Source organism: Lepidochelys kempii, chromosome 4 (genome assembly GCF_965140285.1).
Source record: "Lepidochelys kempii isolate rLepKem1 chromosome 4, rLepKem1.hap1, whole genome shotgun sequence".
Lineage (NCBI taxonomy): Eukaryota > Metazoa > Chordata > Testudines > Cheloniidae > Lepidochelys > Lepidochelys kempii.
Genome location: NC_136383.1, coordinates 112,638,457 through 113,215,172, shown reverse-complemented (window position 1 = coordinate 113,215,172; position 576,716 = coordinate 112,638,457). Strand labels below are relative to the sequence as shown.

Sequence of the window (576,716 nt, the reverse complement as noted above, 5' to 3'; positions counted from 1 at the left end):
GTGTAATTGGCCGGGCCCAATTAGCCATGCTAGAGTACTGGGAAGAGAGGTTCGCATAAGCAGCGAGCATCATCTCATTCCCTATTTCCTCAGGTTGACAACATACTGGAATAAGGCACGTACCTAACAATTCTTCAGCTGCTACAAAATCAGATAAACAGAAGTGGGTAACATTTGCTATTGAAGCCAATCTTTCCCATAGGTTATATGTCATTCAGGCGCGTAACAGAGGAGGCGCTCCCGAGTCAACCCCTACAGGAAATAGCAGGCACATAAGGCACACAATCAATACAGAATTAGCAGTGATTTGGGCGAGAATAGCCACAAACGGAGTCTCAGGAGTCTCTGGCTGTTGGTTTGCTGCCAGTCTTCGTTGAGCCGTGGCGACCAATGCTTTCACTGCTCCCCATGTCACGGGCTGGCTTGGGACGCTATGTCTCCTCCGTCTCTGTCCTGCCATTGTCGACCCGGGAGGCACCACGTTCTCCTCCAAAGTCAGCTGAAACTCCGGTATGGGGTTAGATAGCCCCCGGTGCCACCCCATGCTGTTTCAGTGCCGGTCGCACACACCAGGCCGGAACCCACAACGGTCCTGCAGGGAGAGACACAGCAGCATATCCCCGCCCCCAAGTAATTAGAGGTACTGGGCCCAACCATTGCAGATTTGGCAGCTGACAGTAATAGACATGCGGTATTTCCCGTACCTCAGACTTATGAAAATGCCGATCTGCGGGGGTGTGCTGATCTGTATTCAGTGTTAAATTATTTAAAGTAAACAAAAGGACATGCAATTGTTGCTGAATGTCTCCTAAGGTTCGGAGACGCAGCACCCCTTGTTTTAATTGTTTGTCAAGCAAGGTTTTTAGCATGCGATTTGCACGTTCAACAATGGCTTGGCCTGTGGAATTATAAGGGATCCCGTGTTTGAGATGGACGTCCCATTGGGCACAAAAGGTGGAGAGGGCTGTGGAGCAATAGGCTGGGGCATTATCCATTTTTATCTGGCTCGGGTGACCCATAACAGCAAAACAGGCTAGCAAATGGTGACTAACTTTGGGAGTGGCTTCCCCACGCTGTGGGGTCACCCAGAGGAATCCCGAATAGGTATCAATGGAAACATGTAAAAACAAATAGGGGCAGAATTGTGGCATGTGAGTGACATCCATTTGCCACAGCTGATTCGCTGAGGTACCTCTGGGGTTAATGGCATAAGAAAAGGTAGGGGCAGCAGCGGCACAGTGGGGGCAGGAACGGACAATAGAACGTGCATGATCAGCAGGAATGTGAAACTGTCGGGCCAGAACAGAGGCAGACTGATGAAAAAAGAAATGGCTTTTGATGGGGTCAGAAAAAAGGGAATTTACCTGACCACGTAACGCGCGATCAGCGCGCGCATTGCCTTCAGTGAGTAGCCCAGGCAGAGGGGTATGACTACGAATATGAGCAACAAAATAAGGGAAATTATGAGTGGTGATGAGATACTGTAAGGACAAAAACAGGCGAAGAAGGTCCGCATCGACCTGAGGGGTAATGAGGGCAAGGGGTAAATGATCAATTACCTGATAAACATAATGGGTGTCCACAATTAAATTAGAGGGACAATCAGCAAAAAGTTGAAAGGCCAAAATAACAGCAGCTAGTTCCAAGGACTAGTGAAGCTCTCCAAGCGCTGTGCATGCAAATGTTGTTGCACAAGCGAATGAAGCGCTTTCAGCTTCTCTAGGGGGAGGGGCCACTGGTCAATCCATACGGGCTCTAAGGATTGCCAAACCAATGGTAATGCGGAGGGCAAGGTGGGTGCGGGAGGGTTTGGGGCCATTATATATTAATATTGAGGGTGGTGTCCAGCTTTACAAGTAAGTCACGGCCCCAAATATTGAGGTGGACAGGGAGCACAAAAGGGCGGATTGTAGCAAGGGCACGACCTCCTGGTTTAGAGACCGTGACCCAAGACAAACTTTGGCGCCCGGGTTTGCTACCCCCGATCCCCCACAACTCTTTAGAAGGAACTGTTGGCCAACTGACCAGCCAGTCCTGATCACGAATCACCGTAACGTCAGCTCCAGTGTCCACCAGCCCTGTAAAAGGAAAATTATTTAAAAGAAGTGTTAACTGAGGTTTCCAGGGGCGGAGCGACATTGTTAGAGCAACAAGTGAAGAGGACGTGTCCTGAGGTGGCGACTGAGACAGTGTCGATCCAAAGCAGCCTCCACCCCGGGCTCGATCCTCTGCAGCTGGCACCTGATAGGGAACTAAAATCAATTGTGCAATTGACTGTCCACGCAGGAGCGACTGCGGAAGATGGGTCCACACCTGAACCTTAACGCTGGTGTAATCAGCATCAATGGCCCCTGGGATGACAAAAAAACCCTGTTTCCCAGCGTGTGAGCAAGGGAGAACCAGACCCACAAATCCGGCAGGGAGAGGTCCCGTCACCTGTGTAGGTATGGCGCAAACCTCCCCCGGCAACTGAAAATCAGCGTCCTCCTGCATAATCAAATCAAGTCCTGCACTTCCGGCAGTCGTCGCCCTCATGGAGTCTATGGATTGTAAGGCAAAGGAACAGTTGTCTGAATGGGGAACACCCCTGTTTGGTCCTGGGTTCGGGGGGACCCGTCGTGCAGTTTCCCAACCTGCTACGACACTGATTAGCCCAGTGATAGCCCTTCCGACACTTGGGGCTCTTCTTTGAGGGGCAGGCGGGCGCTGTCGATGAGCGGCACTCCCACTGAAAGTGACCCTCCTTACCACAGCAATAACAACGCTTCCCCTCCTTCCTGCTTTTCCGCAGGGCGGTGGCCAGAACCCCAGCTTTATGTGCTTGTGTGCCGATGTTTTGGCACACCCGCAGCATGTCCAACAGCTCTAGAACGCCAGCGGCTTGTGCCGCCTGGAGAGCACGGCGGCAATCCTCGTTCGCATTTTCAACCGCCATTTTTAACAGAATCTCCTGAGCTGCCGCAGGGTTATCCACCTGTCGGAGGATAGCCTCCTGCAATCTGTTAGTAAAATCCATAAAGGACTCTGATGCACCCTGACAGATACTGACAAAGCTTTTGGTAGGCATGCCTGAATCCGGGACCTTCCGGAAAGCATGCTGGGCGCAGGCGGAAATAATGGGGAAGACGGGCTGAGGGAGTTGAGACTGCATCTGAACGGTAGCAAACTGGCCCTCCCCTGCCAAGTGCTCATAAATGACACCTTGCTCTCTATATACTTGGGCTTGGCGTTCCACCATCTGCCGATACTCACTAAGCCAAATAACATACTGACTGGACGTCAGCATCATGCGCGACAGCGCTTTCCAGTCTTCCGGGACCAGGGTGTACCCAGTACCTAGCCCTTCAATGAGACCACATACATACGTGCTAGTCAGGTTGAACTCGCGAATCGCTTTCTTTACGTCTCTGATCACCGAGTAAGGCAAACTGACCCAGTTTGCAAGCTGGTTGCCCTGGCCATCATCCTGCCAGGTCACCGGGCAAACTGAGACCAGATCAGTTAATTCCTCTGCTGTAAGATCTGGGTGAGTCCTCGCTGCGTGAACCATTCGTTGCACCAGCGAAAGCCCCTGAGCAGATGCGGACAGGGTTTGCTGGCCCTGCTCGGTCACATGGTGCTGCCAGGCCTGGCAAGCTGGGAGCTGCGGCTGTGGGGAGAGGCAGCAGCATACAGCTAAGAGCTGCAGGATGAGCTGTTGCTTTTGCTACTGCCTCTCCTTGCAGAGCTAAAACAGGGAGCTGCAGGGAGAGGCCATTGAGGGTAAGAGGTGGGGCTTGACTCAAGCAGTTCTGAACCTTTAAATTGCCCCCCCCCCCCAGCAGGCACCAATTGTCTCTGGCAGAAGCCTGTAGCCTCATCACCCTGTTGCAGGGCAGAAGCCCTGAGCTCCCACCCAAGTTTGGTAGACAGAGAATTGGGGTGTGTGTGTGTGGTGGGCTCCACAAGCCACACTTTAACTGTAAAAGAGCCACATGTGGCTCATGAGCTGCAGTTTGGCCACCTCTGCACTATGCCAATGAGAGAGCTCTCCCATTGGTATAATAAAACCTCCTCCACCAGAGTGCTGTCCACACCAGTGCTTAGGTCAGCGTAAATTATGTTGGTCAAGGGGGTGGCTTATTTACACCTGTCATAAAAATAAAGGGAAGGGTAACCACCTTCCTGTATACAGTGCTATAAAATCCCTCCTGGCCAGAGGCAAAACCCTTTCACCTGAAAAGGGTTAAGAAGCTAAGATAACTTCACTGGCACCTGACCAAAATGACCAATGAGGAAACAAGATACTTTCAAAGCTGGAAGGGGTGGGCAGGGGACAAAGGGTCTGTCTGTCTGTCTGTGTGATGCTTTTGCCAGGAACAGATCAGGAATGCAGCTCAGAACTCCTGTAAAAAGTTAGTAAGCAATCTAGCTAGAAATGCGTTAGATTTCTTTTGTTTAATGGCTGGTAAAATAGCTGTGCTGAATGGAATGTATATTCTGCTTTTTGTAACTTAAGGTTTTGCCTAGAGGGATTCTCGATGTTCTGAATCCGATTACCCTGTAAGACATTTACCACCCTGATTTTACAGAGGTGATTCTTTTACCTTTTTTTCTTTAATTAAAATTCTTCTTTTAAGAACCTGATTTTTTTCATTGTTCTTAAGATTCAAGGGTTTGGGTCTGTGTTCACCTGTACAATCTGGTGAGGATTTTTATCAAGCCTTCCCCAGGAAAGGGGGTGTAGGGCTTGGGGGAATATTTTGGGGGAAGATGTCTCCAAGTGGGCTCTTTCCCTGTTCTTTGTTTAACACACTTGGTGGTGGCAGCATAGGGTTCAAGGACAAGGCAAAGTTTGTACCTTGGGGAAGTTTTAACTTAAGCTGGTAAGAATAAGCTTAGGGGGTCTTTCATGCAGGTCCCCACATTTGTACCCTAAAGTTCAAAGTGGGGAAGGAACCTTGACAACACCCCTAAGCAACATAAGGTATTCTGACATAACTTGTAACGTAGACAAACTCAGCATGGAACCTCTTTCATCATGAGAATTCTTGTCTCCATCTTCACAGTGCGAATGAATTTTATTTAGGGGTATCCCTCAGGAAAATACATTTCAAAAGGTGACAACTATAAAAGTGAGGGGCAAAAACAACCCAAGTTTTCTTTCCCTATGCATCTCTCTCTCTTTCACCTAAGAAGACAAAAGAAACAACCATTGGATTTTTGGAGCAGATTGTGGCCTGAGCATTTAGTCAGCAGGGTTACTGGGAATGTGGTAAGGGACTTCACCTTGAGCTAAATGTAGTTTAAGTTTTAGCAGTAGGAAGCGTTTTATCTTTGTTTCTCTTGTAACCATTTCTGACTTTAATGCCTTAGGGTTGTATTCACTTAAAATCTCTCTTTGTAGTTTAAAATCAAAACTAACCTAGTGTTGTGGTTAAACTAGACTGTGAGGTAACTCCATTATAAAGTAGCAAATTTACAGAGGCCACAGACCTAAAATGGCTGGATAGTGAAGAACACATGTTTTTTTTTGGGAAAATCTGGGACTGGAAGTGTGGCTGGTGTTTAAGAGGCTGCTGGAAGCCAGAATGTGGCTGGTGTTTGTTAACAGACTGCTGGGGTCAGAGTTGCTGTGATGATACAGACACTCAGGGTGTAAGCTGCATGCTGTTTGCGAGGAGCTTAGGTTGGGAGCTACAGCAGCAAGGCATTGTGGGGCATTTCAGGTTGCAGGGCAGGGGTGACATAGCACCTCATTGGTCTGGATTGCACCCCAGAATGTCATAAGAACGCTTTTCCAAATTACAAAGACATATTTTGTTATTTGTGTCCAGATTTAAAATAGAGATTTTACAATGGCAGGAAACTGTGATGGGGCACACTCAACCATCATAACTTGCTGCCACCTGGATCAGGAGATGGGAGAGGGAGTACATTGTGACAAGCATACCCCCATCTGTGACAAATTTGCTACTCCTGAACCAGAGGATAGGAGAGGCAGAAGCAGCAAATTGTGACAGGGCAGCAAAAACACCTACATGTCACTGTAATGATGCTGCCTTTGGCAGGACACAACTGAGAGTGTCAGCTGACGACAAATTGCTTAGAGCAGGGCAGTCACAGCCCCAGGCTGGTGGTTCTCCACCTCTAAGGCACACCAATCCAGCCAAACAGAGATGACTTTGGTCTCACTCCACTGGGTGACCATAAGTCACACAAGCAATTCCCTTAGACATTCCAGTTTCCCAGTATCATCACCAGTGCCATTCGTTATGGGGATGACTGGTTATGAAAACCAATACCCCAGTAAAAAAAAAAAAAGGTTCTCCCAATCCAAAAGGACTAAACCCCAGACCCAGATCAATATATAAGTCAGATCTTACCCACAAATCACATTGTTGCCAATCCTTTAGAATCTAAAGGTTTACATCCACTGTTGGGATGGGTCATTCAGTCCTTTGTTCAGAGCTTCAGTTTGCAGCAAGGTTCCTACAGAGGTCAGAAGCAGGATTGAAGACAAAATGACAGGGTTTCCAGGGCCTTTTATAGTCTCTGCCCTGTGGAAGGATACCCCTTTGTTCTTACTGTGGAAAATCACAGCAGGAAGATGGAGTTTGGAGTCACATAGGCAAGTCACATGTCCATGCATGACTCAGTTTGCAGGCCGACGCCATTGTTTACACGTTAGTTTGAACATTCCCAGGAAAGCTCAGATGTGGATTGGCGTCTCCCAAAGTTCATTGTCAGTTAAGTGTTTTGGCACTTACTGAGAATAGTCCTTTCTCAAGAAGCTGACCAAATGCTTCACTGCGGCTACTTAGAATCAAAACACGTTGAGATAAAAGTACATAATCAATATTCATAACTTCAGTTATGATACACACATAAAGATAGCATAATCATAACCAGCAAATCATAACCTTTTCATAGACATCTCACACAACAACCTTTGTACAATATTTGCTGAAAATATATAACAGTGGTTGCAACAATGATCTATACGGTCACAGTTCATGTCAATAACGTCAAACCCCCAATGCAAAATTGATGCAGCAAGGGATGAGACAAACATCATTGACTGCATCCCAAGAGCTCCCCATCCTTGGTTCTGTCTTTCTACGTTAGTATTGGGTTAGAAGCCGTACCAGTGTAGAACAGAAATGGTTTATCAAAGTCATGTTCAATAGCATGACTGAATCTCTTTACAAACTCAAGGTAAAACTTGGTTAGAACAATAGTGGATTGGAACTTCTCTTGCAGCATGGTTCCTGTATGTCTCATGTGATCTTGCCAAGAGCTAAAGAACATAGCTACTTTATCCATACAGGCTCTGGCAAATGTTTGGAATGCAATTAATATCAAGACTAGTAGATATTAATGTTGTCTATAGTATAGGAATCTTGGCATTTAGCGATGAAAGCAATATGGTAGTGTGCCTCCGTTTCCCTTTTCATACAGCACATTAGGTCTGGAATGTCTTTTCTCCTGTGAAAAGTTCCAAGACTGTTTACAGGCACTAACTGTGCAACATCAGCATTACAAGGCCTTTTAACATAAAGTGTGTTCTTGTGTATGACTCTTAACATGTTCAAGGGATTTTCCAAAAGATTAGGCACATTGTATATTTTTATAATTCTTGGTATTAGCAATGCATTAGTTACAAAAATTACAATGAGCAATAACAGCAAACCAATTGCAAGTGTCCATTTACAATAATTTTTGTCATGCCACACCTTTGGCTCAATACCATTGGTGTTTCGGCATTTTAGGGTTCCCTTTGCAAAATTAAGTTCTCTTTTTTTCTCCTTGTCCTGTAGGACTAAACCCTGATTTCTCTTGCTTAACAGAATCCACTGGCTGATTGGGTGTGCTCTCTTTGCTAACAGCTATTAGCAAGTTTCAGAGTAGCAGCCGTGGTAGTCTGTATCCACAAAAAGAAAAGGAGTACTTGTGGCACTTTAGAGACTAAGTCTTTCTTCTCCCTATTAGCCATGTAGTTTGCATTAACACAGACAGGAGCCTGTTTACTAGTTTTTAGACCCTTCATTGCTACCAATTCCAAGGCTGGACTCTGTCTTAAAGAGATACCATTCATTTTTACCAGCAAGTTAGACTTAAAGTTCTGTGGTTCTTCCATTACTAACCTCAGCTTCCACATGGAATTGGATATTAAGTCCACTGAGAGACTACAAGTCATATTCAATGTGTCTAGAGCTGAGAGTATACTTGCCCTCCCATGCATTCTCAAGTGATTAACTGCACAGCTGTTCTGCTCTGCAACACCAGTAGCCAAATCTGTTCTCGGACCCTGAAGCACAGACTGCTCACTCAAAGAATTAGCATGGAAACATTTCTTTCTCAACAACCTTGTCTTCCAAACAAACTGGTCGCACACAGCTATTTGGTTATATGGCTGTTCAACTTTCTTAACAGCTTTAACTTCATCCAAGACATTTTCAAAGCTATCCACACTGGATCTTTCTAAAGGAAAGTCAGTGGATCCATTCAGATTTCCAACAGAAAATTTCTGGTTGTTAGGAACTGAAACTTCCTTGATTAAATCACTTCCATACCCTTTAGTTGCAGCAAATTGCTTGCACAGATTATCATGAGGATTTCTTTTCCTAGCCTAGGAGCTTCTCGAAGCAACAATTCACCCCTCACAGAAATTCTGCCCTTACCCTCTTCACCTAGGGCTCTCTCTAAAGGAACACTTTTCTGAGCAAAAGTAGACTCTTTCTGGGTCTCACTTACATTCTGAATCATTTCTGTCCCATCAGGACGATTTTTACACAATCTCCTTTCAGGCAAGCTCATAGACTCACTAGACCAAAGGTTAGAGGTACTTTCTTTCCCTCTGCAACTTTCCTTACAGTCACTGGCAACCTGCAACTAGGCTCAATAGGTAGGAATTATTTTCTCCTTGTTACAAGTTTCCAAACTGACGCTCCAGCACACATGAATAAGTCTGACAAATTCCCTCAATATCAGTCTCCCTCTACATCATGTATATGCAAGGTCACAAAGCCCCATTATGCAATACAGATTCCAGTAATGAAGTTTACAGTGACGCAAGGATCAGTGCCCTTTGTTTACAGTAGGTAACATAATCAAATCACTTTTATGCTCTCCTTGTTCCCTAGCTGGGATATCACCCTGATTAGACAGAGTTGGTACACCCTTTTCCAGCCACATATTAGCAATAGGCAAAATACAATCTCCAGAATTGTCTGGTCTCTGGGATTTTGCTAGGACACTAACTGGATGCAACCTAGTTACAGTGACATTCTTCCTAGCATACATAAACTTAGGATCATTCCCTTCCAGGGCTTTAGTTGAATCCAGAACCAACTCAGACAACTGCATTACCCTCAGCCCCCACAGGCTGAAAGGCACCTTTTATCTGCTCCACAGACAAAGAAGAGCTGGAGAAACCTTCCCTTTTTATAGACACAGTTTGGGATCTCATTTTCCTTGTCCCAGCACACAGGGCTGTTCACAGACAACTTCTTAAAGACTGGGGTAGCTCCCGCCATGGGCAAGTCATTACCCCTAACAGACACAGGCACATTTCCTTCACTGTCACAATTCTCCACACAGGTAACAAGTAAGGTATAGGGTACTCATCTTCCACTATCCTTGCCTTCCCAAACTGCTGACTAGACAAAGCCATCAGCTCACAAGGCTGCCTAGGCCCCTCCAAAATTTCCTTGTCCTCCTCTCCCATCAAAAATCTACTCTTTTCTTCCTCAGCTAGGGCTTTAACCTGACCATCCATTTTAATCTGCTCCTGAGAAAGATTTTCCTGACCAATGAGTTCTTTCTGTGCTTGATCTAATTCCAGATTCACTTCTGAGACATTAGACAGACATTCAGACACTTCATTCACAGACAAACTGCTTTCTTGCACAGACAAACAGCTATTTCCCACCAGGTTAGAGTCCCCTTCACCTGGTCATAGCATAATGGGTTAAACACAGAAAACTGCTCAGAGTAATACAACATACCAACATAGTTATAAACTGGAGTTTCAAGATGATACAGTTTCTGCAGTTCTTCCATTGCTTTTTTGACTTGGAGCTTAAGTCTAGCAAGCCTCTCCTCTGCACCCAGTCATTCCATTTGCCTTCTACAAGCCCTTTCCTCCCCCTCTCATCAGCCTCCTTCAGTCTTTCAGCAGCTTCTCTTTCCAATTCAGCCATTCTTTCTTTGGTTTCTTTCTCTCTTTCAGCAGCTTCTTTTTCCAGCTGGCCAAGGCTTGCTTCTCTCTCATTTGCATTTCTTCCAGTTTTTGATTATGTTCAGATTGCAGGCTGCCTCTCAGGGCTTGCAGTTTCATTGCTTCTGCTGATGCTTTCTGGCTCATGGTCACGGATCTTTAACCAACAAAACTCTCAATACCAAAATTCAAACGTGGATTGTGGGAGGTTCTGATCCAAAGTTTAACTGACCTGGTTCTGTGGATCCTGCCAACTATGCCATTGTAACAATGCTGCCTTTGGCAGGACACAACTGAGAGTGCCAATTGAGGACAAATTGCTTAGCGTAAGGCAACCACAGCCCCAGGCTGGTGGTTCTCCACCTCTAAGGCACACCAACCCAGCCAAACAGAGATGACTTCAGTCTCACCCCACTGGGTGACCATAGGTCACACAAGCAATTCTCTTAGACACCCCAGTTTCCCAGTATCACTACCAGTGCCATTCATTATGGGGATGACTGGTTACGAAAACCAATACCCCAGTAAAAGAAAAGGTTCTCCCAATCCAAAAGGACCAAGCCACAGACCCAGGTCAATATATGTTAGATCTTGCCCACAAATCACACAGTTGCCAATCCTTTAGAATCTAAAATCCAAAGGCTTATTCATAAAAAGAAAGAAATATAGATGAGAGTTAGAATTGGTTAAATGGAATCAATTCCATACAGTAATGGCAAAGTTCTTGGTTCAGGCTTGTAGCAGTGATAGAATAAACTACAGGTTCCAATCAAGTCTCTGGAGTTCATTCACAGCTGGGATGGGTCATTCAGTCCTTTGTTCAGAGCTTCAGTTTGCAGCAAGGTTCCTCCAGAGGTTAGAAGCAGGATTGAAGACAAAATGGTAGGGTTTCCAGGGCCTTTTATAGTCTCTGCCCTGTAGAAGGACACCCCTTTGTTCTTACTGTGGAAAATCACAGCAGCAAGATGGAGTTTGGAGTCACATAGGCAAGTCACATGTCTATGCATGACTCAGTTTGCAGGCCGACACCATTGTTTACCTGTTAGTTTGAACATTCCAGGAAAGCTCAGATGTGGATTGGCGTCTCCCAAAGTTCATTGTCAGTTAAGTGTTTCTTGATTGGGCACTTACTGAGGATAGTCCTTTCTCAAGAAGCTGACCAAATGCTTCACTGTGGCTACTTAGAATCAAAAACACATTGAGATACAAGTACATAACCAACATTCATAACTTCAACTACAAAATGATACGCACATAAAGATAGCATACTCATAACCAGCAAATCATAACACCTGACACAACAACCTTTGTACAATATTTGCTGCAAATATATAATAGTGGTTGCAACAATGGTCTATACAGTCACAGTTCATGTCAATAACATCAATCAGTAACTGCTACAAGTAGCTAATTATGATGGTAGAAGTTTGTAACTTTACACCCCCTAACCCCAGCACAAGACTAATAAACGTGTGTGTGTGTGGGGGGGTGCGGGGTATGGGAGGTTACCTACTGCTTGGGGGTGGCTGGGGATTCTGGCAGGAGGCAGGGCTCACTCTAGAATCTTGGAGTCTGCATGCTTCCCTCTCAAATTTTTCTCTGTGACCATGAGGACTAGAAACTCCTGGGTTGAGTTCCATGATTGCAGAAGTTGGGGCTGGACAGAAATCGTGACCTATTGCAGCAGGAGTGGGAAGCTGCTGCTGGCCGCTCAGGGAGTGTGTGACAGGGCGTGCATACCCTGCACTGGGACTGCAGGGCTTAGGTCCTCATTGTGGGCTGAGGAAGCCATGCCTACGGGGCATACTCGAAGTGAAGCACCAGTATAAGAGGGAGTGGCACAAGAGGGAGTCTGGGCTGACTGCTGGAGAGGAAGGTGGTGTGTTGCAGGCACCTGCTGAAGGACTGCTAGACAGCAGTGACCCATGATCCACAGATTCTGGATGCCACAGAGGGAGAAGTGTCTAGGGGAACCATGAGTCCACAAGCTGCAGAGAAGCAGGTAGAAAGTAACCCGGGGAGTCAGTTGGAGAACCCGACACTAGCTTGGTGTGTTTTGGCTGGATCCTGGCTGAGCTGTTGAAGGGCAACCCTGCCACCACCAAGGCCCTAGGTTGGGACCTGGTGGAGAGGGAGGGCCTGGGTCCCCCTATCCTTGCAGCTGCCCACCCTGGGGTGGTGGCCTGCCTCACCAGCTCTCCTGGCTGTGGCCAGCAGGCTGCACAGCCCTGATTGGGAGGATTGCGATAGGGACTCTGACTGTTGGATCACCCTGCCCTGACAGAGAGGGTGAGTAGATTGACTTTGGCTGTAAGGCCATGTCACTCCAAGACCTAGCCGGGTTGCACAGACTTGACTGTGGGCCTGTAACAACTCGAGCCCCATCCCAAAAGGGAATGGGGTATGCATGACAGACGACAGAGGGTAATAACTGATGTGATGGGAGGGGCTATGTCAGATCTCAGGGGCAGAGCATGGTAACCCTCCACCCTCCCTTTTTTATTATTGCCTCCCTGTTGTGGCTGGCTACAGGAGGGATGGGAGAAAGCTTGCACATGGACCTGAACAAAACTTGGCAGCAGTGGGAATGGGTGGGAAAGGTAGCTCCCACCACCAAATGAGGAGTGGGGGGTCAATTAGAGGGAGCAGCACCAGCTGGGGTCTCACCTTCACATGCATAGTGGGGGCTACAATCACACCACCTGAACTAGGCTCCCAATGGCTACTCTTTCCCCGTAGGCTCATGGGTCACTGTCATTCCCTCACAGATCACACCATGAGTTAAAGCTTGTTACCTACATACACTGGTACTCGTGTCCCTAGATCTGGAAATCAGGAATTGTTGTGCTGGATCTGGCCACTGAATCACTTAGTCTTATACTCTGGTTCCCAGTAGCTTCAGAAAGAACCCCTGAAATAGACAATTGTGGCATTACCTGCTGCTAAATTTTCTCCTGACCCCATTGAGTTGTATTAGCTTGTACTCTGAAGCATAAGGGCTTTCCTCTCACTTAAATATTTATCCTAACAAATATAACTAGATGTTTTCTATCCATTTGTGTCTCTAAAAAAAAAAAAAAAAAAAAAATCCTGCTAAGCTTTTTGCTTCAGTGATCTTGTGACAATTAGTTCTGAGTACTAATTGAGTATTTAATATCACAGTGCACTTAGTTTTACATATGTTTCCTTTCAATGTCATTGAATGCCCCTCTGTTCTTCTATCCTAAGAGAATAAAGAGGAGGGTTGGATCTAGTCTTTTTATGTATAATTTATTTGTCATGTCTCTCCTCCCTTATTTCTTCCCTAAACTGGAGTCCCAACCTCTTATCTCTCTCCCTTTCTTTCCCCATATGGAAGTCTCTTTGTTACCTCTAATTGCTTTCATCATATTTCTAAATATTTCTGCTGTCTCTCCTTTGAAATAGTGGGTGTGTAATTCCAGGCTATGTTCAGTCTTGGTCAGCCTAGGCCCTACTGTACAACACTTGCTACCCTAAAAGCCCCTAGTGTTTTAGCTGACTTCATAGACTGCCTTTTTTATTTTTGTTTGTTTGTTAGTTCAGTCATTTCATTTAAGTTCTATCAGAGCTCTAGGATGAACGTATCCCGTCCTGTGACTTATTGATGTTTAATGTGTGAATTTGTTCCAACACCACTTCTGACACCGCAGTCTCTAACAATGTCTCATCTTCTTACCTGAAAAGATTAGGTCTGTTGTAGTTATTTCTGGCTTCCTCTGAGGTGAAGGAAAGAAAATCCGTTTTGCTTCTTTGCAATGTCCTTATTTTCCCTGATTGCTCTCTTTACTCCCTGGTACATACACACTGGCTTTTGTTTCCTCCCGGGGTGTCCTCCACCCCTGTCCTGCCCTGAGGCCCCACTCTCACTCTGCTTCTTCCCACCCTCGTTCCAACCCCTCCCCTTAAAGCCCCCAGCTCTCCACCCTCCCGCAAGTGCCTCCCCCAGCTGCCAAACAGCTGATCTGTGGCACCTCTGAATAGCTGTGGCTGATGAGTGCTGCACACCCACTATTTTTTTTTCTGTGGGTGCTTGAGCCCCAGAGCACCCATAGAATCAGCCCCTATGCCCTGGTATTAATGGACCCACTAATACTCTTGCAGGCTTCTGATATTCTAATCTTATCAAATAAATGTAACTATGATGAAACAGAATCAGGTTGTAGCCCTCTTCTTAACCCTTAAAATAGCTCTCTAAACTTTTGGGACTTACTTGAGGACCTGCTGCCTCATTACTGTTCAGCTGGCTCTAACTGAAGTACAAGCTCAGGGCTGGCCCACAACATTTTGGCAATTGAGGCGGGGAGCTCAAATGATGCCCCCATGCCCCCTCACTTGGGCCAAAACTTTGAAAGATCTCAATTCTACCTTCTTCCTGTTCTACTCCTCTCATGGTATTGCTCTGCTACCTACCCCAAGAAAGGAGAACTAACAGCTTAAAATGCCTTGTTCAAAAATTTTAAGTAACACTTACATTTGCTGTTCAGGTGTTTGAAAGTAACTTTTCTTGTCTGCATAGTAAACACTGGCATTTTTATCTGTTTGAATAATCAAAGTGGTGCTTTCTGTGCCTTCTTGGTTGCAAAGATTTGAACTGCTTCCTGCTGAAGGTCCATAGTCTGAGCCAGCTCATGCTCTACTGTGGTGGTTGCAAGGCCAACCAGCCTCTCCTGTGTCACTGTGGAGCGTAGATGTGTTTTTATTAACTTCAGCTTGGAGAAGCTGCATTCTCCACTGGCAACTGTTACAGGAAATGTTAGAAGTATGCACAGAGCAACAAAAGCTGAGGGTGGTCATCTTATTTGTGCACATATATTCCAGAACAGCCTTTGGAGTTGATCCTGCTGAAATGTATCTTGAAAGGGCTTTCAGTTCATCACCTAAATCACTCGCATCAATATCGCACATGTCATCATATGTCAACACTGTCTCTCTAGTTCCCTGCATTGCTGGTGTAGGTCTTCTTCAGGTATAGTGAGGAGTTTTGGAATATCATACAACATCCCAAATATACTGCTGTGTTCCTTGAGCTGCATGAAACGTTCTTCAACTGACTGTATTGCACAGTCTAGCACCTGGTTAAAGAATTCAACTTTAAATTGTTGTTTGGGGTCTCTTATGGTATCATCCCATGCCTCGTAATCAAAATGTCTTCTTCTTTGGTGACTCTTGTATTCTTGAATGGGTGAGAAAATAGCTTCAGTGTGAAGTTCCTCTGCCAACTTCTGTGCACTCTTCAGAACGTTTTGAAATCCCTCATCTGATCGGTAAGACTGTAGGTATGACTTTGCTTTGTCCAGTTGTTCCATTGCTCCAGACATATCAAGGTCAGCACCTTGGAGTCTCTTGCTTACAACATTTATTTCAAAAAGTATGTCATGCCACAACACTAAGCCACACAGAAATTTGAAGTTATAGTTGCCATTATGGAGGATAATGCTATCTTCCCAATTTGGTGTTTGATAGGCTTTATCGCCTCCACTCAACTTTCCCATTGTGTGGCACTCAGTGGTTTGTGTCAGAGAGGATGTTCCCAGATGTTGCTTCAAAATTTGCCATCAATATGCAGAGAAAAATACATTACAAAATTCATCAGCCTCACTAGAAGCTGATGCTGCATCACTGACCACCAAGTTCAATGAACAAGAACTGCATGGGACAAAAAAAACTTGAGGGTTTAACTCTCGGATCAGTGTCTGCATTCCTCTCTGCTCCATTATTATAGCCCTGACCTCTCATGTCAGCTATTGCAATTCCCGTATCTTCCAGCTTTTTAAGAAGCACATTTGTCATACCAGCTCCTGTAGTATTATCAATGTCAATAAATTCTAGAAAATGCTCTGACAGTCACCATTGCAGGGACATTTTCACTAGGTTCTGTTGCAAAATGCACCATTTAAAGTCATTTGTTCCATATGGCTGATGTCAGGTGTGCAGTCCAGAATAACAGAGTAATCTTGCTGACTTCAGATCTGCCACAATCTTCTGTTTGACTTTTGTTGCCAGTAACTGTATGATCCCATTTTGAATTGTTTTTCCAAGGTAGTGGTGTGCATACATTTCTTGGGTGGTGACTCTTCTTAGATGCTCCTGGAGTACAGCATCAAATTCAGCCATCAGCTCAACAATTTTAAGGAAGTTTCCATTGTTTGGCACATACAGCTGATCGGAAGTGCCACACAGTGCTAGGTTTTGGGTCGCAAGCATTCTCACAATGGCAATGAGCCTTTTCAGAACATTTTGCCAGTAAAGAGACTCTGATGCAATCTTCTCTTGATGCTGATCATCTATGGTGCCCTTTAACCTTAGTCTCATCTCAAGCTCTTTCCACCTATGGAATGCTCTCTGGTGATTTGCTGCCTTCTCATGGCATGCCAGATTTCCAGCCAGGTTTTTCCAGCCCTTTGATTCTGTAGAACCCAATGTGGCTGGAACATTAGACTGAAAGAGTTTGCAACAGAAACAGTATACAGCATTCTGGGTTTTTGAGTACATAAGCTATGGTCTCTCCACTTTGTCACCATTGGGGATTTCATGCCAGTAATGTGTTGGATGGAAACTTCTATTTCCATTGTCTTTGGGGAACATGAAGTTTTTCACTTGCTATGGCTCGTGCAATACAAGGAAGTCCCTCAGGCTACTGCTCAAGGGGGTGCATAGTCCTGGATCATCTAGACTTAAGGAACTAAACTAGGCAACAGCTGTTTCTTGTGCCTCCACCACACTCTTCTCTGATCTACACTTTTCTTCAGGAATGTGCATGGTTACATCCATTTGAGATGGAGATATGGATGCTTCAGTAGCTGCCAGGTCACCTGCACTCTGACTAACTGGAAGATCAGGCATCTCCTCACCACGCACATCCTCACTGGGGCCAGAAGGCTAACCATGAACATTTGTGTCTATGTATCTCAGGAGAGCTCCTTCCTGCTTCGATAGAAAAGCTTCCTTTGCTTGCTTTCTTTTTCTGAATGCTGCCCCAGAGGGGCTTTTTCTTCTTTCACTTGTAAGCAGTGTCAGGAACTTTAGGGGCCGATCTCATTTGCATAGGCACACCCACCCCGCCTAGAATGAGGCCATAGCTGACCAAATGGTCACTTTGGCTGCTGTGGGATCCCCAGTGTCTCTGTTATTGGGGCAGGAAGAATAAATTGTTATTACCCTGATTATGGGAACTGTACGTGGCCTTTTGTTATGATGGAGGGACTCACCATCAACTAGTAGCACCCGCTAGGCAAGGGTCATGGGTTCCAAAACTCTGTGAATTGAGAGCGCCTGGGGGCAAGTATTAATATTTGGTGGCATGGGCCCCTAGGTGAGGGCCTTATATGCTAATTGCACTTCCTCCTCTCTCCACTGTGGAATATCAGAGCTAATTTTGATTCTATTAGGAGTCTCGTTACAGGCTGCTGAGCTCACTTTGGGCTAATGGTGTACCAGCACTGAAGCTCCCCTACTACAAGCTGAATTCACCAAAGAGCTGAACTGACTAGAGCTGAAATCACTGAGCGTTGTGTTAAGTAGTGGGGGAGCAGTTTGCGGGACGGCTGGAGTGCCTTGTGGACAGGCTGGTGGAGCAGTTCGTAGGATGGCGGGAGCTGCTTGTGGGACGTGGAGCGGAGCAGTTCATGGACTGGCTGGTGGAGCAGTTTGTGGGACGCGGAGCGGAGCCGAGCGAAGCAGTTAGTGAGGCGGCTTGTGGAGCGAAGGCCTATGGAGCTGTGGGGCGGTCAGCTTCAGATCATGTGAGGTACCCCTTACCTCTCTCCCTCTCCCTCCCCCCAATCTCCACCCAGGTTGGGAGGTAAAGCTCTGCAGATAAACTTTTGAACTCTGGGGCTGCCCTGACCAGGAACAGAGACTTTTGGGGCATTGGACTTTTGGGACTTTGGGTAATTTGGGGTTGCTGGACTCAAGAACCAAAGGGAAAGGGCACGTCCCAATGTGCTTGGGGTGGGTTTTTTGCTCATGGGTTGTGTTACGAATCCTGTTGGTGGTGTTTCCCCAACATAATGCCACATTGTTTCTCTCTGTTATAAAAAGGCTTTTTGCTACACTCAGACTCTGTGCTTGCGAGAGGGGAAGTATTGCCTCTTGGAGGCGCCCAGCGGGGGTGGTATATATTTGTCCCAGGTCACTGGGTGGGGGCTCGAGCCGGTTTGCATTGTGTTATTGGAATGAATCCCCTAGATATTGAACCCGGCCCTTGTTGCTGCCAACTCTGACGGGCAGAAGGGTTACACACTCATGACTGCTGTTCTGTGCCAGCTATAGTGGCTCTCAACACTCAGTTGAAGGGGACAAATAAGCAGGCTGGTAGCAGGGCCTGACCAAGGAAAGATATCAGTGTCTTAAGGGCTTAACTGGCTCCTACTACTTCAGTTGACTGCCTATTCCCCTCAAGTGGGTTCGGGGAAGCAGCAGGAAACAGGAAGCTCCCTGAGAAGCTGGTGTTAATCAGTCCAGGCTTCTGGAGGTGCTAGAGAGGTACATAAGAGGCTCCTCCTCTCTCCCTGCAGCTCATGCTGCTTTCTGTTATTCCCTCTTACCTTTTCTCCTGTCTGCCTGTTATGTCTCTTGTGCCCTCCTTCCTCCAGCACAGCACTCCACCATCTCTGTGCATCTAGAGCAGAGAGAAGACATATGCACCAACAGCAGACACAATTTTCTACACTCTGGATCCTAGGGGTGTTCCCCCCACCCACAGTCTGGCACCTGAGGCGGCCTCCTCAGTTCGCCTCATGGTAAGGCCAGCCCTGTAAAGCTCCATGCAAATTGCCAGATAGCTGTAAAACAGCATAAAATAAATGTTTCCAGAAAATTCTTAAACTTTATTTTTGAAAGCATTCTGCTTCTGTGCTGTGCTTGGAAAGGAAGCATTGCAGCATCTTGCTAATGTAATGTAAAGCAAGCAAATGAGACTACAGAAGAAAATGGAAGTGATTAGTCTAATCTTAAAACCAACAAAATATTATATTGGACTTCTAAAATTCTAACTTTTATAACCTAAGATAGTAGCAATACAAATCAAAAGTGGTTTTAATATGTATTAGAATGGAATGGGTCAGGTTAAAACAGGTTAACTTGTCTGAAATCTCAGTGGGCCTTGTTCACATTAGGCAATCAAATTGTATTGGCCTGAACCAGTGGAGCAAAGGCACTTAGTTGAGGTGTTAAGAGATGTAGAATCAGAAAAAGGAGTGTACTTCTGAAGCAAAAAGAGAAGGATGATCCAGGAGGAAATTCAAATTGAAAACAAAATTAAATGTAGTAGAAAAATTAGTTGGAGGGAAAGTGGACTAGAATAGTTTTAATGAGCAGTTCATGCTGAACTATGTAAAATGGTGTTCTAGAGGAAAATGGTAGACTTGGCCTGGAGACTGGGGGTGGTGGTGGGGCTATTGTTCTCCCTTGGCTGGGGCTCCTATCCTAGCCAGCAAAGGGAAGGATGAACGTAAGCTTAGATATGTGCTTATAAAAATATAAAGAATGTCTAGCTCAAAGTGAGTGAAAAGGGACCTGAGTATAATTGTACAGCTACACAAAATGTGGGATGTAATGAATAGAGATCCTGGTCGGCTACAAAAGTTGGAAACTTCCCTTTGCTGCAGCAGCAGCAATCATTAAAAGGGCAGTCACAGGGCTGCCACCGAAGATGTTGAAGCAGGCCAAAAAATCCAAGCAGTCAAATCTTGGTTCTAGTTTCCCTTCATGACATAACCAGTCTTAGGCTATCTAGAACTGTACACAAGGAGCCAGATTTTTAGAGGTGCTTAGGTGTGCTTGAAAATCCCATTAGGTGCCTGCCTACATCTTTAGATGCCTAAATACCTTTAAATTCCAGACTAAACTTGTCAGGCTTTCAGATTTTCTGTTTGGATGTGTTTTTTGCAGCAGCTGAATAGGTGGGGAGGGGAAGGATGGTTCAGTTAGACTATATAAATGTACCGACACTTTCTGCTATACAAGCTATAATATCTGAGGGTGAAAGTGAAGGGCATCAGTTTGAAAGAATCTGTTTGGCATTCTCTAGAAAGTATCTATGATAAAAGTTCTGTGTTTGATCTGTATGGAACTGCAGTAGCCAGACTTCATTTCAGACCTCATATCAGGAAGCTCTAATAGCGCTATGAAAACAGTTGTCTGCATCAATACCATGCTAGGAAATACTGGGTGATTTACTAACTAAGAACTCGATGTCCTGTTGTTTATAAGGGTCTTCCTTAATTTAAAAAAATACAGATGTGGCTGTGATTTTGATGAGAAAATACCCTACTATAGTGCAGTGCCTGAATCCCTGGTTAGAATTAGTGATTGGTAAAACTGTGAAAGGTAATGCGGGTAACCCACTTCCAAATTTTTGTTGACAAACTTCACAGCATGTATAGTGGATCAAAAATCTGTACAAAATATAAGGGATGGCACTGAAACTTGACCTTCACCACTTGTCAAAACATGGGCAACTCAGCTAGCTGCTGCTAGCCTATGGGCTGTGAAAGTGCTGCACTAGAACTATGCTGCTGGCTAGCAACACTTCATGATAGCATCTGATCCTTTAACTACGGTAGTATAACTGGGATTGGGGAGAGGATTCTCTGTCATAAATTTGGGGTAACTGCACCCTTAATCCCCCTCCACGATTTTCCTCAAGGAACACTCTCTCGAGTCTCAGGCTCTAGCTGTTCTTTCTCTGTGCAGACGCCCAGTCCCACTCCCTTCTGACTCTGAGTTTTAGGCTGCATCCCCCTCTTCTTTACTGTGATTATCACAAGCAGGCCTGACGGACGTCCAGCCCCCTACTCCTTAGTTTCTCTCCAAGGACTATGACAGTGACCAGCCAGCGTTCATAAACTGAGAACATTTATTCAAGGATTATAAAGGTCATGGCTGTTTTTAATCAAAAACGAAAGGCCCTCAGTCTTTTCCAACTTTGTTTTGTTTTGGACCTCTGGTACCTCTTCGAACCAGTGTATGCAAACCATCCGAGGGATGATACTTCTCTGGAACTGTTTACTATCTCAGGGTCTGCAGTAATCACCCCCTCTCCCCATTTTAGTTCCGGGAGGAGCTGTGGTAGCCCTGCCCTCATGGAGCTGAATACAATTCCTAGCCCACAATGATACATAGAACATTCATAAATGTAATACAGCATGGTGCCAGAAGATACCGCATGCAGTTGCAATCTGTCACAGTTTGTAAATTGACTTAGAATTGACTACTGATGCTTTGATTGCAATTTGGGAGTTGTGAATTAGGAATAGATTTTTCAGCTGGTGCAAATTTCATCTCACCACAGAGCTATGACACACCAGCTGTGGATCTGCCCCTTTTGAGCTCTCTTTGCAACTACAAAGGCAAAATCTCAATCTTCCTCAAGACTATGAATTGTTACCATGATTATTAATACAAGAAGAGGAAACTTAGGGCAGTTCCTCAGATAGGCCATTGAAGACAAAACACTGCCATTCCATGGGTTAGATTGCAAAAACCAAGAACAATGCAGAATGGTAGACCATTCAAACACAAGATTATGCTACGTTTGTCCAACCTGAAGTATTTGTGGCGTATTCCAATGGACATACTATGAAGAAAACTAGAGGTTTGACCACAAGAATCTGTTAATGGAATTTAGGAATTTAAGAGCAATCAAGGATCAGTTGCGCTCAGTGATCTGAAACTACTGCAACCAACCGTCCATACTCTAATTATTTCAACAGCTGAATGTGAGACTGTGCCATGAATTATACACTATCCCACACTGCTTGTAACTTGCTAAGTGTTCCATGCTTGTCAAATCTGTTTTATCAAACACAGTAGTCTACTGCTGTAGAAGGAAAGGAGTACTTGTGGCACCTTAGCGACTAACCAATTTATTTGAGCATGAGCTTTCGTGAGCTACAGCTCACTTCATCGGATGTAGCTCACGAAAGCTTATGCTCAAATAAATTGGTTAGTCTCTAAGGTGCCACAAGTACTCCTTTTCTTTTTGCGAATACAGACTAACACGGCTGTTACTCTGAAACCTGCTGTAGAAGCTTAATTCTAAAGACAGTCTGAACGTGGCTTATCAGTCATCTGGGGCCAACCAGACATCTTTATCTATGAGAGAAAGAAAGATGCAATGCTGGAAATAGGAGATTCCTGGAAAGAAACTGAACACTAGTTCGAGTTCCATTGAAATCAGTCTCAGGTTCTCCGTTTGTAATGGTGCACTGCTGTCTATATATCAATTGCTGTGACTTCATAAGTATATACTATGTATATACATTTGCACTATGGCATGTACTTTACACTAGAGTCTGTATTGTAGTGTGTATATCCAGTCATATGACTCATAATTACCTGAAGTATTTCACAGCTTTTCATCACAGCTGAAGCCCAGAACCCTGATTGGTGGGGGTATGGGAGCTCCAGAAAATAATCTCTGAGAATTTAAGCCCTGGGACTAGGCAAGGTGAAGTATGGGACTGAAGTGGAAACGGACAAGGGACTCAAAGATTCCCTGTGGGGAATATACCTAAAAAAAATGCTGCAATTTGATCCATTCAAAAAACCAAAGACAATGTGCTCTTCAGAATTACTTTGAGTGCTAGGGAGATGTCATGTCAGGAATAATTTAGAACCCAGAGTAGGGATAAAGTCTGTTGGAGATAGAGGGGCAGATCTTTGGCTGGTATAAACTGTTCTATCTCTAATGGAGCTATGACTGGTCACACAAACCAAAAACTGTCTCAGAGAAATCATCCCAAATTTACCTTCCAGTCTGTGTGGCAGAATATCTGTACCTGGCACCATCCATCTTAGCAGTGGCTCTGCTGGGGTTACTTTGTGAGTATAATTCTCTGTGGCCTAGCAGCATGTGTAGTCCTTCAGTGTCCAGTTAACTTGCTGAATGAATATGCAATCACTTCACATTTACTTTTTCCTCTGGCAGTAAACTTGCTTCTCTTTATGGAGGCTCATCCTAGAAGAAAAGTCCTTATTTAATTTGAAACACAACCCTTTGCTCCCCTGCCTATGTTTAAGGTCCTTTCCAGCAGGGGCCTTTGTCATGCAGGAAACAGACTCTAGTCCACCCTTTTTCCTGCTGTTAGGCATTGCTAAACATCCTTGTGTGTGTGCTTTATTATTACAGCATATGTGGTGCGTCAGCTGGCATTAAAGAAACCTGAAAGTAGTTTAGGTAGAGACTGCTTTTGATTATGTGGGTATGATCAGATGGCTCAAGACTCAAAACCCCGACTCTCCAAAGGTCCCACAGTGTTGTGGCTGCCTTGATAGGTGAAGCTCCCTGGGAGATGCCCAAAATCTGGGGATTGTATGTTCATTCCTGGATAAAGGAAAAAGCAAGTTTTTAATTGTTTAATAAATCATGCTTGAAACACACTTCCTGGCCTCAAGACTCTGTTTCTTACCATCTCCCTACCCAAGTTCTTACTGGTGCCTTTATTGGTTTAAGTACAGTATCTTTATTTTTTCCCCGTTGCCTGGCACTGTCAAATAGGTCCTACGTGAAAGGTGAAGTTTGGATAATTACTTTTTTTCATAGGAAAGACAAATGCAATTTGAGTCAGTGAGAGACTGGTTTTCCTAAGTGTTTCTCAAAAGCAAACCTTTGGCAAGCTGTTACTTGGCACAAATCAAAGTGGTGACTGGACAACAGGTTTCAGAGCAGTGAAAGGAAAGCTTTTATTCCAGCCAGCATGTAAGGGCCTCAGTGCTGACACTTCTAATACTTTTCAAGCACTTTTAAAGTGATTCCTAGAACAAAACTAAAATTACTGAGAGATCCTGGTTCTCACACTGAAATTAAACAGAGCAACCCTTGTCACGAACACTCTAGTTTGATGGAGGCTACACACTAGAGTACTTCAAAGTGGCTAGTCAAAAAGTTTTGTTTTAAATGTCTCTCTCAAAAATATTCAGGCTTTTTTTATCTCCAGTAACTAATTTTGGCCATTTCGCTGGGAGGATTAACTGGCTAAAGCTAGAAAATTTAATATTGGCAAGTATTTTGGTCACATTTGAACTAGGTAAATTCAACATCACCTCTCCATCCACATGTATACATGCAAAATTGCCACCATTGGGGAAAACAAACTGTCCTTTCTTTGCCATATTTAAAATGAAAGACCATGTTTTAAAGATTTGCTTAGTGAAAGCGTTGCTTAGAGACTAGGATTTTTTTTCTTTAAAGACTCTCTTCTTTGCACCTTCTAGTACTTTGATGTTCATCACCATTGCAGATGGAACTAGACCTCCCATTGTATAGATGTTTAGCTTTCCTATGCTCAAAAAGTGAATAAGTGGCACAACCAAGCTTACTTTTTTTAGCATTCCTGGTGCCCCAGTCAGAAGGTGTCTTTTGCATCAGGGAGTAAAATAAAATAAAGTGTTGCCCTAACTAAAATAACTGACTTCAACCCATAAAGTCTCTTAAAATCATTGTATTTCTAACCAAAAAGAGTTCTGTGTAATGTGGCTGGGTTTGTCAATGGAGTTGAAGGGAGTTGGGTGTACATCATTGACAAATCCAGTGTATACCTCTTCATAAACATAGTAATCAGCCTGCTGTAGAAGCAGGTGGCAGGTGCCATCGCTTTGTTTCACTTCAGATGCAGACTGTTCCAGGGAGTCCCCGCTCTCTTTCGTAGACATTATTTTAGATTTCTTCCTTTGTTTTAGATTCTTCAAAACAGGAAGCAAGTCTTTTAGATGGGGGAACGTACATGTTGTTTTTTACTATTTGTATGTGTGGGGGAAAAGGGGTGGTAAAAACCTAGTGGAAGCTTGTTCTTCAGAGAGAGCACAGATTATGGTTGGGATCCATGAAGGTACTTAAATCCCAGATTTGGCTCTACTACATTTCACAAATCTCCCACCGAATTCTAGAGGCACCTAAACTTACTTGGCATCTAAGCCTTCAAGGTAAAAGTTTCCTGGGCACTTAAGCTTCTGCCTCTGAGCTTGTGCACTGCTCTCTCCCTCTTGGTGTCCAGATGCTTATATCCTACCTAAGCCTAGAATGAGTCACAAACCAGGGAAAGCCAGGCATTCAGCCACTAAGTCACACGTGGAGGCCAATCCAGGAGGCAGGTTCAAAGACTGCCTACGCAAGCTGGTCCCATTCAAAATCCAGCTAGAGAAGGTACTGGTGGTGCCTACCTTATACTTTTAGCCCAGTGGTTAGAGCACTCACTTGAGAGGTGGGAGACCCAAGCTCAACTCCCCACTCTGCCAGAGGGGGAGAAGGATTTGAACAGGGTCTTCTACCTCTCAAGAAAATCCTCTAACCACTGGGCTATGGGATAGTCAGATATGCAGCTCCCTCAGTCTCTCCTGTTGAAGCCCCTAAGGTTCAGTCTCTGTACTCTTTCATTATTCTTTCTCCCACTCTATCAGGGATGGAGGAATTTTACCTGGGTTTTCCACATCCTGGTGAGTGCTCTGACCACTGGGCTAAAAGTTATAAGGTGGCTGCCTCCCACACCTGCTGATGTTGTGTGTGGAGCGTCTAACTCAGTCCTATAAGAAATCGTAACTATGGTTTCCTGGACTACCATACATGGCTTGAAGGCTGGAAAACAATCTGAATATGATTACCAGATGTGTGGGTGTTCAGGAAAAGGAGATATGAAGTATAAAATAGGGTGTAAATCCAACTCCTATTTGGGACACTACAGATGACAAATGGTGGAAGTTTTAGTACCATCAAACCTGCATAGGGCACCCTCCATATACTTTTCTTTCCATCTTTATTTCTGATTGACTCCATGAGATTGTAAGTACGCATAATGCTATATCTGTCCTGCTTCATTATATTTTTTGACTATTTCAATTATTTGTCTGTACTAAATAAATAAATGCATATATACATGCAAAATGTTGCCACCATTGGGGAAAATACAAACTGTCCTTTCTTTGCCGTAGCTAAAATGGAAGACCATATTTTAAAAGATTGTGTATTTACCAATCTCATCCTGAACAAGAATCTTTATGTAACCGCTGGAGTAAAGAACCTGTTGTTTGTACCTGGTGTAATTTGCACGCTTAACTTATCAAAGGCTTCAACTTTGTGGTTCCCAGTGTTTGTGTGATTTCTTTTTCTTCCTTCCCTAGGTGCCTGAAAGTTGGGTCCTGTGATGCTCAGCATTGCTAAGCCCCTTTGTGGACCACATCCTACATGTTCTACCATTAAATTTCATTCTTGCATAAATGAAATCTTAAGGAAGACATAAAATAGTGCTGCTAGGGTACATGAAAGCAAAGGAGTTGATACACAAAATGAAGACTCTTCTTATATCCACATTCTTTATTAAATACTGGCAAAGTGAAATGCTACTTAAGTAGGACACACTCAGCCTAAAGCAGAAGTTATGGGCCAAACTCTGCTTTGATTTACACTTAGTGCAGCCCACTAAAGCTGGCAAGGGGTGGGGCATGAATCAAGGCAGACTTCTTGAATGTCCATGTTCTCAGTCATGCCATCACTCTTCCAACAGAGATTGTTATACTCCGGGGAGAATTGGGTAGAATTGCTGTGCTCTAGGGCTACTAAGTACATTTTCTGAAAACTTGAAGTTAAAAACATTTTGCAATTATTCATGGAAACTTTTTGGTTTTTTTTTTCCATAAACAAGCTGAACATTTGTTTCAATTTTTCTGACTTCCTCTCTTTTCTTCCCTCTCTCTTTCCTCTACCTTTTGTGCTTGTTTTTTTTTTTTTTTTTTTTTGGAAAACCATTTCTGGTCACTTCTTGACCAGCTTTACTGCATTCTCCATACACAGTTGGCAGCTAAGAAAGCTCCAGTGTGAGTCACCTCTGTAGTGACAAGTGGTGGGTGAGAAGGAAGGGCATATCATCAATGTCAGTATGATGCTAGCCCCCTATACATAGCATTTAACTTACCAAAGTTGTGGTGGTGGTGGTTTGTTTTTGCTTGCTATGCCTACAAACTTGCTTTCTTGAGGAATTACTTTTTAGGAAGGGGTTAACAGAGTGGGGTAAAGATATGAGGCAGAAACAAAATAAAAACCTCTTCATTTGTAAAGCAGCGAGTAGGTTAAATAGGCTCCAGGTGATGTCAGAGTCGTATTGCTTTCTGAACAGGAAGTGACATAGGGGGCAGATTTCAGAGTAACAGCCGTGTTAGTCTGTATTCGCAAAAAGAAAAGGAGTACTTGTGGCACCTTAGAGACTAACCAATTTATTAGAGCATAAGCTTTCGTGAGCTACAGCTCACTTCATCAGATGCTTGACTACAAGCCGTCAAGAACACTATCCCCGATAATGTCACGGCTAACCTGGTGGCTGAACTTTGTGACTTTGTCCTTACCCATAACTACTTCACATTTGGGGACAATGTATACCTTCAGATCAGCGGCACTGCTATGGGTACCCGCATGGCCCCACAGTATGCCAACATTTTTATGGCTGATTTAGAACAACGCTTCCTCAGCTCTCGTCCCCTAAAGCCCCTACTCTACTTGCGCTATATTGATGACATCTTCATCATCTGGACCCATGGAAAAGAAGCCCTTGAGGAATTCCACCATGATTTCAACAATTTCCATCCCACCACCAACCTCAGCCTGGTCCAGTCCACACAAGAGATCCACTTCCTGGACACTACAGTGCTAATAAACAATGGTCACATAAACACCACCCTATACCGGAAACCTACTGACCGCTATTCCTACCTGCATGCCTCCAGCTTTCACCCTGACCACACCACACGATCCATCGTCTACAGCCAAGCTCTGCGATACAACCGCATTTGCTCCAACCCCTCAGACAGAGACAAACACCTACAAGATCTCTGTCAAGCTTTCTTACAACTACAATACCCACCTGCAGAAGTAAAGAAACAGATTGATAGAGCCAGAAGAGTTCCCAGAAGTTACCTACTACAGGACAGGCCTAACAAAGAAAATAACAGAACGCCACAAGCCGTCACCTTCAGCCCCCAACTAAAACCCCTCCAACGCATTATTAAGGATCTACAACCTATCCTAAAGGATGACCCAACACTCTCACAAATCTTGGGAGACAGGCCAGTCCTTGCCTACAGACAGCCCCGCAACCTGAAGCAAATACTCACCAACAACCACATACCACACAACAGAACCACTAACCCAGGAACTTATCCTTGCAACAAAGCCCGTTGCCAATTGTGCCCACATATCTATTCAGGGGACACCATCACAGGGCCTAATAACATCAGCCACACTATCAGAGGCTCGTTCACCTGCACATCCACCAATGTGATATATGCCATCATGTGCCAGCAATGCCCCTCTGCCATGTACATTGGTCAAACTGGACAGTCTCTACGTAAAAGAATAAATGGACACAAATCAGATGTCAAGAATTATAACATTCATAAACCAGTCGGAGAACACTTCAATCTCTCTGGTCACGCAATCACAGACATGAAGGTCGCTATCTTAAAACAAAAAAACTTCAAATCCAGACTCCAGCGAGAAACTGCTGAATTGGAATTCATTTGCAAATTGGATACTATTAATTTAGGCTTAAATAGAGACTGGGAGTGGCTAAGTCATTATGCAAGGTAGCCTGTTTCCTCTTGTTTTTTCCTACCCCCCCCCAGATGTTCTGGTTTAACTTGGATTTAAACTTGAAGAGTGGTCAGTTTGGATGAGCTATTACCAGCAGGAGAGTGAGTTTGTGTGTGTATGGGGGTGGGGGGGATGTGAGAGAACCTGGATTTGTGCAGGAAATAGCCCAACTTGATTGTCATGCACATTGTGTAAAGAGTTGTCACTTTGGATGGGCTATCACCAGCAGGAGAGTGAATTTGTGTGGGGGGGTGGAGGGTGAGAAAACCTGGATTTGTGCTGGAAATGGCCCACCTGATGATCACTTTAGATAAGCTATTACCAGCAGGACAGTGGGGTGGGAGGAGGTATTGGTTCATATTCTCTGTGTATATATAAAGTCTGCTGCAGTTTCCACGATATGCATCTGATGAAGTGAGCTGTAGCTCACGAAAGCTTATGCTCTAATAAATTGGTTAGTCTCTAAGGTGCCACAAGTACTCCTTTTCTTATAGGGGGCAGAGTGGAAGCAATCCAGGATCATAAATTCATTCCAGCTGCAGGGGGTATAGAGTGCAGAATGTTTTTGTTTTTTTGTTTTGAGGAGAATGGCTCGTGCATGGAAGTGCCAGCCCCACCCATTCCAACATCCTGAGTCAGGCCCCTGAAACAGGATTTTAAATTTATCTTTGTTCCTGTTCATTTATTTGCCTACTGGCATTCACACTTTCAAGCTTTTCTCTGCAATGATGAAGACTTTAAACTCTTTTTAAAGCAGAAGCAGTGTTGCATGTAATTGCATAACTCCAGGAGCTGGGATTTCATGGAAAAACAAATGTTGCAAGACTCAATAAAATTGTGGGAGTTGGCAGTACTAGAAGGCAGGGAAGCAGCTTTCTAGCAACATTTCTCTTCTGCTTCTTAGAGTAAGGTGTGCAGGAGTGTTTGCGTATTTGGACTTGGGTGAGGAGGGCGTCTGAGAATAAGGTGCCATGGAGATGGAATTTGAGGGTTAGGGAAGCTGTGCATTTGCAGTATAGAAGTGGAGAAGGAATCAAGGCTGGATGAGTTTCAGAGTAACAGCCATGTTAGTCTGTATCTGCAAAAAGAAAAGGAGGACTTGTGGCACATTAGAGACTAAGGGTATGTCTACACTACGGAATAAGGTCGAATTTATAGAAGTCAGTTTTTTAGAAATCGGTTTTATATATTCGAGTGTGTGTGTCCTCACAGAAAATGCTCTAAGTGCATTAAGTGCATTAACTCGGCGGAGCGCTTCCACAGTACCGAGGCTAGAGTCGACTTCCGGAGCGTTGCACTGTGGGTAGCTATCCCACAGTTCCCGCAGTCTCTGCTGCCCATTGGAATTCTGGGTTGAGATCCCAATGCCTGATGGGGCTAAAACATTGTTGCGGGTGGTTCTGGGTACATATCGTCAGGCCCCCGTTCCCTCCCTCCCTCCGTGAAAGCAAGGGCAGACAATCGTTTCGTGCCTTTTTTCCTAAGTTACCTGTGCAGACGCCATACCACGGCAAGCATGGAGCCCGCTCAGGTAACCATCACCCTATGTCTCCTGGGTGCTGGCAGACGCGGTACGGCTTTGCTGCACAGTAGCAGCAACCCATTGCCTTCTGGCAGCAGACGGTGCAATACGACTGGTAGTCGTCCTCATCGTGTCCGAGGTGCTCCTGGCCACGTCGGCTGGGAGCGCCTGGGCAGACATGGGCGCAGGGACTAAATTTGGAGTGACTTGACCAGATCATTCTCTTTAGTCCTGCAGTCAGTCCTATTGAACCGTCTTATGGTGAGCGGGCAGGCGATACGGACTGCTAGCAGTCGTACTGTACCATCTTCTGCCAGGCAGGCAAGAGATGAGGATTGCTAGTAGTCGTATTGTACCATCTTCTGCCAGGCAGGCAAGAGATGAGGATGGCTAGCAGTCGTACTGTACCATCTTCTGCCGAGCAGCCATGAGATGTGGATGGCATGCAGTCCTTCTGCACCGTCTGCTGCCAGCCAAAGATGTAAAAGATAGATGGAGTGGGTCAAAACAAGAAATAGACCAGATTTGTTTTGTACTCATTTGCCTCCTCCCCTATCTAGGGGACTCATTCCTCTAGGTCACACTGCAGTCACTCACAGAGAAGGTGCAGCGAGGTAAATCTAGCCATGTATCAATCAGAGGCCAGGCTAACCTCCTTGTTCCAATAAGAACGATAACTTAGGTGCACCATTTCTTATTGGAACCCTCCGTGAAGTCCTGCCTGAAATACTCCTTGATGTAAAGACACCCCCTTTGTTGATTTTAGCTCCCTGAAGCCAACCCTGTAAGCCGTGTTGTCAGTCGCCCCTCCCTCCGTCAGAGCAACGGCAGACAATCCTTTCCGCGCCTTTTTTCTGTGCGGACGCCATACCAAGGCAAGCATGGAGGCTGCTCAGCTCACTTTGGCAATTAGGAGCACATTAAAAACCACACGCATTATCCAGCAGTATATGCAGCACCAGAACCTGGCAAAGCGATGCCGGGCGATACTTGATCTCTATCAAGTGTTCTTACAACTAAAATACCCACCTTCCGGACATGAAGAAACAGATTGACAGAGCCAGAAGAGTACCTAGAAGTTACCTACTACAGGACAGGCCCAACAAAGAAAATAACAGAACGCCACTAGCCATCACCTTCAGCCCCCAACTAAAACCTCTCCAACGCATCATCAAGAATCTACAACCTATCCTGAAGGACGACCCATCACTCTCACAGATCTTGGGAGACAGGCCAGTCCTTGCCTACAGACAGCCCCCCAACCTGAAGCAAATACTCACCAGCAACCACACACCACACAACAGAACCACTAACCCAGGAACCTATCCTTGCAACAGAGCCCATTGCCAACTGTGTCCACATATCTATTCAGGGGACACCATCATAGAGCCTAATCACATCAGCCATGCTATCAGAGGCTCGTTCACCTGTACATCTACCAATGTGATATATGCCATCATGTGCCAGCAATGCCCCTCTGCCATGTACATTGGCCAAACTGGACAGTCTCTCTACGTAAAAGGATCAATGGACACAAATCAGACATCAAGAATTATAACATTCAAAAACCAGTCGGAGAACACTTCAATCTCTTTGGTCACTCGATTACAGACCTAAAAGTGGCAATTCTTCAACAAAAAAACTTCAAAAACAGACTCCAAGGAGAGACTGCTGAATTAATTTGCAAACTGGATACAATTAACTGAGGCTTGAATAAAGACTGGGAGTGGATGTGTCATTTCCCCCCTCCTCCCACTGTTCCTCAGACGTTCTTGTCAACTGCTGGAAATGGCCCACCTTGATTATCACTACAAAAGGTTCCCCTCCCTCCCCCCCCCGGTCTCCTGCTGGTAATAGCTCACCTTACCTGATCACTCTCATTACAGTGTGTATGGTAACACCCATTGTTTCATGTTCTCTGTGTATATAAATCTTGCCACTGTATTTTCCACTGAATGCATCCGATGAAGTGAGCTGTAGCTCATGAAAGCTTATGTTCAGGTAAATGTGTTAGTCTTCAAGGTGCCACAAGTCCTCCTTTTCTTTTTAAGGCTAGATGAGGCACGGTTCATAGCTTCTAAGAAGCTACTGAGATTATTTAGTCTGATTTCCTGCATACTACAGGCCATAGAACTTCCCTGAAATAATTCTAGTTTTTAAATAGAGCATATTGAAGCTTAGCTATTTAAACTTAAGTTCAGGGCCCCTAAGCTTGCTACTTATTACAAGCCAACCTGGAACTACTTGTTTCTTTTTAGGGAGAAAGTAGAATAAAATGTCTCCTGGACAAAAATAAAACACTTTTTGTTTAAGGCTATTACTATTCCAGTAACCATATGGTGCTGCCATTTGTTTTGTTTTTCTAAGAGTAATGTTTTAAGAAAGCAATGTTATGCTACAGCCCAAGGAAGAAGCAAATAAGAGTTTATTTGCTCACAGCTCCACACCTCTTTCAGTCCTCAGCCCCAAAAGCTTGCTCGCTAGGCTTGTCTCAGGGCCACACTCCCAGTGCTGGTTTAGGCTGTGTTTGATGCTTCCTTACTGTCTTTCTCATCATCTTTGGCCTTTCTGTCTCTTTCACAGACACACACATCTTCACAAAACCATAGCCAGTCTAGACTCCTCTACTTACATGTGCCTCTTCTTGGAGTGGGGGCCACTATTGCTTCAGCTATCTGGTTCCATTAAAGGAGCTTAGTTATATGAAACAGTTATCTTAAAAGAAGTGTGAAAGTTACACCCAACATATAAGCATAATTATAAATCATGAGCCATTAGGTGGTGTCCCTACCTTGAAAACCCTGCTGAAGTGGCCATTCTGTCTCCCTGACACACTGGGATTCTGCTCACCAAGAGGTACATGCAGCAGGATCCTTCTGCAGCATTTGTTACTGTTGATCAAACACTCCTATCCTGCCTTGAAGAGGCTGCTAATATGAATAGAAACACCCTAAAAAGACTCAGGTCTTCTCAGACTGAACCCAGAGTATTCTTATGCTAATCTTTTTTCCTCCACCTTCCAAGATTTCACCGAGTCAGCTATCCAATCCTTTCTCCCATGTTGTTCATCTATGTGAGACAACACAAGCTGAAGTACCAGCAGAATGCAGTCAGCACCCAGATCTCCATCTCTTACGGTAAATGGAACCAGCACCTGCTCACTGCTTTCTCATGTCCGAGTTGGAATGAGCAGCAGGCTAAAGCTGAACCAGGCAAGACTGAGCTGATGCTCACAGCAAGAGTAAAGCCTTTCTAAGGACTATCTTACTCTCAAACATCTACTATTTAGAAAAAAGAAAAGGAGTACTTGTGGCACCTTAGAGACTAACCAATTTATCTGAGCATAAGCTTTCGTGAGCTACAGTTCATTGCATCCGATGAAGTGAGCTGTAGCTCACGAAAGCTCATGCTCAAATAAATTGGTTAGTCTCTAAGGTGCCACAAGTACTCCTTTTCTTTTTGCGAATACAGACTAACATGGCTGTTACTCTGAAACCTACTATTTAGAGACTCTGTCCTTAGCTTAAATTGGGTTTGCCAACTTGAGGCTCCTCTGGCTGCTCAGTGCTACTGGATTACCAAATGGTTGTAGCAGTAAAAAAACACTCCTCTCCCTCTGAATGGTGGCAGGCTTTAGCCCTAGTCTATTAGCCCCATATCTGGTCATGGTGACCTTCATGGATTTGCAATAGGCAGACTTAATGATTGTGGTTTATGTCCAAGAATGAAACCACAAACCCTGGAAAAGCTGTGTTGCAGCCCCGGTCTCTGAAGGTGTCATTTCAGTGCTCTGATCCATACTGGCTTTCCAGTGAATTCAAAGGCAACTTGAGGTCTTTGTTCTGACGCCCAAGGCCTTCTCTGGGATTAGGACAAAGTGATTTCTCATGTATCTAGGACTATCTCCCTCTACAGCCATGACTTCATACAACTGCTGCATCCCCTGTAAACAAATAAAATGCCCTCAAGCCTCCCCCATTGGAGGACAAAACTGTCGCAGCAGCTAGATCAAAAGTCTGGTGTGCTCATCCTCACACAATAAGATGCTTTCAGAACTGAATGTAAAACTCAGTTCTTTATTTAGCTTTCCTCCATCTTCTTATGCAGCACGCTCACTCACACACCTAGCTAATCCTATAAATGAATCCAGCTATTTCTTTGACAGGCTGAGGTTCAAAGAAGATGTTAAAACTTTTAAATATGTAGGCAAATGGCAATATAAGTATTTAGGTAGTGAGATGGTGGGGGGTGGTGCTGGTGCAACAATTACACTTCCTTTATTGATGAGGGAGGGAGGGGACCATGAGGGTGGATGATTATAGGGATGTTCTGAGGCGGAGGGAGTTTCTTCAATGTTGGGGGGAAAGAGAGAAGTCCCAACCTCCCTGCAAACCTGCAGGATTGTCTCACTGCCTGTTCATCTCAAGGAAAAGAACAGCGCTTTTTGATGTAGTTTGTGGCTCACATGATCTAAACTCTGCAGGGTTTTCCAGCCTTAAATACTGGGCAACTATCAAACTGACTTGGTATTAAAACCACCACTTCTACAGAATTTCAAGCTTTTGGGTGATGTGGGGGCAGGGGAGAGGACAAGAACTTCTTCTTCTTCTTTTTTTTTGGTAATTTTAATAATGTCCCTCTGAATGAGCTGTCTTCTGACATCTAATGATGAGCTGGGGGTCGGGGGAAGACTTCAGGAACAGACCGTATTTGCATAAATACACCTATGTAGGTGCACAGCATGATGGAGCTGCTTTGCCACAATCAATTTCAGCTGGTGTTGGATTACAAATCAATGCCATCCAAGATCACCTGGTCAGAGCCATCCCACCACGCATAGGGAAGGTTGCCATGAACTCCACCATCCCCAGGACCGACAGCCAGCTGCAACCAGACATCATCATCACCAACGAGGACCAGAAGAAGATCATCATGGTGGATGTCACAGTGCCCTTTGAGAACAGGACCTTTACCTTCCATGATGCCCTAGCTTGAAAAGTGAAGAAATATGCCCCTCTAGCTGAAACCTTGAGAGCTAGGGGTTACTAGGTTCAGATAGGTTCAGATACACATGCTGATCATCAGAGCCTTGTGCACATGGGACCACAGTAATGAGCGAGTGTTGAGAGAATGCGGACTCTGTCAACGCTAATCTTGGCTGATGTGGCAACTCATGGTGTTGGACGCCATCAGATGGTCAAGGGACATCTACATAGAACACATCACTGGATATCGGCAATAACAGGAGAGATGAGCTGGAGTTCAAATGAGAAGCCCAGTAAGGAAAGTAACTGAAATACTTCCCTGATAGATTGTATTTTCTAAATGGACAACCTACCCTAATTCTCTCAGTGGAGGGAGAAAGAGGTGGTGTGTTAAAGGAACATTTGTTTTGTTGGACTTTCACACTGCAAGATAAGAAACTGGGGCAAAGGACACTGTCCAACATACTCTGGGTTGGGTGTTTGCTCAGGGTCATATGCTTTCAAATCATGGTTGTGATGTTTTCCCACATAAATGCTGGATTCTTTTTCCCTTTTTGTTAAGTTTTCTTTGCTGTATCCAGACTCAGTGCTTGCGAGTGGGGAAATATTACCTCTTACAGATGCCTAGGGTGGTGGTTAATTTTCCCAGATTACTGAGTGGGAGCTAGAGCTGGTTCTGTTTTTGTATTTTTAAGAGGAACGCCTAGATACTGAGCCCAGCCCTTGTTGCTGCAGACTCCACCTGAGAAAAGGGTTACATGCACTTGCTGGTTTCAGCCAAAATTTGTAGTAATCTAGTGGTACAGTTTAATAACTTCTAGCATAAAGAGAAGAGCCTGAACAGGACAAGAGCATCACATATACCATGCACACAAACACCCCATAAACTAAAATCCTGTACAGCAAAGCTTTCTACACAAGCCTGCAATAAAATAACTCAAGCAGAGAACAAAGGCAATAGAAAGATACATGAACTTTCCAAACTCAATAAAAGTCAACATTTATCAAAGGCTTCTCAGGAATGGCTGATTTCAGAAACACATTTAGAGCTAGCTTCTGCCCGATTTGTACCTTGTGCAATTCCATTAATTTTAGCGGTGTTGTGCAGCATGTAAATAGAGCAGGAATTAGTCCTGCATATGCTTGGGAAGAGAATTGACCATATACCAAATTTCTCACTTTGACTGGGGAGGGGTTGTCAGATTAAAATAATCCTATTAGACAAGTCATCCAAACCTTCAGGGTTAAGTGAAAATATTTCCAGATGCTTCTGGGATGTGTATTATTGATGGCTTCTCAGATATTAGCTCATTCAGGGTAAATGCCCCCGCCTCAGCTGTTTCTTCTACAAGACTATCCTCAAACTCTGTTTGTGGTGCATGAGGGTGAAGACTTAGATTTTTCTGATCTAACATCTCACAAACACTGTGCCTCTTTATACCTTAAAAAATCCCATCCTTTCCTGGTGGACCCTAAATTTAGCTACATGTAGAAAAGAGTACTCACACGTAAAGTTCACTGAAATTCAATTCCTGGTAATAATGCTGCTATTTGAGGTGTGTTGTTATGCTAGGATCAGAACGAACTTTCACTAATAAAATATATTTCTATGTGAAATCAGAATTGCAAAAAGATCCAAGGTCATTTAGAGAATTAAAAAAAAAATCACTTGTATCTTTTTAGCTTGTGGATTTTTTTTAAAAGTAATTATTTAATCAAATACTGGCAGGCAAACAAAAGATCCTTAAATTATGGATGCTAAAATGGATTTTGTACATTCATCCAATCTTATTCCAGGATTCCATTCTCCAGAAGCAGCTCTCTGGAGACCACGCCTTGACTGTGCTCTTGCTAGCAATTTTCAGTTTGTTTGTTATACAGTCTTTTACTAGTCTCAAACTGCAATTTCACTTTCAGGCACCATACCATGGTGGAGCAAATAAGTCAAGTTTTCATTCACATTTTCAAAGAAAATATAATGCAAATTTTAGTGGAGTTTGTCTCCCCTTTGCAGCGTGTTGCTCTAGCCTAGAGCAACTGACTTACAATGGAACTATCCAACATGAAATTCTCCCTTTGTTCTCAGTTAAACTTCCACTGGTCTCTTTTTGGCTTCTTAAAAAACTTTAAAATATTTGAACAGTTAGAACTTTGCAATAATCTCTCTCAATTCTCACTAATGAAATATTAACACCCCTGCACGTCTCCATACACAATTTTTGCTTTTGTTAGATACAGAGTAACTACAACCACAGGATTCAGACATAGCATTTTTAATTATTGCATTTGTGTGTGCAGACAATTAATATGATATGTAGTCTTAGATGAGCACTCTAATGTAAACTTTGTACTAATATAGCTTAATTCTCCCAAATCATGTTACTAGTCTGGGATGATGGACCAACACTTAGTTTCCATGATGATATGTATGTCTAGGATGCATAACAGAGATTTATCCACATCACATGTTTGTATAACTTAGCTTTCAAATTAAATGCTAATACTCTTTGCAGTTCCTACTGAAGTCTTCACTGCAGCAGGCATAAATCCTGGCCAGGAACCCAAGAAGCATGCCAGAGGAGGAGTATGTAGTTGTGGGACGTGACTGCATACTCCCTTGCAACCAGAAGGGTACATGGATCTCCTAATGTGGAGTGGCCAGCAGAGTTAAGTGTGGTCCATCTTCATTAGTGCCTCTGAGCTCTTTCTTGGGTGTTCTACCACCTGATCTTTACCAGCTGAATTCCCCCAAGAAGGCCAAGAGCTATGTTGGTACAACTATGTGTAATTTATAGTTCCCAGCTTCAGCGAATCTGTCCCAGAGTCTTCAGGGCTCCATTTACCAACAACATATGGAATGGTTAGCATGGGATTTGTGTGTAGCTTGCTCGGAAAAGGAAATGAGGAAGCAAACATCACCATGGTTAGTTTAGTGGGTGATGAGTTACAGGCACTAGATAAGCTCCTTGGAGCAGGACCTGTCTCTTTGGTGATGTACGAGGCACTGTTCAAACACAGTAAGTATCTGATCCAGGTTCCTATCTACTATTGTCATATACATAATAATACACTCTGCTTAAAAAGATCCTATTGCCACAGAGACTGCCTTGGTGTTACACTAATTATCTGACACCCCTCCCCTCTATCCACTTTATTCCTCTTGTTTAAAACAAGAGAATATATAAATATGGCTGGTACATCAAGGCTCCCTCCTTCCTCCATCTCAGCATGTCTGGGAATCAACAGTACAGGATATTGATGCACTATCTCTTATGCTGCTGGAAATGGCAACATCAGGAGCAGAGAAGCAACAGATTGCCCTAAGACAACTTTTTTACACTATATGATGAATACAGCTACAGTGTAGCAACCAATTCCAGCATTCTTTCTACTTTTGTTTTCTTATGTGTTTCAATTAAGGGAAACATGCTTTCATATAAAAATTATCAAGAATTTGTTGCCAAAATCCATCTTTAGCTGCATCTATTTTATCTCTGTCTGCTGTTTTCTACCGCAAAGAGATGTGTATGGTTTTGAAAAAATTATGAAGAGACCTTAGTTCAGCTTGCTTCATCTACAAATTAAGAGCAAGTGTGAAATCCTGACTTGAGAAGTCAATGGCAAAACTCCCATTGATTGCAAGGGGGCCAGAATCTCACTGCAAGAGCCTTTTTTGATTTTTGATTTTGATTGCTATTTTCCATTTTGTCAGCAGATGGGAGTGTTTTACTTTTCATCTGTACTTCACAAAAATTTGTAGGTGGAAAACACTAGCTATTCTTTTATCCAAATGGACGTTTCTACTACGCAGTACATATCCTAACAGGGAGCTCACTGAGATTTCATACCAGATCTCTTTTCATAGTGTTTAGATGCTTATTCAGTCACCACCATAATTTTAAAAGCAGATTATTTTTTGTTTGCTATTCTCAAACTACTGCACTGCCTCTGTCCCCACCAGACTCACCATCACATGTAGAAAGAAACTCATATACCGCCCCCTCCCCCCCAAAAAAATCAGTTGTAAACTGAATTGTGTACACTAAATTGTGTATCTCTCTTTTTTCAGTTTCAAGTCTATGGTATAGAGTAATGCATCGATATTCAAACCTTAAACTTATATTCTTGAACCAAGGCCTAATCAAAACCATTTATGAACATTTTAAGTGAATCTTGTTCAAATAATCTGACAGTAGGCATTACAGGTCAAGAAAAAACGAGGGTATTTCCATGCCTGAATTTTTTCCCCAATATATTGGGTCCAAACCATCTTACATTCAGTCCTTATGGAAAGATTGACCTTGAGGAAGACCTTGAGCTATCTGCTGCATAGTGGCAATTCTGCCAAGCAGTTCCATCTACGGAATATCGTGCACATTCTGTATCCCTGTTTGGACTTTGTTTGCATACCAGACGTATAGGCCAAAGCATGGCCTAAAATGCAGCTGAAGTAATACTGATTTGTTTGCATAAACTCAGTGGGAGATTTGATTTCTTTCCTTCCACCCTCCCCCTTGAAATCATGGGTAAAATAGGACACAATGGGGCAAATGCCTAGGCCCTTCCACTGTACAATATTTTGCTTTTAATCATCCTGTATCTGTAATTTGAAGAACATAGCAAACTAAAATATTTTACCATATTGCTTGCTAGTAGCAGCAGCAAGAAACTGATATTACTGCTCTACTGCCATTTGCTCTAGAGTATTAATACCTGGAATCTGCTATTAAATACAGTCTATTCAGAAAGCTTGAGGAAATTTGATGAGGACGATTAGGAAATGAAGTTACAGCTAAGTTAAGCAATTACATTGATGGCTTAGTCCACCTGAACAAACCAACCTGGATGGGTTCAGTATGGTTGCTGGCTGAAAAGGGAATATAAACATTCTGTTTCCTCAGTTTAAAAAAAAATAGTTCTGGTCTTCTGGAACCATCACAGTTAGGATGGGGTATAAAGGAAAAAGGCAAGCCATTACATTTTCAAATAGAATTTCAGCTTAGCAGAATGCTGTTGACCTTAAAAATATCATTATGTACTTCATTGTTTAGCAAAGAAAAAACCCTGATTCTTCCTCTCCTCATCTAAGATTCCTATATGACCATCCCCATCTGTCTACCACTGTAGGTATTTATACAGTGCTCATCATTATGATATCTGAGTGCCTCATCCATGGACCATTTTAGAACAGAATTTGAGTTTACAGGAGGCTGGCATCTTAAGATTCCCACACTAAAGATGACTCACACAGTTTTAGAAAAAATAATGTGGTACCTTTTTAACAATAGGGACATTTGGAAGACGGCAAACAGAATGGGCATTGAACTACCCTTGAATCTTCTGAACTGTGTTGTGACTGCCATCTTATTTGCATATTCTCCCCAAGGTGATAATTCCAGGTGTTCAGATAACATGGAGATGACTGCTGCGAAGACATATAAAGTAGGAATGGTTGTTGAATTGAAAATAGTATGCACTCATGCCTAGGAGCATTGCTTTTCAGTGGCAGCACTTAGAAAACATAATTTATTTAATATTTATATTGCAGGAATGGCCAGAGGCCTTAATCTGGTCAGGGCCCCTTTACACCGGACACTGTAAATGAAAATCCCTGCCCCAACAGGTTTACTAGTGTAGGACTTACATAGTGCTATCCACTTTCGAAGTACATTACATACATTCATTAACCCTCAAATTCTGTGAGCTAGTATCTCATTTTACAGATGGAGAAACTGAGGCAGGGGTTGAGACTTGTCCAAAGCCTCAGAGTCAGTGTTAGAAATGAAATTATAATTCAAGAGTTACCAGCTCCCAGTCTCATGCTGAGAGCACCAAATTCCTCCCCTTCCTTTTGGAAATGATGACATCATTAGGACTGAGTGCCTAGAGTAGCTGGCAGTCAGAATTTGCTTGAACTAACAGCCCTGATGGTATTTGTTTACAAAATCCAAACTTCTGAGAGTTCAGCAGATCTGGCATCACAAATTCAGTTGAATTAATATCTCTTAAACCCATTTCTCATTCTATTTCCAGTTCATCTGCAGACACACTGTAATAACCACAAGACTAAAATCCTTTTATCCAATTGAAAAGATTGGTCAATACTACAAAGCAGAACAATCCAGGGTCAAATCCCTTCTCTGATACACACTTTCAGTTCCTTTTTGGACTTGTTCTGTATACCAGAAATACTCGTCAATGGATAATCTAAAAAATTGCACCACTTCCATTTATGCTGCTTTTCTTTTTCCAGCCTCTGTTTCACGTAGGCATTCTAGTCAGCTAATAGACCAGATCCAAGCATCTCGCTGCAGTGCTTTTATTTCAGGTCTGTCAAGTTCCATTAGGATTTTGCTGGATGTTGTGAATTCAAGCTAAATTCACACACCTGCAATAAATAGGCCATGGTTCCTCTCTGCTATTTGGGGCAGAGGGAGGTAAAATGGACTAGGAATGCCCCAAACATACAGAGAGTAGGGACTAGCAATACTGTTTCCCACTGGCGCTGGAGATGGTAGCTTCTTTTAGAAGCTCCTCAGTGTGAGAACTTTATGGTGGGGCATCATGGTTCTGGGGTAAGAGGGTTGTAGAGCTAGTTGCCTTGTGGCTTGCTACCCTCTTTGTGGAGCATGTTGAGGAAACTGGAAGATGACTCTCCTATATTTTCCTGAATATTTTCCCCACCTGCATTGCTCCCCCAGACAGGGAGCATTACACTCACAGTTTAGATTAAATAACCTTTGTGACCTTACAACTGGAGAAGTACAGCACTTGTAGTAGTAGTAGGTGGTGGAATGCTAATAAAACTGCAAAGCTCAGAAGAAAGAAACCAACACTTTAAGTACTTAATCTTTCAAATTTCACCAGGTCCCAGCTACATTTATAGACATTTGTCTAACTGTAGTTGGAAAGAGAAGGAATCTGAACTTATACAAGTGTTCAAGTGTACTAATGTATGTAGATGAATCAACAGTACTGGTTGTGACACCCTGGCACCCCAATAGTCACCACTGTCCTGTAATTAGGATATGTTTTGTGCAAAGTATGCCTTGTGAGGTGGTATTCTAAAAGTCTTGATCTACTAGACATTAATATCTCATTGGACTGTATGTGCTACCATTGTATGAAGTTATGAAATGGGGCTATGTATATGTTATTGAAACATGTTGTTGTGAGGTTGAAAACACCCACAACCAGCCTTTCAGGTACAACAGTAAAAAGGCCAAACAATGTTAATGTCTTATTGAGGAAATGCACACAAGAATTACCCCAGAAACTGTGTACAACAGAAGCCTCTCAGAGATAACACTACACAATGGGAACTGTTTGACCCAGGTCACAGCAAAAGAGCTTCCTAGCAAATGGGAAGAAGATATAAAAAGGGGACAATGACATCATGATGGGACCTTAGTCTTTCTACAACAATACCTGGAAACACCTAATGGACAAAGACTGAATTGTGGGAAATGATGGTCCCAGGCTAGAGGGATTTTTAGCCTGTGTATGAACCTGGGAAAGCCAAGGCAGCATGTGCCTTAAGAATCTGCAGCATGTTTATCACTCAGGGTGAGAATTTGCTAATTCATATCCTACCTATCTAGTGTGTTAAACTCAGTTTGCAGTTTTGTTTATTTACTAAGGCGATCTGTTTGCAATCACTTATAATCACGTAAAATCTATCTTTTGTAGTTAATAAACTTGTTTTGGTTTTGTCTAAAACCAGTGGATGGAAATTATAACTTGGGGCAGAAAGCTGTTGCATATCTCTCTCCACACTGAGGGAGGGGGGTGAATTTTATGAGCTTACACTGTACAGTTCCCTGTGCAGCACAAGATGGTATAATTTTGGGTTTACCCTCCTGAGTGTAGTGCGTGCCTTAGCAACTGGGAGGTACCTTAGCTGAGCCTTCCCATGCAAAGCTGATCTCCGCATCTGTGTGTGAAGCTGCAGCTGGGTGTGTCCCTATCTGTGTGTATACTGGTAAAAGAGCAAGCTTGGAGAGCTTGGCAACTTATCACAGCACCACAATGTGAAAGGTTGCCCAGGCTGTTGGGTCAGGCAGGCTCAGTGGCACCCTAGGGGGAACCCATCACACTGGTATTCTTGGCAGTGGCAGGAGGAGGTGGCCAGTGTTGTTTTTTTTTCTCATTATTGGGGCACTATCTTTATTAAATGGCTGAATAATAAACTGATTAAACTGTTAAGAATGCACGCAGCATAGTATTTAATAAAATTGTAAAGCTGTTTTAGGGAAGCTGTCAAATACCTGATGATCTCTTTAAAAAGCATGTGTCTCCAAGTGACAAGAAAAGCGAGGCTTAAAATCTTCTTTTGTTTTTTTTTGTTGTTTTTTTCTCAATAGGAGAGCTGTCTTGTGTGTAGGAGGTGATCATATTGTGCAACCTCTATAGTTCCTGGAACATACACACAGCACTGAATGTTCTTGTTATCTGATTATATCCTGTGGCAAGAGAGCAATTTTGCAATTCATACAACTTTTGATAAGGCTTGTAAGTGACATTAAAGCTTACTGATGTTTATGGCTGGGTAGTCCAAATTTACAAAGTCTTGTGTTTGCTAACTGTTATAGCCAGCATTGACCCAACAGTACCATTGGCAAACTTGCATTCCTCACTTGCCCAATCCCAGATTAAACAAAAACCTTTGGATATATTTTTAATCTAATGAATACTGCATCTCTAAAGCAGCTATTTCAATTGTGATTTAAGCACAAGGATTATTTAAAATAAAAACAGTCAGACCTCCATCCTATTGTTTGTTTAGAGTGGGATTTGTAGAATTTGTGGTTTTAAAATCGCAGTTGCTAAACTAAAGAGGTGGATCTTCCATCATGACCTGGAGAAAGTGGTCTCCTTTGGAGGGTTTTCAAGAGCCTTTGCCCTGTTGAGGGAAACTGTGATACAGACTTCTCAACAAGTCTACACAGGAAGTATTTTAAATACACTGAGGATTTCTCCTAGTATAAGTCAGTGTAACTCTATTGAAGTTGCCCTGATTTATGCCAGCTGAGAATCTGAGCCAATGTGCCAGATGCTTGCAGCTGTTATGGCGATTCCTGGAAGGAGAGTCTGTTTTGGATAGATGGTTCTATTCTACTAAAGGTTTCATAAATGCATATTAACACAGTGAAACTGATCCAGTAGCAAACAGGGAACCAGTGAAGGTTGTGGCACACTCCTTAGCTTGCCCTGCTGACGTGATGGCATGTGAACCAGCTGTAGTTTCCTCAGGTACATCTACTCTAACAAAAATAATCATGCCCTTATGGAAAAACCCTTTAGAAAGTAATACATACATTTTCTATAGGTTTTTGGCCATCCTGTAGAGTTGATATCCCAGCTATAGAATTTGACAGAATGGTACAAAAAATTTTAGGAAGAGAATACTTCTCTGTTAAATTCTGTATGCTGCTAGTGTAATCTTTTTAGAACTCTACTGCTTTTGTCCCCACTACATTTAAATTCCAGACAACTGGAACATGCAGAATACATGAAATATTGCACACAGCTCATCATGATCGAAATGCTGAAGTCTCTGCTTAGGGTTTTTTTTAATACATTAATCTAAAATTTGTATGAAATGTGTAATTAAACATTGGTTCAGGCCCACCTTAATCTCCCTTGAACTCTGGGGAGACTTAGGGCCAGCCACTGCTCCAGACCTGGCCTTTGTGGATCACCCCTATGTCTGATCATTTTCAAGCAAGCAACTGTGTATTTTTTTTATTTTTTTTTAAAGTGTGGAGAGTAAAAAAGTTAGACAAACTCACTGTGGTTCTCATAGTAGCTAATTTGTAAATTAAATAAAAGCTGAAAGCATTTTAGGTACTAAAGAAGGCACTCTTGTGAGCCTACTAGGGAATAGAGCATCAGTGTTTCATAGTAACCCTGGCCCCAGAACACTAACACACTTAAGCACACGCTTGACTGTATGTTTAAGTGCTCTGCTGTCAAGACATAACTATTAGAGCTGTCTGGAAAATGTCAAGGGTCAAATTTTTGACAGAGAATGGAAAAAATACCAGGCAAGTATGATTATCATCATCAACAAAGAGAATCATATCATGGAGCAGGGTTAGTGTTTGCTCTTTGTTGCCTTTTAGCAATGGCTACATGGTAGGCCTCCTGGCTACATTTGTCTAGGGTGAGTGGTTATGTTTACCACCTCATCTGCTTTTGACACCCTGGTACTCAAAATGGTTGATGTTAGATTTGATAATAATGAAGAATATAATTCCCTACTACTGCTTTTCTCTTGAGCTAGTCTCCCTCACTTCCTCCACTGACATAAATCTGTCAGTCAGTTGGGGTGGCTAATTGATCTAATTGCTATTAACATTTTCTATAGCATAAGGGCTCACTTCATACCAAGAAATGAAGCACATTTCTCTTCATAATAGTGATTTTTGGAGTTCGTTTTCACTATATCCATTTTGATCATGATGCCTCCAGACAGAAACACCAGAAGTACTGTTTCAAAAGCCATGATAGCTTTAAAATTTTGACCAAGCATTGGCTCAGCATTAAAATAACTTGCCTAGATGAATTATACCTTTAAACAAACATACTGTGATGAATCTACTAAATGGGAAACTACCATTCCCCTCAAACCCTTCCCTGTTCACCTATGACCCCCTCAGTTGGATAGAATCATAGAATCATAGAATATCAGGGTTGGAAGGGACCCCAGAAGGTCATCTAGTCCAACCCCCTGCTCAAAGCAGGACCAATTCCCAGTTAAATCATCCCAGCCAGGGCTTTGTCAAGCCTGACCTTAAAAACCTCTAAGGAAGGAGATTCTACCACCTCCCTAGGTAACGCATTCCAGTGTTTCACCACCCTCTTAGTGAAAAAGTTTTTCCTAATATCCAATCTAAACCTCCCCCACTGCAACTTGAGACCATTACTCCTCGTTCTGTCATCTGCTACCATTGAGAACAGTCTAGAGCCATCCTCTTTGGAACCCCCTTTCAGGTAGTTGAAAGCAGCTATCAAATCCCCCCTCATTCTTCTCTTCTGCAGGCTAAACAATCCCAGCTCCCTCAGCCTCTCCTCATAACTCATGTGTTCCAGTCCCCTAATCATTTTTGTTGCCCTTCGCTGGACTCTCTCCAATTTATCCACATCCTTCTTGAAGTGTGGGGCCCAAAACTGGACACAGTACTCCAGATGAGGCCTCACCAATGTCGAATAGAGGGGAACGATCACGTCCCTCGATCTGCTCGCTATGCCCCTACTTATACATCCCAAAATGCCATTGGCCTTCTTGGCAACAAGGGCACGCTGCTGACTCATATCCAGCTTCTCGTCCACTGTCACCCCTAGGTCCTTTTCTGCAGAACTGCTGCCTAGCCATTCGGTCCCTAGTCTGTAGCTGTGCACATGAATACACATGAACATCTCTCTCCCCTGGCCAGTAGGGCAAGGGCATAGAAACTCTTGGAAAGACCCTGCCACAGCAAGTAATCTGAGGTGTCCTGGGAACTTTATCTCAGTCTTGCTCAGATTCCCTTCCCCTTTAAGAACCCGAGCTAGCTAACTGCCAGCTCTGTAACCCAGGGAGTCCCTTTCGGCCCCTCTCTGCTCAGCCTTCTCGCTGTATCTCTGCTGCTTCCCATAGCTTCTGCATAGACCTGAATCTGGGTGCAGTATCTGCCCTAATTGTGGCTTAACACGATGATTTAAAAAGCTAACTCTTCTACATGGCTGATGTGTTTATTTGGGCTGAACTCTTCCTCCCCGCTGCCCCCCTAAAGTCCAGGTCCTGCAACCAGATCTTTCCTGGTAGTCTGTGCCCACACAGAGTCCCAGTGAAGCTAACTGAAGTCTGGTCATGTGGTCAGTTGCAGGTTGGGGCTTGGAATGGTAACATTCTCTTTTCTGTTATGTGACTCATCTGATCCTCTTTTTTGACTTATAAATATGGCACCTAGTCTCTAGTGTACCTTGGAAATACACATAATAAAAAGTTAAGAAAAGACAATGTGGTGGCAGGGTGATACTCACCCGTAGCAACAGGATAATACTCTAAGTCTATTTATAACTATGTGATGGCTTTTAATAAGAGGGCCATCTTTCTCTTTGACAGGATGTTCTCCCTGCCTGAGTCACAGGAGAGCTCCCGACAGCTTGGCCCAGGTCCACATAGGGACTGAGGTGTTGCGACACTGAGCATCACAGGACCTAACTTTTAGGGCCCAGAAAATTGCAGGAACAATACTTCAACCCACAAAGCCTGTGTTCAGTGCCTATACAATGAATGGGGATAGAGTTACCTTAGAATACAATTCACAAAGCCAGTGTGCTAGGCAGGAGGCCACCTAAACTAGCCAATGAGAGATGCTAACCAGAGGGGTGTGTGATTAAACCCTGTCTCCCAAATGTGGCATTGAACTCCAGGCTGCAGGGAGGCCCCCATCTCTGCTTGTGATTCACAAACCAGGAAAGGTAGGTGTTCGACAGCCTAAAGTTGCATCCAGGGCTCAGTCCAGTAGTCATGCTCACAGGCTGCCTATAGAATAGGGGCCCCCTCAGGGGAGTTCACACACAACAGCCAGGAGGGGGCAGGAGGCTCTCCCTTATAAGCTTGTGGTCCAGGTACCCACCCAGAATGTGGGAAACCCATAGTTCAAGTCCCCACTCTGACTAATGAGAACAAGGGATTTGAATAGGGTTCCACTACCTCTCAGGTGAGTCCCCTGATTGCTAGGCTATAGAGTCATTCTAACTTTCACTGACCCAGTTAATACTTCATTCTTCATTTAAAGTGGAGCAACTTCAACACAGGAGACTGAGGACAACACACATCAGAATATTCCATAGCCTAGTGATTAGGGCACTCCCTCCCCTTAGAGGTAGTAGATCCCTCTTCAACTCTTTTCTCTGGCAGAGGTGGGGTCTTGAACCTTGGCCTAACCGCCAGGCTACAGGCAATTAGGAAGGTACAGCTTCTCCTCATCAGCTGTTTTGTGTGAACTCATCTGAGGGGCTCAATTGGGAAGGCAGCCTCTGAGCACTCCTACCAGATTGGACCCTGCACACAACTTCAGGTGGCTGAATGCCATTCTTCCCTAGTTTGTGAATTGCTCTGGGGCTTCAGTGGGAGATAGGTATGTAGGCACCTACAGCGAGGCAGCAGTTCACATGCCCAAAGGCAGAAACTTGGGTGCCAAGGGAATTTAGGTGCCTACATGGTTTGGTGGCAGCCAAGCAGAAATTTTGTTGATCAATGGCACCTAAAAATGGGACTTAGGCACCTCATGATGTCCTGAGAAGGCGAAGGCCCACCAGTCTATTTGCCCTGACATACCAGGGGTATGGGGGTAAGTGGCTTGAGAAGAGAAACAGCTGGGGCTCATTAAATTAAAAGGTCCAAGCTGATGTGAATAAAAGATGGCAGATGAAAATAGTGGCCAAAGATAGACTAGTTAAGAGGAGACTGGATGGCCCTGCTTGCAGAAAGGGGTGGGGTTTTATTTGGGTCTGACTTATACACCAGAAAGAGGAGGTATTAATATACATTTCAAACTTGAATTGAAGGTGGGGAGACAATCATAGAACTGGAAGGGACCTCAAGAGGTCATCTAATCCAGCCCCCTGCATTCAAGGCAGGATCAAATATTATTTAGACCATCCCTGACAGGTATTTGTCCAACCTGCTCTTAAAGATCCCCAATGATAGAGATTCCACAACCTCCCTAGGCAATTTATTCCAGTGCTTAACCACTCTGACAGTTAAGAAGTTTTTCTTAATGTCCCAACCTAAACCCCCCTTGCTGCAATTTAAGTCCATTGCTTCTTGTCCTAGCCTCAGAGGTTAACAATTTTTCTCCCTCCTCCTTGTAACAACCTTTTATGTACTTGAAAACTGTTATGTCCCCTCTCAGTCTTCTCTTCTCCAAACTAAACACACAAATTTTTTTTCAATCTTCCCTCTTAGGTTGTTTTCTAGACCTTTATTCATTTTTGTTGCTCTTCCCTGGACTTGCTCCAATTTGTCCACATCTTTCCTGAAATGTGACGCCCAGAACTGGACACAATACTCCAGTTGAGGCCTAATCAGTGCAGAGTAGAGCAGAATTACTTCTCATGTCTTGCTTACAATACTCCTGCTAATACATCCCAGAATGATGTTTGCTTTTTTTGCAACAGCGTTACACTGTTGACTCATATTTAGCTTGTGATCCACTATGACCCCCAGATCCCTTTCCGCAGTACTCCTTCCTAGGCAGTCATTTCCCATTTTGTATGTGTGCAACTGATTGTTCCTTCCTAAGTGGAGTACTTTGCATTTGTCCTTATTGAAATTGATCTTATTTACTCCAGACCATTTCTTCAGTTTGTCCAGATCATTTTGAATTGTAATCCTATCCTCCAAAGCACTTGCAATCCCTCCCAGCTTGGTATCATCTGCAAACTTTATAAGTGTAATCTCTATGCCATTATCTAAATCCTTGATGAAGATATTGAACAGAACCAGACCCAAAACCGATCCCTGTGGGACCCCACTCATTATGCCTTTCCAGCCTGACTGTGAATCACTGATAACTACTCTCTGGGAATGATTTTACAACTAATTATGCACCCACCTTATAGTAGCTCCATCTAGGTTCTATTTCCTTAATTTGTTTATGAGAAGGTCATGCGAGACAGTATCAAAAGCCTTACTAAAGTCAAGATATACCGCATCTACTGCTTCCCCCTATCCACAAGGCTTGGGAGAGAATAGTTGCCCTCCCCCCCACAAACTTCCCCTCTGTCTTGTAGGGAACTTTTGAGAACCCACTCTGTGATACTCTGCTTTGTTTTGATGCCCTTTAATTCTGATACTCTGCATTGCTTCCTGTTTTGCCCGGCTAAAATGAAAATTGTTCATGATGTCCGGATGTCCGGATGACTGGAAAAAGGCTAATGTAGTGCCAATCTTTAAAAAAGGGAAGAAGGAAGATCCTGGGAACTACAGGCCAGTCAGCCTCACCTCAGTCCCTGGAAAAATCTTGGAGCAGGTCCTCAAAGAATCAATCCTGAAGTACTTGCATGAGAGGAAAGTGATCAGGAACAGCCAGCATGGATTCACCAAGGGAAGGTCATGCCTGACTAATCTAATCGCCTTTTATGATGAGATTACTGGTTCTGTGGATGAAGGGAAAGCAGTGGATGTATTGTTTCTTGACTTTAGCAAAGCTTTTGACACGGTCTCCCATAGTATTCTTGTCAGCAAGTTAAGGAAGTATGGGCTGGATGAATGCACTATAAGGTGGGTAGAAAGCTGGCTAGATTGTCGGGCTCAACGGGTAGTGATCAATGGCTCCATGTCTAGTTGGCAGCCGGTATCAAGTGGAGTGCCCCAAGGGTCGGTCCTGGGGCCGGTTTTATTCAATATCTTCATAAATGATCTGGAGGATGGTGTGGATTGCACTCTCAGCAAATTTGCGGATGATACTAAACTGGGAGGAGTGGTAGATACGCTGGAGGGGAGGGACAGGATACAGAAGGACCTAGACCAATTGGAAGATTGGGCCAAAAGGAATCTGATGAGGTTCAATAAGGATAAGTGCAGGGTCCTGCACTTAGGACGGAAGAACCCAATGCACAGCTACAGACTAGGGACCGAATGGCTAGGCAGCAGTTCTGCGGAAAAGGACCTAGGGGTGACAATGGACGAGAAGCTGGATATGAGTCAGCAGTGTGCCCTTGTTGCCAAGAAGGCCAATGGCATTTTGGGATGTATAAGTAGGGGCATAGCGAGCAGATCGAGGGACGTGATCGTTCCCCTCTATTCGACATTGGTGAGGCCTCATCTGGAGTACTGTGTCCAGTTTTGGGCCCCACACTTCAAGAAGGATGTGGATAAATTGGAGAGAGTCCAGCGAAGGGCAACAAAAATGATTAGGGGACTGGAACACATGAGTTATGAGGAGAGGCTGAGGGAGCTGGGATTGTTTAGCCTGCAGAAGAGAAGAATGAGGGGGGATTTGATAGCTGCTTTCAACTACCTGAAAGGGGGTTCCAAAGAGGATGGCTCTAGACTGTTCTCAATGGTAGCAGATGACAGAACGAGGAGTAATGGTCTCAAGTTGCAGTGGGGGAGGTTTAGATTGGATATTAGGAAAAACTTTTTCACTAAGAGGGTGGTGAAACACTGGAATGCGTTACCTAGGGAGGTGGTAGAATCTCCTTCCTTAGAGGTTTTTAAGGTCAGGCTTGACAAAGCCCTGGCTGGGATAATTTAACTGGGAATTGATCCTGCTTTGAGCAGGGGGTTGGACTAGATGACCTTCTGGGGTCCCTTCCAACCCTGATATTCTATGATTCTATGATTCTATGTGACCACGAATGGTGTGTTTTTGGAAAATCATTTTGCAGTGCAGTAAATTGACACAGGCTGTGCCAACTGGAACTTGCAGTCCAGTTTGAACCATAAGCAGAATAGTGCTTTAGTATGTTTATACCAATGGACTAGTAGCTGCTGTTTGTAACTGGACCATCTACCAGCTGTTCCAGTACAGTGTCATTTACTGTTTTTTTAATTTAATTTTTTTCCGCTTTTCAAGCAGATCTGTTAGCTTAATAAGCTACTTAAACACCAGAAGCCACATATGTGCTAGTCAGTCACCTAGTAGTTCCCTAGTAGCACTCTTCCGTCTCTACTACCTCCTCCTGTCAGCTGGGGTTTTCCCAAGATGACACTTCCTGTGATACAAACTCGCCCACCCTGGCTGTCTTCAGTTTTATGTATGTGATGCATTGTTTCCAGCAGAAAGCTGCTTCTCTCCACCCTGCCTTTTTTAAAACAAAGTTTAAAACATCCCAAATGTAAACATTTTATAGCACCAATTATTGCTTGCTCTCATTTTTTGTTTTTAAGCTATTTGCTTTCCCATTGTGGTCTTGATGAACACTGCACTGAAAGGTTTCAGAGTAACAGCCGTGTTAGTCTGTTATTCGCAAAAAGAAAAGGAGTACTTGTGGCACCTTAGAGACTAAACAATTTATTTGAGCATAAGCTTTCGTGAGCTACATCCAATGAAGTGAGCTGTAGCTCACGAAAGCTTATGCTCAAATAAATTGGTTAGTCTCTAAGGTGCCACAAGTACTCCTTTTCTTTTTACTGTACTGAGAAGTTACAAGAACCATGTGTGTTCATTGTTCACTTTCTCCAAATTCATTACAAATGCATTACAGTTGAGTAGGTTACCGAGCAGTGCTCTTCTCTAAAGTAGTGCACTGAGCATCACCGGTTTCTTAGAATCACGGGAGAGCAGTTCGGCAAAGAGGGCAGGAATGGGTGACGAAACAGAAACAGCTTGAGAAACCACTCTTGGACTTCAGCTTTTCTAGGTAGTTTCTCCTTGTAACATCCCTAAGGAAACAAGGAGGCTAAGGGTATGTTTCCATTGTAGCTGGGCATGTGCCTCCCAGCCAAAGCAAACAGACTCATGCTAGCTTGTCTCAAGCTACTTAAAAAAGAAGCTTACAAGAAGTGGAAGGTTGGACATATGACCAGGGAAGAGTATAAAAATATTGCTCGGGCATGTAGGAATGATATCAGGAGGGCCAAATCGCACCTGGAGCTGCAGCTAGCCAGAGATGTTAAGAGTAACAAGAAGGGTTTCTTCAGGTATGTTGGCAACAAGAAGAAAGCCAAGGAAAGTGTGGGCCCCTTACTGAATGAGGGAGGCAACCTAGTGACAGAGGATGTGGAAAAAGCTAATGTACTCAATGCTTTTTTTGCCTCTGTTTTCACTAACAAGGTCAGCTCCCAGACTGCTGCGCTGGGCATCACAAAATGGGGAAGAGATGGCCAGCCCTCTGTGGAGATAGAGGTGGTTAGGGACTATTTAGAAAAGCTGGACGTGCACAAGTCCATGGGGCCGGATGAGTTGCATCCGAGAGTGCTGAAGGAATTGGCGGCTGTGATTGCAGAGCCATTGGCCATTATCTTTGAAAACTCGTGGCGAACCGGGGAAGTCCCGGATGACTGGAAAAAGGCTAATGTAGTGCCAATCTTTAAAAAAGGGAAGAAGGAGGATCCTGGGAACTACAGGCCAGTCAGCCTCACCTCAGTCCCTGGAAAAATCATGGAGCAGGTCCTCAAAGAATCAATCCTGAAGCACTTGCATGAGAGGAAAGTGATCAGGAACAGCCAGCATGGATTCACCAAGGGAAGGTCATGTCTGACTAATCTAATTGCCTTTTATGATGAGATTACTGGTTCTGTGGATGAAGGGAAAGCAGTGGATGTATTGTTTCTTGACTTTAGCAAAGCTTTTGACACGGTCTCCCACAGTATTCTTGTCAACAAGTTAAGGAAGTATGGGCTCGATGAATGCACTATAAGGTGGGTAGAAAGCTGGCTAGATTGTTGGGCTCAACGGGTAGTGATCAATGGCTCCATGTCTAGTTGGCAGCCGGTATCAAGTGGAGTGCCCCAAGGGTCGGTCCTGGGGCCGGTTTTGTTCAATAACTTCATAAATGATCTGGAGGATGGTGTGGATTGCACTCTCAGCAAATTTGCGGATGATACTAAACTGGGAGGAGTGGTAGATACGCTGGAGGGGAGGGATAGGATACAGAAGGACCTAGACAAATTGGAGGATTGGGCCAAAAGAAATCTGATGAGGTTCAATAAGGATAAGTGCAGGGTCCTGCACTTAGGACGGAAGAACCCAATGCACAGCTACAGACTAGGGACCGAATGGCTAGGCAGCAGTTCTGTGGAAAAGGACTTAGGGGTGACAGTGGACGAGAAGCTGGATATGAGTCAGCAGCGTGCCCTTGTTGCCAAGAAGGCCAATGGCATTTTGGGACGTATAAGTAGGGGCATAGCGAGCAGATCGAGGGACGTGATCGTTCCCCTCTATTCGACATTGGTGAGGCCTCATCTGGAGTACTGTGTCCAGTTTTGGGCCCCACACTACAAGAAGGATGTGGATAAATTGGAGAGAGTCCAGCGAAGGGCAACAAAAATGATTAGGGGTCTGGAACACATGACTTATGAGGAGAGGCTGAGGGAGCTGGGATTGTTTAGCCTGCAGAAGAGAAGAATGAGGGGGGATTTGATAGCTGCTTTCAACTACCTGAAAGGGGGTTCCAAAGAGGATGGCTCTAGACTGTTCTCAATGGTAGCAGATGACAGAACGAGGAGTAATGGTCTCAAGTTGCAGTGGGGGAGGTTTAGATTGGATATTAGGAAAAACTTTTTCACTAAGAGGGTGGTGAAACACTGGAATGCATTACCTAGGGAGGTGGTAGAATCTCCTTCCTTAGAGGTTTTTAAGGTCAGGCTTGACAAAGCCCTGGCTGGGATGATTTAACTGGGAATTGGTCCTGCTTCGAGCAGGGGGTTGGACTAGATGACCTTCAGGGGTCCCTTCCAACCCTGAGATTCTATGATTCTATGATTCTACTGCACTAAGAATAGCAGTGTGGACATTGCAGTGCCAGCAGAGGCTTGGGCTAGCCACCTGAGCTCGGATCCAGAGGGTCAGGTGAGTCCAAGCTAAAGTGGTTAGCCCAAGCCCCTGCTGGAGCCACAGTATCCATGCTGCTCCTTTTAGCATGCTAGCCCAAGCTGAGCTAGCACACATCAGTCTGCCTAGGCTGAGCCTGGGAGGCATGCTCCAGCTGCCATGTAAACATACCCTTAGGTTTCTGCCAATGATCTTACTTAACTATTACATCAGTAAGACAGATGAAACAGGGTTCAGTGTCTGACAGAGAATCCATTAACTCTGTATGTTTTCCTGCCTCCCTAACATACTTTCTTTTGCTTCTGCATGTCCTTATTCATACACACAGGGTGGGATCCACAAAGGTATGTAGAGGCTTAAGTCCCAGTTTTAAGCTCCACTGCAATACTCAAAACTCCCACCAAACCCAGGTGCCTAAGTTTTTCATGGTAAAAGTTCCCTAGGTGAGTATGTTTCTGCTTCTGAGCATGTACACTGCTCCTCCTCTCTAGGCTTCCCTTTGGACACCTATCTTCTGTCTATATCACAGAGCAATTCACAAAACCAGGAAAAATAGGCATTTGGCCACCTAATTTGCATGTGGGGCCCAATCCACTAGGCATGCTCACCAAATTGGGTCCCGTTCAAAATGTGGCCACCACGTTATAACTTTTATCCAGTCGCTAGAGTCCTCACATGGTATGTGGGAGACAGGTTCAGTTCTCCCCTCTGCCAAAAGGGGAGAAAGGAGATCTTTGTCCAGATCTGACCTCTTTTCTTCCCCTCTAGTAGAGGGGAGGATTGAACCAGTGTCTCTCACATTTGAGGTAAGTTCGCTCACTACTGACATTATAAGGCAGTCACCACCACCACCACCTCTAGCCATCTGGCATGGAGCAAGGCAGGCAGCTAACTCATTTCCACAAGAAATATCTTCAGTGCCTAAGCCATGTGACTCCAGGAGAGGCGTTCCCATTTATGGATCGTCAGCAGGGATAGGCACCTCCCTGCAGCCCTCACTTAGGGGCCTGTCTCTGAGGGGCATGGGGCTTAGCACATACCTCTCTCCTCCCATCATCCATTGGCTAGCTTAGGTGGCTCTCAGCCTAGCATATTGGCTTTGTGGACTGCATTCTAAAATGCCTGTCCCTCCCCATTCATTGTATAGGGAGCCAAGGGGTCTAAATCAGCTTTGTAGATCAGTGTTGTTCCTGTGATTTTTTTTTTCTAGGCACCTAAAACTTAGGCATAGTGATGCTCAGTGTTGCAACACCTAAGTCCCTCTGTGGATCTGGGCATAATGTCCACAAGAAGTTATTATGCCTTTCTCCACTAATGTGGAAGAAAGTTTCCAAAATGGGACCTATGCGTTGGGATGATTATTAGTGGTTTTCATGGGTGCAAGTAAGGAAAATGTTCCAAGAATTAAGATGTCGGCTATAGCATATAGCATGACTTCAATCACCCTGATATCTGCTGGGAGAGCAATACAGGAGTGCACAGACAATCCAGGAAGTTTTTGGAAAGTGTAGGGGACACTTGTGCAAGTGCTGGAGGAACCAACTAGGGGCAGAGCTCTTCTTGACCTGCTGCTCACAAGCCGTGAAGAATTAGTAGGGGAAGCAAAAGTGGATGGGAACCTGGGAGGCAGTGGCCATGAGATGGTCGAGTTCAGGATCCTGACACAGAGAAGAAAGGAGAATACAGACCCTGGACTTCAGAGAAGCAGACTTTGACAACCTCAGAGATCTGATGGGCAGGATCCCCTGGGAGAATAACATGAGGGGGAAAGGAGTCCAGGAGAGCTGGCTGTATTTTAAAGAATCCTTATTGAGGTTACAGGGACAAACCATCCCGATGTGTAGAAAGAATAGTAAATATGGCAGGTGACCAGCTTGGCTTAACAGTGAAATCCTTGCTGATCTTAAACACAAAAAAGAAGCTTACAAGAAGTAGAAGATTGGACAAATGACCAGGGAAGAGTATAAAAATATTCCTCGGGCATGCAGGAGTGAAATCAGGAAGGCCCAATCACACCTGGACTTGCAGCTAGCAAGAGACGTTAAGAGCAACAAGAAGGGTTTCTTCAGGTATGTTAGCAACAAGAAGAAAGTCAAGGAAAGTGTGGGCCCCTTACTGAATGATGGAGGCAACCTAGTGACAGAAGATGTGGAAAAAGCTAATGTACTCAATGCTTTTTTTGCCTCTGTCTTCACGAACAAGGTCAGCTCCCAGACTACTGCACTGGGCAGCACAGCATGGGGAGGAGGTGACCAGCCCTCTGTGGAGAGAGAGAGAGAGAGAGAGAGAAGTGGTTCAGGACTATTTAGAAAAGTTGGACAAGCACAAGTCCATGGGACCGGATGCGCTGCATCCAAAAGTGCTAAAGGAGTTGGCGGATGTGATTGCAGAGCCATTGGCCATTATCTTTGAAAACTCATGGCGATCTGGGGAGGTCCCGGATGACTGGAAAAAGGCTAATGTAGTGCCCATCTTTAAAAAGGGGAAGAAGGAGGATCCTGGAAATTACAGGCCAGTCAGCCTCACCTCAGTCCCTGGAAAAATCATGGAGCAGGTCCTCAAGGAATCAATTCTGAAGCACTTAGAGGAGAGGAAAGTGATCAGGAACAGTCAGCATGGATTCACCAAGGGCAAGTCATGCCTGACTAATCTAATTGCCTTCTATGATGAAATAACTGGCTCTGTGGATGAGGGGAAAGCAGTGGACGTATTGTTCCTTGATTTTAGCAAAGCTTTTGACATGGTCTCCCACAGTATTCTTGCCAGTAAGTTAAAGAAATATGGGCTGGATGAATGGATGATAAGGTAGATAGAAAGCTGGCTAGATTGTCGGGCTCAATGGGTACTGATCAACGGCTCCATGTCTACTTGGCAGCCGGTATTAAGTGGAGTGCCCCAAGGGTTGGTCCAGGGGCCGGTTTTGTTCAATATCTTCATAAATGATCTGGAGGATGGTGTGGATTGCACCCTCAGCAAGATTGCAGATGACACTAAACTGGGAGGAGAGGTAGATATGCTGGAAGGTAGGGATAGGATACAGAGGGACCTAGACGAATTAGAGGATTGGGCCAAAAGAAATCTGATGCGGTTCAACAAGGACAAGTGCAGAGTCCTGCACTCAGGACTGAAGAATCCCATGCACCGCTACAGACTAGGGACCGAATGGCTAGGCAGCAGTTCTGCAGAAAAGGACCTAGAGGTTACAGTGGACGAGAAGCTGGATATGAATCAACAGTGTGCCCTTGTTGCCAAGAAGGCCAATGGCATTTTGGGATGTATAAATAGGGGCATAGCCAGCAGATCGAGGGATGTGATCGTTCCCCTCTATTTGGCATTGGTGAGGCCTTATCTGGAGCACTGTGTCCAGTTTTGGGCCCCACACTACAAGAAGGATGTGGAAAAATTGGAAAATGTCCAGCAGAGGGCAACAAAAATGATTAGGGGACTGGAACACATGACTTATGAGGAGAGGCTGAGGGAACTGGGATTGTTTAGTCTGTGGAAGAGAAGAATGAGGGGGGATTTGATAGCTGCTTTCAACTACCTGAAAGGGGGTTCCAAAGAGGATGGATCTAGACTGTTCTCAGTGGTAGCTGATGACAGAACAAGGAGTAATGGTCTCAAGTTGCAGTGGGGGAGGTTTAGGTTGGATATTAGGAAAAACTTTTTCACTAGGAGGGTGGTGAAACACTGGAATGCGTTACCTAGGGAGGTGGTGGAATCTCCTTCCTTAGAAGTTTTTAAGGTCAGGCTTGACAAAGCCTTGGCTGGGATGATTTAGTTGGGGATTGGTCCTGCTTTGAGCAGGGGGTTGGACTAGATGACCTCCTGAGGTCCCTTCTCACCCTGATATTCTATGATTCTATGTACTCAGATGCCTCAGTGGACTGACCTTTGAAGAAAAAAAATAGCGTGGCAGACTTCAAGTTCAAACTGTTTGTATTTTGGAAAATACACAAAAAGGAAAATAAATTAACATGGCACAATGTATATAAACTTTCTTTTTACTTATCTGCAAGAGTGAAATGGTACATGTGAAACAAGTGCATGTGAAAGCATTGTAGACTGTGCTGAACTTTAGGTAGGCTTTTATCTTGCGCCATCTCTGCAGTCAGTGTTCAGCTTTGTGATGCAGAGGTTGTAATATGCAGTATAACTCCTGGGAACTGCTGGTTTGATGTGACAGCTCTGCATTTATAGCTCAACAATAGGCATGTGTGGGATAATATCATCCACACTATTGTAATTTTCTCAGGCTACATGCTTTCTAAAAGCAAATAGGATGGAAGGCTGGTTGTAGTAGAATAACAGGACGTTCATTTTTTTTGGACGGTCACTACATGAGAACAGGTAACAATCACCTGACTTTGACACTCTGCTAATGTTTGTATTTTATATATAGCATATCAATTTCTTTAGCATTGCCAAAACGCAAGACTATGCTATTTTGACACACTTAGTCACATGAAAGCCATCAGTTTCATAATAGTTCTGCCTATCTAATTTGTGCTGCTTCTCAATGCTGGCATTATTGTGTAGCTTCCCACACTGCAAATAGAAATCTAGAGTGTATGATTGCAGTTCCATATTTTATTTAAAACAATACAGCACTGTGTCTCTTGATGTCAAGGCAAAGATCATATTAGTGAATCCATGATTACATAATTATAGCTTAGAAACCACTTATAGGATGGAATTGTATAGTGTAACTTATAAGCAAGACTCCTAAAAATAACACTCTCGGTCTTTTAAATCACCAGGGCATTACCATGGAAATGGAATGTTGGTTTTTACTTGTCAGTCACAGCATCGTCTGTCAGTCACATGTTATCAAGAAATTGCACTGACAACAGACTGTACAGAGCAATATGTGGGAGCTGTTACCTTGCACCTCTGTTGGATTAAGGCTGAAAATTACACTGGTCAAATAATGAAGTGATTCATTAATACTTTCACCAATAAATGAGAACATTCTAGCTCATGAGTATGCATGGAAACAAAGAGGCTGCTGTGTGGCCCCAGGGATTCTGGATAAGGTCTAGGGATCAAGGTATGTCATTCACTCATTTGTGCATGTGTGAGTTATGGTTGCAATGACAATTGCATCGCTAACCATCACAGATTAGTCACACACTTAGTAGAAGGGATAATGTTTTGGTGTGGAAAGCTACCAATCAGAAAATGGTTGCACAGTTATATTGGTTTTGTGGTAATAATGGGGGTCTATTTGGTTGTCATTCCTATCACAGGCTAAAAATTGGCCCTGCACAGACATATTGTCTTCATAGATTCATAGAATATCAGGGTTGGAAGGGACCTCAGGAGGTCATCTAGTCCAACCCCCTGCTCAAAGCAGGACCAATCCCCAATTTTGCCCCAGAATCCTAAATGGCCCCCTCAAGGATTGAACTCACAACCCTGAGTTTAGCAGGCTAATGCTCAAACCACTGAGCTATCCCTCCCCCCTAATTGTATCTTATAGTATCGTTAACAGTGTTTTTCACCAATGATAGCACTAGGTCTCATCTCTGATTAGCCAAATGAGCAGAACTTGAGGAGAGAGTGGAGTAAAAGCTAACGAATTCCTTTGTCTGTTCTTTGCTTTTTCCATGACACCATCACTTATTGCAAAAAAATGAATACTGGCTAGAAACCCAACAGTTGTGTTTTTACAGTAGTTTACGATATTAATTTACACAAAGTTAACTCTCAACTGAAAAGGAAATCATGACACGAATGATCTTATCACCATACATCAAGAAATACAATCCTTAAGGTACTACTGCTCAGCGATGCTCATCGCAGTATAAGAAGCACAGAATGCTGCAGAATGCTGCCATTCCATTGGGTAGCTTTGTTCCACAGACAAGGAGACTTTCTCAGATCTTGAGACAGCCATATATTGAATACGGGACTGTTCAGCTAAGCCATCCCCGATAATCCACTCAGTCTGATATGTATGGAAATCAGGCTGTGATTTTTAAACCACGCTGTGGATTTTCAAGAACAAGAGTAGCTCTGTTCAGTCCCATAAGGTGGTTTTAAAAGAGAGAGGACATCATTCTCTAGTAAATTCTATATGATTTTTAGAGAAGGGCATTGTGCAGCTATTTTATAAAGCCATCTGGGATCTGGCAACCTTATGGACCATCCAATGCCCATTTTGTGCAATTTTTGGAGTCATTTCACCAGTATCCGGAGAGAACTTTTTGACTTATAAGTCCAAAAGCTTATTTTATTCCTTTGTATGTTTCATGTGTTTAAAAAACCCCGGTCTTTAAAATCTCCTAATTTCAACTATTCCAAAAAAGGTAGTTCTACCTCTACAGTCACATCTCCTCGCCCCTCAGTTCCACTGATAGCTAGAACAAGAATAACTCCAATCGAGCATTTCTTCCAGTGAATTACAGACAAAAAATGGCTATCCTGGGCCACTAACCTATAAAAATGAGCAAAACTGATATAAAAACCTATTACAGGTAGCAAGAGATACTGAAGACAATATCCGTGATGTACTGTTTCCGCCACTTCATTCTACACTAGAGACTATGGTTGAGAATGATCTGCTTCACCAGGTTCCTGACTGCCCTGCTTCTAATGTGACTGCAAAGACTCCCCTGCAACGAACATAGCGTTCGTTGGCCAGGCACACCATAAATCCTAACGGAGCTGCTGAAGCTGTGACAGTACATGCTGTCAGTGCATGGTACAACACTTCTTCATTTCATCCAGCATCTGCCATCCATGCTAGCCCCAAATGCTCCATGGGGTTAAATAACAGAGGGGCCAGTCCTGCTGTGGACCCTACAGAACTCTGGTGTGTGTCTGTGTCCTGCAGGCCAACTTGCATCCCTGTTAGAGCACTTGCTTACAGATTATGCAGATGCTTAGGGCTAGAGTCACAAAAGGACTTGGATTCCTAAAGGCCAATTTAAGTGCCTAAATCCCAGAATCAGGCCCCACTGGGATCACAAAACTCCCACTCAGCTGCCCCTGAACCTGTAGATGCCTAAAATCACTCGGTGCCTAAATTTTTATTTTAAAAGTTCCCTAGGCAACTGTGTTTCTGCCTCTCTCAGCATGTGCACTGCAGCCCCACTGGACACCTAAGCCCCAGAACGATGCACGAACCAGGGAAAGATAGGAGTTCCCCTGCCTAACGCACCTGTGGGGCTGCATCTGGTAAGCATGCTCCCAGCTTTCCTACTGGACTAGCCCCCCACAGAGGAGCTTATTCAAAACAACAAGGTTAGGGTACTCACCTGCAATGTGAGAGACCACTGGTTTAAGGCCCCCTCCACCTGAGGGGGAGACGGGATCTACCATATCTCAGACGTGTGCCCTAACCACTGGGCTATGGGAGAATCTGATGTGGGCTTTCCTCAATCTCTCCTGTTGAAGCTGTTCCACTCTGATTTAAATAATGAAAGATTCATTGGGCCAAAGAGAGACAGCCAGCGAGCATGAGAATGACTGTATGGCCTGGTGGTTTGAGCACTCACCAGGGAGACCCAGGACAAGTCCCCCTGCATGGATGACTTTTTAGAAATGATCTATGCACAGTGGAAGAGCTGCAACAGGAGAAATTGTTTAGAGCATAAGCTGTGCAGGCAGGAATTGTCGTTCACTGTGTCAGTAAAGTAACTAGCACAATGAGGTAGGGAGCATGGCAGAAGCTCCCTGCAAATTTGGTGGCAGTGGGATAGGATTGGGAGTGAGTAGAGGAACTGAGACTTTGTAGGGGTTGGCTCCTGCCTGAAAAGGAGAGTCCCAGGGGTTCCTGCCTATTCCAGCCCCTCCAGGTCCTGTTCTCTGCTCTCCAGCCCAATCCTGGGTGCTGCAGCAGCCACCCTCGGTCCAACTCCCTGATCCCAGCCTGTACAGCAGCCACTCCCGCTTTCTCCTCTTGCTGTGTCCTGCTTTCCCCTCCATTCCCCCACTGCCAGGCGTGCATGAGCTCATGCAGGGGCATTAGCCTCCCCCACCGCTGCTCCCCCTCCAGCTTTACCACCCCGGCAGTGAGGCCTGCAGGCACTTAATCCACAATAAATACTTAATCCACAATAAATAATAGTATACAACATGCCCTTGAATTTTGTATATTTTTCTTCCAAAGGTCAACATAGCAATGCCAAATTCCTCCTGACAACTACAGCACATACCAACCACAGGCACAAGAACTGCTTTTGTAATGTTAATAGCTCTGCCATATATTTTATCAACATAAGTAGCTGCTTCTAATTCTCATGTAGCTTCATGTAAAATATCTTCATGCAAAAGTTTGAGGAGTGGATAAAACACTGAATATTGTTTTCCATTGCTAGCTAAAACAATGACTGGTGCACCGGATCTGATTCTTTCTTTGAGATACAGTTTATTTATATAACACCTTTAAGTCCAATTTCAGCCCAAAGTGAGTTTTAATAGCGCTTATAATCATTTTGAATACAAAAAAATGGAATCGGACAAACCTTTATTTGTAGTAGCCCCACATGTGCTGCTATAGATCTATAATTTTCTTTGCAACATCTTATATCTTAACAGCAATACATTGTGTATAATTCTATTGTAATATCTTCTAATAGCTACCAGCAGCAAAAAGCTTATTTTTGTCATTAACAGCAAGAGATCTGACTGAGACACAGCGAGCAGTATTATTTTTGGAGTGTCACTTATCTGAGTACAGATATAAGTGGCTTTAAGTGTGAATGTTACTGTCTAGAGCCTGGCGCACAGAAGATAAAAAGACCAAGGGTGAAATCCTGACCCCATTGAAAATTTGCCATTGATTTCAATGAAGCCAGGATTTCAACCCTTTTGCTAGTCGCTAAAGGAAAACTCTTTCCCTGCAGGGATGCCTGGCTCAGACTTCTTCAGGGCCAGAATGGGATTGAAGTGATTCTGAAGAGGCTCAGCTGCTTTCTGTTGCCTGTCACTGCCTAGCACTGATGAGGTCTTCTCTTCTCTGTTGGTCAACTCATGTCCGGCTCTGGTTCTCTCCCTTCTATTGCTCTCCTACTAAACAACTGGAGCATTAGACTCTTCCCCCTAACACAACTTGCAGGATCTGACCAACTAATCACTAATAAATTCTGTCAGGTGAGGAGGACTGATTATTGATTACTGGTTTTTAATCACTAACATGCTAATGCAATAAATCAAATATGTAGTAACACATTAAAACCTTCCTCTTGTCTTAACCACGGCTTAGGTTCTAATTCAGCTTTGTCTGAAAACCATTTCCAGTATCTGGCCGAATACTGCAATTAGACATTGAGTCCAAATGTGGAGTTTTAGGACTTGGAGAAACAAGCCATTTCTACATATGTATATATCAGTTGTCATCTAGGTTTGAATGCAGTACCTTCAACCCCAAAAGCACAAGCCCCTGCCACTTGAACTGCCAGAGGAGCTCTGTTAGCTTGTAAATAGCATGCTCTTATCTTGGCAGAGGCCAACCACTAGAAAATACACTCACGCTCACTCAGTGTGTTACATGAATATCTGCTGGAGCACATAGTCTGTCTATGGGTATTGGAAATTCCACCAGTCACTGCCCTGTCTGTTTATGGCATTTTAAATTTAAACCACTACATTCATGGAAGTAGGAACTAATATCACCCTGCAAGCTTCCCCATATGGCTCTGCTAACATGTTTGAGTTATCATGTGCCTTCTTTAATAATTTCAATTTAACTATTTTTTGACAGTTCTGCAGAACAAGGAACCTGGGCTGTTTCCTTTATAGGGGCTTGTAGAGGTAGGGAGAAGTTCCAATTAATTACTAACATGTAACAGCCTCCCAAAAAAGGAAAATAATTGAATCAAGAAGTGGAACATACAGATACAGTAAACAAGTTTTTTTCTTTCAGTCATATTGGGTTTTTTGTTTTTTTTCTTCTGTGATTCAATTACTTCTGTACCAACATATCTGTTACATGCTGAATGCCAATTTCCACTGTTTTTTTAAAACTGCTGTGGGGAAAAGATTAATAATTCCTTTTAGCTGTTCTTTGATTTTATGTTAGAAGAAACTAATCCATTCAACTTAATTTCTCATAGAATCACATTGCCTAATTTCTTATGTTTGAAGTGACCTTTTTTCTACTCCTTCCTAAATGAAATTACTGCAAATTCATTATTCATAAGATCAAGACAGAGACCCAGTTGTGGAAAATCATGGGGTTTCTTTCTCAACTTCAATGTATCCGTATCCTATTATAGCCTTGAGAGCACAGACCTACACATTTTTAGTATAGAACAACATGGAGAACTATTTTGTGGCTAAGCAAAGTATTTGAGGAGCATCGTACTTCTCATTTGCAGAGGGTATGCCATGTCCCTTTATCAGGGTGTGTTGCTGATTAACATTTTTGGAAGCTCCATTTGAATGTATACATTGTGCAATCAACTTGCATGAACACCATTTTTTGTCACCACAAATGCTGGTTTCGTGGCATGGACATGGCACTTAGAAATACCACCTTTTCTAGAAATTAATACCCGTTTGCTAGATTGTATGTGAGAAAGGTGAGTGAATTCAGGTGATGGTTATTTCATTGCCAACACCTCGTTAGCCTAAATATGAATGTGTTAATTTTCTTTAGGTGTCAGTATGAATGTATTCATACTGGTGGGGTCTTGTTTTGTTTTTAACTATCAACTTTAAAGAATGTGGGAACCATCTTGTTGGTTCAGAGGCTTGGTTTAGATAAGCAATGACAGTTCTGGATTAAGGATGGGCAAACTTGTTTTGCCTAATTTTGATTCCCCGCTCAAACAAACATTGTAGGTTTGAAGGTTTGACTCAAACTTCGATGTTCTTGGGTTTGTTTTCAGCTGAGGAGAAGTTGTGATAAATGGAGCAGAACAAAAAAAAATCCACTTAAAATTATATTTAAATTCCATATACAGAACGCCCACTTGTGGAAACCTAGCTTTTTGGGAGTAAAATGGCCCTCAAGGATTGTGGGTAGTTTAGAGATTTTTGCCAAATTTGTAGCCTGAGCAGTGCAGTGAGTAGAAGACATTCCTTTTATCTGTTATTGCAACGATGAGGTAAATTTACCATTCAGAAAAACAGTCTAATCATTGTTCATTTGTTTAGGTTACATACAAATATCTGCACAAATTAATATAATCTTTTAATTAATCCAAGACAAAAAACCCCATTAAATTAGATTTTTTTCTCTTTACCATGAAATTTGTCAACATTGTTTGTGAGTTACATGAAGCCAGTAATACTGTAATATGAAAATAGTTAATGCAATTATTGTGTGCCAAAGTGACTGCTCATTTTTAATAAGCCATCTGTTCCATTTTGGAAATTGGCTGCTTTTAAATTACCTTTAGCCAGTAAAATGTTGGCTACTACTAATATTGGGAATGCATACAGGATCTGCTAATAAAGTCACTTCTGTTTCTACTATGAAAAAGCTATGGTAGAACAAGAAATAGTGATATACCTTATTAAGTGTTTGCCCAGTGAACTGGAGGGATATCTTCAGAACAGAGAACAGAACTTCTCTTGTGCCATCCTACCGGAAGCTGACAAAGGTGTGCAAAGAGGTCAGGAGAGAGAAATGGGAACATAAATTATGGTAATAATATGTATTTGCTTAGATACTAAAATGAGATCTAGTATACAGGGTATTCATGGTTTCATGAATTCACTGAACACATCAGTGCTTTTAAAACCAGAGATGTTATTGAAATTGCTATAGGAGGTTATACTTATAATTCCACTTTAGGTGGCAAAGGACTTCCTCTTAAGGAAAAGTACTATAGAAGTTCATGAAAAATGATCAGCTTATCGAGATTTTTTAGCCACCATATGCAATTTAATAGATAACTCTAGGCCTGTTATAGAATTCTATAAGACTACTCCAAAATTTATAGAAAGAAGATAATTCTGTTAATTGCTATTGTACTTAGAGCAGGGGCAGGCAAACCTTTTGGCCCGAGGGCCACATCGGGTTTCCAAAATTGTATGGAGGGCTGGTTAGGGGAGGCTGTGCCTCCCCAAACAGCCAGGCGTGGCCCAGCCCCCACCCCCTATCCGACACCCCCCCTGCTTCTCGCCCCCTGACGGCCCCCCCCCCCGGACTCCTGCCACATCCAACCCCCCTGTTCCCTGTCCCCTGATGGCCCCCCACCCCCAGATCCCTGTCCCATCCACTCATCCCTGTCTGCTAGCTACCCCTGGACCCCCCGCCCCTGACAGCCCCCTGCTGCTCTATCCAACCCTTCCTCTCATTCCTGACTGCCCTCCCCGAGACCCCTGCCCCCATTCAACTCCCCTGTTCCCTGCCCTTTGACCGCCCCGACCCCATCCACATCCCTGCCACCTGAACAACATCCCGAACTCCCTTGTCGTCTATTCACTCCCTCCCCATCCCGCTCCCTGCCCCCTTACTGTGCTTCCTGGAGCACTGGTGGCTGGTGACACTACAGCCATGCTGCCCAGAGCACCAGGACAGGCAGCCGCACCGCCTGGCTGGAGCCAGCCATGCCATGGCGCAGCACAGAGCACCGGGTCAGGCTGCGGCTTTGCAGCTGTGCTGCCCAGAAAGAGCTCACAGCCCTGCCGCCCAGAGCGTTGCACCGACGGTGCAGTGAGCTGGGGCTGCGAGGAAAGGGGAACAGCAGGGGAGGCGCTGGGGGCTAGCCTCCCGGGCCAGGAGCTCAGGGCCCAGGCAGGAGGGTCCCGCGGGCCGTAGTTTGCCCACCTCTGATTTAGAGTAAGATCTATAGAGCTCTATTGGTTTCATCCCTATTATGGAAATAGTCTTATCAAACTCTGGCCTAGATATCTGATCATAATGTTTTTCCTTGGACCTTAAAGAATTACAGTTTTAACTTAGCCAATTAAGGTAGTTAAGTTTAATAACTTTCTGATTTAAGACATCAGAAATTCAGGAAAGATTTCAAACTTTAATAATTTTTAAAAAAATCACTTAATTAACAGAAAAATTGGGGTGCAAGTGTTACCTATAACCAGTATATTTGTAATGAGGTTATAAATGGGAATGGGTGAATTGGTTTGGGAAAAATTAGAATGAAACTAAATGCTTAACTCTCCGCAGGATTTGGGCCTTAATGTCTTCTGAATTGAGGTTGTTTGTTAAAGAGACATTTACTAAAGAGTTGCAATAAAGTTACTTCCATTATTATTTTGTGTTAAGAAAAACTGGGAAAGCAAAGTTAATATTGCATTAAAGTTGAGAAATGAAGATGTCTGGAAGTACCAAAAATAAGGTTTTGAATGCCACATTAACTTTTATATACATTCCACAAATGTATTTTCTTTTGATGACTCCTTTGTTAAATGTAGATATTACTCAATTATTTTGTAGGTTAATATAATCCGTTTACTCATCCGTTTACTCTTGGAGATGCCTGACTCATGTGCTTGATTTCTCAACCTTAATATTTGGTTTTGCACTTGCATTAGAAGAGAACAGGTTCAGTGCTGCCAGGAAGGATGCCAGTGTTTGTTCTTAAATCTTTGTCAAGCTCTTCCAAAGGAAATAATACCCGAGAATGAGTGCATACTTCCCCTTTTTATCTGGTGGGTGTGTACTGCATTGAAATTAAATCCATCTGCCTAAGTGCCATGAAATATAGATACTTATGCTAGTTCTTATTAACTTTAAATAAAGTTAAGGGCGGTAGTTGTGATGGTGCTTTTTTGGTGTGGACACCTGGCCATCAGGAACTGAACTTGAACAACGAATTCACTACTATTATATTCCAGGTGGGCAGGCATCCAGGAATTTAAATGCCAACAATGTGTTCTGCACCGTACAAGACACTAAGAAGCAATGGACATGATTCTCCTCTCACTTACACCAGTTTTACTCCACTGTATATCCTTTGACTCAGATCATAGCTATTTCTGACTTACACAGGTGTGAGAACTGAATCAGGCCCACAGTCCCTAACCTCAGATTCTTATCATCTAGACAGATGTAGACAATACAAACCAGACACGAGGAGTGCAATCTTGTCCCTCTTGAAATCGATGGGCATTTTGCCATTAACTTCAATAGGATCAGGATTTCACCCAGAATACATCGAGAGCCTATCAGATAGTAATCTGTTGTTTTCTAATGAGGGAATGACAACATATTTCAATCTGATTATGTGGGTTAGTGGTTATGACCTTTGCAGAAGTAGGTTTTGACTATATGTGATTTTCAATATTATCACAGCTTGTAAGAAGGCAGAGTAATGAAATCTAAACCCAGTGTTCCACAGGCAGAGGTCTGAAATGACAAAATAAAACAGCATATCTATTTTTCCATTTTGCCATTTTGCCCATTTTGAGCTTCTTTGCTAAGTGCACTGAAATCCATCCGTACATAAATTTCCTAAACTGCAAGTTTATTTATATTGAATTTGCTAGGTTTCCATAAAATTGCCATAGAAGCTTTGTGGGACCAGCACTGATCGTAAATGCAATTCGCAGGAGGTTGCCACATTTTTCAGCTATATTTTCCATCCTTCTCATCTTTATGTTATGAAGAGATATCGACTTTGTGGAGTCAGTGCAGCAAGTTATAAATGATGTATGAAATGAGAGAGCCCTGCTCAGAGCACAGAGGACATAACCTGCGCCAGTTGTTCTGACATTCAGCTCGGGGGTAAGGAGACAAAACCACAAGTCTGGCAGCTACCGACAAAGAGAGTGGGGTTTGGTTTTAAGTATTTGTCACTGATTTTGTACCTGAGAGCAGTCAGGGCTTGATCCTGTAGACTGCAGAAAGAGAGGAAGAGCACCAGCATTCAGCTTTGAGCAAAAAGAGGTTTCCGCATATGCCGAAGAGCCATGAGCACAGCCGTGTGAGTTAACCTCTGTGTCTGCACTGAAATGAACACTAGAGAGCAAGAGACAAGTTGTTGTGCTGGAGAGTGGAGAATGGGCTTACTGGCTTCAGTGCAATCCTATGAATGCAAGTAATAGGCCAGATCCGGCTGAAGTCAAAGATAATCTTGCCATGGAGTAAAAAAGGAGCAGGACTGGGCTGTATGCACATAGCAGCCATTGCAATGATTTCAGAATCATTTTGCTTCCCCCTATGTGGTACAGTTTTACCTGAGTGTATGGAAGAGCTCAAAATGACTGTGAGGCCAGTAACGTGTGCACAGAAATGATAGTATGGTGATGCGTGCTAGAGAAACCCTGAAGATTTCCCATGAAACAACTCACAGCCAGCTAGGTGGTGTGTGCTGGGCAAAATGTTCTTACCAGACTAGTAGCACTCTGCACCCCAGCCCTACTGCTGGCTCAGTGATTTTTCACCCATCTCCCACCTTCACTCCTGCAGGACAAACCTTATGATGAGAATGCTGGTTGGAAAATGACCTCCACCACAGTAATAAATTTAAATGACAAGGGGGGAAAGGTTCATTGCAATGTTCCATGAAAAATTATGACTCATCCAAAAAAAAAATTGGCCTGAAAATTTTTGTTTTTATTTTTCAACAGTCAACATTTTCTCTTGCAAGAAGACACTTTCTGTGAACCCTTTTTGTTTAAACCCCAGTTTTCCAACCAAACAGTTTCGAGCTGGCCCTACATATGGGCTCCCTGTCGTTAGACAGAATGAGAGGAATTGGCCATCCCTTCAAGAGCCAACACAGACACTGCACAAAAGTATCTAGTTCTTAAATATGGTGTTGTCAGATCATAAAAACCAGCAGTTTTATCATCCACTTAAAAATGGAGTCTCTGATGTACCATTCTCTCTGGTTGGTGACAGAAAGCCATGGGTTGTTGTCTCTTGTCTCTTTGTGTCAAAGCCTGGGGCTGGGTGTGGCTAAGCAACCGAAAAGGACACTGAGGAAGCACTCTTCACATAATCATACATTCATAGCGGGGAATGTGAGAAGAAGAATCACAGACTAGTGGTCTCAGCCAGGAATTCCTGAATTCTGATTCTGGTGCCTGCTCTTTGTGTGGTCTCTTCGCCTCTCTGCCACAGTTTCCCTCTCTCTGAAAAGAGAATAATATTTACGGACAAAACTATGCTGTTTAGCAAGTGAAGACCAAATAACGTTGACCAAATGAAGTGTCAAAGTATTGTTCCACTCCTTTGGTGCTCGCTTTGTGAGCAGTTTTGTTTTTGTTATTCACTGAAATAAGGGGCTGTAGATGAAATGCTCATTCAACAGTGAATTGCAGGGCTACAATAGTCTTGTGAGCTTCTCACTGGGACATTGACCACTTGCTTAAATGGTCTAGGTTTTAATACACACTAAAGCCCTTTCTTGCATAGCTCCCGCAACTCCTAATGACTTTATTGCATCATGTATCTAGCACAGTATTATTGTTATTTGTATTATCGTAGCATCTAGGAGCCCCAGTCATGGCCCAGGACCCCATTCTGCTAGGCATTGTACAAATATAGAACAAAGAGACAGTCCTTGCCCCAAAGAGGTTATAATCTAAATATAAGATGGGACAACGGATGGATAAAACAGACCAAAGGGGGGACTACAAGGAAACAATGAGGTAGTATTAGTCAGCACGATAGGCTGTGGTCTTAGTATACCAGCAGCCTAACTCTTGTCAAGATTTTCGTAGGCATTCTAGCAAAGTGCACTTTAAGGAGGGTTTGAAGGAGGATAAGGAGTTAGTTTGTGGATGTTTACAAGGAGCTTTTCCCATGCTGTGTTGAGTCTGTTGGTGCTCAGACAGGTTTAACTTGTAAAGTACAGTATTCACAGGACTGTCACTGTGCAGTCTAGTATACAGACCTACCAGTTACATCCTATCTAAAACAGTGAACTTAGCTTTGGGCAAGTGCATGCCAAATATCTCCAAAGAGGTGTTTCTTGGCTCCCCTAGCTCATGCAGTGTGAAGTAACTGTGGCAGCTACATACAGGTGCTAGAGTTAGGGAAAAAATGGACCTAGATGAGCAATGGAGTAGTAAAATTCAGTGCGTTTTCCTGGCACTTGCAAACTCAGGGTCCAGTCCTGAAATCTTAATTCAGGCAAAACATCCATGGAATTCAAGTTTTGCCTTAGACGGACTCTAGGCTTGGCTGCCCCACTGAGCTAAGTATGGCTGTTCTTTAAAAATGAAATTCACTCTCTTTGTGTTGTGTGGTGGGGGAGATGCATCTTCTCCGTGTTGCATAATTAGCAATAAATAAATAAGTATAAATCAAATTTAAATCCTAGCAGATAGCCAAATCTGAGAATGTATTTTAGCAACAGACTGAAAACTGCTTGCAAAATTCAATTGAAGAAAAAGCTATAACAAATTGCTAATATAGCACATCTTGGGGAAACCACTGGGATCATAAATAGTCATTGCACTAAACTGTTCCCTGCAGCTAGGCATATCTTTTATTATGCCTGGTACATTCATTTTGGCTTAACCAATACATCCTCAGGTACAGAATTAAGGTCAAGTAAGTTGGAATGAACATATGTAACAATCTGGACTATTTCCAAAAGCACGAAAGACATAAGACTGTGAAGAAACAAGTCTGACTTCTTCAGTTTCACTAGAAGAATCTGATTTCTCGGGTGGTCCAGTGTGCAAATCCCAGTTTCTCAAAGCAAACAACTACCCCACACAGTATATCCCTATAAACATATACACATTCAGCGTAATAAGGAGAGAGATCTATTAAGCCATAAAACAGTTTCAGAAATGAACAGGCTTCCCATCCATTTTAAAGATTATTTTATTTACATTACTTTTTGGTTAACATTATAAAATATATACACATTGTAAACTAGCATCTGTCTTGTGACCTAGCTGACAGCATATCAAGAGAAAAGCAGAATAATTGGTTTTAGGGGAGAAATAATGTGGCTGGGCAGTAGCAGAACTGGTTAATCCCTCTTGAGCAAAACCGTGAGGTGCGGGGGGGGAGATTTTCAATGGAATGTGGGAGAATACATGCTCTTAAATCACTTAGGGCAATCTTGAAATTCCCACTCTGGAAATTCTTGTTCCTTTGTCTTTCCTTTAATGGCTGGTGTCATGGATGTCAGAGACACAAAAGGTAATTCCTTTTCCTCTACCCTTTCCCCCCTCTCCTATATTCTCTCTGTCTCCCTTTTTCTTCTGCCCCCTTCTGGCTTCTTTTGCACTCATTAGTCGAGCTGGTAGAGAAATTTTCGATGAAATATTTTTTCATAAGAAAAATGCCAATTCATTGAAACCAACATTGTTTACCAAACAGTGTTGGGTTTGACAATTTTCCCAACTAGAAAATGTCACAAAACATTTTTGTTTGCCGTGTAGTCATTGCTGTGTTCGTCCCAGGATATTGTGTGTCTCACCAACAGAAGTTGATCCCATAAAAGATATTACCTCACCCATCTTGTCTCTCCTATTTTTGATGTTTTCTAAATGAAAAGTATCAGTTTTTTGTAATGAAGTGACTGGTTTGAAATGTAACAATTTACACTTTTGAAAAATGTTTTTAAAAAGAGAAAAGGTCAAAATCTGAACAAAACATTTCAAAAATTTCTAAATGCATTTTTTTGATTGACCTGAACTAATTTTTTCCCCCCAGATAATAGATTCAAGATATTTTGACATTTGACTTTTCATCCATCCCAGTTAGGGATGGTAAAAAACTTTGACATGTCAAAAATTTTGGTGGGATGGCAAAACCAGTTTCCCACCCTGCTGTACTCCTTAGTTCCTATGTACTCATTCCCTCCTGCAATTTTCCCCACCATAAACATAATCTGAATGAAGAAGAAAAGAAATGAAATGACCACGCACTTTGCCCCCTCATCTGGCTTGTACGCTCCTCAGGGCAAGGGCAGTGTCTTCTTATGTGTTTGCATTGCACTATCACAATGGCCTGACAGGGCTTCTGAGCACCCCCTGAGTATAAATAACAAACTTGCTGATTTATTTTATTGGTAACGGAGCAGTATACCAGGCTCCTGCCAGTCACCAGGTTTGCTGAGTCCCACCTCAGAGCTCCTTTTGTGGTCTGGTTTGCCACCTCAGGCAACCCAGCACTCTCTAAGCTCCCTTTGTCAATTTCACTGAAGGCACAGGGATGCTGGGAGGAAGCTGTCTGAGGTAAGGCTCCCTGGAGTGTGCGATGGAGAGGGAGTCAGCAGGCAGTTCTGGCGGAGGGGCTGTTGGGGTGTGAGATGTGCAGCATTACACGTGCATTCTGGGGCTGTATTTGTAACAAGCTGCACCCCATACGCCATTTGCACTGCACGGCACCAACATTTTATCAGGCCTACAAAACCCAGGAATTATACTACGTGCTTGAGCACAAGTGACTAGTATCTTATCTGTTAACGATTTACAGCAGACAGACGCTCGCTTATAACACTGAACATGATGTTGGGACGTCAGCATTTATTGCTTCAACTCTTCCTTATGGCTGACCAGAGGCACTGGGACGCTTCAGTAATGGTAGTGAGCAACGTTCCATGCTCTGCTTGGGGCACTGCTTGAAGTGGTTCCCATCATATGCAGGGTTTACATACAGGGCTGACTGTTTGGTTCAATGGCTCTCAGCACCCCCACTGTACAAACTGTTCCAGTGCCCCTGACTTCCTGCTGCAATACAAATGCCCAGGGATGTCTGTGACAACTGGAACTTCTTCAGAGTGTCAGGTCCAAACTGTGAAGCTGACAGATTGGCCAAAGAAAGCAGGGCAATCAGTCTCCATACTGAATGCAGCACTAGGTATGAATCAGGGCTGGTCAGAAACCTTTGGATGGAAGTCTGTGTCATCGGAAATTGCCGATTTCATTGAACCCCAAATGTCTCATGTAAACATCTTGGGGTCAATAAATTTTCATCAAACCACAGGCAGGGTTCTGACAAAACCTGTGTGGTTTCCTGGGGCCTGCAACCCCCCCCCCCCAGTAATCCAGGCTTCTAATCATGGAGCTGGATGCCCTGAAAACCTTGACTTGAGCTGGGAATCTCAGGGCTTCCCAGCCTCCTGCTGTGGAAGTCCTAGGTTGGGCATCCAGAGTTTGTGGCTCGAAGGCAACTCATGGTGCAGATTGCCCCTGGTTGGGAAGCCTAGGACTTCCAGATTACTGGGCTAGCTGGCAGCCTGACTCCTGCAGCCTAGCAGGCCAGCTGCCCCAAGAATTGGTGAGTGAGCTGGCCTGGGAATCTAGAAGCCCTGGGGTCCCCAGTCTGGGGCAATCCACATGGTGCAGCTGTCCCAGACCACAGACCCTGGCCTCTGCTTGGTGACACTGACATGAAATTGCTTTACTTGCTGTGTTACTTGCTGCTGCTATTCAGTGGTGGTAGCCGTGAAACTGACAAGAACCATGTCAATTTCACTGAGCAGCTGCCAGATCCAGGGAATATTTTTCATTTCAGAAACACCATGAATCAGAGTTTCCAAAATGAAAAATTTCCAGATTCTCCTGTTTGCAGGATTTTTTAAAAAACGTGGACTTGGTCCAGATCAGAACAAAATACATTTCCCAAATGTTAGACTTTTTGATCTGTCAGTACTTACAACTAGCAAATAAAGAAAGACAGGATTTAACTAAAATTTTAGCTAGGCTAGAAAAATAATTTTAACTTCAAAAAATAAAAAAAAAAGTGATGGGACTTAAAATGGAACATCAGGAGAAGCCAGAGAAGCATATCTGATGGAGGGGCATTTTAGGGCACTAAGTTAAAACTTGAAAAGCCTAAAGAGATTGGTAGGCAGCTGGAACATACACTCTAGGGGGGAGGGAGCCAGGACCTGCCATTCTAATGGAGATAAGAGAGACCAAAATCTGCAAACAGGGTCCAGTTAAGGACATCAAATAATTTCGTCCCAAATTAGAGCTGGGAGAAGTGGTGCAGCTTCTGGAAACTCAGCCAGGGAGTTTGTGTCTGGGGAAAACAAGATGAATCTGAGCAGGGCTGAGTGCCAGCAGCAGAGAAAAGGCAATCCAGTATCTACAAGAAAGAAGAATGTAACTTCTAAAGAGAGCAAGCTTTAAAATAGCCCCCTGGGGTTTCTTAGTATGGTCAGAGGAACACTTACTTATGACTGTGAACTGGCACTGCTGGGATGAAAACCCACTTTCTCTGAAGGACACTAGTTACAACTTGAAGCTTGTTTGTATTCCTTTGTGTAGTAGTGAATACATTCTCCATTCTGTTCCCCTCCTCACCCCACCCCCCGATTCCCTGCTCCAGAGCTTTATCTCCTAGACCTCTGCTGACCTAAAAGTTTTATATATGTTTCCTTACACCCTGGTTCCTCAACTAATCTTATTTATTGATGTACCATTTTTCAAAATAGGCTCTGTAAGTTTTTATAGCTCTGCACAGCAATCTTATGTTGTATATTGGGTACCCAGTGGAAGAGTTGTTAACTTTGGATGCTGTTATCTGTTTGGCAAGTTGGATCTACTGCAATATTTTCTCTTCCGTTTTCTTGTAATATCCAACATGATTAAAGACTGTAGCTATCCATCCAAATTTTCAGTGCATGGCACAGATAGACAGTATAGATGTAGTCTTTGTAGCACTTCCAGTACTGTTCCTATTTTTTGTACATAGAAAAATCCGATTTATCATCTTCAGTGTAGGAAGAAAACTGATTGTAGCAAAATCATAAAAGGATTTATAGTATGTTTTGCACTATTAATAAAGCAAAGTCATTTTGACAAATGACATAAGACATGCTTTGTTCTATGCATTTCATAATCTATGAAGCCACATGGGCTGAAAAAAAGACTGTAGTAGGGATTTCTGCAGGATAACTGGCATTGACTTTGAAAATTGGAATATATTACATACCATTTATATACTGATTGAATTAATGAAATCATAACACATCCAGTTCTGAATGAATCTTCGTAAGATTACAGCACTGCTGGTTCTATATCAGCAAAAAAGTCTATAGGACTTTCTAATGAAGCAAAAAAGACTTCATTGATATACATACATATGAAATTGCAATGCAGCCTTAAACATAATGTTCACTGCATTCAACATGATGATATATATTGTTGTGATCTATATACCCTGGGATCATCTCTGTGAATTACAAGAAAATTATTATCTGGAGAACATTATTGCACTTTCCAGTCCAGAAATATGACCTTTTATAGATGAAAATTGAAAACAGTGAAAATTAAAATGTAAATGCATTTACCAAGATTGAAGAAAAAATTGAGTTTCTGAACTCTTTACTGCTTTTTGCATTTTCTTCTTCAAACCTCAATTTTGACATTATTTAAATTTCAAAGGCACAACCCATAATAGCCTGAAATTTCCATTTAGACTTTTATGAATAACAGACTAGCTGCTTGTTGCTGAGGTTCCAGGGGTTTGTTTTTAAACAGTAAAATATGATTACCAAAGAGTTTTCTCCATTAAAGAAATTCTTTGTATTTTCTAAAAATCAGTTCCCACACAGTTCACACTAGGTAAAACATGGATTATTCTCATCTTTGTAGTGAAGGAATGGAAGAGAGAAAAGAAATCATATAAAAGACCTTTATTTTGCAGGGAATTCAGCAGTTCATAAACTGAATAAACTGTCTAGTTTTATTTTAAATGCTTTTCTTTCTTTCTTTCTTTCTTTCTTTCTTTCTTTCTTTCTTTCTTTCTTTCTTTCTTTCTTTCTTTCTTTCTTTCTTTCACCTTTATAAATAAAATTATGTTGATTTTTTGCTGGCATCTTGGCTTGGCTGATAAGGTATTGGCAATTCTAATGCAGAAAAAAATCCATGGGACAGGAATGTTTGTAAGCATGGGATGACAGTGCTTTAATTCTCACAGGGGGAAGGAGGTTGGAGGCAAGTCAGTAGACTACACCAGCAAGTGGTAATAGACATGTGCCATAGGTGCTGTTGTTTAATTTAGGGAAATAAGAGGGTGTGGTGGCATTTGTAAACCCACAGCGCCTAAGAGCCCTATTCATGGACCCCATTGTGCTAAGTACTGTACAAACACTGAACAAAAAGACAGTCTCATAGACTTTAAGGTCAAAAGGGACTATCATGATCATCTAGACCAGTGGTTCCCAAATTTGTTCCGCCGCTTGTGCAGGAAAAGCCCCTGGCGGGCCGGGCCGGTTTGTTTACCTGCCGCATCCACAGGTTCGGCCGATCATGGCTCTCTGTGGCCGCGGTTCGCTGCTCCAGGCCAATGGGAGCTGCTGGAAGCGGTGCGGCCAGCGGCGCGATCGGCCGAACCTGCGGATGCAGCAGTTAAACAAACCAGCCCGGCCCACCAGGGGCTTTCCCTGCACAAGCGGTGGAACAAATTTGGGAACCACTGGTCTAGACAGTCCCTTCCCCAAAGAGTTTACAAGCTAAGTGTAAGTACACAAGCTAAGTATACACGGTATACAAAGAAACAGGGAGATAATACGGGGTTAACATTCATAAATTCCAGGGGCAGAAGGAACCATTGTGCTAATTTAGTCTGATAATTTCTACAGCATATCTTTTAGAAAAAAAATCCAATCTTTGTTTAAAACTTGCCAGTGATATCTCAACCACAGCCATTGGTAATAGGCAATAATTTTAGCACACCAGTGACCTAAACATTTTAAGCGCAAAAATGTAAGCTTTTTGGAGCAGGTAGAGTTTTTTTCCCCACAACACATTTGCATGGTACCTACCGCAACAGGGCCTGACTGCAGCCTCTGAGGGATACTGGAATACAAATAATTAGTAATAGTATCATGTGATAGTATGAAAAAAACAGACTGGCAATTTTTTTAGAAGATCAGAGAAACTTTTTATTGGTATCTTTATAATAAGTTTATACTTGCTGCCTTCAATGCACTTAATACATTTTAACTACTCTTCAACACACTGCAGTGAGGTAGATGAGGTGATGTTATTTCCATTTACCTTTTAGCTGGCCTTCATGCTATGAAATAGTGAGGAGTGAGAAGATGCTGCTTGGTTAGGGCATAGCACTGAATCAGGTGACAATATTTCAGTTTCCACTATTTACTTCCCAATGTAACCTTGGTTAAATTATTCCCTGGGGCCAAAAGCATCCTCTGATGGTGGATGCCTCTTTTGTTTTTGTGTGTGGCCAATTTCAGACAGCTCAAATTGGGCACTAAAAAATTAGTGGACACTTTTGAAACTTTTTGTCCTTAACCTCTCTCTCTCTCCCTGTGTTTTAGTTTCAGCTCCTGTAATTGGGTGATAATTATGCTTATCCTACATCCTGAGGTGAGGATAAATCACTGATGTTGTTCAAGTCTTTTAGAGTCTAAAATGGAGAGCATAAGTGAGGTGCAAAGTCTAAAGAACGCAATAGTCAATGTTAAAAAATAATCCTTGACCAATGGCTACTTCACTACAGACATAGAGATGGTTGAAAAATTTCCACCTTTGTGGTTTTTTGACAGAAAATGGCTTTTTAACTGAACAATTTTTTTTGCGGAAGCTTTTTCATTAATGTCAAACGTCTGTGGTTTTCACTGGAAAAAAAAATGAAAACCCAGTTACTGAAAAATGAAAATGGTGGTTTTTCAATGAAAACTCAAAAAACTTAAATGAAAACATAATTTCACTTTCATTGCATTTTTTTCAGGAAAAATATTTTTCTGACCTGCTCTGCCTAAATACTTAAGATATTTCCCTGTACTTAAAATGAGGAATAACTTCAATATCTCAGATACCGCAGTGCAGCTGATGGTAAATTATGTGTTTTTTAATTGAGACCATTGCATTAATGTGAATATGCTGACCTGGGTGCCGGAACAGGGTGGGGGCCAGGGGATCATGGCCCCATCATTTTTTACTGGTCATAAGGGCGAGCGATGTGGGGGGAGGAATGGGGGGAAAAGAGTAAGCAGAGGGTGGGGGCTTGGAGGGAAGAGGTAGCATGGGGGCAGGGCCTTGGGGGGAAGGGGCAACACAGGGGGTGGGCCATGGTTTAGACACTGGTGGTCCCCCCACTTTCAGGAAGCTTCCGCCACTCTTGGTGCTGTCACAAAATGCTTCTAATCATGACATAAGCTATTATTATTTCTATAGCAGCAGAGATATACTGGGCATTTAACAGATATATGTTTAGAAAATACATTTAGATCTTTCCTATGATCTTTGTATTTCTTATCCTGATTTCATCATTCTCTTTGCCACTTTGTTATGCTGAATTTATGCTTAATGTTTCTTTACCATACATTTATGGAGAGATCAATGTTCATGCAATGTTCATGCAACTGTCAGAATTTTGAGAAATAAAATCTTGTAATATGACATGTCATGATTCATAACTTGTCCCATCTTCCTCTAAAAGATCTTTCAGACAAAAGTAACAACTAAACTAACTGTTTACCATAAACGATGGAGTTGGAATAAACAATAGTTGCTTACAAAGTACCTCAGTTATTGCCTTGGTCTAATGGAGCCAACTGATAAACATGGCAGAAAAACAAATCATGCAGGTCTTAATGGGTTTAGTTCTCTTTCCAGTAGTACATCACCTCATTCAATGCCACAGTCCATGAAAAATGAAGAACAGAGGGTTTGGACCAAAGACCTGCCAAGGACTAAATCATGCATCTTCATTTGACACAAATTACCTGCACCATATGTGTTTTCAGCTAAAACCTTATTCCCCTTGCAAAGTGATTAGAGGATACACAGAAAAGTTAGATTGGGCTATAAAACGTAGAACTGGACAAAGCTCTTCAGTCAGTGAGTGTTTCTTACAAGTAATGAACAAAGCCCAAAACAGTGTGCTTCCCCTTTAAGGGCTGTATAAAATGAACTCCTCCAAATCAGGATACGTTCGGCAGGGGAACAGGAGCAAGGCTTACCTCCTCCTGTTCAGGAGTGCCGAGGCTAGCACCATACTCGGGCTAGCATTATTTCAGGGCTCTCAGCCCAGAAGCATCCTTCACTTTCCTTTGAGCCTGGCTCTTGACCTTGGGTAGGAGATTGGAGCATTACTAAGTCCCTCAGAGCCAACCACACCTTGTGGTCCTACAATAAGACCAGGCAGCTGTGGTTCTTTTTTAGGGAAGGCTTTGCCCAGGGCATAGGTGTGTATATACCCAACTACACACCTGCCTGTAGAAGTATGGATGAAATCCTGGAGCTGGGCAAAGGAGCCCTGTACTGGCCTGGTTGCTGCCTGCCTGCTGTCACACCTGAAAGGAAAATGTCTGCACAACCAAACATCAGTGAGTGCCATAGAGATTCCTGCTCTTTGCCACACACAGCCTTCAGAGCTGTGCGTAGCTGGTAACAAGGAGGAAGAGGGAGTCCAAGTAGAGAGCATTAATTGCCCACTTGATGGCTAAACATTCTTTATCAGTAAAAGAATAGCTTTTGTTATCAGTCAAGAGTTTGTGACTGAAGTGCATGATTGGATGATGCTCCATCCATTCATACTCATGGGACAAATCAGTTTGCAGGCCCCACCCCAAAGCATTAGTAATGTCCAGATCCTGTAGCACAGGTTGGCTACAAAGACTCTCCTTGTGCTGAGTAAATACATTGTCATAGGCATTTGATCACCTGTCCTGCTTTTTTTGTGGGTCAGTGGAGGCAGCTATAGTTGAGTAGTTCAGTCACCTGTAATATCCAGCCAGCTTGAGACAAAAACACACAAGTAAAACCCAGGAGAGAGGGGAAGCTGTGGACTGCAATTGCTATTGTTTCTCTCTCTCTTCACATGCCCTGTAATACAGCTGATGCCTGGTTACTGGACACCTGGCCAATTATTGCTGAAAAAATCATGTCTTAATCCCTTGATGCTTTTGCGCAGGGCTTTCACTCGGGCTGTTCTCTGTTTTCTGGAATTGGATCTTATCTGCATTTGGTGTTGGGCAATTCCCAATACTGTGAAAAAATCTGTAATTTTTCATGAGGCTAGAAAATGAATCGGAAATTCAACAAGCCGTTGCTTATTATCTTATATGCCTCTTCAGCATTGTGCCAACAGCAATCTACACGCTACCACTGTTCTGTGGATTAATTCACAGCCAGCCCCAGCCTGATGAAAGCAGACTGTTCATAAACCATAAAAATGTCTTGCTTGAATGTCTTGACTCTTGATACACTGTTACCCCTTGCCTGTAGGAGTCACAAGACCTCAGAAGCTGCAATAGCTAATCTCACTACCACAAGCACAACATGTATTGTGCCTCTCTAACATATTTGTTTAAAGGGACATTCACTCGTTGGCTGGCTCTATTTGTTCCATTTTGTCAGACGAATGCCATGGCAGCCAAGGGCAGCCCAAGGTTTGAAATATTATAAACAGCAGCATCTTGCTAAGATAATATAAAACCAATTTTTGCAACTGTATATCTGGACTAAGTGGGCAAGAGACTATCATTAGGCTTTTTCTAGCTGTGAAATATTAAGATTAAAAAAAGTCAACCTATCAAACAACTCATTACTTAAACTTCCTCCTTTCTTAGAACAATGCTGTTTGAAATTGGAACATCAGTCAGTTTTTAAATGATTTGCATATCAAATGCAAAAGAATGATTAACTGGAACTCCCCTGAGACATATGGTAAAGACAGCAACAGAAATGATGGATGTAGTGAAGGATTGCTTGCTGAACCAGGGTGTGAGAGACTGTGCTAGGAATAATTCATGTCTAGATATGGTCTTAACTAAAAGACATACTAAAAACAACATCTTGACAGGTTTAATGTCTTACCTGATACACATAATCTGTGACTGCCAAGGCAGGTGGTTAACTCAAAACATGACATAGAGTAAAACCTTGATTTCATAAAAGACCTTAGAAGATGCTTGAACCTAATATACAATCAGGCATTCACAAAACAGGGGGAACACGTAATAACCCACAGTCAGGCTTGGGAAGTCTATGGCCTGATTTTGATCTCATGGTGACGTAAATCAGGAATGACTCCACTGAGGTAAATGGAAATGCACTGGTCTAAAACTGATGTAAATGAAATTGGAATGAGGGGGAAAAGGCATTAAAGTGGCCTGGTGGATAAAGCACTGGATTAAGATTTGGAACACCTGGGCTCTATTCCTGGCTTGGCCACTGGCCTGCTGGGTTATCTCAAATAAGTCATTTTTGCTTCAGTGTCTCCATCTGTAAACTGAAGATGATGATACTTACCTTCTTTGTACAGGCTTTGAACTCTGCTGATGAAATGTGCTCTATAAGAGCTGTGTGTTATTAAACTGAGTTTCATATAAATAAAAGTTTTACTGTTTTAAAATGTTGAGAACCTAATGTTGCCAGAAGATATACCAGGGGCTTTATTTCTCAACATACAACATGCATGACACACACCAGACTCCTCATTGTTTTCATTATGTCTGACCTATGTATCTTTTACACAGGTTTCAGTGGAGGGGAAATATTATAATATTTAAGAGGCAAAAACGTAAGTCAGCAGGTTTATAAAGTATAAAGTGGATGGTGTTAAAAGGTTAACTCCGCATAACTCACTGCCGGTAACTTCCTCTTATCTGAGGAAGAGCAAAGCTAAAAAGACTGTTTATAGCTCATTTAGTTGGAAGACTTGAAATAAGTAATAGTGGCCTACAAACTAGCACAGTTTTATGCCTTTGTACAAATAAATTGATTGATAATGACTAATTTAGCACAAGTGGGCACTGTGGGCTTATAGACAGGACACTGGAGAGGGAGTCAAGAGATCTGGGTTAAATTTTTTGGCTGTGCCACTGATTTTGGTCAAGTCACTTCACTTCACTGTATCCCTCTTTCTTCTCCTACGTTTCTTCTGTCTTGTCAGTTTAGATAGTAGGAGACCACCCCGCCCCAAAAAGTTTACAATATGTTTGCACTGTGCCTAGCATAATGGATACCCAAACTCAGAGGGGGTTTGGGCATTAGATTAAGACACATACTACTACTAAGAATGAAAATAATAAAAGGAGACAGAGGGTCTAGTTTCTGTCCTAATAGTAGATCTCCTCACTTAGGGCCCGTTATGAGTATTGAGGGAGAGAGGGTCTGTAAAGCTGTAAAGGAAAAATAACTTATCTTTTGATGTAAGAAAACATCCCTGTAGATGCCCTAAAATTTCTCTCTTCCTGCGGTAGTTAGGATAAAGGCAGAGGTTCTGATTCTTACACCAGTGTAAATGAAAATTAACTCCACTGAAGTCAATTGAGTTACACCTGTTTAAATTCAGTATAAACTGCATGAGCTGATTCTCCTTTCTTCTGAAGTGAAATTGACTTTGACAGCTGAGAAAAGGTGTATAATACTTGTAACTTTAGTGCCCTTGTGGTCAAGATGGAGTCTGCTCTGCAGGCAGTTCTGGCCAAGAGAAGGCACGTGCAGGAATGCAGCTGGGAAAGTTTTTTCCACCCTGGGGACACCTGTTCCAACCTCCCCAGAGTGAACCCTCTCCCACCCCCAAGAATACAATGAATATAGGAAAGGGAAATATTTATTTACAAAGGGATGAATGGAGAAAAACAGGGGGAAATATAAGGGGAGCAGTAATACAGGGTTACATTCAACACAAAGGCCTACAGGCCCAGTAGTACCACAGTCTGAAAGGGCAGACATGTCTGCACTCAGAGTTCAGGAGTCCTGGGCAAAGTTCCAGTCCAGTGGTAAGTCTTAGGTGCTCCTGGACATGCTCTGTGCCAGTAAACCTCCCACAACAAATCCCCCCATACCTTCTGCTGCTGCTCTCTACAAACCCACACAGAGCAACAACCTCCCCAATTAACTAGCTAACAGCCTCCCTCCTTATTCCCAAGGCAAAGTGCTCATGGCCCCATGCAGCTCTGGGCAGCAGTGATAGTGAGTCCAGTTCTAGATTGTCCTTGGGAGATTCCTCCCTGGCACAGTGCTCCTCTTGGCTCTGGTCCTGGGGCATCTCCAGTTGGCTGCTCTGTCCCTCCCAGGCATGGGGCAGGTTCTCAGCTGCTTCACTATGTGAGGGCCTGCTTGCTGCAGCCCTTCTGTCCGGAACTCCAGACACACACACCCTGTCACTCTCCCTCTCTCCATGCTCCCCACCCAAACAGCACTTCCTCTTCCTGGAACAATCAGCACTATCCCCCTCAGGACAAAGATTTAAAGGGGCCAGGCTCTCTACACCCCAAAGGGGTTACACACTTTTAACAGCAAACTATCTTAGTGTAACTAAGTGACCATGTTATAACTGGTGATATATTAAAATAATTTTATAATAATAAAATACTGCAGAGATATTTTAGCTCGTAAGAATTTGCCCATTTTAATAACAGCTGATCCATGAAAACATCTGGTTTCTTCAAATGACCCAGTGTCATCAGTTTGATAGAGTAAAGATTCTTGTGGATTTATTACAATCCTATAAAATCTTGTGTGTTCTTACTGACGTTTTTGACCTTCCATAAGTTTGGCAAAGGATTTAGATTTACCTAGAAATAGCCAGGCATCTATAAACTCAGAGAGCCATAACATAAACTCTACTACAATATTTAAAACTTCCAGTCCCATTTTATTGCCAGTGTTCGTCAATGCACCTTAGCCTTGAAGTATCAATGTACAGAGCATAGTATCAGTATTATTTCCCATCTGTTACCTACGCTTCCCTCTTCCAAGTTAAGTCACAAATTCCTTCCTCTTGAGTATGCAATGGTGATTGTTTCTGCCAATGGCCATCTTGTCAGCAGCTTCCTATTAATACCAATAATCACATTCCCTGACAGCTCCTGACATTGCATAACTTAAGGAACCATGTACTTCTGTGCAGAAACTGCTGAGCAAACCAGGACAAGGCAGCACAGTATCAGTGAACCTGAACCGAAGATCTTTGATGGTAGATGATCACAGGGCCTTGAAGACTGTCAGGCCTACTATAAACCAGCCAGTGAACTCAAGCTGGATGGTGGCATAAACATGAGAAGTCCAAACAGATAATAAGCTACGAATCTTGGAAAGATACATAACAAGTGAATTAAATAAACAAAAATTATTGACAAGAAATGAAATAGTAGCAAGCTAGTGTGATGGGGCAAGGCCAGATGGCTATAGAAAAGTAGTGGGAGATAGATATATTAGCTCCAGGCTAAACAAATCCCTGGTACCAGGTTAAATGAAATGGAAGCTGCTCCAGGTCAATTAAGACACCTGGGGTCAATTAAGAACTTTCCAGAAGACAGGGAGAAGGCTAGGTAGATTGGGACACCTGAAGCCAATCAGGGGCTGGCTGAAACTAGTTAAAAGCCTCCCAGTTAGTCAGGTGGGTGTGCATGTCAGGAGCTGTGGGAGGAAGTTGTGCTGTTGGAGAGGCTGAGTAGTACACACCATATCAGGCACAAGGAAGGAGGCCCTGAAGTAAGGGTGAAGTGGAGCTTAAGGAAGTGAGGGCTGCTGTGGGAGAAGTAGCCCAGGGAATGGTACATGTCACGTTTCTAAAAGGTCAGCTACCATAGCTGATACTATTAGGGTCCATGGCTGGAGCCCGGAGTAGAGGGTGGGCCCGGGCTCCTCACCTTTGCCCCCTGATTAATCACTGAGACTGGGAGACAACAGAGACTGTGCAAGGAAGGATAACTTCTCCTCACCTCCCTTGCCAGCTTATGATGAAAATGGCTCAGTAGACTGTGACCCTTGTCTCTAGAGAAAGAAGGGTTACATGGAGGGTCACAGTGAGCCTCTGAGGCTAGTGAAATCTGCCAGGAAACGTGGGACCCACGGAGGCAAGGACAGAGCTTTGTTGCACTAGCCACACTGTCCAAGGAAGCCAGAGCTTTGTCCTGAAGTCTGTGGCATGCTTTCTGTCATATAAAGGAGCAAAATATTTGGTTTTATAAACATCAATAAAATCATGTTTCTTCGCTCATATCAGAGATGAAAACTAGTTCTGTATAATCATCAGAGGGAACTTGGACATTCAGAAATTAAATGTTGGAATCTACCTTTGTAAGGAAATATCAACGCATCATAACTTTTAAGAACCTAATTCCGTCAAACCATATTTTTGATATTTCCCTTGGAACTTATTATGGAAGAACACCATGTCATTACATGAGCCTAATGCATAAGTAAAAATATACATAGTGTGACTGGGTTGGGCCAGATGGCTACAGGAGAGTGATCCTATTGGGATCCGGGAAGTGCTAAAGGATCCCCCACCAGCCTAAGAGGGGGATCCACAGGACCTGGACACCAAATAAATCCGGGGGACAACTAATGAAATAACAGGGACAGGAGTGTGGTCAAAGGGTCAAACGAAGAGAACCGGATGGGGACACGGAGCAGAGAACCCCAGACAGTGCCCACTGTTCCTCAAAGGCGTCAAGGGAGACAGTGGACGCCGCCCAGAGGAACTCTGCCCAGATACATGAATGGACGGAGGATTGGAAATAGGTCCCACAGTCACAGGAGACTCCATCGGCTACAGGAAAGTGATAGAAGGCAGATATATTAGCCCCAGGTTATGTACGTCCCTTTTCCCTGGGTAAGGTAACAGGGAAGGTTCCAGAACAATCAGGAACTTTCTGGAAACAATTAAGGCAGACAGGCTGATTAGAACACCTGCAGCCAATCAAGAAGCTGTCAGAATCAATTAAGACAGGCAGACTAATCAGGGCACCTGGGTTTAAAAAGGAGTTCACTTCAGTTTGTGGTGTGCGTGCGAGGAACTGGGAGCAAAGGTGCAAGAAGCTGAGCGTGAGAAGGTGTACTACTGGAACAAAGAGAAGTACAAACATTATCAGACATCAGGAGGAAGGTCCTGTAGTGAGAATGAAGAAGGTGTTGGGAGGAGCCCAGGGAGTTGCAGCTATCACGCAGCTGGTACAGTAGCCACTATAGACAGCTGCAATCCACAGGGCCCTGGGCTGGATCCCGGAGTAGAGGGCGGGCCCGGATTCCCCCCATCTCTCCATTCCCCCAACTCCCTACTTGATACTGGAGGAGTTGACCTGGACTGTGGGTTCCACCAGAGGGAAAGGTCTCTGGCCTGTACCCCGATCCACTAGGTGGATCAGCAGAGACTATGAGGATTGTTCTTCTTCCTTTTCCCCATGCTGGCCAGTGATGAGGCTAACTGAGTGAACGGCAGATTTGAGCCACAAAAGTGGCCAAACTGAGAGCTGCTGTGAGTCCCTGAGGTGAGCAAATCTGCCAGTAAGCGCAGGACCCACCAAGGCAGAGGAGGAACTTTTGTTTGGCCCTTAGGCAACAACCAGGCTGCTAGCCTGTTAATAATTTTAGTCTATTTTCTTCCACTCTGTTCATTGCTTTGTTTTCCTTCAATTAGTTTGAGTACGTAAAAAGAAACAAAGTTGAAAATGAATGTAAATATTTTATATTTTGAGTGCCGAATACATGGGAACTAACCCACAAAACAAAGTGTCAGCTGCTAATTTGTTTTGTTGTCACTTGGTTTCCAGGTAAGGTTTGGATGAGTAAAAGCATCAATCAACTTTTTCAGCTGAAGAAGTGGTTTCTCTAAATTGGATGTCCGAAAACACAATTCAATCTCTATCTCACTCTGCCCTGGACTTCTCATTTGCCTTTATTGCCCAAAATCTTGGGATCACACTTGACCTTGAATTTTCCTTCTAGTGACACATCTCCAGTGTATGCAGATCTACCTATTACCACTTCAGTATTGCTCATCGTCACAACTGTCCCATCTCCACCACTCCTGAAAGGCTCATTTATACCTTTATACTCTTGTGCATTGATCACTGCAATTTTTTTCTCTGTGCCCTCCTCAATTCTACGTTCTCAGGACTCCAGCATGTGCAGAAAGTCATATGTGCCTCATCCTTGTGGAAGAACTACTGGCTTCTTATTCACTTCACAATCCAGTTTAAAATTGCCTTCCGGGGTTGAAATCTTGGCCTCACTGAAGTCAGCAGCAAAACTCCTATTGATTGGACTAAGGCCAGGATTTTACCACTTGTTTTTAAAACACTTCATGGGTTAATCTAGGTATTGCATGGATTGTATTGAACTCTACTCCCTTTCCTGCTCTCTCCACTCATCCAACACTGCCCTCTTCTTTCCGTTCACAGGAGCCTGAGTTTGCAGCCCAAAATTGTGCATGAAATTGTAGAACCACGTGTGTATGAACAAGCTCTGAGGTTTTATGTGTATTTAATGCTAGATAGTAATCCATCTGACCATGCAACCAAATATACACTTGACATGTGCACACATTTCAGACTATGCATACACCAGGTCCGCATGCAATTGTGCATGCACAAATTTGACTGAATATCAGTCCAGCAATCATGCCACATTGGTGAGAGAATTTTCTCTTCCATTGCTTTCATTTTTGTTGTACTTCACACACCAGTGCAAAAGAGCCATCATGTAAGAAATGTGGCAGTCCATAGATCCATGAAGCCAGTTACTGTGGGACCAGCCATTGTGCAATATCCTCAGACTTTGTTTTTTATTCTGTTAGCTTCTTTGAGTATATACAATCAAGGATTGGAAATAGAGTAACTGCCAGTTCTTCACTTGGTATATAACCGTTGGTGTAGCTCCATTGACGTCAATGGGAGCTGCATCAATTTACACCAGTTAAGCAGCTGTTCCTAAATTAACTGGAAAGCATCTGGGGGATAAGGTTTGGTTTAGGATAGAGGCAAGCAAAAAACAAAACAAAAACCCTCTTCCCTGCCCCCCAGCCATCCCAGACATTAAAATGTGTGCCAGTGGATTTTACAGAAAGGATGAAGAATTAAGAGCACATGAGCTGAAACATTTTTTGTGGGCTGAATACCGCCCATGCCTTGCTTCATGGGCAGATGCAACATATAAATCTGGGATTAGTTAAATTTCAATTTAATCTTTAAAATTATGCATGTCACTGTTTACCAATTTAGTGTATATTGTGGAATAGCTGGATCATTTTACACCTCCCAGCAAAAGTGGATTTGATGCCTTTTGTTTCATCCTCTCCCACCCCCCCTTGAATTTTACATAGTGATATATAGAATGCAATAGCTGGATTCCAGCACTGGAATTTTAATTCACTAAATGTAATCTTTGAGCAAACTGCAGCATTTATCATAAACTGAGCACAAATGACCCAAGATAAAGGAGGATATCAAGACCTTTGAGCTGGGATAGATAGTTTGCTGCCTTCTTGTTCAGGATCTCTGGATAACCTCAGAAGGCCAGTCTGTGCTCAGAGATTGCTCCATGATATAGGTGGGTTCAACAAGTCAAAGAGTATATAGATGAGCTGAACTTAAACTCAGATAAAAGAAAAACATGAGCTAAACCGGCAATATCTGAGGAACGAAAAAAGCAGCTTCTCATTTAGCTCCTGATCTCACAGTGAGAGCCTTGTGAGCTTACAGTTACAATTAAACAGAAAAGTAAATGAAGGAGGCTAAAAATGTAAAGAAATAAAACTTGTACAAATGGAATGAGCTGTACAGTTAATGCATTAAACAATGTACTGTACCTTAAAGCAGACAGACCTCTGTGACTATGCTGTATGCAGTCTTCCCAAATTAGAAAGATAATGCTTTGGTTTTTCAGCAGTCCCACAGGATGGGAGAAAGAGCTGAAGTACATCAATAAATATTGAATTAGATTTACAGCTTCTGGACTATTATCTAATTATAGCATGCTTGGAAATATATGGTAATTTATCAATAAAGAGAGACATATTGAACATGGTCGTCATAGGTTTTGCAGTGAAGGCAATTTTTATTAATCGTGCATCTAGATAGTCATCCTCACTTCTTTAATTTAAAATGAAGGGAATCTGGGCTTTAATAAGAGCCAGTTTGGATCAGTCCCCTCCCAGACTGTATGGGAATAGAGTAAAAAAAAATCTATACAGTTTAACAAAATGCAGGTCAAATTAATGTCTGGTGGAAGCCTGTTGACTTTAAGGAGTTTACAGCAGATTGGAAATTGCCTCTGCAGGGTTTATCCTAGCTAATCTATTTACAATCCAAAAAACCCCTATCCTGCATTTAAAGAATATTAATAAGGTTACAAAGTGAAGAAATCAAAAGTTATGAAAAGACAAAATTAAGGCTGTTCCGGCAAGCTGAATGCTACGGCTTTGCGCATGTGCATTATGCTACAGTCTATAATCATATGCTCACCTACGTGAGGAAAAATAGCATGTGATCACATAATCCAGTGTCATACTGCGCACACATAAGTAGGGAAAATACATTTTGCCTGGGTAGCCTTAATTCTGGCATTTTTAAACTTTTAAGTTTACATTACAGCCTTAATGTTCTTTTAAAGTTTGTTTGTTCTATGAAGGCAACAGTATTTGTTTCCCATGATTCTTGTGGTAAAGATCACCATTAAAGACTGCGTGTTGGGGAATGCATCAGCCAGGGGTACAAGAATGTCAGCACGGGCAGTGCTTCCTCTCACTGTGCACCCAGACTAGCCAGTAAGAACCCCGACCTTACCTCTGATCCCATTACCATGATGTTCCTCCAGCACCATCTTTAATTCCATGGTGACAGCCTCTCAGCTTGTGATTAGTGTTAATGATACATACTCAACAAACAAAGCCAAAAACAAAAGGCAGTAGTGTAGCTGCTGCAGAAGGTGAATGAAGTGGTGATATCAAGGAGATTAATTTATTTGGGAAGCAGAATTTACAATGGTAATGAGGATTTGTCTGCTGATTGTCATGTCACCCATCAATCATTTTTGGCCCTTAGGCAACAACCAGGCTGTTAGCCTGTTAATAATTTTAGTCTATTTTCTTCCACTCTGTTCATTGCTTTGTTTTCCTTCAATTAGTTTGAGTGCGTAAAAAGAAACAAAGTTGAAAATGAATGTAAATATTTTATATTTTGGGTGCCGAATACATGGGAACTAACCCACAAAACAAAGTGTCAGCTGCTAATTTGTTTTGTTGTCACTTGGTTTCCAGGTAAGGTTTGGATGAGTAAAAGCATCAATCAACTTTTTCAGCTGAAGAAGTGGTTTCTCTAAATTGGATGTCCGAAAACACAATTCAATCTCTATCTCACTCTGCCCTGGACTTCTCATTTGCCTTTATTGCCCAAAATCTTGGGATCACACTTGACCTTGAATTTTCCTTCTAGTGACACATCTCCAGTGTATGCAGATCTACCTATTACCACTTCAGTATTGCTCATCGTCACAACTGTCCCATCTCCACCACTCCTGAAAGGCTCATTTATACCTTTATACTCTTGTGCATTGATCACTGCAATTTTTTTCTCTGTGCCCTCCTCAATTCTACGTTCTCAGGACTCCAGCATGTGCAGAAAGTCATATGTGCCTCATCCTTGTGGAAGAACTACTGGCTTCTTATTCACTTCACAATCCAGTTTAAAATTGCCTTCCGGGGTTGAAATCTTGGCCTCACTGAAGTCAGCAGCAAAACTCCTATTGACTGGACTAAGGCCAGGATTTTACCACTTGTTTTTAAAACACTTCATGGGTTAATCTAGGTATTGCATGGATTGTATTGAACTCTACTCCCTTTCCTGCTCTCTCCACTCATCCAACACTGCCCTCTTCTTTCCGTTCACAGGAGCCTGAGTTTGCAGCCCAAAATTATGCATGAAATTGTAGAACCACATGTGTATGAACAAGCTCTGAGGTTTTATGTGTATTTAATGCTAGATAGTAATCCATCTGACCATGCAACCAAATATACACTTGACATGTGCACACATTTCAGACTATGCATACACCAGGTCCGCATGCAATTGTGCATGCACAAATTTGACTGAATATCAGTCCAGCAATCATGCCACATTGGTGAGAGAATTTTCTCTTCCATTGCTTTCATTTTTGTTGTACTTCACACACCAATGCAAAAGAGCCATCATGTAAGAAATGTGGCAGTCCATAGATCCATGAAGCCAGTTACTGTGGGACCAGCCATTGTGCAATATCCTCAGACTTTGTTTTTTATTCTGTTAGCTTCTTTGAGTATATACAATCAAGGATTGGAAATAGATCTGGTCAGATTTTTTTCCAGCTTTCTTTGGAAAATGCCTGATCTGACTGAATCAATTTGTTTAGATTTTATCAAAATTTTTGATGGGAAATTATCTAAAAAATTTGTTTTGATAAGGCTGAAAGGTTTCAATAAGTTTAAAATGTTTCCCTTAATATAAATGTAGAAACAATATTTCAATGTTTGTGTTATAATATACAATGTGCCAATTATGTATAATATAATATATGAACATAAAAGTTGAAACAATAATTTCAATATGTAACATTAACATTTTTTACTTTATCAAAATGAAACATTTCAGACTTACATAAAAAATTCAGAGAGTTTGACTTTTTGTCCCATTTGTGGATGAAACTAAATTTTGAAATCTCAGAATTCTCAGTGGGAATGTCTAGTTGGAAACAAGTTTGTTAATGTTGAAGAGCAATCATAAGAAATTGCTCTACCTGAGGAGTGAAGTCAAGATGGTAATCACTGGGCTTGATAGGATACTGGGCTTGATAGGACACCCTGGCCATTTCTAACATTGGCAACCTGTCACAGGACCAGAATGGTGGCATTGCAGTGAACAATAATGCGTATTTTTGAGCTCCCAAATTTCCCCTCCTATCCACCTACTTTCTCTTTTATAGTCAAACCCAGAAGAATCCATAGCACTGTTTCCTCTCCATCTAAACATATATAAATGCGTATCTTGTCAAATACAATTGCATTTCCTAAGGTAGGGTTATCTGTCTGGGCTGTGTAGCTTTCCATCCCCTTATATCCATGCTGTTTGTGTGTGTGTATGTATGTTTATATGCCACTGACAATTTGTCATCCTCTCATACCCATTCACCTGATTCTTGTTCTGTGAAGAGCAATAATTGAAAAAGCAGCCTTAGCTGCTGTTGCTGCTAACTAGCTACACTCAAACTGCTGAGATCATTTTCTATTTATCTATCTTAGGTACTCACTCACATGGCATGACTACCCACAGCAGCACCTCCTGCTGGCCATCCTGGGAATTAGCTTGGGGGTTGTCTGTATGCCCTTCTCAGGTGGTGTCTTGCCTGTCATCTCATCTGTCTCCACCTCCTGGACCCGTGTCACTCCCTGGACCTTGTTGTCCTCTTCTGGACATAGTTCTCTGGCGGTGTCCCAGTCTGTCCTTTTCCCCTTTTCAGGGACCGACAGTCCTTAGTCCAACCACTTGTCTCAGTGGCAAACTGCAGTTCCAATTCTAGCCGCTCGACTCAGTGGCAAACTGCAGTCCATTCACTGGCCACTCCCAATGGCTGAAGAAGAGGAGGCACCTGCCCCCAGTGCTGGGAGAATCATGGCCACCACTCCCAAGAGGAAGAGACGTAGGGTAGTGGTGGTTGGAAACTCCCTTCTGAGGAGGATGGAGGCATCCATCTGCCTACCTGACCTGATGTCCCAGGAGGTGTGCTACCTGCTTCTAGCCTGCACCTGAGATGTTATGGAAAGATTGCCAAGGGTCATCCATCCCTCTGACCATTAGCCCATGCTGCTCATCTATGTGGGCACTGATGATACTGCCAGGTATGACTAGAAGCAGATCAGAAGTGACTAGAGGGCTCTAGGCGTGAAGGTGAAGGAGTTGGGGACACAAGGGCTGTTCTTGTTCATCCTCCTTGTTGAAGGTAGGGGCCTAGCTGGGACGTACATAGTCTGGAGATGAATGCATGGCTGCACAGATGGTATCAATGAGAGAGCTTTGTTTTCCTCAATCTTGGGATGTTGTTCCATGAAGGAGGACTGCTGGGAAGAGATGGGGTACACCTGACAAAGAAGAGGCACTGACTCACCAACCTAGTGAGGAGAACTTTAAACTAGGTTCAGAGAGGGCCGGTGACAAAAACCCACAGGTAGGTATAGAAAAGGTGACCTTGACAGAGAGCTAGAAGTTGTGGTGGGAAATGGTTAATTACAATAGGATCACAGAAGAAACAAGAGGAAATACAGTGGAGGAATCTGCTCAACATCTTAAATATCTATACACAAATTCAAGGAGTATGGGGAATGAACAAGATGAAATGGAAGTCTTAGTACACAATCTAAATTATGACTTAATTGGTATCACTGAGATTTAGTGAGACAAATCTCATGACTGGAATACTGGTATAGAGGGATATAGCTTGTTTGGGAATGGCAGGCTGGGGAAAAAAGGGAGGAGATGTTGCATTATACATTAAGAACATACACATTTGTGGTGAGAGGCAGACCAGCTGCAAGTCTCTGGATGAAGACAAAAGGGGGAAAAAAACAGTGGTGACATCATAATTGGGGCCTACTATAGACCACAAAATCAGAAGGAGGAGTGAATTATGCATTTCTAGAACAAACAACAGAAATATCCAAATCACAAGAGCAGGTAGTAAGGGGGGACTTTAACTAAACAGGTATCTGCTGGAAAAGTAATACAGCAAAACATGCGCTCTCCAATAAGTTTTTAGAATGTGTGGCAACAATTTCTTTTTTCAGAAGGTGAAGGAAGTAACCAGGGAGGCAGCCATTTTAGGCTTGATTCTGACCAACAAGGAGGAATTGGTTGTGAATCTGTGAGTAGAAGGCAACTTGTTTGAAAGTGATAATAAAAATGATAAATGTGATGATTCTAAGGAAAGAAGGAGAGAGAACAGTACAATAAGGATAATGGATTTCAAAAAATAAAAGACTTTAATAAATTCAGAGAACTAGTAGGTAAGGTCCCATGAGAAGAAAATCAAGGAGAAAAAGTAGTTCAGGAGGGCTGGCAGTATCGCAAAGAGTCAATATTAAAGGCACAACAGCAAACTATCCCAATGCAAAGGAAAGGTAGGACGAATAGTAAGAGGCCAATATGGCTGCATCAGGAACTCTTTAATGACCTGAAAACAAGAAGGAATCCTACAAAAAGTGGATACAAGGACAAACTGCTAAGGATGAGTACAAAAGAATAGTACTAGCATGTAGGGACAAAATCAGAAAAGCTAAGGCACAAAATGAGTTTTAGGAAGTAAACCAGTGTGTGTTGGGTAGTTATTTCTGGAGAATTGCATCAACTGGTTCAGACCAGGTCCCAGAAGTCTAAGAGAACAAAGAAAGATTTTTGGTATAAAAGCTTAATCTGACTGAGAGGCCTTCATTTTTTGATCTAACAAATGGACATGAGCCTTTGACGAATGGAGGTAGTGAGGCAAACACCACTGAAGGACTGGATGGACTTTGACCTACTATGCCTTCCATGTGGAAAATGAGCAACTTCTGGTATGTTTAGTATTACTGATATCTCTTATTGTTTTATGTTTTTTCTATAAGACTTTTGTCCTTAAATAAACATATTCTGCTTTGGAAAATCTGGTTGGTCACTGAGATTTAATAACAAGCCCTTGACAAAGAGCAAACTGCAGGTGCTGAACTAAGGTCAGACCTGCTGGGATAATCACAGTAAATTGAAAGGGAGGGTTGCAGCCTAAACCCTGGTCATGAGGCAGAGGGACATAGGTCCCTGCCCAGAAAGAAGTGGTGGCTAAGGAGCTGAGACCTAATGTGGCATTATATGGGTAGACCACAGAGAGGGGGTCAGAGGTGCAGTTACCCTGAAACTGCAACATGGAAAACTTAAGACTAAAGCTCCTCATTCTGCTGTAGAAGACTTTGTTGCTTTGTGGTGTTCTTCTGAATAATCTTTTGATTACAATTTCATTCATTTTTCTCAGGTTTCAGAGTAGCAGCTGTGTTAGTCTGTATTCGCAAAAAGAAAAGGAGGACTTGTGGCACCTTAGAGACTAACAAATTTATTTGAGCATAAGCTTTCGTGAGCTACAGCTCACTTCATCGGATGCTGAAGTGAGCTGTAGCTCACGAAAGCTTACGCTCAAATAAATTTGTTAGTCTCTAAGGTGCCACAAGTCCTCCTTTTCTTTTGATTCATTTTTCTGTTTTAACAATCTTGGGCTGGTAGAAAATACTCAGGTAACTGAGTGCAAATGTTTCTGTTGAAGATGACATTTGCTGGGAGCAGACCATAGCACAATTCAGCATGGCCCAATAGTTGCATAGAAATGTTAAAACAGCCCAGGAGAGGGCTGTGCTGGGGGCAGGTAGCTCCCAGGCTGATTGGGGAAGTAGGCACAGCTGGTGCCACGCCCCAAACAGACCACAGCTGGCCCTTGTAAAAGGGCTGTGACCCAGATGCTCAGACAGAGTCTCCTCTAGCTGTGGAGAGAGACAGGCCTGGCTGCTGGGGAGCATACCAGGGTACCTGAGGTGAAGCAGGGCTGGGGAAGGCTAGAGGAGCTGGGAGGCTCCAGGCTGGAAAAGCCCCAGGCTGCAGGCCTGGCAGACAGCCTAAGACAGGGTACTGGGGTTGCAACAGGGCAGCCCAAGAGTAGGCAGAGGCCACAGGTCCAAACCCTCCTTGCCTGTGATGAGTGGCTTGTATGCTGCAGTCTGCCCCAGTGAACAGGGTCTAGGTGATGACTGGCAGTAGCCATATACTGAGGTGGGGATGGGGGGTTGGGGAAAATGTGATCCTGTAATTACAGATTGTGGGCTTGACTCATCACAGTAGTACTTTTAGGTTTATGTCAATGGAAGGTCATTGGCATAACAGGAGTGTAATATAGTGGAAATTAAAGTCCTTTATTGTAATCCACATACACAAGGAGCAGAGTTCATGGCATTTAACCTCAACTTTGGCATTTCCTGATTTTTTGGGGGGCATTAATATTTGTAACCTTAATGTTACATTAATGTGAACTTTTGTATTCTACTTTGTATTACTCTTAATTTTGTAAGGCAATTTTAAGGCCACACTGTACCTGGATCTATGCTGACAAGCTTCAAAAAGGATCAAAGTCTATGCTCAGTTCAGATGAGCTGTACACAGTAGTTCACAGGCTTATCCAAAGTGGATCCAAAGTATTCAAAACTCTTGTGTCGGGAAACCTGAGCTGGAAATCTCCTTCGTAGTGGCTCTCTGCATGAGATTGCTGAGACTTCCTAAATCTTATCCAGCTACAAGAATCACTATAGCAGCTTCTTCCTATTTCATCACTTTCTCTCCTGGCCCATGATACAACAAAATGGAAAATAACAAAAATTAAGTTGGTCAAAAGTTTGATTTTTATAGACAAAAGTTCAGGGAGTTTGTATTTTGTCAGAATTTGTTCTTCCATCACTAATCTATGGTGGTTGACGTGTAAGCAAGCTGGCTAGGCTGTCTTGAATGTCTACTGATACTGACAAATAAAATTCCTGCACAGTCTCTAAAATCAGACAGCTCACAATCTAGCTGTATATATATATATATATATATATATATAGATAGATAGATAGATGTAAGCAGAATCAGGATGAGCTCCACCCTGACATCTGGTCGTGAGGTGTGACAAGTTGTGGAAAAGAACTTCAGGGGCTGATCTCATTTGCATAGGCACACCCACCCTGCCTAGAATGAGGCCATAGCTGCCCAAATGGTCACTTTGGCTGCTGTGGGATCCCCAGTGTCTCTGTTATTGGGGCAGGAAGAATATATTGTTATTACCCTGATTATGGGAACTATGCTTGGAACTGTACTTGGCCTTTTGTTATGATGGAGGGACTCGCCATCAACTAAGTAGCACTCGCTAGGCAAGGGACATGGGTTCCAAAACTCTGTGAATAGAGAGAGGCTGGGGACAGGTATTAATACTTGGTGGCATGGGCCCCCTGGTGAGGGCCTTACATGCTAATTGCACTTCCTCCTCTCTCCACTGTAGAATATCAGAGCTAATTTTGATTCCCTTAGGAGTTTAGTTACAGGCTGCTGAGCTGAATTCACTTTGGGCTAATGGTGCACCAGCACTGAGGCTCCCCTACTGCAAGCTGAAATCACAAAAGAGCTGAAATCACTCAGTGTTGTGTTAAGTAGTGGGGGAGCCTGAAGCTATATGGTGGAGCAGTTTGCGGGATGGCTGGCAGAGCATTGCAGTTTGCGGGACGGCAAGCAGAGCGGCTGGTGGAGCAGAGCAGTTTGCGGGATGGCGAGCGGAGCGGAGCGGCTGGTGGAGCAGAGCTGTTTGTCGGATGCCTAGAGCAGCTCATGGGGTGGCTGTTAGAGCGGAGCCCCATGGAGAGGTGGGGCCATCAGCTTTGGACCATGTAAGGTGCCCCTTAACCCCCTCCCCCCCTCCATCTCCACCCAGGTTGGGAGGTAAAACTCTGCAGATAAACTTTTGAACTCTGGGGCTGCCCTGACCAAGGACAGAGACTTTTGGGTCGTTGGACTTTTGGGACTTTGGGTGATTTTGGGTTGCTGGACTCAAGAACCAAAGGGAAAGGGCATGCCCCAATTATCTTGGGGTGGGTTTTGCTCGTGGGTTGTGTTATGAATCCTGTTGGTGGTGTTTCCCCAACATAATGCCACATTGTTTCTCTCTGTTATTAAAAGGCTTTTTTGCTACACTCGGACTATGTGCTTGCGAGAGGGGAAGTATTGCCTCTTGGAGGTGCCCAGCGGGGGTGGTATATATTTGTCCCAGGTCACTGGGTGGGGGGGGGGGAGGGGTTTGCGTTGTGTTATTGGAATGGATCCCCTAGATACTGAACCCGGCCCTTGTTGCTGCCAACTCTGACAGGCAGAAGGGTTACATACATATATATATATATATATATATATATGCATAGGATGGAGACTGAATTTGTATTTCAACATATGCTTCTGAGACGGTGCCCATTTGGATGTTAGAACAGCACAGTGCCTGCAGAGATTAAGTGATTCAGCTGAGCTCTGTAGACTGTGATTCATAGAGACAACGACCCATCTGTATGATGACTCAGTTTTAAGGAAACAGCAGGACCAGGTTTTTTTGTATGACTGCCTTCGTCCGCAAAATGTATGTTTCATCCTAGCAGCAAGAACTATATATTTCTGTTACTCTTCATACAACAGAAATACACATCTGTCACTGCAACAATAAATTGGAGAAGTGATAGCAACCTTTTCACACTGATATCATATTCATCCAACTGTTTTATCATTAAAACCTATTATCTCAAAATGACTGACAGCCTCAACAATTTTGGGGACTTCAATCATTACTGAGGCAGGAATTTGATTTTTATCTAATATATTCATTTATTTTTGTGCAGCTGAACAGCACAGTATTGCGTTTAGGGCTGTCGTTTTAACTTTCCATGGAGCGTAGTTTAAAATTCCTGTGTGAAAACTTGGAATGAACAATTTACATTTAAAATAACATGTTCACGTTATCCATTGTAATCCTAATTAACCAAGAAAGGCTTTTATCACAGCATCCATTGGCAATTGTAAGCCAGATACACAGCCATGAAAGTCAATGGAACTACCAACTGAGGAGCCCTCTGGGACCAATTTTCAATTTTGGGCACCTAACAGGATACCAAAGTCTGCATATGTGCTTGCTCAAATCAGCACTCAGATGCCCAAATACCTTCAAATGACTCAACTAACCTGACTTAATTTTAATGAAGTGTTTAAAAATATCCCACCATCTAATTATGCAGATGAGTGCGCAATATTACCTGTACATATATTTACCAGCACTTACCCATCTCCACTACTGCTGGATTGTATTAATTCCCTCTTTGCTTTATGGAAGTTGAAATCAGTCCAATCAAAATCAGTATGTGTCTCAGCAGCAGGCACTGCCCATGTTTACTGCTCTTCACATTCTAAAGTGGGAAATAATTTTATATTTTCTGTATTTATATTACTGTATCTCTGTCAGGCACCCAGGTCTTAAACTCTGGAACACAAGGCTCTTTGGCACGAGTAAGCTCCAACCTGCCATCCACTGACTTGCTAACTGTGGTCAGAATAGGAGCTGTCAAGTGTAACAGGGCGGTTACCCGCTCTGGCCCTGACAGGGCTGAGGCCAGCCCAGGGAGAGGGCTGGGGCTGTGGGGAAAAGCCCAGCCGGACTAAGGGAGCAGCCATAGCTGTGGCCAGCTCAATCAGGCCCAGCTGGCCTCTATAAGAGGCTGTGAGCCAGGAGCCCAGTCAGTCTCCCTCTGCCTGTAGACTGAGAAGGGCCTGGCTGCAAGGTGCTGAGCAGGACACCTAGATTGGAGCAGGGCTGGGGAAGGGCCAGAGGAGCTGGGAGCTCCGGCCTGGAAAGCCTCAGGCTGCAGGCCTGATTACAGGCCAAATAGGTGCAGGGTTGCAGAGGGGCAGGCCACGGGTAGGCGGAGGCAGCAGGTCCAAAACCCCCTTGCCGGTGATGAGTGGCCAATACACTGCAGTCTGCCCCCGATATAAGGGGCTAAGTGGGGATTGGCAGTAGCCCGGACTGAGGCGACGTGGGGTTAAAGGGTGGGGGCTCCCCTGGGTGGGGACACCCAGAACCTGAGAGTGGGGGGGTACTGCCAGGGGGGCAGCACCCCAGAGAAAGGGGCACTGGGTCCTGGGAGGGACATGGGGGCTAGCAGTAAGGCTGGTCACTGGCCTGCAGAGGGCGCTCCAGTGGCTAGATGAGCTCATTCCCGACAATGACCAGCAGGAGGCACAGGAGGGGTGAGTCCAAACCTTTACATCAAGTAACAGAGGAAATAGCTCCCATGGAGACTGTGATTCAGGGACAGACCAACGTTACAGTTCGGTGTAATCCATTTGCAATACTTTCCCCTAATCCTCGGTATCTCCTGGCTGGCATTCCATGATCCGCTCATTTGGTGGCAAGCACAGGAAGTCTATCTTCCATTACAGTTTTGTAGACCGCATTGTGGGAGACCAGGGGCTCTTGTCCCAGCATCCAAACCTCGGGAGGCTCAGATGGGAGCGACTATCCAGGCAGAAATTACCATTTGAAGCTACATGTGAACTCCCCTCAAAACATCAAGGCTACGCTGATCTTTTTGAAAAGAAGAGAATGGAAACTACCTCTGCCTCTGTATTGGGACTATGACTGCCTAAAAGAGTTGCAGCCAGGAGCGAAAATACCCTTCAGATGAATTTATGCCATGTCAGAACCTGAGCTGACAGTGCTCTGAGAGTATGTCCAGGAGAATCTGGCCCAAGGGTTTATCCGCAAGTCAGCCTCACCGGCTGGTGCACCAGTATTTTTTGTCAAGAAGAAAGATGGCAGTCTCTGATTCTATGTTTGATTACCATGCATTGAATCAGTACCTAATCAGATAACACTCAAGAATTGTTACCTGCTACCCTGAATTCTACAACTACCCTGCTCTCTGAAGAGTCACCCAGTATTTCATGTATCACTTTTGAAACCCTACACAGAAAACTCTTTCCCTCACAGGACTTAGCCACCTTCTTCACCAGTACAGGCACAGGGCCATCGTGAATATATGGTTTATGAAATCCTGAACTCCTAAACATAAATGTGACAGGCTCTGGTACCTGGTTGACTGGAATGGTAATGGTCCTGAGGAGCATATCTGGAAAACTGTGGAAAATGTACATGCCCCCGTGCTTGTACAAATATTCCATAGGAGCCACCCAGAAAAGTTTGGTTCTGAGGGTGCCCTTGGCAAGGAGGTGATGTCAAAGATCATGGGTTTTGAATGCTGGAACACAGGCCGCTTTGGAGCTAGTAAGCTCCAACCTGCCAAGCAGTGACCTGCTACCTTTGGTCAGAATAGGAGCTGAACTCCAACAGAGGGCTGCAGTCCTGGAATCCAATTGGTAGAATGATGGGGGTCCTGATTGGTTCACAGCGTCTATATAAACCCAGCACAGGAACAGGACGTTGTCCATGCAACTGGATTCTCCCTATGTCGGACTGCTTCCTCTGTGATAGCTTTCTAATTGCCTGCTGCTGATCTCCTCGTAACCTGATCCTGCTTGCCTCCTAACACTTTGATTTGCCCTCTAACCTGTCTCCTGACTCAGACTGCCTGGTATCAGATCTGGCCTGACTCCTGTTCTGACTACTACGTCAGACCGCCCACATCCCAGTCATGACAATGTCCATTGCATAGCAGGGAGAACTATGGGGTGGATTCTTCTCTCACGCTGGTCTTAGACCGGTGTAGCTCCATTTATTTCAGTGTTGTTACTCCTGCTTTACACTGGTCATAAGCAAAATCAGAATCAGGCTCATTATGAGCCAGCAAGACTCTAAAGTTCATCATAGGGACATAGAATTTAACACACTAGACCACTAATCTGCTAAATTCAATATATCTCTAAGGCAAATCCTGAGGCCCAGCCTTTGTTTTTATCTTTATTCAGGTAAATTCCTGGTTATGGTAGACATTTGCCAGAGTAAAGATTGAGTAAAAGCCAAGCAAAAGACTTCAGAGTCTTGTCCCCTAGCAGGGGCCAATAACCAATAATTCAGAAAAAGCTGGGTTAAAAAAAATGCACCTGCACAATTGTGCAGTGTTGTTCATGGAAGAAATAGTCTCTGCTGACCTCTGCACTAAATAGCTTATGCCCTGAAGGATTTACTTATTTATTTAGATTTAAAATAATTAAAAAGAGGCCTATCCAAGGTTCTAAGTCCCCTAGCACAGCATTAATAACACAGTAAAATCCCAGCAGCATTAAAGTAATCATTGCAACAGGAACTCAGCCAGCAAACTACCTACAGAAACTTTATTCCACCCCTTCATTGTGTAGGGCACATATCCCAGACCTGCTCCAAAACCCTGATCAAATGGGTGTCTTTTGCAGCATGCCCAGAAAGTCACCAAATTAAAGCGATTTCAGAATGGGGTGGGGGAAACAAGTTCCAGAATCTTCATGGAGAACACCCTGCTAGCCACCTCCTGCCTCCTCTTTTAGAAAGAGGGGATCCAGCCTGGGTGCCCTGCTGACTAGGGCAGTGTGGCCCATGGAGAGAAGTGATCCTTCAGGTAGACTGGTCTCAGGCTATTTAGGATTTTATAGGTCATAACCAACCCCTTAAATGCCACTTGGAGACCAATGAGCACCGTGGTTAACTTTTACCATGGGACTCATCATTGCAGATGTTCAGTGTTCAAGCACAGGAAGAGACCACCATGATAGTGCAACATTCCAGCTCTACTCCTTCCTCCACATATACAGTCCTCTCTCCTCAAACACTTCCTGAAAGTACAGTTCTCTTATTCTATCCATACTGAGCGTACTGTCATACTCTAACACTCCCTATTGGGAAGCTATCTATCATAACTATAAATGTTGTTGCTCAGGATTATGCAACCCTTTTCAAAATCCAACTCTACGAGCTTATTTGTCTCTTTGGCCTCCTGCTGTAGTGAACTCCACAGGATGACTACAAGCTGTAAGAAGTTTCATTTCCTCTTCGTCTGGTAAGCTTACCTGCCATTAGTTTGACCCTTGTTATTGAATGACTGTTCCTGAATAATGGGACAACATAAAAAGGAGTAACTGATTAGTTTTCACTACCCCCTTAACAATCTTCCAGTGCTTTTTCTTTCAATATGGATAGCAATTCTTCTCCCATCAGATGCAAATACTGAATGACTGAAGAGCTTCATCTTGTAGTGCTTTAAAAAGTGATTGACATGTTGTTTGGCTTTTAGACATTTTTTTTTCTTTAGTAGCATGGAATAAGTAATGCATGACCTGACTGCAGTTAGAATTTTTTAAAAGTTATCATATTGCTATCCTTTCCTTTTTCCATATTGCATAAATCAAAACTCTTTTCTGCTGAAAAAGTAGCTATGTACACAAAAGCTTCAATGCTAAACTAGAGAATTTTTTGATCAATCCTAACACAATATGCAGTTGACATAACTAAAGGTTGTGAATTCATGGAGACATCTGGGTGGTATTAGCAGCATCTATATTAAATTAGAAGAGAGGAGACAGTGTAATGTGACTATTGAGAATAATATGATGCAGAATCGCTTGTAAAATCAGACTTGTGCAATAGTTATGCATTACTTTTATTCTGTTGCTTGAGTAAGCAATGAAGATCAGTTTATAGGATTTTTTTTAAATAGGCTTTTCCTCATCTCCTACTGACATGTAAAAGTGTAAAACAAAAACTATTGTATTATCCCAAATCTTTCACAAAGGTAGAGCAATTTTGGAACAATTACTGACTGCTACATTAGGGCAAAATTCAAGAGGACACAATATTTTAGTACCTGATTATCTCTCCTAACTTGCTATTTATCTCAGTGGGTAGAATGGGATAATAATTAGAGAATTAAGTCTTGCTCACTCAGTCATGAAGTGCACAAATTCATTTGCTGTTTCATAGTTATTTTCCAGCTGGAGGAGTTTAATTAATATTTCTTTCTGCTGTGCCCACACCTGACCAACAAAAGCCACTCCAGTTTGGTCCCATTGATCTCAGCCATTTAACCTCTGTCTCTCTTCATATTGCTTTGCAAGCAAGCAGTGTCCTCTAAAGCCAATGCCATTGCTACTCAGATATAGCCAATCAGAGGCTTTGGATTAGTAAATGCTTGTCAGCTTGGTCGATTCCAGAGTCTGACTGCCATCAACAGAGTACATTCCCTCAACCTGCCAAAGGAGTGAGACACACAGAGTGAACCCCAGTCCAAGTCCCCAGTACTGCTGCCTGAGGCTGGTCTGAGTTTAACAACATGTAAATCTTCTTCATGCCCTTTTACTGCCATAATCTCTCATTGTCAGATTAATAGACCGTGGTCATTCCATTTACAAGACTCCAACAGTCTTTTCCCAACTGGCTGAAATAGTAATATATCATTATGTATGTGTGATATTAACAAACAGTAAAAATGTGCTCTTCCTTTCTTCTTCTTCTCTCTGAATCCAGATTTTTCCATGGTCCCTATAGGCAAAGTGCTGCCTGTGGAAGAAAGTCCCTGCTGGCTGTCACAAGGCAATGTTATCTTGTGAATGGTTCCTTAAATATCTACAAGGCTGCAGAGATTAAATGTTCTCCAGGGAAACACAGGAAAAGTAGAATGTCAGCGTCACCTTTCGTCCAAGTGAAAAGTCAAATGACATTTCCAGAAATATTGATTAGAACATCTTTGTGTGTCAAAATAGAATGATGATTTCAATATCTGCAATGCAATGCAATGCACAGGTTGAAGCAGGAGCTAGCAAGTAGAGATAAGACTATTTCAGGAAGTTCAGAATTGGTGATCAGAAAATCTTTCCCACTGTGCTTGAGGCTCATACTCAATGAGTTCAGATGACTTCATGTCAAACTCTCTCCCTCTAGCCCCACTGGTGGGAGAACCCAAGCATCTGATTGCAAGTTTATTGCCTTTTCTTGTTTTGAGATACCTCTTCCCCCCGATCTGCCATGTATAGTGGATATTAACTTGTAAAGTAGAATGGTGGGGCACAGGCCCTCAATCCCACTCTATGGATTGGCCAGAAAGGGTGCTCCAAGATGTGTATGAAAGCCAGAATTCTCAAAAATACTTTCCTTTGGCTTCTGCTCTCCCATGTATCCCATGTCATTCCACTCCTCAGAAAGCTGGACCTCCTGCTGCCAACACAGGGGAGTTGTGATTATGTTACAGTAGTAGACTTCTGAACATTATCTACTATAATCTTTGTCATGACATGAGTCTTTATCATAACTTACTTTCTACTGTGTATTTCATACAAAGAATGCCCCCCCCCCCAGTGCTTTACAGAATTAAACAATGACTAAATTTAAAAAATGGCTGAGGAAGGAAGAAATAAAAAGGCATAAATAATGGAGAAAATATGGGCAGGATTTTCAGTTGGCATAGCTCCACTGATGCCAAAACAGTTACATTGATTTATGCCATCTGAGAATCTAGCCCTCCATGTTTTAACCTGAGATTTGAAAAGTGCTGAAGCAGAGAAATGCAGAAAGGCCATATGTCAAATGGCAGAAATTGCAGGGCAGAAGGCTCTTGCACCAAAATTGATCAGATTTTTGAGAACGGACAGTCAGGAGGACAGTGCTAGAAAAGAAGAACCAGACACAGAAATAGTCAAAGAGAGGAAAGAGAGAAGCTGGAGCAAGTCTATAAAGTAAGATTATTTTTAAACTACTTTTAGTGAGCCCCTTGTCAAACAACAATAAATATAAATTTGTCTTATATTATCTGAAGTACAATATATATTGCAACTTTGAAATAGTAAAATTGAAACAAGTTTAATTTACAATACAAAATATTGTGCACATTCTGATTTGTTATGTCAATTTGACCTCATTATTAATTAATATAATCTTAATTAATCTTCTGTTTTCTTGAGTCTCTACATAAATCAGTAGACAAACTTCTGGCCACTCTGCATTTTTCAGCTTTAAGATTATTTCCTCATTCAGCTCCCAGGCTCTCATTTGATCTTTTGCTGTCCTCTTTGACCTTAGTCTTCACACTCCAAATCCTCATTTCGACTCCTCTGATCATAACCTGTGAAGGTAAGGGGAGGGAAAGGTTTATCCTTAGCCCGAGCTTGTGTAAATTGATGTCTTTTACTATCACAGAAATTTAGGCTTGTAAAAATCTGTATTGCATTGATCTCCTGGAATTCAGGGTTATACTTGGCCTGATTTGATGTCACTTACACCAATGTAAATCAGCAACAGCTGCACAAGAGCCATGGGAGATACACCAATTTAATACTGCTGTCAGTGAGATCAGAATAAGACCCGTTGCCTCTAGCAGCAGTAAAGTTTTTCCATAGTTATAGCCTCCACTCTGTTGATATGTTTAATGGACATGATCTGTAGCACAAAAATAACCTTTCACATTCTTTTTATGCATATCCAGCAAAATTCAGGCTAGCAAACTAGTAAGCTGTTTATTTAAATTTCAGGCAGACTCATTGCTGCAAGGGGATTTGTTCTTGTCAAAAGAAAGGATTTGGGATGTGTGTAAATGGGAATTGTGGGACGGATATATGCCATTCAGTTGTTTAAGTTGGTTATCTAAGACTTCAGTAATTAGGCTGGTTTTATTAGAAGCACAATTTATCTATTTATGACATGGAGAGTACCCGTAAGAAATTCCAGCTGAAAATGCTTTGATTTTCAGGAGTGGATGTTAGTGACCTGAGACCTTGGGAAAGATAGAATATAAACATTCCTAGAGGGGAGTTGGCCAGCTCAGGTGATTGGCAATGGATACAGACCATTCATCTCTAGTTCGCTGACAACATTTATAACCGAGATAGGCCTGACCCAAGACTGTGGATCTGCCTCCTAAAATTTGTGGGTGTTTGAAACATGTTGTGAACATGGCTCCACAGCTGAATTTTTCAGTAGGAATCTATAGGCTGGGTGACCCCTGTTGCGTTTTGTTTGTTGGAGTAACATAAAACACAGCCCGCAGGGTCTTCCTATGGGTTTGCTTGGAGCCTACAAGGTCTATCAGCCCCGAAATGTAAGGAATTATTAAAGTTTGTGCCTTAGAGGAGCCCACATGGAACAAGACAGCAGGGAATGGGTAGGATGGAAGAAAAGGAGTAATATCAACATGATCACATGGTGCTCAGTGAAGCGAGTGCACAGGAGGATGGCGAAGGACGTTTTGTTGTTGCTGGCTTAAATAAATTCAAATTTGTAGTTGCTCGCTTAAATAAATGTCTTAGTTCAACAGTTTCTTGTGGCACTTCTGGTAGAAGGGGGTCTTAAGAAGGGTAGTGGCCTTGTGGACCAACTCAGGAAGAGTGTTTTATGCATAAGGTGTGGCATGGAGAAAAGGCACAAAGAAAGTTGTGGGACAAACAGAAAAATGGGGCACTGAAGCTGGCATTGTTTCAAGGGGACTTGGTGTTGGGGGGAGAGAGAATATATTTTTAAGCCTCTGTAGTGGCTTTGAATGGTTCCTCCCTGCCAGTGGCAGAGGGAGGCCACTACGCCACCTAGCAGCTCAGTGCTGATCAACAGGGAATTAGCATGGTAAGTCCGTTAAAAGTCTAGGACCCTAGCGCCTCGGGACAGGGTAATTGACTGTCTTTAGCCCAGCTCCCTGCCTGAGGCAGATGACCACCACAGTCAGGCTCAAGCCCTCCGGGTGGGGCAAAACAATAGTAGTCTGTATCCAACTCTTGGGGTATTCGCCTGGCGGCAGCTCCTCTCAGTTGATACAGCTCAGTCCCCGGCTTAGGAGCCAGATGCAAGGCAGAAGTGTCCGACTTCTTCCCTGGCTCTTTCTCATCTGAGCTCTTATACTTCCTGTTTTGTCCCTCTGCTTCTGGCTCAAGGGGCAGACCTGGCCCTGCCCAACCCGCCAGGGGTCAGGGGGAGGGTGGTTTTTCCCCCTCTGAGATAGGCCACTCTGCCTCACTACAGCCTCTTGAGAAAACAGACTATTGTTTTTGCAGCAAAAAGACTTGAGTCTCAATAGAGCATCTGTACAATTATCTCTTAGAAAAACATTCAATCTTGATTTAAAAATTGTCAGAATCTATCAAGACGATTGGTAAATTGTTCCAATGGTTAATTACCCTCACTGTCAAAAATGTACACCTTATTTCCAGTCTGAATTTGTCTAGCTTCTACTTCCAGCCATTGGATCATATCATACCTTTTTCTGCTAGACTGAAGATACCATTTTTACATATTAGTTTCCCAAGTAGATATTTATAGACTGCAGTCAAGTCACCCCTCAACCTTCTCTGCATTTCCCTATGAGTTTATATGCTGCCCAGCAGAATGGGGCTCTGATCCTTATTGTATTGTGATAGTGCCCAAATACATCAATTATTAATTACAATAAAAAGCTTAATGCAACATTAAAGTTGCACAGTAAAAATGAAAGTCAGTAAATACAAAAATTAAAGATACCAGCTACAATCCTTTGGTTGCTTTGCACATGAAGATTTTATGTTACAATTCTTGTTAAATTGTTTGCCATTAGTGCAACGTAAAGATTTTAAAAATGATTCTCAGTTCACCCTCCATAAAGAATCCCAATTTATTATTGGAGAAAATTGGCCCATATTAAAATCTGCCCCTGTTAATACACCCTCTTTTCCCTCTCCCCACCTAAACTCACCATTTTCTAAAAATAATGCCACATTCTGTTTTGCCTGTGGATTCTTTACCTGACATTTATTAAATAGACAAAATCAAACACAACCATGCTTTTTTTGGTGAACAGGCCATTCTTAAGTAAGACAGATGACATAAAGCTTTTCTCCTACTAGGTCTATTCACTATAGTCCTAAGTAGCCATTTGCTATGTTTTTCCATGCCCAAAGAGCAACCATGTGCTTTCAGTCAGAGCTACCTTTATTCTCCATTAAGAAAACAACAAAACAAAGAACAAAAGTCAGATCTCCATGGGAGAGCACATAGTGTGCCTGAACTCTGTAACATGCTGCATCTTGACACAAAACAGCAGCTGTCTCTGTAGCAAGGACACTCCATCGATCTCTCCATTTAAAGACCCAGAACATAGAAAAATGGAAAAATCTGGTAGAATTTGAGACAATGCCAACATTTTCATAAAATGTTTACACCAACTTATAGAATTATAGGGCAGGGATCTTACAGTCTATTAAATTCTATGGGGTTTATAGCAATTTCTATAGAATCCTGTTGGTTTGATTCCTATTAAATTCTATAAGACTTTTCCATGAGCGAAGACACTAAAGGTAAACATTACTGTTCACACACTTCTCAGCATTGTTCCCTTACTTCTGCAACATAAAATAATGGTTTGCAAAATATTCACAAAGGGCCTGATCTTGCAAAGTGTTTAAAAGGTATTTAGGCTCTTAAAGAAGCAGATGGGTGTTCAGGAGGAAAACACTAATTTCAATGGGAGTTAGGTGCTTTAACAATTCCATGGGGTGCCTATCTGCATCTAGAGGCACCTAAATACCTTTAAAAATCTGGACCTTGGTTCTTCCTTTAATTCCCATTGAATTTATAGGAGTTAAGAAAGCTCAGTAGCTCACAAGAAGCACTAAGTACCTTGCTGGATCATGTCCATAAACAGCACCAGTAATGTGCTGAAACAGATATAGTGTAAATGCACATATTGAAGGATAAAAAAATACATTGTAGTGCAACACCTGTGGGCCTGGGTCTCATTTACATGACAGTCCCTTTACCCTACTCTAATGTTGGTGTAAAGGACCCTAAAGAGGATATAAATGTAATATATTCCTACTTTAAAACACCTATATCCTGCCAGAGTGGTATAAAGTTGCCTCAGTGTAAATGAGACTAAGGCCCATCGTCCTCTTCTTTGCTCGACAATAAGGACTGTAATCTGTTTTCTGGGACAATAAATCTACCAGTCCCTGAATACTGCATATCCCCACGCCCTTTGTTTAATCTGAAGAATGTCTCAGAACATTACCAAACAGTGCATAAAAGATGAATATGTTAAAGTATTGCCATTTTCTTAGAATGTGGGATAAATGGACACAAATGGCATAAGGCTCAGCTGCACACAGACACTTATCTTCCACCTGTAGCTGCTGTGAGACGTGAAATCAGGTAATGACAAGAAACAGCTGTTGTAGAGCTTGTAATATACTGAGTTAAGAGTCATTGGCTACAAAGTCAGATCATCGGAACAAAAGCTGGAATATATATGGAGCATTTAAAGGGAAAAGACAGCTCCTCCTCCCACTCCCCAAGTTTGGGTGGGTTTTCTAGTTACTAAACAAGAAAATCAAGATAAACGGGGACAATGTGATCTGTAACTGAAGCCTGTAAGTGGAAAATTACTAGCATTAAATCATAAACGTCCAGACAAAGGCTTATTTAGTGCTACTGACTACATTAAAAATATGCAATGCACACAGAAGCCAAACTTCAAATCTTGTCATGCTTAATAAAATATTGAACTAAGCATAAGTGAAACTACCTGGCATATCTAAAAGATAGTCTCAATGCCCTTTCAGTGTTTTATTTTAAGACCAAGTACAAAAGGTTTTCACCTTAGCATAATTAACTTTTTATCATTAAGATTCAGGAAAATTGAATTGTGTTGGACACAGGTCATCATAATGAAAATTTAATGGATATGTATTACTATGCAAGTTAAGCTTTGAAAGTGTGCTAAATGCATTACATTACCATTGACCTATGAACATTTTTATCCCTGTGACTCTTATTCTTCACTGCTGCCGCATTAAGACCCCCTCTTTCCCCTCATCTCCTTAAACAATGATTTCCTCATTTTCATATTAATTGCATCAGTTAGCTGAGATAATGCTCCTACTGAAATGAGCAATAGGATGAATCACTGAAATGGTGCAGTTATTCTTTTTGCTTAACCAATTTCACAGGACCCACACAAAGAACTGCCTTAATTTGACTTTATATAATTGCTTATCATTAGGCCCAGCAGCCCCATGAAGAACCTTTATTTATTTAAGCCTCATCTCTGATTGATGGAAAATTAGTCACTTGCATATCTGAGGAACCCATATTGTTCTGCTACCAGGCAACTTGGTTGTAGAATACCCTGGAGAACTTCAAAACAAGCAAATGCTAATGCATTCTGAATATAAAATATGAGGAAACAAAGTGCAACAGCTAATGACACCCGGGAGTTCCTGTAGTACAACCATGATGTCACAAAATTGCTTTACCTGACCCCTGCTAAATTTTCTGCGTGAAAGGGGAAAAAAAGGCAGACCTTGTTCTAGCAGAATATATATATCGAGCTATAGCTATAGCTAGATATTACATATTTTTAATGCCGATGATGGCTGTCCATTACACAGCGTGAGCACTGAAGGTTGCAACATTCCTCCTTTTAAACTAACAAAGTAATCTACAGGGTTTGGAATTCAGTTAATTCACTTCTCCTTTTTAATATTCTTAAAGTATTTATTCAGGACAGCTCAAAGGAAATATTCATGCTTTTTCTTCTTTGTAAGGAAAAGAGGGGAGGGGAATTAACATTTCTAAGGCAAATTATGCTGTTATCATCGACTGACATACTCAGAAAGGATCTGGAAAAGATGCCACCTCCAGCATAAAAGAGCCATAGCACATTATCCTATCATGGGATTTGGGCTGAAGGATTGCCTCCAGGTCTCCTCTAAGCACAGTGTGTACTTTGTCTCTGTGGATAAGAGTACCTGTCACTGAACTAGATATCAACAGTCATTAAATCCATATAGTCATAATGTTGTTTCTCCCAGACATCAATACCATGATTCATTTTCCCCTTATATTTGCTCCTTCTATAATTCCACCCACATGCACATCATCTTTCTCCCTATCATCCTCCTTAGTTAACCTTTTAGATGCCACTGGCCTATTGCATGTGTCTGATAGAGAATTTGAATGGCCCCACAGATATATGCTGTGCATCATCTTGCTCCATTGGCACATGACTCAGAAAAAAAAATCCTGAAAACTGCCTTCAGCAACACAGAATGATTATTTATTGTTTGTTTAACATGCAGCACTTGCTGCACCATGAAACAGAAACTGAAGACACTACTCGCCCCAAAGGGCTTACAACCTAAGGCCCTGTTCCTGCAATGAAGGGTGGGATTTTTTGACAGTTCTGAGTGTTGGCTTAATTCTGTTCCCATTGAAAACTCCCTTTCACTTCAATGGGAAGAAAGATAGGCTAACACGGAGCACTTTTAAAAACCGTAGTTAAGATGCAGGCAGGTGGATCCTTGCTCCTGTGCAAGGAACAATTGACATCACTAGGGTCCTATACTGATTCAGGGCATATCTACACTGCAATTAAAAACCCGCAACTGATTCATGACAGCTGACTCGGGCTCACATTGGCTTGGGTTAAGAGGCTGTTTAATTGTGGTGTAGATGTTCGGGCTCAGGCTGGAGACCAGACTTTAGGAGCCTGCAAGATGGAAGGGTCCTAGAGCTCAGGCTGCAGTCTGAGACTGAACAAATATCTACACTGCAATTAAACAGCCCCTTAGCTCATGCCCTGCAAGCTTCAGTATGCGGGTGTCTAACTGCAATGTAGACATACCCTCAGAGGCTGCCTGTGCACATCTCATGACTGGTTTGGGGCCTAAAACACTAATTTTGCAAATTAACAATGGAAGTGACAAAGTCTAACTCTTACATAGGCTCAGTGCTCTGTTATATGCTGTAGTTCCTCTGTAGCTGATTATATTAGTCTAAAATAGTCAAAAGTGATACATTTGTAGGAACACTTCCCCCCCACAAACCTTTTACAGATGCTATAATGACTGTGTTAAATCAAACCTCACTGCAATATAATGAAGCCTGACTGACATATTGCAGGTATGATGCTATGTAATTTTGTAAATTATTAGACTGTAATTGAAAGTAATAGTGTAGGCTACTTTTGACACTCTTTAAAAAACATCCTGAGTTGGGAAATAAAGACTGTGCTAGAGCTGCCAGGAACTAGCAATCAATGACTTAATTTTAGAAAGGATTGCCAGTTCCAACCTTAAAACTAGAGCTGAGTGAAATTCAGAATTTCCATCCCATAGGAAATTCTGGTATTTCAACATTTGTTTTCATCCCCAAAAAGATGAAATTTCAAATTTTTTAATAGACTGGAAATTCTGAATAATTTTGATGTGGACATTGTAAGTTTCCTGGTGAAAAATCTAAAATTTGTGGCCACATTTCCCTGTTGGAAAATGCTGATTTTGCATAAACTACATTTGCAGATGGAAAATTTCTGACTAGTCCTATTTAAAACTTGTGTTTGTGTGAAAGACTGTGCAGTGGGTTTGTTGGCCTCCTCCTCTCAGCAACTAGAGGTGATCTGGGAACCATGTTTTGACGACAGGTCAGTATTGGGTATGCTAAGTAAAGAAAGCTCCTTGTTATTGAAGAGCTGGGTGAGCAGATATCCAGTAAATTGGAAGTGGACTCTGGCCTACATCTTAGACCCTGACTTGCAGCCAAGAAGGCCAACATCCCTGAGGGTAGCAAGAGTACTCTCCGGAGCTGTAGAAGAGCTGGGAGTTGGAAGAGACTGGACCAAAGGGAATATAGCTTGAGAGGCAGGCTGTAAGACACAGTTGTGAGCCAAAGGGATAAAGAGGATTGGCAGGACTGGGATATTATCCTACAAGGCCAGGAGTTGCTGGGGACAAGCTTGTGGTGGCTAAAGATAGGTGGTCTTGTGAAAGTGTATCATGGTTGTGCCTTGGCTAGAGCATCATCTCAGAAGTTACAGTGGGGGAGGCAAGAGAATACTACAGCCAAGTAAGTGCTGTGGATAAAGGTGTAGTATGGCCCAGCACCAGGGAGAGCAAGTATAATGAGGTCTGCAGGGACCCAAGAGTGCTTGTGAGTTGGATTCAGAGAGCCCAAGAAAGGCCATTTCTTCCAGAATGCTTAAAGGAGAAGCAACTAGTAAAGTGGTGTTGTGGCCAAAGATGCGCCCTAGATGCTGGGAGCCAGCCAAGTGAGGGGATGATGCTGTAGGGGCTGCAAAAGCATTCAGGGTGAAGAGTTGAATCAATAGTTGTATCCTTTGTGCCTATGGGATCTATTTGCATCCTTTCCTCCCAGCCATTTCTAGTAAAAGATTCTTCTTCACTAGCCCTGTGTGTATGGTGCATGGGAGCCCACCATATGCCAGGACCTATATTGATTTAGTTTTATTTACAGGGCCTGTAGAAGCTAGTGGGATGTTTATCTTAATTTTTTGGCTGTCCAACTCAAGACAATGTGGGCCTGAGTTTCAGAGTTGTTGAGCACCTGCAGCTTCTTCTGACTTCAACTTGTTTTTAAATTTAAGACGTCCTATCTGATTTCCAAAGGGATCTGATTTACCACTACATTCATCACTACCCAGGGGTTCAACTCCATCTTTAACAGTCCATCACATTTAAAATCGGCAATGAAATACATAGTATTTTTGTAGGAAAAAAGTTTCAAATACCCTTCTTTTAGTACAATATACAATAGTAAAAGTCTTTTATTAAACTATTTGTTAGCATGTCTGATGGACATATTTTCCCCATCAAATATGAGAGCGCATCATGCATCTATACACTGTGAACTGAAGTCAGAGTCCTCACAAATACATGGAGATGCGATTTGAACTAAAAGTACAAATACTTACCTTCAATACATCAGAAATGTTGCCTACTTTAAAGCAATCAAGCTTCACATTTCTCTCTCTCTCTCTTGCTCACTCTTCTGGGATCCTTAAAGAAAGCACTTTCAGTTCAAGGACATCTTCATCCCCAGCTCTTGTTTACTTTTCTTGTCACTGGTCTATTGCTCTCCTGAGGAACATTAAACATTTCAGTGGCACGACTTGCGCATGAAATATACTGTTGGCTCACCACAGAGGGCTTCATTTTAGGGCTTAAATTAGTGGGTCTCCTGTGAGTTGCTTATTACACCATTAGTCCTTAGATCTTAGGGGAAAAGCTATCATCCAGGAAATTGCCTCAATCAGATATACCATACCAGTTCTCTTCCCGCCTATCTCAGCAATGGGCTCTATAGTAAGAAAGGCCATTGTTCATTCAGTTTCACCTTATCCTGCTCAATTATTTCTCATTGCACCAAGACAGAATCAGTTAGTTTTTACTAAGGTGAACTTAGAAAATAATAGGGTTCAGAGTGGCAGCCGTGTTAGTCTGTATCCGCAAAAAGAATGAGGAGTACTTGTGGCACCTTAGAGACTAACACATTTATTAGAGCATAAGTTTTTGTGGGCTAAAACCCACTTAATCGGATGCATGATGGGTTTTAGCCCATGAAAGCTTATGCTCAAATAAATGTGTTAGTCTCTAAGGTGCCACAAGTACTCCTCATTTTTAGAAAATAATAGTGACATAAACATGCAGCTTATGTGAACAAAAATATTATTTTTTTCAGGGAGAAAAGAGAGACTGTATTGACCCTTTTTGGACATGTCTTTATTCACTTGCATTCTGCCTTCCCTCAGTTTGCAAGTTAAAGGACCTTTTCAGCTTTTCAGTCTTCTACTTTCACTTTTCAAATCCACAGAATAAAATATTTGTAATCTTTCCATGAAAATGATTTGAAAACTGCCTCACTCCACATCTGACCTAGGGTCAATTCACTTTAATAATCTTTTTTAGCATGACAAAGGATACAAATGTTGACAAAGACAAATAAAGCGCAAGTAAGTTCATAGACTCATAGAGGATCCTAATATGAGCAGGAAAGAATCTACTGATTGTGCTTCATGTGGGAACAAATGATATAGCTAGATTCTCACTGGAATGCCTCAAGGGAGACTATGTCAGGCTGGGGAAGATGCTTAAGGAATTGGAGGCTCAGGTGATCTTCAGTGGGATTTTACCTGTCCCTAGAGAAGGAGAACGAAGGCAAGACAAGATTATGATGATCAACAGATGGCTCAGGCAGTGGTTTTCTAAGGAGGGCTTTGACACATTTGACCACTGGGAGGCATTCATGGACAGAGGACTGTTCTCATGGGTTGGACTCTACCTGAGCAGGGAGGGAAATAGACTTCTGGAATAGAGGTTGGCACAACTGATTAAAAGAGCTTTAAACTAGGAACTCAGAGGAGACAGCTGGGAGATGCTCATGTAATCTCTCTGCCTGATTCTAACACCGAGCTGGTGAGAATCAAGAAAGAGAGGATACAGCAGTGGAGAAAGGAACAGCAGTGGGTAGGGGAATTGATATTAAGAGGAAAGATAGTGACAGTACCAATGAAGCTAACAATCAGGTAGATGATGCTGGTAGTAGAATGCCTGTACCCAATAGGAGGAATCTGGGCAAAGCCAAGCAGAAACAACTAAGATGTTTGTACACCAATGCAAGGAGGCTGGGTAACAAAATGGAGGAACTAGAACTATTGGTGTAGGAAGTGAAACCAGATAGTCTAGGGATAACAGAAATGTGGTGTGATAGCAGTCAAGACTGGAGTACGGGTATTGAAGGGTGTGTGCTGTTCAGGAAAGACAGAAATAAAGGCAGAGGTGATGGAGTAGCATTGTGTATTAATGATAAGATAGACTGTAAAGAAATTAGAAGTGATGGAATGGAAAAGGCAGAGTTTGTTTGGGTCAAAATCACTTTGGGGAAGAAAGCTACCAGAGGTTCCCTTCAGATAGTGCTTGGGGTATGCCACAGATCCCCGGATCTGATTTAGATAGTGACCTCTTTCATGTTTTTAATGAAATAAATACTACCGGGAATTGTGTGATTATGGGAGACTTTAACCTCCCAGATATAGTTTGGAGGATCAGTGCTAGTAATAATAATAGAGCCCAGATTTTCCAGGATGTGATAGCTGACAGATTTCTTCATGAAATAGTCATCAAACCAACAAGAGGTGATGCCATTTTAGATTTGGTATTGGTGAGTAGTGAGGACCTCATGAAAGAACTGGTTGTAGAGGACAATCTTAGTTTCAATGATCATGAGCTAATTCAGTTTAAACTAAATGGAAGGATAAACAAAAATAGAACTTCAGCTAGGGTCCTTAATTTCAAAAGGGTAAACTTTGAAAAATTAAGGGACCTGCATGAAAACCCCCCTAAGCTTATTTCTACCAGTTTAGGTTAAAACTTTCCCAAGGTACAAATTATTTTACCTTTTGTCCCTGGACCTTATTGCTACCACCACCAAGTGTCTTACAAATATAACAGGGAAAGAGCCCACTTGGAAACGTCCTTCCCCCCAAAATCCCCCCAAGCCCTTAAGTGACCACTCTCCCTACAATGTGCATGATAATCAAGGTAGGCCATTTCACTTTGGATGAGCTATTACCAGCAGGATAGTGAGTTTGTGTGTGTGGTTTTTGGGAGCGGGGTGAGGGGGTGAGAGAACCTGGATTTGTGCAGGAAATGGCCCAACTTGATTATCATGCACATTGTGTAAAGAGTTGTCACTTTGGATGGGCTATCACCAGCAGGAGAGTGAATTTGTGTGGGGGGGTGGAGGCTGAGAAAACCTGGATTTGTGCTGGAAATGGCCCAACCTGATGATCACTTTAGATAAGCTATTTACTAGCAGGACAGTGGGGTGGGAGGAGGTATTGTTTCATATTCTCTGTGTGTATATAAAGTCTGCTGCAGTTTCCACGGTATGCATCCGATGAAGTGAGCTGTAGCTCACGAAAGCTCATGCTCAAATAAATTGGTTAGTCTCTAAGGTGCCACAAGTACTCCTTTTCTTTTTGATAAAATAAGCTGTGCTGAATGGAATGTATATTCCTGTTTTTGTGTCTTTTTGTAACTTAAGGTTTTGCCTAGAGGGATTCTCTATGTTTTGAATCTGATTACCCTGTAAGGTATTTACCATCCTGATTTTACAGAGGTGATTCTTTTACTTTTTCTTTAATTAAAATTCTTCTTTTAAGAACCTGATTGCTTTTTTCATTGTTCTTAAGATACAAGGATTTGGGTCTGTGTTTACCTATGCAAATTGGTGAGGATTTTTATCAACCCTTCCCCAGGAAAAGGGGGTGTAGGGCTTGGGGGGATTTTGGGGGGAAGGACGTTTCCAAGTGGGCTCTTTCCCTGTTATATTTGTAAGACACTTGGTGGTGGCAGCAATAAGGTCCAGGGACAAAAGGTAAAATAATTTGTACCTTGGGAAAGTTTTAACCTAAACTGGTAGAAATAAGCTTAGGGGGGTTTTCATGCAGGTCCCCACATCTGTACCCTAGAGTTCAGAGTGGGGAAGGAACCTTGACAGCCTGTGAAACTTGAGATCTAGGCCAACTGCCTTTCCCTTATGGCTAGTAAAACACGGGTAAATGCTTCCTTCTCATCAAGATAACTTCAAAGTGTCCTTTTAAAATAACTGCCCAGTGCTGGACCATAACGTCACCTGTACTGTACAAACTTCAGTGAAATACAAATGTAATGGCTGAGAGTTACACAAGCACAAAACTTGCTGATACACTGGGCACTGAAAGTGTTAATCACTGCAATGTTTATTTCTACACAAAATGTAGAGCTTTTGTCAGAAAATGCCCACTGGCTGTATCTCATCAGTGTGACATTTGAAAAATTAAATCAGAATCAAGCAGGACCTTGTGGTATTTAAAGTAGCTGACGGGATCAGTTGCTTTTATGATAGCATTATTTCAATTTTATTCATTTGTACTGGAGCCAAATACCATACATTTAAGTCCATTTAAATGTAATTTGGATAGGATCAGTTTCACCCAGAGGCCCTATAGGGCAGATTGCTGCCATAACGTAATCAGCATATAGTGTAATAAAAAACCCAACCCAACCCAATCCAAACTAAAAGCACTCTCCATAGAACAGGAACTCATAGTGTGTATGGTGTTCAGAACAACAAATGACATGACTAAGGACAAATCATCTGTCTAGTGCTTGCCCTGATTAGCCAGATCAGACACTAATGGGAGTAGTTGTGGTTGGTGGAAAGGAATCAAAGTGCTTACTTCAGACCAGTGTCTTGAGTAGGTTCTGTTGCTTGTTACACAGTTCCTTGCAGGAGTTGATGGGAGGTTGTGGGGAAAGCGAGCATGGACGGATCTCCTCAGTGGCAGATTTTCTGGCTCTGGCTCTTTTGGCCGACACCCTACTGTGATGCTATATGATTGAATATGACCATTTGTATCATTGTTGCTACCACTGTCATATAATTGCAACAAAGCTTGTACAAAATATGTCATCTTAGGTGTCAGTGGAAAAGGTATCATTTGCTAAGTATGATTATCCTGTTTATATGCACGTGTCATCTTTGTAACTGAAGTTATGAATATTGGCCAGGGACTTGTATCTTATACATGTGTTGTATTCCCAGGTAACACCCACCAGATCAGACGTGGGCAACTACGGCCCATGGGCCACATCCGGCCCGCGGGACCATCCTGCCCAGCCCCTGAGCTCCCGGCTGGGGAGGCTAGACCCTGGCTCCTCTCCTGCTGTCCCCCCTCCCCCAGAGCTACAGCGCCACGCGGGCAGCGCGGCTTGTGCCCGCCCACCTCCCAGGCTTTCCAATAAGCCTGTCCTACCGCTCTGAGCAGCCTGGTAAGGGGGCAGGAGGTCCTGGGGGGCAGTCAGGGGACAGGGGGCGGTTGGATGGGTTGGAGGTTTGGGGGGGGAGGTCAGGAGACAGGGAGCAGGGGAGGTTGGATACGGGGGTGGGGTCCTGGGGGCAGTTAGGAATGGGGGTCCTGGGAGGGGGCAGTTGGGGACAAGGAGTGGACGGGGGAGATGGATGGGTCAGGTGTCCCAGGGGGCCTGTCAGGGGGCGGGGGTGTGGATAGTGGATGGGGCAGTTCGGGGACAGGGTGCAGGGGGGGTTGGATGGGGGTGGGGTTCCAGGGGGGCAGGGGGTCCCAGGAGAGGGCGGTCAGGGGACAAGGAGCGGGAGGATTGGTTGGGTCAGGAGTTCTGAGGGGTGCGGGAAGTGGGAGGGGGTGGACAGGGGGTGGGGCCAGGCTGTTTAGGGAGGCACAGCCTTCCCTACCTGGCCCTCCATACCGTTTCGCAACCCTGATGTGGCCTTCAAGCCAAAAAGTTTGCCCACCCCTGCACCAGATAATATTTACATCAAGGCCAGACGGCTATGTGTTGATAGCCCATTAAGTACACATCACTCTCACAATGGGCCATAGAAAAAACTTGTTCCACCCAGATATGTGATATGCTCATGTGATCCTAAACTCCATCTTGGGCCAGTAATTTTCCAGGCACCTGGGCTGTGAGCTTTGTTTGAGACAGTAAATTTTCAGGCATATGGCAGAGGATATAAAAAACCCCTGAGATAGCTCCATTTTGCCTCTTTCCTGCCCTGATTCTCTGGATTGTGGATTTACAACTAAAAGGAGCATTTTGAACTATGGACTGAGGACCTTCCAATCTTTTGGAAGTTACCAGAGAGACTTTACAAGCCAGCAGTTTATTCCATCACTCCTCTAATCCTGATCTATGAACAGTGAAAAATCACTTATATGTATACGAGCTATTGACCATTAACAACTCTTCTTCTTTTCTTTTATTATTAAACCTTTAGAATCATAGAATCATAGAATCATAGAATATCAGGGTTGGAAGGGACCCCAGAAGGTCATCTAGTCCAACCCCCTGCTCAAAGCAGGACCAATTCCCAGTTAAATCATCCCAGCCAGGGCTTTGTCAAGCCTGACCTTAAAAACCTCTAAGGAAGGAGATTCTACCACCTCCCTAGGTAACGCATTCCAGTGTTTCACCACCCTCTTAGTGAAAAAGTTTTTCCTAATATCCAATCTAAACCTCCCCCACTGCAACTTGAGACCATTACTCCTCGTTCTGTCATCTGCTACCATTGAGAACAGTCTAGAGCCATCCTCTTTGGAACCCCCTTTCAGGTAGTTGAAAGCAGCTATTAAATCCCCCCTCATTCTTCTCTTCTGCAGGCTAAACAATCCCAGCTCCCTCAGCCTCTCCTCATAACTCATGTGTTCCAGTCCCCTAATCATTTTTGTTGCCCTTCGCTGGACTCTCTCCAATTTATCCACATCCTTCTTGAAGTGTGGGGCCCAAAACTGGACACAGTACTCCAGATGAGGCCTCACCAATGTCGAATAGAGGGGGACGATCACGTCCCTCGATCTGCTGGCAATGCCCCTACTTATACATCCCAAAATGCCATTGGCCTTCTTGGCAACAAGGGCACACTGCTGACTCATATCCAGCTTCTCGTCCACTGTCACCCCTAGGTCCTTTTCCGCAGAACTGCTGCCTAGCCATTCGGTCCCTAGTCTGTAGCTGTGCATTGGGTTCTTCCGTCCTAAGTGCAGGACCCTGCACTTATCCTTATTGAACCTCATCAGATTTCTTTTGGCCCAATCCTCCAATTTGTCTAGGTCTTTCTGTATCCTATCCCTCCCCTCCAGCGTATCTACCACTCCTCCCAGTTTAGTATCATCCGCAAATTTGCTGAGAGTGCAATCCACACCATCCTCCAGATCATTTATGAAGATATTGAACAAAACCGGCCCCAGGACCGACCCCTGGGGTACTCCACTTGATACCGGCTGCCAACTAGATATGGAGCCATTGATCACTACCCATTGAGCCCGACAATCTAGCCAGCTTTCTACCCACCTTGTAGTGCATTCATCCAGCCCATACTTCCTTAACTTGCTGACAAGAATACTGTGGGAGACCGTGTCAAAAGCTTTGCTAAAGTCAAGAAACAATACATCCACTGCTTTCCCTTCATCCACAGAACCAGTAATCTCATCATAAAAGGCAATTAGATTAGTCAGGCATGACCTTCCCTTGGTGAATCCATGCTGGCTGTTCCTGATCACTTTCCTCTCATGCAAGTGCTTCAGGATTGATTCTTTGAGGACCTTCTCCATGATTTTTCCAGGGACTGAAGTGAGGCTGACTGGCCTGTAGTTCCCAGGATCCTCCTTCTTCCCTTTTTTAAAGATTGGCACTACATTAGCCTTTTTCCAGTCATCCGGGACTTCCCCGGTTCGCCACGAGTTTTCAAAGATAATGGCCAATGGCTCTGCAATCACAGCCGCCAATTCCTTCAGCACTCTCGGATGCAACTCGTCCGGCCCCATGGACTTGTGCATGTCCAGCTTTTCTAAATAGTCCCTAACCATCCCAATGGTACAAACCATCCCAATGAGTCGAAAGAATAGTAAATATGGCAGGCGACCAGCTTGGCTTAATGGTGAAATCCTAGCGGATCTTAAACATAAAAAAGAAGCTTACAAGAAGTGGAAGGTTGGACATATGACCAGGGAAGAGTATAAAAATATTGCTCGGGCATGTAGGAATGTTATCAGGAGGGCCAAATCGCACCTGGAGCTGCAGCTAGCCAGAGATGTCAAGAGTAACAAGAAGGGTTTCTTCAGGTATGTTGGCAACAAGAAGAAAGCCAAGGAATGTGTGGGCCCCTTACTGAATGAGGGAGGCAACCTAGTGACAGAGGATGTGGAAAAAGCTAATGTACTCAATGCTTTTTTTGCCTCTGTTTTCACTAACAAGGTCAGCTCCCAGGCTGCTGCGCTGGGCATCACAAAATGGGGAAGAGATGGCCAGCCCTCTGTGGAGATAGAGGTGGTTAGGGACTATTTAGAAAAGCTGGACATGCACAAGTCCATGGGGCCGGACGAGTTGCATCCGAGAGTGCTGAAGGAATTGGCGGCTGTGATTGCAGAGCCATTGGCCATTATCTTTGAAAACTCGTGGCGAACCGGGGAAGTCCCGGATGACTGGAAAAAGGCTAATGTAGTGCCAATCTTTAAAAAAGGGAAGAAGGAGGATCCTGGGAACTACAGGCCAGTCAGCCTCACTTCAGTCCCTGGAAAAATCATGGAGAAGGTCCTCAAAGAATCAATCCTGAAGCACTTGCATGAGAGGAAAGTGATCAGGAACAGCCAGCATGGATTCACCAAGGGAAGGTCATGCCTGACTAATCTAATTGCCTTTTATGATGAGATTACTGGTTCTGTGGATGAAGGGAAAGCAGTGGATGTATTGTTTCTTGACTTTAGCAAAGCTTTTGACACGGTCTCCCACAGTATTCTTGTCAGCAAGTTAAGGAAGTATGGGCTGGATGAATGCACTACAAGGTGGGTAGAAAGCTGGCTAGATTGTCGGGCTCAATGGGTAGTGATCAATGGCTCCATATCTAGTTGGCAGCCGGTATCAAGTGGAGTACCCCAGGGGTCGGTCCTGGGGCCGGTTTTGTTCAATATCTTCATAAATGATCTGGAGGATGGTGTGGATTGCACTCTCAGCAAATTTGCGGATGATACTAAACTGGGAGGAGTGGTAGATACGCTGGAGGGGAGGGATAGGATACAGAAAGACCTAGACAAATTGGAGGATTGGGCCAAAAGAAATCTGATGAGGTTCAATAAGGATAAGTGCAGGGTCCTGCACTTAGGACGGAAGAACCCAATGCACAGCTACAGACTAGGGACCGAATGGCTAGGCAGCAGTTCTGCGGAAAAGGACCTAGGGGTGACAGTGGACGAGAAGCTGGATATGAGTCAGCAGTGTGCCCTTGTTGCCAAGAAGGCCAATGGCATTTTGGGATGTATAAGTAGGGGCATTGCCAGCAGATCGAGGGACGTGATCGTCCCCCTCTATTCGACATTGGTGAGGCCTCATCTGGAGTACTGTGTCCAGTTTTGGGCCCCACACTTCAAGAAGGATGTGGATAAATTGGAGAGAGTCCAGCGAAGGGCAACAAAAATGATTAGGGGACTGGAACACATGAGTTATGAGGAGAGGCTGAGGGAGCTGGGATTGTTTAGCCTGCAGAAGAGAAGAATGAGGGGAGATTTGATAGCTGCTTTCAACTACCTGAAAGGGGGTTCCAAAGAGGATGGCTCTAGACTGTTCTCAATGGTAGCAGATGACAGAACGAGGAGTAATGGTCTCAAGTTGCAGTGGGGGAGGTTTAGATTGGATATTAGGAAGAACTTTTTCACTAAGAGGGTGGTGAAACACTGGAATGCGTTACCTAGGGAGGTGGTAGAATCTCCTTCCTTAGAGGTTTTTAAGGTCAGGTTTGACAAAGCCCTGGCTGGGATGATTTAACTGGGAATTGGTCCTGCTTTGAGCAGGGGGTTGGACTAGATGACCTTCTGGGGTCCCTTCCAACCCTGATATTCTATGATTCTATGAGTTGATCAGCGGGGCCCGCAAACACTCCAGGGGTCTACAGACCCCAGTTTGAGAAATGCTGCTGTAGAGGAAGTTGTAAAGTGTGTAATCATGTAGGACTATGTAGTTAGCCAGGCCACAAAAGGCCTGCATCCCCATCCTGCACACTCTTCCACCCACTTCGACACTCCCTTTCTGCTTACTGTGAAGTGAATAGCACTTCTGCTAACATCAGCTCCAATAGAAACTGGAAATAAACATTTTCCCTCTGGACACTTCAGGCTTTGCCTTCAGCCTCGTTCCTGGAAAATTTAAGATACTGTAAGATTCATTGGCTGGGTACAGAGTTTCCCTTTAATTTTCTCTCATCATGTTCACACAAAGTAATGCATTACATGTGCTTGTGTGGGCTTAGCTGACAAAGGTATGCAGAGGTTTCTCTGGCTCATTTAGAAGTCTCTCTGCCAAGGCTTTGACAAATAGTTTTAGCCAGAATCTCTCTTCTTAGTGTGTTAAGCCATGTTTCAACTCAGATAAAATATACATACTGCACGGTGTCTTCTGCCTTGTAATTGCCTATCATCATCACAGTCAGTGACACAAAATAATTGTATGTGTGTGTCTCCATGGTCCTAAGCTGTGAAGGGTAAGGTCAGATACTGATCTAGCTCATTTAATTGCTTCAGTGCCACAGCCATGGAGAGAGGTTTGGGGAACTCTGTTCCTGTGGTTTGGTAAGCAGTGCCCCTTATAAAATATACTAACTGCCTTTACTCAGAACATAACAAAGAGAAACAGCCATAACAGCAGAGGATACAGAACTTTGTCTTCCAAACAGACATCCTTAGGCAGACAGAAGGGGCTACTCCTAATGTTGGTAACAGCAGAGCTTCATCATTGCAACATGGATCTTCTACTAGTTGCAGGCCACAGCAATCTGCTTTATGGAAATATTGGTCTTTTACAAGCAAGTATTCAGGGGGCTATCAAATCAGTCCAGAGGATGTGAAACAGGCTGTTCAGTTAGACGCTGTTACTGCTCCGGTCAGGATATTCACCCAGAGAGGAGAATTTGTCTGGTGATCACCCATTTCTGAGTTATTCTTAGATAAAGAATCCTGCCACTTTTCAGGGTTTGGAGGAGAAGGAGCAGTAGAGTAGTAATGTCAGGCACCATAGGGATGTGTTACAGGAGGACAGGAAGGAGGAGATCACAGTTGTATGCTGCTAACATTTTTCTTCATGAGTGTCCAGACACCAAATTGGGGGGCGGGGGAGAAGAGTGATGCAGCAGCACTGTGTGGGTGGAGTAGAGCCTTCCTTATCACTGATCAACGGTGTCAGGGCATGTGTTTATGTTGTTGAGGAGGCAAAGCAGCAGCACCAGTGCAATCTCAGTTGTCCCTAGGAGGCTCTGAATATTTGGTTCCCAACTGAGTCTGGCCTAGAGCATTGAGGACACTAAATACCATAATGCACAGAGCCAGACCCAATTATTGAATGTTCCCTCTGTAACCCATGTGCCTAATAGGGAAATATCTCTTTAACAGATCTATGCGGGGGCGGGGGTAGGGTTGCCAACTTTCTACTTGCCCAAAACCGAACACCCTTGTCCAACCCCTGCCCCACCCCTTCTCCAAGGCCCTGCCCATGCCCTACCTGTTCTCCGAGGCCCCACCCCCGCTCATTCCATCCCCTTCCCTCTGTCACTCGCTCTCCCCACCCTCACTCACTCACTTATTTTCACTGGGCTGGCTCAGGGGGTTGAAGTGCAATAGGGGGTGAGGTCTGCGGCTAGGGGTGCAGGCCCTGGGGTGGGGCCAGAAATGAGAAGTTCAGTGTGTGGGAGGGGCTCCGGGCGGAGGCAATGGGTTGGGATGTGGGGCGGGGCGGTGATGGCTCCAGCTAGGGGTGCAGGCTCTGGGGTGGGGCAAGAAATAAGGGGTTGAGGGGTGGAGCCAAGGGGTTCGGAGGGGTTGAGGCAGGGTTGAGGCAGGGGGTTGGGATGTGGGAGGGGGTACAGGCTCTTGGCTGGGGGTGTGGGTTCTGGGGTGGCACCAGAAATGAGGGGTTCAGTGTATGGGGGGGTTCCAGGTTGGGGCAGAGGATTGGGGTGTGGGAGGGGGTCAGAGCTCTGGCTGGGGGTGCAGGCTCTGGGGTGGGGTCAGGGATGAAAGGTTTGGGGTGCGGGCTGGGGGCTGTGACTGACAGGTTTGGAGGGCATGAGGGGGATCAGGGCTGGGGCAGGGGGTTGGGCTGCAGGGGGGGTGAGGGCTCTGGGTGGGGGTGCGGGCTCTGAGGTGGGGCTGGGGATGAGGGGTTTGGGGTGTAGGAGGGTGCTCCAGGCTGGGACTGAGGGGTTCGGAAGGTGGAGAGGGATCAGGGCTGGGGCAGGGGATTGGGGCACGGGAGGGGGTCAGGGGTGCAGGCTCTGCGTGGCGCTTACCTCAAGTAGCTCCCTGAAGCAGCAGCATGTCCCCTCTCCGACTTCTACACGAAAGGGTGGCCAGGCAGCTCTACGCCCTGCCCCATCCGCAGGCGCCGCCCCTGCAGCTCCCATTGGGTGCGGTTACTGGCCAGTGTGGTTCCCTGTAGCTGGACACAGATTCCATGAGGGCAAGCAGTCAGGGCAGCTGCTTTGAAGGCCATGTTCCCTTTTGGGCTGGGAGAAGCTGAGCCCCAGGAGCAGAAAGCAGGCTATTTTCCCTAACTCTGAAGCACTTTGCAGCAGGTTAGTGATATTGTTAACCCTCTAACAGGGATGCCCTGGCAGTGTTAATTCTAGAAAGGGGAAACTGGGAGGGAGAAATATTTTTTTATTTTAATTGTATGCTTTGAATGTTGTTTGATTTTAGCCAAACTGTATTAGCTAAATTGTCTCAACTAGTATGATTGACCAACTTTTCTTTAAATGTGATAATGGGGAAAGAGTCATTTACTTTGCTGTTCTCAGTTGTGTATTTTTCTTGTAACAGGTTTTTTTTTTAATCTATATACTTAACTGAATGTTTGGTTAATTGGTTAGCTGACTAGCTAACCGAGGCCATGTCTACACTAGAGAGCTTACAGCTGTGCCGATGCAGCAGTGCCGCTGTAAGATCTCTTGTGAAGCCGTTCGACGGGGGAGAGCTCTCCCATCGACTTAATTAATCCACCCCCAATTAGCGATGGTAGTTTCTCCCACCAACATTTGTCAGTGTAACTTATGATGCTCAGGGGAGTGTTTTTTCACACCCCTGAGCAACATAAGTTATATCGACATAAATGGTTGTGTAGACATAGCCTCAGTGATTTCAGCAGAGAAGGAGGAAGCATCTACCTGGCTTCCAACTGCAATTTCTACAAGCAAGGGGAGGGAAGATGTTGCTTTTGACTCAGCAGTCTGTGTAGATTTGGTGATCAAAGACTCCAAGACTCAGGTGAACTCAACCTAAGCTTCTGGGAACTCTTGAGTTTCTTCTCACTGTGTTTCTGTGGGGACTGAACTGATTAGATTTAATTTGTTTTCTTTATTTGTATATATGTTTAACTGTGAAGATCATGTAAGTGACTTATAAAATAGCCATGTTATGAGGTAAAAATTAAGTTATTATTATTAATTATACTTCAGCATAAGATTTTATGAAGCTGGTACTTAAGAATTAAGTTAATTCCTTTTGTTCTTTTGGACTGATTGTGGAAAGATTGTCCCTGTGGAATCCTTGCTGAACATCCTCACTGACTGAATTCTGGGTCTTTAGGTGCTTTTCTATGGGAGTTGGGATTTTTCTTAGGCACTGGAGAAGCGCAATGAAGTAAACTGAAGCCCACCCAAAGGTTACATTACTACTTGACTTACTCCATCTGGAGGAAGAGGGCTTCTGGGAGTTGTTAGTGGCTACTATTACAGGGTGCGAGGGAGGAAGAGATTCACTCTGCCCTGCACCCTGGCCCCAGTAGGACATGCTTTTGTCAGCTGGAAGGTCCGACCTAATTGCAGACTTGTGGAGCAGTGGACAAACCACTGCTTAAATGTCTATTTTAGTGCACTAGGTCAGTTGTACTTGTCAGCAGCAGCTGTACTTGTAAGCACACCACCATGTGCAGGTGTGGATTTAAGAAAAAACACACAAGAAGCAACATACTGGAGAAAATGCGGGTTGTCACACAAGACTGGCTGCCAAGCCCCTTTCTCTCCTCTGCACTCATGGCCTCTGACAATGGGGAAGGCAGCATGTGATCCATTCAGACCCTGCTCTCTGCAGTTCATCAAACTAGAAGTGGGGAGTTCCTCCATAGTAATGAGACCTTGCACACACCACAGCCAGGAAGCTCTCTGGCTACATCAGCCCATCTGATGCTGCAGATTATCTTCTCTGGGAACTTCAAATGGAGAATTAATGTCCCTTCTAGAGAAATTGGAGGGGGTGATGCTGTGAAATTCTGTTCTCCATATTCTGGACTGGATCTGCGAGTAACATGTGGTTATTTCTATCTGCACTACTCTGCTCAGACCAAGAAAAACAGTAGCCTGAGCTTGGTACTGGAAAAGTAGCCACTCATAAAGACTCTGTGTGTGATATCCTGAAGCCCTTCCAGCAGTCCCATTCAGGATCCAGGTTCCATCACTATAGGTAAGGCTATGTTTTAGTCACGGGTATTTTTAGTAAAAGTCATGGACAGGTCACAGCCAGTAAACAAAAATGCACAGTGACCTGCCCATGATGTGTACAATATACCCCTCACTAAATCTTGGCGGGGGGGGGGGGGCAGCCCAGGGAGTACCATGGGTGCTCAGGATGGGGTGGCTTGGAGGGCGCAGTGGGTGCTGGGGGGGTGGCCTGGGGGGACCACAGGTGCTTGAGGGGGGTGGCCCAGGGGCTCCGCAGGTGCTCAGGGGGTTGGCGCAGGTACTCAGGGGCAGTGGCTCAGGAGGCACTGCGGGGGGGGGGGGGGGAGGGCAGTGCAGGGACACCTCGGGGGGTTGGTGGCCCAGGGGGTGCCACGGGTGCTCGGAAGGGATGGCCTGGGGGGTGCCGCAAGTGTTTGGGGGGAGAAGCCTGGGACCCTGCTGGGTGGGGGCTGTCAGGGCTGTCAGCCTCCCTACCCAGCTCCTCACAGCTTCTTGGAAGCAGTGACATGTCCCTACCTCAGTTCCTAGCACCATGTGTTGCCCCCACCCCAAGCACCAGCTTCACAGCTCACATTGGCCAGGAACCACAGTCAATGAGAGCTGCGGGGACGGTGCCTGCAGGTGGAGGCAGCACATGGAGCTAGGCCCCAACCCACAGCCCTGAGCTCCCTCCCATACCCAAACTCCTGCTGCTGCTGGCGGTGGCCTGAGACCACCAGCTGCTGTGGAATCTGTGACTTCCATGACCTCTGTGATGAACTCGCAGACTTAATTATAGGTGCTGTACAAACAGATGTAGACATGGTCTCTGCCTTGAAGAGCTTGCAATCTAATCAGATGAGAAGCCTATGAAGGCTGAGGGAGATGCAGACAATCAATCATATAATATAAACACATTTTTGTTTTGTAATTTTTTTAAAAAACAGTTTGTACTCATGTCAAAATGACAATAATGATATTAGGTGACATTAGTGTCACATGCCAGTTGGGGAAAGAAAAAAAATAATCTCTATGGTCTAGCAATATAAAAAACTTACAAAAAAGCTGGTCTACAACTGCCACAGCTGGTTAAAAAGTTTTTTTTTTTAAACTTTTTGCTACAGAAGTCTGCTTCTCAGCCAAATACTTATTTTGGTCAAAATTTCCCAGTTTTTCATTAAAAATATTTTTCTCAGTAAAACTTTATTTTTTTGGTAACAATTTTTAAGTTTCAGTAAAAATTCTCAGTTCAGTCTACTGAAAAACAAATTTTACTGCAAATCATTTTAAAAAAACAAACATTTTTCAGCTTGGTTCCCTCCCTCCCCCCGACCTCCCCACCAGTGGAAAAAAAATCACAGTAAATTTTGAAACTTTTTTTTTTCAAAATTTCCCAGGAAAACTACTTGGTATTTTTTGACCATCTCTAAGCACTGACACAAAACATCCTATGGCTGAGGGATGGCTGGCAAACTGCGGAACCACATGAACAAAAGCATATATCATGGCTGTGTATGTGGAACCCAGATTAAAAAATGCCAGAAGTGAATGCAGTCTTATAGGTTTGGTCCACATGGGCTACACACAGGAATTTTATTTCCCTGTCTTCTGATGTGATGCTTACAGGTATGAAACCCCGCAGTTATATTGTCCCTTTTTGCAGTCATATTACATTGCAGACTCATTTCTAACTTGCCTTCTATAATCACTCCGCTTTGGCATTATCGGTTTGCAGGTTTCTCCATTCCATTGAATATCTGTGCTTTGGATTGTTTTGCAACAGATATAATAATCTTTCTTTTTTCGAAGTTGAATCTTGGATTGATATTTCTGTCAATGTTTCTCACCTCTCCAAGTCCCTTGGTATTATATCTCTATCCTCAACAAAGTGTCTGCATTGCTTTCATCAGTGAGTTTATGGCTGTTTACTTCCTTTTCTAGATCATTAATAGGGCCCTACCAAATTCACGGTCCATTTTGGTCAATTTCACAGACATAAGATTTTCAAAATAGTAAATTTCATGATTTCAGCTATTTAAATTTGAAATTTCATGGTGTTGTAATTGTAGGGGTCCTGAAACTACAAGGAGCTGTGGGCGGGGGGGGGGGGGTCGCAAGGTTATTGTAGGTGGGGTTGCGATACTGTTACCCTTACTTGTATGCTGCTGCTGGCGGCAGCGCTGCCTTCAGAGCTGGGCAGGTGGAGAGCAGCGGCCGCAGGCTGGGAGCAGCAGTGCAGAAGTAAGGATGGTATGGTATGGTATTTCCACCTTTACTTCTGTGCTGCCACCGCTCTCCAGCTGCCCAGCTCTAAAGTCAGCACAGAAGTAAGGGTGGCAATATTGTGACCTCCCTAGAATAACCTGGTGACTCCCCTGCAACTCTCTTTTGGGTCAGGACCCCCAGTTTGAGAAACGCTGGTCCACCCTGTGAAATCTGTATACTATAGAGTAAAAGCCCACCAAAGACCAGATTTCACAGTCTGTGACACGTTTTTCATGGCTGTGAATTTGGTAGGGCCCTAATCATTGAAGTAGCTATTAAATAAGAGCATCTTTAAAACAGATGATGAGACATTTCCCCACAACTCAGTGTTTTGCTGTTTATCCTAACCATTGGTTTACATTCCTTCAGCCAGGTTTCAATTCATGAGACATATCACATCCACAAGGATCTAAATTAACTTTGAGCTCAATTACAGCTTTGCCACAAACCCCATATATAGGGCACACTGTTGGTGCTGCTCCAGAATAACCCAGGAAACAGATTGTGACCTCTTATATCTCCCTGCACCAGGGCGTGAGGGAGAATGTACTGACAGGCTGGAGCAGCCGCACCACCAAGGGCCCTGGGGAGACAGGGCCAAGTCTTCACATATGCCTTACCCTGGCCCACCCACCCATGTAGGAGTTGGAGTAGTGGATCTGTATAAGCTATTGCTCCACTGAGTTGCTACCCAGGAAGCAAATAATTGGTGCAGGAGTATAGAAAACTCCCCACTACAACCATCACGGTGTGATCATGTAAGAGGAGCTATGATCTTGACCTTTGAAAGCAGGATTTTGTGAGACAGTGTAAAATACTTTACCAGATGAAGTTCACTTACCCATAATCCAATTATTCTTTAAAAAAAACCAAAAAACCAAGAAAACCCTCCCAGATAATTAGATCAGTATAAATTCCATATTTGCGTGGAAAGAAGAAAAAACATTTATTGAGCAGTTTTTATTTATTATTCGTAATTGTTTCTGTTTGAATGAGGCTGGGGATGTTAGAAGCAGACTCAGACACACAATTAGCTGGCAAAGCTTAAATAAAGTGATCAAAGGTGCACAATAAGTACAGCTTATCACATGGCTATGAAATTTATTGCTCGAGTATCACTGTCACAAACATGCATGCATAGTATATGAATCGAAGAATATGTGCATCAGTATCTACATCTATATACACATAAGGTAAAAAGTATGTTTTACTATAGGTAAAACATAAATCTTCTGGAATTTATCTGCTAAAAAGCACAAGATAGTATAGAAAGAGGGAATTCTCCCTGTTTACAATTAGTGCTAAGTGCCATTATAGCTAGAATCTCAGTTACAGATTGGTTTAGTTCCCATGCTGTAACAGAGTGATTTGATTACCAGATTTTTTTAAAAAATGGAAATGCTACTATTTCAAAGTACTAAGGGTAGGTGTGTCATGTGACAACACATGTGGCCTAATCTCCTCCATCAAACCCATATCATGTTGGATGCCCTACTCAATTACACCACTGTTTTGTCATCTGTACAAATTTCAGTTGTAAGTGTAGCTTGTATAGGATGTGGAAATTCCAACAATTTTGCAACAATGGCAGGAGATGTGGCATGAAGACTGTACTCCCACATTATGAGTTCATGGACAAGTCAGTAGGGAGGAGCTCACACTGTAGCTAGAGAATATCTTTGGCTTTGTAAATAATTATTAGTAGGTTTTGGACATTACAGTTTGCACTTGTAACTAGCTTGCAAGCACTGGGAAAGAAGCAGAAAAAAGCGCTGCCCCTCAGTCTGCTAGAAGTTGAGAGGCAAGTACGCTGTATAACCTATCTGAACTAATACTGGACTACTTGCCTTGAGAAAAATCCTTGACAATCTATATTTTATAAATATCCCTCTCTCAGACTAAGATGTTATATTCTACATTTCAGTTCTGACCACTGAATTAGAAGAAATATTCTCTCTGTTACTATCGTGGGGTGTTCCCGCAGCTATCCAATGTGCTGTACTGTCTGGCTCATTTGCTTTGTCTCTTATTCACAACATACACACTGTCCCATTTCTTTTCCCCATGGGCACCTTTACTCTTTAGATTTCAAGCATTGCAGAACATATCAAAGGCATTTCTCACGAGGAACCTTCTACCCTATTTCCTCTATCACACATAGCTCACTCTCTGAGCTCCCCATTTACTTCCTGTTCCTGCCAATTGTGTATCTTCCCCTTATTGAGCTGATTACATCATTAGTCCAGCCATTGCCTCCAAGTGTCAACAATCTGCCCTGGAACAGGTTAATTGCTTGCAGTTAAGCCTGTAATTTTCACTGTTACACAAGGACCTAAGTGACCAGGGTGCTACACCTACCTATCACAGTTACCCATCATTCACCACTCTGGCAAACCTACTGGAAACTGGTTTGACAAATAAGAAAAAGGCCCTTTCATTTTGGATTATTAATTATCACATATATGAGAGTGGTAATTGTTCAGTTTATTTTCATTACATTACTTGCATTTTTATTAGGTTTTGTTCCGGAACTCAGTGAGTTAATTTCTGAACACGGATTTCATATAGCTATCACCATACTCACTAAGTCATGAGGTTTAGACAAAAATTAAGCAGCACAGTGGGTCAGATACACCCTTTGAGCTGTGGGATTTTGCTTTTCATAAATATTATACACAAAAAACATTCCTTTCCCCCTTGAAATGCAGTGTCTGTTAGAGAATTTCTGTATAAACCTAAGCTATAGTTCATGTTAACGTGTTTTTAGAACACTTTTGTGTAGTTAGTTAGTAACCCTTATCTATAAATCCCATCAATGAAATGTCATAGAGTTAATCAACCATGAAACTATTTAGAGGGGACATTTTCCTTATTCTAGGTCTGACTTTCTGTAAACATTCTCTCACATGATGCTTGTTAATAGGCTTCTTCATGCAGAAAATTCTTGGCAGCCACTAGAAAAGTTCTCCAAAAGACTGATTACTTTCTCTTGCCTGAGGCCAGCTGCTGATCATAGCCCTTATGTAGCATGACAAACACAGTTAATATCAGAACACGCAGCCAGAACTGAAACATTCAGTCATGCACCAGTTAAAGCCTGGTCTGTGAACACACCATGAGGTATATTAGTATGCTAGGACCTGTTGATACTAGTTTCCAGGATTTAAAAAAAAATGAGGGAGAAGGGAGAGAGTGGAGGATGAATTCAGCTGGAGTTCAACCAAGGTAAATGTCCATTAGTAATTAAATAGTTCTTGGGCTGATTTCCCAGACCATGTCACTTTTTCTTTTCTGATCTGCTTTAGGAACACAAACCTTACACTCCAATCTTGATGCATAACACCATCTTGTTTCTTGAAGACTGCTTTAAACAAAATAAATACATTTCTGGCAGGACTTGCTGACCAGGAACTAATTAGCTAATAGTAATGATAATGATCTTACACTTATATGAGGTGAAAGCCCATGCTGTCATATGAGTGTAATTCATAATGTGTAAAAAACAGAAAATGGCTGAAAAAATAGGGAGATAACAGACCATGAATCCCAGTGATGGTTGAACCTGGTGATATTCTAAACAAAAAGAGCTGTCAGTCCTGCTTGTAGCTATTTCCATTGCTTCACACAACAGACATTCTAGACTTCAGAGTGACACACAGATGGAGTCACAATCCTGAAATCTTATTACATAGGTAGTGCCAAAACATGTAACACATTTTACTAAATGAAGTACAGCAAAGGAGAGATGCAGCCACCTTTGAGGTGAGGTGCAACAACCGTTTAACAGCACACAGCAGCACTATACAAGAGTTTAGGTAAAAAGGATGAATATTGTATCCACCTGAAATTATGTGATGGATTTAGGGAGGCACAATAGAATTTGTCCAAGATAGTAATACAAATACCTCTCTCTACTCTTTTGAAAAATGCTACAGGTTCTTAAATGACCATAGGTGTTCAAGATATCCATTCTGTGTCTCACCAATAGGGTTTCCCCAGTAATCTACCATCCAAGCATAGGCACCAACTCCGTGGCTGCTCCAGGGCTGGAACACCCATGAAAAAAAATTAGTGAGTGCTGAGCACCCACTGGCAGCCATCTCCCCCCTCCCTCCCAGCGCCTCCCTCCCACTGCAGTCAGCCGTTTTGTGGCGGGCAGGAGGCACTGGGAGGGAGGGGGAGCAGTGGGGATGGGGCATGCTCAGGGTAGGGGGTGGAACTAGGCAGGAAGAAGCAGGGCGGGGGTGGAGTAGGGGTGAGAAGAGGCAGGGTGGGGGCTGGGGGCTTGGTAGAAGGGGTGGGGTGGGGGGCGGGAAGAGGCGGGGATGGGAGTTTGGGGGAAAGAATCGGGTGGGGGCTGGGCTGGGGCTGGAGTGGGGGTTTGAGCACCCCTGGGGCCCGGAGGAAGCTGGTGCCTGTGCGTCCAAGTACTAGATGTCTGGCAAAATCACAGCTTATGGTGGCATAGATGCAATAAAAAGTTATGCTGGGTACTTTCCTCTAATCACAATAAAAGCAGGTCAGTTGCCCACTTCCTTTCAAGTGACTCCCTCCAACATGCATTACCCCTTCTGTTTATCAATCTGTTCCAATTTGTATTTAGCTCAGATACTCTGCTTCCTTCCCCAGACTTGAAGAAGAGCTCTGTGTAACTTGAAAGCTTGTACCTTCCACCAACAGAAGTTTGTCCAATAAAAGATATTACCCCACCATCCTTGTCTCCCTCGTATCCTGGGACCAACATGGCTACAACAACACTGCAAATAAAAACAGTATCAAATTTCCCAGGAAGCACAGTGGAAGAAGCTATATATTAAGGGCAGTAGACAGCACACAGTAAGGACAAAAATTAACTAAGCCTATGTTTACACTACAAAGTGTTGCCAATGCAAGATATGTTGGCATACAACTGCCACAGATGGCATATCACTTGCGTGCATGCATACTTGGCTTCCTGTATCAGCACTGCAATTACTCACCAGGAGTGCTTGTGTCGATGCACAGTGCGGTGCACCAGGGGTAGGTATCCCAGTGAACAACACACCACTGTTCAGCACAGCCTTTTAGCTGGTTTTGGCAATGCATGGTGGGGCAGAAACAAGTCATGCAGCGGTGACTGGGAGCAAGGGGTCAACTTTCCAAAATATAATATTCTCCATCCCATAATATCTCTATCCCATACTTTTCGCATGTATTTTCAATTTCCTACAAACCCATGTGGGACTTGTCTATGTCCACTATCTCTGACAGAAGCATGGAGTCTGCACAGCTATGTACTATTGTCATGAGCGTTGCAAGCACCGAATGCCTGATCCTCCATTATTTGCAAAGCCACAAGAAGAACCACAGGGAACATGATGATTTTCTGGGAGTCACTTTGCTGTGGGACATAGCAAGAACCAATTCAAGGTTATTGGTGGCGTTCACAAAGCAGCTGCAGACAGTGGAGCTGTCATCTCGGCTCAAGAAACTAGCACTGACTGGGTGAGATAACATTGTAATGCTGGTTTGGGATGATAAGCAGTGGTTGCAGAACTTTTAGATGTGCAAGGTCACACTCCTGGATCTGTGTGCAAAGCTTGTCCCAGCCATCCAAAGCAGGGACACCAAAATGAGAGCTGCACTGACAGGGCAGAAGTGAGTGACTATCCCATTGTGGAAACTTGAAACACTGCACTGCTATTGGTCAGTGGGAAGTCATTCTGGAGTGGGAAAATCCACTGTCATGCAAGGGTGCAGGGTCATCAATCATCTGCTGCTATGCAGGAGTGTGATGCTCAGCAATGTGTAGGATATAATGGATGGATTTGCAGCAGTGGGGTTCCTGAACTACGATGGAGCAATAAATGGCATGCATATCTCTATTTTGGCCCCAGACCACCTTGCCACAGAGGACAGCAAACGAAAGAACTATTTTTCCATGGTTATGTAAACACTGGTAGATCATGGGGAATGCTTCACTGATATCAGCATTGGCTGGTCAAGGAAGTTGCATGATGCTCACATCTTTAAGAAGCCAGGACTGTTCAGAAAACTACAAGCAGGAACTTTCTTTCCTGACTGGCAGATTACCATTGGCAATGTTGAAATGCAAATAGTGATCCTGGGGGATCCAGCCTATCCCTTACTTCCAGGTTCATGGAGCCGTACACCAATCACCTTGATGGTATTAAGGGAAAGATTCAACTACAGGCTCACCAGGTGCAGAATGACAGTTGAATATGATTTTGGTCGATTGAAAGGGTACTGGAGTTGTTTACTCACCAGATTGGATCTCTGTGCAAAAAAATCCCAATGGTTGTAGCTGCCTGTTGTGTCCTGCATAATATTTGTGAAGCAAACGGGGAAAACTTGCTACAGGGTCAAGTAGCAAGATACTTGCTACTGCCTGCTGAGTTTGAACAGTTGTACACGAGGGCTATCAGACAAGCTTAACAAGGAGCAACAGGGCTTAGGGAGACTTTGAAAGAGCACTTTTAGTGAGCCACAGCAACGTGCTGTGTTTAACTTGGGGTGGCAGTTTGGAATTGTGTGGTGCTTGCCACACATCTGTGCATATATGACTTCTGATGAACCTATCAATCTTGCAGTGCTTGCTGTGCATTTATGACAACGGCACTGTTTGGCACTGATCCTATCAGTTGTGAATGTACAAGACTACTACCTTCACTCCCAGCAGGCATTATATATCATGTGTTGTAAACTAATAAAGATTAATTACTTTCAGAACAAAAGAGTTTTATTGTCTTATGAAAGTGGCTCCAAAAAAAATCTGAAATCTGAAGAATTTGGAAGTAAAGACATTTTTAAATTAAATTTTTTTAGGAACCATAATATATACACGAGGAAGTAACACTGATGTCCATTGTAGCTACACATACATCAGTTGTGGCTCTCACAGGTCAGTGTATGTGAAGCTGTGGGTATCCATGCTTCCCCCTAGTGTGGAGTGGTAGCCGTGGGTGTGTGAGCCCTGAGGCCACATGGAATGGTCGGGATGGGGTAGATCAACGTTATAGTGGAGGTCACCATGGATTAAAAAAGGGATGCAAGCACATGATTGTTGAATCTGGAGGTGGACAAGAGTCTACAGCATTTGAATTTGCTGACGGAGCAGCCCTATAATGTCCTCGTGCGTCTCCCTCTCTTTTTCCTGCACCTTTCTCCTGTCTGCTCTTTCTTTCTCCATACAGTCTGCAATATTCATCCTCCAGGCCCTCTGATCTAACGCAGCAGGATCTCACAGAACATGTCCTCCTGCATCCTATTCTTTCTCCTCCTTATCTGGGTCAGTCATTCTGCTGATGTGGAGAGGGAACCCCTGCGGCAATGGCCGCAGCTACAGATAAAACACACAGAGGATTCATTGTCAGTATAGTAGGAATGGAAAGCGAAACTTAAGATTCAGAACTCCCTCCTTCCCTTGCACTCCTAAAGAGTTAAACAAGACGAGCTTATTGACACTTCTGCTTTAGACTGCTTGTTCCCAGTGCCACTCTCTGCTGCAGCCATAGTGAGTATGACCCGCTGGGGTGGGGGAAGCAAGGAGGGAATCACTTAGTTGCATGAAGCTATGTGGGAATACAGGGCAATGGCACTGAATACTGGCACCATTTCTCACAGGCGGTGGTGATTTTAGCTGATATCTCACTCCTGAGGGTAACAGAGGCACAGAGAATGTAGCTGCTGCTGGCATTCTGAAGTCTCCCAGGTCCATATGCTGGTAGCCTGTTTACTGCAATGGTGCCTACCAAAGTTATTGCTGACTGGCATGGGAAAGTGTCCTACCATGGAGGAAGAAATAAGGCAGCCCTCCCTAAAAACCTTGGGCTGAAGATTGAGAGTGCCGCCATGGAAGTTTTATTGAGATCTTTCAAAAGGATTCAAGGGACATCCTTGTGTACATAAACATATTGTTCCTCATGGTTCCCCCCTGCCTAACTCTAGATGGGAATGAAAAAGAGATAGCAACTCTACCTCTCTTTGTTGTACCATTACCTCTTTGAGTACAAGTAATGTAATGAAAAGTCAATAGCTAAGTTGGGGGCACGATAACTGTAATGGAAAATACATTTTCACACCTATCCGAGGTTCCTTCCCCTGTGTGAGGCTCTCTCATGCTTGACTGAAGGGACTGGCTGGACTGTGGTGGCATCAAAAACAGGTCCTGTCTCACAGCACAGCTGGACCCCCTGTTCACCTGCCTCCTATACTCCTCCTCCTCACTGTTCACAGCAGGGACCTGTGACTCCGACCCCTTGGAGATATCCATGGTGGTGTTCAGGGTTGCAGCAGGGTCTCCACCAAATATGACATGCTGCTGTTTGTAAAAGTAGCTGGTCTGCTGCTTGGCACGACATCGATTGTTGGCCTCCCTGGCCTTCTGATATCCCTGATGCAGTTCCTTGGCTTTCACGTGGCACTGCTGCTGGTCTCTGTTGTACCCCTTTCCTGATTCCCCTGAGCAATCTGCTCATAGATGTCAACATTTCTATGGCTGAGTCAGAGCTGTGCCTGGACAGCCTCTTCCCCCCACAGGCCCAGGAGATCCAAAAGCTCCTGTCTACTCTAGGCAGGAGCACGTCTGGAGCATGTAGCCAGCGTGGTCAGATGGGCAGTTGCGCACAACAAAGAGCAGATAAAGGTGTGTTCACCAAGCTGGACAACCAGAAAAAGCATTTCAAAAATGAGTGGGGATTTTAAAGGGGAGGCTTCCAGTAGGCGTGACCCCTGAGTAGTGAAGTTAACAATTGTGACCAGAGCGGTCAGTGTCGGGCATTGTTAGATAGCTGTTGGTGGTAGCACGGTGTCTACACCCATATATCCGTATATCAACCTTTGGCTCAGTGCCACTTGGGGAGCTGGTGTTGCTATGTTGGCGTAATGGGGCACTTAAATCTGTGGGAAACTAATGTAAATGTAGACACACACAAAAATGGGTTGATGCAAGGCAGCTTAGATCAAACTAACTTTGTAGTGTAAACCAGGCCTGAGGTTTTGAATCTTCCTTCCACTTCTATTTTGAGGGCTTAAGAGGCTTAAGTGATACATAGACCTTTTGCTTACTTGATTCACAGAGGTGAATTTCATCCTCTCCTTTGTGAACACTATTGAACAGTTTCCACTGCTTTTTACTGTAGGAGGTGAGTTGCAAGTGGCTGATAGGTGGAAAAACTCTTTCAGCTTCACTCTCCTCACCACTTCCTCACACCTTTTTTCACCCTGATTTCCAGAGGATGCTATTTTATCTTTGTCCTTCCTCCATCAATATTTCCCTTGCACTATCCAGTTAGAATCGATATAAGGCTTTTGTACGTGTTCCAATGTGAGGAGATCCCAGCAGAGGCTGGTACATGGCTCAAACATCATTGAAAAGACCTAACTGGCCAATCAGAATGCGTACACAGCCAAATTCTCCCTTTTAATCATTTCCATATCTGTACTTTTGATGCATATACTGTGGGTTTTTTTCCACTGCAAAACAAAGAACTGACCTTCGCAATACACAAGTGAATCCTGCTTACTTTGCGCAGTGGACCTAAGGATTGTGATTGATATGCAGCAGTAATTAAGTTCCGCAAGCTGAAAGGTGTTGAATACAGTGTTCAGGAAAATAATGGGGAATTGGGTGAAAATGGAAAATATATTCAGAACTTTTACATGATTGTGTGGAAGCGTTTGATGTTTCACAGAGCTATGTTTGAACAGGTGGGCAATGGGAGAGCCCCTTTGAAATAAACAAAGACAGCCATGTAGGTTTGTATGTTGTCTCAGAAAAAGAAAGAAATTAGACTTGTTGGTATATTTATTAGACAAATTCTGACTAGAATTAAGGCACAAACTGTTAACAGTGAGGGTAATTTCTGTTTCTATATAGGTTCTTATATTGCACTCATCACCATTAGTATCTGAGTGCACTAAGAAACACAACTAACATCGGTCATGTGTGGTTCACTCTTTTTCTCATCTCCCCCCCCCCCCCCAGGGGAGAAATGGTATGTGCAGTGTCGTGTTTTATTTTACCATCAGAACCTAGAGACATGGTGGATTCTCCATCACGTGAAGTCTTTAAATCAAATCTTTCTAAAATATATGCTCTAGCTCAACCAGCTACAATTGTCATTAAAAATTAGAAAGCATGATGGACGGTGTGGATTTTGGGAGACATAACAGCTCAAATGTTTGAAGACCAGGCATCATAGGAAGTCTGGTTCCTAGATATCATGAAGAGGAGTGCCTTACAAATACCATAGATAATTTAGATAGGATGTACTTGTGATAGCAGAAAGGTTGAGTTTACAAAAGACAGCTCAAGAGTGCTAAGAGCTGTTTGGAAACTGTAAATCATATAACTTACTTATGCAATTATTTTTTTAAATAATTTTATTGATGTCTGAGTTAAATTCACTCATGGGGTACAGGTCAATGCAAGGCCTACTCCCCATTACAGCCACCAAAATTGGGTGTTAGTGAGGCGAAGCTCTGCTGCTGGCTTTCTGCACATGGGAGGATTTCATCTGCTATGAATATCTTAGCAAATGAGTTTCCTGGTCAAAACAATCACCAAAATTGCAGAATGTAAACTGAATTTAGAATCTGAAATTCCAAACATTCACATTGGACATCTGATTCTAAGGCTTCTGACCAGGACCCTAACCCCCTGTCATTTGATTGTTCATTGTTCTTAAGATCCAAGGGTCTGGGTCTGTAGTCACCTAAGCAAATTGGTGAGGCTTTTTATTGGTGAGGCTTTTTAAAAACACCTATATTCTTGCCTGTGAGCATGAGCACTGCTGCCTTGCTCGAGGCGTCCAGATGCCTATTTGTTATCCAAGCTGCAGAGTGATCCACAAACAGAGGGAAGATAGGTGTTCTTCCACCTAACTCATGTGCACGGCCCAATACTGTAGGTATGCTCAGAGGCTGTGTGTCTCAACACAAAACAGCAGGGGCAGTAGGACAAGGACATCCTTTATAACTTTTGGCCCAGTGGTTAGGGTACTCACTGGGATGTGGAGATAACCAGTTCAACTCCCTGCTCTGCCTGCTAAGGAGAAGGGATTTGAACAGGGTTCTGCTATCTTTCAGATGAGTGCACAGAGTGATTCTCATTCTTTCTCTATCCTGATTATTATTTAATTAAAGTGGCACAACTTCAGTTGAAGAGATTGAGGAACTCCACATTAACATATTCCATAATACAGTGATTAGGACACTCTCCTGAAATGTGGCAACTCCCCTGTTCAAATCCATTCTCCTCAGCAGGCAGAGGGCAGACTTGAACCAGTGGTCTCTCCGGTGAGTACTCTAACCACTGGCTAAAGGTTATAAGGGAAGTCCTCCTCCTTATAATGCCTAAATCCTTTTGTGGATCCAGGCCTCTGTTCTTCCAGTTGGATCCATGCCATCTGACCTACATATCTAGCCTAAATAGCTTATTTTTCACCTATGGAATACTTGCAACTAGCTGCATACAGATGAGCTACAGACCAATAATTATTTGCAGAATAATTCTGAAGATTAAATAAATTTTCAAAAGTTGAAATCTGTTCTTAAAGTTCTAGTAAGCAAATCCTTTTCAGGAGAAAATAAAAAGTATCTCCTTATCTTCATGTAGTTGATAAACAGTCAATATAGTTCTTGGTTTGTTGTCATCTGTTTTAGCTTTATATCTCATTGCAAGTTTTTAGTCTTTGTGCCTTTTTAAGCCTCTGTAGAATTCTTAATCTTGGTCATGATATATTAACAAGAGGGAAATGTATTTTAAAATTTAGCTCGCCCATCCCCCACATATGATTGTAAACATAAGAACAGCCATAGTGAGTCAGACCAAAGATCCATCTAGCCCAGTATCCTGTCCCTCAGCCTGAGAAACATATTATAGGAACTATTAGAATGGAATAGTATTGAAAGATGAAGATCACTGTGAAAGTTCATGAAGAATATTGCACATCTAAGCAACAAATGGTGATCTTCTCATTGCCACTTCCTCTAATCTAAAGACTTTGTTTACATTGTTTCGTTTTCTGTCTCTTTACATTCCAATAGCAGCTCATTATTTTTACCTTACTTCTGTTTTGTTGTCAATTTGCAAGTACAGCTGTCATACACAGTACTAGGATAATAATGATTATCCAAAAGAAGAAGAAAATAATTACTCATTTAAAAAAATAGACAAAGAACATTTACTTGGATTGTTTGAAGTATATGGGCATATTATTCTAAGTTATCTCTTGATGTTTACTTTCAAATACCCTTCTCCTGCCTGCATGCTTTTTCTTTCATTCCATGTATAAAACAGCAAAAACTGCTTCTTGCTCTACAATGATAACAAAGGCATTCTTTCCCTATCACTTCAACTAATGGAGACCTCCAAGGCTACGACAAAACAGAGATGAGTGAGTTACCAAGACACCAAAACTCTTGTAATTTGATCCAACTTTTACCCATAGATGTGTTGGTTCAGGTAAAGTAGCCAAATCATAATAGCTACCAAATCTCCTATTGTAATTAATGGAAATAGGAAAAACACACTGAGGACAGCTAATTGCAAACAGGGATCTCACTTTCTAACCTTTTAGCATAATTCCTCAGCTTTTCATCACTTGCCCTTATCAGGAGGAAGTCTCAGACTCTCTGACCTCACCACCTTTCTCTTGGGAGCTTCAGAAGAAGATTAGGAGGCTTGAGGTAAGAAAAAAATCCAGCTAATGTGGCTAGGAATTTTCTCTCTCCCAGTTGTAGGACACCTGACACTTGATATAAAAGTGCTCTATTTTATATTAATGTTAGATCCCCACTCAGAACAGACAGAGGTGTGAAACCGAGAGTCATAGAACACTGTGCATTTGGCTAATGTGTCTCGATTAAAGAAAGAAGCAAGGAACTGAGACAAATAACATGTTGACAAGTCAGTTTTCAATAACACAGAGACAATATGGGTGAGGTAATATCTTTTATTGGATCAACTTTTGTTGGTGAGATACACAAGCTTTCACAGAGCTCTCCTTCCACTCTGTGTAAGGAAAAAACATGTCTCTCAGCAACAGAGTTTAGTCCAATAAAAGATATTACCTCATTCACCTTGTCTCTCTAATAACCCGGGACCAACACAGTTACAACCATGCTGCATACAGTATTCAATAATGACATGCCAAATAAAGCATTCGTCATGTCCCCCTCCTTAAGGATCTTGGGGGAATTTGGAAAGAAAAAGGATGATATCTTTGTATCACATGATGCTGCTGAAGTCATTTGTAGTCCATTAGTATTAAAAATTATGCTAAATAGCACCTACTAGGGATACATATTTTTAAATCAACAGGCTGAGAGCATTTGTACTCAAGAGTCATAAAAGAGTTGGCTGAGGGAATCTCTGGCCTGCTAATGTTAGTTTTTCACACATCATGGAATATAAAGGAAATTCCAGAAAACTGGAAGAGTTCTAATGTTGTGCCAATATTAAAAAAGGGCAAGCAGGATCACCTGGGAAATTACAGGCCATAAACCTGACATCTATCCTGGGAAAAATTATGATACAGTATTCAATTATTAAAGAATCAAAAGATGGAAAATAAGTCTTTTCAAACAAGCCTGATTCAATTTTTTAATGAGATTACAAGTTTGCTTGATAAAGGTAGCTTTGTAGATGTAACAGACTTCTGTGAAGCATTTAAACTCATATAGCATGACATGCTTATTTCAAAATGAGCATGATATAAATAATGTACACGTTAAATCAGTTAACAAGTAGCTAACTCTAAAAGGAGTTGTCAATGGGAAATCATCATGGCCTGGGGGTGTTTCCAGTGGGGTTCCACAGAGATCGGAACTGTGTCTGATGCCATTCTACGTTTTTCTCAACGTTCTAGAAGTAAATCTAAAATCATTGCTGGTAACATTTGGGGATGACTAAGACTGGCAGAATGGTAAATAATGATGAGGACAGGGCAGTCATACAGTGTGATCTGGATCTATGAATGACAGTCAGCAAATGCCTGAGCATTCATCACTGTAGTATGTAAGATTGGTCTTCTTCAGCCACACGAATGCCTATCAGCCACTGAAGAAATTTAAAAGCCCTGTACATGGCTCAACCACAGAGAACACAAGAGAGGCATTATGACCTTAAAGATGACCTTCTTCTAGAAACCAAGAGGAGACCCCCCGACCCGCTCCTTCACCAGTCAGGCGAGACTTCCACAATCAGGGGAGTTCTTAAAATGATGAAGAAATTGTACATCAAGTTGCTGCATTTAGAGCGACATCTTATGCACTTTTTCTGGATTAGCGACAAATCAGAACCAGGTCCCCAACTGCCCACTAATGCCTTCTGAAGGTCCAGCTGGCGGTCATTGACTGCTCCAGGTGGCTGCTGAATGGTTAATTAGTAAACCTAAAAAAAAAAGGTTCCCTGGGCTTAGTTAAGGAAGGCATTCCCAAGGAGACAAGATGCTTCTGAGAAGTGGAACTTCTTGGTGAGCTGATCAGGTGAGCTTACCAAAGCAGGGAGTACTTCTGGAGACAGGAAACTCTCCAGAGAACCCACCAGAGCAGGGAGTCTGGGCAGGTGTTCCTAGAGATTCCTAAGGGACAGCTTCAGAATTGGGGTGTGTGTGTGTCTGGCCCAGCCAGGGAAGTAGCTGGAGCAGCAGCGAGAGCTTCAGGGCCCAGCAGCAGGAGAAACCCTCTCCCTCCTTCTTCCCTCCAGGCCAGAGGGCTACAGGAGAGTGATCCTATTGGGATCCAGGAAGTGGGAGGGAGGAAGCCTGCTCACTGCTAAAGGGTCCCCGCCACAGCCTAAGAAGGCAGGCATCCAGGAGTGCCTGGTCTCTGCAAAGGGAACTCCCAAATGGTAACAGGAAGTCCAGCCTGCTGGAACTACATACTGCCTGCCCCTGGGAAAGAGCTGCAGTTGACAGATCTCCATGGACCCCTGAATCCAGAGAAGGATTCTACCCAGGTAGCTGCAAGAGACTGGGCTCTAGGGGCCACGACCTGAGCAGAACCAGTCCTGAATTAAATAAAATGCATTTGGTGCACTTACACAGGGCCCCTATCTCGGGGGGGTTCCTGATGACTGGGGTGGGAAAAATTTTTTTAGCAGTGCTACAACCCTGAGCACCGAGTCACAACCCCACTCATTCAGGTTTGGCTTGGCTGCCCTCCATTAGGTGGGGCGGGAAAGAAAGGTATTCAGGGGTCTGTGTGTATGGGTGGGTGGCGCATTCTGAGGTCTGTGTGGAGTGGGATGTGTGTGGGGTAGGGGCACTTTGCTGTCTAGTTTAGGAAAAGCTGGGGAGGGAGACAATTTCCATAGTTCACAGGGCCCCAAAATTCTTTAATCCAGGCCTGGAGAGAACCCTGCTGGTAAAGGGCCTGAACAGAAGCAAGCAGTGCCTTCAGGAGGGAACAGATAATCTAAGACTCTGTCTCCCAGCTAAGATGCTGGGGTAAAGATTTGATTATACCGTTTTCTTTTTGTTGTTGCTTTGGTTGTTGTTAATAGCTGAGACCCTTTAAAGGGGAGCACTCCTTAATACCTGAAGCCTTGGCCTGTTCGGACTTGTTCAAACCCTGAGTGAGGGGAAACCAAGGCAGGGCTCACCTGTAATGCTACACCTGACTGCAAGGAGGCATGCTGGGATTGCCTGCACTATGACAGTTAGGAAATGCAGCATAATGCATGTAGAGCTTTGAGTCACTCCCATTGCCTTTTGGACATACAAGTATCCCACATCTCACAAAGCTATTACACATAATTATACCTGAAACATATGGTCCTGAATGTACTTGCGGGTTGTTGTATTAATTTAAATGGAATATATATATGCACAAAAGTCAAAGGCGTTAACATAGCCCAGTCGCTGTCCAACATTAAAGAGTGTTAAACAAGGTTTGGTATACAGAGACTTCAGCCTGCTTAGTACCATGGCAAACACACCATTAAACATCCTTTTAAGCTTTTATTAAAGATACAGAAAAAGATGGAAAAGCAGGTAAAGCATATGAAATGGAAAGTATTGAGTAATGTCTTAATTTTAACAATATACCTGGTTCCCGTTGGCTTTAGCTGGAGAGTCTTTAGAAGGAAACCCCCCCTTGTTTCACAGTCTCTTAGATGGTAACAAAGATGGCCATAACTGTCCTTTTTGTGGTAAAGAAAATAACTTAGCTGAGATGGGCTCCAGCTGTTGTTATTGCTGTTGTTGTTAAAGTCCAATACCATTTCCTAGAAGACAAAACAAGACAAACACACACACACACACACACAAAAGGAGAGAAAAGAACAGCAAAGGTAGAAAATGCAGCTTCTGTCTCTGTTGTTGCAAGCTTGCTGCTTGAAAAACACAGGCACAGCAGACGATCTGATCAGCCACTCCAAGACCTGGGAAAGTTGTGCCAGAATCTTGTTATCTAGGGCATTGCTTTTAGCTGCCTCTTTCTGGTCACAGGCTTACAGCAGTGTTGCAAACTATGCAGTCTTGGCCAGCTAGGCTTGACTCTTATGAGACAGAAGGAAAAAGGAGAGAGAGGGGGGAAAAGAAAAAATAAGGTAGGGAAGAAAGACACATTTGGAGGTAGAGAGCTGGGAACAAAGTGTCACATCCCAGGTGGTGTTTGGGGTTCAATCAGAGGTGGTGATGTCATGTGGGTCCCTCTCTCTGGCTCAGTCTGGTCAGGACATCTCTCAGGATCAGGATGACAAAGGACTGGGGTCCCCAGAAACAGTGGGGTGGCAGCTGAAATAGATTCATAGATTCATAGATTCATAGATATTTAGGTCAGAAGGGACCATTATGATCATCTAGTCTGACCTCCTGCACAATGCAGGCCACAGAATTTCACCCACCACTCCTAAAAAAGACCTCACACCTATATCTGTGCTATTGAAGTCCTCAAATTGTAGTTTGAAGACCTCAAGGAGCAGAGAATCCTCCAGCAAGTGACCCGTGCCCCATGCTACAGAGGAAGGCGAAAAACCTCCAGGGCCTTCCAATCTGCCCTGGAGGAAAATTCCTTCCCGACCCCAAATATGGCGATCAGCTAAACCCTGAGCATATGGGCAAGATTCATCAGCCAGATACTACAGAAAATTCTTTCCCGGGTAACTTGGATCTTACCCCATCTAAAAACCCATCACAGGCCATTGGGCCTATTTACCATGAATATTTAATTACCAAAACCATGTTATCCCATCATACCATCTCCTCCATAAACTTATCGAGTTTAATCTTAAAGCAAGATAGATCTTTTGCCCCCACTACTTCCCTCGGAAGGCTATTCCAAAACTTCACTCCTCTGATGGTTAGAAACCTTCGTCTAATTTCTAATCTAAATTTCCTAGTGGCCAGTTTATATCCATTTGTTCTTGTGTCCACATTGGTATTGAGTTTAAATAATTCCTCTCCCTCTCTGGTATTTATCCCTCTGATATATTTATAGAGAGCAATCATATCTCCCCTCAACCTTCTTTTAGTTAGGCTAAACAAGCCAAGCTCCCTGAGTCTCCTTTCATAAGACAAGTTTTCCATTCCTCGGATCATCCTAGTAGCCCTTCTCTGTACCTGTTCCAGTTTGAATTCATCCTTCTTCTTCTTCATCCTTCAATGGTGAAGCTCGCTGTAGTAGTCAATGTATCTCCCAAAGTCTCTTTCGTTGAGGACCCTAAAATCGAGTGATGGGTGGAATAGTCCAGTCCCTCATTAGTTTGTCCACCAATTAGGCCTAAAATCCAACACACCAATTTTGGTTCACTAATTTCCAGTCCCACATTTTTGGTTTACTAAGCATGATCTTAACAGAGTCCTTGAGTTATACCAGTAGGCCTTTTTGCTTGGACTAATTCAGCCTTTCTGTCTTGCTTTTGCGCCTCTTTCCAACATTTATTGTTATAGGTTGTGATACTTTATAAACTTTCACTCACTTTTTACAGTTGAACTCAGGTTAGGATAAAATTGTAGACCCAATTATCACAAAAAGGCATAGCATGGAAAGGGGACAATGAAGGGTGTGCTCAGGTTAAAAGAAAGCTCTTTGGGGTTATTATTAAACAACTTGTTTACATATACACACTCAGAGCCTTATGATAAGTTGGCAAGGACACTGGATTCAGTGGCAGGTTTAGTGAGGGGATACACAAACATGCATATTTACACAAAGACAGGTATCACTGTGACTGAAAGACATTTCTTTATAAATACTTATCAGTTTCATTTCCGTGCTTTAGCCAGTAAAATGTAGCAAGAACTGGCTATTTTTTAAAAGCAAAGCAAAATATGAGTCCTTTACAGAATACAAGGTCCATGCCATACCCACTCCCTTCTGAAGTGTTATGATTTTTTTTCTTCTATTAATCAACGAGCTATAGGATAGCCAATCTTTAAACCAAACAAATATTACTCTGCAAGTAAAAGTGATTGCAATATGCTTGTTTGTTTTAACTTTAATGGATTAAGTGTAGGGAGCAAGTTTTATTAGTTCGAGGACAGAGGATGTTAACTTTAGAATATGTGTGAGGTCAAGAGTTCTGTGATGTTGTTAACAATTGTGATCTTTAGAGCAGATGAGATCTAGATGAAAAGATATGAATTAGCACCTATAATTCTCCAAAATCTTAGAATATTCTATGTGGGGGAGGAAGAGGTTTTTCGTAATGGTGATGGGTAAGCCTCAAAAGTTCAGATTCAGTTTAGATAATCAATAATCAGTTTAGATAAAAAGAGCCTTTATTTATCTCCACACAGGACACAAGTAGCTCACTGAAGTCAATGGGAGATACTCATGCCTGTATGAGGAGAATCAGGTCCAGGAGTTCAGATGCTTCTTGGACTCTCAGTAAAACCTTCTGAATCTCCTGAGTCTGTGAAACTGGGCTCGAAATCTCAGCAGAACAGTCCTTCTCCTGAGCTTCCAGGTACTTCCAGTCTGGGTTGCAGCCAGAATGCTCACAAGGACAGGTTTTCTTGCAATATTTTGACACCTCTGGTAATGGCCCCAGCTAGAAACTATAAGTGAAGAAACTTTTCCCCAAAATGTCGGAACCTTAAACGTTTAGTTGGATTTTACAAACGGGTAAATGTTCATAGTGAGTAGGTGGAGGTAGAAAGGAGATAATCATTTTATCATGCTAATTTGCACAATCTTGTTCGCATATTAACTCCTGGTTCTATGTAAGACCCTAGAAATAACAATGCATGGCACTCTTTAATTCAAAAACAAAATAATGGCACTCTATCTCTTATGTGCATTGCTACTAGAATGGAGCCAAGTCTCCAGATCTGAATATCTCCAAACCTTGCAGCTCAGACCCATCTGTAGTTGCTGTACATAACTGCAAATTGTGTTATCCAGACAGGGCCTAATCTTGGCTCTTCCTTAGATAAAACTCCCACTGAAGTCAAAGGATAAGAAAACGCCACAAGGCTATTAATACTAGTTATCATATGTCAGTAGTTCCTAGACACCCCCAAAAGCTACCTGGGCTCTGTAATACTGGACATATTCCATACACATAGTAAGAGACAGTCCCTGCTCCAGAGAGCTTACAATCTAAATGAGAGGACAGACAAAGACAGTTATTATTACCCTAATTTTATAGATGGAGAATTGAGGCACATAGAAACTAAGGGCCTGATTTTAACACCATTAGGCTAAAGTTATTTCAGTGGAACTACTCAATGATATACCACATTGTGAGGTAAGGTATTATTCAGCATGAGTAAGGATATCACAATCTAACCCTAAGTGTCTTGCTCAAGATAACACAAGGACACCAATGACAGAAGTGGGAATGGGACCCAGCTCACTTGAGTCCCCCTTCAATTCCTTACTCATAAGGTCATTCTTCCCCTCTAATTAGTTGTGATGGTGACCAAAATAGCAGAACAATGGTGTTAGCGGCTATTGTGCCATTGCTAAGCACACAGTAAAAATTTAAGAATGCAAGATAACATTCCATCAATATGAGAAAACTGGTTTGTGTACAGTCATTCAGCCGCTAGCAAACGTTTACTGAATAAAGATATTCTGTCAAGTTTATTACTCTCCAGTCATACTGAAGGCAAAAATGACAGGCTTTCTTCATTTCAGCATGAACCCAGTTTGACCCCCCAAATCAGCTACTTGCTTGGTCAGTATCTGTTGAAATCCCACATGCGGAGTCTCCCTTGTAAGTGCTGAGTAAGCATCACAATTTAGATGAAACATTGTGCCCTGGGGCTACTGCAAACTGCATGGATTATCTAGTCCAGCTGAAAATGCACTTTCAAAAGCATATCTATCACTGCCAACACTAAAGAGGTTTCTGTTCTCTCAACCGTATTTCCTCTGGCTTATGTATTAACATGGTTACTTACCAAACTGCTGCTTTTAGCAGGGGAAATACCTTTGTTTGTTAATGTCTCACTGCAATAGTGACTAGGGTAATCAAAAACCTTAATAAATAAAGTAGACAATGACTGGTAAAAAGCTGTCAAATGAATTGCCAAATATTATTTGATTCATATGTAAATATTATTAATGGTATACATTTATGTTGCAGTAATGCCTAGGGGCCAGCCAGGTGAATACCTCTTTGTACAATACACTGGAAAAGCATAGTAAATAACGCTGCATGCCCCCAAAAGCTTACAGTCTAAAAGACAAAACATAAGTGGACAACACTTACAGTAGATCATGCCAGACCAATCTGATCTCCTTCTTTGAGAAGATGACTGATTTTTTTTTTTTAGACAAAGGATTTCAGTAAGGCATTTGATAGAGTTCCATTTGGAAAATTATTAGTTAAACTGGAGAAGATGGGGATTACTATGAGAATTGAAAGATGGATAAGGAACTGGTTAAAGGGGAGATTACAGCGGGTCATACTGAAAGATGAACTATCAGGCTGCAGGGAGGTTACTAGTGGAGTTCCTCAGGGATCAGTCCTGGGACCAATCTTATTTAACATTTTTATCACTGACCTTAGCACAAAAAGTAGAAGTGTGCTAATAAAATTTGCGGATGACACAAAGTTGGGAGGTATTGCCAATATGAAGGAGGACTGGAATATCATACAAGAAGATCTGGATGACCTGTATTAATACAAATGGGATGAAATTTAATAGTGTAAAATGCAAGGTCATGCATTTAGTGACTAACAAAAAGAATTTTTGCTATAAGCTGGGAGCATATCACTTGGAAGCGACAGAGGAGGAGAAAGACCAGGGTGTATTGGTTAATCACAGGATGACTGAGCTGCCAATATGATGTGGCCATGAAAAAGGCTAATGCAGTCCTAGGATGGGGGGTTTTCACCTTCCTCTGCAGCACAGGTCACTTGCAGATTTAAATTAGTGTAAATGGTGGATTCTCTGTAACTTGAAGTCTTTAAATTATGATCAGAGGTCTTCAGTAACTCAGCCAAAGGTTAGATGTCTATTACAGGAGTGGGTGGGTGAGGTTCTGCAGGAGGTCAGACTAGATGATCATCATGGTCCCCTCTGACCTTAAAGTCTATGAGATACAAACAAATGGGTTGGGATGGGTGGAGAAATGGGTTCACAAAAATAATAGGATATGTACAATTCGTAACCCATTATGACCAATAATTATAACTCAACATAATCGAACTCATCAAATAATGAAAATTAAAAAAACCTTGTAAATAAGTTAATGAAATATAGCACAAAATTCATCCAATAATCTATTTACAAGGAATCATTTCACCATCTTTACGGTGATCCCTTTTCCAGCTTTGAGACTCAGGAGATTTACTTGCTCTTCCTGGAAAAGTAACCTCTGGCCCTGTAACTGGCAGCTGGTAACACTGATCTGACTTTGTGAAGGAGCAAGGATCCTGGTGAGGTATAGATCAATCTGGGATTTATGAGAAAACAAACCTATTAACTTTTAACCAGTTTTGTACTACCTGCTGTTGAGATCATAAGTAGCTCACCAGTGGGAGTCAGCAGTTTATGTATTTTGATTGATTTAAAATGCTTACATCCAAAGCTTTGGCCATGTGTACAAAATACACTGAGAAATTCTTATGACCTACAAATTGGGCTAAATGCCAAGCTAAAACCCTCCCAATTTTCTCCAGCTCTTCCAAAAACACCCGGTCATCTTCTCACCTCTCCCCCGCAAAGAAAGACTGGAAGAAGAGAGATTTTGCAGTCTAAGCTGAAGGTCACACAATCAGGGCTCTGTCAGAATAAGGGGAAGTGCATTGCAGACTTGAGGATTCCTTATTCGTGTCATTTAACTATGACCAGAGTAGTGTTTAGATGATAAGGAAGTAAGAAAACCTGACCTCTGTCTACACTAAAGCTTCTGTCATTGCTACCATGATAGAGCTGCACCTGCAGGTTACAAATGCTCCCTTTGTGAAACTTACCCTGGAGTGAGGAAATCCCCAGCTGACATAGAGCTGGAAGAGCAGGCTCTTATGTTACTTTTCCCATAGACCCAAATGCAGGAACAGGGAGGAAAAATAGCCAGACCATAATGCGCTCTAGCTATCTCAGCTAGGGCTGGCCCTTTTGCCAATTGATGTAGGTTAGAGCAGCCCATCTGCTCCTTTAACTTGAACCTAGGACAAGGGTTGAGTAGAGAATCAGAGAGTTGAAATCAGACCCTGATAGCCCCTGTCTCTGCTGCATCCAGTGTAAGCTGGATGCAACGAAGATTCTAACCCATTGTTTGTAGGATTGGTGCACAAATTGCTCATGGTGCTCTCCTTTTTGCACTTCTTGCATAAATATACATACACAATATGTATGTTGCATGTATATGTCACTTTCCATTCCAGAATTATCTCTGGCTACAAACTCTGGGTCCTATTCTGCAATCGTGTCTCACCTCAAGTAGCACCTACCCATGTGTATAGTCAGTGGGGTTACTCCCCTGCATGTGCACTATTAAGTATGACAAAGTTAAAGCATCAGGCTCTCTCTGTATAGGGCTCACTTCTGAAAGGGAGCAGGGTAGTTTTTCTGCACTTGTTAACACCGTAGGAGAGGAAATGAAAATGAACTTCTCCAATTGAAAATCCAGAAGATATTTCAGTTAGGCAGACTGTCATTTCTCAAACTGGAATTTGGCCATAACACTGCTCACCTTAACACTGCTACTCCTGTGGAAAATGACCCTGGATCTTTAATGACCATGAATGGTCATTGGTTTTATATTGTAGCTGAAAGACGTAAGTGTCTCTAACTTCCTAGGTACTGTACATCAGCTGTTCATTGTGACCTAGTATCTTTAGCAACAACTTGAAAGTTAACAATGCAAGAAAAATATTATAATTAAATGAAGATCTTCAATTTTAGCATCAAAACATATTCTTTTTGTTTCTTTTTCTTTTTTTTAAAAAAAAAAAACTGCATCTGTTCATATTTCCTGGATTTGGCATTGGGAAATCATGAATCATTTTCCTTTTCCTCAAAATTTACTTGGCACTATGGGCAACTACTATAGATGCTAAAGTGTATACTCTGGATCCAATCCTCAAAACGCCTTACCTCCACCCAATACTCCCATGGTTTCACTGGGAGTTATGAGAGCTCAGTAGCCATCGGGTGGGTTATCAAGTTAGCCAGTATTTAATAATTCTTTTCACTAATATTTCCAGTGTTATCCCTTGGCATTGTCTCATGGTATTTTTTTTAAATCTCTGCTTGATACATTAGCAGCCTTGTGCTGTTTTTACATCAAAATTGTGAAAACAGGCTGTCAGGATAATGTATCCACAGCAGCTTGATACAAAGATATCCCTTAAACAGTTTATGGTGTCTTTTAATGCTTTAAACTCAGATACTCAAAGTATATTCTCTATTTCTTTTAAAAAGAAAGTCTTAATGGTATCTTAAATGACCCTTAATTTAATGGCTGACTAAATGGCAAGATGGCAGATTTTATTACAGATCTTAAAATACTGCGCTTGATTTGTGCCAAGACATCAAATCCATAATTCCCTGTGAGCATTATGAGTTCATTACTTTTTTCTGTAGTTTATAAACTATAACATTATTTTAGCTTGAAATAAGGAGATGCAGAATTGCCTGTAACAATTTGGATAGTATCAATTCACTTATCAAATGCTGTACAGATAATATAGATATTGAATGCCTTTAGCTCTCTGTGTCCATTTTTAAAGCAACAAATAACCCCTGTAAAATTTACATTTTCTCTGTTACTGCAATGTCTTATTAAGGGAACAGACAAATCAGATGTAATTCAACATCATGTTCCACTTTGAACCACATAGCTATTTGAAAATAAGGTGTACAGGTTACTACAAAAGGTAGTATACAACATCTAAGATCACAGCATAGTACATCACTAAATGACTACAGGAAATCTTCAAAGCTAATATTTATTAATAAATATATATAAATATTTATGCAATGTTGACTCAAATCTAAGTAAAATATAGCTACTGGATCTATTCTGAAATAGTATTGTTGAAATGGTAGACAATACAAAAGAAGAAAGACTGAAGTATTAACCATCAAATCAGGAGAATGAATTTAGAAATTGTTTGGAATCCAGCAAAGATGGAATTAGTATGAAATTCCATCTTCTCTTCACTAATAGATTGAAATATGCACTTCGATCTAAGCACCTGTAGCAAGTCTGAGCCACAATATGCAGTGTGGACACCTGTAACAGGAGCCCTGTAAATTGAAAGGCAGAGACCTCTGTCCTTTGATTTGGGTTAATCCAGACTACCTCTAGAGGTCAAGGCATTTGGAATGAGTGCTTCTAGAAGATAACATTTATAGACCTTCTCTATGCTACTGTTCGGAAGAGCCATTGATGTATGAGTGACATTTTTATATAACGTTCTCTCTCGTCCTCTGCAAATGCCTGAACCTGTAATGAGTCTGAGGTGTGTGAGAATCATAGAACTGGAAGGGACCTTGAGAGGTCATTTAGTCCAGTCCCGTGCACTCAAGGCAGGACTAAGTATTATCTAGACCATCCCTGACAAGTGTTTGTCCAACCTGCTCTTAAAAATCCACAATGACAGAGATTCCACAACTTCCCTAGGCAATTTATTCCAGTGCTTAACCAGTCTGACAGTTAGGAAGTTTTTCCTAATGTCCAACCTAAACCACCCTTGCTGCACTTTAAGCCCATTGCTTCTTGTCCTATCCTCAGAAGGTAAGAAGAACAATTTTTCTCCCTCCTCCTTGTAACAACCATTTATGTATTTGAAAACTGTTATGTCCCCTCTCAGTCTTCTCTTCTCCAGACTAAATAAACCCTTTTTTTTTTCAATCTTCCCTCATAGGTCATGTTTTCTAGACCTTTAATAATTTTTGTTGCTCTTCTCTGGACTTTCTCCAATTTGTCCACATCTTTCTTGAAATGTGGTGCCCAGAACTGGACACAATACTCTAGTTGAGGCTTAATCAGCGTGGAGTAGAGGGGAAGAATTACTTCTTGTGTTTTGCTTACAATACTCCTGCTAATACATCCCAGAATGATGTTTGCTTTTTTTACAACAGCATTACACTGTTGACTCATATTTAGCTTGTGATCCACTATTACCCTCAGATCCCTTTCCGCAGTACTCCTTCCTAGGCAGTCATTTCCCATTTTGTATGTGTGCAACTGATTGTTCCTTCCTAAGTGGAGTACTTTGCATTTGTCCTTATTGAATGTCATCCTATTTACTTCAGACCATTTCTCCAGTTTGTCCAGATCATTGTGAATTTTAATCCTATCCTCCAAAGCACTTGCAACCCCTTCCAGGTTGGTATTGTCCACAAATTTTATAAGTATACTCTCTATGCCCTTATTTAAAACATTGATGAAGATATTGAACAGAACCAGATCCAGAACTGATCCCTGCAGGACTCCACTCGTTATGCCCTTCTAGCATGACTGTAAATGACTGATAACTACTCTCTGGGAATGATTTTCCAACCAGTAATGCACCCACCTTATCGTAGCTCCATCTAGGTTGTATTTCCCTAGTTTGTTTATGAGAAGGTGGGATGAATGGGCTAAATGGCCTTCAGTGAGTTGTTATGGACTTACAAAGATGTAACTAGGAACTATTGGGAAAGGGATAGAAAATAAGACAGGAAATATCATAATGCTACTTTATAAATCTATGGTGCACCTTTAGCTTGAATGGAAAAGCTAGGGGTCACTTGATGAAGTTATTAGGCAGCAGGTTTAATAAAAACAAGAGGAATGTTTTGCACAATGTACAGTTAACCTGTGGAACTCATTAATATTGGATGTTGTAAAGACCAAAAGTATAACTGCGTTCAAAGAAGAACTAGATAATTTCATGGAGGATAGGTCCATCAATAATTATTAGCCAAGATTGTCATGGATGCAACCCCAAGCTGGAAGAACTCTAAACATCTGACTGCCAGAAGAGAAAAACACAGGTGGATCACTCCAACTGCCTTGTTCTGTACATTCCCCCTGAAACTCTGATATGGACCACTGTGTGGGACAGGATACTGAGCTAGGTGGACCATGGGTCTGTGCCAGTATGTGAGTTCTTATGTTCTTAAATGGCTGCATACTTTTTATCTTTGTCTTTTTATTATTTTTGTGGAAATATGGTTACATTGATTCCTGCCTCTGTGACTGCTTATATGCAAGACCTTCATAGATTGATAGGTTTCAAGGCCTGAAAGGACCATTAGATCATCTAGTCTGACCTCCTGTGTATCACATGACAGAAGTTCACCCAGATAACCTTGTATTGAGATCAATAACTTGTGTTTGGCTACAGCATTTCTTCCAGAAGGGCATCCAGTCTTGATCTGAAGACTTCAAGAAATGGATAATCCACCATGCCCCTTCGTAGTTTGTTCCAGTGGTTAATCCCTGTCACAGATGACACATAACTGATGACAGTGGTGGTGGGGGGACAGACAATTTAAAGGTTCTGGTAGTATACAATAGGTTTCAGGGCAGGGCATATAAACCCTGTCAGAAATCTGTGGGGGAGGGAGAGCATGTGACCCCACATGTCCCTGCATGCCTTGCCTCTGATCGCCCGTACTATTAAAAATGTGTGCATTATTTCTAGTTTGAATTTGTCTGGCTTGAACTTCCAGCCATTGGTTCTTGTTATGTCTTTCTCTGCTTGTTACTAAGAACACTTAGTATCTAGTATTTTCTCCCTGAGAAGAAATCAAATCATCATAATCAAAGGTATGCAGATTATTATATTTTCTAGTACAGTAAAGTCACATTTGAACTCTGACCCATTCTTTCAAAATACTAGTAGTTATTCACTGGTTGAATTATGAGATCTTCAACTTCAGAAAAGTTGGCTGTATATTCTCCAATTTCAGAAAATACTCATAGGGATTGGACTCAATCAATATGCAGAACCACAGTCATTGCAAGAAGTGGTGGAAGATTTCTAAAAAAAAACATTTTCATAACCGTGCTGTGACCTTCACTTTTTCTAATGAACATTTACTCTCCCAACCTCACCTCCAGTCTTTTTTGAAGAAATCAAGGGACTTTCATTAGTGCTACATGAAGATCAGAGATGTGCAACGCTTTATATAGCTTGCACACAGGTGTCTGACTTTTAATAGCCACAGGCAGCCTAATTTTATGGAGGAATCACGCCTATTTATTGTACTTTATCACAGAAACAAGAAATATTCCCAAGGTCTCCCTGCTCAGTGTCACGTCCTCTGGAGTGTAAGTAAGTTAGAGGGACAGACACATAATTTGTGAAGGGTATAAATTAAATTCTGAGAAAATGAAGTGCTCATTTCTGCCAGCACTGTGGTTTTTCACCCTTTTATAATAACTCCCGCAGCAGTGAAGATATTGTCTGAGTGCACTTTGCATGGTGGGCAATGTATCTAGGGAACAAGTTCTTTTGCCAAAACAAATTTGCTTCACTAACTTTTTAATCATAAATACATGACAGGGACTTCCCTGATGTTTGAAACTAGTTCATCATGCCTACATGATACTGCCCGAATTGGGGCTGCTGTTGCTTTAGATTACAGCATATAACTGCTGCTATTCACAACTCCTATATCAGGCAGAAGTTGGACAGTTATCACTTGAGGTGCTCAGGAACAGTTCAAGTAAATTTGGGGCACCACCCGGGTGCAATTCCTACTCTGCCCAGAGGCTGCAACCTGTCTGCCCTGGTGACTGGAAATCTGCAGAGCTGGCCTTTAAGTTGTGGTCCTCTCTGATTTTGAAGAAATAGAAATTTAAAAAGAAAAGGAGTACTTGTGACACCTTAGAGACTAACCAATTTATTTGAGCATAAGCTTTCGTGAGCTACAGCTCACTTCATCGGATGCATACTGTGGAAAGTGTAGAAGATCTTTTTATATACACACAAAGCATGAAAAAATACCTCCTCCCACCCCACTCTCCTGCTGGTAATAGCTTATCTAAAGTGATCACTCTCCTTACAATGTGTATGATAATCAAGTTGGGGCATTTCCAGCACAAATCCAGGTTTTCTTACCCCCCACCCCCACAAACCCGCAGGAGAGTGGGTTTGTGTGTGGGGGGTGGGGTGAGAAAACCTGGATTTGTGCTGGAAATGCCCCAACTTGATTATCATACACATTGTAAGGAGAGTGATCACTTTAGATAAGCTATTACCAGCAGGAGAGTGGGGTGGGAGGAGGTATTTTTTCATGCTTTGTGTGTATATAAAAAGATCTTCTACACTTTCCACAGTATGCATCCGATGAAGTGAGCTGTAGCTCACGAAAGCTTATGCTCAAATAAATTGGTTAGTCTCTAAGGTGTCACAAGTACTCCTTTTCTTTTTGCGAATACAGACTAACACGGTTGTTATTCTGAAACCAGAAATTTAAAAGAGAATCTCAGCTTCCATTTAGCATCTAGCGCTTTCCCTTATGTATATGGCCCCAACAAAATCAACTGATGTAAAGTTGTTGCTGTGGTGGAAAGGAACAAAGAGCTGGGCTACCCTTCTATAGCAAGGGGCAGAGGGAGACCTGAAGATACTCCTGCCCCATGCCCCTTTCTCCCCTTCATTTTATGTAATGTGAATCAGTTAATTTTGGGGTCCTCAAATCCTTAGGTTGGCTCTGTGCCTACTGATGAATATGGTGGACAGAAACAAAGCAGGGAATGGCAAATATTTGTTTTGCTGGCCCTCCGTGAAACACTAACTCTGGCTGTGGGATTCTGTGCCCCTGGTCCCCACAGAAGCCCCAATCTCGCAAAAAGAACTGCGTGGGCAGACCCCTGTACTCATGCAGTACCCTAATGGTCTTGGCAGGACTCCACACAGACTAGGTCTACGCCTTCATAGTTCTCTTTTCAGGATAGGGGCCACAATCTCTTCCAACAGCAGTTCCTGGCAAGATCAGGATCTTGGCCTGTATTTACAGGCTTCTACAGTCTTTGCAAATGTAGTCACATCAGAAGTGCTTAGCTACAATGACTGTGGAAATACAGTTCTCTCCATTGTCAGCCTGAAATGCTGTTTTCAGAGATCTCACTCATAGCTTGGATGCAGTATAAAACCCTGAATCTCTATTTTGAATGAAAAGGGAAAGCCAGACTTATCCTTTTGAGGCTACTACCGCACTTCTATAGAACAATTGTAAGCAATATATCCCTCAAATTGAAATCAAACACTAATCAATTAATCTAACACAGAACAGTGTTCATATATGAATTTATACGTAACATACATTGGGTTGAAAGAGAATTTCTTCCCATTCTCAGGTTAGGCTCTGATGGTAAAATTAACAAATGCGATTCAATTTTCTCCTCAAGGCATGAAGATGGAGAAAAAAAGCAAGGAAAGGAGGAAATAGCTTTAGCATTTTTTCTCTAATCAGCCATGCATATTGCTGTTGAAGGCAAGAGAGGAAGGTAATATGAGAATCAGGCATGAAGCCAGATGACATTGTGTAAGGCATCTTTGTATAACTGCCAGCTACTGTCTTATAATATAGAGCACCGAGGTTTCTATTTAGCAGTGTTGATTGAATAGTAAAAAAATAAAATAAAAAAATAGGCTAGGATATTGTCTGTAATCAGCACTGTACAACTGCTATTGTCTATGCTTGGTATACTTAATGGGGAACCTAATTACCATGTGTTCATTTTTTATTATGTTTGCTATATTGGAAGGAGAAGTAATATGATTTTTCCCCCCTCAATGGATTTACAGAAAACAAACAATACAAACAAAAACATGATGGGGGGGGGGGAAATCATCCTTAATTAATGCTCATTAGGGTCCCTGTTTTTATTTTTCAAGGAGAAGTTGGAAGGCAAGTATAGAATATCTGATGAGCCAACTAACCTGTCCCAATGTGCACTCAAACTGGGTTGCTGCTGCCCTGAATGTGGCAGAAAGGATGCTGAAGAAACTTGATCTACAGTTATTTTATATAAATTGTGTAACGTGCAGCTATTTTACCTAACACTTCACATTTAGCCTTAGGAAAAGAAAAATAATAATGAAGGACTTCCAAGGTGGCAGATTGGCAACTTCTTAATAGATGGCCAGAGATTGTGCCTATCCTGTGGGTAATCTGAGCAAGAGAGGTTCATTCATACCCGCAATACCCCAACAATGTGCTTCACGTTTCTGAAGGGACCATACAGTCTCTAGGCATGGGTGGTTAGTTCAGTCTCCATGCCATTCAGTACTTGGTAGCTCTGCTGAGACTTAAAGTTACCAGCTGTGATTATGGGCATCTGTCCACTAGGAACTTGATTGAAACCATCAACTCATTTTACATAGGTCAATGAATGGTCATCATACAATGATGATTCTTGCTTACTATCAGCTGAGGCTTGACTGAAATCAGAAATGTACTGGTGAAAGGTTCCATATTCCAATCAACAACCCCCTTGGCCTTCCAGATTGCCTCCTACTTTATACTTTTGAAAGCTTTCATAGACTCATTGTGCCCTTCACCTCTCACATGGGGAATGTATAACAAGAATTCATTTCTGCACAGCTTTTTTATTGTTCTAAATACATTTCCCATAAGAAAGAGCTAATGGCCAGCTCCACCTCTTGTTGTTACAAACGTTACCCTGTTCTCTGGAATAGTCTTGAATTAGAGAAAGCAGAAAGTTTATTTTTTAAATAAATTTGAAATCAAAACAAAACAAAGTTTTAATTTAAGATAGTTTATCCCTTGCCTAATGCAGCTGCATATGAAAAGTGCCTCATCATCCTTAACTATAGCATTACTACCAAAAAATGCTGCTATATGGCAAATATAACAGCAGCCATATTGTTAATTCACAATATATTATCATGTACCATGGAGGCAGGGATCTGCTGTATGTTGGAGATCAAATGTAAGTGTGGCAAATTAGTATAATACAACAACTGTGGTTATTTGCCCAAACCCCAAGGATTTAGTTTTTGAATGCCGATTTAAAAAAATACTCAAAACATTTATGAGAAATAAAATATATTACCAAAACTAAAGCATGGGACTGAAAAGTAGACACTCAAAATCACTTCTAATCTCTTTGATTAAGCCTCTTACAGCCACTACCAGGAATTTTTGTCCTCTAAACTCCCTCCTGAATCCCTTCCAAACTGCCTTTCCACCCCTCCACTACATTGAAAGAGTGCTCATCAAGATTTCTAATGACCTCTTCATCCACTGTTACCTCTCTAGCTGATGACTCACATGCCTTTCCACACTTGACCTATCTCCATTTATGAGAGGGGTAGCCATGTTAGTCTGTATCCACAAAAACAACGAGGAGTCTTGTGGCACTTTAAAGACTAACAGATTTATTTGGGCATAAGCTTTCATCGGTAAAAAACCCACTTCTTCAGGTGCATGTGCATCCATTTCTCTGTCCTAACATCCTTCATGACTTGCCAACAACTCAAACTAAATATGGCTGAAATCTTTCTCCTTATTTTGTCTCCCAAGTCCTCTGCATTTCTTCCTTTATCCATTATGGTGGATGGCTCCTCCATTTTCCTCATCACTCACCTGGGTATCATCTTTGATTCCTTTGACATCCAGAATGATACCAAGTCATGCCACTTCTTCCTCCATAACTTACCAAAGTTCAATTCCTCTTTTCTATCCCATGGTTAAAACACTGTCTTTATCCTAGCCTTCTTCCATCTTGATTACTGCAATCTCCCCCTCAGGGGCGTACTAGGTTCCAACTCTCTTTAAACTGCAGCAGCTAAATTTATGCATCTGTTTTCAAGAGCAGGACACATTATTTCCACTGGTTGAGAAGAAAGAACATTTTCCATAGTTTTAGTTTAACATATTTATTTAGTTTTAATATAACAATAGCCTCAGAAGACAGTTTAAGTAAGACAAAGTTGGGGACTGGGTAATTACAAAGTAACATTTGAAATACTGATAGACTTGGCTGGGAGGGAACAAGAACAAAAATACCAAGAATGGGGCTAAGGCAGCCATAGCTTGGGGGATGCGGGGAAAGCACAAGAAGGTTCTATCTTGGATTTTGATTAAAATTGGAAAAGAATAATAATATTTTTATTAATATGCCCCGTGTGTCTAAACTAACAAAATTAACTAAAATATAATAAAAAAAGGAAAATAGCCTAATAAATTTGTAAGTCAGTGAACAGAAACCTCCAATAATTCACTTTCCAACAGCCCATAAATAAAACACCTACCCACCAAAAACTGTAGATAAAATATCCTGATTCTGCTCTTGCCCCGCAGTGTAATTTCATTGATCTCAATGGGATTACTCCTGATTTACACCAATATGCATGAGATGAGAATCAGGCCTCAAAATGTCTTAAGCTTCAATTGGATGTTACAGCTCTATGAAGGAACTTCCATGAGTCATCAGTAGAAAAATTTCAGCTTCCCAGCCTCTCAGAATTACACTGGCAGATGCTCAGCAGGACCAGCCCCGCAGATCTTTGTTATCCCAAAGGAAAATAAAGGAGCCTCTTGGGTAGGATGCATTAGTTAATGTTTGTACAGTACTCTGAAAAGGTGTGTGATATTAATAATTACAAATAAATAATAATATACAAACAATAATACTAATTACACACAAAAATAAATTACAGGAACATTAAGGTTGCAAAGTCAAGCACTCAAAAGTTAGGAAATATCAGAATTAAGGTTGCCCAGGCAGTCTGAATCTGAGCCCCCTGTGCGTATGAATTATGATACAATTTTTTTTTTCAGTGACTGGGCAGTCAGTCAAATGTCTTTTTATTCTCAAAAATGGAATATGTGGCCCTGGGTCTTATTTAGCACACAACATTTAAACCATGCACTAAATATAAAATTATTAATTTCCTTGGGGTGCTCTCATCATGAGTGCTTCACAAACACGAATGAATTTATTTTTCACAACACACCTGTAGAATAAGTGGTATGATTATTAAGCATTTAACAGATAGGAGACTGAGCTAGAGAGAGATTAGGGACAAAACTGTCAGATGGCCACTAATTATCAATACCCAGCTTAAGACATTTGGGGCTTAATCTTTCAGCGTACTTAGTAATTTTTAGTTACTTGATAAAATACTATTTTTTCCACAGCACCCCTAGCTCATAATGGGAAGTGTTGAGCAATCTCAATAACAGGTGGTTCTCCAAGTCCTACCTATTCTAACTATAATAGTACAATAGATATACATAATATGGGATTAGTCTAATACTAAGAGTAAAACACTGATGCTCACTTCCTGGACAATAGTCAGTATAAGATGCAAAACACAGGCATCACCAGTTTTAAGAATGATCTCCCATGACTGTCTTTTTGTTCTGTGTTTGTACAGCACCTAGCACAGTGGGATCCTGGTCCAGGAGTGGGGCTCCTAGGCACTACAGCAATACAAATAATAACAATAATACTTAATCAGCACTGAACAATAAGGTAACCTTATTAGTTGTTTTCAAGGGCCTCTCCACTTTAAGCTATGGAGTAAGCTAAAAAAAACAATGAAATACTCTGGACTTCTGTAGTCACTGTGTGGAAGGGTGCTGTCCCAGAGCATGCCCCCTTGTCGCACGGTATGCTCCTGCAGGCAGTCTGCCTTCAGCTTCCTAATGGTTCTTCCAATAATTTACACACAAGCCAGAATACTTAAAGTAAGATTCCCCCTTGTAGGGTCTTATTTATTAAGTCATTTCAGAACACTGACTCATTGCATCCTCTCCCTAATGCAGGGGTAGTCAATTATTTTTTTTGTCAAGATCCGGATTTCTTGGTCAAGGTATAGTCAAGACCAAGACTCCAGAGAAAATAAAAAATAACAATTATGATAACAATAAGTAAATAGAAAGATTTCAGGGTCTATTAAAAATTGTCTGGAGGTCTGAATTTGGTCCATAATTTGCCTATTGACTATGCCTATACTAACCCTTCCTCTCCTTGGTTCAGGAGTCCCACAGCCCTCCTTCTTGGGGTGTGCTGGCAAACTGGCATTCTCCTCTACAAACTGCCTATATGTCCTCTGGCTCTCTAAAGGCTTCTCCTCTATCGCTACTCTGGCCTAAATTAGTCTCCTAATCTCCCAGTCATGTGACTGATAATTCTTCCCATGTAGAGAGGAAAGCTGAGTGAAACCTAGGTGGGGCTAGACCCAGTACCTCTTGAAGGGGCCACTCACCCTATGACAGCCTGGCATTTGAGCATCTCAAAACACTTTGTAAACATTAATTAATTAAGCTTCATGACATCTATGTTTGGTAAGTATTATTATCAGGGATGAAAGTAAGTCGAGTGACTTACCGGTATGCTGGGGCCAGCTCTGGCCCCCCAAAGGGGAGGGGCCTAGGGTGGTCAGAGCCAGCCCCAGCCCACCCTGTAAGGTAAGTGCCACCCCTCCTTCTCCTCCTTCCCCCCCGCACCAGGGCAGCAGCAGCAGCCTGGGGCTCCGGAGGCTATTTAAAGGGCCCAGGGCTCCCCTGCTTCTACTGCCCCGTCCTTTAATTGGTCGCCGGAGCCCTGGGGAAGTGGCGGGGCTCCAGTGGCTATTTAAAGGACTGGGGCAGCAGAGGCAGCTGGAGCCCTAGCCTTTTAAATAGCCCCTGAAGCCCCCGCTACCCCAGGGCTCTAGGGGCTATTTAAAGGGCCTGCGGCTTCCCTGCTTCTAGCGCCCCAGTCCTTTAAATAGCCCCCAGAGCCATGGAGTAGCGGGGCTCTGGAAGCAATTTAAAGGGCCTGGGGCTCCAGCCACTGGTGGGAGCCCCAGACACTTTAAATTGCCCCCTGGGGACAGGGCCGGCTTTAGGATTTTTGCTGCCTCAAGCAAAAAAATTTTTGGCCGCCCCAGCAATTTTTTCGTGCCCCTGGCTCTGCCACAACTCCGCCCCTTCTCCAAATCCCCAGCCCCACCTCCTCCCCCAGGGCGTGCAGCATTCCCCCCCCACATTGCTTCCTGCAGCTCCCCCCCCTCGCGCCCTAGCTAGCCTGCTCCCCTGAACACGCCGCCGCTCCGCTTCTCCCTGCTCCCTCTCAGGCGAGGGAGAGGCAGCGCATTCAGGGGAGCAGGCGGAGTGGAGGTGAGCTAGGGCGCGGGGGGGGAGAGCCACAGGAAGTAACATGGGGGGTAAAGGAACTGCTCCCTGCCCCAGCTCACCTCCACTCCGCCTCTCCCTGTTCCCCCGAGCTCGCCGCCGCTCGGCTTCTCCTCCCTCCCTGGCAGGCTTGCCGTGCCAAACAGCGGCAAGCCTGGGCGGGAAGGGGGAGAAGCGGAGCTGCGGTGTTGTGCTCAGGGGAGCAGGCAGAGGCGGAGTGGAGGCAAGCTGGGGCGGCGGGGGCATATCTCTCGGGGCGGCATGGCCAGCACGGGAATGCCGCCTCTAGGAAGGTACCGCCCCAAGCACCTGCTTGTGTTGCTGGTGCCTAGAGCTGGCCCTGCCTGGGGAAGGCGGGCTGCCCCAGTATGGTGCACCAGCTCTTGCCGGTACGCTGTACCGGGGTGTACTGGCTTACTTTCACCTCTGATTATTATTGCCATTTTAGAGAGGGGGACACTGAGAATAACCACTACCAAACAAGTACATTACCCTGTCCTGTGAAATGCTGAGAGCCTCTGGTGAGGGATGGGGGCCCTTTCAATTCCCATCACTTTCCTGTCAGGATTAGGTCCTAAACTCACAACACAAACAGAAAAGGCACTTAGGAGAGCATACCCTGGGAGCTGAATAGCAATGGTCACATGCAGATCTGGAATTGTCAGACTGGAAATGAGACATACTTTTAACAATAAGGGTAATTAATCATTGGAAGAGTTTGCCAAGGGGCATGGTGGATTCTCTATCGCTGGCTATTTTAAAATCAAGATTGGATGCTTTTCTAAAAGAGATGCTCTGTGAATTATTTTGAGGAAGTTCTATGGCCTGTGTAATACAGGAAGTCAGACTAGTTGGTCACAATGGTCCCGTCTTGCTTGGGAATCTATGAATCTATGTCAATTAGAGAAATATTAAGACTACAGCATATCTAAAAGCAATCAGTCAAAATTAACTCAGCACTGATTTTTAACAAGCAGGTTCACAAAGTCTGGTCCTCCCACATTTGAAGCAAATAGGAAGGTGGTACAGTATTTATAGACTGGATTTTAAAAAGTAGGTGCAGCTAATGCATTCCCTTTTGTTAGGCTCAGTTCCCTAGTGCCTGCAAATTATTGTGTATTTAATTTTTAATTGAGCAATCTGTTATGTAATCAGATCTATTTCAAGGAAAACTTATTATTATTGTGTCTTGCAGCCTGACTAATTTCCCTCTACAAGTTCTAGAAAGCAATTGAGTATGGTTTTTATATAGAGGTATGTTGCAGGGCTGGTACACCCCAAGGGGACGTTATAGCCCCCTTGGCTGCATCTCCTTGGCCGTCCTCAGTCTCATGGCGGTACGGCATAGGGGCCAGAGTCAATATGGCTGCTCTTCCTCAGAGGGCTGCATGGCCAAGTAGCCAGAGTCAATATGGCTGTCCTCCTTAGCAGGGCTACCTAATATAGTGGCCAGAGTCCATGTGGTTGCCCTCTATTGTAGGGGTACATGGTCTAGTGGCCAGAGTCAATATAGCTGCCTCCCTTATCAGGGCTGGTTTTAGAGTAGCAGCCGTGTTAGTCTGTATTCGCAAAAAGAAAAGGAGTACTTGTGGCACCTTAGAGACTAACCAATTTATTTGAGCATAAGCTTTCGTGAGCTACAGCCCACTTCATCGGATGCATTCCTCAATGGTCAGAGTTGACTAGACTACCCTTGCTTGAGCAGCAGGGCAGTGTGGTCATGTGACCAGAGTCCACATGGCTGCTCTCACTCGCAGGATTGTGTGGCTCCATGGTCAGAGTTGATGTAGATGCCTTCCCTCACAGGGCTGTATGGCCTAGTGGCAGAGTCAATATGGCTGCCCTTCCTCGCAGGGCTCTGTGGCCTTGTGGCGACATCTGGGGAGGTGGGTCGCTGCCTCAGGGCAGGTGGCAGCCAGGCTAGGGGGACCTGGCCCCTCGCTACTCCACCTGGTCTCAACCCAGGGCCCTGGCAGTGGCGGGGTTGCCCGTCACTTGCTCAGTGGGGATTCTGCTGAAACACGCTGAGCCAAGCCTCACTTATATGACTGGTTATTCGCTAAGTTCCCCTGGGTTACTTTCTACCTGTTCTTATGCAGCTAGAAGAAAAGGAATACTTGTGGCACCTTAGAGACTAACCAATTTATTTGAGCATAAGCTTTCGTGAGCTACAGCTCACTTCATCGGATGCATACTGTGGAAAGCGTAGAAGATCTTATAATATACACACAAAGCATGAAAAAATACCTCCTCCCACCCCCACTCTCCTGCTGGTAATAGCTTATCTAAAGTGATCATTCTCCTTACAATGTGTATGATAATCAAGGTGGGCCATTTCCAACACAAATCCAGGTTTTCTCACCCTCCCACACACAAACTCACTCTCCTGCTGGTAATAGCTTATCCAAAGTGACCACTCTCCTTACATTGTGTATGATAATCAAGGTGGGCCATTTCCAGCACAAATCCAGTGTTTAACAAGAACGTCTGGGGGGGGGGGGGGGAGAAGGAAAAAACAAGGGGAAATAGGCCCTCTACACCAACATTCCACACAAAGATGGACTACAAGCTGTCAGGAACAGTATCCCCGATAATGTCACGGCAATCCTGGTGGCTGAACTTTGTGACTTTGTCCTTACCCATAACTATTTTACATTTGGGGACAATGTATACCTTCAGATCAGCGGCATTGCTATGGATACCTGCATGGCCCCACAGTATGCCAACATTTTTATGGCTGATTTAGAACAACGCTTCTTCAGCTCTCGTCCCCTAACGCCCCTACTCTACTTGCGCTATATTGGTGACATCTTCATCCTCTGGACCCATGGAAAAGAAGCCCTTGAGGAATTCCACCATGATTTCAACAATTTCCATCCCACCATCAACCTCAGCCTGCTCCAGTCCACACAAGAGATCCACTTCCTGAACACTACAGTGCTAATAAACAATGGTCACATAAACACCACCCTATACCGGAAACCTACTGACCCCTATTCCTATCTACATGCCTCCAGCTTTCACCCTGACACACCACACGATCCATCGTCTACAGCCAAGCTCTGCAATACAACCGCATTTGCTCCAACCCCTCAGACAGAGACAGACACCTACAAGATCTCTATCAAGCATTCTTACAACTACAATACCCACCTGCGGAAGTGAAGAAACAGATTGATAGAGCCAGAAGAGTTCCCAGAAGTCACCTACTACAGAACAGGCCTAACAAAGAAAATAACAGAACGCCACTAGCCGTCACCTTCAGCCCCCAACTAAAACCCCTCCAATGCATTATTAAGGATCTACAACCTATCCTGAAGGATGACCCAACACTCTCACAAATCTTGGGAGACAGGCCAGTCCTTGCCTACAGACAGCCCCCCAACCTGAAGCAAATACTCACCAGCAACCGCATACCACAAAACAGAACCTCTAACCCAGGAACCTATCCTTGCAACAAAGCCCGTTGCCAACTGTGCCCACATATCTATTCAGGGGACACCATCACAGGGCCTAATAACATCAGCCACACTATCAGAGGCTCATTCACCTGCACATCCACCAATGTGATATATGCCATCATGTGCCAGCAATGCCCCTCTGCCATGTACATTGGTCAAACTGGACAGTCTCTACGTAAAAGAGAAAATGGACACAAATCAGATGTCAAGAATTATAACATTCATAAACTAGTTGGAGAACACTTCAATCTTTCTGGTCACACGATTACAGACATGAAAGTTGCTATTTTACAACAAAAAAACTTCAAATCCAGACTCCAGCGAGAAACTGCTGAATTGGAATTCATTTGCAAATTGGATACAATTAACTTAGGCTTGAATAGAGACTGGGAGTGGCTTAGTCATTATGCAAGGTAGCCTATTTCCCCTTGTTTTTTCCTACAAACCCCCCCCCCTCAGACGTTCTTGTTAAACCCTGGATTTGTGCTGGAAATGGCCCACCTTGATTATCATACACAATGTAAGGAGAGTGGTCACTTTGGATAAGCTATTACCAGCAGGAGAGTGAGTTTGTGTGTGTGTGCGGGGGGGTGGGGGGGTGAGAAAACCTGGATCTGTGCTGGAAATGCCCCAACTTGATTATCATACACATTGTATGGCGAGTGATCACTTTAGATAAGCTATTACCAGCAGGAGAGTGGGGTGGGAGGAGGTATTTTTTCATGCTTTGTGTGTATATAATAAGATCTTCTACACTTTCCACAGTATGCATCCGATGAAGTGAGCTGTAGCTCATGAAAGCTTATGCTCAAATAAATTGGTTAGTCTCTAAGGTGCCACAAGTACTCCTTTTCTTTTTGCGAATACAGACTAACACGGCTGTTACTCTGAAACTTATGCAGCTAGTCATCTTGTGGGTCCCACAGCCTCTCCTCCCTCTGTGATGTTGGGGGAGGGCGGGGGTCATTGGTCTTACAGTCTGGCTGGCCTCTGAGTCCTGGAGTATCAGCAGTCCCTACAAGGAGCCTCTTTTCCCTTTGACAGTCTACCCCAACTGAACTGTGTTGCTCCCTTTTATATCCGGGTTCCAGCTGGAGCATGCTCAACAGAGCCTCTTTAGCCCACAGAGTGGGATTAACCCCTGCTGAACGAGTGCAGAGCTGACACACCTCATCACAAGGCACAATGATTGCTCTTGTTTTCTACCATGTCAGGAGAAGATGAAATTAGGACGACCTGTCAAATACACACGGTATTTTAAGTAACAGAGAGGCAGCCTCTATCAAGGTATCATGCAGAGACTCTGATTAGTTTTCTAACATCTGATGAGAGAATGAGGTCTTCTCATTCTGATTTTGGCATTTATGATGTGAAAAACCATTGTCACCACAGGATCCTCTGTTGCCTCCATTGGCTTCAGGGAGATGAGACAAGGCAGACCCAGATCTCCAGATGTCAGCATGAGGATAAGCTATTTCAGTGCCCAAGAGACACAAGCAGAAAGTCACTAAACACTACTGGTCACTCCAAGGCACTGAAATCTTGAGCAGGAATCCAGAAGAAAAACAGATGGAACAAGATCCTCTATTTCTGCTCTAACCTAAGATGTTATAGGACATATGGGGAAGAATGGTGGAGGATGGAGGGACTTATTTTAACATAATGGACACAGGAAGTGGGATTTTATTTACATTTATTGTAAGTAGGTTTGCTTAGGAAAATAAGAGATTGATATGCACGTGAGGGAGTGTTAGAGCAAGGGAAGGAGAATCTAGAATCTTGAGTTCTCTTTTTAAACGCCATTAAATCAGTGTGTGATGCTGAGCAAGTAATTACTTTACCAAGCTTCAGTTTTCACATCTGGGCAATGGAGTTAATAAGAGTTACTAACTTCATAGAAATGCCATGAACCTCAGTGAATTAATGATTGTAAAGTACTTTCACTCAGATGAAAGGTGGCAAAAGGGACAAAGTCAGTCTGCTGTTCCTTGGACTTTCAGCAGAATTTGTGCAGTTCTATTGAGCAAGGGTAGACTTGGATGCAGAGAGAGCAGCACAAGAGGTGTGTACCCATTGTGTGGCTTGCTCCAGGAGAACTCCCTGTGTGGTAGCCCCTGGGGACATGAGTGGCTTTGGCACTGATGACTGAGGAGAGGGCTAGAGGATCTGCTGCTGGTTTAACCCTCCTGTCTTCCCATCCTGTGGGGGACTTGTGTGAAGACCTGTGGAAGCTACTTAGTAGCCTTCATGCAGTGGAGTCCTTATAGTCTCTGCACCTCCATCAGCTCAGCACAAAGCCTAAGTACTCCAGCCAAGGACTGGTCTTCAGATTGGACCCTAAATATGCTTAGTATTATAATATGCCCAAGAAATTGGAGATATTGTGCAGGAAGATTTATTGGTTAATTCATATTTCACACTTTCTCCTTGGTAAGCAGAAGAAAAAAAAACAGTTACTGTCAGCAAGATCTTTTGCTCAGGAGGTGTTTATAACAAGAAAGCAAAATACAAGTTAACACGGGCAGAAGTAAACAGAAAACGCCCCCATCTTAGGGTTCACATGAGCATGGGGCATGAATGTATGGACTGGTAAAGCAAAATGGCCAACAAACAGTGTTTGGCCCACTGGGTCATCTGCAGTCCAGACATTATGCTTTTCCAGGACGATGGATAAACATCCTCCCCATAAAAAAGCAGGGAATGTAGTAGAGAGAGAGCCTGGAGCACTGGATCTGGTGAAAGACCTGAGGCCTGAACCAGAGGCTGTAAACCAGTCAGGCCATGTATTAATGCTTGACATCACTCTTCAAACACTCCTTTGGCAAGGTAAGGAACAGCCCAGATATGCTCAGAAGGAATTCCTCTCCTTGGTTAGAAGAACGCAATGCCAGGCCATGAAGCTTGGCTCAGAAAATAGCTTTAAAGACACACAGGCTCTGATAAAGAAAACTCCTTCAATAAGGAGGGGAAAAAAGACCTAATTATAGATGATCTGGATATTTGAAATCTCTTATGACCCACACTACATTTGATTTGCCTCCCTATGAGATCTCGCTAATGCAGCAAGACATGGTTTTCATCAGATTCCAAAATAAATACAGTTGATGCAAGGGCCAGTACCGTGGAAAGGATTAGTTCTGCTTCTGCCACTTTTGTATATATTAAATTTTATTCAGTTGCCTTACATCCAAGAACGTTGTGTTTCATGGATATATTTTAAGGCAGTAAATTAAAGTGGTGCACACTAGTAGTCCCATTAGTGAAAAGTGGTGAAGCCTGTACATTTGTAAGCACTCCACTCTAATCTTGCTACCACCGGGTTGTATGGAAGACATTAATGTGTTGTTTTAATTTGAGACTCAGGCACTCAAAAGCTCTCATCAGGAATAATTTTCAGCCTTCCAAGATAGAGGAGATAAAATAAAGCACTAAAAATAAATAATTCAAGGCAGATTTTATTCATGTTTTCTATGGGCAACTATTTGTGTAATTTCTCTTACATTGCCAGTCTGAGCTGCATCTTGTAGTACTTATTGCTTCAGACAAACTGTTTGATTTATGCATTTACATTTTATTAACAAGGCAAGTTTAAATCTGTCTGGGCCACAGTTCACATTTTCAATACCTTAAAAGAAAAAAAAGGACCATAGACAAGCATCAGCAATTTCTCCAGTCCCTTTTCGGAGTGGAATGTATGAGTTCTTTCTGGTTAAGCCTGTTTATACTGTATACAAAAGAACCTGGAAGAAATGGCCTACTGGCCCAGTGTGAAATACCTTAAATACCATGGAACGGCAGATTTCTGTTGCAGCAAGGACAATGCTGGCATTCAGCTACCATGTAGTTTACAGTGTGCCCTGTCTAGACTAGGAAAATTGGTTGTGTTTTAAAACATGTTAGCTACCATGATTTTAATTAACATGTACTAATAGTGACAAAGTAATCAATCATTAGTTAGCAATGTGTTAAAACATTAACCACAGCTTATTCTAGCAGGATATTGGTTACCCTATCTTCCTTAAATGTATGTAACTTCTCACCCATTTTGTTCTCAGTCACATTCCCTCTACTGTGTGTTCTTCATTGCTGGCTTGCCCACTAGGTGTTGGCTGCAGGACGATTTTGTGACCGTTGGAGCATTTGAAACTAAGTAAGTGAAGGATAAGGGTAATCATTCATGTCCCAGACAGCAGGGTAAAAGCTGAGCACCTGCAGGGATCAGGAAATAGCATTACTGCATTTGTGCACTCTGGGCCAAATCAGATTAGGAAAAAACACACCATAGTATTGTAGAACTTTCAAATAAAGGGGAACATTTGTTAAATTAAAACCCAACTTTATTTGCCTTTCACAATTTTTTCTTTACCTTTTATGTTTGTTAATTACCAAAAATCTTTGAGTGGCAGGTCACTTAATGTGAGTAAATGCTCACCCTGAAAGAGTTGTCCAAATAAGTTGTTCACTTAAACAAAGGACTATGCCTTCAGAGGCTGTGTGCCACTTACATTTGAACCTGCAGTGACACCAGAGTGCAGGCATCCACGCCATTCCAGCAGTTACGGGGTATGTCATAAAGTACCGGATTAAGATTGCAAGGCAGAGTCAGGCATCAAGAAGGAAAAGTGGGGCTGGATGAGGGAGAATGAACACAGTAATGCCAACTCCAACAGATCAAATATCATGTGATTGGCCCCCAAATCATGCAATTTTTTTAAAGCATTTACATTGTGATTTTTGCTCTGGTCTTCGATTTTACAATCTCCCCTTGCCTGCCCCCAGGGAGTGTGTGACAGTTAATGTTGCCAGCTCTCCACATTTAGTGTGTAAGGTGATTTTGGCCCCTGCTGCAGGAGCTCTCAAGGGCTGTCTGATGATGTAGCACTTCCAGCCCCTCCCAAAACTTTGAATTAATTCATTCTGTGCTCTGCATCTGCCCAACCCCGCCCCATCCCAGCAATTAATTATGAACCTTAGCAGCCCCACATCAGTTCTGCCACCTTCAGTATGTCTGCTATTCCTGCAGCTACAGTGGGTCTTCACCCTACCCGCCCCCATCCCAGTCCTGGGAGGGGCAGCTACAGCAGGGTCCCCTCACCCCCTTCCCAGAGCTGGTGTGGTAGAGATGTATGTTGGGGGGTTAGGAGCAGAGAGAAGACTGACACAGTTTTCACAAAACGGGAAGGGGGAGCCGTGCCCTGAAGTGCATCCCTAGTAGCAAGGACTCTGCTCAAGGTTTTCCTATTCTGTTGCTTCCCCTCCTCTGACGATGCTGTGCAATTGTGAGCCTCATCAATGGGTGAGGATGCAGAGATGGCTTCTCCACAGGATGCAACACAGAGGATAGCAGCAGAGCCCTTCCACCCCACCACTAAATAAAGCTGGAATCACTAGAGAAGGGCAGAGTCTTGGGTCAGGACCAGGAAGCACTTCTCAAGGGATTGGAGATAGGCTTGCCTGAGTGCACCGCAGGACCTGGGAGTGCAGTACCCACTGACACCAAACTGGGAGTTGGGTTTAGTGGGTGGGGAAGGGATATTTGCCTATTGGATGTTCACACCAGCAGGCAGAGAAATGAGTTAATGGACTCCTGCCAAAGTTACTGCAGGGGAGTGTTTTGATCATCATTCATTTTGTTATATCATTGCTGTGTCTTCTCAGATTGATGCCGCATTCCCTTCCCCCCAATAAAGTTTTCCTCATAGACACAGTGCCTGAGAGTGGGGCAGTATTGCCTATTCACAGAGCCCAGAAAAGGTATTTAATGATTCCAGAAGTTCTGGGTAGGAGCTCGAGCTGGAGGTGTGTGTTCATTTGAAGCTGAAGCTATCTGATTTCATTTAAGCTATCTGAACCCAGTCCTTGGTGCTGCCTACAACACCTGGAAGAAGGGTTACATTTGCTAACGTTCAGTAGATGGGAGACAATAACAGTGGGAGTTGCAGTGCTCAGCACCCCTCAAGATGCCGTTGTAAATATTTACGTAAGCGAAAATATAGGTGACTATAGTTAGGCATCTGAATAAGTGGCCTGATTTTTCACCCACAGCTCAAAGTAACAAACCAATACAGAAATTTACAAAGGAAATCCAGTTTTCCACATCGTCTGAGCTGACATACCTAAATTTCTTGTTACCCAAGTTGAGTATGTACCTGAGTGATGGTTATGACTTTGTTTTCTTTGTACAAGACTTTTAAACTTTCGAGGAGTCTCCCTGTCTGTTAAGGCAGCTACCATTTTGTGAAGCAGAGTCAATGCAGTGTGACACAGAAGCCAAACACTGTGCTTTTTCAGGGAGAACTTATTTTTGTTTTTTCTTGTTTAGTTGTTTTCTTCATAAGAACGGCCATTCTAGGTCAGAACAATAGTCCATCTAGCACAGTATCCTGTCTTCCAAAAGTGGCCCAGGTCAGATGCTGCAGAGGAAATAAACAGATGAACAGAACAGAGCAATTATCAAGTGGTCCAACCTCTGTCATCCAGTCTCACTTTCTGGCATTTGGAGGTTTAGGGACACCCAGAGCATGGGGTTGTATCCCTGACCATCCTGGCTAATAGCTGTTGATGGACCTAGTCTCCATGAACTTATCTAGTTCTTTTTGAACCCAGTTACACTTTTGGCTTTCACACCATTCCCTGGCAACAAGTGCCACAGGTTGGTTGTGCATTGTGTGCTGAAGTACTTCCTTACATTTGTTTTAAACTTGCTGCCTATTAATTTCATCAGATAACCCTGGTTCTTGTGTGATATGAAGGGGTAAATAACACTTCCATAGTCACGTTCTCCACACCAGTCATGATTTTAGAGACCTCTGTCATATTCCCCCTTAGTTGTCTCTTTTCTAAGCTGAGCAGTCCCAGTCATTTTAATCTTTCCTGTTATGGACGTTATTCCAGACCCCTCATCATTTTTGTTGCCTTTCTCTGTACTTTTTCCAGTTCTAATAGATATTTTTTGAAATGGGATGACCAGAACTACATGCAGTATTCAAGGTGTGGGCATGCCATGGATTTATATAGCGGCATTATGATATTTTCTGTTTTATTACCCAGCCCTTTCCTGTTCTGTTCGTTTTTTTGAGTACTGCTAAACATTGAGTGGATGTTTTCAGAGAACTATCCACCATGATTCTAAGATCTCTTCCTTGAGTGGTAACAGCTAAATTAGACCCCATCATTTTGTATGTATAGTTGGGATTATGTTTTCCAATGTGCATTACTTTGCACTTATCAATACTGAATTTCATCTCCCATTTTGTTGCCCAGTCACCTAGTTTTGTGAGATCCCTTTGTAACTTTTTGTAGTCTGCTTTGGACTTAACTATCTTGAGTAATTTTGTACCATCTGCAAACTCTGGCACCTCACTGTTTACTCCTTTTTCCAGATCATTTATCAATATGTTGAACACCACTGGTCCCAGTACAGATCATTGGGGCATCCCGCTATTTACCTGTGCACTTCACTTATTCCTACCCTTTGTTTCCTGCCTTTTAACCAGTTACTGATCTGTAACAGAATCTTCCCTCTTATCCCATGACTGCCCTCTTTGCTTAAGAGCCTTTGGAGAGGGACTTAGTCAAAGGCATTCTGAAAGTCCAAGTACAGTATATCCACTGGATCACCAGTTTGCTGATACTCTCGAATAATTCTAATAGATTGGTGAGGCATGTTGACTCTTCCCCAATAAATCATGTTCACTTACGTTTCTGCTAATTCTGTTCTTTACTGTAGTTTCAACCAATTTGCCTGGCACTGAAGTTAGGCTTACCAGCCTGTAATTGCCAGGATCATCTCTGGAGCCTTTTTAAAAAAATGGACATCATATTAGCTATCCTCCAGTCATCTGGCACAGAAGCTGATTTAAGTGACAGGTTACACACTACAGTGAGTAGTTCTGCAATTTCATATTTGAGTTCCTTCAGAATTCCTGGGTGATTATCATTACAATGAACCCTCACAACATTCCTTTGATGTAAGTTATTGTTGTGCTGATTTACTGATGGGTAAACAGAAACAAAAAGAAATAAATAACTTGCATAAGAGCGCACAATGGATCAGTGAGAGAGTTGGGAATAGAATCCAGATGCCTGGACACTCTTGACAGGGCACCTACCCGCCTCTCTAGGCTTTTGAGCCCGAGCGCCAACCTGAGCCACAACTTCAAAGCGCTGTCCACACATGTATGTTTAGAGTGCTATCACAAGCCTCTTTCGCCCATGTCTGCGGACCCAGGCTGGGAGGCTTGCTTTTGTGGGCTGTGCCGACATCCCCTTTGGGGCCTATTTCTCCACTGCCTTGCAATGTGTGAAGTCATTTGCAGCAGTATAAAGTTGGTGTAAAAAAATCCAACTGATAGTTTTATACCAGCTTTGCACTGGCTTTGCAGAGATGTAAATGATTCTAGCAGGTGTAAGGCAGTGGAAATTCAGACCCTTAGCTCCCTTATTGGCTACTTAATTTCACAATCTACTAGGGTACTCGAATAACATGGTATAGCTAAAGCTGAGTATAAGTGATAAATCAGATAGTGTGTAACGGTCAATTTTAACATTCAGAAGGGTATCATACTCGTGTTCAGAAAATCTCTCTATCTCTATAGGAAAGAGAAGCAAATGACCCTCTGGATGCATGCCAATTTTATGTTTATCATAAAACATAAAATGATATTTCTAAGGCATCTATCACTGGGATGCAAAACCCACTGGAGTGAGTGGAAAAACTCCCATTGACTTCAGTGGAGGTTTAAATCAGGCCCTAAGTCACTTGGGAAAAAATGGATGTTGCCTAGCTAGCAAAGCATTCATGTTGTCCCTCAATGTCTATTAAGATTCATCAGAAAAATAGAAATGTACTTAAATGGTGCAGAGGTTATGCTAGCGTGTTAACACCATGAAATTCCCATTTACAACTAGCTTCTCATTTAAGTAATATTTCTATTAAGAGTAACGCCTATCGCCTGAGAAGTTAATGTAGAAAGACATCACACAGAGTTGATTAACAGCCATAGTGAGGTGGTAACTACCAACAGATGTCTTAATTAGACAATGGGCCAAATTCATCCCGGGGTGTAACTATTGATTTGGATTGTTGACTTTTCACAGTGCCTTGTGTATATTTAAAGAAGTCTTGTAACACTCTGCTCCTTCTCTGATTTGGTGCCACATTCTTCATTTGCTCCAGGATCTTTTCCTTCCTCCTGCATTTGCCTTCGGTGACAGAGACTATACCTCGGTCCCTAATTCGTCATTCATAAAAGAAAATGATTGGGAGTTTTGGAGGAAAATGTCAATCTGCCTGTTTTGAAGGACAATACAGAAACTAGCTGGGGCACATATGCAGTTTAGTCTGCGAGGTGCGGAATCTAAAGTAGGTTGTTAAGCCTCTGAAAGGTGCCAACTAATCATCATTAAAGAGCATTTGTATCCTCAATGGCCCTTCTCTTAGGCCTGGTCTACACTGAGGGGGGGAATCGATCTAAGATACGCAACTTCAGCTACGAGAATAGCGTAGCTGAAGTCGACGTATCTTAGATCGAATTAGAATCACTTACTTTGCGTCCTCGCGGCATGGGATCGACGGCGGCCACTCCCCTGTCGGCTCTGCTTCCGCCTCTCGCCCTGGTGGAGTTCCAGAGTCGACAGCAGAGCGATTGGGGATCAATTTATCACTTCTACGCTAGATGCGATAAATCGATCCCCGATAGATTGATCACTACCCACTGATCCGGCGGGTAGTGTAGGCGTGGCCTCAGAGAAAGTATTGAGCCTGTCAATTGGTAACTGGAGAAAACTGGTTTGGAAAGCAGGGGTTGCTGCCCTGGATCAAGGAGAGGTTTTTCTGGACATATAAGCTAAACCCATATGCAAAATTTAATTATCTGAGTCAGGGAGGGAATCATTCATCTTTCTCTGGATACAGCAGCAGGGGCTGACTCTGACATGACAATACTGGAGAAGAGCTTTGCTTTTCAGACATGTAGGATCTGGTAACTAAGGCCTGGTCTATACTACAAAGTTAGGTTGACGTAGCTGCAGTGTGTTGACCCACTTGTGTATGTGTCTAGGCTCAAATTTGTCTCCCACTGAGCAGTGTTGGCACTGAGCCATGGTGAAGGTACAAGCTATGGTGTCCCTAGCCTCTGTTTGCCAGAAGCTGGGAATGGGCGACAGGATGGATCACTGGATGATCACCTGTTCTGTTCATTCCCTCTGGGACATCTGGCATTGGTCACTGTTGGAAGACAGGATATTGGGTAGATGAACCTTTGATCTGACCCAGTGTCAGGGCTCCCTCCCCACTCTGAACTCTGGGGTACAGATGTGGGGACCCGCATGAAAGACCACCTAAACTTATATTGCACCAGCTTAGGTTAAAAACTTCCCCAAGGCATAAATTCCTTTCCTTGTCCTTGGACGGTATTGCTGCCACCACCAAGTGATTTAAACAAACATTCAGGGAGGGGCCACTTGGAGCCCTATCACCCCCTCCTCAAATATCCCCCCAAGCCTCTTCACCCCCTTTTCTGGGGAGGCTTGAGAATAATATACCAACCAATAGGTTAACAAGGTGAGCACAGACCAGACCCTTGGGTTTTTAGGACCCTAAAAATCAATCAGGTTCTTAAAAGAAGAACTTTATTATAAAGAAAAAAGTAAAAGAATCACCTCTGTAACATCAGGATGGAAGGTAATTTTACAGGGTAATAAAAAGATTTAAAACACAGAGGATTCCCCTCTAGGCTCAACTTCAAAGTTACAGAACAGGAATAAACCTCCCTCTTAGCATAGGGAAAATTCACAAGCTAAAACAAAAGATAATCTATTGCATTTCCTTGCTATTACTTACAATTTCTGTAATTTTAGATGTATCATTTCAGTAGGAGCTGGGTTACCTGCTTGGTCTCTCTCTTTGTCCTGAGAGGGAACAACAAAACGTCTCCCCTGCCCCCAGAAGATTTGAAAGTATCTTCTTTTCTTATTGGTCCTTTTGGTCAGGTGCCAACCAGGTTATTTGAGCTTCTTAACCCCTTACAGGTAAAGGAGGGATTTTATGCTACCCTTAGCTGTATGTTTATGACACCCAGTATGGCTGTTCTTAGGTTGACGCAGCACGAATGTAGCCACTGCATTACCTGTGTTGACACTAATTGTCCCCCAGCAGCTATTCCAAAATGCCTGACACTGACCGCTCTGGTCACAATTGTGAACTCCACTACCCAAAGGTCACAGAGACCAAAAGACATGCCCCCTCCCTCCCCAGAACCCAATAAATTTTGGAAACGCCTTTTCCTGTTTGTCCCTCTTGGCAAGCACACCTAGCAGCTTTCCCTTGTTGCATGCCAGCTACAATACTGCAGACGTGCTCTGGCCTGGAATAGACAGGACATATTGGATCTCTTGGGCCTATGGGGAGAAGAGGCTGTGCAATCACAGCTATGGATCAGCTGTGGAAATGTAGACATCCACAAGCAGATTGCATAGAGGATGCAGGAGAAGGGATATAATAGAGATCAGCAGGAGTGCTGCATGTAAGCAAAGGAAATGTGGCAGGCATATCAGAAGACCAGGAAGGCCAACAGTCGATCTGGTGCCAAGCTGAAGACCTGTCGTTTTTACAAAGAGCTGAATGCCATATATGGTGGAGACCCCACCATTGCCCTGCACATGACGATGGATGCCGCCAAGGAGCCTGAGTCACAGGTCCCAGGCGTGAACAGCGAGGAGAAGGTGGTGGAGAAGGAAAAGCAGGAGGATGGGGGAATATGTGATCGGAGGGAGGCCGGGGGAGGTTGCAGCTTTGCCACAAGTCAGGACCTGTTTGAGACTCCACTGCAGTCTAGTCAGTCCCAGCAGTCAATCATGGGTGAGCCCGAAGTAGTGGATGGGTCCTCAGATAAGTGTGTAAACTTAGCAGGACACAGTTATTGACTTTTCATTAATTACTCTTAGCAGAAAAGGTAGAGGTACAACAAAGATAGGTAGCATTATCTCCCTTTCAGTCCCCTCTAGAGTTAGCAGGGGGTGGCCATGCGGAGCAGTTTGTTTAGGTACACAGAGATGTCCCTTGAATCCTGAGAGATCTTGATGAAACGTCCATGGAGGTACTCTGCAATCCATTGCTGAAGGTTTCTAGGGTTGGCAGCCTTATTTCTTCCTCTGCAGTAGGGCACTTTCCCACACCAGTTGGTCATAACTTCACCAGGAACCATTGCAGTAAACAAGCTCACAGCTCAAAGGCTTGGGTGGCTTTGCCAGCAGCAGCAGGGCTCTCTGTGCCTTTTCTACTGTCAGGAGTGAGATATCCGCTAAAACCATCCCCCACCCAGTGGAAAATGGTGCCAGTATTTCATGCAGCTGAGCAATTCCCTCCTCATTTCCTCATCCCTGATGGGCCATAAGAGTGGAACTGTGCACAGGTACTCCAAAGCAGATGTGTCACTAAGCATCTCTTGTTTAATATTTCAGGGGAGCAAGGGAGGGGCATTTTGAATCTTAATATGTTGCTTTGCTTTGTGACTATACTGACAATGGTATCGGTATGTTTTATCTGCAGCTGCTGCCATTGTGGCCTTGAGGGGTTCCCTCTCCACATGCATGGAACGCCTGAGCCAGAAAAGGGGGAGAAAGAAAAGGACTTGGGAGGATACGTTCAGTGAGATCCTGCAAGCCAGTGCTGCATCAGACTGCGAACAGAGGGCCTGGAGGATGAATACTGTAGACTGTCTGGAGAAGGAAAAAGTGGACAGGAGAAAGGCCCAGCAGGAAAAGTAGAGGGATATAAACCAGGACACAATGTGGCTTCTCTGGCAGCAAAACGCAGATGCTGCAGATGTTTGTGGACCTATAGTTTCAACAGTCCTGGGCTCACCTCCCTCTGTAGTTCACCTCCCTAACCCACTCCCTCCACGTTCCATTGGGAGGCTGCATCTCTACCCCTCCACTCCACACTGCGGGACATTAAGGACAACCACAGCTTCACATTCATCAACTGTGGCTCTCTCAGGCCAGTGTATGTATAACTAAAATGGACACAAATGTTCCTTCCCCTTCTTTAAGCTTTGTTCCATAAATGTATTAAGGTTTTAATGTATTTGCTTTTAACTTGCACAGATTTTTTTTTCTTTTGAAGTGTTATTGTTACTCAATAAAATTATTTTCTTCAGAAAATAATTCATCTTTGCTAGTTTCCAACATATGCTGTAGATTGCCTGGTGGTAATGAAATCATCCCCTTACTTGTGATTGCACACTGACACACAACTAATAGGAGCGGTGACACACAGTGTAATAATCACAGACATACAGAAAGCACCACAAAATCAATTGATTCATTGTCAGTGTTATATTCATAGACGTACACCAAGCACCACACAATTCCAGGTAGGATACAGTACACCACAAAGCATTACTGTGACTCATTGTTAGAATGCTCTTTCTAAGCCTCCCCGAGCTGCATAGCTCCACAGTGAGTTCTTCTGATAGCCCTTGTGTCTGTATCAACTCAACAGACAGCTACTCCACCTTCCACTCTGGTGGCAACTTTCCCCCCTTTGCTTCACAAATACTCGGCAGGACACAGCAGGCAGCTATAACCCCTGGGATATTTTTCTCACTGAGATTCAATCTTGTGAGTAAACAGTACCAGTGTCCCTTCACTCTACCAAAAGCACTTTCAATCATCATTCTGCACCTGCAGAGCTATAGTTGAATTTATTCCTTAGTGCTATCGAGGTGGCTAATGTATGGAGGTCCCTTCCAACCCTGATATTCTATGATTCTATGATTCATGAGCCACGGGAGTAAGAGGGAGGCTGGGTCCCCTCGGATCACTACTGGCACTCTGTTAATCAACACTGTCTGATGTCTTTCCACATCACTGACGGTTATCCACCGGTCAAGAAAGAAAGAATCTGCTTGTAGCTTTCTTGAACTTTCATCTTAAAGATGCAAGATTAATGCAACTTCCCTGACCAGTGAACATTGATGTCAGGGAAGCATCCACAGCAATCCACCAAGCCTGCATTACGATACGATCCCACCAGTCATTGCTTGTTCCTCGGGCCCAGAAGTGGCGCTCCACCATTTGCAGCTACTCTGCAAACACCACGTACACCCTTGACTTGGTTCTCACTATGTCCTACAGCAATGTGCCCTCCAAGAAATCATCATGTTCCCTACAGCTCTTCTTGCGGCTCTGTAAATACCAGAGGATCATGCATTCTGTGCTTGCAAACACTCATGGCAATAATATAGAGCGTGTAGGCTCCATGCTTCTGTCAGAGATGGTGGACAGTGACAAGTCCTGCATGGGTTTGTGGGATTTTAAAAATAGGCAAGAAAATTATGGGGGAGAGATGGCATTATAGAGAAGGTTGTATGATGGGCATTTGACCCCGCAGTCCACTCGCCCCTGCGTAACTCATTGCTGCCCAACCATTCATTGCCCAAACTTCCCAAATAACAGTGTACTGGACAGTCTGTGAGTTGCACAATGGGATACTTACCCATGGTGTATCGCACTGTGCATTGACACAAGCACTCCCAGTATGTGCAATACTGATGCAAGGAGCCAAGTATGCATGCAAACAACTGATATGCTAACTGCAGTGGCTTAATGTTGATGTACCTTGCAGCAGTAAGAGGTTGTAGTGTAGGCATGCCCTAAACTGAGATACCATATCTAGATCAGTGTGAGGAGCATAAATCTTGAAATGCAAATTAAATATTTTCTTTTGGTTTAATTCATTCTCTCGGGTTTAATACATCTTGTTTTTATTACAATTGCAGTTGTGTGCACAACGTCACACAGAGGTCCCCAAAGAGACAAGAAACCTGCAACCTCCAGGAAGAGATGCTAAATGTTAGAGTTTGTGGAACCTTTATCTGCCGCTCAGTATTGGTCAGGATACCTGGACAAAAATGTGTCCTATGCAGGGAGTTGTTTTGGCATCAGGCTGTAGCAGGTGAAGACAGGGGAGAGACCAAAGGACCACCAAACAGGAGGTGAGAGTTGGCAGTGGTGTTGGTCACACATTTTGATAGCTTCTCTTTCTTAAGACTTGGACTTTTTCTTTTCACCACATTCATTCACTTGTTCAGAGCTTGGTAATGTTCCCACTGAAGTCAATGGGAGTTTTAACATTGACTTCAGCGGGAGCAGTAACAGATCCTTTAATGCTCAATACAGTATGTTGCCCCTTTTGAGCCAAACCTGCCAGAAGGGGATCATGGAATAGAAACTGTCTGCCCAGATTTTTCTTTCCCTCAGAACCCATGGAAAAGCTGTTCTGTACACCCTCTGATAGCAAATCCATGGATGGCTTGTGGGACATGTCTTAGGAAGTCAGTTACATAGTTAACCCATTTTAGCACATCCCTATGCACCCCCTCTTGAGCACTTTGCACTTGCTACTGGCAGGAATAACTTGCCTGTAGCATTGTGCATAAGCCAAGGGTGGCCAGAAGAGCACTAATTTGTGCCTGTTTGGCAGACATCCACACCCATGTCATGCCAGGAGTCTGCATTTGGCTCTATCATTGTATTAGAAGACTATTGTTCATAGTATCCTTACAGCAGCTCCTTATGGGGTTAGGTAATTTTGTGTTACCGAAACTGACTCACTTTCTTCCAGTACAACATTGTTGAATGTCTTTCCATTCCTCTCTTCCCCATCCTGCCTTCGTGCCTGCCTTCTATACTGCAGTGTTGTAACACCTTTCTAGTGCAATCCCTGCCATACAGTATCATCCTAAACTGGTTTATGTGCAATTTTACTTTGCTACTTCCTATTTCCTTGCTGCTCCTTTTCCCCATACACACTGTATTCATTATAAATCATCTCCCTTCAGATGTTTTTGCTGAATAGTAGTCTTGTCTGTTATGTAACTTTAAATCTGTTTCTGCTCATATTTTTCTCCCTTTTTAATCTCCTTTGCATGCTCTTCTATATCTCTGCTCCAAAAGTAGCAATTCCAAACTCTTGGCTCTTCCTGCCACTCCATTGTGCTGAAAAGCGTCTCTGCTGTCATGCCTCTGAAGTCCTGTTCTGGTGTCTTTTTAAGGAATGTGGGATGTTATTTTGGAACAAATAGGTGATTGCAGCTCACAGAGATTTATGTGCCAGATAGTGAGCCTCAGTAGCAGCTTTATAGGAAGAAAGGAGATGGGGGCACTCAAAAAAATCAGATGATTTTTATCTTGGCTGCATTTCCTGCTCCCCTTCCCAATGGCTACCTTTGGGGTTTCTGGAGGCAAGGGATGTTTGTCTTTGCCCTCATTCCCCAAACAGATAGACCTCTTTGGAGTGGACTCCCTGGCTCCTCTCCATAGAGAATGACAGAGAGACTGTGCGATTGGTCATCTCGGTCCCTTCGTAAACTCACATATGCCTTAGGCTGAAGATTCAGGCATTTTCCCCTGCTGTGTAGACTGTTCTTCCCTCTATCCTGAGCTGCAGATCTATTTATGCTGTCACTTTAGGAAACAGCAGTCTGTCCTCTTTAAGTGCTTTCTTAATCATCCGCTCATTCCACCAGCACTTTTTAATCACCAGTCAGGGGAGGATTAAGAGCAGAGGTAACACATGGGGGAGGGACATGCGAGGTCAACCCCCCTCGCCCCCCAGATTTGCTTCTTGGCTTGTACTGAGCATACTCACATGGACTGAGCATGCTCAGTAACAGTCCTGAAGCTGGCTACCTTCACTCTGCCCTGCTACTATCTGTAGGCATGGGTAGAAATAAACGGTCAGTTTTCACAGTGGAGAGAGGTAGATAGCAGGATCCACAAAGGATCTGTATTGGGACCAGTGGTGTTCAAGATACTGATAAATGATTTGGAAAAGGGGATAAACAGTGAGGTGGCAGAGTTTGCAGATGATAGAAAATTGCTCAAGATAGTCTGTTTGGACTTAAGCACAAAGAGTTACAAAGGGATCTGACAAAACTGGGTGACTGGGCAACAAAATGGGAGGTGAAATTCAATATTGGTATGTGCAAGTAATGCACATTGGAAAACATAATCCCAACCTTACATACAAAATGATGGGGTCTAAATTAGCTGTTACCACTCAAAGAAGAGATCTTGAAGTCACTGTGGGTAATTCTCTGAAAACATCCGCTCAATGTGCAGCAGTCAAAAAAAGCAAACAGAAGGTTAGATCCATTAGGAAAATAATAGGAAATAAAAAAAAATATCATAATGCCACTATATAAATCCTTGGCATTGCCACACATTGAATACTGCATGCAGTTCTGGTCACCCCATCTCAAAAGAGATCTATTAGAATAGGAAAAAATATGGAGAAAGGCGATAAAAATGATTAGGGTTATGGAACAACTTCTATATAATGAGCAACTAAATGACTGGGACTGTTCAGCTTAGAAAAGAGACAGCTAAGGGGGTATACGACAGAGGTCTCTAAAATCATGACGGGTGTGGAGAAAGTGAATAAGAAAGTGCTATTTACTTCTTCACAGAATACGAGGGGTCACCCAATGAAATTAACAGGCAGCAGGTTTAAAAAGAAGCAAAAGGAAGTACTTCTTCACACAACACACAGTCAACTTGTGGAGCTCATTGCCAGGGGGAGGCTGTGAAGTTCAGAAGTATAACTGGGTTAAAAAAAGAATTAGGTAAGATTCATGGAGGATAGGCCTATCAATAGCTATGAGCCAAGATGGCCAGGGATGCAACCCCATGTTCTGGGTGTCCTAAGCGTCTAACTGCCAGACACTGGGAGTGGATGACGGGATGGATCACGCAATAATTGCCCTGTTCTGTTCATTCCCTCTGAAGCACCTGGCATTGACCAGCCACTGTCAGAAGTCAGGACACTGAGGTAGATGGCCCACTGGTCTGACTCAGTATGGCTGTTCTTATGTAGTTCATTTGAGATCCCCTGGTGAATGGTATCATGTGAGTGCAAAGAATCCTGAAAACAAATGTTGAACATTGTGAGTACCATAACTGTCAACGATGACATGAATCAGTGTTTTGGTCCATATCCTCAGCTGGTGTAAGTCAGTGTAGCTCTGCTGAAGTTGACAATTTTTTTCCTTTGGGTAATATTCTGGGTTTTGAAAAATACAATATGAAACTGACATAAGATAATGAATAATGGTATTTTTTATTAAAAGAAAAAAACAAACTGAAAGGCACCTTTGAATATTATTGGTATAATTTATCACAATCATGTATATGAACTTCTGTTTAAATAATTTAATCATGTTACTTTATCTCATTATCAAGTTTTAGGCTAATGGTAATGTGAGGTTAAAGTATTGGTTTACCTTGTACTGAGATCTATCGTAACCTATACGAAGAGAAACACTTGAATTGCAAACACATTTTTCTCCACCATCCCAACACCACTCCTAAGCCTATGAATGATTTGCCCCAGTTGACCTCAGTGACAGAATCCTTTGTCCTAATTCAGCCAATCCCTTCCTCCAAACCAAAGTTGTAACAAATCACTGTGCGCCATAATGGGAACCCTTTACTCACACTGAATAGTACTTTACTCCAGAAATAGTCCATTGACATCAGTGGGGATGGTCTATTATGGGGGTAAACTGTGACTATTATAGCAGTGCTGTTGCTGGTATCCTAGTTCAGGTGCATATTCATGCAAACATGCATGGGCAGATATATGGTGGCTGGACATATTGGGTGAAATCCTGGCCTTACTGTAATCAGCGGGAGTTTTGTCATTGAATTCAACAAGGCCAGATTTTCATCTGTTGGTTCTAGGCCTAGATACTAATACTATGGATACCAGCAGAAACACTGGTTTGTCCTTCCCACTTAGATCCTCTAGAGAAGTAGGATTACTAGGTAGTACAACAGTTAGCACTGGTATCACCATCCTGCTGTGGTTTCAAACACATTCTAAAAAATAGACCACTAAAGTTTGTACTTAGCTGCAATTTCACTCTTCATTCTCCCAATGAGAGCGCAGAGGTGGGGACAAAAGAGCGGAGGCTTGTAATGACGTTTAATTGTAGGGATGCTGTAGTCAGGTGGTGGTCATCCTTCCCCCACTGGGTTAGAGGGAGGCCACACCACTTCACTCTGCCGTGGGGACCTCGGCCTAGTGTTGGTGGTGGGAATTAGGCATTAGTATCCCAACTGGCCTAACGGGGTTGAATTCCTCGATGGGCAATTAGCTTCAGCCTGTAGGCAGAAACAGGTTCTCCCAGGGTCCTGTATGCCCTCATTACCCCGAGGCGGGGGCTGAACAGTCAAGAGTCTATAGCCCTTGGGCCCTTTAAGCAGTGACAGTGCAAACACCATGGTCAATTAGCTCTGGTTTCTGGTTGCAAAGACAGGACAAACCCAGCAGTCAATGAGCTCTGGCCTCTGGTTGCAGAGACAGGGCAAACCCAGCAGTCAATCAGTTCAGGACCCTTATTGCAGAGCCTGAGCAATATTACCAGAACCAGGGATAGGGTGTCCTACTTCTGGTGGATGCCCAATGAACACAGGCCAATGGGCCTGGTGTGGAGGCTGACAACCCAGCAGTGGGATGGCAGGTGGGGTCTGGGCCCACCCTATTCCACCAGACCCTGACCCAGGGCCCTAATAGTGGCAGAGTGGTCTGCCGCTGGGCCAGCAGGGATCCCAACCACAATAGGCTGATTGTGCCTCAGGCAGAGCTGTAGCCAGACTAAGGTCAGCTATCCCTGGGCCACCTCCTCCCTCCCCTTGGGGTGTACCTGGGTCAGTGGGGCATCCTCTGGCTCTTCTGGGTAAGTGGCCCACAGCAGTCCCTGCAGGTCCGTGGCAGAAGCAAAGCTCCCTGGCAGGCAGGGTCAGTGGGCAGGAGAGAGCAGGATCTGTCTGCCTCTCTCAGCCCCAGCTGAGCGGGAGGCCCTGCCCTTTCTACTTCCTGTTCTGATTGCGTACTTCCAATGGGAGGGGTGAGGCAGACCTGGCTCCGCCCACCTGGGCGTGGAGGATAGTTCCTCTCCCTCTGGCTCGGAGGGAGGCCACACCACCTCACTACAGATGCCCTGCTTGGTAGACTGTAGGAATCGAGCATTGAAATCCACATAGAGGGTTCAGTCCTAGGTAGTTCTGATCCCCCTCAATTCCCCAAGAGCTTAATGAGAGTTAAGGGTGCTTAGTGCCTTGCAGGACTGATCCTCTAGACTCTCCACTGGAGCAGGGCTAAGAGGAACGGTTTGTATGGCTCATTACAAAGTTAAACCTATTATCCCGACCTTCAGTGCTCTGCCCATAAAGAATGAGGTTTGCACAGAGACAGTGGGGAGAAAATAATTAGCCTCGCCATGCTGTGTGCCCTCATCAAAATGAAGAAACAAAACCCAAATCCAGAAGCATGAAAGTTTTCATAAAAAGTTTTATCCTTCAGATTAATAAAAAGAGGTACTATGAAGAAAGCAGAGAGGTTTGCGTCAGATTAAAAACACTCATTACTAAGCTTCTACCTTGAGATGCCAAAAAGAAAAAAGGAGAACCCCCCCCCAACTCTACACACAACCTGATTTCACAGTAAATTCTAGTAGCTAATTATTTGCTCAGTTTCCTGCTGATGTTCCTTGTCTGAAGTCAGATTTGATGAAGACTCCTGAAGCTAGTATTGTCAGCGGGAGAACAGAAAAGATGGGCCAGATTAGTTCAGAAAGAACCCTTGCTGCTCATCAGTCATGCTTGCAGTGGATGTTCCTTGCCAGTTGTCTGGTACTGGCTCACAGCGTCCCATTGACCTTCCTCTTTCATGGCCATTTGAAGTGCAGATGCTCATCTTTTTTAAAAATCTTTAGCAGTAAAATATCGCAAACAAAATACAACCTGCCATCAAGGCACCAATCCCCTACACCCTCAAGAGGCACGTGAGAGGGTTTTCAGGGTACACTCAATGGGGCATCCCCTTTAGGCTGCATCTGGGGATTAGCTCTTGATTGTTTGATGCCCCCTTCCATTTCTGGCTCACACCACAGCCCCTCCTGTTCTCTAGGAGTCGCAGTGCTTCCTCTTTGTGTCATGGTCTTCCTCTTTGCAGCTTGGTCCTCCAGCCAGGTCACTATACAGATTTTTTCCCTTCTGGGGTAACAAAGTCTCACCAGACCAGCTGTCCAGGTGCCATTCCAGGCAATCTTCTGACTCAAGCCTAAATCTTCCCCCAGGTGCAGACTACTATGTTAATTTTCCCCTTCTGAGCCACCCTAACCTCTTTAGGGGTGATATGGGGTGACCACCCCATCACAGGGTTGTTGTGACATAAAACTGCCAATATGCTGAAAAGCTCTGCAGACAGACTTCAGAAAAACCAAGGAACCACTTACATACTCCAGAAGGGACGACCTCAAACAAGAAATCACGTGCTCCCACATAAATCATGCAAGAAATCCAAAACTATAAAAAACCTGATGACAGCCATTCAACACAAAAACAAAAAGTGGAACCAACTACAACTACTCCACAACCCAGAGAACACCACCTCCAGGAGAAAGCATGGCACCAGCACCCATCACATGGACACTTAAACACTCTCCCTTAAACTCTACCACAACTTCAATAATCACCATTCATCCATCAAACTCTCTCTGGAATACTCCCACACTACCATCAGTGTCCTGGGCACCACAATCAGCTTCAACGTTGGAACGCTACGGACAACTATATACAAGAAACCACGGATCACCACACTTACCCTCATAGATTAAGTTACCTCCTCAAACACACCAAGAAATCTGTTTATGCTCTGAGGAGAAAGTCCAGGATATACACTGTAACACATTCTTAACCGCCTTTACCAAACAAGGACACTCCACCAGATAAGTAGATCACATCATGGAATGGGCCACACAGATACTCTGAGAGAACCTGCTTCAATATAGCAAGAAAACTCCTCCTGACCACACACCCTTACTTGTCATCTACCATATGGGGTAACAAACAACTACAACCAATGCTCAATGGGGACCCCAAACTGAAAGAAATCTTTCCTGAAACCCCCCCTTCTGGCCTTCAAACAACCCCCCAACCTTGCCAAGCTCATCAGAAGCAAGCTCCCCACAGGCTAAAACACACCAACTCAAAGCGGCACCGGACCCTACCAGGACAACTGATGAAAAACCTGCAGCTATATCTCCACATCTGTAATGATTAATACCCACCACAATACACCTTTCAAGATCCATGCATCCTACACATGCCTATCAAAACATGGTGTATCTCATCCAGTGGTAAATGCCCCAACAATAATTATGCGGTGGGTGAAACCAGACAATCACTATGCTCTTGAATGAACTCACACAGGAAAGTGATAGAAGACAAAAACACCGTATCACCCGGGGGTGAACGCTTTTCACAAAGCAATCACTATATCTAACCTATCAGTCCCCATCCTCACAGGAAACCTGCACAACACTTTCAAAAGCTGAGCCTGGGAGCCTAAATTCATAACTTTGCTAGACACTAAATATAATGGGCCAAACAGAGACACTGGACACTATGGCTTATTACAACAATCTAGAACTCACTAACACTCCCCACCCCACACCTCTGCTGCCTTTCCCCCACCCCCATGACTGGAGGGGTGTTAATGGACTACTTGATCTCAAATAGTCTCTAGAAATATGTGTTAACTACTTAACCTAAATTATTGGTTCCCCCTTGTATTCAGCTCTGACACACTGAGTATGTTTTTCAGAGCTCTGTGTGGCTCTAAAGCTTGTCTCACCAACAGAAATTGGTTCAGTAAAATATATTACCTCACCCATGTTGTTTCTCTAATTTTTGCACGTATTTAGTTAATGATGACTATAAGGTGGGTAGAAAGCTGGCTAGATTGTCGGGCTCAACGGGTAGTGATCAATGGCTCCATGTCTAGTTGGCAGCCGGTATCAAGTGGAGTGCCCCAAGGGTCGGTCCTCGGGCCGGTTTTGTTCAATATCTTCATAAATGATCTGGAGGATGGTGTGGATTGAACCCTCAGCAAGTTTGCAGATTACACTAAACTGGGAGGAGAGGTAGATACCCTGGAGGGTAGGGATAGGATACAGAGGGACCTAGACAAATTGGAGGATTGGGCCAAAAGAAATCTGATGAGGTTCAACAAGGACAAGTGCAGAGTCCTGCACTTAGGATGGAAGAATCCAATGCACCGCTACAGACTAGGGACCGAATGGCTAGACAGCAGTTCTGCGGAAAAGGACCTAGGGGTTACAGTGGACGAGAAGCTGGATATGAGTCAACTGTGTGCCCTTGTTGCCAAGAAGGCCAATGGCATTTTGGGATGTATAAGTAGGGGCATTGCCAGCAGATCGAGGGACGTGATCATTCCCCTCTATTCGACACTGGTGAGGCCTCATCTGGAGTACTGTGTCCAGTTTTGGGCCCCACACTACAAGAAGGATGTGGAAAAATTGGAAAGAGTCCAGCAGAGGGCAACAAAAGTGATTAGGGGACTGGAACACATGAGTTATGAGGAGAGGCTGAGGGAACTGCAGATGTTTAGTCTATGGAAGAGAAGAATGAGGGTGGATTTGATAGCTGCTTTCAACTACCTGAAAGGGGGTTCCAAAGAGGATGGCTCTAGACTGTTCTCAGTGGTAGCAGATGACAGAACAAGGAGTAATGGCCTCAAGTTGCAGTGGGGGAGATTTAGGTTGGATATTAGGAAAAACTTTCACTAGGAGGGTGGTGAAACACTGGAATGCATTACCTAGGGAGGTGGTGGAATCTCCTTCCTTAGAAGTTTTTAAGGTCAGGCTTGACAAAGCCCTGGCTGGGATGATTTAATTGGGGATCAGTCCTGCTTTGAGCAGGGGGTTGGACTAGATGACCTCCTGAGGTCCCTTCCAACCCTGATATTCTATGATTCTATGATTTTTGTATGCCCATCACCATGATATCTGGGTTCTTACATCACACAAAATGCAATAATACTTTCAGTAGTCCACAGGCAGCCTTATCTTTCTAGGTAGGTATATAGCCCTCATTACTGTAGTATTTAAGTGACTGCCAGATTGTTTGGATTTATTCTCACAATCCCCCTGCCCTCCAGGGAAATAGACAAGTATTATTCCCATTTTATGGGCTGAGGGCTGAAGTACAGAGAAAGAGTTGAGCTGCTTTACAGAGGTGTTTCATTAGCAGTAAGTGATACAGTCAGAAGGCAGCGTTGTAGGAAAGAGTGCTCTGTACTGAATACACAGAGGCCAGCATTACATACTGCTAGGATTGATTTTGTCTGATAGCAACAGCCCAGCTTGAGTCCCTGGACCTAAGCGATTTGCCCAGCATTACATGGGTCTGTTGCAGAACTGAGAACTGAACCAAAATCTCCTAAATCCCAGTCTGCTGCCTTAGATACAAATCAATTTTCCTTCCTGGGCTACAATGCACAACCATAGTATTTAACACAGTGATGAGCTACAGTCAAAAGGTAATGTACTCAAAGGGTATGTCTACTCTGCAATAAACACCCACGGCTGGCCTATGTCAGCTAACTTGGGCTTGTGGGGCTCGGGCTGTGGGGCTATAAAATTGCAGTATATAAGCCTTTGGGCTCAGGCTGGAACCCAGGCTCTCAGACCCCAGACTCCAGTTATGGAATAGCTTTAATATCATGCTAAATAAAAGAGTTTAGTTATTCAGCTAGTTTGACAACCTAATATCTCATATTGGGTGAGCAACGACAGACATTTGCAGGAAGGCAGGGCATAGCTCTCTGAACCAGTTCAAATGACCTCTTTTTTGACAGTGCCAGTTTTCCCCATCCTCTGTCAGTGGTGAGAAGCTGACTGTTTCGGAGTCAGGGAAAGCCAAAAAAGGCTGAAGGGAACATGGGGAGAAAGTTTGGCATCTGTTCCAAGAAGAACACAAAGCTGATTTTTTTTGTTTGTTTGATTAAAAAAAAATCTCTGTGCTGCAGGTAAACTGATTGGCTGGTGTGTGCCTTTGAGTTTGCACTTTGAGTTTGCACTTTGCCAACAAGAAAGCTCTAGAAAATGGCATTTTTGATATCCATTAAAAGTCTGGTTGGCGCAGAGCCGGCAGGCTCACTACCTGGCTCTCTGTAGCTCCCAGGAAGCAGTGACATGTCCCTGTTGCTCCTAGGCAAAGGAACAGCCTCAGGGCCTCTGTGTGCTGCCTCTGCCCCACCCTGAGCACTGGCTCCGCAGTTTCCATTAACCAGGAATGGCAGCCAATGGGAGCTGTAGGGGTGGCGCCTGTGGGCAGAGGTAGCCTGCAGAGCTGCCTGGCTGTGCCTCTGCCTAGGAGCAGCAGGGACATGTCACCACTTGTGGGGAGCCACCCAAGGTGAGCCTCCTGGATCCAGCACCCTCAAACCCCTCCGATACCCCAACTCCCTGCCCTAAGCCCTCTCCTACACCCAAACTCCCTGCCAGAACCCACGCCTCACACCTCCTCCCATGACTCAACCTCCAGCCCTGAGCCCCCTCCCGCATCCAAACTACCTCCCCTCCATTGGTAAGTATAACTCTCAGTTAACCCGAATTTCTGACTAACCGGCACCCCCCATTTCTCCAACATGCCGGATAAAAGCTTTTACTGAACTTTGTGTCCTTTGGGTCAAACAAAATAAGCAAAATAAACTTGTACCACCCAGATAGTGTTTGGCTGCTGAGAGTGATGACGCAGTGAATTAATGACTGAGTTTAATCTACTTTTTCCCCGCTCTGGCTTTGTATTAGGGGGGCTAACTCTATAGAATCAGATTATTCTGATCAGATGATTTTATGATGTATTAGGTTTAATGTGCTCATTTCAAATGAGCTTAAAGAAATCGTATTTACAGAAAAAGTCTTTTGTAATAAATTAGAATTTTAAAATTAATTTAATTTTCATTTTTAAACAATTTACTAATACCTTCATCTCTCTCCAGTGTGAAACTGAAAGAGCTGTCAGTTTGCCTTTTGTTTCTAGTTAATTTCAGTTTCAGGTTGGCATGCACTAACATAATGTTGCATTGTTTAAATTGCAAACATTAGTGCAAGGGAATGGTCTTAGATTTAAAAAATAACTCTTGCCATTGGAATTTTTTTAAAAAAATATGAAAACATATTTGACTTGGGCTTTGTAAAAGCTTGTTTTTAGAGAATCTAAAAGTGGGGGGAATTTGATCTAATTGTGCCTCTAAGTCTTTGAACATTAGATGATCAGATGCTATATAAGAGCAAAGTATTGTTCTTATTATGATATCTGACATGATCATAACATCAGGGAGTAGAATTAATCACGGAGACATGCCAAAATAAAATACTTACTTGCCTTTCCAGATATGAGTCCATCATTGCTGAGCAATGACAAAGATAAGTGTATCCAAGTAAGAAAGAGCTGCCTGCAAACATCCCTGTTATGGAATTAATGGAAGTCTGGAGGCTTCAGTGTTTGCCATCTCTCACTTGTCACTGGCTGTAGATAATGGTGATATTATTCACTTTTTTTTTTAAAAGAAAAAAACCCAACTCCCATTTTATGACAACTGACCACATTTCTGAAGTTCTGACTTCAGTCCCCTTCCCTGTCATTTCCTGTTTCTGTAGTATTAGTTTAGCAGAAGGTATTGCTTCTGCAGGTAAATATGTAACATTTTCCACCATATCAACCCACTGAAATTAGGAATGGGTAAGCCCGTTCCGAAAGAAACTGGAAAGCCACACATCAAAAAACTCCCAACCCATTCCCCATTTCTTTAACTGAATCTGAATTTAACCTTTTTGCATCAGTTCACCTTTCCCCCCCTCATTATTTTTCATTTTGTAGGCCAAATCCAAAGCTGGTGTAAATCAGCTTAGCTTCAGTGGAGTCAGAGCTCTGCTGATTTATTGCCCACTAAGGATTCATCCCACTACTAATCTCTGCATTAACCAAACATCAGAACATGAAGTGCCAGCAGACCTTAGAAGAGTTTTTTTCTTGCAAGATTTTCATCAAAGCCAGAAACAAGGAAGTACTAGAAATTTGGGGAAAGAGGGGAAGGGAAAGTGGGATTTCCAGATATAAATGATTCTGGTAGTTGCTAGGAATTCAGACTTTTCATTGCTTATCCAAACGAAACCCTGAAAATGTTGGGCTAGATTGTGGCTTAAAGCCACAGTCCATGGCAGAAAGGTGTACAGAGGCCTCTGAAAGACAAGGCGGGTGAGGTAATATCTTTTGTTGGACCCAGCTCTGTTGGTGAGAGAGAGAAGCTTTTGATCTTACTCAGAGCTCTTCTTCAGGGCCGGTGTAAGCTCAAAAGCTTGTCTCTCTCACCAGCAAAAGCTGGTCCAATAAAAGATATCACCTCACCACTTTGTCTCTTTAATATGCAGGGACTGACACGGCTACAACACACTGCATACCACATTTGGAGGCCTCAGGCAGACAAAATAGACATGATTCTGATTTGCTTTATGTCAGGAATTACTCTGTTGAAGTTACACTGGTGTAACGCCATTTTAAGTGACAGCAGAATCAGGCTGGCAATGATGAATCTCCCATAACAGAATCTGCCTCATCAGCTCTTTGATAGGGTGTAGTGTTGTACTAAATCCATCTTTGAGGACAACTAGCACAGCTATGAGAATAACCACACACACTTGAGGCACTGTGACCAATCCACAGGCATTTGTTACTTAAGTTGAAGGGAAACTCTTAGTAACAGAGGTCCCTTATTTGCATTGTAGGCCAGTTACTAGAGTGCATCCTCACTCCCTCAAGCACACCAAAGCCAATACACTACAGTACCAGCCCCCTCTCTTGAATGGTGTAGATGGGGAGCATATGGCCCCATCCTCACTCTTTACTCCTCTACCCCTATAAGGAATCTAGTGCTCCTGTCAACCCTAGAATTCTCTCATTCTGACGTGAGATTGTGCTTGGACTACGGGCAGGGAGATCTGTGAAAGCTCCTTGCACCCTCTCTCACCCCACCCAAAGCATGTAGTCATTCTAGCCCTCTGAGTTTCTCTCCACTCCAAAAATACGTCAGTCAGTACAAATATCTCAGATGCTGTCACGGGTGCTCCACTCACCACTTGTCTGGTGCCTCCTCCTGGTCACTTAGGGGATTAGCTCTTGAGGTTGACCCCCCTTCCCGTGGTCACACACCATGTCTCTCTCCAGTCTGCAGCTCCTTTCTCATCCCAGGAACTGCTGCATCCTCTTCATGACTCAGCCCACTGGCTAGGTCATTCAGCGTCCTCCCCACAGTCCTTCAATTCTCTGTCACTTCCACAGTGACCCCAAGCAGTCTTCCCATTCACTGCCCCACTGGTCTATGCCACTCCTGCAGTGGCCAGCAGGGGAACCCAGGGTCACCCTCTACTCTGGATTCCAGCGCAGGGACCTTCTACATAGCAGCCAAGGTCCATTCCCTGCACCTTGCTGGCTGTCCTTGAGCCTCTTCCATACTTCCTGGACTTCCCCACTCCTCTGGGTCTTTACTCCCTCCTACCTCTTCCCAGGAGTAAGTGTCCTTTCCCAGCAGCAGCCCCTGTCTGTTGCCAGCTTCCTGGCTTTATAGGCCCTGCCCATTCCTGCCCAGCTGAACCTGCTTGCAATCAATGCCCTGCCCCTTGCTCTCCCTCCAGGTACAGCCTGTGGAGTTAATAGGCCTACCTGGCCCCTTAACGCCTTCCAGTCCTGTGTGGGGTGGACACCCCATCATAGATACCTTGTTAAATCTTCACTGAATTTATAAATTTCCCTTCCACCATGGTAAATTTAAACTTTAAACTCTAGATAAAGATTTTACACTTGATCTTACAGGGTGATTGGTAGGAAACTTATTTTCTCTTACCAAACAATAATTTGAGTTTATATCCCTTGCTGTCTGTAGTAGTTTTTTTCCAAGATATGAAATACCGAGGTTTCCATTATTTTTTCCTAGTATGTTTCCCCTGGGGGTTGACCACAAGTTCAGATTCTAAGATCAGAAGAGTTGTAGGGCTCTTGGGCAGAGCAGACTAGGAAATGTCACAGCACAACAGCAAAGCAAGATGCACTTGTTTGCCAATTGCTATAGCCAGTTACATATTGAACCATGCCATTTGTAACACACAGCAACTACAAACCTATTACTGTATCTAAATGGAGGGAGAAATGACTTCTTAATTTAAAAATGACTTTTCTGCATTAGGGATTTGACAACGAGGATGACGGAAGTGGCAGTCTGGTGGAAAAATCATTTTGTAAAAATGAAATATTGATCTCATATGTATAGAGTGTGTGTGTGACCGCTGTATGTCTATATCTGATCCCAAATATTTGCACATGCAAAGAAAGCTAAGTTAGAAAAAAACACTCTTCAGACATATATAGATGTAGGGCCACAATGTGTATCTTTCTGGGAAGGTAAAATATGTTCAGATAGACTGGGAAGAAAATTCTCACATGTATTGATGCGCTGGGATTTTGTGAACATGAGTTGTGTCTGAGGAGAATTTAATGCTGTCTAAGGAGTCCTTAATCTGCATTTTTATGGTTAATTAACAGAGCTGATATGACTCGTGTTTCTTTTTGCGAATACAGACTAACACGGCTGTTACTCTGAAACCTTTCTTCCTTTTCTGTTTCCTCCTTGCTGTGCCTTAACAGAAATGTATTTTGCAGTCTTCAAAACGCGGAGTGCCTGATTCTCCTTTACTGAGAGGTCCCTTTACACATCCATAATTTAACTTCTCCATGTCTGATTTTCATTTTCGCTAAGGCCCCTTCACACCATTCTTTCAGATTCTTTTACACTGTTAGCATGGTGTAAAGGGGTCTTGGTAGAAATCAGACCCAGAGCCGTTGAATTATGGAGGTGCCATTAAGGATGCAAAAGGCAGGGATTTATTCTTTGGTTTGGATACATAATGTAGAGTAACCTCAAATTTACAGCACTCACTCAGTATCACCAACCTCACATATTCAAAAATTATGAACTAGCCACCCTGCCAAACCATGAGAGAGTCTTTAAAATCAAGATTTTTATAATCTATTTGGGCCTTGGGGATTTCTGACCCCATGGGTCATGCTTTCAATCTTTACTTTGCAACTCTCAGAGCTAGAAACTCCTTTTTAAATTTTTTAATAGGAAAGCTTAGATTCTCATGTAATACCATGACTCCAGCAAGTGGTACTTTAAAACCCGCCTCCAACTATCATCATACTCATGATAAAATAATGAGGGTTGGCAACAAGGTTTATACTTCTTGAGCACAAATGAATATTTTCAGGTAAGCCAGCCTCTTACTTCATTCCAGTGATGAGTATTTTAGAATGGACTCTTTCAGAATTCTTTAATGTCTAATTATTTAAAAAAATCTTTTTAGCAAAAAATAATATACAATACCATATTAGTTGTATTACTGATACAGGCTTTATGTGCAAATGTCAGCCTTCTTTTATGGGGGTGCAGCACAGATGCCTGCCTAACATACAAGCATAAGGAATACATGCTGGTGAGGGGTGGTTTAAAGGTTTTATCAAGGTGAGTTTGAGATGAGTAAGTTACTCAGAAGTAGTGAAGTTATGCCACTCGGCCCAAATGCCCCAAACACATCACCTGGTTTTTGATGTAATTGTGGAACTGTTAAAATAATTTTGCACTTAATTTGACCCCAAATCCTCAGCTGAAAAAGGCTTCAGTACTCCTATGTTTTATTCTATAGAGCTGAAAGGCAGTTGATCTCTCATGCTGGAATAAGGGTAATAGCCAAAAAGGGTAAGGAAAGCTACTGAACTCAGAGCAGAGCTAGGGACAGGTCCTTAGGCTAACCGTATTCCAGCACTATGATCCCCATGGGGAGGAGGCAGTTCATGATGGAAAATGTAGTCCCAGTGCTAAATGCTCACCGCTCCCAACTCAATAAGTGGCAGTCTCAGAACAAGTCTCATGAAGCTCGATGTCATCATTTTTAAAAGACCCAGCGCAATCGTCCTTTCAAAGTGTTGTTAAGTTTTCAAAAAAAAATAAATGATGACAATGAAAAATAATGAGAGCAGCTCTTGCCTGTGATGAGGAGGAGGAATGAAACGGCAATGTGTGACAGAAGCAATTTTTTCCCACTTCCAAACAAAGAGTCCTTATCTGCAGGGGAGTCAGCACGGTGGAGTCATACACAGCTTTCTCTCTCATGCAGTTTCCACTGCTTTGTTCACTCATGGTTTAAAAAAGAAATTTTGTTCCTTGAGTACCCTCCTCATTCAGGCTTAGACTGTGCCAGTTAGACACACATCACAGTAAGGGGCAGTGATGATCATGCTAGTCCAGGGCAGCACCAGGAGCCCTTCTTCCCCAAGAGGGCAGAAAAGCTGCTCTGCAGGAACTTGTACACATGCAGAAGTTGGATGGCTGATGCTACACTTATACAAGCCAGAACTTCCACCCCCATGCTCTGTGGAGTGCAGAAGCTGCTTCATCCCTCAGAGGGTGCATAGTGGCCTAACAGGGGCAGTGAGGAGACATGGCCATGATTCCATCCTCTGTGCTCTGGCTGGCCACACAAGTTGATGGGGGAGCATACTGAACCCCACAGAGGTGTGTAGCCGTAGTTATGCAACCTCTGCATGTCTGGGAGTTCCAGGCAGGTATTCTCCTTCTGCAAGGCAGAATGTCTCATGATGCTTTCTCTGAGACAATGAGGATCCACCTATCCCTATGGCCTCCCTCTCCTCTGCACCCACAACAGGGCCAGGCAAAATATGGCCGTTAGATTATCTTTTTTCCACTGTGCAATTGAAGTGAAGGTTTATATTGGAGAGGCAGCATCTGAAATACTAATTAGTGTTCTGATGACATCTGCAATTTCAAGATTTCATTTTCTTTGTTGGGGCCTGCGCAGTCAGCCTTTAAGTTGCAATTCAGCTACTTTCACTGTGAATTAGATGTGTTCTTTGAAGAGAAGAAAAATCTAAACGTATAGGATCTTTATAATTGGATCTGGATAAAGTACTACCCAGAAGGCTTGAAATGTTAGCCAAGAGTTGAGCCTAACTCCAGCAAGAGGATGAAACTCTGGTGTGGGTGGTAAAAGGGAAAATACCCTTCGGAAGCAATATGTAAATGAATGCAACACATTAGTATTTCACACATGTACCAAACTGGCAGATATTACTTGATCTTTGCTTCACACCCATCTAATATCCACCTTAAAAAAGAAGCTGTGGGCCTGAAGTATATCTTTAGTTCATCATTAGGAGACATTAGGCTATCATTAAGCACAGCAGGGTTATCCTACCTAACTAATGTATGTTATTATTTCATCTCAGTTATACAGATGAAAGGACATTTATCATGTCTAAAAACAATGTCTACAGCAAAAAGTTTGTTGTATGGCTTATAGGTGTTTAGCATTATATATGAGAAATGCAAGCAACCTGTAAATAGTAAAAATGTACTCATAATAGTACCTTCTATGCAAGAATACCCCTTTAAAAGCAACTGGCTATGTAGGATACCTCCCCATTACCCTGGGACCTACTGGACTGAACAGTGATTTCTGAAAGTACTCAAGAGCAACACCTCCAGCCTAAGTTTTTCAGCCCAATACTAGACATGATAAAGCAGCTCACTAAATACTGCTTGATGATGGCTCAGTTAGGAAGTACAGAAGTATCCTTTGGAGTTTCAGGTACCTTAAAATAGAAGGGCAATTCAAAATATAGAGCTATGGTGCAGGGTAAGAAACATAACAGGTTTTTTTGTTCAAAATCAAGAAAGTTATTCCACTGACACCCGAGTGTGACCTTGGAGAAGTCATGTAGGCCTAAATTCACAAAGGGACATAGGCATTGTTATGCTGAGCATCACCACATCTAACTTTATGCACCTGGAAAATCTCAGGAACAACACTGCAATCCACAAAGCCTGAGTTAGGTGCTCCAGCTTCCTATACAATGCATGGGGAGAGATAGGTGCCTAAGAATGAGAGTCACAAACATCAGAACACTGGTGGGGAGCCACAAAAGCTAGTCACTGGGAGATGCCAGGGAGAGGGGTGTGAATTAAGCCTTGCCTCTCTCAGGTAGTTTGGCACTATCTCTGCTTGGAGCCTCCATTGTGAAGCTTCTCCTGGAGTCAGGTGCATGAGGGATTTCTTGCAAGAAGTGAGAGGAGGCCCTTCCTTGTAACTTTCAGCCCAGTGGTTAGGGTACTTACCCAGGATGTGGGAGACCCCAAGTTCAATCCCCCCTCTGCCTCACAAGGAGAAAGGATGTGAACAGGGATGTGCCACCTCTCAGCTGAGTATCCTAACCACTGGGCAATATGACATGCTGATGTAGGTCTCCCCCAATCTCTCCTGCTGGAACTGCTCCAATTTGGATAAATAATTAGTCACTGGAGCAGGGGGAGTGGAACCTGGTGCTCCCACAGCATAGGTTAGTGCTTTAATCCCTTGGCTACAGGGTCATTTTCATGCTTGCGCTCTCTGTCCCAGTGACAGAGTGGGGATTTTGTGAACACCAGTGCTTATTTAGTCAAAGTTATTCCCTATAGTACTGCTTCCTCACCAGTATTACCCACCATACGCCCCTTATACATGAGAATTTTCTAAAAGGATTGCTGTGCTATACTGGCATTTAAAATCATATTTTAAACTTTGCAGTTACCACTGTAGGCAATGATCTGTTTTTAATCAGCAGCAATCATATATAGTCTCCTTTGCACAGAGAAGATGATTCAGGTTGTCCTCTATAAAAGTAATGTCCTTGACTGAGCTAGATACTGCCATAGACATTAAGACACAGTACAACTTTATGTTTCTGGTTGTGATGCTGGCAGACCAGGTGCTAGCTGAAGCCCCTAGGCCTCACTGAACACTGACAAATGCACAGCTGGAAACCAGTCTGTGTCACCTGTGTGTTAGGTTTGTTAAAATAGGTATTAGATTTATAAAAATATGTTTAGACTTTATGAAATGCTTGTGCATTGCTGCATGCATTAATCTCATTCATAATCTCTGAACCATGTATTATAAGGTAATATTGAAATGTTTGCTCTATAACTAAAAAGTATTTGCTCTACAACTGTAAACCCTGCCACCAGTCAGGAGAGAAGCATTACCAAGTATGAAATGCTACTTTACCACAAGAGGTGTCATCTCTCCGACAAAAGAAGGCCCGTAGACACCAGACAAGCCATTGTGGAACATCAGTGGACAAATATTTTGTTGATTGCTCTCCCCACACTCTTGAAGAAGAGACGTGCACAAACATTCTTCCCATCAACTTCAGCTCTGGCGAAAGGGAATGAAAATCTCTGCTGGGGAGGGATAGCTCAGTGGTTTGAGCATTGGCCTGCTAAACCCTCCATTGTGAGTTCAATCCTTGAAGGGGCCATTTAGGGATGTGGGGCAAAAATTGGGGATTGGTCCTGCTTTGAGCAGGGGATTAGACTAGATGATCTCCTGAGGTCCCTTCCAACCCTAATATTCTATTCTATGGAAACTGTTATCCCTATGCAGCTTGGACCTCAGGGAGAGGGCAAGAATTCTAAGGCCTTGTCTATCCTATAAAATTTTGTCAGCAAAAGCTGCCTTTTGCTGACAAAACAGGGAAGATGTATACACTACAAAGCTACAAAGAGAAACTCTGCTGTTTTGCCAACAAAATAAAAGCACCTCAACGAGCGGCATAATGCTTTTTGCGGCAAAGTTAAAGAGACAAAGCGTCAGTGTAGACTGCTATTTGTTTATTAGCATAACTGGCTTCCACCAGTATCCCACAATGCCTGCTGTGACCGCTCTGCTCACTGTTTTGATCTCTGCTGCCCGACAGGCATGTGCCCCTTCTCTTTTAGAGCTCCGGGAAGTATCTGACAGCTGAGCGTGCACTAGGAAAACAGCAGCAGGCCGGAAGCAGGGCGTGGGGTGGGGAAAGGGAGGGAGAGGCGTGCTGCTGTGCTGCTTTGACATTAACCAGCACTAGAGAGCTCACAGAGCTGCTCAAGATGCCACTCCCAGCAGCTGAGGAGGTTGTGGGAGAACGGAGGGAATCATGAACCATAGGCAGGTAGGCAGAGCGGGCTGCTTCAGGAGAGCCTGCTGTGCCGAGCAGAGCTGGGGGCTGATGTGGGGGTGGGAGTCCCCCTCCCCATGCCTCAGGATAGGTCAGTCAGCCTTCTGTCTCCCGCGTCCCAGACACACCACTCTCCTCTTCCTCCCCCACCACAATTCAGTTAAAAAAGCAGGTGACAATCTACTAGGTTGTTCCTGGAATGATGGGATTGAGAAACCTGCATCATGTGACTCTGTACCTGCCCCATGAGGCATTGCAAACCCTTCCCAAAGCAGCCTGAGGCCAGTTGCATGGTGGGATAGCTACCACAGTGCACAGCTCTCTATGTCAATGCAAGAGCTGTTAGTGTGGATGCACTCTGTTGACACGAGGAGCTCGTGTGGACATGCAACAGTGGTTTTAATTAAAGCACTTTAATTAAAGCAGCATAACTTTTTCTGACAAAACTTTGTAGTGTAGACAAGGTCTAAGCATAAGCAAGGGATCCCCAGCTATTTAGCTTGGGTTAGTCCTAAAGGATATATAGAGCTTGTATATTACAACAGCTTCTCTTACTTTTTGAAACCTAAGACTGTAACTGATTTGTGTGTGTATATGTTTACCTGCTTTAACCTTGTAAATAACTTTCATTTCTTTTTCCTAGTTAAAACATGTTTATTTTAGGATTGGGTATAAGCATTGTCTTTGGTGTGAGATCTGAGCTACAACTGACCTGGGCTAAGTGACTGGTCCTTGGAGACTGGGAGTAATCTGAATATTGTTGTGATTTGTGATGTAAGGGACCATCTATCACAAAGGCAACCTTGCCTAGGTGGCAAGATAGACCAGAGTACCCAAGGGGACTGTCTGTGACTCCATGTTAAGGCCGTTGGAGTTCTCACTTAATACTTTGTTTAGTGAAATCTAAGTATAGAACACACAACCAATTTGGAGTTTGTGTGCTGCTTCTTAACAATTTGCTCTGAGGTTGGCATGTATGCCATGAGCCACTCCAGACAGCTTGACGCTGGTACCTAATGAAAATGAATAAATAGTAGCTACTGATGCAGAAGTGCATTATAAACTATGTAACATGCTGACAGTAGATGCTTTCTGAATATGTTTTATGCTTAGTGGGAATGTATTAGGATTTGCATAATATTGAACGGTTTAGATGGTTTCAAGCTCTTCTTCTGCAACCTTTATAACCTTCTTCCAAAACCCATGATTGTATACCTGGCTGCTGTGCAAACTGATCTTTGTAATGTGCACTGATGTCCAGTCCTCTACCATGTCTTTGGTCTTCCACTTGGTCGCCTCACATCCATGATCATTGCAAGAGCCATCCTACCAATATAACTCTCAGATCTTCGCTGTACATATCCGCACCAACATATCCAGTCAGCGTGTTCCAACTTGTGTAGCTCAGCTTACTCCACTTACTTCTTTAACTTTAGTGGCCCTTATCCAGTTACAACAGTCAGGCAAGGCTGTTGTACATTGCTTGTGGGGAATGCCCTAGACCGCTGAGATACACTTGACATGGATGTCAGTTCACATGAGCATATCTACGGAACAAAATCTTTACAGGTTGGCTGTCGAAGTCCAACAGCCTGGGTTTGAAATCAGTTTCCTTTCTCCTACATGAGCTGCCTACCACAGTTACCAAATCTCCTTGGCCCTGGCAAGACTTCTGTTAAAGCGGTCTTTATTCACCTCATCATAGGGCCTATATATGGCATTTTATAGAGGTGCCTGTGCCACCAACTACTCCACCATGCTCTGCTGAGAGGTGGTACCAGTTGGTCTGCAACTACTTATTGGATATATTATGCCTGGGGGGATTCTGCAGGACTGTGTGCCCACAGAAAACAGCCCCTGGCCCCAGATTTCCTGTTTCCCTGCAGAAAACAGCAGGGTCTGGGTGAGTTTCCCTGCAGAAAATGGCAGGGAAGCAAAGGGCAGCTGCACTGCGGGGATGGACCATGGGTGCAGTTTTTTGTGGGGGGCGGAATTTCCCCCCTCTGTACAGAGGGAAGGCATGGGGGACACTTGGGGTTACATGCCACCGCCCTCCCTCATTCTGCAAGCACAGAGCTGCCCAGCTGAAGGAGGCTGTGTCTTAGCTCTGCCCACTATGCAGCTGAACATTGCCTCCTGGGTCCTAGTGCCAGTCGTGTTCCCCTTCTGTGTGCTGGGAGCCTTCCTGTTTTCTGTGCAACAATGAGAGCCCGTGGGGGGAGGGGGAGGGGGAGGAGGAAGAGGCAGTGGGGAAGGAAGGGGGCTGGAATAGGGGAGGGGAATGTGAGAGTTGGGGAGGGGGATGGATAAGAAAAGGAGATAGGGGAATCATGGGGAGAAGCGGGATTCCAGCATGCGGCATCCCCTCAGCAGCAGCTGGGGCTCTCCTGTTAAGCAGGCCCATCGAACCCTCACCCTGACAAGCTCTACCCCCCTACACTTGGACCCCTCCGACGAGCCCCCCACACCCAGACCTCCACTAATCCCTAACCAGCTGCAACTGGGCCCCCATCCCATCAAGCCCCACTCCCCCCGGCACCCGGAGCCCCCCCATTAAGCCCCCCACACCCAGACCCCCCTGAAAATCCCCATCTCTGCACACCCAGACCCCCCCTCCTGAACCCCAACCACCTTCACCTGGATCCCCGGCAGAGTCCCATTACCCCTGCACCTGGAACCCCCCATTGAGTCCCTGTGCATCTAGATCTCCCACTGAGCCCTTTGCACCCAGATTGCCCCACACAGAAACCTCTCACTCCCCACCTGGATCCCCCGACACTCAGCCCCTCCACACTTGGATCCTGCTGGGCTGAGCCTGCCCACCCACATCTGGTGCACCTGGCGCAGAGGGGCAGGGTCCCAGGGTGTTTCTGGGGTAGGCCCAGCCCTTGCACTGTGTCAGGTGCAGCCTCACTGCCGAGTGGAGGTGGGGGCTTCAGGGTGATCTCCCACCTCAATGCAGCCAGTGGCCTGTGCTTCCCACTGCTGTGCTGGAGCCACATTTATTTCCTGACAAATAAAATTTGCAGAATTTTAAAATATGGTGTGCATAATTTTAATTTTTTTGGTGCAGAATTCCCTCAGTATATATGCAGCTATCCCACATCTGCAGGATGTTCCCCTATCTGTCATATTATCTTAGATTACAAATATTTGCACTGTAAAAATGATAAACAAAAGAAATAGTAATATTCAGTTCAACTCATACAAGTACTGTAGAGCAATCTCTTTATCATGAAAGTGCAACTTACAAATGTAGTTTTTTTTTGACATAACTGCATTCAAAAACAAAACAATGTAAAACTTTAGAGCCTACAGGTCCACTCAGTCCTACCTCTTGTTCAGCCAATCGCTAAGAGAACCAAGTTCGTTTACATTTACTGGAGATAATGCTGCACACTTCTTTATTACAATGTCACCTGAAAGTGAGAACAGGTGTTCACATGGCACTGCTGTAACCAGCATCTCAAGATATTTACATGCCAGGTGCACTAAAGATTCATATGCCTCTTCATGCTTTGGCCATCGTTCCAGGGGACATGCTTTCATGCTGATGATGCTTGTTAAAAAAAAAAGTGTTAATTAAATTTGTGAGTGAACTCCTTGGGGGTGAATTGTATGTCTTCTGCTCTGTTTTACTCACATTCTGTCATATATTTCATGTTATATCAGTCTCAGATGATGACCCAGCACATGTTGTTCGTTTTAAGAACACTTGCACCGCAAATTTGACAAAATGCAAAGAAGATACCAATGTGAAATTTCTAAAGATAGCTACAGCACTTGAACCAAGATTTAAGAATCTGAAGTGCCTTCCAAAATCTGAGAGGGATGAGGTGTGGCGCATGCTTTCAGGAGTCTTAAAAGAGCAATGCTCTGATCGGAAACTACAGAACCCAAACCATCAAAAAAGAAAATCAACCTTCTCCTGGTGGCATCTGACTCAGATGATGAAAATGAACAAAACAAGATCAGACTAACTAGGGACATAAAAGGAAACAAGAAAACATTCTGCATCTTAACTTCTGTACCCGGATAGATAATGGAGCAAATAATTAAGCAATCAATTTGCAAACACCTAGAAGATAATAAGGTGATAAATAACAGTCAGCATGGATTTGTCAAGAACAAATCATGTCAAACCAACCTGATAGCTTTGACAGGGTAACAAGACTTGTGGATGGGGAGAAGCAGTAGATGTGGTATATCTTAACTTTAGTAAGGCTTTTGATACTGTCTTGCATGACCTTCTCATAAACAAGCTAGGGAAATATAACCTAGATGGAGCTACTATAAGGTGGGTGCATAACTGATTCGAAATTTTTTCCCAAAGAGTAGTTATCAGTGGTTCACAGTCATGCTGGAAGAGCATAACAAGTGGGGTTCCGCAGGGATTGGTTCTGGGTCAGGTTCTGTTCAATATCTTCATCAATGATTTAGATAATGACATAGAGAGTACACTTATAAAGTTTGAGTACAAGGGTGGTTTAGGTTGGACATAAGAAAAAACTTCCTAACTGTCAGAGTGGTTAAGCACTGGAATAAATTGCCTAGGGAGGTTGTGGAATCTCCATCATTTGGGATTTTTAAGAGCAGGTTGGACAAACACCTGTCAGGGATGGTCTAGATAATAGTCCTGGTTTGAGTGCAGGGGACTGGACTAGATGACCTCTCGAGGTCCCTTCCAGTTCTATGATTCTATGCGTCAGTATGCACTGCTTTGGATTGTTATCGAGTAGAACCTGACATCAGCATGTACTCTGGAATGGTGGTTGACGCATCAAGGGACAAATGAATCTTTAGTGCATTTGACATGTAAATATCTTGCATCACCGGCTACAATAGTGCTATGCGAATGCCTGTTCTCACTTTCAAACAAGAAGCGGGCATCATTATTGTCTGCAAATGTAAACAAACTTGTTTGCCTGAGCGATTGGCTGAACAAGAGATAGGGCTGATTGGATTTATAGGCTCTAAAGTTTTACATTGTTTTATTTTTGAATGCAGGGTTTTTTGTACACAATTCTACACTTGTAAGTTTAACTTTCATGATAAAGAGATTGCACTACAGTACTTGTATTAGGTGAACTGAAAAATACTATTTCTCTTGTTTTTTACATTGCAAATATTTGTAATAAAAATAAATATAAAATGAGCACTGTATACTTTATATCCTGTGTTGTAATTGAAATCAATATATTTAAAAATGTAGAAAATATCTAAAAATATTTAAATAAATGGTATTAGATTATTGTTTTACAGTGTGATTAATTGCGTGATTAATCACAGTTAATTTTTTTAATTGCTTGACATCTCTACTTTTTATTTTACATGTGCAACCTTAATGTTGCATTCAGATATGGCTTGGTTTGGTTTTTGCATTTAACAGAACTAAATAGAGAGATATTTCTGAATTGCGTATTTTTTTTCATGATTCTAAAAGGGTTAAAGAGAAACACATTTACTAAGTGAGGCAGAATGACCTTGTAGGGAACAGTCTGGCATGTGCCAGCAGTTCTTTTTTCCTTTGCACACAGCTTCTAATGGAAAAGTACTGCCTGCCCTCTGTAAATTATTAATTTCTTCATGTTATCAGATACTGTTGATGAAAAGACAAGTGGCCACAGTACTGAATGTCTGGGTAAAATGAATGCCCACTGATATCCTTTAAACCTTATATAAGTTTTCATCTACTTTCTACTGAGCTCAGCCTTGCACTGGCAAAAGACTATTACACACTTTTAGCAGCTTGCAATTAATAAGCCATTTCTGCTTCATTTTAGCTACTGACTTAGATGAATGACTTCATCTCACTTACAACCTTCAGCTGATCTAAGATGTCAAACAAACTTTAAACTAGTATATAGTCAGGTTTGTGTGAATCTGAAAACAAGACAATGCCGAGATCCTTTTCATTAGCCAGAACTTTTTTTAATTACTAAAGTCACAGTTTGGATGTGTTGGGAACAAAGACAATAGACACCTCTTTAGTCAAATGCTAATAATCATTATCAATGTCAAAATCCAGTAGAGAGAGACCAGGTGGGTGAGGTAATATCTTTTATTGGATCACCTTCTGCTGGTGAGAGAGACACGCTTTCAAGCTACACAGGGCTCTCGTTGCCCTGAAGAAGAGCTCTGTGTAGCTGGAAAGCGTGTCTCTCTCACCAACAGAAGTTGATCCAATAAAAGATATTACCTCACCTACCCTGTCTCTCTAATATCCTGGGACCAATACAGTCCAACAAAGGAAAATAATGCTCAGCACACTTTATAAAACCCAGCAAGATTATGGATCCTGGTAATTAGTAACAATGTCATAAGCAACAAAAAGTAGCTCCAACTTTTTGTACACATGGACCCATTCACAAAAGTTTATACACCATATACAAGCAAGAGGTATTCATAGAGAAAAAACACATAATGAACCCACCAAACGGTCCACATTGTTCAGTATTGCTACATCACAGATTGCTGTATTTAACTTCCCCACTATAGACTGTAGGACAGAAGGTACAGTAGGCAAGTCAATAAGGGAGAGCAGCTGTCCAAAAAGGTCTAATCTATTGAAAATTACATTTAGGCTTACTCAGATAGGCCAGAAAAGTGTTCCAAATGGCAGCTGAATACATTAGAACTAGCAGCAGACTGACCTAACCATCCACAATTCTCTCAACATCAATTTAGAGGCTTATGCATAACATTTGGTATGTCTAGAGTTACTGAAAGTGTAGGTTCAAATCCCAATAGGGTCAATTCAGCACTGTGCCCTTATGAAGAAAATAAATAATGGGGAAGAGGGGGAAGAATCTTCTGGATGGGGCTGTCAAGAGAAACTGCAGAGCTAAAATGCAAATTGAGTTAAGCACCTACTGGATTTCTCTACTTGCCCTTTTAAAAGTTCATTATCTTTGTTATGAAAGCCTCTGGCACTACCTGTGAGAGACAAAAAACCATCACGATGTGCCATTATTTGTCATAGCTGATCAAATGGATTACATGGGACTTCAGGTCTTGTAGTATGTGACTTGTAGTCATTCAGTGCCCAATGTAAGCAAAAGAGACATCACTGTCTTCACTGGAATAACACATGCTTGTGGCAGTGATGAATTAGGTCAACATGTTTTGTATTGTACTCTGAGTTAAGTAAATCAACCACCATCACCACCAAAACCCAACAAACTACCTACGTGTATGTTGGGCCAAAGAACTTTTAAAAGAGGATGGAACAGAACAATTGTTCCTACATGTCTGCTTGCTGCTAACAAGCAGCAGATTTGGAGCCTGATCCTGCATCTCTTACTCATTTGAATAATGCTTAATTCATTCATGAGTAAGAGTTTGCAGAATTGGACCCGCTATGCTCTTGGTACTATTGCAAAATTTGAGAAAATAGTATCTTGACTGCAAAAATTGTGGTGAAAATCCCCCAGATGTACTATTCAGACACAGAAGCAATAAATCTGGTTAGTGTTCATATTGCTCATTTGTCCATTTCACTGAACCAGCATAGGATCTGGCACAATTTGCTGGCAACCTTTGCTCAAGAGATGCTCAGATACAGAATAGCAGTGGAATTGCATGTGGGGACAATGATATCTTGGCAGACTACATGGGGGAGCTTGCACAGTTCTTGATATATCTGGTTCTAGCTAATGCTATTAATTTCATTGGGCATGAGCACTAAATTTAACGTCAGATAAATAATAAAGAATACTTATAATATGTACCACTATAATAATTGTCACCCGTATGGACTTGAGCGATCCAAATTCAACATCATACGTGCTGGCAGAGAGGTCAAAAACTAAATGGACATGGAAACTGAGCTACCCTCGCACCCTTAGAGTTAATCTCTCCAGGTCAGGTTTGAGGCATATACATAAAGCACTATGGGAAGATTGCACTCCCACTGCAAGATTGCTGTACCCGTTCTGAGCATAAATAGAGGATTACAGTCTCTGGGGCTGTTAATCTGCTATCTTCTATGTGCACTAAAATACTTTGGATGGGAACTTGTTAGGGAAGAGCCTGGGGAGGTCCTTTTGCTAGCTCACATTCTGTAGAACACGAACCTCCAAGCAAACCAGTAAGTGTTGGTTCAGTGTCAGCTCCTGTGAGTGGGTTCTCTTGAGTCTAGTACACTTTAATCACAGGAACTGAAGACTGCAATGTTTGTTCACCCTTGATTAAAATAACCCACCTGTAGTGAGGACTCCTTGGGCAGCAGGAAGCAGAGCATGTCAGTGGCAAGAGAGGATAACAGGCAGAGGGGATGTTGCCTTCACAGAGTCATTAGAATATTGTAGCTACCTTCGCTATTGCTTGTCTGCACTGATCACTGGAGAAATTAGTGATGGGATGATTAAGACAAATGCTGCTACTGGTATCTGGTACCATTCTTTACCCCTTGCTTTGAACAAATGCAAAATAAATTAGAAAGCAAAGGAGACCCTACTGTATTGTATTGTCGCTGTCACAAGAAGTTACTGTTAAGCTATTTACAGACTCCAGAATAAATAACGTATTTGACAGGAAAGAATAAGTGCTGCCAACACTGATTGTTTCACATTTCAAGGGCAAATTTGAAACCGTATTTTCACAATGAGGGAATGAAGCTCATTGGAAGGATGTCCTCATAAACACTTTGGGGAGATATGACAATCTGGCTGCTGGCACAATACATCAGCAATCCAGTAACACCTATGTGGCTCATATGGGAGGGTGAAGAGTTTCAGGTGTACAAAAGGAAAGAAAGAAAATGAAAGAGGCCAAGCAGGAGCAAGGGGGAAAATGAACCTGCAGAGAAAATAAAAATGATCAGAGCAGCCCGCAGCACGTACTCTTTGTAAGAAAAGGGAGTTATGGCAGCAGTGCCCTCATCCATTTGGTGAATGAACCTCAGAAAGCTCCGAGATCCCAAGAAGTTCAGGCAACTCCCCGTAAGTGAACATTGAGCTTTTTTTCTTACCCTTCTTCCCATCCACCCACCATAATAGCAATGATATTATTCCAGGTTCAATCTAATTCCTACCTGCCTGCAGAGCTGTTCTCTTGTCCCCATGAGTAACCTATTTCATCAAGACAACAGTGTGGAAGGAATCTCTCTCCCCTTGCCTTTCTCCCTTTCCCTTCTATCAGCTATATTCCTGTCCCTAGAACTTTGCTTCCTCTGTCTATAATACAATCCTGTCACCCCAGTACCACCTGCTCTAGTCTGCTGGCCTGAGCTTCTACGCTCCTGTTCAGCTTTCCATGCTGCTTCCTCCATTCAGAACCCTTCAGGCGTTCATTCTGTATGTATCTAGGGACAGTCAGAGATCTCTGTGTATGCACAAAGCACTGTGCAAGCATTCCAGGCAGAGACAATATTAGTGGAGAGCCATCAGAGCAGTGAAAGAGAAGTATAAGGATCAGGTAAGAGAGGTGCGAGAAGAATAAGAATCAGCATTTGTCTGTTTGGAAAGGAAATTTCTTTTTGAGAGTGAAGAGAGAACAGCTGGCAAAGCAGAGAGATGGCATGGTTGAAACATTTCTGTTAAAACTTTCTCCAGTGGAAAACTAGGTTTTCGACGAAATGCTAATTTTCATGGAAAGTCTCTGTTTTCCTCAACAATTTGGGTTTTCATGAGAAAACCTGTTTTTTAATTTAATTTAATTTTTTTTTGAGGGGGGGAGAGCAGTTTTTGGCTGAAATGTTTCAGTCTTCAGGCAAAAATGAAAATGGTTTTCAGTTTTTCAACAACACAAAAAAACTTTTCCAAAGAAACTTCTTAACTCCCGCCACCCCCTATTTTCCAACCAGTTCTAGTAGGTGGCTGATCAAAGCTAATGTTTCTCAAATTCTTGGAGCCAACTACTCACAACCAATCTACAAACCAAGAAGTACTTGCTGAATGTATATGAAACATCATTTTGAAGGACAAATAAAAATGAGAAAAACACTAAGATGTTCATGGATAATTCATGAACACAACAACAAAATTTGGCAGATAAATTATTCTCTACAGATTCCATGCCCAACTCTATTGTAAACATTTCCATTTTCCAGAGCACGACACACTGTCTCCTTTTTGTATCTACCTTTACTCAAATTTACAAACAAACAGGGTTGTCTCCTTTCTTATATAAAGGAGTTTCCTCAGCCCATCATGCCTTGCCTGCACAGGTAGCCTTTGTGAGATCATTATTCTAGGTGGCTTAATTTTTCACATCAAATAACATAAATGAAAGTAAACTTTGGGGGTTTGTAGCCCTTACACAGAGTGAGAACTCACATGTGTTAACTCTTTGGACTATTCACACCTCAGTATTCTAATGAAAGCTATGCTGCACAGACAGCCTGCTCCTGCTCCCATTTAAATCACTGGCAAAGCTTTCTTTGACTTCATTGAGAATCACAGAATCCTCGAATATCAGGGTTGGAAGGGACCTCAGGAGGTCATCTAGTCCCACCCCTTGCTCAAAGCAGGACCAATCCCCAACCAAATCATCCCAGCCAGGGCTTTGGCAAGCCTGACCTTGAAAACCTCTAAGGAAGGAGATTCCACCACCTCCCTAGATAACACATTCCAGTGTTTCACCACCCTCCTAGTGAAAAAGTTTTTCCTAATATCCAACCTAAATCTCCCCCACTGCAACTTGAGACCATTACTCCTTGTTCTGTCATCAGCTACCACTGAGAACAGTCTAGATCCATCCTCTTTGGAACCCCCTTTCAGGTAGTTGAAAGCAGCTATTAAATGCACCCTCCTTCTTCTCTTCTGCAGACTAAGCAATCCCAGTTTCCCTAGCCTCTCCTCATAAGTCATGTGTTCCAGTCGCCTAATCATTTTTGTTGCCCTCCACTGGACTCTTCCCAATTTTTCCACATCCTTCTTGTAGTGTGGGGCCCAAAACTGGACACAGTACTCCAGATGAGGCCTCACCAATGCCAAATAGAGAGGAACGATCACATCCCTCGATCTGCTGGCAATGCCCCTACTTATACAGCCGAAAATGCCGTTAGCCTTCTTGACTCGTATCCAGCTTCTCTTCCACCGTAACCTCTAGGTCCTTTTCTGCAGAACTGCTGTCTAGCCATTCGGTCCCTAGTCTGTAGCAGTGCATGGGATTAAAGATCAAGCTTTAATCTTCCTAGGGCCAAATCCTGCAGTCCACTCCCTACTCAGGTTCAAATCCTATTGAAGTCAATAGGAGTTCCCTGCCTGAGGGTCAGATTGTGCTTGATCCATATAAAAATGTTCAGTCAAGGGAGGGCATAAAGAGCTCACATCACCCTTCTGAGGTAGGGCAGTATTATTCCCATTTTATTGATGGGGCACAGAAAGACTAAGGCCCAGATTTTTAAAGCTTTTTAGATCACTGCACTCAGAGTGGCAATGCCTAACTGATTTAGGAGCCTAAATTTCATTTTAAAAGGGATTTCGGCACTTTGGAGTCTAAATCCCACTGGCCACTGAGAAAAGGACCAAAACCCAATGCCCTTCTTCCAGGAATTTGACGCATTCACACAAGAAGTCATGATGAAAGCCACCACCTGTGACTCTGAGCCTGACCTTCGTGTACCACCTGGGACTCCTACTAACAGAGATTATCAGCACCTCTTTTGATGATGGGAATCTACCATGCACCTACCCCAAAACATGTAACAGTCCCACTAGTACTAAAGAAGTTGCTGCTCATTGTTAAAGACCTATCAAACTGCAGCTCAGTGTTTAGCTTCCCTTTTCCAAGTAGGCTAATAGAGAAGTCCATTCAGTGGCAGCTTTCAGCTGCCAATATTCTGGTTCCCCCTTAGACAGGCTTCAAGCTAGGGCATGCTACAGATACAGCACATATTGCTCTGGAGAATGCCTTCCTCTCTTTAGGAAAGGAGGAAAGGACATCCATACTCATCCTGCTGGACCTTTCCGTGACATCTGATATAATTGTTGATCACCAAATACTATTGGCTTACCTCCAAGAGGCTGCAGGGATCAACAGAAACACCCTGAAATGTTCTCAGATGAAGCACTAAGAGTTGTCACGGACAACACTGAAGGGAATCATTTGAACTACTGATACACATTGTTGGATTCAAAATTTGTAACTTCCCAGGACAGAGCATCATTGCGCATCATTTGATGAAAAACTCTACTCAGTATGCAGTGGCAGTCAAACAAGCAAATAAAATGTTAGGATGCAAAAAGCATGGAAGAGAAACTAATACTGAAAATAAGATAATGCCAGTATTTATAGCATTATCTAAACATATTCACTTTTGAATAATATACTGAGCTCAAGATGCAGAAGAAATTAAAGGGGACCAGAGACAGGCAACAAAAATGATTAGGGGTACAGAAAGATTTCCATATGAGGGGACATTGAAAAGAATAAGACTGTTTAATTTAGAGAGACACAAGATAAGTGAAGTAATATCTTTTAGTGGACCAACTTCTGTTGGCAGAAGGGAAAAGCTTTCAAGTTTCGCAGTGCTCTTTCTCAGGTCTGGAGAAAGTAACCAGAGTGTCTGAGCTAAATACAAGGTGGGACAAACTGTGAAGCATACGGGTTTCTCACATGCTGCAGGAGACCACTTAAAATGAAGTGGGCAATTAAGTGTTAGCGGATAGTAAGGTGTGTAGTAGGTGGGTATTGATCATCATAGCAATGGCGATATGTCTTTAGGTTTCACATTTGTTGTTCTGGCAAGGTCTGGTGCCACTTTGAGTTGGTGTGTCCTGGTCTCTGGGGAGCTTGCTTCTCATGATGAGCTTGGCAAGATTGGGGTTGTTTGAAGGCCATGAGAGGGGCCTTTGGGAAAGATTTCTTTTTAGGATGTGGTTCCCAGCAAATATGGATTGTAATTGTTTGATGATCTCCCATATGGGTTCCAGTGTGGAGTGAGGTGACAATTAGGGGTATGTGGTCAGTGGGTGGTTTTTTTTCCTATATGGAAGTAAGTTCTTTTGAGGTATTTGGGTGGTCCATTCCCTGATGTGATCTACTTCTCTGGTGGAATGTTCCTGTTTAGTGAAGGTGATTTTAAGTATGTTTAGGTGTGAATCCTGGAAGTTCTTTTCCAAGCAAATTCTGTGGTATCTGAGTACCTCGCTGTAGATAACAGATTTCTTGTTGTGTCTGTGGTGGTTGCTGTATCTGTGGAGGTAAGTGTGGTTATTCATGAGTTTCTTGCATATACATCTTTGTAGGGTTCCATTATTGAAGCAGATTGTGGTGTCCAGAAAGATGATGCTGGTGTGGGAGTGTTCTAGAGATAGTTTGATGAATGGGTAGTGGTTGTTGAAGTTGTGGTGGATATCTATGAGAGAGTTTAGGTTGTCTATCCAGAGGATGAAAATATCATCAATGTACCTTAGGTATATCATTGGTTTTGTTGTGCATTTTTCCAGCCATTCTTTCTCAAGGTAGCCCATGAACAAGTTGGCATACTGGGGAGCCATCCTAGTACCCCTGGCTAGTCCCATGGTTTAGGCAAAGTGTTTGTTGTTAAATGCAAAGTTGGGACGGGGGGGAAATGAAATGGATGAATTTGACATTGTGTTTGGATGGATTTCTGAGTCTTATTCATTATATTGTAGGTATTTTAGGCAGACAGTGATACTGTAATGGTTAGGGATGTTGATGTTTAGGGAGCTGGCATCAATGGGGTCAAGGATGGTGTTCTAAGGGAGGTTGTTGATGCTGCAGAGTTTCTGAAGGAAGCCAGTAGTGTCTTGGAGGAAACTGGCCCTTTGTGTGGTGAATGGTTTGAGGATGGTTTCTATGAGTCCTGATATTCCTTCTGTGACAGTGCCATGCCAAATATGATGGGTCTGCCTGGGTTCCTTTGTTTGTGTATCTGGGGTGGATTCATGGGCGATGATGTTGTAGAGATTTATGAGAGTTATTTGGGGAAAGACTATCTTCAGTAAATCAAAGGATATAAAGATATACTCTTTCTGCTTCCCCATCACATAAATTAAAGAAGACACCATATATCTCCAGTTTCTTTGTGGAGCTTGTTTGCAATTCAAAATCCTGCAAAATATTGCTTCCAGTCTGTCCATTGTGAAAGTTTGTCAAAGCTGAATTTTCTGGGGCACTGAAAAGTGATCTGTTGATGAAATCCTGCAACCTTTGTTGCAGTTCTGTCTGTCTACAACCTTTATTGCTTTGTTCCTTCTGTTTCTGTTCTCCTCTAGCTCTAATTTACTTCTGACACCATGTCATGTTCCTGTACCAGATATGCACTGACAACAGAGCTTCCTTCTTAGCCAGGTACATACCAGAAGTGTTCATCATAAGATCATTTAATGCTCTTCCAGGTATGGCTGAGGTTAGCTTAAATAAGGTATTTTACACACAGTGCTTCCTAGTGGCTGAACAATATAACACAGTTTAGCATTCATTACAGGTTGTGGCGCCTCAGGCCAGGACCAGGCAGCACTTGCCAAAGGACTGGAGACAGGACTACCCGAGGACACCTCAGGACTCTGGGACCGCTCTACCATTGACACCTAATCATGAATAGCATTTAGTGGATGTGGAAAGTGCTGTGGTATGGAGACATTTACCTGTTGGACATTTCCACCAATATGCAGGGAACTGAGTTAATGGACTCCTGCCACAGTTACTGTTGGGGGAGGGGTGTTTATATATATATACTGTGTTTTCCCTTTCCCTCAGTAAAGCTTTCTTTGTTTCATACACAGGCTCAGTGGTTGTGATTCAGGAAATATTACTTATTAAGGGTGCCCAGGGAAGGTATTCAGTGAGCCCAGAAATTATGGATGGGGGCTTGAGCTGGTGGTGTTTGTTAGTTTTAAGAGGCACCCCTAGCTCTTTGAACCCAGCCCCCGTTGCTGCCGGGAACACCTGGCAGAAGGGTTACATTATTATAGGAGAAGCAGAAATATTGCTAGATACTGAGTAACAAAATGTGTAATGTGATACTTCGCATTGTTAAGAGATATTTAGAAAACTACCGTAAATACAATTTTCCTAATAAACTCTAAACAAACTAAATATAACTTGGTCTTCAACTCTCCTCCTTTTTAGAACAATGGCTTCCTCATCAACTGCCTGTCTGAATAAGACAGGAAAGTCTCCATTGGGTACAGTCCCTTTCTGAAACATAAAACCAAAATGTTCTTTTCAAATCACTTGTAGGTGTATTTTTTGAAAAAGCCTAGATTCTGTGCTGTTTTAGATCACCAGGTCAGAATCCTATCAACACCAGGGCTTTTGTGGATAATTTGGAAGAGATTAGAAACTGAAACAGAGTCCATGGACCCAATTCTGTGAGCTGCTGTGTGCACTCAATTCACTGTGAAGCATCTGCAAGGAGAAGCTCAACATTTTGCAGAATCTGACTCCTTGTTTAGTGCAAGAGTCCTGACCAGTGACCCTACAGACAGCACACTCTTCTGATCATCCAGTCTGATATGGAGCTTGAACTTTAACTTTTCAGAATTCCCATAAGTCTTCTCACCCATAAAAAGGGAACAGATTTATTGAACATCATGTAAACATACAGACCATACAAACAATCTGAATTTTGCACATTAAAGAATGTCCAAAGCCTCATTACTTATCATTGTTAATAAACCTAACTCTATGCTAACATGTCTGCTCTCCAAATGCCCAAGGCATGGGCAAAAATACCTCAGTCAGACTTTTCTATCCACCTGCCTCAGGATTCTGAATAGCACCCATCACCATAGTATCCAAGCACAATCCACATAAATCAGATGTGCTTCACAGGGTCTCTAGTGGACTTCAGAGCCACCTCCTCTTCTACTTTCCCTAGTTATAGGAGACTCTGCTTAGAATAAAAACAACAAGGAGTCCGGTGGCACCTTAAAGACTAACAGATTTATTTGGGCATAAGCTCTCATGGGTAAAAAACCCACTTCTTCAGATGCATGGTGTGAAAATTACAGAAATGGGCATAAATATATATTGGCACATGAAGAGAAGGGAGTTACCTTACAAGTGGAGAACCAATGTTGAAGGCCAATTAGGTCAGGGTGGATGTGGTCCACTCCCAATAATTGATGAGGTGGTGTCAATACCAAGAGAGGGAAAATTGCTTTTGTAGTGAGCCAACCACTCCCAGTCCCTATTCAAGCCCAAATTGATGGTGTTAAATTTGCAAATGAATTGTAGCACAGCAGTTTCTCGCTGAAGTCTGTTTTTGAAGTTTTTTTGTTGAAGAATGGCTACTTTAAATCTATTATTGAGTGTCCAGGAAGATTGAAGTGTTCTCCTACTGGCTTTTGTATGTTACCATTCCTGATGTCTGATTTGTGTCCATTTATCCTTTTACATAGAGACTGTCCAGTTTGGCCAACGTACATGACAGAGGGGCATTGCTGGTACATGATGGCATATATCACATTAGTAGATGTGCAGGTGAATGAGCCTCTGACGGTGTGGCTGGTGTGGTTGGGTCCTATGAGTAGGTATGGGGACAGAGGAAGCAACGGAGTTTGTTCCTGTGGTGTGGTGTGTAGTTGCTGGTGAGTATTTGCTTCAGGTTGGGAGGTCGTCTGTAAGCGAGGATTGGCCTGCCTCCCAAGGCCTGTGAGAGTGGGGAATGGTTTTCCAGGATAGGTTGTAGATCATTGATGATGCGCTAGAGAGGTTTTAGCTGGGGGTTGTACGTGATGGCCAATGGTGTTCTGTTTTTTCCTTATGGGGCCTGTCCTGTAGTAGGTGACTTCTGGGTACCCATCTCGCTCTTTCAATCTGTTTCCTCACTTCCCCAGGCGAGTATTGTAGTTTTAAGAATGCTTGATAAAAATCTTGTAGGTGTTTGTCTCTGTCTGAGGGATTGGAGCAAATGTGGTTTTATCTTACAGCTCGGCTGTAGACAATGGATCATGTGATGTGTCCTAGATGGAAGCTGGAGGCATGTAGGTAAGTACAGCAGTCAGTAGGTTTCCGGTATAGGGTGGTGTTTATGTGACTTATTTGCACTGTAGTATCCAGGAAGTGGATCTCTTGTGCGGACTGGTCCAGGCTGAGGTTGATGGTGGGGTGGAAATTGTTGAAATCCAGGTGGAATTCTTCCTGTGGGTCCATATGATGAAGACATCATCAATGTAGCATAAGTAGAGGAGGGGCGCTAGGGGACGAGAGCTGAGGAAGTGTTCTAAATCAGCTATTAAAATGTTGGCATACTGTGGGGCCATGCGGGTACCCATAGCAGTGCTGCTGACATGAAGGTATAAGTTGTCCCCAAATCTGAAATGATTGTGGGTGAGGACAAAGTCACAAAGCTCAGCCACCAGGTTTGCTGTGACCTCATCAGGGATATTGTTCCTGACAGTTTGTAGACCAGCCTCATGTGGAAAGATGTAAAGAGCTTCTACATCCATGGTGGCAAGGAGGGTGTTTTCAGGAAGATCACCAATGCACTGTAGTTTCCTCAGGAAGTCAGTGGTGTCTCGAAGATAGCTAAGCGTGCTGGTAGCGCAGGGTCTGAGGAGAGAGTCCAAATAGCCAGATAATCCTACTGTAAGAGTGCCAATGCCTGAGATGATGGGGCATCCAGGGTTTCCAGGTTTATGGATCTTGGGTAGCAGATAAAATACCCATGGTCGGGGCTCTAGGGGTGTGTCTGTGTAGATTTGTTCCCATGCTGTAGCAGGGAGTTTTTTGAGCAGATGATGTAGTTTCTTTTGGTACTCCTCAGTGAGATCAGAGGATAGTGACCTGTAGAATGTGGGGTTGGAGCGTTGTCTGGCAGCCTCCTGTTCATAATCCAACCTGTTCATGATGACTGCAGCACCTCCTTTGTCAGCCCTTTTGATTATAATGTCAGAGTTGTTTCTGAGGCTGTGGATGTTGTTGTGTTCTGTACAGCTGAGGTTATGGGACAAGTGATGCTGTTTCTTCACAGTTTCAGCCTGTGCACGTCTGCGGAAGCACTCTGTGTAGAAGTCCAGTCTGTCATTTCGACCATCAGGACGTGTCCACGCAGAATAATTCTTCTTGAAGTGTTAGTAGGAGGGTTCCTGTAGGTCAGTGCTCTGTTCAGTGGTGTGTTGAAAATATTCCTTGAGTTGGAGATGGCGACGGAGACTGCTTAGAATGCATATAAGGATTCCTCAACCATGGAACATGGAGGTCGAAAATTCATTGAGGAGGTAAAATTTTCATTTTTTAAAACTTTAAACTTAAAGGAGTCAATTTTGAAGGGGGCCTCCACCCAACTTCCAATCAATGTGGATGTAATCTATGTCCTTTAGACCGGTAAGAATTTGCAAATGGATTTTGACTGCATCACATTTATTTTCACCCATACAAGCAAAGTCACAGGGACAAAATGCATCTAAAAATATAGGTCAAAGAAATTTGCAGAATTCCGAAGAGGGGAGGAGAAAGCATTTTAGTTGCATTGGTATAATTTTCTTTCAAAAGAATTAAACCATACCAAAAAGACAGTGCCTGGTACTTTACAGGGATGATTTACCCATATTGACACCTTGTTTTTTAAACTCAATTAAAAGCACTTGGGTCCTTTAAATTAGATCCACAACACAGAAAAAGCTATTTTCCACAAGTGATTTCAGTTAGTAAAATAAACAACACTGTTTAGAAATGCAATCCCATTTAAAGTGCTGTGTTCTTAACTAGTACGCAAACTTTTAATATACCAAGCAATAATGGCTTACTTAGTCACAATAGTAGAGTTTGGAACAACAGAAAATCCATATATAAAACAGTCCTGTATATACAGCTACAGTCCTGATTTGTTTTCTTTTCCCTTTTAATTAGGTTTTCTTCAAGCTCCAACCATTAACTCTGTTTTAAAACAAACTGTCTAAGGCTTTTCTTTGATAATGGTTTAATTTTAGTTTCTCCTCCATCCAAATACAATTAACTTCTATGCCTGGTATCTCTCATCAGACTTTCCTGTGTCTCCTCACTTGGCATGCCTCCAAAGCAGGTTCATTTAACACCCACAAAGTTCTAACAATAGAAATCCTGTCTTTACTGGTCCAGCTTTTCTCTGCACATCAGCTCATATGGGGAGCTCCAGCTTCCTGTTCCACTTACATCAAAGCCATCAGGGGCTGTGGGCAGCAGTGCTTCTACAAAACTGCTTAATCCAATCCTAACAATTAAAGAATGGACCCAGGACATGCCCCCCTAACAGGAGTGAGACTGCTGCTGCTACCTTTTAAGAGGGTATAGATATGCTGCCAAGACTGCTGCTGTTAAGGTAATGATACTGGCTCTTGCTTAGATTCAGTAGCCTTTCCTTTTTCTCTTCTTCCCAGGAAACAGAAGAGCCAGTTATTTTGGGCACCCACCTAGCCCTACCAGAGTCAGACATAGCTCCATTATGGGCCCTCCCCTGCCATTATCTGCATCTAAAACTCCGAGGATGTCAGCATGTAGAGAGAAGATGGAGTTGCTGCTCTTCCACATACACCACTAAAGGCATCATGGGATGCTATTTTTTTTCTTCTGTAAATAATAATCATTCTTTGTACTCCTATAGTGCCTTTCATCTGTGGGTTTCAAAGCTCTATGCAATAGTCTGACATTGTACACTATACATAAGCTTTCCAACACCTCTGTGATGAGGGTAGGTAAATGTTACTATTTCTAGTTTTACAGATGGGGGAAAACTAGGCAGATTCTGAGACTTGCCTAATTCCTCAGTGGGAGCTATATCAGAACCAGGATTAAATTTTCAGTTTTCAGATGAAGACAGTGCAGGCTGTAGGGGCTCAACAACTTTGAAAGTCAGGCCTCTTTCATTTACATATTTAACTTTTGGTACCCAAGTTTGAAAAATGTGATCCCTATTTACTAGTGAAATATCTACTTCTGGCATGACTCTATTGCCTGCTTAATATCACAGTGAATTTGATACCATGTGGCCTAACTTTCTCTGTTTACAAAGCCAGCGCAAATGCTCAGAATATGAAATAATAGAAAACTTTATATTGATTGAAATTCTCCCTGTGCAATGGGCCAGTTCAAGGCCCAAGTCCCACTTAAGTCATATTTTATGGATGTAAGTGTTCCAATGCCATTCTGTGCAGGGATGAATTTCACCCATAGAGACTCAAACTTCATTCCCTCACAGAGACAAACATCTACAAGATCTTTATCAAGCATTCTTAAAACTACAATACTCACCTGGGGAAGCGAGGAAACAGATTGACAGAGCGAGACAGGTACCCAGAAGTCACCTACTACAGGACAGGCCCCACAAGGAAAATAACAGAACACTACTGGCCATCACATACAGCCCCCAGCTAAAACCTCTCCAGCACATTATCAATGATCTACAACCTATCCTGGAAAATCATAGAATCATAGAATCATAGAATATCAGGGTTGGAAGGGACCCCAGAAGGTCATCTAGTCCAACCCCCTGCTCAAAGCAGGACCAATTCCCAGTTAAATCATCCCAGCCAGGGTTTTGTCAAGCCTGACCTTAAAAACCTCTAAGGAAGGAGATTCTACTACCTCCCTAGGTAACGCATTCCAGTGTTTCACCACCCTCTTAGTGAAAAAGTTTTTCCTAATATCCAATCTAAACCTCCCCCACTCTCACTCTCACAGACCTTGGAGACAGGCCAGTCCTTGCTTACAGATAGCCCCCAACCTGAAGCAAATGCTCACCAGCAACTATACACCACACCACAGAAACACTAACCCAGGAACCAATCCCTGTAGCAAACTTAGTTGCCTACTCTGTCCCCATATCTACTCTAGTGACACCATCAGAGGACCCAACCATATCAGCCACACCATCAGAGGCTTATTCACCTGCATGTCTACTAATGTGATATATGCCATCATGTGCCAGCAATGCCCCTCTGCCAGTACACTGGACAAACCAGACAGTCCCTATGTAAAAGAATAAATGGACACAAATCGGACATCAGGAATGGTAACACACAAAAGCCAGTGGGAGAACACTTCAATCTTCCTGGACATTCTATAACAGATTTAAAAGTAGCTATACTTGAACAAAAAAAATCCAGAAACAGACTTCAAAGAGAAACAGTAGAACTAAAATTAATTTGAAAATTTAACACCATTAATTTGGACTTGAATAGGGACTGGGAGTGGCTAGCTCATTACAGAAGCAGCTTTGCCTCTCCTGGAATTGACACCTCCTCACCTATTGTTGGGAGTGGACTACATCCACCCTGATCAAATTGGCCCTGTCAACACTGGTTCTCCACTTGTGAGGTAACTCCCTTCTCTTCATGTGTCAGTATATTTATGTCTACATCTGTAACTTTCACTCCATGCATCTGAAGAAGTGAGGTTTTTACCCACAAAAGCTTATACTCAAATAAATCTGTTAGCTTTTAAGGTGCCAGCGGACTCCTCGTTGTTTTTGAGGATACAGACTAACACGGCTACCCCCGTCACTTCAAACTTCATTGATACTCACCAGAGTTATCGTAGTTGGGTCAGATTTCTTCCTACTAATGTTGAGGCCACAGTCAATGCTAAAGACTACGGCGTAGAACTTGCTGATCCCGAGAGGTGCTTAGACTCTGCAGCTGCCACTGACTTCAGTAAGTGTCACAGGTACTCTGCATCACTCAGCATCAAGTCTAACTTATTGCAAAAATCAATAAGACAATCAGAGCCAGATTTTAAAAGGTATTTAGGGGCCTAAAGATGCAGCTAGGCACCTAGTGGGATGTACATCTGTCAAGGTTCCTCCCCCACTCTGAACTCTAGGGTACAGATGTGGGGACCTGCATGAAAAACCTCCTAAGCTTATCTTTACCAGCTTAGGTCAAAACTTCCCCAAGGTACAAAATATTACCCCCGTTATCCTTGGAATGGCCGCTACCACCACCAAACTAATACTGGTTACTGGGGAAGAGCTGTTTGGACGCGTCCTTCCCCCCAAAATACTTCCCAAAACCTTGCACCCTACTTCCTGGACAAGGTTTGGTAAAAAGCCTCACCAATTCGCCTAGGTGACTACAGACCCAGACCCTTGGATCTTAAGAACAATGAACAATCCTCCCAACACTTGCACTCCCCCTTTCCTGGGAAATGTTGGATAAAAAGCCTCACCAATTTGCATAGGTGACCACAGACCCAAACCCTTGGATCTGAGAACAATGAAAAAGCATTCAGTGTTTTACAAGAAGACTTTTAATAAAAAATAGAAGTAAATAGAAATAAAGAAATCCCCCCTGTAAAATCAGGATGGTAGATATCTTACAGGGTAATTAGATTCAAAAACATAGAGAACCCCTCTAGGCAAAACCTTAAGTTACAAAAAAGATACACAGACAGAAATAGTTATTCTATTCAGCACAATTCTTTTCTCAGCCATTTAAAGAAATCATAATCTAACACATACCTAGCTAGATTACTTACTAAAAGTTCTAAGGCTCCATTCCTGTTCTGTCCCTGGCCAAGACGACTACAGACAGACAGACAAACCCTTTGTTTCTCTCCCTCCTCCCAGCTTTTGAAAGTATCTTGTCTCCTCATTGGTCATTTTGGTCAGGTGCCAGCGAGGTTACCTTTAGCTTCTTAACCCTTTACAGGTGAGAGGAGCTTTCCCCTGGCCAGGAGGGATTTCAAAGGGGTTTACCCTTCCCTTTATATTTATGACAACATCTAAGTGCTATGGGAAATCCCACTAGGCACCTATCTGCATCTTGGGTAGAGAAAAATTTCATTTACCTTTAAAAATCTGATCCACCAGGACTTCTTATGCAGCAGAAATTTAAAACAACATTTTCACCTCCAAGGATCCCATCACCTGCAGATTGTGGAGGCTTTAAATTCCCTAATTTGCCACACTGGGATATTTAATATGAAACAAGAGGTATATTCTACCTGCTACACATGGTCCATATGCCTTGTATGAGTGTGTGGTTCAGTAGACCAGGCATCTCCCTAGGAGTCAGATAACCTGGCTTCTTTTCCTAGCTCTGTCATTGACCTGCTGTGTGATGTTGGGCAAGTCAGTTCACTTCTGTGCTCCCCCACCCTTTCTGTCTCATCTCTTTAGTTTGTAAAGCTCCTGGGGGAGGAACTGTCTCTTATTATATATTTGTACAGCCCGTAGCACAATGGGACACTGATCTCATTTGTAGCCTCTCAGTGCTTGTATAATATGACCACTACCACTAGTAATAATAATTTCCCAAATAAACCTGATGAGACACCTGATTGCACATTACTGGGGGAGGAATCTGTCAGTTCTATCCCTTTGTTGGCAGCTCTTAATTGCCAACGTTACAGTGAAATGTTTCCTTTGAAAATGATTGAACGTGAAAGGGAAACTTGGATTATATTGTGAAAATCCTCCTTCACTAATATCATCTTGCTATATCAAAACAACCTACATTAGGGGACAATATGGGCATGAAAACTGAAAGGAAACTGATTTTCTGGAAGAAAGGGATACTTTACTGACCAGTTATTTTATGGTGATTTCCTGCTGTGGCTCTGCTCTGGTACAATTTAAGTACTACGTTAGCCCTAAGTGCATCAACAGGGGAATCTCAAGCAGGTAGTAGATAGGTTATTTTTCCTCTGTATTTGGAACTGGTGTGACTGCTGCTGAAATACTGTGTCCGGTTCTCGTGTCCACAATTCAAAAAGGATGTTGATGACTTGAAGAGGATTCAGAGAAGAGCCACTGAGAATGATGAAAGGGTTAGAAAACCTGCCTTATAGTGAGCTCAATCTCTATAGCATAACAAACAGAAAGTTAATGGGTTACCTGATTAGAGTCTGTAAGTATCTACATGGGAACCAAATATTTAATAATGGACTCTTCGGTCTAGCAGAGAAAAGTATAACATGATCCAGTGGCTAGAAGATAGAATCTATTAATTTATGAACTCCACTCAGGAAAAAAAAATGACAAAGGAATCAATAATAGCAATACTTACAGAGCAGATATGTACTAAAATAAACCATCAGCCTAATCTGTAATGAAATTACCAGCTCAGATTTCACCTTTGATTGACCTGATTTCACTGTATAGGACAGTCCAGTGTTTAGGACACTAGGCACAAGTTAGGAGGCCTGAGTTCAAGTATCACAGGCTTCCTGTATGACCCTGGGCAGATCACTTCACCCAGATTTTTTAAGGTATTTAGGCATTGTTTCACACTGCTTAAGTGACTTTGGAGCATAAATCTAATTTTCAACATGGATTTAGGCACTTAGCCTAAATCCCATTGATTTAGATTTAGGAGCCTAAGGGCCAGATTTTAGGCATTAGTACCTATTGATTTCCATGGGTTTTAGACATGCTTTTGAAAATTCTACTATGAGCCTATCTACTTCTGTAGGCACCTAAATACCTTTGAAAATCTGGTCCCTAGACTACTAAATCACTGCTGAAAATGAGATTTTTGCTCCAAAATCACTTAGATCTTGCAATGACTGGAGCAATGGTTAATTGCCTTTAAAAATCTGTAGTTTAGCATTTATGTGCCTCACTCCCCATCTGTCAAATGGAACTAACAGTATTTTCCAATCTCACAGGGGTATTATGAGAATAAGCACATTACAAATATTGTGAGGCATTCAGATACTATGGTAATAGGGGTCATACATGTACCTTAGATTATCAAATCTTCAAGATCAGGACCAGATCCTGAACTGAAGTAGCTGTACTGAAGTCACCAGCTGAGGATCTGACCCACAATGTCCATCATATATAATAACATATTAAACTATTCCAGATTACCCACAGATAGAATAAGATTAGTTTCAGAAAAATGCAAGCTGCTGGATTCTAAGTATTTTTTGGAAAATCTGTCAGTGTCATGTATGTGTCAAAATGGGAGTTAAACACTTTTGAAAATCTGGCCCTTACCCATCCTGTTTACTGAACATTGATTTGCTTCCTGGCTAATTTTACAGTAAAATATACTGAAATCAAGAGATTGAAAAAACATCATTACGGGCCAGTTTCCATCATCTGATTTAGAACTGAGTATTACATTCTGGCAAATACACAGAAGGACACACAGGGTTTGTCTAGACTGACTGCAGCTCAAGGCGACTGCCAGGACTTCAGTGTTCTGGGACCTGAGCTGGTGAGATTAAAGCTAGCTCAAGTATGTGAACTCAAACTGCAATCACACTCAGTGATTGCAGTCCAGGTATGCCCTCAGAAATCAGTGATGACCCTGGGCTCTCCATTCCACAGACTCAGTGAGTAAGAGGGTTTGGCCCAGGGTAAATGGGGAGGCCATGGAAGCTATGCTGTCATGGGGCAAGGAGGTCAGAGAAGTAGCAAACAGAGCCAGACTTTTGCATGGATAGTCTAATATTTGTGAGATTTCTTGTGTAAAACTGGCACTCATACATGGGAGGGATTGATCTAGCTCTTGCTCAACAAGGAATACGACTTAGCAAGTAGTCCCAAAGATAATATTTACTGTGGCTTTCCCCCCTTCTGCAGTATCTCTTAACCAAGTTAACATTTCCTAGTTGCAGAAATACAAGATGTGCATTTCTAAATCTGCAAAACACCTTGAACAACAAGTAGAATATCATCAATAGCAAGAAAGAAAATGGCTTTATCTCTGTGGCTGAGAAAAGGTCAGATTCTGTACACAAGGGAAAATCTGGAGTAGATCCGCTGAATTCAAAGGAGTAACCCTGGATTTATAATTTGTAACTGAGATCAGAATCCAGCCAAAAGTATTATTTAGAAAGGTGGAGCGCAGCCTCTGTAGCACTGAGCAATTTAGACATCTGAGGGCTACGCCTCATTTATTTTTATTTTTTAATACAATAATAGTATAGTGCCCAGGAACCCCATTCACTGACTGGGACCCTATTGTGCTAGGCACTGTACAAATGCAGAAAAGAAAAACAGTCCCTACCCCAGAGAGCTTACAATCTAAGTTAAGGCCAAGAGACAACACACGGATGCAGACAGACAGATGGGTGAGCGCAAGAAAGCAATGAGATAATATTGGTCAATCTGATAGGCCGTGGTCTCAACACACCAATGGTCTAACAGTTGTCGAGTTTTTTGTAGGCATCATGGCAAAGGAGTTTTAAGGAGGGTTTTGAAGGCAGTACAAAGATTTAGTTTTGTGGATGTTTACAGGAAGCTCCTTCCGAGTGTAAGGGCTAGCAGGGAAAAAAGCACAAAGGTGCCTGTTTGAAAATGTAATCAGTGGGAGATGGAGGCTGGCATTACTGGCCAATTGGAGGCAGAAGTCAACTTTTTAGTAGTGAATGAGATACGATAGGTAGAGTGAGGATAGGCAAAGAAGGGCTTTGAAAGTGAAGGCATGCAGCTTCTGTTTGATATGATAGGCACGGAGAGCCAGTGGAGGAATGCAAACAGAGGGCTGACACTGTCTAAGGCCTTGCACATCTTCACTGGCAACATTAAAGAGCTGCCATGGCAGCACTTTAACGTGGCTTGTGTAGTCACGGCATAGCGCTGGGAGAGAGCTCTCTAGAAAAACCACCCCCATGAGGGACGTAGCTACCAGCTGTCTACACTGGAACTGGTGCACTGTCTACATTGGCACTTTACAGCGCTGAAACTTGCGGTGCTCAGGGGTGTGTTTTTTCACACCCCTGAATGAGAAAGTTGCAGCGCTGTGAAGTGCCAGAGTAGACAAGCCCTAAGTGACAGGCTGGGAGAATGATCTTTGCAGCAGCATTCTGAATCGATGAGCGCAGGGAAGACTGCATTTGCCAAGGCTAGAGGAAAACATATTGCAGTAACTGGACACAGGGATGAGAGCCTGGACGAGCGTTTTAGCTGTATAGATGGATAGGAAGGGCATAACTTAAAAATGTTATGCAGAAAGAATCTGCAAGTTTTATGTATAGCCTGAATGCGAGGACCTAGACAAAGGTGTGAGAAGGCATGAGGGTGGTGCTGTCTGCAGTGTTTGAGAAAGGAGGTGTAGGGGAGAGTTAGGGGGAAAGATTCAGAGCTCAGCTTTAGCACATTGAGCTTGCAGCAAGACATCCATGAGGCGATGTCAGAGAGACGGACCCAGATTTTGGTTTGAACAGAAGGAGTCAGGACTGGAGTAATTAAAGAGCTAGATTTGTGAGTCATCAATGGTAAAAAAAGGGGAAGAGAGGACAGGGAGGAGAGGGCCAAGAGCAGACAAGAAATCATCAAAGCTGATGGACTGAAAGTCACAGACGGCCCAAATGACAAGGAATGTGTGGGGGCTGACGAGTGATGTGAAAAAGACCAGGTAATATTCAGAGAGGGGGAAGCCATCAACAAAGAGATTAGTGAGAAAGCAGTGGCTGGTGAAAGCCAAGTTAAGTGAATAGCCCTTTTGGTAAGTGGGAGTTAAACCAGAAATGCAGGTCAAATGAAGATGTGAGATGAGGAAACGTGCAACTAAGGGTGGATAGATCATCAACACAGAAGCTGAAGTCACCCATGATGAGTATGGGAGATCCAATACAAAGTTTTTAAAAGTCAATATCAAAATGAAATGTTTTGATCACCCCAAAATGAAAAATTTTGCAGAATTTTCCTTCATGGAGAATTTTGCAATTTTCTGTTTTTATTCTGATTTGTAATGAAGCTAAATCTCAAAATACTTTGTCAAATAGAACTTCCATCCTCAGCACAGCAATAACTGCAAGTCAGACAGTTCTTTCTTGCATCTGATCCTGCTTTTCCACATTTATCTGACACAAGATTGCTAAACAATGTGTACATTCTTTTTTCTATTTAAAATCTCTAAACAGTTGCTCAAATTAATCTTGAAGCTTATTGACCCAATCAGCATAGTGACAGCTCTCACATTCATTTCTTAAGCATTCATTGGCAAGACTGAAAATGAGAAAGACAGTTCCACTGGAGCTCTCCATGAAAAAGTTTCAGATTTGTGTGGGAGACTATTACCCTGCAAACAAATTCTGACACTACTTGATTATCATCTTGACGTTGGAGATTCAAGTCACTTAGAGATTTGAGTCATTTAGATGTGATAGAATGGCCCACTTGCTTGCCAGAGGCACTTACAATCCTCAAGCTAAGCAACATATCATTTGTTCTCAATTAAAAATGGCATGATCCCTTCCAGAGGGCAACAGACCTTCCCTCTTCAGAGCCATCAGATCTTAGAGTGGAGTATTCTAATCAGCTTCAAAACTGATTTAAACCACATGATTTACTGAAGTTCATTGTAGTGATGCAACACCATTGAGACTTGCCATAAATCTTTATCTCAAAGATTTGGCTCAGGTATGATAGAGAGATATCAAAATAATTTTCGTTCATGATAACTTAAGATGGTGATAAGAAGTGATACCAAAGTATACTTTGCTCTATTTCAGGAAAGCCATCTGTGAGAAGCCAGTGAGTTTAGACAAATACACACCCAGAGATTCTACATGTTCAAGCATATGCAGATCCTTGAAAGGGCCTTGAATTTGAAGTGACCCATAAGCTCACTTAAGATCCCATTATTCCACAAGAAAAATAAACATTTGAGCTGTGGCTATGCCATCTGCATTTATCTCTTTACTGCCTCCTTTATTGCAATATCATCACATGAATCTTTTACTCTTCATTGGGTAATCAGTCACCTAAAACTAAACATATACACTTCTGAATTGATTCAAGGCATACTTTTTTATTTGCAACAAACACACATTGTTTCACAATCCACAAAGATAAAGGATATCAGTGTTTTCTGCTGTCAAAGAAGCAATTTCATAACTGATCTGTGCAGAAATTGCAGTGCAATCAGTGGCCTTTTTGAACAGTTTGTGTTGGCCAGACTAAGAAAAGGAATCCATGAGCAACAGAAGCAATTTTCTGTTTGTAGTGTTCAGCTTGACACTTCATGAACTGGCTGTGTTTCATAGCATGGGGTCACTTCACGTTCTATTGTCTGGGCACTGCAACTGTTGCTTTGCACAACAAACAAATAATAGAGCCCTTGTTTTTCATAGCATGGTAGTTTCCATCCACACCCATTGAAACATTCAATTTTCATCTAACTTCTGTTTTTCTAGTTCTGCAAAATCCTGACACATCTCCAGGAAAAATAAATTTTCAAAACAAATCAATTTCACCTCTCAAGGATCCACTTCTGGGCCACTCTTTTAATACTCTACTTGTCCTACTTGACTGGATCAAAAGCACTTTCTTCTTAACCCTTTCAGCATATGTTTGACACAGTTTTATGGAGAAGGGTCTCATTGTGCCAACTTTACTTTTCAGTAACACTTCCACCAACATCCCCATTGTTACCTATAATAACCTGTTCCATCAAAAAACTAGTCCCCCACAAGTACAAACACAAACATTGCACCCTCTGTAGTTTACCTTTTCCCAAAAAGAATGCTCAAGTTCACCCTCCCCTGGGTTTTGACTCAGACTCACACAAGGACTTCTGATGCCCTCGTCTCTCTTAGCAACTGCAAACAAATATCTTGGCTCCTTTATTCATCTACTCCCTGCTCCAGGGATAACTGTAAAAGCCCCTGCTCTCCTCCAGACCTCCACCTCTCTGGTAAGTGCCACCAAAATCCACATCCAGCCTGTTCAATTTCATTGGCAGTGGCAAACAAATGTTCCCACTTCCATCTACTCCACTGGTCTCCGTAAACAAAGGCCTAGTCCAAGTGGCTGCAGAGTTCTCCACTTCAAATGTTATCATATTGAAAATAATATTTTCTTAGCTGTTTAATATCAAGAAGCGGCTTCATTCTTGCTGGGAGCAAAGTCCTACAGTGAGTGATAAGCTTTGCAGTGAGTAGAATTCTCAATGGGCCTTGCAGACAGTGGTGGATCTTGAACACTTAGCTGCAGGGAAACATAATTAATTATATGTAAATGTTCAGACCCTCTCCAGGTATCCTGAAAATATTTGCAGATCTTGAAAGTCTGACGAATTTTAGCAGAAATGATTCTTCATTTGAATATTCACAGCATTATTTCCTATTTGTTGTTCTCCTCATTAAAATGTTAATTTATTTATTCAGAGAGCAGAATCAGTATCATGTGACTTAGGGGCCAAATCACACAACATGACTAATGATAACAAAGCGGAAGCAAACAATCTATAATTGCATGAAAATTTTGTCATCCAGATTATTCAGCAGATACTGACAAATAAATACACGCAAAGAAAGGCAAGGAGCAATGTTGTGAATGACTCTCATTCACACCTCCCAGGGCTATTTATTCAAGGGTGGAGGCAGGGATGAGTTTGATTCTGTTGGAGTCACCACAACAAAGATTCAGTCACCTACCCATTTAAGACACAATGATGGAAACACTTAAAGGTGGATGGTGCAGGAGCAGAGATGAGGCTCAAGGAAGAAACCATCAATATTGTCATACATGGTACCAAAGTGGTCCTTTCAGCTGTGTTCCTCAGTAGGCTCTGCCACTATTACTTCACAATGAACTCAGAACTCCGACATGTCTTTGTAGCCATGAGTCTCCATTATTTATCCCCCCTTGGAAGCCCTTTGCACAATCTGTAAACTGCAGAGAAAGCCTGGTGGAAGCTTTATAAGGGGGGATAATAATAAAGGAGTCTCATGGTCATCAGGGCATGTGTTGCAGTTCATTGTGAGGTAAATAAATAATGGAAGCGTCAGCTAAGGCATGCAGCTGAAAGGAAGTCTTTGTTGCCATGTACAACACATTACTAGTTATATTTAGAGGTGATAGGCTCTACAAACCCCACTATGGCCAGGAGGGGGTTAATGATTACACCTGTAGTAGGTGTCAAGAATGGCGAAGGGAGTTAAAAGAAGATGACTTAGGTCATTTGCGGGCTTATCAGGAAGGGGAACAGACCTCTGTGCAAGCCTCCTTGAGGACAGGGAGTCCAGGTCCAGAGAGCCTGACTAGATGGCCATTTGCTTGAAGTCAGGTCCTGAAGTGAAGGGCAGGGTCCTGCCAAAGACTTGCTGGAGGACGCTCTTGAGTTCCTTGTTTGTCCTTATTTGGAGACTTTCTGGAAAGTGTGGAACTGGAAAGGGTCTTAGCTGGAGGGTCAAGGCTCCACAACATCAGTCTCTGTTAGAGGTGGTGGCTCACTGGTGGAGATCTTAAGGCAGGATGAGTAGTGCCACACTGGACTGCAAGGGGTGCTATGGAGGCCAATCCTATTACAAGGTGTTTTCATTTCAGATCTCTGCACTGATTTTAAAACAATCACGCAAAGAGGTGTGAGAATAAGAAACTATGGGCAAACAACCTCTATACAAGGGAAAAAAACTCCTGGATTGCAATAATACATTATCTTCACAACACTTCCTCAGGGATCTCATACCACTCACCTGCACATCTCTGTGCTCTTTAAACAGGAGATAAATTCTTCCCATAGCACATGACATTTTTCACTTTTCTCCTTAATCTTATAAATAAGATGCTCATAGGAAGCATTTCTGTCATGTCAACAGATCAGTCTTTGGAAGCTTTCCCACTTCACAAAGATCAATCTCTTTGCACCACCAGAGACAACCACAATCCATTTTTTTTAGAATACTGCATAGTCACAGGTACTGAAGACAAATGATGTAGCAAATATCGCTCTGACTGCCTGGTAGCTTATGGTACTAGACTCTTTCCCAAATATTTGATCAAAATGTCTAATATTGGGACAGTGCCAAAAAGTGTGTAAAATTATCACTCTGATTACCACACCACCAGTAAGAATCATTCTGCAGTAGATACATATGAACAAGCGGTGAGTAAATCCTTTGTAATATTTTAAATTGTAATTTAATTTTGAATTCAGTAGTGTAGCCCAATATATTTGACCACTGGGTCTCATTAAAACATATATTTAATTCACAGCCCCTGTCTCTGTCAGATTGAAATACAACACATGATAAATAAATCCAAATACCATCAGATATAATTTTCAGATTACATGAGAGGGGTGAAATGTCTTATGCTGAAAGAGCTACAGGAAATGGGTCAGGTATTCTAGCCAAAAAGTAATGTGAATATCTTGAAAATATGTGAAATCTCAGTTGTTTATTGCTTATAATGATTATGAAAGGTCATGAAATACATGGACATACTTTTACCAGGAATATTTTAATTGAGATATATATTTGGCTTAATGCTGTTTTAAGAGGCTGATCCCAGGTAGGGCCACCTCAGGTTTAGGTTTCTGTTTACAATGTTCACGTTCTGTTTACATTTACCCTTCATGTGTTTCTTACTCTGCTTCTAACTATGCCAAGGAATTTGCATTTAAAGAAGCGTTTGTTTCCTCACAACCCACCTTCTCCCACTTGCTATTGCCAAATTCACAATGGAGTCACAATGCTCTATTTGTGACAGCATAAAGACTTCCGTATTTTCTTATAAACCCAGGACTATGTCTTTCCTATGGGATCAGAAAAAGAGGTCATTGGCAGGGCAATGGACTAGATGAAATTCTTTCACAGAGCCTTATCTCCCATCTCTATTACTTGAACTTCTTCCTCTCTGACTTCCCTGACTCCTACCTCACCCTCCTCCACTCCATTCAAAACACAGCTGCCAAGATTATCTTCTTAGCCTGTCACTTTGACCTCCCTCTCCCCATAAATCCCTCCACTGGCATCTCTCCCTCTAGCACATCAAGTTCAATGTTCTTGTCTTCACCTTCAATGCCCTTCATAACTCTTCCCCCTCCATACTTATCTACTCTTCTCTCTTATTGCATCACCCCATCCACTCCACTAACATTGCCATCCTTGTGTGCCCATTTGCAATCTTCTTCAACAAATGCCAGAAGCCTCTCTGCTTCCTTTATGCATGGAATTCCTTCTCTGAAAGAAATCTGCAAGGCCACAACTTTTCCCCCCACTTTCAAATCCCTCTTCAGCTAGCCACCTTTGCTCTTGCACCTGTGAGATATCAGCCAAACAATGATAGCTAGGGTTAGGATTAGTTCGGGACAGCCGATATTATTTATGTATAAATAACAAAAATATCCATGTGATTTAGAACTACTGAGCTGGCCATATACTGTGTACCATTTTATCTAAGGCAGTTATATGGCTGCCATTGTCATGAGTGCCTCACAATCTTTAATGTGTTTATCCTCATGGCACCCCTGTGAGGTAGGGAAGTGCCATCTTTAGTTTACAGACGGAAAACTGAGTCACAGGAAGACTAAGTGACTTGCTTAAGGTCACAGAGACTGTTGTAGAACAGAAAATTGAACCCAGGTCTCTGAAGCCCAATGCTAGTGCCTTAACCACTGGCCATCCTTCTACTCTTTGTAATGACATGATCTTATCACCATTAACCTCCTCTTCCTTTCCTCCTATTGATACACTCAGTGGTGAATCTTGTTTCAAATGAGTTTGGACTACATTATGGTTTTGTCACTAGCCCCAGGTCTGAGGAAGCATGCTGTGCTGCTCTAGGAACAGACCAGGAAGCAGAGTGGGAGCCAAAGAGTCACAATGTGCCTTCCACGTTCTCTGTTTTCCACAGGGGAAGATACATATCCTGTCAGCCCTACACCTGACTCAGTTTACATCCCTTGGAAAGCTCGTGTAGCTGCACTGGCTGGTGCATTCCTTGCCCCCTCACAGAGGGGGAGTAGCAGCTCTGCAGTAGCTGCCTCCACCCTCCGTGCTGATACCTGAGATGCAGGAAGGTGTCACAGGGCAATAAAGGGGTGCCTTGCACCTTCCTACTTCCCTCCATGGGAGCTTTAGCTCTTCAAGGCAGAGACCATATCTTCTCATGTGTTAACACAGTGGCTATTACAAGTTGACACCCATCCTAATTGGAGCCTTTGCAATGGAAATCAGTAGTCTCTTCTCTCTCTGCCTTCTATCGTCCCTGGGAGAACCCAGGCAGTCAGGCTGGCCCTTGTTAAAATCAGGCCCAGATTAAAGAACGTTGAGGCCCAGAGCACTATGGAAATGTCTCTCCCCGCCACACACACCTTCCTTAAAGCACTCCTGCCCCACACATACTTTACCCGACAAAGACCCCAGAATGCCTCTCTCCCCCGACATATACCTCAACAACTGTCCACCAGTCCTGCCCCCGCAACTTATTCTGACAGACTCCACACACATCCCAGCAGCCCTGACATACGTCCTGCTCAGTGCAGCTCCAACACCTCTGTCCCACCGGCCACAGGCCTCAACATCCCCCACTCAGCCACAACATCCCCCATATTCCCCTCTTCGCCCCCACATCCTCCATTCCCCTCACTGCCTCCAACATCCCCCATTCACCCCCAACATCTCCCATTCCCCTCACCCCTCATTCCTCTCACTGTCCCCAAAATCCCTCACTTCCCTCATCCCCCTAATATCTCCCTCATCTACCCCAACTCATTCCCCTCAATGCATCCAATATCCCCCACTCATCCCCAACATCTCCCTCATTCCTCTCACTGTCCCCAACATCCCCCACTCACCCAAACATCCCCCACTTCCCTCATCCCCCTAATATCTCCCTCAACTACCCCAACTCATTCCCCTCAATGCCCCCAATATCCCCCACTCACCCTCAAACCCTCTGCACACAGCCTATACGCCATCACCCCCATCCACAGCACCAGGACCTTACTGGCCACTCACCAGTGTCCATCCTAGGAGGGGCCCATCCCAAGCTAGGGTGGTTCTTCCAGGCCCTGGCTTTCTGGCACCACTCTTTGCCATCACCCACCCCACCCTCAGAGAGTCCCAGGCTGCTCAGATTTGACCATGGTGATGGAGCGGCAGCCAGACCAAATTTCGGAGCATGACATTGTGACTTGTTGCACAGGGTCACAGCACCACTCAGTTTTGTCTGTTTTCCAGTGGTCAATGATCCCCCTGAGATGGAGGCCCTGTGCAAGCGCACTGAGTGCACATTGGTTAATCTGGGCCTGGTTAAAATACAGATAAAACATAACTTTGTTTCAATTGATCTGTCCTACTAAATATTTACATGGCCAATTTTTTTGAGTTACTGTGGTATGGGTCCGTATGCTATAATTTTAGGTCTAGTCTCTGTATAGATATAAAACAATATTATAAGAACACTGGGAAAAAATCAGCCGAGTTAATGTCTTTAAATGTTTTTTTTTTTCTAGTTTGCTCTGATGTGAAAGTCCCTCTCTACAGGCCCAATCTAGCTCCCCTCGAGTTCAAAAGGAGTAGGATTAGGTTCTCAGTTACTGTGCTCAAAATGGATCTCCATTTTATAGAAAGTATATTCCAATTGTCTCATGCCATTCAAACTTTCTCTTATCCACTGCTGACTATCTGCATTTCTATTGCGAAAAAAACTCCCTTCCAGTGCTGATCACACTGCAAACAAACTGTGCTGTGTGAATAGGTCTCCATAAACCTTCTGTGCATTGAAACAGTGGTCCCTGAGGACTAGTTCATTGTATACTGTTCCTCTCACTACTGGCAGCTGATAGAAGTTATAGCCTAAAGAAGCTGCACAAACTGAAAAACAAACGTACTAGCAATGGAACCAAGGGAAAAGCAAGAGTAAAGAAAAACAACATGAAAAAAAGAGATAATTGGGAAGGAGGGAATACACTCCAAAGGAAAAAAATATAGCCTGAGTAATAAAAAGAATAAGCCAAAAACAAAACAAAAAAAGGAACTAAGCAGAGTAGTCAACCAAATAAGCACAGGCTAAAATGGTTGGAATGAAAATGAAGGCAAGACACTGAAAGAAAAGATAGAGAGAAAAGAGCGAGCTAGAGGTATAAACAGACCAAATTTGAAAAAATACTTAAGAAAATGGTCAGAGAAGAATAAAGAAGCTTAAAGAACTAACTATGCACAAGAATTGGGAGGATATCCTAAACAGTAAAGAAAACAGAAACAGAGTTTGATACAGTGAATACATTCACAGATTTTAAGGCCTGAAGGGACCATGAGCTCATCTAGTCTCACCTCCTGTATAACACAGGTCATGGAATATCAGACAGTTATCCTTGTCTGTATTCAGCCCAATAGCTTGTGTTCGACTACTTGAGTTTGACTTCTAAAGAAAAAGGCACAACTATACTGAACCACTTTCTTCTGTTGGCTGTGTGCCCCTACCATCACTGATAAAGAATTCTCAACTTCATCTCAATGAGTGTCATTTGTGCAAAGCCAAGGACAGTATTTGGCCCAGGGATCAGAAAATGGCACATATACAAGAGGAGAAATCAAGAATACATTGAAGAAGTGGGACAGCACCTTAAAAAACACACAACTCTTTTGGCATAGTTTTTTTTTTTTATCATATTAAAAATGATAGGGCAGGGATTTCAAAAGCGCTTGGGATTGGCAAACTCTGCTCCCATTGAAGTTATGTGAGTTTTTACCATTAACTTCAATGGAGAAGAGTTAGGCCAACACTAAGGGTATGTCTATACTACCCGCTGGGTCGGCAGGCAGCGATTGATCCAGAAAGGGTCGATTTATCGTGTCTAGTCTAGACACGATAAATCGATGCCCAAGCACTCTCCCGTCGACTCCTGTACTCCACCAGAGTGAGAGGCACAGGCAGAGTCGACAGGGGAGCGTCAGCAGTCAACTCACTGTAATGAAGACACTGCGGTGAGTAGATCTAAGTAAGTCGACTTCAGCTACGTTATTCACGTAGCTGAAGTTGCGTAACTTAGATCGCTCCTCCCCGCCAGTGTAGACCAGGCCTAAGTGTTTTTGAAAAACCCACCCATAATGTAAAGTGGTTAGATTACCTGGAGAAAGATTTCTTATCAAAAGATGTTTCAAAAGTATAAATTATGGAATTGGAACTAGGGGGAGAATTATTTTCTAATTTGTTCATAGAATTTGGTCCTCTTTTCTGTTCGCAAATAAATCTCAAATTCTATTCATTTGTTCATTGCTTGCAAATATTTCATGGAATGTTTATATTAACATATTTAAATATTAAGGTATTTCAGCCTCTAATTTGCTCTTAGAAGGTACACTATTACCTTGTTGTACTTCAGATATCCAATGGTTGAAATTCAAGCTGTTTTTATTGGATACATAGGTCACATGATATCATTTCTGTTCCTGATTGGATGATGTATATCTTTGATCCTGAAACTTGATTCATCAGAGTGAAAAATCATTCAAAAGTTTAAACAAGTGATTGTGACCAATTCTTTTGCATTATACACCCAGCACCAACTGGAATTGCCTCAAAATAAAAGCAATTAAACATGTAATATTTTGGTTTGCCTATATCATATAACCGTCTTTCACAACCTGGGGCTGAATTTTTTAAAAAAACATAAAATTACATTCACGTAAACCTACACTCAAGGTCTCTATTTCCTCTCTTTCTCCTCTCCATTCCCTTGCTTTTACTTGCTTCAAACTTTAGTATATCCAGAAAACAGGCCTCCCACAAAAAATTGCAATGTAATATGCAAAGGAAGTTGCATCAGTTTATCATCAAAGCTTTGAGGCCTTTTACTGAGAAGAGACTTTCTGATTCATTCTGAATTGGCAATGTATTCTCTCCCATAGACACAGGCTTAAAAACACTCTAATACCCTTGCATTGTGGGTTTTGTGAGCTGTCACATTTTGACACTGTGCAGAAGCTCCAGCAAAGGCATATTTTATGGTGATAAGCCACATAAGCTTTAGGTACACTGGATTAATGCACTAAACTGCTATATTTGGAGCAGGGAGTTTTTAAAACATGTCTTTTATAACTCATCTCAGAATGAGATTGGTGATTCCACCCTAATGGATGCTCATCTACCACAAAAGCGCCGCACAGTTTTGCCTGGTTTGGCTCAAGCAGTACCACAGGACTATTGCAGCTCAATATTACAATCAAATAGACCATCTGAACTTCATTGTTAGTGAATATTTGCGCACTCAATCTTAAAATGTGTTTTACATGAGTATCTGTGCAAGCAAAACTCAAACACCTGAGTGCCATTGGCTGCTCTGTGATTGGCATCACTTTAGCCTCTCTATGGCCCCAAACTACGAAAGCATGTGTGTCATTTTGAGTGCCTGAGTAGTCCCATGTATGTAAAGGCTTTGCTAGATCAAGGTCTAGGTCTTACATAGCCAACCAGTAAAATCAGCAAAATACTATCCTACCCCATGGAGTCTCTCGATGGTTTTGAAGTCCTTTGAGGGCCTCAGAGACAAGTTCCAAGTATTGTTAGAAATATCCTATGATACATGTACAAATAAGGAAAAAACAAAACTTCAGATTTCAGAGTAGCAGCCGTGTTCGTCTGTATCCGCAAAAAGAAAAGGAGGACTTGAGGCACCTTAGAGACTAACAAATTTATTTGAGCATAAGCTTTCGTGAGCTACAGCTCACTTCATCAGATGCATCAGATGTAGTCTTTGGAAGGAAATAATCTGGCATAAATAATGTCATATGCAGCATTCAGCCTTAATACAGGGTAAATGTGGTTTGTAGAATTACTGTGAACAGTTGAATTTCTTAATTTATGCACCTTGGTAGTTTTAATATTTGTTTCTAATTATATTTTTTTAAAAACAGGCATGTTAAGGTGCTTACTGCAAACACCAACTCTATACAGAACACACTTTCAAACTGTAGTCTAAAGATTATCTGTATATATTGTCTGTTATAACTATTTAAAACAGGGATGTGTCAAATGCAGCCCTTGAGTCAAATGTAACCATGGTGCAGATTAAAGCAGCCTGGAGTCTGCTGTAACTTTTGCCAGCTGCTTATGGTCCCCCACACGCCCATATGCCACCTGGGGATAGCTAGAGCACAATGCACTTTGCATATCCTCCTCTCAACCCCTCCTCATTCCTTTCTCTTGCCCCACCACTCCTGACATGCATCCTGTAACAGGTGTTGTGGGGAAGGAGGCGTCGCAGCTTCCTGCACTGGCTCTGCACTTATGCCTACTGGGGGTTGCTGGTGCCTGCATCTTTTGTGTTGCTTGAGATGTGACTATGCACCCGCCCCCACACCCAGAGTTTTAGCCTGTTTGCATTTCCTTTAAAGTAATGTATGCGACAGGGTTTTAACACAGAGCTAGATGTTCTTTGTGTTAATTCTATCAAAGATCCTGAAAGCTCTAGCAAATATTTTGTGCATATATCTGGTTAGCTGCCATAGGCAATCTGTTATTTTTGCTAATGGCTTCACTTCTCTGAAATTGTTTTGCATCTCTAGACTCCCCGTATAGATACGGTGTTTGTGGCATCCTCATTTCCCATTTTATTACCAATATAACAGTTCCATTGCAAAGATTAACTGAGCCTTATGGCCTCTTAATATAAACAGCCTCACAGGAGAAGGGAGAGAAATTGATATATTTTATCCTTGAACTAAAAATGCTTTAGATGTTTATTTGGTAAATAGCAGCATGAATGATACATAAAAATCATTGTGTGATGTCAAAAGAGCATCAAAAAGGCTAAAATAAAACAACATATGTCCGTTTGTTCTTGTGTTTTCCTTCTTATATTTAGAGATTACTTCATGTGCAGATTGTATAGAAAGTGCCTGCTGCACAGACTAGGATAATATCTATGTTATTTATTTGGGTCAGCTGTGCTCGTCTCTGTCCAAAACAAAGAAAAAGACATTCCTTGCCCCTAGGAACTTAGTTTAAAAGAGTGACAGAGAAGGACCAGTGTAATTATTTATCATATTCTCACTAACTGTGGACATTACAGAAAAGGTGAGCTTTGAGGAAGGATTGTAAGATCTGAAGTTAGAGACGGGCCTGACGTACGAAGTTCAGATTACAATACAAACTCCTCCAAAGTTTCAGGGGTGTTTGGAGCTGTGGATTTTGATTGAACCATTACTTAAGAGGGGTCAGGTGCAAAGTTGATAGATCTGAATCCGCATCTCCCCCCAGATTGGTAGGGTTTGGACCTGGGGTTTTGGTAGGTGCTTGCGGTTTATGTAGCTTAAAGTTTTTGTTTTCTGCACCTTTGCACATCTAAGACATCTGCCTGTCTCAAGAAAGTAGCCACTTTGTTCTCAGAGTTGCTGCAGCTTGTGCAGTTTTAATTTGGCCCTTTTGTGTGTATGACACGAACACATACTATTTTGCTACAGGGTCCCTACCTCTTTCAGTGCACAGGATGGACAGTGCTTACCTAACGAGCAGTCGTTCAATATTTTGTTTTCTTCTCATTGCTCAGTGTATGGCCTATGCCTAACTTACTGTATGCTATTCAAATCCTGCTCTGAAGACAGAATTCTTAATAACTGCATGGGCTTTGTATGGTGCTCATCACTATAGTAACTGAGTGCTTTGCAAACATTCATTTGGTTTCACAACACCCCTGTGAAGTGAAGGGGTAGTATTATCCCCATTTTATAGGTGGGGAACTGAGGCACAGAGATTAAAGTAAAAAGTATCAAGTAATTTTGGTGCCCAATTTGAGACACCTAGGAAGCAATTTTTCAGAGTAGTTAGCATTATAGAGCAATTTATTTGTTCAAAGCACAGCTCCCAAGACTTTAGCTGCAGCTGTGAGAGCTCAGCAAATCAGACTCCAGGGTCTCAGGCTGGGCACCCAGAAAATGAGAAATACACAACTAGTGGCCAGCTGTGAAAAGTTTGCTTTCAGTGACTTGCCCAGCATGACAGAGGAACTTTGTGGCAAAGGCTGGGATAGAATCCAATCCTCCGGGGCAGCATTCAACTGCCTTAACCACGAGACTCTCCTTTCTCTTCCTGCCATCCCCACCTCATTCACTACAAACCTTCCAGCTTCTGCAACAAATGAGGAAGGGGTCATATGGTCTCCTTCTTGCATAGCCAGTCACAAGCTCCTCCTGACCCAATTCCAGTTTCCTTCTCCCTGAACCTTTGCTAGCCTCCAGTCCCAGTCTCCTCCTCCTCTAGGTTCCTTGCCCCAAACTACTGCACCCGCCCTGGTCTGGATCTTTTCCCCTCTGCATTTGAAACAGACAGTTTCCTCCTTCACGGCCTGGACCCAGCAGAAGAGTCACAGAACACATGAGAGACAGGTTCTCTGTTTTCAGTTCTAGTGTCTGATCCCTGCTTGGAACTGCAGCAGTCCAGAGCTGCAATTTCAGGGAAAGTCATGCTGAGCCCCAGGCTGGAGCATGCCCATTGAGGAGGGAATCTACCTACTAAAATCTAAGTCTTTACTGAGAATGTGGTAACTGCAATTTGTCAAAGGCTTATAACTTGGCAAAAATTGGGTGGATTTTCACAGAAATAGCAAAAGACACATCCATGATAAATTTCAAATGCCTGCTCTAAACTATGTGGATGCAAGTGGTCTTCAAAGAAAAGATCACCAGCATTTTTTAACGTGGACAAAACAATATGTTTTCCGTAGCCTCGTTCACAGAAACAGCTGAACCATTTGGTAGAAATTTTCCCCAAAATTCAGCCTGGGTCAGACACTTGGCCTAGAAAGTAAAATTTTGGCAAAGTTATAAGCAATTGAAAAACAAGGGCTTATGGGATGAGTCAGTCAACCTTAATAATAGGCAGTGCTACCAGACACAGAGCACTCTTGTAACAAATGCTTTTTCTGAAGTTTATTTGAACTCTCTAAATTCTGGGGGTCTGCAGAACTGGGCTGGACATCTTGTAGAAAAAGGCTTTCTTGAGAGGTTTCAGAAACTTTTATCGCTCACAGGTGTGAAGAAAGACCGACTAAACCTTTTCTAACCCAAAAGTTTGGTTTGAGTTTAGGACAAAGGTTATCTTTTGCTATGAAGAACAAAAACAATACAGTATCCTATATCCTTGAATTTTCATTACCCTGCTTCCACTACACAATCTCTTCTCTTGAATAGTAGGATGGTCATTGGGTTAAGGAACTAGGCTGTGACTCAGTAGATCTGGATTCATTTCCCAAAATTCTATGTGATGGATTTGCTGTCTCTGTGTTTCATTTTCCCATCCATAAAATACAGAAGATGGTATTTCCTTTTTCATACTCTTTGTAGCAAGGACTGGCTCTTACTACCTGTTTGTATAGTGCCTAGAACAGTGGAGCTCCCAATCTCAGCTGATGCCTCTAAGTGCCACTATAACACAAACTAATATTCAAAATGATGGTGATCTCTTCCAGTCTTGGAGGCCTTCATAGATTTCAGGGACAGATTATTTTAAAAGGGGGATAAAGATTGTGTATTTACACACACTTATTCCTATGGGCGGCAGGTATCGTAGGCTGAGGAAGGCTGTGCCTCTCCAAACAGCCAGGTGTGGCCCTGGCCACACTCTGCTCCCAGACCGCCCTCCCCGTTTCCCGCTCTGTGCAGCTCTAGTCTCCCTGCGCGGTGGCCCCAGCTCAGGCTGGGGCCATGCCCCCGTCCCGCCCAGTCCCGGCACTGCAGGGCTAGGGAGGATGATAAAACAGATTTCACAAATGGCTGCTCAGCAATGTCTGGCTCCCTGCATCTTAATATTAAGAATACTGTTATTAGTAATACACCTAAAGCTTTTTTGCCACTAAAAAATTTGCCCGCTATTTTATTTTGGCAAAAAAGTTCCTGCAGCACCATTTTTACTATGTTTAAAAAACCAAAATTTATACCAGGCTGGCATTATACTAGTATATTTCTCAAATCTTGGTATAAATGTAGTGAAATGATTTAGCTAATCACTCTCTCTTTTGTATATAATGGATCCCACATCACTTTTCAAGATACTGGCTGTATCATTAGTATTCTACCAACATTTCCTTATGATTCTTTCCTCACTAGAACAAATGACCTATATGTGAACTAAGTAAATTAATTCAAGATTTCTACTCTGAATTTTAGTGTATCCAACAATGAATGTTTCCTGGTCTTCATATTTCTCCTAAGTGATGCCATCCATTCTTACACAATAAAAGCTGTAGTCTATAGACTGCTGATAGCAAAGGGACTGGCAGCACAATGCAATTTTATTAACATACAAGGTTTTTTAGGTGAAGAAATTTTAAATGGACTTAATTGGCTGCTCTCTGCCACTTCCAGTAGCCAATTATAACTTTTCTGCTTTGCTCTTCTACAAATTGGACCTCATTTTTTCTCTCATTTACATTAGTTTCACTCTAGTTTAACTTCATTGACTTCAGTGGAGTTGTTCCCGATCTGCACGTGAGTTCAGAAACAGGCCCAATTTTCTTTTTCTGGAATAAGTTGCTCAGATGGGGCCTGAACAAAGGCTTACTGAACTCAGAGGGAAAGACTCTTCAATGTCAGGCACATAGTGAACCTTGCAACTTTTTTTCCATCACCATTCTTTAGATAGCCTTGAGAGAGACTTTGGTATGGACTGATTGGTTGAAAAGCTACACAGATCTGGTGGAGTGGTGGTTAGACATTACAGGACTAGTGAAACACAATGAACATTATCTACTGAGCAAGAAGAATCAGCGGCCTGCAAACAGGGACGGTTCTCGGTGCGGCAAGGAGGCCAATCACCTTGGGTACCAACTTCCAGGAGGCACCATCCCCTCTATGACTTTGCTCCCTGCCCTGCCCCCAACCCCTCTAATTGCCTGTTTTTTTAAAATTATTATTTTGGCTCAGCTGCTCAGGGAGATGGGGAGGGGGCAGCAGGGACAAAAATGTTTTCCAGCTAGGGCTGGTCCTGCCGGCAGAGTAGTGACATGAAATAGCAGTATTATTTTTATGTATGATTTGTATTGCAGTACACAAAGGCTCTGATCTGGATCAAGACCTCACAGTGCTAGGTGCCACACAAACAAGCAGGACTGATGTCTCTCTCTATCCCGTCAACAAATAATAGGATCCAGTGGCTCTGTAAGTGTAGTTAAGGTTTTATTGTGCCCATCTCTACCCTGCTCAGGCTCCAGCAAATGCTTCAGCAAAACATTTAAGCATGTGATTAACTTCAAATGCAGTTGTTCTCAAGGGGAGCTTCTGTTTCTGAGCATTCCTGAAAATCTGACCCAAAGTGTTTAAACTAGAAAACTTTTTTTGATTTTGTAACTTCAGGGGATATTGCCAAGTATTTAGGTGCAAAATTTGGCCTCGATTGAAACTGTTGTAATCTGGTGAGAAATGTCTCCATGATTTTAAGTATCAATTTTAAAAACCAACAGTTCTGTACACAAAGAATTTTAAAATTATTAATCCTTAATTCATGACTCAAGTATTTTTCTTCTGCTCCTATTGAGGTTGCTATTCCTCCAGCAGAGGGCGTACCAGTTAACTAAAAAAACACTTCAGAGATCGGTGAATCATATTTACTGAATAATTTACTGTATGATTCTTGTGATATCTTTCAGATAAATTATTAATTTTTTTTCCCATTATTCACCAACTTAGTGCTGGTGGAATAATTCACAAATGTATTAGTCACAAAATTTATTCAATGAGTGTCATGATTATTTAAAATAAAATATTTGACAGCCAGTTCTACTCACCTCCCTCTGTTTTTATTCCCAGAACAGGGCAAAACACCTTCCATGGCACGTAGGGCAAATAAAAATATTAACAATCCTTTGTCACGTTAACTTGCGTATATAATAACAAAGTGTGTGATCCAGTGCTTGCTGAAATTAATGGATGCATTCTCATTACCTTCAGTAGTCACTGGATGAGGACCAGGGTGAAAATGGAAATGCCAAATGGAAAATGTCAAAACTACGGTTGTCACCCATACACAGCCAACAGTCAACAATTGTCACTGAACTGGTACCTGAGATGCTGCATATAGTCCACGTTCTAATAAAAGTTGAACTGCTGTATGTCAAACACCACAGTATGATAACTATTGGTAAACGTTGACCTCTAATAGTGCCAATAATAGCAAGGAGAAATATTACATTCAATCTAAGAGGTTATTACCAATAAAGTTTAGGGCTCAGATTTTTAGATGATTTAAGGATTTGGCACCCAATACAATGGGAATTTGATATCCAAATCCCTTAGGCTGTTTTGAAAAATCTCATCTTAAAAAAATAGGTCCACTCCAAGAAACCAATGGGAGTTTTTCCACTGGCGACAAACCTTCAATTTTGACTACATACCATGATGCTTGTTTCCGATGCAAGCTCTGCAAATTTGTTGCAAATGAATTCTTAGGCCCAATTCTACTTCCTTGGAGATCTACTCTTGCTATAGGATATCATCAGCACTTAATATCACACTATATCATTTTGCTTTGGTTGGTTCCTGCATTCTGTGGCAGGGGCACCTTCAGGTTTAGACAGGCACCTATTATTTTATTAAAACCAAATAAATAAAACAATAAATCATAACCATTAGTAAATCTTATGCACTAATTGTGCTTTCTGAAGGAAAGTCAAAAAATGGAATTAGCAGATCTCTTAAAACAATGGTTTGGGAGACAAGCATGAGGCAGAAAAGACTGCTGTTACAGAATAATAGAATAGAACATGTACTTGTTTTAGTTCTATGGTTACAATCTTATTGTAGTTCAGCTCTTGTTTTTCAGTATAATTTAAATAAGAGTATTGAACCTTACTGATTTTGGCTTATAAAATATTGAGTACATTCACAGGGAGGGATTTTCAAAGGTGCTTGGGGTTGACCTAGCTCTGCTACACTGAAGTCAGTAAGAGTTTTACCTTTGACTTAAATGGAAGCAGAATTATTCCCATGCTGCACGCTTTTTAAAATCCCAACTTTATTCTTCACCCGTAACTTATATAGTCTTGTCCAGGGCTAGACTTTGCTTTGTCACCCATTTTAGGCTATGATCACACTACAAGCTAGAGGTGTAATTCCCCGGCTAGTAAACACATACTTGCACCAGCTCTCATCTAGCTTGTGAGACTATAAATTGCAGTGTAGCTGTGATATCAGCAGTGGCGTAACAGCTGAGCTGTGCTAAGTACAAACCCACCTGAAACCGGTGGCGGGACATAGCTCAGCCATGCCACTATTGCCACTCTCCATGTTATCACAATTACACTGCTTTTATACTCACTCTAACTCGATCAGAGCTAGCATGAGTACATGTACACAGGCAAGAAAATCATACCCCTAGCTCACAGTCCAGATGTAGCCTTAAAAAGAAGCTCAATATTTTCAGTGAAGTCATGGCCTATTTTCCATTTATACTGAATTTAGAAGACCCTAAGAAACAGAATATTTGTTATAGTAGGCAATAGAAATAATTTCTCACAGGTACCATGCTTGTCTATCTCTAGAGTGATCACACAGTTCCATTGATTCCATGGGTCAAACTTTGACTCCAATCATATTTGGCTTGATCCTGCAGCCTTTACTCAAGTTAGCTACCACATTAGCATAAGAGCTGCTGGATCGGGCTCACAGTGTATGAATTCAAAACAACATTTTTAGACTGGGTGCACTGTTAGTGCTTGGTAAATTTCACTGATGATGACTACCTTGCAGCAAGAGTAAAGTATGACTGAGGAACTAAAGGGTTGTATTTCAGGCTTTTGAATAATGCCTCCCTTCCTCACAGTTGCAAAGAAAGATAATTGTATTATAAATGAAACAGTGACCTTTGATTCTGCTTTTTAATAAAGCACCAAGCTAGAAGGTTTCACAGGCCATGTTATTACTTGTGGGTTTATTCTTAGGCATTAGTATAGGGGAATCAGAGTGTACATGGTGCTGGGCCTTTTCTTTTCTACCAGTGCGTTCAGTTAAAAGTTTCAGAGTAACAGCTATGTTAGTCTGTATTCGCAAAAAGAAAAGGAGTACTTGTGGCACCTTAGAGACTAACCAATTTATTTGAGCATAAACTTTCGTAAGCTACAGCTCACTTCATCGGATGCATACTATGGAAAGTGTAGAAGATCTTTTTATATACACACAAAGCATGAAAAAATACCTCCTCCCACCCCACTCTCCTGCTGGTAATAGCTTATCTAAAGTGATCACTCTCCTTACAATGTGTATGATAATCAAGTTGGGCCATTTCCAGCACAAATCCAGGTTTTAGAAGTTGTCATCTGACTGCATTAGAAAAAGAACAGCTCATCCATATAAAGATGTAGGGCCAAATTATACCAGTGTCAATCCATAGTAGCACATTTGAAGTGACAGCAGAATTTGGCCTGTGGTATCTCAAAGAATTAAACACATTAGAAGAGGGTGTCATTGAAAAGGTCAAGTTAATTGAGACACCAACACTAACTCTCATTTGCCCAGCCTCATCCTATAAATGGAAGCTTTGAACTGGAGTAAAAGAATCAAGTTAGTTCTAGTTACATATTGTTTAACTTGGCCTTTAAACAGCAAACCCCCTTTTTCTAACATCTCTTTTCTATCACATCTACGAAGGGCTGAACTCTTCTTATGCTTTGCTGAATCAAGCCTATTTAATCGCTGAGTTCAATTGATTTAGGCCCAGCTTTTTAAGGTATTTAGGCATTACTGCACTGAGCATTGCAATGCTTAAGTGTCACTTTCAAAATTGATTTAGGCACTTCGGAGCCAAAATCCCACTGACAGCCAATGGGATTTTGGCTCCTTAGTGCCTAAATCCCTTCTGAAAAATGAGACTTAGGCATTTCCATGCTGAGTGCCACAACCCTTAAATACTAAAATCTGGGCCTTAAATTTTAAATATATGCAATCCCATCTGTAGTCAGTAAAGTGCATAAGCACATGCTTAATTTTAAGCGTGACTTTTAAGTGCCTTGTGGAATCAGGACCTGTCTAATCTGGGATTTTGTAGATGCAAAGTAATTTCTCTCTTTTAATTTAGAAAAGTGGTAACAATTAACAAGACACTATACACTGATGGGAAATAATTAACAGTTGACTGAAATGTTTATGAAAATATTGTCAAACAGGACTTACATTTCTTTTTCTATCTTGGTTTTCAATATTTGCCGTGGCTCAGAAGAAAGTGGACTGTGTGGAAATCTCTCTTATTTGTAGCTGTCAGAAGGTGCACTGAAGGTTGATTGGTTTCTGTAGATTACACTGAGAGCTGAAAATGGGACTACTGTTTTTGGTTTGGTTTTCAAAAAGAATGTCCCTCCATCACATTTTGGTCCTGGTTTACCTCTTTCCTTTCTAGTGCTCTGTATTCAGTACTAGAGCTGTGTAACCCTCAGTGAAAAAGCAGAACAATTAGTAATCAGAAATCTGTGGCTTTTGGTTCCAGTCATGTCTAAGGATTTGTTTTCAAAGTAAGTGTTTAATAAGTCAAGTCTTGATTCACCCCTTGTGGGGCCTGATGGGGGCAATACAATTTGCAGCCTCTCTGTCAGTGAGGACAGAATCACATAGAGGAGGGTCTGGGGGCATTCACCTTAAGGGAAAAACTTCAATTACTGACCTTAGCTGTACAGGAGCCTTGCTCATAGAAGCTGCTGTAGGGGATGCACTGAATTCAGTGCATCTTGATTACACTCCTGCACCCCAACCACAGCTGTACATTATGGGGACAGTGCTAGCTAGTTCTGTCCCTTCCCCCTGCCATCAGAACAGGGCAGACTTTTATCAGGATCTACCTACAGCCTTAGTCCTACTACTACCAGTGAATCCAGATCTCAGAATATAACAAAGAATAAACACAGTTTCAATCCTGCTCTCGCTGAAGTCAATGGCAAAGCTCCCATTGGCTGCAGTACTGTGGGATCAAGCCTAAAGTTTGCTGCAGGATTAAGGGCCTAGTCTTGTGTGCAGTGAAGTCAGTGGGAGTTTTGTCCTTGAATTCGATAAGAACAAAGTAAGAATCAAATATTGCACACTTCAGATTACAGCTCTGTCTGTCTGCAGTGGTGTCAGATGGAGTTATCTGACAACTTCAAGTTTTCTTTTAGAAAAGGGTGGTGTGTTAGATATACTGAAACTTGATGTTTGCAATATATCCTGCTTATACTAGATAGGATAAACAGACACCAGCTGTATACAAAGCATTTTGGAGTCTGGGGGCAATGTTCTCCTCCTCTCATTCAACCCCTATTAGCCATTGCTGTGACTTTCAGAGGTGAAAGAGGCAGCTAATTAATTTTAGTCTGTGAATTTAGAAAGCAAGAGAGGCTGCCCCCGTGTCCAACACTGCACTGTAGACTTCATTAACTCTTCATCCCTGGAAGTCACAGGTCAATTCCATATTGAAAAGTTGCTCCCACACATTTGGGTAATGCCCTTGCTACTAAATTGCAGTTAATAAATGACACAATGTAATATGTGCAAGAGGATGCATATCCTGGGAGGAGAAAGTATGGGACTCTGTGAAAAGATGAATATATTCAGATTCTACAACCCCAACATATTACACTGCCACATCATCTGTATAGAATAAAAAACAAGATAGATTCCCTCCCGCCCATACCCCCGGAGCTATCGATTGCTTTACAAATTTATGGTAAGGAGACTTTTTCCTCTGTAAACAATTCCGATAGACGTGAACTACATCTAAATGGCAGCATAAATTTAATTCATCTGTTTCAAGTGACATAACATATGTCACAAGTGCCCAGTTGCTAACCACAAGGAAGTATACTATCTACTGGAGTGCTATGCTTTATAGCTGTGCAAACTGTGTAGTTACCACGGAAGCATCTTGAAGTGTGTGCAGGCAAATATGTCTGGCAAACCCCTTTGGCATTTTTTTTCCTTCTGCAGATTGTTAAATTGTTTTCTGACAGAGAACTGGTGGGAAAATGCAGACTTGTGCACAATGAAATTATTATTTGCTGCAATCCTCCTTTATTTTTAAAAATGCCCTTTTCTAGACTAACAAGAGGCAACTTTCCCCCTCCTTTTTTCCATTTGTTGTTAACACAAGCCAGGCTCAGTAAAGGCCAGAAGGATGAACGTGCGGGAAACCCATTGTTGCTTCATAGAAATGCTGAGGTGTTCCCAGAGATCAGACTACATTTAGGCATCTTTGTGCAGACTATTCTTCTTTATTAGAGCAGTTATAACAGCATGGAGACTGACTGTGTAAACTGCTTCATCTATAGAGCAAAGGGCCCAGAATACAAATGGGTTTAGATTAGTCCGGTGGAGACACTTTCCTGGCAAACCTCAATTTGTGAGGCTAAATGACTGCATTTCCCACCATACAGAAACAGCAAATACTCAAATTCTATAATCATCAAGTAACAATTATTTCTATGATTTGCAACTACTTAGCTTACACTAAAGAAAGGTCCAAACCACAATCCCAAATCCAAGCAGCCCCAAACTTTAGCAGAGCTCACATACCAATCCCACATCCAGATCTAATTTTTCCCATCCACTATTCCTGTATTCTGAATGTTTTGAATCAAGACCCTGGATTCAAAATTCTGCTCCAAACTGTGGCATGATCAAAATTCTGATACATTTCCAAATTTTGCATATCTAAATAATAATACTTTTTAAAGTTATATCCTTTTGAAAGTCTGATGAATACGGTACATGTACAGTATGTTGACACCTAATAGCTGGGAATTGTAAAAAAAAAGTCTCATAAAACTGCTTTGAACATTTTAACATAAAAAGGTTTGCAGAAGACTATAACAAAAATTGAGAAGTAGAAGTTTCCTTCTGAAGACATGGTACTTGCACATTTAAAGGTCAAACAGACATCAAAAAAGTAAACTCTGCATTTAGCCATTTCTATACAATGGGAGCCCCAAAACAATTTATCAGCCAGTGATGACAAAAATGACTCCAAAGAATATATACAACCCTTTATATGGAACAGATGTTTTACCACTTATATGCTAGAGTCCTGAAATTTTTAGAATTACTAAGCCACTGAAGGAGCTGTGAGACCACTGTGTTTATTGCTCCTGGTGGACATAAAATCAAATAATGACTTGTTTGTCATTTTATTTTATAGAAAGTTTAATACTGTCTAGTCCAGAATAACTATGTTGATCTTTCAGACAAGACAAAACTGGTTCTGACCACTTCTGTTCATTGATATCCCTTGAGACTTTTGTGTGTGCGTAAGATTAGGGGGTATTACTATGTGGACTGAATCTCTATGCAGGTAGTCATATTTTGCCTATCTACATGCCCCTCTGCAACTTCCACAGAATATGGTTAGTTCCTCTCCTAATTTCTTGTGTAGTTTTGTTGTGCATTGTTTAAATAGCCTTCACCAACATGACACAGGACTGCAGACTACTGGCAACAGAAAATTTATCTGCAGTGACCAGGCATCCATTATCCCTGCTCCACAAAGGTTTCTGGAGCCAGCTGGCACAGCCTGAAAGAGGGCAGTGCTGGCTAGGCCATACAGAGGATATGCTGATTCAGCACAAATCCCAGGGATAGCCATAGTTTAAACACCAGCAGAAGCCTCAGGAGCAAATGTTGTTCTGGGGTGCACATTGTTCAGAGGGAGCAAATTTTGTGTCTCAAAAAGGCAGATGGGTCCTTTTGAGAAACACCTCAGAGATGCTACCAAATGACACCGATTTTTTTTGATGAGATATACAAGTTTGATGTATTAAGTATATTACATCAACGCTATTACCTTTGACTTTTGTAAGACATTTGACTTGGTTGTCCGCAACATTTTGATTCAAAATCTGGAATGATACAGGTTTTCCATGGCACATGTTAAATAGATTTAAAACTGGTCTCAATGTGATTGTAAAGTGGGAATCATCATCAAGCGGGTGTGTTTCTAGTGGGGTTCCTCAGGGATTGGTTCTTGGCCCAATGCTATTTAACTTTGTTATCAATGCCCTGGAAGTGAACATAAAATCACTACAGATAATGATTACGGATGGCCCGAAGATTGGGGGAGTGGTGAATAATGAAGAGGACAGGTCATTGGTACAGAGCAGGCTGGATCACGTGGTAAGTTGGGTGCAAGCAAACAATATGTGTGTTTTAATATGGTTAAATGTAAATGTATGCATCTAGGAACAAAGATTATAGGCCATCCTTACATGATGGGGGACTTCCTGGGAAGCACTGAGTATGAAAAAGATTTGGGGGCTATGCTGGGTAACCATATGAACATGAGCTCCCAGTGTGATACGTGGCCAAAAGGGCTATAGTGTGATCCTTGGATGCATCAACAGGGAACATCAAGTAGGAGTAGAAAGATTATTTTACCTCTGTATTTGGCACTGGTGCAATGGCTGCTGGAATACTGTGTTGAGTTCTGCGGTCCACAGTTCAAGAAGGCTGTTGATAAATTAGAGATGGTTCAGAGAAGAGCCAAAAGAATGATTAAGGGATTAGAAAACCTTCCTTATAGTGATAGACTGAATGTATTTATCTTAATAAAGAGAAGGTTAAGGAGTGACCTGATCACAGTCTAAGAACCAATGTAGGGAAAAAAACAGTCGCTTACCTACTCTGTAACTGTTGTTTTTTGAGTTGTGATGCAGACATGTATTCCATGTAGATGTGTGAGTACCCAGCACAGCAAAGCCAGATAACTTTGCCTAGTTGTGCCCATAGGGTTGGTGCTCACACCCTGGGGCCCTAGCTCCTTCCCTGGCTATCCTGCCCCGACCCCCTCAGTTCCTTCATACCAAATGTCAAGAGTACAGACTCTGATGCAGAGGGGATGGGTTGCAGAATACATGTCTGCATCACATCTCGAAGAAAAACCATTGCAGTACAAGTAAGTAACTGTATTTCTTCTTCGAGTAGATTCAGCCATGTATTCCATGTAGGTGACTCACGAGCAGTATTTGCAAGAGGTGGGGCTTGGAGTCTATTTAAACAAGAACTGCAGGATTACCTTCCCAAAGTCTGTATCTGATCTAGATGCAGTAGTAATGGCATAATGGTTTGTAAACATGAACAGAGGACCATGTGGCAGCCCTGCAAGTGTCCAGTATAGGAATGTCACTTAGAAACATCATCGATGTTGCGTGGGTCCTCCTGGAATGAGCTTATAGTGATGCTGCCTTTGGTGGGACACAACTGAGAGTATCAATTCAGGACAAATTGCTTGGAGCAGGGCAGTCACAGCCCCAGGCTGGGGGTCCTTTATTATTAAGGCACACCTAACCAGCCAAACAGAGAGAACCTTGGTTTTACCCCACTGGCTACCCAGAAGTCATATAAACAATTCCCTCAGACACCTCAGTTCCCTTGTATCACCACCAGCACCTCTCCTTATGGGGATGAATGGTTATGAAAACCAATACCCCAGTAAAAGAAAAAAGGTTCTCCCGATCCCAAAGGACCAAGCCCCAGACCCAGGTCACTATACAAGTCAGATCTTGCCCACAAATCACACTGTTGCCAATTCTTTAGAATCTAAAAGCTAAAGGTTTAGTCATAAAAAGAAAGAAATATAGATGAGAGCTAAAATTGGTCAAAGTAATCAATTACATATAGCAATGGCAAAGTTCTTAGTTCAGGCTTGTAGCAGTGATGGAATAAACCTCAGGTTCAAATCAAGTACATCCACAGCTTGGATGGAGTCAGTCAGTCCTTTGTTCAGAGCTTCAGTGTAGCAAAGTTCCTCCAGAGGTAAGAAGCAGGATTGAAGACAAAATGGAGGGGTTTCCAGGGCCAAACTATCTGGGGTGTCACCCCCAAGCGTAGCACAAGTTTGAAATACAGACAGTATAGAGCCAATACTTATAACTTTAAATACAGAAATGATACATGCATACAGACAGCATAATCATAACCAGCAAATCATAACCTTTTCATAGACACCTTCCTTGACCTTCTTTGTACAAGATTTGATGCCACTACAGGACCTTGGTTGCAACAATGATCTATACAGTCACAGTTCATGTCAATAACATCACAGAGCTCACACCCTTTGAGATGGCACAGCCTGAGCTACTTCATATACTGTCATGATACAGGAAATTATCCACCTGGAGATAGTCTGTGAAGAGATGGCTTGCCTCTTCATTCAGTCTGCATATGAAACAAACAGATGAGGTGAAGAATGGAAAGGTTTAGTCCTATCCAGGTAAAAAGCTAAACATTGCCTGACATCCAATGTATGAAGATGCTGCTCATCTGGGGCTAAATGTGGCTTAGGGAAGAACACTAGTAGTGTATAACTTGGTTTCTCAGTTTCATTTGAACCACTTTAGATACAAACTTAGGGTGCATCTGCAGGGTTACTTTGTCTTGGAAAATTTTGTGTAAGAAGGATCTGCCATGAAAGTCTGCAACTCTCACTCTCCTTGCAGATGTTATCGGCACAAGGAAAGCAGTTTTCTGACACCAGAAGGGAGAAAGAAGAAGTTGTTAAAGACTTGAACAGAGGTCCCATGAGAGCCACTAAGACAGTATTAGAGTCCCCACAAAAAACCCAGTTCTTTAAGTGAGTGGAGACAAGTGACTCCTTTCAAGAACCTCATGGTCACGGAGTTTGAAAACACCAACTTCCCACATATGGGTAGATGAAAGGCTGAAATTGCCACCAGATGCTCTGTCAATGAAATAAGTGCAAGACCAGAAGACTGAAGGTGTAATAGATACTTAAAGATGTCCTGGATACAAGCCATCTTTGGTTGAACTCCCTAGGATAACACACTCATCAATAACTGCTTCCACTTGGCCACATAGGGTGCTCTGGTGGATAGCTTTCTAATACGAAGCAAAATTTGCCAGATCATTCTGTACATCATTCCTCTTCCTCATCTAACCATGCAGCACCCATGCCATGAGATGCACATAGTTGAGCATTGGATGCAAAAAGGTGACCGTGTTGCTGAGTGAGGAGGTCAGGGTGAAAAGGAAAGTGAGGCTGAACAGGTAATATGAGGTGGTCAAAGAAGCAAGGGGCGCCTTAACGGGCTGCCAGTTCCTGGTGTAGGCAACATGGTCATGGCTACTGTCAAGAAGGGCAAGCCTGAGCTCAGGAAGAAGGTGCACCTGGCCGTGGTAATTCGGCAACGGAAATCGTACCGGAGAAAAGATGGGGTGTTCCTCTATTTTGAAGACAGTGCAGGAGTGATAGTAAATAACAAAGGGGAAATGAAAGGCTCAGCAATCACAGGCCCTGTGGCTAAGGAATGCACAGATCTGTGGCCCAGGATAGCTTCCAATGCTGGCAACATTGCATAAACCTGCTCCATCCTTGTTGTAAACATTGTCTCTGTCACTCTGGAGCAATGAGAATGAGCTTGGTACCATACAGTTTCTGCTTGAGTATGACCTGGAGGAAAATGATACAGGAGTGCTGATTCCCAGCTCAAGTGAAAAGCATTGGTCAGAGGGCCCAGACTCAGACCCCCTCAAGAGCAAACCTGATGGCATTTTTTGTTGACTCTCATGGCAAACAGGTTGACTGTTGGGATGCCCCAAACCGTAAATATGGACTGCAGAAGACCACTCATGATAAAGGGAGAAATTTCTGCTGAGGTGATGTGCCAGGTGATTCTGGATGCATCCAGTAAATGATCAGCCATGAGAGTAACATTTTCCCTGACATAAAACTGCCAGAACCTGACTGCCTCCTGACAATGCATGCTGAAGTGTGCTCCCCCATCTGTTCACAGAGTACATCACAGTGGTATTGTCGGTAAGGATGTACGCAATCAGGTCCCTGATGTGACCTTGGAGAGAAAGATATAACATGATCCAATGGCTGGAAGTTGAAACTAGACAAATTCAGACTGGGATAAGGCACACATTTGTAACAGTGACCGTTAATAATCATTGTGACAACTTACCAAGAGCTGTGGTGAATTCTCCATCCCTGGCAATTTTTAAATCAAGATTGGATTTTTTTAAAAGATATACTCTAGTTCAAAAGAAATTATTTTGGGGGAAGTTTTACAGCTTGTGTTATACAGGAGGTTATGCTCACAATGATCCCTTCTGGCCTTGAAATCTTTGAATCCACTGACATTTTCACACAAGGCAGGGAATCTCTTTTCATTTGAAAATGACTTTCATGATAGATTGATGAAAACAAGACTAAGAAACAAAAACTAAGCCTCTAAAAGAGCATGTGGGGCGGTGGGTGTTTCTTTCATGCAATAAGCTTCAGCAGCTCTGAGAAAAAAATGGCAGCTGTCTCTTAGCACAGGCGGAGTGCTCAGAAAAGTAAAGATGGGATATAGCAGAAAACAAAGGTGTAACAATTTCAAGTTACATATTCCACACAGACTTTAGAGGAGTGGTTCTCAACCTGCGGCCGGCGGGCCTCTTGAGGCCCAATTTGACAATTAGCTGCAGCCTATTTGACAGCCTCAGGGCCATACAGGTGATATATATTGTGTGGATGCGACCCACGTAACACATAGAGAGCTACATATGCAGTCCACAATGGTAAATAGGTTGAGAACCACTGCTTTAGAGAGAGCCATAGGGAGAGGAGGGGAAGCTATGTACAAAGACGGCTAAAAGCACATAAGAATACCACTACCACTTACGTTTCCTAAGCCAGAGTAGCAGTTACTCAGCTTTCCTCTTCACAAGAAAGAGGATGGAATCTCTAAAAGGAGGTAAGTGCCTAAATACTATTCAATTTCATTGGGAGTGGGGCACCTAAGTCCCTTTGGGCCCTTTGAAATCCCATCATTAATGTGCAACAAGCTGAAAAAGGAACATAGCTCCATGAAGTCCACTAGGGACAGTCTAATGTCAAGGAATTATGTGTAAGGTACTCAAATATTGTGATGATTGGCAGCAATATCAACCCTTAGATATGGATAGCAAATTTTTAAAATGTATTTCTCTCCTGTCTCCTCAAATAAGCAATGTTAAATATAAATTCCGCTATAATTGGGATTGAACTGTTTTGAGGGGCACAGCTAGCTTTTTGAACATCCTTTGGAACAAATGAGGCTCTGCACTCAGGGAAAAAAGTCTAAGGAAAAGTGAATCCACCAACCCAGCAGTAATAAGGTCATAAAACAGGGTTTGGGAGGAAGTTATAAAAGGTGTTGTGTGGGGTGGGTGAAGAAGCCTGTGTAAGCATACAGTAGGCCCTCTCACCTTAGCTGGCCTGTTGCTAGACTGGGCCAGAGTTACAAAGTTCAGCTCCAAACTCCTCTAAAATTAGGGTGAGAGTCTGGAGCCAGGGGTTCTGGTTCAGCCTATTGTCAGTTGCCAAATTTGGGTCTACTCCTGAAATTTCCCATAGTTAAGGTGTGTTTATACCCAGGGTTTTGGTTCAGGACCATCTCTGCCTTCCACTTGAGGTAAAGTGATCTCCCAAAACACCAAAAGCCCTGCCATGTCTCAGGGATTAACTAGCTGTTGAATTAGAATCCTCCACTACAGGTGCAATGTGTCAAAACCTGCATTTGTGCACACAGACAAAGATAAAGTTGTGATCATGGGCAGATCTGTTTTCCAAGCCATATCCCCCATCCCCCCAAAATTTTCTTTAGAACTTTATGACTTTTAAATAACAATCATGAGTAGAAAACACCTCTTATTGTCACTATTGAAAATAGCTTAATATTGTTACATGCATTTTACAGGAATAAATCGTTTGGTCACAACCCAGCATGAAACTGCAAAACTTGTACAGTTGATCTAATGTACCAAAAGCAGTTTAATTCTGTCCTTTATAGAAATGTACATTATAATTTTTTGCAATAACACAAACAATGATAGGCAATAAAAACCAATTTCTTCTAAAAATCTCCTAAAACAATTTGTGGATAGTACAGTATATATTAGGCATGGATAGATTTCTGTGACATTATATACCAGTATGATACAAGGATATAAATGTAAGAGCAATAATCCTGGCAAAGCAAGCATAACTGACATTGGAATACAAATAAAACCCTAAACCAGAACCCTGATATACTTTTTCTGCAATTAATAGTAAAAGAAAACATGTCTTGTATTATACATCTCTTTTCAGGTAATCTGAAAGCCACTGGCTGCAAGACTGATCCAAAGTTAATTGAAGGCCACTGCTCATTAGCGCCAAGTAACTGAAGATTTATTAAATCAAAAGTCTGAGTAAAGCTGATAAAATTCCCCTTAATATCTGATTTTTTCCCACTTTTTTTTTCTGACAATGGTAAAAAGGTAGGGATTGGGAAACCACAGTGCGTCGTCTACGATAATGGTAATATCTCACACAGAACTGTTCAATATCAAACTTATGGTTGGATCCTAAACTACCTATTCACCTTCCTTTGTCTTTAAGGAGAGGGGGGGTTTGTTTTTTTTGTTTTTTCTTGGCAGATGTATGCTCTAACAATAATTAGTATTTACATATATGTAGATTTTCAAAGCACTTTACAGACATTAAGGGTGGGATTTCAAAAGTGCTCAGCATTGGCCTAACTCTGCTCCCATTGAAATCAACGATAAAACTTCAGTTTTTGAAAATTTCACTGTAACTAAGGGCCTGATCCAACTCCCACTGAAGTTGGTGGAAAGACACCCAACAATTTGACAGCCGTGGGTACTGAGGCAGAGAAATGAAGTGGCGTGCCTAAAGCCATAGTAGCCTACAATTTCAGAGCTGGGCTTAGAATTCAGGAGTTGTTAGCTCCCAATCCTTAGACCACAATTCCTTTCTCTTATGTGTTATCAGTTCAGACAGAAAAATGAATTAAGGCAAATTATTTGGTTAACAACCTTAGTTCATAATTCAGGAAAACATAGAAGCATGTGGTGAAGTCCTTCCCTATTCAGAAAGGGCCAGATTTTAAAGGTGTTTAAGTGCCCAGAGCTACAGATGGGTATCTAGTGGGATTTTCAAAAGGGCCCAGGTACCTAACTTTCATTGAAACTGATGCCTACATGCTTTTGAAAAATCCCACTTGGGGCCAATCTGCATCTTTGGGTGCCTAAAGACTTCTAAAATATCTGGCATGTAAGCATTTATGCATGTGCTTAACTTCTAGCTTGTGTAAGTCCCACTGAAATGCTTTCCTGAACTGAGATATTTTCTTGAATTAGCGCCAACAGATGGTGTGAACTACTAGACAGATATATTTCCACATGTGGGCCTTGTTGATCATCAAAAGAAGGTGCTAATGGAATTAATACTGTTGTACATCCCAAAGTACGTGCTTAGCTCTAAACAAGGATTGCCAAGGATTGTTTTTGTACCCAGCTGATATCTGTTTTAAAAGAAGGCTCTATTTATGAAACAGCATCAGAAATTTTTAGGTAAGTTAGGAGGTCTTATAAGGTTTGCACTGATATTAACAAAAGGGCGACAGAATAGAACAAGTACATTTGCAACCAGATAGGTTGCATAAAGTTGGGGGTGATGTCAGTTGTTTACACCTTGGTAGCGGTGGTGTAGGTGTTGTGTAGCCAAAAGTCTTTAAAGGCTTTCAGTAAATAAAGAAAATATATTGTTAGAAGTGAATGTCTGCCTTAGTGAACAAGGTCCCATATGTTGGTGACCTGTAGTAACATGGCAAAAATTTGGAAAGATGTATGAGTCTCATGATTTATTAAAATTAATACATTTGTGGCATTTGACACACATCAAATCCATACTTGATATACTATATAACCAGTATAAGTAGGCTTTATATCTGATGTCAGTAAAACTTCCTAGCTGTGAATTTTATAGTAGTGTCTCAAACACATGGTACTTATCAATGTAATGGAACAGGATAATCATTGAAATAAGAGCAAGTAAAAGTCAAACAAATGAGCTGTTGAATTTTTGGATCATATTAAACCATGACTCAGGAAAGCATCTAAGCTAATCCCTATTCAGTAAACACGGAATTTAAGCACATAATTAGAAATAAGCATGTGGGTAAGTTCCCTTCTCAAGAAGGAATATTTTCCTGCGTCAGAAACGTAATTGGTAATTATTCAGGGTAACATTTTCAACAGCGCCTATGTGATTTAGTAGCCTATGTTCCGTTGAAAGTCAATAGTACTTAGGGTATGTCTACACTACGGAATAAGGTCGAATTTATAGAAGTCGGTTTTTTAGAAATCGGTTTTATATATTCGAGTGTGTGTGTCCCCACAGAAAATGCTCTAAGTGCATTAAGTGCATTAACTCGGCGGAGCGCTTCCACAGTACCGAGGCTAGAGTCGACTTCCGGAGCGTTGCACTGTGGGTAGCTATCCCACAGTTCCCGCAGTCTCCGCTGCCCATTGGAATTCTGGGTTGAGATCCCAATGCCTGATGGGGCTAAACATTATCGCGGGTGGTTCTGGGTACATATCATCAGGCCCCCATTCCCTCCCTCCCTCCGTGAAAGCAAGGGCAGACAATCATTTCGCGCCTTTTTTCCTGAGTTACCTGTGCAGACGCCATACCACTGCAAGCATGGAGCCCACTCAGGTAACTGTCACCCTATGTCTCCTGGGTGCTGGCAGACGCGGTACGGCATTGCTACACAGTAGCAGCAACCCCTTGCCTTGTGGCAGCAGACGGTACAGTACGACTGGTAGCCGTCATCATCATGTCTGAGGTGCTCCTGGTCGCCTCTGTGAGGTCGATCAGGAGCGCCTGGGCAGACATGGGCGCAGGGACTAAATTTGGAGTGACTTGACCAGGTCATTCTCTTTAGTCCTGCAGTCAGTCCTATTGAACCGTCTTATGGTGAGCGGGCAGGCGATATGGACTGCTAGCAGTCGTACTGTACCATCTTCTGCCGAGCAGCCATGAGATGTGGATGGCATGCAGTCCTTCTGCACCGTCTGCTGCCAGCCAAAGATGTAAAAGATAGATGGAGTGGGTCAAAACAAGAAATAGACCAGATTTGTTTTGTACTCATTTGCTTCCCCTCCTCCCCTGTCTAGGGGACTCATTCTTCTAGATCACACTGCAGTCACTTACAGAGAAGGTGCAGCGAGGTAAATCTAGCCATGTATCAATCAGAGGCCAGGCTAACCTTCTTGTTCCAATAAGGACAATAACTTAGGTGCACCATTTCTTATTGGAACCCTCCGTGCAGTCCTGCCTGAAATACTCCTTGATGTACAGGCACACCCTTTGTTGATTTTAGCTCCCTGAAGCCAACCCTGTAAGCCGTGTCGTCAGTCGCCCCTCCCTCTGTCAGAGCAACGGCAGACAATCGTTCCGCGCCTTTTTTCTGTGCGGACGCCATACCAAGGCAAGCATGGAGGCCGCTGAGCTCATTTTGGCAATTAGGAGCACATTAACCACCACACGCATTATCCAGCAGTATATGCAGCACCAGAACCTGGCAACGCGATACCGGGAGAGGAGGCGACGTCAGTGCGGTCCCGTGAGTGATCAGGACATGGACACAGATTTCTCTGAAAGCATGGGCCCTGACAATGCATGCATCATGGTGCTAATGGGGCAGGTTCATGCTGTGGAATGCGGATTCTGGGCTCGGGAAACAAGCACAGACTGGTGGGACCGCATAGTGTTGCAGGTCTGGGACGATTCCCAGTGGCTGCGAAACTTTCGCATGCGTAAGGGCACTTTCATGGAATTTTGTGACTTGCTTTCCCCTGCCCTGAGGCGCATGAATACCAAGATGAGAGCAGCCCTCACAGTTGAGAAGCGAGTGGCGATAGCCCTGTGGAAGCTTGCAACGCCAGACAGCTACCGGTCAGTTGGGAATCAATTTGGAGTGGGCAAATCTACTGTGGGGGCTGCTGTGATGCAAGTAGCCCACGCAATCAAAGATCTGCTGATATCAAGGGTAGTGACCCTGGGAAATGTGCAGGTCATAGTGGATGGCTTTGCTGCAATGGGATTCCCTAACTGTGGTGGGGCTATAGACGGAACCCATATCCCTATCTTGGCACCGGAGCACCAAGCCACCGAGTACATAAACCGCAAGGGGTACTTTTCGATAGTGCTGCAAGATCTGGTGGATCACAAGGGATGTTTCACCAATGTCAACGTGGGATGGCCGGGAAAGGTGCATGATGCTCGCATCTTCAGGAACTCTGGTCTGTTTCAAAAGCTGCAGGAAGGGACTTTATTCCCAGACCAGAAAATAACTGTTGGGAATGTTGAAATGCCTATATGTATCCTTGGGGACCCAGCCTACCCCTTAATGCCATGGCTCATGAAGCCGTACACAGGCAGCCTGGACAGTAGTCAGGAGCTGTTCAACTACAGGCTGAGCAAGTGCAGAATGGTGGTAGAATGTGCATTTGGACGTTTAAAGGCGCGCTGGCGCAGTTTACTGACTCGCTTAGACCTCAGCGAAACCAATATTCCCACTGTTATTACTGCTTGCTGTGTGCTCCACAATATCTGTGAGAGTAAGGGGGAGACGTTTATGGCGGGGTGGGAGGTTGAGGCAAACCGCCTGGCTGCTGGTTACGTGCAGCCAGACACTAGGGTGGTTAGAAGAGCACAGGAGGGCACGGTACGCATCAGAGAAGCTTTGAAAACCAGTTTCATGACTGGCCAGGCTACGGTGTGAAAGTTCTGTTTGTTTCTCCTTGATGAAACCCCCCGCCCCTTGGTTCACTCTACTTCCCTGTAAGCTAACCACCCACCCCTCCTCCCTTCAATCACCGCTTGCAGAGGCAATAAAGTCATTGTTGCTTCACATTCATGCATTCTTTATTCATTCATCACACAAATAGGGGGATGACTACCAAGGTAGCCCAGGAGGGGTGGTGGAGGAGGGAAGGAAAATGCTACACAGCACTTTAAGCACAGCACTTTAAAAGTTTACAACTTTAAAATTTATTGAATGACAGCCTTCTTTTTTTTTGGCAATCCTCTGTGGTGGAGTGGCTGGTTGGCCGGAGGCCCCCCCACCGCATTCTTGGGCGTCTGGCTGTGGAGGCTATGGAACTTGGGGAGGAGGGCGGTTGGTTACACAGGGGCTTTAGTGGCAGTCTGTGCTCCAGCTGCCTTTGCTGCAGCTCAACCATACACTGGAGCATACTGGTTTGGTCCTGCAGCAGCCTCAGCATTGAATCCTGCCTCCTCTCATCACGCTGCCGCCACATTTGAGCTTCAGCCCTGTCTTCAGCCCGCCACTTACTCTCTTCAGCCCGCCACCTCTCCTCCCGGTCATTTTGTGCTTTCCTGCACTCTGACATTATTTGCCTCCACACATTCGTCTGTGCTCTGTCAGTGTGGGAGGACAGCATGAGCTCGGAGAACATTTCATCGCGAGTGCGTTTTTTTTTCTTTCTAAGCTTCACTAGCCTCTGGGAAGGAGAAGATCCTGTGATCATTGAAACACATCCAGCTGGTGGAGAAAAAAAAAGGGACAGCGGTATTTAAAAAGACACATTTTATAAAACAGTGGCTACACTCTTTCAGGGTAAACCTTGCTGTTAACATTACATACATAGCACATGTGCTTTCGTTACAAGGTCGCATTTTGCCTCCTCCCACCGCGTGACTACCCCCTCAACCTTCCCCCCTCCCTGTGGCTAACAGCGGGGAACATTTCTGTTTAGCCACAGGCAAACAGCCCAGCAGGAATGGGCTCCTCTGAGTGTCCCCTGAAGAAAAGCACTCTATTTCAACCAGGTGACCATGAATTATATCTCACTCTCCTGAGGATAACACAGAGAGATAAAGAACGGATGTTGTTTGAACGCCAGCAAACATACACTGCAATGCTTTGTTCTACAATGATTCCCGAGTACGTGTTACTGGCCTGGAGTGGTAAAGTGTCCTACCATGAAGGACGCAATAAGGCTGCCCTCCCCAGAAACCTTTTGCAAAGGCTTTAGGACTACATCTAGGAGAACCGCAAATGCCAGGGCAAAGTAATCCTTTCACATGCTTGCTTTTAAACCATGTATAGTATTTTAAAAGGTACACTCACCAGAGGTCCCTTCTCTGCCTGCTGGGTCCAGGAGGCAGCCTTGGGTGGGTTCGGGGGGTACTGGCTCCAGGTCTAGGGTGAGAAACAGTTCCTGGCTGTCGGGAAAACCGGTTTCTCCGCTTGCTTGCTGTGAGCTATCTACAACCTCCTCCTCTTCATCATCATCTTCTTCGTCCCCAAAACCTGCTTCCGTATTGCCTCCATCTCCATTGAAGGAGTCAAACAACACGGCTGGGGTAGTGGTGGCTGAACCCCCTAAAATGGCATGCAGCTCATCATAGAAGCGGCATGTTTGGGGCTCTGACCCACAGCGGCTGTTCGCCTCTCTGGTTTTCTGGTAGGCTTGCCTCAGCTCCTTCAGTTTCACGCGGCACTGCTTCGGGTCCCTGTTATGGCCTCTGTCCTTCATGCCCTGGGAGATTTTCACAAAGGTTTTGGCATTTCGAAAACTGGAACGGAGTTCTGATAGCACAGATTCCTCTCCCCAAACAGCGATCAGATCCCGTACCTCCTGTTCGGTCCATGCTGGGGCTCTTTTGCGATTCTGGGACTCCATCATGGTCACCTGTGCTGATGAGCTCTGCATGGTCACCTGCAGCTTGCCACGCTGGCCAAACAGGAAATGAGATTCAAAAGTTCGCGGTTCTTTTCCTGTCTACCTGGCCAGTGCATCTGAGTTGAGAGTGCTGTCCAGAGCGGTCATAATGGAGCACTCTGGGATAGCTCCCGGAGGCCAATACCATCGAATTGTGTCCACAGTACCCCAAATTCGAGCCAGCAACGTCGATTTAAGCGCTAATCCACTTGTCAGGGGTGGAGTAAGGAAATCCATTTTAAGAGCCCTTTAAGTCGAAATAAAGGGCTTCATTGTGTGGACGGGTGCAGGTTTACATCGATTTAACGCTGCTAAATTCGACCTAACGTCCTCGTGTAGACCAGGGCTTAGACACTTTTGAAAATTGCATCCTCTCACATTTGTCTTTTTTTATGTTTGTCAGGAATTGGAATGTGTGTTGACACTACCTACGGCTGAGCTACCAAGGGGATCATCAATTGTATCCCTAAACTTCAATTACCACTACAGAAACTTGAAAAGTTTCAGATGGCAGGGGGTTAAAAATAGAACTATAGAGGATTTCAAGCATCACCCAGGGTGGAAATCCCTACCACATGCCGCACTACATTGCTCAATATCTCCATTAGCTGAACATACTCATCAGGCTGGCCAATGAAACCAAACAACTACAGAGAAATAGTCAACTCTTTCCTGGTGTCACATGCAAAAGTCACTATGTATCATCAGTCCCTTGAATGTCAACTATCTCTCGGTAGTTGTTTGGTTTCATTGGCCAGCCTCCTGGGTATGCTCAGCTAATGGAGGTATTGAGCAATGTAGTGCGGCATGCTGTATTCCACTGATTGTGATGTCACTCCTCCAGCTAATTGGTGCAATGTGTCCAAGGAAAATAGGAATAGGCTAGCACTTTCTATTTCCTCCTTCTTTTCGTTTTTTGATTATGAAGTTTGAATTATTCTCTCAAGAAACACAGTTGTTAGATTTCTAAGTTGCCTCTGGATTCTTTTGGTCTAACCATAATATTCTTTCCCACCCAGATGAGTGTGGTTATTAACAGCAACTAAGAATTAATAATAATTTGCACCATTCTTTACATCTCCAAAGCACTAAACAAACATTAATTCAGCGCCTCTGGCTCCTCTGATGCAAATAGATTGGCTGAGTCATACCTTCATATTTATAAACCATCACTTGTGTCCCAGTACATTTTGGCATAAACAAATCAGTTTTAAAGCCATTTTTCAAAAGGAAACATAGCATCTCCAAAGCACAGGTTTATGGTGTTCTAGAGACCTCTCAAAATGAAAGTTGCAACAACAAACTGACAGGACTCCTTTTTAAAAAGCACACAACGTAAGATTGGAATGTTACATAACATCCCGGAAAAGTTGCCTTACATTTAAATTGCTGAACAGAGATTGTCAGCCCTTACCTGATAAAAGTGACCTTAAAGGCAACCTTTTTTGCATATTATGCTACATTCCAACTTTCTGTAAAAGGATTTCCTTTCAGCCTTTTGTTGTACCCTTCATTTAATAAAGAAACCGAAACAACAGATAGCTGTGCTTTAGAGATGGTGCATTTCCTTTTACAAATGGCTTTAAAACTGATTTATTTTTATTCTGAAATGTCTGAGAACACTAGCGGCAGTTTATAACTGAAAAGATATGACTCAGAGAATCTATTAGCGTCACAAGGAACCTGAGCTTTTATGGAGAAATTGAAATTGACTTGTCTAATCCCTTTTCAATTCAGGGCCAGATCCTGATCTCAGACGTGCAATGTGTATAGTTGCATAAATTGAAAAATCCACTACTGGGTATTTGTGTGCAATTACAACAGAGGAATTTTCAAACTCTCTGGTAATATACACACCATGCCCTTGAGACTGAAATCTGGCCTTTCAGCACAGGTGCTTTTTACAAATATTGGCAATTATTTTATTGGTCTTAAACTCTGCTGCAGACTCTCCAGTCCCAGTAATATATAAAATATACTATCCATGACTGAATGCAAGGGAATATTTGCTCTAGAGAGATTCAGAAGGGAGTAAGGTCTGCAAAGGTAACATTCTTGTACACCAAGGTTGATGGCAAAACTTAGCTGTGGAATTGATGAGCTGGTAAAAACAAAGGGATGGTGAGGAAATTCTCATGGCTCAGGAGCAGGGTAGCAGAGGGAAAAGGTAGGGGAAACTGAAGTTTCTCTCACTGTCATTCCTTCAGGCTACAATAGTCAAAATCTTTAAACAACACATAATCAGTGGTACAGGAAAAGAAAGTGAAAACCTTCTCAAACTGGAACTAGAGGGAATGAACTACAGAAGCTGAAGGTAATTATTCAATTCGTCTGGAATAGCACTATTACTCTAGTAGCAACAGTGTGTAATCTTTAGTGTCATGAGCTAGAGGGCAATGAAGACTTTTCCTGACTAGTATCTATTCTGATGTCCATATCTAGGGTATATCTACACTGCAGCCCAGGTAGAGAGGCTTGTGCTAGCTCTGTTTGAGCTAACTCACTAAAATAGCAACATAGACATTGCAGCAGGAGCAGCAGGCTTGGATTCAGGTGGCTAGCTGGAGCCACCCCCCCCCCCCCCCGCCACAACAGCCATACTTCTATTTTAAGCATGCTTGCTTGAGCACAGTGAGCATGAGCCTGTCTACCTGTGCTTACTTTCTGTGCTCAGTGGGCTTGATCAAGCTGCTGTGGCTACTTCTGTTTCCTTTCCTCCTTCCACAATGCTAAGAGTCACTCTAGAGGAGAAGTAAGATATTCAGTCATCTCCACCTTCCTCTAGTTCCAAAGGGTAACATTTTCCAAAGCACTTTGATTTCTAAGGCACTTATGCCCACTGAAAGTCAGGGTGCTTTTGAAAATTTTATCCAAAGTTCCATATTCCTGATGATTAATTCCAGGGGGAAAACCAAATTGAGCAAAGAATAGGACTGTTGCCAAGTAAGGGGACCAAGATACATCAGCCCCACTAAGATTTAAAATCTACACAGAAAGACACAACCTTATGTGAAATGTGCTCTAAGTATAGCAGAACTGTATGGGATGAAAAAGGTACATGCCTGGTATGGGCAGCTGGTATGGGCAGTAGAATAATGGCACTTCAAGAATGCCACTCCCACACACAGAGTTGGGGTGACTTTTGCAGAGAAGGCATAACTCATACAAATAACACAACCAACTACATAAAAAACTAAACCATAAGTACACAGCACCTTTCTCCTCAGTATCTTAAAGCAATTTACATATATACTAATGTCCACTATGATGGTGTTGGGTGCTATGGAAAAACTCAAGATACACTCGATAGATAATAAACTAACCCTCAAAGCTTTCCAGTGAGCTATATAGGAGCATGACTCACTTTGGAAATACTAAAACAGGCACGGAAATGTTAAGTGACTCGCCCAAAGCAAGACAGTGTCAAAGCCAGGAATAGAACACAAATACCATAAAGCCTATAAAACAGTTGACAATGGCGAGGCAACTGGCATGCTGTGACCTCTGCTGATTACACTGATAATCATCTTACTGTCACCTTGTGCTTCTCTCTTCTGGTTGCATCCACCTGCTGTCTCTCATCTGATCCTTACACTGCAAGCTCTTTGGGGCAGGGACCGTCTTTTCATTATATTTGTACATTGCCTAGCATAGTGGGGACCTCTAAGCACCAGCTGGAGCCTTGAGGTGCTACCACAATAAAAAGCCCGAACCTAGACCACACTTCTCCTCTATAGACAGAAGGGCCCAGATCTTCTAAGATATTTAGGTACCTAGGGCCAGATCTACAAAGATGCTTTGGCACCTAGATGCCTAAATCCCAGTTTTGGACTCCAGTGTGATCCACAAAACTCTTGCATCAACCTGCAGACACCTAAACTCTGTGACCAAATTTCGGCTCTAAAAGTTGCCTAGGTGCCTAAGTTTCTACATCTGGGTATGTGCTCTGCTGCCTCATTCTAGGCAATCAGACAACTGTCTCCCACCTACGCCCTAGCAAGTGATCCACAAACTGGGGGGAAATAGGTGTTCAGCCACTTATCTTACCTGTGGGGCCTATGCTGTAGGCGGTGCCTACATATCAAAATGTGGCTGTTGGCAGTGGTGCCCTTGCCCACCTTCTAACTTTCAGACCAGTAGTTACAGCACTCATCTGGCACATAGGAGACACAAGTTCAATTCTCTCCCTCTGTCTGATGGGGGGAGAAGATTTGAACAGAGATCTCCTACCTCTGGGGAGAGTGCTCCAGCCACTGAGCTATGGGGTAGTCTGGTGTGGGCCTCCCTCAGTCTTTCCTGTTGAAGCTGTTCCACTTTGGATTAAATAATTAAAGAGTCATTAGGCCAGAGAGATAGAGTGTGAGAATGAGTCTACAGTCTGGGGGCTAGGGGATACACTGGGAGGCCCAGGGTGCAGTGCCTGCTGGAAGGCACGTAAACCAGGCTTTGTGGATCGCAGTGTTGTTCTTGTGATTTTCAGTGTCACAATGCCTAAGTCCCTATGTGGATCCATGCCCTAAAGCCCATTGATTTCAATGGGAGCGAGGTGCCTAAATACCTTTTGGGGATCATTCTCATTTAAGGGCCATTCTCATCAAAATCTTCATTGTTACCAGTATATTTTACATACTTAGTTATTTTCAATAACAACATGTCAGTATGGTCAAAATCTTGTCCTTATTTTGAGGCACTGTAAGACTCTTAAGCTAGTGGAGGTCCATCTGCACTCATTTGAAAAAAGGAAGGGAGAACATTTTTAGTATCCTCTTCATGTGCCCATATGGCACTTTGTACCTCAAAACAGCACCCTCAAACTCCTATATTCACCATGTCATATAAATATGATATATTTCATACAAAGCATGCCATGTAAGATATCATATGAAAGGTAATGGTCTGCTGAAGCCCATTGTTCTGTTGAAATATGTATATCATTAGTATGTATGAAGTTATGAGATTTTGCTCTTTGGTTGTTACTGAAATATGTTGTATATTGTAAGTATGTTGTAAGTTTGAGAGTCTCTAATGCTAGTTCTCCTGTGAAAACAACATGGCTTATCACCAGCCATTGACTAGCTGGAGAAGAGTAAACAAGGGATTTACAATTCAAGGACAATTGTGCAAGCACCGCACCATGGGACTGCTCAACTCTGTGACTTTATTGCACAAGACCACACCAGCCACTCTGTGGCTCAGCAAGGCTCACCAGTCAGGCCTGGACTAGAGTCTTCCAGACACATGGACTGAGGATATAAAACAGGGGACAGTGGAATCATGCTTTGGCCTTTCTTCTCCCCCACCTATGCTGGAAGCAACAAGAATGCTGGGAAGACAAAGACGTCAATTGAGGAGACTGGTCCGAGGCTTAAAAGAGGAACCCTGTCTATTAAGAACTGTAACTTCCAGTGGAGTGAGAAAACTGCTTGATCTAAATACTGCCTAGTATAATAAGGTTTAAGATTTAGCCTGTGTGCTTACCTTTTACTATCTCTAACCTTTTGTGCTTGCTACTTATAATCACTTAAAATCTATCTTACTGTAGTTAATAAATCTGTTTTATATTTTACCTAAAACAGTGTATTTTGGTTGAAGTTCTTGGGAAATCTCAGCTCAGTTTACAAAGACTTGTGTATGTCCTCTCCACATTGAGGGAGGAGCGGACTGGGTAATAAACTTACACTGGTCAGGCCTCTGGGGTACAAGGCTGGGGGCTTGAGAGATTTACTGGTGCCTTTCTTGGTTTGATTTGTAAGTGGCTCTGGAAGCATTCATGCAGTCTAGCTGACTGTGTGGCTCCACATATGCTGAGTGATATCAGCGCCTAGAGGGGTTTGCTGCTTGTCACTAGCAAAGCATTGTGAGAGACAGCACAGGGTGTAGAGTTAAGGGGACACAGCGGTATCCCACTTCCAGGTGATACCCTGGGGATCCCATCATATGCCACCAATATTTCTTCAAGCATGAAAGATCTTCCTTACTGATTTTGATGTTTCTTGCTATAGAATATCCCTACTAATGCCAGTATAAACAACTTAGGTTATGGGGACCCACTGCGGTGTCTAGAAAACTGTTTCAGAATGGCATCTGCGCTTGAAAACTGCATTGAATGAATATATTATGCTAACATATGCTAAAACTTAAAACTGCCAGTGCTGCAAAGAAAATTATCTGCAGGCTCTTCTCTCATTTAGAGGATCAAAAGGGATGAGATTTCAGTCTAATAAAATGTTGTGCTTGCAGCTGGACTGGGTGAGAATATCAAGATACATTAGGTAAAACTGACATTAAAAGTGCAACATAACAGATGGACGCAAAAGTGAATTTTTATCAAGATGGTCCATTAGTGTTCTGCAGCCAGACAGAGAAAAACAATGACCTGGAACAAATCAAGAAGAATGGTGCTTGACTTACGCTTCCTCCTTGCAAAGTGTGACCCATATTCATAGTCTTTAATTAGAAATGAATTTTGCTTATGGCTGATGGGCTAATTTCTCTCTACTTTTCTAAATCACCAATCTCCCAGGTTACATTACAAATGAGCAGAGGAAAAATGGATCAGTCCTTTCACCAGTGACAAAGCAGGTTTCCTTTGAAGCAGAGAAATCAATCAGCGAGTCACTTAGTGCTGCCTAGTTACATAATCTATGATTAACCTCAAACAACCTTGGGTAACTTTTAGCATCAATATTTAAAATAAGCCTAGCACAAACCACATTTTTAGCTTCAAATCCTGCACTTCCAGAATGGAAGGTTCTGATCTGCCCCATAAGTAACCTCAGAGGGAAATAAGAGAACTCAAAACAGTGGGCCTTTTGCAAAGTTTGAATGCACTTGATCTGAGAAGTTTATGTACATGTGTTTGTTGGTGGAAGAGCTGTGTAGTTGTCTGTCTGTAGGCATTTTGCTGCTCTATTACTAATAGTACAAAGCTACTGCACAGACAAGGGGGCAATCTAGTGGTCTGAGCACACAGGATTGGGAACTACGTACCCCTGAGCCACAATCCTAGTTCTGTTCTTGTGGCAAAAAGAGCATGTCATTATGTAAATTAAGGATTATATCATTAATCCACATGAACAAGAGGGCAGAATAGAAAGTTGCACAGAAAACCTTAATTCTGGCACTTCCTAGCTTTTGAATGCCTTACTTGTCAACCTTAATAGTCTTTTAATGTACTTTTGTATGAAAGCATATATGTGATCTGAATACTTTAGTGGCTCCTATAGTTATAACAGCCCAAGCCAAAACTCCAGACCTGGCCATCCCCAAGACCTGAATTTTGGAGTATCTGCCATTTGGGCTGGGTTTAAATTTAGTTACTTTAACTCATCTCTAACACAGACACTGTATTTTTTAAATTATGCATTAATTTTAGAATTGTTTACTGAAGCTGGCTGAATAATACATGCAAATAGCTTATTTGATCTTTTTTCTCTAAGTTATTCAATACATTAGTCAAATATTTCTAATCAACCAGCAGTGTAGGTGGCTGAATATTATTAATCAAATATTCAAACTTGCACTGTCCGTCAGTGAATAATTTACTCAGAAATAACAACACTATCATTAGCCAGCTCTACTTCATGCCACAAAAGAAGAAAATCTACAAGTCTTAGGCACTTATATGGCCAGCATGACTACAGTATCCAATCACCTCACAACCTTCCATGTTTTGGGGTAGGGAAGTATTACTATCCCCATTTTACACATGGGAAACTTGACCTAGGTCACAAAGGAAGCCTGTATCAGAGCAGGAAATTGATCCAGGTTTCCCAACTCCTAAGTTAGCGCCCTAACCAATGGATCATCCTTCCTCTCAAAGTGGGATGGAAAGCGTGCTCACCAAAGTCTGGAGTGGCAAGCTCTGCAAAGGGGAAATTAATTGATTTAAAAGCTCCCTGAGGGAAGGTCTTGCCATACCAAACATGTCAGTAGGAGCGTTTTTGAATGAAGAGGAAGGTAATATGTACAGGCAGAGCCTCTGAAAAGCCACAGAAGTAACTGCAAGAGTCCACTGATTTATATTTCCAGAATCAGGGAATCAGGGAACTTTGCAACCATGTCTCTAAAATATTTGTATTAATAGTTAACGTGTAGGGGTCTATCATACTATATCTTCCTTCCCTTAGTTATATGCACATGCCCATTGTAAATGCCAGTTCCTGAATCCAGCTTCTGGGTATGAGATTGTGTTTCCTCATGAAAGAAGACTGGGAGGCAGAGGTAGTTTTCATCCACTATTGGCTATTCATATCCATTTGCCTTAAACTTCTCCCATAGGAGATTTTACTGTGGATGGTACTGGGTGTAAGAAGGCAAGGAGTGGGAAGCAACTCACGCAGTGAGGAAAGGTCATTGGAGAAGCAGGGATGTCCTAGCTTGCTCCTTTGTCTGGCTTTTGTACAATTTCATCCTCATTTTGAGTGCCTATTCCATAGTACATTTCCACCCCAATTTGTTTATGATTGGGGAGACACTGAACTGAGAAACTGCCAAAAGTGCTATGCACGAAGGCAGTGGAATAAGAGGCATAGAGACACCAGAAATTCATTTCCCATTAAAACAGCAAAGTCTGCGGAAATGGCTGGGGCACAGCTTTCTGTTTGCCCTACTTATGGGTGTTTGTACAGTACCTGTAGGTAGTCAGGTAAGTTTTGTCATGTCTAATCAACAGTACCACAAGAGAACAACTGACAGAGCAAATTCAGAGTGCCTGATTCTCCTGTCTTTTACACCACTGTAAATCAAAAGCAACTCTCTATTAGCCAATGGAATAACACCATGTCACTGATATGAGAAGACACTCAGCTCCAGGAAGACTTAATAGTACATGTATGTTACTTAGGGCTTGTCTACATTACCTGCTGGATCGACGGGCAGCAATCGATCCAGTGAGGGTCGATTTATTGCATCTAGTCTAGACACGATAAATCGACCACCGTGCGCTCTGCTGTTGACTCATGTACTCCACCAGGGCTCAAGGCGCAGGCAGAGTTGATGGGACAGCGTCAGCTTTCAACTTACCGCAGTGAAGACACCATGGTGAGTAGATCTAAGTATGTCGACGTCAGCTACATTATTCACATAGTTGAAGTTGCATAACTTAGATTGATTCCCCCCGCACCAGTGTAGACCAGACCTCAGTTAAGAATGATAAACTCAGTATAATTCATCTATTTTACATGGCTTCTCCACCTTGCCTATCAACTAACGGACTAACCCTGGCATTCTATCTAATTGCTCTATCCCCTGGTCATTATGATAGCATTAACTCTGGGCCAATACAACCATCCAGTTACCACTATTAAAGAGATGATGACAGATGAAAACCAGGAGGCAAAGGACTAAAGAGAAAATAAAAGAATAGGTATTGAAGAGCATTCTGGTGACCAGGACATTTTGGTATAATACAAGTTAAAGAAATATTGACTCTGGTTGGCTGACACTGCATAGAATCTGGGTGCCGATTCTATGCAGTGTTTAATCGTGTAGCCTGAATGTGGTTCCCTTGAAATTTAATTTCATGGTAATGTTTATTGCTAGAGATGTACCAGTTGTATCAGAAACCCAAACACTGGTGAACAGAGCTAGATTGCAAAAAGCTTTTGAACTTGCTATTTGCCCAGGAGGGATAAAATGGAAACCTGAAAGTTGCCAATATTTATGATTTGGGAAGACCAGTTGAAAATGGTGATTTTGTGAACCCAGAACAAAAACAGGCCATTTAAGGGGGTGGTTTTGTTTTTTTTGTTTGTTTGTTTGTTTTTCCCCTTCCATATTTCTCTTCATTTTAATTAAGCCCTCTCTGGACTCATGCTGTTGGAGAGTTTTCAAAGAAACAGAACTTTCGTGCCAGGTTCTCTCCGCCCCCCCCCCCCAACTTGAAACGTGTCTGACTGGGAGTTTACATCAAATAAAAACCTAAATACAGCTACGCTACTAGCATTCTGAATACTGTAGAAAGGAAAAACATCTATTTAAACACTGCAGTCAAATTCCCTGGAATTCTGCTATACAGTTTGCTTTTTATATTAATGGTTTTCTTAATTGGATGGGAGCTGCAGGATCGCCACATATGGGCTGGACACTATTAGAAATATCAGTACAAATAGAAAAAACATTGAGCTAGTTTCAGCCTTGATTAAAACCTTGTGTAACCTTAATGTACATTTAAAGATACAATGCACTTGATTTCTTGAAGATTCCCTGTCAACACGAGAAAGATATCACTGCTGTAAAGAAAAAAAAATATTTATTTACTCCAAGTACAATGCAACTTCAGGTCCCAATCCTGCAAATATCTGTCTGTGAGTATTGTATGCAAATGAGTAGTAGTCTCGTTAAACTGAATGAGTGTTTGCAGGATTGGAGCCTTATTTTGATGACCGTCACTGTCAAAACATTACAGAATTAAAATAAATGAGATCCAGTTGGATGTATATTCCGATATCAAACTTTCATTATGCAATTCTTAAAACTATCCTTTTACCAACTACTCTTTTTGAAAATATACATTCACATAAGCTTTCCTGGTACAACAGTGCTCCATTAGAAAAATCAAGAAGAAGTAGGACAATGGAACCGACTGCCTAAGGAGGTTGTGGAAGCTGCTTAACTGGAGGTTTTCGAAAGGAAGCTGGATAGCCATCTGTCTTGGATGGTTTAACCATAATAAATCCTGCAACTTGGCAGGGGATAGACTAAATGACTTTTGAGGTCCCTTCTAACCCTATGATTCTATAAGCATACATATCAGGATAAATTCTACTCTGACTCTTATTCCATAGCAACCCCATTGAATTCAACTGGAACCTTGTGTACCTATGAAAATGGAATTTGGCCCTTAAGTATTTCCAGGTTTATAACACTTTGAGATCCAAGGATGATCAAACAACCTTACACAGGTGAGCATGCATCTACATCATTTACATGCATGCATCTACATCAAGATAAAGTAACTTGTCCAAAGTCACACAGTGCATCAATGGCAGAGCCAAGAATAAAACCCAAGTCACCAGATTCCCATTCCTGTGCAGTGTGAATGGGACTACAATAGTTTCCCCAATGTACTTCTCAAATGCATAAATGTGAACCATGATCACAAGCCTCATAATTTCTAAAAGTCTGGGGCAAAAAAATGGCAGGTGGACCAAGAAATTAGAAATGGAGCTATCTGGTTTTGATTCCATCTTGGAAAAAGAATGTTGGTGGATTTATGTCAAAGGCTAAAACAAAGCTATCTTCAGACAAAAACACTTCATATTTTAATCTTAAATCCCTGTTTTGCATAATATTTCTTAGTGTTTCCAACTATAGAATATCATCATCACAGTATGCTATGGAGTACCTTTACTATACCAAGAATAAAGGAGATCAAATTTTGTTTGTTGTCAGCTACCGTTTAAAGTGAATACACTGATGTAAATTCTGTAAGGGTTAAATACTGGTCCTATTGATGTCTAAAGGAATTTTGCCTCTGATTTTAATGAGACTTGGTTTGGGCCTTTAGGAAAGCACTTAAGCATGTGCTTGGGTCCATTCCTCTTCAGCAACACCTCTAAGCATGTGCCCAAGCCCTACTGAAGGCACAAATGCTTTCCTGAATGCTTAATTCAAATGGTAATGAATAGATCTGCAATCTGAAAATAAGATATTTCCCAGATTGTAGAGTTTACAAGAGCTACCCAGTAATTCACTGTTTGCTGCAGCACATAAGCAATAACTGAAACATACAAAGTTCAGAATACTTCTTCCTATTACCATGGATTGAATGGCATTTGCTTAAGTGCTTTTGTCTGAGAGAACATGACAGAATGTTTGAAATTATCAAATGTATTGTATATCTTGTATTTCTTTACTACACATTTTTACCTTCACTGCTGAATGCAGTACATGCAAGAAAGAGTTAAAAGTAAAAAAAATATAATTTTAATATTAGAACCAACTTTAGAAAACCAGAATATTGTTGAATCTGGTTGAATCTGTAATGTCAAACAACTTATTTGATGTTAGCTGCTATTTCTACTAATTGTCCATGAAGTTCACAATTTTTACCAAGTATTCATTATTCAAAAAAGTGTTCAAAAAATAGGCTTGTGAAAAAAACTCCAGCATACAGGTCATTCACAAATAAAGGCATTTGCTATTCAGAATTTACTGTCTGAGCTGTATGACTGATTACTTAAGTTACATGGTATTGTTCCTGTTCCCTGATTGGCTGGCCTCATCTTTATAAACTACAACTGCTTTTGCAATAAAGCAATTGTTTTCTCATTAATTGACTTCTGTTTCTTGATTAAACACACTCCCCTGCAGACCTGAAATTCACTTCCGACTCATGAGAAATTTTGGTCACTCTATTCTCTAGCAAAAGAGAACAAAAAAGATGTGAAAATAACTGATTCAAAATGCAATTCAGAATTCACAAACATTCCTGCAAACACATTTTTCCTCTTTTCACCCAGCTCTAACTTTTAATTTTGGTAACGTGTATTAATGCCTTATGTTAGTAAAGAGATTTCCAGTCAGTAATGATCAGACACTCATATTAGACCAAAATAATTCCTTTCACTTTTCTCGATAGGTTGCGAGTGCTTCATAATCAAATGTGTTCATTTTAGACTGGTCAGGAATATTTTTCAAGTGGGTAAAAGCAAAGCTGAGCAAGAAGAGATGAACAAACAGTTTGAATTTCTTGTAAAATGTCCTGCTAATGGTAGTTGATTCTCATTGTTCCTATTTTAAATGATTTCCACGAGAGTTCATGATTGTAAGACGTTATGGGACCACGTAATTGAGAAAGAAGAGTCAATTCTTAAGATAGAGCACTGATAATTTTACATCAAACCTAATTGAGATGAATGATGTGCATGAGTCAGTCTTGGAAGACTTGTTCCATTTCACGAAGAATGTTCCTCTTTTAGTTGTCTGCAGCAGAATCAAAAGGGAAGCTCGGCCACTTGCCGAATCAGGCCCTATATTCATTAATGAAATAAAGAGCGCAAGGAAGTTATTAGTGACTAGGGCTGGGTGAACATTCAATTTTAAAACCAGCAGGAAGCTCTCCCCATGTCCCCCTCTCTTCCCAGATACTATAAGGGCCATTAAAAAGGAACCAGATCCAAACATTATAGTTTGTCAGTGAAATACCCTGAAAGTAACAAAATCATAAACACCTTCCATTCTTGTGGTACTTCCACGACTCTCATTGCAGTCTGCCAGCAGGAAGAACAGCAAGAGTAACCAAGGAATGAAAGAGTAAGCAGAGGTGAGATGGTAAGGAATGCAGAGAAGATAAGAATATTGGGTGGAGCAGGGAAGAGAAATTATAGGGACAACAGGACAAACCATGCAGAAAAATGCTATAGCACTCCCCAAACAAACACAATGGGGTACAAGGCTTTATTTTTCTTCTTTAGGGTATGAATAACTCATTTAAATAATTGAGTTACTTATATCCTACAGGGTGAGATCTCTTCCCCCCCCCATAAAGATCTCTTTCCCCCCCCTATAAAACAAATGCAATTCATCTAACTGGCTAGAATAGGAAACTAAGAAAAGGAGGTCTAAAGAAATGAAGGCCTAGAAATGGAGGAACTTGCAAAAAGCAAAACAAGAAAATAGTAAAATGTGGAGCAGAGAGACAGGGCCAGTCCCTGCCTCATTCCTTTCAGGCATAACTGTGTGCACACACTAAAATCTGATTTCTGTAATTACTTCTGCATGCTGGGGACTCCGCTATTGCTCTTGATTTTTACATGGAAGGTGCTCAGATACTATGGTGTCGGATGGCAGCATAAAGCCTAAAATAGGATGTATGAACAATCAATGAAAAGCAAGCCCTAAATGGATGTAAGCATGGCCAAAGTGAATTCATTTAAAAATGCAAATGAATACTCAGTATTTGCCCAGCTCTTACAATAAAATAATTAGCCTGTAGTCATCAAAATCCATGCAGCATCTATTAAATGGATTAAAACTTATTTACATGCTTTGTGAATAACATGTACCTCTTTGTAAAAAATAGTTCCAAAACAATCTAGAAAGCAAAGTATGCCAGATTGATGCCAGATTTATCTCCACTGACTTCAGTGGAATTACACTAAGAATGAACCTGGCCCAAGAGGTCTTTTACAATCACTTTAAATGATTCATTGTACCAGGGTCATTATTTTCTCATGATACTTAATTTCCCTCCTACTCCCAGGCACTGAAGTGAACAGCAACTTGTGGTGAACAAAGAAATTACTATTTCTGGCTATTATATGGAGTTCCTCAGCCACAATGGCCACTCTCCAGCTATCAATCTGCATGCTTCAATCATCCAGTTTTCTCCCTGTAACCTCGGCATTTCCTTTTGTCATTAAGAGATTTGCAGTATCTATTCCATATCTAACTGATCGCCACAATTTTCCAGTGTTCAGATTCCAAACCAACCATTACTGTGCTGTTACCCCCATACCCAATAGCTTGGTTGTCAGGGCACCCACCTAGGATGTGGGAGACCCAGGTTCAAATCGTTGCTTTGGAGCAGTAATTTGAACCTAGATCTTCCTCATCCAGTGTGAGTTCCCTAATAGCAGACTATAGAATATTCGGGGATGGGGGCGTTCTCCCTCAATCTCTCCTCCTTTAGAAGCTGTTCCACTTTGTACAATTATTCACTGGAGCAGGGAATAAAACCCAACTGTCACCCCTCCTAGCTTGGTGGTTAGGGTGTTCACTGGCAGAGAAGAGACCCAGGTCAACTGCCTGCTCCAGAGTAGGGATTTTAACCTGGGTCTTCCACATCCCAGACACGTGCCCTAGCCAATGGGATTTTTGGTATAAGGAGTGGAGAGGCATGACCTCTGATTTTGTGAATAGTGAATAAATCCCCTTGTGACTCTAGTTGCACATATCAAAACATTTCGTTTTGACATTTCCCAAAAAATTCTTTGATTCAACTACAACAATTCTCCAAAATGATGCTAATTAGATAAATGTTTCAGTGTATCCAAATTTGCATTTTTCAGCAAAATGTTTTGTCCAAAAAATTTCACCGAGCTCTAGTTATAACGGTATAATCTAGCCCACCTAGTAGAGAGTTATAGCAGTCTATATCATAGGCTGGCTAACACAGTTGTAGGGGGAAAAATAAAATTCCCTGCCCACACTGAGTACTTAAACTCTGGAACAGCTTTATTGGTGCTGTTAACAATAACAGTCTTCAAACATATTTACAGTTACCATGGTTCTGCCCCCAGTGTGGACACAGTCTCACTGTGATAGGCTTTGGCTCTTGCTAAATGTATTATCCCACCTGACATACCAATTGGAATGTTTTTCAAATATAAATAGCAGTTCACTGATGGCAAGCCAAATGGCAAGCAAGAGAGAATCAAATGCAGCTTCTTGAGTGACGGTAATCAAATATTTCATGACAGTAATACGAATATTAAAGATCCATCCATTAAATGTCAGTATTTCCCAAGACTTGCAGTATATTCTGGATCTCAAAAAAAAGCAAATTCAGCATTTTACCAGCCTGAAATAGCTTGCACTACATAACAACCGTAAACGGTTTATTTTACATCCCTATCAATAGAGCTGACTGAACAGCTTGCTGACAATTTTGCATCAGTGGATTTACAGCTGCAGCTATTAATACTAAATTCCAGCTATCACGTGTGATTGCAAAAGCCTTATCCATGTAAAAACATGAAATTTAGGCTGTTACATAGTAATTTACTCCCATGATATATATATTATCCACATGGTAAGACACCCTAGACTTTTCTAGGCAAGAAACATTTCTAGGCAGTTACTTATTAATTTATAATAGGGGGAGCTGAAAGCAATCTCTGTATTTAGGTTGCTTAACATGTTCCATTATTAAAGGATTATTGTGACCTTTTCTTTGAGAAGCTCTCTCACCTCCATTGTTTGTAGCAAGCCCTTGATACTTGGCAGGGGGAACACCCTGAGGCTACAGAAGTGCCTTTTTTCCCTATCCCATTAAATTCTGTTAATCTTTTGCTGGTATTTAACTATTAAAAATCACCATTTTTTCCCTCTGGCTTGCATTTCTCAGGAAAATTCTGGTAGCACCTCAAAATAATAACTGAAGACACGAACATTATACGGCTGGGGTCACATTTCCAACAAGCAGCAGCAGCAGCAGCAAATAATATACTGAGAATGTCTAGGAGCTGCCATGTTGTGTAATCTTGTGGATACCTGATGCAAGGTGCTCAGGTGCTGTAAGCATTGGCCATCAATGTACATTTCTAAAGAGAAAATAATGAATACAACAGCTTTTATCAATAGAATATTAATGTGCATAGGGGCTGGAACTGCAGGTGCTAGGGGTGCTGCTGCAACCCTTGGCTTGAAAAGATTTCCATTATATACAGGGTGTACAGTTTGGTTCAATGGCTCTCAGCACCTTCGCTATAAAAACTGTTTGAGCACCTCTGTGTGCAGACATGTAAACTCACATAATTCTGAGGGGAAGAGGAACTTTAAACACTTGCAGCCCAATGCATGAGCTGTGGAAATGAGATTGTCTCACGAAAAATAAGGAAGAATACTCACTAAAATTCAGCTGGGCCAAATGTATTGATTATTTCAGCCAGAAAAAGAAGCAAATTGCCCGTTGCTTAAATGGCCATTTTTGGGTGGCTGTTGCATGTCTGTCATATTTAAAGGGCCAGCACCAAAAACGCATATGAGGAAAGAGTTTCTATAACAGCACAACTGTATACTGAAGAGAGTCAATGGGGATGCACAGCTGTCACCGAATAAGGTTCTCTTGAGTAGGGTTTCTTTGGTATTGTCTGCAACACTTTTCACCATAAGTAGTAGACAGGGCACTGAACAGGGAGCCAGGAGAACTGGTTTCTATTCCTGGTTCTCTCACAGACTTGCTGTGTGACCTTGGATAATTCACTTCACCTCTCTGCCTCCGGTTCTCTTCCCACTCTTTGTCTGTAGATTGTAAACTCTTTGTGAGGGACTCTCTCATTATGTGTTTGCACAACACTCAGCACAATGGAGCCCCAATCTTGGCTGAGGTTTCTGTAATACAAATAAATAAATAAATAAATAACAAACAATATGAAGATCCTGTTAATATGTGTCCTTCCTATTAAGATAATTAACTTACTGCTTTAGAGTGCATTGTAAGCTACCCGTGTGAACCGGGCCAGTGAAAGGATGTTTTGTGCCCTAGGCGAAACTTCCACCTTGCACCCACCCTCCGCCCTGAGGCGCCCACCCTGCGGCGGCTCCCCGCCACCGCCCCTCCACCCTGAAGCACCCCCCCTACAGCAGCTCCCCACCCCCTGAGGCTTCCTGCCACCCTCTCTCCCCTCGGGGAGCCGTGCGGCAACTCCCCTCCCCAGCTCACCTCTGCTCCGCCCCCTCCCCGAGCATGCTGCCGACGCCGCTGCTTCTCCCGCCTCCCAGGCTTGCAGCACCAATCAACTGTTTGGCACGCAAGACTGGGAGGAAGAGAAGGAGAGCGAGGCGGCGTGCTCAGAGGAGGAGGCAGAGCAAAGGTGAGCTGGGGCGGGGAGCAGCTCCCCTGTGCGCCACCCCTGCCCCATTACTTGCTGCAGGCGGCCCTCCCGGTGGTCCTCTGCCCCAGCTCACCTCCACTCCACCGCCTCCCCGGAGCACGCTTTTGGCCGCCCCCAACCACTTGGCGCCCTAGGTGACTGCCTAGTTCGCCTAGTGGTTGCACTGGCCCTGCGTGTGAAAAGCCTTGTGTAAAACCAAAACATCTTAAACAGGGGAAGGCTTGTTGGTAATCCATAACTTGAGATCCTACAGAGGAACTGAAGCCTTTCTAAAGTATGGTTGCAAATAACTGATTGCTGCTTATAAGTTACCTAATAGTTAAAACTGACTTCCACATACTTATTAAACACAGGGTTTATAGAAATAATTGAGTTAAGTTAATGTTCATCTTTTTCCACCATTTATCAGAGTACATTATTTAGGATATTGCTTTATTTCCCTTTTCTCAGGAACTTTCTTGTTTTTCCTGAAGTACTAAGTAACCTGAGACCAAGAGTGATAGGTTTATATTTGTTCCTCCTTTGTGTCAGTCTCATATTCTCATTAGCTTTGTGTTACCTACGCCATGACAACAGGCCTCTAATTTCTCTGCTTTTCTCTTTTCCGGCAATGAATTAACTATGATGATGGGGACCATAGCAACGGAAGCAAAAACTTCATTAAGCAAGAATTTTCAATGCATGCTGTACAAACAGCATAGGCTTTGCTGAAGCCATGGATTCAATGCATGAACGTTGAGATGTATACTTTATCCTTAACATATAGTGTAACCAGCATGCCACATCACAATTCACGCTGAAGATCCACATTAGGAATGGGAGGACTGGCTTGAGGACGACAACAACAACAACATCTTCTCCTTCTCCTTCTTCTCCCACATTTCTATGTTCTTCCAGCTCCTGACTGGTGCTGGAAACAGAAGTGTCAAAATACCTCCCCAGAGACTTGATATATTTTCATCTCAATAGAAGCTAGGAATACCAAAGACCTCATAAGAAAAAAAAATTAGATCTTGTGAGGTTTCCAGCCCCATATTTGACAGCCAGAATGTCCAGAACTGGTGTAGAAATGCATCAAAACTTTTAGAGCTAACCTGAACAGAATATAAAACCATTGCACCATTCGATATACACACACACACCCATTTGTTACACACACACACACACATTCCCACCTGTGTCACAATTCTAACCATCTGATCTTGCTCCAGTTGAAGTCTCTAATAGTTCTGCCATTGATTGAAAGGGAACAGTACTGGTCTTCAATATCCCAATCCTATACTGCTAAAATCAATGGGAGTTTCGCCCCATTTGGAAGCAGGTTCAGGCCCCAGATGTGCATCTCCCTTGAATATGAAAGTGACTTTTTAAACTTAGATGGGTTTCAGAGTAACAGCCATGTTAGTCTGTATTCGCAAAAAGAAAAGGAGTACTTGTGGTACCTTAGAGACTAACCAATTTATTTGAGCATGAGCTTTCGTGAGCTACAGCTCACTTCATCGGATGCATCTGATGAAGTGAGCTGTAGCTCACGAAAGCTCATGCTCAAATAAATTGGTTAGTCTCTAAGGTGCCACAAGTACTCCTTTTCTTTTTGTAAACTTAGATGGAAGCTTTTAATTACAAATCATCTAATGCAAGTCATCTAATGGATCTGTTATAGTACCAAGCAGAATTCAAGTTACCTTAGCAAAGTAGATGGGAGTTTCTCAGAGGCAGAGATAAATCTGATGGTTTAATGTTATTTGCTTGCAAGATTTTCTTTAACACTAGACTATTTATCACATTTATACAATTTATTGTATATAATTTAAGTATATAACTTATAAGAAACCCCATTGAGTGTTTCCAGACTAAACTATTTAGCTCTTTACAAATGTAATCTCTGCACTGAGGGTTTAGTGTGGAATTTGCACCAGTGTTAATCTCGTAACGTTAATGTTACGGTAAATAAATACAGCCAAGGGGCAGGGAATGTCTGGCTCATGTGCAGATAAACTTGTGGGTGGGGTAGGGTGCAAAAATCCTTCCCCTCTTTTATACTGCATGAGGGCCTGCCAGAATTGCAGTCCCTGCTAGGACCTCTGAGGGAGGTGCACGCCATCCCCAAAGGAACCTGGCGAAGGCAGGGACATGGTCCTAGTCCCCTACCCCCACCCTAATATTGACTAGCACAGAGGCATGTTGGGGAGCCTTGTAAGGCATTGAGCCTTGTTTTCCTCCCATTGGGGCAAGTCACTTCCACAATGCCCCCAATCCCCTGGTTGGGCAAACTGTTTATTCACAGGTCAGTTTGGACCCTTTCTAGTAGCCTTCACTCACATGACTAGTTCAACTGAAGTAAGTGTAGGATCAGAACCTTTCCTTGCACACAGTGAGTCAGTGGCACAAAAGTGAGGCCTGGTAGATCCCAAAGCAGCAGTTCTGCCACTTAAGCTGAAGGAGAATATTCATTATCACTCATTAGTAGTTGTCCTATGTGAAGCTTGTGAGCAAAGGTCTCAGCAACAAACACCTCTTGCTTACAAGGAAGATTAAAATCACCACCACCAAAGTACTTTGCTTTAACCACAAGCCTCTGTTAACAGAAAATTAACACCTGGGGCCACAAACTAATAATGACTGACATCTACTCTGCCACACAGAACGGTACTCACACCTTGTTATTTTAATTAACATAGAAACAAGTATGAAGTAAGATGTGAAACAACAAAGTGACCCTTTGTAAAACTTTCTTTTTGAAAAAAAGTCTTCATTAAAAACCTTTCCATTTCCCCCCAGTAATGCGTAATCACAGAATCAAAGGGGGGAAATGCACAAAAGTTCAAACACAAACTGTAATTAAAACAAACCAACAATAAATCTGTACATAAACCTGAGGCCCTGGCCACTCCCAATCTTAAAAAGACTCCTTGGAATCTACTGCAGAAAGAGGGGTTTTAATCTCAATGTCCTGGACAGCTTTCAGTTGAACTATTATAATCACCATGACTATAATTCATTCTTTGCTCCAGCAGGGTAAGCCAGCTTTCATTTCTTTTCCCCTATTGTTTACATAACTCCATAGATTTTAAGGCTGGAAGGGACGACTGTGATCATCTTGCTAAACACAAGACACAGGACTTCCCTGAATTAATTTCTGAACTAGAGCATCTCTCTTTATTTAATCTTCATTTAAAAATTGCCAGTGATGGAGATTCTACCATGATGTTTGATATATTCTTCCAATGGTCTATTACCCACACTGTTAATAATTTGTACCTAATTTGTAATATGAATGTGCCTAGCTTCAACTTCCAGCAATTGGATCTTGTTATATCTTTGTCTGACAAACTGAAGAGCCTTATGTTATCAATTTCTGTTCCCTATGTAGTTACTTATAGAGACTATGATCAAATCACCCAATAACCTTCTTTTTGATAGACTCAAGAGCACAATTCAGTTTACAACTATGAGGAATGTTTCCCAGTCATTTAATCATTCTCGTGGCTCTTCTCTGAACCCTTTTCAACATATAAACATCCCTCTTGAATTGTAGACACTGGAACTGGACACAGTATGCCAGTTGAGGTAACACCAGTGCCAGATACAGAGGTAATATAATCTTTCTACATCTACTTGACAATTCCCTGTTTATGCATCCAAGGATCACATTGGCCCCTTTGGTCACAGCATTATACTCAGAGCCTGTGTTCAGTTGATTATGCCACATGACTCCTAAGTCCTTTTCGGAGTCATTCCTTCCTTAGAAGTTTTTAAGGTCAGGCTTGACAAAGCCCTGGCTGGGATGATTTAATTGGGTATGGGTCCTGCTTTTGAGCAGGGGGTTGGACTAGATGATCTCCTGAGGTCCCTTCCAACCCTGATATTCTATGATTCTATTCTATGATTCCTAGGATAGCATCCCTTATCCTGTAATTATGGCCTATATTCTTTGTTCCTAGATGTGTGACCTGAAATGTACATTGTTTGCTTCCAGCTTACCACGCAATCCAGATGGCTCAGTATCAATGCCTTGCTCTCTTCATTATTTAGCATTCTCCCAATTTTTGGGTCATCTGCAAACTCTGTGAGTAATCATTTTATGTTTTCTTCCAGGTCATTGATAAAAAACCCACTAAACATAGGCCAAGAATCAATCCCTATGGGATCTTACTAGAAACACATCGCTCAGTAATGATTCTCTATTTACAATTACAGTTTGAGCCCTATAACTTATTCAGATTTTAATTCATTTTATATGTGCAATGTTGATTTTGTATTATTCTAATTTCTTAATAAAAATATTGTCAAATGCCTTACAGAAGTCTAAGTACATTATGTCAATAACATTACTTTTATCAACCAAACTTGTAATCTCATTAAAAAAAAAAAGATATCAACCTAGTTTGATGGTATCTATTTTCTATAAACCCATGTTATTTTAATTATTCTATCCTCTGTTAATTCGTTACTAATAGAGTCCCGTATCAGCTGTTTCATTATTTTTCCCAGGATTAAAGTCAGGCTGGCAGGCCTATACTTTCTCTGGTCATCCCGTTTACCCTCTTTAAATACTGGCACAATATTAGCTTTCTTCCAGTCCTCTGGAAACTCCCTAGTGCTCCCAAACTTATTTTAAAAAATCAACATTAATAAGTCCAGAGGGTTCCTCAGTCAGGTCTTTTAAAACTCGGATAAAAGTCATCCAGATCTACTAATGTATAGATGACTAATTTTAGTAGCTGCTGCTTAGCATCCTCCTGAGTTATTGTTGTAATGGAAAGTATTTCATCATCATCGGATATGACTGCATCATCTGGCTTTTCCCCATATACATAGCAAATATTTATTAAACACTTTTCCCTTTTTCTTCTCTGTTGACAATTCTACCATTTCCATCTATTAATGGACCTATACCTTTTTTAGGGTTCCTTTTGTTCCTCGATATAGTTTAAAAAAACAATACAAAACAAAACAAAACATCTTCCTAATGTCTTTAACTCTTCTGGCTATAGATTTCTCCTTGTGTCCTTTTGTTTCCTTTTTAATTTTAATTAATTTTCTACAATTTCTAGCTTCTAATTTTTAGTCATGGGTATCTACTTCCCCTTGTTATATATTTTATTTTTATTGCTGTTTTCATTCTAAGCCAGACTGGTTTTTTAACCAGTGCAGCCTTCTTTTATCAATTGTGGCATCTAGTAAAATCTTCTTAAACAGTTTCCAGTTATGAGATACATTTTTCTGTGTCTCCCTGCTGATCTGGAGCATACTTATACTTAGCTTTGTGAAACTGGTCCTTTGAAAGCACCAAGGGTGGGATCCACAAAGCTACTCTGGTGCCTAAATCCAGACTTGGGTATCTAAGGGCATATCTACACTTACCTCCAGAGCGATCGATCCAGCAGGGGTCGATTTATTGCATCTAGGGAAGATGCAATAAATTGACCACCGTGCGCTCTCCCGTCGACTCCGACACTCCCCCGGAGCTAGAAGTGCAGGTGGAGTTAATTTGGGAGCATCAGCAGTAGACCTACTGGAGTGAAGACACTGCGGTAAGTAGCTCTAAGTATGTAGATTTCAGCTATGCTATTTTTGTAGCTGAAGTTGTGTAACTTAGACTATCTTAGCTCGCCTCCCCTCTCCCCAGTGTAGACCAGGCCTAAGTCTCAGGCTGAGATGCCTAAGTTCCAGTTTTAGGCTCCACTGTAACCCGAAAAACTCCTGTTGAATGCTGTAGGTGCCTAAACTCACTGCACCTAAGTTTTTGCAGTAAAAGTTCCCTCTGCCTCTATGTTTCTGCCTCTGAGCATGCGCACTGCAGCCTCATGTTAGACGTCCAGATGCCTATCTCCCACCTAAGCTCCAGAGCCATTCACAAACTAGGGATGCTAGACATTCAGCTGCCTAAGTCACATGTGGGGCCTGACAAGGTAGGCAGCCTCTAAGGAAACCTACCAGATTTGGCACCTCCTGAGAGTTCACACAGACTTGCTGTTGGGAGGGGAAGGGAGGAAGTGCTCCTTTATAACCTTTAGCCTAGTGGTTGAGGTACTCAGCTGAGAGGTGACAGATTCCTGTTCAAATCCCTTCTCCTCATCAGGTGTCGGGGGGCTTTGAATCAGTGATCTCCACACCCCAGGTGAGTGTCCTAACCACTAGGCTCAAGGATCTAAGGGAGCGCCTCCTATATTTTAAGCTCTGCATGAATGCCTATCTTCCCCGAGTTTGTGGCTCTCTAAGCAGAAATAGGCACCCACCTCAGGGTGGGGCTTAGCACCACACCTCTTTGGTCACCATTATAGATGGCTCCCTGTCTAGCATGCTGGCTTTGTGGATCACATTGTAAGGTTCCTATCTCTCCCCATTCATCGCATAAGGAACCTATGTGCTTAACTCAGTCTTGGTGGATCACAATATTGTGCCTGTAATTTTCTAGGCATCTAGAGTTAGGCAACACAATGCCCAGCATTGCAGTGCTTAAGTACCTTTGTGGATCTAGGCTCAAGAGGATATATTACTAGGTGAAACTTCTGTCTCCACATAACAAATGTCAAATGCCATCCCGATGTGTAGAAAGAATAGTAAATATGGCAGGCAACCAGCTTGGCTTAACAGTGAAATCCTTGCTGATCTTAAACACAAAAAAGAAGCTTACAAGAAGTGGAAGATTGGACAAATGACCAGGGAAGAGTATAAAAATATTACTCGATCATGCAGGAGTGAAATCAGGAAGGCCAAATCACACCTGGAGTTGCAGCTAGCAAGAGATGTTAAGAGTAACAAGAAGGGTTTCTTCAGGTATGTTGGCAACAAGAAGAAAGCCAAGGAAAGTGTGGGCCCCTTAGTGAATGAGGGAGGCAACCTAGTGACAGAGGATGTGGAAAAAGCTAATGTACTCAATGCTTTTTTTGCCTCTGTCTTCACGAACAAGGTCAGCTCCCAGACTACTGCACTGGGCAGCACAGCATGGGGAGGAGGTGACCAGCCCTCTGTGGAGAAAGAAGTGGTTAGGGACTATTTAGAAAAGCTGGACGAGCACAAGTCCATGGGGCCGGATGTGCTAGCGTCCAAGAGTGCTAAAGGAGTTGGCGGATGTGATTGCCAAGCCATTGGCCATTATCTCTGAAAACTCATGGCGATCGGGGGAGGTCCCGGATGACTGGAAAAGGGCTAATGTAGTGCCCATCTTTAAAAAAGGGAAGAAGTAAGATCCTGGGAACTACAGGCCAGTCAGCCTCACCTCAGTCCCTGGAAAAATCATGGAGCAGGTCCTTAAGGAATCAATTGTGAAGCACTTAGAGGAGAGGAAAGTGATCAGGAACAGTCAGCATGGATTCACCAAGGGCAAGTCATGCCTGACTAATCTAATTGCCTTCTATGATGAGATAACTGGCTCTGTGGATGAGGGGAAAGCGGTGGACGTGTTGTTCCTTGACTTTTGTAAAGCTTTTGACACCGTTTCCCACAGTATTCTTGCCAGCAAGTTAAAGAAGTATGGGCTGGATGAATGGACTATAAGGTGGATAGAAAGCTGGCTAGATCATCGGGCTCAATGGGTAGTGATCAATGGCTCCATGTCTAGTTGGCAGCCGGTATCAAGTGGAGTGCCCCAAGGGTCGGTCCTCGGACCGGTTTTGCTCAAAATCTTCATAAATGATCTGGAGGATGGTGTGGTTTGCACCCTCAGCAAGTTTGCAGATAACACTAAACTGGGAGGAGAGGTAGATACACTGGAGGGTAGGGATAGGATACAGAGGGCCCTAGACAAATTGGAGGATTGGGCCAAAAGAAATCTGATGAGGTTCAACAAGGACAAATGCAGAGTCCTGTACTTTGGACAGAAGAATCCCATGCACCGCTACAGACTAGGGACCGAATGGCTCAGCAGCAGTTCTGCAGAAAAGGACCTAGGGGTTACAGTGGAAGAGAAGCTGGATATGAGTCAACAGTGTGCCCTTGTTGCCAAGACGGCCAATGGCATTTTGGGATGTATATGTAGGGGCATTGCCAGCAGATCGAGGGACGTGATCATTCCCCTTTATTCGATATTGGTGAGGCCTCATCTGGAGTACTGTGTCCAGTTTTGGGCCCCACACTACAAGAAGGATGTGGAAAAATTGGAAAGAGTCCAGCGGAGGGCAACAAAAATGATTAGGGGACTGGAACACATGACTTATGAGGAGAGGCTGAGGGAACTGGGATTGTTTAGTCTGTGGAAGAGAAGAATGAGGGGGGATTTGATAGCTGCTTTCAACTACCTGAAAGGGGGTTCCAAAGAGGATGGATCTAGGCTGTTCTCAGTGGTAGCTGATGACAGAACAAGGAGTAACGGTCTCAAGTTGCAGTGGGGGAGGTTTAGGTTAGATATTAGGAAAAACCTTTTCACTAGGAGGGTGGTGAAACACTGGAATTCGTTACCTAGGGAGGTGGTGGAATCTCCTTCCTTAGAAGTTTTTAAGGTCAGGCTTGACAAAGCCCTGGCTGGGATGATTTAGTTGGGGACTGGTCCTGCTTTGAGCAGGGGGTTGGACTAGATGACCTCCTGAGGTCCCTTCCAATCCTGATATTCTATGATTCTATGATTCTAAGTCATGCTCACTTTTGCTGGAGCAACCACCAATTTAGTTCTGTCTTCTTCAGATGGTTGGAGATATTCAAACTGGATAGTTTTGCAGATTGGGCTGAGCTTCCATTTTCAGGTATATCTTGTATAGCTCCTCTCCCTTGCTAATGGGAGGGATTAACCATTCAAACATTGGGGCTTAGCCCAGATGATCTTCAGAGACACACAGATATGTATCACCTGGGCTCTTCAGGGCCCAAAAGCCCAGCCACATGATCCTCATAGAGAACAAACTTCTGTAGCATTTAATTTCAGAGGTGATTTCATTTCAGTAATGAGTAAAGCAATTCCTCTGTATATAGAAGAGTACTTTTTCTAAAGATGTATGTACATATTTGCATGTGCACAACTGCATGTGCCTAGTCTGTGCACATAAATAATATCTTTGCATATGCACATAGCCACTGGTGTTATGTACATGTGAAAAAAAATTGCACACAACTGCAGTATTTTGCATACACAAATGATTGTGCTCATCTTTGAAGGTCTGACACATATTATATAGTATCTAAAGGAGTTTACTAACTTCCCAGATTGAAATATGTATATAATTATCATAAAAAGCACTCCCTTTCAAAAATACCTTCATGAACAAATGTCACGTATTATGAAAATAATAAAAATGACAGCATTATTCATAGTAGCAATGTAGCTTTTATGGCAGTTCACTTGCAATCATCTTCTCTAGATTGCTAATTATATACCTCAAGCTGTATTTATTAGTACAAAGATTGAGTAGTTTGCTCTTTTGTATGGTTTGTCAGAAAAAGCCTGTATTAAATATCTATGGCCTTGTTCACACTTGAGAAATCTGGCACGGCAATCAATGTGTTGTCTACTTAGCATAATTGTAACACCTCCCACCCACACACAAAAGTACTCTAAATGGTGCATAGGCATTATTATAGCCTGTTGGATTACTCTTGCTTCAGGCAATGCTTACCACCATGCCAATCTCCACTATTACGATGCCAGTGTAGGTGAATATTGCTGGCTTAATAGCCCAAATGGTGAAAACAATCCTCTCACAACCATCAAGCAGTGCCCCAGTCAGTGATTAGGTAGTATTTGGTTTACCTTCCTGCATTCCACTGCCCTGGGGTCAAGTTTCCTGCACACGGCTTACCTGTACAGAAAGGCACACACTGTGGAGCCCAGATGCACTCTATTTTCCATAATGAACAATATCTTGTACTTCCATGACTCAGCTGATTACAGGTACTGCATGTCTCTAAGCTAACTTTGTTGGTGCCATCACTCTATGAAATGGTGTTTCAAGGCCCAGCAGTAAAGTTTTGTTTCTTCAGTTCAAAACACTGAGGTGATACTATATCTAGTTTCATTTCAATCTTCTGTAGAAAAATTCTAATGACATAACTCTACTTGTATTAACTGTAGTGATGGGGCAAAACTGGAACATAAAATCTGAAACTGAGGTGCTCTGGTTTAACCACAATTTGTTGGTCTAGATGCAGAAATTTCATGGTCTGTGTTAAGTAGGAAACAGAGAAGACTAAATCATCTAACTTTATATCTGTGAAACCTCTTTGTATTTAGTAGGGGTGTCATAAATATAAAGGGAAGGGTAAACCCCTTTGAAATCCCTCCTGGCCAGGGGAAAGCTCCTCTCACCTGTAAAGGGTTAAGAAGCTAAAGGTAGCCTCGCTGGCACCTGACCAAAATGATTGGTTTCCAAGTAGTTGGAGGTTTTTTGCTTTAATTTGGGCCCAGAGCAGAGACAAGGGAATTGTCTTTTTCTGTAGACTGACAATCACTATCAGAGAATAGATATTCTATTCCAGCACAGCAAAATTTTACAGCCAAGTTTTGTTTGTTTATTTCTAAACCTCGGGTGTAAAGTTAGTTAAAAACAGAGAGGTTAGAATGACAAAATCCGCGGCTCGACTACAGCTCGAATTAGCCAAATTTCAGGCTGAGGAAAGACAAAGGGAACATGAAAGACAGATAGAACTCATGCGGCTGAAGAAGGAACAAGAAAGGGAGGCAGCGAGAGAAGCAGAACAACACCAAGCGGCTGCTCACAGGAGAGCTATGGAAGCAAGGGACAAAGAACTGGAGGAGAAGGAAAAAGAGAGGAAGTATGTGGAGGAGATGGAGAAGATAAAGGCTCAGCAGAATATCCCAACAAACCCTAGTAATCCTTCTCCAAGTACCACTTCCCATATTACAGACGATTTGTACCGCACTACAGCCAAATCGCTGCCCCACTGACAGACCTAACCAAAAAGAAACAGCCAAATGCTGTTCAGTGGACCGAAAAGTGTCAGAAGGCCTTTAACAAGCTTAAAGCGACACTCATGTCTGACCCTGTACTAAGGGCCCCAGACTTTGATAAACTGTTCCTAGTAACCACAGATGCGTCCGAGCGTGGTGTGGGAGCAGTTTTAATGCAGAAAGGACCTGATCAAGAATTCCACCCTGTAGTGTTTCTCAGCAAAAAACTGTCTGAGAGGGAAAGCAACTGGTCAGTCACTGAAAAAGAATGTTATGCCATTGTCTACGCTCTGGAAAAGCTACGCCCATATGTTTGGGGACAGCGTTTCCACCTGCAAACCGACCATGCTGCACTGAAGTGGCTTCACACCGTCAAGGAAACTAACAAAAAACTTCTTCGGTGGAGTTTAACTCTCCAAGATTTTGATTTCGACATCCAACACATCTCAGGAGCTTCTAACAAAGTGGCTGATGCACTCTCCCGTGAAAGTTTCCCAGAATCAACTGGTTAAAATCGTCCTTGAGATGTGGAAAATATTGTTAGTCTTTATGTACTTGGTAGTATATTTAGAGATGCATGTGTCTTATTAACTCTGTTTTTCCTAGAGCTCCAGGAAGAAATCCCAGCCAGTGTTTCACCCTAGCTGAGATTTGGGGGGCGTGTCATAAATATAAAGGGAAGGGTAAACCCCTTTGAAATCTCTCCTGGCCAGGGGAAAGCTCCTCTCACCTGTAAAGGGTTAAGAAGCTAAAGGTAGCCTCGCTGGCACCTGACCAAAATGACCAATGAGGAGACAAGATACTTTCAAAAGCTGGGAGGAGGGAGAGAAACAAAGGGTCTGTGTGTCTGTCTATAGTCTGTCTTGGCCGGGGATAGACCAGGAATGGAGTCTTAGAACTTTTAGTAAGTAATCTAGCTAGGTACGTGTTAGATTATGATTTCTTTAAATGGCTGAGAAAAGAATTGTGCTGAATAGAATAACTATTTCTGTCTGTGTATCTTTTTTGTAACTTAAGGTTTTGCCTAGAGGGGTTCTCTATGTTTTTGAATCTAATTACCCTGTAAGATATCTACCATCCTGATTTTACAGGGGGGATTTCTTTATTTCTATTTACTTCTATTTTTATTAAAAGTCTTCTTGTAAGAAACTGAATGCTTTTTCATTGTTCTCAGATCCAAGGGTTTGGGTCTGTGGTCACCTATGCAAATTGGTGAGGCTTTTTATCCAACATTTCCCAGGAAAGGGGGGGTGCAAGTGTTGGGAGGATTGTTCATTGTTCTTAAGATCCAAGGGTCTGGGTCTGTAGTCACCTCGGCAAATTGGTGAGGCTTTTTACCAAACCTTGTCCAGGAAGTGGGGTGCAAGGTTTTGGGAAGTATTTTGGGGGGAAGGACGCATCCAAACAGCTCTTCCCCAGTAACCAGTATTAGTTTGGTGGTGGTAGCGGCCAGTCCAAGGACAACGGGTGGAATATTTTGTACCTTGGGGAAGTTTTGACCTAAGCTGGTAAAGATAAGCTTAGGAGGTTTTTCATACAGGTCCCCACATCTGTACCCTAGAGTTCAGAGTGGGGGAGGAACCTTGACAAGGGGTTTGCATTCAACTCCCAGGATCTGCACCTTCTCCTATATTGCTTTGTTTCTGAATTTGATCACAGACTAAAAAGGATCTATTTTCAGGTACTGGTTTGGGTGCAGGCCAAGTCTCAGAGGAACATCTACTTGTATGGGATTGCAGCCCAAGATGGTGGCAACTTTGAGAACAACTGTTCAAGTATTTCCTACAATTTAAAACCAATCTTTCAAGGTGAGGGGCTTGCAGACTGATAATATTTATCTAGTCTTTTCATCTCAAATCTCATGACATGTCTCACAAAAGTTGGGTTCTATGAAATGTAAGCCTAAACCTGAGCCCTAATTCAACCTTGACCCTAAATTTAAGTGAGAACTGGATCTGAAAACCATTTCCTTGGCTCAGCTTTCAGCTAAATATGGGCTTGACTTACAATGCTTTTTCAGAACAACCATTTTCTTTGCAACAGCACATGTACTGGTGTTTCATAACAAAACTATTTTTATACCTAAGGTGTTCTTACCATCCACAAGTGCAGATTCAGTAGCTACGTGTAAACAAGCTGTGTGCAATATGAAAATGTGGTGAGCTTATATCACCAGCTAAGCAAAGGACAGGAGATATTGTTAGCTTTAAAATAACGAGAAACACTACTAAATAGAATTGACCAACATGTGTGTAGTTGTGAAAACAGGGGGACTCTCTCTCATCATTTAGTTGCCAGCTCTAAAGGAAGGGGATAAGTCATCTTGCAGCAAATGCAGACAACCATGGAACAGAAGTTTAGCTTTATCTGCTGCTTTTAAGCATAACAGCTTTTACTCTGTGCAGATTGTTCCTGGAAAAGGCCTCATGGCTCAAAGATAATTGCTAACTTTGTCTTCTGCTACCAGTGTCCATTTAATAACCTTGTTGCATTCACAGCCCACACACTGACGCACATCTCCTCTTCTTTTGATCCTTAACCTATTTAAGTCTGGGCCTGAATAGCTTTCTAATGCTGAATGAGCAGTTAGGTCTTTCAGGTCAATGTGAAAGCCATGCAGGCACACTTTATTGCTAATGGTATTTCTGTACATAAATCCCCACACATCTATTACAGAAAATAACCTAACCACTTCCTGAAAGCAGCTGGCAAGAAAGCGAAGGTACAGGCACATCAACTCCATTCTTAAACCAAAAAACTCACTGTTTTAAAAATATATTTGTTTAAATTCCAAAGGTGATTTGTCAGCTTTAAAGACAAAGGGCAGACTTTTCAAACTTTGTTGCCTAGAGTTGTACAGCTCAATGCATAACTAGGAACTCAGACGAATGCCCTTATTTGCAGAGGTGCTGAGCACCTGCAACTTCCATGCTGTGGGTAATCAGCACGGCTGAATTTTAGGTCTCCTATTCAGACGCCTAATTATGAACTTGCGTGGCTAAAAGTAGGCACTCTAGAATTTAGACATAGCGCTAACATTTTCAGGGTGTGTGCCCATGGGATTTGCAAACACATGCCTGATTTGAGTGTAAGGCAGTCATGTAGATTTGTAGGATGATACAGCTTCTGGGCATGTTGGGCATGAACCAAGGTGTTAGACACATTACCGGGATTTTTCAATTATGTAGAGGAAGCCTACAGGAGATAAGTGCTATACCCTACCAGGAAATCAGTGGAGTTACATGCAGAGGTGGATCTGGCCATTGTATTTACCATGTGTGTAGTTTAAACATATATGATCAAGCTGGAATATACTGTCTTGTTGAAAATACATTATTGTTACCTCAGTTTCCCTAGAAACTAACCCAGGGTTACACTTATATTGTTTTTATTAAATGCCGCTGGTGAATCAAACAGAAAAGGGATGGGGCTTATTCATGCATGCACACATTCATCATATTCATCCCCTCATGCACCCACACACTCACACAGCGGGAGAGTTACCGGAGACAGCAGAGGAAGCCGAGAAGCTGAAGCATAGTAGATCTGGTGTGTCCGCCTGAGGTCACGGATCTGGGCCGGCCAGCAGGTCAAGAAACAGGGGGCTTGTGTGTATGCCTTCTTCCTTGTGCTGGAACTGGGTGGCTCCTGTCACGTGCACTGAGTTTCCCTTTTGTATCCGTCACCGAGAAGCATTCCCAGGCCTCGTTCCTTTCACACATACCAGGTTCTTCTTTTCTTTACAGCACCCCATGATTGCCTTCTCAGGGCAGATTACATTACTGTCTCCTGTCTCTGGGCTCTAGTCTCCTTGCAGTTCCTCTCTGCCCACTCCCACATACACTCCCTTGTTCACACTCCCTTATCTCCCTTACACACTCCCTTGTTCACACTGTCTCTGATTGCGTGATGGGGTATTGCAAAGCTTGGAGGTTTGTACAAGTGGTAACTGAAAAGGTTACAAAGCTTGCAAGAGTAACAAAGCTTAAAAGGCTATGCTAACAATAACTAAAGTTACAAAGTTTGCAAAAGGTTACAGAACTTAATGATCATACTAGCAATGACTGAAATGTTACAAATCTTACAATCGCATTCTGCTGGATTGAGCAGAGGCTTTACATAACAATTATCTCCCAAGAAAAAAGGGTAAGTGCCAGGTTTTGATGCAGGGGAACAGGGACTGTAAGGGACAGCTGGTATGTGTCTGATGTGGTACTTTTTTTCTGTGCTGTTGTCAGAATGCAGCACAATGCTGGCTCCTACAGTAAAAACAGAATTTTAGTGAACAAGCTGCAGGGAGAGAAATAAAACAAATTTGTCTCTATCCAAGTGATCATCAGCCACCAAACATGTACATGAAATTCAAATATGGCAGAAAAGCAAGGAAATCTGTATGCTCAGGTTTGATTTTTGTTTCCATTTATTTGCTCATATAAATTCCATTCCCTGGCTTCTATGTGAATAGAAATTTACCTTGAAACTACTAAATCCCAATCCATTAGTAGTTAGTGCTAGAAGGGCAATAACATGCTCTCTGTTGCTGTTGCACTTCTTACATTTTGGCTACTACATGAGAGAGCTCATTCTACATAAACAACCAGCCTCTTTGGCAGGATACTTCTTTCCTTTGAAGTCATAGTTCATTCTGCATTTTGTATAAACAAGCTAGTATAATGCAATGCAGTCTCCATTGCTCTCCTGGGGTACCCACATAAACCCACTGGCTCCATGGAGATTGCTTACAAAAGGCAACCTTTTCCATAGAGCCCCACCACATGAGGGAACCTCCCTTCCAGGGAAAGCTGCAGCCAAGGGTATCAGACAGTTGGCAGTGCTGGATTCCAGAAGCAATGCTTAGGCACATGCAAATAATTTCCACTTTCCCCTGCCTGAATTTGGACCAATTTGGGAAATTCTTAATCAAATGAAATAACCTCAGCATTTGAGATATTCTATTTTTGTTTCAAAATATTCCCTCCTCTGTAGCTATTGGTCTTTACACACAGAGATAGGATGTTATCATGTGTTTGTGTTGGGCATGGCACATCATTGTTAACTCTGCTTAAGCAAACATTATCGCAGAAGAGTTGTACTGACAACGGCTGTGGTACAGCTGACAGTTACATGGAGGACACAAGTTTGGACAGGGCAGGAACCCATGTGGGAGGTTTTGGTAGCCAAGTCTCCTTGTTCTGTTTCAAATTTGTACATTTTGAGTTGTTCAGAATTGTGCACCCCACAAGACAGAAATCATGGTGGGAGAGAGTTAAAAACCACAATGAAATCCAGGCCCGAGTAAAGACAATGGCAAAACCCCTATTGACTTCAGTGGGGCCAGGATTTCACCTCAGAGATCTGGTTCCTTCTGTAAGTGTGAAAAATGAGACACTCAAATCAGACTAAGGGGAAAGCATATGAGAAATGTGCATGTGTTTCCCACCACTCTCCTGCTGACAATAGGGGTCATTTAACTAACCCCAGTACAGAAGCAACAGTGACAGATGGCATGAAGAGAGAGAATGTCCCTGATGGTGACAACGGGGGAGATGGCATAGAATCATAGAATATCAGGGTTGGAAGGGACCCCTGAAGGTCATCTAGTCCAACCCCCTGCTCGAAGCAGGACCAATTCCCAGTTAAATCATCCCAGCCAGGGCTTTGGCAAGCCTGACCTTAAAAACCTCTAAGGAAGGAGATTCTACCACTTCCCTAGGTAACGCATTCCAGTGTTTCACCACCCTCTTAGTGAAAAAGTTTTTCCTAATATCCAATCTAAACCTCCCCCACTGCAACTTGAGACCATTACTCTTCGTTCTGTCATCTGCTACCATTGAGAACAGTCTAGAATCATCCTCTTTGGAGCCCCCTTTCAGGTAGTTGAAAGCAGCTATCAAATCCCCCCTCATTCTTCTCTTCTGCAGGCTAAACAATCCCAGCTCCCTCAGCCTCTCCTCATAAGTCATGTGTTCTAGACCCCTAATCATTTTTGTTGCCCTTCGCTGGACTCTCTCCAATTTATCCACATCCTTCTTGTAGTGTGGGGCCCAAAACTGGACACAGTACTCCAGATGAGGCCTCACCAATGTCGAATAGAGGGGAACGATCACGTCCCTCGATCTGCTCGCTATGCCCCTACTTATACATCCCAAAATGCCATTGGCCTTCTTGGCAACAAGGGCACACTGCTGACTCATATCCAGCTTCTCATCCACTGTCACCCCTAGGTCCTTTTCCGCAGATCTGCTGCCTAGCCATTCGGTCCCTAGTCTGTAGCGGTGCATTGGATTCTTCCATCCTAAGTGCAGGACCCTGCACTTATCCTTATTGAACCTCATCAGATTTCTTTTGGCCCAATCCTCCAATTTGTCTACGTCCTTCTGTATCCTATCCCTCCCCTCCAGCGTATCTACCACTCCTCCCAGTTTAGTATCATCCGCAAATTTGCTGAGAGTGCAATCCACACCATCCTCCAGATCATTTATGAAGATATTGAACAAAACCGGCCCCAGGACCGACCCCTGGGGCACTCCACTTGACACCGGCTGCCAACTAGACATGGAGCCATTGATCACTACCCGTTGAGCCCGACAATCTAGCCAGACTTCTACCCACCTTATAGTGCATTCATCCAGCCCATACTTCTTTAACTTGTTGACAAGAATACTGTGGGAGACCGTGTCAAAAGCTTTGCTAAAGTCAAGAAACAATACATCCACTGCTTTCCCTTCATCCACAGAACCAATAATCTCATCATAAAAGGCGATTAGATTAGTCAGGCATGACCTTTCCTTGGTGAATCCATGCTGGCTGTTCCTGATCACCTTCCTCTCATGCAAGTGCTTCAGGATTGATTCTTTGAGGACCTGCTCCATGATTTTTCCAGGGACTGAGGTGAGGCTGACTGACCTGTAGTTCCCAGGATCCTCCTTCTTCCCTTTTTTAAAGATTGGCACTACATTAGCCTTTTTCCAGTCATCCGGGACTTCCCCGGTTCGCCACGAGTTTTCAAAGATAATGGCCAATGGCTCTGCAATCACAGCCGCCAATTCCTTCAGCACTCTCGGATGCAACTCATCCGGCCCCATGGACTTGTGCACGTCCAGCTTTTCTAAATAGTCCCTAACCACCTCTATCTCCACAGAGGGCTGGCCATCTCTTCCCCATTTTGTGATGCCCAGCGCAGCAGTCTGGGAGCTGACCTTGTTAGTGAAGACAGAGGCAAAAAAAGCATTGAGTACATTAGCTTTTTCCACATCCTCTGTCACTAGGTTGCCTCCCTCATTCAGTAAGGGGCCCACACTTTCCTAGGCTTTCTTCTTGTTGCCAACATACCTGAAGAAACCCTTCTTGTTACTCTTGACATCTCTCGCTAGCTGCAGCTCCAGGTGAGATTTGGCCCTCCTGATTTCATTCCTACATGCCCGAGCAATATTTTTATACTCTTCCCTGGTCATATGTCCAACCTTACACTTCTTGTAAACTTCTTTTTTATGTTTAAGATCCGCTAGGATTTCACTATTAAGCCAAGCTGGTCGCCTGCCATATTTACTATTCTTTCGACTCATCGGGATGGTTTGTCCCTGTAACCTCAACAGGGATTCCTTGAAATACAGCCAGCTCTCCTGGACTCCTTTCCCCTTCAAGTTAGTCCCCCAGGGGATCCTGGCCATCCATTCCCTGATGGAGTCGAAGTCTGCTTTCCTGAAGTCCAGGGTCCGTATCCTGCTGCTTACCTTTCTTCCCAGTTTAGTTTGGGCCTTAAATGCCTAACTCCCATTGATTCTACAGCTTCCAGTGGGAATTAAGCACCTAACTGCCATTTGTAGGTTTAAAAAAAGTCTTCTCCAATGACAAAGGTAACCACAGAAAAATAGTGGGTACGTTTGCCAGTGTTCCTGACTTCTCCTCAGGACCTTTCCTGAATGACCATATCTTAGCACTGTGGAACTCATGACTCTCACTCCATCCCAGTCACCAGTGTGTACTTTCCTAGGGAACACTCAAAAGGCAACGAGAATGTATTGACATTTCGATAAGGAAAGAACAGCGATCATGCCAGCTTTACAGAGCAGCGTGCTGCCAGCTGACCACCTGGCACTAAGGCCCAAATTCTGCCTCCCACAAGTGTGAGTTCTTTCATATACAGTAAGTTTTGCTCTTTGTTATTTGCATTCTGGAATACAGAGAATGGAGGGAAATTAAAGGTTTGATCCAAAGCCTATTGATGTCAATGGGGGTCTTTCTACTGACCTCAGTGGGCATTGGCTCAGTCCCGAACAGCCTTTAACCTTGGCATCAGATGACATTAATTGCTTTGCTGTCCTCTTTACATTCTCTCTTTTTCATTCCTGTGTTGTCTGTAGACAAATAATCTAACACTTAGCTCTGGGCTGACATTTTCATTCTCAACATACAGTAATATCTTGTAATGAAGGAAAATCAATGCCCCGTGTCCCTCTCTGGGTCTCCTGCTCCCGTGGAGACACCATAACTTTTGTCACATCACCCCTTGGGCCTGGAATCTCCTCCTTGACCTTGTGTGCTATGGAGGGTGGAGAGCTATTTAAGTTAAAGAAGAATGTTGGTACATGGTATAAACTGGCAATGAATAAACTTAGGACTGGAAACTAGAAGATTTCTAACCATCAGAGGGATAACATTCAAAAACTGGTAGGAGAACACTTCAATCTCTCTGGCCACTCAGTAAAAGACTTAAGGGTAGCAATTTTGCAACAGAAAAGCTTCAAAACCAGACTCCAATGAGAAACTGTTGAGCTTGAATTAATATGCAAACTAGATACCATTAACTTGGGTTTGAATAGAGACTGGGAGTGGCTGGATCATTACACATATTGAATCTATTTCCCCATGTTAAGTATCCTCACACCTTCTTGTCAACTGTCTAAATGGGCCATCCTAATTATCACTACAAAAGTTTTTTTCTCCTGCTGATAATAGCTCATCTTAATTAATTAGCCTCTTACAGTTTCTATGGCAACTTCCACCTTCTCTGTATGTATGTATGTATCTATCTATCTATCTATCTATATATATATATCTTCTTTCTATATGTTCCATTCTATGCATCCAATGAAGTGGGCTGTAGCCCACGAAAACTTCTGCTCTAATAAATTTTTTAGTCTTTAAGGTGCCACAAGTATTCTTGTTCTTTTTGCAGATACAGACTAACACGGCTGCTACTCTGAAACCAGAATTACCTGTGGTGGTTTGGTCTGGGGGGTCTCTTCTGGTTCGTGTCTTATGTTCCTAACCGTATCATGCTTCAGGCGGACACCTCTGGACCAGGAAGGGGATTTTTTCCCCTAATGTATTCTGGGTTGGGTTTTTTGGGTCTTCTTCCTCTGAAGCATCAGAGATGGCCAAAAGTGGAGATGGAACACTGCATAGGGTGAGCCAATGGTATTGAGAATTCTCTTCCTCGGGTGTTTGGTTAGTGGGACCTTGTTCACCTGCTCAGAGTCTGACTGATCATCATATCTGGAGTAGGAAAGGAATTTGCCCCTAGTTCATCCTGGGGGGTTTTCTGCCTCTCTCCTTACCATGGGGTGTGGGTTACTTGTTGGGTATACCTCACTTAACCAATTTCCTGCCATTGGTGGGGCCTTGAGCATTGGTACACCTCACCCCTTCCTGTTCTCTCCCTGTGGCACGCAATAGTTTAATCTCCTGAGGGCTGTAATACTTTGGTCTAATTCTGGTTGTTGGATGTGATGTGAAGGTGACTTGGAGGTGCTGGTAGCCTGTGGTACACAGGAGGTCAGACTAGATCTGATGTTCTTTTCTGACTTTAATCTCTATGACTCTTTATTATTTGTACCACAGTAATGTCCATAAGACCTAATCAGGAATGGGGCCCTGTTAATTCCAGACACTGTACAAACACAGGTAGATGTGATCCTTGCCTGGAAGAGATTACAATCTCATTTAAGATAAGATTCAACAAGAGAATGTAACAAACCAAAGGAGGAAAAATAGTTCACTTGGCTACACAGGCTGACAAGTGGGCCTTATCCAAAGCCCACTGAACTCAATGGAAGTTTTCCCACTAACTTCAGTGGACTTTGGATCAAGCCCAGTGTGCACAACTGGATCATGTTAACTTACTTAAATCTCATTTAAAAAATTCCCCATCAAACTACAGCCACCTACCCTGTGCTCCCTTAACATGTGCCATGTCCCTCAAAAAGAGATACCCCCAGCTGATTGCCTGCTACTGTCTGTTTAATCTAATGCATCATGCACTTTACTTTTTCCCCTTCCACATAATCTATACCCAAGTGCTCCCCTACTTGGGACTATAAATTCCCCTTTAAAAAACAAAAAAACAAACAAGTTATCCCCAGCATTTCCTCAGGCAACAGGTCCCCCACCTCTACATAAGGTGCGTGACCTGCACTGGAATGGGAGGCCACAGGGGTATGTCTACATTGCAGTCAAATACCTGCAACTGGCCTGCATCAGCTGACTTGGCCTTGCGGGGCTCAAGCTGCAGCGCTATGAAACTGAAGTATAGGCCCTCGGGCTGGAGTCCAGGCTCTGGGATCTCGCTCCATCACAGCCTCCCATCTGAACGCAAACATGTACACTGTAATTTTATAGCCCTGCAGCCCAAGCCCCACAAACTTGAGTCAGCTGACACAGCCAAGCCGTGGGTGTTTTATTGCAGTTTGGACATACCCTGGGATTCTAAGAATTATCCCAATCTGAGCTCTAGGGTAGATTCCCACAGGTTTTGAAGTAAGAAGCTTTGGTTTTCTTTCAAGTGCTGAGTTTTTTACCACTTCACCCTTCTTGATTATATTGTTCCCTCAGACTATCAGGCTGAGATTGTCACAGTTACTGGAGGTATTTGTTCATCACTCCCCCGCCACAAGCCCCGATAATTTAAAACCAAATCTCCTACATATCTTTATATTATCTTTGTATTTAGCCTAATATCTTGAAAATATTAGGCTAAATATATTGCATCCAATGTTAAGAGAATGTAAAGGTTGCATGATTAGGCTCTCAAAGGTTAGGAGAAGTGGGAGCAAAGGCTACAAGGAGCCAACACAATTGTAAAAAAGCCTGTTATTTGGTTTCTTCTGTCACAAGCATTGACTTCCTATGGCTCCCTTTTGTTTTTATCCCTTGCTGTGTCTCAGGTAGATTATAAGCCCCAAGGTGCAGAAACCAGCTTTTTTTAATTTTAGGATGCTGTCTAAATAAATTACTAGCAGCAGCAGCAACAGTGGTATTTAGCAATACTAAAACAGGTAGTGGTGAGTTGCTTAATCCAGAGTGAACAGGCAGGATTGGTTTACAAGCCCATCTCAGGTAAAAGAAGCTAATAACATTATTATCTGTATTACTGCAGCACAGAGGCCATAAGCAAAATCAGGGCCCACTTGCGTGATACACATTCAAGTACACTATAAGAGCCAAGCCTGCCCTGAAGCGCTTACAATCCAAGGCTTTGATTTTGCAAGCTGTTCCCTACTGAGGGACCCCAATGGACAAGGCAGACAAATTTCAGAGTAACAGCCGTGTTAGTCTGTATTCGCAAAAAGAAAAGGAGGACTTGCGGCACCTTAGAGACTAACCAATTTATTAGAGCATAAGCTTTCGTGAGCTACAGCTCACTTCCTCAGATGCATATCGTGGAAACTGCAGCAGGCTTTATATATACACAGAGAATATGAAACAATACCTACTCCCACCCCACTGTCCTGCTGGTAATAGCTTATCTAAAGGGATCATCAGGTTGGGCCATTTCTAGCACAAATCCAGGTTTTCTCACCCTCCACCCCCCCACACAAATTCACTCTCCTGCTGGTGATAGCCCATCCAAAGTGACAACTCTTTACACAATGTGCATGACAATCAAGTTGGGCTATTTCCTGCACAAATCCAGGTTTTCTCACATCCCCCCCACCCCCATACACACACAAACTCACTCTCCTGCTGGTAATAGCTCATCCAAACTGACCACTCTTCAACTTTAAATCCAAGTTAAACCAGAACATCTGGGGGGGGGGGGTAGGAAAAAACAAGAGGAAACAGGCTACCTTGCATAATGACTTAGCCACTCCCAGTCTCTATTTAAGCCTAAATTAATAGTATCCAATTTGCAAATGAATTCCAATTCAGCAGTTTCTCGCTGGAGTCTGGATTTGAAGTTTTTTTGTATTATCCCCATTTCACAGATGGGGAACTGAAGCAGAGAGATTTACCTAAATTCACAAATGAAATCTGTGAGAGAGCTAATAATTGAACCCAGATCTCCTTCTAGTGCCTTAGCCACCAGACCATCCTTTCTTTCCTCTTAATTTGATATTAAACAGTATCTGACATTTCTAAATTTCCTCTGGCAATGATCCTTTTGGCCATTCAGATCTGAGCATTCTGAATTTATTTCTTTTGGGCAGAAGTTGGATTCAATTTCTACTAAAATGTTAAAGATACGAAGCACGATAGTATGTCTATGGGGAAAATAAAAAGGGAGGCCTTAAAGAGAAAATTAATGAGACACAGACACAAAATGACAGTACCAACTCTCTAAATGGGGTCCTTAATAAAGGATAATGTTCTGGTACACTGAAAATTGGAAATAATGGAAAATGTTATTAATCAGATACCATATTACTGTAGGGCACACCTGACCCTTCAGGCAACAGTATTCTTGGGTTTTAAGCTCTTGCTGAATGTAATCCTCCACTTACCATCTGAAAGTTTTAGACCCATTTGAAAAAATCTTTCAATGTAAAACTTTCTCCATTTTTCTCTTTTATTTCTCTAAACGTTAGCCTCTCCCTTTTGATGGTCTACTATGAATGTAATTTGGGAAAGAATGATAATATACAATTTCCTAATATTTGAAGTATCTTTAGCAAGATACTTCACATTCTACCCAAAACAGGGAAGAAAATATTTTTCTGCTGTAATTTTGATGTTGCTCACTTTTTTTTTTAAACAGACCCAACAAAGTAAATATAAAATTTTAAAATTCAAACTGAAGACAATCTTGAAGATGGCATTTGGGATAGTTCATTGTTACCTAAATATTAATGTTTTCCTTGTACACAACTTCATAAATGGATCATATGTGAAAATATAGGGCATGATTCTACAAACACTTATATGTGAGTAATGGGACTACTTATATGCTTGCAGAATCAGGGCCATCTGTGTAACATGCCTATTCATGTATGCCAAAATGCTCATATCACCAAGAAGTGAGTTTGTGTTATAGCTTCCCCACTATGTCTAATCCACAGAAGATACGAGTGTTAAAGCAACAGCTAGAGAGCTTTAGCTCAAACTGTATCAGCTTGTGCTTTAGCTCTGGGAGTCCATGGTTCAATCCCAGTGTGTCAGCCAAGATGGCAGCCACCACACTAATAATTATTACACACAAAAAATATATTAAAAGAACATAATTATGGTTGCAAAGTCAAGCAGTTAAAAGTTAGGAAATGCCAGAATTAAGGTTGCCTCTGGAACCTTAATTCAGCCCCCTAGTGCTTATAAATTGACAGTCTATAATTACACAATCACATACAATTTTTTCCACAGAACCCCTGCCTCATTCAGTGCACAGGATGGAAAATGCTTATTTACTGAGCAACTGTTCAATACTTTTTCTCCTTGTTGTTCATGGTTTAGCCCCAGGCCTTATGTACGGCACACTAGTTAAACCCTGAAAACAAAATTATTAATTTCCTCATGACTTTTCTATGGCATGCCTCACGATAGCATGTGAGTGCTTCACAAACAAACAATTATTTTATCTTCACAATGATATAAATATAAAAAAATAGCCCCTCAGTGCTAGCTGGCAGAGGACCCACCATACTGTAACTCATCAGACCTGATGCATTCATTACCCCCAGCGCACTGTTGTCATACAGACAATGGGTAATATGAGAGGAGCAAACAGAACTCTGGTTATCCATCACTTATAGAATAAAGGGCACAGCACCCTTTGATTCTGTGAACGTTGGGTCCCCTGGCTTGGAGATGCTGGTATCTTGATGTGAGTAAGAAAACTGCTTGGGCAAAGATTGTGACTTGCTAAGATTCAGTTTTAGTCAGTCACTAGAAAGCATGTAGTATTTTATTTTGTTTGTTTGTAACCATACCTGTCGCTTTTTTCTATTGGTTAGTATCACTTAAACCTCTGGTCTTTGTTAATAAACTTGCTTTATTACAAAGCCTTCCCAGTGCTGTGTATTAAAGTGAAAAGTGAGTTGTCGATTCACCTAACAGGCTGATGTGTGCTCTGTCTCTTTGGAGGCAGTGAACTTAACATTTAAGAGTGTCCAGTGAGAGCGACTGGACACTGCAAGGAGATGCCTGTAGGGAATTTGGGAACTGGAGTTTACTGATTTGTACCTGCAAGGCAAGGCTTAGACTGGCAGAGTCTCAAAGAGTTTGTTGGCCAGGCAGACAAGCTGGTGTGTCAGTGAGCTGGCACAGCTTAGCAGCAGCAAAGCTCTCACTCTTGCTAAGGCAGAGGGGTAACACAGTGGCTTATGGTTCTGGGTGTCCTGAGCAGAACGTCAGTGGTTTTACCTTCATTGCACTTATGGAAAACAGAGGCACAGAGAGATTAAGTCATAAATATCCATTCATTTTGGGTGTGCAATTTGAGACACCTAGGACCTGATTTTTCAGAGCAGGTAGCATTATATAGCAATCTATGTTCATAGCACAACTCCCACTGACTTCAGTTGCAGCTGTGAGTAGTCAACACTTCTGCAAATCAGTCCCCAAAACCCTTAAGTCGAGCACCCAGAGATGAGGAACACCTCATTAGTAACCACCTCTGAAAAGTTTGGCTTATGTGACTTGCACAGCACCACATAGGAACTCTGAGAGACACAGGGATAGAATTCATTTTCCTGGGCAGCATTTAACTTCCTTAACCATGAGACCTTCCTTTCTTTTCCTGTAGACCCCTTCCTCATTTACTACATACCTTCCAACTTCTGCAACAAATGAGGCAGGGTTCTGCAGCTGACAGTCTCCTTCACTACATTCCTGATACATCCCAAGAGTACAACCATCCCATGGACTGAATGAGGTAGAGATTTTACGGAAAATATAGTATGTAATTATATAATTACACACTATCATAATTCATACACACAAGGGGTCCATAACATTGCACAGACAACCTTAATTCTGGCATTTCCTAACTTCAGAGTACTTGATTTTGCAACTTTAATAATGTCCAAAGTAGTTTTGTTTGATTTCCAATTTAAAAAAGCCATGAAAAAAACAGAAATCCCATCATGTGGTATAATATTGAAGCCAACATGGTTCATCAGCAGTGTTAGAATATAGATATTCAGGCCTGTCTGTAAAGGCCTATACTCTAAGAATTTAAGAGTATTCTTATCACTTAGCTAGTTATAGAGGTATAAACGAAAGAATCAAAATCACTATCTGCTGGTGTAAGGGCCTTCTCTTACTGTGACAGTCTGAGGCCCTGTTCTTAGGCTAAGGCCTTTGACTAAGCAGCAGAGACAGCCATAAGCTGGGAAGTGAATGGTCACATCCTCACATTCCAAACTAGTCTCATTGAAATAAGGTGCTACTGAGCTGTTAGGAACATAATCCTGTCCTGATAATGCCTATCACCTCCAGAGAAAGGGAAATGCCTAGAAAATGTAAAAGTAAACTTAGTTTGATAGCATCCTGTCTGGCAAGAACTCACTTATCTGGGATGTGAAATCCTCACTTCTGTATTGTTTTGTCATTATAGTTCCCACTTTGCTATTGTTTATTTGCATGGTCTCTGTCTGGTTCTGTTATTGTTTCTGTCTGCTGTATAATTACTTTTGCTGGGTGTAAACTAATTAAGGTGGTGGGATATAATTGGTTAAATAATCATGTTACAAAGTTAGGATTGGTTAGTTAAATTTCAGTAAAATTATTGGTTAAGGTATAGCTAAGCAAAACTCAAGTTTTACTATATAGTCTGCAGTCATTCAGGAAGTGTGTGTTGGGGGGGGAGTGGGAAAAGGGAATGGGTGTGGGGAATTGGAATCATGTTTTGCTAAGGGGTGGAAATGGGAACAGGGAATGGGGATGGGGAAATTGGAATCATGTTTTGCTGAAGGCAGGAATGGGAACAGGGACACAGGTAACGCTCCATGGTGTCAGAGCTGGGAAGGGGGACACTAAGGAAGGAAACTGGAATCATGCTTGCTGGAAGTTCATCCCAATAAACATCAAATTGTTTGCACCTTTGGACTTCGGATATTGTTGCTCTCTGTTCATGCGGGAAGGACCAGGGAAGTAAGCGGGTGAAGGAATACCCCTAATAAGCAGGACTGGAACATTTAGATCCACTGCACAGATGTCTGTCAGTTGACCTTTTGGAGTAACTGATAGCAATAATAGGTTATCATCCTCTAGGGGGACTGGCACTGGAACTGAAAGAGACGTACACTTTGCCAGGGGATTTCATAGATATTCGCTGATAGCAGACGAATGGCGAGGCTCAGGAATCTTGGATTCCATCCCAGGCTCAGAAGGGGAGTGTACTGTGGTGGGCACAGACCCTTCTACCTGTTTCACCTGAGCTTGATGCATTTTGTCCCATTCTTCTTGCCATCCCAGCCCCAATCTCTAGTCTCCAGGTTTCTCATCCCAGTCCCAGCCTTTTTGCCTAGCCAGCCCAGTTCCCCCACTCCCTGGTCTTTATCCAATATTTGTCTCCTCAATCCTACTGGCTCCCAGGCTCCTCCAAGGGGCTCTTCATCGAATCTCAGTCTCCCCTATCCCTTTCCCCGGCTCCTTGTGCCGGTCTCTTTGCCCAACCAGTCCTACTTCTCCCCCACACCTTATCAGATCTCTCTCTCCTCTCCCCACTCCCAGCTGGTTCCTAGTCTCCTCCCCAGTTCCTTGACCAATCTCAGTGTTGCCCTCATACAGCCAACTGGCTCCCAATTCCCCGCTTCCCACACTAGCCCCTAGTCCTTATCTCCCACAGCCGTGGCTCCCACTCTCATTGCCCCACTAGTCCCAGCCTTCCACCTATAATGGGAAATGTCAGGCAAACTTAACAATTAACTTGAATATTTTTAGTTGTGCATGATTTTGAAATACTTTCCTCATCCCTTCCTTCTAGAATGCACTGTGGATCTTGCTGAGAAGGATATCCTGTGCTTTTTATTGGAGAGATTCCTTATCAATTTCCTTTCAAAAATATTGGGTTTCTTTATTTGTGTTAATCTTAGCTTCCCCTTCAACTGCCTCACAAGGTCAGTTTCTCCTCTATGACAGGTTTCAGAGTAACAGCCGTGTTAGTCTGTATTCGCAAAAAGAAAAGGAGTACTTGTGGCACCTTAGAGACTAACCAATTTATTTGAGCATAAGCTTTTGTGAGCTACAGCTCACTTCATGAAAGCTTATGCTCGAATAAATTGGTTAGTCTCTAAGGTGCCACAAGTACTGCTTTTCTTTTTTCTCCTCTATGCTACTCACACACTCGTTTCACTCCCCTGATTTTAAAATTCACGCCTGTGCAGAAGGCCACCACAATTCCTATGCACTGCTTAACTCTCACTGAGAATGTGACTAGTCCCTGAGGGCCACCAGGAGAATTAAATGGTGCACCGGCCTTGGGCTGCCCCTCTTCCCATGTGTGACTTCATGAATGGAATCCCATCAATTTTTCATGCTTCACGGCTGCTCTCTTCCTCTTCTTATTTTCCTCAGTACTCCTAATGCATATGGTACAGCTTCCATCACTTAGGGTGTATGAATAAGTACTATGTCAGTGGAACAGCTTTTCCCGCTGATACAGCTACTGCCTCTCACAGAGATGGATTCATTGTCGAAGGGAGAGACCCCTCCTGTCAGCATAGAGCGTCTTCCCCAGATGCGCTACTGCAGTGCAGTTGAGTGGATGTAGCGCTTCTAATGTAGACTAGTTCTAAGAAGACTATGCCAACAATATGGCAGTGACTCACCCGGCATCACATACCAGAACAATTAGAGGTCCTGAGCTTTACAGAGCATCATCTCATCTGCGCTCCCTGAGCTATGCATGGGCACAAATTCTCATGCATTATGAGAATATACTCCATTTATGCAGGACAGTGGAAGTCAGTGTGATCAATCCAAGTTGTAGTGGTCTGCAATTTGATAATATATTTTCATGCTTATCTTATGGACTGCTGCTTCCTTACTCACAAGAAAAGTCAAAGGCAGTCTAGTGGCTAAAGCAAGGCTTTAAGACTATGGGTACAGCTACACTGCACAAAAACCCAACAAACAAAAAACCCCTCAACAACCAACATCGCAGTACCAAGTCTCAAAGCCCAGGTTAACTGACCCAGGTTCAGGGGGCTCACATTGAAACAGCAGTGTAGATGTTCCCACCTGGGCTGGAGCCCAGGCTCTGAAACCTGGCAAGAGGAGAGGGTCTAAGAGCTCAGGCTCCAGCCTAAGCAGGAACATCTACAGTACTCTTTTTAGCCCTGTAGCACGTGCCCAAGTCAGCTGACACGGGCCAGCGTAGGTATTTGATTGCAGTGGAGACACTCCCTGAGTCTTGCTGCGGCAGGTTTTTCTTGGTTTGTTTGTTTTTGTTTTTGCTTTGCAGCGTAGACGTACCCTATGTCTACATTTGGAGCTGAGGGTGGGATTCAGAGCTCAAGCAGACACACTTAGGCTAGCTCTCATCATAGAATCATAGAATATCAGGGTTGGAAGGGACCTCAGGAGGTCATCTAGTCCAACCCCCTGCTCAAAGCAGGACCAATCCCCAACTCAGCCTGAACCAAGGCAAGCTACAATGATGCTGATCAAGAAGGGTAACACAGAAGAAATTAGCCAAGATGTCTCCACCTTCCAAGCATACAGTCCCCATTCAAAGTGATGTGACTTCCTCTAGGTTCTATTTGACTCTTCATTAAACTTGGATGATCAGGTAGCATCAGTATCTAAAAAGACATTGTTATCTACCTCTTGCTAGGAACCTTTGTCTCTTTCTCCTGGACAAGGATCTAGCCACAGTAATCCATGCACAGGCTCTAGCTGCTGCAGAAAGTGGCGGTCCCCTTTCTTCATGGCTAAGCTGCCATGAGCCAATCAGGCTCCCAGTCACTTTGGGATGTCAGTAGAAGGCTTTGGTCCTAATTTTTAAAGCAATTAATTGATCATGTCCCAACATTAAAAACTTAATTTCAAAATATGAACAACACTGAAGGCTGTGTTCCTGTGGGACAACACAGATCACAAAGCCCAGGATAAAGTGTGTAAGGGCTAGAGATAAAGCATTCTCAGTCTACATAATTTGGCTGTGAAACAAAATTTTGAGAGATGAGGTGAGTCCAGAATCTAACTGTCTTAAGGAAACGCTGCAAAACCTTACTCTCAAAAAAAAAAAAAAAAAGCCATTCCACCATAAGAATCACACTCAGAAAAATTAATACCCTCCCCCCCGACAAAGTAGAGTTATTACCCCCAAAAAAGGAGATGCGCCAGACTCCACAAAATCCATGAGGGACTTTGCTAATGCTATCAATTTTACATGGAATGCACTCAGATATTACCACGGCCAGCAGTATAAAACCCTAAGATAGACAATTTATCAAAGATCAACAAATGAACAGAGCTACTGAGAAAGTATGGAGATTAGTTCTATAGAAATGCCTGTGGCGAAAAAAAACAAACTATTTAATACTCAAAAGAATCAAAAAAAATTTCTCTTAGTTTGTACCTCAGCTGAATTTTAAAACAGCCAGAACCAAAGATCTGCAATGAGAAACCGAGCATTCAATGCCATCTCATTTTCAAAATGCTTTGAGTTCTTAATGCAGGTCATGATCTTTGTTTCTAGTTTAACAGCAACATATTTATTAGTTCCACTCACGGGACAACGAGACCAGGGCCTACAGCAATGGTGGAGGCAACTTGAAGATTGTGTTCAGGAAAAGCACTGCCAGATTACAATGACAAGCTGGCCTTCTCCAAAGAGGCACAGATGGAGTAGAAAACAAGGTAGTACTGGTTCTTGCCCCTCCCCCATTCCTCCAACCCACTCTTCCCGCGTCACTAGCATACCTAACATATTGACTTGTGCCTGAATACGCCTTTCCCCCAACTCTACATATTGCAAAGTGAACACACAAGCATACAGTTGCCGATAAGTACACTAGTATATACATTTCTATTAAGAACAGAGTTCCCAGTAGGAAGGAATCCATCTTCCATCCACACTAGAGCCGGAGAAGAAAAAACAGCAACAGTTTCCCCATTTCCACAGACTGGTTCTTAGTAGAGGCCTGTTTCCTTTTATCTTCTTCTAGAGGCATCAGAAGGAGTTTTCCATACAACAGCAGTGCTGCAGAGCAATGTTTGAAAAGAGGATGTTACTTCATCAAGCTGCTATTTTCAACACACTACTGCAGGTGCGTTAACATGGGCAGTGGTGAGTGGCAGCATGAACTGTAATGGCGAAGAGCAATGTCCTAACCCATTGCACCACCTTGCTCAAGTTCAGAACTAGTCAAAAAGTTTCCAACAGAACAGTTTTTACTTGGAAAATGCTGATTCAACAAAATCAAAATATTTTGTGGAAATGTATCATTTTCATCAAAATTTGACAAAAAACATCAAAATGTTTTGTTTCTATGAAATCGAAGTGCTTTTCCCCCCATAAGGTGCTCTGTTTTGACATTATCATTTAAACAGATAAAATATGACTGAAACACTAGAGTCCAAAGGAAGCCTTCCAAAATGCTTTTCAATAACGTCATTTAATATTTCCAAAACAATTTTTTATGGAAATTTTATAGTTAGAAGTGTCAAAATGTTGACCTTTCATTCCAATTTGCAATGAAAGGAAACTTCAAAACATCAGAATTTCCTGCAGAACCAAAGTTCTGAATTTCAATCGAGTCTATTCAAGATGTTTTAAATTGCAATCCTGTAGGCTGGAGACAACTAAGTGACGCAGCTGAACATAAGGTAGGTAGGAATAATTGCTAATCACAGCCCAATCCTGCAAAAATTTTGCACATGCTTAACTTTAAGCAAGTGTAAGTTTTTGCTGGATCAGGGCCTCACACTCCATATACCCACAGTTCTTTTGAATCTAGTCACATGTTACATAGAAGCCATATTTGGGGTTGGGAAGGAATTTTCCTCCAGGGCAGATTGGAAGAGACCCTGCGGGTTTTTTGCCTTCCTCTGTAGAATGGGGCACAGGTCACTTGCTGGAGGATTCTCTGCTCCTTGAAGTCTTTAAACCATGATTTGAGGACTTCAATAGCTCAGACATAGGTGAGAGGTTTATTGCAGGAGTGGGTGGGTGAGATTCTGTGGCCTGCATTGTGCAGGAGGCCAGACTAGATGATCATAATGGTCCCTTCTGACCTTAATATCTATGAATCTATGAATCTATGAATTTCATTTTTATTAGGGGTCAAATCCCACTCATCTTGTTCAGGCAACAGATTCCACTGACTTTAATTAACTAGTCATCTGAGTGAGGGCAGTGGGATCAGGAACATAACCCAAGCCTGAGTGCAATACTATTAGAGTACAAATAAGTGAAAAAGATTCTCTCTTGCAAAAGCTAATCATCCCAATAAAAGCAGGTTTCAGTGACGTTTTAACTGTAAATCTCTATTTGGCAAAACAAACCTATAAAACTGCACTAAAAAACCCGTAGGTTTACAAAGGTGGCAACTTTCAGGATGTCTTAGCTGGAGACAATAAAACATAAAAAAAAAAAACACATTAAGAATGTCTGAAACCGCCTTTGAGATGAGTGACATCTTTTATGTAATAGGCTAAATCAAACCAAAACCTCTGCCGACATTTTGATTACATTTATGTTGGTTGGTATAATGAAAAATTAACTTTACACATAAAAAATTGATTGTAGCTTCTTTTACTGCCTAGGAAGGAAAGTTTAGTGCAGTCAAGTGAAATGTGCTTCTTCACAGGTTGTCACTTTATATACTTTATTATTGTAATTTATGGGGATGTTTGTAAGCAAAGGAGTGTTATTTATTCTACAGTACTCCCATTTGCTCGCTCGTAACACTCATCATGGCTCTACATAATAAACTTCATAATACCACACATTAATGGGGTTATTTAAACTATAACTACTATAAGTTAACAGGAAAGTGCCTTGCAGTTTCCCCATGTTTACTTGCAGTTCTGAAATAATGTACAGGAGATGCTTTTAGTATTGAAAGAGTCACCAGCTTTAGTCCAACAATGTATGGGAAAATATATAATTATTTAATAAATACATAAGAATTTACATTAATGTCTGTATGTGTGTGTGTGTGTGTGTGTGTGTGTGTGTGTGTGTTCATTAAAATGATTGCTTGCAACTTTTTTTTTGTGGCAGATAAAACATATTTAGTGCCATTTCCTGCAAACTGCTACAACAAACACTTGCCCAAACCATTACAAAGTTTAGATACACTTGTAATCCTATTCAAGTTCTCCCTTGCTGTTTCCAGCACTGGCAAAAATGAGACAAAAGCTGAATTCCAGTTACCTAACTTCCACAACTCTCATTAATTTGAATATTGATTATTATGTATCTCCTTTTGCATGCCAATAATAGCTACGCAGGTGTATTTTTGCTGCATCCTATTCTGTCTCAAGACTCTCTTGCAACCAAGATGTAAGAACACAGTAGTTCATTCCTAGGGAAATCATTTTAAATATGTACCTTTCCTGGGCAACATGCATGCACATCAAACATTATTTCATTCTCACCTGAAACTGACCTATGTAGAATGTGTATGTAAAGTTATGAGTGTATTCAACATTTGAATATTGGGTGCTAATTTTTCTATTATTTGAAGGAGACAATTTGAACTTCCCACTACAATATGAGTTCAGGTTGAATTGTGTCAGCCTTTAACTTGGCATTTCCAGGGGGTGTTATTTCACCAGTTTGTGTCCTGACCTGAGCATTATTTTAAATACATTTCTTTGGTATTTAATGGAGTATAAACAGTGGGTATGTGAGAGACAACCTGATGAAATTATACATACATTCTCATACAAAGTCATACATTCTCATCATTCAAAAGGAGGCATCAATTTTTCAAAGTATTTCCTGGTTCTCCTGAGAATGACTACTGGTGATGAGGAAACCTTCTGGTAGAATTCAAGCAACGTATATTTCAAACACCAGTTTATATGACAGATGATAGCGATTAATTTCAGAGGAATGTGTATGCTTTAATGCATACGCTTATAAGTGAAAAGTCAAACATCAGACTAGCCCAGGTTTAAGTAAAGCGATAAATGAGATGGGGTCTGGAGTGTCACTTCAAGGTCAGTTACTCTGAAGTTCTAAGCAAGCTAACCTGATCTGCCTAATACAGTATTGCTTCAGTTTTCTCCTTCATTAAAGCAGATAAAGGATAAGATCTTCTGTTTCAGAATCACCCTGACAAGTTCAGATTCAAACCCTTTTAAATTCCATTATCTGAAAAGCAGAAATCCTCTATGAAATGCTGCCAAGCATGGACTTGGAAACATTATGTCACTGAGTGATACAGCAACTACTGTAGCATATCACTGAAACTGTGTTGTTTCGCTCTATAAGCAAAAATGTCATTTTAACAGCCAGGGCCCAGCTGGTTAATAGAACATTGGTAATCTAAACATTTTTCTCACCTTCACAGGTGGGAGAAATCACTTTCACATTTCATGGCTGGACACTGGGCAGGGTTTAAATTACACAAGCAAGAAAACATTTGTTATTGGGAAGGGTGAGTATTATGAGGGTGAAAAATTATCAGCCAGCATAGGCCTTAATGACAACTGAGAAACTAAGTACCTCTTAGTCTTGCTCTGCAGATAGGACAGCTAGTGTGATTCATAGATAAACTGCATGGCAGCCTGTCAGGGACTCAGCACAGAAATACTAACACAACTTAACTACCATCTAGCATACAATGGGTGATGTGTCACTATATTTAGATATTCACACATTTTTTTCTGGAGGCTTTAACTGCTGGCTTGTGCTTTTTATCTGAGCAGCAGTGACTTTTTTTAGAACTTTCTTTTAAGTCCTATGTTTGAAACACTGTATTGTCAGTGCATTGTGTTGCTATTTTGGATCTGATCCAAGGCATGCTGGAGTCAGTGCAAAGACTCCCATTGACTTCAGTGGACTCTGGAGCAGACCCTTCAAGCACAATCAGAATCCCAGAGGAAGAGAAAAACTAGAGCACGTGCTCAAAGAAATTGCTAAACAACAAATTCCAAGATGAAAATTTGGACTAGAATCACTTAAGTTGTAAGCTCTTGTGGGCAGAGACTGACTTTTTTGCTGTGTGTTTGTCCAGCACGAGCACAATGGGACCCCCATTCATGGACCAGGACTTCAGGTGCGACTGTAACTCACATACCTCCTGAGTGTGGTGCTCTGTCCCCTCTAGTGACACCAAGACCACTTTGAGATTAATGCGTCTGCTCTACGGACTTAGCTGAGAGCCAGTTGGCTTTTAGCTCATGCACTAAGCTCCAGAGGGCCCAGGTTCAATCCCACCAACAACTGGGGTCTGTCAGCATTGCACTATGATAATAGAAATAATAAACATATAATGAATGGAAAGTGAGTAGATGAAAGCATCTTCAGCTGCAAGTCCCACTCATTGCTACTGCAATTGTGACATTCTCCAAATAAGTCTTATTGTGCTACACTTACCTTGTCTTTCCTTTATATCTTATCTGTTTCTGTTATGCCTCTAATCCTTAGCCCTCACAGTGGTTATCTAACTGATCTGGACAGTAGCATTAGAGATATGTGAAGCTCACTGAGTACACATCACAAGCACCCATGTTAAAGTTCTCCCAGGTTTCAATCTGAACAGGCTTGAAACTCTTGAGGAGTCAATGAGCCAAAAAAGCCTCAGTGAAACCCAGCTAAAACTGCTGTGTTTCACCTGGATTTATTTAAAAAACAATGAAAAATGTTTTAAAATGCAAAATAAAAAATTGAACCAGTTTTATGAACCTTTATGTTTATGAACCTTAGTGAATGTATACAATAAACCTGGACCAAATTTCAAGCTTGTGTCAAAGCTTGAAAGCATCTTGGCCTGTTTTTGTCTGAGTTGTCATTGATAATATTTTGCCTGCTACACGATATTAATTTCCACCCATTTTCACCACTCTTTAGAAAGGGGCCAAGCTGCCCAGCATAGATTATAGCATGAAAAATGCCTATTGCCTAGACATAAAGGACTAAGGAAATGCTCAGATTACATCTGAAACTATAAAACATTAGGTCACCCAGCTTGCTCCAATATTCCTGATCTTCTGATATTTCACTAGCCCTGTTGACATTACCTAGGTATATCTTTACTTCTACTACTCTTCTGTCATTAAATTAAGAACAATATTAGATTAGCACTTTATTTTACTTCTCCTTACTTAGGGCCTGATCCAATCCCCATTGAGTTCTTTCATTAACTTAAATGAACATTGGATCAGGCCCTTATTCCTGCTTTTGACAAAGGCAGTACACTGTTATTAGTCTTGTAATTTGCAGCTATGGGCTAACGTTTCAATAAAATCACTGCCCTCAGATGGCTAGGCAGGTATATGTGGCACGCTACAGTGTATGTAATGTGTCAGCACTTCAATTTCAACTCTTTTGTGGAGTAATGTTGAGTTATTCTCAGGTGTATGCTATAGCTCCCTAGCACAATTCCATGAGCTGAAGTCCAGCTGTGAGGCTTCATTTCTGGGTTGCCCAGCTTTTTGCACTTTGGCTTAACTTTGCTTCCAAGGAGTCAAAGTTGAACTCCCATTTACTTTAATAAGAGCAATGGATGCTCAGCAGCAGGCCCATTATGGAGATGCCTAACTATGCATTTAGGTACCCAACTTTAGGGATCAAAATTTGAAATTTTTTCTCCATAATATTTTGATGGGGTTTGTTTTTTGTTGTTGGATACCTTACATGGGAGATCAGCACCAGGTGCAGCCTATATGTTTGGTAGAAAATTCCAAAGAATCAGGTAGTTAAGATAAAAGCTTTTATTCTGTTCCCATGTATACACTAAATCATGATAAGTAGTAGCAATTGGTATTGCCCAATGTCAGAAAACAGGATACCGGGCTAGATGAACCATTGGTTTGATCCAGTATGGCCATTCTTATGTTCTCCAAGTCCCAGTTCACTGGTCATGTGTTAACTATTTAGCAACTGTCATATTTAGTAAAGCAACTGTCATATTTAATAAGATTGCAAAGTTATTATGTGAGTTATACACAGTTTATAAAATGGATTATTGAATCAGCGGAAAATAAAGTTCACAGATGTTTTCTAAATCTGAACTGGGGCATTCTGAACTGCTAAATTTTTAATTAAGTCTACTGTAGTTGACGTAGCTATCATTCTAAATTCCTCTCTCTCTGCCAGTCCTCTTGTTGCAGCATATATCTTAGAGTTACGAGCTTTACATTGCGAATTGATTTCTTCAGCTCAGATTTAAGGAAGAATGACATAGCATCCGGTAGTTTCATCAAAAGACAGTCTTACTTGTTTTTAACGAAAGGAAGCACTTTACATATTAGGATGTGTGATCTCAAATGCTGTTCAACATTCTTCAATTACTTCAGACTGTCAGATTCTTTAGGGTACACTTGCAAAGCTAGCTGGTGGAGGAGGCGTGAAAAGGAAGTGGCTTGAGCATTTCTGTTTCTGTTGAAGGAAGAAAGCAGCCTGAAGCACTCTAGCATGGATTCTTTCCTCAGTCCCTCTTTGCTTTGCTGACTCAGTGCTGGGAAAAAAGTGCAGAGCAGTAGATGCTATAAGCTATATAATCCATCGAGCTATTTATATAGCTCCCACACAATGTAAGTAACTGGTGTTTGAATTCACTTGCTAACTGCTTTTTAATGGGATCAGTGGCGTTTCCCCCCTCTTTTAAAAAAACCTGTGGGACCCCTTCTTCTACAGCTCTGAGTCAATAATAAAAGGAAATATTTTCCAAGGAGCAAATCTCCAGAGAATTCTCACTAGGAGTATGCAGAGAGCGAGGGTATATTCAGACGAGGGTGAGGTAGAGCCAAGTTGGGTAGGGAGCTCAAGTCACAGGTGCAGCCACTTCAGCCCAGCTTTCCGTACTCCTCCTGGGCAAGCTTTTCAGGCTGATCTATCCCAAATATATGAACTTTGAAAGATTCCTTAAACATAGCACATCAATTTATGTAAGTCATAGGTCCATAATTCTCCTCTTTGTTATACCTGTGCAACTTCATTGACTCCAGTCTGTTTCTAAAGGGACTTGGGATCCACAGGGATGAAAATAACTACGGGGCAAATCGTGAAGCCATTACTCAACCAGCTGAGCATTAATGTGCTTAAGTGTTGCTGGGACTATTTCTGGAGTAAGTGCCTGCCCTAGTGAGTAAGGACTGCACAGTCTATACCTATATAAACTGAAGATGGGCCTGAACCAAAATCCTGTATATCAGTACCCCTCAGTTTCAAGGGAGTTTTCACTGCAGTGTGTTGGGTTGGGTTACTTAGGGAGGTGGTGGAATCTCCATCCTTAGAGATTTTTAAGGCCCAGCTTGACAAAGCCTTGGCTGGGATGATTTAGTTGGGGTTGATCCTGCTTTGAGTAGGGGATTGGACTAGATGACCTCCTGAGGTCTCTTCCAACCCTAATAGTCTATTCCATGAGTTTGGATCTGGAAGTGGCAACTCAGGCACATTGCTAGTATAAATGTCAGCCATTATCAATGTTTAAGTAAAGTAACTTTACTGAAAATGATCTGGGGTTGACTTGCTGTTGTATCTGGTCTCTGCAGCACATGGTATTCCTTGATTGCCCACTCCTAGCTCCCTATGGTCATTTCTTAAGACCTTTCCTTCCCAAGTAGTTTGGTGTATTAAGAATGTATCCCTAGGTGGAGTTTAGGTCTATTCATCAGGCTATTATACATAATATTTATTGTATGTAGTATGTTCATGTTGCTGGAAGGTGTGCTAGGCACCTTCCAGAACATATCACACATATCTTCACTCCAACTATGCCTATAACTCTGTGACACTCTGTACCTCGGGGGAACACCCAGCATCCCCATGTTCATCCTTGTAAAATGATTGTGTGGTATCCAATGCAAAGTTTGTCATGTCGGGTGTCTTCGGAAGGCTCATGATGTACTGAGCATTGTTGTTATAGGTTATATTTTCATGTGTATAGTTATGAGGCTGAAAATGTATCCTCATGGCTTAAAGCAACCCCAGATAAAAACTCTCCAAGAGCAAAGAGGCAGTTCACACCTCATCTGGGCAGGTATGGGACAAACCCAGCCCAGCCCCACAGGAACAAAAGACGCTGGCCTAGGCAGCAACAAAAGAATCTGTTAGACTCTCGAGGGAGTCACCCCCATTCCTTTGGTCAGTCTGGAACTGCAATGAGGTAATGCTCACCTGACTCTGAAGTGGGGGAGAAGAAAGGACATGATAAAAGGGAGACACATTTGTCATGCTCTCTCGCTCTCTCTTCCACCTACATCTACAGACACCACCACCACCAAGCGACTGAAGCGCTGATCAAAGGGGAGAGCCTGGCTGAAAAGCAACCAGCCAGCCTGTGGTGAGAAGCATCTAAGTTTGTAAGGACATTGAAAGTGTTAAGATCAGCTTAGAATGTGTTTTGCTTGTATTTCATTTAACCAAATCTGACTTGTTATGCTTTGACTGATAATCACTTAGAATCTATCTTTATAGTTAATAAATTTGTTTGTTTATTCTACCTGAAGCAGTGTGTTTGGTTTGAAGCATGTCAGAGTCTCCCCTTGGGATAACAAGCCTGGTACATATCAATTTATTTGTTAAACTGATGAATTCGTATACGCTTGCAGTGTCCACTGGACACTGCAAGACGGAGGTTCCTATGGTTGTGTCCGGGCCCAGAGATATTGGCTAGTGTCATTTGCTTGTAAGTAGCTGGGAGCAGCTTACATGCCAGAGGCTGTGCATGAACAGCCCAGAAGTGGGGGTTCTCACAGCAGAGCAGGGTAAGGCTGGCTCCCAGAGTCAAGGATTGGAGTGGCCTAGCAGATCACCAGTCCAGATAACACCAAAGAGGAACGTCACAAACTCCCACCAATTATTCCCTGCACCAAGGTATTCACAGACCACTAATGGTATAACACCAACTGCCCAAATAAGTAATTGATAGTGAAGGCTTTGATGGTCTGTTTTTTTAATTCTCACCATTGACAAAGAAAGACCCAATGATATGAGCTAACAACAGAGTGTCATTTCTCCTGTTGATTTTTGTTATAGCCCAAAATTATCTGAACAAAAAAAAATTCTATAAAAAATGTTACAAAACATTGATTATCTAGCTAAGAAATCAGTTCAGAAGTTAGTGTGACTGATTGGTGACCAAACGCTCTAAAATTGTGTGCACAGCTTGGCTGATGCTGTATATCATTTCCAGAGTAGCTCAAGGGCTGTGTATGTATTCTGTTTAGTACTCTGACATGCCACGTAAAATAATTCATAATTAATAATTCATTAGTGAACACAGGAGTAATGTGGTAACATGCATATAGAGCCCAATCGTCCCTGGTGCTGAGTGCCTGAAACTTCCATTGATACCAGTGGGAGTAATAGGCACTTAGCATGTCTTAGGAGGGCTCCACACTTAGTAGGTTTGGGTCTATAATACCCACTTTTCATCTGACAGGGTTAAGGCACAATTCCCCACATGTATCTTATTTGGGCATCCTACAAATGCACTGTTTTGATGATGCTGGGACAATTTTGTAAGTACTACTATATATAAATAATTATGGGCCATGATATCACAGCAGAAATGTCTGGCATTCTTAGTGGTGCGCATGTGTTTTGGGAAGATGTGTGGAACATCTAAAAATAGTCACTCACTCACATAGACTCTGGATAAAAATACATCATTATTAATGTTTGATATGTTTTTCCACAGAAAACTAGTTGCAATTAAGTTTGCACAACTGGACTGTAGTGAAAGAATGTTCCATAGAAGAGCCCTAATTGCTTAAAAAGATTATTACATACATACACACACACGTACACGTATTTGGTTCTCAGTTAGAAAATGATGTTATTTTAGGTTAAGGCTTGTGTTACAGTGAAAGCTGACCTCTTAGCCAAGTCATTCCAAATACCTTGTTGGTCACTCATAAACAGTTTTTTCTCTAGTAATTTTTAAGAATTTCCCAATCACTTTTCCCCTATCATGACACTGTGTTCCAGGAAATGTAATAAAAAGATTGTCTTCTTTCTGTCTGAGTATCAAATAACTTGACTCCAACTCAGATTGGAACACCATCTATCTTGTGAAATCATCTACCACGCTTCTTCAGCTCTGTTTTGTTAGTCGTTAACACAAGGGGGAATCAGAGTACAGACATATTTTAGAGAAGCTGAGCTGGAAAACAGTTGAGTAGAACTGAATGACACTCAGACAGTTAAGTTTCCAGGAATTTTTGACAATCTTTCTTAGTTTCAGTCCACATGACTTGTATCGCATGAATTTCACCATTTGTTTATGCTCTCATTAATTTTTCTGTGTCTACCTTAACATTATAGAAGATTTTTTAAAAGTCAGATTCGTAGATTTCAAGGCCACTGTGATCATCTCATCGAACCTCCATTATTACATAGACCATAGAACTTCCCTGAAAAAGTTCCTACAGCATCTCTTTTTAAAAACACATCCAATCTTGATTTAAAAATTGACAGTGATGGAGAATCCATCATGACCCTTGGTAAACTGTTCCAATGATTAATTACCCTCACTGTTAAAAATGTATACTTTATTTCCAGTAAGAATTTATCTAGCTTCGACTTCCATCCATGGAATTGTATTATACTTTTTTCCATTAGATAGAAGAGCCCATTAGCAAATTTGTTGCCCATAGATATTAGACTAATCAAGTCATCCCTTAATGTTCTTATTAAGCAAAATAGATGGAGCTCTGAGTATATTACCATGAGGCATGTTTTCCAGTCCTTTAGTCATTCTCATGGCTCTTTTCTGAATCCTCTCCAATTTATCAACATCCTTCTTGATTTGTGGGCACCAGAACTGGGCACAGTATTCCAGCAGTGGTCACACCAGTGTCAAACACAGAGGTAAAATAACATCTCTACTTCTACTCAAGATTCCCCTATTTAATACAAGGATTGCATTACCCACAGCATTGCACTGGGAGCTCATGTTCAGCTGATTATCCAGCATGATCCGCAAATCTTTTTCAGAGTCATTGCTACCCGAGGTAGAGTCCCCCATCCTGTCTCTTTCAGGTCATTAAAAAAATGTTAAAGAATGTAGGGCCAACAACCAATCCCCCTTTACAATTATATTATAAGACCTATCAGTTATCCAGCTTTTAATTCATTTAATGTGCCATGTTAGTTTTATGTAATTCCTTTTTTTAAAATAAAAATGCCTTACAGTACCAAGTCAAATGCCTTAAAGAAGTTCAAGTATATTATAGCAACACTATTATCTTTATCAAGATATCAAGTGACTTTGACAAGATCTGTTTTCCGTAAACCCACGTTGATTGGCATTAATTATATTACCCTCCTTTAATTGTTTCTTAATCAAATCCTGTATCAGTCCATCCATTATCTTGCCCAAGATTGATATCAGACTGACAGGCCTTTTATTATCTGGATCATCCCATTTACATTTTTTTAACTATTGGCAAAACATTAGCTTTCTTCCAGTCTTCTGGAACTTCCTTGGAGCTCTTTTTAAAAACTATTGGATCCAAGTTATCCAGATCTGCAGATTTAAAAATGTCTGACTTTAGTATCTGCTGTTTAATGTCCTCCTGAATTACTAATGGAAGGGGAAAAAGTGGTATATGATATGACTATGTCATCTGTTTTCTCCCTCAAACACAGAACAGAAATATTCATTCAACACGTCCATGTTTTCTGCAATATTACTGATAATTCTATCATTTACATCTAGTAATGGAACAATGCCATTGGTAGGATGCTTTTTGTTCCTAATATACTTAAACTCCTTCTTATTGTCCTTAACTCTGCTGGCCATAGATTTATCCTTGTGTCCCTTTCCTTGCTGTATCAATTTTCTACAATTCCTAGCTTCTGGTTTATATTCATTACTATCAACTTCCCCTTTCTTCCATTTGTTTTATATAATATATAGCTCCCTTCATTCCCCTCTAAACCGGGCAATTTTTAAAACCAATATAGCCTTCTTCCTTAATTGTAGCTTTTTGGCCTTCTATTAAAGTGTTCTTAAACAATTCCCAATTATCACCCACATTTTTCCGATTAAATTCTTCCTTCAGATGATTTGATTCAGAAGTGTTTTCAGTATTTATAGATTACTGGTTTGGGTTTGGACTTTAATTTGTTTGCATATTATAAATCTGATCAAATCACAATCACTTATATCTAAGCCATAATTTATTTTTATTTCTGCGATAAATTCCTCTTTCTCTGTCAAGATGAGGTCTAATACAGAATTCCCCCATGTTGAGTTAGAAAATTCTCATCTTTAATATTTAGAAATTCCAAGGATGTTTTAGAACTGGCAGCATGAGACCTCCAGCGTGTCACACATATTGAAGTCTTTATGGTCACATAACTTTTCCCCCTACACATTATAAATAGGTGTGTAATTAGACAGTTATCCTGTTCACTAGTGTGATTTGATAGTCTGTAGCAGACACCAACTAATACTCCATCTTGTGCTTTATCTGTTAGAATATTGATCCATAAGCAATTCAAGATCTTTTTCTTCCGTTATCAATGACTCAGAATCACGTAATGCCATTTTTGACAGAGTGCCACTTCTCCTCCTCGTTTGCCCACTCGATCCTTCCTAACGAGATTATAACCATTGGTTTTAACATTCCGGTCATAGGAATCATCCCACCTGATTTCAGAAATAGCAAATAGGTCAAATTGATGCTCATAAATGAGCAATTACTCTTCCTCTTGTTTGTTACCTGGCCTCCTAGCACAGGTGTATAGGCAATTCAAACATTTCTTCTCTTCATGTTCTTTGGTTAATTTTGTTCTCAATATTTCGACTTTGCACTAAATGAGTTCTCATAGCTTCACTCTTTTACCCCATGCCCCCTTTTGTTATTAGTTTAATGCCCTTTAATGGTTCCCTTAAATGGTTTAATGGTTCCCTTTCTATTGAGGTGGAGGCCATCCAAACTATGCAGCCCCCTCTCCCTATAAAAGGAGGATCAGTGTTTCATAAGAACAATATCCTCCACCCTACACCGCTAACCTAGCCAGTGGTTCATCTCCAGAACCTTCTGTCTTTCTGTGCTCTTGGGACATGAAGGATCTCGAAGATCACTGGGATGTTCTTCCTCTTCAGCATGCTTCTGAGCATGGGTGGCAGGTATAAGAGTTTAGGGGAGGCTCAGCCTCCCCAAACAGGATGCGGCACACCTCCTTTTGGAGCGCTGCTACCTAAAGGGCTCCCAGGCTGTGGTCCTGCCCATGCTCCACCCCAAGGTCCCACTCCTGCTCATCCTCTTCCCCCATGGCCCTGCCCATGCGGCTCCTCTTCCCACCCCACTCCACCTCTTCCCCCCAAGGCCTTGCCCTCACTCCGCCTCTTCATATCCTCACTCTGCCTCTTCCCATGAGGCTTCTACTGCCTGCCACTCACTCCTCTCTGCCCTTTTCCCCAGGTCCCCACCACTTAATGTGACAGGTGGAGAGGGGGCAGAGAGGAGCAAGCAGCAGGCAGTGGGAGTCCTCAGGCGAGGGGGCCAAGTGAGGACGGGCCTTGGGGTGGAGCAGAGGGCGGGGCCACTGTTCGGCTGCCAGTGCCCCCCCCAACTCTAGAGAGCTTCCGGCGCTCATGCCCAGCCTTCCCAAATGCAGGAGTCACGTACTGCCCAGGCTTCCGAGTTCCCTGAAGTCATTTATTATCTGTGAGAAACCCTGCAATGCAGTATCATTACTGCCTATATGAATCATTACCAATGGCTCCTTGCCCATTGACTTCAGAAGCCGATCCAATCTCAGAGTGACCTCTCGTGCCTTGGCTCCGGGAAAGCAGCACACTGTCGTGTTGTTTGCCTGTTCCAAATCTCTTAGGATTTTATGAAAATCTCCCCCATATGCATAATCCAGCATCTACTTTGAAATACTTGTTCTTATGCAATATGTTGTACATAAGATGTATTATTTCTTTCACAAATTTATCTGCAGGGTTCTGGTTTTTTCAATAACTTTTTACTTCATTTACCACTAATCTGAAACCAATAAAAAGACCAAATCCTCAGCTGGTGTAAAATTTACACCAGCCAGTGCAATGCCAAAGTGCCTAGCTTGAAAACAATCCTTGAAAACAATGCCAAAGAGCCTAGCTTGAAAATCTGCGCCCTCACCACCCTGGCCAAAAAAAAACCAAAACCCTGCACTTACCACTAAGTACTCTTGGAAAGGGACCTTCCTAGCCTTCTCTGAAGTAATCTCCTTAATTAGCTCATCCAAGTCTATCCACCTTGCTTCTGAGTTCACTGTAGAAATAATTGCCAGATTGTTTAACTTTCCTGACCCTTTGATGTTCTTAGGTAGGTCATAATGAAAGGTGTTTCAGGAAGCTAAAATTAAATCAGCAGCCACCGTTACAGGAAGAGAGCAAAAATAAAAAGGAAGTGCTGTTTGTTTTAGGGAAACCTGCATCTAAAGACCCTTTGTGAATGTAGCTAAGGAGATTAATGGGCACCTTTGTTTCCAAGTCATCCTTAAAGATTTGTTTATAAGAATTGGTGAAGAGTTCAATCTCATTCTCAAAACAGAGTTTAAATCCTCAGGGTAATTGCTTGCTAAGTTTCAAGCGTACCTCTTTACACCAATGCTGCTGAGACTTTCCAGTTTCTCACCCATCAAAAAAAGCAAACTTTTCTCTGACTCCATCATATATTTATGCAGCCTACCATCCAATTGTGTCAATATTGTGTCTAAGACAGTTGAAAACCTCACATTCAAAATCCTTTTTTGGGATCTGATGACTTTGTGTCCTTTTTAAGTTCCCCTGGCATTACTTTCCTCCTTTGAGATCATTTCTATTTGAACTGCATGGATATTCCTAAAATTTCAACCTGTGAAGCACCAGCTTTCTTGCATTCACTGAACACAGAAGACCATAGTTCTGATAAAGCATCTCAAAGGCCACCAAGTAAATGAGCTATTTGAATGTCAAGATCCAGACTGGGCAGTTTTTTAATCAAAATGTTAATTAAAAAATATAAGATATAATATACTATCTCAGCCAAAACAAGAAACAAACACTCTGAAATGTTCATTTGCAAGTTAACAGCTTCTGACTTAAGTTCTGGCACAAGATTAAACGAGATCAAGGCTTCATACAAAGTCAAAAATACCATCCGCATGATCTCATAGTGGGTGGATTGCCTCTACTCTGGGTGACCATCTTGCCATGCTTTAGCATTTTAAGGTAATGTTAATATGCTTTTTCAACACATCCCAACAACTAGCAGAAGCATGAAACGAATCTTCGAACAATTCCATAAGAACAGAACACTTCTTCAATTCAGGAGAGCTTTGGAGTGCAATCGAACGAAGAATTTAGCTTTTCTAACCTTGTCAAAAATAGCCTGCCAGACTTTTCTTGCAATCCTACCAATGACTCCTTTTGGATAGTTACATCACCTTTGCAGCACCAAAATTTCTATATGATCTTGCACCTTGTAAGTAATTCAGGTAAACCCCAAAACTGCCATTTTGAGGACTAATTGCTCATCTGAACCTCTCAAAGCTGTCACCTAAGTACAGCAACATATCCAAGAGAAAAGGCACAATATTGTGCCTCATGTCCTTCCGCGGCTGATAGAAGGTATGTGCACGTTTTTCAATTGTGTGACCCTTTTCTAATTGTTCTGCAATTTCCATCCAGTGAGTGAATCCCTCTACATGTTCTTTTGAATGTTCATACTGGCATACTTGCATGCTAAAGTGGAAAAAGTTCACAAACCCAGTTTTACAGTTTGCAGTAGATGAGGAGGAATTTGGCTGGAAAAAAGCAAACAAAGCAAAAGAGAACAAGGAAGCAAGAGTCAAACTGTACATCAACCAAGATCACTAGCATAACTCCCCATTAGGAGCTGACAAAGAACCACTGTTTTCTTTGCATTTTCTAGGCAAAAAGTCTTGGTCTAAATTAACAATGGGACAGCATTCTATCAAAAACAGCAAACAGAACCCGTCAACTGTGGCCAAGTACTCAGATCTGCCTTGTCAAAGTCAAAATTCTGCCCCCATGTTTTCAATAATAGAACCGTTTTCAGTATTCATGTCCATTACAATCACACTAGCAACCAATGGCGAACTTTCTGTCCTAGAATCAGAGACTCTAGGACCCAACGAGTCAACACTAACCTCTGTGCCAGAATCAGAGATTCTGGCACCCAACAAGCCTGACAAATCCAAATCAACATCCTCACTCGCTAAGGAAGGCACAGAAGTGTGAATAGAACTGTTTGCAGATTGTTCATGAGGAACATGGTCAGACTTCACATCTCAAGAAGCTCTGTGGACCACTTGCACTCTTTTGATCTTTTTCACAGACCTGCGGCAGCTTGCACTGTTGAGCGCCGCTCTTGTGCTTGTAAGTACTCATGTTGGAAATCATGGCGGAACATCAAAGTTCACCCACGAGGCTCTTCATAAGTGAATTGCTAGGTCTGGAATCACTGCGGTAGCAGACGAAAGATAAATAATATGTCTGCGAAACTCTGAAAGAAATCAGATATAAGGTCATTTTCTCTGCAACTCAGCACTATATCCAGTGCTTAAAGTGGAGGAGGCTGCAACCTTCCCCCCCACATCAAACCTTCAAGTATTTTTTTGAAGCTTGAGAGGAGTCACTATGGCCATCAAAAGCTTCTTCCAGAGCTGCTGCCCCATATAGCTCCCCAGGCTGTTTCCTCAGACAGCACCCTGGGCTCCCACCCTGCACCATCCACTCATTGGCCTGTCCTTCAGTAAAGAGGAAGTGGTTGGTGCCTGTGTCCAAGGGGGAGCAAAGCAGAGCCTAGGGCTAGGAGTTGCAACAATCCAAGGAGTGGTAGAGGTATCAGTTCTTGAGGTGGGGAGTGGGTGGGGGGAAGCGCAGCCTAGAAGCCGGTTAGGGGCTGGAAGAAGCTACGGGGGGCACAGACCCACCCACACTGGTTGCCCAGCACCTTAGGCTCTGAGCAGGGCCAGCAGAGAGGGATGAGATGGGGTGGGAGCAGTGAGGATGGGAGAGCAGAGGCAGCAACCAGAGCACAGGTCCCAGAGACTCAGAAACCCCCCAATTTCCACTATCACTGCAACCCCAACTCCAGAGATACTGCACACCCCACTGAATCTCACAGCCCCACCTGTCCTGTATCCCCACTGAGACCCCCCAAAACTTAGAGACCCCCCAATCTCAGTGAATCTCACTGCACCCCTATCCCTGGAAAAACCCTCAGCTGTTCTGGTATGGATATTAATGACATCTACAAAGCACTAAATGGGACCCCAAGCACACCATTTGGGGCACTAAATGAAGGCTAGGGCCCCACAACGGAAGAGTAAAAAAACCCAAAATAATTAATAGCCATTTGAACACAGCCCTGCACCATCTGAGGAGCTCACCCAAGTCACTGCAACTCTGAAGGTGAAATTTAGCTGAAAGCCTGAAACCACCAAACACCACCTTATGACACCCTATACCATGCAGAAGAACAAGTTTTGCTTCGCTCCAACAGGGAATTATAAATACACATACACTCAAGACATTATATGAGCATTATTGAACCTCTCAAACATGAGAGGAGTTTCATGTTTGTCACAAAACCCTGATAGTTTTGTGTGGGTTGAAGTTTTGTAACGGACGTTTTGCACAAGTCTCCTGCTGAGTAGATAACGGTCTGAGATGTGATTAGCTTCATCGATTCGCATCCACTTTCATAGACCCTCCTTTGTGCACACCCCTGACTGTGGAAGAAACACAGTGTGATTCACCATACACGTCTAAGATCAGAAGAGCCCAACACTCTGAAAAGGCTCTCAAATGAAACAGTTTAATCACGTCCATATTCTGCAGGTCTATTTTTGGCAATAACAGCAGCCTCATGTACAATGATATTTTCTGTTCCTTAAATTGCCAATTGTATTGCTGATTTTCTTGTTACAGTAATATCCCCAGCAATTTCAGATTCATACTCTTTGTCTGCAGTTTTTTGTTCCAGAAGACTATGTTCACTGAGAGGGAGAACTGGCAGATATTTGAAAGATTTTTAATTTTGATGACCAGGCCCCCAATCCTACAATGATTTACACATGTGCCCAAGCATATGCATCATCCTGTTGACCCCAAAGCATTGCAGCTAAGCATGTGGGATCAAGACCTAAATGGTATTTGTTCTTATATGTTTCTGCATCCAAAGGAATAGGGCTGAACATTTAGTTCCCCACTGCACTTTAGATCAAAAGACAGCTGGCCCTGTGCTCGAGGCACTGAGATACAACCTGGGAGAGCTGGGTTCCTGCTCTGCCATAGACTCCCTGAAGGACCAAGTCACATAGGCTATATCTACACAGCTCATAGCAGCAAGCCTCTCTGTCTGGCTCAACAGACTTGGGCTTGCACTACCATTCCAAAAATAAGTGTGTAGACAGCACATTGAGGTTGCAGCTTGGGCTGGATCTTGGCTTCTGAAGCCTACAGCTATTTTTGGTGCAGTAGCACAATCCTGAGTCTGTCAAGCCAGGCTGGGAAGCTCACTGCTGCAGGCTATGTAGACATACCCTTAGGTCCTGATCCTGCAAATGATTGCACCCAGGCAGACTATTACACCCATGCCGAGCTCTGTTGTGGGTACAGCAAGTCACCTTAAGCTCCTTAACCTCTCTGCGGCTCAGCTCATCTGTAAAATGGGGATAATACTTCCCTTCCCTTCTCTCACCTTTTCCCCCCCTCACTCTGTATTTATATTGTAAACTCTTTGTGGCAGGAACTATCTTACTATGTGTAGCCCTGAGCTCAGCTCTAAACTGGCCTCTAGGTGCTACCATAATGTAACTGAATAATAATAAGAATGATGACAAATCAGTGTTTATTTCTTCATACACTCCCCTTCAGAGTGGCCAGCCGCTAAAGGATTACACCTCTGAACTCAACATATTTTATGGCTCCAAACTAATTACATCATTTATATTCTGGAGAACTAAAATGTGGGGAGTTACATTGAGTCTGCATGGTAAGTGCCGGCAGAGATAAGTGCGGGCATACGGAAAACCCCAAAACCACAAGCTTGCAGGTGTTCACTGACAGAGACAGCCAAGTGCTCAATAATAACCCCTTACATGGCAACAATGGTCATGAGCAAGGGTAAACATAAACAGGGGCGAGGAATTTAGCAGGAAAATTAGAGGGCAATTATTGGGCCGAGACTAGAATTGCCCACCTGGGAGGGGGAGGGCTGGTGATTACAATAAAGGGGAACACAAAAGGATCTCGGTGCTCACTCCTTGAGATGTTGGGGAGGTGAACGGGTGGTACAGCTATGCTTCCGCAGGGTGTCGTTGAGCTTCTTCTACAATAATCCGAGCCATAACCGAAGACTCCAGTCTCTGTGTGTTCCTGTGTCCCGCCGTTGGTTGTGTCTGAAGACATAGGATACCCCAACATAAAATAGGGTGGATCATAATTACCTCTTGTGTGAAAAATGACTCATAGACTGAAGTGTGCTGCTTATTACAGTATTATTAGCATAAGTTGTTTTAGGGATGTGGTAAATAATTCCTCAGGAAATATGCAAAAGCAAATAGGTTTGTTAACTTTCTTCAAATATTTTTATTTAAAAATGCAGGTACAGTATATTGTTTTCCACTTTAACTGTAAAGGTGTGTTTTCCTTTTTCTAAGTAAAGTGTTTGGAAACTAAGTGCAGTGATGAAAGTAAGAACAATCTGGGGAAAAGCTGATATTCCAAGGCTTGGTCTACATTTAACAACTTATAATTGTGCAGTTATGTCAATCAGGTGTGCGAAAAAGCCATAAGCCTGAGTGATATAGCTATGCCAACAAAAACCCCAGCGTAGACACATCAGCTTTACTGGCATAGGTAACGTCATTTAGGGAGATGGTGTTCCTACACTGGCAGAAAAACTTCTGTTGATGCATGCTGCACCTACACTATGGAATTATCCCTGCCTAGGCTCTGTCGTGTAGACAGAGCTTTAATCAACACTCAAAAGAAATTGAGATGAGAAAAACATCATGGTCTCAACCTGCAAGGGGCTGAGGGCCATATTTTTGAAGGTATTTAGGCATCTGACTCCTCTTGATCTCAAGGGGAGTTAAAAATTTGACCCTGAGTGCCTTCTGCAAGGCATTAAGTCCCCTGAATTCCAATTGAAGTTATTGGGACCTGTTTTTATCATTGACTTCAGTGGGATCAGACTTAGGCCAACACTGGGCACTTTTATATCATTTATTATTTGTATTGTGCTAGTACGCAGAGACCCCAAACAGAGACCAGGACCCCACTGTGCTGCTGTTGTACAAACAGAACAAAAAAGGGGGACCCTGCCCCAAAGAGCTTACACGCTAAGTGATTTTTTTTAAATCCCTCCCTCTGTATATAACCAGCATTTCACGCAGATAAACAGTAATTAGCAAAACTGCGGAATAGAAGTTGGAAAATTAAAATGAAATCTCAGATGAGAAGAGCTCTGGGCTTCCTGATGGAGGAATAGCTGCTTAGTCCCAAACAGAGTTTCAGAAAGTGATATTATTTCCAAAGGCAGGATTCCTCCAGACTGCAGTTTGACAACCCAATTTGCCTCCAAACAGATTACAGTCACCACATAGACATTCTTCATTCCTGGATGGATGGAGGGTGGGTGGGTGGGGGAAGGTGGGTGATGTAAGATGTGAATCTGAAGCAAAGATAGCATGAGCAGGCAGTATTAATTCCAGTGCACCCAAATCCGGTTTCGTGTCAACAGGAACAAAATGCACAAGAAGCTTGTTTGAAAGTCTGAACTAACATTCATTGGGTTGGTTCATTCAAGCCTGGTCTTCCTTTCAAGTGCTGTCACATGTGTCATTCTAGGCTCCAACAAGTCCCTAAACTCACTGTGAAAGTCAACCACAACTACCAAGTTGCACCTCGTTTCAGGTTCAAATCAGCATAAGAATTCTACAGCAAGTTTCATATTGAGTCTATATACTAAATGCCCCCTGACAATTCAGCCAGGGAAACAAAGAAAAATCCTGCCTCCCTAGAAGTTAATATATTAAAATCTGCATCCAAAAAGGGAGGTCTGCTTAAATGCTGCCTGGGAGGAGAAGTGGCCTTGGAATGGTCGCAAAGTGGTAACAGTTTGTAGGATAACATTTCATAAGGATTTTTGGGACAAAGATTTGTGCATTCATTGGGGACTATCCTTAGTGTTTGCCCTAATTTGGAGTGGCTGAAACTGAAAATTTGAAAAAAAAATTACCATTCTGAGTTTATATTCTCAACCTGTGCATCTTGTATGTCTGAACTGTACTGCCAACTTCTAAATTCAGCTGTGAGCCCATCAAGAGCAGAGACTGTGGCCTCACTCTATGTTTATACAGCACCAAGCACACTGTCATCTTACACATAAAAAGAATAATAGTCACAGTTGCACATATAGAAGGCTAATCAATGTAAACATAGGGTTTCTCTAAATAGGAGGCTAGCGGAAGCCAGACGGCATGAAATCACAGAGAACTGTTTCATAAACTTTTCTTGCAATCAAATCTAATTGAAATAACACAAGATTGTGGGCTTTAGCAGGTGGGCAGCACGCACAGCTGCTTCTGCCAGTTGATTTCCAAAGAATACATACATAAAACATTTCACAGAGGATGACATCTGGGGAAAAAGGTTAACCTAGATGGAATGCTCATTTTGAGTCTTCATTCTTCCAACAGCTTTCTGAAGCATGCATCCTTAACAATACAGGCAGAAAAAAAATCTAAAGCAATTTTGTCATTTGCAGCAAGCTACAATACAGATGTGCAGCTTTATCTTGCTATAAAAGTCTTCAATTATGATTTGTAGTTTTGATTTAATAAAGAAATCAGATGAGCCAAGAGAACCTATGGTAGGTCACTGCAGAGAAGTTCAGATTGGTTCAGTCTAGCAGAGGTTTTGTGTGATTTTGACCAGAAAGTTGGCTATTTGGGTTAAATTTTGCTTTAATCTTTTAGTTGTGCTTGAAACCAACACTCCAAGCAAAACATGGGGGAAGGTGTGTGGAAGCAGGGGACCCATATGGACCAAAATGAGGGTAAAACAGATTTCTATAAAGCCCATGAACAGACTCTGATAAGTTTTATATATCTGTACTGAATACCATAATTCTGTTGGACAGGTAACCAATTGCCCATTCTTTTCAGGGTTTGTTTTCCATGTAACTCTCATTCTTATAGATAAACGCAATATAAAGACCTATATGGCCAGCCTGTTCCATTTACTACTTGTATCAGAAATTGTGTTTTAAACACTTCATTCTGCAGAATCAGGAGATTCCCATGCAACAGCAAGAGCAACCAGAAGAGAGACTGCATCAGACAACAGCAAAACCGGATGTAAAATACACCGTTTCATATTTCTGAACTCTTGGACTACCCGTGTGTACCCGTGTGTACACACAGTCCACTGAATACTTCAGAAATCAACCAAACTTTTAAAATGAAAAGTACTTTCCCCAAAAAGTAGAGCAGGGAAACCACTGACAATAGCACTATGTCGAAGATGAAGCTGTTTCAAAGCAGCTCTGAGAATCAGCCCTGTGGTACTATGACTTAGCAAGAAATGACTGAGTATGAAGAGACTTCTTGTAAAAGCACCCATCTCCTTTTTGTAACATAGAAATCAGTTGACACTAAGAAAGAATCAGTGACAAAAGAACCCCCCAAAAGGCAGAGTCCCTGAAAGGGAAGATGGAGAGGACACAGTGTTGAGAAAGTTGCCAAGGAGGAAATCAAAGTGGTCTTTTGAAAATGTTTTACTTTAGAGAGACCAAATTTGTATATTAAAATATAACATTTGGTTCTTTATTTGTAAGTGATCATAAAGACAATTAAAAGGCAGTCTCTGGCCTGAACAGCTTATGACCTACAGTAGATCGAACCCAACAACAATAGTAATGACATGTGGAGAGAAGAGGAATGTTTGGCTAGCGATCAGGTAGAACAAAGAGTGCAACAATATGACTGTGTGATTGCTTTGGGTTCAGCCAAACCTTAATGGTCTCATTTTCTAACTCTCTTCTAAGTTATTTTAGAGGTGGTAAGTTAAAGGAATCCCTTAGGGTTATTGAAGGGTTTTGTTTTGTGTGTGGTCTCACGGAGATACTGTGGGGGTGTCACCAAGCTATAGCCTGGTGAGCCAGGATGACTTGATCACTGCAGGAGAAAAGAAAAAAAGGGGGAGGGAAAAGGAACCAAAAAGACTGAAGTAAGACTAGAAAGGATTTATCAGTATTTAGTTTACCATTATCTGCACCCAAAGTCTTTAATCCAATTTCCCCATAAACTCTCTTACCTCTCATGCAAGTGTAAAGGTTTCTAGGGATGCAGACCCCAGTTGGTGCCCCACTATCCGCAAGCTCAGTATCTTTATCCCAAGGTTATTGTCTCTTCTCCTGCCCCTTTCTGGAGCTGTGTTTTCCTAGGTACTCTTTCTGCCCCTCCCCCCTTGAGTGTTGCCTCTCCCCCTTGTACTGAGCTGGGGTCAGTTTATATAGGCCCAGACTCTGCCCATTCCTAGCAGCCTTTGGGAGGATTGGTTAATTGGAGTCGGATACTTGGGGATTTTTTCTCCTCCCCTATGTGACAGTTCACTCTGTCATAATGAGTTTGTGGGAGGAAAAGCAGTGAAGATAGAAGATGATGGGAGTTGGAATAGAGGACCCAGTACAGATTCCAATGTCACTTATTAATATCTAGTTCTCATGTAGCACTTTTCCTCTATAGCTCTCAAAGCACTTTATAAATAAGGTCTGTATCATTTCCTTCATTGTATAGATGGGCAAACTGAGGCAAAGGGAGGGGAAATGACTTACCTAAGGTTACCCAGCAAACAACTGGGAGAGCCAGAAATTGAACGTAGGTCTCTTGAATCCCAAGCCAGTGCCCTATCCAATAGGCCACACTGCCTCTCTGGAACTTCTGGAGTTGCAATTCAAATGTATATGTACCTGGCTTCTACAACTCCACATCTGACTTGCTGCATGTCTCTTTGTAAAGTATTAGAAATGCATGTGTCCATGAATACATGCTGTTCTCTCTAGAAGTTATATGCTGAAGTACCATGGTAACCAACTGTGACATGCAGAGAGAAGTAGGTTTAGCATGTCAGTATGCATGAATCTTTTAGGGCCTTGAAATTTTGCTCTTTGCAATAGTTTTGGAGACTCCAAAACCATTCAAAATGAATTGGTGAAAGATTGTTCACTAATTTGGTCTGACCATAGCTATATTGTACACATGGTACGCCAAGGACAGAAACCAGGTAACCTTTGGCTCTACCAGGTAATCTACGCTTCTACCATTTGGATTAAAGGAAAAACTTCTTTAGCTGCCAGTAGGAGTAAGGATTTTAGCTTTCAAGGGCTGAAAGGTATAAGTACACACTAGTTCATACAGTCAGTTGAGAAAGGTCTTTAATTGCCTATAGTGCAAAGAGGTATTTTTAAAATTTCTTTAATACAGGAAATATTTTCAAATGATGGTATCAAAGCTGGTAAAACTATGTATTGCTATTTCAAACATATGCAGACTGAATATTCCAAATTGAAACGACCACCTGATCTTACTGCTGTAACATTTCCCCTCCCTTATCCCCAGTCCAGATTATTCCTCATTTCAGACTGTAACCGCTTCAGGGTAAGAGCCATGTTTTTATCTATCTGGACCATGAACATTTGTGATGCTGTATAAATAATACCATTAGCTTGATTCACTGCCATATTACAATGGAACTCCTATTTGCCTGATTCATTAAAAATTGCACCCAACATCTGTGCGGCAGATGTAGTCACAGGGTTGCACATGCATCTAAATTTGAGGTTCTGAAGCATTGGCTGGGCTTCTATACCACAAAAGATGCTCATACTTTTTAAAAATTGGATCTTGCCTTGTTACAGCTATATCAACTGAAAATGAGTTCACATTTGTAGATCTAATACCACAACGAATTAGAATTACAGATTCTAGTATCAGTGAGAATTAGAATTATGTTAATTACATGAAAATTTGACTTAAAGGCCTAAAGCCAACATTAACCATTTGCATTTTTATATTGACCACATACATCCAATGATTGCATTGTTCATGCAGCAGGTCAGGTGCGGTTTGGCATGGGGGCGGGAAGAAATCACATACAGGTGAAATTTTGATTATGTCAGAAATATTTGAATAAGCTTGCTTTAACAAATCAAAACAGTAATTACTAGTAGTAGGAAACTTTATAATGAGGCTGAGTATGAAGGGAAACTGTTTTGAGCAAATGTGTATGATCAGTGTAATGATCACTACTAATCAAAGACTAAGTTGCTATTGTTCCATATTCCAGAGAAGAAATAGACACATATTGACACAAATGACACATATTGTATGGCACAATAATAATTCTCCCTGGAGTATACTGCACTTATTGAATGGCTATTTTAATGATTTGCCTAATGACTTCAACCTGAGAGCACATGATCTTGTAATTACATGGCTCAGGAGCCACATCAACTAATCAAAGTGCTCCTTCACTCCAATTTTGTGCTGTTTCAAGCCCTAGCTAGCAAAGCACTTCAGCACTTGCTTAACATTAGCACATGACTAGCCAATGGGACTACTGACATGTTTAAATGCTTTGCTCTTGCCACCCCTCTCCCAGCCCCCAGCCAGCACTTCCATGCGGGCACTGACTGCCGCTCCCCGTTCTTGTAGTTGCTGAGTGAGACCAGCAGACAGAGGGAACACAGGCTGCTGGAAGTGAGGGAAGGAACCAGCGTGCAGGAACCAGCCCCAGAGAAGTGGCAAGGTGGAGCAGTGCTGGCTGCCCACTCAGGTTTGGCCCTGTGGCCCCTCCGTCATGACAGTGGGGCAGTGGGGCCAAAATTGAGTGAGTGGCATTGTGACTGGATGCACAGGGGCTGCCACGCCTCTCAGGCTTAGCCCTGCTGCCCCCGTCATGACAGAGAGGCCGTAGGGCCTGTGGTTTGTATCATGCGTAAATGTATGCACAGCTGCAGGCACCGCTGTTTACCACATTCAGAACTAAAGTATTGACCCCTGTCAGAAATACCTTTTCACTGAATAGACAAGATCAAACTTCAGCACTTAAAGCAAATAACCTAAGAGGAAAGATAGCAACCAAATCTAACTTCGGGAGCAGATACGTAGAAACCCGTAAGAATTTCTAGTCAGTGTCATTTTTTCTTTGAAACATGTAAAATAATATACACTGTTTTTTAAAAAGGCTTTGTTTCCTAGGACAGCACGCCTTGCAGGAAAGGTCTGAAATAATATGTATCCACGCATCAGCCATTTAGCTATTAACAAACAGAGATAATGGCATTTGGGAATGTTGTAAAAGCCAGGGAACTTGGCTGCTCTGAAAAATGAAATCCAGGGGTAATGAGTCACACTAGACGTGATCCTTTAAAAAGAAACCTTAGCAAACGCTTGGATTTTAAAATAATTTTGCTGAGATCAAGTGAAGCTGTCTTCAGCCATGATGAAAAAGCTAAAAGCCAGTATCTCACTGTGCAGATAATTCCAGTAGCCTAGCAGCATTCATTTGCAGAGTGCTCAGACTGATAAGAGTCTAGTACTGATGTTAATATGAACTACACTGTGCGAGTATACATTACACAATCACTGCATAAACACTATCTGCCTTCATACAGCAGAGTAGCACATATGATTATTATCATAGTGAGATGATCATGTTATTTTTTTTTCTGGAGGTCTGTCTATTTATAAGACACCAATCTCCACATTTCTTAGGTCCTCTGAACACTTGTCTGAACAGAGAGGCTGCCTGCTATTTTTCCTTCCATTCTCACCCAGGTTTCAGGATGACCAACTTTCCGCGCCTAACATGTTTTCTTCTGCAGCCCACCAACATCTTTACTGACTTAGCCGCCAAAGGCATTGCTAGAAAGCAGCACAAGTGCTTCTGTCCCACCCCTGGCTAAAGTGGTTCTTCTTCAGAATTCCCAAGGTGCAAAGGACTAAGATTGAATTACAAACTCTGTTACCTTGGTGATAACATGTTGTACTACCAACAGATCATCTGTCCAGCTTGGCTTCTCAAACTAACACGCTATTTGCATCTTCTGGTTAAAAGTTAGAAAACCAGATTTATTTTTCTTGAGCTTCACACGGTAGGGTGAACTGCTTGAAATAACAGAGATTGAACTCAACCTGACCTAAAGTTAAACCAAAGTTTGTTGAGTTCTGAAAGCAACTGGTTCTTGTTGTTGCTGCTGCTGAAGAAATACTGTTTTTCATTTTTGTGCACCTCATCATTTCCTCCTTCCAGGCTGTTTGTGATTCACATGTATCTCAAAATTAAAAAAGTTAAAATGAAGGCTGTTGATTAATCACAGTTAACTCACGCAATTAACTCAAAAATTAATTGCTATTAAAAAGTTAATCGTGATTAATCGCACTGTTAAACAATAGGATACCAATTGAAATTTATTAAATATTTTTGGAAGTTTTTCTACATTTTCAAATATATTGATTTCAGTTACAAAGTGTACAGCCTCACTTTATTATTTTTAATTACAAATATTTGCACTATAAAAATGATAAACAAAAGAAACAGTATTCTTCAATTCACCACTTACAAGTACTGTAGTGAAATCTCTTTCTCATGAAAGTGCAACTTACAAATGTAGGGTTTTTTGTTACATAACTGCACTCAAAAATAAAACAATGTAAAAGTTTAGAGCCTACAAGTCCACTCAGTCATACTTCTTGCTCAGCCAATCACAAAGAGAAACAAGTTTGTTTACATTTACGGGAGATAATGCTGTGCACTTCTTAATTACAATGTCACCTGAAAGTAAGAACAGGCTTTCACATGGCACTGTGGTAGCTGGCATCACAAGATATTTACATGCCAGATGCGCTAAAGATTCATATGCCTCTTCGTGCTTTGGCCATCATTCCAGAGGATATGCTTCCATGCTGATGATGCTTGTTAAAAAAATAATGCGTTAATTAAATTTCTGACTGAACTCCTTGGGGGAGAATTGTAGGTCTCCTGCTCTGTTTTACCCACATTCTGCCATATATTTCATGTTATAGCAGTCTTGGATGATGACCCAGGAGTCTCAGATGATGACATGTTTTTGTTTTAAGAACACTTTCACTGCAAATTTCACAAAATGCAAAGATACCAATGTGAAATTTCTAAAGATAGCTACAGCACTTGAACCAAGATTTAAGAAGCTGAAGTGCCTTCCAAAATCTGAGAGAGATGAGTATGTGGAGTATGTTTTCAGAAGTCTTAAAAGACCAACACTCTGATGCCGAAACTACAGAACCAAGATAATCAACCTTCTGCTGTGGCATCTGACTTACATGATGAAAATGAACATGTGTCGATCCGTACTGCTTTGGATTGTTATTGAGCAGAACCCATCATCAGCATTGACACATGTCCTCTGGAATGGTGGTTGAAGCATCAAGAGACATATGAATCTTTAGTGCATCTGGCATGTAAATATCTTGCAACGCCGGCCACAACAGTGCCATGCAAATGCCTGTTCTCACTCTCAGGTGACACTGTAAACAAGAAGCAGGCATCATTATCTTCTGCAAACGAACTTGTTTGTCTGAGTGATTGGCTGAACAAGAAGTAGGACTGATTGGACTTGTAGGCTCAAAAGTTTTATATTGTTTTATTTTTGAATGCAGGGTTTTTTTGTGCATAATTCTATATTTGTAGGTTCAACTTTCACGATAAATGTACTCGTATTAGGTGAATTGAAAAATACTATTTGATTTTTACAGTGCAAATATTTGTCATAAAAATATTATAAAGTGAGCACTGTACACTTTGTATTCTGTGTTGTAATTGAAATAAATATATTTGAAAATGTAGAAAAAAACAAAAATATTTAAATAAATGATATTCTATTATTAACAGCACAATTAATCGTAAAATTTATTTGTTTAATTGCACAATTAATCGTGATTAATTTTTTTAATCGCTTGACATCCCTGGTTATAATAATAAAACAACACTTCCCATCTGCCTAAAAAAGTGCACACAGAAGTTAAATGCCAGAGAGAAACCTGCTCACTTTAGTGGCTCAGCAACAAAATCTCACGGAAAGAAATGACAAGGCTAGAGGAAAAGTACATACCTGTCATACAATACATCTTCTAGGCTCTAAAGGGAGCATACGCTAATCATTATGCATTGAACAGAAACAACCAAGGTGAAAAAATCCAGGCACATTCCAGTTTTGTCACAGTGGATTTCTTATCGAGATCTCTTCAGGCCGACCTTTTTGACTACTAAACAAATTATCATTACAAGATGTAGTAGAAGTTAGCACTTCAGTACTCTGCTTACTGACATGTAACACAAACCACAATATTGCAGCTTTAAAGGACTTTATTATGCAGCTGAGAATGTTTTTTAAATGTTCAAATTAAAATTGCAGCTGTTCATATTTTTTCTGTATTATGTGATATTTATTGAAACAGTAAAGAAATTATATGCACACTACAGCACACGGCACCGTTCTGTAGAATATTTGTATTTTACAGATATGTTACACTAGAGAAACTGATTTTGAACACATAGAAACAACTGAGGTATAAAATGCACAGCAGAAATGTCACTGATCACTGATGTAACTATTACATTCAGGAGTTTGCAAAGATTTAGTTTTACTGTTAGCCAAGGTTCCAACACTTTCTCGTTATCTAAAGTTACTATGTGCTTTCTCAGCAGAACCTGTACATGAAATAATATGAACCTGAGAGAGAATGAGAGCACATGATGGTGTTGTATGGTGTAAAGAGTTTATCAGGAAGAGTTTGGGTTGTCATTATTTTGTACATGGCATGTATTTTACAGAAAAATATTTTAGAGATGTTTAGTATTTGTAAAGTGTTCTTGCTCCTTTTTTTCCTGTCTAATATATCCCTTCACCTATAAATCCCAGCTCCCTTTGTTACCATGAATCTAAATGGCGATGGGAGAAGTTGCACATTAGTGGGGGAAAAAAGAAAACATTTCTCTGGTGCAGTTTTTGGGGGGATTAATGGTAGCTGATTGAAGCTGCTCAGCCGTTTGGAATGTGAGCAGCGGTCCCAGTGGAAATGGATCAATGAACAGAGGGCAGAGTGCGGGTGAGGTGGGCAAAGGTGCAAATTTATCAAAGGTGCATGCAATTTCACAGGGCTCCACAATTTATTGTGAATTCAATGGATATTACCCATAGATGTGATGAATATGATTCAAATGAAGCAGTTCTTTGCTTTGGTTGAATTAAAGGAAACAGGTTACAACATCTTATCTTAAATTAAAGGAAATGTTAAAACATCTTCTCTTTATCATAGATTTAAAATAAGTCTAATTATACCTTGAATAACAGCAGCGCCACCGTTTAAGAAACCACACGGTGCATTGCTTGTATTTACAAATTATCAACGTTGTAATAAAAACTGAATGTCACTACAAATTCATTTTGAGATTGGTGTTAAAAAGTGGAGTACAGAGCATCTTCTGATTTTACAGACAAGAAGGAAGTGGTCATACAGTATGGGATTTCATCTGAAATGCAGACTGGACTCTACGCTGCACTAGAGCTGGTCAGAAAATGGGTTCATCCTGTGAACAATTTTGAGATTTTGACATGATTGGTCCCACATCAGGACAAAAAGCCAAAACTTTTTCTGGATTTTGTTTTGTGAAAAAGAATTGTTTCAGGTCATTTTAACACTTTATTTTGATACATTCAGATTGTTTTGTTTAGATTTTGACCCTTAAAAATACATTTATATAAAATAAAGTACATTTTGAAAGGGAAAGTCATTTTGATATAAACAATCAAAACTTTTCATTTAAAAATGTCAAAACAGGATATTTCAACATTTTCTAATTTTTTTCAAAATGAAATTCCATTGAAATAGATATAATTCACAAAAAAATTCCATTTTGTCAAAACAGCATCTCCTGATGGAAAACTGTTTTGACTAAAATCTTCCAAACAGATCTATTCTAAATATCCCTTCATTGCAACAGTAAATGTTGCTATATGCTATAATGCCTTTTCTCATTGCCAAAGATCCTTGCTTTTCAACCTAAAAGATGTTCAGAGTGAATTTTGGGATGATGGATTCCTGAGAGGAGTATAGTTTTAACACAATGCACATCTAACATGAGGTATGATTCACAAAATGGGTGATTACAAACCAAGATGATGCAGAATTCCCTAGCATGAACCATATTATACTGAAGCTTTCCTCTATGCTCTATTGCTTTCAACTAAATATGAATCAATATTCAACTGCCCACAATTCCACCTGAACGTTTTGCACAGAATTGCAAGGGCTATAAAATATCTTGAAAAGTGGAAACATTTTTAGGCTTACTCTAATCACAGTACACAAATCCCAGAGCTGGGGGAAGTTAGAGTTTAGTGAACCAGCTCGCTTTTCAAAACAACAACATATCAAAAAAGTCAATAGCAAATTGCAAGCTTAGTGAAGGAAAACTATGGCAGCAAAAAAAAATGTTGCTTTCTAATTATGCCATGGGTTATGGATGGATGAACCTAAAAGGATTGAAATTCTGCTTCGCTTTGGAGGCTTTATTCAAAGCTTATCTGGACCTCCTGATTCTGAAATTTGGACTGGAATTCTAGTGAGAACAGGCTTCTGTAGGAGCCTCCCAGCGCATCCCCATCCCAGTCATAAATACTATGGAAAGTCTTTCTTACAGTATTTTGGAACATTTTGTTCCTGTCCCAGACAGGATAGGCAAAAATTATCCAAACATTTCAGAACCTCAAAAAGGTTTGATTCAAAATTGGATCTCAGAATGGCAAAGGTTAAAAGGAAGAATGAGGTGTTCATTTTGCCAAACTGGTTTTCCTAATCTAGACTTTTGCTATCCACGGCTCCCATCTTACTCCACTGTCATGAGTTATGTTCTTCAGCTGGATCAGGACTGACCCTATATGATGTAGCTGAAGCTGTCAGTCCCAGGATAATAGAGAGACAATAAAAGATTACCTCACCCACCTTGTCTCCCTTACAGCTATTCAAATTCAGAACACCGGGGGCCAAATTCTCCTCTGTTTTAGACTCTTTGCAACCCCACTGCAGTCTTTAGTGAGTTTGTATAGGGCATAAATCAAAGGAAAGTTTACTTCTGTGTAAGTAGAGTCAGGATGAGCTCTGCCCTGACATCTGGTGGCGAGTCATGGTGGGTTGTGGAAAAGAACTTCAGGTGCTGATCTCATTTGCATAGGCACACCCACCCTGCCTAGATGGTCACTTTGGCTGCTGTAGGAGGCCCAGTTTCTCTGTTATTGGGGCAGGAATAAACTGTTATTATCCTGATTATGTGAATCAAGGACAGTGGAACTGTACTTGGCCTTTTGTTCTGATAGAGGGACTCACCATCAACTAAGCAGCACTTGCTAGGCAAGGGTCATGGGTTCCAAAACCCAGTCAATAGAGAAAGATTGGGGATAGGTATTAATACTTGGTGGTATGGGTCCTATAGTGAGGGTCTTACATGCTAATTGAACTTTCTTCTCTCTCCACTATGGAATATCAGACCTAATTTTGATTCTATTAGGAGTCTAGTTACAGGTTGCTGAGTTGAATTCACCTTGGGCTAATGGTGTACTAGCACTGAGCCTCCCCTATTGCGAGCTGAAATCACTGAGTGTTGTGTTAAGTAGCGGAGGAACCTGAAGATATATTGCAGGGCAGTTTGCGGGACGGCTGGCAGAGCAGCTCTTGGAGCAGAGCAGGTTGCAGGATGGCTGGAGCGGCTCATGGGACGGCTGGCAGAGCAGAGCGGAGCAGTTTGTGGGATGCCTGGAGCAGCTCTTGGGGGCGGCCGGCAGAGCGAAGCGATTCGTGGGATGGCTGGGGGAGCAGAGCAGAGCCCCATGGAGAGGTGGGGCAATTGGCTTTGGACCACATAGGGTGCCCCTTAACCCCCCCATCTCCACCCAGGTTGGGAGGTAAAACTCTGCAGATAAACTTTTGAACTCTGGGGCTGCACTGACCAGGGACAGAGACTTTTGGGGTGTTGGACTTTGGGTGATTTGGGGTTGCTGGACTCAAGAACCAAAGGGAAAGGACATGCCCCAATTTGCTTGGGGTGGGTTTTTTGCTCATGGGTTGTTTTATGAATCCTATTGGTGGTGTTTCCCCAACATAATGCCACATTGTTTCTCTCTGTTATTAAAAGGCTTTTGCTACACTCAGACTCTGTGCTTGCGAGAGGGGAAGTATTGCCTCTTGGAGGCGCCCAGTGGGGGTGGTATATATTTGTCCCAGGTCACTGGGTGGGGGCTCGAGCCGGTTTTGCTTTATGTTATTGGAATGGATCCCCTAGATACTGAACCCAGCCCTTGTTGCTGCCAACTCTGATGGGCAGAAGGGTTACATCTGGGACATCCAAATTTGTCACTGGCAGAATAACTAGCCAGAAACAAAAAGGCTTTTGGAATATAGGAAGGATAATTATCCAGACATCAATGGAGTTTCATCCTCTTACACCTGTGCTGAAAATGACTCCCAAAACCAAAATAATTAGGGCTGATTGAAAATTTTCTGTCAAAACTGTTTTTTGTCCAAAAGTTTGGCTTTCAATGAAACAATTTTTCCCATGAAAAGTGTCAGTTTCCCCTGGAAAACATTAATTTTTCATTGAAAAAACAGAGGCCCCAAAACCAAAATATCTCTACTCAGATATCCTGATGCAGTACCTTATGAGAGCTGCAGTTTGGTTTCCTGATGGCTCCATTCTTCCCTGTAGGCTGGGCTCTCCAGCCAGACTACCTTTCCCATGATGCAACCACCTCCCCTCACCATGAATAGACACTGTGGTGAGTCATGGGAAATGTAGTCCAGCCAGGAAACCCAGCCTTACAGAGGAGAAGGGATAATGAGGTGCCTCAACCACAATTGCCATGAAGTACCACAGCACTATTTGCAAATGAAAATATATATATATTTTTTTTAATCAAAGTAATTTTTTCTCATTTTTATTGAAATAGTAAGCAGGCGGAAAGCAAGCCCTTTTTCTGACCCATTGTAATAATAATAGTCATCCACAGCAGGTTCAGTAGATAGGAAAGTGATTGTCTTGATCTAGCCTTTTTGCTCTGAGGTCCTCTTAGATACACCACCCATCTTCACAACTGAGGACTCTGAGTGGACACAGCTTTGGCAGAGATTAATTTCATGTGGTCACGTATACTGCAAGTTTAGCTATTGTTGGCTGTATAAGAATCCTTGGCCTTTTAAAATTTTATCTGGTGGGAGATGGCAGAAGTTAATGAACCAGTAGTAATGTTCAGCATTATTGCTCCTGCTTATTGCTCCATCAGCCTGAAGCCTCTGTGCAGCTGTATTAATAAATATCCTTGGTTATATCTCTGGCATATCAAGGTTGCAATACTTCCACACACATCTGATGTTGACTCTTCAGGGACTGTGGCAGTGGGTGCTAGTGTTCTTTAATTCAATGGGCCGAGTTCAGAAGTGAGTCTAAGCTGGTGTGACACATACTAAAAAGGCTGGAAGAAGGGATAAGTTATTCACCTCTGAATTTGGCCCACCAATATTAAGTTATTAATCACAAAGGGCAAAATAAAAAGATCAGACTAAGCTGGTAGAACTGGAGTTTGTCAGAGCAGAAGGCAATGGCTAGCCTGTGTTTTTGTATAGTTTCCCCATTTCCCCTTATATCTATTATCAAGTCCTTGCACTTGATTCTAGACTCACAATCAAACTTATTCTTCTCAGCTCTTTCCTAAATTATTTTTCACTGCCATCATACAATCTAAATTTCTCACTTTTGTTTTAAACTGACAAAACCTTTTGCTCTCACTGACTAAATACATGTATAACAACAACTACCCTAAGACAGCTTTGCTGCACTCACTTTCTCACTGACTGATCCTTGAGGGAACTAGGAGAGGAATCAAGAATTTAAAGTGGTTTAGGTATATTGCAACAGACCTGGGCGTGATTGCTCCTGGACTTGGTCTCTCATTTCCCCTGAGAGGCAATAATGCTCAAATAAATTGGTTAGTCTCTAAGGTGCCACAAGTACCCCTTTTTTTTTTGCGAATAATGTAGAGGTGGCTTACTCTTTGGAAGAGGGTGAGTCTCTCACAATACCTACTGCCTAAGTTACTCATGGCATAGCTAAGCAGCAAAAGAATGCTGACTCAGTCTAACTGGCCCTTGAAAAACACAGTCTTAAAAAAAGGGGGGGGGGAAGATAGTGGGAATGTAAATAACTAGGAAGTGGAGAATGCTACTGAGAGAAAAAGGATGTGTATCTGGGCCTTTATTCCCTTCAGTCCCCTTTTTTAAGTATTGAATAGTGCTATTTAGGGATTCCCCCTCTCTTTCCTTTCATTAGCATATTTATTTGCATAAATGTATGCATTTTGTGCTGTACACAAACCCACTTGAGGTTATAGCGAGCACTTTGAAAGGCGCACACTTGCTCATCCTAGCTGAGGGCACTGCCCCTCACTGGCAGCATATCCATTTTCCCCTAGAACCAAGTCATTCCATGCAGTTTGGTCTCTACCACTACAAAGGTGCACAGAGAGATCTGTCAATGTATTAATAACAGGCCTGATGAAGAACTAAATAAGCCAGCTTCTTTGCCATAAGAAGTGCTGAAAGCAAGAAATGAAAAATTATGCTCTGTGGCATAATGGCACGTGTGTGCCTTGTGGTATACTATGAACATGTGAGGGGTTTTTTATTTTTTGACAAAGCAAGACATAGGCTTTGAGGTTTGCTGTTAACAATTTCACATGCTTTATTTTTACCCTCTCTAAACACACACACCTAATTTGCTGTTAAAGATCTGGATATTGTACTCCAACAGGCATTACTTGGACTATAATTGGAAGTACTTATGGAGAGCATTAAATGCGCTAATGGACAAATTCAGCCCTGGTGTAATTTTTCTGACTTCGGTGGAGTTTCACCAGGGCTTAGTTTGGCCCTACATGCACCTATCACTACATTTCATGCTTACATGTGAGATCAAATTTTGCCCTCGAAAAAGCAAGTACAGCTATACTGAAGAAATGGATGTACACCCACATACATCAGTTCTGTATTTGGGCCGTGATATGTCTCTCCGCATGGTCATTTCACCTATCTAGATTCCAGCATCTGAAAGAAGAGTTGATCAGAAGTTTTTTGATGAAACAGTTTCATTAGAAAACACCAGTTTGTCAAACCCAAAATATTTTATAGAACTGTTTCAGGTTAGATGAACTCTTGTTGAATCACAGGCATGGTTTCCTGCCAGCTAGCCTGGTGGGCTGCTGGAACCCTGAGTTTCCAGGATCTATGGGTGTAGGGCAGTCCCACCATGCAGGCTGACCTCACTAAGCAGATCACCATGGGGCTGGGGACCCCAGGAATTCCATGGTCCATGGAACTGAGGCAGCCTTGCCATGCAGGGCTTCCAGTCATGAAGCTGGAAGCCTGACAACTCTGGAGACTCTCATGGCTTCTAGGTTTATTGAAGCAGAGACCATCAGTCCTGGAAGCCCCAGCTCAAGCCAGGGCTCTCAGGCCCCCTGCCACAAAACCAAGACCCTGGAAGTCCTGGGCAAACTTCCCAGGTCTATGACTCTGGGACAGCAGGGTGTGGTCAGCCCAGGGGTCTAGAAGCACTGGCGTCCTGGGACCTGGGATAGTGTGCATGACAGGGCTGCCCCAGAGCCACAGACCCCAGAAGCCCTGGACACTGCTGACTAAAATCCACCTTACCCTCACTTTCGCTGCTGCTATTAATAGTCAGGAAACTGAAAAAAATCATGTCAATTTCCATCAGCAGATTTCTGTTTGGAAGCATCATGTGTTATTGTTTCCAAAACATTTTTTTTTTAAATTTCTGATTTGTGTGAAAGTTCAAAAGAATTCTTAGAATTCCAAATCGGACCAAAACCTAATTTTGAAAGGCAGAATTGCCCATGAGCTAGAAATGTTACATTTCAGCCAGCTTTATCTGCCAAGATATCTAAAAGATCACCTAACGCTCTGGGGTGAGGAACAGGGCCAGTAAAGAATTCCCAGAGGTGCAGTTATCATAAGGGACCTTTTTACCATCTGCATATGAGACAGATCTTTCTTGAGGGCTGGTCTCAGATTATGGAATGAACTCCCACAGATCTCACCATCTTCTCCTCTAAGTGCAGAACACACTTCCTTGAATTTGTGATCTCAAAAATTAACAGTGTGAGATACACATGCACAGACACTTTAAAGGAACTATTCCCTTGGGAGAGTATGTGAGAGAAAGTGATCCACATGGGTTAGATGTTGAGATGTCGCAAAATGCGCTACTGGAAGGTGCTCACCCTTGATAAGGGTGGTGTAAGAACCTACAATAAGAGATGAAGGTTGATTGTTTCCTTCAGGGGTTATTTAAAAAAACAAACAAACCTTAGTTTGTCCTTCAAAATGGAATCTCGGATGCAAACAATGGCTCCAATTTACAATCAGGTTTAGAAAAGTTACTGAAAAAAGATGCACGATACATGAAATCTTTAAAAAAATACATTATTACAGGTTAACAAATCAAAAAACTTTTCTGAACTTTGTCATTTCATATATTGAAGGCATTTTAAGGACCATAGCATTGTTATAGTTACTTTTACTTTTATGGAAGCCTTATTTAAAATGTTTTACTCACCGAATTAAAAAAGCCAAACACTCCCAATGCCCATGAATGTAAATTGTGAAGGTTTGGGCCAAAACCATGGTTCATTGTTTGTTAATGTATGTGTTGTTTCATTCTGGGTCAGTGACCTCAGACTTTTTTTTTAAGAACTGCCAAGAAAATAGTTTAAAAATGGTGGCACTGTCATTTGATATTAAATATCTGCAACAGGTTTAGCAGCTGAAACTGATGGGATTACCCAGCTTTCTGACTCCTGCTGAGTAAGCTGAACTAGAAGAGGGCTTTGTTCCTGATGGAAAAGGTGCCACCATAGCATCGCAAATCAAATACATTAGGATTTACTTTCTTGCCCCCGAGCTAAATGGTTGCTTGCTGCACTACATAAACAGCAAGAAAAACACTCTTTTGGCAGATGCCCTGACCTGTATGAGCTGAAGGCTACATAAAAGCTTTAGGAAAGGCCTAACTAAAGCTGATCACAGAGAAATGTTCCCTTGGAGACTGCCGGTGTCAGCAGTTTTGGATAATCTCTATCATATTAGTGACATTCATATTGTATTAGTGATTTACAGAGTCTCTAATATAACATTAAAATGCTAGCACAATGTGAGTTGTTTGCATTCCACATCTGACATCTTTATTCTGCGAGAGACCTTTCAAAACCACTAACAGGAATTTTTAATATTTTAGAAACCTTATTGCAATAAAAATAGCGGTGATAGAAGTCTCAACATTTTGTAAAAGGGCATTAAACCCAAGCAGCCACCAGAAATCATTAGGTTTATGGAAGTGTGTGTTCTAAGGGTCCACAATCACAGGCTAAGTTGCAGAACTACAAGAGCAGAGGCTTTTGGCAAATTTGCTGTGAAATTCTCTCATTTTCCCAAAGCCCCTAAAGTTCTATGCAATTCCACGGTGTCATTCAGTTATTAAAGAGAGGATAATGTCAGCTTGTTTTTAGAAAGAGGAGTGTTGTTCAATGTTCTACAAGACAAATATTTATCCGTGACCTCCAAATGGTGATGTATCAGGTTATAGTGGTTAGAACAAGGCACACAGTGTCAAAATTCCTGGCTTCTTTTCCTGGTACTGCATTAATTCACTGTATGAATTTAGGCAAGTCGCTTAACCATTTAGTACTTGAGTTTCCCCATCTGTAAAATAGTTATAACAATACCTACCTAAAAGGTGTGTCACAAGGCTTAAATGAATGAATGGTTATACAGCATATTGGTATCCTTAGAGGAGAGGTGTTGTAAAAGCACAAAGCTTTATTTATGTATTATATGGCAATGGCTTCCAGTTAAAGTAGGCAACATTGGTTCAGTTACAATAAGAAAAGGCTTGAAACTTTGCTAAAACTTTGAACCAAATCCAAACCGTTTCTGACCTTCAGAAAAAAATGTTGTCAACATTATGACTCTTAAGACACTGTACGGTTTGGTTCACAAAATGTAACCCTGCAGTTTCCGTGTGCACAGGCTAGGAGCAGGTTAACTTGAAGGACAGAAGTCCATGCATTTGAGCCTTTACACTCATCGGTGGCACCCTTTTCCACAGCAGGCCATGAGCCCCCACTGCAAGTTAGAGCAGCCTTGAGGCTACTCTAATGTGGGTTGGAGCCAGTTTGGCTCCCAGCAGCCTGATAGAAAGGTGGGGTAACCTACACTGCCACCCTGACTGTGAGGAGTGCTGCACTGGTACACCTAGGAGTCTAGCCAGTAATTTTGAACATGGTCTACTACTGAACGTATCATCACATTACATCCCCGTGACTAACACCAGTTCTCTCTTACACTTGGGAGCAGAGCGCTGCTATGCAGATTGAGAGAGAGCAGTAGTGTGCTAGGGGCCATGCAGATGCATCTGCTATTTCACTTCTTTGGCTGACTATTTGATAACCTTCCCTTAAGGACTGGGTGATAATATTTAGCACTTACAGTACATAGTGCTGGGCATTCAATTACCTGGTGATGTATGTTTAAAAGAGTCTAGGCTGGGATTTCCAAAGGCAAATAAGGGAGTTAGACACCCACATACCTTAGTTTCCTTTGAAAATCCCAGCCCTAGTTAGCCCAGAAATATTTGACAAAAGAGGGTAAGTTTCTCTATCTCTGTTTTACAGACTGGGAAACTGAGGCACAGAGTAGGTACGCACATTTCCTATGACTAGCAAGTCAATAACAAAGCTGGCAATAGAACCAGGGACTCCTAACTCCCATGCCCATGTCCCATCTGCTGGACAACTCTGGGGTGCATTTAAGTCATAGATAATCAAGATCACCCCAGTAGATGGTTTGGGGGGGAGGATTTAGAGTCAAGTGGGTCATTAAAGTGGGTATGAACATGTCTACACTATTTAATTTCCAGCAGTGGCCTCCAAAACCAAAAGCTACACTTTCTTATGTGATTCTCATGAGAAAGGAATTGATCCCCTATTGTTTTTCTTACATGTATTGCATAGGTCAGTACAAACACACACAAATTAAATAGATGCTCAGTATTTCCTCTTTCAGGAAATTAAATTTTCATAAGTTATTACCAAGTATTTTACTGAGTGGACTCTTGGATACCTTCCCTGTAGTGCCCCCACCCTTGTCACTTTATTTATTTATTTATTTATTTTGTCTAACCACTTTGCTGTTGGCCCATGAATAATGAAACTGAACAACTACATACAAGAAATGCCTCCTGCTGCAGAGCCTAGAAACTAATCTGACTGTTTTTTTCTCTTCTGCTTTTGAAAGTCTGTGCACCCTTGAGGGGAAGAAGGGGATGGTTGCTCTTAGCAATCAGGGTGAAAGGAACCATGGACAAATCAGAGGGAAATTTCACAGTGTTCCGTTTGTTCACTATGCCTAACCTTGTAAATATTTGATATTGGACTAAGTGTGTGGGGGGGGGGGGAGGGGGGGAGAACGACTGACTCTCCAAATGTGTTCGACCCTACCATTGTAATTATTAATGAGGAAATTAAAATTAAACGTTGGTATTTATATATGGTATCATGGCCCTATAGCCTCCATTCATGAGCCGTGTAATTCTCCTACTGCATCACCTCATGTAAAAACTGTTCAAAGACACCTTGGCTAAATTCTGCAGAGCTGCAGCTGCAAACAGGGATGTGAATCTACTGACATAGCTTCAGTGGAACCTTTTACGACTGTTCATTAACTTCAGCTCTACTATCGTCAGAATTATATTAGGAACATAAAGGAGACTAAAAAAAATGGGAGATGACTCATGCCATTTGATTTCTGTTGTGTCACTTCCCACTGCTTTGCTTTTTGTACCTCAAACAGGCTGGCAATCAAACAGACTATTGAGGCCACAGTACAGAAATGAATGGCAAGAGTTCAAAGTTGAAAATGCAGTTATCCTTCTCTGTGCTAGAAGGAATTACATGAGTAATTCACTGTGGCTATAACAGAAAACTTCTTAAGAGTTTTTATTCTGGTTTGATTTGGCATCTGTGTTTTCTTTCTTTCTGGTTTGCTTTACATGCTTATTGTAAGTTTATGGTGTGGTTTACTACATACAATTAAAAAAAATCTATACAGTTTAAAACAGACCAAATCACTCACTTTATGGGCATGCCTCATAGTGTAGTTGAATGCAGTTCTCACACAGGCTTCCTTTCCATTTTACAGACAGACATTCACTTCATCCAAAGACACAGCTTAACTTTCTGTTCTTCCACAGGATACGTAATCAAACGTTGTGTAAAAGAAAAAGCCAGTGTGTTGAGTGAAGGGGAATTTATGTTTTTCTTTTATTTTTCTGTGGGATTTACACATCTTTATCCCTTCTATATTTTGGAGAGCTATCCAGCAAGTGTTTGGTTTCTTCTGAAAAAAGAATATAGCTGTTTGCCCATATCCCTATTGGATTATCATCATAAGAACACAAACTGGACCCTAAAAAGTTGCTTGTTTAGATGAGATCTGAGTGCAGGAAGCCTGCAAATTGATCAGCACAACCTAAATTAGCAGATGTTACAGAAGGTACTGTGCATGATTGTTGGGAATTACCAGGAAATATATTTCAGGAAACCAAAGCAGCAATATTTAAATTTGACACATGCTTCCTCATTACTATCTTTTTTCCCAATATATTTTTAATCGCTTTTACATTAATTTATATTTTCCAGGTTTTAAGCAAATAAATGTTTGGTGCATTTACTTCTTATAGTGCCTTCACTAATTCACTTTTCTAAACCAATTAGCTACTAATTGCTCTTACTGTAAGAGGCCTGATCTGGCTCTGTCAGATAACGGTTTTACACCAGTCCATTGACTTCAATGGAATTACTATCATTTTACACATAAACTTGGGAGGATAATTGGGCCCAGGTTCTTTTCACAGAACTGTAGGGTTGAAAGGGACATTAAGATATCAAGTCCAGTCCACATGGCAGGACCACATAAACCTAGACTATACCTGACAGGTGTTTGTCCAACTTGTTTTTAAAAGCTTCCAATGATGGGGACTCCATTACCTCCCTTGGAAGCTCCCTTCCAGAGCTTAACTACCCTTATAGCTGAAAGTTTTTCCTAATACTTAATCTGCAGAAAGGGAGATTTTGGTTAAGTCCATTACTTCTTGTCCTCCCTTCAGCAGACATGGAGAACAACTGATCCCTATCCTTTTTTTATAACAGACCTTAAGATATTGGAAAACTTATCAGGTTGCCCCTTTGTCTTTTTTTCTATGCACACAAATGCTTATGCCAAAAAAAACTTATGTTGCTCATGTTATGTTTTTTCACACCCCTGAGCAACAAAAGTTTGGCCAACATGAGTGCTAGTGTAGACATGGCGCTAGACAGTTATTCCCCATTGTGTAGTTGTGCATTTGTTTCTTCCTTCCTCAGTGAAGTAATTTGCACTTGTCTTTATTTAATTTCGTTTTGTTGAATTCAGACCAATTTTCCAAGTGTTTAAGGTCATTTTGAATTTTAAACCTCATGTGTCCAATGGGCTTACAACCCCTCCCTGCTTGGTGTCATCTGGAAATTTTATAAGCATACTCTCTACTCCATTCTCCATGTCATTAATGAAAATATTGACTAGTACAAGACCCCACTGGATACGTCCTCCCACTTTGACAGCAAGTTGTCTGTTTATTTTTAAATAAAGAACTCTGAACGAGCAAGGAGACCAATAAGCTGACTATTATTTTTCAGTGTATGTACCTGAAAAAAACCCAGCATATTTATAATAATGACTTTTAGTGCATTTATTTGTAATAGGCAAAATTCATTACTATTATCGAACACCTAGATGGCATGCATGGTCTCTCAGGCTTGTAAATTAACCCAGCTGTGCAGTTAACACAGTCGTAAGATAACCTGTTTGTATACTGGTTTCAGAGGGGGAGTTGTGTTAGTCTGTATCAGCAAAAACAACGAGGAGTGCTTATGGCACCTTAGAGACTAACAAATTTATTTGGGCATTTGGGTTTTAGCCCACAAAAGCTTATGCCCAGATAAATTTGTTAGTCTCTAAGGTGCCACAAGGACTCCTCATTGTTTTTGGTTGTATACTGTGGACACATCAACAGGTGCAACTCAATACCACTGAATTTCAGAACTTTACTTTCATTAGTAATCACCTTGGTTTTTAACTGTACTGTTGCCTACGTGGTAGAATGGCGCTGTAACATATAAATCACTGTTTATCATTTCATTCATTGCTCTCAAGTTCTTAAGGGACACAGTGATGGAAAATGAACAAGTGAAAGGAAAGAAAGAGAAATAAAAAAATCAGGTCTGTTAACACTCATAAATCCCCAGGCTTTTCTTCAGATTAAAGGCTCATGCTAAGGGGATAAAGTTAATCTTAAATTTAAGACAAGTCACTTTTCTTTTCTCCAGCACAATATTTTTGTGCCAACATATACACATTCTTCCGTTTGTGCTCCCCCCAAAATTGTTCCAATGTTGAGTGCTCTGTGCAGACATTTTCCCAAAAACCTTTTTAGGCTACATTCATTCTCAAACTATTGGATCCTCAGAATAATCAGGAACACAAGATGGTTAAAGAAAAAAAATTAAGGGCACATGTATTCTACTGTTAAACAAAGTTTAGCACAGCCAGCCATCATGTAACCTTTGTTATAGAACACACAGGTTGTCAAAATTCTAAAGGCCAGGGATATCTTAAACAATAAAAGGAGTAAATGACTTCAGCAGCAATTTATTGCTCAATCCAGCTTCCCTTTCTCTCAATCTCTGTGGCTTTAAATATTCTCCCAACCCATAATGCAGTGCAACCCATTTGATACATTAAAAATACTAACAAGAAAATGAATGTTAAACTGGAATTGGGCTCAAGCTGGAACTAGGTTTTGAAGAACAATTCAGATCTGATTCTAGGTATGAATTTTGAGTCAGGGAGCATGAAGATCTGATATTTGATTCTGAGCATATCTATGCCCTTTTCAAACTAGGGAATTTTAGCAAAAGATTCCTAACTAAGCTACTGCTGGTTCACTGGCATCAGTGGGAGCTATAGCGGGTTTAGTTGTCTCAGTGCTAAAAATGCAGGAAGTCAACAGAATCATGTCTATTAGAGCTGGTCAAAAAAAAATCCCCACCATTAAATTTTCAGCAGAAATTGGAATACCAGAACCTTGTGGCTGAAAACCAAAATCTTTTCATTTGGAAATGAAGCTGCTTTGCATCCTGGGGGCAGTTCAAGGGTATCTACCTGACATTCTGCTGTACAAGCTGGGCTCCCTGGTTGGACTACACGTCCCCAACGTACCATTGGCTTTCCCTCTTCAACAGGATCATTGTGGGGGTTCCTGGTTGTACTACATTATGTAATGTGTAATCCAGGTGTGGCCCTAGCCCATAGAGAGGAATGGGGACAAGAGGCAAACCAAACTACAACTCTCATGAGTCAAACTCTCCAAATCAAAATATTTCCATTTTCAGGCATTTACTTTTTTTGATGAAAAAAAGCAAATTTTTCTGTGGAGAGATTTTTTTCCATGAAAAATTTACTTCTGTTGAAAACCCATTTTTCCATCAAAAACAATATGGACAATTTGCAACCAGCCATAAAGTTTATATTAAAATTTCTATTGGTGCTACCCCAGCACACTGAAACAGTGAAAGTACAGGTGGCAAATTTGGTTAAAATATAAAGAAAGTGTGTAATACTGCATCTGAAAACACTTTACATAGTTAAATAATACAGATATGTAGCTATTTTCTCTCTCCCTCCACTCTTACTTTACAGTTTCAAAAGTACAAGCAAGGGAAGAAAGCCATGTTTTTATATTTTATTTCAGAAATCATGGCACATTGATGAAGTGGATTGATGAAGCTGTTCTAGATTGTAGGGGTCACAATGGAAAAGGCTCTACACCAAGAAAGGACAGACTGTGTGAGACTAGTGCTAGAGAAGCAGAGCAATATTCTACTGCTGCATTACTCCTGGTGGAATTCTGCACCAAAAAAAAATTCTGTGCACAATATTTTAAAATTCTGCATATTTTATTTGTCAAAATAACACAATATAATCACACCAGTTTCAATTATTTTGGTAATTTATTTCAAAATACCTGTCAGCAAGTAGGTCTGTAACAGTACAGACAACAAAAAAGATTCAGGAAATGTTTTTGACAAATAGATTCCTTACTAGGCATATTAATACAGAACTGTGTAATAATTCATTTAAACTACAATATAGAACCATATTTCCTGCACCCCTCAGAAGCAGAGCAAAGGTTTGGGGGAGTCAGGGATTATGGAGAAGCTGAGGGAGAAGGAAGTAATTGCTGGGAAGGAGCCTGGGTGTAAACTTGGAGGGTTGTTGGATATGGGTAGGAAAAGTATGGAATAGGTTTTTGTGGGGGGCATGGAGAGATTGTTAGGAAGCTTCCCCCATGTAGACTCTGGCTGACCCCTAGCTTCTCCCATTCAGCCAGGCACATCTGTCCCTGTCCCCATGTGTCCCTGCACCCCCATGTGTCCCTCCACCCCACTCAGACACCCACTCCCCTTATCCCAATGTGGTTCTGCACCCCCTCCCCATGTATCCCTGAACCAGCCCCCTTCCCTCATCCCTATGTGTCCCTGCACCCCTCCCTTGTCTGTGCCCCAACTCAGCCACCCCCCTTTCCCCATGTGGTCCTGCACCTCCACTCTTATTCAGTCCATGCATCAGTCTGTACTCCCCTACTAGCCCTTATGAACCCCTGTCTGTGACCCCTGCAAGCAGCCCCATGTGCCCCACGCTGTCACCCCATAGCCCCGTCTCCTGACCTGCCCCAACAGATACTGTGAAGAAGGCACTGCAGGCTCTTTCTCTTCTCTATGGTAGCTGGGGCTGGCCAGGAATGCATCCGATGAAGTGAGCTGTATCTCACAAAAGCTTATGCTCAAATACATTTGTTAGTCTCTAAGGTGCCACAAGTCCTCCTTTTCTTTTTGCGAATACAGACTAACACGGCTGCTACTCTGAAACCTGCTCTGCTCTAGTGTTTCAGCACCCTCTGGTGGGCAAAAGGTGGATCTGTGACAATCCTCCAGTAGGTTATTTTCTGCAGGAAAAATGTGCAGCACATGAATTATGTGCACATGCAGTGGTGCAGAATTCCTGCAGGAGTAGAACATGTACTCCTACCGCATCTAGTCCCATTGAATTCAATGAGTACGTGTATGTGATATTAGGTTTAGTTTATTTTGATCTGTGAAACACCATAACTATAGAGAGTTGTAAATAAACTAATATATGAAACTTAATAATCCTAATATCTTTGTGAGGGAATGGAGACATGGCAATCTGGCACAGCAGGGGATAAAGAAAACCATTGGGTTCAGCTAGCCCCGCCCTGCTATACCTGCAGCAAATGCCAGGCCTGGTGTGGGGAAAAAAGAAGGGAGCCTGGCTCAATTGGGGACTGACTGACAAAGAGGCAGGAGCTCTCTGTTTGCCTGCCTGAAGGAATGGATCAGTGACCTACTAACCAGCACAGACACTTGAGGCAAGTGAGCCTTCCCCTGCCAAGGGGAGCCTTCAGATAAGTCCCAACTTTAGGGCAACTGGACTAGCAGGGCCATGCCCCAAACTAACGATACTTGTAGGAAGTAGCCCAGAGAAACTGGTCTTGACCACCCTGCCAGGAGGGAGCCCCATGTCCGCTGTTTAGTGGTAGAACTACACAGGGCCCTGGGCTGGGACCCAGTGGAGGAGGGCTGCCTGGGTCCCCCTAACATCCCCTCTCATCTAATCTAGCCACTAGGCCACCTGCCCATGGAAGGCCCGATCACAATCTTCTTTAGAGTTTCCCCATTCTTAATGCCCCTTCTGTTCCACTCTATTAAATTCTTATGAAAAGGGTGTTTGAGCACCATTCTATCCTCCATGCCATCTTCCATGCTGACCCCTATGCATGGAACAGCTTCCCTCATTCTGTGTTCTCACTCAATTCCTTCTGCTGATACAAATCCTTCCTAAAATCAACTTCTGCCATGTTTCCTATGCAATGTGACATCATAGAAATGAACAAAGAAACTGATGTCACAGAACCACTAAGATAATAGTAGGGCTTATTGAGTTGCTGTAATCTTTGCCCTTCTCCTAATTCTCTGTTTTTATTCTAAGACCCTTAGATGTTGTGTCATATCGAACATATGCCCCTATACTGTTTCCTGATCAGGGTATATGGACCTGTCATCTACAACGAACCATATCAACAGCAGGAGATAGCATGATCTAATGGATGGGGCGTTGCAGTGGGAGTCAGTCTGGGTTCTAATCCCAGCTCTGCCTATGACCTTGGACAAAACACTTTACTTCTGTTTCTCCTCTGACCCCTTGTCTGTCCTCTAAATGCTTATGCAAATAGCCCTATTAGAGGCAATAGGACAACTCATGAATGTAAAGTTAAATGTGTGTAAATGTTTGTTGGATCAAGACCTTAGATTGCAAGCTCTTTGGGGCAAGGTTTGTGCCATTGCTTATTTTTCTAAGCTACTTAGTATGTGTTTGGGCACTCAAAAATAATGTGACAGTTAATGAATTAATAAAAGGCTATAATGCAGCATTATCCTGAGGTTCAACAGCTTTGCAGATTCTCACATTTATAAACATTTCATTCCTTGCTGGCTGAGTGACATTGTTACTTTTTGTGGGCTTCCCTCCGCCCCCCGATCACCAGCCTAATGGGCACAATCAGGCTTCTGCCAAAAAAAAAAAAAAATCTTGCCTGCCAGATGAGCTGATGCCAGTTTATAAACTTTGGGGGACTTTTTAACCAAAAGGATAAAAGTTTGCCATCAGCCAAGATTTTGTGGTTTGATTAACAACTTCATGGCTGCCTCATGTTCTAGTTGCATTTGTCAAAGTGCACCTACAATGCTGCCCACGTAGCAGAGCCTGAGCCAAAATCCACTGAAGTTAATAGGAAGGCTCCAGTTGGCATCAGTGGACTTTGGATCAGGGCACCAGGGTCCACTGTGAATCCAACGACATGCCAAAGGTTCAAAAATATGATCTCACGGCCATGAGAAGGGAGGACAAACAATGAGAGTCGAACATGACCCAGAAGTCACCTACTACAGGACAGGCCCAACAAAGAAAATAACAGAACGCCACTAGCAGTCACCTTCAGCCCCCAACTAAAACCCCTCCAACGCATTATCAAGGATCTACAACCTATCCTGAAGGATGACCCAACACTCTCACAAATCTTGGGAGACAGGCCGGTCCTTGCCTTCAGACAGCCCCCCAACCTGAAGCGAATACTCACCAGCAACCACATATCACACAACAGAACCACTAACCCAGGAACCTATCCTTGCAACAAAGCCCATTGCCAACTGTGTCCACATATCTATTCAGGGGACACCATCACAGGGCCTAATAACATCAGCCACACTATCAGAGGCTCGTTCACCTGCACATCCACCAATGTGATATATGCCATCATGTGCCAGCAATGCCCCTCTGCCATTTACATTGGTCAAACTGGACAGTCTCTACGTAAAAGAATAAATGGACACAAATCAGATGTCAAGAATTATAACACTCATAAACCAGTCGGAGAACACTTCAATCTCTCTGGTCACTTGATTTCTGATCTCAAAGTGACTATCCTTAACAAAAAAAACTTCTAAAACAGACTCCAACGAGAGACTGCTGAATTGGAATTCATTTGCAAATTGGATACAATTAACTTAGGCTTGAATAGAGACTGGGAACAGTTGAGTCATTATAAAAAGTAACCTATTTCCTCTTGTTTATTATTCCCCCCCCCCTTCCTCAGACATTCTTGTTAAACCCTGGATTTGTGCTGGAAATGGCCCACCTTGATCATCATACACATTGTAAGGAGAGTGATCACTTTAGATAAACTATTACCAGCAGGAGAATAGGGTGGGGGGGAGAGAAAACCTTTTGTAGTGATAAACACTCATTTTTTCATGGTTTGTGTGTATAAAAACATCTTCTGTATTTTCCACAGTATGCATCCAATGAAGTGAGCTGTAGCTCACGAAAGCTTATGCTCAAATAAATTGGTTAGTCTAAGGTGCCACAAGTACTCCTTTTCTTTTCGCGAATACAGACTAACACGGCTGTTACTCTGCAACATGACTGAGGAGCTGAGTTAAATCTCCTGAGTGTGTGTAACTCCCATTGACATTACCAGGAGTTACCTGTGTACGTTCACAAGGAACTGAGGAGAGAATAGATCCATAAACCTTCTAAAAGAAGATGGAAACATTTGTGGGCTTAAGTCACTTTTGCTATATTTTATTCTTGGTTTTATAATGTGTGCACTAACTCCCATATGCATATCTTCTACCCAAGCCTGTTCTTGTATCTAGGATCCAAATCTGCAAGAAGCTTTTCAGAAATAAACAGTATATTGCAGAAAGACTTAACATGACATGGGGATTCAGGCACACACTGAAGCGTGTGCCCATTGACTTTAGTGAGACATAAGCATTTTCCTAAATAGGGGCTTAAATGTCTGCAAATGGCCACATATGGATTGAGGGCTACTGATACAATTGTGGTTGATACTCAAAAGTTTGCTAAAGCGGTGTAGAGCAGAGCTCCTCCTCCTTTGGCACCTGTGCTGGCAGCCACTCTGGCCCTGCAGTGGTTTGCCTCTTCCTGGGACTGGGCCTCCAGGCCACATCAATTTTAGTCCTGCCCCTTCTGGGGAAACCCGAGTACAACACACCAATGGGTGGCAGCTTCTTGCTAGATGTTGGGCCCAAAATTTAGGGCTTTTTTGGTCTGCCACTCCTTGGCTCCAGGATCTTCACCCCGCACACTAGGTGGGCTAATATGGAGAACCCAGGCCTGTCTATCTCTGGGCTCCAGCCCAGGGAAGCTGTACGAAGCAGATGAGTTCTGTTTGTTCAGACCCTCAGCTGTATCACTGTACTGTTTCCTACCGTGACCTGAAATTAGGCTTTTCTCACAACCTCTTCCCAGGCTGACTGTTCTGCAGGTCCCAAAAGAAAGAAAAACCGAAGTAGTTACGAGAAGAGAGAAAGACCATCCTACCCCAGGCCTGCCTGCCCCAAGGAGGCTCGGACATTTAGGAGTCTCTAGTGAGACTCCAGCCCATGCTGGTTCTTCTTCTGAGGTGGCTGAAAAAGCAGTCTCTAGCTAGGCTCTAGCCCCAGCCAGGCTTTCCTTCACTGCACTAGCTCAAGAGATCCATTCCCTCTCCCAGGCAGCCAGCACTTAGCCAGGCCTTTCCTCTTTTACCTCCTCTTTCCAGGTTTGACACCTTGCACAGGTGTAGCAGGGTGGAGTGGATTGGGCCCACAGGCTCTCATTAACCCCTCTCAGTCACTGTGGGGTCTGTATACCCCATTGCATCCACACCTTTATTTTTTATGAAGTTGGCCTCAAAAGGAAATGTGAATTGTTTAGAATTTTGCATCCACATCCACCTTTCATTGATACTTTAATTCTATTTTCTGTGCAGCAAATCTTAGTCCATCAATGTTCTCAGTCATACTACTCCTCAACATTTGCATAGCAGTTTTCAACTTGAAAGTCTATTCTGTATATATGGAAGACAACAAGGTCTGGTGGACAGAGCACTGGACTGTGAGTCAGGAGATATAGGGTGTAGGCACAGTTCTGCCACTGACCTGCTGTGTGATCTGGGGCAAGTCACTTTATCTCTCTTGGCCTATTGTCTATTTAGATTGTAACCTCTTTAGGGCAGAGTTTGTCTCTCTACTAATGTGTTTGTATATTGCCTCTCAACTGGGGGCTCTAAGTGCTACTGTAATACAAATACATAATATCCCTTAATAAATTAATCTCAAAACATCCCTGTGTGGCATGTTTATCTTACCAGTGTCAGTATTTGGATGAAGAAACTAAGCAGAGAGGTTAAATGACTTTCCTAAGGCCACAGAACTAGTTAGGGTTAAAGCCAGACTTCTTTAGAGGTAAAGACTTCCAGCATCCAATCCTGTGTTGAGGCCATTGCTCCACACCAACAATTCCTGAAGTCTTGCAAGCTTTCTGAGGTTTATCTAATAGGCACCATCTTCCTGGGAAGCTTGAATGGAGCCTCTAATGATTACCAAAGACAGGAACTCTACAGAAAGCAATAAAATAGAATTCATCTCAGAGGTGAGATTAGTGGGATACAGCCTCTGAACACATTTGTTGTATTTGGAATTGGCCTCCACAATATTGTTCACATTTTAAAACTGGGCTCACGGTGTTAGAGAGGAAATTGCATGTGACACTTTTTGAAAATCAGAGCATACTAGAACATAATGAGAACTTTTCATATATTGTTGAGCCAGACAGTCCTAGTCACTGTTTTCAACATCATTTTGATGGTCAGAGTCTTGCTATCAGAAATAAACTGTATATGCCATAGCATTGTGGATTTAGATTATGTATATTTTCTATACATTTGAATTTTACTGGCTGAATTCAGCCAGAAAAACAAAAAGAGAACCCCTAGCACTATTAACTTGCTAACAGAAATTGTGCCAAGAAGGATGTGTGCTCAGATACAAAAGCAGAGGAGGGGAACCTTTGCAATGCTCAAAGGTAGTACAGTGAGATTTTCTGGGCTAATTAATTTTGATGTATGAGATTTGTACATCCAATTTAAAGGACTCAGGCACCTAACTCCTTTTGTGCATTCAGGCTTAAGTCACAGTTTGGGGACTGCTATGATGCACAAACTTCCACCAAACCCGGTAAGCACCAAAACTCACTTGGTGCTTAAGTTTTTGCAGTAAAAGTTCCCTAGGCATCATTGTTTCAGTCTCTGAGATGTGCACTGCTGCCACTTTCCAGGTGGCAATTTCCCACCTCAGCCCCAGAGTGATTTGCAAACCAGGGGAAGACAGGCATTTGGCCACCTATGTTGCATGCAGGGGCCCAATCCAATAGGCACGTATGCAGAGGCCACCTACTGGATCGGGACCCACAGGTAGGTTCACGCAAAACAGCTTGGTGGGAGGAGGACAAGGACAATTTCCCTCACATTTGTGAGCTCAGTGATTAGGGTACACACCTGGGATGTGAGACCCCTCCACTTCAAATCCATTTTCCCCCCTCAGGCAGAGGGACTTGAACAGGAGTCTACCAATGCCCAGATGAATACTCTATTGGGCTATGGGATATTCTGACATGAGGTTTCCTCAGTCTTCTGTTGAAGTTGTTACACTCTGGATAAATAATTAAAGACTCACTGGTAAGTGCTCTAACCACCAGGATACAGAGTCACTCTCATGGTTTTGCTCCCTGTTTCTCACCTCCCTGCTGCTGCAATGACTCTAAGAGTGGGAGAGAGAGGAAAAAAGGCATGTGGATGACTAATCCGATGGTTAGAGCACTCACCTAGGAAGTAAGGATTTGAACAGGGACCTCCCTTCTCCCACCGAGACAGAGCAGGGACTTAACCAGGGGGTGGGGGTAGGAGGTCTCAACATCCCAGCTGAATTTCCTAACTACTGGGCTAAAAATTATGAGGGAAGCTGGCCCATTCCTCAGCTTTTTGCTAAAACACCATCGGCACCAAATGCCGAGAGGGTTTGCAACGGAGAATCCCAAGAAGACCTAGGCACCCCCCTGCAGCCTGGCTGTGGGAACCAATCTCTCTGAATGATGCAAGGCTTAATGCACACCCCTGCTGTTGGTAGCTCCCTCCTAGCATGCTGATTTTTGTGAATCACAGTCTAAGGCACCTATCTCTTCCCATTCATTGAATAGGACAGGGGCGGATGTAGCCTCCCAATTCAATGGGTGCATACCCATGGTGGCATGAGACCCCTCCGCCTGGGACATGGTGGGAGATGTGGCTCTGAGCAAAGAAAGGCCCCTTCCCCGCCCATGTCACTAAAGACTAGGCTATGCAGGGACATTGCTGCTGTCGGTCTTCCCTCCCCCCATGCACCCACTTGCAGATATTGCTCTTTGGGCCTCCATAGAGGCACACGACTCAGACATCACGTAGCAACAAGGCTGAGAGTGGCGACATGACCATGAGAAGGGGCCTGGCCTATGGAGCTGCATTCCTGCGCCCCTCCCCCACCCCATTCTCCTCCTCCCCTCTGCGGAGGTGTTTTTGCACCCTTGGTTTCATGATTTCTGTGAATGCAACTGAACCCATGAACCCCCTGCTCAAGACACTCTGGTACAGGAGATTAGGTGCCTAACTCAGGCTTTGTGAATCACTGATTTTCTAGGTGCCTACAAGCTAGACCTGGTGATAGGGTTCCCAGGTGTCTGTTTTTCGACTGGAATGCCTGGCTGAAAAGGGATCCTGGCAGCTCCGGTCAGCATCACTGAAGTTAGAAGTCCTGTCGGTGGTGCAGTGGAGCTAAGGCAGGCTCTCGCCTGATGTGGCTCTGCGCAGCTCCCAGAAGCAGTGGCATGTCCCCACTCTGGCTCCCACACTTAGGGGCAGCCAGGGGCTCCCCACGCTGGCCCTGCCCCAAGCTCCAACTCCACAGCTCCCATTGGCCGGGAACCATGAATAGGTTCCACCCTGCAGCCTCCTCTACCACCCCAAACCCCTCATCCCTGGCCCCACTCCAGAGCCCACACCCCAGGCCAGAGCTCTCACCCCCTCCCACACCCCAAACCTGTGAGCCAGCCCAGTGAAAATGAGTGAGTGACAGAGGGAAGGGGGTGAGGTAGTGAGCAGGGGTGGTGGGCGGGGCAAACATGTTTGGTTTTGTGTGAGTAGAAAGTTTGCAACCCTACCTGGTGATGCGGACTGTCACAATGCCTAACTCCATCTGTGTAGTCAGCCTTCAACCTTCAGGTGAAAGAAAAATACATGCATCTACAACCATGCAAGTGAGGAGAGGGAAACTGAGAAGTGGATCACGAGGAAAGGAAAATACACTGAAAATTAACAAACAAATTTGGGTACATCAGATTTCTAGCTACCACCATCCCTTCTTCTCTCCCCCACTCCCCCGCGACTTCAAAAGTGGCTTCAGGGTGCAATGCAATGCTAGGGCCTCCCTCTTGAATGGAGCACAGCAGGTAACCTAGAGGAGCCCCTGGGTGTGTTTTTGGAATGTGTACCAGGGTATTTTTCATGCATTCCTTTATTTAAAATACATGATGAATGGTAAAGATAACTGAAACTTCCTTTACCTACCTTCCCTTAACTGTTTGCTTCCATGCTTTTAAATGCTTAGGATTGTTGTTGTTGGATTGGTTTGTTTGTTACCATAACGGCCCCTGGCATATGTGTGTTTCAACTTTAATGACAACATAAAGGCATCTAAGTTTTCTGTCTCTTAATTCCCATGACCAAAAAGGAGCTGGCTATGCAGTGTGAGCCAGTTAGTTTAGTTGTGCTGCTGGCTGTGACCTGTTAGATAAGCATAAACGCACACACTATTAAATGTTGCCTATCATTACATTGACCTTAGCAATAAGGCACACTGCTGCTAGACTATTCATGTACATGACCACCACCAAGATAGTTGCTTGGCAACTGTAGCGCCTTCTCCACTTACACATAAGACACTAGATAGTAAAATAGCCTCCCAGTAAAACTTCAGCTCAGTAATTTCTCATACCATTAGAAGCAGAGAACACCACATCTGCAGTGTCTTAGTACGGTCTCTAAACAATTGCCTGAAGACATGGTTTATTTCAAACAGGAAAACATAATTTTTACGTTTTAACCATTGTCTGTAGTCTATTAGTTTTAAGTTTGCTGTGAATAAATGGGCAGATTCAACATTTAGGTTTCATTATTATTTGTTCAGCATCACCATAGTATTTTGCTAAGTACTGCCAAAACACTTGACATTGTCCAGGACCAGCCCTGAAGAGTTTAGTCTAAATGGGACAGACCCAGACAGGACAAACTGGGAGGCACATACGAGTGAGTAGCTGTCACATTGCTTGACTCACTTCTTGTGAGCATTTTTAGAAAAAGTGTGTCTTTAACAGAGTGACAAAGCAGATCCTGCACTGTACTTGCAGCTAGCAATGGGGCACAGACTAAAAACATGACTAATGAGTAACAGAGATGAGTGTTTTTACAGGTCATAGCAACAGACTGAGTCAAGATTCCTAGGTCCTATTCTCATCTCTGCCACCATTTTGCTGAGCAACATCAGGCAAGACCTGCATTCTCCTGAACGTAAGTATCTGTAAAATGGGCATAATGCTCACAGTTCCATCTTCACAGAAGTGAACTGTGAATCCTCTTGGTCATGAGATTGAGAATTTGGTCTGAACCCTAATATTATTCTGAGGTTCTTAATCCACTCAGGCAAGACTAAAGGAGGAGGGAGAAAACATGGAATTCAAAAAGAGATACAGTGAGTATACACGGTGCACAGGCCCTTGCTTGTGCTAGACTGCCTTATTTGGGGGTGGAGGAAGAAGTAGAGGGTAAAGAGTTTGCTGTATTTCAGATATACCATAAGCCTCCATTTAGCCAGTCTTTAAAACTGATCTCAACCAGGGAAAGTAAATGGTTCTGAATTCAACAGTTATGTAACTCCTACAAGTAGGACCCCATCCTGAAACTGCCTCTGCAGAGACAGACCTCTACCTCTGGTCACCCTATCTAGAAGTATGATGAATATTGGGAATCCAAATACTGATTTTGACACTGACTCCCTTTGTGGCCCTGGTCAAACACTTAGAGCCAAGTTTTTTTTTTTTGTTTTTTTTTTTAAGTACTTGCATTTGCACCCACAAACCACTCGATTCACATCACAAATTGCAGTGGGGGAGGTCTAGGTTGGATATTAGGAAACACTTTCACTAGGAGCGTGGTGAAGCACTGTAATGGGTTACCTAGCGAGGTGGTGGAATCTCCATCCTTAGAGGTTGTTAAGGCCCAGCTTGACAAAGCCCTGGCTGTGATGAATTAGTTGGGGTTGGTCCTGCTTTGAGCAGGGGGTTGGAGGTCCTGAGGTCTCTTCCAACCCTAATCTTCTATGATTGTATGATTCTTTGAATAACTTTTGAATGTTTAGTCTTGTGCTGCTTTTGGATAAGATTCCCTACACAAATATAAGTATTATTTTGATTACTATTGTACTGCGCTCACCTTTGCGCCACTGACTTCCTGAATGACTAATTAAAATGGGCACTCACCATAGAATATTAATTAAAATAGTTGGGTGGCATGCTAGCTAGCAATGGTATGTGTGGGTTTTGTTATTTTTTAATATTCCAGAAGATTTCTCCACCCCAGAAACTATGTATATTATACTTTAAGTCTCAACCAGCTGAACCTCTGATGTCAGCTAATGTAGCACCAGGCACTTTATATTCTGGAGCTGTACTGGGACCTTTGTAGCCTTCATAATGGACAAAGTGCCCACAGACCCCATACACTACCTCAAATAGATTTTAACAATTCAATTATTATGCAGAAGATCTCTAGTTCATGAAGAGTGTGAAGCACAGTACAATGAGATAATGGCTCAATTATTATTGTGAATATGTCATTACTCTATTTCACAATATGCTAGCATTGCTAGAGTCTATGGTTGAGATTTTCAAAGCTGCCTGGGGATTTAGACACATATCTTCCATTACTGTTAATGTGTCTAAACCCCCTACATTGCTTTGAAAAATCTTAACCTGCATTCCTGTGGAATGGTTAACTCATGGCTGGATATGGCATAACAGTTCTTTCCTCATCTAGCATCCCCTGCCAACAGCCACTCCAGCACGGAGGTGGTCTCTCTTCTTGTGTCTCATTCAGTCCCACCCCTTCCGGGGTAGGCCCAGTGGTGAGCTGGACCTGGTTTGCCAGAACCGGTTGTTAAATTTAGAAGCCCTTTTAGAACCGGTTGTTCCACGAGGGACAACCAGTTCTAAAAGGGCTTCTAAATTTAACCAGCCAAAAGTGGTGCCTTAGGGACCTCCATGGGTTCTCCAGCCCTGGAGCACCCAAGGGGAAAATTTGGTGGGTGCAGAGCACCCACCGGCAGCTCCCCCACCCCGCCACTGGCCCCAGCTCACCTCCGCTCTGCCTCCTCCCCTGAATGCGCCACCCCCCTCTGCTTCTCCGCCCCCCCAGGCGGAAGGTAACCCCGGGGGAGGGGCGCACATGCAGGGGAACCGCTCCCCGCTTGAGCTCACCTCCGCCACCCTCGGCCTGTGTGGGAAGCCGCGGCCTGCTTCTCAGCCCTCCCTGGCTTCCTGCCGAACAGCTGATTCATGGGAAACCGGGGGTGGGGGCAGAGAAGCACAGCAGTGCATTCAGGGGAGGCGGCGGAGCGGAGGTGAGGAGAGCTGGGGCCAGGCGGGGAGCTGCCGGGGAGGGCTCTGCACCCATCAATTTTTCCCCGTGGGTGCTCCAGCCCCAGAGCACCCAGGGAGTCAGCGCCTAAGGCGCCACTTTTGATGTGATCAGTGTGGGGAGCAGCCACTCCCCCTGCTCCCCACTAGCTACGCTCCCCCGCCCCTAGGAGCCGGAGGGACCTGCCAGATGCTTCCTGGGAACTGCCCCAGGTAAGCACCGCCGGGACTCCCCACCTCGTCCCCCGGCAGGGGCCTCTGGCTCTTAGGGGTGGGGTGGGCACCCACTACGGTGGCCCACGAGACCCTCCTGCCCGGTTCTGGAGGCAGTCAGGGCACAAGGGAGGGGGGTGGATGGGGCAGGGGTCCTGGGGGGGCAATCAGGAGGCATTGGATGGGGCAAGAGTCCTAGGGAGCTGGGGTGGGCAACGACCCCCTCGTGGGGTGAGGAGGGAACCTGTTAAAATTTTGGCAGCTCATCACTGGGTAGACCTGAAGTTTAATAAACTAAATACTAACAAACATAGCTTCACCCCTACCCAGGCTCTCTCCTCCACAAACTCGTCACCCCTTCCCAGGCTCTGCCAGGTTGCCTCCCAGGGCTTCCTCCATATAGGCCCAGTAACAAATTGAATAGTCCTTCTCTCACTTGCGTCAGGGCATCATTGCACCACCTTTCCTAGTGAATGAGCAGAGGAACCCCTACCTCTTCTCTGGGTTACAGGCTAGGGACCCGTAGCAAAAAGCTAAGATCTGCTCCCTCAGATTCATTGATGCCTCCCTGGAATTCTTCCTATCATGGCCTTCCTTCAGGCCTTTTCCCACAGACCCTCCCTGGCCATATTGTCCATCTGCCTCTCTCTAAGATGCTCTTCACTCTGTAGCAACCACTAAAGGACTGCAAAGCTCTCCCCCCCCCTCTGTCTATAGCACTCTTCTTTTTTTGATAGCAAAGCAGACTTAACTGAATAGTGTATAGCCATCACCAACTATAATTCCTAAATACTTAGCCATTTATATTCTCTCACTCTGCCCTGTGTCCTTCAGGAAACGTAACAAGGCCTTTCTAATACTATCCCACTTCCCTGATTTTTTTACTAAATAACATAACCTAACTTTTGTTGTTTTAAGACATCTGAATTCCTCAGAAAGCTTTTCTCTTTCTTTATCAGAGCACTTACATACCCATAAAAGGTGATCAATTGTTTTTTCCACCTTACGGAACACACACAGTCCATCTGTCTATTTCTTTTTAAAATAGCTTTGTTTAAGCTTGTCACAAGGTCTACTTACTGCGAGCGGCACCTCCTGCTGACAATCTTGGAGATTAGCTCTACCAGCTTGTGCTCTCCCTCCAGTGTTGTCTTCTCCTGTCTTGTCTCACTCCACTGCCCTGCTCACTCCCAGGTCTATAGCTTCCTTTCTGCAGCTCAGCTCTCTGGCCAGGTCACTAAAGTTCTCCCCTTCCAGGTAATTCACAGTCTTTCCAGACCTGCTAGCTGGCTGGCATCTCTAACACCCTTTGCCACTCTCCAGTCGCTGGTAGGGGAACGCAGGCCTTCCCTCTATGCTGGGTTCCAGCCCAGGGACCCTAAAACAAGCAGCCACTTTCCCTGTGCAGTCCTATCCTTTGTTTCTGTTTCCCTGGGCTTCTTCCTACATCACTAGCTCCCACCTTCTCTGGGTTGGTTGGTTGGTTGGTTGGTTGGTTGGTTGGTTTGCCAGCCAGCCACTCCACTCCACTCCACTCCACAGTGGCTTCAGCCTGCTTCCCTATAGCTTTTCCCAACAACAGGCCCACTGTATACAGCCAGCTTACCTAGCTTTATACAGGCCCCTCCTGTTCCTGCACAGGTGAGCCTATTCCTCTAATTAAGGCTTTCTTCTTAGCCTCCAATCTACTAGGTTAATAGGCCCATATGGCCTCCATTAACTCCTTCCACTCCTGTCTGGGGTGGACACCCCATCACAAAGCCACAATGGCCAATTAGTATTCTAGTCAAAATCACTTCATTTTTCTTATCCAGGCCCTGTATGTCGTTATCCTCAACTCTCAGGCACAGTTCAAAAAATCTTCTTCCTTTTTTCCCATTACTCCAATTTTTTTTTTGCCATTCCTTTTCTAAATTTTTCTGTAGTAGGCATTTGAATTCCTGTTTACTCAAGGGTATTTCTATATCAATCTTTCCATTTCTTACAGCATTATTAGCTGCTTTGTCTGCCATTTCATTCCCTGTTATCCCAAAATGTGCTGGAATCCAAGCTAATGCTACATGTATCCCCACCTGTACTCACTCTGTTATTAGAAATAGAATTTCATTGATTGAATCACTTTTGCATACTAAGACAGCCTTTTTTATTGCCATAAGGTCTGAGACTGAATCTGAAAAAATGACCGCTGCTGCTGGGCGTACTTCCCAGATTCAATTTAGTGCTAACATAATTGCTACGACTACAGCTGTCATGACAGCTACAAAATCGGATATTGTTTTAGATGTACTTATTCCCAACTTTAGTACACAATATGCCATCCCTACTTTTCCTCTATTTTTTTCTTTTTGGGACCCATCTTTATATATGACACACAACCGACTCTACTTTTCATCTATATATTGGTAAACTTCGGCTTTTTTACTCTTAAGTTAATATCTAAATCCGCAACTTTCCATCCATAACTAATTTTCCCATGACTAAAAGTTTAGACATCATTTAGCTCTTCCTTGTCTTTCAGCTTCTGCATCCACACTTTAACTTGAATGGCATGTGGAGTTCTAACATCACATGTTATAAGTCTGCTATCAAATTCCCTCATATATTTGTTTGGTGCTTTCACCAGTAAAATTCCCATTAACTTTGGCTTCCTCCCTTTATATTCCTTTGGCTTCCTCCCTTTATATTCACCACCCAGCTCTTCCTCCAGCTAAGCTTCATCTTCATTTGGAGCTGGCCCACCTTACAGGCACAACCAGGTGCCTTAATTGAGCTCTCTAGCTCCAGTTAACCCTTGTAGAGCTAGCCATCCATTCCCTACAGAAATAAAGTGATTCAGTACAAGATGGCCTGAAAGATACATGATACAAGATAACACAAGGAGCCTTTATCATAGTAACATGTCAGCCTTACCATAGTAATATATCAAATAAAAATCTGAAACAATTAATGCAGGACTCATGGAACTGGAAGTGAACCACTTCCCACAATGAAAGGCAAAATCATAGGAATTCCAAGATAGCATATTGGTTAAACCAAAAAGGTAGGTGAAACCCAACTGCTGTTCTCATAAAGTAAATGAAAGCCAAGTTCAAATGGAATGTGATGAACTGTTCAAACACTCAGTTCTGTATACTATTATATTGTTCTGTATCAGAGTTAAAGACTTGCAAATAAAGATGTTAACATTATTTTGTGCCAATCATTAGAGGACATAACTTCCAGTTTTCTTGCAATGGGAGAGGCATTTACTGTGGGACCACTATAGGTGATGATAATACTGCAGAGTAACAGAAAAAAATATTGAAATATTTGCCTCACTGTGTCTACTGGGTGGTCAATTTTTGGACAATGTCAGGTCGCACTAAGTCACTTCCTGCTTCCCTAAAACTTCCTGCTTGTAAGCAGCTTCATAACTCCTGCTTCTATTATTTAGTTTGCTAATTGAATGGCTCCGTAAATTCAACTCTGAATTAAATAGCTGATGAAGGATGGGTCATAGACTGCTTATTTAGCTTTGTAAAAAATGATATCGACAAACTGCTGATGAAGATCAAGTTGATAGGTGTCAAGGTGAAAAAAAAAGTGTTTGTCAGCAGTACAGTAAAGCACTTTGGAGACCTGGAATGCACTCATATGCATGAACAATAAAACGCTTCTTGATGATAGTCTGCCTCACAGTTCATTTGCCTGAAAATCTCTTGGCAACCATCTGGATCAGGTTTAAATAAAATGTAATACTAAGCCCCTAATCTGACAGTGATAAGCTGGTGACAATGATTATTCATGAGTTTAGAGGGGGAGTAGACCTTGAAGAGGCAGATGTGAGGCCTTTCTTTCAGGCCCAATTTCAGTGCTTTGAATGAATAGGAAACCACTTCAGAACATAAGGTTCACTTTAATATAAGGATAAAATATGCTACTTTAATTAGCTTGACATCTAATTGCCTTCCAGTTGTCAGAAATTTAAGTTATGCTAAAGAAAAACAAAGTTAATTTTTAACCCAGGTTTACTGTACGTTCACTTCTTTAACATTCTAAAATATATTATTTTTATTAAACGTGCATTTTAAATAAATTGATTGCCTAAAGGAAATTAAACAGCTTGGCCCTGTTTCAGTGAGGCAATGTTTACAAATGTATGGTAAAGCCACTTTCCACCTTTGTGAAAACGAAACTTCAGGTGGGGTTTTCAAAAGCACTCTGCATTGCCCTCACTCTGCTCCCTCTGAAGTCAATCTTATCACTTTCTACGCTGCCAACAGAGTCAGGCCACTGTTGAATGCTTTTGGAAAACCCACCCTCTATTCAGCACGGACCAAATCCAAAGTCCATTGACATCAATGAGAGTCTTTCTGTTGACTTCAATGGATTTTGGATCAAGCCTCAGATTTGCTCAGATTACGATGGGAAATGCTGTTGGACATTTAGGGATTGAGTCTTGAAAAGGACTCTGCTCTAATTTTGTGGGAACAATTATAGACCTGTCCTAAAAGTGAGGCTTTGTGTCTTTGGGGGTCCAAGCCTTTTTCTCCTTGTTTGCCATTCATAGATGTACTATAGTAGCAACACAGGGGGGAGTTCTATAATCTATGCTATACGTGGGTAGAGCTATGTAATCTCATCTCCATTCCAAGGGAAGAAAGAGTCCCTCTTGAAAGCTCATCTACTTTATATCTGGAAGCTGCTCACCTGGTATTCAATATAATTCTCCATTTATGCTGCAACTATAACAAATGCTACAGTAGCTGTTCCATACTGTGAATGCCTTTTAGGAACCTGTGTTTGATGTAAGTAAAGTGCTTTCTCTTCTGCCTGTTCCCAAAGAAGAACTTTGAATTGCTTCTGAAAATGGAGATGCACAGAATGTTCCAGCCAGAAAGCAGTTGTAGCATTTGCAGTCTCCCCTGTTTGACCTTATTGCATTCCAATGTGCAAACGTTTTCCCCATGGCACAAACTGTATGATAGTCAGGACCCTCATGGATAATTCAAATACCAGCAGTTCACTGGAACAATTCCAGCTAAACTGGAAAAACAACATATCTATTAGTTTGAGAAAACATCCGGGAGAAAAATGGTAGTCCCAGAACAAGGGCCATATAAATTGCTAACCACTTCAAGCGTTTTCATTGATTTGTATTGGTTATTTTTATAGTACAGTAACATCTACATGCTCCAAATGAGACTGGGACCTCACTGTGCTAGACACTGTACAAACACATAGTATGAGACTGTCCTGTCCCCAAAGAGCTTATCATCTAAACAGACAAAGACAGAAAAAGATGTAAGAGGGAAAAAAGGCAGAGAGGTGACTTGCCTTAGGTCATTCGATAGGTCAGTAGTAGAGCCAGAAGTAGATCCCAAATCTCCTGAGTCCCTTATCCAATGGGCAACACTGACTCTCAGTTATGATTTGCAGTGTTATAGCCATGTTAATACCAGGATATTAGAGAGACCAGGTGGATGAGATAATACTCTTTTTGGATTAACTTCTGTTAGTGAAAGAGACAGGCTTTCAAACTTACACACAGCTCTTCTTGACCTGAAGAAGAGCTCTGTGTAATCTCCAAAGCTTGTCTCTTTCACCAACAGAAGTTGGTCCAATAAAAGATACTACCTCAACCACCTTGTCTCTCAGTTACAATGTCATTTTCATCTGTTTCGTAAGCTTCCTTTTTTCCCCTCTCTCTTTAAGGCCCAGTGGTGTTTGGTGAGAATTATGCTTACAGTTCAGATTCACAATGGCACAGCTGAAAGGAGACACTGAGAATTGCTTCCCCCTCTGATCCTATTGCCCGAGAAGGTGCTTGGGGTAGTCATTACATTTCAAGCTCTCACCCATGCTTACAGCTGGCTGTGGTGTGAGTTCTGAGTTAAACCCTCCAATGATTTGACTACACATGGTTCTGATGACCTTACTCTGGGGTTGCCATTTTCCTCCTTCATATTTTACCTGATCCTCTCCTCCTGCTGTTGATCTTCCCTGATACACTTTCCCTTGCTCCAGCAAGATTGAACATAAGACCTGCTCTGAGACTTACTCAGAAGGTACATTAGGACCACTGCTCTATACAGATCCAGTCAGGAAGGACATTTAGGGCAAAATGCAATATCCACTGAAGTCAATGGGAGCCCAAACTTTGACAATCTGGGGAAGATAAGTCCCAAGGTTAGCCCTGAAACCAAATCACCTTGTATCAGGATCCGACCTGAGTGAATAGTGAGAAAAATTATTCACAAATAGTGGATGAGTTCTAAACAGAGTTTTGTTCAGAGCAAGTTCTCATAACTCTCTACTGGTTTCCATGATTTTGGGGGTGAATGAAGTTACATTTGAATGAACTTGCACAAGGAGCCCATTTCAGGCCTGTCACTGACATCTGTTTAATTGTGAAATTAAATTCAATTTGTGGCAAAACAAAATAGACAAGTATAGCTTATAAATGTTAAATCACTTATTCCAGATAGGAAATAGAAAGCAATACCATCTGGCCTACATGGCCAATCACAAAGTTTTAATATCAAATGATGTATACTTGAAAAATACTCCCAGCGAGGAGTCCATGCGTAAGCCTTAGTCTGAAATCCGTTCACACAAAACATTTGACTAATTTTGGCTAGTGAACAAACTTGAAAAGAAAAGAAAAAAGGCTGAAATCACCAAAACAAACTGTTGCAAATTGTTCTCCCAGTTTTTAAATCAGGATAAACATTAACTACTGTCTTGTCCACGGAGGTGGTCACTGCAAATCCATATTGAAGCACATTAGTCAAAGAGTCTGGGGCAATTGAAGCTTTAATTTGCTATTGTCTAAACTATACCTGTTCAATGGATAGGGTATTTGGTTTCCTGATAGGAGCATTATCACTTGAATATGTATATACCTACATATCTATCTATTTTAAGAAAGGTAATGATTTGTATAGTTAAAGTAAAAGGAAGCAGATTCACAAGGGAGCTTTAATAAGAAGCTGGGGACTCTGTAGACTCAGTTATATCTGAGCAATAATGAAGACTGACCTGTGAATACAGGCATAGCAAATGAAGAAAGATACTTAGGCTGGTAAGGGAACACTAGCAGAGCATAGATACTTACCAGAAAGGGTGATTGCAGCTTAACTAGCAAGACAAAAGTTTTTTTAAAAATAGTAACATTTCAGCAACACTGAAATATTACACTGCCAGAAATACTGAAGGGAATATGTAAATCCAAAGTAATTCCATTGATTTAGATACTACAAAGATGGGCACTATAGAAAACCTTAGGAGAGATAGTAACTAAAGAGCAAAAATTTGCCTGTAGGCTTCAAAGCTTCTGTTATAAAATTGACAGTGGCACTCTTTCAGATGCAGCAAGTAAACCATAGAATTAAAAATAAATGAAGAGTGTGCTTAGGTATGGGGCTAGGAGAACAGACTGTACTAGTGCATGAGAAAGCAAAGAGATAGAACTGGCAGATACTAACAGAAAAAAATTATAATCAAATCCATGACAGGTGGCAATGTGTGCACACATTTCAGCTTCAATGGAAATTGTTATGCACGTGGTTAGAGACAGAGGAAATCCCCAAAGCAGAAAAGAAAGAAAGAAAGAAAGAAAGAAAGAAAGAAAGAAAGAAAGAAAGAAAGAAAGAAAGAAAGAAAGAAAGAAAGAAAGAAAGAAAGAAAGAACACCAACAGTGTAATATAAAGAGAGAGAGAGAGAGAGAAGGTGAGCCAATTTTGAAACCAAAACACGGTTCTATAATATTTTACATGCCTTTGAATCCTGGTTGCTCCTAACACCTGTAGCTGAACAAACCATATTCCCTTGTGTACAATACCTGCTGCAGTTACTGGTGCCTTAATGGCCTAGGTGAAGATGGAGTTTGGCTCTTTCCCAGAGCTTTTCATTCACTGCACCATTTATTGCACCAATCCACTCTGTTCCCTAACTCCATCATTTCTCCTTCAGGAGCTCTGAGCTGGCTGCAGTGATGCTCTGAGGATCTACTGCAGTGTCTAGCGGACAAAAGGTTCTCGAGCTCATCTGAGATCCAAGTGTGCTTCGCTGCAGGTGACTGAACAACAATGAGGCTCCTTTTTTGATTCATTCGCAGCTGAAAATGAGCATTTGGGGACTAGCTTGAGGGTGTAAGATGGCAAGGCAGGTGTAAACACTAGAGTTAGAAGGCTTAAAGGATGAAACTCTCAGCTCCCTAGTTAGAGGAAAAGGCAGCTCTTGCTGTGAGAATCAGATTTGAGTTGAACAAGAGGAGGGAGCTCTGTCCTAGAGACCAGAAATCTTATCCCAGAGAGCAGAGATTCTATCTAAGGGTCCTGTTTTGCAGTGGGTTCCCCACCCAGATATTCTAAACCTTGTGTGAGTGTTTCTGCAGGACTGGACCAGGACCAGACTGAACTAGTGGCAGGAAAAATGCAGAGCTGACTTCACAGCAAGAGTCGACTGGACCAGTGGTAGCAAACCTGATGTCACAGAACTAGACCAGGTAGATGCACATTGGGTGGAACCTGATGGTGTGGCCTGCATTAGACTGCAGCAGACCAGGAGAAGAAAGCCATCCTGTGACTACCACTGAGTCTAATTGGCCTGGGAGTGAGGCATTAGGTGGGTGGGAAGTGTTTGTAACTATGTTCTGGACCTATTAACACATTTAAACTGTTGGCCGTAGTCCAGATACAATAGAATGAGCAAAAGCCAACAAACGTATGCTGATAATATATTGGTTACTATGTTTCTGTTGTTAGGTTTTTCCCCTTTCCCCAAATAAAAGGTAGCTGTGGTTTGATGTTCCCAAGGATTCCTGAGTCCTTAGGAGTGGAAAAAAATCACCCCCAAAGGTAACCAAGGAGATTTTATTTTAATCTCATAGAGCCAGAAGTAGGCGTACAGTACTGGGCGGGAGCTCAAGCCATAGTTTTATTTATTTTAGAAAAAGATCCCAAGACAGCTTGAACCTGGCACTTTTTGTTGCTGTTGGTGCTTGGCAGAAAAGTTACAGTTACACTGTCACTGTATTATTCCAGCAGTGCTCCCTTATGACATAGTGCCAGAAAAGATCATCTTATTAGGCTATACCTAAAATTGCACCTGACGTACTTCTGTTTCAGTCAGAGATGTGCCTGAGCTGCAAACACTTGGACTGCTCTGAAGTTTGGAAGTGTTTGGCCTGAACCAAAACCATTGATCCAATCTCTAATTTAGGCAATGCAATCATAATAATCCATAGAAAACACCTAAAGTTACTCAATACAGCAGAGGATCAAACTAGTCTTATCCGGAAAAGAATCTGGTAACTTTTGGGTAGAGAAAATAAAGAGATATAATGCGGCCTGATTCGCTACTGCATTACTGCCTGTTTTACACTGGTGTAGCTCCACTGAAATGGACTTATGCAGTGGTGAGTCAGGCCCAATAAGAACAATCTATGGATAGAGGAAATACATCTTGGAAGGGATATATTTTCTGTGCTAGGCAGTCAATATAGTTGCCATGCATGCTTGCATAGCGTGGGTGGGGGTAACGGGTGTATGTAGAAAGCTACCATATTTTCTGCCTGTGAATTTTATTTTGTGCTATTTGAACAAAAATTGTTAAAAATAATTACTTTTCCAGAACTGTAGGTATCAGATTTATGGAGTGCATAGCTGTTCTGTAGCAGCAGAGGTGAACCAAGAGAGGTATGCATATGCAATCTTGCTGACTCTACTGCTGACAGGGCAGCTGTTCTGAAGGAAACAATTTTTATAAGGTACCTAAAAGAAAATTCTCCTGTGGCCAGATTGAGTAGAATACAAGATCTTGAACTCATAAATTCAAAAAGAATTTCCCCTAAGCTATAAAGACAGGTCTGGCTAAAAACTAGACCTTCCCTTACTGGATCTTTCCTTGGTAATGAAGTGACACATAACATTCATCATTTAAATTTTCACGGGGAGGGTGAAACAATTATTATTTAATGACAATAGAGGTTGAGATTCAAAAAGTTAAAGCTTTATAACCATTAAAACACATATTGTCAACATCACATGTCAAAGTATACCAGATAAATATCCTTAAATCAAACTATAATAAGTTCTCAAGCAACATTTTTCTTACTTTGCCTATCTGCAAATTTCAAAAAAAAAGTCCATAGATGATAGTTTTGTCATGTGTGCGCATGGTGAAATAGATGTTTACTGACATTTACCACTAAGAATCTAAGCTTTCCAAGCCTACCTATCTTGATCTTTGAAGTTTTATTTTAGAATACATTCTCTATAATTCATAAAGTATATGAAGCTCAAGAGAATGGATTTTTTCTGGATAATTGTCTATAGGCCTAATCTTGTACCACTGAAATCAATGAGAGCATGACCAGACCATCATCTATTGGTAAAATTCTGTATGTAATGCAATATTTCTTTATTGCCATTTACTAGCTTCCCTTAATGTTTCAAAAGCAAAATTACTGCTGGCCTGATATGATAGTGAACGTGTCTTCAAGGAAACATTTCTTGATACAGAAACAAATGGAAGTCTGAAGGCCTCATGCAAAATAAATTTTAACTTCAAGCAAAAAAGAGACAGTTAATTATATAATTCTTTTCCTACCATCCTCTTCACCTCTCCCTCACCCTTCAACAAAAAATGAAATCTTAAAAATTTGTCACATGCACCATCACATACAATACCTCATACAATGCCAATGTGACCTGGACCTCTTGCAGTACTGTGTAAATGACAAAATCTAAGGTTTATACATTCTCTTAAGGATCATGCAGTATGAGAAGGAGCTAATGGAAAATCATTGAAGACAAAGTTCATGTACTATAAACTGAGACCATACATTCTTCAGCTCGCTGCTACATAGTTAGACATCAGCCATAAAATCAAGACCTCAGACCTGAACATGACGGAATTCTGGGCATGTTTGAAGTCTGGGCAGGAATTTGACTATTGCAAATATCTTATCTGTATTATGAACTGAAATAAAAACCTTGATCTGAACAGTCCCAAATTGAGCTGGTCAGATTAATTTTTGTGAACAGGTCTGGCCAATATATTTAGCCCCTTTATAATGTTCATGAATTGCATGAGATATCCATTTTTTATTAACTTGTGCGTTATTCAAAATAATTTGGCAAATAGATCTCTAGTTTTACCCCTTCAGAATAAGCTGTTGCTGGTTAGTTTAATGGTACATGGCAGGGCTATGCTTCCTTCCTTCCCACCACCATTTTCTCAAGGTTTTCAATTATTTGTTCATCTAGGTGAAAACTCCTTTCTGTAACGTCAAAGGGACAAGTTCTATCAGTCTAACACCAAGGAAAAATTTCTTTCCAAATCTTGTTCGATGGCTGATCATGTAACTATTTCAAGGACCTTGCTTCTCCTTGCTATTCAGCATGCTGAGTACTTCTGGTGCTTTCTTGCATTGAACACACCAACCTATTTTATGGAAGCAATGGGGAATAAGCTGGTAATGTTTCCCCTTTAATGAGAGATTTCAATTTGGTATTTCACCAATCCTAAGGACACAGAGTTTGCTATATAGTTCCTGAGTATAATTGCTGCCTTCTTGTCTTTCTTCGTAGGATAGTTCCACATTAGTATTACATTTGTACCCATTCTCATTGCTCTCTGTGGTATAATGAAAGTGATCTCAAAGGTCCTAGACTGGAATAATGCAGGAATGACTTTGTATTTTACATAAATCAATTCTGATATTTAAATATTTCATATTACTGGAAAAGCCCTGGCTTTCTCTTTCTTTTAAGTATCATTGTGGGAAACAAATACAGATGAGATCTTTCTCAACAACATCTTAGAGCATCAATTGGCCTTTCTCCCAATGCTTCAAAGATACCATGTCAGCAGTTTTCTGTTTATTTCAAAGGGAAAAGTCAATATTTGGTCTCAGCTGCCATCTTTCCATCATATCCAAGATCATAGAAGAGCCTGAGGTTTGCTAGTACATCCTGTGATTTTTTTGGTATCTGTAAGATACCTTTGTGATGATCTCCCATTACCACTAAATGATTTATATGTAGTGCTATTAAGCAGATAACACCTAGGTTTATATCTTTATTATTTCTGACACATGTGCCACAATCCCATGACTACATTCTTGCTTACTGGCAAGGCTGTCAGGCAACATTTCCACATTCATCCATGAGAAATATCAAGCTGATGCTTAAATATCCTGGGTCAAATTCAGACCTGATGTCAGAGGGCAACAATCCATTGACTTCAGTAGAATTGTTCACTTATAGCAGGTCTCCGTGTTGCTCCATCTTATTCCCCCATCTGTTTTTAACACCTATAGGACATTTCTAGGTGGGACTCAATTCTTCTTTAATTGAGATGGACAAATGTCTCAAAAAAGAGTTTGAGGGGAAGTCTACACTGCAATCAAAGACCCACAGCATGGCCTAGCTGGCCTGGGTCAACTGACTCCGGCTTGCAGGGCTTGGGCTGAGGGCCTATAAAATTGTAGTTTAGACATTCAGGCTCGGGCTGGAATCCGAGCTCTGAGACATGGGGTTGGGGGTGCAAGGAGGGACACAGCCCGAGATCCAGCCAGAGCCCAAACATCTACACTGCTATTTTTAGCCCCACAGTCTGAGCCCACGAACCCAAGTCAGTTGACTTGGGCTCTGAGATGGGATGGCATGGGTTTTTTATTGCAGTGTACATGTACCCGAATACATTTTCCTCCTTTAAAACAGCACCGCTGGCTTCCTTATTAGTGATATTATTTTTAAGTTGTTTTCTTACTTATAAGGCCTTAGCCTCACCTGTTTTACATCCCTTTCAATTCCTCATGGTCTTGGCTCCATTTGGAGATTTGCTGAGTCAAGCTGTTGGGCTGCCCTAAGGTTTTCTCACATGCGTTACTGAGCTGAGCTTCAGTTTTTATGTTTCTCAGCTGTGGAATTCAGTTTTGCTGGAAATGTACAGACATCCAGACTGAACAGCGTATATGTCTATCCAAAATATAGAGTCAAATCTGACAGCCCTTTCTCAGGCAAAACTCTCATTGAGTTTGCTTAAGTTTCAGGTTTCAGCTTATAACGTGGCCTCATTTTGAAAGCTTACTATGAGAGATTTCAGAAATGTTTTTTTATTGACATGAGTGGAAGTGTTTTTTGGGAAGAGATCTAGTAAGACTTGCAGTAAAGGAAGAAACTCTATTTTAGCTATTGCTCAGCTTAATGTATTATGCGTTGACTATACTCCTCTTACTAAGATGCTCTTATATTGGTTTAGGACATTTTTAAAAGGAATATCAAGTGTAAAATTGAGCAGAAATACATAAAACTGTAGTTATTCCACTCTTGCCCATTTACAAAATGTGAAATACGGTGTTAACTGCCCTATGGGCATACACTGGGTGTTCAATAAAATAATACCCCCATGGCCCTTATAGGCATAATAAACTTCATGGGTTTTCACATTCCATTCAGTTTCACAATGGAACCTATAGCTCTTTGGTGCCTTGAAAGGCCATTATCAGGTAACTGGATTAAGGATCAGCTCAGGATTCTGAGTGAAATGCATGTGAAAATAGTGGATCAAATACTGAGCATAAGCAAGGTGAATGCTAGACTATTTTCCCTGTTGTTCTATAGGGAAGAGGAAATCCCTTGAAAGAAAAAATATGGCTGCTACTGATCAGCTAGCAAGGACAAAATTGAACACCGTGTGCGTATTACTGTATGTGAGCTACTGCTGATCCATCATTTCAGCAATTCATTTGCTGATGGTAGCGCAGGCTTGGAGGGGAATCCATTAAAAAGAGAATGAATTAACAGCATAGTACAGAAGCATTCTCTGCCTTTCTCCATTTTTCTACCCTAGCCTTACATTTCTGCTGCTTTTCTCCTTTCCCACTCATTGTCCTTATAGCATTATAAATAGTGGCCCAACAACTTTGCCTCTAGGTGCTCCTGGAACATAAAGGTGCTATTGGAACATAAATAAACTACTTCAATTTGTATAGCTGGTAGGATATTGGGTGCAGTGTATTGTACAGTACATGCAATTGATGCCTCTAAATGCGCTGTGGGTTGCAGTTGCATATTGAACACATATGATCAAATGCCACACATAACCAGCTGTTAAAGCCTTTGAGGTGTACTGAAAAACCAATGTGAAGAATTTGTTGATTGCATAAATCAGCGCTACCCTCTTTTCCAATTTTGCTTTTGCAAGAACAGTTGAGCCACATGGTAAAATTGTCTGATGTAGAACTCCAGGGGTGGTGGTGATGGTTCTCCAGGAGGCAGGTGTCATGCAGCCTGTTAATATGGTGACCTTTTATTAAATGCTGAATATTTGACTTTCAGTAATGTTTTTTTTTAATAAGGATGATTTTCACAAAAATAAATCACAATAGTCATCACAAATGAGCCCCCTCCTCCTTTGAAAGAACTGACTGGAGTGGAAAGGATAATTACAGAGTTCCTTTATCTCTGAATTATTTGTAATAAAACCTGAAATCGCACCACAAGGTCTTTCATGAGGATGTCATAAATTAAGATGCATCGATGTATTTGGTGCATCTGTTCAGCTCTGTGCTCCTTTGTCTTCTGCAAATAGCGCAGCAGCTTCAATACCCAGCAGACAGCATTTACGCAAATGATGTCGTGGTCTGTATCATTAATATTCAGTGATTGTCTGTCATAGACACCTTACTGTACATCTGTTATGCAAATTTATGTTAATTTTTGCTCACTGACAGCTGCCTTGGTTCCCTCCCTAAAATGATCTTTTCCATTTTGAAGTTTGCAATCTGTTCCCAAAAATGTTAATCCAACAATTAACTGAAATTGCTAAACAGAAATTTTACATGTTATGTCCAAAATAGAAACCGGTGTTTTTAAATAGATGGTGAATCTTCTCTTCTCATCGTTTGTTTCATATGTGATTCAGAGAAGTGTAAACATTGATCTTTGCACAGCCTGTGTTGGGATAAGTGACAGTTTTCTCTATGTAGTAATAGGTTTTACAGGAAATGATACCATCTTGTTCTCACATACATTTTTGGCATTCAGCTGACTTTGCCATTAAAAACTGTTATTTGCAGTATTATTTGAAAATTTAGATTATATTTTCTATTACCACAAAATATTTTTAAATCCTAAATGCCTGAAAATATTATATTTGATGTGAAAAGGCAACTAGCACTTTAAAAATGTGGATTTTGAGTGCTAGTGAGGATCACATGATCATGGTATATATTAATCAAAATGACATAGGGAAGTATAGGAGAGAAGTCATGGAAGTTAAATTCAGATTACGAGGGAAAAGGTTTAAACTGAGAACATCTTCAGCAGCTTTCTACTAAATGCTTCCAGTATTAACAGACCAGTTATGTAGGAGAACTTCAGGATCTCAGTGAACAGATGAGAAGATGGTGTAAATAGGAAATGTTTACACCTACTAGACAATGAGAAATCCTCTCTCCTTTGGGGAGAAAACCTGTAGTAATGGAAAGGGCTCCACCTTAACCAAAATGGAGCCAGGCTGCTGGTAGATAACATTTATAAGTTGTGGGGGGAGGATTATGAAAACAAGGAGCTGGGAAAATGCCAAAGACACAGAAGAACACTTGGGTCAATCAGATATCTGCAAGGGATGTCAGCAGTACAATGATAACTCTTCATCTAGTAAAGAACAGCTCAGAAACTACCGTTCCACTGGAACAGGATGATATCACAGAACTCAGCTTTCCAGAAAAAGGAGTTAAATAAGAATAGGTACATTGCCAATATAAAAGCTATAATTGTCTGTTTACCAATACAAGAACTATCAAAGCAGAAACAGGTGAACTAGGCTGTTTGGCAATCATAGAATCTCAGGGTTGGAAGGGACCCCTGAAGGTCATCTAGTCCAACCCCCTGCTCGAAGCAGGACCAATTCCCAGTTAAATCATCCCAGCCAGGGCTTTGTCAAGCCTGACCTTAAAAACCTCTAAGGAAGGAGATTCTACCACCTCCCTAGGTAACGCATTCCAGTGTTTCACCACCCTCTTAGTGAAAAAGTTTTTCCTAATATCCAATCTAAACCTCCCCCACTGCAACTTGAGACCATTACTCCTCATTCTGTCATCTGCTACCATTGAGAACAGTCTAGAGCCATCCTCTTTGGAACCCCCTTTCAGGTAGTTGAAAGCAGCTATCAAATCCCCCCTCATTCTTCTCTTCTGCAGACTAAACAATCCCAGCTCCCTCAGCCTCTCCTCATAAGTCATGTGTTCTAGAACCCTAATCATTAATCAGCAGCAATGGAGCAGGCTCTGTTTCAGACACATGGAAGAATTACAAGTTAATGGGATAATATAATACTTGGCCATAAATTGTACAGGAAAGACAGCCTGTAAAGAGAAATTAAGTTGTAGACATTGGGAAATGGCATTATAGTATGCCTAAGATTCCACATCAGTCTTGACCACAGAAAAGGCCTCCTCTTTCCAGGGAATAAAGTTGAGGCACTGTCAGACTGAGCTGTCAAAAGAGGAAATGCTACAATAAACTGATAAAGTGCACTAAGTCAACTGGACTGATGGCATTCATCCAAAAGTTCTGAAAGAATATAGCAGCTCAACTGCTTACAGAAACATGCACTCATTAAAATCAGCTACTATACCACAGGATTGCAGGATCACAAATATATACTAGGGAAGATCTTGAAAATTACACACTGGGGATCTTTAACTTCTGTACCAGGCAAATTGGTTGAAACAATCATTAGAATTATAAAACATCAGCTTGAGCAAGATATGATAGGGACAAATCCACACAACTTCTGCAAAAGAAAATTGTTCTTCTCTAGACAATTGTAATTCAGTGAGAATGTCAATCAATCAGTGGATAAAGGAGGACCTGGCAGATAAAAAGTATTTAGGCTTTCAAAATGCCATTAAGAAAGTTTTCTTAACAGCCTCTTGTGAAAAAACTAAGTAGTCGTGGGGTGGGAACTAAAGTTCTGTCATGGTTCAGATCCTGGCTAAAACACAAAAAATATGGCCAATTTTTAACATGAGAACAGGTTAACAGTGAGAAGCTGTGCCATTTTGTGTTAGGACCTGAGCTTAATATATTTATCTGGAAAAGGAGGCAAACAATCAGATGTCAAAATTTGCAGATGACAAAATTATTTAGTTAAAATAAGAGAAGATAATCAGCAAACTTCAGAAGGACTTAAAGCCAGGTGATTGCACAGCAATATGGCAGCTGAAATACAAATGCAAGGTACACTGGATAATTTAAACGAGGGGTCAGCAACCTTGGGCATGCAGCCCAACAGGGTAATCTGCTGGCGGGCCACAAGACATTTGGTTTACATTGACCGTCCACAGACACAGCACCCCTGCAGCTCCCATTGTCTGGGAACAGCAAAAACCTCAGCTCAGTGTACAACAGCAGACAAAAGAACAACCAAAATGATGGGCTGTATAAAGAATGGGACAGAAACTGACAGTGTTATACTTCCACTGTATAAAATGCTGTATACCCTTGTCTACAATACTATGTTCTGTCTGGTCACCTTATTTCTTACAAGGAATAGCAGAAACAAAAGCAGTCCAAAGACTGGTGGTGAACATGATCGATATGAAAAGTGATTGGCTATAATCTCTTATGCTTCAGGACACAAGCAACCGCCAACTGTTAGATAAATTAGTCCTTGATTGTGCCCTTCCGGGTTTCTTGCACCTTCCTCTGAAGCATCTAGTACTGGTCAGAGTCAGGATATTGGACTAAATGAACTGAACTGGCACGTCAAGTCCTATACTCTGATGATTTTAAGTTTTTGCAAATTGACTGCTAGATTTCCTATATGCTCTTGAAGAACACAGCACACATGATTACAGAAAGGTCTGTCAGTCTGCGAAGAGCACCCCAATAATCTCAGGCTGGATTCAGTCTCTCAGTTACGTGACCTATTACACAGTACTCTCCCTAAAAACCTTTCAATTGCCTTATTAATTAAAAAACTGCAAGGCTTCCAGTTATTACAGCATTCACAATATTCACAATGTACCCTATCCTAAATATAGGGAATACTATGAACACTAAGGTGTTATCCCAGACAAAATTAGTGACCCCCTGTACCTGAGTCAGCCATTTTGTACTTGTGGGTTGTCACCCATCTGGGACAAACAATCAGTTATGCCCAGTTCAGTTGGTAGCGCTTTCTGTGGGTAGAAAGTTGGCTAGATTGTCGGGCTCAACGGGTAGTGATCAATGGCTCCATGTCTAGATGGCAGCCGGTATCAAGTGGAGTGCCCCAAGGGTCGGTCCTGGGGCCGGTTTTGTTCAATATCTTCATAAATGATCTGGAGGATGGTGTGGATTGCACTCTCAGCAAATTTACGGATGATACTAAACTAGGAGGAGTGGTAGATACGGTGGCAGGTAGGGATAGGATACAGAGGGACCTAGATAAATTGGAGGATTGGGCCAAAAGAAATCTGATGAGGTTCAACAAGGATAAGTGCAGGGTCCTGCACTTAGGACGGAAGAATCCAATGCACCGCTACAGACTAGGGACCGAATGGCTAGGCAGCAGTTCTGCAGAAAAGGACCTAGGGGTGACAGTGGACGAGAAGCTGGATATGAGTCAACAGTGTGCCCTTGTTGCCAAGAAGGCCAATGGCATTTTGGGATGTATAAGTAGGGGCATAGCCAGCAGATCAAGGGACGTGTTCGTTCCCCTCTATTCAACATTGGTGAGGCCTCATCTGGAGTACTGTGTCCAGTTTTGGGCCCCACACTATAAGACGGATATGGAAAAATTGGATAGAGTCCAGTGAAGGGCAACAAAAATGATTAGGGGTCTGGAACACATGACTTATGAGGAGAGGTTGAGGGAACTGGGATTGTTTAGTCTACAGAAGAGAAGAATGAGGCGGGATTTGATAGCTGCTTTCAACTACCTGAGAGGTGGTTCCAAAGAGGATGGTTCTAGACTATTCTCAGTGGTAGAAGATGACAGGACAAGGAGTAATGGTCTCAAGTTGCAGTGGGGGAGGTTTAGGTTGGATATTAGGAAAAACTTTTTCACTAAGAGGGTGGTGAAACACTGGAATGCGTTGCCTAGGGAGGTGGTGGAATCTCCTTCCTTAGAAGTTTTTAAGGTCAGGCTTGACAAAGCCCTGGCTGGGATGATTTAATTGGGGATCAGTCCTGCTTTGAGCAGGGGGTTGGACTAGATGACCTCCTGAGGTCCCTTCCAACCCTGATATTCTATGATTCTATGATTCTATGATTCCTCAGAGCTCTGTTTATTCTTTAGTGGAATAATAACAAAAAACAACAGTCCTCCTCTTGACTGAGATTGCGGGGCTCTCTAGCAGTTTAATGGACTGGACCATCCCCAGCCTAGGGAGGTCTGCAGGGCTAGCTTGCCCTCTCACAGCCTTCTGCTGCAGCCACAAAAGAGTGAACTCCCAACCCCCTCCTGGTCCCAAGCAACCACACTGAGCTGGAGCCTCCTTTATATGCTCCAGCTGGGAATCATCCAACACAATCACTAAATGCTGTTCAGCTGGATCAGATGATTCCCGGCACCTGCCTGCTGGACTCCTCTCCAGAACCTGGTGAACTGCTCCCCAGCTCACAAAGGGGCAGACCGTCCTGTTACAGTATTCATTTCCCAACTCTGTTTTAGATACTAGCAGAAAGTGGAAACAGTCTGCTGTTGCTGCCTTCACTGAAAACCACTCTTGCTGTCTGTGGGGAAAGCTGTGCAGTCCTCCTAAATACAGTCCTAACTCATTATAACAACTGGAAACTCCCTCAGTAGACATCTGGTTTCATTATAGGGAGTTGTGCAGGGATGTAGGAGAGCATGCCGAGGGCTGTCTGTCTTTGCAGTACTGTAGTATGAGGACTAACAGACAGGTTTAGGCAGAAGCAAAAATAGAGATAATGGAAAACCACAAGGTTATTTAATGCACTCAGTATGTCAGTCTGGACAGTGTTGACCACTGGATGTTCTTAGTCAGTCAAAGTCCCAAAACTCAGCTTCCTGCCTCTACAGTGACTGCTGTGCAAGCTTAGTTTTGAATTTATTTTGAGTACTCTAAATCTAGAGAGGCTATTATTACATCTAGCTCCAGAGAGCTATGGTTTTCATAATCTGAAAAATTTCAGTCATAGCAGCGGGAAGTACAAAGTGCCAAAGAACAGCTACAACCTAACCAGACTCAGTGCCTGCATGATCTCTGATGACCAAATTCCCCTAAACTGAGTTTTCCTGAGGGTAACGGAGACGAGTTGATAGCTTTTTAGGATCTTTCAGACATGGTCTTTCCCCATGTTTGGATCCTCCCCACAACAAGGAAAGGGCTCCGCAAGATATGACTTGCTAAGCAGAGCACTATTTTCTTTACATCATTAAGAATTTCTTGAGAACTAGGTTGGGCCATTTAATTACAACCTTGTATTGGGGATGGTGTGCAGCCACACAGCCTCAGGGAGAACTCAGGAATTGCGTCTCAGAAATTCCCTGAGCTCCTGGGTGTATGGGGAAGTTCATGCAGATTGTGCTGTTTGTGACCTGAGGCAGGGGGAGGAGCTTGGCCTAGCTCCTCTCCGTCCCTTTTCAGGTGATTTTCACCCCTAGTTGCACTGAAGGAGCAGCCCCTGAACTCCCACCAGGGACACAGCTACAATGCACAAGGGCATGAGGGAGCCTCCTTGTGCTCTCCCCTCTTCTTCCCTGTGCACTCACACATGAGCCAAAGACATAATAGCCCTTCACTTCCTGAAGAGAAAAGCAGCAGCAGAATCCCCCCAAAATGAACAGCCTAGCAGGTGCTGAGATACTGGAGTGATGGGTGCCATTGTAAGAACCTAAACAAATAACAGAAGTTTAATAACTCACTATTGCTGCTGCTATCTTGTATGTGGAATTCCAGCTGCCAATCCACCAATACAGATCAGCCCAAATATAGAGTATTTGCCCACAGTTATGATACAGTGATATCTGAGATAGTACGAATTCTCCCCAGATATACCTATAGCCACAAATGGCAAATGTTGATTTTTTTTTAAAAGGGCTTCTATTGTACTAGCCAATGCCAACCTTGTGCTGCTGTGTTCTGTCCCTCTCTCACAAAGGATATAAGAAAAGGAGTACTCGTGGCACCTTAGAGACTAACTCATTTATCTGAGTATAAGCTTTCATGAGCTACAGCTCACTTCATCGGATGCATGCAGTGGAAAATACAGAGGGGAGATTTTATATACACAGAGAACATGAAACACAAATCAGATGTCAAGAATTATAACATTCAAAAACAAGTTGGAGAACACTTCAATCTCTCTGGTCACTCGATTACGGACCTAAAAGTGGCAATTCTTCAACAGAAAAACTTCAAAAACAGACTCCAACGAGAGACTGCTGAATTGGAATTAATTTGCAAACTGGACTTAAATTAGGCTTGAATAAAGACTGGGAGTGGATGTGTCATTACACAAAGTAAAACTATTTCCCCATGTTTATTCCCCCCTCACTCCCCCCCACTGTTCCTCACATGTTCTTTTCAACTGCTGGAAATGGCCCATCTTGATTATTACTACAAAAGGTTTTTTTCTCTCCTGCTGGTAATAGCTCACCTTATCTGATCATTCTCGTTACAGTGTGTGTGGTAACACCCATTGTTTCATGTTCTCTGTGTATATAAAATCTCCCCTCTGTATTTTCCACTGTATGCATCTGATGAAGTGAGCTGTAGTTCACAAAAGCTTATGCTCAAATAAATGTGTTAGTCTCTAAGGTGCCACAAGTCCTCCTTTTCTTTTTGCGGATACAGACTAACACGGCTGCTACTCTGAAACAAAGGATATAGACATTCATGATATTTACAAATGAAAAAAAAACCTCTGTTCTCCCCCTTTTTTTCTGAAGCTCTTAGCATGATGGTGACCTCAGCATCTTGCCCATCACAGTTCATATGTAAGTCCTATTAGATACAAAGACATCAAAATATGAATTCAGTTATTTAAAAACTAAGATCACACATTTCAAGCTAGACTGGATTAAATATTAGTTAGTGTGCAAAAGAAACAATCCTGTCTAGGCTGGTAATAGATTACATGACTCAACAGATATTTTCCATCTCTAGATTCTGTTCTCAATTTTCACCCATCCTCACCAAATCCAAATATCATTAAAATCTAAATATACAAGTCACACATGTCTTGTATTTGGAGAAAATTGTTGCTTATCCTATTACTGTAAAAGACGTAGGCTTTTAAACCTGTGATAAATATATTTATTTGTTCTATTCTTTTAAAATGTGGTGAAGAGGAGCAGAAATTAAAGGTGTTTTTTTTTAGGAGCTATATAATCCGCCTTTGGAAAGAAAAGAGGGCTAATATCTGGGAATTAATGTGCTGATGTAAAACTGTATGGTTGTGTCCTCATGAAAATGAAAAGTGAAGGCCATGAGGCTAAAAGGAAAAAAAGAAAGACAGAAAGTAAAATGAGGTTCATGCCAAATAAAGATATAGTCAGCACAAAGGCTCTAGAAACAAGTTAGCAATATTTGATAGATTTGTGTCATGAAGGAAGTCCACAACCAGTGTTATCTTCAGTGGATGTTACTGTGAATAACCCAAGAAAGTCAAAGGAAAAGGGAATGGTGGTGCATATTTTAAAATAATAATAAAGCAGACAAAAAATGGGGTATTTCTTCATTTGAAAAATTAATCTAAACAACATAAAGAATCTAAGTCTGCTACCACTGAAGTTAGTAAAAATCCCAATAATTCCCAAATAAGCACTGTCAAGCTCTCAAATAATCAGTAAATAAATCAGATTCCAATCTCAGGAATAGTAGTGCAATTTGGCCTGGATGGAGTTACTCTGGATTTGTACCAGTGTAAATAAGATCAGAATTTGGTCCAGTAGCTTTTATTAAAACAAAAATCATTTTTCATGATTAATATTCCTTGGGAACAAGTAATGAGAAAGATCCAGTAAATCTCAGGCCAGAACAACTTTGAAATTGATTAGTTATGCATGTGTACAGATTAGAGAATGTAATAAAAAAGTTTTCAATGAAAAAAATAGTCACTTTTAATAATGTTATTTGCCTCTGTGTTCACACTTCTTTTGTGTTTGGTTTCCATGAATACTCTAGTGAACGAGGTTATTAGTAGACAATTCCAAGGAAAAATTAATTGTAAGCAAAGGGACTACTAATGGAAAGCAAATTCTAAATTTATAAACCTAAGTACTGTATTAGCACTGGAACTCAAACTCTAAGAGCTACGCTCAGTCAGTTGGGACGTGGCGAAAGGAAGGCTGTTTGGAAAATGAGTGGTTCATGGAAGGTCAGAATGTTTTATAGCTATGCAAATATCCTTCACCCATTACAATGTTCACAAGACATACCAAACCTTAAATCCAAGCTATATGCAAAGTTGAATATAAGTATTTTGCACAGCTCTGTACGTATCCTTCATTATGTGTAGGTTGTATACATGGAGAAGAATCACTGGCTGACTTTTATGCAACTTTCTACATCTAATATGGGAGATTGTTATGACATTGACTCATCATTTACAAGTCTATCAGATACTATATTATCTATCTTACCACATCTTCCCTTATCACTCTCTTCTGCTCCTGAAACAAATACCAGTAATAATATCGGTCCTTCACGAGAATCAATATAGCAGATGTGGACAGTAGTCAGTACATGGAATTCTACAATATGTCCTGTGACTGTCACCATTTTTAATACATAGGCTCAGGCTGCAGATCTAGGTGGATCATTGCATACTGAGTTTATAGAACCTAATGCAAAACCAACTGAAGTTAATGGAAAGACTCTCATTGACAGCAATGGGTTTTGGATGAGACCACAGTCTCTAAGAGATAAATCACCATATGAAGAGTGAGGACAGCAGCAATCTAATTCATTTTACAGAAGTTAGGTGTAGTCCTCAAAGGTTCTGCCAAGTTTGATTATATTTATACAGTTAAATTGCCAGTTCATCCCTCAGTTGGGCAAAGTTTGGGCACCTCTGCTGTAAGGGGAAACGAATGAGATCATTGAAAAGATTACCTTGATTTTTCATCCAAAGCCTAGTTATCCATTTGTAATGTGAGTTTTTTATTATTATGATTAAGTATTTCTATGGCACTCATCACTGCAAAGCCTGAGAACCTGGATGTCTGATATGACTGCTAACCTGGCTGGCTATCACAAAGTGAGTCTTGTTCTCTGCTAAATCAGATTATTGTAACGAGGAAACTTAAGTTCCACCAGTACCACTGGCTTAAGTTTTCATTATACTGCTCAGTTGCAACGTCTGTATTCTCTGCCAGTGAATTCTTTGAATGGTTTGCACCAGCTCCAGATGAATCACCTGCAACCGCAAGGTACAGCTATTGTAAAAACCATTTCAAGTCCAAAACCATTAATCAACGTATTATAAAATCTCACCAATACTTAGCAGTAAGCACTGCCTACACAGTTATCAGGATTCATTACGGAGTCAAACTATAAGAAAACTGGCACTGAGTATCTGAATATCTTTCAGAAATTAAGATCCAACCATTCATTGTCTGCATGGCATCTTGGTTACATTGCCATCAAAACATTATAACCATGTGCGATGAAGATTACAAAAAGAAAAGGAGTACTTGTGGCACCTTAGAGGCTAACCAATTTATTTGAGCATGAGCTTTCGTGAGCTACAGCTCACTTCATCGGATGCATACCGTGGAAACTGCAGAAGACATTATATACACACAGAGACCATGAAACAATACCTCCTCCCACCCCACTGTCCTGCTGGTAATAGCTTATCTAAAGTGATCATCAAGTTGGGCCATTTCCAGCACAAATCCAGGTTTTCCCACCCTCCCCCACCCCACAAACTCACTCTCAGGCCAGTCCTTGCCTACAGACAGCCCCGCAACCTGAAGCAAATACTCACCAACAACCACATACCACACAACAGAACCACTAACCCAGGAACCTATCCTTGCAACAAAGCCCGTTGCCAACTGTGCCCACATATCTATTCAGGGGACACCATCAAAGGGCCTAAAAACATCAGCCACACTATCAGAGGCTCGTTCACCTGCACATCCACCAATGTGATATATGCCATCATGTGCCAGCAATGCCCCTCTGCCATTTACATTGGTCAAACTGGACAGTCTCTACGTAAAAGAATAAATGGACACAAATCAGATGTCAAGAATTATAACATTCATAAACCAGTCGGAGAACACTTCAATCTCTCTGGTCACGCAATCACAGACATGAAGGTCGCTATCTTACAACAAAAAAACTTCAAATCCAGACTCCAGCGAGAAACTGCTGAATTGGAATTCATTTGCAAATTGGATACTATTAATTTAGGCTTAAATAGAGACTGGGAGTGGCTAAGTCATTATGCAAGGTAGCCTATTTCCCCTTGTTTTTTCCTACCCCCCCCCAGACGTTCTGGTTAAACTTGGATTTAAACTTGGAGAGTGGTCAGTTTGGATGAGCTATTGCCAGCAGGAGAGTGAGTTTGTGTGTGTGTGTGTGTTTCCGGGGAGTGGGGGCGGTGAGAAAGCCTGGATTTGTGCTGGAAATGGCCCACCTTGATTACCATGCACATTGTAGGGAGAGTGGTCACTTTGGATGAACTATTACCAGCATGAGAGTGAGTTTGTGTGTGTATGGGGGTGGGGGGGTGAGAAAACCTGGATTTGTGCTGGAAATGGCCCACCTTGATTATCATGCACATTGTAGGGAGAGTGGTCACTTTGGATAAGCTATTACCAGCAGGAGAGTGGGTTTGTGTGTGTGGTTTTTGGAGGGGGGTGAGGGGGTGAGAAAACCTGGATTTGTGCCGGAAATGGCCCACCTTGATTATCATGCACATTGTAGGGAGAGTGGTCACTTTGGATAAGCTATTACCAGCAGGAGAGTGGGTTTGTGTGTGTGGTTTTTGGAGGGGGGTGAGGGAGTGAGAGAACCTGGATTTGTGCAGGAAATGGCCCACCTTGATTATCATACACATTGTGAAGAGAATGGTCACTTTGGATGGGCTATTACCAGCAGGAGAGTGAGTTTGTGTGTGTGTGGGGGGGGGGGGGGGGGGGGCAGAGGGTGGGAAAACCTGGATTTGTGCTGGAAATGGCCCAACTTGATGATCACTTTAGATAAGCTATTACCAGCAGGACAGTGGGTGGGAGGAGGTATTGTTTCATGGTCTCTGTGTGTATATAATGTCTTCTGCAGTTTCCACGGTATGCATCCGATGAAGTGAGCTGTAGCTCACGAAAGCTCATGCTCAAATAAATTGGTTAGTCTCTAAGGTGCCACAAGTACTCCTTTTCTTTTTTGTGAACACAGACTAACACGGCTGTTACTCTGAAACCGAAGATTACAAAATGAGGAATCCTGGAGATGTTTCATACAGATGAACCACACAAATATGTCTGGTTTTACATCAAAAATTCCTTCTACTGGCAATTCCACACATTGCCAATCTAACATTGTCCTTGCAAGGACCGTGATTTCATACTATAGAAAATAACAGGTATAAAAATAAAGTAGAAATACGCTTTAAAACTGGAACCTGCTATGCTATTAAAATATATCAGTCTCACACCACAGTCTTTATTAACCCTCCTTTCACTCTGTAGCCATGCTGCAGTACGTTAGGCTGTGTCTGAGTTCATAAGCTTTGATAACCTAAGTAGGGTTAGTCCTTGGATAATAAGAAACTACGCAGAAAGCCTAGGTGATAAGGGTAGCAGATAATCTTCCCACTCTGTTAGCACTGAGACAGTGCCACACAGGACAAAATGTGCTGTTTCCAATGACATCTTTTGGATGAGATTTAAAACTGAAGTCCATATTGTGACTATTAAAGATTTCATAGCATTGTTCATAAAAGTAAAGGTGCTAGTCACAGTGCCCTGGCCAAATTTTGGTCTGGGGAGATACATAACTGAGTGTCTAAACCCATCTTCTGAACAGGATTTCTATGGGAGGAGTTAGGAGTGGACGTTATTTGACAAGGGTTTGGGCTTTTTTGAGTGTTGGCTTTGGAATTTTCATACTAATCAGTAGGGATGTTTGAAAGTTTTCCTACAAAACTGTTTTTCAATGGAAAATTGGGTTTTCAACTAAAAAGTTTTCGCAAAAAGTGTTTGTTTTCCATGGAGCAATATAATTTTTCATTAAATGGCCAAATACCAAAATATTTCAATTTGGAAAGGTTGCCATGGTGCCTCATTGGATTTGCAGTTCAATTGTGCGATGTCCCCATTCTCCTCTGTGAGCCATGCTCCCCAACCAGACTACATCTCCCACAATGCACTATGGCCAGGTATTCCCATGATGCACAACCTCTCCTCTACAAGAGGAGGGAACTTGTTCATTGTGTGAGATTTAGCCCAAACAGGGAGCTGCAGGAGCTTTCTGAGAACTGCACATTTAAAGTAGTTACTTTATTATCAGCACCATTACTGTCAATTCTCTGCCATTTTGCCCTACAAATCCCTATATTCAGAGATGTGTAATCACACTAACTTGAAATTTTTACAAAGGCCACAGAATGGACAGTGTTTATTAAATCATAAGATCCAAAAAATGACCTTCTCTCATCAGCAATATACTCAGTCCGCTCAGATCGAGCCATCTTAAAAAACAAAGACCGGACTGTGAACTCCTTACTCCCAATGGTGAGCAGTTATTCACACATATTGTCCCATTGACTTCAACTTGGAGAAGTAAGCAATAATATTGCAATAGTAAGCATCTGACGAGTGCAGTGTTATTTAATCAATATAAGACAAGATGGGTGTGAATTGTGTATTAATTCACACTTCAGCAGTGTGACTACTGTACGTGTGAATTTAAAATGTCTCGACTGTATGAATTACAGTGCACAAAATAGAACAAAAATTAATATGTTAATTTAGGGTCCTATCTTGGCTTCAGTGGGAGAAGAGCATACTCAGCACTTCTCAGGAGATGCTGAGCATCCGAGAGGGCTGGATTCCTCCTGTTGAGGTTGAAGGTAAATAGCAAAACATAAATAAAAAATGAGGCATGTGCTGATTTTTCTGCTGAATGTTCCTGCTAAGTAGGATGTGGGAGGGCGTTTAGTAAAGAATGTCGCCAATAACGTAAACGAGGAAGTAAACGAAGCATATTCTCAGGGCTCTGCTCCTTGTGAAACAGAGCAAACAAGACAAACAAACAAAAATCAATATTCGCTGCATAGAAAAGTACGAAACAGCTGGGGAAGGAATGGTTTTTTTCGTAGATTCCTCGGCCAGAAGGGATCATTGTGATCATCTAGTCTGACCTCCTGTATAACATAGTCCACAGAACATCCCCAAAATAATTCCGAGAGTATATATTTTAAAAATACATTAAATTTTTTAAATGGTCAGTGACGGAAAATCCACCATGACCCTTGGTAAGTTGGTCCAGTGGTTAATTACTCTCACTGTTAAAAATTTACAAGTTATTACCAGTCAGATTTGTCTAACTTCAACTTCCAGCGAATCGAAAGTAATACATTTCTCTGTTAGAGTGAAGAGCACATTAACAAATATTTGTTCCCCATGTAGGTGCTTATAGACTAATTAACTCACCTCTTAACCTTCCCTTTATTAAACTAAACAGAGTCAAGGAGCTCAATCATTATTAGCAAGTTTTCTAATGCTTTAATCATTCCTATGGCTCTTCTCTGAACCCTCTCCAATTTATCAACATCCTTCTATTAGCCAGGATGGGCAGGGATGGTGTCCATAGCCTCTGTTTGCCAGAAGCTGGGAATGGGCGACGGGATGGATCACTTGATGATTACCTGTTCTGTTCATTCCCTCTAGGGCACCTGGCATTGGCCACTGTCGGAAGACAGGATACTGGGGTAGATGTGTCTGACCCAGTATAGCCGTTCTCATGTTCTTCTTGAATTGTGGTCAACAGATCTGGACGCAGTATTCCAGCAGTGTTCGTTAACCTCTCTGTTCCTACTTGAGATTCCACTTTTTATGCATCCAAGGATTGCATTAACCCTTTTGGCCACAGTGTTGCACTGGGAGCTCATGTTCGACTGGTTACTCACCCCCCGCATCTTTTTCGGAGTCACTGTTTCCCAGGATAAAGTCTCCCATCCTGTAAATATGGCCTAAGTTCTTTGTTCCTAGATGCTTATGTTTTATTAAAACTCATACTGTTTTCACCAGGCTTACCAAGCAATTCAGATTGCTCAGTATCAGTGACATGTCCTCTTTATTATTTACCACTCCCCCAGTTTTTGTGCCATCTGCAAACGTTATCAGATTTTATGTTTTCTTCCAGGTCATTAATAAAAAAAGAATGGATCCCCACGGGACTCCGGCAGAACACACCCATTCAATGATAATTCCCCATTTACAATTACATTTTTAGACCTATCAGTAAAACCAACTTTTAATTCATTTAATGTATGCTATGGTAATTTGATCTCTCTCTTGTTTTTTAATCAAAATGTCTTGTGATACCAAGTCAAATGCCTTACAGAAGGCTAAGTACATTACATCAACACTATTACCTTTATGAACCAAACTTGTAATCTCGTCAAACAAAGAAAGTGAGTTTGACAGAATCTATTTTCCATAAACCCATGGTGATTGGCTTTAATTATATTAGCCTTCTTTCTTTATTAATTGAGTCCTGTATTAGCTGCTCGATTATCTTGCCCAGGATCAGTGAGACATTGACAAGGTTATGATGACCCAGGTAATTCTATTTACACTTTTTAAATATTGACACATTAGCTTTCTTCCAGTCTTCTATAGCTTCCCCAGTTCTCCAAGATTTAATGAAAATCAACATTAACAGTTCAGTGAGCTCCTCACCAACTCTTTAAAATCTCTTGGATCCAAGTTATTGGACCTGCTGATTTAAAAATGTCTAACTTCTCTAACTGCTGTTTAACATCCTCCTGAAATACCAGTGGAATGGAAAGAATGTGATCATTTGATAACATTAGAATAAGTTATTCTAATGTTTCTACTAGATTGTATTAGGACCTGAGTGCACTACATAGTTTGGGGTACCAAATTTACAGAATTGCAGCATGGTTCAATAATATCATTTTAACCGCTCTTGGTCCCACAGGCAAGATAAACACTTGTTGTAACATTACTATGAGCAGGTCCAAAACCAATGCAGAATAAAATTAACAATGTAAAGTAAAAAAATCCCTTAGCCCGGTTATGTGATTAGGAATGCTTTGTTAATAGGGACATTTTAATTGTTCTCTTCACAATGTAATATCCCTATAAACCAAATTCTATTACATCCAGCCCTTTGTTTTATTGCCATGATTTCTGGGCATCTCAAATTCAATAAAAATACTAACATAAACACTTGCTCATAGGGTGTTCAAATAACCAGGACTACATTAATCCGTTACTACTGCCAGTAAATCTCCCCATCTCACCACTGAAAATTCATTCAAAAAAGCACCTAGAGAGATGCTCCTTACATTGCACCCCACGTAATAATTTTATTTTTAAAACCCTGGAATTATTCAGAACAGCTAAATAGCTGTACCCCTTCTGTCAGGTGGTGTCAGCATCACCAATGCTGGGATAAATATCTATAATATAAATAAATAAATATGGGAAAATAAGAAGTTCCCATCACAGAACAGAACTGGCTTGAGCCCCACCCAGCAAACTGGGAAAACTAAATACCACCCCTGGACGCCCTGAAGAGCCAATACTTCCCCACTCACAGGCACTAAGTCTGTATATAACAAAGAAAACTTCTATTTAAAGGGAGAGGGAACTCAGCATCACTTTGTGAAAACACTGCAATGACTCAAAAGTATGCAAACCATAATCCTTGGCTGCTGCCACTATTGTCTCTGCTACCTTTGCTGATGCTTACCGCTGCCATGCTCTGAGGTTCCATCACTTGGCCCAGTTCTTAGTGATTTCAGCTCTTAGCAGTTTCACTAGGTAGTAGGGAACCTCACGGCTGCTTGCATTGTCTTTCACCACACCACTATCACCACAACAGATCCCCTAGACCTGATATAGTGATCACAGAGCAGACATGAGGACTCTCAGTTGAGTCTAATCAGCTCTGTTTTTAAAAACAACAGTCAAATAGAATCAAGGACTCCTTAATGAATCTACACAACTAGGTAGGAATACCTGCGTCCACCCATTGTGACTGGATTTGGTATCACCACTCCCCCGCTCAGTGAGTTAGATTATAGTTAGGGTGACACCCTCAGTTAGGGCATATTAAGTTCAGTTCTATTCCCCTTTGGTCATACAATAAGGCTAATGTTTCATTACCCCTGCATCCAAGACTAAAGTGAATTTTAACCAAAAACAGCCAAAGCTGATCACTTTGACAAAGCAGGTCTCTCTGCTGTCTAGACAAAATAGGTGTGTCTATGGAAATATGGTCTGCTTCTGAGGTCTTTCCCTCCAAATTACCAATAGAGGGCAGAAGAGAGCTCATTCTCACCCTGCTTACATAGCTAATAAACCCTGACAGCCTTCACTCAACAACAGACACAGCTGCTGCAAGGACATCTCATCCTACTTGATGAAAAGATAGACCAAAGGGAGATGGTCTTGCTGGGACAGAGTAAGCTATATCAGAGCAGAGAATAGCTATTATTCCATCTTCTTTTTGGAGTGTCGCTCAATCACACACAGAATCACTACTGGGGATACTGAGTTCACCTGTTCTCTCTCTACACTGGCTTTACATAGAATAGCAAGTCAAGTTCAAGGTCTCAGTCCTTATCTTCAAGATGCTCAATGACATGGGCCCAGGATATTATCACCTAAAGCTCTGGGATGAAAACTGGTCAACAACCCTGCTCCTTTGGCACAATGGAACTTTCTCTCACAATAGTAAAACTCATCTATGCAGGACTAGAGTTTTCTCAGGGACTGGTCCAAATTTAGAATGAACTCCCATGGTAAGAATGAACCATCAAAAACCTCACCAGCTTCTACTCCAAGTCCAAGGCACACTTCTTTGACCTTGTCTTGACTCATGAAAATATAGAAGAGTTTGCACATTAAAAGCAAACAAAAAACCCTCTAGCAAAACACTCCACTCCACTCCACTGCACATACAATTCTCTCTCTGGAGGGAGGATTAGAGTTCATAAGAATATAACATAAGAATGGCAATTCTGGGTCAGACGAATGGTCCATCTAGCCCAGTACCCTGAAGGAAGTGGCTAATGCTGGGTGCTTCAGAAGGAATGAACATAACAGGGCAATTATCAAGTGATCCATCCCTTGCCATCCAGTCCCAGCATCTGGCAGTCAGAGGCTTAGGGACACCCAGAACATAGGGTTGCATCCCTGACCATCTTGGAAAATAGACATTGATGGACCTATCCTCCAGGAACTTAATTCTTTTTTTAATCCAATTGTAATTTTGGCCTTCACAAAATCCCCTAGCAACGAGTTCCACAGGTTGCCTATGTGTTGTGTGAAGAAGTAGTTTTGTTTTAAACCTGCTGCCTACTAGTTTCATTGGGTGGCCCCTGGTTCTTGTGTTATGTGAAGGGGGTAAATGACACTTTCTTATTCACTTTCTCCACACCATTCATGATTTTATAGACCTCTGTCATTCCCCCCTTAGTTGTCACTTTTCTAAGATGAACAGTCCCCCTCTTTTTAATCTCTCCCCATATGGAAGCTGTTCCATACCCCTAATCATTTTTTGCCTTTCTCTTTACCTTTTCCAATTTTAATTTTTTTTAGATGGTATGACCTGAACTGCACATAGTATTCAAGATGTGGGCATATCATGGCTTTATATAGTGACATTATGACATTTACTGTGTTATTATCTATCCTGTTCCTAACATTGTTAGCTTTTTTGACTGCTGCTACACAGTGAGCAGATGTTTTCAGAGAATATCCACAACAACTCCAAGATCTCTTCCTTGAGTGGTAACAACTAACTTAGACCCCATCATTTTGTATGAGCAGTTTGTAAGAACAAACAACACATGACAGATATTAGTCATGTCACTTAATGCACCACTGGAAGGTGCTCAATGATGAGTACAGTACAAGAATCTATATAACATAGAATAGATAAATCTCTGTCTCTCTGTGTTGGTGAAAGTGAAGAGTGCCTAGGCCCACTAATGAACAAGATCATTAATGACTCCTTCAGAGAAAGCATTCTACCAATCACACAAAAGCATATGATAGTCTGACCACTTCTCTAGAATCCAGTGACCTCACTACTGCCCAATCTCCAAGTTCCCTTTCATAGTGGAATAGAAAGTGGTGAGCAAACTAAAGCAATACGTGATTTCTGCCAACATCCCAAACCCTTTGTAAGGGTCTAGTCTCTAAGTGGTGTATAGCATGGAGATGGCATGGGTGGGTGAACTCACTATGGCCCTGGATAAAAGACAATCACCTCTGCTCTCACTGATCTGCTTCAACATTGTTGATCCTAAGGTGCTGCTGAATCACATACAGGATGGAAAAAGAGGGATGATACAGCAATAAGCTGGTATCACTCATTCCTTTGACAGATTCCAGAGAGTTGTGATGAGCAGCAACAAAACAAAACCTTCTCATTTACAGTAATTGAATCAAAGTGTGTAGGAAGGCAGGAGCCTTTGTCTACATTTGGTACCTATCATGGTGCTTAGTGTATTAAAAATGCACAGATAGATACTGAAATCATAGTTCCATCTTCTGAAACACCAATACCACTTCCTGAGGCTCCTGAGTTTTTCTTGGTAGTCTTTCATTCAAATATTAACCAGGCCCAGACCTGTTTGGAAAAGCAAGCCAGACTGTGGAATTGGACCTACACAGACCTGCTAGTCAATTTGATTAAGTGGTTTGGCCAAATAAATAGTTACATGTTCTGCGGAACAAATTAAACACAACACAAAAAGATTTAAGTATTTAGAAACAGATAATCAGGAAAGAAAACAAAGCAAACTGAACTATGACATATATATTTCACTGTAAAGCCCAATTGAACATAAGGTCTTGAATGCTTTCACTGATCTGATAAAATGTTTCAATAAAACTTTTTTTTCCATCAAAACTGAAATGTTTCATGGAAATGTATCAGTTTTGGGGGAAAAAAATCACTGGAAAGGTTTCTGAGGTTCAGAATGGAATTTTTGGTCAAAACCAAGATCAGTGAAGGAGGGTCAGACAGAGACTTGAACCTTGAGACTTCCCACATCTCAAGTGTATGCCCTAATACCAGGTTATCGATTAGTCTGCTCTGTCTGTCGGTCTCTCTCCCATTTTTCGTGAACATTTTTGAAAGGTTTCATTTTCATATTGATGCAGAATGAAAACAAATTTTGACACCTTTTGTGAAAAGGAATATTGTGTTTTCGCCAGCCCTACTCTGAAGGAAGCAAAGTTTACAAGTTTGTTGGTTAAATTACTATACGTACCAATATCAGAGGGAATGCTCCACCCTCCCTTGCAGTGTTCTGAAACCTGCCAGACTTGATGGTAAGATTCCCCCACCGCCTCCTTTTGAAAGAAGTGCCCAGTTCAGCTTTCCTGTTTCACTCTTGTGTGGGCTGTCAGCACTATGGTAAAGCAGTATTTTCTTTACTCGCCAAGCTTCTTCCCTTACCTGCTTTGGGACTATCTAAATCCAGTCCCAACAGTGTGAGTTGTTTATTTGTCAAGCACTAGGGATTATCAAATGAAATAATATATATTAAGGAATTTAGACAAAATTCAAGTCCCACTAAAGTCAAATTGACTTTTGCAATGAACTGCAAAGGGACCCAGATTTGGCCCTATTTCTGGAGATATGTAAAATATTACTGAGAGTTTAGAAAGTGCTTGGGCTCCGTTATGACTTCTGTTGTGCTGATATGGAAAGAGAGTTGGGGTGGGGGAAGAGGAAGCATACATTTCCTTTCCTCCCACACAAACAGGGCAGAATCCTTCCATAAATTACAAGATCAGGTGAGCCAGGCTAATGAATCATTCACTGCAGCATGTTCTGAAAGAGCCATGGTTTCCCAGTTATGCGGGGTAGCCAACATACCAAGGAAGCTAATGCATATGCCCTATCAGTAGCAATGACTAGTCAGCAGAGAATGCATGAGCATGCTGCTCTTCCTCAATGTGGAGCAAAGTGCATCCCATATGGTGTCCCAGCCCTTCGCCTACATTTGTGTTCTGGACCAGCAGAATCCCTATGGCAGAGGGCACATCAGCTGTATCTCTGTTGCTGTGCCAGCCAGGGCAGGATTTGACCTTTACTTCACAATTACTAGGGCCTGATTCTTTTATTCTCTTTTTACCATTTCAATTTAACCTAATCAAGAGAATATCAGTATAAAAAGCTAAAAAGGATGAAGAACCATGAAGTTTGAATCCAAACTTTTCCACCTTTCAAGAGTGGTTGGAGCTGGAGTTTTGGTTTAAGCCTGTTGCTAAGTAAAACAAAGAACTTCCTCAAATCTTAGCTCCATGGTCTGATTGGAAGTGGGTGTAGTAAAGAAGGTGATCTAATCTGCCTGAGAACACTCATTTATTTCTACACATTAGCCTTCTCGAAAAGAACTGGGAGTACATGCTAAATGGAATAGTCATATAAATGTCCAGAAAAATGCTTTTGATCTTGCTTGGATAAGAAAGAGGCTCGTTGAGCCAAATAACTTTGTATGAACACTAATTATTGGTGGCTTTACGTCATGGACACTTAAGAGGTTAAATCTTATTCTTGTTGTTTACCAGCTTTGATAGGTTAAATTTAGACACGAACTTGATGTGGGATTCCTCTTAAATCACTCTGCGGGAGAGTGACAAAACCAGCAGAGAAACAGCAAAAGCACTGTGCATTGTGAAAAAAAAAGTCCTTAAGCCTTACATAGAGAAGATAATTACTGTGTGTGATACACTTTTGGGTTGCTAGGGAAGTGAGGTTAAAATGTCTGCGTATGGTCTTATCCTGTTTTATACATGGATGTCCATGGATATTGTAATTTCATGCACAAAACCTGAAAAGGGTGGCCTGTGCATAGCTGTATGGCATTTCTTTTCTATCTATTCTGTTCTATATTCTGACCATTCTGGCATGACCTTTCTGACATGAAAAACAAGCAGCTGCCTGACAGCATATGTGAAAGGTTTAGCTATGGATGGTTTTCAACTCAAAGAACCAGGCATGTAATTTTACCATGGTAAATTTTGGGGGAAAGAAAGAATTAGTCTTGGTGAAAATGCCAAATGTCTTTGAAATCACAGCAAAAGCTGTGGGCTTAATTTTACACAGACTAGAATCGCCTATGTGAATTTTGTCCTCTTCTATTTATCACAAGATTTTTTTATTTTATTTTAAAACTTGTGTAAAAATGTATTGCTTATTAAAGGCACCTAGAAGCATGCCAGACTAGGCAGCATTTAAGTTGGCCTTACTTCAGAACAGCTGAATGCTACATCAGCTGAAGGATAAAGAAAGGCCCATTTAGGGTCAGTGTCCCTGCAGAAAGAAAAATGATAATATTTATTATTTGTACGACTGTAGCACCTACGAGTCCTAGACGTGAACCAGAACCACATAGTGCCAAGAGCTCTATAAACCCAGAATAAACAGATGGAGGATAATTAGGCAGCTTTGCAGATGTTTATGGGGCCCTCCTCTGAAGTGTGAGGAGCAGCGTGGAAGAAAGCACAATGGTGCTTGTTTGAAAATGTAACAAGTTTGCAATGGAGGGTAGCATCATGGGCTGATCATGGATGGGAATACAATAGTGAATACAAGATAATAGGTAGGATGGGGATAGGCCCTGAAAGGTCTTGAAAGAGAAGACAAACAGCTTATGTTTAATGTGATAGAGAAGGTGGAGCCAGTGAAGGGATGCAAAGAGAGGGTGACATAGTCTAAGTGGGGAGCTAGGAGAATGAACTTTGCAGCAGCATTCTGAATGGATATGAATGGGGCAAGACTGCATTTGTCAAAGCAAGAGAAAAGGATGTTGCAATAACTGAGCTTGGAAGAGAGTTTTAGCTGTATGGATGGATACAAAAGGCTGTATCTTAGGGCTTGTCTATCCTTCCAGCTAAATCAGCACTGCTGAGATAGATGCAGCACTGTCGATTTAGCGGGTCTGGTGAAGACCTGCTAAGTTGACGGCAGAGCACACTCCACCACCCCGAGAGGTGGAAGATAAGTTGGCTGGAGAGCATCTCCCATCGACATAGCGCAGTGTAGACAATGCGTAAGTCGACCGAAGTTACGTCAACTTCAGTTACGTAACTTACGTAACTGAACTAGTATAACTTAGGTTGACTTAAAACTTTAGTGTAGCCCAGCCCTTTGAGATGTTATGCAGAAAGAATCTGCAAGATTCGCCTCGTCTCATGATCCAGAAAAACACTAGAGTAAGTCTCTGTTCCCTCAACAGGGCTGTCCAGTGCTTCGGTGCCATTTTAGTAGTCTCTGGTTGGCAGGGAAATGGAATACAATGATTCAGCAGAATAGAGCAGGCCAGTGCTCCAGGGGTTAAAGAAGCAGAAACTACACCAAGTGCATGTTGACCACTCTCTTAGTGATTTCCTACCAAGGAGCCAGGGACACCCTCTGATGCTAAACTTGGATACTTGCCCAACCAGGACTCTCTTCAGATTCAGTTAGAGAGGAGTTCTGTTCCTCCATCTAGGGGGTGGTGCAGGCTTTCCGAGTCAAGGAGCCTGTAATGTAACTCGCTGTGTTTAAATGAGCTCTTCTCTTTTTAGGTACTAAGTCCACCTCTCTTACATGAATAAGGGTAGCAAAATCAGGCCCTAAGAATGTTTAAATATCACTTCTTTCAAAAATGACTGAAGGTGTAGAAAACATGACCTATGAGGGAAGATGGAAAAAATTGGGTTTGTTTAGTTTGGAGAAGAGAAGTCTGGTGTGTGGGGGGACATAATAACAGTTTTCCAGTACATAAAAGGTTGTTACAAGGAAGGAGGAGGTAAATTGTTCTCCTTAATCTCTGAGGATAGGACAAGCAGCAATAGACTTAAATTGCAGCAAGGGCTGTTCAGGTTGGACATTTGGAAAAACTTCCTAACTGTCAGGGTGGTTAAGCACTGGAATAAATTGCTTAGGCAGTTGTGGAATCTCCATCATTGGAGATTTTTAAGAGGGGGCTAGACAAACACCTGTCAGGGATCACCTAAATAATGCTTAGTCCTGCCATGAGTACAAGGGACTGGACTAGATGACCTCTCAAGGTCCCTTCCAGTTCTATAATTCTATGATTCTTTCCATAGCACAATTTGCTTTTTATTCTGGGAGTATGTTCATTCCTGACGTAAACCTTGTGCAGTCCATGGATCAATTTAACCCCAGGAGTTTTAAGTAAAATAGTCAACACTTGTGGTTTTGGTGGGTTCTTGTTGTTTTTGTCAGCAGCTAAACACCACAGAGTCCGAATATCTCCAGGGAGAGCACTAAGGCATCATCACATATCTTCAAGTTATGTTTTCCTTTAAATGTATGATCATTAGTAAGGCTGCAAGTCTGTCATGGAGGTCACGGATTCCATGATTTCCATGACCTCCATAATTCTCCAGCGGCTGGTGCTGGCTCAGGGGCTGCCCAGCTGGGCCAGCAGCAGCAGTTTGCATGTGTGGGAGGGGGCTCAGGGCTAGGGGCAGGGGGTTGGGGGGTTCAGGGGGCGCTTACCTCGGGGTGGGGGGCTCCCCGGCTCCCACTGGCATAGCCCTGCAGCTCCTAGGTGGAGGAGGGGACGAGGGGCTCCACATGTTGCCTGCACCGCAGGGCTGACCCCCACAGTTCCCACTGGCTGCAGTTCCTGGCCAATGGGAGCTGCACAGCTGGGGCTTGTGGCGGGAGCAGTGTGCAGAGCCCCCTGGCCCCTCTGCTGCCTAGGAGCTGCAGAGACACGTGGAGCCGGGTAGGGAGCCTCTGCCAGCCTCACCAACTCTCCACCCAGAGCACCAGCAAGGGTCCTGGGCCACATGCTGCTGCCCAGGCCAACTCCCCCAGCACCCGTAGTGCCCCCAGAGCACCCATGGCCCTTACCCTAGTTTTAGTCAAGATATATAGTAAAAGTCATGGACAGGTCACTGGCCATGGATTTTTGTTTACTGCCTGTGACCTGTCCATGACTTTCACTAAAAATAGCCATGACTAAAACACAGCCTTAATCATTAGATCCTATAGTCCAGTAAATGTATTTTGACTTCACATTCAATCAGCCACCCATGTGTTCTAGATTGAACATGAACCAGTGGCCTTTTTAACACAAACAAAAGACTTTCACTGCATTTGCCCCAGGTGGTTCTCTCTTTTCTCTGCAAGGGGAAAATTATGTGAAATGTTTCTTAATATATGTATTTCTTTTATGTCTACTGTGCTATAGAATCATACACTATCAGGGTTGGAAGGGACCTCAGGAGGTCATCTAGTCCCACCCCCTGCTCAAAGCAGGATCTAATCCCCATATTTTATTACTATTGGAAGCAAGGACAAACTGAACCTTCAAATGTATCTTCTTGCAATCCCAAGAGAGCTGAGATCTCCAGTGGTTGAAGACAGATGAAGTCACTGGAATAATGTAAGAGCCATACAAAGAGGGTCTAAGAGACACTGAAGTCTCAGTTATCCTCTATATAGCAAACTGATGTTGCTTTTCAAGACTAGCATATTAACATAAAAAGCTATCATGATACGCACCACTGAGGTGGTCAACTGGTGAAGCAGTCAGGGCTGTTGAAGATCCACAGGGACAGTTGAGTGTAATGATTAGAGGCACTGTCCTGTCACAATTGGAACAACCCTTGTCTTTTCAACAGGGAGTTGTAATAAATAATAAATGTTAAAAATTTGAGGAAAATTAAGATTAAATTAGAGCAAGATGACACTTTATTTCTTATCCAAAAGATTGATAGATTTCAGGGCCAGCAATGTGCTTTTCCAAACTGTACACTCTACCCCCAGAACTCCACCCAGAGCTTATATTTCAGTGGGTTTTGTCTTTTGTAGGGAGGGGATGAGTTACAATAATTTACTATTTAAGCATAATAAGCAATGAGAACCTTAGAGAACTGTGCTTCAGGATAACAGTAATTTTCTATTTTAAGTAGAAACTGCAAATGTTATATTGCCATTCCCTGGCTCCACAGATTGCCACTTTGGGGGCCTGTAGAAAATTGTTTGTTTAAACTCAGCTGCCCTGGGGAGAATTTTTGTGTCTTCCAAGCAAATAAATGTTAAAGTCAATTTAATAACATATCAAATGAAAGGTATGGTAGAAAATACTTAGCTCCCAAACCACAATATCCCCCAAGATTCCAAGTATAGATACCTTATTCTATGCTTTAAAATGCTACCAGTACACTCTCACCAATAGATACATATTTATGGCAATTTCAGTTCTGTTTTGCAGCGCCGCAGCTTTAAGTAATCACAGTCGCACAATTCTAGAAATATACATTTTCCCACTCTGCCCATTTTTCGATTTTCTGTAATGTTTTTACAACACATTTTTTGCACATTTTCCCTTCTATGAAAATAAAGAACCTCTCGTAATTCACACTATTAATAATACTTACCATTTGAACAGTACTTTTCAGTCATGGATCTCAAAGCACTTGACAAGGGTAGGTGCAGATGCAGAAATGGAAGAACAATGATGCGCACAGGGGAGCTTTCAAACAGGGCTATTTGTATGTGCAATAAGGAATGTGAAACCTGAGTTTTGGATGCTGTGGAATTCAGGGTAATTATCAAAGCTGCAGTTGTGTGGTGCAGGAGTTGTGAATGTGGGCCCTTGAGATGGACACCTACGTTGCCCTGACGCAACTAAGTACTCAGTCACTGGAATTTTCAAAAAGTAGCCACCTCCGTAATTAATGGTATCCAGCTACTGCTGTGCCCACCTGTTGCTAAATGGAAGTGCCTCTCCACTGCTCTACAGCTCAAGCACTGAATGGGCAGCATCTGTGTGGTTACCAGTGGGCTGCAGAGAAGTCATACAGATCCAGGAAATGCCCAAAACATCAGACATGCAAGTACTGCTCTGATGAGGAGGGACAATCCATCATATTGCTTATATTATGCCTGCACCCTAAGCTACAACTGATGATCTCACACACACATACACACACACACAAACGCACCATGCTCATTAAGCAGTGTGTGTTTCCTGTTGCTGTAGACAGCTTTGTCCTTTTGTTCTGTGTCTTTAAAGTGCCTAGCCTAATGAGGCCCTGGTACATGATAGAAGCTGTTAGGTGCAACAGAAATAAATAATAAATTACATCTACAGTAGAAGACACTTTTGTATTACTCTCTACTACACCTAGCACTGAAGGAAAGTTGACAGTCTCACAGAATTCCTACACTATCTAGTGCTGTCTGCTTCTGTCCATGATGAGAACTATGGAATCTTTACCATGGTGTTTAGGAAGTCTTCCAGGGTCTAGGGGTTAGCAGATTGCCTATTCCCTGTGCTGTTCCTAATGGTCCTCTAGATGGACAGTGTGGTTAGTACACCCAGAACAACAGTGACCCTGACAGAGACTGAGAGGGTGTGGCTCAGCTTCTCACATAGGTGCATGATGGTTTCCATCGTGAAACTGTACCATTGGATTTTCTGTACCTTGGTGAGTTCAAGATTTTGGTTCACAGATCACCTGTGGAAGATAATGGTGCCCCCTGCATCTTGTCCTCTTCTTCCTCATCACACTTGCCTCATCATTTAACACCCTACATTGATTAGGTGTTGAGCTGACACCAGTGGCTGGTGCATGCTCCCCCACCAAATGCAGAATTCAAGATGCACTCATCTTTACATCCCTTTCCTTCCCAATACCTCCACCTAATCTAATGTTTTTATTCTGGCTGCAGCTCTAGCTCCTTAACAAGTATCCTCTCATCTCACAAACATTAACTTTTTTTCACAAAACCCTTGTAAGGAGAAAGGGTGGTATTATCCCTATTTTACAGATGGGAACTGAGGCAGGAAGAGATCAAATTTAAAATAATAATAAAATAACTTATTTATAAAACATCTCCTTCCCCACATGAAAGCACTAAGGGTGCCATTTAGCACCATGAAAACCATGAAAAAAATTTCATTAACTATGAAAAACGCCCCAACCTCAACAAAATTCCTAGAATCCACTAATTTTGTGTGCCCAATTTCAGACCCTAGGACCTGATTTTTCAGAGTACTTAGCATTAAATAGCTCTTCATATATGCAACACATAGCTTCCACTGACTCCATCTTTAATACAGAGGTGCAGCCCAAAGAGATGCACAGATCCTATCCTCCGTTTTTAATTGAGTGGACTTCTGCTTGTGGGGACCTGTAGACCCCATGCACCACATCTCTGTATGAGGGGGATTCTGGGCTACTTTGTAAACTGTATGAGATGGATGTGGCCCAGGGTCACATTTTGGCCACCTCTATATTAGCAGGGCTGGCTGGTGAGCCCCATGAACCTCACAGACGTTCCAGTTTGAGGGGAATTAAACATGTAAAGGAGATTCTCAGCTTTCATTTCTTAAGAAAGGAAGTTATCAGCCTTTTTACTTGTGATGATAGCCTTGGGCATGTAAACCGTTTTAACATGATGGAAGCAGGTTGTTAGAATTATCATAGAATATCAGGGTTGGAAGGGACCTCAGGAGGTCATCTAGTCCAACCCCCTGCTCAAAGCAGGAACAATCCCCAATTTTTGACCCAGATCCCTAAACAGTCCCCTCAAGGATTGAACTCACAACCCTGAGTTTAGAAGGCCAATGCTCAAACCACTGAGCTATCCCTGCCTCCAGTTAGGGCTAAAAGGACCAAGCAGCTGGGATCTACTTTTGTTGCAGCAAGGCATCTAAAGCTCCTCCCAAAGCACCCTCTTGATACAAAATGAGTCAACTAAGCTGAGTGTTTTTCACACAGCCATCTTAGGGCTTGTCTACACTGGCAATTTACAGAGCTGTAACTTTCTCACTCAGGGGTGTGAAAAAACACTCTGCTGAGCACAGCAAGTTTCAGCGCTGTAAAACGCCAGTGTAGACAGTGCACCCAGCGCTGGGAGCTACACCCCTCGTGGAGGTGGATTTTTTAGAGTGCTGGGAGAGCTGCCGTGACAGCGCTTTAGCGTTGCCAGTGTAGACTAGCCCTCAGTAACCCTCCCTGAAATGCTCAAGCCTGCCCTGATCTGGCACAGCCCTGGAGTCTTCATTGGCTCAGGAATTTAAACCAATTCAACACTCAGAGATACAAATGAAGGTCCCAGTCCAGCACAGCACTTAAATGGTCTCATTGGTTCAGGGGGACTACTCACATGTTTAAAGTCAATCATAGTGCTTTGCTATATCAGGCCACAGGAGGAAAGTATTGTTGTGGTTTCCACAACCCACTGAGCCAAATGACCTCAATGGAACGACACTAGGGTCAACATAAATTTGACCCGTTCTGTTTTGAGGGATAGTGTGTGAACAGTATGTACATAAACATGACAGTAACGCTATCCATCATGTCCCTGGAAACCAAGAAATAGGGTCTTTTTCTTTAAATGCGAGTAAAACAGCCATCCCTGGTTAAACATACATTTAATTTTGTGAATGATCCAGATGAAAACCACAGGTGCTGAGGCTTTCCCCCCTCAAAAAATAATTTTGCCATTGAAGAAGTAAAAGAAAAAACAGGAACGAGGACTTTAGTTTTTAAAACATATAATTTTCTAACTAGATGGTAACTCTAGACATGCAGCATTGGAAAGGCTGGAATTAAAGTCATGTGGTCTTTCTTTCTTGTCTACTCGTAATGTCTTCCTTGATACTATTTTTATATACATAGTAGTCTCTCTCTTTCTCCCCTCACTTTTATTTTTTATCCTTCCTTTTTTATGTATCCTTGGAATGATTCTGTATTGTCTACTTTTTTCTCTTATCCTTCCTTTTTTTACTTTCTTCATTCTGTATCAGGTAACTTTTTCTGAGATCTCTTGATCTCTGTGATAATTAGGATCCAGACAGCCCAAGGGGAAAACAGGTTGAACCCCAAATAATAAGCAGTTGGATCAACTGACTCTATGCAATGCTACTGTGTTGTAAAAATACTGCTGAATTGGAATTCATTTGCAAATTGGATACAATTAACTTAGGCTTGAATAGAGACTGGAGTGGCTAAGTCATTATGCAAGGTAACCTATTTCCCCTTGTTTTTTCCTACCCCCCCCCCACTGTTCCTTAGACGTTCTTGTTAAACCCTGGATTTGTGCTGGAAATGGCTCACCTTGATTATCATACACATTGTAAGGAGAGTGATCACTTTAGATAAGCTATTACCAGCAGGAGAGTGGGGTGGGGGGAGAAAAAACCTTTAGAAGTGATAAACACCCATTTTTTCATGGTCTGTGTGTATAAAACATCCTCACTGCATTTTCCACTTTATGCATCTGATGAAGTGAGGTGTAGCTCACGAAAGCTTATGCTCAAATAAATTGGTTAGTCTCTAAGGTGCCACGAGTCCTCCTTTTCTTTATACGTTGAGTAGGGTCTTTTCTGAAAGCTTATGATGGTCTGAACTTGATGATCATTATGAGACAAGTATATAGACTGTGGTTATGATTCATGTATGTGTGTAGTAATAAAGCTGGGCTCATAATTTGTGCTGCCACATTCAGCTCCACCTCGCAGCGGGGCAGTGGGCAGCTGGGGAAGGAGGCATTGCCTCTCCATCCAGACCGACTAGCTCCAACCACCTAGCATTGTACAACCCAGGTAAAGACAAATAAATGGTGGACCATTAAATTTAATGGAAAAACACTGAAACAACTTGAAACTGAAAAGAAAGCCCAGTCACTGAAAACTAAGAAAGAAGGATTCAGAGCAGCAGCCGTGTTAGTCTATATCCGCAAAAAGAAAAGGAGTACTTGTGGCACTTTAGAAACTAACACATATATTTGAGCATAAGCTTTCGTGAGCTACAGCTTACTTCATCGGATACATGCAGTGGAAAATACAGTAAGGGGATTTTATATACACAGAGAACATGAAACAATGGGTGTTACCATACACACTGTAACGAGAGTGATCAGGTAAGGTGACCTATTTTGCCAGCAGGAGAGAGAAAAAAAAACAACCTTTTGTAGTGATAATCAAGGTGGGCCATTTCCAGTAGTTGACAAGAATGTGTAAGGAACAGTAGAGGGGAAAAATAAACATGGTGAAATAGTTTTACTTTGTGTAATGACACATCCACTCCCAGTCGTTATTCACGCCTAATTTAATGGTGTCCAGTTTGCAAATTAATTCCAATTCAGCAGTCTCTTGTTGGAGTCTGCCGTTGAAGTTTTTTTGTTGCAATATTGCCACTTTTAGGTCTGTAATCGAGTGACCAGAGAGATTGAAGTGTTCTCCGACTGGTTTTTGAATGTTATGATTCTTGACGTCTGAGTTGTGTCCATATATTGTTTTATGTAGAGACTGTCCGGTTTGGCCAATGTACATGGCAGAGGGGCATTGGAATATCCTTGCAATAAAGCCCGTTGCCAACTGTGTCCACATATCTATTCAGGGGACACCATCACAGGGCCTAATCACATCAGCCACACTATCAGAGGCTCGTTCACCTGCACATCTACCAATGTGATAACTATGCCATCATGTGCCAGCAGTGCCCCTCTACCATGTACATACCATGTACATTCCGGGTACTGTTCCTCACACATTCTTGTCAACTGCTGGAAATGGCTCACCTTGATTATCACTACAAAAGGGTTTGGGTTTTTTCATCTCCTTCTGGTAATAGCTTACCTTACCTGATCACTCTTGTTACAGTGTGTATTGTAACACCCATTGTTTTATGTTCTCTGTGTATATAAAATCCCCCTATTGTATTTTCCACTGCATGCATCCAATGAAGTGAGCTGTAGCTCACGAAAGCTTATGCTCAAATAAATTTGTTAGTCTCTAAGGTGCCACAAGTACTCCTTTTTTTAAGAAAGAAGGGAATTTCTCCGCTTTGAATCTATAGTGCTTGAGGGGGAAAAACATTAAAAATTGAAGGAGTTTGAACTGGAGAGCATTCAGAATTTAGGGACAGTCTTGAAGTCACTAGGACACAGGGAACTCTGGGAAATTATTCAAAGGCAACAGGTAACTTGTATTAGAAAAGGGAATTTAGCTAATATAGAAGTGTAAAGCCTGAGGTGGAATCTTTATGTTTATTTTCTGTGTAGTTTGGATGTGTTTGCTTTTCCTTACTATTTCATCTTTGAATCTGTGGTTTTTCTGTTAAATAAACATTTTGTTTAATTTTACCCCAAGTAGGTCTCTGGTGTACAAACTGTGTGGAGTATGTGTGCCAAAGTGAATTGATAACCAGGAGCAGTTTTCACACCTTGGGGGTGAGGAACCAGATGGGAAAAGTCAGAGTGTCTGGTAGTTAAGAACTTGGGGTAGACAGATTTGGGGAGATTTGGGATAGAAGTGTTATTGAGGTCACCCTGCAAGGAGTAATTAGATTGGTGGAAGCCAGGCTGACACCTTTATGTTTGTGGGCCAGCTACTGGTGTCAGGGCTCTGAGCCATGACAGTACAGCAGTAAGGTACCCAACATTACAAGGCAGGTGATGACAGCACCCCTTATCAATCTGGGTGATCCCCACAAAGTCACAATATATTTTTTTCCCTGTACCATTCTTTTCTATTTCAATTCTTATTTTTCTGAGTATTTGACACTTTTCCATAATTAAATCTGTAGCTCTCTTCTTTAGTCTCCCCTTTGCTTTGTTTTTCCTCTATTTCTGCCATCTTAAAATGAGTTCTATTTGGGAGGATTGATTTTTTTTTTAAGTCTTAGCTTGTAGTAAGAATTTTTAAGACAGTAAAACAATATCAATACCTGGACTTCTCTTTAGGGCAGGGACTATTGCATATGTTTGCACAACACTAAGTACAATGTGTCCAAGACCTTCACTGAGGTGTCTGTGCTCTATTGTATCCTAAGTATGATATAATCATAAAAAACTAAGAAAATATTTTGATGATTGTCAGGGTTCCTCCCCACTCTGAACTCTGGGGTACAGATGTGGGGACCCACATGAAAGACCCCCTAATCTTATAAGTACCAGCTTAGGTTAAAAACTTCCCCAAGGCACAAATTCCTTTCCTTGTCCTTGGACGGTATTGCTGCCACCACCAAGTGATTTAGACAAAGATTCAGGAAAAAGACCACTTTGAGTCCCTATTTCCCCAAAATATCCGCCAAGCCCCTTCACCTCCTTTCCTGGGGAGGCTTGAGAATAATATACTAACCAATAGGTTAACAAAGTGAGCAAAGACCAAACCCTTGGGATTTTAGGACACTAAAAATCAATCAGGTTATTTAAAGAAGAACTTTATTGTAAAGAAAAAAGTAAAAGAATCACACCTGCAAAATCAGGATGGAAGGTAACTTTACAGAGTAATAGAAGATTTAAAGCACAGAGGACTCCACTCTGGATTCAACTTCCCAGTTAAAAAAAACAGGAATAAAACTACCTCTCAGCAGGGAAAATTCACAAGCTAAAACAAAAGATAATCTAACGCATTTCCTTGCCTTTACTTACAGTTTTTGTAATTTTAGCTATAACATTTCAGGTATCTTTTTAGGAGCTGGTTTACCTGCTTGGTCTCTCTCTCTGTCCCAAGAGGGAACAAACAAAAAGAGCACAAACAAAACCTCTCCCACCCCCAGATTTGAAAGTATCTTCTTTTCCCATTGGTCCTTCTGGTCAGGTGCCAACTTGGTTAATTGAACTGATTAATCCCTTACAGGCAAGTGATTCTGTACCTCTGGCCAGGAGGATTTTTATGTTACTGCATACATAAGGGTTGTTACCCTTCCCTTTATATTTATGACAATGATAAGAATTAAAATCCACAAAGACTGTGCCCTGTGTTAACTCCCAAGCCCAAATTCCTACGTCCTTTGTGTAGCTGGGCTGGCTGCATCCATGTACCCCCTCATGCCCTAGAGTCATGCTATAAGCAGCTTGCCTCAGTTTCCTTCTAGTGGACTGTTCATGAAATTTAAAAAACATTATTGTGCCATCCCTTCTCAGGCTGAACTTAATTAAATCAACAAATATTCAAAATAAAGTTTCTAAGTCCTCCCAGAAGTCCACACAAATACAGGTTTTTCTTCATCTTCCCAGACCTTTCTGCCTGGGGCCTTTCCTGTGTTGGCAGGATACATCTGGCTGGAGTCTCGGTTCTAAGTTCCAGGACACTCTTCAGAGCCTTCTCACTCCTAGCAGTCTCTAATCCCTGAGCATTTCCCCCCTCCACAGAATCACATAACTGTAGGACTGGAAGGGACCTTGAGAAGTCATCAAGTCCAGCCTCCTGTACTGGGCAGGACCAAGTAAACCTAGACCATCTCTCACAGATGGTTGTCCAACCTCTTCTTTAACACCTGAAATGATGGGAGGAGTTACAGGTGCTTTGGAGGATAGGATTAAAATTCAAAATGACAAACTGGAGAAATGGTCTGAAGTAAACAGGATGAAATTCCATAACGACAAATGCAAAGTACTCCACTTAGGAAGTTGCACACATAAAATCAGTTGCATACATAAAAAATGGGAAATGACTCACTAGGAAGGAAAACTGCGGAAGGAGATCTGGGGGTTATAGCAGATTGCAAGCTAAATATGAGTCAGTGTAACACTGTTGCAAAAAGAAGGGAAAATCGTTCTAGGACAGTGGTCACCAATCGGTTGATTGCGATCGACTGGTCGATCCTGGAGACCCTCCCAGTCAATCATAATCTGCAGTGGTGCAGCAGGGCTGCCGCTAAGGCATGCTCCCTGCCTGCCCCGGGCCCAAACCACTCCTGGAAGTGGCCCAGGGGTCTCCGCGCACTGCTCCTGCCTGCAAGCACTGCCACTGGATGGAAACGGGTAACTGTGGCCATTGGGAGCTGTGGGGGCGGTGCCTGCAGAGAGGGGCAGCATGCAGAGCCACCTGCCCTCCGCCAGGGATCACAGGGATGCGTTGGCCCTTTCTGGGAGTGACGTGGGGCTGGGGCAGCCAGGGAGCCTGCCTTAGCCCTGCTGCACCCCTGACCGGGAGCCACCCAAGATAAGTGCTGCCCAGTGGGAGCCCGCACCCCAACCCCCATCCCAGAGCCAGCACCCCATATCCCCTCCTGCACCCCAACACTCTGCCCCAGCCTAGAGCCCTCTCCTGCACCCAAACTTGCTCCCAGAGCCAGCACCCCATACCCCCTCCTGCCCCCCAACACTCTGCCCCAGCGTGGAGCTCCCTGCTGCACCCAAATTCCCTCCCAGAGCCAGTACCCCTCACCCCCTCCCAAACCCCTGCCTCAGCCTGGTGAAAGTGAGTGAGGGTGGGAGGGGGATGGAGTGAGTGAGTGAGGGCCTCGAGGAAGGGGTAGATCCTGGGTTGCCCTTAAATTCAAAAAGTGATCTTGGGTGTAAAAAGACCACTGTTCTAGGATATATTAGCAGGTGTGTTAGCAACAAGAAGAAAGTCTTCACAAACAAGGTCAGCTCCCACACTACTGCACTGGGCAGCACAGCATGGGGAGGAGGTGACTAGCCTTCTGTGGAGAAAGAAGTGGTTCAGGACTATTTAGAAAAGCTGGACGAGCACAAGTCCATGGGGCCGGATACGCTGCATCCAAGAGTGCTAAAGGAGTTGGCGGATGTGATTGCACAGCCATTGGCCATTATCACTGAAAACTCATGGCGATCAGGGGAGGTCCTGGATGACTGGAAAGAGACTAATGTAGTGCCCATCTTTAAAAAAGGGAAGAAGGAGTATCCTGGGAACTACAGGCCAGTTAGCCTCATCTCAGTCCCTGGAAAAATCATGGAGCAGGTCCTCAAGGAATCAATTCTGAAGCACTTAGGGGAGAAGAAAGTGATCAGGAACAGTCAGCATGGATTCACCAAGGGAAAGTCATGCCTGACTAATCTAATTGCCTTCTATGACAAGATAACGGGCTTTGTGGATGAGAGGAAAGCAGTGGACGTGTTGTTCCTTGACTTTAGCAAAGCTTTTGACACGGTCTCCCACAGTATTCTTGCCAGCAAGTTAAAGAAGTATGGGCTGGATGAATGGACTATAAGGTGGATAGAAAGCTGGCTAGATTGTTGGGCTCAACGGGTAGTGATCAATGGCTCCATGTCTAATTGGAAGCCGGTATCAAGTGGAGTGCCCCAAGGGTCGGTCCTCGGGCCGGTTTTGTTCAATATCTTCATAAATGATCTGGAGGATGGTGTGGATTGCACCCTCAGCAAGTTTGCAGATGACACTGAACTGGGAGGAGAGGTAGATACACTGGAGGTTAGGGATAGGATACAGAGGGACCTAGACAAATTAGAGGATTGGGCCAAAAGAAATCTGATGAGGTTCAACAAGGACAAGTACAGAGTCCTGCACTTAGGAAGGAAGAATCCCATGCACTGCTACAGACTAGGGACCGAATGGCTCAGCAGTATTTCTGCAGAAAAGGACCTAGGGGTTACAGTGGATGAGAAGCTGGATATAAGTCAACAGTGTGCCCTTGTTGCCAAGAAGGCCAATGGCATTTTGGGATGTATAAGTAGGGGCATAGCCAGCAGATCGAGGGACGTGTTCGTTCCCCTCTATTCAACATTGGTGAGGCCTCATCTGGAGTACTGTGTCCAGTTTTGGGCCCCACACTATAAGAAGGATGTGGAAAAATTGGAGAGAGTCCAGCGAAGGGCAACAAAAATGATTAGGGGTCTGGAACACATGACTTATGAGGAGAGGCTGGGGGAACTGGGATTGTTTAGTCTGCAGAAGAGAAGAATGAGGGGGGATTTGATAGCTGCTTTCAACTACCTGAAAGGGGGTTCCAAGGAGGATGGATCTAGACTGTTCTCAGTGGTAGCAGATGACAGAACGAGGAGTAATGGTCTCAAGTTGCAGTGGGGCAGGTTTAGGTTGGATATTAGGAAAAACTTTTTCACTAGGAGGGTGGTGAAACACTGGAATGCGTTACCTAGGGAGGTGGTGGAATCTCCTTTTTTAGAAGTTTTTAAGGTCAGGCTTGCCAAAGCCCTGGCTGAGATGATTTAGTTGGGGATTGGTCCTGCTTTGAGCAGGGGGTTGGACTAGATGACCTCCTGAGGTCCCTTCCAACCCTGATATTCTATGATTCTATGAGTGTTGCAAGCAAGATACGAGAAGTAATTCTTCCACTCTACTCCATGCTGATAAGGCCTCAACTGGAGTATTGTGTCCAGTTCTGGAAGCCACATTTCAGGAAAGATGTGGACAAACTGGAGAAAGTCCAAAGGAGAACAACAAAAATTATTAAAGGTCCAGAAAACATGACCTACGAGGGAAGATTGAAAAAACTGGCTTTGTTTAGTCTGGAGAAGAGAAGACTGAGAGGTGACATGATAACAGTTTCCCAGTACATAAAAGGTTGTTAGAAGGAGGATGGAGAAAATTGTTCTTGTTAACTTCCCAGGATAGGACAAGAAGCAATGGGCCTAAATTGCAGCAAGGTAGGTTTAGTCAGGATATTAGGAAAATCTTCCTAACTGTCAGGGTAGTTAAGCACTGGGACAAATTGCTTAGGGAGGTTTTTAACAACAGGTTAGAGAAACACCAATCAGGATGGTCTAGCTATTACATAGTCCTGCCTTGAGGGCAGGGGACTGGACTAGATGACCTCTCGAGGTCCCTTACAGTCCTAGACTTCTTTGATTCTATGAGGATTCCACAATGTCCCTTGGAAGCCTATTCCAGAGGTTAACTACCCCTATAGTTAGAAAGTTTTACTCATCTCTAATGTAAATCTTCCTTGCCGCAGATTAAGACCATTACTACTTGTCCTACCATTAGTTGACATGGAGAACAATTGATCACAGTCCTCATTGTAATGGCCCTTAACATATTTTGAAAACTGTTATTAGGTGCCCCATCAGTCGTCTTTTCTCAACACTAAACATGCCCACAATAATATTAGCCTTCTTCACAGCTGCATCACATTGTTGACTCATATGCAATTTATGATCCGCTATAATCCCAGATCCTTTTCAGTTTACTACCACCAAGACAGTTTTTCTCCATTTTGTAGCTGTACATTTGATTTTTCCTTCCTAAGTGTAGTACTTTGCACTTGTCTTTTTAAATTTCATCTTGCTGAATTCAAACCAATTCTCCAATTTGTCAAGGTCATTTTGACCTGTCCTTGAAAGTGCCTGCAACACCGCCCAGCTTGGCGTCATCTGAAAATTTTATAAATACACTCACCACTCCTGAGAGACACTAGATACATCCTCCCAGTTTGACAGCAAACCACTGATAAGTACTCTAAGTACGGACATTCAACCAGATTTGCACCCATCTTATTGTTATTTCATCTAGACCATATTTCCCTAATTTTCTTATGAGAATATTATGTGTGACTGTGTCAAAAGCCTTATTATAATCAAGATATGTCACATTTAATGCTTCTCCTCTATCCAGTAGGCCAGTAACCCTGTCAAAGAAGGAAATTAGGTTGGTTTGATATGATTTGTCCTTGACAAATCCGTGCTGGCTATTCCTTATAATCCTATTATCCTCCAGGTGCTTACAAACTGAGTGTTCAATAATTTGTTCCAGTGTCTTTCCAGGTATCAACATTAGGCTGACTGGTCTATAATTCATTGGGTGCTCTTTGTTCTCCTTTTTAAAGATTGGTGCTGCCCTTCTCCAGTTTTTTGGGACCTTGGTCCAAGAGTTCTCAAAGATAATGTTAACGGTTCCAAGATTGCTTCAGCTAGTTCCTTAAGTATCCTAGGATAGATTTCATCAGGTCTTGCAGACTTGAATACATGTAGCTTATCTAAATAGTCTTTAACCGGCTCTTTTCCTATTTTGGCTTGTATTTCTTCTCCCTTGTTGTTAATATTAATTTTGTAGAGCATTTCATAGACTTTAAGGCCAGAAGGGACCATCATGATCATCTAGTCTGACCTCCTGCAGATTGCAGGTCACAGAACCTCACCCACCCACTCCTGTAATAGACCCCTAACCTCTGGCTGAGTTACTGAAGTCCTCACATCATGATTTAAAGACTGTAAATTACAGAGACTCCACCAATTACACTAGTTTAAACCTGCAAGTGACCCACGTCCCATGCTGCAGAGGAAGGCAAACCCCCTCGCCCCCCCCCAGTCTCTGCCAATCTGACTTGGGGGAAAATTCCTTCCCAACCCCAAATATGGCTAGTAGGTAGACCCTGAGCATGTGGGCAAGATCCACCAGGCAGATACCCGGGAAAGAATTCTCTGTAGTAACTCAGAGCCCTCCCCATCTAGTGTCCCATCATCGACTATTGGAGATATTTGCTGCTGGCAGTTGCAGATCAGCTACATGCCATTGTTGGTATATTCATCATACCACCCCCTTCATAAACTTATCAAGCTCAGTCTTGAAACCAGTTAGGTTTTTTACCCCCACTGCTCCCCTTGGAAGGCTGTTCCAGGACTTCACTCCTCTGATGGTTAGAAACCTCTGTCTAATTTCAAGCCTACACTTGTTGATGGACAGTTTATATCCATCTGTTCTTGTGCCCACCTGGGTACTTAACTTAAATAACTCCTCTCCTTCCCAGCTATTTATTCCTCTGATGTGTTCATAGAGAGCAACTGTATCTCCCCTCAGCCTTCATTCGGTTAGTCTAAACAAGCCAAGCTCTTTGAGACTCCTCTCATAAGGTAGGTTTTCCGTTCCTCTGATCAGTCTAGGAGACCTTCTCTGCACTTGTTCCACTTGTTGCACTTGAATTCATCTTTCTTAAACGTGGGAAGGCAGAATTGCACACAGTATTCCAGAGGAGGTCTCACCAGTACCTTGTTTAATGATACTAACACTTCCCTATCTCTACTGGAAACACCTCGCCTGATGCATCCTCGGACTGTATTAGCCTTTTTCACGGCCACATCACATTGGTGACTCATAGTCATCCTGTGATCAACCAACTTACCCAAGTCTTTCTTCTCTTCTATCGCTTCCAACTGGTCACCATTAACCTTTTTAGTGAATACTGAAGCAAAACAGGTATTAAACACCTCAGCTTTCTTGACAGCACCAGATATTACCTCTCCTTCCCTTCTGCTGCTCTTTATAGGGCAATCACCCTGATTTCTTTCCATAATCAAGGTTGGCTAGCCCTAGCCCTTTTGCTCTTAAGACGCGAGCTACCCTGTAACACTTTGGTAACATGGAAACAAAATGCTAAGAAGCACAGATAGAAAAGGACATACAGTCAAGGGTGGAGCAGAATGTAATCAGGTCATAATCCCAGGACATGTCTCCATGCTCGTAGATGCAAGCCAACAAGAGAAAAAGTAGGAGATCAAGACCACATTGATGGCAGAATGCATAGTCACACATGGAGATGTGCATACCACATGGGAGAACAGTGACACGCCACACGCTGCAAGAAGCCAATGAAAACTGTCTTCGCATGCTTCCACATCAGAGCTCTGGTCAGCACACTGGAAGGAACATCTACAAACCCACAATCTGACAGCACATGAATGATACCGTTATGAAGGATCACAAGCAGCAGGTTCCATAGCTAAGTAGTATACCTCCATGGTGGCTGAATGGACTTGGAGAATAAGTTAAAGCTACCCCAAAAGCTCAGCTCTTCCTCCCCCTGCCCATATGGCCTGGGAAAGGGACTTTCACTAGGGCTTGTTGTCCCCAAAATGTTTTCCCAGTCCACTAGGGGACAAATGATCCTTGGATGAGTCTCAGCAATACCCCCACAGCTGCAGCTGGACAGCCTACGTGCTCCTGATCATGGTGAAACTCTTTGGAGCAATGTGAACTTCTTCAGATGCTGGTGCACTTCATCCTTGGCAGGGTCTGAGGGCAATGCTAGTGGCAACACCCTCCAGCTGCTCTGTCTACATTTTTTTAATCAGTAGTGTGTTGCCTCAGAGTCTCTGAAAGTCTTGTCAATGTTCCCTCATCAAAGGCCTCAACACCACAATCCTCATGCTGCCTTGTACCCTGAGGAATGCTCTAGTGCCCACACACCCACAGGCTAGGTGACAGACCTGAGTCACCAAAGCCCCCAGCAGCCATGACACTGTCTGCCACTGCAGGTCCACTTGCAGCACCATATATTGTAACCACAGCCCAGGCCACAGAAAATAACATAGCATAACAACGGGGTTGGGGTGGAGGATGTGGCATTACAAAATGACTTATTGGCCATGGTAAAACATGTTTAAGAAATACAAATAGCAAGTAAAATATTTCTTTCTAGCCTTGATGGCACACTGAGACTCTTTTTTTTCCATAAGTGATCTTCAGATTTGATGCATGAATTATCACCTCTAATAGCTGCTAATTAAACCACTTCAGCAAAACTGTGAAATAAAGAGGACTAGAAATAAAATTTCAATATCACCCAGCAATTATCTCATATCATGCTCCAAATACCCATATAAATAGCATACCCTCCTGCCTACGTCTGCGGAGATACCTCTCTGCAGACTGACAACTTCCTTTCTCTCTATATACATATATTGGTCTCGGTGAAATCTGGAACAAAATAAAAACACTTGTACAATCAAGGAGAAGAACATTATTAAACTTGAGAAGTATACAATTACCTCTCTTGAACACTGTGTTGCTGGTTCAAGAATGTAATACAAAGGGCCAGATTCATGAAAGGAGATAATAAGCAGATATTTTTCATTTGTGGAATTTGAAAGGATAGCTGACAATCCTATTAAGTATTTATCTACTTAAGAACTATAACAAACTGTTCTAGTGATAAGCACTGATTTCATGGTTAAAACTAGCCACTCATACGCATTGAGTGATGATATCTCCTTACGTGCCTGCTTTCTTACAGACAGCAAAAGAAATGTAAATCCACATCCAGGAAAACAATAGCTTTAGCAGTTGTAGAACTCATTCTTCCAACATATCACTAAAATGGAAAACTGTATGGCATCTTGGAAGCTATCTCACTATGGAAAAAATAACAGCAACCTATAAACATCTCTGCAATCCCACAGACAAATTATTACTGAAACCAAAAGGGACAGTGGCAAACCATTTAAACCCCAAACCTGACCTACTTTATCATTGTGCTAATCTGGTGGAAATGCTCTCCAGATTTCTATATTTAAAAAAAAAGAAATATTATGCTTTGTAGCTGAAAGATAAAAAGCAAAACCTAATCATGATAATATCACCTTTGCACTTATGAAGGCATTTTCAGTCTTAGAATCTTAAACCACTGTTCAAATATTGATGAATTAAAGCTCAGAAGATGCTTGTGAAGTAAACAAATATTCACCCCTCTTTACAGATGGGGAAAATTTAGAGTTAGATTGTCCCACTGAGGGGGAGTAAAAGACTACTGTACTAAGAAATCCTTCAATGTTGACGCTCAGTTGAGATGGGTTCAGAGGATATATTACAGTTTTGCCAACCCCAACCATTCAAAAATCATGAATCAAGCCCAAAATATCATGAGACTGGCTTAAAATTATGCGATTTTTTAAAATAATAAATTTTAGATTCTTTTTATTTGCCTTCTGGCTTTTGAAATTTTAGAGTCATGTTTTCCAGCTTTTTTCTGCAACCATGAGGACTAGAAATTTAAAAAAAAAAAAAAAGGGAAAAGTTGAGATTCTCACATAAATCACATGATTCCAGGTGTTGAAGTGTCCAGAAAAGCAGGAGACATGGAACCATGTGAAGGGGAGCAGGGGGAAGGGGGCAAGAGGACAAGGGGTCCTTCTTTGAGCAGGGGATTGGACTAGCTGACCTCCTGAGGTCCCTTCCAACCCTGATATTCTATGATAGGGGGACATTAAAGATATGCTACAGGAGACGGTTACTATGAATATGATCACGAAGAGGACAGGAAGTGACCAAAGAGAAACTCTATTAAAATCATATTGTTCACAGCAAGGCAATTTTGGAGAACCCTTGGTGGAGAGAATGCTGAGGAAAGCAGCTCCAGGGCATTAATCCTCAAAACTCAGTCCCTACAGAACAGAATGATTAAAGTAACTTGCCCGAGGTCACATGGGAAGATTGTGGCCGAGCTGGGAATAGAACCCAAATATTGTGTGCCCTGAGACCATCCTCTCTCGTTTACGCTGCACTTCACAGAATTTTTCCTAGGATGAAATGTCTGAAAGAGACAGAGAGAGCGCGCTTCTCCCTGTTAGTGGTGGTCATTCTAGAATAGGGTTGCCTCAAACTGGTAGTGATGAACTGAATTCAAAGAGGCAGGAAGAACTGACAATATATATGGAGAGAGATTGGGTGTATATTAATTTCACTGACTTCACTGGAGTTACTCCTGATCTGCACAAATGTCAGAGAGAGAAGAATCACGCCCAATAACTCAAGTACCTTTTGATTCATAAACATCCAGGTAGAAGCAAGTGACATTGGTTTATTAAGCACTCTCCATTTAGCTAGTATTAGCTTCTAATTTTATAATCAATAAAGCCACTAGAATTAAACAACATAAAAACACTGTGCTTTAGATAAAGCTATCATCAGGTATGGCAGTCATGTTTCACACAGCAACGTTCACTATAGCACAGGCAAGCAATGACTTTGCTTTTGCAATACCAAATCCTCTCATTCTATAATCTACACCAGAATCATGGAGGGAGAGAGGGTTTCAAAAATTCTCTGAAGCTGGAAAGGAGAGAGCAGCAGCAAACAAAGGGTATTTCCATATGTAGAAGCTCTACAGGACCAGATTTATAGTGAAATGTGCATATCAGATAAGTCCAAGTGCATCAGGCAGACATCCTGGGATGCAAAAAAGGATCTCTCTTGGTTATGTGCAGAATAAGACATTTAACCAAACATACTCAAGTTATTCAGAATGGCGATTTCACATATTTCATATATCTTCTCAATTCCTCTTGTTGGATTCATTTCTTCAGTATGAGGGTTACCCCACTGTACAGTGACTTACATCTTATTTACCAACGTCACTTAACTCATCTCTCACCTTGGCAAATTCTCTTTGTAAGGTATGGGCTAGCGAACCTGTCATTTTTTATAATCATACTCCTGCTGTATAATTGACTCTGATGCTACCCAAAATAGCAATCCTAAAATGTACATGAAAAAAAAGAGGCAAATAGAAAATGCCCATAACAAAAGGAAAAATAAAGATAGTCTCAAGCAACATAGTGCAGCTGGTTTCTATCACAGTCTCAAAAGACCTCAGAGATAACATGATCATGAATTAACACTACAAAAAATGAGAAAGGAATCCAAGAAGTAATCTACACTAAGGAAATATGTCATCAGAGAAGTTGCATTATTTCAAAAATTAACAGGCCAAAATGATAAATGAACCAAAGATTGATTGTGGGAGAGGGCTTACAAGTAGGGGGAATGACTTGGTAAATAGTTAACAAACAAAGGCCCAAGGAAATAATGAATCTCAGCTTCCCTGAAATATTTTTTAGATGAACACTGAAAGGAAAAAAACCAAAGGGCATCAAAATACAAACTCCTAATAGTGTCACATAAAAATCAGCTTGCTTGTCATGCCAGGTACACCAGTGTACAATGACATACCGCAAATTCAAAGTTCCTGTAATGTCTACGGCCATTCAATGATATTTCCATCTGATAATATATACTGCCTTAGCCAGAAATACCTCCAGAAATGGCATTAAAGGACCAGTTAATCAGTCTTTCTGGTTCCCTGAAGTATGATAGTATTTTTATGGGCTGTGCTTCCAGAGATGGAATGAAAAGACAAGGTAGTGTGCATGTTATTCCTAAAGACAGGCAAGTAAGAAAATATCAGCCATTCCTACAGACCTCTGAATATTCCAGATCTTCAAAGGGATCCTAATAGGTCCTAAATGTGTTCAGCTCTAAACATGCCATTTCTGCTGTCTGTCTTAGGTTTGGTATTTCTATGGTGAATATCACTGTAGTATCTCAGGTCCAGTCGCTATAATAGCTGGACACCACAGTAGATGAGTGCCATTTCTACAGTAATTCTTTACTCGCTCATTAGGCAATTCTTTACTCACTCCCACTGAAATCAATAGAAGGGCACAGGTGGAACTGACAAAATTTGGCCCAAAGTAGGTGTATCTTGCTGTTGACAAAATATACACTTTCTGCAGTTACTGTGATATTTGCTAGCAAATTTCCATTTGCGTAAGCAGATTGTGCTGCAGAATTTAGCAAAACAGTTTTACTAAAATGCTACTCTACTTATATTTTATTAAATAATGTTCATGTTTTTGATCATCGACTATTGAGCAATATACTACAAGGTTTATTTTCCTATAGATATTTCTTGCAATGGTGTGTGTAGCTAAGCAATCCATAGTAAATGTGGTCATTCACTCTTCTGTGCCCTGCACCTTTACATGTAGAGGAGTATCCCTCCATACGTACTGCAAGGACAGCTGTAGGGCAGCTGCCATTTTGGATTTCAGCTCAGTATTACAATGTTGCAGAGGGTATCACTGTGCCTTCTCTCCGTCTAGTTTTCCTCTTGCTTGCCCTGATGTAAACAATAGGTACCTCCACAGAGGTCAGTGGAGTTACACTGGTGTAAAACTGATGTGAGCAAAAGGAGAATCAGGCTCCAGGTTGGTTCTCTGTGCTATTTTCCATAACCTAAAATAGAAGTCATTTAGGTTGAATGATCTATTTTGCAACTTGTGTTTGGGCAAACATCACACATACCTCACGTGAACGGCTATGCCTTTTCTTTAATCCCCATCATAATCACTTGCAAGTGTTACGTGGAATTAAATATGAATCTGCTTTTTGGCTGATCTCTGTCACATTCTGATCTTTTTTGACATGCTGTTGTTATGACAGGTTTCAGAGTAGCAGCCATGTTAGTCTGTATCCGCAAAAAGAAAAGGAGGACTTGTGGCACCTTAGAGACTAACCAATTTATTTGAGCATAAGCTTTTGTGAACTACAGCTCACTGCATCCGATGAAGTGAGCTGTATGCATCCGATGAAGTGAGCTGTAGCTCACGAAAGCTTATGCTCAAATAAATCGGTTAATCTCTAAGGTGCCACAAGTCCTCCTTTTCTTTTTGCTGTTATTATGGTTCCCCTATATTTTTAGGAAGCATTATTTTCTCATGAGTTTCTATGCAAAGAAGTTGTGTGTGGAAGAAGAGACAGCAGCATGCCTTTTTGTTTTCCTAATATGCCTAGTTAGGTTGACCCAAATTTTCTTAAAGCTTGACTCATCCTCCCTTACTCATGTGAGTTGTCTCCTGGATGTCAATAGCATTGCTCCCATGAGTTAGTGTTGCTGAATCCTTGTTCCTCTTGTTTTTTAGCATTTTGATCCTCACCTTTTATATACCATCTGAGAACAATGGAATCTCAAGCACTGTGGCTCTGTCTTATCTTTCTCTAAGTCCTAGGCAATATTGTAATCCATTTAGCAACTCTAGAAAAGATAAGAGATAGAACTCAATAATAATGAAGCCACAGTGAGTTAGTCATTTTCTGAGTCACAAGTGGGAAAGGTAAATTGTTTTGCAGAGTGTGATTCTTTTCTGCACTTATATTCTTCACACAAAGAATTTTTCCTAGTTCGTACATTACTGCCAAGAATGTTGGGCTGCAGCCATCAGGATGTTTTCACTGGTGCTAGAAACAAACAGGCCGATTTTTAAACCATTGCTTTGGCTATTCCAACCTTCTGTCAGGAAGCCAAAACTTCTCCACACCTATGGGACTTGAGCCCTCAACAGACAACTAAACAGATGTCACCGCCGAGGATGCCTAGTGGTTGCTGAGTAACATTGCTGCTGCACTGACATGACCTCAATCAGGAACAGAGAGAATTTTCTGTGCGAGGTAATTACCTCTTACTGATATGAAATCTGGATGCTGAAAACAAAAAAAGCTCCCAAATAATAGGTACAGGAAGCTAATCTAAAAGATTACAACGTCCCGGCCTTACCTACAAATGATAAATATGTGGTCAGCGATATATATTTTGCCTGTTCAGACTTAGGCAATTTTTTTACGGAATGTTGTTTGAATGAATATCATCTCAAAACACTTGAGATGAAAAATACTGTATCCTTGAGTGCCCTAACACATTATTTAGACAACACAATACACTGAAGTGAAGAAATGCATTTTGCTTTGAGTCAATACACAAGGATACAAATACAACTCAAATATAATATCCCAATATATTTTTAACATTCTGTGCAAAGGCCACTTTCTTGCAAAGAAGAAAAATGCTTCTGAAATGTGTAATTCATGCTAAGAGTAAGGAACATTTTGTCGGTTTTCTGACTTAAAACAGGATCAGAGCACTAGCCTGTGTCTTTCCTCTCCTCTTTGAAATAAAGCGTGGTGGTAAATACATTGCATTACTAATAATTTTAATGATATTCAGGCCTTTCACATAAGCAGAAATATCTCCAGAATATGCATTCATCACAGCTCTAGTAAGGCCTGGGAAGAAAATAGTGCTCGTACCTGTATGTAGTCAGGCTTCTTGCTAGAGACAGGAGCAGCATTTTAACTACCTGCTCAACCTCTGTATCACCTCCCAGATTTGTAACTTTTAAACTCTCTTTTCAATGTGACTGAACCAACATGGGATATTTTCATTTTTAACCTTGCTATTAGCCTCATGTAGTAAATAGTAAAACATGCCAGAGTTTTTGGAGGCTAAGTCCTGATTAGCTCTTAAAATGTTGGTTTGGTTTTATTCCTATATTTATACTCAGAATAAATATTTTTATTTATGAGTACTTAGGATAGAATTTTACAACTGGGATGCCTACAATAGGGCACCAAAATAAGGAAAAGGTGCTGCAGGGGAAAACCACAGGCCCCCCAAAAAGGAGTTGAGGATCCTAAATTCTCAGCATATGGCACAATATGGAGGGAAGTCAACATGTGAAAATCAGGGTACAAGTGAGAAAAGATGTAGTGGAGCCAGCAGCTCTTTTCATGACTACTTAGTCTAAACCCGACCTTAGGACAGCGTGTGATGAGTAGAGCTAGTTGAAAATTTTCCAATGGAACATTTTTCTGTCAGAAAATACAGAATCACTAAAACTGCTTTGATTAAATTTTGTTTAAAAAAAAAAATCCTAAAGAAGTGTGTCGATGAAACATTCCAGTTTGACATTTTTGGAATGGAACATTTTATTTTCTCTTGTTTTAAAAATATTTTCATTTTGAAATGTCTTTGACTTTGTTATATTTTTAATGTCAAAATCAAAATGAAATATTCAAATTTTATTGAAACAAGAAGTTTCAATTGACTGAAAACAATTTGTTTTTTCAGAAATGTCATTTCGCATAAATTTATGAAATTCTTCATTTTCATTCTGATTTAGAATGAAACAAAATTTTGAAATTGTAGAATTTCCCAGCCAATGGGAACTGGGATTTTCTTGTAGTGTTAGTGTGACCCAAGGCAGCACATACCGTGTATAGCCAGTCTGGCAGCCAGACAGCCAGGGGGAACTACAAGTTCTTGTCTGTCTCAAGTGGGTTTAATAAAGAATCCTCTTTATATACATTCCAGCTGAATCCTGTTGTGGCATTGCACTCCATATTCTTCATTGAAATATTGTTATGATATGAATATGGCATAACTAAGATATGTTTTATGCAAGACAGGTCATGTGAGATATCATTGGAAAGGTTCTGATTTACTAAATGTGATTATCCAATTTGTAAGCATGTATCATTTCTATATCTAAAGTTAGGAATATTGGCTATGTAACAATTATAACTGGGGGTGTGTACTTGGGAAACACCCACGAGACAACAGGCCATCAGCCTGGATGGGCCATTAGGAAGAAACAATAAGACTTTGAAAATACTAATCTCTCTCCTTCCTGAGAAGCATCCTGGGATGTTGCTTTGACACTACAAGGTCAGGTGGTCAGGTCATCTGGTACTAACCACCATCCTGGACTTCCAGTGATTTTCCACTAAAAGGAGGTCAAGACTGGGAAACAAAAGGTTCCCACCTTATATAAATTCTATTTAAGGCTGGGGAGTAAGCTGATCTTGGTTCACTCTTCACTGAATCCCCACTCAGGATGACTGCTGGAAACACCAAAGGAACAAGAACAAAGGGAAAGGGGGAGGAGTAGTGAACCCAGGCTGGAAAAGGGATCTGGTCTGTGAATAAGATACCTGAAGATTTAAGCTGCACGCAAGATTTAGCTGCACTTCAAGAATTTATGTAACCTGCCCAAAATCAACATTTAGGATGAGAAATTACTTCTTGAAACCAGTCTCTTTAAGATCTTAAGCTTAATATGAGTGTTTTGTTTTATCTGCTTAGAAATCTGCTTTGCTCTGTTTGCTGTCTCTTACAATCACTTAAATTTACCTTTTATAGTTAATCAACTTATTTCTTGTTTATAGCATAACCCAGTTTGTGCAATTCATAGCTGGTGGGGGGCAAGAAGCTGTGCATATCTCTCTCCACATTGAGGGAGAGGGCGCATTTTTATGAGCTTGCAAGTGCAAGACAAAGGAGGTGTGCACCTGTGTGCTGGGTAACTTCCTAGCTGAATCTTCCCATAGAGAGCTGCTTTCAGACTCCATGTGATTCTACAGCTGGTGCGTCCCTACTTGTGTGTGTGTGTTCTGCCAGAGAGTCTGATTCAGTAAAACAAGGAGAGGGAGCCCAGGCTAGTGGAGCATGAGGGCTCAGTGAAACCCCGGTACATCAGGTGACATCCAGGGGGGCGTGGGGTGTCCTATCCATCACACCTGTCTTCTCTCTACTACAAAGAACACTATAGATTCTTTGGGGAAGGGATTGTCTTTCCTTTATTTGTACAGCACCTAGCACAATGGGGTCCTAATCCATGACTGGGGTCCTGGACTGTTACACTAATAATAACTGCCAGACTGGGAAGAGGACTGCTGGAAGAACACCAATATCAGTTCTTAGTCTATGAGCAGCAGGCCAAATAAAGATTAGCAATGGAGTCAGCAAAAGTACTCCTCCTTCTCCTATAAAATGCAAAAATTGCTGAAAATAGTACAGTGCTACACTACAAAAAAAGTTTATTGCAAATAACTGGCCACTCTGAAATTCACTAAAAGCTAGAGAAAAACGTTAGTGAAGTAAGGGGGTTTTAGTCCTTACCACTTGTGGTTTTCAGTAACATACCTTAAAATGAACAAACCATTGTTAATTCTCCCCTTGCCTCCTCAGTTTTGCTGAGAATATGTTTTCATGAGGAAAAGTTCAGAGGTGAGGAAGCTGTGGAAAAAGAAGAATGAAAATCTATGTAAGGTACTTAAATGGCTCCCATTACTCTGTTATCAGTGTCTTACAGTATAGAACGTATTTGTCCTAACAACACCCCTGTGAGAGGAAATTATCCCCATTCTGCAGATGGAGAAAAGAGGCACGGAGGGTATGTCCGCACTGCAACAAAACATCCGCAGCTGGCCTGTGTCAGCAGACTCAAGCTCACAGGGCTTGGGCTGCTGAGCTATAAAATTGCACTGTTGATATCTGGGCTCGGGCTGGATCCCTGGCGCTGGGACTTTCCCGCCTCACGGGCTCTAGAGCCCAGCCTCCAGCCCAAGCCCAGATGTCTACATTGCAATTTTATAGCCTTGCTGCCTGAGCCCTGTAAGCCTGAATCAGCTGACAGGGGCCAGCCACAGGTGTTTTATTGCAGTGTAGACATACCCAGAGAGGCTAAGTGACTTGCCCAAGGTCAGATAAAGGTCTATGGCAGGGAAGGGACTTCAAGCTAGGTCTCTAGAGTCCTAGGCTAATCTAACCACTGGACCAGTGGTTCTCAACCTTTCCAGACTACTGTACCCCTTTCAGGAGTCCAATTTGTCTTGCGTAATCCCAAGTTTCACCTCACTTTAAAACTACTTGCTTACAAAATCAGACATAAAAATACAAAAGTGTCATAGCACAATATTACTGAAAAATTGCTTACTTTCTCATTTTTGCCATATAATTATAAAATTAGTTAATTGGAATATAAATATTGTACTTATATTTCAGTGTGTAGTATGTAAAACAGTATAAACAAGTCACTGTCTGCATGAAATTTTAGTTTGTACTGACTTTGCTAGTGCTTTTTATGTAGCCTGTTGTAAAACTATGCAATTATCTAGATGAGTTGAGTACCTCCATGAAGACCTCTCCATACACCTAGGGGTATGTGTACCCCTGGTTGAAAACCACGGCACTGACCATCTTTCCTAAAATGTCACATCTTTCATTATTGTTTATTTGTATTACAATTATGCCGAAAGTCCTCAATCAAGACCAAGGCCCCATTTTGTCAGGTACTTGCTGTATAAACAAACAGGAGAAGAGTCCTTGTACCATCTAAAAAATCTACCTTTAAATGACATACTCTACATTGTTCATTTGAAAATATTTCTTGTTCCTCTGAATGGATGAAGACCAAATGTTCTCAAGAGATAAGGCTCTTTCTTTCAGGCAGTCCCCACTGACTGTGGAACACTGTGGAGACCTGCCTGGTGGCAGTGGGGGAAGAGAGAGGAAGTTCCCCACCTGAGCAACAGTGGCTGAAATCATTACGTTTGCACAGAGAAGGCACCGGCCTATGTCTCTCTGGGGACACTGGGAGTTGTAGCATACTCACCATACTTACCTCTGGTAAGCTGTTAGAAAGGTTCACCCTGGCGCAGCCTGCCAGGGGGTGTAGAGGGCTCAGGGCCATGACAATCGCTTCTCCTTCCTCCATTCTGAGGTGTTCAGCACTCATGGTAACTCCAATGTGCCTTCCTTCCCCCGAACCTGGTACTCTGGAAGTAGTAGCTGCAGCAGTAGCTGCCTCCTGCTCAGGAGCAGAAGAGGGAAAGCTGCTCTGTGGACCCTTTCCCCTGCATTGGAACAGCCAGAATTCTTGGTCTTATATTATAAACTGAGGGTTTATACTTCAAAAATACAGGAGGAAGGATGGGGAAACTCAGGCAAGGGAGTTTGCTGTTCTGTGAGCCATGTACAGAGCTGTCAAGGTTCCTCCCCCACTCTGAACTCCAGGATACAGATGTGGGGACCTGCATGAAAACCTCCTAAGCCTACTTTTACCAGCTTAGGTTAAAACTTCCCCAAGGTACAAATTAATTTTATTTTTGTCCTTGGAATAACCACTGCCACCACCAAACTCTAACTGGGTTTACTGGGAAACGTAGTTTGGACACGTCTTTCCCCCCAAAATCCTCCCAACCCTTGCACCCCACTTCCTGGGAAAGGTTTGGTAAAAAATCCTCACAAATTTGCATAGGTGACCACAGACCCAAACCCTTGGATCTGAGAACAATGAAAAAGCATTCAGTTTTCTTACAAGAAGACTTTTAATAGAAATAGAAGTAAATAGGAGTAAAGGAATCACCCCTGTAAAATCAGGATGGTAGGTACCTTACAGGGTAATTAGATTCAAAACATAGAGAATCCCTCTAGGCAAAACCTTAAGTTACAAAAAAGACACACAGACAGAAATAGTCATTCTATTCAGCACAATTCTTTTCTCAGCCATTTAAAGAAATCATAATCTAATGCATACCTAGCTAGATTACTTATTAAAAGTTCTAAGACTCCATTCCTGTTCTATCCCTGGCAAAGCAGCATACCAACAGACACAGACCCTTTGTTTCTCTCCCTCCTCCCAGCTTTTGAAAGTATCTTGTCTCCTCATTGGTCATTTTGGTCAGGTGCCAGTGAGGTTACCTTTAGCTTCTTAACCCTTTACAGGTGAGAGGATTTTTCCTCTGGCTAGGAGGGATTTTAAAGGGGGGTTTACCCTTCCCTTTATAGAATCATAGAATCATAGAATATCAGGGTTGGAAGGGACCTCAGGAGGTTATCTAGTCCAACCCCCTGCTCAAAAGCAGGACCAATCCCCAATTAAATCATCCCAGCCAGGGCTTTGTCAAGCCTGACCTTAAAAACATCTAAGGAAGGAGATTCCACCACCTCCCTAGGCAATGCATTCCAGTGTTTCACCACCCTCTTAGTGAAAAAGTTTTTCCTAATATCCAACCTAAACCTCCCCCACTGCAACTTGAGACCATTACTCCTTGTCCTGTCCTCTTCTACCACTGAGAATAGTCTAGAACCATCCTCTCTGGAACCACCTCTCAGGTAGTTGAAAGTAGCTATCAAATCCCTTCTCATTCTTCTCTTCTGCAGACTAAACAATTCCAGTTCCCTCAGCCTCTCCTCATAAGTCATGTGTTCCAGACCCCTAATCATTTTTGTTGCCCTTGCTGGACTCTTTCCAATTTATCCACATCCTTCTTGTAGTGTGGGGCCCAAAACTGGACACAGTACTCCACATGAGGCCTCACCAATGACGAATAGAGGGGGACGATCTGTCCCTCGATCTGCTTGCTATGCCCCTACTTATACATCCCAAAATGCCATTGGCCTTCTTGGCAACAAGGGCACACTGCTGACTCATATCCAGCTTCTCGTCCACTGTCACCCCTAGGTCCTTTTCCACAGAACTGCTGCCTAGCCATTCAGTCCCTTGTCTGTAGCTGTGCATTGGGTTCTTCCGACCTAAGTGCAGGACCCTGCACTTATCCTTATTGAACCTCATCAGATTTCTTTTGGCCCAATCCTCCAGTTTGTCTAGGTCCCTCTGTATCCTATCCCTGCCCTCCAGCGTATCTACCACTTCTCCCAGTTTAGTATCATCCGCAAATTTGCTGAGAGTGCAATCCACACCATCCTCCAGATCATTTATGAAGATATTGAACAAAACCGGCCCCAGAACCGACCCTTGGGGCACTCCACTTGACACCGGCTGCCAAGTAGACATGGAGCCATTGATCACTACCCGTTGAGCCCGACAATCTAGCCAACTTTCTACCCACCTTATAGTGCATTCATCCAGCCTGTACTTCTTTAACTTGCTGACAAGAATACTGTGGGAGACAGTGTCAAAAGCTTTGCTAAAGTCAAGAAACAATACATCCACTGCTTTCCCTTCATCCACAGAACCAGTAGTCTCATCATAGAAGGCGATTAGATTAGTCAGGCATGACCTTCCCTTGGTGAATCCATGCTGGCTGTTCCTGATCACTTTCCTCTCATGTAAGTGCTTCAGGATTGATTCTTTGAGGACCTTCTCCATGATTTTTCCGGGAACTGAAGTGAGGCTGACTGGCCTGTAGTTCCCAGGATCCTCCTTCTTCCCTTTTTTAAAGATTGGCACTACATTAGCCTTTTTCCAGTCATCCGGGACTTCCCCCGTTCGCCACGAGTTTTCAAAGATAATGGCCAATGGCTCTGCAATCACAGCCACCAGTTCCTTTAGCACTCTCGGATGCAACTCGTCCGGCCCCATGGACTTGTGCATGTCCAGCTTTTCTAAATAGTCCCTAACCACCTCTTTCTACACAGAGGGCTGGCCATCTATTCCCCATGTTGTGATGCCCAGCGCAGCAGTCTGGGAGCTGACCTTGTTAGTGAAGACAGAGGCAAAAAAAGCATTGAGTACATTAGCTTTTTCCACATCCTCTGTCACTAGGTTGCCTCCCTCATTCATTAAGGGGCCCACACTTTCCTTGGCCTTCTTCTTGTTGCCAACATACCTGAAGAAACCTTTCTTGTTACTCTTAACATCTCTCTCTAGCTGCAGCTCCAGGTGCGATTTGGCCCTCCTGATTTCATTCCTACATGCCCGAGCAATATTTTTATACTCTTCCCTGGTCATATGTTCAACCTTCCACTTTTGTAAGCTTCTTTTTTATGCTTAAGATCCGCTAGGATTTCACCGTTAAGCCAAGCTGGTCGCCTGCCATATTTACTATTCTTTCGACTCATCGGGATGGTTTGTCCCTGTAACCTCAACAGGGATTCCTTGAAATACAGCCAGCTCTCCTGGACTCCTTTCCCCTTCATGTTAGTCCCCCAGGGGATCCTACCCATCCGTTCCCTGAGGGAGTCGAAGTCTGCTTTCCTGAAGTCCAGGGTCCGTATCCTGCTCTTACCTTTCTTCCCTGTGTCAGGATCCTGAACTCAACCAACTCACGGTCACTGCCTCCCAGATTCCCATCCACTTTTGCTTCCCCTACTAATTCTTCCCGGTTTGTGAGCAGCAGGTCAAGAAAAGCTCCCCCCATAGTTGGCTCCTCTAGCACTTGCACCAGGAAATTGTCCCCTACGCTTTCCAAAAACTTCCTGGATTGTCTATGTACTGCTGTATTGCTCTCCCAGCAGATATCAGGAAAATTAAAGTCACCCATGAGAACCAGGGCGTGCGATCTAGTAGCTTCTGCGAGCTGCCGGAAGAAAGCCTCATCCACCTCATCCCCCTGGTCCAGTGGTCTATAGCAGACTCCCACCACTACATCACTCTTGTTGCTCATACTTCTAAACTTAATCCAGAGACACTCAGGTTTTTCTGCAGTTTCGTACCGGAGCTCTGAGCAGTCATACTGCTCCCTTACATACAGTGCTACTCTCCCACCTTTTCTGCCCTGCCTGTCCTTCCTGAATAGTTTATAACCATCCATGACAGTACTCCAGTCATGTGAGTTATCCCACCAAGTCTCTGTTATTCCAATCACGTCATAATTCCTTGACATCACCAGGACCTCCAGTTCTCCCTGCTTGTTTCCAAGGCTTTGTGCATTCGTATATAAGCACTTGAGATAACCTGCTGATCGCCCCTCATTCTCAGTATGAGGCAGGAGCCCTCCCCTCACAGACATTCCTGCCTGTGCTTCCTCCCAGTATCCCACTTTCCCACTTACCTCAGGGCTTTGGTCTCCTTCCCCCGGTGAACCTAGTTTAAAGCCCTCCTCACCAGGTTAGCCAGCCTGCTCGCAAAGATGCTCTTCCCTCTCTTCGTAAGGTGGAGCCCGTCTCTGCCTAGCACTCCTCCTTCATGGAACACCATCCCATGGTCAAAGAATCCAAAGCCTTCTCTCCGACACCACCTGCGTAGCCATTCGTTGACTTCCACGATTCGACGGTCCCTACCCAGGCCTTTTCCTTCCACGGGGAGGATGGACGAGAACACCACTTACGCCTCAAACTCCTTTTTCCTTCTTCCCAGAGCCACGTAGTCCACAGTGATCCGCTCAAGGTCATTCTTGGCAGTATCATTGGTGCCCATGTGGAGAAGCAGGAAGGGGTAGCGATCCGAGGGCTTGATAAGTCTCGGCAGTCTCTCCGTCACATCGTGAATCTTAGCCCCTGGCAAGCAGCAGACTTCTCGGTTTTCCCGGTCAGGGCGGCAGATAGATGACTCAGTCCCCCGGAGTAGAGAGTCCCCGACCACCACCACCCGCCTCCTTCTCTTGGGAGTGGTGGTTGTGGAACCCCCCATCTCAGGAGAGTGCATCTCATGCCTTCCAACCAGCGGAGTCTCCTTCTGCTTCCTCCCCCCAGACATATCATCTGGTCCACTCTCCGCAACGGTACCTGTGGAGAGAACATGAAAGCGGTTAGTTACCTGTGTCCGCGTTGCTGGAACCCGGACATTCCCCCTTCTTCTTCTGGAGGTCACATGTTGCCAAGCTTCTTCACTGGCCTCTTGGCTCTGCTGTGCAACCTGCTCTAAATCTTTAGAGCTTTGTGCCCATAGAAGCATATCCTGACTTTTGTCCAGAAAATCCTCCATTTCTCGTATGCAACGCAGGGTCGTTATCTGTTGCTCCAGACCTTCATATTTATGACAAGAGCATATAGGACCTGATCCTGGACCTCAGAAGTCAATTGTTGTTTTAACGTTGGCTCAAATGGGCTTTGACTCAGATGCATGCAGTGCTGAGTTGTTCTATGAATCAGGCACATACACAAAGTCAACAGAGCAGCTCTAAACATTTTTGCGTAAAAGGAAACATTGCCAAATTCCACAGGTGTAAAGTTATCAGGCCAAGTCTTTCTTCACAAAAGTGAACAGGATTAGTTCAGAAGTTGCCACTCTGCTGAATTATGAGTAATTTAGCTGTTTGAAGTTGACTCACATGATAAACAATGAAGTTTTGATGTTTTTAAATATACATTATGCATCAGTATTGTATAACCCAACAAACATAGTAGTAAACTAAGAGCTAGTTAAAGTTTGGGCAGATCCCCAAACGTATCTGCACCAATCCTGCATTAACAAGAAACACAGGAACAAGATTGGTCCTTCAGCTGGTACACTAAGGGTTGGATTATAGCTAGCCCTACATGGGCTCTTGCTGTGGACAAAGAGGGTGCAAGGAGCAGCCACAATCTGAGTCCTTAGGGTCATGGCACACAAAAACCAGGAGCGTCAAGCTACAACAGTGGCTCTAGATAGCCCAGGGAGATGGAGCAGGGTTACCTCCCACTTTCACAGCACTGGAATAAGCCCTGTGTAGGAAGGAGTATATGCTGCACCTTTACAAGGCTGTCACAGCTCAAACTCAGGTGCACCACATTCTGGCATTCTGTCTGAAATAACCAGAATGCCTCCAGCAACTGCTGCAGAGGAGAAACACTCCTGTACACACGCACATGCATGCGTACACACACATGCACCCCAATGCAGATCTGGTTGTAAATGCTAGAAAAAAGCCTTAATCAGTCTGAACTATAGCATCCATGTATGGTTTAGATTGTAAACACCACAGAGCCATGATCTTGTCTGCTAATACATTCTTATGGCACTGAGCACACCACTGGGACTAATAAAACTAAATAGTAAATATTACATTAATACATATACAACTGAGTTAATAATTGGCCAAACCAAAAAATCAGGGGAAAAAATCATTTTGGGTGAACCCAAAATGGAGTTGGTGTGGTTTTATCACCAAAATGAAAAACTTGAAAAATAAAAATCATTTCGAGTCCAAAAAACTTGACATGAAACAAAAAAAATTTTTTTTTTTAAATCCAGTGTTTTTGTTTCATTTCATTTTCAGGTGTGCTTAACCCTTTTTTGTTTGGTTGTTTTTCAAAATAAATCTAGTTAACTTTTGAAACAAAGTGTTATTTTGAAACATTTTGGACTTTTTCAATTGTTTTTCTTAATTTTTTTACCCAAATCTGTGAATAGTTTTGGTTGACCCAAAACTGCATTTTTCAGCAAATAAACTATTCATCCAAAAATTTTCACCCAGCTTTAGTAACAATTTCTAGATGCTTCAACGTTCCATAGGCCATTTCCAGACACTGTTTGCTTAACTAATATTTACACTGTCTAGAAGAATGGTTGGAGTCACTGTCCTTTTGCCAGCTGAGTAGACCGCCAAACAGCTCTTTTACAGACAGGATCCCATGAGACAAAATAGGCTGCTGTACCCAGTATCATCTGTCCTTTTTTTTTCTTGCATTGCCGGTTCAACTTCCAGAAAAATTATACTACTTCATATCCTCAATAAATTAGCCCAACCTACGCTAGGGATCAAGTCAACACAGAAACAGCCCCAGGACTGATAGTTACAGACAATTCCTTTGCACCCCTTCTTTGGTTACATCCAATACCTATTGAGCCAGATTCTCAACGTATCAGCCAAAATCATTATGGATCTAGTGATTGCTACCAGCACATGGAAGGACACAGCATGCCATGAGAGCTTACTTTGATCTGACTGCCCAGTTGGATTTATTATCATATTAGCACTTTTCTTAGAAAATGTATATTTTGTATAGTAGAACACTACAATGAAGTCTATTCATTTATTTGGCAAATCACTGAGACAGATTTTTAACTGCTCATTCTATAGTTCTAGTAACGAAATGTGTTGTCTGTGGTGATACCAGCCCACTGAGCTAGATGGCATAGGTGATGGATGATTAACTCTTTCTCTTTATTCATTGGTGAACAAATTACTATTTAATATGAGGGAGAAGAAAATCATTAGCCAAAGTGCCACTAAAAACAGAATGATGTAGCTCCTAAGGCCCTTTCCCCATTGGGATCAGAAAAGTGTTAGCTACTGCACAATCAGATTTAAACACTGGACAAGATCCTCAACCTAAACCTGGCCCTTTTAACAAGTTGGTAAAAGGATCAAAGTGGTGTAAAAGAGCCTAAAAAGTCCCATCAATGGCTGGGGAGGATCCCTCCATTACACACACTGCAGTAGATAGCAGAAGAGCTGTCTTCCCTGGACTCCCTACCAAGCTGTAGCATAGGGGGATGGGTAGGAGAGGCAAGGCAGGGCCGGTGCCACAGCAAACAGTGCTGCTTTGATTCTGAGCATTACAGCCCATAAGGCAGCCCTGGAAAGCTGCTACAACTAAGAGAGGCCCCAAGGATGGCCAAGCGCTTGTCTACACAGTGCAGGAATGCACACCAGGGAATTACTCCTGGGGGAATTCTGCATCACTGCACATGTGCAGAATTCATGGCCCCCGCAGATTTCTTTGCTTATCCACATAAAAATGACTTCTGACGGTGAAGCAAAGGGAAGCCGCAAGAAAGGTCATGCGCCCACTCCCTGGCAGTGCAGACAGGTTGGTTTGGGCACCCAGAGCAGCTGGTAGAGACATAAATCACCACCTTGGGGGGGGGGGCTGGGTAGTCATGTGAGAGAGAGAGACTCTGTCCATCTTGCTCGCTATTGCAGCACGCTCGGCGTGGAGGGGCAGGGCTTTGGGGTATTTCTGAAGAGGTAGGCATGGGGCAGGCTCTGTTCCCTCAGGCAGAAGAGAATGTAGCAGCCTGCCTACTTAGTGAATTGTTCCCATTGTCCTTAGTGAATTCCCCCAGGAGTATAAAACAGGTGTAAACATTTTAAGGCTCCTTTACATTGCCAGAGTGGTGTAAAGGAGGCTTATTGTAAAGGACAGTATGCTTTTGGTGCTTTAGTGATTAGAACTAGTTTAAATGTTTGAACTGAAGATAATTCCTATCAAAATGTGGTTCATGAACTGTTTGCTCCTGACCTTTTTGGATATGGCCAGTAGCCAGTATAAATTGTGCGTTTGAGTACCCAGCCCTCATCTGCTCTTCAGTTGCCTATGATGTAACACGGCGCATATGGCTGCATATATTTGTTGACTAATAATTAGAAGTAAAGGGTCAATACTAGCTACATTACTATTATACAGAGGGAGGTTGGTGATTTCCTCCATTGCTCCCCCACTCCCATTCTCCATCCACTGTATTGTAGTTTAAATAAATTACCAAAATAATTGAAAGTAGCTGGATTATATTGCATTATTTTGACAAAAAATATGCAAAATTTTAAAAGATTGTGCACAGATTTTTTAAAGTTTTTGGTGCAGAATTTTTACTTTTTTTGGCACAGAATTCCCCCAGGAGTAATCCCAGGGATATGTGAATTCTAACGTTTATCAGCATATCATACACTAACTGGTCCACGCAGACCCTGCTGTTGCACACTAAAAATTCCCTTGTGTGCATTAACTTGGTCCCATTTCAAACAGTACTATGTTAACAGGCACTAGGGAACTTTTAGTGCATGCCAGCAGGGTCTATGGGGGCCAGTTAGTGCACCACACATTGGTGTGCATTAGAATTCGCAGACCACTGCACTGTGTAGACAAGCCCTAAGTAATGACTGGGTCTTCTCCACCCCTAGAACAGCCCAGAACTGGGAGGGCACAGAGGTGTCTTAAACCTTCTCCACTGGGGCTGTGAGTTCTATGCTGTGTCTCTTAGAAATACAGAATCCCACCCCTTTTAACTGTTTAAACAGAGTCTTGCCAGCAGGGCTCCAGGATGGTTCCTTCCTTTGGACAAAAAAATTTGGCTAAGAACCCTGCTAAAGACCACACCTCCCCTATACAATGAGCAAATCATGTTCTTTCAGTCTAGGGGTATGTCTCTGCTGCAAAAAAAGGAGTATTCTCAACTTGGGTTACCTAACCTGTGTTAACTAAATTGAGTTAAAATAACAATGAAGACCTGACACTTTGGCTTTTAACTCAGGTTGGCAACTTTAGTTAAAGCCTATAGAAGAGCTTGGGGTTGAACTTGATCTGCTAACCCAAGTTAAAAGCCAGTTGCTGTGTCTTCACTGCTATTTTAACCTGAGTTAAGAATACCCCCCTTTTTTTTGGCAGTGTAAAAGTACCCTGTGTGACTTTTACTATAGATTAAGGAAAAGAACAAACATACACTGAATAAACAGAAAATCTTCATGAAAGAGAGCAGAGTATGTCTCCTCCACTGTGAGATCCCCCATCTTGAACCCTCTTGCAGAGTCACCCTGTGCAGCTAGCAGTACACTGACATGCCAATCAAATGCTACACAGATTACCTAGAATGGATAACATAACATGAATTTAGCTGGTTTCATTCATAGCCCAGTTTGGACAGTTTCCAGGATACAGTATAAACAATAAGACTCAGTGGCTTCCATTTGTGTGTCCTTTCGAGCAAAAGTCATTTACTTCTGTTCTTCTCCTTATGAGCAATCTTATTTTATAAATTTACAGGGATAAAAATTTATAGGGATAAAATAGTTTTCTAAAATAATGTAAAAGGGTTCAGTAGAAGTTGCACTGTAAACCTTTATATTTAATAGAGAATGATCCCCTTTATATAAATGTTCTTGAACACATGTATACAATTCTATACAAAAGATATAATTGTTTATTAAGTTGTCTAAGGTGATCCAATAAAGCTCTAGCAAGGACCATCGGAGTCTATGGGACTTTTCCATAATGTCCATCACCCTACCTCTTCCAGCTTAACAAGTTGCACGTGATAAAATGTAACTTTTCCATGAGTTTTGATTCAAATATCCAAGTCAGCTCCTTACAGCCAATTTGCTAATTGGCTAATGTTTTCCTTCTTAAAACTTCACCAGAAATAAAAAAGCTTTCATCATAGCCACAAAACAAGAAATTCAGAGGGTTTCTGAAAAGCTAGAACATGATTCTTGTATGCACCTATGCCATAGAGATCAGGGAGATGATATCAGTGAAGGCAGTACCTTGCATTGCTGGGATTGTAGAACAAGCAGTTTAGTTAAAACTGTGTACAGTGATCAAAAGAAGCTCCCTGCTTGTTATGTTATCACCTTTTATTTATTATTTGTTCAGTGCTGACACTGCATTCAGCACTACACAGGACACAAAATTGAAGACAGTCCCTGCCTGAGGATAGGATGGGGCTAGTAAATTTTATACATGTAATGTATAATTCATACAGATACAGCGTTATTAACTCAATTCTTATGGGCATTGTAGATGATGTGAGTTATTAGGAGGGATTTGAATGAGGAAATATTGGTGATTTGGCAAAATGAGAATGTGGGGTTGCTTCCTGTATGTTTCCATGTTCATGTCTGACTTCCTTTTCTCTTCTCTCAGTTCTTTTTTATTATTCCTTGCCAAAACATTAAACAGAGAATTTAAATTAATCCAAGTTCATTCCCAGGTGTGTGGATATTATTGGGGAAAAGCTCTTTAGAACAAATGATATAACTTGTGTGCTTTTTCAGGGTATTCTTTTTTTTAAGGAAGCAAAGATTTTTTTAAACTCTGTCTTAAAAAGCCATAGCAACCTTCCAGCTCAAGCTATGCTTGCTGCCTCTATTTATCTTTTCAGTGAGCCACTATTTAATTTACAATAAGTCAAGAGCCAAGAGGGATGATAAAGTTAAACTCATGCTGTTGGGAACAATCATCCTGGCCTAGAGACATATGTAGCCACAGAAGGTTGAACAGACCACCATAGCTTTAAGGCACGAAGATAAAAGTGGTACGTGCTGCGTATGCACAGTGGGAGTAAGACCGCAGCCTGCAAACAGAACCCACTCTGCTTTCATTTGATTTGTGATTTTTTTTTAATTTTGATTTGCTTAATGAGACCCTGGAGCATCCAAGGGAAAGAAAAGGAGAATGGGGGCTGAGGTAGTGTGACAATATCAATACTACCCATATTAGGGGTTACATTTGCAATAGACAATATAGTTGGGCCAAAAATTGACTGCAACCTTTGTTCAGCCTTTGAAAAAGACTGAAGAAAATTAAAGGAAAACATCATAAAATAAATGAAGTAATTTTATGTTCTAATCCTTGAAATTTTTTCCTACCAAAATAGAGTTTTGGAATTTTTTTCTTTATTTCTATATTGCCAGTCATGCTGGCTAATTGTTGAGATAGTTATTTCATAAGCTCACATAGTACAAATGTTGCATAACTGTGTTGTATACATAGTCTAGAGTGAGATCTACATTTTGTCAGTTTCCATCACTCATCAGGGGTTTCCATGGGAGGAGGTAGATTGTTTACAGAGTGGCAGAGCTACTCCCCAATAGAAATAACAAGAAATCAAGGGAAAAAATCAATTTGACTGAAAGTAATAAAAATATAATCATTAACACTAAACTATCCAGCCATTCAAGATCACATGCCCATCTAGTGCAGGAAAGGCATTAAGTGACTGGGATAGTTTTCCTTCTACTTTTCACTTTTAACTATCCTATCTTCCTAGAAAGTGGGTTGCATATTATTTTCAAAGAAACCAATACAAATGAGTGTATGAGGAAAACTTCAGATAACAGCTAAATGAATACATTCATAGATTCCAAGGCCAGAAGGGACTACTGTGATCTAGTAGTCTGACCTTCTCTACAACACAGGCCATAGAAATTCCACAAAATAACCTCTTTTGAACTAGAACATATATTTAAAAAAAATCCAATCTTGATTCAATAATTGCCAGTCACGTAGAATCCACAATAATCCTTGGCAAATTGCTTCAATGGCTAATTCCCCTCACTGTTAAAAATTACACCATATTTCCAGTCTGAATTGGTCTAGCTTCAACTTCCAGTGACTGGATCGTGTTATACCTTTCTCTGCTAGATTGAAGAGCCCACTGTTAAATATTTGTTCCCAAAGAGGTACTTATAGATTGTAATCAAGTCACCTCTTACCCGTCTCTTTGTTAAACTAAATAGATTTAACTCCTTGAGTCTATCACTATAATGCAGTTTTTCTAATCCTTTAATCATTCTAGTGGCTCTTCTCTGAACCCTCTCCAATTTATCAATATCCTTTTAAAAGATATATCAAGTAACATAATTTAAAGGAAAAACAGCAAAGGAAACAGAAATATAGGGTAAAATTTTCAAAAGTGCCTAAGTGATTTAGGAGCCCAAATACCATTTTTAAAAATGACATTGGCCCAGATTTTTAAAGATATTTAGGCCTTACCCTGCTCAGCGATGTCAGGCCAAAGGCCCAGATTTTAAAAAGGTATTTAGGTATTGTTATGTTCAATGTTGCAATGCCTAACAGATTTAGAGTCCTAAATCTCATTTGCAAAGGGATTTAGGTACTTAGGAGCTTAACAGGGGATTTTGGCTCATGTTAAAAAATGTAGGGCCATATCTTGCCATCCTGCAGTACAACCACAGAGTGCCTAGGAAACAGCAGCATGAATATACGGGAGTCTCCAGTGAGCACTCCCTTCAAGGGGAAGAGTTGTGGAGTAGCAGGCTGTGAAAGAGTCAGGGCTACAGCTTCTGAATTCCATGGATTCTCTGGCTCTGTGGTGAATGGACCTCCAACCTGCTCTTGGGGGCCCACTCACAGCTCATCGATCTATCTTAGGCACTTACAGTACATGGGCCCACCACCATAGCATCTGAGCATCCCACATAAATTCATGTATTTATCCCCCTGAAGAGCTGAGGTATTGGCCACTACTGCTACACCAATGCTTCATTAGCTCCTCTCTCTCCCAGCACGATTAACTCATTCTGGTTATGCTGGAGCTATTTCTGCCACAAAAAGCAACTGCTCCCTAAACCTGCCTCATACCCCTTCATCAATTTGTGCAATACCTACTGAGTAGAATTGGCTCAGAGGGGAAGGGGGCCTTTTGCAAGCTCTTGGCTCTGGTCCCTCCTTCTGCTGCTTTTAAAGATTGCATGCTCCATTTTATTTTTATGTGCTCCCTCTGTCTCTCTCAGCCAAGGGAGCATGGCATTCAGAGTCATTTAGAGCCAAACGTTGCCCTTGCTTAGCCCCATGCAACTCACAGCCCTTGGAGACAAATAAATCTGCCAAAGGGCCATCAGTCAATGTTCCATTCCTTTAAAAAAAAAAAAGGATTTTGCATTAAATGAAGTCTGTTCGGTCAGGTAATATCAAACTGAGCTTTGGATGAGTTATGAACAAATTCTCTGACATGCGCTGCATTATGAACCCAGTAGACTATACAGACTTCAGCAATTCTAGTGAGTTATATAGTCACTCCAAATTTGTGAAAATAAATAGCATTATTCTACTTTATTTTATATATATATATACACACACATACACTCTCTCTTCTTCTGATCCTCTGTAACAAATGGTCAGTACTCACAGACTTGATGTTAAATTCCTTCCAATACAGCACAGCTGTACAGCTACAAAGGTCTGCTAAATTAAGTGTCCAAAACACTACTTCATCCAAAGAGGAAGTGTGCTACATTGCAGTGTCACAGTAGCAATGCTAAAGTTAAGGATTTCTCAAAGTTTCCTATAGAAGACCTTGTATTGGGCCAGATCCCAGACTTTTTACATAGGCAAAACTCCCATTGACATTAATGGGAGTTTTATGTACTGAGCAAGAGATTGATGCCAATAGGAATTATAATTCAGTCATAAAAATTCCTGGCAGAATTATGACAGTGTGGTGTCATTCTGGTTGTGAATATTTTTCCACCATATTATAGCAGGGTGACAGCCCAGCTATCGTTAAGGTTACGATCATGTTTCTATGTAAAGCATGATTTTTGGAAGTGCTCTAAAATCTACACGCTTGCTTAGATTGCCTTGAACTTCAGTGTAGCCCATGGGGGCACCAAGTTCACGGCCATTGGACCACAAGATTCCTAAGATACGTCCGCCCCCCCAAAAAACAGCTTTTCTTAAAATTGAGAGATTCTGGCAACGTTTTTTTTTTTTGCTTAGAGAGATCAAATGAGGGTGTAAATCATCACATCACCGTGTCAACACTCAAGGGTTACCCCACCAGCGTGGATGGCACTGACCAGCCCTTTGGGGGAAATCAAATTGAAAGGTTATTTCAAAAAGATTTTGCTTCTCCCCTTTAGTGCATCACAAGTTACACACTAACTTTGCACCCCAAAGGAATTACACTGAGCATGGGTGAACAGAGGAGTTAACAGGATTGTTAGCCTCCAAAGTTTCACCCCAGCTGGATAGCTCACGGGGATAGGCAGTGGTCTTTTCAAGCTGCTCTACTGTGTCCATTTGGGTCCCACCTTGGGCAACACTTTGGAAAAGACTGGATGGCATATTGCTAAGATTGGTCTCTGGCAGGATTTTGTGGAGGGATGGGAATTTAATCAAAGGGATTCTTTTTGTAAAAAAAAAATTAGACATGAATGCTTGCTGGCAGATGAGGGGCATTTTAATGGAGAGAAGTGAAGGGAATAGGGGTGAGAGGGACTTGCGCTGCATCCAGGGTGAGGGGAAAATAGGGATAGGTGGTAGAGGAGTTGAAAGGGGTTGGGGGAGAGAGGGGCACATGGGGATGAGTGACAGGGTGATGGGGAGAGAAAAAAGGACAGGGGTGCTTGTCAACCCCACATTCTTCCCTTCTATGTTTGTGCCAGGACCAGGGGTGTCTGAGACCCTCACCTGCTCTCCCAAGGAATGGGGAGCTGGGTGCCCTGCCCCCAGGGGTGTCTTAGCCCATCTCCCAGCCCTCTGTGTGTTCTGGGGAGACCCTGCTTCTCTTGGGGAGTTTGAACTGCTCTCCCTGCTCCTTCATGTCAGCTGGAATCTGGAGTTCAGAGGAGGGATTTAAAACTTCTGAAATCCAGAAAATGAATAGTTAAGATGCACATCAACCTTGCGTGAGGTGAGGAGCTTGCTGGGTTGTGGGGGGGAGGGACCCAGTTTGGAGGAGGGATGGACTGTGTGGCCCTTGAGCATGTCTGGGGTAGCCTGACTGAAGCAGGGGCAGCAGTCCCATCGGGAGGTAGGGAGTGCGAGTGAGAAGACTAGCTCAGTGTGCAGCTGAGTAGAGGTAGAGTGCAGCCCTCCGCTAAGCCACTGCCTCTGATAAGTGCATGGAGCAACATAGGGCAGGAGACAGCAAGGAACAACTTTTTATGTTAATGTCTTCTACAGCGCCAACTAATAGTGCAATGGGATGAGAAGGGGAGGAGGAGCTGGAAATGTTGAGGGGTGGGGGAGTGGCTCCCTGATGCAGGTGGGGAAGGGGATGGAGGAGGAGAGACATACATCAGTCTTCTTTCACGTGTTTGAAGTTACAATAACAACCAGGAAACAAAACTGACAATGTTTTGAGACACAGATCATGGACGAGGTTTCTCTCACTGGCCCTGTTAGCAATGACACATTGCAAAGATTTCCAAGCATCAACATTATCCCCATTCCACTCTCACAAAATGTACAGGAGGGCGGAGGGGCACTAAGGAATCACACAACAACCACATCCAGGTTGAGTGGAAAGACTGCAGGACTGGGACTATTCCTAGCTCTGCCACTGGGTGACTCTGGGCAAGTCCCTTTGTCTCTCCATGCCTCAGTTTCCCATCCATACAATAGGGATAATGATGTAAAGTTCTTTGAGATCTACTGATGAACAGCACTGTGCAAAAGCTAGGTCTTTTTATTATTACCTAGCCACAGCAGCTTATCAGTTGCAAACCTAGGTGAGAACAACTGTCTAACTGCCATTAACTCCTACCAACAAACATTTCTCTGTCGGTATCAGTTTAAAAAACAATGAAATGGCAAAAAGCATTGTTGACACATAGCTAAGGTTGCCCAGGGGTAGCTCGTGCTCTCTCAGAACATCGAGTTAGCAAAACTCAAACTTCTGAAAAGCAGCAAACACAGAGTTAAGGTGAACGCCCAGCAACTTTAACTCTGCCCCCTTTGAGCAATGTTCCAATACATCGAGAACACACACCCTTCCACTCTGCTCATTCACTGTGATGGACAGCTGCTACCTGCACTTGCTCTGCACGCAAACACTGAGCCTATTCCCCCAACAGAATGCCACACTTGCAAAATTAAACAACCACTTCAGACCCTTTTACAAGCTCATCACACTTGCACACAGGGCACTGCCTACACCTATACTTTCCCTCACCCACCATTAAATCCACAGACTGCTCTCACATCCTCACTACTGACAATACTCATGGCAAGAAGACCCCAATGCCCTGCAACTGACACGACCCACACAAGTCTGTGTTGAAATGATGCGGACTTGACCCTCAGTGTACAAAGCAACTCTTTCCTTTGTAACACACATAGGGGACTGAGACCCAGAACTCCTCAAAGCACAATCACAGCTCTTCCAAGCCGCCCCACCATATTCCTCCACTATTCAATATAACCATGTCTAACAGAATGAATGCAGCTGGAGCGCACGCAGATAATTCCCAGTGGCTACTGTCAGCTCTTGCGGGGGCAGAGTTAAGGTTACATGGGCCTTTATCTAAACTCTGTTTTTCCTGGTTTTCAGAAGCTTGAGTTCTACTGCACTCAACATTCTGGAAGGGCACAATTTAGCACTGGGCAGACTTCTATCTGAGTTAACCAAAGTTTTTTAACCATTTATTTACAATGAGTTTGGATCAGCCACTTCTCATTTAAAGGAGACAATAACATTGTTTGATCAGACAGCTTTATAGTACCACAGAGTGCTTATGTAGAGGGCAGTGGTCCCCAAACTGTGGGTTGCACCCCCCGAAGGGGGCATGAAGCAACACTGCAGGGGGTGCAAGAAGGGACCACAGCCCCGCTCCACCCCAGACCAGCTCCAACACCAGCCACCACTCCACTCCGCCCCTGCTCTGCCCACAGCCCAATCCTGCCCTCATTCCCTCCCCTCCCCCAGCCAAAGCTCCACTCTTCCCATTGCTTCACCCCCAGCCCAGCTCTGCCGTCATTCCCTCTCCACCCCCCAGAACAACTCTACCTCTAGCCCCAGCTGCTCCTCCATCCCCAATTCCTTGAGCCTGACTCAATGACTGACCAAGCCTTGGCTGCACAGTGTGTGTGTGTGCAGACAGATTACATTATTGGCAAAGGGGGGGTGTGACTGAAAAAGTTTGAGCAACACTGATATAGAGTAATGGCTAGGGACTGAGAGAACTCTGCTTTCAGGAAGTGCTTGATGAAAATTACAGCATACATAGAGGCAAGAATAAAGCCTAAATGTTGCACTGTCTTGGCTCCCTCGCCTTTTATGCTGAACAATCAGTTTCCATATTTTTAATAATTACGGCAAGATTGTGCTGCAGAATGGAGGGGATGGAATTGGTGACTACTTCCAGAGGCCAGGGGTCTGGAGGCCAGCAGAATCTCCAGGCATTTGGGCCAGCGTGACTCCTGTTAGAGTGGCAGATACAAAGCCCCCAAAGTACACAAATGGGAAAATCTACTACTCTCCTCCCAACCCTTCTTACCCTCTTGTGCAACGTAGCACCACTGTCCCTGCTAGAATCTCATCTCAAAACCTCATCACCCTCTTGTGCAATGTAGCACCAGTGTCCCTGCTAGATTTCCCTGGCCCTTGCCTAAATATTGGTAAAACATGTTTGTTTTTTTAACTGACAAACTGAAAAATAATTTTTTGTGGAATTTGTGTTTTGCTAAAAATGTTTGGGTTGTTTCCAAAAACCAAAATATTTTTTAAGTAAAACCATTTTTTGTAAGACAAATATGTTTCAGTTTTTGGTTTCGGAAAAATGTTGGAAATAGGAGAATTTTCATGGGGAATTAAAACCCCCCAAAGTTCTCTGTGAAAATAAATTGGTGTGTTTCAATCAGCTCTTTCAACTGTTCAGAGAACTTGCATCAAATATCAAGACTATGTATTCTTATTTCCAAACACAGAAGACACAGTCTGTGTGCTGGAAGTATTACAATTAAAAAAAAAGATAAAAACTGGTTAGAAGGTGAGTGAGAAGGTTAAAACATACAGGTTCAGTGATTGGAGTGATGATGGCCGCCACTCATGTCAGTAGTTCCATATGGTTTGGTTTGAATTATTGTATAACCTACCCCCAGCTGCACTCCTGCAGTATGCTTTTTTATAACCCTGTGATGTTTAATTTCTAATGAGACTGGGAACCAAGGACTGCACATAGCTACTTTTGTAAGGATTATAGGTCCTATGGCAGTTCTGGCAACAGCAGCCTTGCTAACTCCAGTGTCCTCGTCTAGTTGAAGCTTTGGTAATAGCATTCTTCCTATCTACATTTTTCTTCATTTGGATACAGTATTCATCCTTCATTTTCATTTCTGTACTAAAAATGTTGTTTAATGTTGCTGGTGCACCTACAATGGAAGCTTAATCCCACCCCAGAAGTGGAGAAATGAAGCAAACCTTGTGTCTATGTAATGTACCTTGACAGTTGTAATGGAAACTGTTCAAAATCAATAATAATTGTCTTAGATGGTTAATTAGTGAATAATTTGCTTAAATGATATTTCAAAAACAACCACTTCTCACAGCCAGAGAAGTATTCTTTCTGATTGCTCGCTTGTCTTTTAGCTCCAGTACATCAAATCCTCATTAAAACCTCTCTTCCTTTGTTCTAAACCCTCTTTCATATATAAAGCAACTGCCCTCGCTCCCAAGTGCATCAGGCCCTATTTTAAAAATTGCCTACAAACTTTCATTAAATGTGTACAATTATTAACTCTCCTTGATGGAATTCTAATGAGAAGGTATGAACTGACTGGATCTGCTACCTATGATAAAGTGAATATAGTAACCTTTGAGGTGATGCATGACACAATTTAATGCAATATAGATGACTTTACAAGACTCAACATGTCTCCATACCGCGCCCTGCAAAGGACAGTAACTGCTACACTGATTATAAACTAGATTCCCATTAAACACATACCCCTGGCACATAGAGATGCCATAATATATATACTGTTTAACACATATGCATTTCAGAGGAATTTTAGGAGGCATGTTCTAGTTGGGAAGGGTGCTAGAAATACCTCAAAAATCTGAAAGACTTTGCAGGCCCAATAGTGCTTCCACAATGTATTATCATAAAAGTTTTCACCAGGCCCTGCAGACCTTGCAAATCCCTGACCTTTAGAATCTCATGCACAAAGACTGGTTTCTAAGGAGCTATCTAAAAGCCTGATCTTGTCAGGTGCTGCGTGCCTACTGTGAGTTGCTGAGAGCCCTCAACAGGAGCAGACTCTTAGAGATATGAGAGGACTATTAAATGTGTGAGATCACATCCCAATGCTCTCAATTTGAGAATATCTGATTTTGATGGAAAAAAAGAAAACTCCCTGGGAGCTAGGAACTAGATAGGATGGGTTTGGCGTTTGGAGGGGACTACTTGCTTCTGAAGAGCATTTCTTTGTAAAGAGAAAGAGCTAACGTGACTTTTGTTTTTTTCTAATGGAGACACTGCTCTGAAAATGTTGGACACTGTTGCTAAAGATTCTCAAAACTGAAAAAAAAGAATCAACACATTTAGAAATAAAAACATTAATTTCATAGATCCAAGTACAACATGACTGAAAATTGTATTGCCTTTACTGCTTTATTTTTCTAATTAATATCTTATGAAACACGATATGCAGAATGATTAACAAACCAGTTTTCATTAGGCATGTATCACACTGGGCTTCTCTAGAATTTTCCAATTGATCTGATATTAGAAAATACTATTCACATAATATCTCCTTTTCTTTTCTCTGTTATTAACTAATTACTCCTTATTCTCACCTATACTGTATTTTCCTTGTTGTACATATGGGAAAATTGAGAAAGAGTGGGTAAGAGATTTACCAAAGGCCAGTAGGAGGCCACGTGTCCTGGTTTGACTGGGATCTCTGTGCTTTTTTATATGATGTCCTGATGCCTCAGGAACTATTTTGGTGATACCAGAAGTGTCCCAGTTTTTCATTTAATCAGTCAAAACTTTATGTTATTTTTATAACTATAAAATGTTTGTTCGCGGTTTACTGCTTGTGATGGGATGGGACTCACCACCCTAGCACCTCCTGATGATCATCTTGCAGATCAGGTCTACAGGTCAGTACGCCAACTCTCGGTGGTGTCTCGCCCACCATCACTTCTGCTCCTGTGACCACGGCATCCTCTTCATGGCACCACCCTCTACCCGTGTCACGCTTTTCTCCCTCCTTCCAGGGGATAGTACCACAATCCAACTGTCCATCCACTGCATCAGTGGCAAGTGGGGGGGGGGAGAACTGGGCTCACCCACTACTCCGGGTCCCAGGGACCCCATAGATGGCAGCCACATGCTGCATCCCTTCCAATCTCTCAATCTATTTCCCTGGGCCACTTTCCTACAGCCCCAGCACCTTCTTGACCTTTGCCTCAGGGCCTCAGTCTGAAAATCCCCACAGCCAGCCAGGAGCTCTTCCCTAGCTCCCCTGGTCCCCTGCTAGCAGCACCGCTGTGTCCAGGGTGCTAGCTTTCTTCAACCTGCAAGGAAGCAAGTTCTTCCTCCTTGAGCTCCAGGGAGCAACTGAAGCTGTTCTGCTCTGCAGCCCTTCTTATATGGGCCAGCCCGGCCCTGATTGGCTGCTCCTTGCAGCCCCTCTGTAATTGGCTACTTCCTGCGCAGCCTCCCTAGGGCTCTATTAACCCCTTATGGGCCAGTGTGGGGTAGATGCCCCATCACATTGCTATATCAAGAAGAATTTGCTCTGTGTTACAAAACAAACAGTTCATTGGAATGAGTGTTCAGTGTAATGAACAATGTTTGGAGTGAAGAAAAAGCTGAATTGAATGTAGACACTATCAAAACTCTTCATTTGCTCAAAGTGAATGTTAAATACATGTATTCAGTGTTTCACAATAGACTCATTCAGGACACTAAATTACTGGAAAAAATGCTCCACTCTGAGAAAGATGTATGTGTTACTGTTGAGTCAGAAACTGACAGTAGTATCATTTTAAAAGTTCAGTGTTGTTATTTCTATAAGTATTTTGCTATCCTAATTGTTATTAATTAGTACAGAAATATGATCACCTTACCACAAAGGGATATTCAGCATTAGAACCCAGAAATTCTTAGCTCCCTTTATTGTGATAAAACCATGAGACCATGCTGTTTCTCAAGAGAAACTACCTATCATAGAACCAAATTCTTCTTATGCGAATTCTTCATATGCAGCTCCTAGTGACTTCACACACAAAAAGGAACAATGAGCTATGACAATGAAACGGTGACAGGAACAAGAAAGCTGTACAACTGTAAGCGCACTTGGATCATTCATTTGCTTACCTACATTTCCCTTTCTGGACAGACTATTAGATTGGATAAATCATAAAAGAGATCTTCTGAGAATCTGCTATAGAATTAAATAGAACACAATTATTTCCCTATAAACAATGCTGAAAAAAGCCAAGATTGTCAAAAGTGACTAGCAATTTTAGTGTCTTAATTTTTGAGTAACTGGCTTGATATGCCTTAAAAGAATTTGATTTTCGAGCAGTGCTGAGCAGCTGCCTTTTGAAAACCAGGTCTCGAGTTGGGCACCCAAAATCCCTGGTCACTTTTTAAAATTAGGCCAATTTATTGTCTCATAAAAAGTAGGAGTATCTGACTAATATCTTCTGGGTACACCACAAACCACTCATCCTATAGATACTGGTCCTTATGTCCTTGCCTTCATTAGATGAATGCTCTTCAGTTGAATCTATTTGGTTCCTGCATGCACATTTTGGCCTAAATCCTGCAGTCTTTACATAGGCAAAGCTCTCCAATAAGAGACTCCTTCCTGCTTAAGAACTATAGGATCGGTCTTTGTGTTTGTTACCTAGAAGTAAAATCCTGCAGTCCTTTCTCAGTCTTAACGTAGTCACAATTCTCATTATCTACAAGGGACTGTGTGAGGACTGCAGGATTTCATTCAAGGTTAATCATTATGTAACTAACATCAGATACACCTGAGAAAAAGATTCAGCTGTCTACACACTCCCGAATATTTTAAATTCTCAAATCCTTGCCTTCCTCATCAAGCTCCTTAATTACTTAATTAAAACTACCGTATGTGTCTAACGTGCTACTGCAGGCTGTCAGAAATTTGAACTTACAGAAATTTAAACACACTGGAGACTTTGTAGCTGCCTGGTGCACCTTAAAATGTCCTCTTTTCCTGTTCTCTTTAGTTTTTTCTGACTCAAAAAAACCCTCATCTTTTATTTTTAATTTTCTTTTATTTCCTCATCCATCTGTCTCCTCCATCTTTCTGCAGCTTTGCTACATCTCCTCTTTTTCTTCTTCTCAGTTGGCTCCCTTTGAACCAGATTCTGATCTCAGTTATACTGGTACCAGTGGAAATCCAGAATAAATCCACTGTTGCTAATGGGGTTGTTCTGTATCTACACTGTTGTAATTGTGATCAGAATACAGACCTCTGTATACTGCTATTCACTCTTCTCCCCATATATTTTCCCATCTGAGCCTCTCCTAATGTTATATTATGATTATTCCCATTATTCTCTTCCCTTTTCCTTTCTTTTTTGAAATGTAAAATGCACCTGGAACCAGAAATCTTATCTTATCCTGCACTAAGGTAACCATGTACGAGGCTCTGCATCAAGCCTAGCACCTGAAGACAGCTGTCAAACACAAAAGCTTTCCATAGTGACAGGTTTCAGAGTAACAGCCGTGTTAGTCTGTATTCGCAAAAAGAAAAGGAGTACTTGTGGCACCTTAGAGACTAACCAATTTATTTCAGTATAAGCTTTCGTGAGCTACAGCTCACTTCATCGGATGCATACTGTGGAAACTGCAGAAGACATTCTATACACAGAGACCATGAAACAATACCTCCTCCCACCCCACTCTCCTGCTGGTAATAGCTTATTTAAAGTGATCACTCTCCTTACAATGTGTATGATAATCAAGTTGGGCCATTTCCAGCACAAATCCAGGTTTTCTCACCCTCCGCCCCCCCCTCCCACACACAAACTCACTCTCCTGCTGGTAATAGTCCATCCAAAGTGACCACTCTCTTTACAATGTGTATGATAATCAAGGTGGGCCATTTCCAGCACAAATCCAGGTTTTCTCACCCCCCCCACCCCCATACACAGACAAACTCACTCTCCTGCTGGTAACAGCCCATCCAAAGCGACCACTTTCCCCACAATGTGCACGATAATCAAGGTGGGCCATTTTCAGCACAAATCCAGGTCTTCTCACCACCCCCCCCCCCCCCACACAAACTCACTCTCCTGCTGGTAATAGCTCATCCAAACTGACCACTCTCCTTACAATGTGTATGATAATCAAGGTGGGCCGTTTCCAGCATAAATCTAAGTTTAACCAGAACGTCTGGGGGGGGGGGGGGTAGGAAAAAACAAGGGGAAATAGGCTACCTTGCATAATGACTTAGCCACTCCCAGCCTCTATTTAAGTCTAAATTAATAGTATCCAATCTGCAAATGAATTCCAATTCAGCAGTTTCTCGCTGGAGTCTGGATTTGAAGTTTTTTTGTTGTAAGATAGCGACCTTCATGTCTGTAATTGGGTGACCAGAGAGGGGAAGGGGGGTGGTGAAAAAACCTGGATTTGTGCTGGAAATGGCCCACCTTGATTATCATACACATTGTAAAGAGAGTGGTCACTTTGGATGGACTATTACCAGCAGGAGAGTGAGTTTGTGTGGTGGGGGGGGGGGCGGAGGAGGGTGAGAAAACCTGGATTTGTGCTGGAAATGGCCCAACTTGATTATCATACACATTGCAAGGAGAGTGATCACTTTAGATAAGCTATTACCAGCAGGAGAGTGGGGTGGGAGGAGGTATTGTTTCATGGTCTCTGTGTATAGAATGTCTTCTGCAGTTTCCACAGTATGGCATCCGATGAAGTGAGCTGTAGCTCACGAAAGCTTATGCTCAAATAAATTGGTTAGTCTCTAAGGTGCCACAAGTACTCCTTTTCTTTTTCCATAGTGAGGGTTTTATGCTGGGGATCGTGAAAACAATGTCCCAACATACATTTCAATAATTACAAATCCACAGAAGCAAGGAGTTAATTGAAAATCACAGGCTCTAGGATTGCATCAAGCCTGAAATTCTCCAGTGGTTCTGGAAACAGTAATCACTCAGTGAGCTCTTTTCCCTATTCACTCACCCCCTCAGGGTGACCTTACCCTAGAAAAATCCATCCATCTCGTGCATGCTTTATGCCTCCTCCCCATGGAGTATGCATTTTATATAACAGGATGATTAATTCTTGATCTCTACATCAGGGAAAAAGAATTTATTGAAGAAGTACAGTAGGAAAAAATTTTGATGATGCACAATCCTCATTGAAATAGACTTTCACTAGGCTTTATTTTGCTTTTGTGCTTTGGGTGTTGTTATTTAAATGGATCTGTTGCTGGTAAGTGAGAAGAGGAGGAGTTTTTGGCCATGGTATTTGGAGATAATTGATTTGTAGCTTGTCCCTTTGAGTACTGAACACCTGCTGGGCATTACATAATATACTGTACTCTATGCCTGCTCTTTGAACCTGTTTTACCTGTTTACAAAGCCATAGTATGCTTGGCTCTGGTGTTAAAAGATAGTCAGCATAACCAGTGCATGGGAAATTCAGCCCCAGTTAGATTTTATCAGAAGAGGCAGGTTGGCTATTAAGTTAGGATTATGTGCAGTGTTGTAACTGGGTTGGTCCCCGGATATTAGAAAGACAGGTGCAGGGCTGGCTGGTGTTTTGCCACCCCAAACACAACTGCCCAAGCAAAAAAAAAAAAAAAAGGGTGTCCAGAATGCCGCCCCTGGAACTGTGCCCCAAGCACGTGCTTGCTTTACTGGTGCCTAGAGCCAGTCCTGGACAGGTGACCTGAAGAAGAGCTCCATGGAAGCTCGAAAGCTTGTCTCTCTCACCAACAGAAGTTGGTCCAATAAAAGATATCATCTCACCCATCTTATCTCTCTAAGTTAGAATTAGGTCGTTGACTATGTTCTTATTCCTATTTCCTCTCAGTACAGCCTTCCCCCGTTCCCAAATACATATGGAAGAATTCAGACTAATACACACTATCTACAATAAAAATACAGCCTTGCTATATTAAAACTCAGAATATATAACAACTTTAGACCAACATTTTCAAACATGAGAGATTAAAATTAGGCACTAAAAGCTGCATTTTTAGACTCCTAAGTAAGTGACCTCAATTGAAATTTGTGAGCTAAGTTACTAAAGCAAAAAATGGGCTTGACTACTAACTCAGGACCAAGTTCAGCTTCCGTTATTCACACTTCACAGCACCTTATTCCGTGAGTAGCTTTCCCCCGCAGATAACCATAAATTCTAGATTTCATGGTGGTTTTAGAAAGCACTGGTACTTGATCCAGAGTAGCACATTAGCCAAATCCTGCTATTTATTTCTCTACAGGATCTTTTAAAAAATCAATCCCTTTCATGCTGATACTTCAGCTAAAATATTTGTTCCTGCTGTGGTCATCTTCCACCATACTCACCAAGCCCTTCTCTTTTCTGGACTCCCTGTTTTCCATCTCACTCCACACCAACCCAAAATTATCTTCCTTGATTTCTGTTAGGCCCACATCTCTCTGTCTCTCTTGGTGAGTTTATAGTCTCCACCACCATATTATTTGAGTACCTCAGAAACAATAATGAAGTAATCCTCATGACACCTGGAAGAAAGGGAACTGTCCCCACGTTATCCATCTGGGAGTAGGACACAGAGAGATGATGTGACTTTTCTGAAGTCATACAGGAAATCTAAGCCCCATTCCAATGTGTTAACCACAAAGCCATCCTTCTAATGATATATAATAACAATAATATTGATAAATAAACAGGCAGAAAGGAAAATGCCTCAGTGAAGTTCTTAGTGCATCATATAATCGTTGAAATATCCTGTATCACCTGAATGATTCAAGACAATATTAAGCCCTGGTGTCTGTCAGTTCAGTCTAACCGAGGCATATTACTCTTTATTCTACTTTAGTCCTCATTTAGTTTATTTCGGTCTTATTTCTGGTCAGATTCATTAGCAGGATGGTAATCCATTTATTTGTATGTTCGAGTCAACAAAGATGGCATGGCTGTCCTATTTCCCATCACAGCATCTGGGAAATCTCTGCGTCCTTAGCTGTAGGTACCCTACTTTGCAATTTGACAGTTTATGCAATTTAACACAGCAGAAATCAGAAGGAAGTGGTCCATTTGTCATATCAGCACAGTGGTAGTATTTCATGAGGTTAGCATCTACTCTGAATAGACTCTTCCGGTTATACATGGATTAGGCATCTGTTAATAGTGCTGATTTAAATTATCCAGAGAGAAAATGAGCCAAAGGCTAGGAACACTATTGACATAATAATGCTGCCCAGGGTAATGTTCGAATATTAGCCCATCTTGCTATCTCAGTAAAAGCCAGAGCCAAGCTACACCCCACAGTGGGAACCCAAGTCACATTTATTACCTCATCTCTTGAAAGTTTAGCAAAAGATGCCTAGCAATTAAGTTCTCCTTTTGAAAGAAAAGAAGAGAGAAAGGAATGCACTTCCCAAACCTTTAAACGAGTCCTTAATTCATAAAGCTACCTGCTGGAATACACATGACTTTTATCACAGCTTCTTTTTTCTTAGCTCATTTATAGGGCTAAATCCTTCTCAATTCTGTCCTGTACACTTATGATTGAGCATGATTTAGTCCATAATCCTTCAGATGCTCACTTGATTGAATTTCTCTGAAAAGAATCATAACTGAGAGCAGCAAGTTGCTACCGCACTGCACAACTGGAAGAGTCTGGGGGCTGTGAGTGCTGCGAATCACAATTACCCAGAAAGTTACAAATAACATAGCACAGGTTTGTTGTGGGGAAAAAAATCCCAAGTTCCGATTTCTCATTTGCTAGATACAAAGTGGTGATAATTTGTTCCTAGTAGCCAAAGGCTGAAAAGACCTATTCAGTCATCTTGTCCATACCAGTAGCAATGCAGGGTTGATCCCAATATTATATTAGCTAGTATTTTGTCCAACCTATCTGAATCTCTTTGTAAGCATTTGTATCACTCTGTCTCTGCAGTTTCTGAACACCTAAATGCCTCAGGTGAACATGCTTGCATGATTACACAGTACGCTGCTGAATGAAGAGTGAATTGTAGATATTAGAACTCATTGAAAATTTTCCGACCAAACAGTTTTCCATCAGAAAATACAGATTCAAGAAATTGAAGCTTTTTGTGAGAGAGTATCAATTGCGCTGAAATTTTTGAAGGGAAATCATCAAAAGGTTTTGTTTTGACTTTAGTATTTTGACTGTAATATAATATAGAAATGATAAGGTTGAAAGGAAATATTGCTGAATATTGCTGAAAATTCTAATATTCTGACTTTTTCTCCCAATTTCCCATTTTTCAACAGCTTTTGTAGGGATACTGTTTCAAGAGGTTCAAAATCGTAAAGAACTAGGGTTAACTTGACCTACCAATTTACCCGAAAGTGCTTCCCCAATTACACAACTTGCCTGTGCCCAAAACACTCATGTTATTTCATCACTTCAAGAAGTCCTTCCTCTGAAAGGCCTTATTTTTTTGCGACAGACCAGTGCAAACTGGTCAGCACTTGACCAACATTCCACCAATTTACTGGTCTTTCTGTCTACTAACACTGTGCCCATCAAAGTGAACATAAGAAGATATTTGTAGATCCTCTTCCTTCACCCATTCTCTAGCAAGTTTTAAAACATATAATATCATGATTATTGTTAATTCTTATTTGTGTTATGGGAGTGCCTAGAACTCAAACAAGAACATTATTCATTTTTATGCAGAAATTACTTGGCGTATATGCCTGTGTTATGCCGGATGTTGGGCAAGATGAACATAATAGTTCCTTTGGCCTTAAAATATATAAAATAATACCTATTAATATTAATTTCCATTGAAGTACTATCTAGGAGCCCTTCTCCTAAGAGGCCAGGACCTCACTGTACAAACACATAACATAAAGAAGTTTCCTGCTCCAGAGAGTTTATAATCTATGTAAACAGAGGCCCTTCTGCAGTAAGCTAGGAACTTACTTAGGAACTGTAGAAACAAATTAATAGACCTCTCCAATCCCAAAATACCTACAATGTAAGTAGACCAGACAAATGGGAGGGGAGCAGGGAAGTAACATATAGGTAAAGTGAAGAAACTGATGGCTTACAAAGATTATGTTAGCTTCATTACTTTTTATTATTATTATTTGGGATGGGGTTTTGTGGGGAGGGGAAATGTGATTTTGATGGGGTCACTGAGGGGAGACAGACTGTATTACATTTCATTCTGAAGATACATGGAGGTTCCTGGTCATTCTGATCTCTTCTGAAAGTTGCCCAGAAAGCTGTCTCTTGCACAAACAGGTCTCACTTCTTGAGGTTGACATTTCCATGTTACGGTGCACTAGCTGTCATAAGAGGTCTTGCTCACAAGGAGTGATAAGTTCCTTAGGTAACTTGAGCCATTCCCATGGAGGATTTTGAAAATGAGGATCAAGACCTTGAATTTGATCCAGTGTTCAAAGGGAAGCCAGCAAAGAGAGCAAAACATTCAAGTGATGTGCTCTCAGCAGCCTGTGTTGTTTAGCTGAGGCCCCAAACCTGTAAATGTGTGTGCACCTGCTTAACCCTACTCACATGAACAGTAGAAATGAGTCAATGAGACTACCCACATGCTTAAAGTCAAGTATGTGTGTAGGTGTTTGCAGGATCAGAACCTAAGTGCCTATGTTGCTCTGTTCTGAAACAATTACAGTTCTTTTAATGTGCGCAATTAAAGTTACAGGTCGGGATATCACTTGAAGATGTACCAGTTACAGGGATGAGACCTGCTGTGCTGTGTCGTATTTTTGAGGCTGAATATCTACCCAGTCTAATTACGAAAAAGCGGTGAGTGATTTTGTATTTGCACTTGAGGTTTGTTGTTAAGCCACTGTTCTGGCCTTAAAGAAGGGTCTACCCTGAAAAAGATCTGCTCCTGCAGTGTATTCAGAGTTACAACTGCTCAAGCTAGTGAAGTGACTTTAAAGCTGCCTCTGCCCAGAGCTGTGGTACAGCATAGAAACTGACCCTTAGCGTCTGGGTGACATGAGTGATTTATCTGAGCAGGAGTCATACAAGTTCAAACTGAGGTCCTACATGTAATAATTCTCATGGTTGCCAGTTAATTCCCAGTAGACAGTCGTTCACATTATTAATGAAGCCCCATTAACAGTTTAGAAAACCCTCAGTTGAACTCTACTTGCAGTTTCATTAATTAACTGCAGTAATTAACATTAGAGATTGCAAAAGCTTAATAAAAGGCTTTTCCATTAATAGGTGTGTCACTTATAGGAGCCCTACAGTGGCACGATCATGCAGCACGTTAGGAGCAATCCGAACCCAGGAACGAACCTTTGATCTCAGAAAAGCCAGCCATCATCATCCATCTAGAATGAGGGACACTTTCTGTCAAATTATTAGTATAACAGGGGCTTACCATTTTTAAACTAATTTATCTATTACTTTATAGGCACTGTACTTTTCTAGACTAACTTAATACATCAGCCTTCTGGACCGTTTTCATGTCTCTTTATTTCAACATTTCATAATAAATAATAATAATAATAAAAGGAAATCTGAGCTGGATTTGTCATCATTTGGACAGAATGCAAAGCGGGGCAGAAAACGGATACACTGTAGTAGAGTAAAAAATAGTGAACATCTGATGTAGAGCTTAGGCAGAATTGTAAGTACTGAAACAATACAAACTGTACATTTCATAAAGAAGAACTGAGCTTTTCCTGTCTCATTAGCTTTCAATCGGCTAAAAATATATCCTAAAACACATCCCCCCCCAATGACTTCCTGATCCCAAAGTAGACGCAGAAAAGCACTGCAATCCAAACAACAACACAAGCGGGCCATCTTATTGGCTGGGTCTCCGTTTTACAGAAAGGCAGGGCTCATTCACGATAGCATGAGGACTAACCCTCTCTATTCTTTAGGATGACATTAGATGCCTGGCAGAGCTAGCCATAGAGCAGTAGGGCGTGAATGAACACGTGATCTTTTTCCTTGTGAGTTGCCAGTGAACCAATCTCTTCCTGGTGTTAAGACAGTGCTGCTATGCAGCTGGAGATGATGTCTTTCAAATGAGATTGAAAACAAAACCCTGATTTAACGAATCTGAGCTATTTCTACAGTACCCAACTCTGTAGCATAGACTCCAAAGATTCCATTGCATTCTCAACAAGGGTAAGGAACGTTGAGCACAATGTACCAGCCAAATTCCAACTGGCTAATTCCATTCTGCCTACCTACCCCTCTTTCAATAAGAAAAGCTATTCCTCCCCTGCTGTTTAAAACTCTCATGTACTGTTGTTGTGTGCTGTTAAATTATTTGCTGCATTTTACCCCAAAAGCAGATGCATTTCATTGGTGGATTAAAATAATCCCTTGGTATTCTTTGTACACACCTATGTAAAGTGCTTTGAGCCTTCAGAATGAAAGGTCCTATATAAATATAAAATCATTGTCATTAATTCAAACTTCTGATTAATATTTATCCTGCCCACTGAGAACTTTAAACAGGCTTAGAAAGTAAAAAAATGTTCTTTTTAAAAAAAAATAAAAGGAATCAACTGCTAGCAGGGTACCATATGCTACATGACTTTACAGGCCTGATTCTAGCTATGGCCAGTGGGATCAGTCTCCTGTTCTTTCCTTTGTTCAGAGCTGTGAATGAAACAATGGTAACAAAAGCATTCAATAACAATTTACAAGGATTTAGGTGCTCTGCATTAGATGCCCAAACTCATGCTCTGTAAAAGAGGCATCACATCTCTAGTCCATTTAAAAATATGTATATCCTTCAAGCCTGGGAGCTTCAAATATTTCCAGATTAATCACAGCTGACGAAGACAATGTTCCTTAATTAAAATTGATTCACACAGTGTCATAATATAATTCCATAAAATCATCTTTTCATTATTCCTCTGAGCATACTGTGTCCTGGGCCTTTAGATGGCATTGTCAGGTTTACTCTGACATTTGGCAGCCATCCAGAAATCATATAATCTGAAGTTAGCGCTTTCTCTCCATTCTGAAATCTTACTGACCATAAATTAGAAATAAAAATCTGGTGAGAACTATGAATGCAAAGTGATGCAGTTGTTATTAGACTATTAATACTTTAGCTAAGTATGAAATATTAATCATGGACATTACTCCTGCCTATGCACTACTAGATAGACAGGCAACTTTGGCCCCTGTGTAGGTCTCAAGCTATGTTTTTAAATAATATATATGATAGTAACTTGAGTCAACCTCCCTGCCAGCATCTTGTATAGAAGACACCAGGACAGGGGTTTTGGCTGGGAAAATTTGTGGCCATGACCTGGGGTAGTGCCTGGCCCAGTATGTGCCTAATGGTAGTTCTCAAACCAGGGCATATGGAAGGAGGTTCCCTTTCATTAGCATCTGAGGGAATCCATGTTTTAGCAGCAGTTGAATATTTTTCAAGGTAACACTGCTCAGAGGCAGTTTCTGTCACCACCCAGGGCCAGACCCCTGACATGCTGTGCTCTGCTCCATTACCATTTTAAGCCAACCATTTGAAGATTCCTCCATGTAGGGGAATCCCTAGGTTGCACAGAACCACTGTAGACTCCTACATCACACTCATTCCTGGCCTTTTGCCAAGTAAAAGGGACATGGCCCCAAGGTCTCTATGCCCTGGCCAGCCGCAGCTGTTGCAATGATTTTCTGGGCTATTGAAATCTAGGCAGAAGATCAGCCATGAGGTTGTTCTATTTTATGACTCCAGACTATCCCCAGGATCATGATTTGTGGGGTATACAGGTGGCTTAAAGTTACAGACAGAAAAATTCAGATATTGCCCAGGATCTGAGCCCTACTGTACAAAGTACTGGTTGAATTCTCTGGCTTAGTTGTGTCTTTACCACAAAACACATAGTAGGAGGCAGTACAGGGGTACACAGTCTCCCTTGTGAAGTCAGCTTGTTGGCTGGTTGAGGGGAGAGGTGATGCCATAGTCCTATCCCCCTTCTCCATAACTATGGAGAGGTGAGTGCCACTCTTTTTGCTAACATGGAGTTTGTTCTAGTGCTAAAGATAAGAGTCAGAAGTGCAATTGTCTTTCTGTGGGTGTTCCACAGGGCTCTGTCCTTGGTCCCCTTCTCTTCTCCCTCTACACCTTACCTCTGGGTAATCTCATCTGCAAACACAAATTCAACTGGCATCACTGCTGACAACTCAGAGACCTACCTCTCTATTCCAGACCTGGCTCCTGCTGGTAAAACTAAAATCTCAGCCTGTCTCTCTGTCATATCCTTTTGGATGTCTAGCCATTATCTCAAGCTAAATTATTACTAAAACAGAGCTCCTAACCTTCCTCTGCCCCATGCAAAGTCTTTCCCTCTATCTGCTTTTTGGATCACTGTGGACAAAATCATCAAAAACACCCATTATGCTTTCTCCCATGCTGCCCCCACTTTCTTAGGAGGACCATCCCATGAACATCCAAAAAGCTACCTCATTATCCACCTTCTAATCCCGCCTCAAAGCTCTGCTTTGCAATGATGCCTACAAAAAACTTGACAATGGATAAGCCACTGGTGTGCTGAGACCACAGCCTATCGTGCTGCCCAATACCATCTCATTGTTTCCTTGAACTCCCCTATCTAGCTGCATCCACTGGCTGTTTCTTGTCTTTTACCTAGATTGTAAGATCCTGGGGGCAGCATCATTCTTTTGGTTCTGTGTTTGCACAAAAGGGTCCTGGCCCATGAGTAGGGCTCCTAGACACTACAGTAATACAAATAACAACAACAATAATGACTCCTACATTAAGGGACAAAGAAGGAGTGCCAGGTTCTTTGCAAATTTGCACACCTGCATAGAAATATGCACAACCGAACCCTCCTATTAAAAGTCAATGTCCCACACAGAACATGCAGTCTGCTCATGGCTCTCCTGGTGTTGCCAGTTCTGAGCTCACAAAAATTGCACTTTCCCATCCACTACTGTGATGCCATCTTGTGTCTCAATTAATGGAATGCACACTCCAGCAGTGATATACTACCCCCATTGACGCCAATGCAAGTTTTGCCATTGATTTCAGTAAGGCCAGGACTTAATCTCAGATCTTCTTGTGTCCCAAAAGGGAAAGTCTGCTTTAGTGCTCAACAGAAAGGACTACAAGCGCAAAAACCACTGAATTCTATTCATTGCTCAACTGCATCGGAGTAACCTATACCAATAACATACATTTGGAGCATGGCTCTGTACTTGCTATATCTTGATATGCTTTAAGATGGGTCGGCGTGTGTCTCTGGGCAGTAGAAAAGGAGAGAGTGAAGGGAGCCTGCTGCTGCCACCTGGAAAAGGAAGAAGAGGAGGGAACCTCTGAATTGATGAAAAACTCTTGTTATGTGTCAATGCAATGAAGCAGTATGGTCTAGCAGAGAGGGCTCTGGCCTAGGAGCCTGGATTCTATTCCTCTGCCACTGACCTGTTATGTGTCCTTGGGCAAGTCACTTTATCACCAGTCAGCCTCACCTCAGTCCCTGGAAAAATCATGGAGCAGGTCCTCAAAGAATCAATCCTGAAGCACTTGCATGAGAGGAAAGTAATCAGGAACAGCCAGCATGGATTCACCAAGGGAAGGTCATGCCTGACTAATCTAATCGCCTTTTATGATGAGATTACTGGTTCTGTGGATGAAGGGAAAGCAGTGGATGTATTGTTTCTTGACTTTAGCAAAGCTTTTGACACGGTCTCCCACAGTATTCTTGTCAGCAAGTTAAGGAAGTATGGACTGGATGAATGCACTATAAGGTGGGTAGAAAGCTGGCTAGATTGTCGGGCTCAACGGGTAGTGATCAATGGCTCCATGTCTAGTTGGCAGCCGGTGTCAAGTGGAGTGCCCCAGGGGTTGGTCCTGGGGCCAGTTTTGTTCAATATCTTCATAAATGATCTGGAGGATGGTGTAGATTGCACTCTCAGCAAATTTGCGGATGATACTAAACTGGGAGGAGTGGTAGATATGCTGGAGGGGAGGGATAGGATACAGAAGGACGTAGACAAATTGGAGGATTGGGCCAAAAGAAATCTGATGAGGTTCAATAAGGATAAGCGCAGGGTCCTGCACTTAGGATGGAAGAATGCAATGTACCGCTACAGACTAGGGGCCGAATGGCTAGACAGCAGTTCTGCGGAAAAGGACCTAGGGGTGACAGTGGATGAGAAGCTGGATATGAGTCAGCAGTGTGCCCTTGTTGCCAAGAAGGCCAATGACATTTTGGGATGTATAAGTAGGGGCATAGCGAGCAGATCGAGGGACGTGATCGTTCCCCTCTATTCGACATTGGTGAGGCCTCATCTGGAGTACTGTGTCCAGTTTTGGGCCCCACACTACAAGAAGGATGTGGATAAATTGGAGAGAGTCCAGCGAAGGTCAACAAAAATGATTAGGGGTCTAGAACACATGACTTATGAGGAGAGGCTGAGGGAGCTGGGATTGTTTAGTCTGCAGAAGAGAAGAATGAGGAGGGATTTGATAGCTGCTTTCAACTACCTGAAAGGGGGTTCCAAAGAGGATGGCTCTAGACTGTTCTCAATGGTAGCAGATGACAGAACGAGGAGTAATGGTCTCAAGTTGCAGTGGGGGAGGTTTAGATTGGATATTAGGAAAAACTTTTTCACTATGAAGGTGGTGAAACACTGGAATGCGTTACCTAGGGAGTTGGTAGAATCTCCTTCCTTAGAGGTTTTTAAGGTCAGGCTTGACAAAGCCCTGGCTGGGATGATTTAACTGGGAATTGGTCCTGCTTCGAGCAGGGGGTTGGACTAGATGACCTTCTGGGGTCCCTTCCAACCCTGATATTCTATGATTCTATGATCTCTCTGCCTCTATATCCCCATTGCCTGTCTTGTCTATTTAGACAGCACGATCTTCAAGTGGGGACTGCCTCTTCCTATGTATATGTGTAGGTACTCAGCACAATGGGGCACTGACCTTGACTGGCACTACTATGATATATATAAACTAATAACAGTGCAACAGGCTGGGCCACTATCCCTTCAGAGAGTTGACGTATGACCCTTCTCTCCCAATCTCATGTGAGGTTTTTCACCTTATGAAAACTAAAGAATTAATGTCACTGCAGAACAAAACCAAAACCTCCAAAACACTTACATCCCGCCACACTATTATGCTCCCTTTCAGCTTGACTTTCAGGCCATGTTCACCAAAAGGTTCATGAACCATCATGGAATTCAGTGTGAACCGATGCCTGATTTGGACTATAAATTGGGTCAGACTCTTGTTACAAAAGTTTGGTGCAGCACTACTTACATTATACAGCACATTTCTACTATGTTTATCCATGATCCTGTGTAAGTTTCTGGCAGTTTCAATATATTAGAATCCATTTAGACAACATTAAACTGAGAATTCACCACTGTATAAATTTAATTCCAATTACTCTTATTCCCTTGTCATCTTCTGCTTGTAATCTAAAGTACTTTCAAAATTGGCATGTTTAAGAGGTTATAATTCACTTGACAGCTGTAACAACTGTGATAATTAAAGGAAAAAATAATTGGTGTTATTTTTGATGTTCCTTTTATTATATTTCATGTTTAAGATTATTTCTTTTTAAGGTAGGGAGTACATTTCTCTGCTATCTATCTGCATACATATGTGGTCCCCATTATCACAGTCCTAGTGCCTCCCAAGAATTTAAAAACAGAAAATAATAATAAAATAATAATAATAATCTTTCTCTCTTTCTTCTTTCACAGCCTATAGGAGAAATAGATTCACAGAGTTTAACGCCAGAGGGGATCACTAGATCATCTAAGCTGCCCTCCTGGCCATAGAATTTCATCTAGTTACTCCTGTATTGAGTCCAATAACTTGTGTTTGATTAAAGCATATCTTTCAAAGAAGCATTCAGTCTTGATGTGAAGATATCAAGAGATGGAGAATCCAGAACTTTCCTCAGCAGTTTGTTCCAGTGGTTAATCATTCTTACTGTTGGCAATATGTCCTTATTTCCAATTTGAATGTTGCTTACTTTAACTTCCAGCCATTGATTCTTATTATGCCTTTCTCCACCAGATTAAAGAACTCTTTAGCACCCGTATTTTCTCCCCATTAAGGTACTTATATACTGTAATCAAATCACCTCTTGATCTTCTTTTTGATAAACTAAGCAGATGGAGCTCTTTAACTTTCTCACTGCAAGGCACTGTCCCCAACCCTTGAATCATTTTGTGGCTCTTCTCTGTATCCTTTCAAACTTTTCAACATTTTTAAAAAATGTGTATACCAGAAATGGACACAGTATTCCAGTATCGATCTCACAAATATGGTATTTAGACGTTAAAACACTTGCCTACTCCTATTCACTATTCCCCTGTTTATACATCCAAGGATTTCACTAGCCCTTTTTGGCCACAGCATCACACGGGGAGAGCCCAGGCTGAGTTGTCTGTCCACAGTGGTAGATTCTCCATCTTTTGATGCCTTCAAATCAAGACTGGATGTCTTTCTGGAAGGTATACTTTAGTCAAACACAAGTTATTGGGCTCAGCGGAGGGACAACTGGGTTAAATTCTAGGGCCTGGATAATACAGGTGGTCAGACAAGATGATCTAATGGTACCTTCTGGCCTTAAGATCTATGAATCTTTGCTTTCCAGGATATAGTCCCCCAATCTTTAGGTATGGCCTGCATTCTTTGTTCCTAGATATAGGACCTTCCATTAAGCTGTATTAAAACACACTTTATTTGAATGGGCCCAGCTTACCAAGTGATCCAGGTTGTTCTGTATGACTGTACTGTAGTCATCATTATCCACCGCTCCCCCAACATTTGTGTCATCCCCAAATTTTGTCAGTAGGGTTTTTTGTTTACTACCAGATCATTGATAAAAATGTTGAATAGCATCAGTCTAGAAACTGATACCTATGGCACCTCACTAGAGATACCCCCATGCTGTGATGATTCCCCATTGACAACTACGTTTTTTAATGTCAGTCAGCCAGTTCTTACTGCACTTACCATGTGCTTTGTTGTTACTGCATAGCGCTAATTATTTAATAAGGATGTCATGTGGTACTAACTCAAATGTCTTACAAAAGTCCAAGTATATTACATTTACATCATTATCTTTATCAACCAAACTCAAGAACAAAATCAGAGTTGTTTGACGAGACATAATGGTCCCTTCTGACCTTAATTTTTATGAGCCTATGAGACTTATTTTCCATAAAGCTTGTTTAATGTATAGTTTGGGGATGGAGGGGACCTGTGTGTGTAGGTGATGAACTTATTGAGGAAAAGCTATCTTGGATCAATCCATTTTGCATTTGGACAGTAATTCAGCAGCCCATCCCGATTTAGCAAAGCACTTAAATACATACTTAACTTTAAGCACCACTTCTTCTGTGCTTTGCTGAATAGGGGCATTAGTTTTGAATGTGCTGCAGTTAGTGGTCATATTTATCTCACCTGGCAGTGAATGCCTAAGTCTAGGTTCAACTCCTGTGAAAATTAAGTCTCCTGCATTCATTTTGTGCTGTGGCTAAGCCTTCTACCTTAAACCAGACATTAAAATTTAAGGGAGGATGTTGAGTCCAGTGGGTAGGGCAAAGGATTGGGAGTCCGGAAACCTGAGTTTTAATCCCAGCTCTCTTACCGAGTTGCTTTGTGATGTTGGGACTAGGGTGACCAGATGTCCCGATTTTATAGGGACAGTCCCGATATTTGAGACTTTTTCTTATATAGAAGCCTAGTACCCCCGGTCCCATCCCAATTTTTCACACTTGCTGTCTGGTCACCCTAGTTGGGAAAGTCATTTAGATCACAATCGATACAGACTTCGAGGCTGCACATACGGGTGAAGATAATTCAGCACATACGTAAATATTTGCAAGTGTGGTGTTTTAGCCTCTGCACTGCATCGACACTGGCAGGAATGGAACCCATAAATCACTAGCAATGGTGGAAGCCTAACGTAGACAGAGTTACTGCTTTTTTACCACTGTCTTATCTACCCTTACAGGGGTTAGACAACACTGTGGCAATAATGTTTGAACATGACTATTCTGCAGTTGCCCCAGTAGTGAACCCCATGTCCCATTTTTGCCACTACAGACAAGGCCCAAGGAAGTTAACCTGTGGCAGAGTTTAAGAATATCTCCCCTTCCAAAAGTAATTACTTCCACTGAGAAGAGTCGTTATTAATGAAGCTTACTCTTTTCAATGCATGAAATTAACCTTTTCCCTCTGTGTGTATCTGGGAAAGGATGGAATTGTTACAACTGTTGAATTACCAGATTTCTAGTATCCACTTAATAGAATACTAATTTGTGCCTGATCTGAAGCGCTCAGCTGTATTTACAAACTTCCATGAGTAAAGTCATCTATTGTGACACCGCTGTGAAGCAGGTATGTGAGTACTGTATCCATTTTACACATTGGGAAATTGAGGCACTGATCCAAAGCTCACTGAAGACAGTCGGAGTCTTCCCATCGATTCCAATGTGCTCTTTGAAATGGAGTCATGGTCAGGAAGAGGGCAGTAAGTCCAAGGAATACTCTTGAAGAAGACTACATCACCTTTCCTGATGCATCGGACTTGGAAGCAAAGCCCGTCAGCCTGTTCCACCTATAAGACTTCTCACTTCAAGGCAATGCAACAAAATGAAAGATGGAGTAAATTTTAAAAATGATGGGCAATAAAAATGATCCTTAGTCATGGTCAGAGCAGCCCCGCCTTTCCATTTGATTGCTGATTATTACTAACTTTTGTAATTGCTTTTTACAGCAGTCCAATATTTAAATGTCTGGAAGGGAATGTGGTCTAGCCAGCTGAGCAGGGGACTATGGGCCCAATTCCCATTTTTGTGCACCATGTATATCCAATTACATCTGTGAAAAACAAATGCTAAGTGACTATAAAGCACTACTTCTCTGATGTGGAAGCATCATATACCCATTTTACAATCCCCTTACACTGGTGTAACTGACCACCCGAAGGGCAAGCAATGGAGAATCAGTCTCTGTGAGTCAGGATTCCTGGGTTCTGATTCCAGCTCACTGAGTCACTTCTTTGATACTAATGGTGAAAAGTACCCATACTGTACAGTGAAAAAATGGGGAAACTTTTTCACAAACTATTCCAGAAAGCCAGTGGACCAGTCTGATATTCTGTGCAAAATGTTTGTGTCAATATCTGCTCCTAAGCATTTTCTAGATACAAGTGCAGCAAACAAGCAGGGTAGGAAAATGAGTTAACTTTATTTAATTGCCTGGATGGTTGAAAGGAAGTATGGGCAACATTATTGCAAGTTTATTCGAGCATAAGCTACAGCTCATGAAAGCTTATGCTCAAATAAATGTGTTAGTCTCTAAGGTGCCACAAGTACTTTTTGCGAATACAGACTAACATGGCTGCTACTCTGAAACCTGTCATTATTGCAAGTGCAACTTTAAAAAACTGATTAGCTACTTTATTTTTAACTTGGGCAGCTGGGAGTAATCATACGTACACTAGTATTTAAAGAAGTATTTTACCTTAAGGCCCCATTCTATTCTCTTTGTTTGGCTCTATTGACTAGTAGTATGCTGTGTATCAAGGTGCTTAAACTCTGTTGAAAAGCATTATTTGTAGATGCATTCTCCTTTCAGCTCAATGTATCCCATGAGACAAATCAAACTGACATTTGATTTAGCAAAATAAATAAATAAATAAAAAGTGGAGGGTGTTTTTATTCATTTCCACAAAAGAAACCACTCCTGACATAAATAAGTGCCATTTTCATGCCTCTTGCTTAAAATGTGTAAACAACAAAAGAATCCTGAATTGTACACTGTTTCTTGTAGAAATGAAAGCCATCTGAGTCATTTTTATGTCTTTCAGATGAGTAGTGACGAGAAACATCCTTTGAGGCAGACAAGTGATCTGAGACAGTTCCCAAAAGGTATGATTATATATAAGCATCTGCTTGCTGTTATGATGATTCAGTCAAGAACAGTTGTGAATGCTTTTCTGAGTTCTGCAAAGCTATTAACCTTAGTGAAAAGCAAACCAGCTTTCCCCTGAAGTGTTACAGATTCTGAACACCTCCAGCAATGCTCAGGCTTAATATGATGACCAGGCCCTTGTTTACTGGGACTGAAGACCAGACAGTCCAGTAAAAACTAGATTCAGGCTGCAGAACCACAAGCATCTCATCCTCCGTGAATCTATAAGTATAGGCAATTATTTAGAAACTGAAAATAAAAGATTTTAAACCCAGAATCTATCAAACCTACGGGACACCTTGATTGGTAAATATCTAAGGTTAATACATTGACAACAGTTTCTGGCAACTGTTCTTCTAAATGGCCCATAAGAATCATTCAAGAAGCCCATTTTTTGGATTTGAATAGAAGAAAGGAAGCACTAGGACTGTGTTGTATAAGGTCCAAACTTAGACCATCTTTAGACTCAACACCACAGAGAATGCAAAACCGTGACAATAACATCAGACTGATGGAAATTTTAAGGGAAGGATCTTACGCTGGACGTGACAGTGAGAGGATGCCAAATAAACAAATAGTGAACATCAAAGACATGGATCAGTATGGAGCAAGTGTTCTTAGTGACTGCCATAACTATAACTATTCATGATAGATAATCTTGAAAGGTTTATATTTTTATAAGTTAATGTCAGCGAACATCTATTTAATTAAAAGTGGCAAAGAGTCCTGTTTCAGAGGAACAGCCGTGTTAGTCTGTATTCGCAAAAAGAAAAGGAGTACTTGTGGCACCTTAGAGACTAACCAATTTATTTGAGCATGAGCTTTCGTGAGCTACAGCTCACTTCATCAGATGAAGTGAGCTGTAGCTCACGAAAGCTCATGCTCAAATAAATTGGTTAGTCTCTAAGGTGCCACAAGTACTCCTTTTCTTTTTAAAGAGTCCTGTGGCACCTTACAGACTAACAGACGTACTGGAGCACAAGCTTTCGTGGGTGAATAACCACTTCGTCGCATGCATCTGACGAAGTGGGTATTCACCCATGAAAGCTTGTGCTCCAATACATCTGTTAGTCTATAAGGTGCCACAGGACTCTTTGCCGCTTTTACAGATCCAGACTAACACAGCTACCCTTCTGATATCTATTTCATTGTACGCACAAAAAACAACAAAAAATATTTCCTTTAATAATAATCAAAATGTACATACATGCAAAGACAAATACTGCTTGAGAACTTGCTGAAGTTTCATTTCAGGCTATTTACTTTCTCTATTTTGATATATGATGCTGACAATGTGTTTGAACAGTGATAGACCTTTCACTTTTTTAATCTCAACATCTACTGTCATTAAATTGTCTGAATACCCCCATTAATTCCCCACCACTGTGAAAATTTAAATTGATAAAAATTGAAAAAAAGATTAAAAACAATCAATATTATCTGTGGAAATTATTTTAAAAAAATCAAATTCTGCCAAGCCTAATGATAGACTATGAGGACGGTCATAAGATTAGAATGCACTAACCTATCTCTACATTTTTTATCCCTCAAAGAATCACTGAAAAAAATCACCTAAAGTAAGTAAGAAAGTAAATAAAGGAAAGACAACAGGGAAAACAACAAATCTTTTCACATTGTGGGGTCACTAACACAGGACTTGTTCCAAGTCCTATGATTTGCTTCTTGTACCACTACCTCTTTGCATATGAGTAATGCAATGAAAAGTTGACGCGTGTCTTTGGTAACTTGGGCTGGGCTTCAGAGTAGCAGCCGTGTTAGTCTGTATCCGCAAAAAGAAAAGGAGGACTTGTGGCACCTTAGAGACTAACCAATTTATTTGAGCATAAGCTTTCGTGAGCTACAGCTCACTTTATCGGATGCATGTCTAGGTACCATCTTTACATTTAAACATTGTACTGGAAAATGCATGCATCCACTTACCTGAATTTCCTTTTTCCTGGATTGGGCTCATCTGTGCTTGGCTGACAAGACTTGCTAAACTGAGGAGGAGTCTCCAATACGTCCTGGTTTGCAGCATAGCCAGGCCTCCCCCGCTGTGTGTCCCTCCTCATTGTTCACGGGAGGGGGTCTGTGTCTCGGGCTCTCCCATAGTATCCATGGGGCACTAGTTGGGTATCCGCCAAGTTTGGCATGCAGCTTGTCGTAAAAGCAGCAGGTCGGTGGCTCAGTACTGGATTGACTGTTGGCCTCCCTAGCCTTGTGATATGCCTGCCACAGTTCCATCACTTGCATGTGGCACCACTGCTGATCCCTGTTGTACCACTTCACCTGCATCACCTGTGCAATCCTTTCATAGATGTCCATGTTTCTGCAACTGGTCTGTAGCCGTGCTTGCACAGTCCCTTATCCCCAGTGGCTCAGGTGATCCAATACCTCCTGTCTACTCCAGGCAGGAGCACATCTAGATCATGTAGTCAGCAAGGTTGGTTGGGCAGCTGCCCACAACAAGGGAGAGCTACTAACTGTGTTCACCAAGTTGGGCAATCAGAGAAAGACATTTCAAAAAAACACCGGGTGTTTTTAGGGGGGGAGCGAGTGGCTTCCAGTCTCTGTGATCCTGGGCAGTGGAGTTCACCATTATCATCAGAGTGGTCAGTGTCTAGCATTGTGGGACAGCTGCTGGAGGACTGTTAGGGTCAACATAGGTCACATAAAGTCTACAGTCACACTGCATCAACCACAGTATGTCCATCATGGCACAATGCTGTTTGGGGAGGTGCTTGTCTGCATCGTCGTAACAGGGTGCTTACATCTGCGAAGACAAATTTGAGTACAGACACATGCATAGATTGGTTGATGCAAGGCAACTTATGTCAACTGAACTTGGTAGTGTAGCCCAGGCCTGAGAGGCATAAGCAAAAGTAGAGCTATATTACCATTATCCTTCTCAACGTAAAGCAAGGGTCTGTCTTTAGCTTGAGTTACAGCTTGAGCGTCACCTCTAATCTCACTGCAAAAATCTCCAGCTTGAGTTAAGTGGTGCTTTAAACTTGAACTATCTGGCCCATCAGGGGTATGGGTTGAAGCTTGATGCTGCTGATGCCTAAGCTAGGAACATAATGGGGATGCACCAAGAGTTCAGGGTAGCACACCTCATCAAGTGCTAATCAAATCAATCTGTGTAGTTCGAATGTTTCACAGTGTGGCCGCTCTCACTTGAGCTAGACTAGTTCTTTGAGGAGCAAATGTAACCAGTGTCTTGTGTCCGGAGAACATGCTTATTTAGCACAAGCCCTTAAAAACCTTTGTTGTTGTTTAGTACATGTCCCATTAAGCCCTACCAAAAGTTAAAGCTGCCCTACCTCAGTGGAAACTCTGAAGGGGGAGCAGGGGAGGCTTTGAGACTTAAACTCCCAAATCCAAGCACAGTGACAAAACACCAATCACAGTTCCACAAGGACAGGACTCCTCACTTCACGCGTCTAACTCCATGTGACAATTGCACTTAATGTCCACAAAGAACCATATCTGCTAGAGAGAAGTGGTGATTGATTTTGTTCTGTGTGATGCTTCTGATTCTTTACATTTATGTGCTACATAAATACGTACGTAAAGGCCCTTTGTGTCCCAAAGGTGGAGGTGGGGGAGAAACCTAGCCAGAGAGAACAAAAAAATAGCCTAAAAGTGCTATTGACAAAGCCATTGAACTACTGGCTACAGTGGTCAGTTGCAAAGGAGGGATATACAAATAGGAAATGACTCATGGTCTAAACATGTTGCACAATAAGAGAGAGATATGACATAAGCTGTGATAGAGGGCTGTCAGGGGGCTCTGGTCCTGGGGGCTACTCAGCCCCCACTGTTTCTCTACAGTTATCACTCAGCCAGGCTGTCCCTGCTCCTCAAGCAGGGATATCAGAGAAGGCACCACCATATATGGGCAGATAGAGTATTGGACTCCAACTTGGGGGCTGGGAGGGGGGGCTGGGCATTTGCAGCGCAGTCCCACATTTGCTGAAGAGAGCAATGATTAGCGTAGCTGTGATTGTGCTCCGTGCCTACAGAGTCCCAGATTCACTATTTGGCACACCAAAATTGCACAGATTCAGATAGAAAGCAGGTGTGCAGATAAAGCTACGGGTCTCAACATCATACTAAAGTATGGACTATTAAGGGGTAGGATATTTTGGCACTAGATCATCAAGAGTACAACCAACTTATGTTGCAGTAAAACTTTTCCCCATATTTGGCCAGGCTCAGTGATAAATATCCACGTGACTAGAGACGGAAAATAGTTTGCTAACAGTCCACAGTGGAAAGAGCCCTTGATCACAGGAGAGTGTGACTAAAATGAACAAAATAAATTAATAAGGAAGGCCATTTTCCCCTTCCTCTCAGTGCTTTAATAATACATGGATAAAGCTTTATGCCAATTTTTGATTTAACAAAGTGCTCTCAGGCCTTCAATCCCACTGAATACCGACTTGATTGCACATTGTAAGGAGAGTGACTAGCATAAACATATATATAGTTTTTCCTCCATGTTTTGTTTGCCTTGGTCTCATTTTGAAGCGCTGAAATTTGTACTGCCTTTTTTTCCTATTGTGGTTTTCAAATATGCGCAACGAAAAAAGTGCTGATCATATCACCCAAATCAATAAATGTTCCCATACTGTATAAGGAAACTGGGTAACTGAGTCAAGTGTTAAATTCCTCTCAGCAGCGTGCACTTCCTAGCATGCATAACCTGAGTGACATACTTGAAGTGGTTTGGCTAGCAGTGATTTACAAGGGATTCGACTAATCTTGGGTTTTGTGAACACGGTTGGATAGGCGAAGCTGATTTGTGCTTATTTGTGTTGTATTTTCTGTACCAGTGGAAACTTCTGACATGTTTTCAGAGGCTGTTGATGGAGGGCTGAACATTAACAGTAACAGTTAACCAGCTTTCTCCGGTCGAACAAGAGCTGGAGTAATCATGGAAAGCAAAGGATAATGCTGTATGCAGTTTGTTGCTCTGACAGTCTGAAGGTTTGTCTTCACTTCAACTCAAGCTTTTACCTGAGTGCGGCCCCTAATCCAACTCTCATCCACACACGAAAACCTCACACCTAAATGTGGTGGAACTTTACACCCAAGCTAGCTGGCCAGTCTGGGGCTGAAGGCTAAACGTGTGGGAGCTGCTTACACTTGGCCCAGTAACCCACTTTGCAGTGTGAACGCAGGCTAAACCACTTGAGTGCTGATAGTTCTTTCATTGCCTTCCCACAATTCCACCCCATGTACCCAGGAGGACAGAGAAGCTCTCCCACAGTTCACTGGGAAAAATTTATAGAGCAGCTCAGCTTAATGCAGCTCTAAGAACCAAGGCATATCATCCCAGAAGCCTCAGCATCACAGACAAGGGAGTGCAGCTCCATTGTGGATGCAGTTGGTTGAATGCATTCAAATATTAGTTTGTAGTGAGCCTGCTCAGATCTGAACTAGATTATCCTGGGTGCCAATCAGCAGTGTTAAGTATGCAGTGAGGACATGCACTGAGGCTTTGAGTGGACTGAATTTCCAGAAGCCCCTCTTTTATTCTTTTCAGATGGAATCCATTTACCTGTTATTTTACTTCACTTGTTAATGCTTAAATTAGGGGATAGTTCCAGCAGTTTAAATTAGCCAACAGAATGAGGCTGCCTTTGTACCTTTGGCTTCCTAGCTACCGAACAGCCTGATCCAACTCCCATTAAAGTCAATGGACAGACTCTCATTGACTTCAGAGAGAGTTAGATCAGGCCCTAAGGGCCTATTCCTAGGCATGGTCTACACTTAAACCTTAGGTTGACCTAGCTACATCACTCAGGGCTGTGAAAAATGTCATGCCTATACAGCCTAGTTTGGTCAACTTTACCCCACCGTAAACACAGCTAGGTCAATGGAAGAATTCTTTCATCAATCTCGCTCCTGCCTCTTGAAATGTCTGTAGAGTCGACCCTTACTACAGCAACAGAAGGGGTTTTTCCATCACTCTAGTACAGGGATTAGCAACCTTTGGCATGCAGCGTGCCAGGGAAATCCGCTGGTGGGCCGAGACTGTTTGTTTACCTGCAGAGTCCGCAAGTTCGGCCGATCGCAGCTCCCACTGGCCGCAGTTCACCATTCCAGGCCAATGGGGGCTGCGGGAAGCAGCGTGTGCTGTGGGACGTGCTGGCCACACTCCCCAAGTGTCCTCTAGTGTCTGGAAACCACCTCTAGTCCTTTAGTCTCAGTGGAAAGTCCTGCACAATTTCATTTAAAAATTCACTTTAAGACAGATGAACTCTAAGAAATTCAATACACGTCTACTGAATGAAAAGGATGGATAACTTTTAACTTAAAAAAAAAGCCACAGGGAATTTTTTTAATGTGTTGTTTCATTTTTAAATGACCAAGGTTGAGACTTTGGATGCCAAGTGGAAATGCAGAGCAAATCTTCACATCTGGATTCTTGAACTTCCAGAAATCAGGTTGTACTGTCAATTCCGACAGGCTTCTCACTACAGGGGTCCTCGCGGGCAGCCTATATAGCAGAAAAGCGGCACTGCATAAGTAAGGACAGGAGTAGGGGGCAAATGATCTGCGTTCTATTGCTAGCCTTATCACAGGCTGCCAGTGACTTTGGCCAAATCACTGAGTTTATGTCTACACTGCAACTCAGAGCGTAGCCTCCCAGGCCAGCCAGCCAGACTTGCACTTGCGGAGCTCGAGCTAGTGCGCTAAAAACAGCAGTGTGGACACTGTGGCTCAGGCACTCAAGTTTATGGGGTTGGGTGGGCTGGACAGCCTGAGCGCCAGCCAGAGCCACAACATCCGTATTGTTATTTTTAGCGCATTACTTCAAGCCCGGCTAGGGTGAGTCTGTCCATCTGGGTTGGGAGGCTTGCTCCCAGCTGCAGTGTATGTAGATATATCTGAAAGCCTGATCCAAAACCCACTGAAGGAAATAGAAAGACTCCTACTAACTTCTTTGGGTGTGGATCAGGATGTTAGGGCTCAATCATGAGCTGTTTTATGCACTGGACAGGGGAATAATGGGGTGTTAAGTGCCCTCTTAATCTGCTGTGTGAATTACCAGCATTGCGGGTCTGTGAGCAAGAAAACCTCAACTTCAACCACTGCATGAAATTGGGCGGGCAATAGATAAGCAGAAGTAAGGTGGGGGAGCCTTAACTTCGCCTGATACCAAAAGGCCAGGCAGCACAGATTACTTTCCCCTGGAGCAAGAGGGAAGCAGGTCCCTCATCTGCTCCTGGGGGCAATACAACTAAGCACTACCACTTGCCCAGGGCTCATGGCAACTCGAAGGTGTAGCCCTTGACCTCTGTCCCTAAAAACTAGGAACAACAAGACTTACATGGTTGTATGCATTGTTGTTGTAGGCATGTCGGTCCTAGGATATTAAAGAGACATGATGGGTAAGGTGATATCTTTTATTGGACCAACTTCTGTTGGTGAGAGACAAACTTTTGAGCTTACCCAGAGCTTCTTTTTCAGGTCACAAAATGCTATGACATTTAATTAGTTAATAATTTTAGTGAAGCTCTTTGAGAATCTGGCAGAGAAAGCATTAGACAATGTTTTGTACGTAAGAATGCAAAAAGAAAAAAGGTATAATGATGATGGACTCAAAAATAGCTAAGCTACATCAATCTATATCTATATGTCAGATCCAGATGTCAACTCCTCACACCCAATCTGCTAGGGAGCTCATTTCTGGGTTTTTAGTGCAGGCCAATATAACGTTAGGATCAGCTACCAAATTCATAATCCAGATCCAGGCTTTGACTCACACACACACTGGGAGTACGTTCAGATCCAGGGAGTGGTTCAGACCCACTTCTACTTAAAAATACTTAAGAACACATTAACTCAGAGCAATCTCACATCTTCCCTTCAAATAATTTTTGAGGGAGCAATATAATTGAAGTTATTAGGTCAATTTATTATAATATATATGTTTTAACCTTCACTTTACTTGCTGAATTGGTGGGTCATGACTCATCGACACAATCTCTTCGAAGTCTGCCAGCCTGGATACTTTCCCTAATGATAGTGCTTGCTTTGTGCGGTGATATAGTGACAGCTGAGAAAAATGCTTATTCTTTGAAAGGTCAGTGTACAGCTTAATCCACATCAGAGCAACCACTTTCTGCAAAGCTTATTGCTGAAACATAGATTTTAACCTTTTTACTTCTCAGCTTTTCAGACTTCTTTTCATTTACCATGCTCTGGACTGACACACCACGTATCTTACTTTATAGTTTTCCTTTCTTCTCTCTAAATGCTAAGCTTGGTGGATCGGAAAAAAATATTCTTCCCTCGTTGTCCTCAAGGATATCTTAACCGAAGACTAGCATTACGCAGCTCTGTGCTAAACAGTTCATCGAAATTGTATTGCATGGTACATACCATAGTGATCCTATGCTATTTTAGTAACAATCAAATCTGAAAGCATCCACCTATGGTTTTTCACTACAAACAAACCTTGTATTCCATCCTTTCATGCCAGTTGCAGTCAAAGTGTTACCAATAAGCTACTCAGATTGAAGTCAGCTTTCTCAATGCAACAGGACACCATATAATATGTGATATACATCAATGACAAATACATCAAAAGTTTATTTCTCAAAATTAATACCAAAAAATACTCCATAAGCTCTGGAGAGCATCTCATGCCAAATTTATATGCACAGAGGAATTATAATGCACTATAGCAACAGAGTCTTCTACAGATTGTTTCTCTAGCTGTCTTGGAAGAAAAATAAAAACCTTGTAATTTAGGATAGCCAGAAATTACCTAACACTTTTTTAATGCAGTTATTTGTTGGAGAATTATTCTACCAGTTCTGTTAACCTGTAAATTACCAATAAAGAAAAAGAAATACATACCATATAGGGTGATTTATTTTAAAGGAAAACAATTAATATAAATGTTAGAATAATAATTCCTTCAAGCTAGTTGGGTAGTCCAAGCCATGCTTTTAGTGAAATACCTGCCCATAAATTGATACTTTTTACTTGTTACAGTGCATAAATTGTGACTGTCATACTGAAATAATGATCCATTGTCTCCTTAATTATTATTCTGCTTTTAAGACAAGGGGAATAACATGACTTTTAATACAAAAAATAGCAATGTCTGGCATCAAACTAACACTACATATCAAATCGCAGACTGAAGCGGCCTCAATGCTGGAAAAAATACATATGGTGCTCGTGATGGAATAACCTCAGTTTAAGGTCTGCTTTCAATCGACATCTAAAAATTTGGGTGCATATCCCAAATAGCTAAACCTATATAGTCTCCTAACCTACCCCTCCATCGTCACAATCTCCATCCCCCAGACAGGTGCTAGAATAATCCTCCACTAGACAACAACCACCTGTTGTCATTTTAGGAGGAGTGAACTAGCCTGCAATCCCCATCTGCTGCCTTTGACAGATGGCACGCTCTCTTTGGCTTTTAGCCCCTCTTTGGCTTCTAGCATTTATAGGTCTTCCCTCTCCCAAACAGGCCTAGCTAAATACATCAAAATGGCTTCTGCTGACACTCCTGAAAACATGGGATTGGTTCAGCCAATGAGAGAATCAGTGGACATCCCCCTGGACAAAACTCAGCCCCAGCTCAAAGCCTGAAAATTCACAATGAAAAGATACACTGAAATTTCTGTCCCAGGGAAGAAAAAAGAATTGCACACACTTCCAATGAAATTTTAGCTACAGGAACACATTTTTTGAAGAAAGAAAAGGAGTACTTGTGGCACCTTAGAGATTAACAAATTTATTTAAGCATAAGCTTTCTCAGTCTCTAAGATGCCACAAGTACTCCTTTTCCTTTTACGGATACAGACTAACACGGCTGCTACTCTAAAACCATTTTTTGAAGAGACATTGCATTTTCACAGACGTGCCACAGACTGGTCTCAAAATTTTAAAACTCTCAGCTAATATCCTTCCACTCTCCCCACATACCATAGCCACACATACACCAGTAATACATTCAGGTAGATATATTTTGTGTCATTGTAGCTACATGCCACATTTTTCAAAGTTTGGCTTCAAATATTTTAAAAGAACAAGTCAGAAATGTGTACATTGCTGTAAATCAGATTTCCGGAACAACGATCGGTGGGATGAAATGTGAGCCCTGGTCTTGCAATCTGATTTGTGCAGGCAGATCGAAGTGCTGCTGTGGAGTCCCACTGAAGTGCTGCATGGGGCTGCCTAGATGGATCATATTGTGAGACTAGGGCCTAGGTTTGGATATAGATGTAGATCTGAACATCTCCAAGCATTAGGTTTTCAGATGTAGGGTTTGGGGGCCTGCTGCTGAGGGGTGCCAAGCACCCATAACTCCAGTTGACTGCAGATGAACAGCACTTCTCAGGATCATGTCCCTGGTTTGATCCATTCTAGAAATAGAGGGTAGCCTACGCTACAAATAAGGGCTATCACACTTCTCCTCAGACTAGTGGACCATAATGGCCCCTTCTGGCTTTAAATTGTTTGAATCTACAGAAATTGGATGTGAAGGTCCCACAAGTTCAGAGATGTTTCGGATCTAGGATTTCAGATTAGGCCTACCTTTACATTATAACATAATGCATTTCTTGCCAATCATACCAGAAAGTGCACCTGTGATGGCGGGGACACACCTCTTGTGAGCTCTTCCTGTCAGTCAGGTGTGAACCTACACTCTCTCAGCTCCTGGTGCCCCCTGTCCGCTGTTAACCTTGCCAGGTGGGTCTTCAGTGGCTGAGCTCTCCAGCTCAGTCTAGGGTTGCCACATTTCTAATTTCTGGTAACTGGAACCCCGAGGCCCATCCCCTGCTCCGCCTCTTCCCCCAAGGCCCCACCCCCATCACTCCCCCCCCCGTTTCTTGCTGAATCATCTCCATCTGCCTCCCCACACTCCAGTTGCGCGTCCTCTGCTCTGTGGCTGAGACAGGAGCTGCTGCAGCCTGACAAGGAGCCTGCCTGCAGGTAGAAAGCAGCCCCAGTTAAGCAGGGGCTGCTGTGGGTTAATATACCCAGCGCCTCTTCCTACCCCATGGTAACCAGACTTTTGGTGTCCACTCAGTACATCTGACTGGACAATGCCAGGTCCCCTTTTTGACTGGATTTTCGCCCAAAAACTGGCAACCCTAAATGGCACCTGGACACAGAAACCAAAAACCAAACTGTCTAGGTGGCAACTCTAGCTAAGTGACACAGTAAAATGCATGAACAAACTCCTTCTGGGTCCAACAAGGATTACCACTGTGTCCTTGTTGGTGTCTGCAGCCCTCTTTCTGGGCCTAGTTCTCAGCCCCTTTTGGGCTGACTTTAAGTCTGCTTCTGCCTTGTTACAGATTAGAGCAGTGCCCCCAGGGCTTTCTCCCTGAAGACTCTTTGCCTTTGGCAGTTGTGTTTTCCCAGCTCTCCAGCCAGTTCACTTCTTAACTTCAGTCGCCTTCTGGGGTAACACAGTCCAACAAATGATTGGCTCTCTCCAGGGTCTTCAGTCCCTGGGCCTGTTTAAACTCCCAGCCCCTTTCTTGGCCTTTTAAATGCAGTCTGATCCCCTCCTTGGGACTTAGGTCACTTCTCCAGTGGCTGGTGCAGGGGACGCATGCCCACCCACTACTCTGGTTCCCAACCCCAGAACCCTACAAATAGCAGCCACATGCTGGTTTCTTTTATAGCTCCTGCTGCTGCTGCTGCATTCCCTGGGCTCCGTCCCACTCTGTCCCATCACCTTCTTCGGACCGCAGTCCTGACTTCTCAGGGTCTTCTCTCAGGCCTCTTTGCCTGAAGAGCTTGTAACAGCCCCCTCTTTTAGTCAGGATTCTCTCTTCCAGGCCTCTTTGCCTGGAGAGCTTCCCAGTCCTATTTCTGCTTCAGCAGGGTTTCTTCCCAGACTTTTTACCTGTGGAATGTCACAGTCTTCTAGTCCTTCTTCACCCTTCTGGTCCTAGGCAGCAACTGACCTGCTCAGACTCTGCAGCTTCTTTTAACTGAGCCTGCTGAGCTCTGATTGGCCACTTCCCTGCAGCCTTTCTAGACAGGACCTGATGAGGTTCAATAAGGGTCCTGCACTTAGGATGGAAGAATCCAATGCACCGCTACAGACTAGGGACCGAATGGCTAGGCAGCAGTTCTGCAGAAAAGGACCTAGGGGTGACAGTGGACGAGAAGCTGGATATGAGTCAGCAGTGTGCCCTTGTTGCCAAGAAGGCCAATGGCATTTTGGGATGTATAAGTAGGGGCATAGCGAGCAGATCAAGGGACGTGATCGTTCCCCTCTATTCGACATTGGTGAGGCCTCATCTGGAGTACTGTGTCCAGTTTTGGGCCCCACACTACAAGAAGGATGTGGATAAATTGGAGAGAGTCCAGCGAAGGGCAACAAAAATGATTAGGGGTCTAGAACACATGACTTATGAGGAGAGGCTGAGGGAGCTGGGATTGTTTAGCCTGCAGAAGAGAAGAATGAGGGGGGATTTGATAGCTGCTTTCAACTACCTGAAAGGGGGTTCCAAAGAGGATGGCTCTAGACTGTTCTCAATGGTAGCAGATGACAGAACGAGGAGTAATGGTCTCAAGTTGCAGTGGGGGAGGTTTAGATTGGATATTAGGAAAAACTTTTTCACTAAGAGGGTGGTGAAACACTGGAATGCGTTACCTAGGGAGGTGGTAGAATCTCCTTCCTTAGAGGTTTTTAAGGTCAGGCTTGACAAAGCCCTGGCTGGGATGATTTAACTGGGAATTGGTCCTGCTTCGAGCAGGGGGTTGGACTAGATGACCTTCAGGGGTCCCTTCCAACCCTGATATTCTATGATTCTATGACCTACCTTCACTGCTCCTTTCCTGGGGTGGGGTACGGTAGGATCACAAGGCCTCCAGCAGGGGGCCTCAAAGAGCCCAATGCACCCCATCACAGCACCTACATTATAGCCTTCTGTGTGCCTGGATAATTGCCAATGGGAGTCACATGCATGTTTAAACAGGGGAAAAGAGAAACATTAGAGATTACAATAACTTTCAGTTACCTGGCCTCCTTTGGACATTATCATACGGAGACTAGTATGGTAATTTTTTTTAATGTGGACTTTATAACAAATAATTAAGCATGCAAGAGTAGAGTCAATGAAACTCAGCAACCACATTATTTTTTCTAGCACACTAACTCCTGCCGCATGATGCACAGCATATGTGACAACCTAATATTTCCCTGTAGAGCCCATAACAGTGAGAACTATGGATTAAATGTTAACCCCATGACTCTGGAAGCTGAGATTTCACAAAGTGCATCCTATTACCTGCAATGGTAATATGTCAAGAAAGACCAAAAAGGCCGAACAGTTGCTCTAATATAAATTTTTATCCAGGGGCTCAAATTTAAATTAAGATAATTTGAGATTTTTTTTCCGTGTGTGGACGTCTAGGTGTGTGTTTGTATAGATAAATAGATACATATACACATACATTAGTGAAAAAAATATTGTTCTATACTAACATCAAAAACATATTACAATATATAGTCTATCTATATATGATATACGTAGATGCACATATAGTAGTGGTCAAGTTTTCAGAATTGTAATTATGCAAATATAAACCATATAAATATGCATTTGTGCATGTAATTCAATATACAGATATGGTAAAATACATATGTGCATTGCCAGTTAATTATCATATTAATTATTACTAGAAGCATCTAATTACTGGTCATTTGCACATATAATTGTGGTATTTGTACATGCAGTTTAGGTGCATGCATAGTGTTCCATTTTCTTCTTACTTAAACTGATATAATTTAATTCACTCTGAATTTCATTCCTTGTCATTTTTCCTGAAACTCAACTTCTAGCTATTCTTTTTTCTAAAACCGTAGCATCTTATCTGTAAAACAAGTTCACATGTTTTCAATTCCTGATGAAATATTTATGAGAGGCAGAATTTTGTTTATCTGCAGAAAATATGTAATCTCATTCAGAAAATGTTTTAGCTTCTGCAATACAATTATAACTGGCAAATTTAGGAATGGGCAATCCCCAAAAGATTAGTTCAGATAATAATCACTGAGGCTCTGGAGCAAAACCCCATTGTGAAAAATTCTGGAATAATTTTCCTGAAATGCGTTGCCTGGTTATGTGCTCTTTCCCTGCATGATAGAACAAAGATTTTAGTCAGAGCTACTCATATTAACCATGGTTTTAATAGAGATAGTCCTGAAGCAAAACCCTGGATCTAAGCATCCATGAAGTTTAGAAAATCATAAATCTGGATCAAAAATGTAGTTTGGATCAATCTTCAGTGTTTACATTTTTTCCTTTATCGTTCTAGAAAAGTATATCCTGGAACCTAAGCATCAGATACTGGTATAGACACCAAGTTTCCTCCTCTCCAACTTCTCTCAAATTTTCCAATAGCACTATATTAAGAAATACAATAATGATTCAACGTATAGCGCAGACTAGGCTTTTGCACGGAAATGATATGTGCAGCATCTGCCTCAAAAATGTTTGGAGGACACCCTAAAAATGTCCTCAGTTCACATTGTCTTTGTAAAGAGCTCTATAAATCAAATTACTCCACCACTTTATCTGCTAACCTGTAAGGAATTCTATTTGAAAGTTCTTTGCAAGGCGTAGACAATTGCAACAATTGTGATAGCTTTCATTTACTGTGAACAGTGTAAGACTCAAGCACTGTACCAAATAAGGTAGGAATATAAGAGAAGCCCTGCCGAGTTTTACTTTTATGGAATTCATTACAGGGGAGTTCCACTGTAGTGGAGTTTATGGACTTGTGGTTTTATGCAGTGTGCTTTGATTTCTTGTTTTTTATCTAGATCTATTTAATCAATTCCTTTCATATACTTTCTGAGCAGGCTGCTAGTTATTGCGTGACTACATTTCAGTGCCTGCAAACAATAATACATAATATAACAATAATCATTACAGAGAATAATTGTACCCTGAAGTGCTTTCTGAACCTTTTCCCGTTTTTATTTATTAATAATAATAATAATTATAATTATTATTATTATTGGTAGTGAAATATGGAAGAGTGGCACAATAGTTGCAGGCACTTTTTTTGCTGTTATAAGTAAACGATATCATTATGTCATTCAAAACTGAATTCTGATGATTGAATATCCACAAAGGTCCAATTTAATCAATGGAGAAATTACAATTATTGGTAAATTCATACATGGAAGTAGCCTGAGCCCATCATAAAGAAGTGTGCCCTGATAATTTCCTAGAGCTCGGGTCCGTTGGTTGTTAGAACTAGAGTCAGCCTTTGCTCTAAGCACTGCGTAAGGGGCTGCAGGTCATTGCACTGCCCCTGGTGCAGCAATCCTGGACAGGAATCATGACTCGCCTCCCCGATCTCTTCTTGCACCCCAGAAGGAAAGGTACCTTACCACAGCCCTTTCCAGGGTGCAGTTCACTTCTCCCCACGCTCTGCTGGCTAGCATGCTTGGGAGAAGATGGCAAAGCTAGGGCTCCACCCACTCCTCACCCCTCTCTAATCTCATCCTCCCACTTGCTCACGGGGGCTGAACAATGACTTGTGGACCCTGCCGACCCTCCCACCATGTCCAGAATTACGAACTGATAAGGTCACAGAGGGGACTGAGCAGAGTCTGATGTACCCTTACTCTCCTGAGTGGCTGTGTCAGGCTCAACGATAATCCAGCTCAGGCTGATTACATGAATGTGCATCACCTAAAGAAACACAGCCACTTTTTAAATGGTCACCATTTGCAAACCTCCCCCCCCAAAATAAAAATCCAGGTGTGCACAGTCAAACTGTCTACCCAATACATCTTAAAATACCTCCTATTCCCCTCTTTGCAAATTACCCAGTGTGACAGAGTGCAATCCAGAGCAGTGAGAGGTTGTGTCACCTCTTATCCTGTGACTCTGAATGCCTCACAATGTTTTGCTACTGTAGCTCCCAGCAACAAACAGGCAGGTCACACCCTTAGTATCTGTTGTGACAAAGTTCCTTCTCTACTTTGGTGGGTCTTGCGCTTATTGGCAGATTTGCTCAGCTTGGAGCTTCATGGCAGCCCTTAGTTTGGCCATTTTTGTGAACCCACAGTCCATGTCAACTCCTCCTGTGTCTGATCAGGAGTTGGGAGGTTTGGGGGGAACCCAGGCCCGCCCTCTACTCTAGATTCCAGCCCAGGGCCCTGTGGAATGCAGCTGTCTAGAGTGCCTCCTGGAACAGCTGTGCGACAGCTACAACTCCCTGGGCTACTTCCCCATGGCCTCCTCCCAACACCTTCTTTATCCTCACCATAGGATCTTCCTCCTGGTGTCTGATAATGCTTGTACTCCTCAGTCCTCCAACAGTATGCTTTCTCACTCTCAGCTCCTAGCGCCTCTTGCTCCCAGCTCCTTACACGCGCACCACAAACTGAAGTGAGCTGCTTTCTAAACCCAGGTGCCCTGATTAGCCTGCCTTAATTGATTCTAGCAGGTTCTTGATTGGCTGCAGGTGTTCTAATCAGCCTGTCTGTCTTAATTGTCTCCAGAAGGTTCCTAATTGTTCTGGAACATTCCCTGTTACCTTACCCAGGGAAAAGGGACCTACTTAACCTGGGGCTAATATATCTGCCTCTATTACTCTCCTGTAGCCATCTGGCCCGACCCTGTCACACTGTATATAACTGAAGTCCAGGTCCAGCAACTCTGACCCTAGCAGCCTGCCAGCACTATCCGTCTCTCCTCCACTAGCAGCCTTTTCCATTCCAGCCTCCGCAGTTCTGAACCTCTCGCCACTGCTACTGACTTTCCTGGATCATCTGGGGAACCATCTGATTGGTCTCCTGGATGTCCTGTAGGAGGAAAAGGGACCCCCTCTAGCCCCCATTTGGAGCAGATGCCCCAGCCAGCCTCATGGCACATGAACACAGCATGGCCACTAGCTCTGATTGTTCCTGATCAGCTGCTGACAGACCTCACTGTGCACACAGCTCTGCTAACTGCTCTTTGGTGAGCTCAGCATCTGCGTCTTTTGCTTCTCCTGCCTTTTCTGCTGCTAACTCATCTCTACTCTTTCCTTTGTTCTATTTCCCTCACCTGAAAAAAAAAACAACAGAAAATAACCTTTTCTTGACTGTTCCCAGCCTTCACACTGAGAATCACTTCAACTGTTCCACCAGTGCTTAAAGTGTAAATCTCAGTTAAAATAGCAAGCAGTGTGAAAATCCTCCCAACTATGCCATTGTGACAGGATTCAGGGTGCAATCCAGACCTGCGAGGGGTTGTGTCACCTCCTATCCTGTAACTCTGAGTGCCTCACAATGCTTTGTTCCTGTGGCTCCTAGCCTGGTATGCTCTCAACCAACCTACAAGGATGCAGGTCACACCCTAAGTGTCTATATATGACTGCAGCTCTCGTCCAAGAACTGACCCCAGCAGTCTTCTAGCAACACACCAGCCATGCTCCCTGATCTCTACCAGCTTTGGATACAACCAGCAAGGTGATCCCAATACACTCCCAGACCTGAATTTTCAATGCTTTCCTGGACAGTTCAGAGAAATAATAAGGTTCATTTGTTCCTCTACAGACACAAAAACACTTCACAGCTTATTAACTTAATTGGGGTAAATATACATCCTTCCCTGCAAACTCAGGAATGAGTAGGTTTACAGTAAAAATAAAACAAATGTACTGACAATAGAACATAGCTTAAGTGATGCCAAGTACAAGAAAGAAAGTTAGAAAGAGTTACAAGCAAATAAAAGTGAAAGCACACATCTAAAAGTCTAAAATTTAATCTAGCAAGGTACAGGCTTTGTTCAAGATGGTTTCTCTCACCAATCATTCTTCTTCCCAGCCATGGCTGATTTTCTCACAGTTAGCACTTCCACAGAAATACCAGATGCTGGCTTCTCTTGCCTTCCTAGGTGAGAGACTTTTGCCTAAGCAGGTTTCTCACCTATATTCAGTTTCCACAGACTTAAATATCCGGTTGGCTGGAGGACGCATCTTTCGCAGCTTGGAAGAACTCTGGCTTCTTGTGTCTGTCTAGTGATGGATGCCCACGATTGTGTCTGTCTTTGATTATATCTTCCAAAGTTCAATTACTTTGTTTCAAGAGGCAGGATGAACTCATGCCCCTCTTCCCTTCCTATGGACTTCCCATCCCTTTGCTGATTTCTATGTAAATGGGGCTTCCATTGTTTTTGGTCACACCTTGCTTAATCTCATTGGAGACAAGTAGATAGCTGCCTTCTCTCTTGTCTGGGAGGGAATCTGTTTCTCCCTGTTTGGCCACAAACTTTAAAGCATAATATCAATAAGTATCTGTATTTCCTTATATAGCGCTATTAGCTTTCAGAAAAAAATCTCACTCTATACATTTTTATAATACAGTAATACAGTAGAACCTCAGAGTTATGAACACCAGAATTACGAACTGACTGGTCAACCACACACCTCATTTGGAACTGAAAGTACGCAATCAGGCAGCAGCAGAGACAAAAAAAAAAAGAAAGCAAATACAGTACAGTACTGTGTTAAACGCAAACTACTAAAAAAAAGGAAAGGTTTAAAAAAACTATTTGACAAGGTAAGGAAACTGTTTCTGAGCTTGTTTAATTTAAATTAAGATGGTTAACAGTACCATTTTTCTTCTGCATAGTAAAGTTTCAAAGCTATACTAAATCAATGTTCAGTTGTAAACTTTTGAAAGAACCATAACGTTTTGTTTAGAGTTACAAACAACCTCCATTCCTGAAATGTTCGTAACTCTGAGGTTCTACTGTATTGCATACAAACCACTGATTCAATTGTTTATAACTTGAGGTTCAACACCCTTATCATTATAGACCAGTAAACCTTTGCAATGTATTCTTTGAAATGTCTGACCCAGACCAATATTCTCTTTTCTGCTGGGTGTAGATGCCACTGTGTCTTTTCCCCCACTTCTTTGCTTGATAGCTTTTATGATGGGTTGGACCCACAGTTTCCAACTTTCATGTGGTAAATAAGCACCCCGACTTCCACAATAAGCCAAAAAAAAGCTAATCCCATTTCAAAACAAGGCCAAAACAAGGCAATTCCTAAGAACCCCAACACTCTATGTGATTAGATCTGCCTGGCGTGCAGTCTGGGACTGTGGTGGGCCCGCTGTGCATCCCTGACTCTCTCCCTCCCTTGCCCCTGCTTGCCCCGATTGCTGGGAGCCAATCAAAAAAAAAAAAAAAAGGAACAGCAACAAGCTACAAGCCAAAAACTAGCCAACAAGCAACTCACAAGCCAATTACGCCAGAAACGAGCCCAATTTCTGCCTTTTTTCCCATGGGTTTGGAATGTCTGACTGGACCTCCTGTCTGGGATGCCACCTGATGTGCTGGGGTCCCACTGGTTCCGCCCATTCCACCACCATAGGTTTCCTCACCCTGTCCTAGCTGTGCCAGGCCTTCAAGCCTTCACCAGCACACACACACATAGGTAGGGCATACCCAGCTGCAAATGGACACAGAGATCAGCTCTGTGTGGAGGAATCAGACTGGGGATTGCTCAGCATGCACATGCACACCTCCTTTGGGGTATAAACCCAAAATAATATTGTCTTGCGCTGTATAGAAAGATCTGCACAGCACTAGCTCGTAAAAATTCGCCCTCTCCCTCAATGTGGAGAGAGATATGCACAGCTTTTTGCCTCCTCCCCAGATATGAATTGCACAAACTGGGTTTTGAAATGACGAAACAAGTTTATTAACTATTAAAGGTAAATTTTAAGTGATTATAAGGGATAGCAAACAGAACAAAGCAGATTACTGAGCAAATAAAACAAAACATAAAAACTGAGCTTAATACACTCAAGAAACAGGTTACAAAATGTAATTTCTCACCCTAAATGTTGTTTTAGACAAGTTGCACAGTTTCTGTAGTTTAGAGTTTCAGTTATTTCTCTTTACAAACTGGACCCCCATCTCAACCTTGACTCAACCCCAGTCTTTCCCTTCAGGTGCTTTTAGCCATCTTCCTTCTTGGACCGGGAGGCAATGGAGACGAATCCTAAATGATTTACTCCGCAGCCTTAAATAGAATTTGCATAAGGTGGGAACTCTTTGTTTCCAGTGGAAAAATACAAGCAGTGTCCAAGGTGGTACTCTGTACCAGGTGACGTCATCAGATGACCCTGCAGTGCCAAAGCAACATCCCAGGAAGCTACTCAGGATGGTGAGAGATTAGGATCTTCAAAGTTCTACTGTCCTTCTTAAATGGCTCATTCAGGCTCATTGCCTACTGTCTGGTGGGTGTTCCCCCAAATACACACACAGTTGCAACTGTTACAAAGTCAATATTCCTAATCTCAGATAGAGAAATGATGCATGCATACAAATTGGATAAACAATTTCAGTAGATCATAACCTTTTCAATGATATCTCACATGCCCCACCTTGCATAAAACATATCTTCATTATGCCATATTCATATCATAACAATATTTCTCTGAAGAATATGGAGTGTAACGTCACAGCTTTGTTTACCTGAAATATAAAAATGAACCTTCATTGTCTCTGCCTGATGACTGGGCTGGTCAAAGAAGCAAATATGCATGCCCTTTTCTAGGGCAGACCTGTTTTCCAACTCCCCCTGACATGCCTGGTTTAAACACACTTACGTCATAATTCCGGCATACATCCATAACTCTTAATACACACAGCATACACACATCACAAAAGAATATAAATGAGTTATTAGTTTTCAGATGATACCTTATAAGGTATATTTTGTAAAAGATTATTACAACAGTGTGCAGGGTGTGAACACAGGGGTGCTTAGGGTCACACCCAATTATTTTGTTTGAGTAGCAAAAGAAGGTGAAACTCCAGCGAAGCTGAAGTAGACACAAAACCTAAGGAGACTAGAAACTGGAGATGAAAAAGGCAGCCTTAGAATAAAACAAGGAACAGTGTGAGCAAGGAACTGGGAGTTAGCCTCATGAGTTTTATTCCTGACTCTGACTCAGTGTCTGATCTTGGGCAAATCAGCCTCTCTTAACCTCAACTTCCTCATCTGTATTGCCTCGGGTGCTGTGGTTACTGGCTTTCTTATTTTAGAATGCCCAAAAGTATGTTACCTGCCTCACAAACACAAGCAAAGAGACAGTCCCTGCCCTGAAGAGCTTGCAGGTTAAAGTCACACGTGACACAATCAGCAAAGATGATCAGGCTCTAGGTGGGAGTGGGTAGTTCTGTCTCCATTCCTCTACAATCTGGGGTGCTGCTGCTGAGATGGCAAAGGTGCCAATTTGCACCATTTTTGATGGCTGTGTTTTTATGATGTAGGCTCTTCCAAATGGGACGGATGGCAACAGACTCATTTCACATAGACCACTGAACAGTTGACAAATGGTAATGACTTTTGGTCACAGGTGACCTAAACGGGAAAGTCACCACATCTCATTACCCATCCCCTCAGCCATCCAGTAATCCCAAGTATTTCTTCCCCTACCGCCTACCCCTGAAAGAAAGATTTCTCGTCTGTCATGCAGAACCCTTTTTTCCTCTTTCTTAGATCCTTCCTTCAGGCTTGGCAGCCCCTCGGGCTTTGCGGGGCTGATATATTGTATTTTGAAGGTAATTTTCACCAGCTTGCAAAACCTGTAGCAAGCATCACTAGTCCCAGGCACACAGAGCTCTAATTGAAACTGTTCCCAGCCACTCTCTATCTACACATACATATCCTGATTATGACAAAGCTCATGAATAATCACTGGTATGAACTTGTTCCTCATTGTCACAAGTTCAGAAAAGCAATGGGGATCCTATTGCATTGCCCAATCCCTCTGCACGGCAAAGATGACAACGTTCCCATTTTCTAAAAATAATTACATAGCCCAGTGTGAGTTTGAGCTGCAACAGCTGCCCGGATGACTCACAAACACAGAGATTATGAAAATGTATCAATGCCGTAGCATTAGGATTAAGGCTGAGTGAAGTTGCAAATATTCAGCTTTACTTCAAGTTTCTCCTCAGCTTTTCAAACTTATGGCTAAATCTTTTTGGTGAATTAACACCACATTGTTGTTTCTTTAAATACCTGAAAATATTCACTTCTAATAGATTTTGCATGCTATGCAGCAAATTTCCTGCTTTTCAGTATTGTGCACTGCATCATTTGTTAATGTGTGTGTTCTTTCAAAGGAGGAAAATATAAACCCTGCAACGTTTGCCATCTGACCTCATAAATCTAAAATTAGATGGTTTCATTGTCTCAATTTATCCACACTATAATTGCAGTTCCTCATAAATTTCCAGAATGTGTCTCTCTAGGGATTCTTACACGCACACAGTATATTAGAATATTTCAATGCTTTTGTTTTCTTTAGGGCTCTTACTATGCATTTGTTTATGCATATTTCAGATCCTCAGCTGCTGTAAACTGGCATAGCTTCATTGATGTCAACGGAGTCTCACCATTTAACACCAACTGAGAATCTGGTTCTTTGTACTTCAGCTTCACTGTTGGTATAAAGTAAACTAGATAGTTACATGTATATATTGCTCTTTTGAAGGACATATATAAAATCATTTTTCTGCCCCGTAAGATTGTGTCTTTACTTAAGCGCAACTCACGTTTATTTCTGGGAGACTGCTGATTACAAAAAGAGGGCAGGGGTGTTTGAAAAATTTGTATAGTGGGGGTGCTGAGAGCCACTGAACCAAAGTGTAAACCCTGTATATGACAAAAACTACTTTAAGCCGGGGGTGCAGCAGCACTCCCAGTTCTAGTGCTTCTGGAAGAGGACGCTGAGAATATTAAAAATGACAAGAGAATTATTTCAAAATGGGCCTGACTTAATCAAGGATGACACGTTAAAACAGGATATTTTCCTCGAGTGAGAAACCAAACCCTCTCGTCGCCCCCCCCAGTCTGCACCATACATTCTACTTTTAAGAAAGTTGGGAAGTCCTTCCATTGACTTCACCAGGCTTTGAATCAGTCCCTCAAAGATCAGTGAGTGGCTGGACTCAAGCTAATAGAGTACCACTAGCAGTCTACAGGTGCTATTCAAATAATAATAAAGAGAGAATGGATAGTAACAAAGCATTTCCACAGTATGAAGAAGTGAATTATGAGTGTGGCTAGCTATAGGATTGTCAATCTTTCAGACAGCACATTTGATTTACTAAGGAAGCCGATGTCATATAAATCAAAGTTCACTTAAATTTACATTTACAGATAAGACCAGAATAGTTACTCATTGTCACGCCTGCAACTCATTATGAATATTGAAGCTATTAGTGGCCACTCTGACTTGTGAGAGGTACTTAATGATACACTTTCCTCCAAGAAAGGTATAAACTCAATCAATTAATGAAAGCTCTCCTGGAAGCATTCACTGAAAGTGAGATGTCAGAATAACAGAAGTAGTGCGCTATTATTTACACAATGAAAAACCTGCCAGGGGTCTGAAATGTCATGCATGTATAGCACGGTTCAAAAAAAGGCATACTGGAAGGTCAGCCTCCTCCAGAAGGTGAAATTGATCGAAGGGCAGACAATCATCTTAGAAACTACTGGCCTGATCCTACTCTCATTGACTTATATACTGCACATAAGTAGATCTACTCCACCCACAAGCCTGTCTCCCCACCTGCCAGTTTGTGGTATAAGGTCCAAATTCCACAAGGTGCTGAGTACCTGCAATTTCCATTTATTTAATTTTTTCTTTGTATTTATACAAATGTATACAAATGCATTGTATTACATTAAAACTACATCCTCGGTCACACATTGAATATGCCATTGACATAACGTTAATACCCAAATATAACTACAGTACAGTACAATATAAAGCAGCATCAGAAAACCAGGCAACTCAAAAACTTAAACTGCCCTGCCCTCCAACAATTCCCTGCCTCCCCTGCATTCTCAAATGCAGCATATCCTCCAGGTCACCAGATTATTAACTACTGAATGCACCTCATAAGACTTGGCCCAGTTACTAGAGTGTAATCCTATTACTCAGATGCTGTTGTAAAGTACAAAGTAAATTTAGAGTTAGGCATGAACTGGAGTACCATACCTGTACCCCTCAGTGCTGGGGGAGGCACAGATCCATATTTCAATTTCTCAGCTCAGAGCTATCTCTGTAACAAAAGTTTCAGCTCAGCCCCATCTCCCTCAAACTAGGGGGAGGTATCAGTCTAAATCCAGAATTTGTGGCTCACGTTCATATTTCAGACCTGTAAAAATGCAAGCACCACGCATGTCCTCTTTGCTTCTCTACTTTGAAAAACAAAGCAGATGTTTTCAGGGTTTTCTTTTTAATTTGGAACAAAGTAACAGAGCAAAAGAAAAAAAAACATGTGGTCCAGGATTTTTGTCTTCCAGAGAATGGGGATTTCGGCCAACAGAGATGGAACTGTCTTGATCCAAAAGGGCCTGTAATTTACATCCCTTAAAGTCTGACATTCACCTGTGTGCTTTGGGTTGCATAGCTTAACACTTTCACCTCATCCAGCAGTTGTCCAAAGAGTGTAATAGATGAAACTGAACCCCGGCATAAGTGAGTGCTATTCCACTGTCTTTAATGCCTGCTTACATTAGGTCTGAATTTGACCTATTGTACCTGCATTTCCAGCACAGTGTAGTACTGTGTGTCATAGACATCCTAAATCTGGTACCTCCCATAGAATGAGTTGAAGAAAAATATGCCCATTGCAGACTGTAGTGTTGAATTTAGTTATGGAGCCTGAAGGAGCTACAGCCCCCACACAGAAGGAACCTAAAGGGGAAGAGCCCCCGATTCAGGTAATAGAATCCCAACAATCTATTGTCCCCACCCATGATGGTGGTGAGCCTTCCAATCAGTGGAGCTGGCAGTTCCATAATGTGTAAGGCATGTGTCTATTAAAGATGTGTGTCAGATACATTTGATAAACTGAACTACCTAAAAAATATTGATATGATAAACATGTTAAGCTTCCTGGGTCAGTTATGTTTTAACTTACCTTCCAATATCCAAAAGTAAACATATGCCCACTGAGATACACATAAAAATACAGAAGAAAAATTGAACTAATAAAAATACATCCGTTTTATAGCAATGTGTATAATTACTGTAACCCATAACTTATACTGGCCTCTGTTTGGCTGTATTCCTTTATCTTATATATCTCATATATTCTAACTTATCAAACACGTGTTTTCAACAGTCTATATTTAATAAAAATATAATAGCATCTGTAAGCCCTAAATTATATCATGACCCCATCTGCGTAGTGCTGTACACACATAGGGAAATAGATAGTTAACATCCCAAGAAGTTTACAATCTAAGGGGAAAGACTCCGATTTTTCACAGGTATTTAAAGATGCAGATAGGTGCCTTGTGAGATTTAAGTGCAACTTCTGAAAATCGCATTAGATGCCTATCTGCATCTTTAGGTACCTAAAAGCCTTTAAAAGCTGGCCCTAAATTCTTATACCCTTAGTCATGCTGAGTAGTAGCTTACAACTCAGAAACAATAATGCTATTTAACCATAAACATGCACTATTTTCTGAAGTTAGTATCTAGATTGTTTCAGGTAGAACTGGTAGAAATTTTTCATTCAGAACATTCTTCTTGATTAAAAATGGCTGTATATTGAAACTGGAATCTTTCATGAAAAGATTTAATTGAAACAAAATTTTCCACAGTATGCATCCGATGAAGTGAGCTGTAGCTCACGAAAGCTTATGCTCAAATAAATTGGTTAGTCTCTAAGGTGCCACAAGTACTCTTTTTCTTTTTGCGAATACAGACTAACATGGCTGTTACTCTAAAATCCCATGTATTCATCATAAGCAAAAATGTTGACATTCTGGGATAGGGAGAGTTCCCTTTCTTACTCTTTTTTCCCTCCTTTGTACCACTGAATGTAGTAGAATGGATGAGGTCCAGTGGTGCCAGATTTTTCCCCCCACTTCTTTTGTTATTGTTTTTTCTTATATCCATCTCACTTTTCAAAACTGCCTCATTATTGGGAAAATTACAGAAATTTCAACAGATTACAAAATAGTAAAACAAACAATGAGAAAAAGAAAAATTGAAAAAGTGTGTGTGTGGGGGGGGGAGGAAAATGGAGATCATCCATCTTATAGCACTCAGTGACAAAAAGGAAAAAAGTGAGAAAAAACCCAAAAGACAAAATTTCAAACATTACATTTTTGGGGGAAATTGTATTTCACGTACAGCCTGTTCCATTTCAAATCCTGTGAGATGAAAACAGTCTCAGATATTTAAATTTTTTTGCTACTTCCCAGCCTTTTCTACATTGAGCACTTCTTTCTGGGAGAATTTATGTCCAAGATGGGAAATTTTATGTTCTTGTGAGACTAACTTTTCCAAAGAGAGCCAAGAATTTTCTCTCTCTCTCTCACACACACACAAATTAGGCAACTTGAAGATGGTATTTTGGAACCTGAGTAAGGTTCTTGTCCACCTGACTGCCAACACTCCACTTACTATGTCAAATGAGCTGCCTGCAAGCCTCCAGTGGAAAATTAATGCCCAAGGAATATCTAGAGAGCCAATTAGTCTGATACTGCTATTGAGCTACACTAAAAATTCCCACATACTTGATCAGGATTTCTGCAGTAGAACGAACCATGACCCAAAGTAGATATTTAGATATAGGCACCTTCCCCGTCCCTTTCATCAATACAAACTAGTGATGTTTATATATTTGCTACAAATATAGGTATTTGCAAGTTTTTCCTGTAATTCCACAGCTCCATTTAATAAGTAACCACTGAGTAGATAAGATGTCCAAAACCACAAATGATGGTTAGAAAGTGACATGCTTATTCTCTGGGGGAAAAGAAAACCAAGCATACTTGGAGTTAATGTGTAATAGAATCTATGCTAGTAATGCAGGGAATTTCAGAGATGTGCTAAACCTTCTGAGCACAAACTAACAGCAAGGCCTTTGGCTGTATGAATCAATGTTTTATGCCTCCAATTCAATTGTGTTCCCTTGTACCTACAGAGAGGCAAATAGCACTGATGTACAAAGAATCAGCACAATGGCTTCTCATTAAAATTAGAGAAGGGTGGTCAAGAATGCTGTATAGAAAATGGTACATATACAGAACTCAAAATAAATTTGCGGTTTTCCTTTGACCTCATCGTAGTTTGAGTGCTCTGGAAAAGGGCTAGCAACATTTATATTTCATCACTGCAGCTCACCTATTACATTATTTCCTAACAAACAAAGCTATCATAGGCTACAATATAAGCCACAAAAAAGAAACATGGTTCTAATTCTGAACAAGTAATGCAGAACTCTCTGCTCGTATTTGAGGTAGGCTGCAAACAGGAGGCCTATGTTAGGGGGCTTATTCCTTCACCCACTTACTTCCCTGGTCCTTCTTGCATGAACAGAGAGCAACAATACCCGAAGTCCAAAGGTGCAAACAATTCGATGTTTATTGGGGTGAACTTCCAGCAAGCATGATTCCAGTTTCCTTCCTTAGTGTCCTCCTTCCCAGCTCTGACACCACAGAGCCTTACACCTGTGTCCCTGTTCCCATTCCTACCCTTAGCCAAACATGATTCCAACTTCCTTACTCCCATTCCCTGTTCCCATTTCCCCCTTTAGCAAAACATGATTCCAATTTTCTTACCCCCATTCCCTGCTCCTATTTCCCTCACCCACATGCCCATGCCCACCCCCACCCACACCCACACCCAGTCACTTCCTCATTGACTACAGATTATATAGTAAAACTTGAGTTCTGCTTAGCTATACTTTAACCAATCATTTTCCTGGAATTTAACTAACCAATCCTAACATATTGTAACATGATTATGTAACCAATTATATCCCACCACCTTAATTAGTTTACACCCAGCAAAATTAATTATACAGCAGACAGGAACAATCACAGAACCAGACAGAGATTATACAGACAAACAATAGCAAAGTGGGAACTACAATGACAAGACAACACAGAAGTGAGGATTTCACATCCCAGCTATTGATAAGTGAGTTCTTGCCAGACAGGATGCTATCAAACTAAGTTTCCTTTTACATTTTCTAGGCACTTCCCTTTCTCTGGAGGTGATAGGAATACAATCCTGTCCTGATAGTGCCTAACAGCCCAATAGCACCTTATTTCAATGTGACTAGTTTGGAATGTGAGGATGTGACCCTTCGCTTCCCAGCTTATGGCTGCCTCTGCTGCTTAGCCAAAGACCTGAGCCTAAGCACAGGGCCACAAACTGTCACAGTAAGAGAAGGCCCTTACACTGGCAGACAGTGGTTTTGATTCTTTCTTTTATACCTGGAACTAGCCAAGTGATAAGAATACACCTAAATTCTTAAAGTACAGGCCTTTGCAGACAGGCCTGAATATCTATATCCTAACAGCCTATTGCCAAAAAGGCATGTGGATTAGAGCTGGGTGGGAAATGGTTATGCTATCCTGTGAAAATTTTCCTCAGTCTAGATAAGAATGAAATTGAGACCTTCAAGGTTTTTAACAAAAAGCTAGAGTTAGGGAGGAAGGGGGGCAGGAGGAGGCAGAGTGTCCAGAATAGATAATAGCCCCTGACAGTTAGGGTGCTGACTCAGGATGTGGGAGATTCAGATTCAAATTCCTGCTCTGCCTGATTTGCCCAAATATTCCACGTGAGTGCCATAATAACTGGGCTACTGGCTATTCTAGAGGCGTGGGGGTTCTCTTTCCCTGGTGCTGACCAGAATTTGCATCCCAGTTTCAATGAATTAGCATATTTTGACAAAAAAACCCAAAACATTTTGTGGAAAAATTCTCAACCAGCTCTACTGTCAATATTTTAGCATCTGCAACCTGCTTGTCAAACTCTCTTCACTCAAACAATGAAATGAGTTACCAATGCTGACACTCTTTGCTTAAGATCATATTTCCGCTTTCTCAAAACTGAAAATATCTCTGAAAAAAAGCTGAAACTTTCCATGTTTGGTCACAACCTAAAGATGGTTTTTCTGGAGGGGATTAAATCCTTGTCACCATTTTCCAGCTATTGGAGACCAAAAATACACTCTCTAAGCATATTGAGGTTTTTTGTTTTGTTGTTCTTGGGAAGTCTTTTGTTCTTTTTTTTTGCTTGAGAATAACTCAAACTGATGACCAAACTCTCCATGCCCAAACTCTGTATGTAACAGTTCTTGGTGAAAAGTGATCCCTTTGTTAAACTAGGTGAGAATAATTAAAATTAAAACTAAAACTTACAAGTGATAGAAAAATCACTTCCAGTACAAGAATGCTCAGAAGGCATCTGTAAAAATGCTAGCAGAAACCAGCATAGCTCTTCCTCCTCCTCAACTTGTTGCCAAGTGTACTTCTGACAAAATCTAAGCCATGGACAAGTGAATGCAATGAGAGTAAGATGATGTTGTTATGGCAACATTAAGGTACCATTTCTCAACTTTTGTGTTTCTATATGGAATCATAACATTGCATTAATATAGATTTTTGTCCTCCCATATAATAGATGTATGCAATTTATTGGACTCCATGTTCAAGAGGAGGCTGTGATCTCATTGGTGGGGGGTGCGGGGGGGCAGGGGGGGCGGGAGGAATCCTATAAACAAAGTATGCAAGAGCAACAGACTTGAAAACATTTCCAAACAAGCAAGCTCAGAATACATTTTAGCCACTCAACAAAACTTGCATCACACTTTCTTGCTCTGGATAAGGGTAATAAAAATTTTAACTTTAGAGCTATTTAAATAAAGAACATTTCTAAAATCACAGTCCACTGATCTCCATATCCTCTGCTTTATTGATTTCTGATGTTCCACATTTAGTCCTCATTGAGTTTGTTCTAATGGATAATAGGAATAGTATCAGACCAGAAATGCTTCCAACTGTTCCTGTCCTTGAAAAGCCATTCTCTGCACTTGTATTCCTGGTCCCCTGTACTCTATTCGATTTAAGAAACATCTCACATGTACTATACTATATCTGTGTCTTTAATTCAAGAGAAAAAAGCTCTTCCTTTCAATACTAGAAAAATACCCGACCTACAATACCATGTTTCCTTCATTCTTGCTTTTAGACCTTATATTCTAGTGTAGTATTACCTTTACTACTTCATGTAAAGGTCAGTTGCATGCTTTGTAAGTGTATCTGGATGGATGAGGTTTCAGAGTTTTCGGAGATTGGGATGGTCTGGAAAGAAAATGTTACTTACCTGTATAGTAACTGGAATTCTTTGAGATGTGTGGTCCCTACCTGTATAGGGAAAGTCTTTGAGAAGAGATTGTTTCCACTCTCACACCTCCCACAAAGGATACAACAGTCTAGGTGATTTCCTAAAGGATTTTGTCCTTTGTAGATAGAATGCCAAGGCTTGATGGACATCCAAACAGTGATATTTCCTATCCTCACTGGTGACATGTAGCTCTGGGGAGAAGAAAGGTAAGTGCATGGTCTGATTAGATGGAATTCTTACATTACTTTGGGTATAAATTTAGGGTGTGATCTCAAGGTTATTTTGTCTTTATGGAAGATTGTGTAGGCTGATCAGCCATGATGTCTCCAGTTCACCTACTCTTCTGGCTGAGGTGACTGCAACCAGGAAGGCTTCCTTCATTGATAGGTAGGCTAAGGAACATGAAACTAAGGGTTCAAAATGATTCTTTGTTGATGCTGATAGGACTAGATTGAGTTCCCATATCAGGGTAGATTTCTTTGTCAGAGGAAAGACTCTGACAAGATATTTTAGAAAACGCACTGTAACAGGGTGGCTGAAGATTTAATAGTTGGCCACCACAGAGTGACAGACACTGATAGCTGTTAAGTGTACCCCCAGGAACTAAAGGATAGTCCTGAAGTCTTTAAGATGAGAAAGTATTCCATCATGGCATGGGTGTTGGCATCCTCTGGGATTATCAGATGATGTTCACCAGATAGAAATTTTTTTTCCACTTTGTCCTGTACTACTAAAAACTACACTTAACTGACTATAAATTTATTTAAGACTATTAACTACAACTATTTACAGGTAATTACAGATAGACTTAGGAGAAGCATGTTAACACTGAAGATGCTGAAGAGGTTCTGTCTCAGATCACGGGTGGCAGAAAGGAACTGGAGAGGCAATTTGATCACACCCTCGGTTTTGAGAAAAAGAAGGGGAAGGGTACAGGAGCAGACCAACAGACATTTGCTAGAAATTCCAGTCTCAGGTGTATGAAGAGCATGTACACCCACAGTGGAATACACATTGGGACCATCTCTCAAAGAAGACAAGATGCTTTTTTAACCAACTGCATCTAGGTTTTGATGCATCTACAGAAGAAATAGACTGGCATTGAGGCTATTTAAGTGCAGCAGTGGCACGTATGAGAAGAAAAACCTATATGTAAACCTTGGGTACCTTGTCAAAGTGGAGTAAATTAAAGGAGTGAATACATTTGCATGATACGATTTTGAATGTAATACAGTCTTGACATTGTGTCCCAGCTACCCAAGAGACCTCCTTCACGCTCTGTGGCACCACGGCTGTTGAGGTCATTCTGAGACACTAGCACAATGGGGTCCTGATCCATAACAAGTGCTCGGTGGTAATACAAATAATAAATAATAGCGTCTCCTTCCTGTCATAAGCTGGAGGAGGCTGATGATCGGGACCTTGGTTTTTAAACCCACTCACCCTTATAGTTTTTTTCTGCTAGGGCACAGTAACATGCTGCATGACCCACCCATTTCCCCAGGCTTTTCCTCAGGAAGGAGAATGATAACTAGGGGATGACCAGGGAACTGCTGAGAGAGCTGGGAGCTGGGATAGGAAATGCTGAATAGGGCTGGATACTGGTTGGTGAAAGTTAAATATGAATATCCTTTATATGATCTTAAGAAGTTGTGAGGATACTCTTTCTTCCTTGAACTCCTTTTGACCTATTGAGTAATTATTGGTTTGTACAGCACTCAGAACATTCCATGGATGCTTCATATATGAAAATGAATAAGACATACATGTTTGTGTTCATACTAAAATCAATTATTGGATTTTTGTATTTACATATGTAGCCTTCATTTCTTGGTGTTTCTTTCAAGTGACTAGACAGGGGTATTGGCTCTACAGGATTCTGATTTTTAAAGGTTTTATTTATCAGTGGAATTTTATACTCTAAGTGCATCTACATGGGTTTAAATGAACTCCAGTGGTAACTGGAAGACTTTTTTTTCTTTTTATGTTTGGGTCTCATTTCCTACTGCCCAGTCTTCGAGGGTCCTTATCCTACAGCCTACTACCACACACCGTGAAAAGAGAAATAGGTCATGTCCTCTCTCTGCAGGTTTCCTCAAAAGAGACGAGTCCAGTGCCAAAACTCCGACTTACTAAACTGGCTTATTCCTCTACTTCCATCTTTGTGGCTCTGGGAATTCTTGTTGTTGGTTACACTCCGCTGTCTTGAAACACTCTAAGAACTCTTGTAGGAAGCTTTGTAGCCAAGAGGAAGAAACCCAGTTTTCCCCATCACATGAAATGAAACTCCTGTACAACAAAACAGAACAGTACATTATCTGTCAAAGAGGCAATATATCTTGCAGACTATACACCAATCAAATTCACCAGAAGAGTCCAGAAAAACCAGAATCTACATGTGTTTGCACTAGTTCAAAAGATCAGAACTGAGAGTAGAGCCCTTAGAGTACCACAGAAGACTGATAGCAAAAAACTATAAGACACGTAAGGTATAAATAAATCTAAAGCAAGCAGCTAAATACCCCTAGCAGTAAAGAATCCTGCAGCCATCTCTCATGGAAAAAAATCAGTTAAACCACAGACTGTATCAGATGAGATTTAAGGTTGTACTTTAAAACACTCCTATTGTGAAAGTGGCATTAGGCTTATCCTAAAACACTTGGGATTTTTATGGCAATTTAGATTATAGCAACATATGAGCGTGGAAGCATCTGTTTTATCAAGAACATCATTTTTGCATTTTGTCTGTTTTTCTTCATATAGCATATGTACACTAGTGGATCAAACAGTGAGAATGCATTTTCTCTTGTCTCACTTATATTTTCCAATGAAAGATGAAGAGGAGAAGGGAGGGAGAGATGAGAAGATGATGGTCAGAAATAGAAAAGTTTCAGACTGGATCAAATAAGGTTGTCCACAACAGTTTGGCTTTAATGGATGGCATCATTACACAGTTGTAAGGGTTGCTAAGAGTATTGGTAAAACAGTGTGTAAGCTGAAAAAGCAATCTCCAAGAATAAATGTGCACTACATTGCGGCAGACATACTTCTCATTAGTTTAACTCAAATGTCACCAGTTAATGGGGAAAGTGATTTAACAGCTGTCCTAGAGAGTAACACTCCAGCTTCTTGAACAGACTCTCTTCAGCTACCTGACTAATGTATATCTTTTTACTGGTGCTGTATCACAATGAACTGTTTTTATATTTTATGAACCACTTTACAGTCTATGTATTTTTTTAAAAATTCAAGAGGAATGCACAAAACATTCCCAGAGCCAGCAAAGGAAGGAATTTCACAACAGAAACCACAGACTTTAAATTATGACATATACAACCTGGCCAAGCAAAATAGCTTTGACACAAACTAATCAATAGCCTTGATGATCTTGGTAAGCACCATGTCAAAGACCGTGTATGCTGCCAGAGCATCCAAATTTGGCACTTGGCTAGACACTGAAATCATATGAATCACATTATAGTCATTCTTTCAACCTGTTCTGCCCAGTAGCACTGTCGCTTTTGTAAGCCGCTGGAAGGTTATTTTCTTTCATAAAAGGGAGACTTCCAAGATTGTCGAACAGAAACACTGACTTACATTTTCACTGGTCCCATTTGTAAGTCCCTATAATTAACCTCCTGTTAAGGATCTAATATATAACAATGTCATGTGGGTAAAATGTGGGAGTTGGCACCATCTTTCCGATTTTGCAGGCAGATTAAAGAAACTTCAGAAGTTTGCTGTGTTACCCGGGGTTCTTTCAACCCAAAGCTCTTGGTAACTTTTACTCTGTGTGAGGTGGTGTCAGGAAACAAATAGGAGAGACACGGCTGTCCGACCAATAGATGGCTGTCACAAACAGGACAACACAAGAGTGCTTTCATGTAAAGCTAAACTTTACTTAGTCTCAAGCACTTACACACGTCCGCAACAGGTTAGTAAAACACCCCCAACCCTTAATAATTACCAAAGCGGAGTATGGCTCTTGAGTGACACAGCGGCAGGTTTCCGGTGGCCAAATCTTCCGTCTGCCAGTGGGGACCGCAAGATGTATCCAGAGGGAGAGTCCAAAAAGAGTCCAACTACCTCAAACTTTTCCCCTTATTTATACATTAGTAATAGAATGACATGTCCCTTAAAGAAACTTGTTAAGTAAGCAGTTTCAATGGTCAAGCAAGAGGTCCCTTCTGCTTATTGATTAACCAGGTGTGGGTTTTTCCAGAGTTTGCAGCCTTCAGGCCCCAGTAGACATTCCTGGGACACATCCTGCTCTTCTAAAATGCATGTATCAGCAACTTCAAAACACAATTCTTACCAGGAAGGATGTGGGGTCAAGCTGCCCTTTCTGTGGCACCCAAAACTGCCTCCCCTCCTGCTTTGATCAAACTGAGGCTGGGACATGGCCAATTTTCAGCCTGCTAACTTGGCAGCTTTCAGCAATAAGACATAGTGGTTTCAGGCACTTTACTGGTTTGCTGACATCTTCCCGTACAGTTGTTACATAAGAAAAGCCATATTTTGTCTGACCAATGGTCCAACTCACCTAGTGTCCTGTTTTCCAGCAGTAGCTAGTATCACATGCTTCAGAGTGAATGAACGGAACAGGGCAATTATCGAGTGATCCATCCCCTGTTGTCCAGGTCCAGCTTCTGGCAGTCAGAAAATTAGGGACACCCAGACCATGGGATTGCTCCCTGACATCTTTGCCAATACCACTATCCTTCATGAACTTATCCAATTCTTTTTGGAACCCAGTTATACTTTTGGCCTTCACAATATCACCTGGCAATGAGTTCCACAGGTTGACTGTTCACTATGTGAAAAAATACTTCCTCATGTTTGTTTTAAACCTGCTGCCCATTAATTTAATTGTGTGACCTCTAGTTCTTGTGTTGTGAGAAGGGGTAAATAACATTTTCCTATTCACTTTTTCCACACTATTCATGACTTTATAGACCTCTATCAAATCCCTCCCTTTGTCATCTCTTTTCTAAGCTGAACAGTCCCAGTCTTTTAATATGTCCTCATATGGAAGTTGTTCCATAGCCCTAATCATTTTGTGTTGCCCTTCTCTGTATTTTTCCAATTCTAATATAACTTTTTTTTGAGATGTGGAGACAAGAACTGCACACCGTATTCCAGGGCATACCATGGACTTATATGGTGGCATTATCATATCTTCTATCTTATTATCTATCCATTTCCTAATGGATCCTAACATTGGTAGCTGTTTTGACTGCCACTTCTCACTGAGCATATGTTTTCAGAGAACTATCCATGACGACTCCAAGATCGTTTTCTTGAGTGGTAACAACTAATTTAGACCCCAACAATTTGTATGCATAGTTGGGATTATTTTTTCCAATGTTCATTACTTTGCACTTATCAACATTGAATTTTATCTGCCATTTGGTTGCCCAGTCACCCAGTTGTAAGAGATACCTTTGTAACTCTTCACAGTCAGCTTTCGGTTTAATTATCTTGAGTAATTTTGCATCATCTGTTCACCCCCTTTTCCAGATCATTTATGAATATGTTGAACAGCACAAGTCCCAGTACAGATCCTTGGAGGACCCCACTATTTACCAGTCTCCACTGTGAAAACTGACCATTTATTCCTACCCTTTGTTTCCTATCTTTTAACCTGCTATTGATCCATGAGAGGACCTTCCCAGTCTTATCCCATGACTGCTTACTTTGTTTGAGAGCCTTTGGTGAGAGACCTTGTCAAAGGCTTTCTGAAAGTCCAAGTGCTATATCCACTGGATCACTGTTGGCCACATGCTTGCTGACTCATTCAAAGAATTCTAACAGATGAGTGAGGCATGATTTCCCTTTACAAAAGCTTTGTTGATTCTTCCCCAATGTATCATATTCATCTGTGTGTCTGATAATTCTATTCTTTTAGGTATCCTCCCATTATCTGGTACAGACACTGATTTAAGCAATAGAGTACATACGACAGTTAATAATTCTTAACAATTAATTCTTAACAGTTAACAGTTTCATATTTGAATTCCCTCTGAACTCTTGGGTGAATACCATCTGGTTCTGGTGACTTATTCCTGTTGAATTTGTCAATTTGTTCCAAACCATCCTCTATGGACACCTTAATCTGGGGCAGTTCCTCAGATTTGTGACCTAAAAAGAATGGCTCAGGTATGGGAATCTCCCTTGCATCCTCTGCAGTGAAGACAGGTGCAAAGCATTCATTTTGCTTCTCCGCAATGGCTTGTCTTCCCTGAATACTCCTTATGCACCTTGATTGTCCAGTGGCCTCACTGACCATTTGGCAGGCTTCCTGCTTCTGATGTACTTACAATTCTTTTTTGCTTTTAGTTTTTGTGGTTTTGTTAGCTGTTTCAAGTTCTTTTTTGGCCTGCCTAGTTATATTTTCACACTTTACTTGCCACAGTTTTTACTCCTTTCTATTTTCCACACTAGGAATTGACTTCCAATTTTTAAAGGATGTCTTTTTGCCTGTAATCACCTTTTCAACTCTGCTGTTTAGCCATGGTGTCATTTTTTTTGGTGGTCTTACTTTTTTTTTTCTTAATTTGGGGGCATACATTTAGTTTGAGCCTCTATTATGGTGTTTTTAAATAGTTTTCATGCATTTCACTTTTGCAACTGTTCTTTTAATTTCTGTTTAACTAGCTTCCTCATTTTTGCATAGTTCCCCTTTTTGAAGTTCAGTGTTACTTTGGCATTTTCCCCTTACAAGGATGTTAAATTTAATTACACTATGGTCACTGTTACTGAGGGATTCAGCTATATTCACCTCTTGGACCAGATCCTGTGCTCCAGTTAGGACTAAATCAAGAACTGCCTCTCCCCTTGTGGGTGCTAGGACTAGCTGCTCCAAACAGCTGTGCATATCTCTCTATCAGTGTTATAGAGGGCGAACAATTTATGAGTTTGCCTTGTATAAGTTTTATACAGAGTAAAACGGATTTATTGGGAGTTTGGACCCCACTGGGAGTTGGGCATCTGAATGTTAAAGACAGGAACACTTCTTAAGCTGCTTTCAGTTAAGCTTGCAGTTTGTGGGACGTGGTTCAGACCTGGGTCTGTGTTTGTGGCTGGCAAGCGTGTCTGGCACATCCAGGCAGGGTTCTGGAGTCCCAAGCTGGCAGGGAAAGCAGGGACAGAAGTACTCTTGGCACATCAGTTGGCAGCCCCAAGGGGATTTCTGTGATCCAACCCATCACATGGGCAACAGGGGATGGATCACTTGATCACTCACCTGTTCTGTTCATTCCCTCTGAAGCACTTGGCATTGGCCACTGTCAGAAGACAGAAGGATACTCGGCTAGATGGACCTTTGGTCTGACCAAGTATGGCCGTTCTTATGTAAGCCTATCTAGAGATTGCTAGAGATCAGCATCTTTCACACCTGGAAGGCAATTCACCATGTGGTTCTCCTGCTCATCACAAACCCATCTATATTTCTCATAATTGAATCCCCATTATTTTTACCTGTCTCTTCCTAATAATTGTGTCCCTTCCCCTAGCAGGGTATGCTCAATGCAAGAGAATACCATGACATCATCTGGAAGGAGGGTCCCAACTATAGGATTGTTTTCCTACACTCCAGCTTGATATTCTCCTCCTTCGAGACTTTCATCCTCTTCCTCAACATACAGGTTGTCAGACTGGGGGTGGCACCACGCTTTGGTGTCCCTGAAACTCTCCTCTATGTAAGTCTCCCTCAGCTCCTCAAGTTCACCCTCTCTGATCTCAAGAGCCTGTACTTGGTCTCTGAGGGTCATGAGTTGCTTGCACCAAAGGCACATACACACCACATACAGGACAGATAATCAAATATTTTACATTCAATGCAATAAACTGGATAGCCTCACTTTGTTGCTGGGAATTCTGCCTGCATTATTTTTACTCTTGCAGAGTTTTTGTTTGTTTGTTTGTTCTCCGTTTTTTGTGGAGTTTAGAATGTGTTAGCTAGGTGTATCTGACTCTGACGCTCCCCCTCTAAACGCCTTCACAAAACTCTCCTGCTTGCTGCTCCTCTTCCCTAGTTCCTCTGGTGGTTTAGAAGCTGGTTTTGTAAACCCCTGTTCGCCCTGAGTTAGCCCACCCTCTTGTCAAGGGATCCTAAAGGGATTAGGGATCAAAGCACATCAGGCTACAGTCTCCCCATAAGGTCTCAGCATAGCCTAACAGGCCACTTGGCTCAGCTCACAGCCCCAAAACACACCACATTAAAAACTTCAGTCAAGCAGACACATGGCAAGCAAGCCAGCAAGCACACAACACACAAACTATCAGACAACAAACTCACCTCAAATGTCATGTAGTTGTTCCTCCTTCACCTGGACAACTCCTGTGCAAAACTCCCCTGACTGCTGTTCCTGCTCACTAGTTTTCATTTGCTTAAGTTGTGGAAGAGAGAACATAGTTGGGATGTAATATGTAGGGTTGCCACCCATCCGGGTTTTACCCGGACAGTCCAGTTTTTGGCTTCTGTGTCCAGATGCCATTTAGGGTTGCCAAGTGCCCAGATTTCAACCAGAAATTCCAGTCAAAAAGTGGACCTGGAAACCCTAAATGGCATCTGAACCAAAAGTCCAGTTATCATGGGGCGGGGGAGGAGCCAGGTCATTAACCCTTGCCATTGCCTGCTCAGCCAGAGCTGCCTTTTACCTGCAAGCTCCTTGAGACGATCCAGTGAGCAATGGGCGTAGGGGAGGAGAGGAGCAAACAATGAGGGGAGGGCCTTCGGGGAAGAGGCTGAGCAGGGGCAGGGCCATGGAGGAAGGGATAGGATAGGAATGGAATCTTGGAGGTCTGGTTACCAGCAATTAGAAAGATGGCAACCCTAGTAATATGTCAAAGTTTGAACAAAGTTTGAACACAACAGTTTGAAGTGCAGAAGGAAAGAATTAAAGTGGGATTCTTAAAAGCATTTACTGTTGGCCTAACTCTACTCCCACTGAAGTCAATAAACCAGAGGAAGGCATTCTATTCCTATAAGCCATGCACCCACTCTCTCCTCATTCAGATGCCTGCAGAAGACTGACTATTTCTGCAAGGTTCAAAAATTCCATATTAATGATAAGAAAAAAGCCTAGAAACACATTAAAATTAAACAATATTATATTTATTTAGATATAAACAATAATAAAAAACACCCACTCAAAAATGTGTAGGTGCTCTAACATATTATTAAACATACAGTAACACAACGATGACCACCCAGCAGTATTAAGTACTTATATGCAGGTAGTTCATTAACTCAGCCAGCCAACAACATTAAATAATCACGTATACATAACACATTAACTCAGCATTCTAGATACAGGTAAACTAAGCTACTTTGCTCTTGTTGGTCTCCCAGCAATTTCGTGTTGTATATCCATTTAGATTTCTTAGGGCAGGAACTTTGCCATATTCTTCTTATGCAATGCTCAGCATAGGATTGGTGCTCAACAAATAATACATAAGAATAAAGTAAAAAATTTACACAACTTATGAAGATAAATCATGGCATCCACATGCTGGATAGTTAGTCTGTAGTCACAGAATTACAGGACTAAACTACACTGAGAGGTACGAATATAAGTGAAAGGATTTTAAAAAGTTAAAGGACAACTAACACAAATTAAAGAATTTAAAGAATAGCAAGCTTTAAAAATATCTTGCAATGGTAACGGAATGTTGACCATTGTTCAATTCAATGCTAAGGGATTTTGAAACTAATTACCAAGATTTTGAGAGAATCTAAAGTTTAAAAAAAAAGGACATTTGATCATTGATAGATGAACGTTAACCTAATCACATCAGTAGTTTTAAGCTACAGAAATGAGTGCCTTTTGTCCCACCAATCACATTTCTTATACAAATGACTATAGTCTATTTGTAGCAGAGATAGATGCTCCTTCCTATATTCCTTGACAGCAAATGATCTCTCTCGATTTAAGCAACACTCTGACTTTGCTTGTTACCGTTCCATTGGATCTGTAGTTCAGCTTCACTAAGGTCTGTATCCCTTCAATCTTATCAGTTTGTAAGCATGGTAAAAATGTGAAATAAAGGCTTCAAAATTTGGCTGAAATCTTTACTTATAGGCTTCAAATATGACTATTCCCATTTCTGCTCACAGTAAAATAGCTTGTATCAATGTTAAACCTATTTCTTGCATACTGCTCCTATAAGTTCAGAGGCAACGGCCATTTTGTATGTGCATGCATGTGCACGCACCCCCCGCCCCCCATAATCTCCTATGGAGTCCTTACTTTTGCTGTTGCCTATTCTGTTCTTTTGGCTAGTTCTTGCCACCTTTACTCCCATTGAGTAGTAACTTACTCTACAAGTAGCCCCACTGAAATGGATAGAACCATTTGTGGAATAAGGTACTACACAAAGTAAGGGTGCTAAAATTGAGCCCACAGTTTAAACATAAAGCTTATTCTGATTCAACATACATGACTCTGCCCCTAGACTATTGCTTTCTCTTCCTCTTACACAGGAAATACAGGGATAGAAGAGGGTTTCTTGTCTGCTCCCTGCATTTTAATTTTTTCTCCTGTTTTCTCTGCTGCTCTTTTGCCCTTCCCCCTTTTTAGTTTCACAGGGAATTCTTCAGTTGCTTCTCTCTCAGTCACCCCCATAATTCTCCTCCTTTTCCAACAAAAAAAAGAAAAAGAGAAGGAAGCTGAGAAGTGCAGATTTACTATCCCATATCACACCAATAGTTCATCAAGTCTTAGTGACCCTTCTCTGACAGCGGCCAATGCCTGATGCTGCAGAGAAAGGTAAAAAACAACAGTCCTGTAATGTGCCTGTCCAATTGTGAAATGCTAGGTGGAAACAACTTTTTACCCTAATTTATAAATCTCTAAACTTGTTCATCTGCATTTTGAAAGCAGTATAGGAAGGGGACAAATAAGCAACGTTCGGATCTTTTTGGAAATCTGCCTTACCGATTATTTCAGGTTTCTGCTCAAGTCCCACCAAAGTCTCCCTGTGGCAGTGAGAGTGATAGAATGATCATGTGGCTTAGATTCAGGCAGAGCATGTGACAAGGCAAAGAAATGTACTCTTATCTCCCGCTCCTTTTCAAATGCTATCAAATACAAGCAACGACCACACTGGGGTTTCACACAGAACTAATAAAATGCCATATTTTGCTGACTTGGTTCACTTTATACGTAGGAATAAAAGTATAACCTTTTGATCGGAGAGGTGAACAGGACTTGGAATCCATTTCAGGGTCTGAATCTGACTGGATAAAAAAGATCTTTGTGTCTGCTTTGTTTTATTTAAGCAACAAAAACAGGCAACAAAAACAAAGAGAATTATCTGATCCAGCAGTTACAAGCTGATATGACCACCCACTCCTTCTTTCCTGCAAACTTTAAATAAGTTGTCTACTCATATTTACAGTTAAGTAACAGGCTTTTGCAATATGCTAATGCAAATTTACCAAAGACAACTGTTGGTGAACATATTTTTAAGATCCCTAATAGCAAATCGGTGTTAAGCCACACATTGCTGAAATCTGACAAGTTTGTATTAATCTTTCCAGGAGGGAATGCTACAGATGTGGATTAACGCAGTTGCTGGAAGGGTCCTCTAGAGCAGCGTGTATCAACCTATTTACCACTGTTGGCCACACATGCAGTTCTCTATGTGTTATGTGGGCCACATCCACACAATATATATATACTACCTGGATGGCCCTAAGGATGTCACATGGGACATAGCTGCATGCTGATTGGTCTGCAAGTGGCCTGTAGGTTGAGAATAACTGCTCTAGAGGCCCACTGCCACACCCCAGGGTCAACCCACAGCCATACCCAGAGGGGAATTTATCCCATAATTCAGTGCTGTTTAGAATTCAGAGCTCCAAAGAGGCATTATTATGATGTGCTAAAATTCAAATTCTCTCCATGCATTAAGGGTCTTGGCCTAAGATGCGGATATTAGATTTTATGGAATGTATTTCTAAAGAGACAAAGGAGTGAGTCCAGCTTTATAGAGTATAATTGAGATCAAAATCTGGCCCTGTCTTGGACCATGGTCATCACATGTAAACTGGTGAGAACACGAGTACATCGCTGCGAACGAGGGACTGGTATTTCTATTATGCAATTTTATTTTGTGTCATGTTTTCTTTTCTTTATTTATTCCATTCATTGATGCCAGACTGCCTCCAAAACTTCCAAGAAAGTTAAACATAAAAAGGTGGCTGATGAAATCAGACTGTTGTGATAACTATTGACAAACACAATACAGAGACATCCAGAAACCAGTTAACTAACAGCATCTGACCAAGAAATTACAGTGAGCTTGTGTGTAAGAGATTAAGAAACTACCATCTTCTCTATGATTATCACATGCTTGCACTTTGAACTTCAATCACATGATCCTCTTGTTTCAGTCTATTTTCCAGCTGCAGTCAACAGCACATCAAAGACTGTCAGAAAAGATTAGACAAGGCTGCAATGCACCCTGCTCTGGAGCATGACGTTTAATTTATTTATTTTAGTAGCTAGGACCATTTTTGTTTAATTTGATGTAATTAAATATTAGCCACGTCATTTGAGAGAGGGACAATCCAAAGGCTGATATTTCTATTTAAACACTTTACATATCTTCTTTGCAGTCTGTCCAGAGTTATCTAGGTGCCTGCCTGCACTTTTTGCTGTTTAGCAAAGAAAGGATGCTTAGCCATGCCAGTCTGTGTGTCAGAGGGAATGGCACCATGCCAAAAAACTCAAATCAGATCGTCATGAGATCTGCCACCTTGGAAGGAAAAATAAATCTTGCCTGCAGGTGGATAAAATTCAATGCCGCTGAGAAAAAAGGAAGCACAACTGCTTTTACCTCCCAGAAAAGTGTCTCCAGCTGCCGCATTATGGTATAAAACAAGTTCCACATGTCAGACTAGTAGTGCAGCATGGTGCTGAAAAAAGAAATGGCAGGCACCATCTGTATTGTTCTGAATTCCGCAGTTGCCTAGAGAGTTGCTGCCATTGAAAGCAGCAAGATTACTTCTCTGCTATTAAAAAGTAAACCTGACAAGACCACTGTCATTAGGTAGGCTTACATTCCAAAGCATCTCCCACAAAGCAAATACAGAACAGAAATATACCAGCACTCACCATCACATGAGTGACTGCCAGAAATTATAGCAACTTTCACGTTAAATAAAAGACAGCCCTTTTGTAGAGGACTCAGGGGGCCTGCTAATGATTTGTGTGCATCTTTTTTAACCAATTTCAAGCACTAACTGACTTTCATTATTTCTTATGAAGAATCCACAGCAGCTTTAAAGATGAGTAAGGGGATCAAATTTATATCCTGCAGTCTTACATGCAGGACAGAAGTCTTCACCATGAAAGTAAAACAACCTTGACCCATAGCCTTGTTGTCATCATGGTTAAATAGCACAGTGATTCTCAACCTATGGTCTGTGGACCCCTGGGGGTCTGCGGACTAGGTCTAAGGGGTCTGCAAAAGACTTTGACTGAAAAGGGACTAAACAGAATTCAACTATATATATAGACAACAGATTTCCAAAGGGGTCTGCACCTCCATTCAAAATTGTTTAGGGGTCTGCAAATGAAAAAGGTTGAAAACTACTGAAATAGCACTCTCAAGACTAGGGTTACCTGTCCATATTTCTGCTACTCTGTCTGTCATGAAGTTGCAATGAAAGAAACAATGGTTAAAAGGATTATGATAAATTTCCATCAACCCTAAGTAGGAATATTTCGCATTAGTAAATATGTGTCTGGGTGTGTGAGAGAGGTGATCTGTTTGATTGTCCTTGGAACTTTCAGATGTGTCTGCCTCGTTTTTAATGTCTCTGCATTCTTTAAGAACAGCATACCATGAAAGTTAAAGAATTTCTGCAGAATGGCATGGGAGTGAATAAAGAGGAACATTAGCATAATGCTGGTGCATTGCTCATTGTTAACACGCCAGTTCCAGTTTTGAGTGCAGAGGGCATGTAAAGGGCAGGTAAACAGTGAAGGAATGGATACAGTGCTTTGAGTTGAGTGGCTAGATCTGTTCTGAACTTTTAAATCTTTTATAGCTGTGATACTTCAGACTCTTAAAAATGAATCAGAACATCTGACAGGCATTCCATAAAGTTCCATATACAAGCAGTTCCAAGATTTAGCACTCAGGATTTACCTTCTGGTGTGCTGACAAAGGGAAAATAGTTTATGTCGAGGTTTTTGGGACCTTATGCACCTAAAAGGAACTGATAAAATTTAGCTTTTTACTGTTTCTTTTCTCACATAAAAAATTAATTTAAATACCTGGGAGGTTTTCCCAGTTTTACCACAAGTAGAAAGGTTATTGCATCTGTGAAAATGTGTCTTTGGGTCTCAAAGCCTAATACGTGCATGATGAAGGAGGTGGGTCTGAAGGTCCACACTGAAATACAGCTAGCAATGTCCCATAGTCCCTACCCAAATATTATAATAATTCACTATACTTATATTGCTCAGTTCACCTGAAAGGATCCCAAAACACTTTACAAGTGAAACATACAAGATCGCTCAGCCATAACTGAAATGTGGAGTGAAACATAACTGCAGCAGCTATTTACCACAATGCAATAAAACTACACAATAGACATTGTTGGAAACCCCGATACATTTCCTGGTCAAAAAGCTTTGGTTTTTCCAAGGGATTTTTCAGCACAAAGCAAACTGAAGAATTTCCTTTCCTTTGATTTAAAATGCCATTTTGTTTCAGTTTTTGGAAACCAAAAGTTTCATTTTTCTATTTTTGGTTTCTGGATTTTCAGGTTTCTGTTCCCGGCTCTGCCACTGACCTCTGTGAGGCCTTGGGCAAGTCATTTCACCTCCCTGTGCCTCTGTTTGCCCTCCTACTCTTGGTCTGTCTATGTAGATCGGAGTGCCCAACCTATAGCCTAGGGGCTATACACGGCCCACCAGAGCATTTCATAAGGCTAGTGGCCTGCTTCAACACAACATACTAATGGCTGATTCATTAGCGTTTTGTCATTGTTTACATCATTTTAGTTTACACAAGTCTGTAAATAGACACTGTACATAGAAACAATCTATCTAAATACATACGAAACAAGCTGAACGTAAAATATAAATCAATACAGGTGACTTTAAATATTATTAGAATCTGTTTGGCCCACACAAGGTTGTGCTTAGCTTTATGTGGCCCTCCTATGTAATAAGGTTGGGCAACACTGACTGTAGACAGTAAGCTCTTCAGGGACAGGAATGTCGCTCACTATGTGTGTGTGTACAATGCCTAGCACAATAGGCAGGCCCGCCAATGTGGTGCGGGAGGGGAAAGGGGCAATTGCCCAGGGGCCTACGCAATTTAGAAGGGCCCAGGGAGTCCTGGCTGCCGCTAGTGCAGCAGGGCTAAGGCAGGCTTCCTGCCCATCCTCACTCCGCGCCACTTCCAGAAGCGGTGCGGCCAGCACATCCCTGTGGCCCCTGGGGAGGAGAGAGTCTTCGCATGCTGCCCCCACCCTGAGCGCGGACTCTGCAGCTCCCATTGGCTGGGAACTGCGGCCAATGGGAGCTGTGGGGGCGGTGTCTGCGGGCAGGAGCACTGGAGACCCCCTGGACCCCCCACCTAGGAGCCGCTGCCAGAGTGGTGTGCCAGTCTCTTTCAGGAGCTGCCCAAGGTAAGTGATGACCCCCTAACCCCCTCCTGCACCCCAACTTCCTGCCCCAGCCTAGAGCCCCCCTCCCACACCCAAATTCCCTCCCAGAGCCTGTACCCCGCACCCACTCCCACACCCAAACTCTCTCCCAGAGCCTGCACCCCACATCTCCTTGCACTCAAACTCCCTCCCAGATCCCACCCGCCCCTCCCGCACTCACACTCCCTCCCAGAGCCCACACCCCGCACCCCCACCCCCTGCCCCAGCCTGGTGAATGTGAGTGAGAGTGGGGGAGAGTGAGTGACAGAGGGAGGGGGATGGAGTGAGTAGAGGGTGGGGCATTGAAGAAGGGGTGGGACAGGGGACTGGTCTCAGGGAAGGTTGGGGGCTAGGGTCTCTGGGTTGGCACATTAGACAGTTGGCAACCCTACCGGGCAGGCATGTAGAAGCCCTGGCCGTGCCAGAAGAGCAGGCCCAGCAGCGCAGCCGGCAGCTCACTGGGCACCAGCCAGTGCAGGTACAGCACTGCCCAAATGCCAGGTGAACCACATCCATGTGGGCGAGGCTTGTGCGTGCCTGGCAGCCCATTGACTGTTCTGCCCTGGAGCCCAGAATTGCTGTCAACGGGCCTGATAATGGGGCCCTGATCTCTGGTGGATCCTGCCATGCTACTAATGATAACAACAACAATGTTTCCTATTTTGTCTTTTTTTTTTTTTAAGCTCCTGTCATCTTAGCAGGCAAGTCTTATTATCAAAATGTTAAAATGCACCCAGTCAGATTCAACGCTATTCAAACAGCATTCAGATGCAGAACCACCACCTCTGCTGGGACAGGGGTGGCCTCTGCTACCAGATTTTCAGGCTGGTGAAAAAAATGGGGGTGAGGAGAGAGACAAAAACTCCCATTTGATGGCTGTGCTTTTAGGTGAAAGCTTTAAAAAAAAAAAAAGTACCAATATCAACCTAAAGTTTAACCCCACAAGGCTTTAGTCACGTGAATTTTTTCTCACTTCGGTGAGCAGTCAAGGACTTTCATATTGTGACTAACTATGCTAGAAAAATTCATACCTGTACTGCAGCAATGATGCAGCTGCACTGTGCTAAGCCAACAGTATAAACAGAACACAGGCATTTTTACTACTAATCTCTTTGTGACATGGTGTTAAAAATTCCTGAATCCTGTCTAACAATCCTATTACATCCTTGATGGTTGTTGCTGCAATACAGGTACTTATTTTCCTAGAGCAGACAGGGCCATTTACATAGGGAGGCTGACATATCTGTTCAAGTCCATTATATTCATAAAAAATTAGAGATCCACAGCAAAAATCTGGCAGAGTGAAAATAAATGCTTCTGCCCCTTCCTTGATTTGAGTTAATGTACACAGAGAAGCAATTAAAAAAGGCTTAACTTAAATTGGTTTTCCAAATGAATGATGGCTTGAATAATGCTGGCTGGATATATAACGTTTATCCCTTGGGTTAATGATCACACTCTTCCAATTCTCTTTAATCCCATTACAAAGTTAATAAATATTTCTTTTATACCAGCATTGTTTTAAAAAACAAGATTAAAATGTAGAGTACTGTTTTGAGAAAGCTGCTGTCTCTGGAAAACTTAAGTGTCACATCTAACCTTTGTATTAAAGCAGCTAATAAAATTTCATCTGATCCCAAGATTTTTCATTCAGCAGATCTTTGATAGTTCAGTTCTAAATATTGTCAAAGTGCAAAGTGAATCTGAACATGTCATTCTCTGGATCCACTGAGTCTATGTTGGCATACCATGTAGAGCTACAGTGAGAGATTGGGGCTTATACAGAGCACCTAACACAATGGGGCACTGATCGCAATTTTCTCCTCCACATGCGACCTAATATAAATATTAGTCCTATGGGGAGCAACAATAACTCCTACATTTAGACTTCCAATTATAATAATTCTTGTAACCTTTGCTGAAGAGCTTTAACACCTCCATTGTTTGCAGCAGGCCTTTGATGTCTTCGGGTCAGAGAAGTGCCTTTTGCTGGACTCCTAATATGTAATTTAGCCCTGTTATCTCTCAAATATACCAGAGAAATACTTATTGCAAATGATATAACTTATATAATTTGGGGTCCTTTAAGGATAAGTCAGGCCCATTTTCTTCTTTAACAACAGGGCATGGACAGGAATTAGGCCATCATGCGATCCATTGGATGGGTCAGGCAGAAAAATTTCTGTATGGTTTGTTCTGTACCTCATGCATAAAAACACTATGGTCATGCTGCCTTTTCTTCCTTTCAATATTTTTAGCCCAATACAGAAAAATACCCAAATATTAATAGAACATTTAACCTTTTGCATATTTTTAAAATTCCCCATTTAAAATACCATCAGAACACAATCAATTTTTGTTGCATCCACTGACAATCAACAAAGCTTTTTTTGTTCCCTGAACTGTGCTTATCAGCTGATACCAAAGTGGAAAGCACAACAAACAACAGAGAACAATACAACCAGATACAGAACCTTTTTGATTGCTACTATCCTGACTGACTCTTTATTGAAACTTCAGGTCAGAATAGATTAAAATTTTACTTTAATTGGGCTCACTAAAAAATTGACAAGAACAAAAAGACAAGACATTCAGTAAGCAACAAAATACTATTTACATATCATTCACTCCCGTAAAGTAAATCACAGTTAAGGCTAACATACCCAAGCTCACATTCTTTCCTCACATGCTGATGTGGGGGAAAAAAAAAACAGAAAAATATCTCCCCAAAATTGAAACATTTCTGACTGAGTTACAAGGAAAGATTATGTGTATTACATATGTATAGACACTAAACAATGTCATGGGGAACATAAAAGTGTATTACTAACTTGAGCTTAAACATTAAGCAGAAAAAGGAATTTAGGTGTGTATAGGGATGTCACTAAAATTAATGGAAACATTTAAACTGAATAATATGAAAACCTTTGGAATTTCACACTTGGGAAAAATACTAACACCAATATTGAAAATGTACAATAGGGAACAAACAATCCTGCATTGGCAGAAGAATGGACTACATGACCTAATAGGTCTTTTCCATCTCTTAACTTCTGTGATTCTATATACGGGTGTTTTATACTTTAAATAAGTGCTCTAATACTCATATACAGAAAACACTGACCAAAATGAAATGTTTAAAGTTGATTTATAAAACCCTGAGAATTGTCAGTGAAATGTAAACATACCCGTTAATTATACCAACTTTGAGTGCACCATTGTAAGTGTTATTCGTGCTGAAATGCTGAGAGGAAAAAATACAGGGTCAGCACATACAAGATAAGAACCAAAAAAAATGAGATCAAATTCACTCTGCATGACCAACACTGCTGGGCACCATGTTTCATCTATGAAAATATAATCCAATGTGGCTCATCTAACCTACTCTTGAACTGCAAAGAAAGCTAAAATTGCAAGAACAAAACTAAAACAGGCCAGAGATAGAGCAATTAAGGATCTCCTCAAACCTTTGGGGATGTAGGTCTCTTTGTGTAGATTTCTGACACTGATGCAGCACATCACACCATCATATGAGAATAGAACACAGGGTTTTAGCTCATAACCTGACACAACTTGATCCAAGTGCACATTTTTATTTTGGAAGAAATAATGTTATCTGCCAAATTTTACACCTTTTCTTAGTCACACTGTCAGCTGTTCAGCCAATTGGAGGGGTAGAACTGTACCTTCTCCCAGTGAAACCTCCAAGGCAGGGGCATATGAAAACTCAGTAAGGTTCTTCATGCAAGGTTTCATCCAATGAAACCTTGCATGAAGCAAAGACCTTGCTGATGACAGACACAGGTCATCAGCAGGCGGGATCTAACCTGGGGCCTATGGAGCTTAGTGCATGAGCCTCTACTGCATGAGCTAAAAGCAGACTCATTAATCTCTTGCTCTAAGTGGTTTTAGTGCCACAAGATGGAACAGAACACCGCACCCAGGAGAGGTGTGTGGGTTACATACTTCCCCTAGCTGAGGAAGTGCATCCCAAGCTTCAGAGACTTCCCAGTTCAAATCCTGAACGAGCCCCCACTTGTAACACTGAGAGACCCCGCTTGTTGGCGGACGGGATCAAACCTAGGACCTCTGGAGCTTAGTGCATGAGCCTCTACTGCTTGATCATGAAGGGCCTGGAAATGAGGAACAGTGCTGCGCTGAAGAAGCCAGAGTCATGTGGAGAAGAGACCATCTGCACTCAGTATTGAGAGGGATGACACTTGGTTTGTTCAGTCTTTGGTTCTATCCGCAGCTTGATTTACACAAACACCCTCTATTATTCTAGGGGTGACTGTTCCATCAAAGTATAGAAAGGGATTATTATCTTCTTGCTCTGTTCTGTGGTGCCTCTGAAAACCGCACTGGTCTCTTTTCTGCCATACTTGTCTTTTTCCCACCAGGCCTTGAGATCATATGTAGAATAGCACTAATAGAAGAGTCCTTTCTTCAAGAGAAAATTAAGGTGATCTCATACCAAACAGAAACAATGTTCTTTAAAGGAATTCTATATAGGATTGTTCCTTCTGTTCCCCCATATTCCCTTTGTACTGAGAAAAAAAATCTCCCCATTTGAATTTTACTTTAGGGATTACATCACAATCCAATGAGCATAACACCAAATCCCAATAACTGAGGAAAGGGAGGGCTGGCAACAGGAAAGACTTTCATAGGAAAAGCCAAAGTTTGTCGAATTTTCACTAGTAAAGAGAAACATAAGATATTTCAAAAGGAAAAAGGTCAAGAAGCCTGTTTATTATAGGTCTTGCCCTTTTCTTTCATGACACAGTTGTACTTCTCTATCATTGCTTCCTTCAAAGTCCTGAGCAAGTCTTTCAAACCTTTAGTTGCAATATGTGCCCAGCTGCTGTCCCAGCCAATGCAGAAGATTTCATAAATTAAACATACAGATGGAGGTGGGAGATATTTTTCATGCAAAATCTTTTTTCACTAAAAAGGTCGAACTTTCAGGTCAACCAAAACCATTCCTAGATTGAAGTCAATTTTGGCAAATTATTTCTGCCAAAAAAAGGGGGGAAGGGGATTCAGAAGTGTCAAAAGAGTTCTATTTCTGCATTTCTGAAATTTTGACATTTCATTTTGGAAAGGTATTTTTGTTTCAGAATTTCCAATTTTATTTTTAAAAAATTTAAAACATTTTTAAAACCTTGAAAACTTTTGTTTCGGGTTGATCAGAATATTGCAGTAGGCATGAAACTAAACTTTATTTAGTCATTTTGCTGAAATAAATATTGTTTTCTGTTTTGCTACCAAACCAAAAAAAAAAAAAAAGTATTAGCACAACTTGTTGTGTACTTAGTTGTGGTGGTAGTAGAATCTTGTGTTGCTATGGCAATTGAGATTACTAGGGGATAGCCCAGCCAGTTTTGGCTGGTTTTTGGTTAGTTCAGCATGTGGTAATAAATGGCTGCTTTTAGGGTTTACAACTCTCTGTGTCTCCAGTGATTTCTTCCTAAAACTGTTGCCCCCAAGGATATAACAACATGACAATGAGGATTGGATGTCTGTGCTGCCCCAGCAACAGAAGGAAGTAGAAGTTAAGATAAAAAAACCCAAAACTCTTTTTGCTGCTGGAAGGGGGTGAGAACTGGCTTATTTGAACTGACTATGCAAACTGCAACTAAAATCATGGCTACACTTACAGGGCCACTGGAACCTTTTGAGGAGACTATAGTGCAATGGCATGTATATACTGAGTGTTTTGAGCTTTTTGTTATTGCAAATGACATTACAGAAGAGAAGAAGGTGCCAATATTCTTAAAGTGTTGGAGGGGCTAAAACCTACTCCCTACCAAGCGGCTTACTACACCTTGTTAAGCTAGAGACTAAATCTTACAGTGACATTGTGGAAATCCTGGGCTCCCATTTTTCTCCAAAACCATTTGGAATTGCTGAAAGATACAGGTTCCACAAAAGAGACCAGAAAGAAGATGAAACAGTTGTACAATTTGTAGCAATTTTGAGAAAGCTTGCAGGACACTGTGAATTTAAGGAGATATTAAATGATGCCCTACGTGACAGGTTAGTGTGTGGCCTGCACAGTGAAGCAATATGGAAGCACCTACTGATAGAGGCTCAGCTTAACTTACAGAAGGCTGTTGACATTTCGGTCTCTACGGAACTGGCAACAAAGGAGGCGCGATCCATCGGTGCATCCCCTAGGGTGCATACGGTGTGACAAGAACCTACTCACAAAACTGTGGGGAGTCAGGAATGTTACCTCTGTGGTAAGCCGGGTCACCATGCATCAGAATGCTGGTGTAAGGACCTGGTGTGTCAACACTGTGGCAAGAAGGGATACATTGAGTGTGCCTGTAAACAAAAGAAAAAGAGGCCTGTGGTCTGGGCGACCAAAAAGGGAAATCTGCAAATCCTAGAGCAGACCCAGGATGACAAGGAGACACCTCATCACAAGAAGAAGAGCCACTCCACATTTTGTCTTTGGCAGTGGGCTCACATGAATACTGGGTAACCCCGTCGTTGGACGGTAAACCTATACGCATGGAACTGGACACCGGTGCAGCCATCTCGCTGGTCTCTGAGATTGTGTATAAAGAAAAGCTACAGCATCTTCCACTTAAAGCAACAAAAACAGTTCTGAAGACATATACGGGAGAAGCTGTGCCCATGTTGGGCACTACTGATGTTAAGGTGGAGCTCAATGGACAGGCTGCTAAATTGCCACTGTTTGTGGTGAGAGGTAATTACCCAGCCTTAATGGGTAGGTCTTGGCTTAGGAAGATCCAGCTGATGTGGGTAGAAATGCACTGAATGACTAAAGAAGAAACCAGTCTGCCTGCTATACTAAGGAAACATGCTGCTGTTTTTGGAGAGGATCTGGGAAGTATGAAGGGAATCACTATGACACTGAACGTTAAACGTGACAGTCAACCAAAATATCAGAAAGCCAGAACTGTGCCATATGCCATCAGGCCGAAGGTTGGAGTGAACCTGGTGCGCCTGGTCACAAATGGAGTCCTAATACCACTTACCCATAGCCCATGGGCAACTCCAATTGTTCCAATAGTGAAGAAAGATGACTCCCTCTGGATTTGCGGTGATTTTAAAGTCACTGTCAATGCAGTGTTGTGTGCAGAGCAATACCTGCTTCCCCACATCGATGACCTCTTTGCAGGCCTGGCTGGGGGACAAAAGTTCAGTAAGATTGATCTGAGTCAAGCATATTTACAGATGCACGTTGATGAAAAGTCCCAAGAGCTGTTGACTATTGTGACGCATAAGGGACTTTATCAATACTGTCGCCTACCCTTCAGAATAACGTCTGCTCCCACCCTGTTCCAGAGGGCTATGGACCTGATCTTGTTTGGCTTGCCAGGAGTCCAGTGCTATCTGGATGACATCCTGGTCACTGGAAGGAATGAGGAGGATCACCTAAAGAATTTAAAAGCTACCCTACAAAGTCTGGAAGAGTATGGCCTATGAGTCCTTAAAGACAAGTGTGAAGTCTTCTAGCCTTTGTTGAATATTTGGGACACATCATTGATGCTACAGGTCTTCGTAAGGCCCCTGCAAAAGTTAAGGCTATTGTGGAGGCTCCCCCTCCTCGAAATGTTAGCCAGCTTCGCTCGTTTCTAGGACTATTGAACTATTATGGAAAGTTAATCTCACAGTTAGCCACACTGCTAAAACCACTTCACGAACTCCTTGAGCAGAACCAGGCCCCGAAGTGATGCCTGTGATGTTGCATTTAACAAAACTAAGGATGCATTGCTAAATACTGAAGTTCTGATGCACTTTGTTCCATCCTTACCCCTACAGTTGGCCTGCGATGAATCCCCTTATGGAGTGGGAGCAGTCATGTCACACATTATGCTTCACGCACTCTAAGCAAAGCAGAAACTAACTATGCCCAAATCAAACATGAGGCATTGGGAATCGTTTTCGGAATTAGGAAGTTTCATCAGGACCTGTTCGGATGGAAGCTTACTCTTCTCAAAGACCATTGACCCCTGACTTCAATTTTTGGACCCCACACAGGCATTCCCCCATTAGCTGCTAGTTGTATGCAATGCTGGGTATTGTTGCTTTCCGCACACGCATATGAAATCAAATATTGGAAATCCACTCTGCACGGCAATGCAGATGGTGTCTCAAGGCTGCCTTTGCCAGTCAAACGTCAACCCAGAAGGAAATCTTTTACTTTGAACAGATAGAGCATATACCCATCACTGCTACTCAGGTAAAGAAGGCAACTCGAGTTGACCCAGTATTGTCCCAAGTTTGGACCTGGTGATGCATGGCACATCTCGATGAACCATTCCGGTCTCACCCGAGCTTGTTACCTACATGTCCAGGCGGACAGAGTTATCGATCCAATCTGGTTGTTTGTTGTGGGGGAGAAGTGTCATTATCCCACCACCACTGAGATCACAGATGTTAGAACAGCTACATTCCAGTAACTGTGGAATAGTGTACATGAAGGAAATTGCACGAAGGTATTTTTGGTGGCCTGGATTGGACAGTGCTATTGAAGAGAAGGCAAGAGCTTGTATGTCATGTCAGGGTGTGAGGAATGCACCCCAATGGGCCCCCGTACACCCATGGGACTGGCCTGAAAACCCGTGACAACTTATTCATGTTGACTTTGCTGGCCCCCTTGAAGGAAGCATGTTCTTGGTGGTGGTAGAAGCCCATTCTAAATGGCCAGAAGTCTCTATTATGCAGTCCACTACTGCAGAGCGTACTATCCAAAAAACTATGAGGACTCTTTAGTCGTTTCGGTCTGCCAGAACAACTTGTGAGCAACAACAGACCGCAGTTAGTCTCTCAGGAGTTTCAAAATTTTATGAAGGCAAATGGGATACACCATATCACTTCAGCAGAATATCATCCATCCACCAACAGATTAGCTGAAGGATTTGTGCAGACAATGAAACAAGCTTTGAAATTGGAGAAGGGACAATTATCCATTCAAAAACATCAGGTTACCTTCTTACTATCCTACAGAAACACACCTCATGCTACAACCAAGGTATCCCCGGCCTTTCTAATAATGGGACAACAGCTGCACACTTGTTTTGATCTGCTGAAACCTTCCGAACCCTGACAAATTGTGCAACGTCAGCAGCAAGATCAAGTCATCAGGTGTGCATCCAGAGCAAAAGACCAAACCTTTAGCCCGGGACAGCCAGTTCTGGCTCGGAATTGTACTTCTGGAGCTAAATGGGTCCCTGCCACTGTTATCGCTCACACAGGGCCTGTTTCCTACGCAGTCTGGACTGCAGAGGATCTCACCTGGTGGCAACATGTAGATCAGCTGCTACCAGGTCATACCAGTCCTCAGGACACATCTTCATTTGAGTTGCCGGACTTCACCACTTCCAGCGAGACACCGAATCAAGAGTCATCTGTTCCTGACTTTTCCCCTCCATTATTGCTGGTGGCAGAGATACCCCTCTCCCCGGCACTAGCTGATACCACATCCTCACCCATTTGCCCTACGAACCCTGAGCCCATTGTCAGGCCTGTGCCCAAGACACTTTTAGATGCAACACCACCAGAAGTCCACCGTAATCCACCTAGAGACAGAAGGCCTCCTCAATGGCTGGATCTTTAGCTAGGGTGAACCCATGGTTACGGGGCACAATAATCCCAGCGGTTTAGCCGGGAACGGAGGCAGTCTACCCTCCTTCTCTAGTTTAGTGTTTGTTTTATTTAGGGGATGTTCTTATTAAGGAGGGAGGAATATGTTGTGCATTTGGTTGGTGTGGTAATAGAATCTTGTGTTGCTAAGGCAACTGAGTTAGATTATTCGGGGATAGCCCAGCCAGTTTTGGCTGGTTTTTGGTTAGTTCAGTGTGTGGCAATAAATGGCTGCTTTCAGGGTTTACAGCTCTCTGTCTCTCCAGTGATTTCTTCCTAAAACTGTTGCCCCCAAGGATATAACACAACTTTACTCAAGTGACCAATTCTCCTCTCACTTACACCAAAGTAAATCCTTAGAGAACCTGTCATAAATATAAAGGGAAGGGTAAACCCCTTTAAAATCCCTCTTGGCCAGAGGAAAACTCCTCTCAACTGTAAAGGGTTAAGAAGCTAAAGGTAATCTCGCTGGCACCTGACCAAAATGACCAATGAGGAGACAAGATACTTTCAAAAGCTGGGAGGAGGGAGAGAAACAAAGGGTCTCTGTCTGTCTATATGCTGTTTTTGCCGGGGATAGACCAGGAATGGAGTCTTAGAACTTTTAGTAAGTAATCTAGCTAGGTATGTGTTAGATTATGATTTCTTTAAATGGCTGAGAAAAGAATTATGCTGAATAGAATGACTATTTCTGTCTGTGTGTCTTTTTTGTAACTTAAGGTTTTGCCTAGAGGGATTCTCTATGTTTTGAATCTAATTACCCTGTAAGGTACCTACCATCCTGATTTTACAGGGGTGATTTCTTTACTCCTATTTACTCCTATTTCTATTAAAAGTCTTCTTGTAAGAAAACTGAATGCTTTTTCATTGTTCTCAGATCCAAGGGTTTGGGTCTGTGGTCACCTATGCAAATTGGTGAGGCTTTTTATCCAACATTTCCCAGGAAAGGGGGGGTGCAAGTGTTGGGAGGATTGTTCATTGTTCTTAAGATCCAAGGGTCTGGGGCTGTAGTCACCTAGGCAAATTGGTGAGGCTTTTTACCAAACCTTGTCTAGGAAGTGGGGTGCAAGGTTTTGGGAAGTATTTGGGGGGAAAGATGTTTCCAAACAGCTCTTCCCCAGTAACCAATATTTGTTTGGTGGTGGTAGCGGCCAATCCAAGGACAAAGGGTGGAATATTTTGTACCTTGGGGAAGTTTTTGACCAAAGCTGGTAAAGATAAGCTTAGGAGGTTTTCATGCAGGTCCCCACATCTGTACCCTAGCGTTCAGAGTGGGGGAGGAACCTTGACAGAACCTTAGAGGAGTTTTGCCTAATTTACACTAATGTGTGCGTGCAGAATCAGGCCTTTTATGTAAATTGCACAGAGAAAAACTACAGTAAAAGAAAGATATCAAAGTTTGTCATTTGTCATTCAAGTGAATCAGCGTTCGGTATGATTAATTAGAATAGTAGATTTCTGAAGCTACCCCCTGGTCTGGCCAAATATCATCATTAGAGCTGAATGGGAAAAGGTAACTCTGCTTCCAGAGAGGATTTCGACATTTTGAAATTTGGTTTAATTCCAGTTGGGAACAAAGCTCCAAAATATTAAAATCCCATTTGAAAGGGAATAGAACCTTGGCCTTGCAGCAGTCCATGTGGCAGTCTGCCCCCAAGCAATGAATCCCCAATGAATCCACCCAACTCAGAGGCAGTCCACCTGACCCTGCACACAAGAACCCCGAAGCAGGGGAGTATACAAGTGAACTTTTATCCACCTTTGCACTTGAAGCCTGATTTGCATTGTCTGCAATTTGTCTAGACCCAAGGATCCAGCCCTTATGTCAACCATTGTCACTTTTAGCAGCTCCACTCTTCCCGGCTGACCTCTTTGTCCTTATGTTCTTGTCGCGTATTTTATTATGCAACCATTTGAAACTCTTGTGCAATCTGCCTTTCATTCTCCAGCTTTCATTTCCTTATCAGTACTTATACCCTTAACTCCAGTACCTCATTCTTTACACAATGCATGTCCGTCTTTCTAATCCTTGATTACTTTTTGCACTCTCTTATTCACAGTGACCTTTTTAACTCCTAGTGTATTTATTGTTGGATGGCACTCATAACCCTTGGGCATATAGCCATTTATCTTTCAACGCGTCCTAGTCCCTCCCTTTTTCCACCCTCCCCCTCCATTTAATTTTCATTTGGCATTCCCTTTGTTTTTCCAAATACTGCTCTGCAGAATGCTAGCATCTTAAGTGAAAGAGCTATCTATTGCTTAGCTGCTTCTGCACTGTTAGGTTTCTAGTTGTTGCATTTCCTTTGAGAAAGAGCAGCCAGATGCTTTCAATTTGAATGACTGACTTTAGTGTAAGGAAAACAACAATAAGAAAATCCTAAAAGAACACTAGAGCACAATGCATGTACCTCCTCTGAAACAGGCTGCGGTAATTCTGATAACAAAATGGTGGCTCTGTCTCAGTACAAGGTGAATTGTCAGACACTTAAAGTTGCAATACTCTCCCATCCCCCCAAAAAGAAAAAAACCCACAAAAATGTCAAGCTACAGATGCCACACCAGGCATATATTCTGTCAGAGAAAACTAAGCCAAGAATTTCTCCCTTCTAGAGATGATCTGAACCAAATCCCTGGATCCCTATTAATCCTGATATTTGAGGATCCGAGCTTCATGTTTCGGGCCCATCTTGATTCCCTTCCTGTTTCTCCTTTCATATCATGGAGGGAAGCAGTCATGCACAAGTTTATAAGTCATATTGATCAATACTTAAACATAGCTTGTTCCGTTTTACATCTGGGTAGCTGAAATCTGCTCCTAAACTGTTGTTTTCAAAAATCTCATTGTCCATAATTCCCATTAGACTGAAGTCTGGGTGAAAACAGGAGTACAAGAATCCTGCTTTTGCTGCATTAATACAGACCCAGAAGCTAACCTGGATGCAGTTTCATGCAGAGCCCTGTTTGCATATTTTCTTTGCCAGTGACCGGAGAAGCAATTTATTGGAGATGGGTCATGATGAGGTTAATGACTATCTGATCAAACTATGATTTAGGACCTGTGCCAAAGAATAGTGTATCAGCATTGGATGCAAAGAACTTGCGGACTGGGAATTCTAGTAGTTCTGAGGGACTCTGGAGTGGAGTTACAGTGATTGTTCCTTACTCAGTTGCCTTTTGCCCATCTGCAGAAGAGGTGGTGAAACTTGGCCCTTAACTTTCCCAAAAGCTAAAAGAAAATTGCATCTTTTTTCTCACTGTAGGGTGTAAAATTTCCCAAGCAGCCAGTTTAGGGATGTAAATATCCATTTAAAAAGTTAACCGTTTAAACAATTAAAATTATGTTGTTTAAACCGTTAACCAATTAAAGGGAGAGGGGCTGGGGCTTCTGCGGCTGGGGCTACTCCAGCCAGCCGGTGCAACTAGGGCTCGGGTCAACGGGCCAGCGTGGCTGGGGCTGCTCCGGCCGGCTGGCCCACATCTGGGATCAGCTTGCACAGGGCTGGGGTCAGCGGGTTAACCATTTAGTATTTTACATCCCTAAGCCAGTTACCATGGATTTTCCCCCTCAACCAAGAGGTCATGCATGATGGAAATTCTCAGAGCACACATGCTATTTCTGCAGGAGATCACAAGTACATCATCGACAGATGATTGCTTGTGTTGGCTGACCATATTGATAACTCACACCTCCTTCCCTGAATTCTGCTGTGCTGGGCCATAAGCTGCACAGGACTCTGCATTCATCATTAGCACTGGTAAATAGCCTGGGTTCACAAAGATCCATCAACCAAAATGCACTGCTGCATGCTCATTTTAGGAGTTTTAAACAAAGATATCCAATAACACCACCCATTTTTTAATGGTGAATTTCACCCGACTCCTGCACAAAGCCTGAGTTTATTGACTTTCTATGGGTTAACTACTAGGGAATGTTGATGGGAAGCAAATCCAACATTTGGGCAGGTCATGCAGCAGCTCCACAGCCTCCCCTGCTACTCCATCCCCTGAGCTGGAAGAGGAGCCACCTACACACAATATACATGGAAGTTTGCCGCCACTGGACATACATTACTATTGACCAGGGCTGGGTTAAGGCTATATGGGGCTACAGCCACACCACAGAATGAAGCCTTAACCATGATTTGGAGTGATAATGATTGGGGGTCCCCTCTCCTCTCTCAGAGCCCCCTCCCCCAATAGTGGCAGCAGGGACCTCCATCCCCTCAGGAGCAGCATGGTTCCCCTCTTCCCTCCTGAGAGAAAGAGAGACAGCAGTAGCAGGGGGGCCTGCCAGTGCTTAGCTCAGCAGCATGGGTCTGTCCGTTTGGTGGGTGGACCAGGCCTTCTGCATTCTCATCCTCCGGCCACACACAGTCTTCTGTAAGAGTGGATGGGGCTCCCCAAAGCCTTACAATTATTACCTCATTGAGGTTCACACATTTCAGAGATATTCTGTTTCAGGTTGTCTGTAGACTCAAGAAGATGTCATTGCATTGGTTTGCACTCCGTTCCATTTTCAAGCTTTCCTTCATAACCATGACGGCTGGAAAGATATTTTTTATCCCTAATGAAAGCTGAGGTAATCACATGATTCCAGGACCTGGAGCCCTAAGCATGGGCCTGCAGTGCCTGTGCTTTAACTCAGCCCCTACTGACCTACAGTTCACACCCATTCCCCCCAACCGCTACCACTCTGGCTTGTGCAGAGATGGCATAGAAACCAGCTCAGTCACGTGCAAGAGATACGGAGTCCTTTTGCCCACCTGTATGTTTCTCCTGAGCTGGTTCCCATCTGTAGACCTTACACTATTAGATTAGTTTCATCCTGACTGGACAGAAGTGCATGAGAGCCCAGAGGAGCCCAAAGCATGGTGAACAATAATGATACCATCATGAACTGGTATATCTTGTGCACTGGAATGCTACTCTGGATGCAATATTTTAGCAGTTTTCTAAATGTTTTTTTCCTTCATATTTTTGTCAGTGTCGCGAAATTGCCATTTTACATTTTTCATATCTTTGGATTAGATCAAAAATGTTGATATCTCATTCTGTGAAATCAACACATAAAACAATGATATGCAAGCAAAGTACCCAAGCAAGATAATGAAACCTCAGTGCTCTTTTTGGAGACTATGATTCAATGGATAATGTGCTAATCAACTCAGTTCAATGAAAAATAGTCTGACATCCCAAAACAATTCATTTCATACCCTAAATATGCCCCTCATTATTATTTTATAAATCACTCAGCAATTGTCTCCATTGTTTTCAGTCATGGTCTGATGAAGTAGATTAGCTTTACACTGGAAGAAGCATCATGAGTTTGCAGCTTCTGTTTCTTTATTTCCTGTGTGCTTTTAAAACTCTCATTCTGTACAACAGGGATCTTTTCCCTCACAGTAATCTGTAAGTTCATGTGGGGAGAAAACTTTGTGTAACAGAGAGGAAACAGGAAATGCAGTTTAAGTGGGGCACAATTCCCTAAGGTTAAAGTAGGAGTCTAAATTTAGGTGCCCAAATAAGTGACCTGATTTTGAAAAGTACTGAGCACCCAACAACCCTCTCTTAGGTCACTGGGAGATGTCGAGCGCTCAGTTTTTTTCATAATCAGGCCACTTATTTAGGTGCCTAAGTACAGACTCAGGAGCCTACTTTTAGATAACTTATGCATTAGAGATGCAGATTGTAAGTGTGATCCTCTGCCAGATCATTGAAATATATGTCCAAAATTAAGACAAAGATTCCACACTTCCTCGACTCGAAAAAATATGCAAATAAACTGGATTTAGTGGAATTGTGTCTGCAGCTGTCTTTTGAGAATTTAACTCCTCATTAAATCTCCTTCAGCAAAATGCCTTGATCATACACACCCACAGTGTGGCACACACATGCAATGGAAGTTGGCAGAGACAGGGGCACAGTTAAGGTTATATGCATATATATATGATTTTAACTGTGCTAGCTTTAAAATGTTGGAGGATTTTTTGTTTGCTTTGAATTACCAGGTTAGTATTTATTGGCTTGGGTTATTTTAAAACTGGGGTTCTAGCAAGGATTTTTCCCTTAAATAGTTGATAAATGTTTATAACCTTAACTCCAACTTAATAAATAATTATTCCCAGGCAAAAATCTTAAGAGTCCCTGTCAAAAACCAAAGTTGAAAATAATTGTCATTCAAATGCTGTTGTTCCTGGGTACGTATAACCTATTGTCTTCCAAGATCCAAGGAAGAAAAAATCTATGCTGGCAAGTCATTTGATATAATGTCTAACTACATGTGAAGGGGTCAGTTTTAACAGCATACCAATGAGGTGTAACTTGCAATCAGGTGCGACTTGTTTAACAAATTAACAAGATGTTTCCCTAATAGGAAATGTGTTGCTTTATATTCTGCATTGAGGATTTGCAGCTACTTTAAAAAAAATCTACAGAGACTTCCAACATAATTAAGGTTACATGACCTCTGCATAAAAGCACACCCACAACATTGTACATCTGGAATATTACACTTCCATTAAATTCATATGGCTTTTTGTTAAAGGTAATTCATTTCTACCTGAACAATTAAATGAAAATCCATTGAACTATTAGAAACAGCTCTATCTAATTTTGTTTTTAAAAACAAATCAGATGTTGCATCTTATTCCTGCTTGAACTGTAAATTCTTTTGAAGAGGAAAAGGAATGCGAGTTAGACAGATCCTCATAGTTCATTTCATGCTAAGATGTTGAACTGTTCTTGTTTCCCATTTCCACAAATCGCCAAAGTATTTACCAACTTGCCACAAGTGGACACTTTCTGTAGTAGGATGGTCTAATCGATGATCTGCTTTCTATGCTAACCTGGCATAGTGATGTGACATTTCCTTCCCTACGCATACAGCAGAGATGTATTCTGCTTTCATAGCCTCACAACTGATTGGTTACTTTGTTTCCATGGCCTTGCTTCTGTTCTTACATATTCCAAAGCTGCAGAGATGTTCGATGAGGAACCATGGACTGGAAAAGCTTTTCATGGAATTTTGTTATTTTACAAGGCTTGTAAAATTTTGCTGCTACGACTTTGTCTCTGCAGATCAGTATGGTATATACAGTTAAAAGACTCACAAATGCAACATCTCCCCTTCTCAGCAAAAGTAGAGCTATTCAATGGCATTTTAAAAGTTTTGAGGAGGAGAATGGAAGTGATCCGTAAAAAGGCATCAGTAAAAGCTTCTTTTCAAACTTTCCTCACATCCTAACAAAGCTGCATTTCACTTGTTGTTAGGAAACCTCTCTATCCAAATGCATGTAGATTTTATGAAGAACTACCTCGGTTTCAGGCAGAATGTTTAAGCTGTTCTTTGAAAACAGCAATAAAACTTATGAATAATTGTTTGAAAAATACACTTTGCAGGGACATAGAGGGAGTTTATTATTGTTATTTGTATTATTGTAGTGCCTGGGAGCCCCAGTCATGAACTTGGAGCCCATTGTGCTAGGTACTGTACAAACACAGGACAAAAGGAGTCCCTGCCCCAAATCTACAGTATGATACAATACAATCTAAGACAAGAGACAACAGATAGATGGGAAAGTACCATGGTCCATATAACAGGCAGTGGTCTCAGCACAGCAGCAGTCTACCCATTGTCAATGGTGCTGTAGGCATCACAGCAACGGAGAGTTATAAGGAGGGTTTTGTGGGAGGTTAATGAGTTAGTTATGTGGCTGTTTACAGGGAGCTTTTCCCCAGCACGAGGGGCAGCATAAGAGAAAGCACAAAAGTGATTATTTTAAAATTTAAGAAGAGGAATTAAGTCAGAAGGAACCTAAAGGGAATCTCACAAACTTGCCAATGGTTTTTGCTCATAAGACATTCTAAGTTCATCCCCTATAAAATCTTTTAGCAATCATTGTTTTTATTTTCTCAGCTTCCTCACAGGAACGCGAAGGAAAATAAAAGATCAATCAGATCATCCAGTCCATCTCCCTGACGGTGTGGAGTTTTGTCTGGTTTAGTTTTAATGGGGCTTCCAACACTTCCCTTGAGAGACTTTTCCACAGCCTAATGCATATTAAGGGCAGGAAGATTTTCATGGTGTCAGTTCAAAATGTTCAAAATGTTCAAAAGTAGTAATCCATTACTACTAATTATACCCCCATATATCACACAGAATTTTTCCTCTCCTCCTTGGTGTTTACACCCTTCAGATATTTGTAGGCTCACATCTCCACTCTCAGCCTCTTTAGTTCCCAATCTCTTTCCATCTTTCCTCATAAATCAATTCCTCCATCCCATTGTTTTTCTCCAAACTCCTCCCAGCTCATCAATATCATTCTGGTAATTAAGTACCGAGAACTGAACACAATATTCCAGGTGCTTTTCTGCTTTTTATAAAGGTTAAATACTATATCTTTAATTTACGTTGAATGAGCCTATATGACATTGTATATAACAATATACTTGTTTGATTTGGACACTTCTTTGTGAGAAAAAATGAAAGATCATAAAGGCACTGCATGAAATGTTTGCAGTGAAAACTCAAGAAACTTGGCCAATTCTGGCTTTCAGGAAAAAAAGAAACAATCAGACTATGTTCAAACAGTTCACTAAGGTTCATGAACTTTCTTGTGAATCTACCCAGTTTCAAGGATACCTAGGGTTCATTTAGAATACTGTTTAAAAGTGTATAAAATGCATGGCTCCAACACAAAAGCAAGTGAAATTTGGTTTATGTTGGTTCCATTTTCCTTTGAAATTGAATTTGTTCAAAGCCAAATCTTAGAGGAAAACTCTGGGGGGTGACAACTGACATGGACTGAAACCAAGAAATGTTCTCACAAAGCCAAAGACAATGTACAAGATTCTTCTCTCTTTACGACTTCATAGCAGAATGCCCAGTATTACAAACAAAAGGCTAATACTGAAAGACAATCCAATTCCAATTTATATTATTTAGTTTAAATTCAAGCACATACAGTGTAAGTTTAAAATAACCTCCAGGATTTAAAAACCAAAACCAAAAGAGAGTATTGTTCCCAGAATCCCTTCCCACTTCAGAGCCAGTGTCTAGACAGCAGAGTGAGCACAGTTGTTTCTGGTATCAAGAAAAGGTGAAGGTTTATTCCAGCCCAACAGAAATCCATCAGAGGCAGGTTGAGGCTTGAATGAATGTCATATGTTATCAAGTCCTACGCCTGTATTAAGTGCAGGAGCTCCTCTAATTATAGTATTCCACTGATATTATGAATATTTATGAATCTAGGACCAAATTCTGCTTTCAGATACACACAAGTAACTCCATGGACATCAGTGGGAGTTATGCACACATCAATGGGATTACAGTTTGAACCACAGTATTTGAACATTACATGCCATATGCTGCTTTCTCTGTGCACTGAAAACTAACTGGAGACTAAGGTGGGCCTGTACTGTGTAATAGATATATAAGCATGATTATTAAAATCCAAAACGTTCTCTCAAAATATGTGCTGTTATCCCATAAAAGCAAGAAAGTCCTGAGCTGAAGTTACAGTAGAGCTTGGATAAAGGTGCTACAGCATGTACTGCCAGGTCGAACCCCACATGATACTGAGTTTCTCCTGCAACCTCTATTGTCTAGAACTCCCATTGCTTTAGCTCCAGGGTCAGCAGCATGGAAGTAGTCTGGTTGTCAGAGGTGCTGAGCAGCCAACGCACCTACTGAGGGTTTTGATGGTGGTGCAAGGTTCTCTGACCAAACAGACCATTACTGAATAGCTTTTTATCTTGAGTGGTTCATTATAAATCAATTGCAGTAACAGGATTCAAATATTGCACACAATAGTTATGCACATTTACCTAACATATTCAACCCTTAAAGGTGGAACATGCTCATATTGATAGAGTTTAACGTCATTATTTCATCAGTCTTCTGCATAGATATGCATTTACTGTAGCTCATTTGCCTCCATGTTTACATCCCACATAACTTCAAAGGCTTGATTTGACATGCTTTCATGTAGCTGCATTCCAGTGTTGTTTCTGCAGATACATAGCGACAAATGTTTTGTTTAATACTGACATCCTAATATCTTCTCCATAAACTGCAAATGAAATCTGGCTGTTCTCTTGACATTTTACTGTAATCTGTAGAGATTTACAATGACAATTTTGTTTAATCTTAAACATCATAATGTCCTTTGTCTTCAGTGGACAACATGGAATAATCAATTAGTTTAAGTTCCATTATAGTGAATGAGGGGTAAGAGTGTGTGTGTGTGTATTTATAGATCTTTATTATGACAGGGTCAGGCCAGATGGCTACAGGAGAGTGATAGAAGGCAGATATATTAGCCCCAGCTTAAGGAGGTCCCTTTTCCCTGGGTAAGGTAACAGGGAACGTTCCAGAACAATCAGGAACCTTCTGGAGACAATTAAGACAGACAGGCTGATTAGAACACCTGCAGCCAATCAAGAAGCTGCTAGAATCAATTAAGGCAGGCTAATCAGGGCACCTGGGTTTAAAAAGGAGCTCACTTCAGTTTGTGGTGTGCGTGTGAGGAGCTGGGAGCAAGAGGCATTAGGGGCTGAGAGTGAGAACGTGAACCGTTAGAGGACTGAGGTGTACAAGCATTATCAGACACCAGGAGGAAGGTCCTAGGGTGAGGATAAAGAAGGTGTTGAGAAAAGGCCATGGGGAAGTAGCTGTTGCACAGCTGTTCCAGGAGGCACTCTAAACAGCTGCATTCCACAGGGCCCTGGGCTGGAACCCGGAGTAGAGGGCAGGCCCGGGTTCCCCCCAAATCCTCCCAACTCCTGATCAGACACAGGAGTTGTCGACCTGGACTGTGAATTCAGAAAAACGGCCAAGCTGAGGGCTGCCATGAAGCTCCAAGGTAAGCAAGTCCGCCAATGGGACTTTAACTGGATTTAACGGGATTTAACTGGGAATTGGTCCTGCTTTGAGCAGGGGGTTGGACTAGATGACCTTCTGGGGTCCCTTCCAACCCTGATATTCTATGATTCTATGAATGAGCACAAGACCCACCAAGGTAGAGCAGGAACTTTGTCACAACTGGTGTCGGAAGTGGGATCTGGTGTCCACAGCGCAGCGGAAGAAGGAGGGTGTTTGGAAGGGGAAAAAAAAAGGGAAGAGGGTTCATTTTTATTGTTTTTCACCACAATGGAGGAGGTACTGTGGGCACTGATACAAGCCACGGCTGCCCAGCAGGAGGCTACTCATGTCCAGGCAGCCGCCCAACAGGAGGCAGTGCAGCTGCAGCAAGAGACTAATCACCTGCTGATGGACCAGGTTGCTCAAGACCGGGCTATGTTGCGGGAACTGGTAAATCAGGTAAAGGCCCTTACGGAGCTGAACTGCAGCCATGATGGGACGCAGATCATGCGGGCCAGCAATTGGCTGCAGAAAATGATGCGGGAGGATGATGTAGAGGCATACCTCCTGGCCTTTGAGAGGACAGCCCTGCAGGAGGCTTGGCCCCAAGAACAGTGGTCTGGCATCCTTGCTCCATTCCTGTGTGGGGAGGCTCAGAAGGCCTACTATGATTTGCCTAAAGACGCTGCAGCAGACTACCCCCAGCTGAAAGCAGAGATCCTGGCCAGATCTGGGGTAACGACTACAGTGTGGGCCCAGCGATATCATGACTGGAAGTACCAGGAAAACAAAACCTCGCGGTCCCAATTATATGACCTCATGCATCTCGCACGAAAGTGGTTACGAAGTGAGTGTCGGAGGAGATTCTAGTGGTTCTGGTCATCGACCGGTACATGAGAGCACTACTGCCAGACCTTCGCGCCTGGGTGAGCCAGAACGAACCCTCCACCTACAACGAGGTTGTTGCGCTGGTAGAAAGGCGAAGGACGGCGAGGGAGCTGACCCGACCAGTTAAGGAAAAAGCACCCCGGGTTAAACTAGCAGCACCAAGCCCTAGAGCTCGGGTGACTGGGCCACCAGGAGAACCCAGGGGGAAAAAAGAGGGACTGAAGGCCCACCCAGAAGACACAAAGAGTCTGAGCACTGAGGGGAAAGAGGATCGTGATGTTAGACTACCCAAACCAAGAGACGGGGGCTCCATACAGATGTTACACCTGTGGGGAGTGGGGACACACAGCTGCACAGTGACCCAATGCCAAGGAGCCTATGCAGTGTAACCTGGGTTGTAACCCATGCTCCCTAATCCACCTTGTGGGGGTCTCACTAGCCTCACATATGTACACTAGACCAGTGAAGCTAAATAGGGTAGAGACCACAGCATTGGTTGATTCGGGGAGTGCTATCACGCTTGTCTTGGGGAATCTCGTGAAGCATAGTCAGCTGCTATGGGCTAAGCATACGGGGATAACATGCGACCATGGGACAGTTGGTTATTACCCCACCGTCCCAGTAAAAATCGAGATTCAGGGGAACACTACTGAGGTAGCAGCAGGTGTAGTCCCTAAACTCCCATACCCAGTGCTCATAGGGAGGGACTTCCCAGGGTTTGGAGACTTACTCCCGGTAGGGGAATTGGAGAAAGGGGGAAGCCCTGAAAGTAGTGAGGCATACACAGTAGACTGTCAACCCCCAACCTTCTCTGAAATATCCCCAGATTTGTTCTCCGCTCCCAGACAGCGTAGAAAGATGAAAAGAGAAAGAAGGGCAGTTAAGGCCTTGGGAACCCGAATACAGGCCCAAAGACAGAGGGTCGGTCTCGTAGGTAGGCGGATCCGAGCAGCTGAAAAGGAGGCCACCCAGGAGGGAGAAGCACTTGAGTCTGACCCACACCCTAACGCCTCTGAACCAGTAGAGGCAACAGAGACTGGCTCCCTAGATCTTGGGCAGATTAGCCCCGGGAGAGGAAATTTTGGACAGGACCAGGCTGAAGACCCAAGGTACAACAACATTAGGAAGGAGGTGACCGAAATAGATGGGGTCCCTGTGGAAGGGAAAACCCAGGGACCAGGACCCTACTTTATAATGAAGAAAAATTTCTTATACCGGGTTGCACCAGTACAGGGGCAGAAGGTACAGAAGATCCTAGTACCTCAAAAACACCAGAATGCTGTATTAAGTCTGGCCCATAGTTATCTTTTTGGGGGGCATTTGGGAGTAGAGAAGACCCTGGCATGGGTCCTGCGATGATTCTTCTGGCCCGGAGTACATGAAGAAGTGCGGAGGTACTGTGCGTCCTGCCCGGAGTGTCAGCTGAACAGTCTCCATCCCCACTTGAGGGCACCGTTAGTACCCTTTCCTATCATAGAGGTCCCCTTCGAGCGAACAGCCATGGATCTAGTGGGACCCCTGGAGAAGACAGCCCGGGGCCACCGATATATACTTGTCATTCTGGATTATGCTACTTGCTACCCAGAAGCCGTCCCTCTGCGGAACATGGTCTCTAAAACGATAGCTAAAGAGTTGGTAGGGATCCTTGCCTGAGTGGGGTTATCCAAGGAGATATTAACAGACCAAGGTACCCCATATATGTCGAAGCTAATGAAGGACCTCTGTACGCTGCTCCATATACATACCCTAAGAACTTCAGTCTATCATCCGCAGACCGATGGGCTGGTAGAAAGGTTTAACTGAACCCTCAAGGCAATGATAAGGAAAGTGGTAAGTCGAGACAGGAAGGATTGGGACACCCTACTACCCTACCTTATGTTTGCAATCCGGGAGGTACCTCAGGTCTCAACTGGGTTTTCTTCCTTTGAATTATTACACGGACGCCACCCCCGTGGCATACTAGATATTGCAAAAGAAATCTGGGAAGAGGAACCCAATGAGGAGAGAAATAGAATTGACCATATATTGCAGATGAGAGAACGGATAGCCCGGGTCACCCCTATTGTATGGGAACATTTGGAAAAGGCGCAGGAGGCCCAGCGAACCCATTACAATCACCAGGCAAAAGTCCGACAGTTCCAACCAGGGGATCGGGTGATGGTGTTGGTACCCACGGCAGAAAGCAAGCTTTTGGCCCAATGGCAGGGGCCCTATGAGGTGGTTGAACCCATGGGGGAAGTAACCTACAAGGTGCGGCAGTCAGGACGCCGGAAACAAGAACAAATTTATCACATATATTTATAACGAGAGGCATGTGTAGTGGCCCAAGAGACCCCGATCCAGGGAAATAACATGCAGGAGCAGATCAGGATATCCACTGATCTGACACCAAACCAGAAGAAGGAGGTAACTGAGATGATCAACCGATACAAGGACGTGTTTTCAATTAAACCAGGCCAGACCACTAAAGCGTATCACCACATCATCACAGACCCTGGGGCAAAGGTAACTTTAAGGCCCTATCGGATCGCAGCAGCAAAAAAGGGAGGAGATCAAGGCAGAGGTAAAAAGGATGTTGGAGCTGGGAGTCATCAAAGAGTCCCACAGTCAGTGGTCAAGCCTGATTGTGTTGGTGCCCAAACCCGATGGCACCACTAGGTTTTGTAATGACTTTCGCCGGCTGAATGAAAGATCCAAATTTGATGCATACCCCATACCCCGTATCGATGAGTTAGTTGACCGCCTGGGCAGTGCCCGATTTTTGACCACCCTTGATTTAACAAAGGGATACTGACAGATTCCCCTTGCCAAAGATGCGAAAGAAAAGACAGCATTCTCTACACCAGAGGGTCTGTTTCAATATACTGTTCTTCCTTTTGGACTGCATGGGGCACTTACCACCTTCCAGTGTCTTATGGACAAGCTCCTATGACCCCATACCAGTTATGCAGTGGCATACCTGGATGATGTGATTATTCACACTCCCGACTGGGAAACCCACTTAGGAAAGGTGGAAGCGGTTCTGGACACGCTAAGACAGGCTGGCCTCACAGCCAACCCAGCCAAGTGTGTTATAGGGCTAGCTAAGGCTAAATACCTTGGCTACATTGTAGGAAGGGGCATGGTCAAGCCCCAACTAAACAAACTAGAGACTATCCAAAATTGGCCCTGGCCGAATCGAAAAAAGCAAGTCTGGGCATTCCTGGGTGTGGTGGGGTACTACCGATGATTTATTCCCCATTTTGCTACCGGAGGGAGTCGCCTGACAGACCTGATAAAAGCCCGGGGTCCAGACATGGTGAAGTGGACGGATACCGCAGAAAAAGCATTCATGGATCTACAGACATTTTACAAACAGATGCATCTGAAGTAGGATTAGGAGCTGTCCGATCGCAGATGGTTGGAGATGAAGAACACCCAATCCTCTACCTCAGCAGAAAACTCCTACCGAGAGAGCAGAAGTATGCCATGGTTGAAAGAGAGTGCCTAGCTGTGAAATGGGCCATGGAAACACTACGTTACCACCTTCTGGGACGACGGTTTACCCTTGTGACCGACCATGTGCCCCTCCAGTGGATGCAGTGAAATAAAGTGAAGAATGCAAGGGTAACCAGATGATTCCTGTCCCTACAACCTTTCCAATTCACCATACAACACCGGGCTGGAAGCCACCATGGCAATGCAGATGGCTTGTCACGAGTACACTGCCTGATTTCCCAAGTTGCCCAACCCTGTAGTGTTGAGCAGAGGGGGAGGGGGAAATATGTGACAGGGTCAGACCAGATGGCTACAGGAGAGTGACAGAAGGCATATATATTAGCCCCAGGCTAAATAGGTCCCTTTTCCCTGGGTAAGGTAACAGGGAATGTTCCAGAACAATCAGGAACCTTCTGGAGACAATTAAGACAGATAGGCTGATTAGAACACCTGCAGCCAATCAAGAAGCTGCTAGAATCAATTAAGGCAGGCTAATCAGGGCACCTGGGTTTAAAAAGGAGCTCACTTCAGTTTGTGGTGTGCGTGTGAGGAGCTGGGAGCAAGAGGCATTAGGAGCTGAGAGTGAGAATGTGGACCGTTAGAAGACTGAGGTGTACAAGCATTATCAGACACCAGGAGGAAGGTCCTATGGTGAGGATAAAGAAGGTGTTGGGAGGAGGCCATGGGGAAGTAGCTCAGGGAGTTGTAGCTGTCACACAGCTGTTCCAGGAGGCACTCTAGACAGCTGCATTCCACAGGGCCCTGGGCTGGAACCCGGAGTAGAGGGCGGGCCCGGTTTCCCCCCCAAATCCTCCCAACTCCTGGTCAGACACAGGAGTCGTCGACCTGGACTGTGAATTCAGAAAAACAGCCAAGCTGAGGGCTGCCATGAAGCTCCAAGGCGAGCAAATCCGCCAATAAGTGCAAGACCCACCAAGGTAGAGCAGGACCTTTGTTACAATATATATATATTTATATATATTTTTATATATATATATATACACACACACACACACGGCTTTCTACATTCCCTTTATATATTTATATATATATATATATATATATATATATATATATATACACATTATATATATATATATATATATAGGAATGTCGAGAGCAATGTAGTATATATACTCTAGGGATCAGCCATGTAGGGCACTCCTCACCTAAGCCATGCCTCTCCATCTACACTACTATTCATACCCATGCTAGCTGAGTGTGCAGTGTCTGTACTCTACATGCCACCGTAAGTGTAGACATATCCACAGTTCAGAGTGTATCAATTGACAAATGTACATATTGCAAGCTAGAAGAAGATAAAATGTGAATAGTAAACCAAATTAAACCGTGGTGTAACTTCTCTCATCTCATTGCATTTACAGCAGGGATGAATTCGTCCCAGTGTATTTAAGTCAGGGGTGGGCAAACTTTTTGGGCCAAGGGCCACATCTGGGTGGGGAAATTGTATGTAGGGCCGGGGCAGGGGGGCGGGAGGGAGTGCAGGGTGTGGGAGCACATTTGATGGGCAAGATTGGGCTCAGGGCAAGGGGTTGGGGCAGAGGAGGGGCATGGGGTGTATGAGGGGGCTCAGGGAAGGGGGTTGGAGTGCAGAGTGCAGGACGGGGGGGTCAGGGCAGGGGTGCAGGAGGGGTGCAGACTGCAAGAGGGAGCTCAGGGCAGGGAGTTGGGGTGCAGGAGGGGTCCAAGATGCAGGCAGGGGGCTTAGGGCAGGGAGTTGGGGGACGGGGTGCAGGAGGGGTTCGGGCTCTGGCCCAGCACCACTTACCTAAAGTGGCTCCAGGGTGGCAGCAGCGTGCAACAGGGCCAGGGCAGACTCGCTGCCTGCCTGCCCTGGCCCCACACCGCGCTGCTCCGGGAAGCAGCCGGAATCACGTCCTTGCGCAGACCCTGGGGGTGGGGGGAGCACAGGGCTCCGCATGCTGCTCTTCCCACGCCTCCAGGTACCTCCCTCGAAGCGCCCATTGGCCGCGGTTCCCCATTCCCGGCCAATGGGAGCTGCAGGGGGTGGTGCCTGGAGGCAAGGGCAACGCATGGAGCCCTCTGCCTCCTCCCCACTCCCCCGGGGCCCCAAGGATGTGGTGCCAGCCACTTTTGAGAGTGGCGCAGGGCCTGTGGCACCACGGGGGGCAATCCCATGGGCTGGATCCAAAGCCCAGAGGGGCCAGATCCAGCCTGTGGGCCGAAGTTTGCCCACCCCTAATTTAAGTGGAGGGTTCAAAAGTTTCAAACCCCGGGTAACTCCTTTGTGTAAAGAGTGATGAATCAGGCTGCTTCTCACATATGTTTAATCTGGATTCTGGGAGGCAATGAATTCTGATTTCAAAATACTGTTTTTAATTTGCTTTTGAAGCCCTTTTAGAATTCCGAAAACGGCTGCATGATCAGGCCACATCATGACACACTAATGAGCACTGAACTATGCATCTCTGTCAAAACATGCTAGCTAGAATGTTGGCTGCTGGGTTTTTGCAGCCACCGACCTAACTTTGGCAACATGAAGAGGGGTGCCTTCAGGGAGGTCCAACAAGCGGTCTGCAAAAATAGGCCTTTAAATCTTAAAAAAAAAGACAAAGCATTCGTTTTCAATGGCACAACTACAAAATGAGATCTCAAAAGCCTTGCAAAAAGCTTTATTTAAAATGTTTATATTAAAGTTTTCTTTACAAGATGATGAAAAATAGACCTTGAAATGAAATGAAAATGAAGGTTCCTTTGATATTGTTAATCTCTTCAAGCCATAGACCCACCGATTTGCAATCCCTATGCAAAGTAAGGAACTCTAATGCTATCATGATGGGCCTTTTAGAAGTCCCTAATTAATTAATTGCCTCTCTGAACTTCTTACTCATCTCTGTATACCCCTGACAATCCCAAACTGTATTTTGCTTGATCATTCTGAACAAGCTGGTAATGATGCTGGTGAGTTGGGAAAAAACCTGCAAGATACAGCAAAGGTTACACCGGCCCCTCTTAGGCAGGGTACGTGCCCACCATTTTTGGTGTGTATACAAAGACTAGGAAACTGGGTGGATTCTCAGCTGCTTCTAGATTATCAGGTAGCAGCAATGATCAGGAGGGCTTTTTAAAATCTATGTCTTGCCAGGAGCTTAGGAGTGTCTCTCTCAGAGGCAGACCTCAACTAGCACCAGGCCTTTGTCACCATTAGGTTAGATAACTGCCATGTTGCACCTTAAATCTGTTAGGAAACTAAAGCTGTTACAGAATGTCACACAGCCCACTTGTTAAGTGCATTATCTCGCCTCGAGCATACAACACTAGTTTCCATGAACAAACACTGGTTGCCTCATGGTTCTGGTATTTAAGGTGTTAGTTTTGACCTACAAAGCTCTAACTGGCTTGGTACCCATCTGTCCAAAAGACCACTCTCTCCATGCAACACAGTTCCAGTGTCACTGTAAGTTTGTATATAAAAAGAGTCAACATTTTTGTTGCAGAATCCATGAACACCATGCATATTCTCCATTACAGAAACACCATGGTCTGAATGTATTAGATTTTGTTTTGTGATCTCTCATCTGGGGGCTAGATTTCATGTTGTGCCTCTCAAGATTCATGCCTATGTACTTTTACCCAACAAGCTGCTCCTGCCCTTTTACATTTATTTATGCTACAGAATAGCAAAAGGGTATCAGCAGGGGGCAAAATCTGGCCCCACACATTTAACTGACTACTTGCTACAGACAGACAAGGTGGGTGAGGAAGTATCTTTTATTGGACCAACTTCTGCTGGTGAGAGAGTCAAGCTTCCTGAAGATGAGCTCTGTGTAAGCTCAAAAGCTTGTCTCTCTCTCACCAACAGAAGTTGGTCCAATAAAAGATAATACCTCACTCACCTGGTCTCTTTACTATCCCGGGACCAACACAGCTACAACAACACTGCATACTTACTACAGAGATTGCCATAGAAAAGATAAGTTTGCCTTGCTCTGTCATGTTGAAAAGTACTCAGATACAGAAGTTAACATCAACGTTTACTTTAAACCAGCAAGAAAAAGTGCCCTTTTATTCAGGAAGGCTACCATCAATATTAACTTGTCCTTGCAATAGCCTGACCTCCTGCATCACTTTGAAAGATATATATCAACTGTCTTTTTTTCAAAATCAAAGCTCCTTATTCTGTAAGTGTAACTGTTTTCAAAGAGCAGTAATAGAAAACTTATATTTTGTTCTAGTATGTAAACATTCCCATTCAGGTGACAGGGAATTTATTGCAGCACTTACAGGGACTGTAATGGCTGTAGTAACCATGCAGTTAAGTGCTGTTTCAAAAAAAGAACTGGCAAAATATTTAATGAGGCACTTGGCTTTCTTTAAGACTAGAGGAGAGTACCCAGCTGTATGCCAAATCAATCTGATTTTGCACAACATACCCATTCAGGCAGCAACTGGATGAGGGAGAGCCAAGGGACTAGTTGTTACAGGCTACAGAGGAAATACCACTTCCAGATACAGTATTTGAAGTATTAAGAAGTACCATTTACTGGAAGACATAACAACATGCAGACAGGCACTGGATGGATTCTCTGAAAGTTCTTCTACCTTTACTGAAAGGCTGCATGAATTTTGTTCATTGGTACTATTACTATTATTTGTCTTGCTCTATAATATCAATATTTAGCACAGCTAATTCACCATGAAATGGTGTGCTACTGTCCAACTGTGCAAAGTGAAACATCCTGGTCAACTATATGGCTAGGTACCAGCAACTAGCATTACTAAACTTTGAGAGTAGCCATTTTCCCCCCAAGCCAAATACCTCCTCCTTGGCCTATTCCATCTCACAGTCCCATTTCCAAGTAACTCTCATGTGAATTTCAAGAGCAAAGATCTTGATATGAGAAATTACAGAGCTGCACTTGTGTCTTCACGGAGGATAGAAAAACATTATTGTCCAGCCTTCAAGAATCTCTTCCATAAAATGTTGTTCTAAGAATCAGTATAATTCTGCTAAAATGTTGCAACATATCTTTATCCCTCGAAACTGAGGTGGCTTTAGGAGCCAATGGATGATGTGATCAAATCAACCTAAGTTAATAATGGGTCCTTATAAAGCAGTCTCTTCAGCCATCACAGCAAAAGTCTCAATGTCTTCTAGAAACCAAACTTTTTGTAGAGTGAACAAAATCAGCCCTGACAGGCAGAAAAGAAAACCAACGACTTGTGCCTTGCTGAGTGCTGAAGTTACTGTGGTGCCATGCTGACAGCAATTGGGGTTATAAACTGACAGTTTCAGAAATATCACCACTATCATCTGCAGTGTCACCAGCATTTTTATCATCATCAGAGGTCCATGCTGGGCTGAACACTTATTGAATGGCATCACAGGGATGATGTGTTTAGATGGTGAGTGTTTCTATCCCTGTTTGTGATATTGTGATGCCCGCCAATCTTGGCTGACACCAAATGCTGAACTCTGGGGACCTCCAGAGTTAAAAGCTTGAGTCTCTATAGCTTGAACTACCGAGCCAGTTTCTGTAGCTGGGGGCCATAACAGAATCACATCCTCTGTGAATTGGACACAGAGAGGTGTATGTATCACGCATTGAACAGTGGGTAACAAAATATGCGCAGAGGTCACATCAAGAATCAACTTTATTGCCATACATCACACAGATGATGTGGTGGGAACGCACAGCACCACCTGACATTTCTTTACTAGTCTGGCCCTAATTTGGGACTCATTGTGTCAATGGGAAGAGCCATTACATTTTTACAACCTTTGACACCCATTGTCCCAGGTGAGGATGACACACCAAACATCACAACAGCAGCACAAACCCTTTTTAGAGCCCCCAAAAGCAATGATGGCACGAGTGGGTGTCATTAAGCGAACCCCTTCTTCCCACTGCACAGCAACAAACAACAGGGAAAATAGGTGGCACTGCAAATGTGTAGTGGAACCTCCACCCAAAACATAGAAATCGCTTAAGTGTACTCTCTTATTAGCCAAGCAAATTGCTAACTCATTAGTTGCAACTCTCTTACTTTCCAGGGCATCAGTTGGCAGAAATAGTACAAGAGATGGCATTAATACATAGCCACCCACAAATGGGAGCCACATGATCCTTTCTAAAGATTTTTAGAGTTGGACACTTGTAATAATAACCAATTATATGCTGCTGTTCAACTTCAAAGCATCAGATGATCATTAACCATGATAACAGGGTTCTGTAGATATTAAGGCAGGACTCTGCAGCAAGTGCAGCACAGAGAATGGCAGGACACTATAGCCTTGTTTTATGTGACTGTCCTATATAATGGTGGAACAAGGGGTGCCTAATGCAACATTACATTACATGCCTTTTTAAAAAGTTTTTAAAAATGAAAGATTCTGGCACTGCCACCCCCAGCTCTGTTTCAGAACTCCTAGAATCCTTTTTATTTTAATTGGAAAGGATTTTTTTCATAGCCTTGCAACTTTTTTAACTACCCCTGTGTTTAATAATGTCCTCCTTTCTGGTCCACATCCACAACACCTGTGTTTAATAAAGGCTGTTTCTTCTCCTTTTCTTCCCTCTGCCTTTTGCACAGCCTGTGAGTGTGTGTCTGTGTGTGTTATCAAAGGTTTTTTTTGCTGTCTTCCTCTTTGTTTTTCTCTTTCCTTCCAGATACCTTCAGTACAATTTTTGTCATCCAAGTTGAGAACTTATGTAGACTAGAACTCTTATGAGCAAACAGTTCTCAGATAACTTTTATCTCAAAAAGAAGGACAAACTGTCATTTCACTCCAGGGGGGGGACTTGTGTTTTACTTCCTGGTTCAAAGCACAAACTTTCATCCAAGAATTAGGTGCACACTTGGTCAAGTTTAGGAAAATGTAAGGAATCCAGAAAACCTCAAATATGTGGCCCAATTTGGAAACTATGAGGCCTACCTGCATTCAGGCAAAATATGTTCACCTATCACTAAAAATAATTCTGGCTGCCCATATTTTATGAACAACATACTAGGATAGCTATAAGAATAAGTCAGAACTTAAAGATCACTTCCATAAGTCTCAGTGTCTTGGACCGTTTTTGTGGTATTTTCATTCTGGACAGGACAAGGACCAGCAGCAAAAGAGACTCCTTTTAGTGAAAATTTGCAGAAAAATGAAATTGGCTGAGTTCACCCCCAAGAAAAGGGGAGTTTTGACCTTCTTATCCATTATAAGGATGTATGTTCCTTGAATAGTACTTTCAATATTTGTAAGACATAATGAAATTAAAAAAGCATAAGAGACAAGCGGAGGAACGACCAGGCAAGGACCTGCCAGACACAATTTTAACAGATAAATTAGATTTATAGTATTACTTTAGACAAATTAAAATAGAAGACATTCCCACTACTAGCACAAATGGTACATAAGCTGGATGTTGACCACTGTGGTTAGCAAAACCAAAAAGAAGCAAGATTCAGTACTAATAACTATTGTAAGACTAAAGCTGTTGATCATTCTTTTCTTATGAATAAACTGAAAGATCTGAATGCAATGCAAAACGAAATGAAATAATGCCAACTTTTGCCTCCTGTTACAACCAAACAATGACTCAACTTTGGTGGGATTGCCCAGGTATAAATGAAGACTAAATGTGGCCCACCAGGAAGGAAATAATGTATCTGAGGTGTGAGATGTAGTTACCACAAAATTCAAAATGCTCAAAATTTTAGCCTTTGCGTATCTTTGGACAATCCACAACTGGTTCGTTTCCATTAAAGTGTCTAACACGTTTCTCAAGCAAAAATAAGCCATTTGCAAGGAAAATTATTTTTACTTTGAAAACATGCACGGTTTTGCAGCCAAGTTACCATTAGCATAACATTTCACCAAAAAATGCAAAATTTCAGTGTGTACAAATATAAGCAACATCAATTTTCAGAAGAAGTTGTGAGAAATGTCATGAAAAATTATCCACAATCTTTCCTCAGGCTCAAACAATATAGGCCAGATTCTGATATCCTTGCTGAAATCGAATATCACCTTACTCCTGGCATAGCCCCATTGACTTCAACATGAGTAAAAGTATCAGGATCTGTATGTTTTGCTGCTGGTACTTCACACCCCTTACACTGTCGGCAGTGAACAGAAATTCCTTGCAAATAAAGATCTTGAGAAGTCTGCTTGCTAAGTGAATAAGTTACTATGAAACAAAACAAGTTACTCGTTTCCATGTGTTCTCGCATTTTTGTCAATCACCCCTTCAAGAATTGGCAACTCTCTGTTTGAGTCTTATGCTATATTAAACCATCACAAGATAGATAGGGATTGTTCTAATTTGCAAGTCTGTTTTTCCAAGTTGTCTTCTCCTTCCCACTCAACAGAGATTTTTAAAAATATGCTGATTGCAAAAAAGAGTGACAAATATAAATTAGAGATTTAGGGCATTTTCTGTTTGCTCTCACAAACAAATGCAGCCTGATTCTGATTTCAAATTGATTTAACACTTGTATAGCTCCATGATTCCTGATACAGTCTGGTGTGAGATCAAAGCAGGCCTGTAAAAGGTAGCATAGCCAGGTGGACTAGCTACTCTTTAAAAACAAAGTTTTGGTTCCATATTTGCATTATAATTAGCAGCAGCTGTTCTATCACATATAGGGTGACCAGATAGCAAGTGTGAAAAATTGGTATGGGTGTGTGTGGGTGTGGGGGGGTAATAGGAGCCTATGTAAGAAAAAGCCCCAAATATCGGGACTGTCCCTATAAAATCAAGGCATTTGGTCACCCTAATCACATATCGCATTTCCTACCCTTTGGATATAGAGCACTACATCTCTAAATAGCTGCAAGTTACTGGTCTGGACTGTTGAATACAACTGAATGGCTTCTATGTCTGCTAGGTGACTCTGGGCTAGATCAGGTTAGTTTTAAGTGTTGCAGAGTATGCTATGTTTGAAGTGTTTCCACCTATTTGCTGACAAGAGACCGCAAGTATATCAGCTTCAGATATTAAGAGTACTATTACCTTGCACCACAGTTCCAACAGAAGCTCTATTTCATCATAGCCCTTGCAGCTTTGTGGATATCAGACCAAATTTCCAAAGCATTGTGTTCTACAGATGCATTTCATCAGGGGTAGTCAGTAGGCAGACTGGTCAAATCCAGGCTGCCAGATGCTTTCGAATGGACTGTGAAATCTTTGTATTTACTTATTATTATCATTATTCTTATTGAGATGTGAAAAATGTTTCTCTGGAGTCTGGACCTTGACTATACCTGACCAAGATTTTTGGACCTTGACAAAAATAATTGACTATCCGTGCATTATATGATACTACCACCAGTAAAGACATCTAATAATAAACCTGTCTACCTCACACCTAACAAGCAGTGGATACTCAGGGTTCTTTTCTCAATGGTGAAGCGGGGGAAGCAACATTTCCCATTATCCATTCCCGTTGTGTTCTTGAAAGGAAGAGATATGGAAGGGTTGAGGGGACTGGAAGACACTGGATATTGGAAAGGTCAGCTAACCAGTGGCCCTTCTAAAAAGGCCTGTCATCCGGTGAGAAGTATGTGTCTGGGGAAAAGGGAGGGGTAATTAAATAAAATCAAGTTCAGTTCAACTTTAGGGCAAAGATTTGGGGAGGTACTTAGAAAAGGATCACATTTTATCCAAGCCACTTTGTCCATCCTTAGGCTAAAACATTATTCATCTTATTAAAGATTCACAATTTATCAGGCTAACCAGTAAGTAAAGCACAGTAATTACACACCCATAACCATCAGAATAGTTGTCCAATTCCCAACCTATGATATCACAAAAGCTAACTTTTTTCCTGCAACTGCCACCAATTTTCTTCCTCAGCAAGAGATGCAAACCCTCTTTCATGTTACCTGAGCATCTGCTATTGTAAACCTTCCCACTAAAGCAGTGGTTCCCAAACTTTAACAACCTGTGAACCCCTTTCACTAAAATGTCAAGTCTCACGAACCCCCTCCTAAAAATGAATATTTCCAGGGATTTTCTCCTTTACTTGAGTATAAATTATAAAAGCAATGATCTTGCAAATATAAAATTTGTTTTTATGACATGCTTATCACACACTATTTATTATTAATTATTAATCATTACAGTATTTTTATTACATTATGAAAACAGCAACACTCTTCCAAGATCTCAATTTCGTAGTTTATATCACTTTGAATAAGCCAGTTATAAGACTAGGCTCCTATGTTTCATCAAGGAGTATCAGATGTGAAACATCATGAAGGTATTTAAGAAGCCAACTCAAAGAGTTCCTTCTACACAACCATTCAGGTCTTGAGCAGTCCAGGCAAACAACGCACGTTACAACAAAGCTTAAACTTGTTCTTCATAATAATTTTAAAAACAACACTAGCTGCCTATTTAATTTTAAAATCAGCAAAAAATATCCACCTCACTTTCTATTTCTTATAAGGAGTCTTGAAGTTTCAATCTCCTTACTGTGATAGATATGCTTGCTTTGATCTGCTTAGCTCTTGGAAGTCCAGGGACTCTGGGCTGCTGGCCCCGTGCTGCCCGGGGTCCCTAGGGACAGCTCTGTCCGCCATTAGGGAATTTTTCCCAAGAATCCCCTGTAACATTTCATGAACCCTAGTTTGGGAACCACAGAACTAAAGGTATTTCTCCTTCCTGATGATACTCTTCTGCACTCACATACTGTACATTCACCTGCTATGCCACAGAAAACCCGGTGTGCAGTACAAGCAAACCAGGGTTCTAAAATACAACTGCCTGATTCAAAATATACATATTAAATGGAAAAAATCATAGTAACTAAGAGCTAAGGTTGCCCAGGGATAGCTCGTACCCTTCCAGGATGCTGAGATCAGCAAAACTCAGACTTTTGAAAAAACAGGTAACCCACCCCAGGCAACCTTAGCTCTGACCCCTGGAGATGGCAACAGCCACTGGGAATAATCTGCGTGCACTCTAGCTGCATTTACTGTGGTGGACATAGCTGTATTGAATGACGCAGGAATAAAGTGGAGCAGCTTGGAAGAGTTGTGATTGTGACATGAGGAGATATGGGTCTGAGCCCCCCCCCCCCCATGTGCGTTATCAAAGGAAAGAGGTGCATGTGTACCATAAGGTTCCAGTCTGCATCATTTCAATTGTGTTCGTTGTGTCATTAGCAGGGCACTAGGATCTTTTTGCCATGGGTACTGTCAGTAGTGTAGAGGGATATGAAAGTAGTCTGTGCATTTAATGCCAGGTACAGAGCGGATAACTATAGTATACCCTAGGAGCTCAGCAGCTGAGGCACAACTTGCTCAGATTGGCAAAAGGAAGGACACTGGGAGAAGCCTATGGCTTCCTGCAAGACAGTGGGCCAGGAATTGAATAGAGGGTGGAAGCTGACCTAGAGTAGTTGGAGGTGTTCATTCGGATCCAAAACTTTCCAGTTACTGTAGTAGCCTTGCAGAGGGACTCAAAGTTTCTGCCACCTAAGTGAAGGGCAAGGAAGGTCTTTGATTAGCTCCCTGAAGCCCATTTGGTCAGCTCAACGCAGTCTTGGGTCACATTCTGCTACTTAAGCAGCTTAGAGCCAAGCAGTGGCCTACTGTCTCTGGGGTGGCATATTTATCTTCAGAAGAAAAGTTTCTTTTTGGTATTTAATAGCAGATGTCACTGGTTCTGCAATCATAGTTGCATGCATCAGATTCGTCAGTTTTGGTGCCTATTTTGCCAAGTTGTGGTGCACTCAATTATAGCCACAGAAATAAGTGGCTAGTGGCTTGACCAGAACTCTAGCGGTTAGAGAATTCTGATCTGCCCTTGCAGCAGTGACTTGAAGGTCAGAGACTGTTGGGCAAGAAAATTATTGAATATGGAAATGTCCGGCTCTATAACATTTTGGTGCTTACTGTTTGAAGTATACATCACCAACAATACTCCAACTTGCAGATTTTGTAAATTTCTACAAAAAATTAAAAATCCTTCCATAGGCTAGTAAGGTGACCTTTTGACTCAATGTGTTCAATAGGGCAGGATAAATGTATTATAATAAAGTCAAGAGCACTTTTAGCTCTCTGTGGAAGGCCCTCTTTGAATTGATTAAAGAATGGCTCTGTGGGATAGCTGACTTTCCACTGAATAGATGGGGAATCCTATTCTGACATCTTTTGAAATGGAACAGCAGCTCTGGTAAATAGATTATAGCTCCAGTAAGAGGTATAAGGCACTATGATTAAATTAATTAAAAAACTGACACACACAAAGTAGCAAACACAAAACAGGATGTGGTTTCAAGGTTTCCCAAGTTCCGTGAGGATATCCATTTTTAAATATCAGATTTAAACGCATTAGATCTGTTGATACCATTCAGAATAGTTTGACAGCTCATGCAAACAAATTTCAGCCTAAGGGTTGTTCACAACATGTTCAGTTTGACTATTCATTGTTTGTGGTGTCTGACTGGTCACATGGTACTGTTTCTGTTCCCTGACTAGAAGACCGATTTATTTTAAATGAGAATTATTAGTAATGAATAATACTACTTTGCTCTTACATAGCACTTTTCATCCGAGGATCACCAAGCTGTTTGCAAAGAAGGGTAAATATCACCATCAATTTCTAGAGATGGGGAAACCGAGGCTTAGATAGGAGGAAGCCACTTGCTGAAGGTGGTAAATTGCCCTTAGAAAATATTTGTTCACACATGAATACATTCATTCACATGCAAACAGAGCTAGATGCATGGGGCCTGATCCAAAGCCCATTAAGTTCAATGGCAGTCTTTAGAGTTAATAGAAAGCCATTTACTCCAATGGGACTTGGATCAGGCCCAGGAAGAACAGCTTTTCCATGAACACTGGTGTGACCAAAAACTCTATTTGTGGGAATGTTGGCAAATAGTGAATACAACATGTTTGGTCCAAACAGCCATTCAGTATTGGAATGCATGTTTGCTAACTCTGTTTTTGCAGCATAGCACATTCTATGATTTCTTAAGACGACAGTCATTGCTCAAGTGGGAGTCTCCCCTTCAGGGGGGTATATCTTTTAATAATTTTCTTTTAATATTTAGACCTTAATGATGTGTGCTAAAGAAACGTCAATAGTGACATAATATCTGTGTCTTGTGTCACAAAGTTCCTGCTCTACCTTGGTGGGTCTTGCACTTATTGGCGGATTTGCTCGCCTTGGAGCTTCATGGCAGCCCTCAGCTTGGCCGTTTTTCTGAATTCACAGTCCAGGTCGACGACTTCTGTGTCTGACCAGGAGTTGGGAGGATTTGGGGGGAACCCAGGCCCGTCCTTTACTCTCGGTTCCAGCCCAGGGCCCTGTGGAATGCAGCTGTCTAGAGTGCCTCCTGGAACAGCTGTGCGACAGCTACAACTCCCTGGGCTACTTCCCCATGGCCTCCTCCCAACACCTTCTTTATCCTCACCCTAGGACCTTCCTCCTGGTGGCTGATAATGCTTGTACACCTCAGTCCTCCAACAGTCCGCGTTCTCACTCTCAGCTCCTAGTGCCTCTTGCTCCCAGCTCCTCACACGCACACCACAAACTGAAGTGAGCTCCTTTTTAAAACCCAGGTGCCCTGATTAGCCTGCCTTAATTGATTCTAGCAGCTTCTTGATTGGCTGCAGGTTTTCTAATCAGCCTGTCTTAATTGTCTCCAGAAGGTTCCTGATTGTTCTGGAACCTTCCCTGTTACCTTACCCAGGGAAAAGGGAGCTACTTAGCCTGGGGCTAATATATCTGCCTCTATTACTCTCCTATAGCCATCTGGCCCGACTCTGTCACACTTGCCAGAGTTTAAACATGTCACTGCAAGCTATTTTTAATCAATATATTAACCATCTCTGGGTGCTACCATAATATAAAAAACAAATAATAATAATTATCATATGGCTGAAGCAATCTGAACTTCAGTAAAACCTATTTTAAAATACAATTGTATTAGTGCGTTGAAAATAGCAGAATAGAATGATTGTGTTTTCCCACTATTTAGACCCAAACCTTTTCCCCTCTACCCCCACCCGCCTAGGAATACCAAACATAGGAGAAGGGAAATAATGTGAGTTTCAACTCTGATTTTCCCATTCATTTTGCCAATGGGGGGCAGGATTTGCTCCTCCAAAACCCAACAGGTTAGGGGTCCCATTTCCAGAATGCAATGCTCTCTCAAGATCCATTGAAGTTGTGTATAATCCACAAGGATACACCCTTTCATCTTTTCATGGTCTGCCTCACTCCTCCAAATACCACCAGGCTGGAAAGTCCAGCTCCTACAGGGTGGTAAGCCCCAGACCCTCTACCCAACAAGGCAGGATTCTGCAGCATTTCTGCCTGCTGTTCCCATTGTTTGGCCTAGGTAAGATTTCTGAGGAGCCTAGCCATCTCCAACACTGCGCTTCCTACAGGCCTTTGAAGCCCATGATCAGGAAGCAAAAGGAAAGCAATCTACAGAGGTTAATCTCTCCCTTCTGAGGGCACAACTCCCTTTCTGCAAAGACATACAGCAGAAGGGACAATGGAGCCCTCTGTTTTTAACTCAGTTCCTATTCAAACAAATGCCCACTGAAAATTGGAGTTTCATAGATTCATGGACTCCAAGGCCAGAAGAGACCATTGGGATTATCCAGTCTGCCCTCCTATATAACTCAGGCCATAGAACTTCCCCAGAATAATTCCTAGAGCACATCTTTTAGAAAAACAGCCAATCTTGATTTAAAAATTGCCAGTGATGGAGAGTCCACCATGACCCTTGATGAATTGCTCCAATGGTTAATTACTCCCACTGTTAGCAATTTACACCTTATTTCCAATCTGAATTTGTCTAGCTTCAAATAGCCACACAACATCTGCTAGAAGGGCTAAGAGCTGAACAGGTGAAAAACCCTCTGCGCTGTGATGAGAACAAAGCCCTTTACTTATTAAGGGATGGATTGTGCGATCCTCACTTACTGGCTCACACAAATAATCCCACTGATGTCAATGAGGCCGCTTTTGTGAGTGACTGCTCACTACCATGAGTAAGGTTGTACAGTCTAGCTCTTCTGGCATGAAAATTGTTCACTGTGGTGATAACTCCCCACAGCAGGATGCTCTCCCACAACGCTCTGTTTTTGTTGATTACCATGCAGAAAATACACCTGCCTAGACATTTTAAAGGAATTTCATAGCACTGTATATTATGTTCATATGAGAGGAAGATAGGTAGTATTTGCCACAGTGGCCCAGGATATTGGTCCATTGATCCCAGTATCCTGCCATAAGCTGCCATCGATACATAATACTATACAGAGGAGATGGAGGAAATTCCTGCTTAGCCCCCAACAGGCAATTAGCTTATGCCCTGTAGCAGCAAGATACATATATAACTCAGAACAGTACTTATCACAAAATTATCCAGCCCTCTTAATTAATCATTAGAGCCCTAACATTGACTATCCAATTCCAGTACCTGAACTAACATGCTTCCAAGTTCCCCAGGAATCTTTCAGTTGCCTAGCTTGCCCTGCGAGGCTGACTGGAAAAACAAACACAAACAACAGCATTAACATCTGAGTGACAAGTAATTTGTGCATAATGGTGAGATGAAGTCTCTCCAGTAACACAAACTGCTTACAAAATGATCCTGTGAAGATAAGTCAAACATCCAAGATAAATGTTTAATATTTCCTTATTAAGTCTACATCTTTTTCATGACTGACTACAAAGAGATACAGTATTTTAAGTTGATATATCCAAAGAGCTCACTCTGCATTTTTCTGCAGGTTCTTTGTACAGTATGCAGTAATTCTAAACTGCATTTTTTTGTTTGTGTGTTTGATCTCCACGTTTTAAGCAAGCAAAGGATCATGAAAGCATTTTCAAGCATTCTTGGTCTTTTATTCAGTCACACTTTCTGCGCTCTGTGGTTTAAATTATTCATAGTAAATTGTGCAGATACAGATGTCAGCAAGTCATCTGCTAAATAACAAATATGAAAGGGCTGCAGGCATTCTCATAATATATCAGAGATGTACTGTACCTAGACAGTAATGATCATTCCTTTTCAAATAACGTTTGCAGCTGAACTCATTTCATTCTTTAATACCTTTAAAGCTACTTGAGGCTTTAAATACACAGGTACCAGGAGAACAGTCTATGTAAAAACTGCCCTAAATGCAAAGAAATGACATTAGCAGCAGCAGTGGGCTTAATTGAAGATGCACTGATACATTCACACCCACCTATGCACTCTGTCAAACAGACCCTTCCAAACAGAGTGGCAAAAACTCTTCATGTTGCAATCCAAATGCAAACATTTTGTTTTTCTTTTTACAAAACTTGACCCCAAACTAAGCATGATCTAGATTCTGAGCAGTTCTTGTGTGGCTGCCCCGAGGGAGAACCATGAAAGGAGCCCTCCACTGCATGGTCAATGCAAAAATCACTGATAATAGCAGTCCTCAGCCTCTGATCCCCCTGGCAAACAAATTCTCCAGGAAGGGGGCAGAGAGGAAGTGAGGCCATGTCCCAAAAATTCCCCTCCACACCAGTCCATGAAACAAAGTGATATAGTGGAACAGCAATCTGTTGCATTCTACTGGATGGAGCAGAGAGCGCGCTGACCTTGGAGACACTGTGGTTTTTACAATGCTTATGCACGTGCTTAGCTCATCACAGAAAACATGTAAGAAGAGATGTTGTCTACCCAGAAGAACTTATCATGTAAATGAAGGACCTGACAAACATTCCAGAGTATTTCATGCATCAGGGCAGGCTTGGGGATGAGGAAGGACATAGGTTACAAATATATAGTTGTATCATTCCTTAGTTTAGGAGCATGCAGTTACGCTCATAAATGTGCATGCCTAACATATACCTAATGTGTGCACCCCAATCAGCTATTTGCACTGGGAACATTGCTGGTTAGGCAACTTAACTGGTCACCCATGCACCCAAGCACATGATTTGCATGAGTGCATCGGATATTTGTATGTGTAAATTAGGCAAACACAGATGAAAGTACACAAACAATTGCACATGCCTAAGTTTGAAAATCCAACCCCCAGTTTGTAAAGAGTTTTGATATTCCTCTGAGTGAAAGAATCTATAAATTTGCAAGTCATTATTACTGTCAGTTTCTGGTTCAGATATATGAGGAAATGTGGGGATGTTGGGTATCATGCAAGGTGCTAACATGAATAGAAACTGAAGGAACTCATCGAGTCACAGAAGATGCTTAGCAATTCAGAGAACCAGATCCATAGCATTCAACTCAACACACATTAAAGTCAATAGAAAGACTCCCATTGAATTCAATGATAGCTGGAGCGGGCCCATAAAGAGCACGCACAGTGTTTTGTTTTCTATCTTTCCATACCTTATTCTACACTTCACAAAGTCCACACTTTTCCCACAAACTTCTCTAGTTTATAATGAAACACAAAATTATCTTCTAAGATAGACTGACCAACACACGGAAACTATTCTAAGCACTATGACTGTGCTTGAGCTGTGACTGAATGCTCATCCTTATATTTAGCTCAAACCATGTGTAAGCTTCTGATGTCAAACAAATGTTCTACTTTCCACCAGTTTTGCAAAGTGCTACTAAATTTAACTCTGAGTCAACACTATGTAATGGCAAATCAAGTTAACCTGCATAGTCAGTTTATACATTTTTAAGGAGCTTTTGCTAATTGAACAGTGGTTGTAAATGCACGTTGCTGGAACAGTGATACTAATTTACCAGTTATAACAACAGATAAAATTTGTTGACTATTTTTGAGTGTTTGAAATGTGCATTTCCCATTAACATTAATAGGAGATGGGTGACAAACTGCATGGGTCCAATGGAGAATAAAACTCTTATGCTGACCTTTGATTACTTACTTCACTTACTCCTTCACTCTACCTGCAAATATGTCTTCTGTGGCCATCAACAGGAGTTTAGCACAAAAGTTGTTATAACTGGAAATTATTTATGGAGCATCATAAGCGTACACAGAGTTTAGAAAAACAAAAGTTGTGATCCTCGCATAGAGAACCTTACTATCCAATACCGAAAGTCAGATACAGGGCAAGAAATAGAAAATGACTAGGGGACAATGGCTATGGGGAAACTTTGGAAGGCTGCACAAAATAAGGTGATTTAAGAAGGCTGGGAGGTTGCTGATTTAGAAGTGGGAGGCTGTTCCTGACATGTAGGGGCAGTAGGAAAAAGCGCAAATGGGAGACAGAGAGGAAGGCACAATTTAGGAGAGAGATGCCACCTTTGCTCAAAAGCTACTCCACTTTCACTTAAAAGTAAGTACATTTAAAACTTTTTTTTAAATAGGAGTATTTTCATATTCATAGAAAAATCAGCAAATATATGATCTTGGTAGTTTTCTCCTTTATATTATTATTATTTGTATTGCAGAATCACCTAGCAGCCCCAGCCAGGGACCAGGGCCCATTTGCATCAGGTACTGTGCAGACATATAATAGAAAACATGATCTCTGTCCCAAAGAGTTTGCAGTCAAAGCAGTAAATATTTTGCACTGTCTGACTTCAAAGCTAATGGGTATCTAAAATCAACCACGACCAATTTTCTGAATTCATACATTTCCTGGTCTACTTTCCCAAAGCACCCTGGTGACAGCTAGCTACTATACATACTAAACTCTACCCTAAATATCTTTAAGTTCTATTTTAAACCACATTTTTTCCTGTCAGATACAATAGGCAGATCATTTCTTGAAGCAGGCACATTATCATTCAGCCATCTCTGCCACTCCCCGTCCTTATTTATTGTGTATATTCTTTTACTGAACTCTGCAACCCTGTATTTTAAATTTGCAGTTGCTGTCATAGTTTAATTAGGTTCCTTATTCTAATTATATACACAACCCATGAAAATGTTTTCAATATGAATAGTCTTGATACATGATTAAGACAGAGGTGTGGCCTTCTGCCACCCAAACTGCCCCTTAACACAAGAAAAGGGTAGCCAAGGAAATATAGATGCATACAATAATGCAGAGAAAATGAAGGTCAGAACCCTGCTGTCACAGGAAATAATTAAAAAAAAGTAACAGTAACAGCTTCAAATGCCTTGGGAAGGTAGGGAGGAGAATTAGACCACTGGCCTATTGGGATTTTAGTCATTCTCTTGAAGGCACTCAGATACTCCAGTTACAGGCATCACTATAAGAATCTAAATTTCCTCCCAGTAAGTGCTATCTGAACCATATGCACTAAAGAAGGCAAGGGGCTCACGTATGTACAAAATGCCCATAAAAGGAACAGCCATAAAAGATGCTTTGCACGTGGTTCAACTCAGCAATCCATATAGGAAACTATGGATCCCAGTTATCACATTCTGAGGCAGCATCATACTAGTGCTGGAGAGGCAAACGTTATGATCAACAAATATGCAGCAGAACAGTAGTAGGCATGTAACGACAATGACCACAATCAGCAGAAGCCAACCCGTGGGCCCTGACAGGTTGCAAATAAGTATGGCTCACTTAGTTATCACCTGAACAATCTCTACAGAAGACATAGGTACATAGGAACATACACTAGTGTAGTGGTGGAAGAGAAAGCTGGCAAGCAGGAGGCACTCTCCCTGAGGAGTAATCAAGATGCCATATCAGAAACTAAAAGCCATGGTTAAGTCAGTGGTGTAGTGACATTCAGGTGCCAACCAGGCAGTAAATCATAATGTAAACAAAGATATCTAACCAATCGATGCAGCAGCATGGTAGACATCACAATGGTTATTTGAATAACATACTGATAGCAGCCCATTATTTGTGTAATTACCAAGAGCAGGCCATGGTACTGCTCGGGGACATCCATCAATACAACTATTAGTGCATTCAGTTTTGCAAGATAAAACAGCCCCAACATGCTTTAACTTCCTTTCTTTGTATGTCTTTTCCCCAATCTCACATCTGTTTTGGTAACCACGGCCATGTATTTCCCACTACACATCTCCTGGAGGTGATGTTGGGATATGCAGTTGACATTACTAGTACCTACAGCATACTGCTCCTGTGTACATTACAGTACCTATTTTCATGAACCTTGTTCATGTTTCCTGGGCAAACTTTGTAAATTACACCTGTTAACCTACCACTTAGCACATGGGTCAATCAGGTCCACTGTGTATACAAATACGGACTCAAGATCCAAACCAGGACCCTCATGTTCTTCAGACATTGTTTTTTAATGAGTTAAAAGGTGCCACCTGCAAATCAAGATGGTAAAAACTGGCTAAAATTCTCCCAGCTGGAAATCACATTCACAAACACGGGGACTATGCATTAAATGTGCCATTAATAATATGACACCAGTAAAGCATCTTACAGAAGATTTAATAATACAATACACAGAAAAAAATAGCACCTTTTACCAGAGACAATACTTTAAATTTATGGCAATGTGCATAGATTCACAAAAGCGGCAAAGAGTCCTGTGGCACCTTATAGACTAACGGACGTATTGGAGCACAAGCTTTCATGGGTGAATACCCACTTATTCTCTTTCAGGCATTGGTTACATTTTCCTCTTTCTTGCTTTTTTTTAATCTGTAGATGGCTAATTTAAAACCTGATCCTGAGAGATGCTGAGTATCCACAAATCTTATGGAAATTAATAGGAGATGCAGGTTATTTTCTTCTTTATGAAGGATGAGGAGAGGTTAAGGGTTTTTGTTTTTTTTAATTCTAGTTTTCTATTTCCCTTACTGGTGGAGCACTCACTCACAAGAGCCAGAGAAGAGAATTGGGAGCTTCCTCAGCTTTCAAATGAAGGATGTGGGGAGGATTAGATTTGAAACAAAGGTTTTCTTGCAAATGTTTGAAAGACGTTAGAATGAAATCAGTGATAACACAGAGAATCCAAAAAATTCTAGATAAAAAAATCACTTATTTCAATTAATCAGCTTTAGTCCTGGCTATCTGATGATATAAACCTATTATTTCTCCTATCATCCTCCAGGGAAAAGAGTGGACAAGAATTTCTAACATAAAAAATAGCAGAACTTTATTTTGTCTGGAAATAAAAAAGCCTTTTGGACATTCTTCATACACCATAATGAAGAAAAGGAAAACAAACTCCAATTTATTACCTCCGCAGGTCACCTTTAAAATGGTAACAAATAATTATATATATTCCATCATACTGACTTCTGCATATCACGTTGCTGGTCCCTGGTTCATATATCATTTACTTTGAGGATTCTAACATCCATCAGACATGTGTCATCTGTGATCCTGGGGATGACAGAAATCATTGTCAAGGGAACTCATTGACACTAGTTAATTAAATACCTTGAAATATTGCATATTATTTTGCTGTAACACCACTGAAAACAATGGTAATTACATGGTGACTTGTGAAATGTCAACACAATTATCAGTTCATATATCAACCAGGATTGACATGGAATATCACAAATAGAGCTAGATGAACTATTCATAATTAAACATTTAACAAGTTTAGCCCCTTTTTCTATTTGCAAAGGATCTGTGAAGACTTTAGAGAGACAAGGCGGGTGACATATCATCTTTCATTGGACCAACATCTGCTAGTGAAAGACACAAGCTTTCGAGAAGAGCCCTGTGTAAGCTCGAAAGCCTGTCTGTTTCACTAGCAGAAGTTGGTCCAATAAAAAAGATATTACCTCACCTACCTTGTCTCTCTAAAATCCTGGGACCAACATGACAACATAGCAAATAGCGAAGACTTTGGTTTTTATGAATTTGTTCACTATTCAAAACTTTTCAAACTGTTTACACAAATATTTTTCAGCCAATGAGTGCTTGGAAACTTCCTTGGTATGGCTATTTTGACTGGTCACTACAGTTTCTGCTTCCTGCAGCTGACTCCCAAGCCCAAAAGCTTTCAAGATGGCTCACTAAACAATGCTGTCAAAAATACTCAGGGCCACACACAACTCTTTCCAAAAACACAGATTTGCTCCTACAAACATTTCCAGGAAGAATATGCATTCCTTGTTCTTCGATACTTTTTCAGTGAGAATTTTCTTTACCTCATTTGACGTAAGGATGACACGAGGCATTGTTCTGTCAGATATATGTGCTGCTAGCTGTTCCCAGCTCTCATTAGAGATGTTCCCCTCCACGCTTGTGCTTCTCCATTCTCTTGAGGACATAGGAAGTCCTGTAGAACTCTAGAGAAGATCCAACCTCTGGCCTCACATCAATAATGATGCAATTCCCTTTTTGTCATGGCTGCCCAGTTCCTAAAAAAGTTTCCATGCAAACCAGCAAGAGTACATTTTACCATGAGGCTTGTGTCCATGGAGCCCTTTTGTAGGATACCATAAGTATGGATACCCTTTTACCTCTAAAAGTCAGTAGACATTCCCAGGAATATCACTTGATTTGTTCATTTCATTTGCAATGCCTGTTTATTTCTGGGAATTATGAATTATCTTTTAATTTCCTCCTGATCATGTGGTCTACTGATATTGGGGTATGTCACTCCGGAATGGATATCACTGAATACTTCCAGAATTTATATCATATAGAAATGAATCATAAAAATATAGAACTGGAAAGGACCTTAGTAGGTCATCTAGTCCAGTCCCCTGCACTGAGGCAGGACCAAGTATTACATAGAGCATCCCTGACAGGTGTTTGTCTAACCTGTTCTTAAAAACTTCCAATGATGGAGATTTCGCAACCTCCCTAGGCAATTTGTTCCAGTGCTTAACAGTTAGGAAGTTTTTCCTAATGTCTAACCTAAATCTCCTTTGATGCAATTTAAACCTATTGGTTCTTGGACTCTCACACAACCAGTATCTCCTAAAAGCTATATTTCACTGCAGGGAGTGTCATGTACACAGAAGCATTTTCTCATGTGTCATGTTCCAACATAAAAGCATGCAGCAGTTCAGAGGGATACCATCAGATACAGAAAATGCCCAACGGTGAGAGGGTGTTCACCCCACACCACCTCTGAAGGGGTTAAGGTGGCTCACAAGGGACTAATTTAACCTGGAAGGCTGCACTTTGGGGGAAACTTGGGTTTTGCTGACAAGCACTAATTAAAGACGAAACCCATCTGGACAGGAGTAGGCAGGGGCTTGTATAAAGGTAGGAAGTGATAGCAGAAGGGTGCTGCAGTGCAGAGCTCTGCAGTCACTCTCTGGGCATAGTGAGGGAGAAGGAGGAAACCTGATGGAGACACAAGCCCTGGGATCCTAATCCTGATGAAAGAGGTTTACCCAAATGAGTGATGGAGAAGAAAGCCTGCAGAGGGCAGAGTAGGAAGCCCAGGGAAACAGCAGTAAGGGGGTTGAGATGGTGCAGACCTTGGCTGCTGATTGTAGTGTCCCTGGGCTGGAACCCAAAGTAGCAGGTGGACCTGGGTTCCCCTACCAGCCACTGGGCAAGTGGCACCGTCTTGAAACAGGAAACTGCCTGGAATGGTATCTGGACAGCTGGTCTGGCGAGACTTTTTTTTTTTTTACCCCAGAAGGTGAAAACTGTATAGTGACCTAGCCAGAGGGGCAAGCTGCAAAGAGAGAGCATTGTGACTCCTGGAGAGAAAGAAGGGCCACGCACCAAGCGAGTGAAGGAAGTGGGTGTCAGACTGGGCAGAGCTATTGCCCAGATACAGCCACAAGGAGACACTCCAATGGTAAGTGAACCCCGTTACATCAACCTACTAACAGACCTCTAAAGACCTCTGTTTCTGAAAATTCAA

The 576,716-nt window shown here is 42.3% G+C and overlaps 3 long non-coding RNA genes across 4 annotated transcripts; all 3 read right to left on the bottom strand.

The window, feature by feature from the left end:
- Window positions 1–257,736: 257,736 nt before the first annotated feature.
- Window positions 257,737–485,076, bottom strand: LOC140910740 (uncharacterized). Of its 2 annotated transcripts, none has more exons than XR_013635644.1 (3): window positions 484,257–485,076; window positions 440,498–440,590; window positions 257,737–257,849 (listed from the first exon to the last, which is right to left on the bottom strand). It is a non-coding gene; the product is annotated as an uncharacterized LOC140910740 (long non-coding RNA). The 2 variants fall into 2 exon arrangements; XR_012158710.1 differs by lacking the exon at window positions 484,257–485,076 and adding an exon at window positions 441,978–442,062.
- Window positions 282,026–335,207, bottom strand: LOC140910737 (uncharacterized). Its single transcript, XR_012158708.2, has 4 exons — window positions 334,958–335,207; window positions 301,836–302,590; window positions 286,503–286,985; window positions 282,026–282,901 (listed from the first exon to the last, which is right to left on the bottom strand). It is a non-coding gene; the product is annotated as an uncharacterized LOC140910737 (long non-coding RNA).
- A 27,354-nt stretch (window positions 485,077–512,430) lies between the features above and the next one.
- Window positions 512,431–516,601, bottom strand: LOC140910738 (uncharacterized). The gene is made up of 3 exons (XR_012158709.2): window positions 516,482–516,601; window positions 514,567–514,803; window positions 512,431–512,705 (listed from the first exon to the last, which is right to left on the bottom strand). It is a non-coding gene; the product is annotated as an uncharacterized LOC140910738 (long non-coding RNA).
- Between the last annotated feature and the right edge of the window lie 60,115 nt (window positions 516,602–576,716).